The sequence below is a fragment of the Trichogramma pretiosum genome, unplaced genomic scaffold, assembly GCF_000599845.2.
Source record: "Trichogramma pretiosum strain Unisexual culture from Peru unplaced genomic scaffold, Tpre_2.0 scaffold7, whole genome shotgun sequence".
Classification (NCBI taxonomy): domain Eukaryota; kingdom Metazoa; phylum Arthropoda; class Insecta; order Hymenoptera; family Trichogrammatidae; genus Trichogramma; species Trichogramma pretiosum.
The window spans coordinates 1530943-2054571 of NW_019641639.1; the positions used below are offsets into that span (position 1 = coordinate 1530943).

At 37.2% G+C, this 523629-nt stretch overlaps 38 protein-coding genes and 1 long non-coding RNA gene across 88 annotated transcripts; 18 read left to right on the forward strand and 21 right to left on the reverse strand.

Annotated features, from left to right (window-relative positions):
* Positions 1–40531: 40531 nt before the first annotated feature.
* Positions 40532–41830, reverse strand: LOC106656869 (odorant receptor 49a-like). Its single transcript, XM_023459584.1, has 6 exons — positions 41457–41830; positions 41253–41378; positions 41087–41177; positions 40864–41003; positions 40664–40796; positions 40532–40588 (listed from the first exon to the last, which is right to left on the reverse strand). The coding sequence occupies exons 1-6, from the start codon at positions 41828–41830 to the stop codon at positions 40532–40534; spliced, it is 921 nt and encodes a 306-aa protein (XP_023315352.1).
* Positions 41831–45972: 4142 nt separating this feature from the next.
* On the forward strand, positions 45973–47295 carry LOC106656870 (serine/threonine-protein phosphatase 6 regulatory ankyrin repeat subunit B-like). The gene has a single exon (XM_023459585.1). It carries the CDS (start codon positions 45973–45975, stop codon positions 47293–47295), a length of 1323 nt encoding a protein of 440 aa, XP_023315353.1.
* A 364-nt stretch (positions 47296–47659) lies between these two features.
* On the forward strand, positions 47660–49759 carry LOC106657030. The gene is made up of 6 exons (XR_001339499.2): positions 47660–48008; positions 48529–48705; positions 48919–49085; positions 49222–49341; positions 49412–49597; positions 49675–49759. It is a non-coding gene; the product is annotated as an uncharacterized LOC106657030 (long non-coding RNA).
* Positions 49760–50361: 602 nt separating this feature from the next.
* On the reverse strand, positions 50362–53964 carry LOC106656871 (ankyrin-3-like). The gene has a single exon (XM_014378027.2). The coding sequence runs from the start codon at positions 53962–53964 to the stop codon at positions 50362–50364; it is 3603 nt and encodes a 1200-aa protein (XP_014233513.2).
* Positions 53965–57305: 3341 nt separating this feature from the next.
* Positions 57306–69192, forward strand: LOC106657025 (nuclear pore complex protein Nup153). The gene is made up of 10 exons (XM_014378270.2): positions 57306–58730; positions 59713–59994; positions 60078–60381; positions 60459–60679; positions 60751–61139; positions 61218–61987; positions 62067–64013; positions 64102–64487; positions 64572–64705; positions 64784–69192. Exons 1-10 carry the CDS (start codon positions 58626–58628, stop codon positions 64836–64838), a joined length of 4593 nt encoding a protein of 1530 aa, XP_014233756.1. The 5' UTR covers positions 57306–58625; the 3' UTR covers positions 64839–69192.
* Positions 69193–70048: 856 nt separating this feature from the next.
* Positions 70049–78881, reverse strand: LOC106657026 (WW domain-containing adapter protein with coiled-coil homolog). 4 transcript variants are annotated; one of them, XM_014378274.1, is made up of 12 exons: positions 77501–78881; positions 77030–77063; positions 73335–73563; positions 73032–73120; positions 72786–72863; positions 72448–72646; positions 71852–72301; positions 71599–71765; positions 71386–71521; positions 71087–71313; positions 70886–71013; positions 70049–70632 (listed from the first exon to the last, which is right to left on the reverse strand). In XM_014378274.1, the coding sequence occupies exons 1-12, from the start codon at positions 77539–77541 to the stop codon at positions 70554–70556; spliced, it is 1857 nt and encodes a 618-aa protein (XP_014233760.1). In that variant the 5' UTR covers positions 77542–78881; the 3' UTR covers positions 70049–70553. The 4 variants fall into 4 exon arrangements, with proteins under 4 accessions (XP_014233760.1, XP_014233758.1, XP_014233757.1 ...); XM_014378272.1 differs by having other exon boundaries at positions 71852–72319; XM_014378271.2 differs by lacking the exons at positions 77030–77063; positions 77501–78881 and adding an exon at positions 74306–75937 and having other exon boundaries at positions 71852–72319.
* A 42-nt stretch (positions 78882–78923) lies between these two features.
* Positions 78924–96215, reverse strand: LOC106657023 (E3 ubiquitin-protein ligase HECTD1). 12 transcript variants are annotated; one of them, XM_014378257.2, is made up of 17 exons: positions 95733–96214; positions 92334–92743; positions 92018–92252; positions 90604–90944; positions 89258–90332; positions 88700–88864; positions 87168–87621; positions 86830–86868; positions 86261–86527; positions 85356–86190; positions 84036–85281; positions 83700–83952; positions 83173–83490; positions 82791–83050; positions 82337–82708; positions 80330–82251; positions 78924–80248 (listed from the first exon to the last, which is right to left on the reverse strand). In XM_014378257.2, the coding sequence occupies exons 2-17, from the start codon at positions 92471–92473 to the stop codon at positions 79966–79968; spliced, it is 8205 nt and encodes a 2734-aa protein (XP_014233743.1). In that variant the 5' UTR covers positions 92474–92743; positions 95733–96214; the 3' UTR covers positions 78924–79965. The 12 variants fall into 12 exon arrangements, with proteins under 12 accessions (XP_014233743.1, XP_014233751.1, XP_014233748.1 ...); XM_014378265.2 differs by lacking the exon at positions 88700–88864; XM_014378262.2 differs by lacking the exon at positions 86830–86868.
* A 1605-nt stretch (positions 96216–97820) lies between these two features.
* Positions 97821–100909, forward strand: LOC106657027 (phosphatidylinositide phosphatase SAC1). The gene is made up of 6 exons (XM_014378275.2): positions 97821–98427; positions 98547–98638; positions 98716–99056; positions 99128–99961; positions 100103–100270; positions 100343–100909. The coding sequence occupies exons 1-6, from the start codon at positions 98390–98392 to the stop codon at positions 100619–100621; spliced, it is 1752 nt and encodes a 583-aa protein (XP_014233761.1). The 5' UTR covers positions 97821–98389; the 3' UTR covers positions 100622–100909.
* Positions 100910–101239: 330 nt separating this feature from the next.
* Positions 101240–103619, reverse strand: LOC106657028. Its single transcript, XM_014378276.2, has 6 exons — positions 103336–103619; positions 102938–103236; positions 102750–102866; positions 102608–102661; positions 101403–101476; positions 101240–101315 (listed from the first exon to the last, which is right to left on the reverse strand). Exons 1-5 carry the CDS (start codon positions 103564–103566, stop codon positions 101443–101445), a joined length of 735 nt encoding a protein of 244 aa, XP_014233762.1. The 5' UTR covers positions 103567–103619; the 3' UTR covers positions 101240–101315; positions 101403–101442.
* Positions 103620–106215: 2596 nt separating this feature from the next.
* LOC106657148 (TBC1 domain family member 10A) lies at positions 106216–109796 on the forward strand. Of its 2 annotated transcripts, XM_014378500.2 has the most exons (5): positions 106216–107507; positions 107866–108052; positions 108134–108701; positions 108782–109051; positions 109130–109796. In XM_014378500.2, the coding sequence occupies exons 2-5, from the start codon at positions 107877–107879 to the stop codon at positions 109250–109252; spliced, it is 1137 nt and encodes a 378-aa protein (XP_014233986.1). In that variant the 5' UTR covers positions 106216–107507; positions 107866–107876; the 3' UTR covers positions 109253–109796. The 2 variants fall into 2 exon arrangements, with proteins under 2 accessions (XP_014233986.1, XP_014233985.1); XM_014378499.2 differs by having other exon boundaries at positions 106216–108052.
* A 305-nt stretch (positions 109797–110101) lies between these two features.
* Positions 110102–113351, forward strand: LOC106657147 (merlin). Its single transcript, XM_014378498.2, has 10 exons — positions 110102–110846; positions 110928–110997; positions 111093–111222; positions 111310–111515; positions 111579–111806; positions 111882–112091; positions 112188–112294; positions 112354–112483; positions 112563–112898; positions 112974–113351. Exons 1-10 carry the CDS (start codon positions 110824–110826, stop codon positions 113349–113351), a joined length of 1818 nt encoding a protein of 605 aa, XP_014233984.1. The 5' UTR covers positions 110102–110823.
* On the reverse strand, positions 113276–115756 carry LOC106657149 (peroxisome assembly protein 12). The gene is made up of 5 exons (XM_014378502.2): positions 115516–115756; positions 115348–115456; positions 115099–115274; positions 114659–115027; positions 113276–114590 (listed from the first exon to the last, which is right to left on the reverse strand). The coding sequence occupies exons 1-5, from the start codon at positions 115633–115635 to the stop codon at positions 114390–114392; spliced, it is 975 nt and encodes a 324-aa protein (XP_014233988.1). The 5' UTR covers positions 115636–115756; the 3' UTR covers positions 113276–114389.
* Positions 115757–117586: 1830 nt separating this feature from the next.
* LOC106650209 lies at positions 117587–121304 on the reverse strand. The gene is made up of 10 exons (XM_014368124.2): positions 120965–121304; positions 120670–120891; positions 120081–120577; positions 119823–119997; positions 119406–119741; positions 119132–119337; positions 118817–119051; positions 118509–118748; positions 118197–118436; positions 117587–118115 (listed from the first exon to the last, which is right to left on the reverse strand). The coding sequence occupies exons 1-10, from the start codon at positions 121079–121081 to the stop codon at positions 117897–117899; spliced, it is 2487 nt and encodes an 828-aa protein (XP_014223610.1). The 5' UTR covers positions 121082–121304; the 3' UTR covers positions 117587–117896.
* A 468-nt stretch (positions 121305–121772) lies between these two features.
* On the reverse strand, positions 121773–123946 carry LOC106648359 (odorant receptor 4-like). Its single transcript, XM_023459586.1, has 5 exons — positions 123718–123946; positions 123278–123360; positions 123020–123130; positions 122643–122798; positions 121773–121835 (listed from the first exon to the last, which is right to left on the reverse strand). Exons 1-5 carry the CDS (start codon positions 123944–123946, stop codon positions 121773–121775), a joined length of 642 nt encoding a protein of 213 aa, XP_023315354.1.
* Positions 123947–127171: 3225 nt separating this feature from the next.
* Positions 127172–149354, forward strand: LOC106650234 (restin homolog). Of its 10 annotated transcripts, none has more exons than XM_014368159.2 (19): positions 127172–127269; positions 128042–128186; positions 135892–136044; positions 136127–136294; positions 137315–137519; positions 137761–137980; positions 138460–138516; positions 141541–141681; positions 141930–142094; positions 142378–142398; positions 143092–143944; positions 144111–144232; positions 145420–145648; positions 145723–145874; positions 145959–147667; positions 147735–147825; positions 147887–148110; positions 148179–148357; positions 148428–149354. In XM_014368159.2, exons 2-19 carry the CDS (start codon positions 128078–128080, stop codon positions 148472–148474), a joined length of 4845 nt encoding a protein of 1614 aa, XP_014223645.1. In that variant the 5' UTR covers positions 127172–127269; positions 128042–128077; the 3' UTR covers positions 148475–149354. The 10 variants fall into 10 exon arrangements, with proteins under 10 accessions (XP_014223645.1, XP_014223669.1, XP_014223700.1 ...); XM_023459518.1 differs by lacking the exon at positions 127172–127269 and adding an exon at positions 127278–127605 and having other exon boundaries at positions 148428–148474; XM_014368167.2 differs by lacking the exon at positions 127172–127269 and adding an exon at positions 127278–127598 and having other exon boundaries at positions 148428–148474.
* A 2201-nt stretch (positions 149355–151555) lies between these two features.
* Positions 151556–153488, forward strand: LOC106648430. 2 transcript variants are annotated; one of them, XM_023459532.1, is made up of 6 exons: positions 151556–151797; positions 151858–152090; positions 152159–152513; positions 152587–152960; positions 153042–153114; positions 153197–153488. In XM_023459532.1, exons 1-5 carry the CDS (start codon positions 151691–151693, stop codon positions 153104–153106), a joined length of 1134 nt encoding a protein of 377 aa, XP_023315300.1. In that variant the 5' UTR covers positions 151556–151690; the 3' UTR covers positions 153107–153114; positions 153197–153488. The 2 variants fall into 2 exon arrangements, with proteins under 2 accessions (XP_023315300.1, XP_014220859.2); XM_014365373.2 differs by having other exon boundaries at positions 153042–153488.
* Positions 153489–153632: 144 nt separating this feature from the next.
* LOC106649319 (protein phosphatase Slingshot homolog 3) lies at positions 153633–236231 on the reverse strand. 7 transcript variants are annotated; one of them, XM_014366689.2, is made up of 11 exons: positions 235319–236231; positions 225198–225256; positions 196232–196391; positions 178852–179030; positions 175840–175905; positions 163303–163497; positions 162148–162417; positions 160288–160859; positions 159762–160208; positions 159177–159683; positions 153633–157912 (listed from the first exon to the last, which is right to left on the reverse strand). In XM_014366689.2, the coding sequence occupies exons 1-11, from the start codon at positions 235373–235375 to the stop codon at positions 156705–156707; spliced, it is 3720 nt and encodes a 1239-aa protein (XP_014222175.1). In that variant the 5' UTR covers positions 235376–236231; the 3' UTR covers positions 153633–156704. The 7 variants fall into 7 exon arrangements, with proteins under 7 accessions (XP_014222175.1, XP_023315320.1, XP_014222197.1 ...); XM_023459552.1 differs by having other exon boundaries at positions 159183–159683; positions 235319–236230; XM_014366711.2 differs by lacking the exons at positions 225198–225256; positions 235319–236231 and adding exons at positions 197948–198133; positions 199963–200227.
* Positions 236232–236599: 368 nt separating this feature from the next.
* Positions 236600–245984, forward strand: LOC106659111 (peroxisomal acyl-coenzyme A oxidase 3-like). 4 transcript variants are annotated; one of them, XM_014381642.2, is made up of 11 exons: positions 236600–236684; positions 242460–242604; positions 243064–243189; positions 243271–243426; positions 243680–244118; positions 244199–244362; positions 244482–244725; positions 244797–245030; positions 245104–245258; positions 245331–245624; positions 245695–245984. In XM_014381642.2, the coding sequence occupies exons 2-11, from the start codon at positions 242485–242487 to the stop codon at positions 245785–245787; spliced, it is 2025 nt and encodes a 674-aa protein (XP_014237128.1). In that variant the 5' UTR covers positions 236600–236684; positions 242460–242484; the 3' UTR covers positions 245788–245984. The 4 variants fall into 4 exon arrangements, with proteins under 4 accessions (XP_014237128.1, XP_014237068.1, XP_023315321.1 ...); XM_014381582.2 differs by lacking the exon at positions 236600–236684 and adding an exon at positions 241672–241832; XM_023459553.1 differs by lacking the exon at positions 236600–236684 and adding an exon at positions 241860–241997.
* On the reverse strand, positions 236723–239825 carry LOC106648516 (ionotropic receptor 21a-like). Its single transcript, XM_023459587.1, has 9 exons — positions 239755–239825; positions 239490–239655; positions 239251–239399; positions 238725–239042; positions 238541–238649; positions 238191–238474; positions 237695–238084; positions 237242–237629; positions 236723–237168 (listed from the first exon to the last, which is right to left on the reverse strand). Exons 1-9 carry the CDS (start codon positions 239823–239825, stop codon positions 236899–236901), a joined length of 2145 nt encoding a protein of 714 aa, XP_023315355.1. The 3' UTR covers positions 236723–236898.
* Positions 245985–246041: 57 nt separating the features above from the next.
* On the reverse strand, positions 246042–249109 carry LOC106660223 (beta-1,3-glucosyltransferase). 3 transcript variants are annotated; one of them, XM_023459601.1, is made up of 10 exons: positions 249031–249109; positions 248328–248598; positions 248146–248249; positions 247885–248073; positions 247681–247811; positions 247445–247625; positions 247212–247347; positions 247000–247147; positions 246624–246897; positions 246042–246249 (listed from the first exon to the last, which is right to left on the reverse strand). In XM_023459601.1, the coding sequence occupies exons 2-10, from the start codon at positions 248395–248397 to the stop codon at positions 246091–246093; spliced, it is 1392 nt and encodes a 463-aa protein (XP_023315369.1). In that variant the 5' UTR covers positions 248398–248598; positions 249031–249109; the 3' UTR covers positions 246042–246090. The 3 variants fall into 3 exon arrangements, with proteins under 3 accessions (XP_023315369.1, XP_014238645.1, XP_014238636.1); XM_014383159.2 differs by having other exon boundaries at positions 247681–247808; positions 248328–248646; positions 249031–249085; XM_014383150.2 differs by having other exon boundaries at positions 248328–248646; positions 249031–249085.
* Positions 249093–253194, forward strand: LOC106648005 (RING finger protein 10). 2 transcript variants are annotated; one of them, XM_023459600.1, is made up of 11 exons: positions 249093–249863; positions 250161–250330; positions 250407–250612; positions 250675–250765; positions 250847–251040; positions 251102–251294; positions 251370–251504; positions 251592–251787; positions 251867–252115; positions 252185–252347; positions 252428–253194. In XM_023459600.1, exons 1-11 carry the CDS (start codon positions 249788–249790, stop codon positions 252810–252812), a joined length of 2058 nt encoding a protein of 685 aa, XP_023315368.1. In that variant the 5' UTR covers positions 249093–249787; the 3' UTR covers positions 252813–253194. The 2 variants fall into 2 exon arrangements, with proteins under 2 accessions (XP_023315368.1, XP_014220096.1); XM_014364610.2 differs by having other exon boundaries at positions 249094–249863; positions 251574–251787.
* Positions 253195–253284: 90 nt separating this feature from the next.
* On the reverse strand, positions 253285–256354 carry LOC106648008 (heat shock 70 kDa protein cognate 4). The gene is made up of 3 exons (XM_014364625.2): positions 256249–256354; positions 255461–255689; positions 253285–255164 (listed from the first exon to the last, which is right to left on the reverse strand). Exons 2-3 carry the CDS (start codon positions 255663–255665, stop codon positions 253402–253404), a joined length of 1968 nt encoding a protein of 655 aa, XP_014220111.1. The 5' UTR covers positions 255666–255689; positions 256249–256354; the 3' UTR covers positions 253285–253401.
* A 2520-nt stretch (positions 256355–258874) lies between these two features.
* On the forward strand, positions 258875–261188 carry LOC106648012 (malectin-A-like). 3 transcript variants are annotated; one of them, XM_014364644.2, is made up of 5 exons: positions 258875–259542; positions 259615–260095; positions 260159–260341; positions 260406–260463; positions 260550–261188. In XM_014364644.2, exons 2-5 carry the CDS (start codon positions 259733–259735, stop codon positions 260765–260767), a joined length of 822 nt encoding a protein of 273 aa, XP_014220130.1. In that variant the 5' UTR covers positions 258875–259542; positions 259615–259732; the 3' UTR covers positions 260768–261188. The 3 variants fall into 3 exon arrangements, with proteins under 3 accessions (XP_014220130.1, XP_014220122.1, XP_014220139.1); XM_014364636.2 differs by having other exon boundaries at positions 258875–259499; XM_014364653.2 differs by having other exon boundaries at positions 258875–259295.
* A 220-nt stretch (positions 261189–261408) lies between these two features.
* Positions 261409–323168, reverse strand: LOC106647997 (serine-rich adhesin for platelets-like). The gene is made up of 10 exons (XM_014364597.2): positions 322152–323168; positions 318722–318831; positions 318435–318646; positions 318155–318337; positions 317951–318094; positions 316910–317003; positions 313424–313588; positions 280052–280588; positions 266624–267228; positions 261409–265926 (listed from the first exon to the last, which is right to left on the reverse strand). The coding sequence occupies exons 1-10, from the start codon at positions 322343–322345 to the stop codon at positions 262915–262917; spliced, it is 5256 nt and encodes a 1751-aa protein (XP_014220083.1). The 5' UTR covers positions 322346–323168; the 3' UTR covers positions 261409–262914.
* LOC106648028 (fatty acid-binding protein, brain-like) lies at positions 316177–319665 on the forward strand. Of its 3 annotated transcripts, none has more exons than XM_023459603.1 (5): positions 316177–316234; positions 318899–318982; positions 319062–319237; positions 319320–319427; positions 319488–319665. In XM_023459603.1, the coding sequence occupies exons 2-5, from the start codon at positions 318913–318915 to the stop codon at positions 319551–319553; spliced, it is 420 nt and encodes a 139-aa protein (XP_023315371.1). In that variant the 5' UTR covers positions 316177–316234; positions 318899–318912; the 3' UTR covers positions 319554–319665. The 3 variants fall into 3 exon arrangements, with proteins under 3 accessions (XP_023315371.1, XP_014220151.1, XP_014220160.1); XM_014364665.2 differs by lacking the exon at positions 316177–316234 and adding an exon at positions 316245–316370 and having other exon boundaries at positions 319488–319662; XM_014364674.2 differs by lacking the exon at positions 316177–316234 and adding an exon at positions 318756–318839.
* Positions 323169–328160: 4992 nt separating the features above from the next.
* On the forward strand, positions 328161–339978 carry LOC106650144 (myosin-IA). The gene is made up of 15 exons (XM_014368004.2): positions 328161–328703; positions 334680–334786; positions 335226–335421; positions 335882–336101; positions 336186–336401; positions 336484–336687; positions 336786–336990; positions 337057–337226; positions 337301–337561; positions 337640–337884; positions 337951–338113; positions 338186–338518; positions 338596–338786; positions 338854–339102; positions 339171–339978. Exons 1-15 carry the CDS (start codon positions 328612–328614, stop codon positions 339382–339384), a joined length of 3066 nt encoding a protein of 1021 aa, XP_014223490.1. The 5' UTR covers positions 328161–328611; the 3' UTR covers positions 339385–339978.
* Positions 339979–339980: 2 nt separating this feature from the next.
* LOC106650152 (ubiquitin carboxyl-terminal hydrolase 5) lies at positions 339981–343821 on the reverse strand. Of its 2 annotated transcripts, none has more exons than XM_014368025.2 (13): positions 343649–343821; positions 343221–343340; positions 343013–343135; positions 342758–342943; positions 342580–342683; positions 341969–342496; positions 341820–341891; positions 341562–341718; positions 341350–341496; positions 341121–341293; positions 340459–341048; positions 340264–340373; positions 339981–340191 (listed from the first exon to the last, which is right to left on the reverse strand). In XM_014368025.2, the coding sequence occupies exons 2-13, from the start codon at positions 343314–343316 to the stop codon at positions 340111–340113; spliced, it is 2367 nt and encodes a 788-aa protein (XP_014223511.1). In that variant the 5' UTR covers positions 343317–343340; positions 343649–343821; the 3' UTR covers positions 339981–340110. The 2 variants fall into 2 exon arrangements, with proteins under 2 accessions (XP_014223511.1, XP_014223502.1); XM_014368016.2 differs by having other exon boundaries at positions 343619–343821.
* Positions 343822–344542: 721 nt separating this feature from the next.
* On the forward strand, positions 344543–346873 carry LOC106649428 (GTP-binding protein 128up). 2 transcript variants are annotated; one of them, XM_014366848.2, is made up of 3 exons: positions 344543–344762; positions 345107–345189; positions 345265–346873. In XM_014366848.2, exon 3 carries the CDS (start codon positions 345421–345423, stop codon positions 346525–346527), a length of 1107 nt encoding a protein of 368 aa, XP_014222334.1. In that variant the 5' UTR covers positions 344543–344762; positions 345107–345189; positions 345265–345420; the 3' UTR covers positions 346528–346873. The 2 variants fall into 2 exon arrangements, with proteins under 2 accessions (XP_014222334.1, XP_014222325.1); XM_014366839.2 differs by having other exon boundaries at positions 345107–345126.
* Positions 346874–347108: 235 nt separating this feature from the next.
* LOC106648583 lies at positions 347109–475434 on the reverse strand. The gene is made up of 15 exons (XM_014365619.2): positions 474049–475434; positions 445943–446728; positions 435005–435349; positions 433212–433534; positions 355773–356130; positions 354838–355234; positions 354245–354433; positions 352880–353176; positions 352637–352729; positions 352335–352559; positions 351941–352102; positions 351653–351859; positions 351257–351571; positions 349930–351181; positions 347109–349863 (listed from the first exon to the last, which is right to left on the reverse strand). Exons 2-15 carry the CDS (start codon positions 446578–446580, stop codon positions 349124–349126), a joined length of 5541 nt encoding a protein of 1846 aa, XP_014221105.1. The 5' UTR covers positions 446581–446728; positions 474049–475434; the 3' UTR covers positions 347109–349123.
* LOC106649440 lies at positions 410612–420738 on the forward strand. Its single transcript, XM_014366861.2, has 5 exons — positions 410612–410721; positions 412805–412898; positions 417815–417917; positions 418288–418550; positions 419876–420738. Exons 1-5 carry the CDS (start codon positions 410655–410657, stop codon positions 420261–420263), a joined length of 915 nt encoding a protein of 304 aa, XP_014222347.1. The 5' UTR covers positions 410612–410654; the 3' UTR covers positions 420264–420738.
* Positions 475435–492531: 17097 nt separating the features above from the next.
* LOC106660192 (serine--pyruvate aminotransferase) lies at positions 492532–497313 on the forward strand. 2 transcript variants are annotated; one of them, XM_023459572.1, is made up of 7 exons: positions 492532–492720; positions 493300–493528; positions 494412–494612; positions 495011–495168; positions 495254–495409; positions 496236–496589; positions 497040–497313. In XM_023459572.1, the coding sequence occupies exons 2-7, from the start codon at positions 493361–493363 to the stop codon at positions 497215–497217; spliced, it is 1215 nt and encodes a 404-aa protein (XP_023315340.1). In that variant the 5' UTR covers positions 492532–492720; positions 493300–493360; the 3' UTR covers positions 497218–497313. The 2 variants fall into 2 exon arrangements, with proteins under 2 accessions (XP_023315340.1, XP_014238568.1); XM_014383082.2 differs by lacking the exon at positions 492532–492720 and adding an exon at positions 492916–493044.
* Positions 497314–497633: 320 nt separating this feature from the next.
* LOC106660442 (INO80 complex subunit B) lies at positions 497634–499459 on the reverse strand. The gene is made up of 6 exons (XM_014383412.2): positions 499143–499459; positions 498709–498880; positions 498466–498643; positions 498170–498403; positions 497919–498091; positions 497634–497838 (listed from the first exon to the last, which is right to left on the reverse strand). Exons 1-6 carry the CDS (start codon positions 499177–499179, stop codon positions 497703–497705), a joined length of 930 nt encoding a protein of 309 aa, XP_014238898.1. The 5' UTR covers positions 499180–499459; the 3' UTR covers positions 497634–497702.
* A 1479-nt stretch (positions 499460–500938) lies between these two features.
* Positions 500939–502326, reverse strand: LOC106656229 (BTB/POZ domain-containing adapter for CUL3-mediated RhoA degradation protein 3). Its single transcript, XM_014377081.2, has 4 exons — positions 502137–502326; positions 501751–502063; positions 501475–501673; positions 500939–501327 (listed from the first exon to the last, which is right to left on the reverse strand). The coding sequence occupies exons 1-4, from the start codon at positions 502294–502296 to the stop codon at positions 501130–501132; spliced, it is 870 nt and encodes a 289-aa protein (XP_014232567.1). The 5' UTR covers positions 502297–502326; the 3' UTR covers positions 500939–501129.
* Positions 502327–505204: 2878 nt separating this feature from the next.
* LOC106656184 (eukaryotic translation initiation factor 2 subunit 1) lies at positions 505205–507179 on the forward strand. The gene is made up of 5 exons (XM_014376945.2): positions 505205–505408; positions 505670–505913; positions 505996–506227; positions 506344–506692; positions 506800–507179. The coding sequence occupies exons 2-5, from the start codon at positions 505676–505678 to the stop codon at positions 506971–506973; spliced, it is 993 nt and encodes a 330-aa protein (XP_014232431.1). The 5' UTR covers positions 505205–505408; positions 505670–505675; the 3' UTR covers positions 506974–507179.
* Positions 507180–507597: 418 nt separating this feature from the next.
* On the reverse strand, positions 507598–508403 carry LOC106660366 (40S ribosomal protein S20). The gene is made up of 3 exons (XM_014383304.2): positions 508264–508403; positions 507991–508099; positions 507598–507912 (listed from the first exon to the last, which is right to left on the reverse strand). Exons 1-3 carry the CDS (start codon positions 508264–508266, stop codon positions 507656–507658), a joined length of 369 nt encoding a protein of 122 aa, XP_014238790.1. The 5' UTR covers positions 508267–508403; the 3' UTR covers positions 507598–507655.
* Positions 508404–509913: 1510 nt separating this feature from the next.
* On the reverse strand, positions 509914–512840 carry LOC106659348 (regulator of chromosome condensation). Its single transcript, XM_014381870.2, has 6 exons — positions 512613–512840; positions 512309–512449; positions 511615–511994; positions 511174–511540; positions 510826–511098; positions 509914–510735 (listed from the first exon to the last, which is right to left on the reverse strand). Coding segments are annotated over exons 1-6 (1353 nt in total). The 5' UTR covers positions 512614–512840; the 3' UTR covers positions 509914–510544.
* An 18-nt stretch (positions 512841–512858) lies between these two features.
* On the forward strand, positions 512859–514792 carry LOC106659357 (putative nudix hydrolase 6). Of its 6 annotated transcripts, none has more exons than XM_014381908.2 (3): positions 512859–512914; positions 513507–513758; positions 513822–514792. In XM_014381908.2, the coding sequence occupies exons 2-3, from the start codon at positions 513530–513532 to the stop codon at positions 514454–514456; spliced, it is 864 nt and encodes a 287-aa protein (XP_014237394.1). In that variant the 5' UTR covers positions 512859–512914; positions 513507–513529; the 3' UTR covers positions 514457–514792. The 6 variants fall into 6 exon arrangements, with proteins under 6 accessions (XP_014237394.1, XP_023315328.1, XP_014237403.1 ...); XM_023459560.1 differs by lacking the exon at positions 512859–512914 and adding an exon at positions 512928–513109; XM_014381917.2 differs by lacking the exon at positions 512859–512914 and adding an exon at positions 513127–513189.
* Positions 514793–514905: 113 nt separating this feature from the next.
* On the reverse strand, positions 514906–516517 carry LOC106648651 (DNA-directed RNA polymerase I subunit RPA43-like). Its single transcript, XM_023459535.1, has 4 exons — positions 516185–516517; positions 515885–516027; positions 515615–515813; positions 514906–515532 (listed from the first exon to the last, which is right to left on the reverse strand). The coding sequence occupies exons 1-4, from the start codon at positions 516379–516381 to the stop codon at positions 515175–515177; spliced, it is 897 nt and encodes a 298-aa protein (XP_023315303.1). The 5' UTR covers positions 516382–516517; the 3' UTR covers positions 514906–515174.
* Positions 516518–517076: 559 nt separating this feature from the next.
* Positions 517077–519630, reverse strand: LOC106660244. Its single transcript, XM_014383179.2, has 4 exons — positions 518697–519630; positions 518186–518464; positions 517866–518081; positions 517077–517798 (listed from the first exon to the last, which is right to left on the reverse strand). Exons 1-4 carry the CDS (start codon positions 518970–518972, stop codon positions 517358–517360), a joined length of 1212 nt encoding a protein of 403 aa, XP_014238665.1. The 5' UTR covers positions 518973–519630; the 3' UTR covers positions 517077–517357.
* Between the last annotated feature and the right edge of the window lie 3999 nt (positions 519631–523629).

Consider the following 523629-nt stretch of genomic DNA (forward strand, 5'->3'; position numbering starts at 1 on the left):
CTTAACGTTCATTACACATACACACGTACACTCGTGCCTCTGGAGAAAGGGGTGACGAATTTCTTCTTTCTCCCGTGCATGCATGTATATAGGTGCATATGTGGACGCTCGCGCGAGGGGATAATTCCCGCGTGACAGTGTGCGTCAGCGACGCGCGACGTAACTCTTCGCCTAATATAATACAAGCTTATTCACCGTGTGCGGAATTTGAGAAATCCCATATGAAATTTTCAATTTGCCTTCTTCTTCGTATACGCACTATGCAGTCTATCGAACGCGTCGTCAGCGGGGAAAAATATTTCAAGTACATATTATATACGTAGCGAGCTTCGGAATTCTGTGCGCGCGCGCGCGCAAGACGCGAGGCAGTTTATTATTTTAAACTGATTAATCGTCGAGTCTAAATAGTTTTGCCGCGTCGAAGCTCGCGTGCGTTCGCGTACGTTAGATCGTTTATAGGACGCTTAAGAATCGACCGAGGAATTTTTAATGTCACCGTTAATTGATGATGCGCACAATTATATATTTCGTTTACACAATCGTTTTGTGGCTAGATTTTGGCTAGCGAAAAAATTTCTTATACTTGTAACAATCGAAGTGTAACGCATTATACATTTTCAATAATTCTTCTTAATTTTCGATCGCCATCTAGTGGTAAAGGCTTGAAGTGATATTATCGTATCAAAGAGACTAAAAACTAGTCTAAATATTGTAAAACAATTAAATGTGTATTTAATTTTATAATTCAAAAAATAGCCGAAATCAACGTGATTCGAAGGAAGAGGCCGTTCAGTAATCAATATGATTCACAACCTTGGCTTTTTTCGGCTTGGTGCTTTGATTTATACATCTATTTTTACTTTTTCCCTTGAAGATTTACAGATGATGGTACTCGCCATCTAGTGGTGGAGATTTAGAGTAAAATTTTTAACATACTTGTAATAGAAAAATCATCGAAAAAGAAATTCGTTCTAATCCATCTTAAACAATTCTCAATGGTAATTTTTGGTCATAAACGGGATTGAAATATCGTAGTGAAAAAAGCTGCATCGAACAGCCTAAAGTAATCCTCTTTTTATTTTACTTATACTATTTAATTTTTTATTTTAATTTTTTATTATTCATTACTACAGGAGAGGAGCGGGGAATGAGAAAGTACAATTATCTCACTGAAATTTTTATTCGTCGTCGAAGCCGCAGCCATCGTCGTCGCAATTTCGCGTAGAAACCCTCGAAAATCAGTTCCATGGAAAAAATCGCCAACGACAATAGGTAGCCCGCTAGTAGCAGAAAAAACACCTTCCTGTACGAGTTGTTCTTCTGCCTGTGCCTGCGCTTATTCATCCCGATGAGTCGCCACGATGTACTGACGTTGTTTTGCTTATGATGTAAACTGACAGCGTCCTCGAAGATCATCTTCCATCTCTTCTCGAGAATACCTGACTCCTGGATGGCGCGAATTATTCGATTGAAGCTCGATGTGTAGGGTGAGCCCTGCCGCATTATGAAGGTCCGATAGGCTGACCAGAAGCAGGGCTGTGCTTCTTTCAGACCACCGAAGACCGTCAGAAAATATGCATTCATTTTTTGTCCGAAAATGCAGCTGACGTTGGCGTGGTCGAGCAGCCATCGCAAGCAAATAAGGTCTTCTGGGTTTTGGTATGCTTTTTTACCCAATCTGTGCGTATATCGTGTAATATTTGAAAAAACGAATGATTTAAAGTGTGATTTCTATCAAATATGACTTGCAAATAATACCTTTTTATAGTGGGGTCTTTGCTGTCTCTAAAAATCATATTGAATGCGTAGGGGTGTACAAACGGTTTGAGGCCCGACTCTTCGAGATCGCGGTAAGTCTCGAATCTCACGTAGGCATCCACGTCGAAATTCATGCAGGTCAGGTGCGCTACGATCGTCGACGAGTAGAGCGTACCCACCACCAAGACGCAACCGAAGAGGATCCGCTCGCGAAGTGTCACTACTCGGGCCGGTACAGAGGCGCCCATCATCACCAGACCTATGTCCAGTGGTCGCCAATGCAACAATGATGACGACGAGGCAACGTCACCACCGCCACGACGAAGCAGAAGCAACGACGATAGCCAGACTACAGCGACGAGGCAGAGAATCAAGAGCAGCGACAATTGGATGCTTCTGCTCAATTGAAAAGTCGGTTTTTTCATCATTGGGACCATGGCGCAGATCCGTTCGCGTGTGATAAAAGTCGTTCTGTCTAACTGTATACATTTTAATGACACATTAACGTATGAATCATTGCATTATACCAACTTTCATGGACGTATTTTCATTCTACCGGAAAAGGATCCTCGATATGAACCCAGAAAGCACCACTAGCAAAGACATCCAGACGACGCCCTTTGACGAGCGGCACTAGCAGTCCCGTGTACGAGTCGACCATCAGTGGGTAATCCGTCAGGAAATCCGACTCGACGCTGAAGTTCAACTTGGATTGGATCAGATCGAGCACCAAATCGAAGATGCCCATTTGTTCTTTAGATTTTTGGCTGCTTAAAGAGTAGGGCAAGTGGTAATGAAATCCCACGCGTAGTCTGTAGCCGTGAAGATCGTCGAGCTTCCAGGGAAATAATCTACTAGAAGAGTCAAGGACTCGATTCGTATAAACACTTGTGAAGGGATTGTAGTGGTGTATCGTTGCGGCGTAATCTGTCTCGCGACGTATTATCCCAATTTTGCGACGATTCACGGAGATTGAGTTGCTGATAATCGTCACGTCTAGTAATTGCTCTTGCCAAAATAGCTTCAATAAATCCAAGTATCTCTCAGAGAAATCATTTTTACGATTAAATAATATCAACAAAACTTGAATCGGTGCTGGGAAATGCAACGTTAAGTTCTTGAGATTTTTTATGAAATTTTTGTCACCATCCTGCTCTACTCCAATGTAAAGAAAAAGGCTATTAGATTTTTGCAAAGATTCTGGCTCACCATCCATATCGATATCGATCCAGGCGCACGGCAACTGACTCGCAAAACTCGAGTATATCCAATTTTCCATCTTGTACGACTTTTCGCTGCTCATCTGCTGCTTTTGGTGATCACCTCGGTTCAAAAATACAACTTGTCGAGCGTAAATCTGTGCTATCAGCGGGTTGATTGGTAGGAAGTATTGACTACTTGAAATCGCGGCAACAATGACCAGCGAGCAAAGGCAATAAATCCAAATGCTCTTCATTCTTTCACGATCAACCATACCACACGATTTGCAAAGAGTGAACAAAAAAATACCCAAAAAGGGAGTGTAGTTGCAAAGAAAAAAAGGATGATGATTAAATCGATTTACCATAAGAGGGTGTTATTTTGTTTACACTGTGATCAGTAATGTGCGTTATGTTAAATGGTCCCATAAGCGGTTTACAGTGTGTAAATATGAGTTTTGAACAGGTAAGAAATTATATGTATGGCAACGAATTATTCATTCAATTATTTATAGCCCAGCGCACAATGATCATGTACAACACACGTATTTATATTGCAAGGACTATCGTCGGCTTTACGTAAACCTTAGCAGGTCTGTAACTGTAATTTTTTTAAATATTATAAGTTTTAAATTGATAATAAGTCAACTCGAAGGATGTAAACAAGTTATTTTTAGCTGTTTTATCTTATTTATTATTATTCAAACAGTGTGGTTGCTCCTCTGGTGAACTCTCTCCAAGTATCTCAGAGAAGAATCGAATCAAACATTATCAACAAAACTCGAATTGGTACTGAGAAATTCAATGTTAAGCTCTTGAGATTTTTCCTGCAATTTTTGTTGACGTTGTCCTCCACCCCAATATAGAGAAAGAGACTATTCGGTTTTTGCAATGATTCTGGCTCACCATCCATATCGATGTCGATCCAGACGCAGGGTAGCCAACTCGTGAAACTCGAGTGTATCCAATTTTTTATCTTGTACAACGATTCGCCGCTCATCTGCTGCTTTTGGTGATCACCTTGATTCACAAATATAACCTGTCGAGCGCAAATCTGGCCGATCGGCGACCTTATCGGTAGGAAATGCTGACAACATATATTCGCGACAAAAATTATCAGCAAGTACAGACAATAAATCCAAATACACTGCATCCTCTTTCGACTGATATATATATCAACTTACAAAAGAATGAAGAACAAAAAACGCAAAAAGAAAGTACCACTGCAAAAAAAATCGATTATTATTAAATCGATTTGTCATAAAAGTTCGTTATTTAACTTTATGGTTTTGTTTGCACTGTGATTAGTTAAGTGTGTTACGTGGGATGGTCTAGTGTATGTAAATATGAGCTCAATAATTTAATGAGGAATCCAATACGTAGGACACTCTACATATGGCGCGATAATGACAAATTATTATTAATTCAATTATACATAGCTCGGGGCGCGTTAATCATGAACATAACATGAATTTAAATTACACAGAAAGTGCAGTAAGAAGCAGCACTGGAAGGTTAACGCACAGTGCATCGCGAATGACATAGTTGAATCAATGGCCAGGTACCAGTGAATGACCATTTTCGAAAATATGCTACGAAAAACAATTAAAAATATATTTGTAAGAACGCTATTCAATTCTTTAGCAATCGGCGCATCTTGTTATCCACGTTTGATCATCATATAACAAGGACAAAGTATAATTATTGCATATCCGAAAATGGTTATTCACTGGTCGAAAGCGGTCACTCACTGATACAAGTACCCTAATGAATTTTTTTATTTTTCTATTATTCATTACTACAGGGGACTACTGCGAGGCGTAAAGTATTATTATTTCATTGAAATAGCTTTTCGTCTTCGTAGTCGCTGCCATCGTCGTGGCAGCTTCGCATGGAAATGCTTAAGGGTCAGTTCTACGGAAAAAATCGCCAATGACAGCACATAACCCACAAGAAGCAGAAAAAAGACGCTACTGTATGAGTGGTTCTTCAGCCTTTGCCTTCGTTCATTAATCTCGATTAGCTGCGATGACACGTTGGCAGTGTTTTTCTTACGACTTGAGCTGTCAGCATTCTCATGAAACTTCTGCCACCATTTCGCGATAATTCCCGATTCTTGGATGGCGCGAATTATTCGATTAAAGCTCAGTGTATAGGGTGAACCCTGACGCATGATGAAGGTCCGATAGGAAGACCAGAGGCAGGGCTCGGCCTGTTTCATTCGACCACTGTGAACCGCCAGCCAGGATAAAATCCTGTGCTTTGTAATTATGCAGCTGACGTTGGCGTAGTTGAGCAGCCATCCCAGGCACATATCCATGTCAACGTTTTGGTAGGCTTTTTTCCCCCATCTACACGTATATTATCAAATATTTATAAAATAGATGATTTAAAAGTGTGCTTTTAATCGATGACACGACGGTGCGTAAACTGAAATCACCTGTGCAGCGTGGGATCGTTGCTTTCTCTGAAAGTCATGTTGAACATGTAAGGATTTATGAATGGTATGAGGCCCGACTCTTCGAGGTCACGGTACGTCTCGAATTTCTTGTGGGCCTTTAGATCGAGATTTAGGCTGGTTAGGTGAGCTAAAATCGTTGACGAGTAAAACAAGCCCACCACCAGGACGCAGCCGAAAAGAAGACGCTCGCGTAGTGTCACGGCTTGGGCTGGTATCGACGCTCCCATCATCATTAGGCCTATGTCCAGTGGTCGCCAATATGACAATAAAAACGAGTCACCACCGTTACGACGAAGCAACAGTAATGACGATAGCCAAACTATGGCGACGAGGCTCAGCATAAGGAGCAGTGACCATTGGATGCTGCTACTCAGCCGTAAAGTCGGCTTACTGATCATTGGTACTAGACCGCAGACTCGTTCGAAAGTGATAAAAGTTGTTCTGTCTACCTGCATTATACATTGATAAATGAATCATCGATTTGGACCAATTTTACCAAATATTTTTCTATCGTACCGGATAAGGATCCTTGGTATGAACTAGATAAGCTCCAAAAACCAAGACATCTAGATGACGCTCCGAGACGGTTTGCATTATCGGTCTCGTGAACGAGCCGTTCGGTAGTGTGTAATTCGCCAGGAAATCCGTCTTGGCGCTAAAATTCAACTTGGATTGAATCAGATCGAGCACCAAATCGAAGATGCCCATTTGTTCTTTAGACTTTTTACCGCGCGTAGTGTATGGCCAATGATTAAGAAATCCCACGCGTAGTCTGTAGCCGTGAAGATCGTCGAGCTTCGAGGGAAATAATCTACTGGAAGAGTCGAGAGGTCGATTCGTATAAACACTTGTGAAGGGATTGAAGTGATGTACAGTCGCGGCGTAATCTGTCTCGGGATTTACTATCGTGATTTTGCGATGATGCTTGGAGACTCTCGATGAGAAGCCGATAATCGTCACGTCAACTAATTGCTCTTGCCAAAATAGCTTCAATAAATCCAGATATCTCAAAGAGGAATAGTTTTTATAACCAAACATTATCAACAAAATTCGAATTGGTGCAGGGAAATTCAACGTCAAGCCCTTGAGTTTTTTCACGAAGTTGACGTCAACGATCTCTTCCATCCCAATATAAAAGAATAGGCTATTAGATTTCTGCAATAATACCGGTACACCATTCATATCGATATCTATCCAGGCACTGGGCAGCCGACTCGCGAAACGCGAGTATATCCAATTTTCCATCTTGTACGATGATTCGTTGCTCATCAGCTGCTTCTGGTGGTCATCTCGGTTCAAAAATACAACTTGTCGGGCTCTAATCTGACTTATCAGCGACTCTATTGATAGGAAATGCCGAAGATGAGAATTCACGAAAACGATTATAAACGAGCACACGCAATAAATCCAAATTAAATTCATAATCTAACGACCGGCGAAAACACTGACATGCAAAAGAGTGAAGAAACAGTAAAAAGAAAGTACTGCTGCGCGAAGAATAAACGATGATGGTTAAATCGATTTACCACGAGTGCATTATTTGACCATTGCTCTGTAGTTAGTAAAGTAAGCTATTGAATGTCCCTATGAGTGGTCTAGTATGTGTAAATATGAGCTCATGAATGCCATAAACAATTGAACTTGCAGTGCACGGTAAGTTTAACAAAAAACGACTTTTTTTTACTCTCTATTTAACCCTTTAACCGCGGGAGGATGCGTTTATGACATTAAAGTTTTCGCTCTAACGATGTTTCAATCGAAACAAGAATAATTATGAAAATCTTTACATCATATGTTTATGAGGATGCTCTATCGAATCATGTTAATTAAATTTGCCTACTTGAACAATTAACGAAATAAACCGTATTTTCATGGTAAAATTTTTTTCCCTTTCAAATTTCAAACCATTTATCATTTTTTGGGGTTAAAATGTGTAGATAATATGCTATCGAGATAATTGTACTTTACATCAAAAACATTTTTTTTTCTTGACGAAATACCGGCTGGAATCCTCATATTTATTAGTTATTGTTCCCCACCATAACCTCAGTTATTATCGTTTCAATTTCGTGTAAAAGTGCTTAACAATCAGTTCCATGAAAAAAACAGCCAATGACAATACATAGCCCGCGAGAAGCAGAAAAAAGACGCTCCTGTACGAATTATTTCTCAGCTTGTCCTTCAAAATACTCGTCTCGATAAGCCCCATCGACGCGTTGATGCTGTTTCTGTTATCATGAAAAATTTCAGCCCCCTCATAGTACCTCTGCCACCACTTCCGGACGATTCCCGACTCTTGGGCGGCGCGGATTATTCGATTAAAGCTCAGTGTGTAGGGTAAACCCTGCCGCATGATCAAGCCCCGATAGGAGGACCAGAAGCAGGGCTCTGCCTGTTTCACGCGATCGCTGTTGAGCTTCATTAAGAACGAGTTAATTTTCTCGCCGAAAATACAACTGACGTTGGCGTGGTCGAGCAGCCGGAAGAAGCACGTGGGCAACATGTCGGAGCTTTGATATGCTTTTTGGCCCAATCTGCGCGTGTACAATGTAATATTTAGAATTCGATCGATAACTTGTTACAGTATATGCACCTGTTTAGCGACGAGTCGTTGCTGTGTCCAAAAGTCATATTGAACGAGAACGGATGTATGTACGGTATGAGGCCCGACTCGTCGAGATCGCGGTACGTTTCGAATTTCCTATGTGCCTTTAGGTCGAGATTGAGGCTGGTGAGGTGAGCGAGAATCGATGACGAGTAGAACAAGGACACCGATAGAACGCAACCAAAGAGAAGACGCTCGTGAAGGGTCCTGGCTCGGGCCGGTATCGATGCGCCCATCATCATCAAGCCTATGTCGAGAGGTCGCCAGTGCGATACTAGCAAAGAGGCTCCGTCGCAACGAAGCAGCAGTAGCGACGACAGCCAGGCGACGACGACGAGTCCGAGAATCACGAGTAGCGACCATTCGATGCAGCTGCTCAGCTGAAAAGTTGGCTTTCTTATGAGCGGCACTAGGCCACAGGTTCGTTCGAATGTGATGTAGGTAGATCTGTCTAACTGCGTACATTTCAATTGAAACTTGATGTAGGAATCATCGATTTAAGAATAGCAATACTATGTAGGATTAAGTAAAAATATGGAAACCTCTGAGAATTTCGCCGAGTAAGGAGAAAAAGCGGTGTTTATTTTTTCATCCCTTTTTTCTAAGAGATTTTCAGGGGTTCCCATAATTTTATACTGTCCTTTATAAATTTTTATCGTACCGGATAAGGATCCTCAACATGAATGAAAAAAAATCCGGAAACCAAGACATCCAAGCGACGCTCCAAGGCGATCTGCACTTGTACTCTCGTGTACGAATCGGTCCGCAGCGAGTAATTCGTCAGGAAATCCGACTCGATGCTAAAATTCAACTTGGATTGAATCAGATCGAGCATTAAATCGAAGATGCCCATTTGTTCTTTAGATTTTTGGCTACCTAAAGAGTAGGGTAGATGCTCGAGAAATCCCACGCGTAGTCTGTGGCCGTGAAGATCGTCGAGCTTCGAGGGAAATAATCTACTGGAAGAGTCGAGAGGTCGATTCGTATAAATACTTGTAAAGGGATTGAAGTGATGTACAGTCGCGGCGTAATCTGTCTCGTGATTTACTATCGTGATTTTGCGATGATGCTTGGAGACTCTCGATGAGATGCCGATAATCGTCACGTCGACTAACTGTTCTTGCCAAAATAGCTCCAAGTACCTCAGAGAAAAATCGTTTTTATTACCAAACATTATTAACAAAATTTTAATTGGTGCAGGAAAATGCAACGTTAAGTTCTTGAGATTTTTTACAAAATTTTTGTCACTATCCTGCTCTACTCCAATGTAGAGAAAAAGGCTATTGAATTTTTGCAATGATTCCCGTTCCCTACCCTCGTCGATATCCATCCAGGCGCATGGCAGCCTGCTCGCGAAACGCGAGTATATCCAATTTTCCATCTCCTCCAACGATTCGCTGCTCCTCTGCTGCTTTTGGCGTCTGCCTCGGTTCAAAAATATGACCTGTCGAGTGTAAATCTGATCGATGAGCGAATCTATTGGTACGTTGTGCTGATGACGCGCATTCACAAAAACGATCGTGTAAAGGCACAGACAATAAATCCAAATTAAATTCATGATCTAGCAACCAGCAAATATACTGAACTACGAGAGATTGAAAAGAACATCAGGAAGTGCCGCCGCAAAGAAGAAACGACAATAGTCAAATCGATTCGCCGTAAAAGTTATTTGACCTTATGTTTTTGTTTGCACTGTGATGAGGAAAGTGTGTTACGTAGGATGGTGAGGGTGTGTAAATACGAGCATTAGTTTACGACCGACCTTTTTTTTTAAATATTATCATTTTCACGTGATAATGAATCTTCTCGAAGGATTCAGACAAGTTTTTTTTAATCATTTAGAGTAGGAGCTTCGAGCTTATACATTTATTTTATTTTGGCATCGTATAGCATAATGACCGGCTCTATAGCCATTTGCCAATCGTCGTAGAATTGAGATGATGTTAACAGTCGTGCCACTTCGAACTAGCCATAGTCAATCTCAGGATTCAGTCGAAAGGTTTAACTAAATCATAAAAAATATGATTTTTACGTGATTGGCATATAAAACAACAAACAGATGGGTAGACGCACTGCTTTTAAGACGTTTAACAAAGGGAAAACATCATTCTGGGATAATACGATCTCATATATATTCACCGTCCGAATGTCCGCTTTCGGGAACAGTCATCCACAAGACGACATTTAGTGTCTGATCACCATAATAAGAACAATACTAAACCAAAAGCGCAGGAAATGAACACATACTCAATCGATTACAAACTATTGAGTAGTAAAATATTTAAATGAGCACAAATTGCCACTTAACTATATTCTATCAAATAAATAATGATAGAACAATGATAAAAATATATAATTAGGAAATTATTATATATATTATTATATATTATTATATATATTATAATTATTATATATTATTGTTTTAACACTTTCAAAAAGTTTACTGAACCAATTAAAAATATTTTTTATTCAAAGATGTACGTGCAATAGTCAGCTTAAACGGGATTGAAGTATCGCAATTAAAAGAGGCTGTATCAAACGGCTTAAAGTAATGCCCTCTTTCTAGAATTTTAATTTTTTAATTTTTTCTATTATTCATTGCTACAGATCAGGGTAGGGAAGGGAAGAGAAAGTATTATTATTTCATTGAAATTGCTATTCGTCGCAGTAGTCGCCACCATTGTCGCTGCAGCTTCGTGTATAAACGCTTAAAAATCAGTTCCATGGAAAAAACCGTCAGTGACAGCACGTAGCCAGCAAACAGCAGAAAAAAGACCCTCCAGTACGAGTCGTTCTTCGGCCTGTACCTCCGTTTCTTCGTCTCGATAAACCTCGGTGACGAGTTAATGCTTATTTTCTCATGATTCTTATGTGAATTGACAGAATTCTCGTGAAACCTCTGCCACCATTTCGCGATAATTCCCGATTCTTGGATGGCGCGAATTATTCGATTAAAGCTCAGTGTATAGGGTGAACCCTGACGCATGATAATGACCCGATAGGAGGACCAGAAGCAGGGCTCTGCCTGTTTCATTCGACCACTGTAGAGCTCCAGCAAGCACCAGTTAACTTTCTCTCCGAAAATGCAGCTGACATTGGCATGGTCAAGCAGCCATCCCAAGCAAATAAGATCGTCTGGGTTTTGGTATGCTTTTTTGCCCAATCTGTGCGTATATTATTATGAAGTATTTATAAATAGATAATTTAATACATACGCACGATGGTGCGTAAACTGAAATCACCTGTGCAGCGTGGGATCGTTGCTTTCTCTGAAAGTCATGTTGAACATGTAAGGATTTATGAATGGTATGAGGCCCGACTCTTCGAGGTCACGGTACGTCTCGAATTTCTTGTGGGCCTTTAGATCGAGATTTAGGCTGGTTAGGTGAGCTAAAATCGTTGACGAGTAAAACAAGCCCACCACCAGGACGCAGCCGAAAAGAAGACGCTCGCGTAGTGTCACGGCTTGGGCTGGTATCGACGCTCCCATCATCATTAGGCCTATGTCCAGTGGTCGCCAATATGACAATAAAAACGAGTCACCACCGTTACGACGAAGCAACAGTAATGACGATAGCCAAACTATGGCGACGAGGCTCAGCATAAGGAGCAGTGACCATTGGATGCTGCTACTCAGCCGTAAAGTCGGCTTACTGATCATTGGTACTAGACCGCAGACTCGTTCGAAAGTGATAAAAGTTGTTCTGTCTACCTGCATTATACATTGATAAATGAATCATCGATTTGTACCAATTTTACCACATATTTTTCTATCGTACCGGATAAGGATCCTTGGTATGAACTAGATAAGCTCCAAAAACCAAGACATCTAGATGACGCTCCGAGACGGTTTGCATTATCAGTCTCGTGAACGAGCCGTTCGGTAGTGGGTAATCCGTCAGGAAATCCGACTCGATGCTAAAATTCAATTTGGATTGGATCACATCGAGCATTAAATCGAAGATGCCCATTTGTTCTTTAGACTTTTGGCTACCTAAAGAGTAGGGTAGATGCTCGAGAAATCCCACGCGTAGTCTGTGGCCGTGAAGATCGTCGAGCTTCGAGGGAAATAATCTACTGGAAGAGTCGAAAGGTCGATTCGTGTAAACATTTGTGAAGGGATTGTAGAGGTTAATTGTTGCGTTATAATCTATCTCACGATGTGTTATTGCCATTTTGTGAGGATCTTGGGAGACTCTCGGTGAGATACCGATAATCGTCACATCGACTAACTGTTTCTGCCAAAATAGCATTAATAGATCCAAGTACCTCCCAGACGAATCGTTTTTACGATTAAACAATATCAACAAAGCTCGAATCGGTGCTGGGAAATTCAACGTTAAGCCCTTGAGATTTTTTACAAAATTTTGGTTAACGCTGTCCTCCACGCCAACGTAGAGAAAGAGGCTATTCGATTTTTGCAACGATTCCAATGCACTGTCCTTGTCTAAGTTGATCCAGGTGCACGGCAACTGCCTTGCAAAACTAGAGTATATCCAATTCCCCATCTTGTTCAACGAATCGTTGCTCATCTGCTGCTTCTGGTGGTCACCTCGGTTTAAAAATACAACTTGTCGGACTTTAATCTGGCTGATCAGCGGCTCTATCGGCAGGAAAAGCTGACAACTTGAGTTTGCGGCAACAATTATTAATAAGCACAGGCAATAAGTCCAAATCAGCCTCATCCTCTCATAACCGACGCATACACAGAGTTGAACTAAGTGAAAAAACGGCAAATGAAAGGTTCAGTACGAAAAACGATGTAGATGGTTGAATTGACTTGCTATAAAACTGTTACAATGCGCTATATTTACCTTTTGATTTTTGTTTACAATGTGATTAGTGAAGTGTGTCAGATAGGATGGTCCCATGAGAGATCTCGCGTGTGCAGTATGAGCTCATGAATATTATACAGAATTCAACAAGCAGGACCCTTTGCGTATGGTACTAAAATGACAATTTTTTCAATTATTTGCGGGTCGAAGCGTGTTGGCTACATAAGTACTTAAAATGCAAGGACTCTTGTCACTTTACGTCAATCATAGGAAGTTTATGAGGGTAGTTTTTTTTTAACTATGTTCTTTTTTTTAATTGAATAATGAGTCTACTCAAAGGGAACAAAAAATTTTTTTGCTTATTTCTCCTTATTTTTTCCTTTTTCCTTATTTATTGATATTCAAATGTTATTTTTCTGTTTGAATTATATGAAAAATATTAAGAACATTTCAAATCCTTCGAAATGAAAATTCAATTGTTTCGAAATATTCAGGCAACGCAGTATCGACCTTTAACTACAACGATACTGCCATTACCCGCCACTAGATGCCGAATACCATCGCCTGTATACCCGCAAGTGACCACGTAAAAAAAATGGTATAAAGTCGACGAACGGTGTCGAGAGTAATTGTTTACCAAAAAAAGCTTTAATTTTTGACTCCAGATTCAACGCATACTTTCTTACAAAACGTGAGATACACATGTCTTTTTCTTTAAATCGATCCACTTGTTTCACCATTATCCTTTCGATACCGTGTGAAATCCTCGTTTTTTTCTCGTCCGTGTCTCTCTTTCCCTCGTTTATATGTATACACGCACGTGATCACGAGAGTCCGAGCGGGGAAAGTCCAGCAAGGAAGATGCTCGCGATGACAAAATATATACGTTCACGATGTTTGTTTTTTTTTTCTCGTCACTTGTTCTTTCGAGAACCACTCCTCTTTACGATTATAATACAGATATATTGACACGCTCTCAAATGTAGCAGTAACAGCTCAAAGTTGACACACAAAAAAAAGTGTCATCACCGCGGCATCTCGTTGTAATGGATACATATTTCGAGGGTCTCTCTGTTATGAATTTTTAAAAGGAAGAAGCGATCGATTTGTTTTCCTAAACTAAAAACGAAAAAAATGGAATTCTTCCTTCGTTCGTAAGCACTCCTCGTAGGGGGGCGCCTCGTCGTTATGAATGGATGTATCGCTTTGCTCGCTCGCTCGTTGGCAACGGGTCGATGCAGTTGCGACATAATACATTTACAAGCGTCAAAGGATCCTCTCGGCCCGTACGTCGAATCGATTGATTATTTTTCTCTCGATGCCAACTTCGGCACACACACACACACACACTCACACACACGTTTGCTCCTGTATATTACAGCGGCACGCGCCGCTCGATTCTTAATTTACTTTCTGTACGCGTCGGATGTTGCGCGGGCGAAGATCGGTCGATAAAAATCGAAATCACTGCGTTGCAGAGAGCCAATGAGATTCGAGATCTCGAGCGCGGCTAAAAGTGCATTTGCTTGTTTGAAATTTATTTAACGCGTTGCGCGCGCGCGTGCTCGAGGTACACACATACGTATAAATAATAATAGTCTCTTTCTCCGAGGCATGCAAATATGTAGAGTAAGTAAATGAGACGCGCTGTGTATGTATATATTTATCGAGTCGATCCACGCGCGCCCATAAGAGAGAGAGAGAGAGAGAGACTCGTCGTATGCAAAGTGCACTCACACACACATGCGCTATCTCATTTACGTAATGAGCCACCAGCGACGAGGAAATGCCATATGCTTAGGATGCATTATTATGCATATGGTACGAGTAGTTAGGGTTTACGAGATTAAATAACGTCGAAAATTATGTGCACTAAATATATTTAAATATTTAGACGTCAGAAACTGCTGCAGCTAAGTTAATAGCCGCATCTCGCATAGACGTGGTATCTAATTGGAATCGCCGGGCCGCGCGAAACGTGAATTGGAAAAATGCCTCGGAGCCGATCCGGCGAAAACAATACACGCGCGTTTTACGCGTTATAAGTACGCGATGAAAAATCGCGCGCGCCGATCTGCGCGTATCAAGTGTACGCAACGCGCACTCGACTAGAGTATGTATGTTTTTGCGCTAAATAGAAGTTTCCCATGCGCGAGAGGATAATATCTCGCGCGCGGTACGCGTGGCACGTGCGCGGCTCGACTCTTTCGTATACATCGTACAGATACATCCATTAAGAATGCGAAATTCATGGATATTATAAGGCAAAACGCATAAATCGATTTATTACATTAAGAAACTTTGATAGAGGCATTTATTCGTCGATATTAAGCATCTTAGTCTGGAATTTCAGGAAGACAATGGCCCGCGAGTCATCAAAGTCTCCACGCCGCGTACGATTACCTCACTCGGGGAGATTTAGTGAGTTATATGCCGCGCCGTCGCGTCGTCTCTTGCTTTAACCACGCGCGGCTATCGTTTCGACGTCGTCTTCGTGTCTTTTCCAATAAACATCGGGGCGATTTTCGTGCGGGACCCGCTCATTGTTATACGGCGCAGGATCGAAAATGAATAAATTTTGCTAAAAACGATTGTATCTAGCTCTCGTAAACTTTGTACCGTACGTACACACCTGGCCAGTACGGATAAAGAGAGAGAGAGAGAGAGAGAGAGAATAATATAATAAATTTAAGCCTTGTGTGTGCGGCGTAAACCGATCCTCTTGTAATCGAAGGCGATTACGTACATAACATAACCCGTCATATTATGACTCGCTCACATATGCGTGTATTACATGGTACGTACAGGTACGAAGCGTCGAACTTTATAATATTATCGCGAGAGAGGTCCGATAGTTTTATAAATGCGCGCGCGCGCACGAGCGTCGCGTAATTAATGGCTGTATCACGGCAATACGATCGGCGCTTATATACCTCCATATAGCTTCTTGAAACAATGACGCTTGCGATCGAGCGAGTCAGTTGCGTAACGCGATTAACACAAAAAGAAAAAAAAAAGAATAAGAAAATTTAAAAAAGCTCGGGAGTGAGCGAGAGAGAGAGAGAGAGAAGTTTGTTTATTAATCGTGGCGAATTTTTCGTAGGCGATACATCGGTGCATCGATAATTACGAGCAGCGGCGGCACACGTGCACATTGTTGTATTATTCATCGTAACGCAATATCGTTTGTGTGTGCGTTATATATTTATATAGCCAATTAAGCGCGGGCAAAAGTCGCGCGCGTAAACGCAGACACAGGTTGATCGCCGGGTGAATTTTCCAGCGACACTGCAGTGTATACCTTTGCTCCGGGTGTACGTCATAACGCATACAATTTATACATTGTCCGTGTGTGTGTGTGTTTCATTTGTATCTGATGAGCTTTCAGCCAGTCGACTCTACTCGCGAGTCCGTGTCGTGTATCGAACATATCGCGAGGAAAAATAAAATGCATGAAGTTACGCGATTCTACCTCGGTGCTACTATACCGCTCCCAAAACGAGGCTATTTTTAATCATATTTTTATCGAATTATGCAGAAGCTTTGAAAAACATCGTCTCTCTGAGCATCGTATAACATAGTTCGAAGATAGAGAGAAAGAAGATAAACTGCTCTTGCTGACGAGCCATTCAATGCTCACGGTGTACAAAACACGACAATGTAGCAACTTATAAGCTCCAACTCGTACTACTATAGTAGCAGAGTCCACGCGCTGATTAGGGATTCAAGAAAAATATCGGTGTTCCTGTACCAACTGCTGTTGTTGTTCTCTCGCATTATATACGTGTGCTGTTGTAGTGTTTTTCCAGACGCTGTCAACGCCGAATACATTTCTGCATGTCTGTCTGTTTGTCTGTGTGTGTAAAAGAACTCGGCGATTCGAAATCGACAATCGAGCAGCAGAGTAGTACCGCGAAAGAGATCCCCGACTTTTCTAATCGCAGCTAGTCGTAGTACGTATATAATTATTCCTCGTGTATAAAAACGCGCGTACACGCACACGAGCGTCTAATTTACGGAGAAGACGAAGAAAAAGAGGCAAAAACAAAAAGAGAGAGAGAGAGAGAGAGAGAGAAACAACAAAGCGCGTCGACGGCGCATTTTCGTGCATTTTACGGGCTCTTTGCCTCTGTATACACTAATACTACGTACGCAATCGGCGTAATAATAATTTTTCTCTCGCAGCGCGCGCGCGTGCCTGTGTTCTGCTGCGCTTTTATACATTTATGCCCGAGTTCGAGAGAGGCTCGAGAGACCATATATAAATGCAGCTACTACTGCAGGACTGATGTAACATTCTCGAAAATTAAATTGCGTAAAACATTTCGCGAGTGCAGCTTATAGTCTTATATGTTTGTCTGTGTGCGCGCACCGGTCTAAAGACGCTAGGTGACGACAACAGAAAAAAATTTTTAAAGCTTTCGCACTCTTACTCGGCCAATTAGAACATCTCGAGGAGGAGGAGGAGGAAAAAAAAACATTTTTATTTATATATCAAGCGTGCAGCCGAGCGAGCGCAAAGTGCAGCTATATCGTCGTTACAATAAGTCACAATTACATACATAAAATTGCGTAAAAATACCTCGAGAAGAAGAAAGAGAGAGAGAGAGAGAAGAGAAAAAACCGTAAAGAAGTGCGTAGAATTTTCGGGTGGAATTCGTCAGTGGCAGTAGTGTGGCACGCGCCATATATTACAGGAGCAAGAGAGAAAGAGACAGGTGAAAATTCATCCGAATTGCGCAATATATCTTCTGTACCTGCTGTATGTATACCCGGGAGAGCCTGTCACCGGTGAAAAAAAAATTATTCCAACTTGACTGATTTGGAAGGAACGAAATTTATATATTATATTATGAGGCTACCACTAGATTTCGTGACACCCGAAAAGACTGTATAATTATCTCGCCAACGATATTGTACCGTCTTCTTTTGCCTGTAAAGATGCCCATCTGTGCATAGCTTTCCCTTTTATAGTCGCGACAACGACGTAATTATTACCTTATACTCTATAAACTCTATCTCTCTCGGGCTCTGACGAGTTCATAATATGCCAGACAAACCGGGGGGATAGATTGAAAAAATACATTCTTCATTTAACGATATAAATATGCAATCCCTCTCCCTATTAGCTGCCGCGCGATGTTGTTGCTTTGAACAATTATCGATAAAACTGTATGCTTTAAAGATATTTTGCAAGCGAAATATAAATTTATACACATATATTCGTCTCGGTAAAAATGTCCATTAATCAGTATAGAGCGTAAAATGAATCAAAGGAGGCGAAAAATAAGTCAAAAAAACGTCGAAGTGCCTCGAGTGTGATTAAGTTGCAAATCACATACTCGCATAAAAACGGGTTTTTGTGCACATTATAAACGAATAAAGAAGTGGCACAGATACGCGATTATAAACATAATAAATAATAAAAAAGGCAGCCGAAGCTTCTTGATGTTTACGCCTCTATATTGACTACTACTACTACGGCGAATTCCATCCATCCAGCGGTAGCAGCAAATATCGAGTAAAAGAAAGAAAAAAGCAAAAGTCTCGAACTCGTATATACATACTTATACATTTACCAAGGAGCAACGGTATATACGCGCTTATATATACTCTAAGCGAATATGTAATTACAATAGAAAACTGTATACACTAAGTATTTCGAGTCAGTGTTACAGTAATGCCAAGAATGTTCGATATATCAAGGCATGGCCGGCAAAGTATGAAAAAAAATTATTTATAATAATCAATTAATTGTTCACAACTTTATTTTTATAAAATTATGCTGGTAAAGAAATACGATGGTTAAAATAAGTTATGATCAAGTTTGTGTTTGCATGAAGTCGTTTCGTTCAAAGTTAATTTAAAAAAGCGCGTTATAATTGTAATTAGGGAAAACAAAACTTTGCCGGAATCCAAACATATTTCGCTTTACAAACATAAAGCGTTTCAGATTAAAATAATATTAACTATAATCAAGTTGTCCGATATAGAATTGCACTTGAGCAATATGGCTTATTTTGTATTTGCAAACAATTTTTCTCAGTGAACGATCAAAATTTTGAAGTTCAAAAAAGTTCAATGGAAAGGGAACAAAAAATCCTACTCAAAAATGAAATAAAAATTTTTTTGATTTTAAGCCCTTTTTGAGCCCTTAAAACATTTTTCGAAATCCGTCGACTTTTCAAACATTTTGTACTTGACGAAAAGATTTCGTGATAGTTGTGACACTTCGGCCCATTCGATATTCTTTTTTCTTGAGATCTTCGACGACGCCCAGAGCCCCAGACGCTAGTCTCAACCTAAAACTATTCCAAATTTCAAGAGCTCACGATTCAGATCTGAAGTCAGCTGTATAGAAACCAATTTAGACAAAAGTACACCAACGACACGCGGCAATTATGTTGACACGGCTGAATTGCAGCGGTGCCCGGCCTCGATTGTCCAGAGGGTCGACCGGCACCGGATAATTTTTTTCGTCGCTAATCTTGAAAAGTAGGTCAATCAAATTGTCATCGTGGTGTCTTTTGGCAAGGACATCTAGAGGTGTTAATCAACCTTCGCATTGACTAAATTAGGATCTCGACACTCTTCAGTAGCGTTTTGAACACCCCCTCTATTCGTTGTATTCCAGAGCCAAGTGTTGCGACACGACGCAATTAGAATCCTGGCCAAACTCGAGAAATTCCTTCGCGATTTTATCGCAGCCAAATTCGTAGGCCAGGATGAAAATGGGTAAATCCGCGTTCGTCTGTGTAATTCACGTCGTATCTATCGTATATATTTCGAAAAAGATCATCGATTATATTATACACCGAGCTAGCTCGAAGAGGGGCACAGAGTTGTTAGGTGCAGGCCCGCTCATGATGATAATAATAATAATAATGATAATACACAATAAATATAAATCGGCCAAAGAGCTGTTAAAAGTAATCTGACCGCAGTCGGTCGAGGTGATTTCCGCGAGTTGCTGCTGACTTTCACGCAATGGTCCACGGTGGCGGCGGTGGCTGCGCAAATTTATTTTTCCATTATACTATATGTGTGTGTATGCAGTGTTCGTAAAAGTTTCGTACATAGCTACTACTGCTCCTGCTGCTGCTGCAGCAGTACTTTGGCACCGAAAAAAGGCTATAGCGATCGTTTACCCCGCCACCGAAAAGCACACGCATGTGTTCTTCCGGAAACCATAAGAATAATATCGCGTTACCCAATGCAGTTTGGCGGAGGGAGAAGGACGACGACGAAGTCGTCTCGATCGAGATCTTATTACCGAGTGAATTCGTGTACGTTTGGTGCATTACACACGCATATAGGTCGTTGCTCCCTGGATTCATAATGGTCGTACTTGTATGTAGGGCCAAAGTTTGTTATAAACGCGTATATATATACGGAATTCAATTACGCATGCACCGCAGCGTCAGTGGTTTTTTAACCCGAAAGAGATTTATAAAAAGAAAGATCGGTTTTTTTTCATATACACGCGTACGTCCATCGATGTGATCACCGATGCTATGCTGTGTTTTGTACAAAAATATAATAACTGTACTCTTTGGCCAGCAGCAGCAGCAGCAATTCTCATCGAGTTAATTTTTTTCTCCTCGCCATCTTTTTTCCCGTATTACTCGCCAATAAAATTATATGTTTTAACCGATTTTTATCTCTTTTCTCTTCTTCACTCTCGCACATGGTATACGTGCATGCCGATCGAGAATTCCGATGTATATAGTTTTTTCAACGATCGCTCGGGATACGTACGTGTACAAAAACAATTTTGCCTCCCTGCTTTGAGTTATTTGCAATACGAGAGAGAGAGAGAGAGAGAGAAGAATAAAGAAAAAGGAACGACTTAATGGCCCATATACGCCTGGCAATAAAGCATTTTAGAATCGTAAATGTTTATATTTATATATTTTTATACACACACATATCTATCTATCTATTTTTATTATGCACTTCGAGTCTTTCGTCGAATAGATACATACATCGAGTACGCGCGCGCGCGCGCCTGTAACGAGGTAATGGCACGCAGCGCACGCAGCCCGCGGTACGTTTTATTTTCTATTTGTCAACGAGCCAGCCAGAGGCTAGCAGTGGAGGATGCTAATGAAAACATCGTGGCTCGCTACTAATGAAATGATCAGCGAGTCTATACACAAGTATTACTATTATATATGTGTGCGGCTCTGCGAGCTAACTGTCTTTTTTACGGGAGCGCCCCGCATTTATATGAACGCTGAACGTTATTTTCGCGAGAATCGATGTGTAACTATCGTAAGCATATCGGCCTGGCTGATCAATGCCTGCATGTATGTGTGTGTGTATCGAAAAGATTAGGATCGCGACTAGACAACGAAATTTTTTCCAGTAGTTCGGTAAAAAATACGTATATGTATTCAAGTAAACGTCATTATTACAATGGCTAATTAGTAATACCGCCGAACAATCGAAATTCGGCGCGAAACGCGATAAAACGACGCGCGGTGCAGTTTTCTTCGGCCGAAAAGTCGTGAAATGCTTCCCAAAATATTTGTATGAAAGACTCGGAGTCGGTACATATCGAAAGTTTTCAAGTGTAACACTCCGCATTATCGTCTCTCAGGAGCAATAGCGAGTTTGAAGCGTTGTTCGAGAAAAAAAAGCAGCAGCATCAACGACAACAACGCCAACGACTTTTCTCACAAAGCTGACAATTTATTCGAAAGCCAGCAGTACAAGCTGTAACAACAACAAAAAGCGTTGCAGCGCACATACGCAGCACTCACACGTACACACATATGTACACACATATCGTCTCTCTCGTCGTTCGTCAAAGAAAGTTGTCCCACGCAAGTGTGGAAGCAGCTAGTGGTAGCACGGCTCTTGTAACAATTTTCCTCCCCCTCCTCCTATGTATGTGTGAGCAGCTGTCTGTAACAGCGTATATGTATATCTGCGTAAGTGTGCACTTTTTCCGCAAAAGGTTGTATAATGTCAACTATATACGCGTATGGTACGTAAGATGCCAAGAGATGATGACAGCCGAGCGACGACTGCACTGGTTTTCGCGATTATTGTTCGTGTGTATATACTTTTTCTGTCAAGAAAACTCGTGGATGGATGGATGGATGTTTGAGCGGTATACAATTGTGTAATTCGCGCCGCGCAGACCACTGAGATGGACCTATAACGCGTCAGGTCGGAATCGAACGAGTTTATTACGTGACGATCGTATTATATATCTACAAGTGCGATCTCTATACAATGCGATCGGCGAATTTAGTCAATTTGCACCTGTGGAGGAGCAAGGTAGATTTTCGAACTATAAATCACGCGTGCACCCAACCACGTCGCGTTGTCACTCATCTTCGTATTGTACAGCGATCGATCAATCTTCCCAAACGAAGCTACGATTCAATTGTCTCTCTTATGAATCTCTCTTAAATTGTACCTGCTTTGATACACGTCTATATTAAATTTAGAGAGATTTTCATCGATACGCTTATTAAAATAAAAAAAAAAAAAAATAATTGAAATATCCCACAAAACCATCCACTATATATCCGAGTAACAAACCTTTCGAGAATCAGTTGTACGTTATTTTCACTCTCGTTCTAAATTCCATGACCCGCTGCTGTCGACGACGCGTTAATCCTCGTTAATTTTCGACCCGATACGTGTATACATATATACATATAGTGGATCAACGAACCCGGGCTTGCTTATTGCTGCTCGCGAATTCACCTGCAAAAGCCGATCGCCGCCGCTGCTGCTGCTGCTGCTCAGCTCGGCCGGGGCTCTACCTACCTTTTGTAACGGTAAATCCGAAAATGAGTATCGGCGGCTGTGCGGTATGGTGTACACTCATACGAATGTACATAAAGGCACACACGGGTATACAGGTAAGCGAAAGCGTATTCGGGCAAGTAAACATCGCGCGCTTGGTCCGGTCCGAAGCGTCGTCGACTTCCTGACCTACATACCATCGCTGCCGCTTCTGTATTAGTGTGTGTATGTATGTGCGTAAAAATGATATTATAACGCTCTGCCTTCGATACACATTTATATATACCGATCAGCCGTATACATGTAGAATTGGCAATAATATAACATAATAACTATCGGCATTTGGATTCAGTTATGATAACAATATTTCTATCCAATCGTTTGATTGTTATTGTTTTTTCTAAAATATTTCGATGGCTCGCATATAGAGGATAATCGTTACGGATGTCAATTACGGTACCGTAAGCATACAAACGTGATTATTAAAAGAGGTGTGAGCTCATGCTCAAAGGCTCCTTTCGAGTATCAATTAATGCGTCATTCACCGAATGCGCGCGACATAAGACGCGAATAATGCCACAGTCACGATCCATTTTATATATATATATCCGCAGCTTTCGTTTGCAGAAGCTTATGTACGTATCAAGGTTTTTTCGAGACTTTTTAATCCTCGCCGCGACAATAACAATTTTATTTTATATTATTTTTAAATTGACGCATCGAGCTTTTGGACAATTATAACGACCTATAACAATACTCGGGCATTCTCAAAAGTTGTTGTTTCTTCGCGCTCGAACAACAGTAAATTACCCCAGCAGCAGCACCGCTAATATATAATTCTCCATCGTTACTTCGAGTGCGTATTCTCGAGTATACTACAGCAGTCATCGATTGAATTCTTGGGAAAAAACACGCACTTATACTCGCGTGCGCGCGCGAGCTTACAAGGCATAACGAAAAGAAAAAAAGAGTATTTTTCCATCTAAAAACTGATCGAAAAATTATACGCGTAAAAATTATATCCGTACGAATGCCCGATCGATCGAATGCGAGAGCCAAGCACGCGGCAAAATGGAAGGGAAAAAATTACCAACGTATTAATCACTTTCTAGTTCGCGCGCGGGCGCCTCGTGTGTGTAATCACATCACGAGTAAACGACAGGGAAAGTGATATCTCGCGGGGTCTCTCTCGCGAATTCTCTTAAAATAATTTCTAATGCCTATAGATAGATTGGGCGCTAGCTGGCATTTAGCTGTATAGCAGCAGCAGCAACAGCAGTAATTATGTCTCGTTATGAGCGATCGGCTCTGGAGCTGTCAAAAGAAAAGCGCGCGACATCGCTCGATCGCCCGTCGCTATAGATTTAATTTCATTTTTGTTTATAAATACTACATCGCGACCGCGTAGGGATTTATATCAATATTATACCGAGATAATATTACTTACGGTTTATCGACTCGCGACGAGAGAATATATTATAATCGCGCTACAGTCGATGTATTTTTCGCGAAATTATGCTCGGGTGAAACTTTAGGACTCGCGCGTGAAGCGACGACAACACGGGGCAGACGAGAGAGAGAGAGAGAGAAAAATAATTCAACAACAAAGCGTAACGATACGAGAAAGTCCACTGCTGCTACACGCGGGGCTTTGACTTATATACACGTACATCGACGCGAGATGCCTGCAGAGATCGGTACGAGACGTCGACGTCGAATTGATGAAGTCCAGCGCAAGGTGGAATTTTCACAACGCGTATCCAGCAAAATATATGTACTCGACTAGGCTCGTCTAGAAGCGGCCTGGAAAAGCCAAGCGCCGACTTTTTTTTTATTACACATTTTTATGCGCGCCGGCTCAATTGCGTAAAAGCCTCCCGTGACGAATGGATGGAAGTGTGCATTAAAACGCGGCGCAGTCGTCGTCGTCGTCGTCGTGCAACTTATACACACAGGCAAGAACAACAAAAAAATAAATTAAAAAGGCCCGAGTAAAAAGCCGCTGACGAATAATAATTGTCTGACGACATCCGAAACAGTCGATAAATTATCGAGCTTTCGTGCGGCGCGCCGCAACGTTGACTGAAAAAATATCATGAAAATCGCGATAGTTCGGATCGTTTGAGCTGTTTTCTCGCGCCGCTTCATCAATATTCCGTATATATATATACAGGCGCTTGATTTTGTTTTCCGACTTTTTAAAGACTCTACTCTACCGTCGATATAGATGCCTCGTGGTATAAAGAAAAAGGAGGAAAAAAAGGCACGACAATATAAAACTTTCTTTCCGGTGTTCTAATCGATGCTGCATCTGTATATAAAATAGGATATATTATAAACTGCTATACAGCGAATTGATTAAAAAATTCGCGTGCGGGGATCCGTTCTCACGCGCTGTCGCTATCGCGTCAAAACCGATGACGTATGTGTCTCGAGAGTTGCTGTGCATACAGCGCAGCGAAGAGAGAAAATTGCCAAGTTTACAGTGAAATTTGCCTATTTACTCTCGATTTTATGAATAACAACAACAGGGCGATTATATGTGCGGCGAATATTTGCGATTTCACGATCGCAGGCGCGCGCAAGCTCACTCTGGGCTCACTTGGGGCCTTTGAACTTGTCGCTTGCGTGTATACGATTATAAGCATGGTGTGACGGAAGCGAAATTTTTAGCGCCGCTCGTGTGCAGTTCGATGATTCGTCGCAGAGATTGACAGATTCGATTTCCATGGTTGAAATGATTGACATTAATAGTGACCTTATTACTTAAAAATTACATTAAAATTTGTTTAATATATTACCGTTAATTATAATAAAAATAGTTAATAATTAAAAAGTCAATTTCTTAATACATTGATCGATAGTTATTTACTTCAGCGTTATGAATAATTTTTATTTCTCAAGTTACAGCTATTTATTGTTCAAATTCTCTATCAGAGATTTCTTTTCATAACAGCCCACGTTAAACTATCAATTTTCGGATTGAAAATCCGGGAAAAGGAGCACATTGACCTAACGATATCTTCAAGAATGACCAACTAAATTTTCAGTTCAGAGGCACAACATTGAACATTTCACAACCAACTACCTTAAATACTTTGTTCCTTCGCCACTAGGTGGCGAGTACCTTCACGTGTAAACTCGCAAGTGGTGAGCGAAGCGAATACAGAAGCACGATAGCGACCCCAAATGTGATTGAGAAAAGAAAGCAAATTAAGGAAACTAAACACTTGATTCAATTCGTAAAAACACGATCCATCATACGAATGTTCAATTTCGATGAAATCTATAACTCTATTAATCCATTTAACGTATTTACGTTACTTTCCGCAGCGTCGTCAAATTGTCGAAATTATTCCATCAAATCTGTGCCGATGCTGCAACAATCCTACCTTAATTTTGAGAAGATTAATTTGAAGAAAAGAAAAATAACGTCACGACTTAGCCCAGTTTATCGTTTGTTTTGATTCGTATATATATACGATTTGGGTAAGCGTGATTTTAGAAATCCGTAAACTTTTCACTGACCATTACGCTCTGTTACGAGATTCAAATATCATCGAATTACATATATACGAAAATTAATTTCACGCGTACACGAGTCCAAGTCGGTGATATCGCACACACGCGCGTATTATAATATACACGCGATTAAGTAATAATCGCTCGAGCCTCGATAAACCTCAAGCTTCTAATAATATATATCGAAAATCAATTTATGCAATGTTGTTGCGCTTCATTAGTCAATATGGAAGAAACACACACATTGCGTTACTCATTCCATCCGCGTGCGTTTCCCCCCTTTTTTTTTACTACTGCCACGAGTCGGGAAATTCTCGAGAGTTTTACAAATACGAAAAATCATGCGTACGTGTCTCTAAGTGCGTATGTGCGTCAACAAACCCACATTATATGTGCAAGTGGCGTAGCATAGCATCTATATATTTTTCCGGGTTAAAAGTACGCTCGCAAGCACGTATATAGCAAGCGAGAGAAAGCTGTATAATTATCCCTTCTCCATCGCAGGTGTGTGTGTGTGTGTGTTAGTGTCCGTGCGTGCGTACACGGAGCTGTGCGTAGATGAAAAATTCTTACGACGCGCGTTTTGTCCCTCCGATCAAAATCGATGGATCAAAACGTGCGAAGATATTAATTTTTTTACCAAAGATTTCCATTTCGTCTATCGTCACGTGTATAAAAGATTTTATTATACTTGAATCGTTTTAATGTTTCATGAGGTGTTCTCCGAACGATAAAAACAATACCTCCAATGCCGCATTGATTTTTCATCCGTCGCTTCAATTTTGAAACGCATTATTCGCGATCCTCGGAGAGAAATGGAATGTGTCGATCGCGAGACGCGCATTCGTCATCGTCGTTACCGAGACGCCTCCGAAAGTACGAGAGAAAACTATTCGCGCGATACGTATTAATACGTATGTACCACTGCCAGCGATGAGTAGCTTTCCTCTTCTATATGACTAACGCCGAGAGTCTGTATACTATACTGGACTTGGCCATAAATTCAATTTCACTCGGCGCTGCGAGTAACACTAATACAGCGTCACTAGCACCTGAAACTGCGCATTAAATGCATTCCCGCGTGCTTGGTGCATTCGGGGGAGGTACAAATCGTCCAAGTGTCGCAGAATTTTTTACTCTTTCCTTTATACAAGGCGTTTCGATAGCTCCGATGGCGCGCAACCACGCGTAGGTACGATGTCGCACGTAAGTTTAGCAAACACAATTTTTGCGCAAAATTTGCTCAACGCAACAGAGTCATGTGTGTGTGTGTGCATATCGAAGAAGAGTCTCGTTTCGAAAATCCTCCTTTTTTTTTCTAACTCGTGCGCGCGCGTTATGACATATCGTGTACTACCAAGCACGCACGTGATTCGACTCGTCGTATATTGACACAGCTATTTTTTGCGCGTGTAGTCCTTGAAAAGTGCCAAATACAGCGAGTACACACACGTATACAACTCGCGTGCAGCAATCTCGAGCTCGTTAATTAGCGCGATTCCAAAAATCGTCCGAAGGTTCCTCATTTGTACTCCGATCGATCATTGTTACGTTGCGCGCGGTATATTTCGTTTGTTGTAGCAAAAAAAAAAAAAAAAAAAAACGGACAGATTAGAAGCGGAGAGACGCGTTGCGCATCTCACAGCAGTAGGATACATACATACATAAACACAACAATAAAATAAATCGATGGTGCCATAACGCGGGACAGGGCGTACGTACAACTACTCGTTATAATGTATCGGATAACAAGCAGATATCTCCGCGCCTCCTAACAAGCTCGAAGGATTGTAAAATCGATCTTGCTCTTTTCTCTGGGCAGAGGCTAAAATCCGCAACGCTCGATTGCAGGCATAGAGTGTAACATCGACAAAAGTCCAATTCATTACACAATATGCGGTGCGATCGGTGAGCTCTGCCGAGTTTTTTGTATTCAAGTACCCTTGTTGTCGGCCGTTTGGAATTATTATCCTCGAGAGGCATCGAATTCTTACCTTTTAGCTACGGTATTGTGTTTTTCTATGTATTATTTTTGTGTAAAAAAACGGAGAAGAAGAAAAAGAGAATCATCAATGCGTAGACATATACACACACACAAGAAAGTATATAATCTCTTAACATTCCCACGAATCGCCTTTTGCGCGATGCCAAGCATTACCGATGACGCGATGCGCGGCCGCGCAGAGGCAGAGCAGCTATTTTATTTCGCCATTTTCAGCATTATTCTCATTATCATCCGTTGTCGTCGTATATGGTCGATTGAAATCTTACTCCTTATATATTTATATACACACACACACACACACACATAGACATAGACAGCGATGTACCCAGAGACGAACTGAGCATTAATCCTAAGCGTTACATTGTGTCGCAATTGTCCTTTCTGTGTGTGTGTATGTATCTATGTGCGGCTGCATCCACACATCCACTTAATTGATTGGGATTATATTATATATGCCACGTCCATGTGTGTATGTGTGCATTCGAAATGTGATGATATATAATACAGCGAAAGGATTTGTAATGTGTACGAGTCTGTGTGTGTGTGCCTTTTACGTAACTCGCAGAGTGCCGAGCGTCGCGACAGGACTCTCTGTACTCTGTGTATGTACTCGCTATATAAATGCTGTGTGGCCCTCACCGCATATATAGATATATAACAACACAACGCGTGATGAATATCTAAATTCGATGGCCAGTGCGCAGCGCCTATAATAGACAGGAACGATCTCTACTCTACTCGGGCTTGTGCTGTGCTGTTTATAATTGCGCAATGTATATCGGTATATACGGAGGTTCGAGATTAACATTGTTTCGAGGCGGAGCTGTAATGGGCATACGCTAGGGTCGATCGACTTTTCATCGGATTTTCATGCGAGATCGTCAGCGTTTCGAAATTATATATACGCACACCTCTCTTCGCGATATAGGATAATCACGAGTGTATGCAGGAATACCAACAAAAATAGCTTAGGCATGCAGATCTCGTCGTCGTCCTTATCAATATTACACGTACACACATAACACACACATTTCGTCGATCGATCAAATTGCACTATACCACTACCTGCTTCTCGCACGTGAGAGACAGACGATGACGTATTATACCTGTGTATCGCTGCTGCTGCTGCTGCTGATGTGTGTGTACGCGAGTGCAATTACAAAAATACATATACACGTACAGACGTGCAGTGCTACGAGTTTTTTGCGTTTACTTAAATAAATATCTCTCTCTCTCTCTCTTGGCGCGCGAGCTATTATAGACATCGAGTGCAACGTGTGTGTGTGTGTGTGCTTGCACGCCGCGCGATTATATGCACGCGCGCGCGGCGCACTGCACCGGCCTGGCCTGCAGTGTATATATAATATAATATACCTCATGGTATAAGGCTAAGGGGAAAAGAGATGCTGATACGCTGCACCGACGATTGCGCAATCGCATCATTCCATCCTATACGTGATACACAACAGTGAGTATAAGTGTACTTGTGTGTGTGTGTACATTAGAGAGACTCTTAGATTGATATTCAATGGTATATTATATTATGAATGTGTCTGCAACTGCCTGCTGCACGTGCTGCAGCGCTCGTATAGTATTCGCCCATATCGGATTTTAACGTCTTCGCGCGCGCGCGCGCGAAAAATTCGCGCCACGGCATCGTGTTGTTGTTGTCGTTGCTGTTGTTTCTGCGAGTATAAACAAAAAACGCATATGTTATACGTGTGTATGGATTCGATGCTCTGCACATGCGATGCGGGGACGATTTATACCGTAGTTGCACGTACGTTATGGTTTCGTTTATACAATCTTTGCGAAGCTTTTTTTCTTTCGTTAGCCTCGTGTTCCTTGCTTACACGTAAACCTGTGCGCGTATATGTACAGACGATCCAAATGTTTCAACTGCAGGTACTCGCGTCAGCGGTGCGAAATGCAAGCGCAAGGGAGAGAGATAGATAGATAGATAGAAATAATTTTTTGAGGTTTTACAACTATCGGAGCTATTTTATTGTATTGTATTTATTACAAGAAGCCTCGAGGCATGGAACATGATCGGCGTTATAATCGCTCGAGAATCGACGAGAGAGAGGAACAGATGTCAAAACGGAGCGAAATTACACTTTTAAAATCGCCGCCGCGTGCCCTATCGATCTAATATTATTATGAGAAATTCTAAAGCTCGCAAAGCCTTACGCGGCGATAAGCCATCACCGATACGAATTTCGACATTTCGCATTATGTATACCATTATAGTACGCGAAGTATATCACTGCCGTTTATATTGTGCAGACTTGTATCGTCGCTGTTTCTATTTATCGTTGCCTTTCTTCACTTTTCTTTTTCTCTCTTTTTTTTTGCTTATTTTCAAAGAAAAGAAAAGTGCCCGCGCGAATCAGCCCGAGAGTGACCCGTGCCACCGCCGCCGAGGCATTGTACACTGAGAAAAAAAATTCATTGATTCAATGAAACGTTTAATTGAATACAATCTATGAAATAATTTCATTGAAATAATCTTTTTTTATTTCATCCAACAAAATATTTAATTGTTTTTACCAAAGCTTCATGAAAACAATTAAATATTTTGTTGGGTGAATGAATTATTTCATAGATTGTATTCAATTAAATGTTTCATTGAATCAATGAATTTTTTTTCTCAGTGTAAATAATAAAAATACACGGAGGCAGTTGCTCCGCCGCTGTGCACTTTCCATTGCTGCCTCTCGAGCGGTATACGCGACGAGTTACGTCTCGGCTGAAAACTTCGCGTCGCATTATTGTATATATAGAAAAGATTTGTCGTTGTTATTTCTTCTCCTTTTTTTGTCGTCGTTGTTGTAGTCGCACTCCGAAGCCTTTAATAGGTGAAATCTCGAGTATATAGTACATATAGTACGGATGAAGAATGTGCAAAACGTTTTTCGCGCGCGAGAAGCATCGAAGCTGCCGCTGTATTACAGGCTGTTAAGATAAAAAAAAAAATTCGCTCGGGCATTTCCGTATCGTATATACGGTGCACACATTGGGAGGCCAATTATTACGTCGTTTATCCTCGCGCTGCGCACACTTTGTTTTCTACGATGATCGGAGAGTATATAGCGGCTGACTTCGAGAAGTTGACTTATGGAGTATTTTGAAATATATCGAACGACGTTGTACGGCGCGCAAGAACAACGAAAGAAGAGGAGGACGTCTCATTAAATATCATTAGAGCGTCGTTATTGGACCGAGCGCGCCGCGCGCATTACAATACATATTGTTGCATATAATGCATATAATCGGGAGCATACATATAGGCAAAGTGCACCCGTAATGCATAAAATATAAAATCAATCATCGCGAAAGAACCGCGCGCGGGCACGGCGAGGTAAAAAAAACCATCCTTTAATTGTCTTTAACGATGCAGGACTGTATTTTACGGCACAAGATATTCTAAACGAACTTTCGTAATCGACGCGTCGAGTTTTTTTTTCTTCTTCTTGCTCGTCTCTCTCTGCACTCGTCGTTGTGCACTTGTTATTATACACATACGTGAAATATGTATAACGACGCGGATTTTAAATGTACATTATATATGTAACGGCCCCGGAGTTGCTCCGCAGACGAGACGAGAGCGAAACTTTCGCATTCTTGGTAAAAGAAAGAAAAAAATTAAGAAGAAAATAATAATAAAAAAAAAGAGATGAAGGGAGCCCCTCGACTGGTGGCCGCTGCGCAACTCGAGCGAGTTGTAAATAACCGATTTCTCTATTATATACATACTCGCCGGCAGACGTTCGTATTTTCAATGCGTAATACGCGAGCTGTCGTCGATCGTCGTCGCGTTTCTTATACACAGCTTTAAATATCATGCATCCGAAATAATGTTGATGTATTTTTTTTTTTTCATATACTACTTCGGAACATCAAAATTTACGACTCGGTTATTAGTACGGCGAATTTATGTATATACACGGTGCAGTAATTCACTAGAAAAAAATTATTGCATACATATTATTATATTGCTTTGTCGGAGAAAAAAGGCAAGAAAAATAAGACGATTTTTCTTTGTTTTTTGAGGAAGATAATTGTATGCTTTAGTTGTCAATAAAATGTATGTATTTTTGGTCTCATCCGTGAAACGTTATAAACGAACAACCTTGTCGCCCTTCTCGCAAAAAAAAAAAATACCATACCGATCTTTGCGAGTCACGTACATAGCACTCGAGTCGTTCCTTGAAAATAACCGCTTTCTCTGTCTCTCTCTCTCTCTTTCTATTTTGCATTTGCGCACGCACAAACGCCGCATGCGCGTAGGTATGACGTTTTCTTTTTGCACCATTTATTGCCTCGCGAAAAACCGCAGCGCTACCTACCTACCTACATGCGGCACGCTTCGATACATTACAATATTTATGCGTGTACGAATGAGTTAATCTAGTTTTTCGGAGAAAGTGAATATATCCCGCACGTGTCGATATTTTATGCACGCGCCAACGCGGGCGATACATATCGGTGCGGCCTCGTGCGAACGAGAGTGAAACACACACACACACACACGCGCGCGCGCGAGGTGCTGCAAAAATTTCATTCAATTCCAAACTATGTACGAAGCGTGTGCGCTCAGTTTTCTCAAGCCACCGACCTCGCGCGGGTCCCGCGTGGTGTACGTATTTTTTTTCGATGTACGTATAAGCAATCCCGACACAATTGAAAAATGATGAACGTTATTAAATGTGGAACACGATCGTAATACCCTTATACATGCATACGTACACACAGCGCAGAACGTAACATTTTTCAATGCTTCCGATACGAATCGTAATAAGTTACATATTTTAAAATCGTGACTGTGATCCCGGGGGCTCTCTCGCTCTGCACCGCGCCGCAAGTTTCCATCCCCGATTTATCATTGTGCAAATGTGTACACAGCGTATGATATACGTATGCACGCGGAATCGTATAAACACAGTCGGAAAATTATAATAACACTTTGTCAATCTCGCAACTGAATCTCGATTTTACAATGATGAATAAATCTTCGGAATCGAGAGAGAGAGAGAGAGAGAGAGAGAGAGAGACCGAGAGATAAACTTACACGGATCGTCGTCGCCGCCGTCGCGTTTCGAAAACAGCAGCAGCAACAGGAGTAATAAGTAATATGTACTCGCCGATCTCTTGCCGATGATTATCAGCCACTGAGCGTACATACGTATGTATATCGCGTACGGCGCATACCGATTCCCCGGCCGATACATATTTTTCCCGATTTTTACAACGAATATTTCATCGGTACGAGTAATAAATCGATCGAGTTCTCGTCGGCGGCTCCTCCATGCCATATGATATACGTGAAAGTATATATTTTTATAATGTGTGTGTGTGTGTGTGTTTGTGTGTATAACGCACACACAAATTCGAATTAATGGCCATATTGTTATAATAAATTTGCCGTGCGATACATAATGAAGTCACTTTCATATTCGTCGACCATCATCATCTTCATCATCATCATCGTCTAAGATCTCCTCGAATCTTCTTTTTTCTCTCTTTCTTTTTATTCAATTATCCGACGAAAATACCCGCACCGCGGCATATATATATTAAGATTTAATGCAACGGCGGCGGCGGACGGACTTTCTATGCGGATTAATTTTGCGTTACTTCTTCGTCGATATGCGCGCGCCTCTTTTTTTTATTCTTACGAATATATATATTCTTTCGTTTCACTCGCGATTGAAGACCCACCATGAGCAGCAGCAGCAGCAGCAGCAGCAGCATTCAGAGCCTCTGCCGCTGCTGCAAGTGAGAGTTGAGAATTTTCCGTTTCGTGCCGCGCTCGCGACGTGCTATTATACACGCAGGCAGCAAGTACAACGACGTTAAATACCCGGACACTTAATTCGCGGGATATTAATAATAACGAGAGGAAAAGTGCCTTCTTTTTTTTTTCACTTCTTTTTTCTTCTCTCTCTCGGATCGTCGATGTGCCGACGTGTACACATACAGCCGATACGATGAAGCGTAAAGCGAAATTTCGCTTTCGAATTTACGTGCACGCATGATAATGATGATGGCGATGATGATGCACATGCGCGAGCCCGGCGCATTATCGAAATCGCCCGACGCGATGCTGCGCGCATTGTCCGAAAATGCAGAATAGCCGCGAGTTCGTTCGATGAATCATTGACGCAGAGGCCCGGAGATGAATTTTTTGTCGAGACGATGCCGAGATAATGCACTGAAATCCGAATTTACGTGGATTTTTAACATTACACTGGTACCCGAAATGATTCGCGGCAAATTTCACATTAATATATGGTCTGCAGCTCTTGTGCGTCGAATTAAGATTCACTTATAAAATAATTTGATTCGAGTAGTTTTTATACTTTGAAGCTAAATAAAGAAAGAGAAAAAAGAGGATGGATGTCAATAAAGTCTTCTGCAGTTCAGGTTTAACATCTTTGCCCTGAAAGCTACGTCTAAGAATATTTTTTTCATTCAAACTATTCGTGTAGTCGTACAATAAGCTCATTCGTGTGATTTACAGAAACTTAAAATTGTTCAATGGTTTTTCATATAGGAAAAAACAGCACATAATTCAAATCATTGAACTCGCAGATTATTAATTAAGCATAAATGTTTCAACGTTTTTGATCATTGCTTGATGACCAAAAATCACCATTAATCAACTTTTTTCAGTCGATTTTTCATTAAAATGTTTAAAAGTTCGTTAAAATTCGTTAAAATTGGGTTTCAAATATCTGATGCATTTTAAATGATTTAAAAGTGACAATTGAATTCTTTCAAAATAATGAAGACCAGTTTTCAACCACTATAAATACGATAATATCAATTCATACACTTGCCACAAGATGGCGAGTACATTTATCTGTAAATCTGCAAGTGGTAAAGTCAAAATAATTGTATAAGTCGCATAATTAGCAAGCACTATTCTAAGTATCTATCTTTTCTATTATATAAATTTTATCTTTTTATTTTCAATTTTCCTTGCACAGTCATAATAAAGGGGTCAAAACAAATTTTAAAAAGCCTGCATCCCCTAGCCTTGTCGCTCCACCGGCTAAGAAAATCCTGTACCGAGCCACCGGACTATTTGTCCCCGTAAACGCCCAAGCTCGTGAATTGCCATATCGGAGCTTTCGACACATCGGACGAAATCATCCGGTGTCTCTCCTATAGGATACAAAGTCAATTGTATAGCTTTGAAAACAAACTTGTAATTGCGACGAGCATACATCCGGAACTGGCGCGAGTATATAATGTATATTGTAACACATTGAATCATCTTCTGCGGCGCGAGGATATATGTACCGTGTACGTATACCTCGAAAACTTTCCCTCGCGCTGCGCCAAGCTCACAAACTCGTGAATGGGGATCACTTGCTCTCTCGCGCGCACTCCTTTTTATTTTTTTCGCGTCTTTACACTTCGAAGTAACGAGTTCGTAATAAATACGCGTACGCGTTTTTTTTTACATAACTTCGACAAAGGGTATACCCAAATAATTGTGCCTCGCTGAAGATCGGTCAAACAAATGGGTACATACGTATATACTTTTTTTCGTTGGGAGGGGGGTTAATGTAGTGAAATCTCGGTATAAGGTTGTAATTCCTCGCAAAGTTGACCCACACACACACACACAAACACGAGTATGTATATAATATACACGTGTAGTAAATAATATGCCGAGAACTCACGCTCACTTTCCTCGGCCTGCGCCGCCGCAGCACAGGTTCTTCTTTTTCTTTTGTGGGTCAGACCTTTAACGCAGCACGCGCGTCGTGTGTACACGTCGTCGCTCTTCTCTTTTGTGAGCTACGACGATGATTACAAAAAAGGTACATATTGAATGAGTTTCTTTTTTTTTTCTTTTTGTTTCGTCTGCGTTCTGCAGGATGCAGAGGCAGCAACAGGTGTGTATACGATCGTCGTTTTCGGAACTTGTCGACTATTGCGAAATCTTTTCTCAAGTTCATTATTTAATCTTAAAATTATGACACGAACGCGATATCTATTATTTAGGAAAAAAAAGTCGCAATCACGAGAACGATTATGATATTCTCCCTTTTATCTGGACATTAACTCTCGGGAGGCAGCTATACGCGCGGCGTTATACAACCGGAAAAAAAGGAAAAAAGATGGATGCATGAGCGCAAAAGACGTAGTCTTTCTCTCTCCGCGTGCGCATATAGCCTCTCGTAAAAATGCGCCTTTTATTGGCCACTCGTCGTCGTCCCGTCAGCCCGCTGCTATATAATGTAATAATAAGAAAGACAGAGAGAGAGAGAGCAGGCCGTTAACCTGCGCACAGTTGCAATTCGCATTATCTACATTTTTCACGATAGCCGTTCACGATTATAACGTACTATATATACTTTCGAGCTGAAAAAGTATTACGCAAAGGAGCGAGAGGGAGAGAGGAAAAAAGTAGCTGCTAGGGGGCCGTGATCGTAATCCGGGACACATCGTTTTGGCAGGTAAGTAGCACGATTTGGCGGAAAATCGTAGCCGAAGCTCTTATAAGTATAAACGCGCGGATGTAATATAAAAGAATAGCAAGTGGAGAAGAACGCAAAATGAAATATCAAGATTTCCCGATGAAACCGACCAGCGGAATAAATCAACGTCGCGGAATTATCGTACACTGCTAACCGCGTAATTTCCTCCGGGACGCGATGCAGCCCGCATCTACATCCTTGCCGCATTTTTATATAAACGAAAAAACCATAATAATGGCGCTGCGTTATCGTTTACCGATTTGCGAAGATATTGTACGAACCGATTTCGAAGGAAGAAGGAAAAAAAAAGAAGAAGAAGCCGTATCATCGACCCACATTCCGATATTGTAAGCTCTAAATGTGCGTAAATTGAAAAACCGCGGCACCGCGAAAAACAGCTATAACGTCAACAACCGATTCGATCGTTAAAGTACGAGCGCGGGCACGATCGAATTATAATAATATAATATACAAAATCGTGGAATCTGTACTTTTTTTTTTGTAGTCGTCGTTGTCGTTGTTGTGCACATTTTGACGGCATCGGGCCGTAGTAGATTTGTCGTCGGTCGTCGTCGTCGTCACGCTCTGTATGCAGGAATTTCGCGGTTGGTTTTCTCGTACCGTATGCGCACGGCGCTCAGCTGCAATTCGTATGATATCGCGTGTGCAGAGGTATAACCTTCCGTCACGATCTTCTCTTATATTATACGTTTGGAGCTGCTGCTCGTCATCCTGCGACGACGACGACACAAATTTTATAAGCCGATGGATCTCTAGCACACGCAGTGTGCCACACACACACACACACACACACACACACACACACACACACACACACAAGTAGTAGAGGAAGATCAGTACACATGTCAAGGTATTGTACATACACGTAGCGTATCTAGGAGACGTTTTGAACTCACTGAAATGCAAATCGCAGGTATACCGAGACCTCCAACTGCGCATGAATGTGTGTATGTGAATTTCTTTCGACAAGTCCCTCGCGCTCGAGCTTTGATCTTGCTATATGCATGCATGTGTGTGTGTGCGCGCGCGCGCTGAAAAGTTGATATAGACTCTCTCAATGACACACAATGGCACGTGTGTGTAGGTACGTTATGATGTGTGTAACATGTCACATATAATACGGTTGTTGTTATGTTTGCATGAGTAAGTAACCCCCGCGGTAGGAGCAAAAAGAGAAGAGAGAAAAAAATGGATCGCTGTGTGTCGCCCGCGCGCGTGTGTATTGTAATGTCACAATATAATAACACAACAATCGAGGAGAAAGTAGCATAATATGCACGCGTGGTGCCACGGCGACGAAAAGTGCATACGCGCACGCGTGTTATATAGGTACGAAGTTTTTGTAAATAAGGCGACGACGAGTGTGCGCGAGCCCGAGCCGTGATTCAATTGTTTAATTGTTCAGAACGCGAAATTATAGGTATACGAGGCGCGCAATTATAATATCAAAATCCGCCGCGTCGCTGCTCCTCTCGTGCGTATTCGAAATCTGCTGCGCAGTGGTGTGGGGGGGAACGACGGCAAATTGAAAAATTCGACGAATTTCCCACGAGAGTGTGCAGCGTGTATCCGTCGTCGTTCCGGAAGTCCGTATCTAAAAACGTACATCAATAGGATTCTAATCGTCATCGGTTTCTTCCTCTACTTTTAACTTTTGTATACGTCGTCTGTATAACAACAAAACGATACGTACATTATGTTTTCGAGCGTGTACCATTGTCATAAATGGGAAAATTTGCGCTCGAATGTCAACGCGTAAAATATACAGCGATATTTTGCGAGATTATGATTATGCGAAAATATCTCAGGATTGTCTCTCTTTCTCTCGATTGCTTTCACCCTATACACACCCGAGTGTATCGCGTGTATCGATGTTCCTTCTTCTTTTTTTTTTTTTTTTTGTCGTCTTCTCTCTTCGAAAGTTCAATTTTCCATACATATATCCAAGAGACGATGATACATTGTGTACGAGATATTCGCAATTAATTGTCGAATTCAATGCATATTACGTGACAAGACGAATCGAGCGTGTATGTAATCGAACGTCGATAGATCCCATTAACAGATTGTCCAGATTTGTGTATAATTGATGTGTTCGATCGGCGGCGCATGGGTTTGTAATATGTATGTAAGCGGGAGATGATCGAGCGGCGGACAACGCTCGAAAAAAAAGAAGAAATATTCACTTCTCGCGGGGCTGCTGCTGATTTTTCTCTTTTTACCAAACGTACATACATATACGAGGTAAATAACAATCGTCTGGGAAATCAGCAGAAAATCGAGAGAAATTAGTTACTTAATGGTTGAATAATCGTCGAATCACGTATTGTTGTATAATCCGTTTTTCAACAGAGCCTCTCCACTCGCGCGCGCGCGATGTTTGATTTTATGGATTCGCGCGCAATTTTAATAGGAAAAAAAAACAGACTCGCGCCGGCCTGGCCGCCTCTCTTCTTGATATTTTCTGTATGCGCGCACAAACGAGCTTTTCTCTCTCGATGAATTGAAACGCGATGATCGCGAGATATATACAGTTACACACTCACACATACACACACAACACACGTGTGGAGCTATTCACTTTTCTGAATAGACTGTTAATTTGTGGTTTAGGCCAGATAGTAGCAAAAAGAATTATTTGTTAACGTTGGAAAATTATGGCGTAGATTTCGTTACTATACACGGACTTTTTATTGGTGCTTCAAAAATACGCATAAGGCCATTTTTGGATCTATTTAGATGTTTGTTCAAACGCACATCTAAGCCAACAGAATCAGTTTACCTGAAATCTTTACTAGGAATTGGTTTCACTGTACCCGATATAATATCACTGCTTAGAAAATCTGGGCTGAATGCTATTAGGAACTTTATGAATCTGTATCATCTTTTCTTCAATGAAAAAAGGACAAATGATGAAGTATACTGAAGTTTTGACCCAAAACAAAGTCGATATTGGGTCGTTTGTTGGAGGTTTAAATGTGAAAAATAAAAATAAATTAGTGGACATCTTCAAAAGTGCATATGAATTATATTATGATGAAAATGGAGTGAAAATTGACGTAGTGGTAAATGATGAATGTGTATTAAATATAGAGGAAGAATAAAACATTGAATGTAAAAGTAAAATACGCAGAATGTAATATAAAAAAGTTTATATTTTTTTATAATTAACTCATAAATGTATATGATCAGAGCGCGATAACTCTTATGTAATGGGAACGAAGGTTTTGTACGAATTGTCGAGAGAAACAATTAATTTTATTTTTTCTTTGAAATTGAATGTAATAAAACCTTACTTGTTGCAATTAATTAAAAGACTCAATTGTACAATGACGCTCAATCAAAGTATTTTATTTAATCTTTGTACTATATATTAAGATTAGGGTGGTCACTATTTCCTGAATTGCTTAGATCCTAGCTCTCAACTCTTTGATCACTTGTATGTCCTAAAATCATCAACTAAACAAATAATAGCATATTGCTGATCGTTTGTGTTAAATAGATCTCGTAAGCAAGGGAAAATGAAGCATTTAATAAACTGTGTGATTTTCCAGAACAAAATATATCTAAAGATGAGACGGTTGATTATAGGCTAAATTTTTTTTTCGATAAAGAAAGTTTTTGAAAGAAAACAATTATTCGAAAACAATAAGATAATATTTAGAAAAAATTTATATCGATCCTGCTGAGTCACTGTACATTAAAAATGAATCAATTAGCATAATGTGAACGAATATTTTGAAAATAATTAAAACAATATTTTACTCTAATATTGAATTCAAATTTTTGTGATGGTGTAATATCGTCCTCGATAAATGTCCAATTCGAACTTCTGGCCAGCACAAATTGTAAAAGTTAACGATGATTTTAAACATGCACAATTTTTTCGTTACAAAGCATACATAAATGATAAAAATCAATTGGCTTAGAGTGCGCAAAGTGACACCAGCGTCGTAACGTAGGACATAGCCGTATTGATGATCTAAAATAAATGCATTCGACATTCAGAAAAGAAGTTAATAAAAACGATCGTGTTCGTGTGTCGATTGGGACTCACAGTGCTAGCTGTCTCGAAATGAAGAGGCACTGTGGGCCCAATCGTCATGTAACAAGGTTCGGCTGCTCTGGTCATCATCAAAATCAATAATCTTCTAGTTCTCACTGGATACTCGTACCATTTGCTGGTGTAGCTATGGAACAAAATTTATCACTTGTTCTCTAATATAATCGTAATTTAAAAAAAAAAGTATAAAATACCACTTGAAATATATGTCGTTACTGGCATCGATCAGCAGTTGGCTTGGGTAACAGATTACAAGCACCAAAATTAATATCATTACGAAAGCCACTGCCATTTTAGTAGCGCTACTGGCATCGTAAGAAATTTCAACGACTGCCTGTCGCGAGGGAAAAGTAAATAAATGATAATACGCTGGATTTTTTTCACGAGAAAAGTATTTTTAATTAACATTAAACTTACCATAGATCCCGATAAACTCAAGAGATTCAAGAGGACTATGATAGAAATAAAAAACTTGGGGCTACAAGTATCGTTCAACGTCTGAGAAAAACTGAAAAATGAAATTTAATTTGTTACTTCTATTTTAAAATAAAACTTTAGGTTAATTTTATATGTCATTCATTACTCCAAGCATATTTGATGACGTTTAATCAATCCGATAACAGTTCGGTGCACGTAAACGTTCATTTTTCGTTTCGAGCTTGAGCTTTCATCAGAAACATTTATTTCGCCAAGTTTTTCAAAAACGTGTCTACAATACAAAAAAACTATCGTTGAATTTTTGAAATTTTACAAAACTCGAAATAAATCAATAACGATAGACTCAAACCCAATCCATATGATCTTGCCCATGACGTAGGTAATGCAAGACGTGTAGGCCAAATCCAACGCACTGACTATCAGCATAATCAGAATCACCATGTGAATGAGAAAAATGAGAATATGGTAAAAGTATTTGTCCTGATCGACGAAGAGCTCGACGTGAGCGCAGAGGCTCCTCTTGAGGGTCATGTTTTCCGGCAAGTAAGGATTGAGCACGTACGGTAAAACCACCGGGACCAGTACATAACCCAAGAGGGATGGTAGCACGAAGCCAAAGTGTATCAGTATCAGGCGAGATCCTCGCTCGCACACCACCTTCATGGTGTTCTTCTCTTCCGGATCTTTGATGCCAAGCCAATCGATCGTCACGGACTCGCACATTCTGTAAAGCTTAATTAAGTATAAAAAATTTTTTTTCATCAACCCTTGTGTGGATTGTATTTATTCTCACTAGGTTTTCCGAGTATATCGTTTGCAAATAAACGCACCACACGCCCACCAAAGTGATGAGTTGAAAAGCGAGCTCTGCCAGCATCGGTGGGTATATTTCGTTTATGGAAAATTCTTTGTAAGCTCTGGCGCACTGCAAATTATTTCTTCATTTTATATAAAATTAAGCTTTTTTTAATTCAATTACCGTTATGGCGATGGAAAAAAGAAAGCTCGCGTGCATAATGAATCTTCCAGATTTCTTAATTACTATTGGTTGCACCGGACACAAAAACACAAACTTCAAAAATTTCTTTAGCCAGTAAAATTGATTTTCCTCAAAGTCTAGTTGTCTCGAAAGCTCTGCTAACTCAGCTCGTGTCGTTTGTGTGGCCATGGTAATAAAAACGAGGTACGAAGAATATTTCAATGAAAATGCAACATTACTCCATAGCTTGGAAAAATTGCGTTTTTCTCTTTCTTACAATATTGATTTTAATGCTGAGTCCTAAAGTTGAATAAATATTTCTTCTACGATGAAACTTGATTAAATACAGTAATATAAAAAAATGAGGAAATCCGCAATACATTTGTTTTTTGATAAAAAATATTGAAACTCGCAAAATGTTTATGCGATTTCTTGAATTTGAGCACAAACCTTCTAACACGAGTAATAAATATAAAATTTTATGTACGGCCACATTTTATTTACAAAGTTTGTGATGAATATTTTAGTTTTGGTCAATGCAATGAAAAATTCATTATCAACGATATGTATTTTTTATCTTGTCAATAAGTATTTACTTTTTCATGAATGAAAAATAGAAAAACAATTCACAACTTTTATTTAAGCCAAATATTTAACTAAATAAAAACTGATTTTTAACAATTATTTTAAATGTTCTACATTATCCCAAACGATTGTTTCTATTTTATACAATAATAATGTCAAAACCTCAAGAGGAAACTTCTCCACATGAGTGACTAAAAATCTATTTTTTTCTCTAATAAATTTTCAAAACTCACCTCCCAACCATTTTAAAATTACGAGAATCCATAATTTAATGCAAATTTTACCATCTTTCCGATCCTGACATCAGAATTGATTTTGCTACGGTATTTCGGAATCAGTACCAACTATGTGTCGGTAAACGTGGTTTTCGCGTAATTCGTGGCCGTTTGATAGGATTTTAGCTCTATGCTTTTTTCAAAATCAAAAAAAGCACGTATTTCTGATAGCTGCGCGCACCGCACATGTGGTCTCACTGCTTAGCACGTGTTCGGCCGATGCCGGCTGCAGCATAAGTCAAAGAATGTAAACACACATACAAAGCTCAGTGATTATAATAGTGCAACATCAGTTTCTAATTGAATTTTTCTTGCGAACTTTACCATATTTGGATGTACCATGATAATGGAGAAAATATTGAAAGTGACCAGAGTGTAAACGCATGTAATAGCAGCCAATTCACCATCATGTTCAAGAAAAGCAGAAAAAGGTAACGTATCGATTACGTTGAGAAGGACGAAGCCACCAATCCCAAACAATCTTGCTTAGATGCTGAAAATGAAGTTGCAACATTCCAAAACGACAATCTACTAAAATTGCAGTATGAAGCTGAAAGCCTCATGCCACCCTCGGGGAGTATTGACTATCTGTGCAGAAAAAGTATTGCTGTACATGTACAAACTTGACGTCTCGACTTGATGCTATCTCAAGAGACGAGTCGAAAAGAAAAAGTTGGATGGAATTGGATTGACATTGGACAACAACGATAACGACAAGGAGAAAAAATAAGCAGGGAGATTTTTCCAATGTTTACCTTATAGCTTGATCGATTGAAACTTGTGAAATTGATAATTCGCGATGGAAAAAAGGCGCGGCTATAATACGAAAAGCTCGATTATCGATCTTTTGCTATGTGATGTACAAAAATAAAAGGAGATTATTAGGCCGTTTACGTTACACGTGTATTATAAACACACATCGACGGTAGAGTATATATAACTCGAGCACGTGACACGACTCGTCAGCTGTGGTTCTCGCAAAATTGTTATTACGAGGTCACTCGCGATATGCATACATACATAGGGACGTACACAGATACACGCACGTAAAGTCCGGGAGGCTCATCGCAAGGAATACCAAATAACGAATCTACTTACGTGCGCGCGGAACGAGGATTTCGTGTCAACGACCCAAAATTATAATATTATTATAACGCGGGGAATGTAAAACTTTCGTCGACGGCTTTTGCTCGAGTGTCAAGTTTATGCGATGAGACATTTATAAATTTAAAATGGATTAGAATTTGATCGTAATCATTTATGATTGGTGATAACATTTGTAAAAATAAAAAAAAATAATTGTATAGGTCGAGGTAGAACCATTTTCACAGCATCGTGTCACTTTTTTCATCGAATTTTTATTGTAATAAGTCATGAGCGCTGAAATTCAAGCAACAATTTGACACGCACTTGCCTCAAAAATTGCACGATCGGTAGCAGATCCGAAGTCGAGCGTCGACGCCTGCATCGCTGCTCCGATCGGGCGGTACAACTGCTGCGATCTGTTGTTCGCTGCTCGCGGCTCGAAGGAAAACTGATGTACCAACGAACGATGAGAAGTTAATTGTGCGATCGTTGATGCTGTTGTATAATCAAAAGAAAATGTTTTGTAAATCTTTACTAGAGATATTATTATAATTAATCAAAAAAAATCACCATTGACGATACAAACTACTTTATTCTAAATCGGTAAAATATTAAAAGCAAACATGCGATAATTGACGTCAATAGTTGGAAATTTCAGACATTATGTCAAAATGGGTTTTCACGTGCTCGATGACACGACGCGGGAAAGAAATGTCACTCGCCGGTATTATGGTTGTACTATGCAAGCTGCAAGCATCGCGCAAACTCAGTGGGTATCACATTTGTCAAAAAAATTGTAAAATATGGAGCCGATGTCAATGCCATAGATGATAATGGAGATTCACCTCTTCACTTAGCTGTATTCAACAATAATTTGCATGTGGTTAAGGCCCTATTAAAACGCGGAGCCGATGTACAAAGTGTTAACTTCTCCAAGTTTGATTATGAATACGAGACATCCTACCTATGGTTTGACGAAATAATAACATTTCTTTTAATCCTAAATAGCTTGATTGAAAAAGGATATAAAATGAATGAATCAAGCTGTTTGACAGTATTGACAATTTTGGTCGATGAAGTTATTCTTAGTATACCCAGCGATGCACGGAATGATAGTCTACTCGTTGGTAAGATTCAATGAATTAAACTGTAGGATTCGTATAACTAATGCAGTTCATATTTTCACAGGTTCTCTGACCCATCTTCGTTCATTTCTGGCGTATGTCAAAAATAGTGATAATGGTGCTGATCAGTTTGGGAGTTATGAAAAAAAAAATTTGTTTTCGGTGTATAATTAGAGCTCACCCTGGCAGTCGAGCTCTGTGAGCGACCTCTATCAGTTCTATCGTACTCAGGGACATGTTCGCGCGGCAAACTGCTCGTACGCCTCGAATCGACGACGACAAAATCGAGCCACTTGCAACGTCGCTCCGCCCATCGCTTCTCGATCTCGATATTCTACGAGAACTCAAATTCTTTCCCTTTCCCCCATGGTCTAAATTTTAACGGTTTGGTACGTTAAAATAATATGAATGATGATTACAGGGGATACGTGTCATTTTTTCGGACGTTGCTCGCAACGAACGATGCAATACCGATCGTGCGCGTGTACTGCTATCGATACACCAACGCATCAATTTTTTACCAGACATTAACGAAACTAATCAACGCATGAATTTCATATTCAAAAGCCGAAATCAAAAACCCCCGTACGATCGACGTTCACATACAAACACACACTCGGTGATGTTAGCCCCTCTCTCGCCGCAAGTCTCGCGAGCTCAACAGCACGGCTCACCGAGACAGACATCCGACTCGTCACTCACGCTCAGACTAGCGACAGCAACGGTCCCCACCTGCTGAAACCAAATCAACGCAAATCGACGCACACGCGTACTCATCAAGTTTACTCAAATTTGTCATTTTTTTGTTCGAACAAGATGGTTCACCAAACTGCCTGCGCCAAGATCGTGGACGAGGAAGCGGACGAGTCCCCGCGCGAGCTCGCCAACCAGCAGCGGCTGGAAGCGCAGGAAATCGATTCCGCCGAAAGCTCCAACAACGTCGTCGGGGACGCAGACATCACCGGCATCGGCGGCGTCCATCGCTCCAAGCAGGCCGGCGAGGCCGCGGCACAGCAGCAGCAGCGGAGCGACACCCTCCCCAGGATCAGCAACGTCGTGCCGGAGCTCGACCTGGTGAACGCCCGCGACCATCAGGGCCGCACCCCGCTCTACCTGGCTGCGCAGTCGCGCGACCTCGACAACGTCCGTCTGCTGCTGGAGCACGGCGCCGACCCCAAGATCCGCACGGCCGACGGCAGCTCTGTGCTGCTGGGCGTCTTCGACGAGTCCCTCCTCGACTCGATCCAGCAAAAGGAGGGCAAGGACGAGGCCTGCCGGCGTGTGCTCGTCAAGCTGCTGGACGCCGGCGCGCCAATGAACAGCGTCGACTCGCGAGGCCGCAACGTCCTCCATCTGGCCGCCGAGCTGAAACTCGAGGAGAGCCTCAAGCTGCTGCTCGACCGACGCGGCTCCGAGCTCGACCTCGAGGCCAAGGACCACGAGGGTCGTACTGCACTGCACGTCGCCGCCCAGACCCGCAACAAGAACATCGTCGATCTGCTGCTCGCCGCGGGGGCCAACGTCGAGAGCTACACGCACGAGCACAAGTCGGTCCTGCACTCGCTGCTCGACGAGAGCATCGAGAGGCCCGAGGAGAAGGAGGAGGTCAACGGGATCTTCGACAAGCTCGTCAAGGCGGGCGCTCAGGTCACCGGCCTGGACAAGCGCCGCCAGAGTCTGCTGCATCTGGCCGCGGAGCATGACTGCAAGGACATCTTCCAGAAGCTGCTGCCCGAGTTCGCCGACTACAGCGGCATCACCACCTGGGGCTGTACGGCCATCCACACGCTGCTCTGCAGCATCGACGAGAACGACGGCGAGGGCAAGCGATCCAAGGAGGAGCTCGACCATTGCTCGACGACGGCGCTCGACGGTGACGACGACGACGATGTCACCCCCCCAGCAGCGGCAGCCGACGAGAAGAAGAAAATCGAGCCCAAGAGCTACGACGAGCTGCTCAAGGACGTCTTCGAGAAGGACCAGAGGGTCGCCTTCGTCAAGGACGACGAGGGTCGACTGCCGATACACCTCGCGGCCAAGTACAAGCACCCCAAGACCCTGGAGCTCATCTTGAAAAATTACGCCAAGGAGCAGACGACGAGTAGCGAGCAGCAGCCAACATCGCCGTCTAAGCAATGAGTCTCGTGTTTCTGTTATTAAGTACGTGTCCATACACACGCGCCCATGTAAATCTTGTATAAACTATTATTATTGTCACGAATGTTTATCGTATTGACTGAGAAACAATGTTTACCACTTAAACTTGTAGATTATTTTCTGAATTAGCGCGCATATAAATATCGATCGTTTTAATGTACATAGACAAATGCCGTTGGCTATTTTTCGACGCTTAATCATTTAAATAAATCGATTCTATTTACAACATGAAAATTATGTCTCGTTATTGGATGAAAAGTAATATAACTATATCTCTCCTTGCTGTAGGCATGTACATGTTGAAGTAAATTTACAATCAAAAACAAAGACACTTTAACAATAGCCGACGAGCTTATTTCACAACCATAACACGAGGTACTTGTTGATATCGCGCGACATCGCGTGAGAAAAAGACAAACGAGTTGGTCTCTGCTGTACGGCTCTACACATCGAGTTTTTATTTTCAAGTATTATAACCTACTGAAATTATAGTTAGTTTAAGATAATAATTCGATAGAATGAAAAAAAGACTTTGAAGTAGCAAGCACATATCGTTGTGGTCGCCGTTCTATACTGCTCGTGTTTACACCTTTCTCGAATATTTACGACGCGCACTGGACCACCGGTGACGGACGTCTGCTCGCTCACATACACACAAACACATATCAATATATACGCTACACGCATAAAACCGAGTATGAACGTACTTTTGCGTACAGAAACTTAATCATTTCTAACATTTTATGAATATTTAGTTCACATGGTGTTTCATTATGAATCAGGTTTTGCATACTACCAATTACTACGTCCCATTTTTTAGTGATTTGGTTCGTATGAACAAACCTCACGTAATGATACGTGATCTTACATCGATCAAACGTGTGCTAGTAAAAAATTTTGATGAATTCGCTGACGGATTGAATATTTCCCTACAACAGAGAGACGTGATCCGTAGTAACGATATGTTCTTAACCCCGATGAGTAAACCATTACTAATTTAATATATGACAAAAAATGGTTTTTATATTTTTTTAAAATTACTAAAAGCTCTCATGATTGTTGTACTCTTTTTCTGAGAACTTTTATCTACTCACGGTCTTATTTTAATGCTTCCAATTTAATTTTTCGAAAATTTTGACTTTTCAAGAATCATCTGCCTAAAGGAAGAGAGGCCTGCTATTTCATATTTTTGTTTTGTTTTTTATATTATTATAGAATTTAGCCAATGCGTTCGAGGAAAATCTCGTCAGCTCACCACTCAGTGCTCATGTAGTATCGATGGTTACTTGTGGAGCTGAAGATTCGACTCACGAGGAACTGCGTCAAGCCCTACAGCTATACCTGAGGATCAAAATGTATTACAGGAAGGTTATAAGGCATTTATAGAATATAGTAAGTATCAGAAATGAAATTAAAATTTGTACCTGCATTTGACACATACATTACAATTTATTATTTTTAAGATGAAATGTAAAAAAAGTCCGTAACTACTGTAAAAATTATAATTCATGTTCAAAATATTTGAAAATTGAGGATTTAATTAATACTGTGAAAGGTGTTTGTAAAATTAATGAAAGTTTTTTTTTCCATAACATCGTCGATCAGATTAGAGCAATTTGTCAAAACAGCGAAAAAGACACGGAAAGAATTCATGTGTATGAAACTGCAAGTATTCAAGCTACTTCTTAAACTCCAAGAGTTGGATCGTGACTTGATTATATACGCACTGTTTTTTGAAAGAAATTTTACAAAAATGAAAATGAAAATTTCAGGTGACTTATGAAATCTATACAAATTATGCTACTTGATGAATTATGAAGTACCTAAATTAAAACATATTTTAGATCATTAATTGAAACATTATTTTCAATGCAACTACTGTTATAACTGAAGTACTAATTTTTACAGAATTTTCCACAAGTCACGCTCAAAATAGCGAATAAAATTTATGTCAATAATTTGCAGGAAAAATTAACAAGTGGTGCGAAGAGAAGACTGACGGCAAGATAAAAAATCTTGTTGCTGCCGGTACGTATATTAACGTTTTGAATTTTCAAATATCATTTTCAAGTCACTCAAAAAAGTTTCTTTATTGCAGCTGATTTTTCCGGGAATACCGATATCGTACTTTTGAGTGCGACATATTTGAAAGCCCAATAGAAAACTCTTTTCAAAGAGAAAGGCACAGAAGATAGAAGATTTTACTTGAATAAAAATGATAAAGTAGTCCAAAAGGCTTTTATCGCTGTCGATGAGTTTGGTACGGAGGCCGGTGCTGCTTCTTGTAAGTACATCAATTTTACACGATTTGAAATTTTTTTAAACAAAACTGACGTAATGAGGATTTTAATCTGGTTTCAGACGTAGTAATGAGTTGGAGAAAACTGACACCAATTCTCAAAGTTGACAGACCATTTATTTATCAAATAGTCGATATGAAGCGTAGATTTGTATTATTTTCTGGACATGTTGTAAATCCATTGAAAGTATGATGATAATACATGTTTTTTTATCAATTACTGTACCATTGTAGATTTTAAGTGAAACAATATACGCTTTATTGAAATATGCAGTTTTGAAATCAATAAAAAAAAATTGAATTATCATGATATACACCTTGCTGTAAGCCAGTTTTTTCTTCCTTATCAGTGTATATGTCTTTATTTGTGTTATTATAATATATACATTTCATAAGATATTATAGAAATAATAAATTTCATAAAAAAATATATAATTGAGCAGTGAGCGGCATGCTCTAACGCGTCGGCGCTTGCTGATATAAAAAATTTACAGAATTACATGAGAAGTTGAGAAAAGTTATTGAGAAGCGCGCCTCACGCTCCCTCTAGCAATAAGTATTATGACAATTCTTTTTCTATTTACATGGGTAGATCCAAAAAAGAGATTTTGGAGATCCATACAAGCTAAATTACTGTTATTGTTTCTATATATTAAATTATTATGAATCGATGTTATTATTAGGTTTCGAATTCAAGTAATTTGTTACAATTTTTTGATATCGTTTATAATTGTTTGTTATCTACATAGTTATGACAACGAAACTAGCGAGCAATCACGAGCTTTCGCCGGTGCTAGTATGGATGCCAAGCAAATATTATATAAATCCTCGTTCTTTAGGTTTTTAATGATCATTTCACAGCAGTTGACCGGTAGCTGGTAGCGTTGCAGTTCATAGAACGCATCCAGTGCCCAAGGCCAAAAAAATTCTCTGGACAGTTTTTCGCACAGATGCCGAGCACAAACCTCCCTGTGGCCTTCGGGAAGATCCGACAATTTGTTCGAGCGCGCTAACTCGACATAGTTCTCATGTTTTAGTTGTTTTGCCGCCTCTTTCGGGCTCAATCGGATAAGGTCGTGAAGCGACAGACTAGGAATCACCATTATCTCTTTCGATTTGCTCACAAATTCTTCGTCGTCGTAACAATATTCGTCAAGGTCCACTGACTTTTCAAACAATCCGTACTCGGCGAACGAACTCATGATATCCAGGGCTTCGCTACGATTAAATTCATATCCTCTTTCCTCGAGACGCTCTACTACGTCAACAATTTTAGACGCTAATGCTAATCTGAACCCAAGCCGTTCACGTTCGTCCATCTCACTTATCGATCCGAATCTCTCGACGAAAAAGCTCTTGCTGGGAAAAACGAAGCTGGACAGATCGGCGCCTTGATCCAGAAGTACATCGACCACGTTCAGGTACAGATTCGCTACGGCCCATTGTAAAGGCGTTCGGCCGTTCTTGTCTTGGACATCGACCTGCACCGGCCGATCGACCTCTTTGCAGGCGTCGAAGAACAGCTTCAACAATTTATCGTCGTCGTAACGATGCTTGATGATGACATGCAACGGCGAGAATCCATTCTTGTCTGCCAAGTTGGGGTCGGCGCCTAATTTCAGCAGATACCTGACCCCCTGACCGTTTCCTTTGGCCAGGGCCCGGTGTAGCGGCGTCCGGCCCAACTTATTCCGGGCGTCGACCTCCACCGGCTTATTTTCTTCGTTGCTGATCTCGATCAACATCCTCACGCGGTCATCGTCATCGGCGTACTTGCAAACCGTGTGCAGAGGAGTCGAGCCCTCCGAATCGACTAAATTCGTAGCGGCGCCCTTTCTCAGAAGCAATTCTGCCACCTCCCTGAGCTCTTTTTTTACCAGTGCAAGGTGTAGTGGTGTTAAGTTGTACAAGCCCCGAGCATCGATCTGCACCTGTCGATTCCTTTCCTCGCTGATTTCAAACAACATCGTCGCCCAGCCGTTGTCGTCGTCGGCCATGCAAATCGTGTGCAGAGCTGTCGAACCATCGTTATCGGCCACATTCGGATCGACGTCTCTTCTCAGCAGTAATTCAAACAGCTTCTTGTGTCGGTGACTTATAGCATGGTGGAGCGGCGTTTTGCCTTCATTGTCGCGTGCGTCGACCTTCACCGGCCGCCTTTGCTCGTCGCTGATCTCGAAAAACGTCTGCAAAAAGTCAGCGTAGTCCATTTTTCCCGCGCTAATCATGTGCAACGGTGTCGATCCTTTCACGTTGGCTAAATTTATATCAGCTCCTCTTCTCAGCAGCCATTCGGCTATTTGTTCGTGGCCGCCATTCAAAGCCAAGTGCAATGGTGCGCAGCCGAATTTGTCCCGGGCGTCGATCTGGATCGGCTTATTCAATTTGTCACTCATCTCGAATAACATCTTCACCAAGTCAACATCGTCTTCTTCTCTCTGACATATAACATGCAGAGGAGTATGACCCTCTGCGTTGGCCAAGTTTGGATCGGCGTGTCTTTGCAACAGCAATTGGTTCATTTTTTTGCATCCATGGGATAGAGCCAAGTGTAGCGGCGTCGAGCCCTCCTCGTTCTTGGCGTCGACCTCCACCAGCTGATTTAATTCGTCGTTGATCTCGAAAAATCTCTTCAGCAAGCCATCGTCGCCATTTTTTCTCTTGCATATTGCGTGCAAAGGAGTAATTTTCTTATTATCAGCTAAGTTCAGGCGAGCGCCTCTTCTTAGCAAAATTTCTACCAATTTTATGTTGCCTTTGTCTATTGCCTCGTGTAACGGTGTCCGACCCTCATTGTCCTGAGCGTCGACCTGGACCATCTGATGTTTTTCATCGCAAATCTGAAATATCATCTTTGCCATGTTTTCGTTATTGATGTCTCTCTTGCAACTATAGTGCAAAGGAGTCGATCCTTGCTTGTCGACTATATTCGGACGAGCGCCTCTTCTTAGCAAAATTTCTACCAAGTTTATGTTGTCATTAGCTATTGCCTCGTGTAATGGTGTCCAACCCTCATAATCCCGAGCGTCGACCTTGACTATCTGATGTTTTTCATCGCAGATCTCAAATAACATCTCCGCCAAGTCATCCGTACATATGAAGTGCAGAGGGGTAACTCCTAATTCCTTGCTAGCCAAATTAGGGTCGGCACCCCTTCTCAGCAACAGTTCAACTGCATTTTTTTTTTTATTCTGCAGAACCAAGAGCGATGGTGTGTCAACCCGATAGTTGTAATCTTGGAGTGTGTTATTGCGTGCGATGATTGTTTCGCTATCAATCAGCGTAGCCAAAAGCAAGTGCAATGGTGTGAGACCGTATTTATTCTGAGCGTTGACCTGGACTGTGTTACCGAGTTCGTCGTTGATGGCGAAAAATTTCTCCAATAACTCACCCAAGTCAATGCAGCAGCATAGCTTGCAAATGGTATGCAATGGAGCATTTCCATATTTGTTGCGCAAATTTGGATTCGCGCCGTGTCTTAACAGCAATTCCATCAGTTTCTTGCTCCTGAACACCACAGCACAATCTAACGGTGAAAGGTCAACATGGTTCATGGCGTTGACCAACGTCAGATGTTTAATCTCGAAAAATGTCGGAAGGAAGGAAACATGGTGATCGTTCTCGACAAGCATGTGCACAGGAGTTGTTCTGTCCGCACTGACTCGAAGCACATCGGCGCCTCTTCTCAGCAGCAATTCGGCTACCGTCTCATGGCCTCTGGATAGAGCCAGGTATAGCGGCGGATCAGGATATCTCGCGCCCATGTCTTGAGAAAAGCCGTTGGGATCTTGCCCGAGTTCAAGGAATTTTTCGACGATGGTGTCGAGGCCATACCAGCAAGCCACGTGAAGATGTGTTAATCCATCTTCGTCCATGTAATTTACGTCAAATTTGTCGTATATTTTAAAGAGATCAGAGACTAAGTAGTAACTGCGATTATTTCGAAACGCACGATGGACTAATGTGGTGCGACGCAACAGAGGCTTTCCGTCTTTATCCATTTCGGGCGCGTCTTTGTAGCCGCTGCGAGCCACAAAATCGATGAATCGTTCCCCTGGTGTCTCGCTGGCGTCTTCATCTTCGTCTTCATCTTCGTCTTCTTCTTCGTCTTCATTTGCGTCTTCATCTGCGTCTGTGGCGGATTCCATCAAAAGCCAATAAATCACTTCTTTCCGGAAGAAGTCTAGAAGATTTGGAAGTTGGCCTTTCCAATTTTTGATGACGGCATCGAGTTGATAAAGAAATTCACGTCGATCCTCTTGAATCTCCCACGTGACATTTTTCGACAAGTACCCGTACACTTCTAGATATTTTCTATTATTATAGCTTACACTGGATTCGTTGTTGGACATGTTTATAAGCACTCACGAACACCAAAAAAACACTAAAAATTACAAATTTCAATATTTTTTCACTAATTTAAAAACACGTGTAGATGAGACCTCTTTTATAGGTTGTGTATTCGTAAAACGATTAGAACGACGCAACATGTGGAGTTGAACTGCTTAGATGCTATTAGATATTGAAGCTTGATACCTTCCCAAGATGAAAGAGAAAGTTAGGCAGGAAGTCGACGCTGAGCATCGCTCACTAAATTCGGTGCATTGGACATGCGCAGCAAAAGTACCCTAGCCAAACCAGTGATAAATAATTTATTTTTTCTAATAAGCAATTCGTTTAAACGAAAATGGGAGATATTCTTTGAGATGACTAGATAACTTTGGTATGAGTACATTTCCTTATGCGATAGTTAAAGAAAAAAACAAAATACGGCTATTTTTTCGATTGCATATGAGTTTGCAATAAGCAAAGCTACAAGATAATGAAACTTATAAGACATGTAGCTTTTTTCAACGAAAAATAGGCCTATTTGATCAGTGCATTATTTATCGAGTTATTCCATCTATTGATTAAAAGCGTCTGGATTGCCATTAACAATAATAAGGCTTGTTTTATGAAAAAATAACATTATAAATTAAGAAATATCACAAGCAGTTATTTTGTATGTACATATTTTTTTCGTAAAACTCATCGGTCCGATTGTTATTATTAACATTATATTTCAATACCAATGATTTTTTTTCAATCATCCGTACGTATAAAGATACGCATATTAGCCTTGCTGCAATTTTTTACCGACGTGTATACAATTTTTCGTTATTCTCATAGTAATGCGGTTACACGAAATGCAAGAGTCATCGCGAGTTTTGGTTTCAACAAGCCGCCAAGCAAATATTCAACAAATCTTGGTTCATTAATCCATCGATGATGATATCACAGCTCACACTATCGGCAGGCGGTGGCGTATCAGCTCGGAGAAAGATTCCACGGCCCATGGCTGGAAAAATCTTCCCTACAGTTTCTCGCGCAGATGCCGAGTTCGTTCGTTCGATAATCGCGATTCACCTTTTCAATTAGCTGCGTTAAGCAATAACTTGGGTGTGGTTAAGGCCCTTTTAAAACGTGGAGCCGATATGCAAAGTATATCGACCTCTCGAAGTTCCGCAGGAAATATAATAATGATCGCGTAAAATGGTTAAACGAAATAATGAAAACTGTTATAATTTTAGATTGTTAAATTAAAAAAGGACATAAAACGAATGAATCAAGCTGTTTGACCTTGTTGAAATTTTTGGTCAATAAAGTTATTTTTAGTGAACCCACAATTCATCAGAGATTTATACTACTTGTTGGTAAGATTTAATAAAAATAGTTTGTAACATTCGTGCAATTAACGCAGTTTATATCTTGACAGGTTCCTCGGCACAACTTTGTTCGTTTCAGGAGTTTGCGAAAAATAAATTTAATGATGATGATGATGATGATGATGTGTTATTGAAAGGATTGCCTGCAACAACTGCAGAAAAATTTCAAAGAGAAAAATTTTCGAAGAGAAATTCGTTCTTAAATATGATGCTGAAATTTTAGTAGAAATTAAAAAAATTGAAGATAATAAATGGTGTGTCTCTTTTGGAAGTTTGCGCATCTATCCCCAAAATAGATATAATTTATTGAAAAATTCAGACTTCTGGACGATTATCAATTCAAAGTTTTTACGGATTTTGGATTAAAGTATATAATGCAATTGACACAGGGCAAACTTCCTGTTATGCTTTCGAAGAATTGGTCCAGTACTTGAGCTATGAAGATAAATTGCTTTTGTGTCAAGTGTTTACGAATAAAATTTGATCGTTCGGAATTCAATATGTTGCATCAAAATGTATTTAAAAATAATTTTCAGAAAGAAGGGCGAATTCACTCAGAATTCGATTGGAACTTGTGAGATTTACTACGCTTGATACAGATAAGAAGTACTTACATTGGTATTATTTAGTCACGGAGATAGACGTTTCATGCCAGCAACCTTTAGAATAAAACGGAAATTGCAAGCAATCGTATTCCTACAGAGAATCGCCATAACATTTTTCGTCATATTTCAGTTCGTTGCATGCCGTGCGCACAATTTAGGTTGTAATAACTTATTGGCGGCCGATAATATTCTAACATTAACTTGAAATGCACTCACATATCGTAATTGGAGAATAGATCGTTATACAGCGTGCGAGGATTGCTCCGACTTTACAGATTCCAAGTCAAACGCATTTGACGCCTGCATCTTTGATACCGATCCGACGATACAACTGCTGCGATCTGCTGTACACTACTGACAGACTCCAAGGAAAACTGATGTAACAACGAACGATGAGCCGTTGGTTGCATATGGAACGCTATTATTATCATGCATGTTGAACTCGATATAGTGAGATACGTGGATAGGGATTTTCGTTCGTAAAAAAGTGCCAACTCGAAAGGTACTAGAAACAAAAGGAACGCCGAGAAATTCAAAAGACCAATTCGCAGAAATTTATGGTCAACGTTTGTGTGTTTGTCCTGTCCTATATGCGTTGGGAGACTTGACCGAATACTGACAGGGTTTTATTCTTCTTCGTCAAGTCGTCCCATCGTGTATCGCGATTATCCTCGAGATTTACTGACCTACCTACTGTTACAGGTGAGTAAATCTGAGAATTTTTTATTGTTCATAACAAAAGAAGAAGACTGTATTCGATTTGTCGTTGTGAATTCGAATATTCAACTGCAACGATGCCAAGAAAATCCACGATCCGTCGAGACGATATACTTTTATATTGCTATACAAAACGTTGGTTTTTTTTTCATGAAATAAACGAGATTCGAAGCGAAAGCCGCAAAACTGAGAAAACGTTGCCCGGCCGCGTGCATCGCGTGCAAACGCGAATGCAGGCGCGCCGCACACAACCTCGCAAATCTCATTCACGGCGTTATTTAATATTTATCCATAATAAATAAAAGGACGTTTTTACAAATGCGTCGCTAAGAGGACTCCGCATTCTAATATACCTGTAAATACGATATCCGCACCGACGCATACATAATAAGGCGAAAGAAAGAGACGGTTTAATATACCTATGTATAGTTTGCTGCAAAGAGCAAAGAAACTGCGTCGTCGTCGTCGCGTCGCTTATACATTTGTGTAATTGTGTGTGTGTGTGTGTGTGTGTGTGCGTGCATCGCATGCAGTGCTGCTGCCTTTGCACTCTACTACTACAATATACCTATATATGTACTAGGCTGCGCGAGGCACGGCGCGCACTGTGCTGTGCCGTACTCCGTAGTCCGTAGTGCAAATATTATAGGATAGATATCGCGCGTTATAACCCTAGAGCCTCCTGCGTGTGCAGTGCGAAGTTGCGCTGCGACGAGAGAAGAAACTGACTTTTTTGTCGCGCATCCCACTCTCCCGCGCGCGTACACCAACGTTAATATCCATCTCTCATCCACTCTCGACGTCGACGTCGCGTCGTCGGTCGTTGGTCGTCGTCGTCGTTCGCGTTCGCGTTCGCGGGATTAGACAGTGTGCGTGTGTGTGTGTAAACAATCGAGAAAACACATATACGTATTTGTTGCATCAAAAAAGTCAATGCGTGTTCATCGGAGCAGCAGTAGCAGTGCTCTCGTGTTGTTACAGTGCGCACACGCGAGGAGGACCACTCAACGTCGTCGCGGTCGTACTCGTCTCGTTGCTGCATTTCCTCGACTCGAGCATATGAAGTTTGGTTTATGAATCTTATCAGAAGACAAACGCGTGTCAACAGTAGCAGCTTGAACGACAACAACGTCGTCATCGAGGACACTCGTGGTGCGTCGTCGCTCGCGCCGAGCGTGAGAAAGAGACACACACACTCTGACACAGGTGGTGGCTCTATGCGAAAGAGCATTTTGTTCTCTCTCTCTCTCTCTCTCTCTGCTGTATATAAAACCAGTAACAGGAGAAAGAGAGGAGTATAGAGAATAGGCTCTCTCTCTCTCGTCGCGCGATATATCGTAACATAGAGCGCGTATAGAGGAGAACACACACACATACATAAACGCGTTATATATTATAGCCGCGTGCCTTCGTCGCTCTCGCGCTGCCGTTTTTCAATAAATGTATAACTACACGCTATACACCACGTTGCAAAAGTGATAAGCGCGTGAGGTGGTAAAGGATCGAAGATAGAAAAAAAAAAAAAGAACACGGTGATTTTCGGAGCAAAAAAAGCAAGTGTGTGCATGTGGTAGAATTTACCCTCTCGACTACGCATGTACAATAAACGTTTTTATTATATATCGTAACGTATATGATACATCGCCACCGCGTGTGTATGTGAGAGTGCGTCATCGTCTTTCGCCGTCGTCGTCGTCGTCGTCGTCGTCGTCGTCGTCGGTCGTATATAGTTGTCGTCGTTGGATTCTACAGCAGCAGCAGCAGCAGCACTGGGCAGCACGCGGAGATATCTGCAGAGTTACGGCACACGGCACGGAGAGACAGTGTCGTGCGTCAGTGTGTGCGTCGTGTCGTGCGTGTGTAGTGCGTGCGTGCGCGTGCAGAAATTTAGGAATCCGTTTTTTTTTCCTTTTTTTTTTATTACAATTATCACCCAGTCACGGCGCGCGTAGTAGCAGTTACATACGAATTATATCGTCTTAAGCAATGGCCAAGGACAACAATAGCCTCGAGGGTCCGTCGTCGTCGTCGTCGTCGTCGAGTAGACGATCGTCGACCAGCAATAGGAATGCACCCTACGATCCTAATAACGTGAGTACCCTCGTATTAGTGCAAATTCTATGACGAGAGAGAAGACTATGAGTATACTCGTTATTTACTCTCGCGTCTCTCTCGCTCTTCGTGTGGGTCTTTTTAATTATAATCTGCTGTTGCACTTTGCGTTAGCCACAGTAGGATAGCCTTTTTGCTGTTCGCTATCTCGCTATCTTTCTCTCTCTTTCATTCTCCTGAGCTCCCTTTGCCCCATGATGTTTCCCGCGCGCGTTATTCTCGCTTGCTTTCTCTGTCGCTCGTTCGGCCTTCCGTGTGCCTCATTCTCTCTCCACGCTTTTATAACCTCTCAATTTATGCTACTTTTTGCCTCATCCTCATGAAGCGCGTGCACACGCCACTTCCATATATATATCTGCGACCTGTGATGATGAGCATGTGTGCGTGTGCGCTACTGCATACGATTTGCATTCGCGTAAACTCCGACCTCGTGATACGCTATAAAAATGCATTTCTCTCGGCTCGGCTTTCACTTTTATATGTATAACATACGCTGCTGCTCTCGATATATAACATAGGCGCTTGTGGCGTTAGACAAAGCCCCGCCGAGCGAGCGATAGATACAGCACGCATTTTTCATGCCACCGCATTGACTCTATGGGGCATGGCATTTGTAGGATTGCGAAATGTTTCGCAGCGTGCAGGAATCGACGCAGTTATACACACGCACGTGTATATCTGTGTACGCCTGTGTGCGTTCTCGACTCATATACAGAAAAATATGCTTAGACTTGGTTCATGATGTTGATGTTGACTTCTTATGACTTATGAAAATGACACAAATGTCATTAGCTTTATTCAGCACCGCTGCTAATTATCTTTGCCCCATATTCACTTATAAATACCTTTAGAATACCATGTACTGTACTAGCCCAGAATGCTTGAGGCTAATTTAAAATTATACAATTCAAATAAAGAGAAAGCTTTCAAAGATGGCTAACACGATGCATTATTATTTCAGTCGTTTGTCAGAAAAGTAGCCACAAAAGTCTCAGATCTAATGCCACAAAATTCATGGATCAGTAAGTGGTTCAATAATTCACATGATGAAGAAGAGCTACAAGCCAGTGAAGACAATGATCAATATCAAGATAAACTATCACAACCACCACCGTCGAAGCGACCATGTATACGCATGGATGTCACACATCCACCAGGAACTTTTTCTATAAAACGTACAAACAGGAATCTAGCTAAAGCAGAAAAAGAATCCAAAGAACAACAGTCAAATCACAATGACACTGTAATTATCTTTCAATATAACCATAACATTTTGTTTGATAATCGTAAAACTTTTTATTAAATTCAAATTTTATTATTTTTTAGGCTCAAGACTTTCTAGAGCCTTCAACAGCTGGACAAAGATTACATAACTTTGTATCTTCAACCCCTGCATTTCCAATTTCTAAAACCCACAAAATTCCTGATACGCGACCAACGCTAAACATACTAATGTCAGAAAGAAGCAATGGTACAGCTAATGGTACTGACAATAATTCAGAGTCAGGAGAAAGCACAAGTGGTTGTAGCTCCTTAATTCCTCAAAATAAAGAAGCACCATCCAATATAAGCCATTTTAGTTCTTCTTTTGGAAGCAAAAGGAGATACATTGATGAAAAACTTAGTTTTAGTAAGTTAAGAAATATTTATGGTTTATTATTGATGAATCATTCAAATTATATACTAAACAAAATTAAATTATTTCAGCAAATCACTTGCAATCTTCAAGATCACTCTTTTTAGATTCTTCTACTAGGGAAACTTTGAGTAGCAGGCAGCCAAGCTTCAATGCAGGTTTGGCAACCAGCAATGCTTTGGAAAGGTCTTCATCATTAACATCGCCCTTCTACATGGGTAACACAATGTTTGGAGGAGCTAATGCTGCAAATCTTTACAGAAGAAGTAATAGTACTTTATCTGACTCTTTAGTAAGTTATTATTCTTTTGATTCTATGATTAATGCAAATTAACAAATATTATTAATATTAATTTATTACAGAATCTACAAGCTCCAAAACGTACAAGTGTTCAAGTAAAACCATCTGAAAACAAATCTGAAATGGACTCATCAGTTATGAGTCACACTGCAAGAAAAATTTTAGAAACTCTAGAACAATTTTCTTCACCATTGACTGATGCAAAAAAAATGCCTGTGCGAAATATTATGTCACCGTCAGTTAGTCGTAAGCGTGCGAGAGAAGAAGAAACATCAACACCAAAAATTGGACTGAGACACCTCACTCGTGAACTGAATGTTCCAACTGTACCAGATATTCTTAGATTAAGAAGAAAGCAAAGGCTTCAAAACACCACAGCTAATGCCAGAAAAATCATGAATGCCAGAAGTAACAGTGGACTCTTACCTGCTACCCAAGAATATCATTTAAGGTAAGACAATTAAATAACTATTAAAAAGTATTTTTAAAAATTCAGGAAACATTAAATAAAAAACTATTTCTTTTAAAGGATTGATGAAGAAGTGGAAGAAGAAAAAGAAATGCCGCAGCGTAACTTACTTAAAGCCAAGAAGAAATCTAAGCTTGATGAAGAAGAAACTGTAGAAGCTGTAAATCTTCCTTCAGTAGCATTACCCATTACAAATCTTCCTCGTTTTGACTTTGCATTACCCCAGAGCACAAAGCCAAGTACACCTTCAGCTCCAGCAAAATCATTGGAGCCAGTAACTATTGCCAAGCCGTCAACGCCACAAAATCGGCTTCAAAATAAGGATGACTCCTTCCAATTTGCTTCACCTATTAAATTTAATGAAAACGCAAAAAATCTTGAAACCATCAATGATTTTACGTTTAGTAAACCAATTACGCCAAGTAAAATGACTTCGGGTAATGTGTCGATGAACGAGTCTCATGAATTATCACGCACATTGAGCGTTGAATCCAATGACACGATGAACCGCACTTCATCATTTCCCAATTTCATGTGGACTGCACCGACATCTACTACGATCAAAATGAAAGAAAAAGACAGCAAATTTGAGGAAAAGAAATCCAGTCCAATGCCAAAAGTAGCAAGTGAATTGAAAAAAGGCGCTAGTGTAATGGATTATTTTGCTCAAAAACCAGTTGTAGTTGAGGAAGATACAGACAGATGGGAATGTAATGAATGCCTGATTAAAAATAGTGGAAAATCAACGAATTGCACCTCATGCAAGAGTCCTAGACACAGACAAGATAGTTCAGACGATATTGAAATTATTGACGGTAGTGATGATGATGGTAAATATGTCGTTATTATGTCGTTATTATGTTTTATATCAATAATAAATTTTATTTTCTAATTAACTTATTTCTTCAGATATTCAAGAAATACCAATGAAGAAGAAAAAATCGAGCGAAGTTTCCAAACCAACTTATAAATCTCGACCCAGTATTAATCAAATTAATTCCAAACTACCGCCGATGAAAGATACTTTCATGGCAAAAGACAAGCAACAACCATTTTCAAACTCATTGTCATCAGTCACACCAAATAAAGTTGGGATGCCAGTTTCGAATTCTCCACTGTTCAATGCCTTAAAATCGCAAAAACCTACATGGGAATGTCCTTGTTGTATGGTTCGCAATCCAGAGTCAGCTTCTACTTGCCCATGTTGCAATACTGCAAAACCAGGTAGTTTCCTTGTGAGCCCCAGCCGTACCAAGACTACGACCGAAACTGTGTCTAATAATGTAACAAACAAAGGTTCCGGTTTTGGAGATATGTTTAAAAAACCAGAAGGAACGTGGACTTGTGATACATGCATGGTTCCAAACAAAGCAAATGACGTCACATGTGCAGCCTGTCAAACGCCTAAACCAGGCGCGGCTCCAGCGTCCAACACTACATCTATGCCAACAATTAAGAGTAGTTTTGGGGATCAATTTAAAAAACCAGAAGGCACTTGGACATGTGATACATGCATGGTTCCAAATAAACCTGATGTTAGCAAGTGCATTTCTTGTGAAACACCTAAACCAGGAAGTTCGACTTCTAAATCGAATTTGCAATTCAAGTGCGACATGCCAGCCAATGCCGGCAGTTTCAAGTTTGGTGTTGACAAAGCTGATGCTTCTCCTGGCAAAGCCTCATCAACATTGCCCAAAACGAATGGTTTTAGTTTTGGCAATACTTCGAACACACCCGCACCAGCAACTGGATTCAGTTTTGGTATACCTAGCACAAAGAAAGATGAAACCCCTGCCACGGTACAGTTTGGAATCAAACCAGCAAATGACAAAGAAGCTGAAAAATCTAATACCACAGGTGGTTTTTCATTTGGAGCTCAAAAATCAGATGCTCTTAAACCAGCTGAGTCTGGATTTGTATTTGGCGCTACATCCTCAACTGAGAAAAAAGAAGAGAAAACCGATTCTACGACTATGGTAAAACCAGCGTCCACTGGATTTTCATTTGGAACGTCGACTCCAGCAGCAGTCCCTGCTGTTTCACTTAGCAATGATACAAGTGCAAACAAAGAAACACCATCTTCGACACAATCTACAACTTTACCAACAGCCAACTTTATGTTCAACCCGTCTAAGAGTACTACTTTGACAGTCACACCCAAAGAAAATGAAACAACCAAAAGTACTGAAGCCAAGGAAGAGCCAGCCAAACCAGTTCTCAATTTTGGTGGACCCACGACAACGGATTCTCCAAAACCGGCAATGCCACAATTTAGTTTTGGTTCCAACGCAAAGAATGAAAATAACACTTCGACAGCTTCCTTCAATTTTTCAGCTCAGCCGAAACCCAGTGAAACAGGTTTTGGTGGAATCAAACCGTTCTCGTTCGGTCAGTCGGCCGAAAAGGCAACACCACAAAATGAAACTAAGACACCAACGTTGACTTTTGGCAATGCTGGTGCAACTGCAGCAACACCCAATTTTAGTGCTTCGACAAGTAAAGAAAGTTTACCGTCTCTGTTCGGCAACGCAACGCCAGCTGCCTCTTCAACAGAAAACAAACAACCGATGTTCGGTTCAACGGAAAACAAAACGATACCCAGTTTTGGCAGTACTCCGAGCCAACAGGAAAGCAAACTTCCAGCTTTTGGTTCTACTAGCGATAAACCGGCAAGCGGAGGATTTGCGGCAACTTTCAACGCTCAGCCGTCAACGACTCCGAGCTTGTTTGGCAATGCGAATCCACTGAACACAACTGTTTCAGCCGCACCAAGTTTTGGTGCGACTAACACTAGTACTACCACTGGAATGTTTGGTGGCCCTGCCAAGCCAGCCGACACATCAGCTCCCACGCCAGGTAATTTATTGTTTTTTATAATTCGAAATGCCGGAAAGATTTTATTTGATTCAAAATTCATTGAATTTGTTATTTTCGTTTATTATAGGATTGTTTACATTCGGACAATCTTCAGCACAGGCACCATCGGCGTCGTTTAATTTTTCGGCTGGTTCGAATACCAAGCCAAGTGCACCAAGTACCGAATCAAAGAATCTTTTTACATTTGGCGCTTCGAGCAACATACCAGTTGGAAATGGCTTTGGTTCAACTACTACCCCAGCAAATAGCTTTGGTACCCCGGCAGCTACACCATCATTCTCATTCAACGCGCCAGCTAAAACCGACGGATTTGGTCAAACTCCTGCCCAAAATTCTCTGTTCAGCGGGGCAGCAGCTACAAATTCTTTCTCTAGCCCGGCTCCAGCAAGCACTGGCTTTAATTTTGGTGGCGCCAGCGCACCAGCAGCAAACAGCGGTTTCAACTTCGGTGGTGTACGTTTATCTTTATTAATTTCTCAATTTTCTAGAGTTGTTCACAGAGTTTTAAAAATAGTAACTAAAAAAAATTTTTTACAGAGCTCAGCACCTTCTTCAGGTGGTTTTAACTTCAATGCTCCAGGCAGCACTGGAGGACCTATTGCGTTTGACCCTAACGCCCAGCCGACGTTCAATTTTACTGCGGGTAGTGGTGGTGCTCCTCCGGCATTCAAGTAAGTTAAACTCATTAGATACACGATTTCATTGAAATTTTCGTTCATCGTTCTAATTTGTAAATTTGATTTTATCAGTGCTCAACCTGCAAGAAAAATCAAGAAAGCAGTGCGGCGAATTTCTCGACAGTAAGGCCAATGGATTGTTACCGTCAGATTTTATCGAATGTACTGTTAAGAACGTGATACGTCAACGAAGGGGTTGAATTAGCTTTAGCCATTTTAACGGAGTGCGAGCATCAATTCGATCTACCAACCAAAAGAAATTGTTGTACCAAGAGAGAAAGGCATGTAGTGCGGTGAAGACAATTTCTTATCTATTGGTTTTATTTCTTCATAAATGAACGTAACTTTTCTTCTTCATTTTGTACAAAGTGATTCGTTTCGTGTGCGTTTTTTGTACTAGTGTTTTAGCGCGTCGTAACGTTGCATCGTGCGAATTTTGTAAAGAAAAAAATTAACGATAAATCATGCAATTCATTCAGTGATTCTGCGTTAAAGTCGTGTTGAAGATAACTAATGATTAACTTCAAAAATTATCAACGATAAATACTCTAAAGAGGCTGGACCCGGATCGAGAGTGAAATACAAAATCGCGAAACGAATTAATGATAACGATTGAAGTTCAAGAGAACGTTCCTGGTATCATCATCAACGTTAGTTACTTTTTCAATGTCTTCGTCAGACGGTCTATTTCATTTTTTCTCTGTGTTGACACAATGCTTAACGCTATTGAATACTAATCTGTGATCGCAGTTATTGTAACTGCGTTTGAATGTTGTCCTTTAATTATTTCTCAATGGATCACTTTGCGATGTAATTCGAAGAAAAAATACACTCGCGAAAAAAGATTCGCTGGTTTTATTAACGAAGGTTCTTTAAATTAAAGAATCTATAATCAACGATATGCGTTGTTCTAATAAAAATAAAAAAGATTTAAATTGGCATCTCGACGATGCCACTATCAAATTATTGAACGAGTCTTTTTTCTCGAAAACTGCCTATACATTTACGCGTATAATCAACTCCGATTCATTTTGGAAGTAACAGACATGAAAATAAGAAAATAAACAAAAAAGACGAAAAGTTACATGTAAAACACTATTACAATTATATATTTTTTAGATAGGTCAACTCTTTAAAGCGTGCACTGGTCAGTCCTACGAGCGTCACTAAAATATCGTAGCACTCTCCAAGTGACGAAAACTGTAATATAGATTTATTATTATTAAGTGAAAAAAAATCATGAGCTAGGTACACGTGAGAAAATGGCATTCGGACGAGTACAAAAAAAAACGGTCGAGCCACGATGATGATGGCCAACGTAGTGATTAGCCACGCAATTGAAATTGTATATTTTTTTTATACGGAACAAAATAAGAAAATTTGTACGGGTGGAAACTGTACTGAAAGTTTTCGCTTATTGCACATACATACATATATAAAAGTTAATTATACTCGAGAAGAATAGATACGTTAAATAAGCTGAATGCCATTTTTGTTTCAATTTTATTATGTATATGTTAGAAAGAACATATATGTAAAAACTATAAATTATATAAATATATGTATAACTTTAAATAACATTACGGACGCATATGTTTTTGAAAAAAAGATGAAGTGCGTACATAGATACACATAGTTAGCCTCTGAGTGTTTTGCTGTCAATGGGGAAATTATTACATACAATAATAATGGAGGGAGATTGAGCGTTTATTACGAATATTATAGTTTTTAGGCAAATTTATCAACATTACGTAGGGTACATAATATATTTCTTTTTTGTTTAAGTGTATCGGACTTCCGAAAATAAAGCTCGCCGTACGATTTTATTTTTGTCTTTGTACACATGCACACTGTGAAAAGAAGTGTCCAGTGATCGAAGCGCACATTGTAATTGTTTATCTACTGCATGAAGATGATAATGATTTTCGGAAGTCCTGCCTAGAACTATTTTGATTTTGTGATAAGAGCCATCGTGCAAAAACAAGCAGAAGGTTGCGCGTGGTGCAATGAATCATTTTTGAATTTAAAATCGAGCTTATTAAAATATTTATGCAATCGAGTTGTTTTTATTCGTAATTTCGAGCGATGTAAAATATTTTCTAACGTTTCCTCATCAAAAAAAGTTTTTGTCTCTTCACATCGTCTTCCACTGTAACGATGAATCTTAACCGTTATTGATTCAGTGCGTAGACGTGTTTGCTCGAAATTTCGAAGAATATGAAAGCAACGTGCAACCTTGTGCTGCAAGTGTTATGTTTTTTTAATTCTCGTCAATAAATCTTGGAGGCGACAATTCAAAAAGCAAAAAGAAAATAACAATAGTAATAATTATAGAGGACACGCGAATGGAAAAAAAACGTTTGAGACGACGATTCGTTGTTGCTTCTTATCCTGTAAAATAAACTATTTGTACAGATCCGGAGAACGTCTAAAGGTTTTTGCAACTGACGGTCTGAAAGACTTTTGATCTTCATGTAGATTGGATAAAAATTATATATTTAATATTAAATAAAATTGTTTCAATTTCATGAATACGCATACATACCATTCATCAATGAGAGACTGTAATGATCATCATCACATGAGATGATATGCGTGCTATTGAATTGACTCGCAGCAGCGTTATTTTTTTCATGTGCGATGATCGATTAGAATTATACTGATTGAATTGGAAAAAATGTTCAATCTGGATATTTATATCTTTTTCTACTGTTTGAACAGTAAATGGATGCAGTTGGCACTTCGATTATTAAAAATAAGAGTCTCATTTTACTATTTCAGTTTAAAATTGATTTCAATTGCAACAATTTATGATACCTTGACATTCGTGATGACAAATAAATAATGAACCAATGTTAATTTTTAATTTTTAATCACATTGGCATATTCTTCACGCCAATTTATTAAAAACTCTAGTGAAATGATGAATTTTATTCCAACTTTCGCTATTTTTATGATAGGAAATCATTCAAAATATTTGAACAAATATCAGACATGTCAAGGATTCAATAAATAGTCGATTGATATTTTATAAATTACGAATAAATTTGAAAAAAACATAATTAAAATTTCTTGCTATGCCACTGATAAGTAAATGTTAATGATAACTAGAAATTACCAATCGTGAACATTCTCTATAAGCTTCAGACGTATTTTCGATACTAAACGATCGACAACTAAAATCCAAAAGATGGATTAAAGTACTGCCAAGTTTAAAGTAAAAACTCTACATTATTAAATTTCAACTTCGCCTGACGACTTATCAATCAAGGACTTAAAAAACTCATGGCTTTTATTTAATGTTTAATTTTGACCATAAAATTATGCTTTGACATCACACGACTAATTCGTGCAATTTGTTTTATGATCTCATGATACTGACTTTATTTTATAGCTTTTAATTTAACGTTTCGAAAATTCAGTCAATTGTAAAAAACAATATCAATTAAGACAAAAAAGAAAAACTTTTTATTGTAAAGCCCGAAATTGTAAAAGTTGTTAGAATCCGAGGCCTTATTGAAACAATTATTATAGTCTGCAGTGCTCTTTTAACGAATATAAATGTTAGCTTATAATAATAATTTGAAAGAGAACGATTTAACTACAAATGACTGACTATTAAATAATGAAAATAATTCTTGAAATGAATTAAAAAATTCAAAGTAAAAATTTTTGATGCATCTAGAAATCGAGAGAATGTTCACCTTGCAAATAGAAATTTTATAATTCTAGCAGCGATATTATAACAGATTATCTCTGCGTGCGACAAAGAGTTTGATTTCCTCCGTAAAATAAGAATGAAAAAAGAAAATGAAAAAATTTTTATATTCGTTGAGGCTGATGTATCGCCCTTGGTTGGCGATAGCACAATCGTGAACTACGTATGTGAGAGTGCACTGTCAAGTATCGAACTTTCGTTGAGACCTTTTGTTTGAAAATTGTCATTACTGATTATAAAGTTTGTTGATTAACTATTTTGTTTACTTTTTAAAAATGATTATTTTGTTTCAAAGAAAAGATCTGCTATGAACGTTATATCTTGTATTAAAATGAATTCTTGAATTTGTCCTCCGTATGTTTTAATTTGATTGAAAGAGTGCAGAATTCGAAAATTAATACTCCATTGTTTTCATAGGATTACTTAACATTTTCCGAAACATGCAAAATGTTTTTTTATAAATTAATCAAGGAAAGTGCAGAGGTCTGAACCAAAGAATTTTTTAGTTCTCTGCAATGGATGAACTTACACCATTTTTTTAATAACGTTTTTAAATTCTCATTGTTCTTTTCCTGTTGCTTTTTCGATTGTTGACACAAGCAATTTCTTGTAATATAGTGTAAAAATGAACGTATTAAGGAGCATAGCGCTGAAATTCTTTGGATCATACCCTAAGAATATGCTAACATGTAATTTAATAATGTAAAAAAAACTATTCATTGTAATAAAACAATGGATAAAATGGCTGATTTTTCTGGTAAAATATTTGCTTTATTTTCAATGAATTTTACCTTCAAAAAATGTCTTTCCTCTCTCCTCCAAAACTAAATCCAAAAACATAAGTGAAAATAGAGTTCATTTTTTAATAATAAATGAATTTGGAAATGATGAAAACAGTAGTTATCGACAACAAAAGACAATTTTTATTACAAATCCGTGTCTAATTCGTGTTAAGTTCAAAGTCTAAAAGTCATATAGAAAAAATTTAAATTATAAAATATCCTGTGATTTTTATTTTAACTTAAACGGTGGAATAAATAATTACATACAGATATATTTACAAAACTGTATATTATAAATTACTTTTACAAAATCACTAGTTATTTATAAAAGCGCTATGCAAAAGTAAGAATTTTGAAATATCTGCATCGGTCCTTGGTGCTACAATCGTATTATAAAAAGAGAACGCTTATCAACCGTGTATATTCAAATAAGTGCATTAGTATTACAATACTCGCAGCAGTTATCCTTTCGCTCCATTTCTTTTACTAATTATATTACAATAATAACATGACTGTACACAAAACAACACAATTCGTGGAATCATGAGATTTGGAAGAAAATATTTAAATGTGAACAAGTAATTATAAAGGACCATAATGTTCTGATATTATAATTTTTTTTCTCATAAAACCAATTGCATAAATTTCATTTTAAGAGATTTAACAGCAAAGATCGCTAATTTTCGGTTTCAAATCGAAAATGCTGCAATGACGCTTAGGAGATGGGTATGAAACACTGACACATACAACGCAGGTGATACGAGACAATTATTACTTGACAGATCGAATACAACACGTCGTCACTGAAATGTAAGTCGAATCAAAAATCCTAGTAAATCATATTTACTTTTCGCTTACGATATTTATTTTCTTTTTTCCTTAGTTAATAACTATTACTTTTTTTCCTAATTATTTAGTGCAAGTGTTGGGCGCGAAATGTGTGGTTTTCATTCATGTATGCGTAGTTTTTTTTCACTAAGCTTATTTTAATATTCAATTGAAGTTCATTTCTGATTTATGTTCATCACGAGTTTTTGTAACGATTGAAGTAGGCCTCGTGTGACCCAAGGAGGTAGTTCAACTAATTAGCAATATTATTAAATAAGACTCGTTCGGCCTCCTATTTTTGGGTACATAATAAGCCCCATCAAATCTTTATACTATGTATATATCACTTCTATTTCTGTAGTATTATAACTTTTAGGTACAACCTTAATTTATCAATATTATTGTTAAAGATATTAATAAGTAATGTTTTTTGTTTTTGTTTGTTGAAATTGAATTAATTATAGCTCATAATTATTATTATCCATTATAATTATTTCTTATAAAGTTTCTTACACTAAGAATCGTCAGACATAAAGGAATTTTGGGATTTGACTTCTTCCAGCATCTGAATTTGTTGACGAAGAAATAGTATCCTGAAAATAGGGAAGTTCTTGTAAAAACGCGTTAAAGTATTAATTTTAAGCAAATTATTTCCCGCTTTAGTTTGAAAAATGAGGCCAATTTTATACCTTATTAAAAGGTTAAGATAATTGAATATTGAAAAAGGGAGCAGTTGCAATATTTACGGTGAGAATGTAAATGACTAAGTTTAAGAGAGAACCCCGGTCTCATCTATTAAGGTGCATTAGGTAATTTTAGCGTATATATTAAATATAAAAAACGAACCTTTGTTCCTGAAGCGTGGCTTGAATTTCCGTAAGCCTCACTATCGATCGAGCAGTTTTAAGTTCTGCAGATACTCTGGTACACTGTAGACTACCCATTGTATGTGCTTCTTCGCTCAGTTTTTGTGCCTATAAATCGAGCAGAACATTAGCAAATGAAAAAGCAGCTATATTTGACGCGCAAAAACTTCAAGATAATCACCTGCTTCTCGAGAATATCCGCGGGGAAGGCTCGCACGTGCTGAGTCAAATCTTCCCGATAATGATTGGCAAGCGAGGGTGTAAGCGACGGAGTAGGCGGTGGCTGCACGCGCGATAATGCCTGCAAGCCGCCACCGTTTCCTAAGCTACTGAGGTTACCTAAACTACTGATGTTTTGCAGGGAACTTATACCTTGCATACTGTTATTGACACCACTGGGACTGTTCACTATAATCAAAAATATAAAATTCATGTATTTAGGGGCTAGATCATTTTCTCACTGAGAATTGTAATAATTACTTCTTCGAGCATCTGTGCCGTCCAGTGTTTCTGAGTGCGTTGGCGTTGGTGGGCCTTCGATTGGAGCATTATTACTAGTGTCAATTTTCAAAGGAGTCATAACATCGCCGGAACAATTTCTACCATCACTCGATGACTGTAATTAAATCATCGAGCCAATTAATAAACCATAAAATTAAATTACGTAAGGGATCTCGATGAAAATCGACTTACTTGTCGCGATAAAAGTGTCTGTATGGTTTGCAATGCTTTTTGCGTATCCGAGAGTGAAATCGGAGGACCAGGCGCGTTGCTTGAACCTATACTGTGGTGTTGATTTTGTGTTGGCGAGCCTAGCTTTAGTCCTCCCGCACTTGGATGTGATGACAAACGCGGCAGTGCTGCATCCAACAAAAAAGTAACACAATTAAAAGCTGCCTCGACGTTTGTACATGCGTAAATCGTCACGCGGACACGAATAAGATACCATTGGCTAGAAGAACTGGTCCTTGTTGCATGGCATCGTGTCCGCCGGATACAACGACCGGCTCGGACGTGGGTGTCGAGCCTCCGGGTGATATGTCCATGTCCTGGGCCTGCCGGTCGTGCTGCTGATGCTGCTGCTGCTGCTGAGAGCCGCCTAGCATCGCCGAGTCGTCTCGGCAAACGTCCATGCCGCTACCCCGGTCTCGATCGCGTTCTCGCTCGCGATCTCGACCGCCCATCATCTGGTCCTTGTCCTGGTGGGCGCGCTGCTGATCGCGATCGCGCCCGTCCTCTCGACTGCTCCAGTAGTCGTTCGTACGTTTGTCCGACTGGCCGCGCGACGACGAGGACTTGCCGATGTCTCGGGTGCTGCTGCTCTGGCCACCACCGCCACCGCTACCACCGCCGCTGGTGCTGTTCGACCGCGATGAGTTGGAATGTTTATCATGACCTGCAAAGTATGGGACATCTAACGTCGATTCGTGTGTTCAGTTGGGCTTTCTTTAGAAATGGCGATCAATAGTTTTCACTGATGTTACATTAATCGTGAATTAATAAATGATGATTTAGCTACAACTAAATCTCGATTGTACTCACTGGATCGAGAGGACGAGTAGTCGTTCGATTGGCGTTGTCGACTGTCCGTTCTGACGACCCATTCTCGTGGCTTCTCCCATTGAGATACTTCAGTTTTACAGTTGTAGTAATACTTCTTTCCCGACGAGCTCATGTGTTCTGACCAATCACCGAATCTCGCCGTACGCTCCATCGTTCCCCGCTCATCTCCACGCTTGTCCTTTAAAATGTTATCATGCTTTGTTTTATTTTTGTATTATCAACAGCAAGGGTATTGAGAAAAGTTTAATTCGCAGTTCACAACGAGCATCATCGAGACATTTCTAAAATGATAGTTTTCAAATAGAATTAACTCTTACCTGGTATGAATTATGTGTTGGCTTTCTTTGGGAGGAATCCCTCGATGAATTTGAAGATATTTTTATAGGATGGAGTATCTGTAACGATAAACGAGATCATTCATTGAGCTTATAATGTTATACTTCCAATAGTACTTCTGTTTATATGATTTTATGAATGATTTTATGAATGATATAATTATTGGACTAATGAAAACGTATCCAACAATGATAAAATGGCAATTGTGTAATAAAAAAGTTACTCACGTCTCCACTATTCCTATCATGGTTGGTCCTGTCGCTGTGGGAGTCTCTAGACTCCCTACTTCTCTTTTCTTTTGGAGATCTCGTGCAATCTAAAATACATGACAATGCTGAACAATCTTTCGCTAGCTCATAAAAAGCATTATACATTATTCATTGACCTCATTATACTCCAAAATAGATATGATTAGTCAAACTATGACAGAAAGTGCTGAATGCATTAACTCTTTCTGATGTTAACAAAAGTGACATTATATAATGAGCAATTCAATAAACAATGATCAGATTTTAGACAGAATAACCTACCGGAATACTTATCCCTAGAGGAGGACAACTTGTAGTCTCTGTTTTCTCTCTCCTTTTTGTATATTGGCTTAGTGTAATTTCGCGGACTATCTCTATCGGGTCCCATGCCCAGACCACCAGCTGGGCTGTAGGAATTGCCATTTGGAGAATCACGAATTCTCCCCTCATACCTGCTGTCAGATGGATTCGAGGATGAATAGCTACTTTTGGAACTACTGTACTTGGTGTTCTGAAAATAATGACAAATAAGGTTAGAACTTTAGAAAAAGTTGAATCTCAACAGAGTATCTTTAATGGTTAACAAATTGAAGCACATAAAGGACATAATTGGATAGAACGACGTTTTTTTTTATGGCTCAATAAGTCTAACCTAGAAATAATGGAACAATAGACGTTTATTGATTAGCGATTGGGTAGTCGATTTTCGCCGAGTCAAAGTGTCAAAAATGATACGGCCAAAGCATACAATCAACAACGCGGTCGTGTGCTCTTCACGACTGGGACGATTTAATCCCTGCGAATTCGCTAAGGAGAAAAGACTCTATACAAAAAAGCCTCGTTACGTGAAAAACTCTGAGAGAGGCTCTATCAAAGTGCAGTTCATTTCCATATAAAGCCTGAGCAAGCATACACAACCGCACACAGCATATAGTAGCAGCGATATCTCAGCTCCAGAGTGGAATACACTTCGTTAGGTACGAAAAGAGAGAAGCATTAGAATTGCATTCGGGGGCTTGCTAAAAAAAAAAGTATTATGGAAGGCCCACAACCTCAGTAGACACACGATGATGATGATGATGATGGGCGAGCGTATGCCCCTGTGTGTGTGAATGTATGTGTACGTCCGTGTTATTATTTTATATATGTCGTGCGTGTATGTATGTCTGTGTGTATGTACGAGTGTGCTGTTGCATTTCTATCGAAACACAAAAAATGAACGATCCAAAAGAGAAGAAGAAAGAAAATAGTACCGAATCCTTGTAGCTGCCACGCGTGGACGACTTGATCGAGGAAGGAAAACTGTCGTCCTTGACGGATCGGCTCTGTCGGTGCCTCCACGACATTCTCCAGTTCGGATCTTCCAGTGCCTCCGCCTCCGCCGCCGCCTCCTCGTCGACGTCGTCCTCGACTGCTCCGTAGCGACGACGATACCTCGAGATCCTCACTTTAGCGGATTTTGCGGAGAGAGATTCTTATGATACACCATTTGGTTGGTATAGTAGTAGTGCGCATGCAGCGAAGGCACATCAGTGTATAAAACTACTACTAGCAGCAGCAGCCAGCCAGCCAGCCGCACGGCGAGAGTCCACTCGCGCGCGCGCGCGGGGGGAAAATAATAATAACGATGCGAAGCAAAAAAATGAAAAAAAAATAATGTATCTGTCGCCCGCGTATAGTAACTAGTAATGCTGCTGCTGCTGCCCGGGAGCTATACTATATACAACACGCACAACTTCTTCTGGCCGCCGCCGTGTACAACGACTCCGATTCTCTTTCTCGCTCTCTCCGGCTGCTGGTGCGCTCTGCGCCCGAGGAAGAGTCGACGACGACCGACCACGGCAGAGAATCGTTGGCCTGCTGCTGCTGCTGCTGCTGCTGCGGCACACGCATACACACGGACGAAAACGGAGACAGACACAAATGCTGCAACTCTCTCTCTCTCTCTCTCTCTCTCTCTATGCTGCGCCGCGCTGTTATACACTACGCCCGGATCATCCTCGGCTCTTTTCTCTTCTGTATATTCTGTTCTCTGCTGCTGCTGCCTCACTCTCTTTCTTTCTCTCTCTCTATATTGTGCCTTCTTCTCTTCGTTCCGGCGTCTATGCCTCTGCCCCCCTTGCTTATGTGCCTTGTGCACTGTGCAAAAACTCTTCTCTGTCTCTCTCTTTCTTTCGCATGTGGCACGGCACTATAGTAAGCTAGCAGTCTTCGAGCTATAAAGCTAGCTATATGTATAGTGTATACTATACTTCTACGCACACGGCTATGCGTTGTGTGCATGTGTGTGTACACATAAAGTGCCTTCTCTCTGTCTCGCTCTGTCTCGCGCTGTTGCTGCGGTTGTTATATTAGCACTGCATGACGACGACGACGACGACGACTATCTCTGCTGCTGCTGCTGTTGCTGCTATTGTCGCTGGCCCCGTGTTGTTTAGTATTATAAGCATCGGATCGTTTGTTGAACCTATATTACCATACGACTAGTGTATTTATCAAGTTCAGTAACAGTAGGCGACGAGCGGCAACGCTTACTACCAATAATGACAGATGCGCGACAAATTATCATCATCGCCTACTGCTGCTGCTGCTGCTGCTGCTGCTGCTGCTGCTGCTGCCATGTCGATAAACGTTTCGGTGTTGTATGTGTATTTACTCGACACATACTGCTGTATATCAGGAAGGCACTGAACACTTTAATCGGCTGATCGAGCTCCAGACGAGCACACATTATTATGAATTTCGAGAGTTCGTGTGTTCGTATTATGCAGCTGACTTCAAACGTTTAATAAATCTTCTTCTGTTGCATTATACAGATGTACATTGCGAATCAGTGCGATCATTCGTATAGTGGTTGATGCGTGCACCGCGTGAACTCCAAAGTGCATGAACATTACACACCGTTGTACCGAGCCACTGCATGAGTCGACTCTTCCCCCCTTCTTCATATATGCTCTTATATAGTTTATCCAGTAGCGTCGACGATGCAAAATTTATTGTGTATATATCCGAGTGTTGCAGGCACGAAAGAAGCCCCATGCCTCTACTATTATTTGTTTACATTTTCGATTTTTCGCTACTAGAAGTACTCCACTTACCACCAGTATTCTTGAAACGATTTGTTTGTTCTTTTCTTCTTTGTTGTGTTGTACAGGTAATGTGCGCTGTGTGTCTATTATGCACGAGGTGCGGCATATTTTACGAAGAATCGACGTAAGGCTTTTTTTTGGTTAAAAGCTCACGATTCTGCGAGGCCAAAGGTCGCGCGACTTACTAAACCACTCATCAAAATATGTATCCTCGCACGCACACGCACACGAATAAGTATACATACACTCGCGGCCTATGATGGAATGACGTTTTATTTGTTTTGGTTCGACTTATATGTTACCAACTTCTCTGTCTCTCTCTCTCTCTCTCTCTCTTTTTCTCGAGAGAGAGGATATATTTAAATGCACATCGAGTGCGAGTCGGGTGAAGAATCGCGGAATGTGGGCATTTTTGGAGCTGTTCTTTCAAGTTACTTGAGATACAGGGGAGAGCACACGAATAGCTTGCAATTTTTTTTTTTTACCAACAATCAAGGCCAGTAATGTGTTTCATTTGTAATAAAAAGAAAGCAACAATTGATTTATGTTAGGGTAATAAAGCTAAATTTTCAACTCTAAAGCAACTGGAGATAATTTGTAAATAAAATTTGACGCATTCGCATTAAGGTCTAAGATAATTATTCACTGTTAATTTTAATGTTAATAGATACAGTGAGCCATGTTCAACAATTAGGTATAGACATTTAAATATTCCCAATGATCATATATAATGCCATGATTTTTTCTAAATTTGGGTGTAGTTGTAGCATATTTGCCAATAAGCGGTATCTACTATTTAGTACAACAATATCTTTGTTGTATATATTGTCAAAGACAAAGACAAAACAGGACATAGCTAACTTAAAAACTTTGAACTTTTATATTTACCTGATAGGGATGGGTCTGGTGTTTCTCAAAGTACCTGGAAAAAAAAAATGCATTTATTTTAGTTATAAAAAAATAACAAAAAACAAAACTTGAATAACAATTCATTAAGCACATAGTAATTTTAGTAATCTTGAACTGGTGAGAATCTTCCATTGAATATTTTTATTTCAATTTAAATTTATCGTGATTTTCTAGTTCTCATTATCAGATGCTTTATTTATGAAAAGTGCAATTTAGAATAGTCTAAGCCCATTATCTGGGCGATGCAGTGCAGTGAAATTAAATCGATCGCGCGCGGCCCTTTGAGCATTGGCCACTAGCCCTCACGTAAACACACACACACACACACACACACACATACACACACACATAATCTAACACACAAATTATCTCACACAGAGATACGCAGAGACTTCACACAAGCCCAAGAGTATTATAATCAATTTTAACAAGAAAAGTGTATCACCGTACCCATCGCTGATTCTTTGTGGTTTCCTTGCATGCATTACCATCAATGCCGCCTGCTAAGGTGGATTTACTGTTTACCAATTACTGTGACCGATTACTGGGGCTAATGATAATTTATAATTCTCCCTTATTTTCGGAGCTGAAACACTTCCTATATGTATTATTATCTCAACGTGCGCCCGTCGAGCTTGATAATGATCCTCTGCCGTTGCTGCTGCATCGATGCAAAATAGTAGTAAGTAGAGGCGGGCGACCGACGACGACGACGACTCGCACACACTATCCGCTCAGACTGCAGAAGCGAGACAGAGAAAGTTATGTGCAAAAGGCAGGCTAATGTATGTGTAGTAAGTACTGTATTGTGTGTGGTAAAGGCGCGCCCCCACAGTCAGTACTCAGCAGGAGCACCGCGAGTCCGATGTAGTATGTGCGATATATACAGTAGAGTCGGTCGCGAGCCCGAGCGTAATTTGTTTGGCGACGAGGTATAGAAAATTAAAGAATAGAAGAGCACAGAAACAAAAAAGCACGCCAGAGACGCAGTTGTAGCACCACCGAACACCCACTCGACACGGCGGGTTCAAATGTCTTCGCAGGCAGTTAGACGCGCGAGTCTTCGAAAACGACGATGAGAAATTTGTTACACGGTCGAAGTCGAATGTACGTACGATGCAGTGCGAATTCGAAAATTTTTTTACTGCTGCTGCTGCTGCTTACGACGAGGCTAGTCGTCCGGACGCCATATCGCGTTGAAAGTTCGGCACTACAGTAACAACGACAGTAGTTTGCACTTTGCAGCATGCGGAGACTTGCCTCGCAGCACCATGAATGCACCAATCAGTTGCCGTGCGCGCGCGCTTTCTCCGGACGCTATATAACTGCATTTTACGAAATTTGATTCGCAACGAAGATATATTGTTGTTTAAATGAGAGAGAGAGAGAGAGAGATATTGCGAAAATTCTTGACGTGATTATTCTGCTTGTACTTTTTAAAGATTTTATTATTGTATTTTTTTTAGTGTATTCCAGAACTTCGGATAAATACATTGAATTTGAATCTCTTTCCGCTGCGATCGCACGACGATAAATGGAATTACAAAATGGTTCTTGTCTACTACGCTTTTCGTACACACAACTCGACGAAGAAATGAAGATTTTTCCAATGTCTCGTGAAAATGAAGAAGCAAGGACAAATATCGTTATTTTCTATAAGTTCATTACTGAGATTCCCGCGGCTAAATGAAAAACAAAGAGAGTCATTGACAGGCATTGAGATCGTTTTTTTCAGCTACTACGACGATTGACTTGAATTGTAATATTTTATTTCGTTCCTCCTTTTATTTTTTTTCATTTTATACCATTGATTAATCAATTTTTTCCTTAAATAGTAAAAATAATTCTTTTTCTTTACAACACATTATAATTAATTTTTTTTTTTTACTTTCCCAAAACTTCATACAACAATATTATTATATTATCCATTATTCGTAATATAATTTACATCGCTTTTAATTAGCAACTACTTACTTTTTTAAATCTGATATTGTTAAGGGGATTTTCACTCTCTATTCGCGCATACATCAATTATATTATGTTCATCATCACATTTTAAACGTACCTACTTTATTTTTTGACATTCTTGAAGCAAGTATTCAAACTTTTGTCGATTGAATTTCTTCACAGACATACAAATATTCTATTTTTATTTAAATATTAGGAGTATCAATTGTCAATATGATTCAGTTTCTAAGATATACTCCTATTTTTTGGCGACATCCAAAACGTTTACACTTTCAAAAGACTTCAATAAATATTTATTATAATCTCAGGCTCAACGAAATTCATGTAAAATTCAATAAGAACAAAAAAATTGATTTGGTAACCTGGTTAATTTAACTAAATCTTTGTGATGTTTATTACTTAACTCTAACCACATAGTTTGTTTCAATCGTAAATATTATAAAGCTTCAAAAATCATGAAATTGAAAAATTTCAAATTAACGTATTCTAATGTATTTTTAAAATATAATAGGTAAACTAATAATTAGCAGAGAGTGAAGGATGTGTATACGCGCTTGTCAGCATTTCATATATTACAAAAATCGACTATGTCAGTATTTTTACGGACGAAATTCGCGGTTAATTTTATAACCCGAAAGCGTAGAAAAATCACCTACAGCCTAATGCTGTAAATGGGCCAACATACACACATGCATACATGTACAACAGGTATTACATCTTTTCAGTGTGGAATCACTCAATATTGACCGATAAAAATTAAACTTAGAATTATTTTGAAACGTTCGTGTAATCACCTTATACACACGCAAAAACCATACATTTTCAGAAAATTATTTTTATCATGATTCACGCAATTATTACCTAATTTTTTCCGTAGATATACAAAATCATCATTTAGCACTTATATTATTGTTGAAATAATAAATGTTTTGCACGATATAATGTTTTTAATTAAGATGAAAACCTCTTTCTCGAGTCGCCGCAAGTAGTCTTTCCTTAAGAATATCTTCAGTCGGATATTCGGGTAATTTTAAATAATGTACACAGGTGTTGACTGATGGATAACCACCCGATCCTGCATCAACTTTTCTTACAACTGTCAGTCTAGGATGCAAATTGCATAATCCACCGGGTGGCAGAGCTGAGCAACCGGTGGCAAATTGTAGGAAAGCCTTTCGTTCTTGTCCAGTGAGTGACAACAGGACATTAATGAATCTTTGGAATCCAGGGCTGTAATATAGAGCAATAAATTATTTCATAACGAGTCTTGGAAGTTGAATTTTTAAGAGTAACAAATAAAAGATAACGCACCTTTCTCTGGTATAACCTAATTTTGGTTCAGTATAATTAAGCAAGTCGTCTCGCGTCCATTGTGGGTTTTGCTCGCCACAAAGCATAGCTCTAATTTCTTCGGGACTAAAAGCATATAATTTTTCCATTGGGAAGACTTTAGAGAAGCCCGCTCTAAAGGCCTCTAATTGTCGCGTTATTCCGCGATCGAAGCAATAGTTCATCGTGAGTTCCGTATACTCCTTGGCATTTTCAATCGTTACGGCAATGTCTGAGCCACCCTCCTTCAATTCGACGTAATCGTACTGGTAAATCTTTGAACTAGGCGAGTATGTCATTGTTAAAGCTAAATCTTCGATGGGCACCGATGCCCCAGACGGATGAGAGATATAGAGCGTCTCTCCCAAAAAGCTATCATCCCCGGCCGGCGAGTGTCCGCCCTCGGACAGAGCTCTTTCGCGTTTGGAGACCAGAGACTGGATTTCCTTCAAGAATCGGCCTCTGACTGGATCTACTACGACCAAATCATCGATATCAAGGATACCATTGTACCACGGGGCCGGTTCCAATTCGAATTGTTCTTTGCTGTCGTCTTGATCTCCGTCTTCCGAGATGAAACTGCTAGCCATGCTGGAAGATATACTTTCTTGAGTAGCTACGCTGGAGGTTGTCAGACCAATACGCTCGTTCACGTTGTTGGCTATGTCGCCGCGACACATGAGTTTTAGGAAAGGCCTCGAGAGTGGTAGATCAACGAGACGATTATCTTGTAGTACTTTTGCAAGGAAAACGCCGAGGAACCAATAGAATCGGCAGGAACGTTCACAAGCCTCGCTGTTTTGGGGCAGAGGTGCTGGGAACAAGCCCGACGGCCGTGACACGTAAAAACCGACGGCTCTCGCTCGGTCGTTCGTGTGGTCGTCGGCCTGCTGCAGGTCGTTGTCGAGATTCGGGTCTTCGTCGTCGCACAACCACAGACCCAGATCTTTGCGCTGAAGCTCGGCAGCGACCAGAGCGAAGAACTCGAGAGTCGGTCCGAGACCCGTGCCCTCTTCGCCGACGAATTCCACTTCGAGGATGCTCTTGCGATTCGCGTGAATCTTCAGCACTTGTTCGGCCCAGTCCAGTAGTTTATCGCCTCGCGGCACACTCACGCGCTCGTGCTTCAATCTGCCTACCCTAAATTCGTGGACGTCGTCGCGTCGCGGACTTAGACCAGGTGCACGTTGACGCTCCAGTACAGCGTCGCGCTGAGTCTGCAGCCAGACGATCGAGCGCGACGCTCCAAAAGCCGTGCAGTTGAAGTAGAGTCGCCGAGTCTCGAACGGCAATAGGAACGGGCAACTTCTGGCCAGTTCCTCGCACCAAGTGGGCAACGCGCCGGCGGCCAGCGCCAAAGGATCTTGAATCTGCTGCGCTATCTTGTTTGTGATCTTCTTCGACGTGAAGTCGTCCGGATGCACCCAGGTGTTGTCGACGTGATTCTCTTCGAGATAATGCATCGTACGACTGTTGTTCAAATTATTGCTGTGTGAACTCGTGCCGAGCACGTAGACGTGACGCAATAGCTGCAAAACGTCCTCGACCGTGCAGGCGTTCGCGTTTTGATTCGCGTTTCGCGGATAGAAATTTACGATTGGTGTTGCACGACCCGACGAATCTTCGTCGTCCTTCGCCTCTTTGTAGATGATGGTGTAAATTGGTTCCCAAATTCTTCGTAATTTTTCTTGCTTGCTACCCAGCTCGGTGAGCTGCATGAGCTGCTGCACCGCTTGGAATATGCTCGCGGTAGGATCGTTCAAAGGTATCTCGACGTCGGGTATTCCCGGTAGGCCAGGACCTTTCAAAAACAGGGATAATTTTGGTCCGCTAGTGGGGGTCGTTCCTACATGGGCTGTGGCTTTCGCGTCGCTTCCAGGGGGTGGTATCTCTAAATCAGTGGTCTGAAATGAAATGAATTGAGAATTCGTAAAATTTAATGTACCCATTTATCAGAAAACAATAAGTCAAGCGAAAATAAAAAATTACCTGATTAACATTAGTTCGACCGGGTCTAGGATCGAAAGCTGGAATAAGAGCTGAGAATTGACGTTTCAATACGAATTCATCGTCCCAAGCTCGCCGCTTGGTACTGGGAGGTGCTGCCTCATCATCCATAAAGGCTGACAGAAGATTTCGGCTGACCATAACATCTTGATAATCGGCCTCGTCTCCACCTTCCTCTTCATTCTCTTCATCATCATCGACTTCCTGTTCGTCGTTTTCATCGTTGTCATCCTCTTCTTCGGCTAAAACGCCATCCTCGTCGTCTTCCAGTTCGGTCAAAAGTGTTGCGCCAACGCGAGCACCGCCGACACCAGCAGCCTCTCCACATGCTTCCAAAAATTCTTCCAAGCTCACCTAGTATTGGTAAACATATCAATGTAGGTAAATCTTTCTTTTCCCCTAGTTTTGCATTTTAAAAAATTCATTGTGCCATTACCAGTTCACTGTCGCTGCTGGTGCTAGTCAAGGAAAGACTAGTTAGCGGTTGTCCAAGACTACCACCGCCGGCTCCTGAACAATTGGTCGCACCCGGAATTTGACTGCTGTTCAAGCTGGGATAGCTTTGGGCCGTACCGAGCAATCCACTCGGGAAGTTTGAACTGAGAGCTAGACGAACCAGACTCGAGACTGCATTTGAACCACGTAAATTAGAGGCAGGTAAGGCGTTCGATGTGATATGCTGACTACCAGCTGGTCCTGCAAAGATATATTTTTATTTGAATACGCGAGAGAATTAAGAGCCATGAAGTTTCTTAAATAACTAAGATGTTTTTTTAATGACTAATGATAGCTAGCACTCAGGTTAACAAGTGACTAACCCAATGTTCGCCTTCGAGCCATCGCGGCAAATGTTTCTAATAAGCCGGAGGCAGCGACTGGCTCGATCGTATTATTAGTAGCATCACTGCACGCAAGATTCGGTACAGACACAGACATGGGATTTGTTGTTACAACGACAGGACATCCACCCGTAGTTGGGTTCTGTTGCTGTTGTTGCTGTTGTTGTTGTTGTTGTTGTTGTTGTTGTTGTGGTTGTTGTGGTTGTTGTTGTTGTTGCTGCTGTTGTTGATGCTGTTGTTGCTGTTGTTGTTGCGATGAGCTCGCGTCTTTGTCTCGAGGACAACAGTCCTTCGAGCCTACAGACATTCATGACAATAATGAGTTACGAAGGGTCGTCAATGCGATTAGTTGCTGACAATACTCAGGTCCAGTACTGACTGAATTTTTATTAACAAGTCGTTGTTAATCAACGAATGAAATGACATTTTTGTTTTAGTCACGTACTGATTGTTACAATTGTGCTGAACCTGTGGATATAGTCGGTAAAAAATCGACGATGATTTACCTTCCTGACCAGTGAGATCAGCTGAGGTATTAATGGTAGGCACATTAGTCGCTACGTGACTTCTCGGTGCCGGTCTGATTCTCATGGAATTTTGATCGTCGGTATCGCCAGACACACTTATTCGAACTGGTACTAGGCCTAGTAACTCACCGCTTAGAAAACTGTTGGTGTTGTTTCGCAATCGGTCGGCTCCCTCGCGCATACGATCCAATACGTCGGCAGCTTCCAGACCAAACAGACTATTTGAAGAAGGCTGCAACATTGTAAAACGAAAAACGGGACGTCAGAATCAGAATGGAAATTATCATACATTTTAAAGTGTTGTTGCGAATTTACCTTGTTTCCAGCTCGAATGGCTGATAAAATTGGCTTAGAGCTGAAGGATGTTTTATTGCTATTGCCATTGCCATTGCTGTGGCCAGAGGCAGCCGATTGCTGCTGCGTGCTGTCGTTGTTCAGCGTCAAGCTCTCGACAATCGTAGCCAAGTCCGTGGACACCGTCATGGTTTCGGGTCGCTGGTGTAGCACCACGGAGTACTCTCCGGTCGAGTTGACGCCGCTCTCACCGGTGACCGCGACGACGGCCTCGGCTCGTGCGACCGACAGAACGCTCTCCGCAATGGACTCGGCGGCCTGCTTGGCTGCGAGATTGTCGGCACTGGCGGCCTGATCGGTCGAGGCCACGGAGCAGCGCACGGTTCCATCGGTGCAAAAGTCGGGCAGACTCGGTGTGCTGTTGGACTTTCTACCGGTGAGCACGCCGCTGCTGCCGTTCTTGCTCGACGTTTTCGACGCGTCTCCTCCCTGCTCGTTGGCCGTCGACACCAGTTTGAGATCGTACTTTCCCTCGGCACCCATACGGTAGGAGTTGGAGCAGCCGTTGTCCCAGGTGACGTCGATCCAGCCGTTGTGCAGCTCGCCGGTCACCGTACCGTCGCCGGGTGGCACGCCGTCCTGGTCGCGCCACTTCCAGTCGAGACCGCGGGCGACCCTCGCTCCAGCCACCAGGTGTCTCAAAACTTGAGATCGGATTAGACGCCTCTGTCTCCGCACAGACGCCTCGGCTTCCTTGGCGGCGCGACCCAAGTCCTCGCAGACGCCGGTGACCTCGCCGTAGACCTCGAAGCCTGACACGGACAGATAGTGCGTCTGACCCGATGCGTTTTTGCCGGTCTGTTGTAATCTCAAGTGGCGCCAGCCCTGGGCGCCCTCCTCGTCGCCGACCGACGTCGAGTCGATCATCCACGTGGCCGTGCTGCCGGGCTCGTTCAGCGAACAATCGTCTACGTGGGTATAGAGCGTCGACCAATTGATACCGTCTCTCGAGGCCTGGAGCATCCAATTTCTGAGAGCGCTTTTTCCGTAACCTCGGGCGTGTCTCAGTGTATAGGAATTCGGAACGATCCATACTCCCAAATCGATAGAGAACCAGGCTCTTTTGTCGTCGTTGGTATGACAATTCATAGCGGACGGGTCTCTGCTGAGTATATCTTCCAAATGACCATAAGGTAAATTGCGTCCATCGCTTGATGTTACCACTACGAGGCCGTATTGTCCGGGGTTCACCCACTCGGAACATGTGCTGTGAAGTAATAGATATTTATAAGTTTGTCAAGAACAATTTATCAAAATATTAAATAATGAAACATTACTCACTTGGCGTTTGTTCCAATCCAGTAAATAAGTCCATTCTGATCAAAGTCGTGTTGATACTTAAACGTAAACTTCTTTCCTTCTTTCAATTTTTTAACAAAAGTAAAGGTAGACCTTTCGTGATCGTGCCATTGTTTGGCGACCATCTTTAACAAATGATTCTCTAGTTGCTGTACCGTACTGAGTGGCTCCATTTTTAAATTTCGACCACTCCTGTCGATAAGTGCACTTTCGCTCGCAGCTTTCTCCAATTGGAATCTCAAACGTCTCGTGAGGATTTGCAAACCTGAGCCGGAACCGGGCGTATCGTAGAGATATACCGGCAACTTTTCTATGGATTCCAGTACCGAAACGAGCTTCTGCACCAGAACCTTGGCGAAGTTATCTCCCTTGGACGAGTTATGCGACTGAAAGCTGCTCTTGAAAACGGCGACTCGCTGCAGTCTGTGCTTGTTCATGCGAGGCGAGAGATGCTGCGCGTTCGATGGAGCCGCGAGCAGGCCCAGCAGAGCTCTGATCAGGCCACTGGAGTGCAGCTCGTAAGCCGAAACCTTGCCGTCCTCGTTGAGCAGCAGTTTGAGCTCGTCCAAGGCACCCTGCAGTATTGTGCGCCATTCCCGACTGCTCGGCTGCTGCGATTGCTTGTGACAAGCCTTGTCGATCTGTATGACGATGTCCGCGAGTTTGGCTACAACGCCGCGTGGCTGTGCTTGCGCGGCTTTGAAGTGGGATTCGTAGATTTCTTGAGCTTGAGTTTTGACCTTCTGCTTGATGGCCTCCATCTTTGAGCGTAGGCGCTTACCTCGTTTACCGGCCCAGCCAGCAGCAAATTCAGGACCTGAAGAAAAATGAATGATTATTGAATCGAGTATATTACTCAGATAAATTAACACGACGCGAATGTTTACCTAAGCTCGTCTCAGCCGTAAACGAGTGTTTTGTTCCACGATTCGATTCAAAAATGAATCCCGGCAGATCCTCGCGCAATATCGTCGCTTGCTGCTGTCCGTCGCTGTTCAAAATGCACAGTTCGCCGTCCTTCTTGCTCGACAGTGCCCAATTTCCAATGACGAGCCTGGTGGAACCCGGTCTCGATAGTATGGGTTGGCTCACGGAGTTCGGTTTCACTTGGCTACGGGCGCGCTGCAGCTTCTCCAAAAATTCGCCCCGATTCTCTGGATATAATATATTTTGATATAATATCAGCTGGCGAGCTGATATAAAAAATTAGAATACGTCTGTTTTGCATATTTATGTTTTGATGTTATTATTTTACTGAAGTTTGAACAGCGTTAATATACTTTTTATGAACTTCTTTTTCTTTTTTTTATTATTAAAATGAAAAACATTAAAAAGAACTTGATGATTTTGATGGGAACGATGATAACAATTTTCAAACTACTAATTTTTGTTTTGTTATTAACATACACAACAAATAGATATACAAACAGACCACTGAGAAATCGATGGTACCAACCTTCGGTGGTGAGGGACTCGGTATTACGACCTCCCTTGCCTGTAGACACATTTAGTAAAAAAAATGAGTTACATCATGATTACCCTCTTTCCACGTAATTGTAAGTGTAAAAAATGGTGAGGTAAAAAGTGGCGGCTAAGAGCGAAAGTTAATCAAAAAAATGACGTTGGGATGATGTGAATGCGAACGATAGACAGGACAGACCACGACACAAATGATACGAGTAAGATAAAGAGAAAGAGACAAAAAAAGAATAATAAAAAGTTTTCTACTACTACTACTACTACACTACAAAACAGAATCAATCGCGATCAACTCGTGATGTGCAACAAACGCACCTGTGGTATCGGTGCCACCCTCGGGACTGCCGCTCGAGTACATGGTAGCCAGCTTGCCATCCAGGATGAATCTAAACCAGCCGTTGCTGCCGTTCGACAGCTCGAGCGCGGCGGCGTCCGACCAGACGTAAAGGCAGTCGCGACCCCGGCAGATGCACCAGTCGCGCCAGTGGTAAGCCTTTCCTATCTGCAATTCTTTGGCATCTTCCATTTTTTGCTCGTCACCGCCGCCACCGGCTGTTTGCGGCTGCTGCTGCTGTTGCGTTTGTTGCTGAGCATTCGAATTTCCGCTCGCTTCGTTGTTCTGATCCTGCGTGGATTCTTGCGGGCCAGCCAGAGAACTGACTTTGGAGAAGACGCCCAGCCGAGCGAAATGCTCCAAAAACTCGTCCTTTCCTTTGGCCATTAAGTCTTGGATCATCTGTAGAACTACCAAGTGTCCATCCTCATCCTCCTGTTGCACAGAAAAAGATTTTTATTGCTTCGAGTTTAATTGTTTTTCTAAAATTTTAGGTAATATGCAGTCGTAAGCAAAAAATCTAGAATAGAAACGACATCAATAAATAATACTCTTGTGTGTACTGATGGTCATTCTTTTTATTAGACATGAATTTTTGACGAATAGTGTTTACGTGAAATTATAAGGATAGTTAAAAAGATAATAATATTAACAGGATCGCGTCTGATCCTTTATACATGAGGAATATTATAATATGCACCTAATAATTTAATGGATCAATGCTATGAAAAAGGGTGTATTACATACACAATTATACATGTCAAAAAAGATATGTACATGTACGACTTTTTCTCAAAATGTGGATTTTAGCGACAAGCTGTTTTTTAGCAATATTTTCTTTTCTCAATGCGTATACTTTTCATATTATTTACGCAGACGGCAAAAATGGCAGGTATAACCATATGAGAAAACAAAAAATGTCTTGAGGAGCGTAAGAGAGAGAGAAAAACGATACGGTGGAGAGTTAAGTACACTCGATAGAAAAATCATCACGCATAAGTACAAAGAAAAAGAGAGATATATATGGGTTGCAAGTGACGGTGGTGGTCAAATGGTATATAACTCAGTAGTGGCAGCTGTGGCATATATATGGTATAATACGCAGCATAACAAAAAAAATCAAAGTAGTAGCAACAAGATCTCAATCTGATTATAACATTAACGGCTCGTTCCTCTAGAATTCGAGAAAGCAAGTAGATATATAATAATAATAATGCAAATGTCAAAAATATAATAGTAAGTGTAATGAGATCAAAAATGGAAGTCTGTTCAAGTTAGCAGTTGGTTAAAGAATATACAGTAGTATCAATAGTATAATGTAATGTCAAATACAAGGTAAACAAGTAAAATCAAAAAATTATGTCAACAATAGAGCGCAATTAAGTTAAAAAATGTACATAATAATAATAATAATTAAAAAATAGTAATAACATAAACAATAATTCGTAATAATACCATAAAATTATAAATTAATTTGTAAAAGAAGAAATAAAATCTGGGACGAAGACGTTACCGTCTTATTGGCGAGTATGTAGTACTGGGAAATGGACTTGATGCGCGAGGAGGCAATCGGCATTTTCGGGCCGATAAAGCTATTGAGATAACAGGGTGGCGGAGGCGCACACGGTGATGTTGACGGCATCATCGACCATGGGGAGCTCGCTTTTATATCGTATTCCTGCCGAGAAGAGAAAAGAAAAAGAGCACATTCGCGCGGGAATAAGTCAAGTCATTTTTTTTTGTTTTTTTTTTTTTAGTTTCATCAGAATAATAAATCTTTTAATAATCATCAAACACACCACTTTCTCATAAATATAAATTATATAACACAGACTGCCTGCAGCTAGGTAAAAATTGAGTAGATATCGCGGTGCTTTTTTGAAAACAAAAAGACATTTTTTTTCATGTAGTCCCTCCTAGAGAACCGAGCACATCAGCAGCGGTGACATATAAAAAATAAAATTCGTGCCAATAAAGCAACTACTAAACAAGTTTTCACTTTGATTCTCTCAACAACGTTTACTAAAGAACAAAAATGACAGGGAGAATGTCCTGGGGGCATGACGCTTACCTCGTTGTCCAGTACATTGGCTATGACCTCGACGAGCATAGCGCCGCAGCCGTTGGTTACATTGGCGCCGCAAGTTTCTGCTAATAATTCCGGTTGAATGTAGTGCACCATCTTGCGAATGAGATTCAGACTGGACTTGCGCACGCTCGGCAGCATGGTCGACTGGAAGGTGGCGCAAAACACCGGTAGCAGTCGTTTCAGGTATACCGGGGCCATTTCCGGATCGCCCTTGGGCTCGGTGAATTCTTTAACGTCGTTGGCCTCGAGCTTGTTGCGCTCGTCGGGACTGTTGCCTGCCGGGAGCAGCATCCATTCCCCGGGCGACTGGAGAATCGCCGCCACCTCGCGGTGGCCCTCGTCTATGCGCTCGCGAGCCTTGTCCAGAGGAGTTTTGCCGTCCTCGTCGCGCAGATCGGGATTCGCGCCGTGGCGCAGCAGCACTTTGGCTATCGCCGGCCGACCGAAGCAGGCGGCGTAGTGCAGGCTCGACGAGCGCTGGCCTTTGTTCACATCGGCGCCTTTATCACAGAGGAACTCTACCATTTCCTGGGTACCGAACGCCGACGCCCAGTTCAACAGCGTTTGGCCAACGTCGTCCATGAAGTTGACCTCGACCCCGCCCGACTCTATGGCCTCTATCAGGGCATCGGTGTCCTTCGAGCGTATGCAATCTATCAACTGACGATGAGTCTTCTCGCCGACGCTGTCCAGTCGGCGCAATCGAGGCAGCAGGGGACCCGAGGCGCTGCTCGCGTTCGTGCGCCCCAGCGCGGATCTGCCCTCGAACAGCAAAACAAAGAGCAGATCGACCAGGCGCATGGAATCGAGCGCGCATCGCTCGTCGCCCTTCAGGGCCTTCTCGATGGCGTCGGGCAGTCCGGATCGAAGCAGGTCGTGAGTGATGGACGCGGAGCCGCGACACAGGGTCGATAGCAGACTGATGATGGTCGACACGGAGGCGCAGGATTTGGCCTCGGTCGCCGGCACCGTGGACGACGTGACACCCGGTGTGGATGGTGTTTTCAGGTTGCCGGTCGTGTTCACCGACGATATGGGTCCTGCGGCGTTCGACAATCTGAAACGACAAAAATTCATTTCATTGCATTGTACGATGAGGTCACGCACGAAAACAATAATGGAGTACTCGGATAATGAGGGAGGGAGAGGTAGGTGTGCGCGAACGAGAGGTGGGAGGTGGTGGGTGATCTTGAAAAGGTTTGACAGGTGGATTTGCATATTATTTTCATGTATAACTTGAAAATCGATAATCCGACATTGATTATGCACGAGTATGCGCGCGCGTGACTATATAATATTATAACTCTCTCTCTCTCTCTCTCACTCACCTGTACAGCAATTCGGAGACCAGTCCGTTGCTGGCCAGGGGCGCGGGATCGGTACCGCGCCTGGAAAACCTGTCGGCCAGCGAGGCGAAGCAGCGCAGCGCGCCGTCCGCCACGTGGGCGTCCTCGTGACGCAGCAGGGTCGACAGTGCCTCGACGCAGTCGGGCAGCGATTTGTCCTGCGGCTCGACCTTGCCGCAGAGCCGAGACACCACCGCCATCGCCGAGTGCAGGGTGTCGCGGTGCACCTGGGCGCCGTGCTCGCGGATGAACTGCAGGGACGACGACAAGCCCCCGGCTTCGAAGACGGCTCCGGCCTCCCGTGCGCAGACCAATTCCAGTACCTGCGATCGATAACAGCGAGAGCGGGGGGAAGATTAGAAAAATTATTTAGAGGCAGACCAATTAATGTTTGCTTTTCTCTACTACTTGCTCGCCACCGCGTGTAAGGTAGTATATACGCGATTGTAATCGCGCCGCGGGTAGAGTTAATAGACTCGTTGGAATAATGCGGAATTTTTTTTCTTTTTTTTCTTTTCCATTGAATTATGGATGAGGCTGCGTGCGCGCTACGCGAGAAACGGGAACTTTTCTCTCGCCGATAGAAATTCGATGGCGATATAGATTGTAAACGTTGACGAACCATCATCATCGCGTTGCTGCTGCAGCTGTTGGCGCTCATCGAATTTTGTCTTTAACGAAATTCGCAGATAATTAAAATTGAAAATTACTGTTTTAACGAGAAAAGCGAAAACGTGCAACTCGTGACATCGTAAGGTATAAATTATATTGCGCACGTGTGCTCGATAAACAGAGGAGCGCAAAAATAAAATTGAAAAACAAAATCTAATTATCGGATACCCGTCCGCTGGCTTGCGCGTCATGAATATTCAAGCCTCTCCGCGGAGGCGCATGTAAATATCTTTTTATATAATCTTTATATTTCGCGAATGCGATCCGTATGTTAATCTACAAGAAATATATACGTATTGTTAAATATAAACACGCAATAAAGTTAAAACGCAACGAGGTAAAAAAGAAGATCTGGAAAGTACTTCTGAGTCACAGGGTATACTCTGACTGTGTGCGTGTAGCGTGTGTTGTGACTCACACGTGTGTGCCAAAAAAGAGTCTACATAACTTTAAAACTGCAGCCGAGAGCGCGCGCGCGTGCGAGCCTGTCGAGACACGTTCGCTGAATCGAGCGACACACAAAGCTTTGGAACTGAACTCGGCAGAGATTTCTTCCGCGACCGGCGGCAGATTAATATAGAATTGCTTTTGGCAGTACGAGAGACTCGCACTCGCACGTTTACTTGACGCAAGTGCATCGTACGGAGGTTTTCTACGCATCAGGATCGCAATCGGAATCTAAATTTAAGATGTCATTGTTCGTCGCTCATTTTGACGCATGTACCTTTATGCATTGCTCGGCAAGATCACGGCTGGCCCTCGAGTCCAGACCCGCCAACGCGAGTCGACTGCATATGGCCTTGATGGCGCCCTCCATAGCGACGATTCTTCTTGTGCATTCGGCCGAGACGTCGAGATAGTACGTTATGGCTCGGGCAGTTACCTCCAATACGTTGTCCGGTGCCTCTTTATCCAAAAATATCCTGCACAGCGCTGGCAAAAACGTTCTCGGAGGACAACTGTTTGTGAGGAGAATTTTCACATTCATCATTCGTACATGGAATCGAGCATAAAATCTCGGGTTCGGTCATTTAACGTACCTTTCGAAACAACGATCAACGTTGTCGGACATGAGCAGCAGCATGCACAGCTGTTCCAACGCGATGAGCTGCATGTCCCTCTCGTCCCCTTGGCCTATACTCAGCCACTCGAGCAGAGTCTCGGGATCGACCTCTGCCATCTTCTTGCTGCGTTCAGTGAGATTTCAATAAGAAAATTGCTGCACTCCTTGGGGGCTCTTCACTATAACTGCGCTATCGATGCGGTATCGCTTGAATCTACCGAAAACATTGGGTAGATCGTGTGTCGCTGCTCTAGGACGAGCAGTGTTTTTCCAGCAGTGTGCAATGACGACGACGACGGCTCTATATACTCCCTCCCCGTTGTTGTTGCTGGGCGCTTTTTCTTTCTCCTGCTAGCAGTCGGCGAGAGCGAGCTGCGCTCGTTCAATCTGCGAAAAACGAAATGCAGAAAAAAAAATTACAGCGGATCGGTATAAATTGAATGCCAATCGACATTAAAATATCGCGCGTCTTACGAGATCTCTCGTATTATAAACGAGTAAATAATATTTATCAAGATTTGTAATCCGAGCTCTATCGACGATGGGAGAAGCAACGAAAGAACCGCACGCGCGCGACGCGATTCTTTCTCATACACGACGACACGGCACAGCACACACACGCACGTGCGTGTACAATACGCAAATGTTCAACTAACAACACACCGACGAGCAGCGACCGACCGACTGACGATCTATCGTCGTCGTCGCATGGCACAACACTGCTTATACCTACATATATACACATAAGCACCAACCGCGCCGCCGAGATAGTGTTTCACTCGCAATCAGTCAGCACTCTGTATATACACCACCGCATTTTATAGATACGCGACGAGCGAGGTACGATTGCACATGTGTATACACAACAACACTCGCTCGACTCGCGCAGCACAGTTCGCACGCCGTTCTTTTTTTCCTTCGTTACTTTTTCTTTCTTTTTTTTTTGGCTTTCGAAAGTCTGCCTTTTTCCGGAACGCGTATATAGAGGTAATACCTTCGAACTCCAGCGTCGCGCGCGAACAAACTAAACTATTATGGAGACTGCGTCGTCCGCTGCTGAAATTCGCTGCTCATCGCGATCGTCGTAGTCGTGCGCGTTATCGCGTCACCAACATCAATCTCTATACGCGCAAATTCTCTATATTACGCCTGCCTCGCATGAATGATGTTACGCACATTATTAAAGTAGTCGGAGTCGCTATATACGTTGCTATGTCGAGGCCGTCCGAGTGGCAGGCAGTCTACATAATACGGCGTTGATACAACGCAAAGTGCGTTTTCACTCGTGTGCTGGCACTCATCGATACTACTGCAACACGCATGTATATGAAATAAAAGGCAAAATGATATGGACACATGTGTGCGCGCGATGATATAGAAAACTCGAATCGGTTTGAGCAGCAGCAGCACGCGATATCGACTTTTTTTTCATCGTGCTCGTACACGGGTGTCTTTAAAAAAAAAACCAATAAACAACGTATCCTATCCTTCGCTCGCCCGCTTGGCGCGCGATATACGAGTGTTAAAGAGAGTGAAATAACATATACATCTCTCTCTCTTTCTCTCTCTCGCTCCCGCTTATGGGCATGCGAATTTTCGCACTCGCACGCGGGTATATTTTCGTGCTAACTTGGGTTTTTTTTCTGCTTCTCTCTCCTTGGCCAATACATAGGCTCTCTCGAAACACAATGTTTGCGTCTGTCTGTGTCTGTCTGTCTGTATTATACATAATAATAATGATAATGATAATAGCATGTAAACTTGGCGGCTGCTGACTTTTTCTCTCCCGTGGAAGTGAAGTCTTTCTCCCGTGAGTGAGTGTACTAAGTCTGTCTGTCTGTGTGTGTATTCGTGTTACGTATATATGTATCCGTACTCGACTTGTGTCTGTCTGTGTGTATGCAATACACTTACTCTCGGTTGGAGCAGAGGCACACAGACACATACACAGTCACACGGAGAGCTCGCGCGCACGAGTGAAAGAGAGAGAAGCACGGGGAGAGCGTTTTCTTTATCGCGAAAAACGGGGCCGAGAGTTAACTGTTGGCTTCACTCTGTCTCTTTCTCTCGCTTCTCTCTCTTCCTCTCTCTCTCTCACTCACTCTGTATCTATATGTGTATGTGTATATTTTGCCTGTATATTACAAAGCTCTCTCGCGGTGGTACAAACACACACATACACACACGCACACCGTATAATATACACAAGTAACACGAGCACCTTTTACACTACTGGGTCTCTCTCTCTCTCTCTATCTATCTCTCTCTCTTCTGCTGCTGCTGCTGGTTCTCTTTGTGTTTTTTCGAACTGTTATTTTTTTGCTGCTGACACAAAGTCTTATACAGTAAACTACGAATATGTAGATTAGCTGGCTTTGCAGCTGTTCTACTCGTCGTCGATGATTATAATGATATCCACCATTAAGGCGCGCGCGTTATGCATTATCAAGTGCGATATATAATAATAAAACTGCAGCACATGATACAACGATCGCGCGCGCACGGGTTGCAGGTACATAATGATGACGTACGTCCGAGAGTTTTGCCAATTTTCACGCAGCACATAACGATTAAACGTTTATCTAGATCGAATCGGATAGCTTATACCTACATTATTATTATTATTATTATTACACTTTTTGCAGTTGCAGTTTTTTCTTCGTATTGTATCTATCTTGTCATGCATACATAGTCGATGTGGGAATAATATGCAAGATTATGTATAATACGAAAGACGACGACGACGGCGACGTTGAGAACGTCGAGTTGATGATGATTTCGCAGGCAACATTCACATACAGTCACACATACACACACATAAGAGACACACGGTGCATGCAATAGAGACTAATATTACATTCGCACAAACGACGACGAATACGACGACGACGACGACGACGAGAAACAATTATAGCGCAAAGGCTCATTCACTCTCTATTATATAGCTAACAACACATATACACACGCGCATAGCAGCAGCAGCTCGCGTTCAATCATGTAACACACAACGTGCAGCAACAGCAGCAGCCATGAGATTATACACGCACACACAGAGACACACACACGACGATGAGATACGGCGACGACGACGACGACGACGACGACGAAATTGAAAAGCTACAGGCTACAACTAGTATATTCTAAAATGCACACAAAGTTTCGTTCTCACTTCTACACGTATGCAGCTACACTTTAATAAGTCGCAATATATAAAATACAACTTGGACGACGACGAGGGAGAAGTATCATCTATTTCTTTTGCACTTGCGATCGTGTGTCTCTGTGTGGGTAGACGCAAACACTCGCACACACGACGCGTCTAGGGGTTAACATCAGCCTTTCTTCAAGACTAACAAACTTTTCTTTTATTACTTACATGCGTTCCTTGCGACCAGTAGCCCGTGCCATAAAACTACAACGCGACGCAGCAACACAATAATGGACGTCGTCATCGACGACGACGACGACGACGACGATTGCTCGGTGTTGTGTTGTATGCTCTGCTCTGGCTCTTCTAGGTACACATACTGTATAGATATATTGGATCTATAATAATTGTGTGTGTGTGAGTGTGTGTGTTATATGAATTTTCTTCTCTTGTGCGCCTGTGTGTGTGTTATATATATATATATATATATATATATATATATATCAAAGGCACTATGTACTTGGGTGTCCGCACCACGCATGCACACACGCACACACACAGTCACGAGGTTCTCGCACACACTCACTGCACACATGCACCGAGTGCACGACGACGACGACGACGACTCGGCCACTGCTGCACACGACTCCAAACTCTTTTAACACGACGCGATACGTGCGTGCGGACCCGACGAGAGTCAGAGCCAGACTCGAGCCAGAGCCAAAGCCAAGCTTGCGCGGCGAATCGCGGCTGCAATGCTACATAGAAGCGCCGCGCGCTAGCGAGGTCGTACCATTATTGCTATATAGCCATATATACATATATCTACCCCTACTCTTAACTTCTCTCTGCCGTTATATATACCCGCTGCTGCTACTCTTGCTCGTGCAAGATATATATACATATAGCAGTAAAAGAATATAACTATAAGCGATCTATACATTCGTGTGCACGACGATGTGTTTGCAGTTTGCACTGCAGAGCCATGCACAGCACAGAGGACATCGCGCATCGATATTATAGGTACCTTCAGAACGTTACGCGTGCGCGCGCGATGCCGTATCTATTATTTTCTTTACTTTTTACTTTTTTTCGCCTTAAACTCATTCGTCGATCGGAGCTCCTTGCGTAGGCGAGCGCAACACCTCTATATTACACCTTTTTTTATATACAGAGACTCCTATATACTTGTACGTGTGTTATTATTGTATACAACGCATCGCGCAAAAGAGAGAAAGCCCCCTATATATATACGAGCCTTATAATAAACGGCAGCAGCAGCTATGCTTTGCCACGGTTTTTGCACAAATACACGTATAGGATAGCGAAAGACACATGTGCAGGTGACGATGATCTTGTCCCGCACATCTATTATGGAGTTGACTGTTTTTTACTCTTCACCTTGTGCGATTATTACGGAATGAAAAAAAGTGTATCGATCGCGCGTGTACTTTTTTTTCATAATTTATATTATTTCAAAAATCAGAGTGGATTGCTCGGTGACACGCGATCGCGACTCTTGGCTCACATATACGAGTATTCATAAATTATATCGCGTATCGAATTTTACCCGTGTATACAAAACGACTCTATTGTCTTTTTTCGACTTACCGTAACTGTCCTTTTTCTTTCTTACGTACTATTTATACGTATTTTGAACGAAGAGAAAGAGTTTGACCCACTACTTTTGAATTCTATACGCAGCGCACATGTCGAAATGTACGGGACTAGACTATGAATAAGATACACACAGAGCTAAAAGTGTGGGCCCAATAAAAATCATAAACCGAGTAGGTAGCATCTCCCTCGTGAATTGTTGAACTTTTGTATATAAATTCATGACGCACACGCGGCCACTCGTGCGTGCGCTAAAAGCCCGATAATTCGTATATAATGTATCATACGGATAAATTGCCGCGGTGATTTTACCAACCGTCGATAGTTTCGCGCTTTGCAAAAATCCGACTCCGAAAATTGCGATGCGTGTATATAAGTACGCGTTGATTTTATTTTATTTTACATAGTCAAATAACGGAGTGGTTGGAGGGGGGGGGGTCACTTTAGGCTTGAGGTTATCAATAATGCTTACTTTCTAAATTCATCAAAATTCACGGTAATTAATTTTCCAATTAAGAGCAGATGTATAAGAGACACGCACGTACGTCGCGTTATAAGATAGAATCGATTGTACTGCGGCGATTTAAATTCTTCATACGCGTTGGCGGGCGCTCTAAGATAAAGGTCTAGTCTAAAACTTGGTTTGTAAATTGTAATGCCATTACATACCTGTACTCGAAAGTGACATCTAATGACTGGTTATATCACGAGCCGCAGAAGGTGTACTTACAACTCCGTAATCGTAATCTCTCTCTCTCTCTCTCTCTCTCTCTCTCTTATTAATGCGGCAGGCGTTTGTGATAGTGTCGGTGTGTATATGCGTGCGACGAGCTGCGCTATAGCGGAGTGACATCATCGTCGCTGCAGAACTTGCCTGCTTAGCTGCTGCTACTACGCGGAATACACGTAGATACTTACTTGCTCCGTGTTGTACGACGCGGGCGTATGTTATACACGACGCGCGTCAAAAGAGGCCTCCTGTGCATGGATGTGTAGTAGCTTCTGCTGTGTCTGACACGAGTCTCGTTAAATTAAAATATTGTCATTAGAGTTGCAACGAAACATTTGGTGCAGTGTTGGCTTCAGCAAAATAAGGCAGAAAAGAGTTTTGTTTCATCGATCAGAGCGGATTCGCGAGAACCACTGGACATCTCTCTCTTCTCTCTCTCACTCTCTTAACCACTGATCTGCGGCCGAGACGCATTTCTTTTTTTAGTGATAAAACATCGAGTGGATTCACGGAAAAATAGTACTTATAAGAAGAAAATATGGCTTCGAACGTCGACGTTTACGATGAACTTTATTTGTGAGTATTTTTACGCAGAACATGCAGACATTTAAGGAACATTAATGAATGACTCGGATCTCTTACGTTAATAATGGCTGTGTACAATAAACATGAATCTCGCTTTTTTTCCTCGATAGATACGCAACACCCGATAAGTTTTACATCGAGCCAGTGAGAACAAAAGTTTTGCTGGTCATTGATAGGGTATCGCACTCTATTCATTCCCAAGGTAATTACGAAGGAAAAAAAACACTTTTTTTACGCGAACGTCAACCGATGACCTTTGATCGTAACCAATTATTGCAGTTGCCAATCCAAGCCAAATTCCACAAACGGCGAGCCGACGCAAGATCTGGGGAATCGTCGGGATCGTTCGCTTGCTCGCCTGTCCGTACTTGATAGTCATAGACAATGCCCAGAAAGTCGGAACGATCGCCAATCAGGACGTCTACAAGATCGTGTCCACCAATGTCATACCGTTCTCCAGATCCATGTATCATCTGGACGAGAAGCAGCAGCGTCACAACTCGTCGTACTTGGACATGATCAAGCTGGTGCTGAGTACGCCACATTTTTACTTTAGTTACACGTACGACTTGAGTCATACCATGCAGAGGCTTCATAATACAACACCAGATTTCCTCCAGGTACTTATCAATAATTTTAAAGCATTTCAATTAGTATATAGCAATTGTTAAGAAATTAATGATTGTTGCAGAGTCCACTGCATGAAAGAGCGGACTCGAGATTTATCTGGAACTCACATTTACTTCATGAATTGTCAAGCAGATCTGAATTCCAAAAGTTCTGCCTTCCTATTATTCATGGCTTCATATCTTTAAATACTATTGTTATCAATGGCATTTCCTTCAATTGGGGAATCGTATCAAGACGATCAATTCAAAGAGCAGGAACAAGATTGTTCTGCAGGGGAATTGATGCCAATGGCAACGTGGCAAATTTTGTCGAAACAGAACAGATTATTGAAGCCAATGGCAGTAAAAGCTCATTTGTTCAAACTCGTGGTTCCATTCCCCTTTACTGGCAGCAAGCTCCTAATTTAAAATTAAAGCCCAAACCTGCTTTGATACCCAATGAAAATCATTTAGTGTCAGCTGCAAGGCATTTTGAAAGTCAAATATTTCTCTATGGCAAGCAAATTCTAGTCAATCTGATTGATCAAAAAGGAGCAGAAGCCAATTTAGAGAGAGCATATAAAGAAACAGTGCAAGAATTGAGAAATCAAAACATAAGATACGAAGCTTTTGATTTCCATGCAGAATGTCGTAAAATGCAATGGCATCGGCTAGACATTTTAATGGCTCGTCTTGCCCAAGATCAAGAATTAATGGGTTACTTCCTTTTAACCAGAGATGGTGTTCTGGTTTCAGTTCAGGATGGTGTATTTCGAACAAACTGTATCGATTGTTTAGATAGAACAAATGTTGTACAAAGTATGCTGGCAAAGAGAGTTCTTTCAGATGCTTTATCCAAGTTGGAAATTGCAAGAAATGTGGATGAGCATCCTTCTTTTGAATACTTATTTAAGCAGGTCAGTTTTTTTATAATTATTTAACAAATGATTATTTTTATTTAAAGACAATGAGTTTAGAATAAATTTAATCTTGATTTTATTGAATATTTTTATATATAAATATAAATAAATTATAATTATATCATATTTTAACTATAGATTTGGGCTGATAATGCTGATATAATAAGTACTCAATACTCAGGAACTAGTGCTTTAAAAACCGATTTCACAAGAACTGGTAAAAGAACTAAATATGGTGTATTGAAAGACGGTGTCAATTCTCTCACAAGATACTACAAAAATAACTTTGCTGATGGTTTTCGTCAGGTAATGATTATTACAAAAAGAATATTTCCAATAGTAATTGACATTAAGTAAAACATTATAAATGTTTTTCAGGATGCAATCAATCTATTTTTGGGTAGATATACAGTAAGAGATGGAGAGTGCGCAGCTGTAACATGTCCTTTGGAAACAGAGAGAAACTGGCGATATGCTACATTCCCCTTAGTACTTTTAGTAGCTACATCAATGTTGATTGCTCATATGATATTGCCGTCAAGGTACACTACAGAGATTCTTCTCTACATGCTATTTTGGGGTGCAATGGTTGGTGGTACATTTGCAACCATCATTCATCATGGCAAGCAGTACGTCGACAAACCAAAACTTTTGTAATATTTGTGATATCATTGATATTGCGTCCAGATGATGTTATATATAAATATATTTTATTTAATAATTAAAAAATTCTATGAAATATTGTAATATAAAAATGTGTAATCGATCATTGTCGTAATTAAAAGTGTATGACATATTTCAACAAACAGTATGATGCATTTCCCATGATACACAAAGAATCGTGAGCATAAATTCAATAATTTTTCAAAATTTATTTATGTCTACTTATATCAATACATGAATTAGTAAGAGATATTGCCTTTGGGCATTAAAAAATTAGTTAAATTGCTCGATTATAAAATCACATCTCTCGTAGCTTAACGAACCGAATCGAATTTTGTCAAAAGGCAAGAACACACACTCTCACACGAACACACAGATATGATCTGCCACACAAAGTTTCTTTTTTAAATTTATTTATATGCACAATCAGACAACTCTTGGTATCCTATCATCACTGAGTATTATTCGACGGAGTTCCACTGACTTCGTACTGGCTTTTGTTTTTCAACAGATACGAGGCCAAATAATTGATGGGATCCGGTGGTCTCTCTTTGGCCAAACTGGACAGCGCTTGCAATAATATCGGTACCACGGTCAGGTCCAAGTACTGTCTGGCTGGCAGGGATTGTATTTCGACGCGCGACTTTTTTGGTGCCGGAGTCGGTTCTTCTGTCACAGTCGCGGCCTTCTGCAACGACAATATAAATTTTTTTCAATCGATTAGAGAGCTTGATTACAACAAATATACGTATTTAAGGTTATAAGGTATATTTACTTGTGTGGCTTCCGGCAAAATATTGGCGGCGTTGTTGGTTTCAGCATTGATGTCCGTCGTCGACGGGGGAGTTTCTGTTTTCAATCAAAGGAAAAACAATTAATGCCCATTCTTTGGCAGAAAAAAAGGCACACACACACGGAAGCACACGCACAGACAACCCGAAAAAAAAACTTACCAGCAGTCGACGCCATTACGCAAACAAAAAATTTCTCGAATTTCCGACTCTCAACTCGACTCTCAACACTCGGGCACACACGCAGAAGAGGAATTAAGGTTGTTGCATAAACGCGCAAAGTTCCAATGACAACGACGACGGACGACACGCACCGACGCGAACAGAAAAAATTGTTCACCTCCTTTACGGAAAGGACTATACATATACGCGAGAGATTACGTTCTGTTTATACACGCCAACAAGTTTTATGTATACAAACAGTATTATAGCGGGTAGTAGGGAATATACACACTCGTCCCGTCTATTTCGCGGGTTATGAACGCAGACGAGAACGCGTATATACTACACAAATGTATATATGTGTTGGTTCTGACTCTGGGACGATGTCTTACGACGACAAGCGCCACCTTGTAAGCGTATAAAGCCCGAGATCCGCGCGCAACTGAGAGTCTGAATTCGAGGAGTCAAGAAACACACACGCGAGGTCGATAGGGTTGCGGTATTTACAGGCGCTATACTGAAACTCGATTTTCGGAGCGATTTTTCGCTTGTGACATTTAAATAAAGCTTGTACGCATCGGCGTGTTGTCCGAGGCGACTCTCGGACTCGACTCCGTGCAGGCGACGTTATATATTTTAGCTTCTATATCGTGCGCCCGCGAAGGCAATGACCTCGGGGCTCGAAAACTCGACTAAATCTAGAGCTCGCAATTTAAGCGTTGTGTGCATATATAGAGCGTCGTGCAATGCACTCGACGCCCCGTCGTTGCGCTTCGTTGGCGATTTTTAATTGCGACGAGAGAGAAAAAAATTGTAGCGGCACGAGCAGCGCGGCGTGCAGCATTAAAACAGCCCGAAGTTCGTTGATTGAAATATTTTTTTTTTTATTATCGATTCGCGAATTCGAAAAATTTCCTCAAGCCCCCAGCCCCGAGTCCGATAAGAGAGCGGAGCGGAGAAAAAAAAGTAAATATTTTTACTCGCGATCGCGATAAGAACTTGGATGATGATACCGAAAAGTGCTCACCCCGCTGCTTCGTTACTTTCCAAGTCCTCTTTCTCTTTCACTTCGAGGAACCTCCTGGAAACAAGGTCGCACAAAAGTTTAGTTTATTCGAGTCAATGACGATCAAAACTCTATATCGTTGAAAAAAAAAAAAACATATCACCTTTGGTCCTCCGACCGTTCCGTATCACTCTTCCGCAAGAACTCGCGTCTCGCATCCATAATTTTCTTATACTCGATACTGTTTGTATCCCACTTGAATTCCTCTTGATTCTCGTCCCTGGAATAAAATAAATTTATCAAAATATCGTTCGCTTAACAACAACAACAACAAAAAATTATCTCGTTTACCTCTCGGGCATCAAAGAGTCCTCCCTTTTCCAGATCTCTTTGAGCTCCGCCATTCGTAGATTCTTTCTCGCCTCGAGTTCCGGATCGAGCTCCTTCTCTGGCCACTTGACGGTCAGATCTTTCAGCTGCCTGGGCTGGCGAGTTTTCAGCATGCTCCTGGTGATGCTCGTGATGACTTCGGCCTGTTTCGCTGCCCACTCGTTGAGCGCCGGGCCCTGCAGGTCTTTCCACCCCTGATTGGCGAGGATCTCGTCTCTCCACTCTTGCATCCGCGTCACGGGATCTATCACGGCCTCGTCCTATGGGAAAATTACAAAAAAAAAAAAAAAAAAAAAAAAATCGGTAATCTCGTTTTCCATACACACGCGATGAATGCGCGGCGATGATGACACTTTTACCTGTGCTGTTGTGGCGGCGGCGGCGGCGGTCAGCTCGGCCTTGTTATCGGCGTCGATCGTGAGGCTGGCCACGTCCTTGGCAAGTTCAGCCGGGGTGGTCGGCTCTTGTTGATCAGCCATGGTGTTTTTTTTTTGGACGAGGATGGAATCGGCTATTAAGCGAGAATCAAAATAATTGAATTTATTGAAAGTCGATGGTGTACACAGATCGGATCGAGCCTGGCCTAACATGTGATCTCGCTTAAAGTCAACTGTCGTCTCGATCGAGACCTTCTGTAATAGACGCGCGCAATTTTCTCGCTTCTGTGTAGGCTGCTAATGTTGTTGTTGACAAATTTTTGAAAGTTAACTTGTACGCGGGTTAATGAGTGTTATTGGAACGCGTGAACCGATGAGCCGGTGATTTAAATTTATGAAAATAATTATGAGAATTACTATGAAAATTTGATTCTTTTGCGTAAGTGTATAATTATTGTGAAATAATTTATCGAAGAATTGTCCTTATACAATATAAATTACTTGAATTTTTAATAAAAGTCATGAGAGGAAATGATTCGTTCCATTCAATGTCAATTTACATCCTCGACCGAGGATGTACCAGCTGGGTATAAATAGTTTAGAAAAAATCTGGAAGAATTCATATGCTTTTTTTGACAAATTCTCAGACTTGTTTTTTTTTTCTACTTTTCAATATAGACTTCATACTTAATGGGATGAAAAATTGAATTACTAAGATTCATTGTTTGAAATTTTTGTATACTTATTGAGAACAATCGATTTTAATGCGATATTGCAAGAGTTTTTCATTTGAAATGATTCAAGAATGCTTGAAAAATATATTTTCAAGCGAAAAATTCACATTTTTGTTTTTGCAATGTTTCTACATCAACATTTTTCAACAACTGCATGGTTAATGATATCAAATCTTCAAATCAACAATAATATAATATGATACATCTTCTATCAGGTTTTTATCAAAGTCTTCGTAAGTCAAATTTTTACTACGATTCCAAAACTGCCTATTTCGTGGTATTGCCCTAAAATGATTGATTTTGGACATTGATATCTTCGATTCCGCGCGATAACATACACGTTTAACTATTGATTTTTGACATCTAATATCTTCGATTTCATGCTGTAAATTTTATCCACAAATACATTTCTGTACACTGAAAACTAAAAAGCATACAATTCGCCGTGAAATAGTAATACTTTTTGGTTTACAGTGTACTTACAATAAATCGATCAAGACAACGCCTCTTTTTAATAAAAATCAAAAAATCGCTATAGTACATCCTTGAAATAAAACATAAAATAAGAACAGGAAGTGCAGTATATCTATCTGCAATCGGCAAACATAAAAGAACTGCAGGAGCATATCAGCCGAAAATTGCAGCGACGTATCTCTTGATCAATTTTTCCGCGTGCCGGACGAGGTAGCAATAATAAAATAAACGCTCGGTAAGTATGATTCATAAACTTTAATATTGAACGAGCGAAAAAGTCAAGGGGAATCGGAACAATCGAGAATCATAATGTACGCGTTTATAGTAGTTGCTAAGCTTGCGATGTATGGATTTTTTTTTTGTTGCTTCCGCCCACTCACTTGGGAGACGTTGCACACACACACACATACGCACGTGTGTATACGTGTGATTACATTGCATGACAATTCGAACGTACGTATATACGTATGTAGAATATGTATAGTTATGGTATTGGACAGTGTCTCGCGCAACACAGAGATATATCAAAGAGAATATAAAAGGCAGCGGGAGACGTGGTCGTTCATAATAGCCGGTCTGTTTTATAATTGTCGCGTCGTTACACCTATATGCATGTTAGTAGTTCTCGAACTTGTGGCTCGGCACTGCATCCGCGCGTGTATTTTCTATTATTCATCTATTCGCAAGACCTCCCACGCGTACGTGGCACCGAAGCTCGGCGATACGCCACTCGCACGTACGAAAATATATAACGTTATTTTTCTTAAATGATTTCATTTATTATCCGTGCACAAAGGTGAAAACTAAAAGCTCGCTCGAGGCTTTTATCGTTGGTTAAAAATTGGTATAGTCTGCTATTTAAAAGCGCGCACCGCGAAATATGGGTCGTCCGCGCCTCTCGCTCTCTCTCTCTCTCTGATTAAGGCTTTGCATAATAAAGGAGAGATAAATGTATATCCATTTGAAACACTGAGCGAAACACACGTACCCAACAGAGAGTTTTTGATCGGTCGCCAAAAATGTTATATATCCTCCACTCGCGCGCGTTATACGTGTACTAGAAACGAAGAAGAACTTGAACTGAATCTAACCGGCCGTGAAACGTCTGACGAAAAATAGTCGAGATTTTCTTCGCCCCCCTCCCCCCTCTACTTTTCCCCAAGTTTATATTATGGTTCGACTTTAGGCGCACGAGCTGCGCCTCCGATCAATGGCGAAATCTCCCAAAATATATCGTCGTTCTCATTTATATATATGACGATGAAGAGACGGCACCTGCGATTATACACCGAGCGCGCGTGTTATATATATATTTAATGTCTCTCTCTCTCTCTCTCTCTCTCTCTACATACGTATGCTATGTTATACATCGAGTCGTAAGAAAGCGCAAAGCCTATATAGGAGCGCGGGGAGCGTCGCAGCTGCGTAATATTCGCAGCTTCGCGGCGCGCGCGGACGGAGTGACGTGCCGCGGTTCAAGATCACAAGACGCGTCTCGTGCAGCACAGCGCGTCGTTTGGTTTTATATATACACATTTCGGAGCGAGGCGAGCGAGCAGACAGTGTCAAATATTGCAGAATTCGCATAATCGTACATACGTATATATAGCACACACGCGCGTACATAATGTAACGATGATAATTCTACGAAAGCTTCGCGAGCAGCAGCAGCAGCAGCAGTAGCGACTGATATACTACTGTATATATATAAGTTATCGCGAACAAGCCCGCACTCGTGTGTTATATTTATGTGCATGTGTTGTATACGTGCGTGCGCGTGTTTATTATAAAAAAAAAACGTGACGAAAGCGGAAGAAGCAGAAGCAGCAGGCAGCTATAACGTATTAACGCGTTACGATTATCGTGCGGCGATAACAAAAATTTTATACACTCGTTACTCCATTCGTAAAGATATATGTAGTATATAGTGCGCTGCAAGTCGCTGCAGCACGAGAGCACACCCATTCTACATATATATACAGTATATAATACCAAAGTGTAAAATTTTAAAGTTCTGCATATATTATACACCGATCCGCGCAAAAGTTCATTCAACGTACATCAAACGCGTGACAGTTGACCGCGGGAGGTGGTGGTCGTTATCGATATCAATCGGGAGGAGTTAACCCAAAAACGCAAAAAGAAGAGAATTCGCTGCTGCGCACAATCCGACGTTTTGTTTACATTAGCAGTCACCGCGGAGAGCGGCCGCGAGTAAACAATGCAGCGGCAGCAGCAGTGCAGTAGACTGTGCCCTCGGTTCCTGGCTGTGTGAGCTTCCAGTATAAGTGGTGATTTTTTTTTTCTTTTCGCGTAAAGTGCGCGAGTGAGGCGGCCTATTAACCAAGATAGTCGACTGTTTTTATTCGACGTCCGCGCCTATATAGTATAATATAAATAAATTATGTAGCTGCTGCTCTGCCTAATAAGGTCTACTGCTATAAGTGTAATTTGCATCTAACGCCAGAGAGAGAGAGACAAGACGAGACAACGAGCCAAGAAGTGTGAGCTGTGCCTGTGTGCAGCACAGAACAATATTATACGTAACTATAATAGAGGAAACAGAAGAATTAGCATCAACGGCAGCAGCAACAACATATTTGTACAATTTTGCCGACCTGCATTAAATGTACTATATAGCACAACATTAAGTATATTCTTTCTCTCTCTATTTCTCCTCTCTCTCTGCCTCGCTATATATTCGGAGTAGCGCGCGAGGCAGCAGCTCGTTGTAATAAGGACAACACATACTACAGAGTCAGGCACATATGCCATATAGATAGTAGTAGTCAGCTCTCGAGCTCTCTTTCTCTCTCCACTTCTGCTGCTGCTGCTGCGGGCCCTTAACAGTTATTTAATCGGGCACACGGCACGCAAACGCACGACGACGACGTTGACGAAAGCAGCAGCACGTACGGAGCAGCTATTAAAATACATAAATCGTCCGTACGTATTGTATATTGTACGAACTGTACACTTTACCTACATATTGCGTACTACATGTAGCGCACAAGCAGCAGCAGCGATACGTCAACTTTTGTTTACGCACATATACTTGTACAAGAGATCAGCAGCAGCAGTGTATACAGCAGCAGCAAAAAAAAAGTTTCTCCTCTTTTCGTATATATTATAAATATTACCTATACCGATTTTGGGACGTGATTCAATCGTGTGTGCCCGTGCGTGCGTGTGTCAAGAATTTCACATACGTGTTGTTGACACGATCATGCGTGCGCGAATAAATTGAGTCGATTTTTTTCGTGTGGTGATAGTTTTGTTTTTTTTTTTTTGTTTTTTTTTAAAGTGTAAGATGCCATGGCTGCCTCGAACAACGCACAGAATCCTTCGCACAACGCAAACGACGAGGACAACAATGCCAATAACGTAGAGTCCGAGTCCGAGGCGAGCAGTATTTATCAGTGCAGTTCTGTGATATCCACCGTGCCGGACAGACATGGCTTTCTGGGAGGTACGCAGTACAGTCCTGAAAGGTATGGTGTCGTTATCGATTGCTCAACCGCGTAGACTTTGCAGATTTTTTTCTATAACTTTTCCATTTTGATTCATTGCAGAAAGCAAGCGAAACCACCCGAAGTCATTCTCAGGAGAGAGAGAAAATGGATAAGAATGCTGAACAAGTGGAGCACATTTATGAGCACAAATTATAGAAAGGTTCGAGAAAGATGCAGAAAAGGCATACCGCCGTCGGTGCGACCTAGAGCTTGGCTAAATTTATGCGGCGGTGCGCTGCTGCTGAAGGAGAATCCAAATTTGTACCAAGAGTTGATTAAGCAGCCAGGTGATCCCAAATACATTGATGATATCAAAAAAGATCTGCACAGGCAATTTCCGCACCATGAAATGTTTGTGGAAAATGCCCCCGGGCAGCAAGAGCTCTTTCAAATTCTCAAAGCCTATTCAATATTAAATAGTAAGGTTGGCTATTGCCAAGCGCAAGCTCCAATTGCGGCATTTCTTTTGATGCACATGCCAGCTGTTCAGGCTTTCTGGTGTCTAGTGGCAATCTGCGATAAATATCTAGTTGGATATTACAGCGCTGGAATGGAAACTTTGCAGCGTGATGGAGACATCCTGTTTGCTTTACTAAAAAAAGTATCTCCCACAGCTTACAAGCAATTGGTAAGGTCTAAAAAAAATTTTACTTTTTAATTGGTAGAAAAGAAATTTCTTGAATAACTTTGATTTGTTTGTTGTTTCAGAAAAAACAAAAAATGGAGCCTATTCTGTATATGACAGAATGGTTTTTATGTGTGTATACAAGAACCCTTCCATGGGAAAGTATTTTGAGAATTTGGGACATGTTTTTGTGCGAAGGAGTTAAAATAATCTTTAAAGTAGCTTTAGTACTAATCAAAGGAAGTATAGGAAAATCATGGCAGGTGAAAAAGTGTCCTACCATGTATGAAACTCTGCAAGTATTAAAAAATCCACCTCCAGAAGTTATGGAAGAAGAATATCTTGTATATCATGTGAGTGAATACAAAAAAAAAACACTAAGATGAATTATTTTATCCTAAAATTATTGTTGATTTACGCTTCAATTGCAGATATTAAAACTCAATGTAAGCGAAGAAGACTTTGAATACGAACATCAGAGGCAAACCATAAAGCGCAGGGCCAAAGACCAAGCAGCTCACAATCAAACTGGTAGCAGTTGGACGAGTTTATAACAATGCGAATAAGTTTTTGTACGACTCGAAATCCGCGAGTTTGTGTGCCTTTCCTCATCCATGCAATTCATATCATATACGGAGATGTTATGATTGTTAATTGTAAGAAATTATTTAAAGTGGGATGTGCAATTCTTCCACCTACTCAGTATAAATTTGTTTTCTACTTTATATATATTTATTATATATCTCTATTTCAAGAATTCCATATTTTTTACAAAAATATTAATAAAGCATTTGTGTAAGTAATTAGAAAAAAACAAAGAAGAGAAAAAAACAAATCATTTCCATCGCGCCCGCGCTCGGGCGATTATGTAAAAACAAGAAGCGTTGTAAATATTCACGGAACGAATGAGTAAGACAATTGTCACACTTCCCGTAAATGTTTACGTAAAAAACTGTACAAAATAGCTCTTTGTAATATCGTACTTTTTCAAAAGTAATGCAATTATTAAAAAATAATAATAACTTATAATACCTAATTTAATACTTAAGAAAATACAAAAACAACTAATCAATGTCAATAAATCGATACATTGCTAATTCACAATTATGACTATATCAATTTTTTCCAAATGCCCAGCACACGTCTAAGTATATGCGAAAATCGTACATAGATCGCTCGTCTATTTAGTCTCGTGCGCATTGTACCAAAAGCCAATTCAATTCCGACCAAGTTTATATTTACATCCCCGAGCAACTCTTGTCTATTTTTACATCATCGTATTATGAATTGTAGGCACGCGTGTGTATCAATAATAATACGCGAGTTCTCTTCGCTGCTGCACGACCTCGAGAGATCGATCGAATCATCAGGTGATTAATTTTGATAAGTGTACGAAATACTCGAAATTTTTTTTATAACGTCTGTTTTCGAAAAAAAAAAGAGAGAAACAAAAATTTGGCGTCGCAACCTACTTCGATATCGAATATCAGCCGCGCGAGTCGCGCATTCTTTGGAAACAAAAAATTTGTTTGCTCATTATTTTAATAACGATTTCGATCGATTGAATCGCGAGATCTCTCGCGCGCGCGGGGAACTCCGGGAACACGCAAATTTGATCAATAAGCTGTAGCTTTCGAAACATCGAGTTCTTTTTTATCGTTGAAGTAAAAAAAGTGCCGAATCCGCGCGATCCACATGCAGGGCTTGCAAAACCGCCCACGAAAACGTAAGCGCGTGTGTGAGCGAGTCTGTGTTGTGATCTCTCTCGTCTCATAATACGCGCGAGAGAGCGCGAAATGTGCCGTCGTCGTGCTGCGAAGGATCAACAAGTATAATAGTCAGTCTACTGTAAGCATATATAGCATTAGAGAGAGGCGTGCGGCGGTGTATGTGCGTTGTGCTCGCGGGTGCAGTAGTGTTTTTTGGCATTAATTAAAAGCTCGATTCGCGTTTTACGAGTTTGTGTGCTGTGCGACTTTATTATTAGAATCTCGCGGTTGCAACTCGAGAGAGCAAGAGAATCGCGATAATACATAATGTACTGCTCGAGGAGATAGCCCCCACATTTCGTCGAAGAAAAAATTGCAAAGAAAACATAAATTTTTAATGATTATCGCTCTTTGTTATGGCTTTTAGCTTTCTCATAAGGTAAAGAAAAAACAAGACTTTCGGATAAGAGACTCTTTAATGAAAAGTTATTAACAAAAAAACCATGCCGACTCTCCGCAGGAAAAAGTCGACGAAATCGTTCCCCGTCAAAGTCATCACTCTAGATGCTGAATTGGAATTCAATTTGGAGGTTAGTTATTTCACTGCTACTACTCAGCGCGCTGATTGTTATGACATTTCTCTCGCTTTCGAATTTTGGAATTTTTGTGAATTTTGACTTTTCAGTGGCGGGCTACGGGACGAGATCTGTTTGACTTGGTTTGTCGGACTATCGGTCTCCGGGAAACATGGTATTTCGGCCTTCAGTACCAAGATTCCAAAGGCTTCATGTCATGGCTAAAGTTAGACAAGAAAGGTAGCTTACTTGTTATTTTATTTTTGTGCATCGTCCTTTTATCATCTAAATCATTCGACTAATGCTCTTATGCAAAATGATCAACAGTTCACGATCAAGGAATTCCTCAACAGATTCCCACAACCTTCAACTTTCTTGTCAAGTTTTATCCAGAAGATGTATCGGAGGAACTGGTGCAAGAAGTTACCCAGCATCTTTTCTACCTCCAGGTTAAACAAGCCATTTTACGAATGGATATTTACTGTCCACCTGAAGCATCTGTACTACTAGCATCTTACGCTGTGCAGGCAAAGGTAAGTTTACTAATTTCTGATAGCATTTTTGTAAAAACATCTATTACATGTTGTGCCTCCTAGTATGGTGACTACGATGAAACCTCGTATCAACCTGGTTTGCTCGCAAGCGAAGATCTGTTGCCCCAAAGAGTCATTGACCAATACCAAATGACTCCTGAAATGTGGGAAGATCGAATTAAGATCTGGTATGCAGATCATAAGACAATGTCCAGGGATGAAGCAGAGATGGAATATTTGAAAGTTGCACAAGACTTAGATATGTATGGTGTTAATTATTTTGATATAAGTGTGAGTATATAAAATTCTTTAATTTTTGATGTTTTGTAAACAGCACATCAATGTTTTGATTTTTTTCCCATATAGAATAAAAAAGAAACTAATCTTTGGCTGGGCGTGACAGCTTTGGGTTTAAATATCTATGAAAAGGAAAATAAATTGGCACCAAAGACAACTTTTGCTTGGTCAGAGATTAGGCATATAAGTTTTGATGATAAAAAATTTATCATTAAACCAGTTGACAAAACGTCGCCAAATTTTGTCTTCTTTTCACAGAAAGTGCGAATGAATAAACTGGTATGTTTCAAAGAGTAAATTAATCAACTTTTTTCAGAATCAAAATTAAAAATTTCATATTAAGTTTTCTTAATGATCAAATTTTTTTATCCTTAGATATTAGATCTGTGCATTGGAAATCATGATTTATTCATGCGAAGAAGGAAACCTGATTCCATGGAAGTGCAACAAATGAAGGCACAAGCCAAAGAAGAAAGATCAAGGTAATGTATTATTTACAACTTTTCATAAAAATAGATAACGGTAATGTATTTTATTTTAGGCGTCAAATAGAACGTAATAAATTGGCCAGAGAAAAACAGTTGAGAGAAGCTGCTGAGAGAGAAAAAGCCGCTATGGAGCAAAGATTAATGCAGTACCAAGAAGAAATTCGGCTTGCAAACGAGGCTCTTGTAAAGTTTCTTTTTCTAATGAACAACATTTTTTGTGCTTTTTGTTTATAATCTACTGACCATTAATGTCTATTTCCAGAGACGATCTGAAGAAACGGCAGATTTACTTGCTGAAAAAAGCCGAGTCGCAGAGGAAGAAGCTATGCTTTTAAGTCAAAAAGCTAATGAAGCTGAGCAGGAAATTACGAGGATAAGATTGAACAATATGAAAACGGAAGAAGAAAAAGTTCACTTAGAACAAAAAACGAGAGATGCTGTACGTCTTACGGAGATGTTGGTGCAAGAATCGGAAAAGAGAGCGATAGAAGAAAAAAAATTGAAGGATGAACTTCTTAAAGCGCGAGTTGCTGAGAAGGAGGCTAAGGAAAAGCTGTTGGAATTTTTAAGTAGAAACGCATATACTACGACAATCACGGTAGGTAAAGTAGTGGTTTTGGCAGATCTTACGGAAAGATCTTTTCGGGGTAATAATGAGATTTTCAATCTACAGCCGGTTCCAAATCTTTTCCCTTCGACCCAAGTTCTTCCATCCGACTTACAAGCCGATTTACAAACGTTACAATTGGACTCGGAGCAACTATCTCCAGACGTAAATTGTTATGATCTCATTGCCGACGGGGATGTTGATCAGCTCTCATTAGAAATAGAAAAAGAACGTGTAGATTATTATGAAAAAAGCAAACACTTGCAGGAACAGTTACGAGATTTGAGATCGGAAATAGAGGTGCTTAAAGTTGGTGAAAAACAATGTGAATTGGATCAACTGCATGAGGAACAAGTTCGATTAGGAGAAAATAAGTATAGTACTTTGAAGAAAGTAAAATCGGGTTCTACAAAAGCTAGAGTAGCCTTTTTTGAAGAATTGTAATTGTACAAAAAAAAATTAACTGCAAAATTGGGCCGATATCGGGTGAAAATTTAAAGCATGGACTGAAATTGTATTTTAATTCACATTTTTTTTTAAATTGAATATAAATACAAAGTGATCTGTTTTTACTTAAATTTATTACTCAATATCAGCCCAAGAAAAGAATAAGTATATTGCTATTTTTCCGTTATACGATAAAAAAAGTAATACAATAATATTCCAAAAAATGTCTAAATATGTATTATAATTGTATTATCTGCATATCATTCGTTGTTAAATTATGCATGATTTAGGCTGTGGTATGTGATTTTGATGCACATGATTCGCACACAAAAAACAACCACAAACTATAATTAACAGACCATTGTTATGCTATTTAGAATTCTAAGATATTTTGTACTAACTACCAGCTTTTATACGTTTAATTTTGGAAATCTTACAAAGTGTAAGATATTGTGTGTTACGCGATCGTTAGTCATGATAAAAATTCTTGTTGGTTACATTAGGTTTTATATTATATGTAAACTTTATAATGATAGTTTGTTATATTAGGACCAATAGTTTTTTGACGAAACAAGTTTTTTTTGTGCCTTTTTAAATTACAATTGTTGAATAGGTGAGAGGATGAACGAATGGTAAGACTTTGTAACAAATAATAGTAACGTTGTGTCGTTCTATATTTACATATCAATTTTGACAATATATTTTGTTATATTTTTGAGAGAATGATTGAGATTTTTGTACGAATGCAACAAACAGATTTTACAGTCTTTGTTAAGACAAAATGCAATTGAAAAAAGTGCCTTATATCATGCCTTGTAATTATTATTTACTTCAGTCAATTTTATTGAATAAACCTTTCAAGTTATGTACAGTATGTATACAATTTTTATATATATTGCTTTTTTTCTTAATTTTTGTACAAAAATTTCCTACACCTTTAATAACTTTTCTCTATCACAATATCACAATATTTATAAACAAAAAACCTGTGTTAAACTCATCTTTTTAAAGAAAATAAGTATAAAACCTAACAACTCACTCTTGTAAGTAAAGTCTAACAAGCTGGTCTTCTTTTGCTGGATAACCAGTAACAGGACATTTTTTGTTTTTTCTCAATTCTGTTATAATACACGAGTAACAGTAAATAAAGCCAGAAGTAGCTAAAACAGTATGAATTCGTGGTGATCTATAACAAATTGGACATATTCCTTTATATCTCTTGGCATATTCAGGTATCTGAAACATTTTTCAGGTTTAAAAATGGTCATCAATGAAAATGAGGTGTATATCAATTGATACTAAACCTGTGGAGGTGGTGGAACTGGCAAAGCCATCAGGCTCAAGTTGTAATAGTGTTCTTGATTCCACCATTGTAAAAATTGCAGGAAAAAAGCACCAACTTCGATGGAACGAACAATAGACAGCCTAACAAAATCCATACCATCGCTTGTGCTGAAATTTCCTTGTGGTAGCTTTTTTAATAAATCAATCAAACCAATGTCTTCGCGGTCATCACCATAAGTTAACGATATGGAGAGTAACCTCAAGGAAATGGTTGGAAATTTTGAGCGATTTGATAAGTACAATAGATACTGGTAAAAAGTAGCCAATTCTTTCAAAGAGCAAAGTATTCTATAGGCTTTGTACAAATAATATACTAAACTCTTTTGATTCTGAAATTTATAATAAATTCATTTATGATTGATCTGAAGAAGAACTCTGTATAATTTTCTTCTCTACCAACCTGAACTAAATTATTATTCTCATTTGCCCAGTTATCAATTTTCTTTTGCAAATAAGGAAAAATAACTAGAATAATGAGAGAGGTGTTCAATCGTTTTTTATCGAGATTCAATTGAACATTGGAATCCTTCAACACAATCCTTTTTAAACCATAGAACGTTTCTGAAAAGGATGCAGCTGAAATTGCAATTTATCATCACTTTAATCCGGTTATCATCGGTAAGTGCGAAAAAATACGAAAAGTACTCACAGTAATTTTTCAAATAATAATTTTGCAAAGCTGCAATGAAAATGAGATGTATCTCATCCGACCATTTGTACACCCAGGAGTATTTGTCAGGATTGGCAGACGCTATAAACTGTATAAAAAATCATAGCATCACCGTCCAAGCATTGTTGCAAAAGTTATTAATTTTACCGTAATCAGCTTCCTCGCCGCAGGTTCCAGAGTCGCAGCGAGGGACTTGTGCGCTGCGATTTCAAAAATCGAAGGTTTGGCGAACAGAGTTCCGGTCAAGTGGGCACCTCGTTCGGCCATGACTATCGATGTGTTTTATATTTTATGTTTTATTTATTTTTTTGTATGTGTCAATTATTCCGCGAGCGACGATCGCTGATCGTCATTCTGACATCCGAGCGTAATCTCGAGTTTTGATAATCAAAACATCGGCTGCTATTTTATTCACGACAGTGCACTGCAAAGTGCAAACAAACCCGTGTGCAGTCTACAGTGGCGAAGCCTCGTGGAAAAAATTAACATTACACTATGGCGCCTAAAATATGAAGATACTCGTTGAACTTGTCAAATTGTTATAAAAATTACTCAATTAACTATTTTTTATTTACTGTTGAGAGATATAACGCTTTGTAATTATAAATCCAGTGTAAATTAATAAATGACTAATAAATAAATAATGCGTGTTTTAGCCTAAGTAGAAGAAAAAAAATATCAAAAATCACTCGATTAATGAAAGCTTATGTCTGTTGATTTCAACTCAAAAAGTTGATTTTACTCAAAAAGTTTAATTTTTGAGTAAAAGCTTGACGTATTTTCAATGACTCTAGCATGCGATTATCTTATGTACTTGAGTTTGATCTTGAAATAAATTTTAAAACGACTTTTAGTAAACGTTATGAAATGCATGTTTAAGTATAATAGTTCATCGCATGTCGCGTAAAAGTTAAAACAAATGTTCTAAAAATATTTCTTATTGGTAATTATATCTTTTGAAAATTTATTTTGATATTCTATCAAAATGATGACACTTTATAGATAAGCAACATTTTACAATCGAGTTATCAGTTAACCCATTAAGTCCCAAGAGGACGTTTTTTAACACTTAATTCAGCCACTGTATTTTTGGTGTAAATGGGGTCAAAAAAATATGCGAGTAACTAATTCTAATGTAACATTAAATGCTCTTTCAGAATCTGATCTCAGATTTTTGAAAAAGTGATCAGGTCAAAAGTTACACTTGATTTTACCCAAAAAAACATGATTTTTAAAAAAAATTTTTTTTTTTCGAATTTCCAAATGAAAACCATTAAAAATCTTAGGGGTTTCGTGCAAATATCGCGTCCTCGATACCTAAACTAAAAGTTAGTAGGGTTTAGATTGAAGAAAATAAAGTTAAGAAATACACTTTTTTCTCAAGTCCTTCGTTTTTGAGTAAAAATTCTATAAGTTTTCATTCAATTTTGCGAGTTTCGACCGCCATTTTTTGTGTTTAAACATTAATTTTTTCAATCGGTACTCCGCTAACTTTCAGTTTAGATATCGAGGACGCGATATTTGCACGAAACTCTTGAGATTTCAAATGGTTTCGATTTGGAAATTCGAAAAATAAAAAAATTTTTTTTTCAAAATCACGTTTTTTTTTATGAAATCAAGTTTAACTTTTGACCTAATCATTTTTTCAAAAATTTGAGATCAGATTCTGAAAGGGCATTAAATTTTACATTAGAATTTGTTACTCGCATATTTTTTGACCCCGTTTTTACCAAAAATACAGTGGACGAATAAAGGGTTGAAAAAACGTCCTCTTGGGACTTAATGGGTTAATGTATATTTTAAAACATAGGCATATATAAATATGTACATATATATATCTGCCAAGATATACATATCTGACTATATATAAATATATAGGAAATTACAAAATTTACCAAGATCTCCAAGTATGGAATAAATAGTAATTAACTGTTATGCTTCACATTCATGTTGGGAAAAAAGTGAATGAAATCCACCAGTTGTCTTGAAAATAGCACAATATTTAAGCAGAGAATGTCTTGCTGGATCAAGATTAACGATTCATCATTTATTTTAAAAATCTCTAACGATTTTTTCTATATAGATTTTTAGAAAATTTTCTAAAGACAGTAGACATTGATAAACCTGTAAGGAAAATTCTCATTAATTATTCTGAATGAAATGTAGAAGTTGCTTATTGCTACCAAAAAGAGACTGAAAAAACTATTTTTCTTATAAATTTTTATAATGTCTAGAATTGAAAGAAATATAAACGTTTTTCGCCTTACAATGAGAGGTTCAGTTAGATTCAATTTATTGTAAATTAATGTGCCTAGATGGATAATGATGTAATCAAATAAATGGATTTATATTGAAATGTTGAAAAATAGGTTTAACCTTTATATATATTATATATATAAAGAAATCTTATATTTATGTAATATCGATGTTTTGTAAAAATACTTGTTTACTTTCAACGCATAAAAACGATTCACAATATCTTTGCAATTTTATATTTGTTCTATAATTTAGATAAAGTCTTATATATACTATAAATCATCTTTTTTCTTTGCAGTCAACTCAAATATCATATCACGCATACGGCTCAAATTATGCAGTTCGGATTGCAATTTCTGCACAGATTCTTCTTTTTCTGCGATTGTCATTTGATAACTATGGCATTGTTGAACTTGAGCTTTAATTTCTTGATTTAAAGCTGCAATGTCGTTTTGATTTGATAAAATTTCTCTGTTTTTTTCTTCTATGACCTAAATAATATTTTTGATAATAAATAAAAAATAATACCTATTTCATATTCTTCAAAAACTTTAACTACAATAAAACTGTACCTGGTCTTTTCGACTCAAACTTTCTTGTAATTTTTGTAGTAATTTAGTAAGCTCTTGATTTTTAGATGTAGCTTGCTTGAGTTGATTTTTCATTTTTTCAACAGTAGACTCCAAATCATTAGTTTTGGCAATTAATATTGGTATCTCTTCATTTTTACTTTCTAATTCTTTTATATGTGCACTGAAGCGGCTAATTTGGTGATCTTTCTCCACTACGATTTTCTTCAAACTACAAATCTCCTGTTGAATATTATATATTTTAAAATGTGTGTGTCATTTGATAGAATATATTATGTTGTGAGAATTTTTAACCTGATTTTGGGTGGAATGAGTTTTCTTGGTATTTTCTTCTGTTTCTATGATTTTTTTCATCAAGGCAGCTTTCTCTATCTGTGAACCTTCTAAACATTGTTGTGTATTGAATAAAAGTTGATGCAATTGGCTAGATTGAGCAATGACTTGTGCTAATCTGTGTTGCAATCTTGTAGCATGATTAGTTGAAGCTTCTAAACTGGATTGCATGGACCTTTCAGCGTGCTTCATAGCAGCCATCTATTGAATATAGAAATTAAATTTTTATCAAATAGTACAGAAAAAATTGAATGAAATTGAATAAAAACCTTATACTCATAAAGCTCCATTATAGAAGATGTCATAATATCTGATAATTTATTATTTTCAAAAGCTTCTCGAAGTCTATCTAAAAATGCATCAAGCCTTCCTTCTTGGACCATTGTAATTAATGGTAAAGAATCATGATTGTTTATCAAACTTTCTGGTATTTTTGTGACATTTTTTTCTCGAACTAACATTAATGGTTCTAATTCAGACATACAACGTGCAACTGCTGATATACTAAACATGAAAATCATGAAAAACGTAATTTAAAAATGCTAATGTTATATTTAAAAATAAAAATGTTAATATTTCAATACCATTCTTGAGGGAATCCAACTGTTGATGTTAGTTGTAAAACTTTTTGTTTTACTTCACTGTCTCCACTAAACAATGCAACAGCCATTATTATCTGCATTTGTTTTTTCTGTAATAACTCTGTATATAATGTTAACCAATGAGTATTGTTAATTGCTAAATCTGCTATAAATGCTAAAGCATGAATATGAAAATCAGTTGATGTATCCTGCAAAAATTATATTTTTTAAATTAACTAATTTTTTTAACTAAAATAAACAGGCACTAGTAACTTACATTGAACAAATCTGTAGGCTTATCAAGGAGTTGGGTATCATTGTTGTACTCTAATACTGATTTCAATAAAAACCTAACTTTTTGTACAGTGAAAATTTCTAAAACTTTTGTTCTTATTGCTGGAGTCTTTACTAATTCTTGTAAAAGCTGCATAAGCTCTGATAAAGTTTTTTCATTATTTGCATAATTCTCATCTGAATCAACTTCCATTTCTTCTTCGTTTATTAACAGATTCAATAATGAAAAGTCCAACTCCTCCAAGACATCAACATTGATTTTGGTTCTTCTTGAATCCACTATGATAGCTTTAATCAAAGCTAAAGCTTTGGAACCAACCTTTTAAATCAAATCAATTAAAATTATTTAAATTTAGTATTTTCTGAATGAATGTATTGAAATAAAAATGATTAAACTTACATTTTTTAAGGATACTTTAGAAATAGCTGCCTTAACTATTACAGGATATAACTCCATCAAATGAGGCACTTTGAGTTTTACCAAAGAAAGAAGGAAATCTATAATAAGCCCAATGCATTCTTGATTAGATACACTTGTTACAGTTTCTATAATATTTTTTACATCTAGATTGTATCTAAAATTAACAAAATCAAACTTTGTGTATTTATCTTGTTAAATAATATGTTATGAAAAATAAAAGTTAACAAAAAAATTTACTTTGAATATGTCAATAAAACTGTTCTAAAACGTTCATTTTGTCTGATATCATCAAAAAAGTCAACAATGTGTCGTAGCAATAGAACATCCTCTGACTTTAATGTAGGTATGATATTAGTAAAAGTAACAGCTGCTACATCCAAAATATACGATTCTAAAATTTCACTGTTGGAATGTTCCAGAATTATAAGCAGCTTGCAACATTGAACTCTGACATTAATATTTTGACCTCGAGTACGTACTACACTTTGCAAAAATGTTTTTGTGTTCACACTTCGCATCAGAGCATATACAGCTGGTAGGTTTTTGTAGCATAAATTAACAAGAACGCCTAATGAGAGTGTAATAACTTCTTCCTCATTGGATTGTGTCACCCAGTTAGATAAAGTTTTAATTAAATATGGTAAGTGAGCCTCTTGCCAAGAAATATTTATACCATAAGTTAAGTCTTGCATTAACTTCAAGGCTCTTATTCTTTTTTCTGAAGTCAAATTGGCCTGCAATATTAAAAAAAAAAGTTTCATTAATCTATGCTTTAAAATTTAATAATCATTGAAAATTTTAATATTAAATGAACTTCTTAAATTACCTCTAACAATTTTGCCAGCAAAGGTGCAAATTTGTAAGTGTGCACAAGGGCAAATCTAGCGTTACTATTTTTACAGGCTGTTTGTAATACGTCAACTAAACTCCAAATTAAACTAGATCTTGATCCTATAGAATTCATTAATTCATGTAGACTGACATAAAAAATAGCAACTATACTGCTTCCTGGTTCAAATATGCTTAGGTCACTTGTTGCACTGATTGCCTGTCCAAAAAGAAAAAAAATTTTAATTCAAAGTTAATTCGTTCTGAAATGTTATTAATGAAAAATAAGTTACAGCAAGATTTCTTTGTATAGCTGCTGCATCTGTTTCATTTTGGTGTTTGGCATATTCAGTTGCAGCTGAAATATATCCTCGCAAGTATTGGAATTTGTCCGATTGTTTGTCACCCATTTTATTTTACATTAAAATCGCTTTTGAAAACTCAATCAGAACAATGCACCAAACTATCTTCAAAAGTGGAACAAATTAAAGCAAAAAATTGTCTCGAAGCAAAGGGTTCACAAAAAAATCCTGCAACAAGGCGAAAAATGTGATCGCGCGCGTTATTCTACGACTACAGACTTGGTTTAGCCGGCCTCAGCAGCGACGTCTGTACTACACTTACTCAGACGTTCAAATTTCAAACAAAACACGTTTCGACAGTTTTAAACGAGCCAATGGCGCGGAGTGCGCGAGCGCCAACTATCTACTTAAACTGGCAAGAACCAAGGATATAAAAAGATGGACGTACTGCAAACAGCTGCATAGACCGCAGACGTGCAGTAGGCGCAAAACAATCGCATACAAATTAGTCAACAAACATGTTCAATTACAGTTGAATTTAATTTGAATATAATGTGTTAATTTTTATGTTATCATTTTACGGAGTCTACAAAAGTAGAAACAAGCAGAAGATCGTTGCATACATCATAAATCTCACGCATGCTGTCTTTTTGATTACACCAAATAATAAAATATTATATTATTAAACCAAAGTTTTCAGAATTGCCTAAAATGCCAAAACACTTGAAATTTCTGCTTCATATTAACAACTTATTTATTTAACAATTATTTGCAACATGTTTAGTCTGATAAAAATAATTTAATTGTTATTGACGAGTAATGTTCGAAGCATATTCAAGTAAGTTGCAGAAGCTTTCAATACCTGAAAAATATGAACATACAATTAATTAAAACATAATAACAAAAAACGTCATTGACCCAAAAAAACTGAATCTATTTGAAAATGCTTATTTGTGAATGTAGATTTAAGAATTAATAAAAAAAAAAAAAGAAAACTGTAATTCCTTCTTACTTTTAAAATCTGACGAACAACATGGATTATTTAAGTCGGACACCCTTAAAAATTTACCCAAATCTTTATTACATTTACGGCATGTAATTTTTGTATCAAAGAATTTCAAGCTAAGTCTTCCGAGTTTGGTAGAGTACTTATTTTTGAAACCTTTTCAGGACGTTTTTGAATAAACTCGATATTTTCAAAAAATAGTTTCTGACACATTTTACGTATTTCTTGTAAAAGACGATTAATTTTTTTGTATATAATTGACACGCAAAAAAAGTCGTTGTGATAACGAAAAAAATGATCCCAACTAGAAATATGTGTCTTTGAAATTGACAATCCTGCACGTAATTTAACATTTGTTAGCGGAGTCATAACTCATCAAGCAAATTCTGATGAAAAATTTACTTTTTTTACTCGTTCAAAATTAAAAAACCAAAATTCCAAAACAAACTACGCATAAAAAGAAGCAACGGCTTTGTTCAGACAATATTTTTCATAAATAACAGGAAAAATTCATTTTTCACAGGGTTTGCCCAAATTTTTGTGTTAATTTTTTTAGAACTCTTATTTTCAAAGTATAGAGGAATTACTTATATCTATCATTTTATCTAAATTTGATTAATCAAATCCGTAAAACAAGATTAGTAGAAAAAAATATAATCTTACGTTTGTGAATGATCGTATTGATAATGTGATCATTTTTCCAGCAGTTAAAAATACAGGTTTTTGTGCTACCGCCAATACCAAAATAAACTTTTTTACATCTGCAGGGGGAAGTTCGGACCAAGACGATTCAAATACGGCCTGTCCTATTTTGTTGCACTACAAATTAATGAACAAATCCCCAATCGTGTTAATCAATAACCGTTCGTTAAATAATTAAAGTTCTAAACTAATAAAAACTAAGATTACACAGATATATTAATTTTAGAACCATGGTAAAAAAAGGTCCGCGAAACTTCATAAAAAATTGTAATTCAATTGAAATGTCAGTAAATGCCATTCAAAATAGTCAAGTTTACAATAGAATTACAAATGCATACCTTATCAGTTAGAATTTCTCCAACATAGCAGAATATAAAAATATTAAATGTTATTGAAACAAATAAGCACGAATGAGTAAGCAATCCAAAAGTATCCATCCGTTCAATGTCCTAAAATTTATTATTACATTACTCATTATTGTAGATTCGAGTGAACTCTATACACGGTAAGTAGTACGAGGTTTATTAAATATTTTCAAAACTAAGTTAAATTCTGTATTTTCACAATTTCTTCGATAGATTAGTAGAGAAACTCACAACGATCAAATAATAGCCAAGTAAACAGATTACAATGGTACTTCCACCAAATTCCACTAAGTATATTTCATTCGAAAATTCTTCTAAAATTGATGCAAATCTAGATTTCACAACGTATTAAATATTTTTCATTTGAAGCTGTGCTGTTAAATATAAAAAAAAATTATACTTCAAGCATTGCCAATGTTCTTTGATTGTTTTTGCTAGTTTTTTATTTTCAAAATCCTCGCTGATATTTGAAAATATTGAATTTATAATGGAGCATCTGCCAGCAATATGAGATACGCACAAACTAGTGATGGAGCAAACAGCACAGGTCAATGACAATGCAATTATACTAAAAATTAGTTGTAGAAAAAATACAAAGTGATATGCTGGCATGACCTGTAAAAAAGATATTTTATGTAGCAAAAAATATTGACCACGGCAACAAGACTCACGGACATTTGGATTGAAAAAGCCAACGTAGCTCGGATAAGCTAAATATCGATGTGTCACATTATCAACTAAGTATTCACCCTTGCTGTAAGGTAAAAAAGTATTGTAAGTAATTCCACCTCCAAACATGAATATCAAACAGAAGATCGTCATCGATCGAGCAAACTTGACATTTTCCAAAAGGATTTTTTTTTCTTCTTCGTTACTGATTCTGTGCCAATCTTTGGCCATTATTATTATACACGGAGCTACTTTTTTAATACGTCTAACAAAAACAACGTATTTTATGCAATTAACTATACCAAACACAAGCGCTCCTGTTGATTCAACCTTTATCTGTTTGTGTTATAGTTCTTTGAGATTTCCCAGATAATATATATTTAATACTTTTGTGCACATTACCTCGATGTTTTGTTCAATGACAACAACTTGCATGAAAAATGGAACAATTGTAGTCAGAAGGACAAGTACGCACAAAAATTGTAAAAGAACCCGTCCGTAAGCCGAATATATTTTATTGGTATCCAAAGGCCACAACCCAAATGGTACCAACAAATACCGTGTTAGCTGCATGGTATATTGAAAATTTTCAAAATTTTTGTAATTTTCTATCGACGAGCAGTACATGATTTTACGAGAACCAGAAAGTCAGTGAAATATTTATAGAACCTAACTCGAAGATTGTCTTAACTATAAGCTCAACATATTGTGTTTATAAAACAAGGGCTTTTTCATGCTACATGCATGCACATCACAGGCTAAGAAATTGTCGACACTTATAATGTCTAGATTTAATTGATTTAATTTCAATAACTTTCGCATTCAAATCAATCCAAGAAAAGACATTTATTCCTATAGAACTACAAATGAATTTTGATGAAACAATTTACTTTTAATCATTAAACTTTGAGTCATAGTTATTATTGCTTTTACAATTGATCGCAATTATTGTTTCATTTTTAGATTTTTCCCGTCGTCTATACAATGGGGCAAGAGTTATGTAGAATCTACATTGTACATTTTATTTAACTTCGTTGATTGTAGCCTATATCGAATACTTGTCACTAGATAATTTTTCCAGAAGTTCAGCACAATAAAAATTAAAAAATATAAAGCTCAATTCAAGGTTTGTCCCAGGAAACGCAGGAAGAGAAATATATAAACTTTTAACAAACCCATACAATTACACTCTATATAAACGGATTGTTTAATAGAAAATTTGGAATTGAGTAATAAAAGGCACACGTTAAAAATAAAAAAATAAATGTAAAATTTTTTTATAAATCTTTCATCAAACTTATTGTGTAGGAATGGTTTGCTTGATTGCTTTCAATATTTCATATTATAGGACTTAATATAGGATGACTATACGAATACTTGTCCAATTAATATTACCGCCGAAGGCCTAATTTGTTTTGGCAAAGACAGAAATGCCTGTGATTTTAGGAACTACCCTAAAAGCTTGATAAAGCTTAGGATGTTCTAAACAAATATTATTATTATTATTATTATTATTATTATTATTATTATTATTATTATTATTATTATGTTTTTTTTCTTTTTTCTTTTTTCTTTTTATTTTTTATTATAGCTATTCCAAAGCACAAAAAAAGCACAGAAATACGTGACAGTGAATTACACTACAAAATTAAAACTTCAGCAACGCCATGAAACAAACCATGATAGATGTTCAACAGTTGCTTCTTGGACATAATGTGGCTCAGCCTGTAGAACACATACACAAGATATTGTATAATAGTTATTTATGTAACAAGTGCCCAAAAGGCGTTTTTTCCGCACACTGTGCTCAAAAAGCTGTGCACGTGTTGCATACAAAATTTTATATATAGGTAGTACCAATAGTAGGCGAAAAATACGTTCATTTAAATGCGGCGTTTTTGGACACTTGTGTGCGGTAAAATGCCTCATTTTGGACACGGGTGTGCGGTAAAACGCCGCATTTAAATGTACGTATTTTTCGCCTACTATTGCATAAAATTTTGTATGCAACACGTGCCCAGCTTTTTGAGCACAGTATGCGGAAAAAACACCCACTCGTGCCGGCCTAGCCGGCACTCGTGTCTTTTTCCGCACACTCGTGCCCAAAAACGCTTTTTGGGCCCTTGTTACATAAATAACTATTTTTTCATTCTTTACGAAATCTTATGTATCCAATAAAAAAATCCCATCGAGAATCATGCTATAATTTTTTCAGCAAAAGTAGAGTTAATTGTGACACGGAATCCAATGGCACTTTACTTTTTAGCGTGCGTGCATGATGAAAATAGTTACAAACAATAACATGACCTGTTTGCATCGTGTTCACGCACAGGAGTTACTCAAGTATTGCTGATCAACTTGGTCTTTAATGATGCTAATAAAAAGCAATTGAATTTTACTTTATACAAATATTATAAGTACAACAGAAAATTTGAATAATACAAAGCTTTTTATAGCGTACTTATTATCACTGACAATGCAAAAAAGTAAAAAATTTGGTCAAGCTCTTACGCGTAATTGGAATCCTGATTTTTTTTTAGTACAAAGTTAACACTGATACTCAATTTCTATTTCAAAAATAATGTCAGATACAGAAAAAACGTTGAAAATTCATGTTCATGGCAGTTTTATAAAAGTAAAGCAACTTTTTCCAATAAATTTGGTATACTTGAAAATGCTTACACAAATGTAACAATCACCTCACTTATAAATTAATCAAAAATCTATTTAATGCAGTTTTTTCTTCACTTCTGATTATTTATAACATTTATAAAAATTGTTTGCAGGTTCCTTATAAAATAATAATCGCCCCCCTATCGCCGCTCCCACTTCCTAACCAATTTTTCAATATTTCTTACAAAACTCTTAATTTAATTAATATTATGATTCAAAGTGATATCAAACATACGGCAAAAATGATAATTTTTTAAAAGTTTTTCCGACCATATCTTCTGATAATTTTACTCTAAAAATGTACTTGGAGGTCTAAAAACCACGAATGTTTAGTTATTAATGATATTCACATGGCTTTTTAGAAAAATATTCAGTTTCAGTTGTAAAGAAAAAGCGTCTGTAAATTTTTAATTGTTTTTTAATCCTATTAGGGTTTATCTCAAAACAACTTGTCATAGTCAATCCGACTCTTAACTTTAGATTATTAAACTTCAGAAATCGTAAAACGTATGGATTTCAAATTGAATTGTGATAATTCATAATATGTATTGTATAAATATATCATTGAAGGTACCTAATTTTACTTCGAAAATGTAAAGTACATTAAAGTACATTACTTAAAAATAAACTTATACCAAACATAACGTAATATAAAATAACCATCATTCAATTGTACTTTTTTACCAAAAAAAACTTCACACGCCGTTATGTTTCATCTCGGTTGATTTATCTTAGCAATTGCTACTTGCTACTTGCTAATCATATTATAGGTATAGTGTCTGCTTACTGTTATTACATCGTATATACACTGAGTAGTTTGGTGATAGTATGTATAGAATCAGCTTTCGTTACTGATTTTAAAGTCCATCCAAAACAGACGGGTAATGAAGTTTAACTGTACTTCATAGGGCTAGTGTAGTGATAAAAAGAAGTGTTCAAACACTTATTTAAACGACTGTGGCTGTTTACATTTTTTTTAATCACTTAGCTTCAAGAAATCTTCACAAAATAACCTCTTTTTTTTACTTTTCACAAAAAATATTCATGATTTTATAAAGACTGAATTTCAATGTACCAGTAAAATTATACTTATGGAGAATTTGTAATAAAAAACTGTAAGAACAAGTGGATCAGTTAATTTAACTATATTTATAAAATAATGTGAAATAACAATGCAGAACTCTCAGTTTACTATCATCATTTTTAATGTGTAAATTGTAATCAATTATTTTTCAATTAAATAACACTGTTTAAAATACTTCAAAGTATACTATATATTTTTCTGTATTTAATTATTTGACATAAAAAGTAAATTATTACTTTTCTCATTCATCTATTTAAGCTAGCAGCAATATTCTGATTATTATTTCTTTGCCAAGGATTCTTACATTATGTTTATTGAGATATCCTATGACAAGAAAATGTATACTTATAGCATTGATATTTTTACCAATATCTATTATTATTATTACAAAAGTTATATATTAACGTGAAGTCTTAAATTATTACTCATTCAATCAAGGTTCCTTGCTAGTGACAAAAAATAAGAAGCCATATAATGTTTATGGATTAAAAATTATAAAGTTTTGAAGTTATAAAAATAAAAATTACAACACTGTGCCAAAATAAAAAGTGCATAATTATGTTTTATAGTGAATTACTGTGAGTAGAACTGTTGGTAAATAAAAAATGGCAGATAAACCATCAGGACTGAGACCACCTTCAAAAATTGGTCGTCCAGGATGTTTGCAACCTCCAAAGCCAGCAATACCTCCATCGTCACCTTTGTCGAGTACCAGTGAGTTTTTTATTATACTACTAATGAAAGAATTTGTTATGAAAGAATCAATATTAACAAATTTTTTTGGTCTTATAATATTATGCTTCTTAAATTTTTAGTAAAATTTCTCATACTATATTGTAATTAAGTAAATAATTGATTAGATAAATATGTATGCGTCTGAAGATATTTTATTTTTATATTTGAATAAATCATTTACTTATAAGAATTGATACCATTTTACTTAATGCTTTAAAAAGACAAAAGGTGTGACCATCCATGTCAGTTATTTTAATCAAATAGCTAACTTAATTAACTTTTATTACCTTGTCATTAGAGTACAAATTTTAAAAAATAGTTTCAGTAATAGTAGTAGTAGTAGTAGTAGTAGTAGTAGTAGTAGTAGGTAGCTGTAATTATAATATTTTCTTACTTAATTTTCTTATATATCTAACACTGTAAGTAAAATTTATACATAGGTTATTGAAATTTTGTATAGAAATGCGCAATTTTTCATTTTTTTTTGTAGACAATGGATAAAAATAAATACTTCTATTACAAATGAATTTAATTAACTATTTATGGATAATTTTCAAGATGTGAATCTTTGTAATTAATTTCTAACAATAAATCAAAAGTTTACATAGATAAAAAATAAATGCCTTGCAGAACAAAGTAATTAATTAGAAAACATATAAAGAAAACAAGATGGTGTTTCGAACTGATTTTTAAAAAGAGACATATAAATTGAAATAGTTAAAATAATTTTTTCTATAGTAAAATATGTTCATACTACCACTGATTAACCAAAAAAACTCCTATCCAGGCTTTGAAATCCCAATCACATTATTTTTTTCATAATACTCAATTTTGTGATTGAATCGACTGATCAAGTGATTCTGAGGTGTGTTTTTCATCAATATTGATCTATGGACTCTCAAAATTATCAGAAAAATATACTTCTTTACCTAAGCAAAGCAGAAATTGGAAAAATTGTGTAGAACTTAATGTACACTTCAAAATACGACAATTTTTAAGAAAACCAATATTATATCAAAGCTAAATGACAAATTTAAGCTTATTGAAAAAGCGAAAGAAATTTTTCTAAATTCTGCTCCATTTAGATATGAAGGAAAGTAATTTTCTAAAGATTTTGAAACCCAATGGATAAAAATTGATGGAAAACTCGCTTCAGGATCATGCAGTAAATGATAATACAATATTTATAACACAATATTCAGTATTATGAAAAAAGTAATGTAATTGGGATTTAACAGCTTCAATAGAATTTTTTTATGGTCAATCACAGGTAGTATGAACATATTTTACTATAAAAAAAAATTACCAATTATTTCGATTTATAAATGGCCATTATTAAATATTAGCTCGAAACACCATCTTGTCCCCTTAATGTTACCAAATGCTAAAAAGAGAAGAAGACAATGGTACTCTAAACCTCCCACTGCTGAGAACGAACGTTTTTCTTTCGAGCAAACACCCACAACGTCATTGGAGGCTTAGATAAAACCTCGTTGTTCTATGAGGGTACCGTAAGTCTTGATCGTGCCGCATCAAAGATCGCGACTCTTGACATAACTTAGCTCCGATCTTTATCCTAGTATTTTTTCAATTCGAACAAGAAGTGATCGAAAAGTAAGATTTTAAAAATCGACAATAAGTTCATTTATAAAATTTATTTAGTCAATCGTGTTATTCTAATAACAATAAAACCAAATAGCAATAATTCTGGTAAAATTTCAATATTTTAATTATCATATCAGATATACGTAACTTTATGACAAAAACTGTATATTCAAATAAAAACTATATTTTTTAAAAATTTCAATTAAAATTTCTGATTAATAAAAATTATATGAGTAAAATATTGAATAAATCATCTTTGAGTGCATGACCCATAGTAACAGAATCTTACCAAATAGTATTTTAAGCAATTTCGCCTTAACACCAATATTAGCTTTTTCTAAAAATTCATTTGCATGCAAATATTTGCAAATATGAAAAATTTTCGTACACGAAATCTTATTTGTAGAAAAAGTAAAAGAAACCTAGCAAGACCTAGAATAAATTAACATACCTATAAGTATTTCATAATGTCAAAATACAAATACATAACATTTTAAATCAAAATTTTCCTATAATTACAACTCGAAGTATTTTGATATTTCAGTAATAAAAATCATGACGTGCATATAATTTTAATGAGATATCTTGCGTTCAAAAACTTTTAATCTCTTTGGGCCGAGAGAAGGGGGGAGGGTAGTTACGCATTAAAATTTTGAATGCACATAAAATTACGATTTTCGTACTTTTTCGTTAATTCGTTTATAAAATGGAGCTATGACGTTGTTACGAGGAGACTCATTCATTAAAATCTTATATCAAATGATCGCGTACGCACGCACGTACATTTAAACGCGGTAACTTCATGATGGTGTCATAGGTTTGTTACGTAGAAATGCGTTTTGCTCTCTCTGTCTACCGATGTTGATAAATCTAACGTTGTGCGTTCATATATTATATAGGTATACATTCAAGACAGCACTTGGAGTTTCCACACCCACCTTTAGAACGACCTATTGCTCTATCGAACGCCTACGTCCTTCATAAATACTTAATTGTACGACGATCTCGCTCACAGAAACACACCCGAATATTTTGGTTTGTTACTCTGTACGTTGTTTTAGATATATTACGTCAATAACGATAAGTTTGCGTATAGCTACTATAATTGTAACAAATGATCTTCATGGATCATTAACGTTTCCTTCAATTTTTCCTAAACGTATATGCACGTTGATCTTCTTCAAGGCTCAGAATATTACATAATTAAGAAATTAAAGATTAATAGCGTAGAATTTGATCGATGATGCACATAATAAATCTTTGTATTTTAACATTTCACGAGCAATTTAATTATACAGGGTAACAGATCGAGTTCATGAACTCCTTAAAAAATGATTACATACTTAATTTAACTGAAAAATATTTCCGTAGCCGACAAATAAATTATATCAAATTATTTCTTATCAATTTAGATCATAAAAATATTTAACATTCTTTCAAACATACAATTACATTAGAATTATTGAAATCATATCGGCCATGAAAATACTTGAAATCAAAAATAGATTCAATATTAAATTGTTTAATTAATGTATTCCAAACTTCACAAGGTGTAATAAAAAATCTGTTGGTAATTGATAACATACACAAAATAGTGCTTTGCACATAGAAATACATCTTCATATTTTTGGAGCCGCTGATCTACAGCTCATTTTTCTCTATCAGGAAATTAATAGTTTTTCTTAAACACTTTGTTTATGGTACTATTACCGGTTAAACTTTTTGAAATATTTTTTTTATTGCATTTTCGAATTGTTTATATTTTGGAGAATCACCTCCTAAAATTTGGTACAGAAATTCGGACTTTAAGTTAGTCAAAATCAGGCTTGAATACAAGCGTATACACGACGTTCAATGGCATTTGAAAACTTTGATCACGTTTATCTCGAGATGGTGTTTTTTTACATGGTGGACAGTTAATTTCCGAATTTACTTGACCGATCCTTATACAATTTCACACACGTCTTCCTTTACATATCTGACAAGACAATATACCAGAAAATTACAGAAAAAAGAAAAATTGTAATAAGCATAAGACGATAAGGAAATTAAAAAAGGGTTATAACGGAAAAAAATTTTAAACTTCCACTATTTTGTTTTTTTAATTAAATTTTCATTTTTTCTGGTGTATTGTCCTGTATCCACATTAATGAAGAAGTATGTAAAATTTGGTAAAGATCGGCTGAGCAGATTCTGAGATTAACTGTCCGCCATTGAAAAATCACTTTTTACGAAGATAATTCAAAGAAAAAAGGTTTAAAAAATTAAAAAAAAAGTTTTTAAATACTTTTTTCTACCCTCAACATCAGAGCAATAAACGGCAAAAATATTATAAATGAGCTTAATAAATAATGAATGTAGCCTATTTTATTTTTTATTACAACCAGTAATCGTCCTGTAAGTTAAAAATCAAAATTTTTCGCGATTATAAGGCCGCCTTTCAAACATATACGTTTAGTTTTTTCTGAGAGGAAGCTCTGTAATAGGTTCGAATATTATATATTAACCCATTCGCTTGCTTTTTGATTTATAATTTGCATGCTTTTAGAAAACTCTAGTATTTTGTATTTAAATGATTGTAAATATAAAGTTTGTTGTTGTATTGCATGGCTCATCCATTCGAAAGTAATGGAATCGATTTCGGAATTGCACGGTCGTCGGCTGCACGAAACTGCAGGACGTCGAGGATCAGGTATAGTGTGATTTGCATTTTCGTACTGTTTTCATTTACATTTTATGCTTGATATTGTAATGTTTGTTGTGAGTTTAAAATTCAAGTATTTTATTTGTTGGTATTTTTTATGTTTGCTATCATTTATAAACAATTTCTAAAATTGGAAGTTCCAAACCGTTGTTTTGAAATTCTTAAAGAAGTTCGGGGATCTCAGAGGTTGGGTGCGAGGGGCTCCTATGTAAACCGTGTTAAAATATCAGAACTGCCAATTTTTAGTATTTTAAAAAATCATTGTTTTAGAATTTCAGAAAAAAATGTTGAAATATTTATTTTTACTGCAATTTTGTGACTCTCTGAATCATATTCATTCATTTTTTACATAATTATTTCAAGGGGACCGACCTGTGTTGAAAGCTTAAATTCAAAAAATAGTTATATAAATCGAAATAGTGGAAATTTTTTTTTGTGATAGTAAAATATGTTCATTAGACACCTGATTGCCCAAAAAAAACTTTTACCCAAGCTTTGAAATTCCAACTACGCCTATTTTTTCATAATACTAAATATTATAATTGGATTTCCTTGCCACGCGATTCTGACGTGAGCTCTTCATCAATATTGATCTATGGGGTCTCAAAATCTGCAGAAAAGTACCCTCATCCACTTAAGCGGAGCAGAATTTGAAAAAAAAGTTTGTTTCTCTTACAAGAGCTTAAATATGGCATTTGGTGTTGATAAAATACTAATTTTTTTAAAAATTGTCACATTTTGACGTATATATAAAGTTGTACGCAATTTTTCAAAATTCTGCTCCACTTAGGTGGATGAGGGTACTTTTCTGAAGATTTTGAGACCCCATAGATCAATATTAATGAAAAACTCTTTTCAAGTTCATACGGCAAGTGATTTATAACACAACATTTCATCTTATGAAAAAAGTGATGTAATTGGTATTTCAGAGCTTGGGTAAAAGTTTTTTTGTCAATCAGGTGTGTAATGAACATATTTTATTATCACATAAAAAAATTTCCACTATTTAGATTTATATAGCTATTTTTAGCTGAAGCTGAATTTAAGCTTTTAACACAGGTCGGTCCCCTTAAGTAAAAGTCATTCTCTGTTTTCGATAAATTGAAACACATTCCATCAAAATTTCTATTTGTCTATTACCTTTTTCCTGTACATGTGTTTGTTAAATGTAAATAGTAAAAAAATGGTATCTATTCTGTAAAAACTTTTTAGAGTATGAAACAATTATATTTTGCATATTAAAAAATACATATTTTATTATTTATGATAAATGTACATTACAGTAATGAAAAAAACATTGCCGAAAATCGGCTTCAACTTTCCACCATAATTAAATGATTCTTAGCGTTAGTAGATCGAATTGTTACCTCAAGTCGAAGCTGATACGTGTCATTGTCATTATTTTATCTTGATACAGCTTAAATCTTAATCATAATCAGCTGCTTACCGAAATTATCCCTCTGCTGGTGTGAAATAGGCTGAAATATACTATTACAGTGTGCATGCCGCCAGTAGCACTTTTTGACACGGCCTAGTTTAGGACCAAAATGTGTCCCCCGTGGAATGAGTATCGTACGCAATCTTATAGCACTGTGCTAAAGTTACATTTATTCCACGCAGTGCTATAATGTATTATTACGTAGCTGAAACTCGATAACATGGCGAGTACTCAAGAAAAAAACTCGACTCGATCAAGTCGAACTGTTTCGAGTACTCAAACACCCCTATAATGTACAGGTCAGCACATTCACATTTTCAGGAGTATATATGGGTCAAAATAATACTTTTTAAAATTTTCGTCCGCACGTATGTCACCGATCTTGACGCGCTTTTGGTATGTTATAGTACATGATAAAAAAGTGCCCAACCCAAATTTTGGGACCCCCTCCCCCTCCTACCCTCCCCCCTTCCGGTATAAACGTCCATTTTCTATCTATATTTTTTCAGATTTTTTAATTGCTTCAAGCCTTCAGAAAAAATATAGATAGAAAATGGACGTTTATAGGGGTGGAGGGGGGTAGGAGGAGGGAGGGGGTCTAAAATTTGGGTTTTGGGACCTTTTTACCATGTACTATAACATACCAAAAGCGCGTCAAGATCGGTGACATACGAGCGCAGGTTTATTTAAAAAATTCTGAGCCTTACCCATATATATATATGGGATATTGGAAATGCTTGCACCGTGAATCTATTTGCTTAGTTGCTATTTAGTTCAAGTTTACACCAGCAGAGTATAATTAAACTGTACACAAGTTTAGACCCCCCAGAGAGTATTTGAACTGTATAACGATAATTGTCCGCTTCGACTTGTGATACTAATTCGGTCAATTAACGGCAAGAACCAGGTTCATAAAGTTGACACCCAGATTTTGAAAAAGTGCACTTTCACTATTATAATTCATATTTGTTTGCGCGTAAAAAGTATTATAAAACTTTTAAATCTCCCGTTTGTGCGTTGAAAATTTTCCATGAAAAAGTGAATTTTCAAAATGGGGGCTGAAATTCCTGTACCCAGAAGAAAAGGTGCGGGGCATTAGTTCACATTTATGATGCGCTTTTCTGTGAACTTAGCCCAGTGCTATAAAATGTAGTACGATCCTCGGGCCATAGGGGACACATTTTAGCACGGCTATTAGGACCCTCTCTGCGCTCGGGCCTTAAGCCACGACGTGCCGTAATGTGTTGCCCTTGTATAGTAAAGTACTATTTAGAAACGATGAGAGCAACTAATTGATTGTTCGTGAAAATCGCAAACGATGGGTGCTTACAATTGCACTCCTCGACAGATAATGTACATAAGTTTATCCAAAATATATTAATTACGTTCAGATTAGTGAAGTTAGTCCCCAGAAATGAAAAACTGTTTCCAGTTATGGGACTTATATAAATCGTTTGCGCGTCAAAAATTATAAATAATAAAATAATTAAGTAGTGAAATTATTTATAAAAATGGTTTTTTTTAAATGAATGCTGTAATCCCAGCACCCGTAATGAAATGCATAGGAAATCAATTAAAAAAAAAATTAAATAAAATGTAATAGACATTTAAAATATGGCACCTTTTCTTCTGGGTGCTGTAATTTCAGCACCCATTTTGAAAATTCACTTTTCGATGGAAAAATTTCAACGCGCAAACGTGAGATTTGGATGTTTTATAAAACTTTTCACACGCAAACAAATAATATTAATTATAATGACGAACGTGCACTTTTTCAAAATCTGGGTGCTAACTTTATGGACCTATAAGAACCATGCGATTCTTGCGGCAGTCGGAACCAATTCTTGACAATGTTATATCTATTATTGTAAAGGTTGCATATAATGCAACTCTTTAGTGTATAAAACCAAATTGAAAAAATATTTAAATTTATTCAGATAACAGTGTAGTCCTCACTGAAGATACAGACAGTTTTATAATTGGAGATAGAGTATGGGTCGGTGGTAACAAACCCGGCGCTATTGCTTACATAGGTGAAACACAATTCGCCCCAGGAGATTGGGCGGGTATCGTCCTAGATGAGCCAATTGGTAATTTTCCATCCTACCCAGATAATTTGATGACTTATGAACAATTTTTAAAATACAAAATTTTTCCTCGTGATATTCTCAGGAAAAAATGATGGTTCCGTTGCTGGTTGTCGTTATTTCCAATGCGAACCTAAACGGGGAATATTTTCCAGATTAACAAGACTCACGCGGAAACCTCTTAGCAACGCTCAAGAATCGCCAACCAACTGCAGCCGAGGCACTCTAAACAAAAACATTTCGCCTTCTTTAAGTAAGCATTAGACCAGAATAGATTGAGCTTACTATAACACAATAGGGTACTTGGACCAGTGACTGATCGCTTTCCACCACTATTCTTTTTTCTTGTTATACGATAATCGGTCGTAAAAAACAAGATGCTTCATTCGCTAAAGAATTGAACAAAGTCCATACAATATTTATTAAGTAGCACTCTAACCTAAAAATCACAACTTTGACGCTAGTTTTAGGCTCTTATGCTATAAAATATTGTATGCAATATTATATCCACATCCGTTTCGTTTCATAATAGTAATTTACGATAAAAGTGCTATAAGTAACACTTTTTGGCACGGCGTCGCTGCGCTCGGGCCCCAATGCATAAGTCGCACTTTCTGGTACCGTTCGTTCTGGCTGCGTTCGCATCACACTCGCAAACGCTCGTACGCTAACCTCACTCTACGGTACCAGAAAGTGCGACTTATGCATGGTCATAAAATAGTTATAAAATGGTCATTCACTGGTACCCGGTCATTGATTGGTGGTCTGTCTATCCTAATCATATTAGACAAGCTTTTCGGTGGCTTAAATCGCACTTTAGGGCACTGAGTCGTTCGCATCACACATAACTCGGAAAAAGGAGCATAAATGTTAACTTACCACATTGCTATAAAATGGAGTACGACACTCTGTCCGTAGGGGACACTTTAAACCACGCCATGCCGTAAAGTGTTATTTATAGCCCTTGTATTGTAAAGTACTATAAGACATTTATATTATATACTGCAGCTTATCTATTATTCTTATGATATTTGCGTCATTTATTTGTGGATAAAAAATCGTTCTGTGTATTGTTTGGTCACGTGTTTATATCATTTTTAAATATTACAAAAAAATTGTCTTACTTTATATTTTAAACTTCAGTCTCATGTTATTTAATTGAAATTTGACATTTAATATACAGATCACCGAATGTAAATTTTTTTGTTTCACTTATATTTTAATATACCGAATTTTTATACATAAATATTTATATATATTGTATCCTTAAAAGATGCGTCAACCACAAGTCTGGCATCTATATCATCTGTATCACAAAAACTACAACTTGGCGAGAGAGTCATCGTGTCATCGAGTCAAGGTAGCAAAATGGGCGTTTTAAGATACATGGGCCAAACTGATTTTGCACCCGGCGAATGGTGTGGAGTAGAGCTAGATGACCCAGTGGGCAAGAATGATGGCTCTATTAATGATAAGAGGTGCAACGAGTTTTACATTTTTTTCTTTTACTAGCTATTATTGAGATTAACTAGTATTATTGTTTTTCCGACGATTCTTCTGAAGCTGATAAAAGAATTTGGAGTGCAATTTTCTATTATCTAAAAATAAAGCTAGAACATAATTTTTTAATTTACTTATTTTTAAACTGAATCTGTTAAAGAACTTTAAAGAACTTTATATAAATCTATAGATACTCAATCTACGTTTGTTAATCTATAGGTACTTCGAATGTCGTCCAAACCACGGTTTGTTTGCTCCACCTAATAAAGTTAGTCGATCACCGTCCAACCGTAAATCGACAGGAGTAATACATAAACCTTCGGGTGCTGCTCTAAACTCATCTCTCCGTAGTAAAGCAGGATCGCGTGAATCTCTCGCATCCATTTCAAGTGTGGCTACAAGTGTCGCCAGTAAAATGACAACTGCCTCCACTTCCAGGGTAAGGTTCGCTGATTGAGGGTGGATTGTATGACAGATTTGATGCTGCATATTTATTTTTTTTTCAAGCTGTTTGTTTCAACAATTATATTTTTCAAGTATTGTTAGAAATAATTGAGTTAATTTTGAAAACTTTTATTGCTTAATTCTTAATTAATGCATTATTGTAACTACTAACCTATAAAAGTATTAAGGAATCGTAGCATGCAAAAAAATTAGGAATTTATGTTGTAAGTAGACGAATCTAAAAATTATAAAAAAAATTGTACATATTATCCTCGAAAAAGAGCCTAGTCTGTGAAAGTATTTCATAATATTTGCAGTTTCAACATGAAATATTCATTTTCCGCACATTATACCTGAAATACTCAGGTAATGGTGTATGGAAATTTTTTATACCAATTATAGTGCATGCACATTTGCTTTAAAATAAAAATAACTTTTTTGTATTTTTTTTTGAGTTTGTGATTCGATTTTCAGTTACCAAAAAAATCCACTTTGATGAGCACATCAACACCTGCTCGAAAAACAGCGCAGGTGAGATTCTTTATTTTTGATTTAAGTATAGTTTATAAGATATGGGCGGTGTAAGTACTATTTATAAAAATGTGTCTGTTCAAATATATATTATATTACATAAGTTAATAAGTTAAATTTTACTTATTTGTCCATGTATTGTTTGTATTATACAATAAAAACTGTCACGTCTTGTCCAGTTGAGTTCAACATTTCTATGAAAATGTTAATCTAGTAAAACAAAATTGATGTATCAAGTCAAAAAAAGTTTTATTTTTATTATAAAAAATAAACAATAAATTATGTTCTATAATATCAATTTAATACGATAATTGCCTTTGGCAAGGTAGGTTTCATTAGAATAAAATTCAATTTACCATTCGATTTTGTGATCACATATTTTTTCGTATGATTTAAAAACACTAAAAATTGAATCGCTTCAAAAACCTTAGAAATTTTAATTTTTCCAGCTTCTTAAAATAATGCTTTAAAATTTCACAATGGTTCTGCCTCAAAATTCTGACCGCAATTTTTTCCCAATCTTAATTTGTAGAGTTGAAAGGTTAAGTTTAAATTAACCCAAGAGCAATGTTATAAAAGCTGATTAATTTTAACGAAAGCCTGGCTATGTTAAAAATTTGAACAATACTTTTCGAAGTATCCATGTTTTTGATTAATTTCTTTTTTTAAATTTAATTTTATACTTTTCGTATGTAAAAATATTTATTAATTTACTAACATTTCTTATAAATCTGGCGGATATTTGATTAAAATCGTAAACAATGTTAATTATTCATATAACCATATATTTTTATTTTTATAACTGTCATGCCTAAGTTTCACTGCTGATTCTGAATAGACTATTCATTATCAGTTAATTAATTGTAATGCCTTTGAAGTAAAGCATCTTAATGATAAAAGAGAAAATAGCTGGAGTGATAGAAGAAAACCAAAAATGTTTTTGCCAGAGAACCCAATGTTTCTTGAACTACGCTATCGATAAAGGAATGATGTATCTCATAAACCAAAAGTCGCTTCCAAAAATTATGAAATAGTTCTGTGATTTGAAAAAGTGGTTGAAACTGTTTTTTGATCAATTCTACACAATTTTTATTCTGTACTTTTTTTCGTAAAATTCTTAGCTATCGAATTAAAAATTGCCAACATTATTTTATGATCTTCGGGTATTCAGAAGCCATATTAATGCTATACCCATGTTTAATTTCGGTTTTATTACTGCTAGTTTATTTGAGAAATTCTAAATCTAACCTATAAACGTTAAACGCAAGATTTTTTAAAATTTATTGTTATTTTCCAAAAATTGTTCAGATCTTTTTATTATTAATTTTTTCATTAATTCTGACACCGAATTCTAAAATTACGTGAAGTTTTCTGTAAGAAATGACATGTCAAAAAATTTTTGAATTATTACAAGTTGATATAATACAAAACTGTAAAACTTATCGATAAATGATCGATTCAGTCGTTTAGGAGTTGATGGGATTTGATAACTTTTTCCTTGTACAAACATTTTTTATTCGTTTTTATTATTTACTTTCAATCCAAAAAATTTATGATTTCTAAAAAATTGTGGTCAAATTCATGTAGTTACTATAAGGTGCTGAACTAATGTATAGTATATTACTGCCCTAAGCCGCGAAAACAGTAAAGTCCCGGAACACGTGTAATAACCGTCTAAATACCAATTATTTAGCGATCAATTAAAGTTAAAAAGACTTTGTAAAATATTTTCAACGTCTTTGACAGTTTTTGACTAGCAGTTTAAGATATGCATTATGTACTGAACAAACTAAATCTCTAATAAATGAAAAAGTTTTATACATCGAAAAAATTGTAGTTGTAAAAATTACAATATTATTCAAAAGTCTACCTTTAGATGTACTCAAATATATATTTTATTATGCAATAAGTGCAGCCATGCTCTTTCAAATGAAACAAAGAGATTATAAACCTTTTTTCTCGGAATAGCTAATAGTAAGGATGAAATACACTCCACAATAAAATAATCGCAACAAGAATTTTCATTGAAATTTTGTTAATTTTCAAAAGCTTCTATCTTTGTCTATTTTGATCATGTCGAGACGAATTTTTTAAATTTTTGGCAATTTTGTCTTCTTTAAATCCATGTATTTTATGAATAGTTTCAACTCAATATCGAGTTGCTACACGCTTTTAAGCATAACACCTAAAATGACAGAAAAAAATTCGATTGTTTAAACGTGTGTCTCCTTGCTCCGCACGAAGATCAACACGTTTGTGTGTTAATTTAAATGGAAATGTGTTACTCTTCGCGGGGGACATCGATCTGGACTAAAATAATTTGTTTATCAAAATATAACATGCAGCATCGCTAACTACTTTTTTAAGGAATAAATTAAAAAAAAGAGTTCTCTACAACTTTTTGCGTCCTGTAGGCCGTTTTGAAAGTATCATTTGTGTACGCAAAATACCAAACAATCGAGTCGATTTTAGTTCAACAAGGAATTTTCCGTATTTTGTTAATATATATGGATTTAAAGAAGATAATATTTCCAAAAACTCAAAAAACATCGTCATGAAACGATCAAAATAGACGAAGATAGAAGCATTTGAAAATTAACAAAATTTCAACGAAAATTCTTGTTGCGATAATTTTGTTGTGGAGTGTAGTATATTACTGTCCCAGGCCGCGACAATAAACACTAACTCGGAAATTTTTTCGCAGCTTAAGCTTGTATAGTATGTTTTGCTTTATATACCATTTTGCACGAATTCACCAGCAGAAAAAAACTTTTTTGTTTTACCACTGAGCCGAAAAGTTTATCTCTGCTTAGGTGGTATGAAAACTATTATGACAAAACTCTCTCTTTGTGACACTTCTCCAAAAAAGATATATATTATCTAGATTCATCAACTATAATCGTATATTATTATTTTATGAGTCTTACAATGTTTGAATACTTGAACGAAATGACTTAAAAGTTCACTTTATTATTTATGACAAAAATTTTACTGAAAAATAAATAATGAACACTTATATTGTAGGAATTATCAAAAGAACGACAAAAGGAAATAGAAATATTGCGAAAAGAACGTGACATAGAGCGTGAAAGGGTCACAAAAGCGGCTAGCCAAGCGGATGAAGCCGAAAAAAAATATGCCATATTACAGAAAGAATTTGCAAAGGTTTTCAAATATAATATAAAATAACCAACCCAATAGATCGACAGGTTTTCAGTAGAAGGAAGATTGATTATTTTTACATTATTTTTAAACTATATGGAATGTATTTTTAAATAACAGTGAAGTTTCTAGATGATGACTGAGTGTCATAATATAATTTTGAAATATCAAACTTTCCATCTATTGGATTGGTTACCCTAGTTATTTCAATTTTGTACTAAATTTGATAAAATATTTTTTGTAAATTTTAGTATAAAGAAGATACCGAAAAGAGTAACCAAGAAATAAAACAAAAATTAGACATTATTTTTGATGAGAAAAATGCTCTAGTTTCACAATTAGATGAAGAACGAAGAAAAAGCGAAGATCTGTTATTCAGATGTGAAGAAGAATCTATAAAAATAGATGACGTTCAGGTAAAAATATTCAAGTTTATACATTTTTTACTGTATACCTATCAACAACTTGGGTGATGGTATGAAAAGTTTACAAATTTTAGCTAGTCAAGTCAAATTAAGTAAATCAGAACCTTTAAGTTTCATTAACTTACACCTCTGTATTAAATAATTCAAACATTATAGACGCTTTTTTGCTTGCAGATGACTAGGTGGAAATTTCGTTTGATACTTATTTATTTTTTTCTTTACAAAAACATTGCTTTAATTTTTTTCCCTGCTTAACTATTTTAATAATTTCCAGGAAGAAGAATCTCATAAAAATGTGAGTATTTAGTGGTTGCATTGCTGAAATGTCATTCTGCTTATATCATTATCTGAAACCATACTCACAAGGCCTGTATCCTCGCCTAAATGCACTGCCTCTCATAATACACGAGTCTTTTTTATAGTTCGTATATTATACGTAATTTTTTTAACTACATTAAAAAAATACATTATTTTTGTAATAACTTTCTTTATATAAGGAATTCTCAAAAGCTTTTATATATTGGGTAAATTTCGTGTATATAAAAATTGAGTTATCTCGAACGCTATAGTAACCATACGTTTCGTCAAACAAGGTATCCTTAATGTAAATTTATCTTATTGAATAATGAAGATTAACGATGCTGAGCATGACAAAATTGGAAAAATTTTAGACTAATTATTTTTTTATTCGTCTATTTCCCGCTATTTTGCAGTTATTAAAAAATTTATTCTGAAATGAGTGACCGCATTTTTTATCACTTCATATACCTTAACACTGACGAAAATGTGTGTCATAAAAATGTACTTGAAAAAAATATTATTATTTTAAATTTTCAAGCCATTTTCAAACGTTATCTGACAATTCCTTTTATATAATTTTAAGTTATTTAAATATATGAATCAATCCAAAATTTATTAAGAAATTTTTAAATATGTTATAATTTGAGTAATTTTAATATGTTTGATCGATAAACAATTCTACAAACAGGTAACAATTTCAAGATATGAATCTAAAGTCAAAGATCTAGAAAAAAAACTTTTTGAAGAACGAGAACGAATTATTAAACTTGAAAAAGAAAATACAAAATTATTTGAAACTGAAGAAGAACTAATAAAACTACGAAGCAGTAATCAAACACAAGCAAACGAGGAAAATCATCAGATTACAAAATTACAAATGAGCTATGAAACCTTAAAAAATGATAATGAAAAACTTTCGAAATTGATTAATGAAAAAAATAAGGCCATTGAAAACTATGAAGTACAACTGCAAAAATTAAATGATCAATTGAATGATCAAAATACTAAAATTGGTGCTCAAGAACAATTACATAGAGATTTACACGAAAAGTTAACTAATAATAAAAAAATGCTGGATGAAAAAATCATACAATGTGAGAAAATTCAAAATGAATGTAAAGTAAAAACAGACGAAATGGAAGTGAGTATGCAGACCTTAGCAACATCATTAGTTAATTTTAAAGAACAAAGTAAGAATGAAATCAAAAATCTTATCGATGAGCATCAAATGACACTAAAAGAGAAAGATGAACTCATAAAATCAAAAACATTAGAACTTAAACAAGAACATCATAACTTATTTATTTCGCAAGAGGGAGTTTTAGAAAAATTAAAAGAAGAAAACTCACGTCAAATTAAAGAACTTTCGGAATCTTTCAAGTTACTTTTAGATACAAAAAATCAAGATCTCGAAAAAACCAATGCGCAACTTGAAAAATCTATTCAAGATAGCAAAAAAATAATGATTGAATTTGAGGATTTAAAAAGTGCACATTCTGAAAAAGAAAAGGAAAAGAAAATAATTTATGCGGAACTTGAAGGTATTAATAACTATTAATAATAATAATTATTAATAACTATTATAATATTAATTAACTATTAGTATTAATAACTATTTATAATATTATTTATAACTATTTACTAGAAAACATTTAATTTTAAATTTTTTTCTAAAAAATTGCTAATGAAATATAAATTACTTTTCAGATACAAGAAAAAAATTAAATAATTCAAGCGATTTATACGTTAAGCTCCAAGAAGAAATGACGGAACTAAAATCATGCTGTGACAAACAAATGAAAGACTTGATACAAGCAAAAACTATTTTGGTATGTAACTAAAATCAGTACTTCACAATACCAATTTTGGGGCAGCTTGAACATTTTTGGACACGAGCTGGCTCATAATTTGAATTATTAGAATTCATTTAATGCTTTAACCATATTTATAAAAAAATAAACTGGTAGTTATTAAACGATTATATCAATCGATCGTTGTTATAAAATTGAGCAAAATCACAGTTACTATTTCCATTTTCACCGTATAATAGATTTCTATGAGTCTTAAAATTATATAAATTAAAAAAGTGTGGGTAGTTTTTTGTCAAGTCAGACTGCAATATTTTGAATCCAATTTTTCATCGATAGAAAATGTTTTTATAGCACTACGGGACATAAATGTAAACTTAGCTCAGTGCTATAAAATTGAGTACGATACTCGGTCCATAGGAGACACTTTCCGGCGCGGCTATAAGGACTCTTGCTGCGCTCGGGCCTATACTGTGCCATTCCATACAGTGTTACTTATAGTCCTTGTATGGTAAAGTACTATTACATAGTCCCAATAATGTTTCTAAATGATTTCAGATTCTCTGACCTCTAACCCTATTGTTTTGAAGGTCAAAGATGAGATTCAAGGCAATTTTTCCCTTATCCGGTCAATCTTCTCATATAAAAATGCATTTTCTGTAAATACCTGTAAGATAATCTTTTTTTGAAAATTTCTCAATTCTACACAATTTCTATGCGATCTAAACGTATCCTACTTGACTTGGAGTACTTAAAATCGAGTGAAAAACAGACTAAATTTTCGATCGGTAAATACGCCTGAAAGATATCTTAAACAATACCAAACATAACTTTATCGGTCCAATCATGACTCTTGAGCCCTTACGGACTCAAAATTTTGAATTTCGACTAAAAATTGAGCTAAAATTAGCCAAAATCTAGTTTTCACTGATCTAGACTACTATGTGCTTCATGAATGATTATGTATCAGTAGACCCAAAAAATTTTTCAGGGCATTTGATGACCCGTATCTCAGTTGGTCTCCTGGTTAAAAGAATATTAGTTCCGTCTCGAGAAAAAAATTAATCTGTTAACATAATTACTATAAAACTAAAACTTATTAACTTGAACTTATAAGAGTACGTAACTAAAGTGAGATCCATGAAACTTTATGGTTGAGTTAAAGTATCTTATTTTAAAATAAATTTTTTATTGATTCAAAACTTTAGGAAAACCGAAATGATGCCCTCACTACTGAAATACAAAAGTTGAAGGAGCAGTTAGAAATTTCTAAACAAGAGATGCAAAACAAATTAAAAGAAAAAGATGAACATTTAAAAAAATTGATCGACGATTCCGCACAAAATACCGTGCACTTCAGTAGTGTTGAAAAAGATTTGAAACAATCGCTGCAAAACAAAGACGATGAAACGAAACAATTGTCCGATAAAATAACAGGTAAAAATCAATCTCAACATAAAATAATTTTTCTTCTTGGTTATAAACAAGGTAACTATTTTGATTAATTTTAGAATTACGTGACGCATTGACCTTATCAGAAGAAACCAAGACTAATTTAGAAAGTGAACTCCGAATGTATGAAACTAACATAGCTGAGATGAATGAAAAATTTACTAGTTCGGAAGAGAAAATATCACAATTAGTGAATCAAAAAGAAAAACTGGTAAAATTTATAAGTTATTGCAAAAATTTTACAAATTATATTGCTTAATATTATTAATTATTTTGCATAAATATTTCATTACAGGAATTAGAAATTAAAAATATAGTTAGTACATCCGTCGACTCCTCAGATAAACTTACAAAGTATAGTGAAGATTTAAGAGAAAAAGAAAAAGAGCTAGTTGAAAGTCGTGAGAGAGAGTTTGAATTGAAAAAAAATATTAAAGTAGCTGAAACTAAAATTTCAACTCTAAGTCAAGATTTGGGTAATGTCAATAAGATTGTGGACCAATTAAAAGGAGAAAATGAAGAATTAAAACTGAAAGTATCTTCAGAATTACGAGAACGTCAGAACATATCGGAAAAACTGGCAGCCAGCGAATTATTACATAAAGATGTATCAAATAAATATGAAACCCTCGAAGAAATACTACAAAAGCAATCATTAGATCTAAAAGAAACAACAAAAAGTTTAGAATCCGCACAAGAACAAAAAATTGAATTAGAAAAAGATATAATTGAAAAAACTACAAAACATGAACAAAAAATGAGAAGTTTCAATGAACAAATACAGGGTTTGAATGAGAAAATTAGTGATTTAGAAAAACAAAAGTCACAGATTTTGGACGATAAAAAATCAAAAGACATTCAATTAAAAAAGATGGAAAGTGATTTGAATATAAAAACTCAATACATTTCTGAACTGGAATCAACCAACGAACTTAAAAATAGAAAAATTCTAGAACTTAACGAAAATTTAGAAAAATTAAAAGTAGAAAATGATGAGTTAAAAAAATCATCTTCTGAAATTAATACTAAATACAATGAAGTTTTATTAGAAGTTACCATTCTCAAATCTTCTAATACTAATTTAGAATCACATATGACTTTGGAAATCGCTAATTTGAAACAACAGTTGGAGGACGAAAAAAGTACATTAGATACTGCTTTAAAAGAATCAAAAAATTCAATTGATGAATTAACGAAACAATTAATTTTGTCCTCAGAGAGTAATAGTAAATTATCAACCAAATGTACAGAATTAGAAAGTTTGATAGCGACTCAAGAAAAACAAATACAACTATTGAATGATAATTTAGCAACTGAAAAAAATGATTGTAAAAATATTCAACGAGAACTTGAAAGCATAAAAAAAGATTTTGCAATGAGAAATGATGAAATAGAACTTAAAGACAAAGAATTATTTTCATTAAAAAACAGCCTACAAGTTTCAGAGACAAATTTTGTTTCTTTAAAAGAGGAATTCAATAGTAAACTAAAAATAATTAACAGTTTAGAAGAGGAGTTAATGAAAATTAAAACTTCTAGTGAAACAAAAGCAAATGCTAATGCTGAAGAAAAAGAGAAAAAAATTGATGAGTTGAATCGAAAATATTCAAAAGATTTAGCTTGCAAGGATGCCATAATCACAAAAATGTCAGAAGAAAAAGAAAAAATACTAAAGTCTGTGCATGAATCAGAGCTAACTCGAAAAGGTATGGAAGAAAAATTACAAAAGTATGATGAAGAATTAAAATTAAAAGAAACAACTATCGAAAAAAATCGCATGGAAGAAGAAAAATTGAAACAAGTATTAAAAAATTACGAAGAAAAACAACAGAAAAATAACGATTTAATTGACAAGTACAGAATAGATATGAAAACGAAGGATAAAAATATAACAGAACTTTCAGAAATAAAAATGGAATTAAATGAAAAATTACAAAATACTATGAATCAAATTGAATTTTTGAATAATAACATTATATCTCTAGAAGAATCCAAAAAAAAATTGTAAGTTGCACATGAAATAATATTTCTATAGAAATAAACTAAAACTAATAAATACATTAATTTACAGAGAATTTGAAAATAAGCAACTTATTTCGAAACACGATGAAGCAATGATGAAATTGAACATTGAAAATGAAAAGTTTAAAAACAACGATAAAGTAAGTATTATTTTGTTCAGTAATTATTTTTAAAATTATAAAGTACTTCTGTGTATTTCAGGATGATCTTGCAATAAATGAATGTTCAAATAAGAAAAATATCGAATCAAAATCTGCGAATGGCTTGGAACTAGAACAGTTGAAAAGCGAATATGAAGAAGCTAAGGGGCAAATTAATTTTTTAAATTCAGTCATCGTTGATATGCAACATAAAAATGAAAAATTAAAAAGTAAAGTTGAAGTTTTAGAAATGGGAATCCCACCTCAGGAAGCTGATGATTATTCGTAAATATTACATATTTCATTAACTTTTCATTATAACAGGAAAAAATCTAAGCCAATATTTTTTTTAGCCATCTTATTCAGAAAACACTACCTCCACCAAGAGTATTTTGTGATATATGTGATGAATTCGACTTGCACGATACAGATGACTGCCCTAAACAAGCGCAAGATCCTGACGAGCAAGTACACAATCCATCTAAAACTAAAAAAGTTTTGGCTCAAAGGCCATACTGTGAAACTTGTGAAAGTATGTCCTTTTCGAAATTCATAAAACGTAAATTATTTATAACTACTAGTTTATTAAAAAATTTTTTCAGTGTTTGGTCATGATACATCTGCCTGTGAGGATACAGAAACATTCTAAAATTGCATAGTTTCAATCCTGAATTGCTATTAATGAAAAATAATAATTATCATAGTTATATTTTTGATCATGAGTATGATATTTTTATACAAATAAATATGGATCTAGAAACACATCAACAAGTAATTTACCATCAAAAGTAACTTCAGAACACTCTAATTTTGAAACCTATTTTTGGTTAGAGCGCTCTAAAATATTACATGCAATTCGTGCCAATCTGGTTATTTAGAATTGTTTCATTGCCTAGTACTTTTCTTCGATTTGTGTTATTATCAATTGTATTGCTAGAAAAAAAGATATGATTAATAACGAAGACTATGGAAGGGGGGGGGGTGGGGTGAAGAAGAATTCGTGTACGAAAATGAAAAATTTTATGTACAAATTACCTTCTGAACAGCCAAATCCAATTACTAATGTGAAACGAATTTATAATTTTTTATAGTTAATTATGAATTGAAGTCCAATCATAATAATTATTAGTTATTTTGTATATAAATTTTAGAAACCAATCATACTGTTGAACTAATTTTAAGCTTTACTTGGAAAAATTTAAACAAAGATAAAATTTCTTAATTTCACATGGTATAAAATATGTCTTATTTGGTTGACGCATTTTACATCTCTTTTGTTGAATTTGTAAGTACCTTGAATTATTCGAAAATAATGATTCTTGTTGTTACTAATGTTTGTTATTTAATAAATAACATTTTTTATAAATATAATTAAATGTTGGCTATTAAGATGCAAGTACTATGAGATTTGCATTCATTTGTAAATCATTTCTTCGTTATTTGTATAGCTAGTTAAAGTTGATACTCGTGAAATACTATGTACATATAAATCTGTTGAAGAACTTGTATAATAAAAATGATTGAACCTATTGTTGATTTATCTTGTTGAGTTATTAGAAATTATTTATATACCTATCTGAATAAAACATCACTGCATTTATGATTCGTCTATAAGCACACCATGTGATTGTTGAAATAATTAAGATCGTATATAATAGGTAAGTTACTAGGGCTGTGCGAGTACCCGAGTTTTCGAGTCGAGTCGGGAAAATTCGGGTACTCGAATTTTGTCGAGTAATCGAGTTTTTTGAGTACTCGCAATATATTTATGTTTTAAGTAAATAAATGATGAATTAACAGTCTCTAGACTCCTCCTTTTGTATGCACGTGCTTATAAGTGTGACGAAGCGTGGTACTATTAAATTATTTTCTTCTTCCAATCCAATCCGCTGCGAATATCACATTATAAGCATGTATACACAAAGAGAGGTGGTCTATAGACTGTTAATTCATCATTTATTTACTTAAAACTTAAATATATTGCGAGTACTCGAAAAACTAGACTATTCGAAAAAATTCGAGTTATGAAAAAATGATTTAATTTTTTATACATCTTAACACCTTCCGGGTTTATAATTGGGGTTGAAAAATGAAACGGTAGTAAAGGCGGTGCCAAGGTCAAATTTTTAATTAAACTAAAAAAGTACATAGAAGTGAGTGTGGTGTCACTTTTCATGTATGAGTCAACGTTTCGCAGACCGCTTTGTCGGCCTCTTTAGGACTGAGGAAAAGTCGGTTACAAATTTAGTTCATAGCTAGTCAATAAGAACAGTGTCAGTACAAATTTGAAACAAACATACAGATAAGTGTCGTGTACGTAGAATAAACAAAAGTTATACATTATTTTAAGTATATCAAGATGTTGCAATATAAATTATTTAAATCTTTTGTGTCTTCGTTTATATTAAGCGTGTTTTTTGTGCCGTTAAAAAATCATCTCAGAGACCAAGCAACGTCGGTAGTTCGGCTCCTTGTTTAGAATTTTAACATTGAACCAATCCATATCGTGTCCAGGGTTTTCGAGGCAACTGCAGACTTGGTGCTGTCCGTGTTTTTTTCTCTCAGTCAAGTTTTCAACTTCCGTTTTGTTTTGCCAACATAGTTTTTAGGACATTTTGTGCATCTTAAGAGGTTCCAGTTATAAATAGTTGCATGGATTTCCTTGTGGATCAGCTTCTTGGACGATCCACGAGGATATTTTGGTCATTAAAAAAGTGAAAAAAAAATTTCATCCAAAAGCAGGATTTCAACCCGGGATCTTTTGATTTCGAAGCTGGTACTCTAGGGACTGAGCTATCAAAAAAGGCATTATGAAAAATAGCAGTTCAAAGATATAACATTATATATTAGATACATAATAGTTATCGAACTAAAAGTTGAATATTTTCGTCAATTTGGCTCCGATTTGGTTGAAATTGTAAATAAAAACAATAAAAAAATTCAAAATTTTCTCACCGATTCTTACCGAGTTCAAAATGTCATTTCGGAAAATAAAAAAGTATTTCTTTAAACAGTGATTTATCGAAATGGCATTTTTATTTCAATGTAAATCAAAAAGTATTGAACCGATCCTTTTGAAATTGTTCGTACTTCTTTATTAATTATAGATTAAGAAGGTATAGTCTGGATGCTGAAAGGGCTTTCGTAAAAATTTGCACCCCATAGTGTTTTGATGTGAAACATCTATATTCGCGTTTGGTGTCAGGGGTAAACCCGTAAAAACCGAGCGTCCGTCCGTCCGTCCGTCCGTCCGTCCGAGCGAGCGCAACTTTGGTAGTAGAACTGCCTATACAGCGTCGGTTTTTTAACGTTTTTAAACGTAATGCGCCGAATCGCTTTTTCTAGGTTGATTTACTTAAAAATTATCCATTTAAAAGTTGTAAACAAATTAATTGTTTAAACGACCATATTGAAGATAAATTAATAGTTATTTATACAGCAAGGGCTCAAAAGGCTCTTTGAGGATGTTATGCTCAAAAAGTTGGGTATGTGTTGCATATAAAATTCTACGCAATGTAAGCAAAAAATTCTTACAAAACAAAGATGATATGACATAAAAATACGATAGGAAAAAATCGATAATACTGGTGGATAACAAGGCGGAGTTACTTGAAATTTCACTATTTGTTGTAACAGTAAGTTATTTTAAGGTATTTGACTTAATCAATACTGACTAGCAACGAATCAACAACTCTAGTAGCAATATTTTGCCACATTTGTAAGCATTCACTCTGATCTCTGATTCGAAAGGAATTATATCTGATTTTGAATAGTTTCAAGTTCATTTTATAACAATAATTTCCTTAATTCATTGAATTTTCATTTGATAATTTTAATCGTGCAAAATTTTTATGGAACTAATAAAATGGAAATAAGAGAGGTTGACACTGAATTGATTTTATTCGACGTTCTTTCTGATATTTTCAAACACTTGAGTATTTATGATTTAACTTCAGCATCAGAAGTCTGCAAGTAAGTTGCGCCTTTCATATAGTGTGTTTTAATATATTTTTTCAATATTATAACACGAAGGTCTTGGTACTACACGGCGAAACGAGAAAAATTAAAACGAGGACCTCAAGTTATTACTTTGCAAGCTTTAGAAGATCTAGTTGCAACACGCTTTTGTGCTGTTGGACCAAGAGTAAAGAATCAAATTGTTGAAGACCTTAAACTTTCACTAAGAATAAGACCGAGGCTAGGACTTTTTTTTACGGATGGGAAATATCCATCTTCTGCAGATTGTGACAATGTGGTTTACGAAAGTATTATACTCGTTCTTCCTTAAAATTATATTTATAAATATATATATATTCATTTTCCTGCCCCTTAGTTTGCAAAACTCATAGATGGACAAGACCTAAAGATTGTTTTTACATAGCTATTGAAACAGTAGGAGTAAATATCGACGATAATCCGGTTGGGGGAGAGAAAAATGTAACTGCAGCTTTATTTTTTCCTGTCATACCTCAAGTAAATTATACAATTACTGAAACAAATACGCATTCTATACAACAACATTTTACGAGCAATGACTGTTTATTAGTAAATATGACACAAAAATTATTTGATTTCAAAGAAGATCAAGTTTGTTTTATAGTTTTAATGTATAAATGGCAAGACGAACCTCTGTATGAGCGATATCATCGCAAATTTTTCAATAAAATTTTGGAAAGTATTAAAATAAGGTAAAAAAAGCATGGAGTTTTGAACATTTTTATGAAATAATTGTAATATAATTTCAACATATAATTTTTCAAGATATAAACCAAGTACTTATGCCCTTTGGGGAGGGGCTGTAAACGACATTTTTACTTTAGCTCCAGGTACAAAACCTTCGTACAATGCTACTAGTTTTTGCGCTATTAGCATATCAGGAAATAACGTTGAAACTTGGTCTATCATGGTTGATATCAATTTAAGTAATACCGAAATTGAAAACAAATTAAAAAATTTTAAGAATTGTATAAATCTAAACGATTCATCAATCATTCTTTTGATGTTACCTTCTAATAAAGAAACTATCGACCGAAGTAAATTGAAAGTTTTCAAAGTATTATTTCCAAAAGGAAAATTGTTAAGCCTTTTCAATGATAAAAATAATGTTATGATTTCGGTTGATTCTACGAGCAACGGTAAGTAGTTGAATTGGTTTGAATTTTAATTTGATTTTAAGAAGTACGCATTTTTTAATTAATATATTTTTTGTCCCTTAGAAAATGATAATATATTCTATTATAGTCATTTCTATGCTCTATTAGTTTTGTCGTATAAATGTTAAAAATGAAGGTTTTTAATAACATTTTAATTTTATTTAGTAAATCAAAAAATACGATTCTATAAAGCAATAAACAACTTTATTTAAATATAGGCTATGGTACAAAATTTATACAAACACAAATCGTAATTTTGATATCATATTCTCAGTACTTGATATTCTTCTGTTAGTTAAGATAATATTCATTAAGTTCAAGACATGTCTAAATACATCATATGAAAATTGGAAAATAGTCATTTTATGAATAAAAATGAAGCATATTTAAGGATACGGGGTATATATATATACATCACAATTGCTAAAGTATTTGACAAGAAGTCGTAAATAATTATTGTAAATAATATCATGAGAAAAAGTAAGCCTTTTTTTCCTTGCGACAAAATTACAACAAAACTTGTCTAATAAAAAAATTTGGATATCTTGTTGTGAAGAATGTTAAATATATTAAAATTATTTATATTTAAATTTGTGTATTGAATTGTATCATTTTAATTTCAAACGAAGGAAACAAATAAATTATTTGCTTATGTTAAATGAAGATAAAAAGTTTTTTATTAAGAAAAACACCGCTTGTGTAGTTAGCGTACAGTCTTATTCAACAAATAAGTAGGTACATTATATGTTATCGGTTGACTTTTCGAACGCTACTATTTGAATGAAGAAAAAATCAAGCTTCATAAGCGTGTACTCATAATGATAACTTCTAATCATAATGATAAAAATTTTTCATCAATTTTAAATATTTTCATCTACCAGCGGAGATTTATAAGTTGATCAAAAATTTTTCCAGTAGTAAAATATATTATTCTTTGTCATTTTATGCTCAAAAAAAAATGTACTTCAAGTGAGTACATTGCACGTATTAGAGCTCTCGAATAAACCATTGCGACATGGTCCTCGAAATATTTTGCATATTTTTTATTTGATAAACTACAACACTTTATACTTTATTCTGAGTAGTTCAGTTTTAATTGCAGGAAAGTTTCATTTTTAAAAAAATTTTTTAACATATCCAATCTCTTTGTTAAGAATAACAATGAGATGATATTATAGCATGATATGTATTTTTGAAAAATATCTTCCACGGTACAAAGTATATAGAAAATGTTTCAACGTTTTTTCTTTTTAATAAGCACCTTCAGATTCATTTACTATAAAAAAGACTTGTACTTTTGGCTTTCAATAATCACGATAAAAATTCGATCGCTGACGCAAATTGCAACATCAACGCAGATTAATTTATTTTCGCTAAGCATGAAAAAATTCGTTCGAATTTACAAAAATAATTCTAACGAATAGAACATTCATCCATTACATTAATATTTTCAATCGATCATACAATGTGTTCTTTATTTTACAATCCTACTATATTAATTGCATTACAAAAAGTAACGTAATGTTTTCAATTTTATAACTGGTTATACAAATAAAGCGACCGGTTAATTTTCACTAAAAATCGTTCGAGCTCTCATTCAAAATTTAAATAATATTAGACTCTCTAAGCATGGTCAGCTATTGGTTAAAATATCTCAATTTTGTTCGTATTAAAATGAATATATCTATTCGGAAAATACAGTACTTAGCAAAATTTCAATCTTGATGCTAATAATCTAAAGATTTATGTCAATGTTACTGAAAAGTTTAAGTTAAAATTGCATTGCTCGTATACGTATATTTATTATTCATAATGAAAAATAAAAGATATTGAATTAATATTTCGAACGATCTTTAGTGTATTTCAAGTCTTGCTACAATTTTACTAAGCTAAAACATACATTCATTGATATTTTACTAGTGCAGACGAAGCAGAATGTTACACAAGTGGCTCGTGCAACTTTTCGCTTTTATTCTAATTGTATCAATTTTTTTACAAATTCGTAATGGTTAATGCATCAATTTTTTTGACAATAAACATACATATCATTTTGTATCGACACTTGGTTTTATATATTTATTTACTTTACACTATTTTACGAATCACAACGATACTCAGACACTTACATTCACAGCCTGACTGAGCATCCACTCTTCTTTTTGTTCACACATTTTTTCGCTTAATTACTATCAATGTTATTTTTTTATCCAATTGATTTTACCTTTTTTAAAGGATATTGAATAACAATACGAGAGTACACATCAATTTGAGACTTACAATTATTGACGATAAAAAAAATTAACGCTTATTTCATTTCTTATAGATCAATTCTTTCATCAATAGTATATTTTGCCCCTACAGAGTAAAGATCTGAAAAGTCTCAGAGCGCATTTGCAAGGGCTCTAAGATTTTTTGTTTCATTACATAGTTGCAAATACGCACTGAAAAAAATCTTAGAGGCAATTCCAACAAAAGTGGACAGTTAGATCAGAAAAAGATATTTTGCTGCCTCAGCAAAACATTTAGCAAAATTTGGCGTTGAAATATAACCCAATAATTTTACTGTGTCAGCAAAATATCTTTTTCTGACCAACTGTCCACTTTTGTTGAAATTGCCTCTAAGATTTTTTTTAGCACGGTTTTTTGTGAATCCCCTAGCTTAGATTTCGCTCGGCGGGAGCAAAATGTTACTTTAGGTTGTGGTGTCACAAAAAAACAGTTTACACACTGCGGATATTAACTTTAGCATAATTTTTGAAAAATCAATACATTAGTATATTCAATACGGACACAATCAATTATTTGGGACTGCCATAATAAAAATCAATAAATTGGCAGTGTCATGTATTTTGGCCTTGAAAACTAACAATGTAAATGTTTAGTAAAGAACGTAAATGACATTTACTTCTTTGAAATTATTCATTTTTATTTTTTACTATTTTAATTTCTTCAGTTGGTTATAGAATTTTTGTGAGACAATAACCATTTCAATAAAGTTCAATGATTGTATGCAGGTTATTCTTACTTATTATTTATATATTTGGTCAATTCTATATATTAATATATAAAATCATGAGCTAAATATTTCTCCAGCCTTTTTTAGTTTTGATGAAAAAATGTATGTACGTCCGAATACAAAAATTTTTTTACATTTAAAATAGTTAAATTGTTTGGATTGACAGTAAGTATGAACAAAAAACACAAACATATAATTTAGTAGATATTATCAACTGTTCGTGACTTAAAAAGAGAACAATAAAACAAATATAAATGGGCGTATTTTCACCATTTTTATAGTGGTCATTATAAATTTTTTAAATTCTTTTTACAACGTGCTAATAAAAATAGTTTCCAAAATTTCGCTTTTTATTTTTTGTTCGTACTCGGTCTTCAAAGTTACATCATCTATCGAACTAACGAGTAATACGAAGTAATGACGACCGCAAACAAAAAGTACTTGATATTCTAAATATCCATAAAGGAGATCACACAAATGTACTGAGAAAAATATTATAAGAAAAATTACTATGTTATAACAAATTTTACTAAAAAAAATCGAATAAAATTACTGTGTTATAGCAAATTTTACCACTTATTTTTAGTACGTATTTCGGTTACTATGGCCATAGTAATTTCTTCTATAGTATTTTTTTTAGTGTGAATTATGATAATTGTAATCGCAAAATATGCGATGCGTATATGACTATATCACTCCTAAGTGACCGCTCACATAGTATTATAAACAGGACTGCTGTGTCTTGGTCGAACCTGAAGCCTTGCCAAAGGGTGAGTTCTGCCATGTTGCTGCTGCTGCTTTTTACTCGCGGCCTTAGCTACAACACTGGCTACTACTTGGCTTGGCGATGGGACAGAAGGAGGCCTACCGGGAGCTTCGACTGTGGCTGAATTATCAAATATCGAAGATACATGATGATTAACGATTATCGGAGCTGATCTTCGCGCTAAGTCAGGTGCGATTCTCGATCTAGCGGGTGGATGCTCCACTGGCTGATCTCTATCGCGATGTCGATACTGTAGAGGCGGATCTGAATTACGTTTTGATTCCGGCTTGCCAAATTCATACTTTCCCACTAATACTTTAACCGATAAATCTTCCAAGTTGGTTTCACTCGGTGAATTACTTGGAGCTGGTTCACTACTGCGTTTAGAAAGATGATGAGTCGAAGATTGGATTTTCGCTTCATTGTGAGTGATGACTGGTGACGAAGGCAAACTTCGAATTTTCGGATCTTTCTTTTGCCGGCCACTATCGTTTCTAGTCAAACTTTGAGTTTGCTGATTTTGCTGTTCTTCAATACTATTTTCTGGGCTACGTTCGAGCTTGCTCGATGATGCTTGTTTAGCTTCAAATTCTTTTTTAAGATTTTTTACAATGCCTGATACACCGGAAGCACGAGTAGGACCTTCAGCGGTTTCTGGGGACGTAGACTGTGGTTTAGTACTGGTGCATAAATTTTCAAGCATGATTTTGTGATGCTTTACAGAGGGACATTGAGATGTGTTAACAACACATGGACTAGCTGTTTCGCTTTCAGATTTACAACTACGTAAAGCCACCTGACTTGCTGCTTCGCCCTCATTAGTGAAAGACGATGGAGAAGGAGCACTAGTTGAGAGACGTCCGATATTTAGTTGAAGAGATCCAACGGAAGATATATCAATTGGCGTAGCGGACGTGGGACTGAGCGATGAGTTAGTAACTGTCATAGCTAGATTTTGAGTTTCTTTTATAGGAGAACTATCCCTTCTTAGTGGCGTTGGTGAAGAGTTGTACTGCATAATAATTGGGTTATAAGAATCCGTAGAATTTTCAACTCCATCAAGATTAGGAACACTTAAACGTTCCTGCCCTTTTACATAATCACTCGAAGGTAGAGGCTCAGATGATTGGGTACACACTCGCTTTGATGTACCTGAAATTTAAGAATTTTAATTGTAAAATAATGGCTCAATTTTTTACACTAAATAAATACGAAATTTTACTTTAACGAATATATGAGTAAATCTAAAAATAAATGCAGTTTCGTTAACAAAAAAAGGTGAACATTTTTTTTGCTTGCCCTAGGGGTCCTAGGATAAGAATAAACGCGTGAACATTAAATTTGAAGATAAGAATTTTTTGTGGTCACTTTTGTGTTTTAGAGGCCGAAAAGTCATGTTTTCACGTAAATGCGATAATTCACTAAATTTCTAAGTAGCTTAAAACGCATCAAAAGTCATCTAAAAAAAGTAACTAGCTATTGCATTCGATAAGAAATTATTACTATATTTTCAAAAACATGCAATTTTACTGAGAAAATCGCCATCAAACATTGAGGGCTAAATATCTCGAAAAAGTCGGTACGGAAAAAGTGATTTTTTAGGTTTACTTTTGATTTCTTTCTATTAAAATGAAAATTATCGGAAAATCTGACTGCACCATAAAGAAGCTGAATAAATTTCTTATCGAAACCATATCTTCATTTATTCTTCAGTCGAATTACAATGCTATTAAAGCGACTTTCTTTTACTCTGTTCGCTGTTTTCTGTTCCTGAGCTGTTTTCAGCGCGGTCACGCGGTTTTCAGCGTTGCGCGGATCGCTACAATCGAAATTTGCTCGTAATTCGACTGAAAAATAAATGAAGATATGGTTTCTATAGGAAAATTTGTCAGCTTCTTTACGATGCAGTCAGATTTTCCGATAATTTTCTTTTTAATAGAGGGACATCAAGAATTAACTTAAAAAATCACTTTTTCCGTACCGAATTTTTCGAGATATTTAGCCCATCATCAATGTTTGATGGCGATTTTCTCAGTGAAAATTGTGTATTTTTGAAAATATAATAATACCATCGGAAAGCTGAGAAAATTTCTTATCGAATGCGTAGTTAGTTACTTTTCTTAGATGACGTTTGATACGTTTTAAGCCACTTGGAAATTAAGTGAATTATCGCATTTACTTGAAAACATGACTTTTCGGCTTCTAAAACACAAAAGTGACACTGAAAAAACCTATCTTCAAATTTAATGTTCATGTATTTTTTTCATCCCTAGGACCCCTAGGAATAATTTTCGGAGGTCCGGGCCCCTGGACAAGAAAAAAAAATTTCACCTTTTTTTGTTAATGAAACTGCATTTTATTTTTAGTTTTGCACATATAATAAAAACTCAAAAGGGGGGAAAATTAATGAACATACTCATACCAGTCGCAGAGCTTTCTTCTAGTTTTTGTTTGGTGCGTTTAACTGTGCCGGGATGCCAAGGTATTTCCTCACGATCATAAGGAAAAAGACCACTAGTTCCTAAAGTCTCATTCGGTCTCATGTCGTAGGAGCCCCACGAGCTATTCCGAGATGGCAAAGTAGTCCAAGAACTGTGTACTGAATTGTTATCCATTACTACGGCACTGTCGTAACTACTCCAAGAGCTCTGCCGGCTAGGCGAATTACGAGCTTGCTGAGGATTTTGTTCTATGGATAGTTCACCACGAGATTCTTCACGATCGAAGGCTCGATCAAGTTGATTATTAAAGGGATCGGTCTCTTTTTTTGACTTTACGTACATTGTAAGACCTGGTAAATAATTTGCAGATGTAGGTGTTGTTATTTGGTTTGAATCAGCAGCGTTAACATTCGATGAACCGTTTGTGTGGACACATTTAACTTCAGCAGATGCTGTCCAGACTAGACACATACCATTTTTATCTAGAGAAAATTTTTATTATTAGTTAATGCTTAAAGATGTATAATATCTGAGATTCACACGTAAAAAAATTAATGTACCTTGTTGTTGATGCCTTGCCGACACTTCACACTCACTATAGTCATCATGACATCCATTTTGATGTTCGACGGGACTCACAACTATAGGTAATTGTACAGTCACTTTTTCATTTTCGCTATCAGAACTTGGTGACGATGGCTTACTACTGGCAGCTTCGAATTGATTTGTCAAGTTTAAAACGAGTCCCTTCCGTTTTTGGCCTTGGCTCCCTGTCTTGGTTCTCCCTGCTTGATTTGGCGACGATGAATTTGAATCTAAATGGACGATTTGATTTTGCGAGACACTGTAAGATTGGCCGTTGCCACATGGCATTCGCACACGACGAGCATCTTGCATTGGACAGTTGTTACTCGGCTTCGACATTATACTACTCTTTAGAAGGTCTTCACGTACGATTTCTGGATTTGCCGATTTATCAATGCTCTCCAACGATTGTGACATTGGTGCTATGAGTAAAGAAACAAAAAAAAGTTAATGGAATAAAAATTTATCAAGTCTTTGTTAAATATAGTAATGTCAAGTTACCATTTGATAATACGTCTTCGGTGTCTTCCACATTCGGGGACCAACTCTTAGGTCTTAGTCCACTCCTTTTCAGCTCAACACCTGTTTGATCATTGACTACTTTATCGTCATTATTATCAATGAGATCTTGTTTTTCTTGCTTTTTTGTTGCGTCTTTTGTTACGGCGGTTGGCGATTTAAGATTCGTATCGGATTTTGACCTCTGCAATTTCTCTTTATTTTTCATAGCGTCCAGAATGCCTTGATAAGTTTCTAATTGTAGAAGAAAGTTGCTATTTGGTTTGATACAATTCCTCCTGTTTTTCACGTGACTGAGCGCTTGTGAAAAATCCCAATTGTACGCTTTCATGGCATAAGCTATGACGACTGAGGCTGAGCGCGATACACCCATTTTGCAGTGAACGAGAACTTTGGAACCTTCTTTCTTGGCTTTTGTTATGTACTTAAATGTATCGTCCCAGTGCTTTAGTAGATCGGTCTTCTCATCATCGTAAACGCGTACATTCAAATAATTAAACATACCAGGAAAAAAATTGTCGATTTCTCGAGTAACATTGAGTATGTGTCGAACACTGAAAAAAAAAACATTTAATTTTCATTTAAATAATTTTAATGTTTTTATTATTTTTTTATAACTTTCAAATTATAGCTATGTCTTTGGTTATTAAAACTGATACTATTCCAATTATCTCAAGAATATTTATTTTTACTTAGACGACACAGAAGTCTTCTGTTTCTATAATCGCGTTACTGAAGCAATTTTTGTATCAGATTTTCTTCATTTGATATTTTTGCTCGTAAACAGGCCACGTCAAGTGCGTAGCAGGAAATGCCTAACAAGGAGACCTTCTTACCTTCGGGTCACGGATCTTTACCAAAATTTTTTTGGGGTCTCTAGGAACCTAATAATAAAGTTCCCTATGCTTAGTTTCATTATATGGTCCTTAGGGCCCATTTCAAAAGGGGTTTTCTATTTTAATTAAAAATCTTTGAGATTTTCTATTTCAAGTTAGCAGCACTTAAACAAAAAAATGGACCGATCAAAAGTTTTGAAATTTTTCAAAGAATCTGTCTGAATTTTTTCAGAATTTTTCAAATCGTCCATTGCACTTTTTTAGAGGTTTCTGAATGTTGCAAGGAAAATCATCAAATTAGGGTCTCTGAAAAAAGGTAATGGACAAAACTTTTGATAGGTGCATTTTTTGTTTAAGTGCTGCTAACTTGAAATAGAAAATCTCAAAGATTTTTAATTAAAATAGAAAACCCCTTTTGAAATGGGCCCTAAGGACCATTCAATGAAGCTTAGCATAAGGAGCTTTATTATTAAGTTTCCTGGAGACCCCAAAAAAATGTTGGTAAAGATCCCCGAAAAAATGTTGGTAAAGTGACCCGAAGGTGAGAAGGTCTCCTTGTAAGTTGAGTCCAAACACTTGTAAAATTCGAATAGCGTACGGAAATACGGAAAACGCGTGGAACTCTTGATATCGTTTGAAAATAGTTGGCAACATCTTCAAGTAATTATGAAATTTGAAAGCTTACAAAATTTACTTTTAATCGTGTCAATTTCATAGTGTTTTTAAGTTTAAGGTGTAAATCTAATAATTTTTTGAATTTGGTAGAGAACCAAGAATTTTTTTACCAATGAATTTGTAATTACATTAACTAATATGTGTCAAAATAGTTAACACACGAGTTTGTTCACTAATTGTAATATTGAATGTGAAACATCTTTAGCGGCGTTTGGTATTTTATAAATTTATTTTCCGAATTCTATTGTAAAATAATTTTTGTAAGAGGTATTTCCCATTGGAAAGAATCATACAAACTATTAACTTTAAGTTACAATTTGTATTAACTAACCCGTTTTTCTGTAATTCTTCTAAATTACTGGCATTCCATTCACTGCCTAGGTAAACATGCTCAAATATTTCAGTTGGAGCGTCCATTTGTCCAAGAATAGTGAGCATTTCTTGATCGATAAACGGTTTGAATTCTCCCAAATCCATGTCGAGATCTTCTTCGAGACGACCTCTAATGTATTTGGAGGTGACTTCATCAAGATCCACCGACATCATAATTTCTTTTAATGTTGATCTTATGACCCGTTCCGTTTCAGCTCTCTCGCTTGGCCTATAAATAATTTTTTTCAACATATAGTTTATTAATCCTCAATTTGAAATTACAAATATTTTTATTAGTAGCGTATATCAGTAAAAAATTAGGGTTTGTCTATTCAGGGAAAAATGCATACATGAACTTTTTCATTTTCGTATACGAAACTCCAAATAACCCTAGAGATCTCTAGAAAATTACGTTTCATACAAAAAACTCTAAATGTCTAGGATTTCGTGTACGAACTTTCCTCTGAATAAACACTTCGAAAAAATGAATGTACTTTATGTCAAATCAATATGTTATTGAGAACATCAATCTGTATGATTACTCGTAATAAGAACTTCATTATTGTCATGTTGATAAGGTAAACGGGTATGTTGACTAAACGTTAATTTGTTTATTAGTAAAGTGACGGAAATAAATCCAATCTTGTGTGTTTGGAATTTTTTCTGTGCAAAGGTGACCATTATAGAAATCGTTTTTAATATTTTTTTATAATTTGTGACATTTATAAGAGATATTCAATAATTATTAACATTGATACTTAGTTCTGTTAAATACATTAATTCACTTTTTAATTTTCGATATAAATATAAGTTAATTTTGGTATCAAGAAAAATGAATTGAGTGTATACTTTATTTCAAATTTTACTGGAAACTGGGAACATTCTGCAATGATATTTCAATCGACAGAACGCGGTAGATTCAAGTATTAACTAACCGTTGCAGAATGCTGGCATGTGGCCAAGCTAAATCTGTACTCGACTCGAAATGACGAGTTAGTTTGGCAAAAGGTAAGAAACCTTTTATGGATATGTTACATTTTCTTCGTGTAAATTCATTTTATGAAATAGCTTTTAGTGAGACAAAATAAATTACTTTTTTCAAGTGTTGCCTTACTTATTTCGTAAACTATCAGGTGAGGGAGGTCGTCGAGATTCAAGATTGTCCATCGCGTGCCATTCGTTGAGACATGAACGATCACTTTCGATACGCTGTTCATAGTAGCTAACCCAATCGTGTGATAATCCACCGAGAAAATAGTTGTGTGCTCGGGCTTTGCTCGACACTTTGTGTAATGTTTGAAGGGCGGACCTGAAATCAAATAAATTTTGATTGTATTAATTAATTATTTCTTTTGATTAATTATGTACTACTGATGCATATTCGTGTATTTCTACATTGACTACAATACTATGTGTAAAGTGAACTAGTTTTAAATATTTATTTTTAACTCGAAGTAATAGGCGTATTTAATTAGTTTGTGCGAACGACACCTCTAAATTTTAATAAGCTATCAAGTATCATTTAATTTCCACTTCGAGATTTCCGTTCGTGCCTTGAAATTTGAAAAATATTTTCAGAGCAAGTAAATGGTTGTCCGAGTAAAAAATAGTTAATATATTATAAAAGTAAATTCATACATTACAAACATAAAAATACAGTCACACATTTTTAACGATGAAAACTGAGAAATTTCTTTTGTGCTACCCTAAACTCGGTAATGAAAATTATTGATATAAAGTTAAATCATACGTTACATAAAATTAAAGTATCTAAGAACAGAGGGCTTAAATCTCGTGGATCTGATTGAAAGTATAAGGTTGGATAACATTTTCTGGTACCAAAAAAAATTCTGTTGAATTATATTCATTCTGATTCTGTTGAATTATTTTAAAATGTTCACGATGAAGTTTGAAGATATCAATGATGAAGTACGCTCACATAAAAGTTTAATTTTTTACCACATTATAAATTCAGTGAAATAATTAACTATATCCGGATATAAAAAATACACAGTAAAGATTATACGTTAACCCAGGGTGAGCCCTCGTTTTGCAGAAAAGCATATTCACACCTGTTGCATAAATTACTATTTTATAAAATTAATTTCTTATCGTAATAACCTTTTCTTTAGATTATATAGAATCACGTAAGTCTATCTAGCCCTCATAGTTTAAGTCTATAACTTAAAAATTTAATTGTTAAATTTGCATACTGTTAGTCTCAAATTGTCAGTTATCAGTTACTCAGCTATAATATTATTGAAATCAAATATATTCCGTCAAGTATACAGACAAACTAATATTTTTACTTTTCAAACTATGATCACCTTAAAAAATTACTAATAGGAAAATTAAAAACAAAAGTTTATAATAAAGTAACTAAACTTAAATTAAAAAATTAAACTTCGTGAAATTTTGAAATTAGTTCTCAAATTGTCAATTATTGCAAAATTTATGGAAATATGTATTGCAATTACGATTCCTCAAAGGTTGATATAGACAAAGCAGAATATCATTATAATCATAATAATATAAGGACACTGAGACACTTCTAAGAAGCCTTAGAATTTCATGTATTCTAATGAATCATTCAAAATTTGAGAATAACGGCGTAAAACTTTAAGTTTTAACTTCAAGGATAAAAGATGACTTAAATTAAAGGGTAGAAGTTATCATAAAAGCAGAATATTATTACTTATTCATACAAGACAAAAGTGGGTAGAAATCATCGTAAAAGGTGAAAAACAAATAACTCCTATAAGCTCACTAGTTCATCGGTAGTTCATCGCTACTCAACTAACGAACCAACAAAATTGAAATGTGAGAACGTATCATAAATGCACTTCTATGAATGTTATTTTAAAATGATCTTTAAATATCATTAAATCAACATAAATCTTTATTAGAGTTTTATAAATATTTTACAAAGAATATCAAATATAATCGTATTTCGTAGGGTAACATGATTTATCTTAAGGAAACTTGATGACATAAAAATGATTGACAAATATATGAATCAACTAAACTTCTTATGAAAAAGAAATTATAAAAAAAGCAATCCATTTGATTTCGTTTAAGGAACACACCCATGTTTTTTCCTATTCCACTTGAGTAGAACAAGAATGTATTTCGAACATTTTAAAACCCGAAGATCAAGATTTGTAAAAAAAATATAGTCAGTAACATGCGACCACGACCCTAAGAAATCTTTAATCATTATTTATATGCCCTTCTATTTAAATATTCATTTTTAAGAAGCACATTTTCATATGTGAAAAGATAGTTTTTTGCATTGTTTTCATATTACACGGAAAAAGCACAAGTGTGTCACTTTAAGGCCAACTACCATTTTACTTTTTTAACTATATTAATTTCAATTAATTCAGACAGTATATTCAGTTGCTGACTGTTCGTGAGTAAGCGATTTATTAAGATTAATGGATTCTTGGGTAACAATATCATCTGGAAGGGTGAGAGCTTGGAAAATTTTTGAAGCTCCATAGTAGGGTTGATGCGAAAAATGATGCTTGTGGTGATGCCCTTCATGGCCTTTATGATGATGTTTTTCATGATGTTTATGGTGATGATGATGTCCATGTTTATGTTTGTGGTGTTCATGATGTTTATGTTTTTCTTCGTGTTTGTGTTCGTGTTTATGATCATGATCTTTATGATGTTTATGGTGTTCGTGATGCTTGTGGTGTTGATGATGCTCATGTTTATGATCTTCATGATGTCCATGTTTATGTTTATTTTTATGATGATGCTCATGCTTATGATCTTGATGATGATGATGTTTATGTTCTTCATGATGTTTATGATGATGATCCTCGTGATGCTTATGCTTATGTTCTTCTTTATGTTTGTGTTTATGTTCGTGACCATGTTTATGATGATGATCATGATGATGTCCGTGTTTATGTTCTTCTTTATGCTCATTTTTATGTTCATGATGGTGACCATGTTTGTGCTCATGATGATGTCCATGCTTATGCTCTTGATGATGCCCATGCTTATGCTCATGATGATGCCCATGTTTGTGTTCATGGTGATGACCATGTTTGTGTTCTTGATGATGTTTGTGTTTATGTACGTGTTTATGTTTCTGCTCATGTTTATGTTCGTGTTTATGTTTCTGTTCATGTTTATGTTCATGTTTATGTTTATTTTTATGTTCGTGCCCATGATGGTGATGATGAGTTTCAGATTCTTTGTGTTTATGGTGATGATGGTGTTCATTATGATGATGATGATCATGATGATGATGATGTTCATTATGATGTTCATGCTTATGGTGATGATGATGACCTCCTTTATGTTTATGGTCTTGCTTATGCTTATGTTCAGCATGATGATGGTGTTTTTCTTTGTGTTCATGATGGGAATGATGTTTGTGATCGTGATGATGCTTGTTATCGTGTTTATGACTGTGTTCGTGTTTATGCTCATGATGATGATGATGTTTTTCTTTATGTTTATGTTTGTGATCCCTATGATGATGATGACCATGTTTGTGCTTTTCTTTGTGCTTATGATCATGTTTGTGTTTATGTTTGTGTTCCTCATGATGATGTTCTTTGTGTTTATGATGATGTCCATGATGATGTTTATGTCCGTGCTCATGATGATGTTTTCCATGGTGAAAATGTTGACCTATATGACCGTGATGATGCCCATGAAGTATCGGTATATTTCCAGAGTTTATCTGGTGAATAGAAGCATCCGGATTACTATCACGTTGGATTCTACTTGCAAATGGTTGATGTTCAATCGAAGATGTGATTGCAGTTTTAAGAGCGGATGATTTACTTCGTTTTTTATGATTGAAAATATTTTTTTTTAACGGCCTTCTAGTTGATGAATAATATTCAAGTGAGCTCAATTGAGAAGTAAGTCTTTTTTCGTTGATGATATGACGTTTTCGATGAAAGTTATCATGTGGAACTGGAACGTCTCGAGTAGCGCCGCGCAAGAAACTACTTGATTCAAGTATCGAAGAAACGGTTACTGATTTAACACAATGGGTCGTTGTGAATAGCCATAAAAATCCAGGTACGAGACAATTTATCTGCAGAAAAGGAAAATTTAGTTTTAATTACGACACGTTAATTTAAAAAATAAAATGGTATCCGTACGGTAGATAACCTTTACTTTGTACTCATTTTGAAACTTACTAAATATTAGCTTGTATACAATGCGTCTTTTTCAAAAATATTGTTTCTCTAAGCTATTTTTTAACAAATTGCCTTAGATAAATATAACTACTATACGCAAAGTACTTTGCCTTAATTTCTCACTAATATAAACATTTAATCATATATTGAATTGAAAAAGAAACAAAATAACTAATTCATGGCAATTTTTTTTAAAGTTTTTTATTTTCACGTGAATTAGTTGTACAAGGATAAAGAATTACATTGGTTTCAATTTTTATAAATAAATTACAGACCATTTTTTCAATAGATTAAATAACCATTCAAACCTTTACAGGTATAGCGATAACAACTGGTTTCTTGCTTAAAGCTCTTACAGATTCTGCTGCTGGAACGTCGTCTGGAAAAATGTATTCTCCGTGATTTTTGGTTGCATCGTAATAATCATGATTTGCTAAGCTAACGTGGTGACCATGATGGTTCCCATGATGCTCATGCTTTTCATGATGCTTATGATGTTCATGATGGCCGTGATGGCCATGATGTTTATGTTTATGATGATGTTTATGGTGTTCCTTATGTTTATGTTCATGTTTATGACCATGATGATGCTTATGTTCTTCTTTGTGCTCTTCTTCATGCTTGTGTTCTTGTTTATGATGATGTTTGTGATCCTCATGATGTTTATGATGATGATCTTCATGATGTTCATGCTTATGATCATTTTTATGCTCATGTTTATGTTTATGATGGTGCTTATGTTCCCGATGATGATGATGGCCATGTTTGTGATGATGATCGTGCTTATGATGATGATCTTGATGATGTTCGTGTTTATGCCCGTGATGATGACCGTGCTTATGCTCTTCATGATGTCCATGTTTGTGCTTGTGATGATGCCCATGTTTATGTTTATGATGATGCCCATGTTTGTGTTCATGATGATGACCATGTTTGTGACCATGGTGATGACCATGTTTATGATGGTGGCCATGTTTATGATGAGCTTCATGTTTGTGTTCATGTTTATGCTCATTATGATGTTTATGACCATGCTTATGATGGTGTCCCGCTTTGATTTCATGTTCATGATGATGATGATGTGCATTTTTATGAATATGTTCGTGATGATGGTGATGTTCATTATGATGATCATGCTTATGATGATGATGATGTTTCGCATGATGTTTATGCTCTTCTTCATGCTCATGTTTAGAGGTATGATGATGATGGTGACCATGATGATGTTTTTCATGATGTTTATGTTCATGTTCATGTTTATTCTCGTGTTTATGATGGTGTCCATGTTTATGCTTATGATGATGTCCATGCTCGTGTTTTTCATGGTGGTGATGACCATGTTTATGATGATGATCATGCTTATGTTTTTCGTCATGTTTATGTTTATGGTCTTCGTGGTGATGATGTTCTTCTTTATGATGATGATGATTATGATGTTTATGGTCATGGTCGTGTTTGTGTTTGTGATCTTCATGATGTTTATGATGATGATCATGTTTTGCATGATGATGGTGACCATGATGATGACCATGCTTATGTTCTTCTTTATGTTCGTGATGCTGATGATGTTTATGTTTATGGCCATGATGACTATGATGTCCTGCGTGTGGAGCGTAATTTCGACTTTGAGATGCTTCATGAACATTATCGGATTGTTTGTTCGTCTTTAGTAGAGAAAGGACTTTGTTAGCAGATTTACTTTCAATCCCATCTATAGACTTATTTTTATTTTTTTCTTCGTGAACCTTGCGGAAAAAATTTTGAGGACTCCATTTGAATCCAAATTCTATGTTATCTATTTGACGTTTTTCTATAACGTGTGAACTAGTTTTTAGTTCTGGATGTTCTTGTGACGAATTAAATACCACATTATGCTTCGACAGTAGGATAGGATGAACATTTTGTGATTTCGAAGGTAGATAAATTGATTCAACTACATGATGTGTAACAAACAGCCACATGTGTCCAATAGTGAAGAGATTAATCTGTTGAGAAATCATAATTAGTATTATTATTCTATTTTTATCTCGTTAATTTTAAATTAAAACTTTGTTAAGGGATCATTCTGGTTTACAACTTTTGAACTTATTTTTTTCGAATTCTTCATCGGTCACTATCAGAATTGAACGCAAGCGTATACTCAGCACTGGTAGTTGAAAACTTAAAAATTTTATGCAGGAATGTAGAGACTACTCCAAAACCTCTATAAAGTTTAAAATTTCTCTTAATTTTTTTTAGGAAAGAATCACCGTAAACAACGACCTAAAAAACAACTTTTTTCTAGTCGATGGCATTTAGTTAATTTTTGAAAATATTTTTGAGGTTTTAAAAATAATCAGTAGCATGACAAATAAAACCATGTTTTTTCAGATAAATATTTTGATTGGAATTGTGGTTACCATAAAATGAAACTTTTTGCGCTCGCAAAGATGCAATGTACATGCGGTGTGAATACACGTATTATATCATAAAATGATAGCAAATATTTATGTACATATATAATATAAAAATATTATTTACTGTTCTCTACCGCGAAAGAAGTTCCAGTGTACGAGTTTATCGTTTATAACTAATTCGGTTTTGGCCTGTATACGACTTTTCATACCTAATAACCAAAAAATAAAAATTTCCACTTTACCATGAAATATTTTTTTTTTAAACTTTAAGTAACCTAAAAGAATTAACTGACATATATATATTTAATTATTCGCAATGAATTCGATACAATCATACAATCGTTGGTGGTTTAAACCAAAATGATCCCATATTTTAACATGATTTACTAAATATAAGCTTGTATATGAAAAGTTCCAAGTAATTTTAATCTTCTGGACGACTACTTCTGTATAAGTACGAAGACATCGATGTTTTACAATACAAACCAATTAATATATACAACTGAAACTCGAACAGGCTTCTGTTGCATTTTATGAATTAAATGATTTTTGCAACAGCTAAAACAATCTCAACAGAGTTGAGATAGATTAATAATTCCATATACTAATCTTCTTTCAGAATAAATGCATAATGATAAGTAAAAAAACAAAAGCGATATTTTCAAGTTTGTGGTTATATTTATTAATCAACATTAAGATACATAATTCTTATTGAAAAGACAAATTTCATGAGTAAATCATACTAATTGAATAATAAATGGCTTAGTAGAAGTTGAAATTACAGATGGTTTTTTCGTAGATGCTTCAGACAAATCATGATTTTGTGGAAGTAGGAATTGTTCGTGATTATGGGAAGCACCAAAATAATGAGCATGTTCTTTAAAATGTTTATGGTGGTGATTATCGTATCCAACATGATGATGGTCTTCATGATGTTTATGATGAAGATGATGATTATGATGGGCATGATGATCTTCATGATGCTTGTGGTGTTCATGATGACTATGTCCATGTTTGTGTTTGTGATCTTCGTGATGTTTGTGGTGTTCATGATGTTTATGGTGTTCATGGTGATCATGGTGATGCTTGTTTTCATGATGATGTTTATGGTCTCTATGATGATGATGTTTGTGTTTATGGTCTTCATGATGATCGTGCTTGTGCTCTTGATGATGGTGATGATGATGACCGTGATGATGGCCGTGATGATGACCATGCTTGTGTTCTTCTTTATGTTCATGTCCGTGTTTATGATGATGGCCGTGATGATGACCATGTTTATTCTCATGATGATGACCATGTTTATGTTCATGGTGATGACCGTGTTTATGTTCATGATGGTGTCCATGTTTATGTTCCTGATGATGTCCATGCTTATGTTCATGGTGATGTCCATGTTTGTGTTCGTGTCCATGTTTATGATGATGTTCTTGATGATGTTTATGATGATGCCCGTGTTTATGTTTATGATGATGATCATGTCCATGATGATGATGTTGATGATGTTTATGGCCATGCTTATGCTCATTTTTGTGCTCATGTCCATGGTGATGATGATGCGTTTCTGTTTCTTTGTGTTTATGATGATGATGATGATCATTATGATGATGATGTTCATGATGGTGATGATGCTCATTTTTATGCACATGTTTATGATGATGATGATGCTCACCTTCGTGTTTATGCTCTTCATGGTGTTTATGTTCTGAGTGATGATGGTGCCCATGCTTGTGATGGTGTTCAGCCTTATGATCATGTTTATGATGGTGTTTTTCTTCATGCTTATGATCATGTTTATGATCATGATGTTCTTTATGTCCATGGTGGTGATGGTGACCATGCTTATGTTCTCGATGATGGTGATGATCCTCTTTGTGATGATGATGATGACCATGTTTATGTTCGTGATCATGCTTGTGTTCTTGATGATGATGATGACCGTGCTTATGTTCATGTTTTTCATGATGTTTATGGCCATGTTTATGTTTATGTCCGTGATGATGTTCATGTTTTGAGTGATGTCCGTGATCATGTTTGTGTTTATGGTGATGCCCATGTTTATGTCCATGGTGATGACCATGATGATGGCCGTGGGCATTGTGATGAGTAGCACTATTCAAGCTATCTAATTGTACTCTCTCTTCAACTGGTGCACTTGCAGCAAATGTTGGAATAATAGTTGAGTACTGAAGTTTGGAAGATTCATTTTCTCTCTCTGCTACATTTTTCGTTGTAACCAATGCTGATTCAGTTGAAGAAAATGTATTGTCAAAATTTAATTGCCGTTTTTTTTTTATATGTTTGAGGCTCAAAGCTTCATTTTCCAAAATGTTGCTTCTGTTTGTAAAAATTGAAGTATTTAACCCATGAGAACTCAAATTTGTGGATGACAGGTGAGTTTGAATAATATTAGCTTCAATGTTGACTATAGAAATCAGAATCCACATGAATCCAATGAAATTGTACATCTGTTGGAATATAAATATTGATTAGTGTAAACTATAATGCATGTAGTTTTTACTAGATTAAATTGAAATTATTTGTTCAAAGTTTAATAGTTTATGGCTAAAAGCTTTTATACGAAAAGTTCGGTTCAGAAAGATAATTAAACATAATTATATCTGGTTATAAATATATGATGTGTGCATTCCATATGATCCAAATTTTTAAAATCAAATGTACTGATAGCTGAAAAAATCAAAATCCATGTTAAGAAACAATATGCACATAAAATCAATGAATTCGAATTTTAAATGTACAACTTAATATAAATACTTTTGATGGTTTTGACGAAAGATGGCAAGTCGCAAATTTATTGATTGGAATTTTTTTCTTCAGTATATCACACTTATCACCGAATTTTTCACGCACTATACACACTGCGTTAAATCCCTTATTTTATAGTAGTATACCTTATATAAAATTATAATATAAACCCTTACATAGTAGGTTTGAATTCAAATCAATTTCAAATTCAGGCAAATATGATACACTACCAATATTTGAGCTTTGGAAAAACATTTTAATACATTATCTAATGTAATGGTAAGAATAATTCAAAAATGCCTCAAAACAGGTTTTCGAATTGAAACATTTAATCATTATTGTAATCGCATAATAGTATAGTACGTACCACAGCTGGAAAGTGTATTATTACATCCGCGCGCCAGTTACTGCCTGAAGAGTGGGACATTACAGCCACGTATGCTATTTTTTATCACAGACGGTCAAAAGTTCTCAACTCCCGAGTAATATTTAAGTAATAAAGTACACAAATAAAACTTGATATATCTGTGCGCAATATAATAAGATAATTTTTATCAGTTAAGTGAACATTTACTTGGGGGTTTTATGAATTGTTTTTCGTCGTTTACTAATAACAAAGAACAGAGAGTGAAGCGGGTCCAAGGTGGAGTTCTGGTAGAAGTGGAAGCGGCGTACCCCCTGCTGTTGCACCAGGTCATCATATGGTTGATTCTCCTGAAATCTGCTTTTTGCATGTCTTTATGCCATATTCTTAAACTAGTGAAGATGAGCCAAAACTGGCTCGGTCATTCATTCAATATTGTTGTATTCTTCATGATAGGACATAAATATTTCAATTTTTTAGGGTCAGTTAAATTTGCCGTGAAGATATACATGCCAAATGTCACCTCCGTGGCATGTCTACATCTCAAAATCAACTCTATTTGCATGTACCATGCATTCTCATTAGCACCTGACCCTATAATAACTATGAGACCAGCTTCTATACATCCAGAGTAAAGTTTAAGTCTATTATAGGGCTTTGAAAAATGTTTTAAAAAAATTTCCCACGCAATTGAAAAATGTCTCGGATTTTAATCATGCTTCTGAATAATTTCAAACATACCGCCTGCTTTGGGTCGCTAACTCATTTTTGATGTCGCTAGATACGTAAATGTCAAGTATTATAGCCCAGCTTTCGATTGGTGTAGGTTGCGGGTTCAAATTTTACATTTTATCGATGCTGCGATAATTATTCTATTGAAAAATTCACGTGTGTCAAAAAAACGGTCACCTCCGTGGACATGAATATCTCGAGCTATGATCATTCTTTTTAACCGCTCGCCCCGTCAAAAGACTCGTTTTTCATGACCAAATTTCGGGTTGTGCGGAAAATTTTGTGCGTTTCTTATTTTTCTTACATAGTTGATCAAAGCAGCGATTTGTCACCTCCGTGTGTGTCACCTCCGTAACCGAAAATAGTCGATTTTAAGCATAAAATCGGACATAGTTTTCGTAAAACGAAATCTCAAAGCCCCAGATTCAATAATTATTCATATTTTATGGTTTAAAAAAGGGTAAACTAGTTCGCGCCGTTCAATATGACAAAAAAATTTTCATCATTTTTTCGTTTTCCATACCCGAAAAAGCAGATTTCGGGAGAATCAACCATATATATATCATTTATAAATAATGAATAAATGACATTTACTCTTATTGCTGTCTTAAAATAATATATTAATATTATAAGTATAGTAAAGATTTATACTAGGTGAATTTTTTATGCTTGCGTTTAATCATGATTTTCATTGTATTCTAACCTAAAAATCTCTACTTATCCTCTATTATTAGCTTTTTGGGCTATAACTTTGTAGCAGTAAAATACATCTATTACAAGTTTTTATTACCTGTGCCGAATGTATACTTCGAATAATCGAATAAAATTAAATTATTATCGGTAGTGAACGCGGTACCTCGTTTTACATTAGATTTGTTTCTTCTCGAACCTAACACTTTAATCTTTGGTACCCACATAGGTGTTACTTAGTGCAAGTTCATTTTTCCGCTAATTTGATTACTGGATGACTTCCATCTCTTTTGTAATTATCACAATAAAATTTGTCTGACAGAGCTAAAATATTGAAATATGATTCTTCTCCTCTAATAACATTTTTTAATTAATTGTACATCGAATGAAAAATTTGACTTTGAATTGGGCTAAAACCGGCAATATCTCGCCTGTAGCTGGCGAATGTTCTTGACATTCGAGCTACCGAAGTCTTCGTCAAATAAATCGTCTTTAGTAAACAAAAGTAATAGTTTAGGCTCTGAGGGGGTTTCGTATGCATTGGAAGGTCCCACAAAAAACGAAGTGTTTGTCTACGTATTTTGACCCTCTAAACAACAATTAACAATAATTTAATTTAATCTCAAGTAAATAAAAGCTACGGTAGAAATATGCTAAGATCAATCCTCTTTTCAAGATTCAAGTGATTCTTTCTGGTACAGCAAAGTACGGGTACGAGCGCAGTTAATATGTCGCGCAGTGTGTGCGCAGAAAAGCATGTCATTAACATTAAATTAAGTCACGCAAAACTATTCAATTGGGGGTGTGCGAGTATCCGGTTTTCGAATTAGGTTTAGAAAATTCGAGTACTCGTTCACCCTTACTATTTATATCTATAATCTATATCATCTAAGTTATTTTAAATATTAAGATTTCATCAGAATTACTTACAAACTTATGAAGATACATTTAAAGATTTAATGTTGTGTTCTTACCTGAAACATAAAATATAACCTTTATATGATAATAGTAAAACACTAAAATTATTCAATATTTAAATTTTTAGGAATGAAAAAATTTTTGGTTAAATTCTGTTCTTTTTAAATAACTCTAGTATTGGTTGAATCATGCTGACTACGATTAAAAAATTTCACAAAATCGTTTTATTTCAATTTAACTTCAATTAAAATTACAGTAATTTTTTTTAATGAATTACAGGGCTCATTGAATTAAATAACCCATATGAAGCTTCATCATTGTGTGAAAGTAATCCCAGAACAAAAAATTGCAGGACAATTAGTGACCTGCATCTCAAGTGGTCTCCTTGTCAGCGCAATGCTATAAAATTGGGCATGATACTCGTGCCATAGGGAACGTTTTTACAAGGGATACTTATCATAAAGTATTAACGTAAGTCTAAAGTAGCGTCAGAGACGATCATTTTATATCAAAACCACATTATTTGGTACAAACATCGAAAGCAATCATTAATACGTATTGCACATATTAAAATATATTCTGACAGAATAAAATGTATACAAATGGCTTACCACATAGCCTGGACAGAAACTGGCTTAAAGATATGCTGTGCTCCACAAACACTCACGCTGAAGCCTCTGTAACATAAAAAATAAATGAAATGTACGTGTATCCTAATACGAAAATCATTAAGTACGATTTTTAAGCATTTGAGGTAAAGTATACAATTTTAAGTACTGTCTTACTATTACTTTCTTAATCTAAGTGAAAAATTGGCTCTTGCTATACAACAGTTTTTTGCAAAAGCACATAGCGCTCATCAAATTTCTTACATTCGAAACTTTTCAGGAATAAAAATTAAATTGTTGCATTGTAAAATGATTCACGGAAAAAATATTGGAAAATATAATATTCAAATTATTTTTCAATTAAGGTGATGCCTAAGACCCGATTTTGACCGGCCAAGCATTAAAAATGTAAATTTAAATAATTTTTTATCTAGGCTGATTTTCAAAAAAATAGCACTGTGTAGCCCTCCGTAAAGTTGCTGTGAACAACTGCGCAAAATTTCAGCCAATTTCATCGGATTGTTTTTCCGGAAAACAGGATCAAAATTTTTTATACTGAAAACAGTAGTCAAAAATTTTGATCTTTTTTTCCGGGAAAATTACCTGATGAAATCGGCTAAAATTTGACGCAGTTGTTCACAGCAACTATACGGAGGGCCCCACAGAGTCGTTTTTCGAAAATCAGCCTGGAAAAAAAGTTACGAAAATATACATTTTCTGTGCTCGGTCGGTAAAAATTGTGGCCAAGGCATCACCTTAAGACTAAGAGAGTGAGATTCTATCGAGTGAATTTAATTGTACAATCATCAGAATCAGTTTTTTGTTACGGAAACTAAACATTTTAGTTGGCACTACAAAAACTGGTTTGTTGTACAAACTAAGAGTTTTTTAGCGTGTACTACCATATATTTTCCGTGTATTTCAATAACTTAAGTTGCATCAACAAAGGAATTGTATAGATTTAAAATCGAATTGTCAAGTCATATACAGTTTATAATAAAATCACAATTTATACAAGTCAATGAATTCAAAATTTTCTTTATTTTCAGGTAATGTTTTCGAAACCTCAAAGATACAAATTTTTAAAAAAGTATTTATCAATTTTTCTTAAAAAATAATATTTCATCCTACATGACGTAATAAATTACTTTAATGCATAATAATAGTATACTATTTTTGATAATTATCATGGCAACCCTAATACATGTAATATTAAAAATTAAAAAAAAGTAGGTCCTAAAAGTGATCTCTTTTAGGAGAAAAAAAGTCGTTTGTTATTGTTCAAAAAGAAATTTTTTTGGTATTCTTCAAATCATACATTTAAAATTTCGCGATGATATGACCTGTATAAACCTAAACAATTAATATTTAAAACATTTTTTCAAATTATCCGGTGTACTTTGTTTTTGTAATTTTTACCGTGTAAAATAATTCATATTTACAATCTAGTTTTTGCATTCATTGATTGCAATTTCATTTTGAGAATTCCAAGCATTATAAGATATAATACGGAAGTAAATGATGGATTGGTTTAATAAATAATTCATTTGATGCAAAGCAGAAATTTCGAATTCGATGTTCCTTTGAATATACAACAAATAACACACCTAGCAGAATAAAATGCATATTTGCAGTAAGGCCCTTATAGAACAAAGCATCAACGCAGATCGAACAATCAATAACAGGTCATCGACATGTCAGCCATGCAAACTACATTCGTTCATTTTCTACCTCCTCTTCTTCTTCATCCTCTTACGAGATACGCGGACACACTCGTGACCCTTTGTCTTAAAACTCTTTCCGCACTTATGGGCTGTTCTCTTATTATTATTACGACTTAGCGCTTTGAACTCATGCGCACTTAAACACAACCTCTCTTTCTCTGTTTCCTACAAACATCGTTTTAGTCTATATTCTTTCTGTTTATAACTGAATAATATTCAGTAATATTTAAATTAATCTTTTATTATCTTTTGTGGCGCATATCTCGTCCGATTATAGAGCAGTATAATATTAGTATGAAATGCAAAAACACATGTGTTTAGCAATTGTTGCGCATCATATTTTACTCAAATTATTCGAATACACAAGCTAATGATTTAGGTTATGTAGATCACACATTGCTTATTGCGCTTATTGTGGCGCGGATAATATAGACCTCAATAGATGTACTACTCGAGCGCCATAATCGGCCGCGAGAACGCGCCATATTAGGAAAAAAACAATAAATTCTTAATTTGTAAGTTACTCAATTAATAATTAATGAATCGTTAAGAATGAAGCATCATGTTAAAGTAGATCAAAAATACTTCTTATCCATCATAGTATTAGCCACTTCCGAGCAGTAAACTCTTCGTATAATTAAGTTTTGATACTCGCAGCACTACTATTTGACAATATCATTAATTACATTAATTGTAGTTTATTGTTAATTTTGTTTTTTAACAATTTTTTTGCATAAATTATTTAAGTGTTTTGCATAGAATATTGTTGTTGAATTTCAGTTCAAACAAATATTTCTAAGTATGCTAAATAGACGTGCGCCACAATAGCACGCGCGCCGCAATAGGTGATTCTTCCCTATTTTACGATGGGACGTTAAGACAGTGACGTAAGTCAAAAACATTAGCAATAACAAAGAGAGACGTATTCAAACTAATTAAAAAATGTTAGAGGAAATTATAATATGGTGTTATTTGACTAATTTATAACTAGGAAATTTTTATACGCAAAGTTTTCCCATGACGTTGACTTTGAGTAATACACATAGTTCTAATATTTGAATATTTCTAGTAATACAATATGATATTGGTATAATTTATCAAGCAATCAATTGATGCAGAGACCATGTGGAGTACAAGATACAAGCAATTTATTCAACTTCATGGAACAAATTATCACAACTCGGGCAACGATTTCCTACGAAACTAGTTCTCACACGTGTACTTGGAAGTATAAGTATCAAGAAGATTGATGAAAAAGAAACTGAAAAAAATAAATAAAGAAGGAACTTACCCATCTCCATCTAGCGTAATGGCAGTATCGGCGAGGACTCGCAGAACAAGACCGACGGTTGCACGATCATTGCAGTCGATACCGAGCAAGCAACTTTCCTCGGCATCTTGTCGGCCTGTGCAAGATACCACAACCAGATATCGTGTCCTACCTGGGTGGACAGACTCGAGCTTCACAGCCTGTAACGAAAACGGATATCAAATTTTACGAGCCACTATAATCCACTTAAAAAAACATATTTATGCATATTACAACTGAAAAAGAACTCTATTTCAAAACATATTCAGTACTCTTACAGGGACAAACAGGTGTTTCCAGCTGAAATTTAAAAATAAACATATAAATTGAAGTAGTAGAATCATTTTAGACACGAAATTCATAAAGAAAAAAAGGTACAGCTGATTACGTAAAGTAACTCGCACGCTCTATATGCACAGAGTGAAACTTCGAATGCTCGAAATCACTCTTTCATTCAACGGGTTACATAACTTTATGAGAGGGAGCAGAATTAAAAAATCAATACAACTGTGATATTTAAAATTCGATAAGATCTTTTTTTTTTGGTCAGTCAAGTGTAGTGTGATGATATTTTACTATGAAATAAAAAAAGTTACAACTATTTCGATTTATATAGCCATTTTTAAATCGAAACTTCAGTCTGTCCATCGCTCATGGATCTAAAAAACTTAAAAAGTTGAATTTTGATTTTTAAAATTTTATTCTGCTTTTTGAGTCGAGTATGATAAAATATTTGAATCTTGATTTTTTTGTGTGAGATTTCATGAAAATTAAAAATTTGTACTCAACCGAATTTAGAGGCTGAAATCCCATTAAAAATAAAAAAAAATTGTAAAGCCCAAAATAAACTTGCTTGCCTACTTCGAAAAAATTAATAAATTAAAACAAAAACATGATAAAGTCTGAATAAAAGCATTGATGAAAATTTGATTCTTAAAGGACTATTCGATGTATATAGTGTAATAATAAAATACGAATTTCTCCCGGCACACGATAGATTAAAAGAACAAGGGGAATCGGAAGGAGGAGAAGCAACAGGCGTATTAACCGACAATTCGATTAGATCAGATCACTTTTTGATATAAATTTTTGTTGAAACGTAATACACAGCAAATATACAATGTAGATACAAATAAATCGAAACTGTTGCGACTGATATTTCAATTCTATGAATGAGCTTGAAAAAACAACAACAGGAAAATCGATTAGTGACCTCGATTTGCATAGCTTTTCAACAACCGATCTTAAACCGATTGACTACATAGACAACTTGTGGCTAAAAATCGAGGTCAAAGTTCGTGTATGAAAGAAAAATCGTTCTATTTTAATCTGTCAGAGTGTTCATTAATGGCTTTTATAACACTGCGTGGCATAAGTTCACATTTATGGCACACTTTTCGGAGGCATAAGTCGCACATTCTGGCACCGCTGTGTTCACATCGTACTCGCTGCGCTCGTGCGCTAACCTCACTTCGCGTTACCAGAAAGTGCGACTTATGCATCGGAAAAGGGGGCATAAATGTGAACTTAGCACAGTGCTATAAAATGTTGTACGATACTCGTGACATAGGGGACACTTTTCGGCCCTAAACTACGCCGTGCCAAAAAGTGTTACTTATGCCACTAGTATCGTAAAGTACTATTAATTTGGTCACTTTCAACAAATTATAAGTCACACAGAACCGGTGATACAGCTGTATGAAGATTCATGAAAAATCCATGTATTAAATCTAGTTCAACGGTTCACACATTTAATACTTAAATTATTCGTGAATCTTCATATAGCTGTATCTTCGGTTCTATGACTTGAAATGTTTTTAAAGTAACCAAATTAAAGGTTTTTTTTTGATACTTTAGAACTGTACAACTGTGAATATGGATTAAAGTGAGTTTAATATGTTTCAAGTGAACGATCTCCCAAAAAACAGCAATATTAAATGACGGCAATAATGGTTTGATGCAGTTTAAGAGAACATTTCACTAGAGTAGCAGCTAGGATTTTCGTTCCAACGGTTTCATATTCAGTGGCTTACATTCTTTCGAACACTTACAACAGAATTTGGAGGTATTTTTGGCAAACCTATATGCTCTTCAAGCCCATTGTGGAAGATGTGCTACATGATACGTCCATTTTAAAATATTTTTTAATGATTAAACCATGTATGTTTATTAGACTGTCCGTTATTTCCCGAATTGCTCCAATCCTCGCTCTCACCCCTTGAAAGTTCATCATTTGGCTCACAATGAAAGAAAATCACTGTCCGACCGCGATTAATTAACTCTAGATAGTGCCACACGCGTCAGCTTTTTTCCCATTTAAATAACATGGGAAAATTTAAAAAAAATGTAAATTGAAGTTTTAAACCACTTAAAATCGCTAAACCTTGGGTTTAGCGACGGTTTTCACTTCCTGGTACACCCATAATGAGTAACCAATACTTACGGGAACCCTCCGAAAAGAATTTTGAATTTCGCACACACGGTATACTCAAAAAATGAAGAAAAACAGCATGTTGGCGTGGTTTTTCGATGTTTTACAGCAAAACTAAGCATGAACGATCATTTTAAATATATTCACGTCAAAGTTGAGATCAAGACCTTTAATTTGAGGGTAATAAAACTCATTTACGTTCATTAGAACCAAAGTTACAGGCGTTTGAAGTTTCATTGAAAAATCAGGTATCGATTCTCGTCCGGCCGCCCAAACGCGCGACTCGCGGCTCGCTGTAATCGCAACTCGTACAAATGACCATGTAATTAAACTAGAAAAATAATCAAAAATATGATTTTTATGCGTTTTTTTCTCAGCTTTCACGTGGTGTAGTCGGATTTTTCGATAATTTACTCGTTCACTAGGAAAAATAGGAAATAAATGTTCAAGTCCATTTTTTCGTACGAAAATGAAAATTATCGAAAAATCCGACTACACCACGTGATAGCTGAGAAAAAAACGCATAAAAATCATATTTTTGATTATTTTTCTAGTTTAATTACATGGTCATTTGTACGAGTTGCGATTACAGCGAGCCGCGAGTCGCGCGTTTGGGCGGCCGGACGAGAATCGATACCTGATTTTTCAATGAAACTTCAAACGCCTGTAACTTTGGTTCTAATGAACGTAAATAGGTTTTATTACCCTCAAATTAAAGGTCTTGATCTCAACTTTGACGTGAATATATTTAAAATGATCGTTCATGCTTAGTTTTGCTTTAAAATATCGAAAAACCACGCCAACATGCTGTTTTTCTTCATTTTTTGAGTATATCGTGTGTGCGAAATCCAAAATTCTTTTCGGAGGGTTCCCGTAAGTATTGGTTACTCATTATGGGTGTACCAGGAAGTGAAAACCATCGCTAAACCCAAGGTTTAGCGATTTTAAGTGGTTTAAAACTTCAATTTACATTTTTTTTAAATTTTCCCATGTTATTTAAATGGGAAAAAAGCTGACGCGTGTGGCACTATCTAGAGTTAATTAATCGCGGTCGGACAGTGATTTTCTTTCATTGTGAGCCAAATGATGAACTTTCAAGGGGTGAGAGCGAGGATTGGAGCAATTCGGGAAATAACGGACAGTCTAATGTTTATATGTGTATGTAGGTGGAATTCATTTTATTTCTTTCATCATCCAATTTGTATGCGAATTTTTTATGTTATTCATACGTGAGTATAATTGCGTTCTACAACTAAAATCGAAATGTAATTATTAATTATATGAATAATTAAAAATTAAAATATAATTATGTAATTTTGTAATAGACAAATTAACAAATTTTTAACCCTGATTATTACAATACATCTATCGATGCTGCAATAGCCCCAGACGATTCAAACATTTATTACGATTTTTTATTATTCATGATTTCGTTATCAAATCGAAGCTTTTTTTCGTAAAATTTCTTTTTTACCGTCATTTCTTCATAAGAACATTTCTTTATTACCAATATCAACAATAGTATTGTCAACAGTTATATTAGGCCTTGTGATTTATGGATGGTCAATGTATAGAATAGTGATATTGGAGATTCTTTCTTTGTACATTTTATATCTCGTGAAATCCATCGTCATAGGGTTTATTGGAAAAGATGTATCCTAAATGTAAGGGCCTGTATATGTCATTATTCTACCATTATTGCAAATGGTGGATCTATAACATGGTCATACAGTATAGCTCATAGTTTCGTTTTAGTCAAGTCAAAAGTATGCAATTACCCAGGTCCAGTATGATAACAACTGCAAAAAATCTGTCAACATCTAGCTTGAAAATCATGAAAACTATAAATCTCTATCGAAATGTCTATGCAAAATGATCATGGCTATGTACGTACCAGTTCTGATAAGTCTATCGAGCACGTATAATAACTTAAGGAATGCATTCGCAAGATGCGGCGCTAGAATGAAAGCAACCAGTTCAAGTGTAACGCAACGATATATATCGAAGTTGGAAAGAAGAAGGCGACGCAACGAAAAAGCTTCTTCGTCTGCGTTACCTATAGCACCGCTTCTATGTGCGCATATACTCTCATTTTCCAATTAATACGTGCGAAGCACTTTCGTTCTTCGAAACGACAGATCAAGTAATTTTAATTGCTTCGTTGGCATTTACAAAGTAAGATAAAATTTGAAAATAAGAAAGCGCACCTATACCGGCTTGTAAAGCACTATGGCATACGAGGTTACTGTTCTTCGCAAGCTATTTTTATCTCGGGTCATAAATTACTTTATTAATAAATACACGGCACGGAAAAAAAGGAAGTCCTAAGTTCAAAAAGTATACATCGTTGTGAGTACTATAGATTTTGAAATTGATCAGAAGCATTAATAGCAAGCACGCAAGTATAAACTCGTTTTCAAAAGTACAAAAGTTCTCCGTTATCGTATCTTGAACCGTACCAATAAATTTCACGAAAAAAGTCTCTATAAATTTTCTCTGTCCCGTGTCCAATTCTATAGATAAATTGCATATCATTGATGAGAGAATCACGACACACGTTGTAGCAAATACGAATATGTTTGTTCATTATTTAAACAAAAGTGCAAGTGCAGTTTTGCAGCAATATGTAGTAGTGTATGACTCTTTTTTCAGTTTCAAACGGCGATAAAGGCGGTTAATCGGCCAGAGTGCAGCAGTACAAATACGCTAAGCTGAATCACAGCGGTCCAGCTGGACGCTCATATTTCAAGGGACGTGCGTCTACAAAAAAACGGTAATTTTTTATGCACTTTGGCGTTGTTCAAACGAAGCCTTAAAAATGTGTACGCACATAGGATGCTGTAATATATGGCAGGAAATGATATATTTTCACGTTTTTATGCTGTGCCAGAAATACATTTATGAAGTGATCAAAAGACTAAATCATAATTAAATTGAATATTTAAAACTTAAGCAACCCTAAGCGATATACTATCGTTTACAGGTATCCGTGCGTGTCTCGTATTTTAGATTCAATACTTGAACCGAGTAGCTTTTCAAGCCGATTATAATGAGGGTAAAAGAAAGAAAGAGAGATAGAGGGAGAGAGAGAGAGAAACCTTTACTACAATGCAAGTGCACATGAATTTGACTGCGAAAGGTGCTTGGACGTAATATATCAAAGTATTTATCAATTCGCTCTCGACTGAATCCTTGACTCGATAAAATTTCAATCAGATAATATGAACATATTGTCATGGACTGTTTAAAAGGTACTTTAGGTACATGTAAATCAAAAAATCAGCAACAAAACGAGTGTGTCACGTAAGAAAACCATAATCTTGATTTAAACTATGTTACGGTAAAATGAACATAACATATGACTCATTATATTTTAACAGCTGTTGGTTATTTATTCATGACTTTCAGATGGAATTTTACAATCGTAATATTGAACTTGAGCAAAGTCTTGCAACTCGTTTAAACCACGAAAATAATGCTTTTTTAATCTACTCGAATCTATGCATGCAAAGTTTGATGGTAATTGAAAAAAAAAACATACGCATTTCAAAGCTTATTATAGATTAATTTTTTTAATGACAAGAAAACTTGATTTGAAAAAAAAAAAAAGAAAAATAAATCTTATTAATTATTTACAGCAATGTAAATACATGGATTTCCTTTTTAAAGAAAATTTGATTTTAAAATATAGGTAAATTTCAAGTAATTGTCAGAATTTTAAAAACGCTAAATTCAAATTTTTAAATGAATGGATGATTGAGTAAAAGATTCTGCATCATATTATAAAAACGAATGCGCTAAGGCAATTTTTTTATGAGTGTTATTTTCAGATCAGTAGTACGTCAAGTTGAAGAAAACAGATTTTCTTCGTTTCACTCCAATTATCATTATTGTATCAAGTATGTTCGATGAGAAGTTATCGCATTCCAGAATGGGCCTGTTGGTATAGCGCTCTCTCTTTCTCTCTCTCTCTCTCTCAGAGTCTGTATTTCTCTTTCTACTCGTGTACGTCCGAGACAAAAATCTTAATATCCCATTATTGCACTCAGATAGATTTCAAATGGTGTCATTGTGAAAGTGCAACTTTTGCTAGTGGACAAGCACGAGCTCAACTCTCTCGTGTATCTAAGTATTCTACGTATATAAATATAATATTTGCACGTAAATATAAATGGCTGCATATATGAACGATGCCACCGATCTAATGGTTAATACGCACGCACGCATCGATCTATCCTTTATGAACAGCCTGAATTACGATGTAACAGAGTTAACTCATGTGTATTATATGAAAGTTTGCGTGTGATAATGGATTAGACTTTTTCAGACGCAAAATGTATCGAGAACTTCCAAGAGGTACATTTTACCGACTTTAACAGTCGTGATTTTGAGATAGCCGTGGTCGCTCTGCAGATATGCGTCTCTTTTACTTAGTTTTAAAGTAGATCACTTGAATAAACTTAATGGGTTCACTATACTTCCAAGAAAAAATCTGATTGTACCTGAGTTTTTGGACCATGCCAAAAAATGTGTGCAGATCCTCAAGCACAACTCGCAAGTGTAACAGATATTACATTTTTTCTTCTTTACTGGTGGAATACTTGTCTTAATTCTTTACTGAAATAGATGTCATTTTGATGATTTCGATTAAGTCGATATGCACTTCTCAGTTAAAAAGGTAATTACTGATGTCCAAAAAGAAAAAAATGATTGGTAAATGAAAATGGCCGTGGTTGACCTGACAAACCCAAATTAGTTTTTAACAACATTCTTCGAAATAAAATAAAAAGAAAAAAGTACAAACCCATTTTAGTTCGATTTATAAAAACTATGAAAGTATAGTGAATTTAGACACATTTTTACGTTTCGCATCGCAAAGCTGTGTGAGCACGATGTGCACATTTTTTTTCGACTTAATACGTAACAATATAAGGGGCAAGCATAGCGAGAAAATGTTAGGTTGCAATAACGACCGACAACGCAATCGCAGGATTGTATCACGCGTACAATGCACAAACTGTAGCAAATTTATGCGTTCTTGTGTGCATCGGGTAATAGCCCTGCGAACTATCTAAAACAATGAAACCTCTGAAACGACTTTAGACAAACGAATAAGACATGAAGTTACGTGTGCAACGAAACAATCATTATTATTGTACTCAGTGCTTTTACTTATATCGTTTTTATTTCAATTTTCATCATAGAAAAAAATTAATTATGATTTCCTTATAAAAATTAAAATTTCAAACAAATATTCATGAATTTTCAATTAATTTTGATGCAAATACTTTTTTGACTAAGTTTCATGTACATACTTACTGTTCAATTGTAAGTTTCGATAGTAAGTTTCGAGGCCTAGAGTCTGAATCAGCTTGAAGTACAAAAATGGTTTTGACATATTCGATTTTAATTCTAAAATGTCGAAAAAATGTAAACAAAGCAAAGTAAGGAATCTGCCCATGCTATCCTGTATACTATTGTCATTATTGCCGAGTATCTTATATATAGGGCGGAATTTCTCAAAACTCATAGCGCTTCGCGCAACAGCGTTTTTGAGCAAAATTGTTCAATTTCTAACTCGCTCTAAGAGTACCTAAACGAACTTGGAAAAATTAACCAACTAGTGATTTCGATAGGAAATTTGCTCAGCTTTCCGATGGGGAGGTCTAATTTTTCGAAATTTTCCATTTTCACCTCGGAAAATGCAAGTAAACTTTCAAACTCGAATATCTTAAAATGCGTCATTTTTTTGAGTTTTTTATTGTTTCAATGGAAAGCCGAGGTCTTTTAACATAAAAAACAGTTGTTTTCAAAGTGTAATATTCACAATTTCTATGAGAGATACGAGCAAACATAGTCGGCATTCGGCCGTCCGACCGCCCGGACGCGCAGAAACAACTGCTTTTTATGTTAAAAGACCTCAGCTTTCCATTGAAACAATAAAAAACGCAAAAAAATGACGCATTTTGAGATATTTGGCCCCACATACGAGTGACCCCTACTTCGTTGTGCTTACGTTTTCTGTTTTCGGGGCTGTCGAGCGCTAACCAATCACAGCGCCTAAAACCAAAAGACGCCGTGGAGGCTCAAAACCTATGGTTATCGCGCCATCACGCTCGTTTTTCATATATTCACTAAGTTTGCGAACATCCCATAAAATGTTTGAATTTTTAAAAAAAATTCTTTTAAACGGACAAGCTAAAATAGTTATTTACACATCAAGGGCTGGTAGCGGTGTGGATACAGTCGAGGTGTGTTTGCAGCGTTTCCAACGCGTCTCCAACGCTGCAAACACGCTGAGACGTATCCACACCGCTACTCAGACCTTGTTGTATAAAAAATTTTTCTGCATAAGAGCTCGTTTTGAGAACTATATCATGCATAATTGTTATGTTCCATTTAATTTCTTTATAGCACTCTAAACTAAAAACTGTGACTTTGCCGCTAGTTTTAGGCTCTCGTGTACATACTGTATATGCAACTTGTGTGGATATGTTTTTTCTGAAAAACGAGGGGTTACACAAAGCGCTAGTTGTTCCAACTTGAATCTCATTACACTGATTTTCCTAGTGTCTTGATGAGTAGAGTCGGTATAACATCGGTCACGCTGCATTTCTTTCCATTATTCAGTTTCTACTGCTTCATTTTTACAGTCATCGTGTTTGGTGCGAACACAAACATGACTTAAAAATGACATTTCTATCTCATGTAGATATGTTTACATTCAAGAAAGAGAGGTTAAAGGCAGCGCTAGTCGGCCCGCCACTTTGACATGTAGCAGACAGCACAGGCTACACGCACGCGAGCTGAGCGAGTCGTCTCGGCTCGAGTCTGCGGGATCGCATACAGTCGAGGAGAGCAGCGCGCTACGTGGCGACAATTCACACTTCTCCTCGACTGTAATCAGGGCTCCTCGACCTGTATTCAATTGATTTCAGTGCGAGGAGAAGTATGAATTGTCGCCACATAGCGCGCTGCTCTCCTCGACTGTACGCGAATGCGTTACTCACTGAGCACGCTCAGCGCGAAATCAGCCTCAAACGGGCTCGTATGCTGAAAAAAATAGTACTTTATGCAAAGTATTACGAAATAGTAGTTTTCGATACAAGGGCCGAAAAGTGTCCCCTATGGCCCGAGTAACACACATTATTTTATAGCACTGTAATAAGTTCACATTTATGCCCACTTCTCCGAATCATAAGTTACACTTTCTGGTACCATGAAGTGAGGTTAGCGCACGAGCGCAGCGAGTGTGATGCGAACAACGCGGTGCTGTAAAGTGCGACGTATGCCCCAGAAAAACGTGCCTTAAATGTGAACTTATGCTACGCAGTGCTATAAAAAGAGATTGTGCTGAGAGTATATTTCATTCTGAGTCTATTATTACACTGTTTTGCTGGTAATTCAATGTAGTTTCCAAATAAGTAAACCAAATTTGCCGACATCTTTTGATTCAAATTCTTATTTTCAAACCACATAGCTTCCTTTTTGAGAAAGCAAAAATACAAATTTTTATTTTGAGTCATAGTCACTCTATTTATTAATATACATATTAATTTTTATTTTTCATAATATTCGTCGAATCTTAACGTTTTTGGTCTCGAAGTAAAGCTTGACTGCTATTTTTTCATGATAAATACGGAAAAAATGCTGAAAATTACTTCTTTTATGAACGAAAAAATGAAAAATTTTTTCAAAAAATAAAACAGTTTAAAAACGATTAAAAAATTCATAACTTTATAACTATTAAATGGATCCTTAAATAAGTTTTTGACGCTTCTTGCGACACACAAAAGTTATACTGGTTCCATACCAATGGACGAATTCGTGCCTGAAATTGTTCGAATTTCACTATAAAAAGAGGACCACGGCTGAGTATGTAGCCCCCGGAGCCTGGTACAGACCCAATCGCGACGCGGGGCGGGAAGGCGAGAACCTTATGGTCAGGTGGACCTACTCACAATATGGAGCTGGAAGCGAGAACCACACTCACAAGATGACACAAGACAGTGAGTTCTCAGTCTTTTACTCAAGAAGAGATGCCGGAAAAGTGAGAACCACACTCACAAAATGGAACTAGACAGCGAATTCTTAATCCTTTACTTAAAAGGAGTCGCCAGAAAGCGAAAACCATACTCACAAGAAGGCTTCCGAAGTGAGAAAAATACTTGCTGGTTGGCGCAGCGCAGGGCGCGGGGGACACCACATCAAGTAGAGCTCGTACGGAGCAATGGCCCCTCCCCGCGAAGTAATGCCAATAATGGTAATCACGCGGGGAAAGAACAGGGGTAGGAGAGAGAGAGAAAAGTTTTAGTCGGTTTTAGTAGTGTACAATTCAGTGCACTACTCGAGTCTGACATATCCACGCAATGCCGCAATGTCGCATGTTGAATCCATAAATGGATTTGCTTCCACGTTAAGAAAAAAACATACATTCATACAGATATTTGTTGGTAATTCAATGTAATTTCCGAATGTTTAAACCCAATTTTCCGACGAAGTCTGGTTCCTAACATAGGTTTTATTACAACGGCATCCTACCTTATCATTTCTATGTTAATTTTACCGAGAACCGCTAACGAATGCGTGAGCGAGGAGTGCGGACATCACTGCGACCTGTATTATAAAAATCCTGTCTTAGCAAAAACAAAATAAAAAATTAATCTCGTTGTTATAATTATAATAACGATAAAATCATACGAATAATAATACAAGAACAAATTATAATTCAAGAACGCATGGTCGGTGGTGCTACACGAACAAAGACGTTTCTACGAAAATCGTTATTAGCTTTAACTATCATATATACGCCTTCAATTAAGGAAAATTACGCACAGTACGTTGTGGCAGTATGCAATCGCGAAAGGTCTTTAATATGAGAATTTACTTGCATGTTTTCAATATTTTCTACCGATCACTTATTTGCATTTACTGCGCGCCAACCCTACGATATGTATACCATGAAATAAAACCGCTTAAGAAGCCTTTAGTCTGTCTTTTTGTGCTGCGTGCTGCAATGTGTGTGTGCATCAAAAACCTGTTTTATGTATACAGACTGTGTCACATCAACCATGGATACAAGGTGTACTAACTTGATGCATCCTTTACAACTATATTGTAGCATTACAATTTTGAAAATTTTGTACTTTCAGTAATCAGCCAGTTCTAAATATTACTCGAGTTTTGCAAGGTAATCCTAAAGAAGTCAGTAAAAAAAGTGTTTATCAGATGATTTCGCGACGAGTTAAGTCTTATTGATACATAAATCTCGTGGTTTAAAATAAAAAGCAAATATCCATCACAAAAAGTTATTGTCCAAAAAAACCTTTTTTTTTTTTATACATATTTTTTAAGAAGTATTACAGTTCTATACCCAGAAGCACACAGTACGCATGAAAGCAGGACGTATCTACATTGCATGGATAAGTGAGCATAAGACAAGAGACCACAGTATAAATAAGCATAATATAATATGTAAATAACATGTTCACACTGTTTGCTCGAGGAATGGTTTCATAGTGCATATGAGTGAAAAAAATCTTTTTTCATGAAATATTATCATTCAGATGAACTCTTTTACCATTAAAAATTGTTCGCAATTTAGTGATATTTTGTCGAAAAATAGTTACGACCCATTTTATATTGGATTTTAAGTAATTTCAAAGTTTACTGCAAAGCGGTGCCATTTAAACTTCAAAATTAGACTCAGCATTCAAAGGAATTCGTTAGCCTATTCAAAGAAAATTGATTTTATGGCGTATAATAACTAAAAATTGTCACTATACACAACAAAATAAGTACGAAAATAGTACATTAGGATACTTATTTTCTACCCATTTTTCCTGATATTCTCAACAAATTTATTTTTCATACCAGCGGCCCGAAAGTGACTACTTCCCTGCCGCTGCGCAAAGCGGGAAGAGCGATTTTCGGGCCACTGTGTATGAAAAATAGTATACAGGCCTATGCCGCGAAGAAAGAAAGCCCCAGAGCACGTGTTTATCAGCCTCAGCTTCGCCTCGGCCACTAATTACACGTACTCTGGGACTTTTCTGTTTTTCGCGGCCTAGGGCAGTAATATACTATTGATATGTGGAGAAATAAAATGATGTCACGTAAGATTTTTGGAAATCTTCCGTAATCGGGACGGTAGTATTTATTTTTCTAACTCAGTAAAAAAAGATATATGTTTGAAATAAGTAATTCAAAATATGTATATTCGTAAATACATTTCTTTTTTTAAAACGATATGACGCAATTTTTAAGGCAACATTCTTATCGCACATATAAATAGTCCACCCGCATCGTTATCAAGGGCTTTGTTGCATGTAAATGCAGTAAAAATTAATTTCTAAAACAAGATGTCGATTATCACTTGCTACGGGTTTTCACTCAACGGTACAGTCGGTCTTGAGCGAGACCCCACTGATTCGGTAATCCGTTACTTTTTTTTACATCTACTGCAACTTTGCAAATAAAGAAGAAAGGTGGCACGACGTGGATAAAAAGAAAAAAGGGATCGAAATGGAGCCTAAAAGTAGTGACACTCAGCTCGCAAAAAGAGTCAACGACCTCGAGTGATGGCTGCGGCTGCGGCTATATGTGCAGGCCACATGCAGCTATTATGCTGGCAAAGCTGTGTTTGCTGCAGATAATAATGATCGTTATAATCGGATTGCAAATTTAGCTTCCGCTTCTTTTTACAAACTTACTCGACACATAACTCGCACTCGCGCAAAAAAGACTGCACGGCACCGTGCTCACGCCATTCTTACATACGCACCTTACACTCTCACTTTTTGTTTTGATTTATTTAATCGAATTCTTGCTATGCGTACATAGTGCGCGTCTGTTACCACAGCTACTTGCTCAGCGCTTTGTTTGCTCTTTTCTTTTAGACCTGCATTACAGCAATTTGTCCAAAAGCATATTACTTAATGCGAAAGATATAAAGGCGACTCTGCTATTCCCTATTGAAATCTTAAAATTTTACAGAAATAAATTTATCAATAAATATTCTTTCGGGCATAGGAAAACAAAAAAAGTATAGTTTTATTGTCTACTAGTACGATTCGAATTATTCTGCATCTATATATGAGTAAATCTCGTGAAATTTTAATATTTTACTATTGAGAAAAAAACTTCTTTTAAAAAGCACACTCGTCAAATTTTTTTGAGGACTTAAAAGTGATTCAAAAACCTGAAAAAAGTAGTGCCCATCAAATTCGGAGGAAAGTATTTGAAGATTTAAAAAAGTTTATGTTAAATCTGAAGCTGAAGCAACATATTTTTAAGACAATATGTGCTCCTAAATTTGTTTAAAATATTAAATTTCCGTCAATTAAGAAAAGGCACTCAGCGTTATCTTTTCCAAAATGTCGAAAACAAAAATGGGCAATATAAATTGTGCCATTTAAAGTAAAACTGTTGATGTACAACGCAAAATTCGATTAAAATGCACTTAAAATCAACAATGGATGCGGACAGAGCCCATGTTTATATCGTAAGTATTTTTTTTTACAAAGCACACACACAAAAAATAGATATACCACTCGATTCTGCTACTAAAAAACTATTTTTCTGCATAATTTGGTGATAATTTATGGTGGGGCCTTTTGGGTAAATAGGATTTTACAATAAAATCGTTAAAATACTAAAAATTGAGTTGAATTTTTCTTAAGAGCGTAGAAGGCTCTGGTAACGACGCACGCCATTCAGTAACATTTTCCTCAAAAATATAGTTTCTGAGGATTGCTTGGTGATGATTTGGATAAAAACGCTCGATGGGCCTATCGGTTATCAACATTTGAAAATTAAAAATAGGATGAGTTGAATTTAAAAACGCATAAAAAACGTCATAAAATGCATGATATTTGTATATGAATTTAAATTTTAATACCACTAGAAGTTGTTCTCAAGAAAAGAAAAAGTTGAAAAATTACTATGAACAATGCCAGGAATGGCAATTTTCAAGTTTATACACAAATATTGTACAGTTGACACAAATATTAAAATTTCACGTTACATAATCCGTAAGAAGGTACCTCTATTCCATGAAAATTTGAAAAATCCTGACGCATAATCTATCTACCGAGAAAAACTAATACAACAAAGCATACCTTCAATTGATAAAATAACCAATATAATAGTGCTTGTCTCCGTAATACGCGACCCTTGCTCTTCGTCGATTTCGAGCGACCACCAACGAGTATGAAATTGAGGCAAGTGGTAAATGTCTGCTACAACTGAATCAATTATCGATAGCAAGTAACCACTACGGCGACCATTCAAGATAAGGTATACACATTCAATTTTGCATACAGGTAGTCGCGCAACGGCCGAGAGCAGATCTTTAAATAAAAGCGTATTAGGTGGTCTTGACTTACTAAAAATGTAAGCCAACTGGTTTTCAGTACTAGCGCCGTGATAAGTCACAAATATACATTACATATAATGTATATAGCTTAGCTGGAAAAGAGAGAGTAAAAATAAGTAGCAAGCTTATTGAGAGCTCCAACAAGGACGCACAAAGATAAATAAAGACCAGTGATTTTACAATTAGACTAGCCCGACTTTAATAGTATATTTTGCACCTAGGGAGTGAAAAACTGGAAAGTCTCAGAGCACGTGTAATTTATCATCCGAGGCGAAGCCGAGGTCTTTTCCATAACCGTGACTCAAAATAGAGGTGGCCAGTCAATTTCTCAATATTTTTTAAATGAAATATGGGAAAACACGACTTTTTCGTCTCTTTTTAGGGCTAGCAGACTACATGCCAACTAACTTAACTCATGTTACTGCCCGAACCCTCGATTGACTAGCGTATCATCCGTGGAAACCTCCTTCAGAAAATCGTCATTGCACGTAACTGCACCAAGATACGTTTGCTTCCAGTTCTTTTCAAAGACAACATTAAAAAAAAATTACTTTCAAACGGAAAAAATAAAACTGCGCTCAATTTTGCCAAGTACATATATGTCAATTGCCATACAAACGTATAATTTACATAAGTGTTTGAGGAAATTTTCCGCGGCTATTAGATCATTCTTGGATCTCGTATCTCGCTTAACATTGGCATTTTAATTACATTCAAGCACGTACTTAACATTATAAGAAATCCAGCATCGATAAAATATTTCAACAGAAACAGCTCGTTGAAAGTCTGCGCAGAAATCGATATAAATGATCAGTTCTATTTGAGGAGCTTTTGAATGAATTTGCAAATTCGCGCGTGCACTATACGCCACACGTTGCTTAGACTTCTGTACCTAGCACACACTGCAAGGAAAAATACTCATACACTGTACTCGTACTCGGCGCATAGACACATACTGCTGCGTGCATACATGCGCACGTTGCGTTGCATCATTGAGCATATGAGCACGAGGCTGTATTATGCTTAGACGGATCTGAGCATTGATATTTTAATACACAGACACCATCGAGTTCTTGCTTCAATGGACTCGGTGATACAACTTATGCAAGTCTTGGATAATCAACGATCAAACCTAGAAAAATTTGCAGCGCAAAACGTTTAAAGCGGACAAAATGATATATGATACACTTCTACACATATTATATATGAGTACACTAGTAACTTTCAGGCGCGCTTTGCGCGCGTAGATTTTTCAGTCAATTTCGAAAAAGTTGCTATTTTGACCGTAGATGTCACTTTATTACGTTTCGACTCGAGTCAAAAGTCAGTCGACCAATCAGGGGCCGAATAGATTTGCTTCCCTTTTAGGATCATCATTATTTTAAGAGAGGATTTTATATGTGTCTAAGGCGCATTTGTGCTCTACTCCTAGTCTTGTAACTGTTCGAAAGTTACATTGTTCCCTCTAGAGGTCCCGAAAAGCATAAGTCAACTTTTTCATTTTTAAATCTGTACATGACGTAAATAGTTCTCAAGTGACGCGCGCATCTCGATAGAAACTAATCAATTCAAAGATACGGCATTTATATTTTCAACTATTAAAAAGCACGAGAAAATGAGGCAATGCTTTTAAATCTCAATTTCAATTAAAGCATTTGATATTCGACAGTAAATCAACAGAAACGGCAAGCAAACGAGTATAGGGCGCACGTATACGTGATGAGGCTTGCTATTCATTCGATGCATGATGCCACGTACGAGTCTCCGTGAGGCACATCACAACGCATAATAGACTCAAGCGATACTTTAAAAATCAGAACAAGATATTTTAAACCTGATCGAATCAGGATTACGGTAAAATAAATTTTTATTCACTAATGAAATTAACATTATACGGTAGTAGGGCATTACGTCGATTTATCTGAACTATCGATTTCCAAGTAAAATAGCTTATATTCAATTTTGTGCACGTTCATGAGTTGAGTAGAATCGATCGTTAAGCTTACACGGTCATTGTCTTTTATGCATGTTTACCAAACTGCCAAAACAACATTATTTTCGCTGAGTATCGATAAATTATGTTGCTATTGATAATTCATGTATTTTATATTTTTTGTTATTCTAGACGTCTCAACTAAATGCCGGTTCTTTAGGGTTAAGACTCTCTCTGTGTTCGCATCACACCCGCATACGCTCGTGCGCTAACCTCACTTTGCGCTACCAGAAAGTGCGACTCATGACCCGGAAAAAGGGGCGTAAATGTGAACTTAGCTCAGTGCTATAAAGTACTATTTTCGACTCATTAATTGTTAATGAATAACATAATACAATATAAACATAATTTATACAGCAATAAAGTGCTAGTAAAGACCTTTCGAATGAGGGGTTCAAGATCTCGATCCAACCATTTTCCACTGAACAGTGTAACTTTTCAGTTGGGTCATTTTTCGCTCAGGTATGGCAAAAATGATTGCAGGACAGTGTATGTATGCTGGGACCGACATAAAACTCCAAAAAGTTATCAAGTTTTGGCAGACAAGACTAATAGTACTGACCATTTTGAGAGTCTCCTCTGGCCTTAGCAGATAAAACATCGATTGGAGATGCTGCTGAATGTCGCATCCTGCTGCCGAAACTCGACGGGATGGACGGGCTCGTTCGTTCGGCGGCAACACCAGTGCTGCGCCTTTGCCTGCGAAGTAACATTCGCTGAGGCTGCAAAAAAACAAATATATGCATTTTATTCAAGACCTTACGTATGATAAATCCAGCATTACACTTTTATATTTTCATTGGAGATTATGTGTGGTATAAAATTAATCAAATCTCTGTATGGTAGAAAAATTCAAGTGCGCACGTTATACATAATTTATCTCTATTTTGTATGGTAGAAAAATTTCAATTAATTTTGAGTTGAATTTTAATGGTTTCCACTGATAGCAATGTAGAGTAGCTGGAAGCATAGCCCAAAAATAATGGGCTTATAGTATTTTTATAAATGAATTTCTTTAAAACTCTGTAACGAAATATGCTAGAAGAGATAGGCTGTGCTATTTAACTAAACTATAATACCAATTTACACTGAAAACCCAAAAGTATAAAATTTGCTGTGAAATATAGTAATAAGTACTCAGGCAGTTTACACTATTCAGAAGTGTTTCGAGCGCAGGTTATACTTTTTCAAAACTTTTATGTGGAAAAAGTGCAAGGAGCTTGGTTCAAATTTTTTAAAAGTGTGTTTTAAGCACAGATTACACTTTTGGAAAATCATCACTACAGAAAAAATGTCAGAGGAGCAAATTAAACTTTTTGAAAAATCGTCGTAACAGAAAAAAAGTACTGAAAAAGTGTGTCGATTATACTTTTTCAGCTGTGATGATTTTCCAAAAAGTGTAACCTACGCTCGAAACACGTTTGAATAGTGTAAACTGCGCAAGTATTACTATTTCACAGGAAATTTTATACTTTTCGGTTTTCAGTGTAATAATGTAGTAGAGTCGGAAATATGTGCCAAATTAGGCAAATTAAAAAAAAATTAACTGTTACTCAAGTACTGTATTCACTTATCGCAATTGAAAACTAATTTTGCAAGAGTGATGAAGCCCCATGTCAAACAAGATTCACGTGGCTTTCGCGCACTTAGTTATACTTCAAGGCGAATAAATAATCGTCAGTGCGTTCGAAATTTGCTTGGTAACGGCTAAAAATCAATAAATCGAAAAATTCCAACGAGCGCGCGCGTCATACATGAAGATCGACAATGCCAAAAGTCCGCGTAATGTCCATTAGAGCTTTCTGACAATGAATTTGCTATCCTTTTTCTCCTTTATTTCGCTTTTTTTTGTCTTTCTCGGTTCTTTCTCGTCAATTCTTGCGTCCGTCTTTCTACCAGCTTGAATTCCAAATTAGGTAGGTGTATTTTCACAAGTCATATTCGCATTGGCATTGAAATTAAAAAAAAAAAAAGCATTGCGCATGATATATGTTACCACAGATACAATAATAGAATGCAACATTTTTTCACCATTTTCGCATCAATGGCTTTTACTATTGAAAAAGGTAACAACACAAGCATGGAGAACCAACGAAATCAAAATCACGCTCGTACATTTCACGTATATACTGTCAGTTCAATGGGCGATAAAGGATGACCGTTAGTTCGGGTGAAAAATAGAGCTTTTATGATAAAACGAGACTAGCGTGGATATGAGCTCAGAAAAAGGTTTCAGAAATTTGTTTATATCTGCTGAAAAAAGTGACTTAATTCTTACGATTTAATGCACTTCACGATCTCCATCGCGGACATTGCCAAGCTGCAGCTTTTTGGCAACCGAATCAGCCGCAGTTGAATGAAAAATGAAGGACATGATAAAGCCCTTTTACTGCTTCACCGGTGCATTATACATCACTGTATATAACTTTGTAAGTTATTCTTATCTTAATGATGCTCATAACCCCTGCAACGCATCGATTATATTTTCAGCAATACAAGAGAAAAGTTTAATATAAGTTATCTTTTTTCTAGAGAATATAATATGATGAAAACGACAAATTATACAAAACTAGCAACGTACCTCGCTCGCTAACGTTCACTCGGTTTGTTAGAGTTTTGCAAGAATTTTTAAGAAAGCAATAAATATGAAACAAGTTTCTACAAAATGCTATTTAAGCTGGAATTTTGGATAAGAAAGAATTTCATGATAAATTTTGAATATAAGGTATATATGTAAACATGAGACTGACAATAAAAAAAAATTTTTTTTAAATCGAGGGACGCCTCCTCAAAAGTTTCAAACCCCCAAAAAAATGAGCTCAACCAAATTTCAGCTCATTATATGGTTAAAAAATCCCGCGCCACAAGACGGGTGTTGATTAGCATAAAATTAAATGGAAATCCCGTATGCGTATAAAACGAGAAAACGACTTTTCCATTTAATACGCACTAGAAGAGACACGAGTGACGGCTATGCCGGCACGAGGGGCTTGTTTTGCGCACACTGTGCAGAAAAAGCTGGGCACGTATTGCATACAAAATTTTATGCAATAGAATGCAAAAAGTGCATAAATAAAAAGCATGATGTTTCACAAAATACCAGATATTTTACCGCACATGATTATCCAAAAACGCTTTTTGCGCAGTAAAAAAGTGTGCGCAAATAGTATATTTTGCACCTAGGGAGTGAAAAATATACTATTTTCGCTATACTATTGCATAAAACAAATGGCAGAATAATATTATTGGAGCAATTTTAGTCAGGAAATACAAAAAATAACATCGTCACGCGTCGTAAGATGCACCCAGTCTTGAAGTCCGCGAGTGAGATCAGAAAACAACGTAAAGCACGTTCGTGAACTAGCTGCGTGAGAGTAAAAGTACAATATAAGTGCAATGCTATAAGCTATATATGCGTAAGAAATAGCGTGAAGTGTCAATTTTGCAGCTCTTACAGAATATGAATATTTATCTATGATATTTCATTCATCTGCTTGTAAATGTGCGAGCAGTTTGCACGAGGAAAAGAGCAATCAGCGTGCAAATGTTAATAGTTGTCGTGACAAGGAGGGATTGATCAAGTTTCAACAGCTCAAAGTTGTTTAATAAAAATGAAATATCGACCGATTATTAAATAAGAAACAATAAAAAAATGGAATATTAAAATAAAAATTAGAATTAAAAAAAGTTGAGCTAATGCGTGAGTAAGTACTAAGAGCACTGCTTCAACGATAATATTTTCAAAATGATCACTGGCAGTTTTTAATGTGTTGAAATTGGTTATGAATACGATCGGGCCCAGTAGGTCATTGCCGATGTATGTCGCTTTGTTTTGAATCTGGTAGTGGAGGAAAAGAGAGAAAGATTAGATGATACGCTACGTTTAACTTATTAATTTAAGTGGACAGGAGACTATATAAGCGATAGTATAATAGGGTATGTACAGGGTATACAATGAAAATGAATCGAAGTTACTACAAGAGCGCGCATTGTTTATTTATTTTTCAGTCGATATTCTATAAATTAACAACTCTTTAAATGGATAAAATGGTTAATTTGATTTAAGATACGTCTATACTCGTTACACGGCATCGCAAGCAAATCTATGCATTCATATAAAAGAATGTTTGATAATTTTAAGAGCATAAATTAAGCTAATTGAATGCACTTTCACTGCCTCCAAATGTGCTCACAAGAGGGAAAAGTGAGAGAGATGAAAAGCAGTTGATACATTTAATGAAATTTATTTTAATAATTACGATTCACAAGAGTGGCATAATTTAGCAAGCATACCTGGGGTATATTATCTAATTGCAATTCCGTAAGTATGATGCAAAAAATTTAGCAATATTAATCTGAGAGAGTAATGTCGTGTTGATCGAGGTCACATTCGTTGATACTGCAAGTCACAAACGATGCTATGCATCTGTGCTACAATATGCACTTGATTTGGGGAATATTTGACGTCGCAGACACACGTGTACGATTAAAATCGTATCTCGGTAAAAATTCTTTTATCATTTGGTATACATCGACTTTCATTGAGAAATGGAGCTAAAAACATACCCAATGGTCCTTGTCGAACCCACTGGCGTCAGTGCCTCTGACGCAGCTGTCGACTTCCCAAAAGCCTCTTCTACGCTACTTTCTTTCTCCGTTGTGACGCTGTTTTGTTTACTTCGAACAACAAACATTTCTTACTTTTCCTTGCCAATTTTTTATTTTATTTCTTTCTTTTTTTTTATCAGTTACTTTTGTAGTAATTTTGAGCTCATAAACGAAAAATGGCAAAGTATAGTTTGATTTATAAAAAAAAGGTCATTTGCCAAAACAAACAGCTATTGCTCGGTACTACAACCATATTTAGAGTCGTTTTCGGAAGTCTCGAGAAATTTTGCGTCATCATAATACTGCGTGTCGAACTTGGCACGAAACACAACTTCGCAGAAATATTTTTAGCACAATATTTGAAAGCAAACTTTAATCTTTTCGATAAAATAACAGCTTCAGATTCAAATGAAATTAGATAAATAATTATCCAATCTCGTTATCAATTTTTAAAACATTCAATAACTAAAATAATTGAAGGGGAAAAAAACAAAAATTTAGCTACCATTTATTATAGATAGATAAGATTTCTCTTTAGTTTTAATGATTAATTTGGACAAAACTTTAATCGAAAATTGTATATACTAGTGCACTCGTAAAACTACCACAACTTCCAAATAACTAAAACAGTAGTCAAAACAAATAAACTAGGGAGATTCAAAAAAATGTAAGTTACAGATCCAACATCGACCGAAATACTGAATCTGCGAGAGATGTCGGTCGGTTGCTTTGAGGTGAGCAGTAGTAGCAGTATAGCCACGGCGTGGGCGAGTCACGGTGCGTGTATTATTAGCAAGTAAATGCTGTGCAGCACCACCACTACTGCCACTGCCACCAGCCACCGCGATTCGAGGAAAACAGTCGCAAGCTTGCAAAGCAGCTGCTGTAACATTTATTTCGATTATAAACTCGTGCATTAAAAAATATATTAATTTTAATAGATCTTTGTGCAAAATATTACTTGGCCTTAACACATACATAAAATACAAGCCAAATGATTAGATTGGCAAAAATGTAATCCTGAATCATGTTATCTTGAGGGGTTACATGGCATTGTGAGGGGGAATTTCTTTTTTTTTTTGAAATTTATACTTCAAAAATCAAAAGTCCAATCAAAAGAATTTTAACCGATTTATAGTTTCCAAAAAATTCTCCAAAAGTTCATACGTGTTCTTTGACTAATTCTAAGACGTTTTTGTTCTTTCTGTTTTTTTGTTTAACAATTTTTATCTTAAGATAGAAAATGGCTAAGATTGAAAACGTGTTCTTTTCACTTGAATTATTCAGAAAACGTTATTCATTATTTTTTATCATCACGTTCCTAAACTTTACGACTTTTCATCTCGAGATAGAAGCACTAAAACATAGAAACAAAAAATAAAAGTCCCTTTCAATGAGTCAAATAATATAATGTATGATTTTTTTCAGATTTCTTTGAGAACATAAAAAAAAGTCCTCGAGAGGTTTTAGTTTTTTACATTGCGGCACGTAAACTGTTAGTTTTAGAATCCAGTGTCGCATTTTGATTCCTCTTCGAGAAATCTCTGTAATGGGTCAATCTAAAGTCGACTTTTGAACTTAAATTATGAACTGAATTTATGTAAAGAGTGTAAAATAATTATGTAAATTTAAACAAAAATTATTATATCAGCATTTATGACTGAAAATAGGCACAATTATTTTTGACGAGGAAACGCCTTGCTAATGAATAGCAACAGTTGAAGACATAGATTTTCCGTAGACACCATCAACATGTTGCCGAACAATTGAATAGGGAAAACATTGAAATAGCTCGAATTTACGTAAGGTGAATAATGCTAAATGGATTCCCGCGAGTAGCTTGTAATAGCTCAGAGCAAAGACAAGTCTTTTACACAGCACGTGTTACTACTTTGGAAATTGACATCCTTACGAAGTTAGACAAATGTAGAGCTTGGGCTTCGATTAATACTTGTGTCATGTTTACGTAAGTTCGATCTCACATGAACATATGTAGTACTGCTTTTACTCCTTACTTAGACAATTACACAAATTAACAACTTTACGAAGTATACTACCGTATGAAGAGATAGTGGATCGTAAAGTATATACACGTGCGTTGTACTTATATGTAAGCTGTAATGTGTACCGAGTGTTGACGAGAAAAGTCGCTACGTCATTGTCAAAAGGATTACGAGTAGTTATAAAGATCATGCTTGTATTGCGCCATTAAACGCTAACTACAACAGCCATCAATGATCGGCTGCTCTCGACTAAAAAATTGAATAATCAACGTCGAAGCCCCTCAATCTCTTTCTCTTTTTCCCTCAAAATTGTCCATGGCCAAAAGTCAGAAACATCGAGCAGCACAAGAGCTAATCTTCAAGCCAAAACTTTATCAGGAGGTAAAACGAGCCCATGAGCGATAAACATTCAATTAAGATCTTGACTGTTTTGGCGCAAATAATAAAACTTGATCTGCATGTTGTATGCATGAAGAAGTCCTTTAACATGTGGTAAATAGATATGAGTGTATTGTTTCTTGTCTGACATTCGAGATTGTAGAGATCACATGAAAACGTGAGCCAGTTAGCCACGTGTTTATCAACACTTTGCATTACGATAAATTTGTCCCCGAAAAGGCGCGCGAAAAGTGCCTAGAAATCTATAAGCATTAGTTTCATTCGTATGTAACTTGCCACAGTAGTTTTATTCAGCACCAAAGGAACAATACATTTTTTAAGTAATCCATAAAAACTGGACTTTTTTGAAAATAATATGTAGTTTACACCTATGTATTCTTACTTATAAATCCCTTTGAATTGCGAAATCGTGACAGAACGTTTATTACTTATGCGGCGTCATTAATAACCATAAGGCTACTTGAATTTGAAAACTTGCAAGCTACATATGCAGAAAAGTGCTTAAACATCAAATAGAGTAGAAAATCGGGTCGCGATTATTCTTGCTCGTACGGGACGCGAGAGATAATCTTAGCCTTATCTAGATCCTATGGTATTTTATAGAGCCGTTTTACATTTGTAATCACGCCACATATGGGTATACCAATCCCGAGCGTTCGTTATTGAAAAATGAAAAACTTTATTGAAAGTGCACCCAAATTGGCACTAAAAGCTACAAACGTACATATGCGCAATTTTTTGAACAAATGTATAATAAATCTGATCTCTTTTTAAAGAGCTCAGATGCTCTTGTTTTTATACATAAGTTGTATATATAAGCATGTTGAACAAGCCATAAATACAATAGATATAGAAGTGCATTGTAACCCGTACTCGATAGACATAATCCAAAGATATCCCTTCAACATATCGCATGCTTTTGACGCTCTACATTGATAGAAAAAAAATTTAATGCTAAGAATTATCTTGATCTTGTGGTAACAATCGAGTGACTTTTGCTGTTAGAAGACTGAATTCCTGCTGCAAAATTAGGAGCATTCCTGGTGTTTCATTCCGATCGTTACACCTCAAATATCAATTCGAGTCGGCTACTCTATGATACATTTGACGTCTGCTGGTGTCAACTCGAGCTGGCAAAGGTCTCCGAAGCATGACTGCACCTTCGATATTGCCTCATATTGATCTTGCAGCAAGAATTCGGTCTTCTAACAGTAAGAATCACTGGATTCTTGCCGCGAGAATCAGATGGTATGGTACTTGACATTCGATTTTTATTTCTATCAGTGTACACTAAAATGTTTTATGCCCTCAGGTTTGGCAAGGCCTATCATCCTTTCTGCATCTGCATATGAATTTATGAAGCGAAAATATCTTCTGGCAGGACATTGGCTTTTCGCGTTGTTGTTTTTTTAGAACGCCAAAGACAACAAATTACTACATGTACTTCTGCGATTTTATAACTCGAAAATGAACGAATTTGAACAGTACGTTTAAGTACTGCGAGTATGGTATTGCATTGTTATTTCGAAATAAGATGCTCATTTGGATTAGCTCGTTAGATAATCCGAGAATATAATTAGAATTTAGGCCCGATTTTTAATATTCAATGAATTTCGGAAAAATGCAAAAAATTCTAACTTTTGGCCTTTTAAAAAAAGGGATAAATAGTCCTAAAAAGTCTAATAAAATTTGGAGACATTTCTGTCATCGGGAGCAACAAGCTTTTTATAATTGCAGAAAACAATTTTTTTGGACTTTTGACTACGGCTGTGCGAGTACCCAATTTTTCGAGTTTTACTCATCTCGAACTCAACTCGTCATTCGATTCTCAATTCGAGTACTCGAGTTTTTTTGAGTACTCAAGCAGCCCTACTTTTGACTTTACCGAGAATCGGTCGTAATATTATAATTTGCATATTCTTTGCAGCTGGTTCTTCTTTGTAAGAACTTAGATGCATGCATATTCGTATCAAAGCTGCTGAGTGCGTCTTTCGTAGATACAATATACATCCGAATTACCAAATTGCAATGTACATTCCAATTACCAAAAAATCAGATATTGAAATAATTCAATTGTTCTCACGTTAATTACCACGCGCTTTAATATTGATTTTTAATTTATTTCGTATATAGCGCAAATTTTTGTCCGCTCCACCCATGTCAGAGGAAAAAAAGTACGTACACGTTGTCAAGAGAAGAATAATGCCACGAAAATCTTGAAGGGGTAGAATGTGGTAATGGCTAAAAAGATGAGTACATTCGCCTTCTACATATGAACACGACGCTCTATATGCTGCACATTTATAATCATCCGCATTCAAGAGATTCACGGCTCGTAATAATGGCAGCCGCTTGTCAATGCGTAAGCTACTAGATGCACAATAGCATTCGTTGCTCTTTTTCCCTTTATTTTTTATTTGCAGTGTGTTTATTTTCTCAGTTGTCATGTTTTCAGACACGCGCATTGCGCAACGGAAGCGTGACAAAGTCGTGGAGCCGTCGCTGACGCTACTTTTCAGGAAGATTCATGGCATGGATAAAAAAGTGAAACGCGCCTTGAGAGGAAGGAACTTTCATGTGGCTATGTATTAAGGGTATTACGCCATACTCTTCGTTTGTCTATATATTTGCTACTCACCGAAATAATTATCATGATGTCAATGGTGGGAAAATAACGATTTTCCATTGTCACTGCGACGATAACAAACAATGCTACGCGTCGGTGAGCAATTACAGACGTTTTCTTCAATACACTGACAACTGGGAAAATATTGAGAAATCTTTCATGATCAAAAAATAATAATGGTTTTATAACGTAACTAGCACAAGGAAACGTCGTGATTTTCATTGATGTGAGCTTGACTGTCCAAATGACACCTTCATTCAATTATTTCAAGTAGAAAAGTTTCTTTAACATTGTCTTTCGAATCGAGAATTGGAAGCTACACTGTCTATTAGGGTGGTCACTATTTCCCAAATTGCTTGGATCCTCGCTCCCAACTCTTAGATCACTTCTTTATGACCTAAAAACATTAGCCAAACGTATTAGAGGTCGGTGGCAAGTGCCTAGACCCTACCGACAATCGCAAATAGGTTTTTATTTATAATTTCCCTGATTTTCCATGATTAGCGCTTGCCCTGACTCCCCGAAGTAATTTAAAGGTTCCATAGTATATGAAATTTTATCGTTATAATCAAAATATGATCTAAGAATATTCATAATGGTCATAAAAAATTATTAGCACTCCTAGTACGATATAATAACGTTAAAAATCAAAGAAAAAACACCCGTTTTTCGATTTGGCTGTTATTTTACGCCTTAAATTCTTGATTCATAATTTTCTCGATCTTGCCGTATATACCATTAAAAAAGTACACAAAAAGTCCGTGAATTTTCATTACTTATAAATGTTTCTACGTGGCCTAAAAAGTTGTAAGCGTTTATAGATACTTAAAAAGACAAATACTCCATCCGAACGGCAGTACTCGCTGTGACTTGATCACGACACTCTAAAGGCTAATAAATATCACAACACTTATGATACAGCTGAAGACCTTTAATTTGCTTGCAGCCAGAAGTCTTTAAACATTATATAAGCTGAGTTACAGCAAATTGAAGATTTGATAAAATTCAAGGTATCGAATCTGTGAACCATCATTTTCAATAAATTAAAGTTTTATGAGATTCTATAGAGCTAGAAAATAACTTGCTGAAATATAGGTTCAAATTCTATACTTGTATTTCTAAAAGATTTGAAGGTTGCACCGAAACTGGATATTGAAATATTTAGGTTCGCGCTGGCAATGGAAGTACTTTTTGTATGTCGAATAAAAGTACAATACTGTCTATTGGTGAAGCAATTCTTATGTAGGTATTTGTTTAGTACTTCGCAGACGCGGAAGACTTGCAACGACGAAAAATGTAAGGAGGTTCGAGGATCTCGTTTAAAATGCAGCCAAGTTTTTAAATAGTATATTACTTCCCTAGGCCAGAAAAACAGAAAAGTCCCGAGGCACGTGAAATAAGCACGTGAGACTAGCACGTACACTGGGGCTTTCTTTTTCTCGATATAGGCCAGTATGCTATTTTCTTAGGATGTGCGAGTACTCGAAAAAGCTCGGCTCAATCAACTCGAGTTTCTTTTCGAGTACCCGGCGCAAACTCGATTTTTCGAGTACTCGAGTTTTATCGAGTACCTCAGTATTTTCGAGTTTCAATTAAGTAAATGACGTATTAACAAATTAATGCCCCCCCCCCCATGTGCTTGCTCCTGAGTGTTATTTACTCATCGTGCTGATATTTTTACAATATACATACATTTTATATACAATATATCGACGTCCTTTGCAGAGAATAACACTTTACCATTTGAATTAACATATGAACGTGTTAATATTCGAAAGAGCCTCGATTTATACAAAAATACGAGCGTTGCGAGAAAATAACACTTCGAAGCATGCACATGCAACGGGGACATTCATAGTTTTGTTAATGTATCATTTATTTAGCTACAATTCGAAAACATGAAGAGTACTAAAATTTTTCCGACTCGACTCGAACTCGACTCGAGCTCAACGAGTCGAAAAGATCGAGTACTCGCACACCCCTACTATTTTCACAACGAGTCATGCAACAAGTAAGAGTGTAAAAAGTATACTTTGGAACGATGCGCGAACGGTGCTCACAAAATACACAAACGTAGGTTTATATATACCTACATTTATACATGCCTGAGTTTTTTTATCAGTCGTATGTAACGGAACTACGCGTGCATAAGTATATTCGTTCACTACACTGACTTTTGCAATTTTACGATTTCTGAGACCTTTCTTCGTTTCCATTTTCTTCACTTCAAAGAAAAAAAACAACCCTCTCGAATGTTAACAAATAAAATCACATAGTTAACTCTATTTTAATCACTTTTTATTGTTATTAAATTAAAAAGTTAATTATATTATGATTTACAATTAGCGAAAAGTTTTTCGACGATATAAATAACATATGTTTGAAATGAGAACGAAAGTATGCTAACACGAATTAACAGTGATGAATTTAAATATCTTACCCATATAAGATTATTTTGAAGCAAATTTTAATATGAAGGAGAACATATTCAAAACCATATTTTAACAAAAATGATCAATTTAATCAAATCGTTCAAATTACTTTGAAACAATTCCTATTTGCAATAAACATCAATTTTGACGTATAATACAGTATATATTGAGTGCGGGTGCAATGAATCCTTGCACAGCACTAACACCGTATCGATCTATCGCACGCGACTATTATGCGCTAAAATACGTGCATTATATAACCAATTTTTTGTATAAATTTAAAAACCTTGCCATCCGTATTGTTTAATCAATCAAGTTAGTCTTAAGCAGTAAACAGACCAATAGGATTATACCATATTTTTCACTTACCATTATACTTGCAATCGCGTCACTACATGTCCTACAGCACGCTATTGAAGTACCAATCACATCGCTTTGAAACTGCTTACGCTTAAAACGTCATCACTTTTATATTATAGGACATCACATTTATAGTATAGTGTAGGTAAGGATAAAATAATGCCAATTTTTCAAGCAAATATTTCAGAAAATATTTTCGACCACATTGTTTCATTATTACTATTGAGGTCTAATGTCGTAACGATATTCATTTTCATAGCGTACAAATTGTGGTTTGTATATTCCTACCGATTACGTTCATACTGAATCCCGTATAGTTTCTACTAAACAATTACAAAACACATGCATGCAAGATCCCCCTATGACTACGACTGTTGTGTGGTAGATGGTCTCTATAACGACCGATTCTTTATAAACCTAAATCAATGCACTACAGTCATGTGCAAGCAAGTCCCAAGTTTTTTTTTATTTTATCTCGCACTCAGGCACGTTTGTGTAGTCTATGCAGATCCCAAATTTTACGAAAGAGCAGTTACAGAGTCTCAAAAGTAAAAATATACAGGCAGTATTAGTACAAATTCTAATTCTGCACCAAATTTTACATTATAAAAACCATGATATTACAATTTTTTCATATCAACCCTAGAAAATCAGAATTGCAAGCAGAATAACATCAGAAAAAGAAATTTTAACTAAACTTTAAGGCCCTGAAAATCCAAGAGGGTTGGACCTAGAGGACTGAAATGTTCAGGGTTTTCACTTTTCAATGTACTCTTCAAAAGTACATGATTTAAGAAAAAAAGTTTTTTTGACCATCACACTAACTATGGCTTGACCCATATATATTCATTGTCGAAACATTGATTTTTTGCATGTAATCAAGTGCGTACAACTTATTGAATTTTTTCACGTGACTAGTTTTAATTTGACCAGCTTTCCTACGGAAAATTAACTTCATGCAGTGTACAAAATATCAACCCTGTATTTGTTTATTTTGTATTATCTAAACAATAGTGACCAAAATCTTGCGCATTCATTTGCGAGAATCAAAACGTCAAGATAAAGCCAATTTTTATCTGTGAAAAAATTGAAATCGCAAGGGTGCAAATATAAGAAGTGCAGGGTGTGTGCGTAAATTTCATAGAACGATAGCTTGCATTAGTACAATAGAATATAGTGCATCATCCATGACTCTGCGCACCAGTTGCACGAGTTCACCCAAACTTATCCGTCCGAAAATTCTCGGCGCTCTCGAGTTGTATGCCATTAGTGTATGACTGTTTAATCATGTTTGCAGCACCTGGTTTGAGCTATCGGTCCTGTAAATGAGCGCTTTTCATAAATTCACAAGCGAGAAAAAAATAGAATGTGGTCGCTTGCCTGCGGTCAAAGGATACTGCTACTGTTACGTACGTATTATGAAACGCATTACATATGCTACTACGAGAGATTGCGGCACCAATATGTGATATTGTATAACAGAAGCGCTTAGTAACCTACGACGAGAGATGACATTGAATTTTTTTATTATCAATTCTGCAGTTGATATAGCATATTGTTTCTTTTGAACCGTAATGCAAAAGTGAAAAGTAACAAAAAATAAAAAATGGAACTAACGTTCTTTGCTTTGAATTATTAAATGGTAGGCTGTATTGTTTATCATAAAGATACTCATGAGCATATAACAGCATCACCAAGTTGCAGTTTAAAATACTGATATTATGAAATTAAAAATTTTACTACTGTTAGATTGATTATTTCCTAGTTATGACCAGTTGGTTAACTCACAGCTAAAGTATCGATCAATTAGTAACACATAAATTATGAAAAAGTATGAGCATTTACATAATTTCAACTTTAAGATGATTTGGATAAGATAAGGCACCGAATTAATAAATATTGAATGCGTTCTTTGATTACAGGAATTCGATCAGATACTGTACTGATTTAATTTCCTTCTCATATACAATAGGATCTCTCTAAGTCGAAGCCTACTAACAAGGAGACCTTCTCACCTTCGGGTCATGGATTTTCTCCAAAATTTTTTTGGGGTTTCTTGGTACTCTATACTGAAGCTCTCTATGCTTAGTTTGATCTCATGGGCCTTAGGGCCCATTTTTTAGAGGATTTTCCACATTATAAAAACATCTTTGTTATTTTCTATATCGATATAGAAGTACTTAAACGAAAAAGTGCAACGATAAAAAGTTTTTTAATTTTTCAAAGAATCTGCTCTTATTTTTCCATAATTTTTGGGACCATCCATCACCTAATTCAAGAGGCCCAAATTGGACGCTTTTTTAATAGATTTTAGGACTTCTTACAGAGAGTGGTAGATGGTCCTGAAAATTTTGAAAAAATTCAAGCAGATACTTTGAAAAATTTTAAGACTTGTGATAGTTGCATTTTTTCGTTTAAGTACTTCTATATCGATATAGAGAATAACAAAGATTTTTTTATAATGTGGAAAATCCTGTACAAAATGGGCCCTAAGGCCCATGAGATCAAACTAAGCACAGAGAGCTTCAGTATAGGGTACCAGGAGACCCCAAAAAAATTTTGGAGCAAATCCATGACCCGAAGGTGAGAAGGTCTCCTTGTAAGTCGGAAAACTCCTTAAACTAGAATGTAACCATTTTTCTATGGTAAACGTAATTTTTTATCACATAAACCAAACTGTACGAGATTAGTCTTTGAATATCAATGAATACATTTTTAAAAATTTAAACTTGGTTGTCGGACTAAATTTTAGAAATGATATCAAATTTGATATCCTCATCAAATTTTACATAAAAAATCATGTTTCAATAATTTTTTCATATTCACCCCTGGAAATTAAAATAAAATTTGAAAAATCAAATTCCAATTTTGAGATTCTAAAGATCCAAGAGGGATGGTCCTAGAGGGCTGAAAATTTCAGGATTTTCATTTTTCAATGTACTCTTCAAGAGTACATACTTTGTTTCAATTTAATTTTTCGAAGTATCAACTCTTTTGTGATATGACCCATATATATAGAGAGAGAGGGAGGAACCAACAAGCAGCTATAACACAACACTCAATAGCCGATCGTCGGCGTGTATTCTTTCCCCCTTCAATATAGTTTCCTCTCTCACGCGAGCTCGCGCACGTATACCACGCAAGGGGTTAGTATACCTGATCGATCGGCACGTGTCATTATGTATATCGTGCTGTATAGTATATAGCTTGCAGACCGATGCATGTGAAGGGGGATCAGTCGTCGAGCCGACGATGTAAGCGAACTTCGTTCCACCGCCTTGGGCACTCGGCGATGATGACGATGCTGATGTAATGCGACCGCATTGCATATTTGCCTGGTGCATGGCAGTACGTACGTTTTACAAACGTGCTGTATTCTTTGCTGCACGACGTTTGCAACGCACCAAATTATTTGTCTCCCATACAATCCCATAAAAATCATCGTTTCTGTTCAATAGACTTAGCGCGATATTTTACTTGTTTTATCAACTCACGTCACGTCGTTAAAAATAATCAAATTTTTAACAATTATATTCAATGAAAACCATATTTAAAAAATGTATCTAAAGTTTTAGTTAGGTTTTGTTCTTATTTATAACAATAATAAATATATTGCATTAGCGAAACAGAATTTTTGTTTTGAAAAAGCTTTGTAGACCGTTAAACTGCGAGCATGCAAATGACGTAAGTAATGTACAGGTTAAATTTGACGAGCTCGCGCGACAAAGTTTAAATGCAAAACCCATGAATCATATTGTGGTAAAGTCCCGGGCACCAAAATTTCATTGAGCAGACAATCAATATTCAACTTCAAACTATTCATGTACCGGTTTTAAATGTCAAATGCAATAACAAACATTCGTTGCATTTTTTAAATCTTCAAGAGTACACTGGGTTGATTTCGATTCTGTCCGCTGGAACGACAGATGTCTTCTGAGCATATACAAGTTTTACCATTCGATTTGACCAGACAGAATCGAAGTCAATTTAGTGTTCTTCTTATCAACTTTGGCGTGTTGTTTCAAATGTCACAGCATCATAATTATAACTATTAATTTTTTTTCTCAATATTACATGAACAGTATCTTGGATGGCCAAAAACCATTTCCTTGAGTTTTAACTGAGCCTCATAACAACGAATCTAGTTTAGTAAAATTTATGTTATAAACCTACCTAATGTACTGAATATATCCGTGTCTGGCATCCTCAATAAGGAAGCCAGGATTCCGCATTTGTATTTTCTCAAAGACCATTTAAATAAAGTAATAATTTAGGCAGCCTCCGACTTGGCGGATGATCACCACAATACACTGCTACTCGACAAACTCAAAACCAAAGAGCTTGACCGATGCTATCGTTTCCATTTTTTATTCCAACAATCATTAATGTCGCTGTTGGCGCAACCTTTACGATCGGTAAGAACAACAAAAACGGCAGCAGCACAATTGGCAACACAAAATATTCACTCACATGTTTATTGTACACACACATACACACACTCACACACTCGCGCGCGCGCGCGCGCTCACGCACTGAGACACTGTCACACATTAACTTGCACTATTCGACAAATGATCTTGAGCAAACAAATGCCTCATTTGCATCGTTATAACCATAATCCAACTATCGTCTGCTGTTGCAGCTGCACCGATGGAAAAGAGTTAAAAAGAAGTAGAGAATTTAGCGATAAAAAAACAAATTGATGACGATGATTTCTACACAAATAAGTGTAAGCTGAGAATATGTAGAAAGTAGTTTAGCACAAAATGAACTTTTTTTCTCGTCACCTCACTATTCGCTTTTCAATTTGTTTAAACAAGTTGGTTCAACGATAGTGGTTGACTCGACCAATTCGTTGAGTTTGACTATCACTGTGAAAGAAACGCCAACCGCGAACAGTTTACAGTTGAAAAAATGAGAAGCCAAAGTAAAAAAATAGATCCTCCAAAGCAAGTATTACAGTAATGACAGGGAAAAAAGAAGTTGGAGATTCAGGCTGTGCAAGAACATTGTAGCGCGGGAAGGCGTCGCACGCGCGCAGCTGCTGCGACTTCGCGCGACGGGAGCCGCGCACGCTTTGCTGCTCACAGGCCACCGAGTGCGGATCGACTGACTGGCTTGCGCTGCCGAGAAAGAAAACTGCACGCTTGTATTATAATGTATATAGATACGTAGCCGTCCTGCGGTGGCAGCCCGACCCGACTCCGACTCACAATTCTCTCCTCTACCTCCCTACCAACTCTCGTCTCGCGTCCACGCTACGCCAAGTCTATAAACACGGTTCGTCGTGCAACATTTATTGCTCAAAGTATAGAATCAAAGACTATATCTGTATACGTACAGGTATGAATCTGATACGCGCCACCCTGCTCGATTTTTCTCCGCTCGCTGATCGACCGGCGAAAAATAAAATTTTTGCATATCACCTATGAACGACGATTCACTCTCGGTTATGGTTAATGCCTAACAAGTAGGCATTTTCACTTTTTTTCTTATCGGTAGACTGAAGCTGCTCTCAAGTATTACTCATTTCACGTACTGTCATGCAGTATAGCTATATTCTCTCTGAGTAAGGGCAATCTTAATTTTTCAAAATATCTCGCTCGTCGATTGTGTTGAAAGAATAAATTTCACTTGAGCTTCATTTGAATTCCAAGTGAATTTCTTGCCCTTTTTGGCATACATTATTTTTCTGGTAATGAATGAATCTAGAAACATTCAATTTTTTATTTTTCTTCTGATCGTTTTCGCTTCGCGTAACTATTCTGTACTAATCAATTTACTTACGTAAGTGCATTTATAGATTTTTTTTCATAAATTATTACAACGGCATGGATCCTGCAGTTTTAAAAATGATTATAAATTTTATGCGCTTTCGAATACATAATAGTATCAATGTTCTAGTAATGTTGTCATTAAAAAATTACCCATAGTGCAATAAGCAGCAAATGTGCGCCATTAAAAGTAGTGCAGGCTTATAATAGTTTTCCTACAATAAAATTATAACGATAGCATGTAAAGTAAGATGCAATAGACTTGAGAAATGGAAAATAATAAAAAAAGCCAGGCTTTAGTTCAGTAGGTTCATTGTGCTGTTGCAGCATATACTTTTACGCCGAATTTAATATCACTTTCGAAACTAACAATATACAGATATATACATGCTCATGCATATCGACGTACTAGTTTGGCGACATTCGTGGAAACAATTTACCTTTGCATCATTATTATTATCTCCAGCGAGAAAGTTTACAACTCGGCGTTGTGCATATTGTCTTTTATTGGAGATTTTTTATCGACGTTGCCGCTGTTCTTTAGCTTACTTAATCGTAACGGAAATCGTCAAAAAAAATTACTTTGTAAGTATGAGTTTCATTATCCATTCAGAAAAAAAGTAACTGTAATTATACGCCGAATAACACGATAATGGGTTCATTCACTTTTGTACCCCCGTGGACTTGAGGAGTTTCTGAAACTTCTATTAAATATTGCTCTAGAAGCTCTACAGTTTCCAAAAGAATATCAAAACCAAGGTCACCAAAAAGCCTTGTACAGAAATATTTGGAATGGAAGAGAATAACATTGTATTATACATTCACGAAAAAAAGTATAATGCACCCGTAAAACCGTAATAATTCAGAGCCCTAGGCACACAAGTATGCTTAAAACGTCAAGAGTGCAAAAGTATTGAAAATTCGACTGCATACGCAGAACATTATAGTTAAGTCAAGAATTATGTCCTCTAACATCATTTGAACTTAAAAAGAAACCAAAATTATTTAGGCGAAACTAGATCAAAATATTTTGACCCTTTGGCGCTAAGAAATGAAGCATAACAAGAGGATCAGAAGAATGGCAATGTCGGTCTGCAAGATGCGCGAATTTTCTGCATGGGTCACATAATTTCGAAAAAAAAAACAGCAAAAAAATGTTGGTGAATTTGGAAACCAACTATAGCCATTGTGAAATAGATATTTACGTATATTTACAGTTTTCAACAAAATGATGTGGAATGATCGAGAGAAAAAAACAGTAAGTGCAAATTTTGTCACTTTTTTATCCGGAATTTATTGGTCCGTACTAGTTTAATCAGAATGAAGAAGAAAAAAATTCAAATTATCCACGATCTGGGCTTTTAGGTAAAAACAAAGCGTTGCTGTACTTTCTTATAAATTCAACTTTTTAAAATAAATTTTTTTAAGATTCAACGAATCTCGCTAAAAAGGATATATACTTCAGAGTAATGAATTCTTTCAACGCACTGTACAAACCTCGCCACACCGTCACAAAGAACGTCCTTGAAGATATCCTTGTTATAGTGTACGAGAGTGTGTTGAGTCGCTCTCTTATATACGATATATACATTTATGCTGTATATGGAACTGGCGAAAAAAAGAAGAACTCCTTACGGTTTCAGACGTAGATTTCAATGTGATAAAATGTTCAAAATTGTAAGAAAGGCTGTACTTTACTGATATACTGCTCGGCTATACTGAGGGTGCTGCTCGATATTTGAAAAGATATAAGTATTTATGCGAGTGAAACAAAGTTTGAAAGTTTCGCAGGTATATTTTCAAGGTTGGTCAAAGGACTTGCTCTACGTGTGACTCGATTCTTGACGCATCTACTTTATCCATTGATTTTTATCATATTCCTGCACGAATAATTTGGACGAATTCAAGAGGTTTTCAATTCTACACTGCAGTCTCAATTTTGTGAGAAGGTTTAATCGATTTTCATACGTCTGTTTGAGGATTTTTTTTAACGTTTTCGCAGGTGATTCCTCTGCCTCATTTTTTACCAACCGAACCATGAAAATGCATATTTGTATAACTTTTTTTCTAAACCAATTTTAGAAAAATTGGTATATGCAGCCTTCCGTAGAGTGGTTATGAACAATTAGATGAAATTTCAGTCAATTTTATCCGATATATTTTGCTTTGATCCGAAAAACGAGAATAATAAATTTTTAAAATTTTATTTTACTTATAAAAGCAAACTGTAGTATTACAATCGCTGCAACTTTGTTTCTTGTATAAGTTGAGAAACAAAATATCATAAGTTTCTCGAGTAGAGAGAAGGAGAAAAATAAAGAAGAAAAACGTTTAATTTTTACTTTAATAAAGCCTAATGCACTCAACGACCTATTCCCCTTCACACTTTTCACTCTCTCTGCGAGTATAATTCATGACAAAAGCCACTTCATCCTTGCAGAAACGTGGCAAAATAATGCTTTTATATTCTCTCTTTCACTGCAGTACAGAATCTGGCACGTCTAGGTGAGCGTGCCAGCGTGCGTATGTACTGCATATATTCATAGAAAGAAACGAGGCACTCGTGTGCCGTCAAGAGTCCACGCGTGCTTTATCGCGACGACTTCGTCGTAATCGTTTAGTGCATTCCGTCTTCATTAAGGCCAAGAGAAAGAGAAAAAAAAAATACATTTTGGCAATTGCAAAAAACACGAAAAAACCCGCACTGTCAATAGATATATTATATTAACATACAGAAGTATATTAAACACACATAGACATTTATCGGACAGTTCCTCGGGGATGAAGAAAAATAATTTTAAGTTACATATTTTCTTTATACGTTATTATAACGATGAAAGTAAAAGTAGATTTCGAGTTAGAATTAAAATATTCAGCGGTTCATAACATTTCGACGAATAAATAACAAGAAAAATTTATTAGCCAAGAGTTGGAGGAAAAAGAGCCTAATGATATTGATTATAGGATAAGCGGCGATTCTATCTTATTCTTGGATCGAAAGTGATAATATGAAGCGACTCGTTCCACTCGATAATTTTATACCAGGAATCGAAAGTGCCCATTAATTTGACCTGTGCACCGTAATTGAAAAAAAACAACAACATTAAATTGTTATACGGAAGAAAAAGCTGTTAACAGCTCCGAGAGAATAACATTTCAGCGGAGAAAAATTAGAAACCGGCATAATAGTCTTGGATTCGATTTCCCACCTCATGTCCTCCTTCGTCGTCGGTGAAATAAAATGTCGATCTATAGAATCAGTAATTGATACCAGGCCGTTCATTGCAATATACGCAAATTAAGCGACACGAGACAGGAAGCTTCGAGAAACATCATGTACACCGGCCACATCAAAGCTTTATGATTAACCTTGTCAATGCTGGAGTAGCTTATCCAATGAAAGCGTTTAGGTTTATTCGCACAAGCATAATGTTAGCAGTGAGTTTGACGAACGTTTTTAATCAGCAAATTCAGAATCATTAGATCTATAAATATGTGATACATGTTTTCCTCGTTTTACGCGGTAAATAACAAAAGTACTGTGTAAAAAAGTACATTTAATACCGTAAAATGCGTAACTTTGTTGCTAATTTTAATCATTCGTATATATTGTGACGTCACGCTTGTTGTTTCAAATGCGATTACTGTTAACATTTTATTAAAAAAAAAATCGAAAAATACGTGTCTAATAGTTTTCAGAAATCTACATTGGGGACACGATCGATTTTATCATGAGAAAAGAGACAGAAAAAGTTGTGTTAATAAGGGGTGTTGATATTTGCCGAGCCACATATAAGTGAAACCGTGTAAAAATAATCCACGTAACACAAGAGACTACTGTACTTTGTCATTCTCTAGAGACAGCGCTCACACATGTACAACGATGATCAATTCAATTAATAAATAAAAGATAGCAATTAGCGGCACGGCAATCTTATTTATTCAAAGATGCGATAGTGCAACATAAATATCGATGTAATCCAGCGAGAGAAGGGCAAATGCGGCAGCTGAACTCAACAGGCGAATATAGCTGTTTAAAGTATGATGGATGATCGAATACGTACTAGTGCACCGCGAGTGCATTGAACTCGAGGCGGCTGTTTATGTGTGTCACTGCAGCGTGCATCAAGATTTACTTATTACGAAGAGCAATCGATGTGCGTGCATATATTTTATTACAGTCTGTTTATTCGCAGTCCAAGATAACCAATCTTTGTATATCTATAAATGCAAGTTCTCGTACGCGAAACACTAGTATTATGGGTTACTTTGGACTGCAAATAGACAATCTCATTTTATTTTATATATTTTGTGCTATCGATTATAGAAGAAGCCTCAGGAATGTACCCTGACTATATACAGTTGATGGATGGGCTTTCTCTTCCTTAATGTCTGCGATAAAAAAATGTCACTTTAGTTTTGTATAGTGAGGGGTCCAATTTTAACGAAAACTAAACCGAATGTGGCGAAGTTTGAGTGAATGTCCGTGGAAAGATTAGCCTCAAGGACTGTTGTCATTCCAAAGGAAGCGATCATGTGAGTTGGTTACATGCGACTGTAAACAACTTGCACAAAGCAGGAACGCCTGCAGATCGACACGTGCGTAAGCTTTTTGAGCTATGAATCAACTGAAGCTGGATTGAGCCAGCGACGAGAACTTATACAGCTGCGCACGTTTAATATTTGATCCAATGCAATAGGAAATTTTCAAAACACGTTTAAAGCTCACCAGCTTACCACATCATTGTTTAACGAGTCACGCTACTATATACATGTTATTCAATGTTTTCTAAAAGCAACTTGGAAATTCGAAGTAGCAGTTTAGGAAAAAGTACTTCGCATTTTTGAAATAACAATTACTTAGCCGACACTTTCTTTTTATCGCTTTTTTGCGCGCGGATTATGCATGTATATATGTATGAATTATACGAAGCAATGGCACACATCTGGTTTTTATAGTGCTCAAGAACCGCAACACTTTCCCTAAGTGTGTATGCAATATATATTTTTACATATATATAGATATAATATATACAGTAAGATCTGTACAGGTTAGCTAGAACCAACACGGCATACATTAATACATAAGTACAGAACGCATTCGATGGTTTCTTTCATATTTAAAAAAAACCAAAGAGCTACAAGCTATGAAACCGTGGAGAGAATGCAAAAACACTTTTTTGTGACGGCACCTCCATGCATTTTGTGACTTTTCGTCTTTGTATAACAAGGCACTTGGCAAAAGAGTTTCGCGGTTAAAGTACGAACTCGCACGCACAATGAACTGTTTACAAACTTAGTCAAATGCATCGTACAATGAATATTAATCTTCTTCAGAAAGTCAAAAATTATACGCGACTTTCGCTGGGTTGGGTTTATGTATAACAGCAAGCAATAAGCGCACACAATGAAAGATTTTTTCCTCGAGTCGCAATTGTCAAGCAGTGCTCGCGATACCGTGACTGTACTAGCGCAACACTAGTAGCAGTCGCAGCAGCAGCAACAACAGTACATCTGCAGTATCAAAAGCTCGAGTTCGCATTCAATTCGTATGCATAAGCTCTCCTCTATGGGTGTATATAATAGCTGCGTGGACGGTACGCGAGCGCGTATTATATTTTATACCGAAGTGTGCATGCACATATACATCTCGGTCATAGTACAGCCAGCCAATTTCACGCCAGTCAAATACCATGCAAGTGTTTTAGCTACTGTGCACGCACAGCCGGCCACGTGATACATATTGTGCAATCACGACAATAGACTACCGTGAAGACTTGTAAAATACCTCTAGAAAATCATTTTTTATTTGAATATTATCAATTGCTATTCTCATCATTACCTGAGTTTAAGGGGAAAAACATGAAAATTAAGGATTACTATTACAATTTTTTTGTTTCTGATGTAAAAATATGTTTTTGTAGGTCCTTTTACAACAAAAAATATGTCTGCTGTTCCTCTTATTATTAAAAATTATCCATCAAACATGTATATTGACTTGTGATTTCTAAGTCATTGACCGCATGATTTTGAATGCAATTTTTTACCAATCCAGATCCTTGCTGTCTCAAAAGTTTTGTAATAAAATTCTTTTCCACTTAAGTGTAACAGAATTGAAATAAAAAAGGCTTAGAAAATTTTTTTCATTCTAAAGTACAAAAAAAATGACAAAAATAGCTATTTTAATAACGCTTATTGCTATATTTTGAGATTAGTAGATTAAAAAAATAACTAAATAAAAAAGCTGCTACACTTAAGTGGAAAAGAATTTTATTACAAAACTTTCAATGACTTAAAAATCACAAGACAATATATATGAATCCTGGATGATTTTTAATAATAAGAGGAACTAGAGGCATATCTTTTGTTGTAAAAGGACCTATAAAAACATATTTTTACATCAGAAACAAAAAACTTTAATAGTAATCCTTAATTTTCATGTTTTTCATTTATAGGCATAAACAGTAAACACAGGTGTGTCCCCTTAATCAACAGGCAAATATATTAAAGGAACGAGATAATGGAAATAAAGTAAACTTTTCCCGATGTTGCAAAAATCGTGTCGTCGTGCAGTGACGGTAAAGTTTTATAGGGAAGACCGAAAAAACGTAGACTGTGGTTTGCTACTTTTTTGGTAACTCATACAATTCTTCAACGACTCTTTTTTTTTTTTTTTAATTACTCGTCGAAAAAATGACTTTGCAACAGTGTATATTTCATTTGGATATACAAATGAATGTAATCCTAGGTACACGTTTAAGGACGTTGGGGACCTTTGGGCCAATTTTATTTTTAGTATATGTTTTTAGTAGATAGAATATAAGAAACGTTTTATTTTTTAAAGCAATTATAGCTTACAACTCAATTTAGGATATTTGACAGATTCAAAAGAGATGTCCTCTCTTGATTCTAGTATGAATTGACACAACACAAGTACACAAATACATTTATTTATTCACATTTATATTTTCCAAATCAAACACCTTGTTCATGATCGTGTTCTTGATGCGGAAATGCAAATGTATATATAACGTAAGTGTTAAGTATTTTTACATTTATACATAACCAAATCACGCAAGAATTTTTTTGTCGATGTCTTTTTACCTTACTTTTTATTTAAAATAGGGTGTCTTTTAAAACGCAGTAGCGGATCTCCAATGGTATACATTTTTAATTCAAGTTCAATACTGCACTTGGTAAGTAGAAGCTATACCAAAGTATAACTAAATATATTTATAGCTATCAGTCACGATGAGTTTTGGACAGTTTCGAAATTGAGAATATTCGAGGCATAAAACAATCTTTCACTGAGGTTACTGTACAAGAACCCGTCAATATTTATTGGATCGAAGAAAAGTTATTCGATTTAGAAAGGCAGACCAGCGTGTACGCTTATGATTTATATGTACCCCTTCGGCTGGTATTTATAGTCGATTCGGCGATGAAATATGAGCGATAAGGAGTAGTCCTTGCTTAAAGCCGATGGCCAGCTGATAAGTTCTATTGCCAAAAGTTAGTGTGTTATACTATATGTGCCTCTTCGTTAGCTATGTGTGGCAATTTGATCACTGCAGCGAGCTGCGAGCTCTGAGCTGCAACAAAAAAAAATGGTGCACAATCCAACAAATACTTCCGGCTTTAAGTACCAAGCGAAGAAAGTTCGATGGCGTGATCGATGAAGCGCTGCTCCTGCTGCTGCCGCTCGACTTTTTGTTGCATGAAAAAGACCCCATGAAATACTGTTAGCTCTAACTGTGAAATCATGTCTATTCAAGCGCGATAACGTAATTCGCGTTTGCAGTGCATTGCTTCTCCCTCTCTCTCTCTCTCTTCACGTTCTTTTTCTGTAATGTTTCTTTGCTCAATGATCTGATAACTACGAAAAGACAATTTTTTCCTTCAAATGAAAATATTCACTGCATCCTGCGTGGAAAAGGTGCGATATTATGCAGAAAGTGTACCATCTACATTAAATTGTTTCTCTATAGACGACAACCTTTCTCGAAGTGTCACGAAAATCGCATTAGCAGATGATTTCCATGGCAGAAAATACAATTACATTGAAAATGTAGCGTATATTCAGACCGAATTCCGATTTTACGAAAAATCTTTTCAAAATAACGACGACCATCAATCACCTGAATACTGGTTATATATAAACGCAGTATTTCACGTGTGCAAGAGACAGAACGCTGCGCGCCTTCGATATATGCTATAACATTACCATACCGAAGTGAACGATGAATAGACGTCGTCAGAGACACGCTGATTTTCGTTCCATGAATAATTCACCAAACTACCATCATACGGTCCTTTGAAAGAATTAGTGGGTAAAAAAAATTATATAATGAGTTGGTTAAACTTAAGATAGTGACGAGCACTGTATCCATTCAACTCGTTACTAGAAAAGGAACAGTTTTTAAAACCGTTATTTTCAAAATGCATTCGATACATTAATGTTACAAGTTTTAATTCTGTTAAAAAAATTTAACGCAGAATTTAAAAACGAAATACCAAATTCCGACATAGGATGACTGTGCCATTGCCTAATCATGTACTCAACCACTTTTATTCAAGTCAAATAAACGTTTGGATAAGTTTTAAAATGATTGAATTGTTATAGTTTATTATAATTCAGTAAGTATAATTTTCATTTTACTAAGTGTTTTTTTAATAAAACTATGGAAATAAGAGTGTTTCAAAGTGTTTGGATAATGGCGCAACGTGATTTTTCGTAGGATAAATTATTCACATTCACACTTTAATTTAAAAAATTAAAATTTTTTAAATTCTTTTTTTTTTCTTAAAATCTCTTTGTGAATTTAGATAGTTTTAAGTGTAATCTTCAAGTTTTTGATTGACAAATTAAAAGATGTAAGTATTGATTTACAAAAAATTGGTCGGTCACTACAATTATCTGACCGGGTATTGGTAAAGTCGCTCTGCAAATGTATTAATCCCAAGAGTGCTAATACCACCCCATGTTCTATATCAGCACGTTAGATAAAGTTGTTGAATTATTGACACACGTATGAAGGTAAAATATTAAGTTTTTATGAACGAAATTTATAGATATAACGTAAAGTACTATTATAGTGTATTCGCAAAGGGTAGTTATATTTTATGTTCAAATCATATACATTTAAGAAATGTTTGAATTCGGATTTCTTATTTTTTAGTTTTTTAGTTAGTAACGGAAGTATGACATTTAAAAATTGGCATGTCGTAACAATCATACTACCACTTCTCCTTTTTTAAATATTATTGTGACATCACGAACTGATTTTCAGAAATCTATCTAATAAATTTAATAAATAATAAATACAATCACGAGGAATACGAATTCTAGTAGAGTAAAAAAATGAATAAATTTTAACTTCACCGTATGAATTAGCAAATATATTTGTTAGAAGTATTCATTTTTAATTGAACTCTATATTGCAATGGATTCAGTAACCGTAATGTGGATAAAATAGAGGCGCACTTTTAGTTTGAAAATAATTTAGTTAATAAAATAAAATTGTACCTGGCCCCGCAGAAGTCTTCGAAACAGGCGGAAATTGAAAAGATAATTTACACTATGCAATGAAATATTGTTTGAGCACTCGCTGGATCAAGCCTCAGAGACTAACTAAGGGGTCCAAAGTTTGCATCTAACTGTTTCAGCTAGACTGACAGATTAATAGAATCAGGACAACAATTTGTTGGAAAGGAAATTGTATTACATTGTACATTTATCATCTATGATTATAATAAAATATTATAGTTTTTTTATGATCGTTGCAAAAGCACATCATATTCGAAGTTTTTTATAGATTAAATATAACTATCTTAGGAGTTTTATAAGAGATAAATATTAGGTGTTACATAGATCAAGCTTTAAATTCAAATTGTCTCTTGAATAATTATAAAACACGTTTTATGCAAAAGAAAATCGTAGAGCTTTTTTTGAACGAAATTTTCACATACGTAGTAGGTGGAAATTACAAACCCAACACAAAACTATTCCTTTAGGGTTTTCCTTAAAACTATTTTATTTATTACTAGTTATGAAACTTTCGCTAGAATTCGTTAAAAAAAATTAACGAGAATCGATCAAAATAGGTGACAGGATGAAGAGCATGAAAATTTCTTTTACTGTGGATAAATTATTTATAGCTGTTGGAACAATTTTACGAATGGATATTGTAATCATTTCCTTTTTAAATTCATTTTTAAAGCTTTCACTCTAGCAAGACATCAATAAAATATTACAAATTGCATTTCGACCTACAATTTAAGCAAATAACGATGAAATAATACCGAAAAGAATTATTAAAGTAGTCACGCATCATTAAGATTTTGAGCAGTTGCGCATCGATCAACTAAGTTTGTAGATGTAACTCATAGATTTAGCAAAGCCTTCCTTCCTGCTTGATTCCGACGCTTATATCGCCTATATCCAATCTGTTCGATCGGTAATGGTCGTAGCATAGTATTGCAAGCTTAAGTTTGCGAGCGCTTGTTACAGAATACAAGTAGAAAGTGGCTTTTGTGAGCAAAAAATCAGTGACCCATTCGCGACTGCGGCAAATATTGTGCGCACAACGCCAATAGCCGTCGCCGCGGCCGTCAACTATGGTTAAGCGTAAATCGAAGATGCTCTTTGCTGCAGTAGCAGCGGCTCGATAACGGTTTCTTTTTATTGCTAATGGTTACGCTACACTGGAAAAAAAGTCTTACACAAACATCTCTCTGCCTTTTTTTTGTCGTTTTAATTATAAACATTGCCGGAAGTCAAGAAAAGAAAGAAAAAAAGGGTTATTAAAAAAGAAATAATTGCTTTACAGCTTGAAACTTTTAACGATGTAATCAGTTATTAGATTAACGAAAATTTACCTTAATTACACTTATAGTCATGTTGAAATGCACCATTCGTTCAGTAGACAAAAATAGTCTCTAGATTATTTAATTAGGTTGTAAAAACTCATTATAAAGATTTATTTTTACTTCTATCATGCAAAATGGATATCATTAACTATCAATAAAATTAACCGATACCTTTTTCAAGCAATCAATTCTTTTTTTTTTAATGGCTGAGCTTTGAAAAATACAAAGAACGATTTTACACACATCTAAACATTTCTTCAAGGAATAGGAAAATTTTTCTCGAAATTCAAATAAACAAAAAGTTCGTTGATTCGCCTATGACTTTGATGTTTTTTTGTTTTTTAAATGAATAATTAAATGACGAAAACTAATCAAAACAAATGGATATCGCTAATTAAGTATTTGGGAAACCACCTTCAATTAAAATCGAAAGGAAATGAATTGATTCATAAATTACCTTTTTACACAATTACGAGATGCTTCGTCATCATCTGTCGGTCCACCCGCACCAGAATCCTATAAAAATTAAAATTGTTAATCATCAATATCAGACAGGAACTTGAGCAAAATATTGTATTCGTATTAGATAAATTATGGATTTTATTTAAAATAATTTGGCCGCATTGTTTACACATCGTTATAGAGTGGATGATTCCACTATATTCCGTAATCAAGCCCAAGTAGGAGGAGGATACTCAACCACCATCCAAACAATGGAGTGCAAGCTCTCATTTCATGAGCAACAGATACCTTAAGATTCAAACAGTTTAAAAGATTAATGGAAATCTTCATTTACAGTAAATAAAATAAAAAAACGATGTAAGATTTCAGTCGAAACGTTCTTCTTTGTAGGTACCGATACACTGGTGAAGTGCCTACTCGACTATGTAAAATTAATATAATATGCCTATTTACTTATTGTTGTACAAACAGGTTGTAAATAAATATGAGTTAAAAAAAAATTTTAACTCGAAAAATTGTAACAAATAAGAGTACGCTACTCGAGAGACTTGTTTCAAAATTGAATGAAAACCATCGTGTGGTGGGGTTTTACGCTGAAAGTCTCCCTTTCACCCTCTATATTTCTTTCTCTCGTTAGCTTAAAATCCGTAACTCCTGTTTCGTGACGCTCTCCGACCGTATGTAAACAAACATACAAAAGAATAAGTATTGCATAATGAACTATAATGCAGCTGCTATGCAGTTTACGTATAGTGAGCACTTGCATTCGAGTATTTTCAATGGTGGCTTATGTAGCTACATGCATTCTTATATACACACAGTCACACTCAGACTACGCGAGGATGACACGACACGATGCAACTGCAGCCAACGCGTTTTTCTTTGTTTATGAACATGAAGTTATAAGTACGATAAAGTTCATTGTTTGCTACATTAGAAAGGAATACTGCTGTTGTATTTATGCAAGCACTAAAATAATCACATTTTTTGCGCCAGCCAATTCAAAAAAATATACATGTCATATTTATGCAAATAATATTGGTCCACTGTTTTTCAACTTTGTTAATTTGGTGAGCTGACATGAATAAAAAAAATTTTTGCCTTAACTGAATATTAATTGTATTGATGTTTATAATTGATTGTGATGATATATCATTTACATTGCATTATATGTCTGGGAGAGTTTTTACCCATTTATATTTCTTGCTCAGAGCAACAGTCAAGTATAGCAGTATTTTAAAAATAATTGATGCAAAACAACGTAAATTTTATCATATCTCCTTACATCGTCTACGCCGGGCCTAGGCAATTAAGGGTCATCATCTAGAATATTTAAAGCATGTTTTTCATGTTGAATTCGTAATGCTTGACTTTTTTTATATTAAAGCCATATATAGCTACCCAAATGTAAAGAACACTGAACATGTAATCGGAACTAAAAAACGAGTACATCATATTTGAATTAAAATGGCTATATCTCTGTCAATTTTGCTTGGATAAACGTAAAATTTGAACACAATACTCTTGATGGCCTAGAAAATCGAAAAAGACGATAAAAAAAAGCGAAAATTCGGTCAAAAAATAGTATTCCCCCCCCCCTTCCCCCCATAATCATACTTTTGAATGATTATGACCTTTCATTCTATTTTACATAATATATGTTTTGCTCTGTTTGAAAAGATACAAGCAAATAGTATATTACTGCCCTAGGCCGGGAAAAACATAAAAGCCCCAGGGCACGTGAAATAAGCACGGGCACTGGGGCTTTCTTTTTTCCCGGTATGACCGGTATGCTATTTTCGGGCCACGGGGTATGTAATAGTAGATTACGCAACGAGTGCGGAGTAGGTGTTCCCACGAATGCGACGTTTGCCGCCCGAGCGCAGCGAGTATACTATTTTTTGATACAGCTGCGGAAAGTTCGTTTTTTCGCACGCTTACGAACTCTTCGCACGCTGTAGCCACAGCACCGGGATCTTTTACTTTCGAAGCATCCTACTGACTGCGAAAAACGAACTTTCCGCACGCTGTATCAAAAAATAGCATACCGGCCTATACCGGGAAAAAAGAAAGCCGAGCTTCGCCTTGGTCGCTTATTTCACGTGCCCTGGGACTTTTCTGTTTTTTCCGGCCTAGGGTAGTAATATACTATTGTGCTACCCCAACTAAAGTAACATTTTACTCCCACTGCGCAAAACCAAAATGTTACTTTAGGCTGGGGGATACACAAAAAAATGTATTTGCACCTAAGTAGCGAAAAAAGAAAGTCTCAGAGCACGCGTAATTTATCATCCGAGGCGAAGCCGAGGTTTTTCACTCCCTAGATGCAAAATATACTAATTTATAGCACTGCGTGGCATAAGTTCAAATTTATGGCACTCTTTTCTGTGGCATAAGTGGCACATTCTCGCCCCGCTGCGTTTGCATCATACTCGCATACGCTCGTGCACTAACCTCACTTCATGGTACCAGAAAGTGCGACTCATGACTCGGAAAAAGGGGCATAAATGTGAACTTGGCACAGTGCTATAAAATGTCGTACGATACTCGTGACATGGGGACACTTTTCGGCCCAGCTATTAGGGCCCTCGCTGCGTTCGGGCCCTAAACTACGCCACGCCAAAAAGTGTCATTTATGGCACTTATATCGTAAATTACTATTATAATATCCATCATAAAACAGTTAATCTCCCCCGAGGTTGCGTTTGTGACCATCGGTGTTCAAAAGAAGCGTATTCCACCTGAACGCTGTAGCTCAGATACTCTGAATATTATGATAGGTAAACAAATACATGATTTTCCAGAAAACGCAAATGAAGAAAAAAATGTACACGCAAAGATATACAATAAATGCTCACGAAAATTCCTGTATCTCTAATTTTCTTCTGCAAAGAAAAATATGTTTAACAAATTGATTTGTATCATTCTACAGGTACCTTTAAGCACGAGTTGCAACATTTCACAAACTGTAGAAGCAATGAAAATCACGGAAACGCGTGCACTCGCAATCTCGTCTATCACATGCTTATATATTAAGCATGAATCGCTCCTTATCAACTCAAGTATCGTTGCTTCGTGTTAAAAAGCGATTCTTTATGCATTATTTGTGAATGCGGTACGTATCACACACTCGACTGAGATTTATATCCAACGAAACAGGTAGATTATTTTTTATTAAGGTGGTTCGGTCAAAATAATCGTAATAGTATATTCAGGTGGCTACTTTCACTTTTTTACGAATTTGATACGAATGACTTATTGGTGTTCCTTAATGCTCATAATCATATTTTTTTTAAATTATTCATTAGTAAGTGTGGAAAAGTGAAATTTTTAACATACCAATCGAAAAGTAATGAATTAAACTATAATTGAGTGGTTTTTGGATACAATCTAGCTGGTAGTAAAAAAGTTACCGCTTAAAATGCACGAAATTCTTAAGGCCTTCCATACGAGCCTATGTTGAAATAACCACTTTTGAGAGCTTTGTTCTCAAAAATTAGTGCGGTACCTAACCTATGCTGAAACTTTGACAGTTTAACAAATCACCCTTAAACAATATTTCTGCAAAGGTCCATGAGAGCCTAGCTCAAATGCATTTTACTACCAAACGACCTTTAATGTGCATATTCTAATCGTGATCGGTGAAGTAATTTTTCTTTCAATTACAGAGAGTGAACATGCAATAAGCATTTGGGTTATAATTTATGCGCTAACTAAAATCGATAATATTTATCGATAAAAGAATTAGGAGAGAATTACGTTGCACAATGACCTGAATTATTTGATGTCCACGCTTTCTTTTGATGCTTGCAATGCACAAATAATTTCGAACGTGCAGCCAACCACACCGCTGCTGCTCGTAGTTTGGTCACCTTATAAACACATCACATACCAATGACAACTCGTCAGCTGCAGTGACCAGCTCGAGAGTCTTTCAAAGCCTCCGTCGGAGCGAATATATCTTCTCGCGAGAATCTATAGTAACCCGAATATCTGTCTTGGCTCTATGACGCACACGGTGACCCATGACTGACGAGACTACCTGCCAAAGACGTTCGAGCAAAGCAATGCCGAAAACAAAAAAAAGCAGGGATTTGAATAATGCTCTGCTGCATGATACAGTAATGCCTGGGGGATCCAACGTTTCAAAGACTTGTAATTAAATAATTTAAGGCAACGCATAAATTCGTAGGTAGAGATAAAGGAAAAAAAATGTGTATGACTGTGTGTGATATGCCTAATAAAATAAATCATTGTTTCAGACTGTTTTCTATTAACTTACGCTTGCAGTTTGCTGAGAAAATTGTCGTCGTAAATGACCGAGATCACAAGATTGATTAATCACATATTGCATAACAAGTTAGTTTATAAAGCACATAAAAAAATTATCGTAAGAATGAACTTTTAATGTTTAAGGTAAATGACTTGAATTTTCCAGACTTTTATTGTAAAACCATAAATACACTTATTTTCATTCAGTTCTTTACGAAAAAAATGATAAATGAACTAATTTCCTCGTGATTTGCTTGTTTTACTGTACGTATAACAACAAATGATAGGCTTAACTGTGAAGCGTTTTCAAAGGTTTTCCAATTGATAAATGAATTCTGTTCAAACTGGCGGTTCGAAAGTACCATTAACTAGCCGTTTCGTCTAGATGCCGTAAGAGTTTTCGCAAACATTTGGAACTACATAGTGTTTTTCAATGTTTCTTAGAGTATTATGATGCTTTTAATCGACGATTTCCTAAAAAATTGTCCGCTTCCAAATTATCAACAAATTAATCGGTTAATCGACTATACTTTGTAAACTATTAACTAAAGATTGACTAAAGTAATCCTTTTTCGAAGCGATGACATTTTTAAAAGCTAAAATTAAGTTATTTTAATGAGACGAAAAATGATCAGAGTAACTTTCTGTTTATAATCTGGCAAGGAATCTACAAATATTTTTCAATTTTCACATTTTGTTTTTTATAGACGAAATGAAATTTCCGTTACAAAAAAAATCTTTTTTTTTTCAAATAAAAAGTATCGATTCTAAACAAAAAGTTACTCTGGTAATTTTTTCATTCTATGCATATTTAACAAAATAAAAATGGTTAAAAACTCGCAAATATATCTGCTATAATTATAGAATAGAATAAATATAGAAAGTGTTATAGTACTTTTTTTTACTTTTTTACTTTTTCAATAAAATTAAAACTATTTATAATTTTTGTAACAAATCAATTTTAGTTTTTAAAAATTCGCTTCGTTTTTCCAAGAAAAATACCATGAAAAAAATTGTTTTAATCTATCTTCAATAGTTTACAAGGTATAGCCGTTTAAATAATGAATTTGTTTATAACTTGAAAACAGATTTTAAGGAAATCAACTTCGAACAATCGATTTAACGTATGAAATTGAGTCTAGAAACGTTGAAAAATACTATGGAGTCCAAAATTTTCGTAAAGACTCGGCCAGTGTCCGGACTTGTTGCGCTAAACGGAAAATAGGTATTTTCGGGACACTAGGATGAAAAGTAGCATATTGGCCTAGGACGGTAATATACTATACTGGAAATATATTTAAATGGGAATTTAAAAAGAAAATCAAAAAAGAAATTTATTGTATATGCTGGCACATGAATTTTACTGTAGCATAAGGATTAAAACATTAAATTAGACAATGTCAAATTGACAATGTCCGATTGATATTGTCAGATTGACATTGTCAAATTGTTGGTACGATAAAATTCAACTCGTTTCAATCTGAGCGAATATTAAATAGAAAAACATATAAGACAAAGGCGAGAAAATCATGTTGCAAAGCTGTTATTTTAGTCAAATTCATTACAAGTAAGCTATAGAACAAGGCATTGATTTGAGTTTGTTTATCCACTGAAAGACTTGAAACTTGATGAATCTGGTAATTTGGTATCGTGCTTTTTTCACGTTAAATTGGTTGAAGTGGAACATTTTCCATTACACGAGGAGGGACAATAAAGTAACGAAGTTAGGGTCAGTGCTAGCAGTTGATTTAAACTAGTCGAAAAAAAGGTCTTACTTTGAAAGCGGTGACGAGATAATTATGAAGAGACCGATCAAAAGGACGGCGTCGTCGATTGCCAGCTAGCTTCTGCTGTTTCTCGGCTTCCCACCGAATGCAAGACCAAGGAGACGGAGGAGAAGACGCGGTGGCAGCCGATTCGGCTTGAATCGAGCGCATAGCGCGTACGGCCGGACCTCTTTCCCGCGGCTTTTTCGGTTGAAGCTGTTGCTGCTTCAAAAGCTGCATCTTGTCCTAGCACATTAGAGCATCGCGCAGCATTCGAAAATGATTGGTTATAACGCTCGAGCGTAACTGACCAGGCGCGTTCAATGCTCGGCAGACATCCGTTTCGTCGAGTCTGCGCGATATAACATTGTTGCGAAGACGAGGTCGGGACAGCAGCAGCGCATCACTGGAGACAACGGCACACGATTCTCGCTCGTTTGCGGACTCGAGGAAAGCGCACTAAGCACCGATTCGAACTCTCGCCATTCACAATTCACTGCACACAAGTTCATAGAACGAGCAGTGCCGTTGCTGCACGCGAGAACTGACGAGAGCACATCAACTACTAGAATAGCCTGGATTATAAATAGATTCACGCTCTTTCTCTTTCGCTCTGCCTATTTCTTCATCTATATCTGTATGTACCACTGAAATAGTTCGAACCACTATATGATACTGGCACTGGGCATAAATGCCAGCATAATGCACAAGTCTAGGCACTGCAAAATGCACTTGTATTTGTCTCATTCCAGACATAATATGAATTAAAAACACGATTGCGGTATAAGTACGATAATATTTGTACACTCGCGAAGTGGAGACGGCGGCGGTGACATTCAAGAGCGACGGGAAAAATGACCGTACATGGTAAGTTAGTTATAACGCAATAAATAGCTTGGTTGCGCGCGCCTCGTGCGAAATCTGCTCGTATACGGTGTACCTCTACTCGTGCTGCAGAGGCGAACGCATGTCAAAATGCCGACCACAGTCCAAACTATTCGCGCCGAGTTTACTAGTCGGATTTCGGTTCAGCATATTGAAGCGCATCCAGCGTAACGTACACACTCGCGCACACGCGATTCCCTATCTAGTGGGCAGCTCTTAACCTGGCTAAAAACTCGAGTGTTTTAAGCCTGACTCGGCGTTTGTATTCGCTCTCAGCGACAGCGGTAAACAGCGCTAAAGAGGCAAATTCTGAACTTCGCGCCCATTATCAAAACGTCAGCTTTGATAATGGTTTGGGCATTAATCGAAGTGCGAGCAAAGTTCTTGAAACTACCACGGCGCTGTTCAGCATGAGCCGATAGCAAACGAAACGTCGGCTGCTTATTCTGATGTATCCTATTCCTATCCTATAAGAGTGGTGAGGTTTTTAGCGTGAGCAGTTTATAAGCGCCGTGATTGGTCGTTCAGTAGCTTGCAATTGTTTACTGGCGCGCAAATACGAGTGTTGTAGTAAGTTGAGAAAGTGGAATATTAAACTATTGACGGCTTGAGACTCTAATTTTGATGTTTACAGTTTATACCATAATCTTCATTTATCTTATTTTTCTATTTTAAATATTAAAAAATGGCAAAGTAGGATAAGAAAGAAGAGAGCACGCGCAGCGCGCTGAAATCGGGCTAGTATAGTACTATTATAGCTTACAAAGTTTTTTAAAGGTTCAGCAGAAGATAGTGAGCTCCGATTTTTTATTGATTATGCGGTTTGATCGATATAGGTAAATGTAAATAACTTGGCGGTTTTTTCATACTGTCATTTTAAAACCCCAATATTAATTATTAAGTACTCGTAAACGCATGAAAATAAAGCAAATTTGATACTGAAAAAGTTCAACGTGTTTTGACTCCATTTGAATCCTACTTTTTGTGTGTTTCACAGTATTGCTGTACAATTCCAACACTAGAAAGTACTTGAGATTAAAAAAAGTGGGAAAATACTTATTAACTACCTGTAAGCTAAAGTCTCTGTCTCTAAATTCAGTTTGAATGAAAAATCAAGATTGATTGCATCCATTTACTCAAATATTGAAGTGGAACTTCTTTAGGGGCATTGGGTATGAAGAGCGATTTTTGCTATAGCAAGTAGGGCTGTGCGAGTACCCGAGTTTTCGAGTTTTACTCGACTCGAAATCTAGGAAAAAACTCGAACTCGCCGAGTCGACAATTATCTTTATAATTATTATATTTTCTTTATAATTATTATTAGACAACAATCTTGCTTTAATACTTTATGCGTTTAAGTATTTGAAGCCGAAAACGGTCTATCTTTATCAGATCTCTTAGGTCACTCTCATGGACGGTAAAATTTAGCGATAAGCCAGACAAATTCGTCAGAGCGTGGAATTGATTTTTGGCTGCTCATTTTTATGACGACAAAAATACAAAATAACAAACACTACGATGTTCTTGACGAACATCGATAACTTTTGAAGTTTACAGTTATTCAAAGGCTAGCGTCCACTGATCAGAGATATTAAAACAAGAGCTAAAAATGGAGACAAGAACTTGGAACTTGGATTGGCAATCGAGGGCGACGATTCGATCGACGTGAACGTCGATGGAAAATGAAGACAAATTGATATATAGAATATCTCGTCACGCGCCAATATCGAGAAGTTATCTGCACTTGGTCACGCGTGTCCTCGTGCAGATGAGCTACAGAGAGCATCTAACAAATTTCAATTCGCGTCTCAACTCAATAAGATGAGTAGAGCGTGGACAAAAGGCGACAATAGAGAACAAAAAGCGGTGGAAGTGGCAGTCACGAAACTTACATCAATTGACAGTTTTAATTATCCTGAAAAGTTTACACTTTGCATGTCAGTACATAATATTAGAAAGTAATGCAAAAGGTAAAAGGAGTAAACATGGTCTCCATAACCAAGAAAAATAACACGTCAAGTATACCTATATACACACTAAGATGTCTCCTATAGTCGAGAAGCAATACTTCCTAATAATGAAATGCTACACGACGAGGCGACGCGCTGTAAAAAGTCTCGTTCTCGTTCAATGTCAACGAGAATATAGAAAAAGATGATAAAAGAAATAGAAAAAAATATCCTTGGTAAAGATGATGGAAGGTGCTCAAGTGCACGCACTGCGCCAATGCAAATATTCCTCTATCTTTCTCTCCCTCGGCCTATAATATTGGAGAGACGAGACCAGTGGGTTTATTGTACTACACTGTTTTTTATAAATTAAAAGATGGATTAAAAGAAAAGATGCGCAGCAGTGGCCATGCTCTGACTTGTGTACAACTTGTGCATACAGCCATTGCAAGTGTATACATATGTTTCATATGTACATACGTCGATGCAACCACGATCCACGGTTTAACATTACCTTTTTCGCGGCTGAAAAAACTTCAAGTACGCCTGACCATATAAGGAAACTCGTGCATGTACTCCAGCAGACACGGCACGCATATACGAATACGCACGCACACATACTCGTGCAAAATTACGCAGCTTTTACAGAGCGTCGAGCGTGTACCGCGCGAACGTTCATAAGGCTATCCTCTTTGCTCTCCTAGACGGGGCTCCTAGAGTATATCGTAATGCAGTATATAGTATAGCAACGACAGCAAACGAAACAGACAATGTGTATATGTGTTTGTGTGAATGTGTTCATACATCGGAGTAAGATAGAGAGGGAGCGAGAGAGATATTATGTACCTATAAATGAGTCTAAAGGTGCGCTCATATAAGTGAGCAGAGTGTGCACACAAATGACAAGTTTTTCGCATTACACTGCCCGTCATAGCGAAAGTACAAAGCATAATATTTACGATGATAAATGCAAAAAAGAAATGGCACGACATGACTCGTTAGATTCACGATTACTAGACTTTCAAAATAGTAAACTGTTGGCAAAAAAACTAACCCACAGAGACTCCGTATTTTGCTTGCAACACAGAGTATAATTCGCACATTCGAGTTGCTGTACTTGTCATACTGACATTGCTACTAAACACAGCACTGCACTTCCTAACCCTTTCTCAATCTCGAGCGAAGGAGGAAAATCGAGCAAATAAATGGACGCGACATGTCACTAAAAAAATAAAAAGACTTACCGAACTCTGTGGAGAACTGGATACACTGGGGGAACGTTGTACCGTGACCAAAGCCATGGTTTTTTTATAATCGATGGCGATGCAAAGCGAGTTGTCGATCGCGACGTATCCTTTCCTGTATTTTACTCTTGCCACGATGGCGAGGTCGTTGACGCCCCGGATCACAACAACAACAGCAACGGCGACGCCAGCACAGTAGCGGCAGCGGTAACGCCTGCACTCGGCAGCGATGCAACTCGACCGCGATTACGAATCCACAGCTCGGCAAGTCTCTCAACGCCAGTCTGTCAACTCTGGATGCTCGTTATTATCACGCACTCGCACTCTTACCGTTATAGATTAGCTCGTACATATAGAGATGTATGAATGAATAAGTGCACACTCTACACAAAAACACTGGACACACGCACGCACACTGTCGACAGTCGACTTTAGCTCGACTTTAGCCAGCTATGTAAGCTTATAAAAATCCTCTCACGAGTCCACGACCCTTGGGTTAACTGGCCGCAGGGCGAGTGCAAAGCATGGCGCGTCAGTGGCCCTTTTCGTAAAATACTATCACCGCATGCTACCGCTGCAATACTCAACGACGACGTTATAGCTTACGTAGAATGACATGATCGCGTATAGGCTGTGCTACACGCTTGGAGCAGCCATTTTCCCCCATTCACCAATACTCTGGCAGCAAATTAATGCATACGCACTGCAGCACAAGTATCAAAATCAACGGCCAAAAGAAAAAGACTAGACGAAAAATCGCGTATAACGCTGCTGCACGGAGAGCAGCGACGAGAGGCCGTTTTAGCGTATCACTACCTCGAGAGTGGAGATTCACCGCGGCGCGACATCATCAGCTGCTTCTGCTGATGCTGCACACTCCAGACAAAGATGAAAGATAGATATACCAATTTTGTATATACACACATATGCGAGCACACGCGAGCTCGTACACAAACATATACCTATTTAGTATATATACGCTTTGCGGACGCACACACAGTGTAATCACCATTCGCGAATTACAATTTTGCGAGAGTAGCAGCAGCAGCAAACAGTTTTGTCCAACGCATGCGCACTTCGGTTCGACCACTGCTTCTGACTGCTGAAAGTATTTCTGCCTTTGCCGTTTGCCAGCTCTACTAGACAGTAGTACACTTGACTCTTGTGTCAGAATAGTTGGAGTATAAACAGTTGCCTACAGTTTCTATTCCTGCTCTATCAAGCTTCGTGCTCCAGACTTCAGTGTTGTTGTAGTCCTCCACCGTACAGCCTACTGCAACCCACCAACCTTATACCTAGCGACATCTGTGTATTCGGACTGAATATTGTAATTACAATAAATTCGTGCAAGTATTCTATTGATAAGGTGGGTTCACTACTTTTACCGCAGTGTGATTTTTTTAAGTTACTTTGATGCCATGCTTTAGTCTTTTACATTTCATATTTACTGAAGAGAAAGAAACTAGTATTGATATTGTTTATGACGTATTGCTTGTATTGTTTTTATTAGAGTCGAAACTTATGGTACTGTTAAAAATCGATTATTTACAGAAGTTAGAGTAACTGGGTCCCTTAACATTTTATGTTTTTTTGTAGAATACATCCATACGATACTTACTAAAGTTAGGATTTTTAATAACAAACTTTTTCCAATAGAATAATTCTCCACCAAGAGCCAATGCGCCTGTAAAATAACCAATGCCTAAAGCAACAGCAGCACCTTGAAGTTTACTAATATCTATAAATGCTTTAGGAGCATTTCCTTCTTGTTTCAATTCTAAAGTTTTAGATTGCTGAGTAATGTCGTTAATCCACTTTTCAACTAATCCAGCTTCAATGATTCGTTTCACCTAAAAATTATGTGCATGAATCAAAAATACTGTGGAAAATTAATTTATTTTTACTTATAATGATAGCATTTACTATTTCATCAACTTTAAATTTCAAAGGAGAATTCTTATCCATTCCTAAAGAAATAGGCATATTGACAACACATTCTTCCATGACGTGTAAATTATGTTCTGAAATTTTTTTCTGACTAACTGTAGTACTGTCCTTTGATTTTTCATCTTCCAGTATTTGTCTCTTTACTCTTTCACGAACTAACACATGGGAATTTTCGTAATAACACAAACTCCCATTAACAACAGCAGCTACTGCATCTTGTTCATCTGATACTACAACATATCTATTACTTAAAATCTTTAAATTAATGTCAGAGGAATTTACAAAAAATTCTTTTGTTTCCTCATTCCAGCTGCCAACATTTACTTCACTTTTAACTAATTGTGCAATAGTATCAATAGTTTCTCTATAAATATTTATAGTATAGTAACTATGATAAACCCAAAAATAAGAAACATTTAGTTAAATTACCTTTTTACAGAATTAGCTAAGGAGGCTGTCATACTAGCTTTATAAAAAGTAGTTATTAAAATTGTGTACAGCCACCATACACCTATGAATATTCTTAGTGACCATACCTCAGGTAGTTTAGGTAAAGAAACTTGCAATAACATGCTGTAAGTGTATAAAATACTATTTTGGGCATCTTCAAATAAATACAATCCTTTCCACCCTCTTATTGCAGGAATGGGTTTCTGTGCAACTCTCAACTTTTTTGATTGCAATAAAATTTGAGTATTTGTATATTCATTGTTATAATTTTCATCTGTACCAATGTAACGTTTGTAAATTTGTGCAATCATAAAAGAAATAAAACCAGCCAATAGTAAAGTTAAAATAACAGTTAACCAAGAGTACAATCTGAAAAGATAAAAGTAATGCATCAAGTTTTAATTGGTCCTTTTAAACATTGTAAATTGCAAAACTGTCGAATTTTAAGTTTTGCTATTTATATAACTGCTGTTACCTAAAAGATAGAATAAGAAGTTTCCAGGAATTTTCGGTGAGAGATTCAAGGGTCAAAAATGTCAAACATTCTGTATTGTAAGGCCATGAAAGATCGAGTATTTGCAAATGTCGTAAATTATAGTAAAAATCTCCAAGATAAAACGTTGCTGCGACGTCCATAGCTTCTCCCAAAAGACCAGTAAAAGTGTCGTTTTTTGACATACCCCAACGATCACTTTGCACATTTTCAGGTTGATAGAAAGTAGGCTTGAAATTAAGTACTTTAGCAATTATCAGGATCATCTGAAAGTAAAATATTACAATATAAAGGATGAGATCGAAAAAAAATCGGAAATGAACATTTCCCACTTCGAATTCGACCCCGAGTGGATTCAAGTTTTTCTCTATGTCGCTTTGATTGTCGAAGAACATTTTGGCATCCTCTGTGACGGCAGGAACATGCTCAAACACGGCAATCCTGGAAAAGAATGGTTCGACACCTTGTCCAAACTTATTTTCTATATATGACAGAGCATATTATTTGATAACCGACTGTAATTTCTTTCCTTTGAGGTCGTGTATTTTTGAGGTAAAATGTCCAACACCATGGCGAAATCGATTTTCATGCCACGTATCGATATATCGGGTAACAACGAAACCTTTGGTCTGAGCTGGAAACATGATGATATTGAGATCGTACCATTCGTATTTTTGTAATTGTTTATCACCAGCCAAGCGCCTCTTGAGTTTGAAGTTGTGGCGTATAAAAATCGAATTGATCAACCTATTCCACAAGTAGCGCATATCGACGTGGAAAATTTGAAAATCGTACATGAAAATAAATTTGCCCCGAGTGTTGATGAGTCTTTCCCTGAACAGATCGTCATTCATACTCATTTTTCATTCAAATGATTTAGCTCTAAAAATTAAAGAAAGCTAGTGGATTCATAAAAAAAATCCAAGGATTTGCAATTTCATTATGTGATAGAGGATGAATGAACAAGTGATTTCAATGATACATGGATCTTTGTTAAAATTCATCGAGCAAATACTTTAGCGTATGAACGATCGGAACTCACTCCTCGGTATAACGAAGAAAATTAGCAACTTGTAATCCATTTGATATCAGGATGAGATAAACATCGCAGCTGAGATAGGTAGTCTCCTCCAAGATCCGTTTTATTCTCTGACGGGGCGGTGTGAATTCGTCGTTTTCTCGAACGTAAATCTGTTTGTTTCGTTGCGTCGTTTTTTAATTCAAATCATGTTTTATTTCGACAACTGAATGCCATTTGCGCTTAATAGGTGCATCACTTACCCGATAAGTCGGCAGAAATTTGAACGTTTCTATTTGCGCTAAATCAACTCGACGCCGATAATAAGTGTCTAGAATAGTTACGAGGCATTGACTATCATCGGCAACTTCTTCTATCAGTACTTTCACGAGCTTTTGCAATTGATAATTTTTTTCTGATGAAAATAAACTGAAAAATACACGTGACATTATTGTTTTGGTTGTCGAGCATAAGCTGCAAATGAGATATTATCTGTGTCGATCGATCGACTTGATCGAAATCGCAAACCTTTTGTGCAAAGTGTTCGATGCGCACAGATTAAGCAAGAAAAGATACTGTGACAATTTGAATACCCACATTTTATCTGCAATGGCTTGAAAAATGCAAGGCAATTACAACAACAATGCTATCTCGAATATTATCTCTGGCCTCTTGTAAAGAAGCTCGCGTTGCTCGCAATGAAGATCGAATCGGCGCGCAATCGATGTGCGCGGCTAAAAGGCCACAGTCCGCCGTTGTTTTCAGGTCAGCTGTAAGATTTTTTTATTATGCAGAGTACAGTAATGCGGTGCATTTTGCATCGTATACAGGCTCTATTTAATGAAATGCTACTACTTTGTTTTGCATTATAAGTAAATAATTCATTATGTATGCGATCGATGCTAGTTACTCATCCGAAAATTCAATTGGCTCGTGTCTGTTGCTTCGTAAATTATGCCGTATATAATTGAGCTGCGAAGAGTTATATTCTAGTTCATGTCGAAGAAAACCTTGATCTTCTTTGACACGTTGATCGCCGGCGAAAGAAAACTGTCACCGATACGCCGATGCACGGGCAGCTACCATGCGGGAAGTAAAGGAATTTTTGAAAAAGTATCTCTAATGAGACAACTTGACGCTCGGCAAATTCAGATCACAACGAGGGAGTACCATCTGTACATGGTGCATTATTTTGAGTGGCTAATAAGGACGAGATTGCAGAAACGGAAAAATTTATTATCTTCTTTATTATGATTAATTTTTTTGAGACCTCTGATGTTTTTGATACTCGATTTTTTGTTAACGCTCACGGAGAAGACATATCGCACTTTTATCAAGTTTAATGACGACAACAAATTTGAGCATTTCTCTCAATCATCCACGAAAATTGTTTGTCAAATCAAACGCTAGAGTCAAGAACAGAAAGTGCTTGAGAATTTGTAGATCAAGGAGGGTGTACTATATTTTATTATTACGATTTTTGCGTGCAAATGTTGTTAATACCTCGTTTCTGAAACACGACTATCGTGGATTAGAGGAATCTAAGAAATTATCCAGCACAGCAGCATTTGAAATGATTTAAAATTTTACTGATGTTGAGGACACATTTATTATCTGTATAAGATCGTTTTCAGACTATTTAAAAGGGCCAATGATATAAAAAAATCTTGTTTGAGACGTGTAAAATAATGGCCATACGTTGGAAATATTAAATACTCATAAAAACGTGTGTAATGAGTAAAAACAATCGATTTTGAGTTTAGGGCAGGTGATGGAGGAGACATTTTGCACGTTTATCTCTCTAGCCAATCAATTTGGCAGTAATTTATGTCATCTTTATTGTGGCGAAAGGTAGAATTCTGTTGAATGAAAGGGTTTGTAATCTTAGTTTTAACTTTTTTCACATTTCGTATGAGTTTTTAGACACATAATGACGCTTTTCTGAAATATTGCGTCACATAATAGAAAAAATTTGAGCTTTGTTTGCTTTGCCATCATTTTATAATTTTTTTTGAAAGAGTGTCTAAAGTCACAGTCTATCAGGCACTATTTTATTGATTTCAGACACAGACGAAGGCACCATTAAAATTTGTGCCATCGTTCACAGAGCATGAAAAGTAGAATAAAAAAGTCAGCAGTGCTGAGAAAGAGTCAAAAAAGAATGACCAATAAAAGTAAAGTTTGTATTATTCAGAAGAGAAGTTTCTGCTAAGATTTTGCGATCGGGCCTTGCTCGCGAATCGAGAGACCGTGACGCAGCAGACTCGCGAGCGCGCGCAACCAGTGACATCGACATTGCCCGCGTGTGTGCACCTATACAAGTGAGTGTGTGCACACCGACATAAACACACGTATATGTGCAGCAGCTAAAACTTGTTTCTCTCGACTCCTTCAGTTCTCCTCCACGCGACTCCTAAGTGTGTCGGTAAAACTGCACGACGCAACTCATAGTGAGAATCGAGCCTCTGGTGTGTGTGTGTGTGTGTGCGCGCGTGTGTGTGTGCAGCTCTCCGACAAGCACGGTGCAGTCATCGCTGACAGTCCCGAGCTCTTCGGTCTATAGTCGTGCTACAGCTGCTCGCGCGTCCGCCACGCTACGCACAGAAGTAAGTCTCCGATCTCATATCCGAGCGCATGATTTCATTTATCCGATACAATTCGTTCTTGGTCTCGTGGCTCAATCGACAAAGAAAACACGTAAAAACGGCAACTTTTTCAAAAACCGGATAAGCGCAAGTATCGGTTAAGCGACCGCGTCCGATCGCGCCTCTGTGAGTAAGGGTCAATGCGCCAATTCCATGCGTTGGATCGTCATCCGAATTGCGAGTGGCGTTGATAGAGTAGTGCTTTAGTCGCCAGTTTGCTTTCGTCGCGTTTTGACACATTGCAGCACTCGCTCTTTCAACCTACAGCTGCATCGAACGAATCGTTGTGATTCTGCAACGTCGAGCGTCATTTTCTTCGCTTTGATATCATGCGGTGAAGCTAATTATACTCCCATTTTTTCTACATACAGAGAGCGCATTAACGTTGCTTATTTTTTAGAAAGTTGCACGAGTAGTATCTGTTACCGCTGCAACTGTTGCATATATGCAGCTGCATTTTTACGATTTTGTTCTTCTGTATCGTTCGATGACGAGTTAACGATGATAAAAAAGGATTTATGTGTGCTTAAAATATGCAAACATTAATGATATCGATGACTAACCAGTGTTGCATTATCAACTTTATAGATTTTCCGTAAGAAAATTTGCCAAGATGATGGATACTATTCGCGATATGGCCAAAGGGCCTCTCGATACTTACAGGAGGAAGGCGAGTTTTGACTGGAAGTCCATGAAATTGCATCTCGAAGGACAGGATTGCATTAAATTTCAGGTAAATACTTTTATGCGTCTACTCTCTTATTTTCGCACAACTTTTATCGAGCGCCAAACTTTTGTACACGGAGCAAGACTGAAGCATCGTACGACTCTGGTTTCGCATACCTGATAGATAAACGAATTATATTGGCGCGTGTATGCAATGACTAGGCGCTCCTGCGATTATATTGAAGAAAAAAAACTTGTAAAAAAAGCTCTGGATCTAAAACAAGTTCTTATACTCTGTATACTTATTTTTTGAGAAACATCGTCATCATCGTTTTCATTCTAATTTGCATGAGATTTTGTTTACTAGTAACTACTAGTGCTCGTTTAAAATTTTGATTGAGTTCGTGTACATCTGCAATTATCAGTTATCCTCGCGCAACGTGACCTTGAAAAATTTTATGAAAAATTTTCGGTTTATTATAAATATTTTATACTTATTCAATGGGCCTACTGCGTTTCTCCACAGAACAAATTATGGGACCTCGTAGAAACTCATCCAGCTTTTAAAAAAACGACAAAAGAATTGAACCTGGACGAAACGAGGCAACGCTGTAATGCTAAAATTCACGCAATCATCGAGGCTGACATTCTAGTAAATACATTGTTTATCTTTTGCTTAAAAAGTTTACTAGTACATTTTATTTGAAACGATTTTATCAATCTTTAAATATAGCCAACGGACAATAATACGTGGTTCAATCATTTATTCTACGTCGATCCATCAGCACCGGTGAAAATTGGAGTAGTTTATGGAATGGTGCCCAGTACTCTTGTATCGCTGGGTACGGATCAGCACTTTGAATACATTCAACAAATGGCCGAAGGAAAGGTAAGCATTTCGTAATTTTTACAGTACTGATTACCATCGTGCTTGTCAAAAACTGATTGTTTTTGTTAGAAATAATGATCGAATCTTAACATAAAACTCAATTTAACATATAATCGGAATATGAAGCTTCCAATAATGATACTACTACAACTTTGGAACTGAATGTTTTAGTAATTTGTTTATGCAAATTAAATCTTTCAGATTAAATTTTTAGAAAATATATTATTACAGTTCATGAATTAATAAATTCCAGTTCAGCGGGTGCTTCGCCTTGACGGAAATTGGCCATGGCACAAATGTCAAGGGTATGCGAACGCAGGCCACGTATAACCCGAAAACGCAAACTTTTGTCCTACACTCGCCAGATTTCGAAGCCGCCAAGTGTTGGGTTGGTGGGCTGGGAAAAACAGCGACTCACGCAGTTGTCTATGCCCAACTCTACACTCCTGACGGTGTATGTCATGGATTGCATCCGTTTGTTACCAAAGTCCGCGAGCCCGAAACTATGTTGCCCCCCAAAGGTGTACAAGTTGGCGATTTGGGTGAAAAAATTGGTCTCAACGGAGTCGACAATGGCTTCGTCATGTTCACCAATTATCACATTCCACGAACAGCTTTGTTAAATAAACAGTCCGACGTTACACCTGACGGGAAATACGTCACCAGCGTTAAGGATCAGAGTAAGCGATTCGGTATGTATATTTCATACTTAATAATCTGATTGTTAGACAAAAAGAATCTTTTTAATAATTGCGTTGTTTTACACGTGCAGGTGCATCACTGGGTGCGTTGTCGGCTGGTCGAGTGACAATTGGTTCTATGTGCTCATTTTATTCGGCTTTGGCAGTAACTATTGCTATAAGGTATTGTGCTTCCCGAAAGCAGTTTGGACCCAATCCGAAAGAAGAATGGCCCGTTATCGAGTATCAAGTTCAGGTAATAGATATGCTGCAGTAGTCATTGCGCTGTAATATTGGTACTATTGTACTATTATGAATAGCTTCGTTATGTCTCTTTTAGAGAATTTTTTTTTATATGATTTTCTTCACTTTCAGCAAGGACGTCTTATACCTCACTTGTCAGCCACATATGCAATGCGTATCTTCGCCACGAACTTCCTCAACATCATGTGGGAGTTTCAACAGAACTTGATCGCTGGTGAGAGCAGCGATCTTATGTCAGCTCTAGGCATGGAAATTCACGCCCTCTCGTCGGCAACCAAACCACTTTGCGCTTGGACCGCCCGCGATGCCATACAAGATTGCCGCGAATCTTGCGGTGGTCATGGCTACCTTAAAGGTAAAACCACAAATTTTTGAAAATTAATTCCGTCTCAAGGACATAGTAATCTGTCAATATTATTTCTCCAGTCTCTCGATTAGGAACATTAAGACAAGAACACGATGCAAACTGCACTTACGAAGGCGAAAGCAACGTTTTAATTCAACAGGCTAGTCAGTGGTTATTGGGCCAGTATGCAAATGTTCTCAAAGGTGGCCGAGTTTTGTCGCCACTCGATACAGCCTCTTTCTTAGATGATTCCCATAACATCCTAAAATATTCGTTCAACCATTATACGATCGAAGATACAATGAGACCAGAGAGTAACTTATCCTGTTTGCTGTATGATCTATTTTTTACCTGACCGATCCATACATTTTTTAATATTAATTTTAGATCTTCTGAATTGTATGAAATGGATCACTTGTTATTACATGCAGAAAACACATGAACTGGTATCTTCTTTCAAACAATCTGGCTACTCTGATTTTGAAGCTAGAAACGATTCGCAATTGTTCAATGCTCGAACTTTAACGTTGGTGTACGGAGAGGTAATGGCGATGATACAGTATTTTCGATTTTTTCTGTATAACTTGATTTATATCAAAAATTGACTTTCACAGCACGCCTTGACTCAGCAATTCATTAAAAACAATAGTAATCCTGTTTTCACTAGCGACGAGAAACGAATTTTGGACAAGCTATGCTCGTTGTATGCTGCTTGCAATATTGAAAAGAGACTTGGTGACTTTTACTCTGGTGGATTTGCGATGCTCAATAGTAAAATGGACAGTCTCATTCGTCAAGGTATTATTTTATTGTGCAGAGAACTGGTCGCTGAATCCGTTAGTCTAGTAGATGTTTTGGCACCACCTGATTCCGTTATTGATTCACCTTTGGGCATGTCGGATGGAAACGTGAGTTGAATATGAATGCAAATTAAATTGTACATCACCCAATATATTCTCTTATAAATTTTATTTTTAGATCTATAAACATTTAGAAGAAGCAATCAAAAGCAACCCTGAATGCTTAAAACGACCCTCTTGGTGGCGAGAGATTTTGAAATCAAAAATGTGATTACTGGTGCTTTGGGGATATAGATTTATATTTTTAATTAATATAGGCAATGAAAGTTTATGGTATTTTGTTATGAATTTTATATAAAAAAATTTTTAATGTTTATAAATATTGTTATGCATTATGTACATACAAAGTGATTTTATAGATTCATAAATAATTCAATAAAAAAGGGTTCATAGTCTTTTTTAAATTTATTTTAAATCATAACTTAATTCAGAATCAGTTTTCATACAAAAAATATCATGCTAACTTATTTTTTTGTATTTCATAAGTTTATAATTAATACTAATGCATTTTTATTTACAATTCAGAATGTTTTATAGAATAATCAGGTAGAAAATCATCGTCATCTTCAAACCATTCCTTATATACTTGTATTGGATCTATATTTGCATATTGATGAAACGATATTGGTTCTTTTGTTGCAAGATAAACAGTAGCATAATCTTTTGGTCTTGCCTAAAATTGATAATTTTTGTTAACTAACAGCGGCCCAAAAGTCACCATTCGCCCCAACGCAGAAAAGTATCTATTCAAGCTCAGAGCCAAAAAGATGCCAAGTTCCTATCTTATAACATAGGACTTAGGTACGTTTTTGGCTCCAAATTTAAACCTTTCTGCGCTGAACCGACGAGTTCTCTGGCAAAGCAGAAATACGATTTTTGTATCACAGAGTTGAAAAATCTTGTACAGTCCTGAGACAGGAAAAAAGAAAGCCCCAGATAACTTGTAATAAGTGCCTGAGGTGAAGCTGACTTTTCTGTTTTCCCTGCTTAGGTCAGTTAGATTAACAACGACTATTTAATAAAACTATGTAAAACATTTTTATTTACCTGATGAAATAGAGGAGAATGAGTTACTTTGATTCCTAATTGTGCTAAGCAAACTCCAAAAAGAAACATATCATCAGGAGTTGTTGAACTAGGACAATCACAAACTTTTGGCTTAATCATTTCTAAAACTAATTGAGTTGATAAAACAACACCAGCACCACCAGTTAAATAATCATAACCATGTATTTGAGTAGATCTAAATCCATATCGTTCTCCAATTGCTACCAAATCTGCTGGATTGTAGCAAGTCAACATTCTTAATAATCTGGCCATGCTTGAAAAGATATCTCAATCAAATTATAAAATTCCTTTTACTCATACAACTTTTAATAACATTTTACAAAAGTATTTTTAATGAAATTTTAATTTTATGTACCTGATGATAGTATCATCATCTGTTATGAGTAACCAATCTAATTTTTTTTCTTTCAAAATTGGAGCCACTTGCTTTAAAATAGAAAATGTTTTTGAGCAATGTCCCTCTTCAGTGTCTGGAGTTAAATAACCATTGGGTAAATTTTCATCTGAAATGCAAAAAAAAAGTCATAATTAAAGAATTATAAGGTAAAGAGAAGCTATTAAAATCACCTAATTCATTAGTGAAGTATCCTATGTTTTCCGCATGTCGAGCCCATGTTTTTTTTATGAATTTTAATCTATCTACATGATATTTGGCACAAGTTTTAACTGCCACATATATTTTCTGTGGTAGTCGAATTTTATCCTATGAAATAAAAATAATTATTACATTACTATTTAAATTGAACATTTCCCATTTAATCTTGGATTTATATTAAGTTTAAATTTTGATACAAACTTACACATGCATGAAATGGTTTAGGATAAGTGGCACAATTAGTTGAAGAAACATCACAAAATTCAGGAACATGTGTCAATCGAATACCTTTACTTTCATTCAAAACAAATGTAGCAAACTCATAAGAAGCATCTACATTAAAATCTCTGTTTGGTGGTATGTAATTTTTTGCTTTATTAACTAAGCTAAAAACATTCCATCATTAGCTATTTTATAGTGAACTTTCATTAGAATAAATACCTTTCAAACAAATGTTTAGACATTGCGAATCCTGAACCAAGATTAGGATATTTAAATCTTTTTGAGTGCTCAGCATAATGATGTGTTATAGTAGGTTCTTTATCATATAAAGCATTTCCAATCCACATCTTCTACGAAAAATATTTCAAAATTTGCATTCAACTATTCTTAAAATTAAATTAATTTTTTATATCAATAACAAACCTTGTAAATATCAGCATCATATTTGTTCAATACGTTTAAAAGTTTATTTAAATCAATGGCTGTATTCTCTAAACAAAATATATACCATCGAGCAGTTTTATTTTGTTCATGAAGATATGGTAATAATGGTACTATTGTCCAAGATCCATAGACATCTAATTTATGACTTAAAATAATTTCAGGAGGTTCCTAAAGATTATAAGTAAATATTATTATAAATTTATGATAGCTATAGTTTATTATAGAATTATTTTTGAATACCTTATTCAAAGACTGGGATTGAATATTAGCTTGTAATAATTTGGCTTGAGCTGCATTGTAGCCTTCTTGTTGACTTAAAATTGTTATCAACAAATCTTGAGGAACTAAAGTAATAAACGAGTGACATCAAATTTATGATTATATATTGATAGCTGTGTTTCGTTATTTTAAAAATTTCTTACCAAGGGCAGTAACAAATGAAACAAATAGTAATATACTAAAAATAGTAGGACTTATTTTGTTGAAAAGCATATTTTAAAAAATTTAATAAATATTGAAAATACTATTAGATGAACGTGTTGAAATCGAGTTTACATCAAAATTTATGATATTTCTGAGACATCTGAACGATGATTTGTATTTGTTTACTTTTCTGTGTGCGCCCTTTAAATGGAGCATGAACTTTGTATAATTATTTTTCATCTTTTCTGTTCCTCGTGTTATGTCTGATAACTGCATAAGATAATTTTATCTATTCATTTCATAGGCTATATTTTTTACCTATAATTTGCAAAATATGGCCAAAAAATTAAAGAAAGTTAATTATCTTATCTGCAGATGAATCTAGGGTTTGTGCGAAATTTAAATCAGTTGGATATGTCAACGTAAAAAAAACTGACTACAGTCAGTTATTATGCTGACAGAACATTTTAATCAATTTACGAATCAGCGAATAGTTAAGAAACAAATTGGTTGTTATATAAAATTTTTTAATTATGGTTTCGCTAATAAAAAAAAGCAACGAGTTGACTGCATCTCCGTCGTTTTGTTATTTGCCTCCACTGAGCGTATCTGAACTTTGCAGTCATCTTATCTCACATTGCAGGTGAGATACTTTTGCAAAGCAAAACAAGCAATAGAGTAACAGAACAGATATATATATACCTATAGTTATGTAGCTATTGGGCTGATCGAAGCTGAGTGTTCAGTATCGTCGCCATCACAGCGACGAAATCGACGAGGAATCCAAGTTTCCGTCGGAGAGCTGAAGACCTCCTCAACTTCATCGCACAACCAAGTGCTTGTTGTGCCTATCTATCGAGTTTATAGTCAGGTGGCCGCGAGATCATTTGTCCGCGTGCCGTCCTACATAGAATCATCTTTATATAGTTTGAGTTTTGAACGTAATATCTCTTATAACCTTCCATTTACTTCTGCTATTGTATAAGTCAAGTTCGTCGATAGTGCCCAAATTTCTTCCTGGTCGTCGCTAACGTGTCATCACGAATCAAATAACTTTTTGCCTTCGAAATATTAAAGTGTAATTCGAATTCGATTTTAATTGGACCTTCAGCAAGTTTTGCTACTGCTCTTCACGCATTACTTCGCAGTTTGTAAAAAGTGAAACAATCTCGTGTTAGGACTCCTAGTCCTTCGCGAAAAACTTCGCTCACGTCGATCCCTCTTCGGAATCAATAAATTGTACGCATCACTGGGTACATTTTTTTCTTTTGCACTAGTTCAAACATGGCTTACTGAAAGAAAATGACGAATTTGCAACGATTTAACGTTTCTCCATACGGAGGGGACCTGCTCTCGCTTGTGTCTGCTCGTCGCCTTGATAAAGGCATATATTTAAAGAACGGACGAAAATCAGTCCTCTGTAAAAGAGCAGCTTCTGGCACTGCAATCAGCATCTATTATGGACAAAAAAGCCAAATATCAGCAGCAGCACCAAGCGTGCAAATCTTCTTCAACTGAAGCTAAAAGATCTCAAGGTAACAATGAGTTTCCATTGTGCGATGTTTTTGTACGCCCGCCATGATGAATTTTCTCTTTGTGCTGTTATACATTTCAAACTTTTTATCAATTTTCCAGTTTCTAATATTCGATGCTCTGTACATTTTTAAGCCATTGAGAAAATGTATCAGTAGCATTCTTATTTCTAAGATTATTGACTTCCCTGCATTTATCAAATATTTTTTCTTGGATGTTTAATTACTATTCTATACAATTATTATCAATTGTTGCTTGTAGTTTCAATAAAAAATCAACTCAAATGTATCTTATTTCAGATGGAATTAATTCAAGGCCTTCTAAATCATCGCAACGCTATAAACCAATCAATTCTAGTAATATCCCTAAAAATGATTACAAGAGGTCCAATGCACAGAAAACACAAAATGCTGATAAGAGACCAAAATCTAAAGGACAATGTCATGGCAGTTCAAAGGAGGGTTCCAAGGTATTTTTAATAGATTGATATGATGAATTAATAACATAATTATTTTCAATATATTAAGTGATCATTAAATTTTTAGGTAATGGAATACGATTCAGCTGAGCATGGCTCAGTTATGGTACAGAGAAATAAAAAACCAAATATCAATCAGAATCTGACCGATATTCAACACTTGGTAAATTTTCGTTATGAGTCAAGAATGTTGAATCATTATAGCAACAACAATCGATCATCTAACCAGAGTCATCATCATAAATACAACAAAGAAGCTTTTCTACTTTCTAAGTAAGTTTATAATTTATTCATTTATATTTGATATTAAGTTAAACCAATAATAATCATTTCAGCTGCCAGTTCATTGTACCTGATGATAGAGATTATTCAGTATTCTTAAATGACTCCAATAAATTGGTTGATTGGGCATTAATACAACAGATTGTAAGAAATAAGATAAATTTTTTAATTGTAAATATATTTTGTTCATGTATGAAATTTTAATTATAATAATCTACTTTACAGCGGTTGAGAAGTTCAGAATATCCAATATGCCCTATTTGCATGTATCCTCCTGTAGCTGCAAAAATAACTAAATGTTGTCATGTTTATTGTTGGCATTGTATACTTCAATATTTATCAGTAAAAAAAGAAGAAGGAAAACAAGCTCACTGTCCCATTTGTTACAACTCTGTTATTCATAAGCATGATTTGAAAAGGTAAGTTGATTGACAATATATTTTTAATGACTTTATTCAATAACTGAAATAATTTTTTTAGCGTTTCTGTTATTACTGATCAAGTATTGAATGTTGGAGATACTGTTATACTACAGTTGATGCGTAGAGAAAAAAAAACAAATGTTGCAGTTGCAGTAGATGATATCATGTCCACTCCAACTACCAAATTTTTATCTATAGCTGAGAGTAAGAAACAAGCAGTTTCTAAATTGCTTTTGGCTGAAAAAAACGATGTATGACAATTTATAAGAATCACTTTTTAGTTTTTGATAAATAAGTTTTGTAATGAATTCCTATTGCATTTACAGATTCTGAACATATTAGAATCTGAACGAAATGAACTGAAAGCGCTTTTGGGAGAAGCAGACCATCAACCTACTACTGAAGATTTTATTCAAATGGCTTTGAAAGAATTGGAGTACAAAGAAGCTATATTATTTGAAGTATATAATTAAAAAACTTTTTTATCACTGCAGAAGCCACTTTTCCGTTAATCACAAGTTCATTTTTAGGATTTGGATAAATTTCAGGACATTACAATTGGAGGTAAAGTACAAGGTAACTGTGGAAATTTTACTGATGATCAAGGAAATAAGCCAATTATAGATGAAAAAAAATCCGTAAAAGATGAGTCATTAAATTTTCTCAACGATTCTACAATTCCTGATAAACATTTACAGAATAACGTGAATGCAAATGTCGAGAAATGTTATTATTTTTACCAAGGTATAAAAAAATTTTAACTAAATATAATAAACACAATCAAATTCAAGTTCATATAAAATCTTGATAAATAACGTTATAGCAAACGATGGACAAAATATTTACCTTCATCCCATGAACATTGACATGCTAATTCAAGAGTATGGAAGCTTGGAAAATAGTCCTAAAATGATTGAAGGAACAGTATTGGAAAAGAAATACGAGTGCTACACCGAAGAATCACGTCATAGAATAAGATATTTGGAACATTTACCTTTATGCAGTGTATATGAAATTGTTGAAATAGATATGCAATCACTCATTTCAGCAAATGTGTGGAAAAAATTTGAAAGTAAAAAAATATTTTTATTTAATGACTTCTATATTTTACAATATTGACACTTTTTAAAATAAATTTCAGCGCAAATTAGAGAGAAACAATACAAACGTAAAAAGCGTGAACACGCCGAGCGACGTCGTGAAAAAAAAATAGCTGAAGTTGAAAACAAACGAATGGGAAAATACCCTACACCAGACATTCATTTAGAATCACGAACAGATTTTCCAGAATTTTCCCCAGAAGAGTTAGTAATATAATTCATTAAATTTCATTTTTAATACCACTTAATTACCTTAATTTATTGATTAAAAATGCATTTTTTAGATTTGACTCACTTCAGCAGATGGATTATAATACCTCAATCAATGCATCTATTCCATCAATGAATTCTTTCAGTAGCTCATCTTCAAGTGTTAACGAAGGCAATGCAAATAGTGTATGGATGGCAAAAGACAGTGGTCCATCATATGCTCAAATTGGAGCTTCTGCTCGGCCTACGGCTGGTTCTTATCGCAGAGTTTCTTCTAATTTTACACCTCCAACAGATGAAGATGTTGATCCAGAGATGGAAGAGTATATGGCACCCATACGAGGATCACATACATTCAATTTAGGAGATGCAGTTAACCTAGCTGCACTTAAAAATGGCAACCAGAAAAAAAAGAAAAAAGGAAAAACAACTTACACGCCACTGGAGCTTTTTCATTGAAATTACTTGAAAATGATTTCTAGTTCGTTTTAATTTTATTCTCTACAAATTATACAATTGACTCCTGTTTTTGATGATTCCTTTAGATTTTACGCAGAAGTTGAGATGATATTTATGTGCGCTGATATTAAGTAATATCCAAATAACGTTCATGTACGATAAATAAATAAAAATTGTAGAACTTAATTTTGTTTGTGACAAAATTTAAATTATAAATAATAAATATAAATAAAAATTATGGACGTAAATGTCATCTTGTGGTTGCTGTTTATTTCCGTATTAAATAAACCAAGTAATGTTACTCCTCTTGAGTTTCAAGCCAATAATGAATGTATCCAGTCCAAGTTCAGATCTTTAACTTACACTAATTAGTGTACTTTTTTGTTATATATATAATCTAATTTGTGATACTATCAAGTACAAAATTAATCATTGGAATAAGGGTTTTTATGAGTAATTGTACAATTCAAAGTTATTTTGTTGACATGTGAATTTTATTTTCAATGAAAAAAAAAGTTGCAGATTGATATTAAAAGTTTAATGAATGTTTCATCCCCGGAATTGTCATATAACCAATGGAGCGAATGATTTAATCGACTTCCTCGATGGTGGGTCCACCGGCGCCTCCAGCACCAGCTGCACCAGCTCCAGGAGCGCCACCAGCGCCTGGGAAACCACCTGGCATACCACCGGGCATACCACCTGGCATTCCACCGGCACCTTGGTACATCTTAGTAACAATTGGATTGCAAATGCCTTCAAGTTCTTTTTGTTTGTGTTCATATTCTTCTTTGTCGGCAAGTTGGTTAGCGTCAAGCCATTTGATGATCTCATTGCATTTGTCCAAGACGGTTTGTTTCTCGCTAGCACTGATCTTATCTTTGATTTTGTCATCTTCAACAGCACTCTTCATGTTGAAGCAGTAAGATTCAAGTCCGTTCTTGGCAGAAATAGTTTCCTTCTGTTTCTCATCTTCACTCCTGTATTTCTCAGCTTCGTTGACCATGCGTTCGATGTCCTCTTTGCTCAAACGGCCCTTGTCATTGGTGATGGTGATCTTGTTTTCCTTGCCAGTCGACTTGTCAACAGCAGAGACATTTAAGATACCGTTGGCATCAATATCGAAGGTAACTTCGATTTGAGGAACACCTCGTGGTGCAGGTGGGATGCCACTGAGTTCAAACTTTCCAAGAAGGTTGTTATCCTTGGTCATGGCACGTTCTCCTTCATAGACTTGAATAAGTACACCGGGCTGGTTGTCAGCATAAGTGGTGAAGGTCTGAGTTTGCTTGGTGGGGATAGTGGTATTTCTCTTGATCAGAGCAGTCATGACTCCACCAGCGGTTTCAATACCAAGAGATAGAGGAGTGACATCGAGGAGAAGTAAGTCCTGAACTTCTTCAGACTTGTCACCAGCAAGGATAGCAGCCTGCACAGCAGCGCCATAGGCAACAGCCTCATCAGGATTGATCGATTTGTTGAGTTCCTTGCCATTGAAGAAGTCTTGAAGAAGCTTCTGGATTTTGGGGATACGGGTAGATCCACCAACAAGGACGATGTCATGAATCTGAGCCTTATCCATCTTGGCGTCGCGCAGAGACTTCTCAACGGGCTCAAGAGTGCCACGGAACAAGTCAGCACAGAGCTCTTCAAAACGAGCTCTGGTGATCGAGGTGTAGAAATCAATACCCTCATAGAGAGAATCGATCTCAATGCTGGCTTGAGTAGATGAAGAAAGAGTACGCTTCGCTCTTTCACAGCTAGTGCGCAAACGACGGAGGGCACGCTTATTGGCGGTCAGATCTTTCTTGTACTTGCGTTTGAACTCCTGCACAAAGTGGTTGACCATGCGGTTGTCGAAGTCTTCACCACCCAAGTGAGTATCACCAGCGGTAGACTTGACCTCAAAGATACCATCTTCGATGGTCAGAATGGAAACATCAAAGGTGCCACCACCAAGATCGAAAATGAGCACGTTGCGCTCACCAGTGGCTTTCTTGTCGAGACCATAGGCAATAGCAGCAGCAGTAGGTTCATTGATGATACGCAGAACGTTCATGCCTGAGATGGTACCAGCGTCCTTGGTTGCCTGACGCTGCGAGTCGTTGAAATAAGCGGGAACGGTGATCACGGCGCTGGTGACGGTCTTACCAAGGTAAGCCTCAGCAGTTTCCTTCATCTTGACCAGGACCATCGAACTCACTTCTTCGGGGTAGAAGGTCTTCGTTTCTCCTTTATACTGAACTTGAATCTTAGGTTTGCCACCATCACTGACAACATTGAAGGGCCAATGTTTCATGTCAGCTTGAACAGTAGCATCGTCAAAACGACGACCAATGAGACGCTTGGCATCTGTGAAAATAGAAATAATGTATCAAATAATTATTATAATTTATGATATAATAGTTTATTAAGTTAAATTGCCAACAAAAAATAGGAAATTTTAAACTTTTAACACAAGAACAAGGATATAAATAATTATATAGGATATAAATCTTTGATACATGGAAGATGATACACATGAGTCAGACTTGAGCTCATATGAATTCCGAATGACTCATGGAAATCCAATTTTGCTTCTAGTTGTTCATTGAATAATAATGGACTCGAATAATTACAGTTATACAGGTAAAATTAATTCAACTTACCAAAAATAGTATTGTTTGGGTTCATGGCAACCTGGTTTTTAGCAGCATCGCCGATGAGACGCTCAGTGTCGGTAAAAGCAACATAACTGGGCGTAGTGCGGTTACCCTGGTCGTTAGCGATAATTTCGACCTTTCCGTGTTGAAACACACCGACGCACGAGTAGGTGGTTCCAAGATCAATACCAACTGCGGGTGCTTTGGCCATCTTGTCTAGTTTAACAGTATTAGTCTGTAAAAGAAAGAAAAATTTGGTGCTGTAGAGATTCTATTTTAGTTTCCAAGTCTTCATTCACTTTAGTCTGATAGGCGGCCTAGATTTTGCTGTATTTTTTGGACTTGCGATACTCGAGCATGATAATCACTCGAGATGCAGTCATTAATAAAACGTGAAAAATTAGTTTGATGGATTGGCACTTTCAGATTAGTCGGATCAATATTCAAGGCGTTGCCACCATTCAATATTCAGTTTCACAATAAAAAAAAAAAAAAAATCGACGAAGCTCAACTAGTATGCAAGTAATCTAAAACTCAAGAATCACCAGAAAGAATAAAATAACTTAAACGCATCGATAAAAAAAATGTGGAAACGTCTCGAACAATCGCTGATATACCGTAGCAACGACTAGGTGCGCAGAGATAAAAAATGTCGGCGACCGCAATTTTACATTGATTCGTGGCACTAACACAAACTCGAATAATAACCGTAATAATTGCACGAAAAAACCGTCCCTTCACGTATTAGATCAAATTGCGAAACCAAATAAAATGATGTAGTTGAATTTACATACCTTGTAACAAAGTAGAAAAAGGAACTTCGGGTATGAAGTAGAATCGAAGAGTTTCACTCTTGTGTCTTGTTAACGAGTCGCAACGAAAGTGGCGCGAGCGGAGCGGATCGTGGCTTTTATAGGGCGAGGCGGAGAGCGCGGTGACGGCGACGCTTCTAGAATGTTCTAGCCAATGAAATCGCACCTTTAGCTGTCAGAGGCCAACTCACTCTAGCGGCAAAGACCACACGAGTCAATTTCAACCGTCTTTACAGCAGCTTGTAGTATGCAATTTAGTCTTTCACAGCTCGTACAAATTTTTTATTGATTTGGCGAAACAAAAAATCCTCTGAAGAAAAGATGACCACCGTAAACAACAATATTTGTACGTACGTCAGTGGGAAATTTTTTGGCTGCTAAAAATTATGAGCTCGTATGACTAATTACCGGAAGCTCGTAGAAGCGCGAGAATAATCTAGAATAGAAGCAACGGCTGGAAAAAAATTCCCGCTCTATTCGACTAGATGTGCGTGGCCATGTCATATAATTTTCTCTTTTCTTCAAAATTCTTAGACTCGTATGTAGTATGTATAGTTATAGAAACAAAAAACGCGGGACTACACGTGTACACCACGCAACGCTTTCATACGACGGTTGACTGCACTGCAGAGCATGCGAATATTCCAGTTCACTACTATGTAGTAAAAAAATATATCTCCTGCACGTGAAACAACACGTGGACCATTTTTTTCATTTTCATACAAATTTTCAAATGCGCCCTGTGCCGTTTGATTATATAAAATATTTTTCAAAAGCGGCCATCATTCGTATGATCTGATTACATTTAACTCTGACGAAATCAATAAACAGACGAATTTCGTAGGCACAGCACGTGTATTTATAAAATTTCATGGGAACGTATTTTCTTAAAATTTCATTCAACTTTAATCTTTTTTTTTAAATTGTAAAATTCATTTTCAATATAATGTTTATGAAATTTAACTTCATGCTTATTGTATATTTAGCATTATTTTTATTTTCATTCGAGTTGTGCCACTATAGAATACATATTTATTTTTGAAAACAAAATATATTCGATTAGAAATAGTTAATTTTTCATCGTTAACATTACGTGTATAAGAAGGCATATAAGATGTAAGACGAATTTGGGATTGAAATTTACAAAAAAAAAATAAATTTACTTTCATTAAATATTATTTGCTAGAAAAAGTTTAAATCAATGATTTATTCGAACTTATTCGAATTGAAAAATTAGGGTGGCTTTGTACATTTTCCTTTAATTTATCATTAGTCAAATTTTCAATTTCTGATTAAAACCGTTATTTTTAGAAGTGCCGTAAGAAAGACTGTAGACTAAGTTTTACACATTATTACTTTAGAAAATACATTAATACTGAGCAAAGTAAATTATACTCATGAATATTGCCGCTCATATGACACAAGATGATCATAATTGGTTATAATTTATTTCATACCAATAACGTTTTAAGTAAATTGAAATATGTCTAGTAAAAGTAATTTTGAGAATAAACTTATAATTCGATTGCTATATTATAGGTTAGAGAAGCTAGATTAGCTGCAAACAGAATGGAGCACATGTGAGAAGTTGGCACTCATTTACTGGTTATTTGTACTCATAAATAAAAGTAAGAGAATAGTCCACTAAATCTTACATGAACTTTTGTTTTCATAAAATTAGATGAATTTTTCTACTGGGTAAGGTGCAAATTTCAAGTGAGGGTGTTTTTTGCCTACATTCTTGTAAACAAAGCAAAATATAGGGACAAAACTACATCAATCGTTTCCTCGTAAAATTTAACATTGAAATGCACTAACATTTTCAAGTGTCAAAGAAAAATTTTCGACATAATTGAAAAACAGGAAAAATGTTATTCGGCGGCGGCAGCGGCGAGAGGGGTGAACAGCGTGGAGTTCGGCAACCGCACATTGCTATATAGAGGGGGAAACAGTATACTGCATGACGCGTGTCTCACGCCGAGGCTCGTATCGGAACATGACTCTTGATTTGACTTTGTTAATAATTCGTATTCAAACTTCAAACGTCTAAGTATTTAATATAATAATCCAATGCCAATCCCACGTAGATTTATCTGAGTCTGTAGAACGTTTGAGATTATAAATCCGAAGCATACGTGTAAGCTGCATTTGTACCATCTATTCCTCAAGATTCGAAAGAATTCAAATTCTAAAGAAACCGACAATTTTTAATGAATTAAAAAATCTTTGAAATTTGAGCAGCCAACGTAATCGTCACGCTATATGATGATGTTTTTTTCAGATGGCGTGCCGTTGTTATCTATAAAGAAAAAATGACAAGCACGTCTTTCGCTATCATTTTCGAATTTCACATAACGCTCTGACTCAGCCGTCTAACTACGCGAAAAGAGGATCTTTAAAATGTCGCTTTTAATGCGAACACATTGCCTGCACCTACTGCCGTTTGTTTTATACTGGAGCATCGTTGCATCCTTTGTGCGCGCCAATATCCTGTACTCAGTCGATTAAAGATATTTCATTAGTCATCTTGATTTAAAGAAAATCAAGTCATTGACATTTATATTACTGTAAAGGTTGACTCTTTTAAATTTGCATTAAAATAAAAACAATTCATTGCAATATATGAAATTACATATGATGTCATTGCATGACGATATGTCATAGTTTTAATTGAAACAACTATTAAAGGGAAACAGTCGGCACTAAATTTTTCTGCGTTAACATGTAACATTTTTGATGCCCAATACCTATGCACTTACAAATTACAATGCCTCGTACAATATGAGTGTACAATGTACATACAATAATATGTAGCTGCAATACATTGCGAATATCACGAGTCTTGTGCTAAGCTGTATGCATACAGCCAACAGGCAACATGCCGTTATGATTTGCAAGCTGCCGCAGCAGGGTAGCAACAGTCTGCCTGCAATGTCTTTAACTCTGCTAACCCTACAAGTCGCATCGTACAAGACCATCTGAAACTTATGGTATAGCAACATAGCACGTGAAGTCTCATTCGATCAAAGGTACAATTCGTCGGTGCAGACCTAGCCACGTTCGCGTGAAGTAACTTAATGTTTCGGTACGTTCTATTCATCCAACTGCAAAAGCCGAGCTACTTGTTGATTAGTCACTGGCGACGATGCCAATGATCTTTAGCTTGCTGCGAATTGCGGATCATGTCCCTCGCCTTGTATACAGATGCGTATTTGCATCTGTATGATTAACATGTGAGTTTAACTAATGATAAACAGTGGCATTAATACAACTAGTGTAATTTCTTCATATTTATAACTCATTCGTAAGCGCTGTGAATTATTCGAATAATAGCACTTTTCTTTGCAGGTTGAATGAATAAACACATTTTTATCAGCCTATTTACAAGGCCGGATACATTATTAGACCAATACTGGATATGAAACTGAATTTCTTAAATAATTGGAATTGATTCTGTAATTAAAGCATGTTTCATCAAGAGCAATGGAAACGCAGCTTGATCGCTACGTTCATCATTTTAGCTTTGACATATGTACAACAAGTTCACTCGGTAGAAGCGATCTATGCCATAAATGCTGGTGGAGATGCACACATTGACATTCATGGCATACGCTATGCAAGAGATCCACTGATGGGAAAAGTGGGCACTGCTTCTGACTATGGCAAACAATTGATCATAGGTCGAGTTGATCCTGCTGATCAAATACTTTATCAGACTGAGAGGTATCATCATAGCACATTTGGCTATGACATACCTGTAAGCGAAGATGGAGACTATGTATTGATTCTTAAGTTTTCAGAAGTTTATTTTAACTCGCCGAACATGAAGGTAATTAGATGGTTAAAACTTTCATTCTGATTACACCTGGTTTATTTACTTTTTATTTTGTAGGTATTTGATATTGTTCTTAATGGAGATCACACTGTTGTAACTGAACTAGATATATTTGAAAGAGTTGGTCGAGGTATTGCACACGATGTGTATGTACCAATTAAAGTGCAAAATGGAAAACTAATTTATAATGAAGAAGAATCAGATATTCTAGGTGGTAAAATAAGAGTTGAATTCATCAAGGTATTTTGAGAAAACAAAAATTTGAATTCGATATATCAAAAAGTTAAAAATCAAAATTTTATAGGGCTATCGAGATAATCCTAAAATCAATGCTATTGCTGTGATCAAAGGAACTCTTGACGGTAAATTTTTAGCATTTAATGAATAAATATTTTTGATCAAACAAATTAATAATTTACCATTTATTTATGTGTCAAAATATTTCTAGATGTTCCACTTCTGGAGCCAATGCCTCAAGAACCCGAAGAAGACCAAGGAACTCAAGAAGAAGAAGAGGAACCAGTAATCCGTACAAGACACACAAGTGGACCTCGCACACCAGATCCATATGAATCTGTAGATTCATCATTTCTATTGCAATCATTACCTATATGTGCTGCAATCGGAGCTTTTATACCTTTATTATTTTGCTTATGCAAGTTATAAAATGTTTCAAGTGAAACATTTTTGTTGAGTTGTACTTAAATACAAGTACATGCACAAACTCAAATTAATCTGTTTCACTTTATTTAAGTTGAGTTTGCAGATGTATTATTCTTGAATTTGTCTGATTTTGATAGTCTATGTAGTAACAAGTTATATATATTTTACTAAATTGACGCCATGTATGTGTATTCCTATGTAATATATGTAACAGTTGTTTCATGTGCAATTTCTGTTTAATTATAAGCTTATATAAAGACTTACTGGCCTTTCTCTGTAAATTTTTATGTAACTAGATGATCTAAAGACTAGATATTAAGAAGTGTGTGTTTTAGTGTAAATTTAATAAATTTTACTTATTTTGTTAAACACCTGTTGAAATCAGGTTTTAAATAACAGAAAATAAAACTATTATACTAAGAAAGAATGTTTGCTTTGATTTAAATTGAAAATATTATATTCATCAAGTCACATCAGTCTTTGAATATCAGTGATTGATGTTGCGCAATAGAAAATTCTTACGAAAAATACCTAAATTGATATAATTTTCTTAAAACAAGAATTAGTGGAAACAAATTCATCTTCAAATAAATTTTGGATACGAAAACGGGTTCAAGGTAGAGTAAAATGTCAACAATTTGTGATAAAAGTTAAATATTTATTCTATTACATTTTTTTGTCAATAATTAAAATAAAACTAACAAATGAAGAAAATCTCTTATAATTATACTAAAACCGAGCACGTAGATTTACAAAAAATGAGGTTCGAAAAATGTCTACAATTAGAAAAGATTCACTTTTTAAAAATTTGCTCTTTGTGTTATTGAATTTATAATAATAGTTATCACATTAAATCAAAAGATGCTGTACATGAAATAATAGTAGTATACGTATTACAATGGTGACGATTTTGTTGATTTCATGTGTCAACTTTAGATAGGAACAAACAGAATAAATAGGTTAATAATATCGTATATGATTTAATGTTACATGAATTATAATGCACATACATGAAAAAATTATTAAAAATATAAAAAGAAAAAAACTTCCAGGTTGTTTCATTTGTGTACAAACAAAATTACCAGCGTATGGTTGCATATTCGTCACCATCAATTTTCTCCAAATTACATATTTTCTTTACGCTTCTTTGCATAAAAAGGAAGTTTCTATTAAAGGTTTATCTGTTATTGAACTCAGGTAAATTCGTGCAAGTTAACCATTATTTTTATCTTTTCGCTTTAATTATCATAATCATCATCATCAATCATATATTTTCCTTCATCTACTTCCTCTTTTTCAATTTTGAGGCCTTTAACAAGCACCACATAAAATTACGCACACTCAGAGCTTGCATAAAATACAATAATACCGTAACTTCGAACGCGTTTGATTATTTACAAAACAAAAGTTTAAGCCTTTTATCCACTGCTGCGTTTTCTTTTTAAAAGTCCGTAGGAGATTTTCACAGCACACCGAAGCAATCAAGCAGTAAAATGTAAAATGGCTATATAATAATAATGATCTTTGAATATAGATTGATATATTTCACCATACTTTTCTTAAAAATCATAAATATTAAGTTTTTTTTTTGTATTTTTTCCTCTCTTATCTTTTATAACAATCAAATTAGTACTATTATAAAAAAAATTTAATTCAACATTTAACTAACAACTACTGTGAATGCGTATCTGTCTTTCTGAATCCTTAAAATTAATTTAAAAAATTGAAGACAGGGTTTAGAACTATTGGTCATAACGATCAATAGTACATTATATAAAAAACATATGCTATGAAAGAATACCTAAGCCTGTGGGGAACGCCAAATTTTCAAATATATTTTTTGAAATTTATATTGAATATTTTTCTAAATAATTAAATGGGCAATACAGTTTTGCTCTTCTCTATATGCATCCATAAAGCTTTCCAGAAAAATATTCGACCGAAATCTTAGAAAACGTTTTTGAAATTTTTTAATTGTTCTATGGCTAGTATCTCCGCAAACAGAGGAAAAACATTATTATCTCTGCAAATCTCGTTAAATCAATTAAATAAAAATGAACAAAGTGGAAAAAGAAGCGCGATCGAGACAGAGTTGTATGAATATAGAATTATGCTACCCTGTCGGTCGAACGCAATTAGACTTAATTTCATTACTCTGCGGTAATAAGCTGATTGTCAGTAATCGGCTCAATTGGAGATACATCTTTTTTCGGTATGTCTTCTTCGATATTCGTTGTCGTTGTATTCGTTGTTACATTAGTTTCCGTTTTCGGTACGCTTACGCCGTTTTGTACGATTTTTTGCTGAGTGGTTGCTGTAGTGATTGTAGTTGTTAAGTTATTGCCACCTTTCGTCGCAGTCGTAGTTGCCCTTGAGTTGATCTTAGATTGTACATTATTCAACTTGATGGGACCAGGCTTTGATACTTGCACTGGTGCTTTTTTAGATGGAGATACACTTGTAAGCAGTGGTTTGCTTGGAGCTAAAGACTGTCGCTTAACTGTTGTACTAGTCGATGTGGTCGAAGGTACTCGTGGCCTAGTATTAGTAGTAGCCGAAACAGTATTGCGTGCCGACGAAATTTGTTTGTTTACAGTCTCTTTGCTATGCTTGTCGATCATCGGCGATTTGCTTCCAGAAGCCGTTTTAAGTTTTGTTGCGCCAGATACAGGAGCAGTTTTAGGTCTGGCAGTCGCGTTGTTAAGCGAGTTGGAAACGTTGCCACTCAATCTCGACTTTGAGGCAGTAGCACTGGCGCTTGTTGCTGAGGTTGGTCGGGGCTTCAAGGTTCCAGAATTAGCACTGGCACCTCCACTGGTTCTTGATGTAGTTGTAGTACTCGTTTTGACTAGACCTACTTTGGTAGCTGTGGTATTTGTAGCTGATTTTGCGGTTACTTTTGAAGCTGCAATGGGTTTTGAAGGTGCTTTGATGTCACCATTTGTCATTGGTTTTTTATCAGCTGATGCAGTAGAGCCAACTTTTGAAGTAACAGCACTTAATGGTTTAGGTCTTGAAGTTGCAGCGTTAGCTACAGTTGTACGAGGGGTTGTTTTGGCGGCAGCACTCGCAGTTCTCGATGTAGTCGTAGCAGTTTTAGATAGCGAGGTACTTTTTGAGGCAGCAGCAGGGGGTTTTGTTGTTCCAGTAGTAGCTGTTTTAGGTCGCGTAGCTGTTGTAGCTGGTTTTTTAGTAGATGTACTTGTTGATGTTTTCGCAGTGAGGCTGGTTTTAGCTGGTGAGGATCCAGGAGTTGTCGATTTAACCCCTGGTTTAAAACTGGTGGTGGATTTAGGGGCAACTCTGGAAGTGGTAGGCTTAGCTGTTAATTTAGTCGCAACCGCAGCAGCAGAAGCAGTGCCTGCTGTTACCACAGCAGCTGCGGCAGCAATCGATGATGCTGTTCCAGCTGTTGGTGCTTCATTTGTAATCAATGGTTCCCCATCAGATTTAGCTTCTGAAGATGGCGTAGAAATTTCTTCCACGTCTTTGGGTTCTTCAACAAGATTTTCCTTTAAAGTAGGAGCTTCTTGGTATGTTTCTTGTTCGATGTTCGTTTCAAGATACGCACAACTTGATTCTTTCTTTTCTTCCACAAAATCAATACCAATATTTTCCTTTACATGATCAATAACTTGATCTTTTATGTCAACGACCACATTTTTATTATCTATTGCGATCAATGTATCTGTAGATTGTTTTTCATTTACAACGACGTCCGTTTCTTCAGATTGAGGGTCATTAGGAAAACTGGAATCTTGAATATTCGATTTTGACATGAGATCTTCTTCATGGAATTTGCTTGACATAATTTGTGGTTCCTTAACAGGTGATACAAGAATCGGTTCGTCGATTTTTTGATCGACAGCAGCACTCACACCCAAATTAAGGTTTAAAGGGTTAAGCATCACATCTTGGTGAGCTTCTTTCATGAATTGAGTTTCTTCATCGAAAGATATTTGTTTAATTTGCTCAGGGTGCGAAGGATCTTCAACTACTTTCTCCGGTAATTGTTCATCCTTGTAATTATTGTCGAATTTTTCTTGACTGCCCTCATCGAGTTTAACGGACTCTAGATTCTGAGCAAGATTATTCATATTACTTTCATTGTTTGCAGAAAAATCATAAGAAAACGGATTATTGTCGGTATAGTGCGATGTCTCAGTTTTTTTCGAATCGTAATTTTCGAAATCTCCACGAGAAGTAGAAAACATATCCGAAGTTTGAGACTTTCTCTGCTCAACTACGGCTGTGAATAATTCAACGCTTTGTTCTTGATGTGGTTCAAGATTTTCGAGATCCAAATCGACAGATTGTTCAAGAATCTCGTTATCTTTTTCCTCCGTAGTTATTTTTTCCTCGGTCTCTTGAACAGTTGTAAGTCCGTTGTGTACCTCAATCATAAGATCGTCATCGGAAAGATCGTGCACCTTATTCAAGTCAGGACTTTGATCGAATGCATTTTTGAAATCACTAGGAGTCATCGAAGTTGACATAACATCGTCACGATCGGTAAACGATAAATTTGATACATCAACATTAGACACTCCAGTTTTGCAAAACTCACTGACTGCGGACAAATTAGTAGTGGACTCATCACCGAATTCAGCCTTAGTTGAGGACACCTCGTAATCGTCCATAAGATTGGTAAAGAGATTTTTCCTTTTGTTGTCATTATTCTCACTGTTATCTTCGCTGAATCCGTCGAATGGATTTTTCATTGGTGATGACAAGGCGTCACCGTTGGAAATGTCACTGGTTACACTGTCATTGACATCCGAAGGTCTAGAACAAACTTCCATGTGAAATTCCTCTTCGCTTGGAATTTTCGTATTCTTCAAAGCTCGCTGGGACTGTTTCAAGGGTGAACCGGCGATAAGATCGCTGTTCATTTGATTGATCAATTGCGGCGTTAGCGGCGAGATCGGCGAGGTACCAGTGTGAGGTACAAATTCAGCAGCATCTGGATTCAAATGAGATTCCATATCGTCTTCGCTGTCTTTGTCGCTGGCGATATCGTTTTCTTTATTTTCTTCCTTGTAATTGATCTTGTACGTCGGCTCGTTTGTTTCTTGTAATCCTTGAATTAGATCTTCTTCAAAGACCGATGGAACTTGATTAGTATCAAGATTAGAGTTGTTTATTGCTGCTTCTGCTTCAATCTATAAAATATAAATAAAATTTTAATTGATTTTTTATTCAGGAAAATTAAAGTAGTGTAAAATCTATGTTTAGTGCATGCATGAAAAAAGTGCATTGTTCATTTATGATTGGTACGACGTTTAACATTCAGAATAAAACACTTTTCAAAGTTCAGTAAGTATTTTTTTTTCAAATTTGAAACGGGATTGCAATGCAGGAATTATGTTGTCTTAGTGCACTCTTAATACTGAAAGGATGTGCGTGTTGATAAATTTCCAAGAGAGTTTTGATAAACTTTTTGATGTATTGATTCATTAATCTATGAGCAAGCTCAAAGATGTTTTCAAACTTACGCAAACGTTTGATACAACTTACTCGCCTTTATGTAATAAGCTCGAACTATATTATGCATGAATATTGAAAATTCTTTCAGTACATGATAATGTTTTGTATTAATATTTAGTTAAACAATATTGGCTCCGCGACGTTCGATCAAAAGGCACTACAGATGTCTTTGAGACTCGCAACGGCTTCGCCCGCAATTTCGTTAGGCGTCACCTTGAAATAGCAGCGTTAGGCTTTCATCAGAAAGTTCTTGATCTTGTGAAGTATTTTTAGATTACATATGCATGTCGAAAAGAACAAAGAATCGAAGCCAACATTGTTCAACGAAATGCCGAATTGGAAGCTCGCATCGGATAAAAGTGCAATACTTACGTTGTTTTCGTTGAGCGCTTGCTCTGGCAGCAGCTGATCCGGGTACAGGTAAGCTTCTTTTTCCGACGCCTGCGTCGTCTCCCCTTGGAGCAAGTTCGGCTGGACGCGTGACTCCTCCAGCTTTTCAAAGTTCGATAGCTCTTCCGCGAGAGCTTCTGGTTTGGGCTCGTTTATCGGTACCTCTTGGCCGAGAATTTTATTCTCTTCGTAATCGTATTGTCTTTCGTAGGTTGCAGCGTCGTCGGCTACGTTACTTTCAGCAACGAAATCGACTTCTCGACAAACCTCCTCCGGTTCTTTTTCTACTTGAGGATCGGCAGCGGGTTCGCCGTGGAGCTCGTTACTCGCTTGGTTCAGGCTCGGCTGATGCAACGGACTCTGATCACTGCTGCTGCAGCTGTTATCCTCGTCCTCTTGAAGTTTCGGGCTGCAGGACTCTTTCTCCTCGCGATCACAGTCGGGCTTTTCCACGAGACTCGGGTCTTTGGCAATGCGTTGGTCCTCGTTGGATGATTTGTCGCCGCCTTCGTTTGGTCTGTAGTAGTTCCACTCGTCGTCGCTGTCCTCGCTTTCTCCTACATTATCAGCATCACTTTGTTTTTCACCTGGAATAAAAATCAATAATTTAAATGCATTGCCTCTTCGTAATTATTTTATTTTATAAAACTTATATAATCTTTGTATTCATTATAGGATCGTTCAGAGTTAGATTGAATTAGCACATGCTCGCTTGTCGGCAAGTAGTTGTAGCGAACTATGGATAAGAAAATGAGAAAAACATTAATCATCATTTCTCATTTTCTCCACCCTTAACAAAACCAAACTATTTCTACACTGCCTCTTATTATCTGCCCCTTTGTCTACTGCCGGTGCAAAAAAGCGTTTTTTCCGACAGCTTTTATACAGGCTTCTCGTGGATCTGAACCCATACGTGCCCGCTGAGAATCGATGCTCAACCTAATTTTACGTGGAATATCTTTGGACGGATTTTTATCGAGAAGCATCGCCGAGTAGAAAATAAGAATAAGCCAATACCGTCTCAGAAACAGGCAAGTATAGAAGAAGAAACGTCAAATGAACAAGTTTTCAGCATACCCGAGAGCGAGAAATATAGCTTTTTCTATTCTTACCGAAACAGAAAGAAAGAAAGAAAGAAAGAAAGAAAAAAGCATCCGTAAAAAGGCAGCCCAGGCGCAGACAAGAGTTGAACGTTCTATCGATCCGTCTCGTATGCTATCGATCCTCGGTATTCGAACAGCTTTGCGTTAAGGAGCGCAGATGCAGTACAACGCTGCCACGCGATGAACGAGTTAAGTGCGAGTAAGAAAATTACATCACGCGCGCTGAATCATGAAATAACGAGAAAAGCTCAAGTGTACGAAAAAAGGTGTCGTCACTCGTCACTCATCTTCGCGTCTTACCGTTTTATGGCCGAGATTATGAAAAAGGAATGCTCGAATAGAGACGAGAGAAACGAGGGATGCGTAACGTTGTGCGATGTGAAAAAAGAGAGCTTAGCCGCCGACGATGTTGCTCGATCGTCATGAGCGGCAGGACTAACGGCGATAAGGGATGGATGTTATCGATTCGTTATGCGTTCCCGTCGTGCCTTGGCAAGCGTCAGCAGCGGTGGCGGGCGCAGCAGACGCGCAGCCTGCGAGAGAAAGAGCGAGAGAGCCGACGAGCGCGTGCACTATAACTATATGTATGGACCGGCGCATGCGGCCGCACCTGTTATTCGCCGGCAGTAGGACGCCTATGTGGATGTATAAACTTCTCGCGAGTGCCGCTCAGCTCCAGCGCAAGTACACGATGATAAGAGCAAGCATATACCTGTATAGTACGTACAGTGTGCGTAACTGCTTCTTCTGCCAGCGCCTTTTCAACTATTTTTATTTTTATTTTCCATTAATATGTGTACGGCCTGCGTGCAACGGATAACAGCATTAATACCGCCACGCATTTCATCTCACTCCTTTTCGACCGATCCTAATATAAATAAATGCTCCAATCAATATATTCGATCGTGATGTCTCGCAGTGTAGCACATTTTTACACGTCAATGTGTACGTTCAATCGATTTTGCGCACCAAACGCGTAGGTTCGGCTCGAGCTTGGGCGCGACCGCTGCCGCAGTACACAGTAGTGAGTTTGCGAGGGTAGCGGTAAAATTGTGATACGTGCGTCGACATTGCTGAACCGTGCGAATGCTACCACATGTTTCGATACTGCCTTTCTCAGCTCTCGCTCTTCTGGGCAGAGCTTTTACGCGTATTGCTCAAGAAGCAGAGTAGCGTTGAAAAAAACAAATCGCTCAAACTTTATGCTGTGCAAGTGACTGGACTATTTGCGACCTGCAAAAGCAATTTCCTGATATTTTCGTTGAAAGCTTTTGGATCTTTCGAAATTCTTGTACAATTGTGCGATTGTCGTGTCGACTCATTAAACGATATTTGCATGTTGCTTATCAGTATCGCGAATCGATTGCATAACCTACGAGATGAGAACAAAAGCGTCGAAAACGATCTTCGAATCGATATATTCTAAAGAGAGCGGCAGGAACAATTAAGAAGAAACTTTTTTTCCGTCTGTTAAAACGAACCATGCAACTTTTTCCTCGAATTGTCATAAAATGCCTAGCATCAGCCAGGCGCATCCGCACAATCTGCTATAGATGCTCAAAGAGTATTCGTAGACTGCTGAGAGAACAATCGCGATCATCCAAGTGACTCCGTTATAAAGTGCAGGGAATAATATACGTGCAAACGGCGTAGTGCAGCATCAGCGCTTGGCAGCAGCCAGCTATGCGCTATCTGCACTGAAAATGGAAAGGACGCGGCAACAAAGGCTCAATATGGAGGAGGATCAAAAGTTCTTTCTATTTACCGTTAAATACCAGTGCCCGTGGGTAAAACTGAGCGAATCTATTATTTCTGCGACACGCAGATGCATTTTCTTTTATTGAAATCGAAAGAAAACAATTTTACTCATATACGACGATAGGGAGCCGGAAAAATGATTGGCATAGTGACAACATAGCCAAGAACAAAAGAGGATCATTAAATGCAGTCAGTGGATTTTAAAAGGATATATAAAAGTTATCGTCTGGTTACCTGAAGCAAGAAGTTTCACTATTTTCTTCAGCAGAGTCGTAATGATCGGCCTAAAGGTAACTTGGCTGTCATCGAGGTTACCAAAAGTCAAGCATAATACCAAAATACCGCTGGCCAGCAAGACTTGCGCGTTTCCAGCGAAGCCCATTACTCTGCCCTCGATCGAGCTAGCTCGCCAAGCACTTGGACGCGCGCGTTAGGTAACTGCAGCGTCTATCTCATGGCGAAGCGGAAGGCGACGACCCTTTCACGCCTCGCTCGTCGCAGAGGAGGATGGCAAGAGAAAGAAACGCAGGCTGCAATCGTCGCATGTCGTGGCACGTGCCGACTTTACCATAGACTAATTTTACCGGCCGCGTATTGCTTGCCTTGTCGGCTAACGTATAGCCGTGCCTGCGTACGAGTTTGGCTTTAAGCTTGCGAGCTGCTCGAGCAGCCTAACAACAATGATGAGCTTTCTTGGCACTTGTGAGCTTAGAGAGCATTAAAGAGTGACGGATCGCAGAGACAGCGAATCAACGCCGAGCCTACGAGGCTGATCTAAATCTATGTCGTCTTCGAGAAAAAAACGTCTTCGCATAGAATGACAGGGGGAGATTCGTCAAGGTTTTGTTTTTAAAATAAGAGTAAGACTCTCAAATCCAAAGCTGCAAGGAAAATAAATGAAATTGAATTTCGTTTCATTTCGCTTTCACACGAAAATTGCTACCATGGACCATGAAAATTAAAGACTTTTTGAATCGAAACTTTCTTGCATTTATTAAATAATAAATCTATGAGATTCGATGGACAGAAAAAGTCAATCGTCACTGCCCACTTGACTCTCGAGAGGAAAGCAAAGTCGGTTCTGCGAATCTGCTTCGAAAAGTAAAAAAAAAAACTTCTTCGGACTATACCTGAGTTTATCAAAGCTCAAAGTGTCAAATGCGAATGAAAGCGCAGAACGTGTTCATTGAGCATAATTTTCTCGGCCAATCCATTAAATCAATCTCGCGTGGTAGACATTTGCAATTTTTCACGCTTCGTTTCCGTCAAAAGTCGTGATAAATTAGCTCGCGGATCAGCAGTTACCTTTTCCCAATAAGGCATACAAGGGCGCTGCGGCAAGTTTGTTGTGCAGAATCGCGCGTGCCAAGATACACTTAATGGCTAATCAGAGTGAAAAGAAAAAAATTGATCTCAAATATATTGCTACTGTATACACGACATGCAGTGTCGTGTGTCAACAGCAAAAGCCGGAGCGATGATGTTGGGTTTGCAATCTGATTTATAATAGCTAACGACGTGGGTCGAGCCTGTTGCGTATGTTTAAGAGCATATAACATACGGCTAGTGCACACTGTTTTCCGCGAGTAGGAGAGATAGCGCTAAAAAGAGGAATGAACGTTCTCGTAGGTAGTTTATCTAGTTTTAAAAACTGAAACTTCAAAGCAGTAGGAAATGACAAATGCAACCCGCGTACTTTTTTTATCAGTTATCCATCTTTTTCGAGATGGAGTATGAAAAAATGACTATTCAAATGATTTAAACTTTTCAAGATAATTTCGGCAAAAAAGAAGTGTTACGAAAAATGTATGAATTACACTTTTATCGAAGACTAAACAATATTGAAAAGCCTCTATCTCCTAATGTGCTCCTAATGTATGTTCCCATAAGAACTGAGGCATATGAGAAAATTAACGTATACTCGTCTGCCTCAGTTGTTACGAGAAATTACATTGAGAGCATGGATGCACTGCGGTATCGTTCAGTCCACAATAAGTTAATCTTTCCAAATAGTAAGTTTACAAATGTATACTAAATGAGCGTAAAAATGAAATTGACTATACACTTATAAATACGCAAACAACAATAGCTCGTAGCATTCATAGGGATGCAACTGAAGTAGGGAGATGTGGCAAGGAATGATTTATAGGCTTTGCGGGAGTTGGAGGGGTTGAAATGAATTTATAAAGGATTTCATATTGGAGGGTGATATTATCATAGGTTCAACAAGTGTCTAATCGTCTTTGTAAGCACACTTACACAACGTGTGTATGTCTTCATGCGCGAAAGAGAAACAGAGGCAATCACATTTATGAGTAGCGAGCCTGAAAATCGATTCTATAAATCATCGACAAATTTCCAGACTAAAATCGCAATTCAAATTTATGATATTTAATGCAAATCGTAGATGTTCACATGAACTACCATGTTTTGCAACGCTTTTAATTTTATAAAATATATGACAAAAATCAATGGTTGTTCAGTAAAAAATAGTTTAAAATTGTAGCAGAAATTTCAAATGGTTTTACTAATGTCAAACACGAAATAGCACATGATATTTATAATAACTTATAAAATTGGTCATAGATGTTCAAATATTGAAAAAATGCCTCTATCGTTTTCAATCCCGCGTATATTCGATGCTATCTAGAAGGTATATCAGTGATTTTGAACCAAACTTGGTGCTTGATGACTTTTTTCATTTCAGTAATTACGCGCCAAGAATTATGTTATGAATACACTATCCACGTATAATCTATTTGCACCTATTTATTGGTTTATTGATAACTGTAATGAAACATCGACCGATGTAAACATTAAAGACAATAAGTACTGTTTACACCTCCTGAAGAAATTAGTGCCATACGTGCTCATACGAGCATATAAATAATGCACCATTACTTGTGTTGGTAATTTAAACGAATGAATTGTAACATAAATGTCTACCTTCGCAGCTATATAATATATTTATCGAATGTTTTTAGACTATTTGAATGAAATTTGACTTCAAGCGGTGTGTCAGCGCGAACGCGTTTTTATCGCATCGAGCCTCTATCGCAAAGAGTCTGATGAGCGTGTATCTTTACCCTTGCAAGTTTATCGAAAGGCATATCCGTTGTCTGAATTCTTTGCGAAAAAATACCAGGTTCGTACCTAATTTTCAAAACTAAAAACGACTAATTTCTTATTGGGGGTCGATTCATAATCAGGATAACTACAAAGAAATATTAAAAAGTAAGTAAATTATTAATGACTAATAATTTTACTTTCTTCCTACATGAATTGAGATAAAAAGTAAATTTATGATAAAAAATAACTTATCTACTGTTTCGTATTTTTACATGAATAGATTAAATGAGTATTACATAAATTAAATTTATTTTGTCTCGTTGACACGAATGGATCTAACCAATAGTTTATAAATAGATCATTGCATGCTACTCAAGCAATGATTGTTTAATTTTATCTGCGTCTTCCTGGTGATTGAACTGTTCATTAGCTCTCGTAGCAACAAAAAAAACGTACAACTCATTCAAGAATAGATTAATCAAGCTCACTCGTTGCTTAATCCGGTTAGGGGGTGTGAAAAAGGCGCATACCATCAAGCAAAGAAAGCAGAGTGTGATTGGTACACGATATGGGTTGTAAGTGATTCCTATTTTTCCACGAGATGAATAAGTATGAAAAAGATGAGAACAATTTTCTTACATATTATTCAGAGCTTGCTCAAATCAGTGGGTCTAAAAAAAAGAAGCGCATCCGCATAGCTTATATGTCGTTGGCCTTATTGTTAATCTGACTATTCACAAATGTATAGTAGAAATCGAGCGAGCAACAGAAAGAGAGAGAGAGAGACAAAGAAAGGCAAGAACGAGTCGAGCAATTTTTTTTGTAAAGTTGCGTGTAAGAAAAAGCAATAGACGTTAAGAGACGTTAGAAAAAAAGTTTCAGAGTTAGTGCAGCCATAGCGATGAGACATGGTCGAGTCAAAAAAACTGCCCTGCGGTTCTCTGGAATGCATCGGAGAATCGAACAAGACAGAGCGGCCGCAAGAACTAGGACAATGAGAACAGCGAGGAGGAAAAGAAGAGAATAGTCGCCGTAGAGAAGGTTGGCGCACACACGGTGGAAAGTGGACGAGGCTGGTAGGCTGAGCTGACTGCCGAGTGCCGGTACAGTTGGTATTCTGGTGCGATCGGCGCGCGCGCGTGTGCGGCTGCCCGCTGCACGAGGCCGTGCGCCAGGCCTAAAAAGGAGAAGGGAAGGAAGAAGTAGGAAAAGCTATATAGCTGTGTGTGTGTGGTGTACGACGTGCAAGTAAATGCGCTATAATACAAGAAAGCAACGCGGCGTTGCACACACACCGCAATAGCTAGCAGCAGCCAGCAGCAACAGCAGTGGTGGCGGCAGCGCAGCACGCGATTTTTCGAGAACGCGAGAACTGCCTTTCCTCGAGACTGTTGAGAGCTTCGAGTAACAAAGTCGGACAGCGAGATTTGGATCTAAATTTACCATGCCCTGATGCTCTCTCTTTCTCCCTCGTCGCTCCCTCTCGTTCTCTCTGGCTGTCTTGGCTATACTTTAACAGTAACTGTTCGAGGATCGCACGAATAGTAGCGCAGTTGCTACGATATAATGAAAAGTCCATGTACACACCTCTTGTAAATTTTGCAGCAATTTCGCTCCGTTTCTTGGCTTTGATAGAACACACGCACTAACACTGAATAATCTCAAGGACTCGGAAGATGTATCTGTTGGACACCGGGTACAAACTCTCTCTCTCTCTTTCTTTCTTTCTTTTTCTCTCTCTCTCTCTCTCTCGCTCTTTCTTTCTTGCAAGCAGTCTTGGACACACACTCACAAGGCAAAAAGATACGGTTAGTGGACTTTTAAAATGCCGTCGATGTAGATGGGTTTATGCGTTTGCGCACTGATCAATGGATCACATACACTTGTTGCCGAAGAAAAGTCTGCGCTTGGGAAAAATTTGGGCGCGCAATCGGTCGCACATCGAGCCTGACTCTCTTACGGCTTGGTTTTTTTTTTCTAATACAGGATAAGACGAAATGTACGATTTGATGTAGGTTCGTAAGAGACTCGCGTGTGCTCTCTGTACGCGTACTACTGTATATTATTGTATTTATAATATCGTGCGAGGAAGTCGGAGCGCGGCTTGCTCGACGAGTCGAGACCAACTGTCGGTGAGAGCGCGAGACGGAGCACGGAGTCTCGCACGCATACACGTTCGCGCGCACTCACACAAAGCTCGCTCGCACATGTACTCGAATCGTCGAAGCTACACACAGTCCCTACGCCGAGACGAAGCCCGTAGGCAGGCAATGTGTGTCGGTGTGTTGTGTGCGCCCGCCGATGCCGATGCTATACACGCGCGTTGAGAGCCGTGTAAGTTACTTACACACGGACTACACGCCTTCGCTCATAGCTCATATGTATATAGGTCTGTATAGGTCTATATAGGTAGTAGCAGCAGCAGCTCGCCAAGTCGTGTGACGGTGTGTGCGTATTCCAACAGGCGACTGCCGACTGGGACTTTAGCGCGCACACACACTTGCACGTATGGATATACTCATTCGTGCTCCGTGCATAGTCCGTCATGTATTATAAGCGAATCTTGTGCGTTGGCCGGAAGGCGAGACTTTAGCAAAGTAGAAACGCACGCGCCAGCGCCGCCACAGCTCGCATAGCCGGTGCTGCTCTCTCTCTCTCTCTCTCTCTCGCTCTCTCTTTACGTGCATAATATATACGCACACTTTTGCACGCTAGCAAGCCCGAAGCCGGCTTCTCGCTTCTATGCGCAAACGTGCCACGGTGCGACTGCACAATCGCACTCGTTGTATGTGTATGGGTGTGCTCGAGTCTACTACCTTAGAGTCACTGATTCAATTGAACGCGAGCGCCACGTTCGAATTCGTCCTTACATCCTTGTTTTGCTTTTTCAGCCATTTTTTATGACGTAAACGCTTTACTCCACCAGAGATCTACGCATTTCGAGTCTTATCAATTTATTTTGAAAACGTCGAGCGATAAGACAACTCCGACAAATGCAATAAGGCGAGAGTATAATCTCTCTTTCTCTCTTTCTACTGCGTTGAATGCTGGCAGGATTTCTTTCGTAACTCTGATGCATTTTTCCGATTTCTAGTAAAAACAATGGAAAACTTGAAAAGAAATTATGCTGCGCGGATTTAGCGGATAATGTACTGAACGAAATAACGCAATAATGCAATAACCCGATCATCCAGATCAAGAGAGAGGGAGAGGGAGATGCTTATAAACCGCACAAGTCTTCTCTGTCGTCGCGTGCAATCTATCCGAAAATAGCTCTGTGTATATATAATAATGTTTGCTTATAGCAATAACAGCGTAAGCTCGACGCAGCGGCCTAGGACGGAAACGAGAGACTCGGGCGAGGAGGTGAGTGCATCAGCCGGACTGATGTTGCCTCTGCTGCCTGCCTTGTGTATATGGGGAATGAATCAACGCGCTTGAAACTGTGTACATAGGCACCAAGTTCCTCGTCAGCTAGCAGAAGAAACGAGCAGAGAGAGAATTTAGCCGAGAAGAAAAAGCGAAACTGTGTTGTAACTGAGCGCAATTCTAAAAGCATACATTATCATATACACACAGAAGAGCGTTCGGAGCCTAATGCTGAAAGGCTCTTGCGAAGCACACACCCGTTGCATCTATATCTGTGAATATACATTGAGCTTTGCTTGTAGGAAAGATATTTGACCTCGGGCTAAAGCTTCAGCTTCATTCATTTTTATTGTACATTTAGAGCTATTCGCGCAACTATGTGTGCTCTTATACAAGTCTTTTATAAACGAGTCTTTAACACCTTAGCTTTTTTGCTTCGAACTGTGCTTTAACGATTTTACATATACGTGTTATTGTAAAAGTAGGTTTTATAAGGAAACAAATCGCCCGGACATCCGCTATTAATGCGCTATATTTGTAAGCACGAGTGTTTTTCTGCGCTTCAATAATCATCGCGAAACTAAGTTTGATGTTTTTTTTTCTTTTTAAAATTGGCTCTGTTATTCACGAAGCTTTTTACCGTAGCTAAGCTTGTGCTTCGAAGCTAAAGCTCGCCGCAATTGCTTTATATACCGATTGAATCGCCAGCTGTTTACATTATCACAAAAGGAACTTGGCGAAACAATCGAACAATAAATCGAATGTGCTAAGCGCATATTTAGCGCATATCGTGGCGGCAAAGCGGTACCTTTTGAATTATGAAATAGACGCGATGCGAAGCAGTGCCATTGGCAATTAATCGTCGGAGCGAACCTATATCTACCTGCTTCTGCTCAATGCAGCATCGGCACCGCATATGTACAAGTCTGACTGAGCTGCATATAGGTATACGCGTAATCGCGCACGTCGTACTAAAAAGCAGCTATTCACAAGTCTTATGGTCTGATTACCGCTCGAGCTATGTGTGTGTAGGTGTGTGTGTGTGTGTGTGTGTGTGAGCATGCACGCCCAGGTGAATCGGTGCAGTAGTCTTAGATACTGAAGACAATCAGTGCAGGAAGTTCAGCGACTTCGAAGACACGCACACGAAGGCGCTTAGTTAGCACAGACGTACATTATGTACATACATATGAGAATCAGTTGTGCATGTACACACCCACGCGCTATAAAGCCTGCTTTTATGTTACATATTGCATGTTATAAGGTCAGATCATATAGCTAGACGGTGCAAATATATACACGCCAATCTAACGGCAAAAAGACAAGTGGACCGGATTTTAAGCGAATGCGAGAATTCTAGAAAAGCGTCCTACGCGCTCAATATCAGTTGCAAGTCGTATACATTTCGAGGCTTATCTCTGTCAGCTCATAAATTGCAACGTATGCATCGGAAGCCGGTATTGGTGGCAGTAGCAGCAGCAGCAGCAGCCGCGACACGCAGAGAATTAATTGTTAATGAATCACGAGCGCTTACTGGACTTTTTTTCTTGTAGCCTGAGCCACGTATACCCGTCACCGGGTATGCCATGTAAGAAGGTAGGCGCCGGTCTCTAATGCAGACCTTAACGACGGTTAACTGAGGAATGTTACGTGCTCGCCATCGTTTCGCTTTTTATATTCGGTTGCGCGAGCAACTCGTCCATGTTCTCGCGTAAGATCTGGTAATGAGGTGGCTATTAAGAATGTGTACATGAAACTTGATTGTCTCGTCAAAAATAATGTATTCTTTTTTTATTATACGAATTCGAATTGGATTGATTGATAAATGTTCGAGTACGTGGATTTTGCGCTCTTCCTGATATTCGTTTTTCGACCGTTGGATTATTAAACTGCATTTAGAGATAAAAAAAGTTGAGTATTTTAATTAAAACAGCTACGTTCGAACGATTAATAAGTTATATCGTGTCGATAGAGAGGCTAATATTATATTTCTTCGGGTGCATAAATAATAAATTGAAATAAGTGCGCTCTTGAAACGCGTGAGTGCACCAAGATATGCCGCTCATCTTCGTCAAGCTATTGCGCGCACATGTACGGTAGTTTTTTTCTTCTCACCGAAATGATCATCGAGGCGTGTCGAAAAATGCGAGCACTTAGTTATAGTTTTTAATACTTGGCCTCGAAATTGGCTTTTATTAGAGAAAATATTCATATGGCAAGGCAACGGTACCGAAGCCAAATTTACCTCATAAGCGTACGGATAAAGGGAGCTCGAATCGGACAAAATTGACGATCAAATCTGTACAAAAGTCTCGATTGCCTGTTAGTTCCAAAAGGACCGGGAAATTCTGATCCACGCAGATACACGTGCTGCTGTTGTAAGTCGTACGAAACGCATGTATATCTGCAGCTAAGTAATATCGGCGACAAGCGTGACTCAACTAGCCTCGCTCTCATTGATCCACCGGCTCTTTCATTAGCGTCCATCAAAGCCCTCGTTATCTCGGCTTTGAATCTATTTTTCCGCATTGAACTCGTAACGTGTGCCCCGCCGGTTTTGTAAATTACGATACCTATACGCGTTACGATAGTTTTACGCTGGCTTCTGGTGGTGCGCCACGCTATCTCCGGACGCTGCATGTGTGCGAATGCTACTGGACGAAATAGAAATTACACTAACGCGACGTAACACCTTGGTACACTCTCAAAGTAGGCTCGAGAATTTTTAACGATGAAAGTGCGCAGATTGAACCAAAACTTGGCCAACTGTTGTGCAATTCTTTCGTGTTGTTTCCTTACGTAACGAATGTCGAAAGATAGTATTAAAAAGTTACAATAGAAGAAATAAATTTGAATTCTCATTTTGATTTGCCCTCGCCGTTATAACGTCTACGAATTTTTTACATTTCCTTCGAGCCGTACCTTCCTTTCCACGTCTCTCGAGCGCGATACGACGCGCGAGTATGTAAAGGCGAATTACGCGAGTTACGCGAGTTTACAAAGGTTTTTTTCGTCTCCACCAGAGGCATCAGCGGCGAAAGAGCCTCGTCGTCGGGGTAAATCGAGAAAAGCTATTCCGGGTGTCGCGTGCGCACGGCGAGGAATGCCATACAAAAACAGAGGAGAAGCGAAAACGTAGAATTCGCAAACATCTTGGAAAGTTCGAGAGAAGCGAATAAACTTATGTGCACGCCGTGTATAAATTGCTAAACTCTGCGAACGAACTTGACGTATTTTTTAGCGCAGCTCGCTGTGCATGCGTTATCAATTATCATTTTGCGATCGATACGCAATATTTAAAAATTAGGTTTCGAATCAACGAGATGCAAAACCGGCTACGCTTTGCTAGCTTTGTAATTTAAACTTATATTTACAGCACGATTGCGCATTAAGATATTGTAATGATAAAAACTAATATTGTTTATAAAGTCGGATGTATTGAAAAATATCTAAATTCAGAACCAAGTTATATTGTGCTCGTTGAAAAGTATTTCAAGCATCTCGCGAGCAAGTGTACAAATTTTAAAAACCAACGCAGACATATCTTCTGTAATGTATGAGAAAAAATCGTACTAAGAATGCCGGCTGGTACCACGAAATTCCAAGACGTCACTCTGTGACTCGTCCTTATTACACCGTGAATTATCGAGTTAAAATATATTTAAAATGAGCATCGAAAGCGCCAAGGTCAGTGGAAGTCAATTCATTAAAAGTACACGTGCTGCCTTTGTAATGTATCCCCTCTATGCGTACAGTTATAACATCAACCATATTAAAAACAATACTTTTCTATAAAAAATTACAAGCTCTACTTATTGAGTTATACAATTATAAATTTTTGTGGATTATCAAATCAAAAAAGAACAACAGACAAGAGTAAAGGCCATATAAAAAATCATGACGATCAGAAAATCATGTTTTTCGACAATTCTGACACCGGGATTTAAAAGTACGTCAAATTTTAGCTAGAATAGTCATCTCAACAATTTTTTGAACAATTTCAAGTTGACATAATACATATGAAAATTATCGAAAAATAGTTGATTCGGGCGTTAAAGGGTTAATTCACTAAAATAAATACCATATAATGGTAATAATTTTTTAAACCTACCTTTAACCTCTGGAGGAAATTCTGCAACATCGTCAGTTTTGGTGGGCATTTTGATCATGAATTCATCCGGATAATTTTGAGCCATGGCTTGGTCTAATTTTTCGAATTCTTGCACATCGTCCACAACGTCTACGTTGGTCTCCGGTCCCAGATCGTCGTCATCTTCATCGTCCTCTTCGTCTTCCTCGTCATCTTCGTCATCGTCTTCGTCGTTGTACTTGGGTGGTTTCGGTCTATGCAAACCATTGACAGACTCGAGGAGAGAACCGTTGAAGACTTCCGCAGAGCCGTTCGGCTGAGCCTGGATCGGCGTCTTGGCGAACCCGTAGTCAACAAAGGGTTGCTGAGACTCGTGCTCCATGCCCCCGGACTGATCCATACTGACCGGTTCCCGGCTATTACTCGCAGCGACAAAATAACCTTTGGCGGCTATCTCAGCTGGTGATGTGAGAAAAACTACGATCACCGAGATATTATCCTCGCTCAAGTTCTGCTTTGCCCAGCCAACGAGTGCTTCGCTTGCCGAGTTGCTATCACCTGCAATAACAAATTTTCTTTATTATTCCGTGTAAAGATTTTATTTTATTACACATGTTGAATAAATTTAAATTAATGTCTGACATGCCAAGCGGTTGCTTTAATATTTATACACATCAAATATAGATTGTCTCTCAGTAAAAAACAAAAAACTGTACATTCGTATAAAAAGATGAATAAGCTATTTAATATTTTTTTCGTTGTATGAGCCATTGTTTAAATAAATGAATTTATTATTTCATACTTATTTAGTTTAATTTAATTTTTTTGGAAGAAGAATAATTGTTTGTTCTATTCTATTTACTTTTAATTGTTTTCTTTTAACCACCTTAAGACTACTACTTAATCTTAAAACAAAAAAGTGCATTTACAAACTCGTTCAATTTTTTTGTTGCCCATCCATAGTACAATATTAACGCACAGATTAATGGGTAATCGCAAGGAAATCCGCAAAGGATGTTCGCGAGATCTATATTCAAGGATTCGTCGTCTCATCAGGTCGAGTAAGTTGATTACTTTGTCTGACACATACATACGCGCGCATTTTGGATTTTGGTAAACCAGTTTGTGTGAAGGTCTAAGAAGAGGCTGCTATGGTGGAAGTAGCAATATCGCGATGAGCCGTAGAAATACTGTTTTTGAAAGCTTGTGTCGACAGCTTGTCGTCGAGCTTGTGTATGCGCTGTACTTGCTGCTAAAAATGACGTTCGGAAAATAAATGTGTCTCCATATACAGATCTGGCGCGAGCAAAATAAAGTGTGTACTCAAGTTCGAAGAGCTCGACGAATTCGTTTCATTGTGAAATTTCGTCGTGCCACTCGATAAGCTTTACTTGACGTTTTTTAAATAACGCCAATTGCTCGTAAACCTGAATCTCCAACTCGAAACAAAAAAATAACAAACCTGTTTGAAGAGTTTTCTTTGTTTTCAATTGCCTAATACGTCAACATTTTTATTATTTAATTTAATTTTAATTTAAAATGTTTGCTACAAATTTATCTATTCAATAAAAAGATAGCGTTAGAAAACGGATGAGAAAAGAGAATGAAAACCTCTCCAAAAAAGCGAACTTCATCGTAAGTACTTATGCATCACCTTTATCACTGATGGCTCAACTTGAAATCTGCATTAATCACGAACCTGCCTGAAAGTTGTAAATAAAAAAGTCGACAATCGTAACGAGAGATCACTCGCGATATTTAGCATTTACTAAGATTGCCATGTAGAAAAGTTTCCTCAATTTTGGCGAATGCTACATGAATTTGCCTCAGATAAATGAAATTAGGGATGGGTAGTATCTGATATTTAAACGCTTGGCGCTTTAACTTCTGAATTTTTCAAGCTTTATTGGTTTTTAACATTTGCAATTTTATCTTGGTAAGCTAGATGGTGCACAAAAAAATAACCCACGAAAGCCATTTTTGGAAAGCTTTGGCCTCTGCACAATTCATAAGAATTTTTACAACGTCGTGAGCGTCAGCAATTTAGATTCATGATATTACATGAAGAGTAGCGAGATATAAATAAGATATTTAATAGTAGTCGTGTACTATCTTGAGAAGAAAAGAGAGAACAGCCGGTGTTTGTAACATAAGAGACTCGCAATACCGCGCTTGCAATGCCTACCAGATCCCAAAGAAGCATGTTTTACGCCTTTCTTGTATCATAAAATGTTTGATACGATATATCTTACAAGTTCTGGATAAGCTTACAGCGTTCTAGTTCATTTTTTTATAACTTTGAGCGTAACTTTTATTTGAAGGAACCAGAGTTAAAATGAAATTATTCAATTCAACCTCCACGTTTGTTGCACAAAACATCTTTCAATGCTTTATATCTTTTATGTATTGTTTCTTACTTCTAGCATTCGATTCAGAAAAAAAATTAATTTACGACTTACTTATACAACAGGATGGCAATGACCTTTTTGGAAGTTTTCGGTATTTTAGCACGGGAGCACCGTTAATGGCACCTGTTTGCTGTAAGTAATTGCATAAAGAATGTGCCGTGCATAAATTTCATGATTGGGGTCGAGAGAGGAGTACTATTTAATATTTCACACTCGCATTTTATAGTTTACCGTGAAAAATCCGTTACCGAGAATTTACGTAAAAAGAATAACAATCGATCGATTCGCATGGTAGTAGAAGAGCCATTAAATTGAAAAAATGAAGAAATTTTTAAATTCTTTCAGTATTTGACAATTAGTAAATAATGCGTAAAGTAAATTGATAAATCTTTTTAATAAAACTATTCATCTTCATATTGTTTTTATGCTTTAAGGTTGTCTTTGACAGAATGTTGCCTTCGCCATTGGCATTCGAAAAGACAAAATGCCGGGTGACTTTTCACCTGGAGCCTACAGCTGCACAGCCCTCCCAAGAGCGCAACGGGCTTGATTCTAGATTCGTGGCGCGTACACCAGAAAACCTCGAGCGTCCGCGCGTACTTTTGCGCACGTAGGATCAACAGTAGCGCTACGCGTGTTCAGACTTTGATTTATTACTGACGCAACTTCCTCCTCCTCTTTTTGCTTTTTCCAATGCGAAATACCACAGACAGATATGCGATCTCATACGTGTAATAAAGCTGAAAAAGCTGTGCCGACTTTCCGTATCCATATATTTATGCATTGAATTCATATGAATGTATCATTATATATTATTTATTTTATATATAATGTAATAATATTTCAAGGGTTAGATAGGGTGTCTGTCAGTTATAATGTACACATTTCAAAGTGATCAAATTGGATTCGAAGAGCTTATCCATATCACGAGCTATGCAATTGTTATTCAATTTTTACAGGATATACAATCTTTTCCGAAGCGTTGTTCAATTACGTATGAGTAAAAGATCGATATGAAAATAATCAAGTAAATAAGAGAAGACAATCTATCTGAAAATCTTAAAGCTGAAGATTTTCTTCGTTATTTCAGTCAGATTAAAAAGCTTCTGCTGCAAGCATCGTTATTCCCTTAATACGGATGATTCGATATAATTTCATTCGAGTCATGCGATAAAACAATTCTTCTTTTTTTCAAATGCAGAAGAAATTTTTATAAAAGCAAACGATGGCTTCTATTTATATTTTTTTCGCGCGATAAGCAATTTCGATTTTATTTGCAAGCATTATCCGAAAAATTATGTCACATATCATTTGATAATTTGAAAGGGAAATCAGAAACTTGATTAAAAGCAGTGAGTGATGAGGGTGACGTGAGTGAACATGTCGGCCGAATATTTCAAGCAGATGATAGGTTTAAAAATTTAAGTCTAAGAGGGTTGTGCGCTATGTGCAGTCCCGTATAACTTGTATTGTAAGATTGCGTCTTATGACCGCTAAGAGGATTTCGGTAAATCAAAGCTTCAATGCAATATGATGAATTGCGCGTTTAAATGGTTAAAATTTTGGCCAACGTTTTTAACTTCATCTATATCAAAGCAAGTGATTCGAAAGTAGCACTGCACAATGTCTACAAAATCTCAGTAATAACAGCGTATGTCGGATGTAAACACCCAAAGTAAATCGAGTAGGCGAATTTATACACGCCCAAGCAAATCCTTAAACGATAACACGTAGATCGATCGATGTACCGAAATTGTGAAATTTGACACTAGTCATTGTATTACATATCTGTGGTAAAAAGACAAAACGATTCAAGTCAATTTTTTGGAAATCGATATTGCAATGGAAAACATCTATATATTTTCTCTACTTTAAGGTACAAGGGCCAGAATAGACGAGTATAGCTTCTATCGTTTATTTCAGCATCATCCATCTAACGACTCAGATCCACCTTTTTATGCTTTAAAGCACAATGAAAAGCTGATCCATGATTAGTAATCCCGCACCATATATATTATTGAACTTGCACGAACGAATCTGATATTATGTATACGAAACGTCAATGCATGCTGACGTTGCTTTGACAACCGAATGGATTATATCAATCTGCTGCGCTGTAAACGCATGCGCCACGCAGCCGGCGAGACCCATTCGAGCTCATCAGTTGGATTATACATTTTGGATCCGCTTCAATACCTTCAGCGTGACTCGATGTCATATTATCGTCACTTTAATAAGGCTTTGACCAATGTTTTTTCAGTTGAAAAAAGTTAAGGCTATAAAGTAAGAGTTTTGCGATAATTCAGTAAAAAAAATTGTGCGATTCCACAAGACTGAAACAGTGATGCGAAGCGTCGTAATGTTTTTCTGGACTTGCTTCTCTATATCCTCAATATTACAAAGCAGATGGAACAACGTTATATTTTTACCCTAGCAACGCGATGACTTCACTTCTTCGCGCGTGCCGACTGACTAATCCACTGCGTGGTGGATAGCCGTCCGTCTGTTTGATTGCGCCCCAATAGTCTGCCGGTCTCATACACGTACGTGGATTCGTGCTTTTTCCCTGGCTTTGCTCACTCGGTGACCCTCCCTCGAAGTCGACATTAATTTATACCCCCAGCCCTATTATCGTCATACGACACGCGTTCGCGTGAGCTGAGTGCTGAGTTTGCTTGACGCCACCCGTATTTATATTATACATATCAAATAGATAAGCCAGCGCGAACGAAGCTTTACTATTTGCTTCTTCGCTTTCTCGAGTGTCATTTCATTGTCGTGAATTACATAGCCATGTGTTTAATTGGGGTATGTTTTTATACATGAGATAGCTCGGTCCAATCTTTAATTAATATCACAAACTGCATTCACATTTTGAATCTTGATATAATCAACTTTTAAAACATGTTCGTCGGCTTTTTGATCATTTCAGAATAACAAATTATAATGTAAAAATCAAAATTAATTATTTAACAAGATGATTAATAAGTAATTTCTAAGTAAATGTTAAAACGAATCCCAAAGTTGTCTACTGCAACAAATTTTGATAGTATTTTGTTAACGGCTAATTATAAGAAAATTCATACAACACTAAAATTTCAATCATTTGTTAATGGAATCGAAATACAACGCGTAAGCGATCATTAATTTAGAATTAATAAGTGGGTTATATTTACTTTGAAACAAGGAAAAAAGTATATGCGTTTAAATATGTAAAAGAAAATTAGGTAAACCCGTGGTAAGTTTGAATTGTGGTTTTAAATTTTATCAAACTTTTTGAATAAGTATAAAATTCGAAGCAGAAATGTATTTTTCATCGTTCTGTGATGATTATGTGCACCAACTAAAATTAAAAAGGATTCAATGCACATGAAATTTTTCTTTTAAAGTAACTTGGGTATCTTGTGATTGTATGCACAATTTAAATACTTAAAAGTGCTTGAATTGAACAAAAAATGTTTAACAATGATCAAGTTTTAAATTTAAGCTAGTAAGATGGATGCCTAAATCGTAAAAAAAAATTATTAAAAAGATGAATTGATAGTGGATAAGGGCACTCAAGTGCACCGATAGGTTCGATAGAAGAGCGTTTTAAATGAGACGACTGATCAATCTCAAATTATCAAAAAAATTAATAATTTGGTTCTGAATTGGATACAGTTTTACGCATAAGTGGAAAAAAAGTATGCAACCAGGCAGAGCGTCGACCGTTCTGGTCGACCCAGCAGTCGACAAGCGTTACGCGAACACGTGAGTCTAAAATAGAAAAGGCTTGCTTCAGGCGTAGCTAGACCATAATATAATAGCGAGTATACACAGATAATGTAGAGCGAAAGTCCCTCACTCGTCTAGAGTACAACAGCAACAAAGTAGGAAGAAATTCAAGGAGGTAAGACAATCATACGCATAAAAACAATATATGGACCAGCACCATGTGTTTGAGAGTTATCCGTCGTTCTTTCATTTTATTTGAGTTGCTTACTTTATAAAAGCAAGCGAGCGTCTCTTTTTCACCTTGGTCACTTCAGCTATATGGCTTTTATATTAAATTACACGGAAATATTGAATTTCTTTATGTTTATATGTATGCCTGATGTACACATGACTCCTTTATTTAGGAAGATGCGACTATATGCAGTGCGCATAGCGTGAAATGTGCGTGTTTCAGGCACACTTGTGCGCGTCTTTTCTCTGCAGTGAAAAGCAGGAATAAAGGAAAGTTTGAGCCATCTTGGAGGACAAGACTTTTGCAGGAATATGATAATGCGGGCTTTTTAGTTCCAATAGAGAAATTAATTCGACCAAATTACTGACAACTTCTTACTCGTCGTAGGTCATTGTCATCGAAAACAAATTTGAGACCTCAAGAAAATTCATTTAATCAAAGTTGAATGCGAGTGCGCGCATATGCGGAAATCGATCGAGTTCTTTTAGGAGCGCGAGTGCGAAATTGCTAAACTTTCTCGTTTTTTGCGGGCGAGATGATAAATCGTAATTTGTGCAAAATTTAAGTACTTTGCAGCGTTGACAGGCTCTTTTTTTCAAGTTTTTTCAAGTTTTTTCAAGTTTTTTCAATGATTGCTTTGCTTGCTGTTAATCGACCGCAAACTTTCTTATGTTCCGATCTGATAATTTTTTCGATCGCAGCTGGCACGTCTACGTTCTAAAGCGATCCGCTACGCGTTGATGTAGAAATTCATGATTAATCAGGAGATAGTTTCGATCTATTTTCTTTTTGTACATGTTTCTAGGTCCATATTGATTGTGCTTCACTGCTAAGCACATATTAATATGATTATTATTTGGATCAAATTAATATGAAAAATTACATCGCGGAGTTTTTTACTTTAATAGAAGAATGAAAGGATGGATTAATTTTTCTTCGTACAAGTTGTTTTCTGCTCAGTTCACGCACGCATGGACTTGATAAGCCTCGCGTATCTCGAAGCCTACACGAGGCAACCCTCTGAAATACTTTTGTATATCCTTTTTCCCAGTTATTCCTTGGCAGGGCCTAGGGCGAAGAAGAACATACGAGAGCAATGGAAAGGAAACGTGTCCCTTGCGAATAGTAATAAGGTTTCCTTGCTGCAATTACCTCCTTTCCCTCTGTGTACATATATCTTTACTCCAGCAGCAGTAGTAGGTTCGTGTGCGATCTTACATGGGCCTATTTTATGTGTGACTCAGGTCGTAGACTCGCACTAGAGGCCGTATCGATCCAAGCGTATTTGACGTGGCAAAAAAGGAAAATACATGTAATAATGATACCTTGTCTTTTTGAAGTTGCAATACCGCGCAAGTATACCAGGAAAAAGTGTTTCGAGTTTGTTTTAGCATTGACAAATGCAATATGGGAGAAGAATAAAAACAATTCGCACGCGATTAGCTGATATCAGTCATATAATAATGAATCTTTTTTTTAGTGTTCAAACTATTTAAAATTTATGTGTAGTTAGTCAAATAATCTTGACAGATGTCCCTTGAAAACTCTCATGTGCACTTTTTGTAAATATTTTCTCGCGAATTCGTAAATTTGCCGAAGAAAGACATTAAATCAGCGTGCGCAAGTGTTATTTATAAAACCAGGCGAAGCACGCGTGCGAGAGTTCTATATTCACTCGCACTCATAAATATCTTCCATTCGCTCCCAACCCCCATTTCTTCGTTGCTGGAGAGAAATTCAAGAGGGAGAGAGCCTTTTTATATGCTTTTCAGAGACGGAGACACGTGCCGCTTTTCAGAGAGCGAGAGGAAAAGAAACGTACGGAGAAGGATCGATAAGAGGAAATTTTTGTGACTTTGGCGTGTCCTCTCATGGCGACACTTTTTTCATTTTCTATGTGTGCATATATAGATGGTTTAACAAATATATGTCTTTGCAAGTTAAGCGATCCATATGATATTTTAGCCGCAAGATCGATGAAATCAGTCAGCAAAACATAGCTTGTACGTTTGGCAACATGTTCCATTCGTGCTCTGAGCTTTTTATAGATCTCAATCTTCCGTCGTGTTTGGGTTTTTGTACACGTCTATCTACTTTTATTTTTCTTTTTCTCTCAAAAGTAATTTTTAAGACAACTCGTCGACCAAAGGTTTACTTAAAGTAATACGCGAACATGTGCCCGTGTGTCTGCGTGTGTATTTAAATGAGAAAGAAGATATACTTTTCCTGATAATCAGAGTTAGTAGTAAATGTTTGATGGATCGAACTACATCGTCAATATATTCTTATGATACATTGACGATGGGTAACACATCAAAAAAATTTAATTAATGTCCAAATTAATAATAGTATATTTTGTAACAAGTGCGCGAAGCAGTTGACTCATCCAGGAGTTGTTTTCACCCGAGCGTAGCGAGGGTGCAAAGACTCCTCGGTGAGTCAACTTCCTCGCGGACTAGTTGCAAACGATATTTTTTAACCCTGCTTGCGAGAAACTAGGGTTTTCTGACGCTTTAAGGCTAAAAACCCCGTGTTTCGCGCCCGCGGTGTTAAAACAAAAATATTTGCAGCCTGAAAAATTACTGACGCGAAAGCTTCGATTCAAAACATCGTTACCTTTTCCTCTTTCTGTCAATATTCATCAAAGAGTCAAAAGTCTCGCATTCAACAAAAAATGCACGCCAGTGCGAACGCATTTGAGCAAACCTCGATTAAAAAGAAAAGAAAAAATAAGCGCAAAATTGATCCATGACAATAGAGCTGCGAAGGCACTTGGCTATGCATGACGAGCTTGCTGCACGAGTGAGTAAATTAAGAAAGGCATCCAAGTGTGAGCTAATTTAAATTTGCATAAATTAATTTGTATTTCAAACAACAACGCATCGCGTCGTTCGTTGTTGTATAGCATCCTTTTTTCATCACGAGAAAGTTCCATGCACATACAGAACATATATATGTTAGGATAAATTGTGCCACGAAAGTATACGTTTATGCGCCCGTAAGTATATATAAATTATATATTATATTATAAAACGGCCAAAGCGACTTTGTATACGTTGCAGTGATATATCACAACGACAAGTTTTTGTTTTTGGTTCAATGCTCGCCGCTGCACACGTTTATAGAGGCCAACGAAAAGCGGTGAAATCTATCAGTTTGTATATCTGTAGGTGAAAGCATTGTAGGAAAAGAAGAGAAAAAAAGCGAGAGGTAGTCAGCGAGCAGCAAACAACGATAAGATCGAAGCCCCCGTAGAAACGATCGATTGTGTTTGCAAAAATGTCCAGGAAAGGCAGAAAAATTTCAATTCTTTCGGAGAATACGTTGAAATAAAAAAAAGGAAGAGAAAACCTCTAGAGAGGTATTTTTAGACGATTCCAGCGCTGCTATAAAACTGCAACAGTACATTGTTATAATAATTTAGAATATAATGATGATGATTTAATTCTATGTAGATCAGAAGCGAGCGTAATTTTTTAAATCATGTACAGTCAGCAGTTAAGTATTGCTATTAAAACCGATATAATTTTCACGTGAATGTCGGACGTTTTCTTGTGAATAAATACGTGGTCAAGGTCTTTTTTCTATAGACGCATTTTAGCATTACTCATGTCCGTCTCGTAGGTCTTTCTGTATATTATAAAATAACATAGACGCAAATCGGCCGTGTCAATCAGCGATGCGGAAGATGACTATCATTTGTTTTTTCCATTTTGCACACGTGTTATTAAGCGTCTCGAACGCGTTCACACATAGCGGGAAATTCGAACGATAGCGACGTGCTCAAGGAATATATTTGAATGACATGCAATGTATATAGAAGATCATCGAAGGGTTTCTACACTCTCACTGCCTTCAGAGCTTTGCAATCAAATTTTTTTCTTTGATAAATCGAATGTACTGTGAGATTTGAATAATCAAAACAAAATTTATTCGTTAATCGCGGCTAAAGAAGTGGCATTTTTAAAATTTTTTTCATAAACCCAAAAAATAAAAATGTTATCAATCGGGCTTTTTACAAAATTTTTTCTAGTATTTTTTTTCTTGCGTTTTATTACATCCAATAGTAACTTAATCGAGGAGTTAAATATATTCAACTTGTCTCAAATCTTGCTCAAAGCTTTAGTCAGAAAACCAATTAAGCGTATCATTTCCATTCATCAGATCGCCTATCCGAAACTCGTTGCAGCTTTGCCGATGAAATCAGCTGTAGAGCAGATACACACAAGAACGCAAGTGAACATACTCATACAGTCACACACGAACACATTCCAAGTGATTCTCTCGAGCTCTTAGTTTCATGCATTGGATCCACGAGATAAAAAGCCCAAGAAAGTGGCAAGAACGCTCGAATGCACAGTACAGAGTATAGAGTATGTGTAAATAGCACTGACCGTCCCTAGTAGTAGTCTAGATGAAAAATAAGGCAGGAGGTCGATGCACTCTTGGCTCGTTCCAGCTGATGCAGCAAAATGCACTCCTAAGAAAGGAGAACTTGGCGCTATACTCTATTCAACAATAGAACGTCGAACACTTATTGCTAACGCACTTGGCAGAACAACAAAACACACTTGCACTGACGTAGAATTCTTCGCTTTATTTACTTTATAGGAAGGCACACTAAAATTCCGCAGTGCTTATAGTAGGAACTTACAATTCCTATCTATTTATATTTGTGTATATGTATACAGAAACCCAAGAGGCTTTTTTTTAAAGATGTTTCGGGTGTGGCGATTCGCGATCGACTGAAGAGAGCACGGAGCACCGAGTTTGTGCGGGTGCGAGTATAGTCTTCGGTTGTGTAGCGCTTGCAGCCGCGCCAGTGACTCATACCTCTCTCTCTCTCTTTCCACCCCCAAAGCTACGCCCCCACCGCGCGCTTCACTCTTCACTCAGCGGACGTTCCCCTCTTTCTCTCCTTCCTTTTTCGTTTGTGTATATATATACTCGTTCGCAATATAACCGATCTGTGTATATGACTTATATTACACAGCTGAACGCGATGTCTAAGATGGGAATTTTCAGCTGTGCTGCACTTATGAGTGCATGAAAAAATCGACCAGTCACCTCATATTATTAGAGTGAAATTTTTTCATCTTCTTAAGAATTCGCGATGACCGACGATGCTAAAAAAAATGTGTTCGGTGCGTTGTTTGCTAAAATGTTATACTACAAAAGTTACGGCAGAAATTTGAAAGTACACGCGCAAAATGGAATGAGGTCGGTATCATAGCCATTGAAGCGACGTTCACTTCGATTGTTACACAAGAAAATTAAATGCAGCTCGTTACTTGAGATTTCATGGTTCAACATATTAAAAAAAGATAAAAATGTTAAAACGTATCGCTTGTATCAAAGCTTCGAATTTTTTTTAGACTTTTGTACCATATTTTAAAAATCAAGCCAGATCTCACATAGATATGTATTTTACAGATTTTCGTGCTGCATTTTATAGGTTTCCCTGAGCAATGGCATTATAGCAAACTACTTTTTTCCAACAAATTTAATATGCATTCTTGTACTTAAAAACGATGTACGCATACGTGACATAGTAAACGCCGGCAAGCTGCTGCAACGATGGAAAAGAGAACACGAAAAGTTCCAGAAATAATTATCTACAACATGTACACTCGACCCTGGATTTGCACGGGCCAAGCAAAACATTTTATTTTTGTTAGTATAAATATGATTAAGCACATAAACAGATAGTAATTATCGATGCGTTCACAGCTTGCAAGTCGTCGATAACTGTACAAGTTAATGGCCAAAGAACTGTTCATCAAAACTGGCGAGTGCAATAATTTCGTAATTTACCGAGCATACATGTTCCGCGTTATGTTTTCGTTATTAATTTTCTGTATTTCTCTTGTAACTTAGAAACGAAATATTTGCCCTCGTTTGCGCGATAGTGTACGGTCTCGTATTCTCGAGTGACGTTTACATGAACGTTTCTACGTAGTATTTTCTCGCGTTCTCAACGTTATATTCATAAAAATCAACCGTTATATTCTTATCATCCCCGTGCATGAAAATTTAAGATATTCACACAGCGAATTTTTATAGTTGTTTTTTAGTTTATGCCTATCCAACTGAGTAAAACTATATATTGTAGTGAGCAGCTCAGTACACGAATGTAGTTATTTTCTGGAAAGTCATTATTATTACGCGAGTACTAAGTAGTTACCATCTTGACTACTTGGCAAATTCTACAGTTTTCTCATACGCCGCTGCAAAATCTTTCTTCCAAGCGGCATTTCACTAAAATTTATAATGCAATACTTGTGCTCATATGATGTTCGAGGCCTATATGTGAATAATGCAATGGAGTCAAACTAGAAGAAAATTAATTACGTTTTCTTGCTAGACATTGTGGAAAAATTAAAAAAAATGATGATAACTGAATTACCCAAAGTAAAAAAATATAAGCAGTATATCAATGGCACGCATCGAATCTTGCAACTGCCAGCTTGTGTACACTGACTGCGGATATTTTTTGTCTATTGTAACACGGATTTGGTTGGTAGGGAACACGCAACAATAATCTCGAGAAACAATAAGACCTGATCTAGCAATAATTCAAAGAAGAGGTAAGAATTGTCTCTGTGTGATTGATCTGGAATATATATATATATAATCATACGACTAATTACAATAGTGAGCCTCACTATTCAACGCGTACATTGTAGTCTGTCGCGAATACATATGTACACATATAATGTCGATTTACCTTCTGAGCATATTACCCATGAATAATTTTTTAGAAACGAAGCATAATCGTTGATTATGATTTTTAAATTGATCTAATACCACAGAACAAGTTAGATTGAGTTAGAGAATTTTGAAAATGTCATTGCAGAATAGAAAGGATTCTACGTTAAAATATTTTCAACATCCTTTTTTTCAAGTACATTTATACATTTAAAATAGTTTTGTACTTCATTTTAATTGTTCATTTATGCCGTCAAGTTTAATATTAAAAAAATTTGACGTCAGTACAAGTCATGCCAAAAAAGTCATTTTATTAAGAAAATCTCGAGAGGCCTCAAGAGACTGACATTTTGATCGGCAAAACGTTGACCAGGTCATGGAAGTGAGAATTTTTCACGCATTCGTGAACCAACTTTTTTAACAAAATGACTTTTTGTCATCACCTTAACTGCCGTTAAATTTGTTTAGTGCTTTGCACTTATTTGGGACAACCGTGAAGTATAAAGTAATATATAATGAAATAATAGAAGATGGATTTCATAGAAGATTCGTATATCTTCGAATCTATTCTTTGTGACCTACTTATTCAATAAAAATAATATACGTTTTTTGTGTATGACACGAATTATCCTTTCCTCAAAGAATTGCCCATGTGCTCAACTGTTTTTTGTTTTCTTCAAAAAATTAGTTTGCATGTAAGTCGTTGTACAGGTAGTTCTATGTGTATTGCACGTAGTGCCACTTTTGCATGCAAAATTTTACACGAGCAAGGTGGGGAATCAAAAGAATTTTGAAACGTGATCGAATTAACGAAAATGTCATCATTGTGCGTATACTCAAATAGATGGAGTTCTTATGGTTTTTGTATTTTTTCGATTAGGCTTTATACTGTTTTTGCGACTCCTAGAGAATAATTTGTTTCTTTTAAGTAATCAAGAGTTTAAAGTAATTAAGTTTATCTTTCAAAGCTTAATTAAATAAATTATAATTCGTTTGTAAGTACAAATATTAACACATACTTCAGACAGAAATCTAATTTGGAAAATGCAATCTGTTTGACTAGTGCCAAAGTTTATTGCTATAAAAATAGTTTAATAAATCGTTATGAGGCAAAATTCGTAATAATTAAAAACCTTTTGCTATGTTACACAGAAGGTCAGCCTGTTGAAACTTATAGTTGTAGAAAACAGATATGATTGATAAGATAAAATTGATAGATTAACAGACAGGTACTTCAGCGAGCCAACAGTTCTCACGACTTTTCGCGACCCTCGGAGAGACACGATGCAAGATCTCGCTCGCGTGATTCTCATCAATATACCGCAAATAAGCCCATTAAAATATTGAACTTCGAAGCAGCCGTACAAGGGGCATAAACTGCAAGTTATAAAGCAAGTTCATAAAGCCAAATCCAATGTTTTTCTGAATGAAGAGAAAAATCTTTAAATTCTCGATGATTACTATTAAACAAAATAATTGTGTAGTAAATACATGGAAAATGAATGCTATTGATTGAGCACATAATATAATTATGTGTGGGTTGATTAGAGCTATAAGTGTCTAATGAAAACTGCCTAAAATTGCTGACATGGTGACGCGTAGTCAAAATAAATATCAAGGTTATTTTTTTTAAAGTTAAAATTATCGTCTACTTAAACTCAGTCCACAGTCCAAGGGTTTTGACTTGGGCGCAATGGCTAGATCAATGTTTATATCGCTGTAAGTGAAATCATAGTTAAAAATAGCTGTATAAGATAACTAATGATAAGACTAACAGTTGCTTCAGCAGAAAAGAGAATGAAAATAGTCTATCGATGCAGTTTGACGAGTGCCGACGTCCATCCGAGAGTCCAACTCATATCTCTTCGTCAAACGGGATTCTAAGAAGAGGGCCAAATTACCATGTGAAATTATAATACACATTATGATGCACTATAAGGGGAAAAAAGATTAATGAGTATCAGCAACATATAGTCGCAATTATATTGCAACAGGAGCAAAGCAGCAGATATACACGATGACTATAGAAGGAGAGTTCCGCTCTTATATGCAAAAAAGCTAGGAGATCAATGCATTAGATCATAATTAGTTCTAAGATTTCAATAACACATGAAAAGTATTGCAAACATTAGTTGCATGCGGGCCAAACATGTCTAACACGTCAATTCGTTACTAGTTTGACCTTTTTTATTCTATAGTACATCATTTTTCGAAACAGTTATCTACATACGATCCATTAGAAATTATTCAAGTCCTTTTATGTGCGCACTGTTTGGAGTCTAAATAAATACGGATGATGGATGGTGCGCGTGGGCGAAGATAGTATTCGAGTGTGATCACCACGATGTGCGTCTGCATTTATGACTGGAATAATCGATGTCTGCGATGTATCTCTCATAATTAAACAATTAAAAAGTGTACACCATTAAAAAGTAAAAAACGGCCCTCTATGCAAGACATTATAATCATCATTTATGAAGCCAATGCAAGACGCCAACTAGCGAAGGTGCGAAGAGAATTTATCACTAGCTACTTTTCCAATAGCATTTACACCGCTATCAATTAATCATACATTGTACAGAGTTAATTTAGTAGCTTATAACATGAATCACAATTTTTCAAACACAAAAGTTGCTCGCTTCAGCGTCAAGTGTCTTCATCGTTTAAAATTTGTCGAAAAATAGGTAGGAAGAAAAGCGAATAGACAATATCTATCATACTGCATTTATCTATTATATGGAATTATTTTAGACTGCAATCAGAAAATCTAGATTAATTAAATTTTCTGTTAAATACGTGGGTGCAAGTAATGCGTTTTACAGTTGTTATTTAAAGCTCTCAAAATGGAAACTGCATATTCATAGATAACAGGCCATAATATTCGATGATATATTGCCTTACATACATAATGATCATTTGGCAGTTGAATACTTATGTTTAGATACTTATAATCGAGAAAAATGTATCGCGCGTGCGCGCGCACACACACACACACACACATCCGAGCTGACATGATAAATAATCAACATAAGTACGTGGAGCTATGAAGATCGTTAAAAAAACTACGGAAAAAAGAAGAGTAACTTGCCGATGGTATAATTCATATCACACGCAATTGGCTTGAGTGTTTCGCGTGCGAAACTTACACGCATGTACGAATATAAGCATTTATAAACGAAACAAAAATAATCTTCATTTCGACGCGAGCAGTAGAGTATGTCAAGTATGTGTGCACATAAAGCTCGATTCACACGCGAATGCGCACACTCACGTGTCCTTATGGCTTTTAATTACCAGTTGAGCCAATGCAGCATGTATTACACACGATATGAGCGGTTCGCGCGCTTCGCTAATTATTCGCGTGGACCTAGTTTCCTTTTTCCGACGTCCAACGCGCTGCTGCATTCTATTCTCTTGTTTATATGCTTATACCCGGCGCTTGTAAGCACCTATACCTTCTCGACTACACATATCGAGTTGCGAGCTGTGCTTTAACTGTACATAAAGTTTACAAACGTATGAAACTCACGAGTGCAAGTCCTCTTTTAACAACTCAGCAATTCAAACGTGCGCTTGAAAAATCGACCGAGATTTCTATCATGAAATTGAATTCTTGCTTCTTGTTAAGCGATAATTGTCAGCTGCAACGCTTATATATGAACTAAGTACGAGACGCTTTCTAGGTCCCATGTTGGTGACTTTAATGTTGCATCTAAATTTTAAACTGCCTCATTTTTGCCAATTAACTTATCACACTGACCGCATCGAATCAAATTATTTCATTTTCTAGCAGACATTTTTTTATGTAATACTTCATAAGGCTCAGATAAGAGCTCAGATAAAAAATGTAAATTGCGACTTGGTACGCCGAAAAAAGAACAGTGGTCATACAACAGTTGGGATATAACAACTGATAGCGTCGATTCGAGGCATTTTAAAAGATTTTGCTATTTCATGCAAAATTCATGTTTATTTACGCGTAAAATTATTCTCAGGAAGCGGAGCTGAATCTCAAGTGCATTCACTAAGGAGCGCATTTAGCCATGAAATAGGGAGAAAAAAGGCTTCCCTGGTAGAAGATTAAGAATTTGAAATGCTCAGATGACCAGAAACTAGTCTGTACTACTGGTCAGTTTTAGCCCATAAATTAGTCTTTAAACTGGTCAGAAACTGGCTATTAAAAATGATCAAAGCAAAATCGAATATTTAGGTTAACTATAGTAAACGTAAACAAAGAGTGTTATACCACATATAAAATACATTTATATCATGTATATAAAATGGAAAGATAAGGGAATTGCAAAAATAAGAAACGTTGTTGAAAATATTGGGAAAACACGTACTTCCTAACCTCCCTAAATGTTCAAAAACATTTTTAAAAGCGTCAACAAATATTTAAATCATTTAAGACATCCGTATTGCTGACGATTCTGATAGTGAATTCATATACATATGATCTGCTTGAATCTCTAGTTATTTCTAACTTACACGATTCAATTATTTAAATCACTATCAATATACGGATTTTCTCCTTTCAAATCAAGTAAATTAACAAAGATTTCATTAATAAGATAAATCGACTGAGTTCTAACGGAATTTTAATAAAAAAAACACTACACAGCATATATACAATTTTTCGTTTGCGATGCTCCAGCGAGGTCTTTCTTGAAAGAATAGTGGTTCAAGTTTCATTCGATCAATGTGAGCGTTGTCAAGTTGACTTAATTATGTATCCTATCCTGTGTCACCACAACTTAAAGCACTCATACATAAAACTCTTTTTTACATAATTCTTATTGCTTACACTAAATGTTTAATTGAATGTCGTGAACATTTGCCGAAAGTTTAAAAAATAGTTTAATCGAGGTTAGGTAGGTACGACTTAAGCAGTTTTTAACTAGCTTAAATGACGAAAATTCTATTAAAATTAAGCAGTTTTTGACTAATTTGAGTCGTTTTTAGCAAGGTTTATGGCGGAGTTGGGCAGAAACTGACTTATAAACTGACCAGTTCGATTTAACTTGAGCATTAACTGGTAAGTATATGCCGATGATTTCTATCAGGGTTCTGAAGAGTCATTGAAACTATATAACAGCATCGCTGTACGTTGTGGAGTTTTATGAAAAACCAAGCAGTATAACTTACACTCGTAAATACTAAATCGATTTGAATCTAATGTTCAGCTGAAAGATGATTTACGATTAAAATCAGTTTTGAGACATAAATTTGGCTCTTTGCTATCAATGAATAGCTAACAAAACAGGAATATAATAATATCAAGAGAAATAGCAAGCCCTGAATTTTGATTGAATCTGAATATTTTCCGGTTAGTGATTTCCAACTACCTCGTGATATTTTCACCACCCTCTCTTTATTTCCGGATGAGATTCGTGAAAGAAGCTAGTAACTAAATTTGAATCCATAGTTAACGAGAAAATGGAGATAGAGTCAAGGTCTGCAGCGTTGAGAAAGAATGGGACGAAGAGGAAGAGAGAAGTAAGAAGAATAAAGCAAGTGCACGGTTGGTCAAGAAGATTTTGACAGATAATAAATGAAAGCGAGCGATGAGTTAAAAAAAGTGATCGTCAGCGAAGAATACCATTGGACTCAAGTGCTCGACCCCCACTTGACATAACATATCCTGGTGCAGATTCGTTTTTGCAATCTACCTGACTTTTGGATCTCTATGCTTGACAAAACATAAAATTAGTAACGAAATTATCCGCTTGATATACTTGTAACTATCAAAGCTTCATTCATTTTTCTCGACTCGTTCAGGATTAAAAATATACCATCATATAATTTCCAAAATGGTTGATAGACAGAAAGATGAACGTGTCACAACGGTAAATCATTGAGCACGCTGAGGCTCTTGCAGATTGTATATAGTTGATGCACAAAAGCAAAGGCATGCTCGTCGATGAATGCATTACTAGACCTAAAACATGTTACATTCCTCTCTCTTTAACTCTCATGGCTTGCAATATCTATAGTCACTGTGTGAATAGAAAGCCCCAGTGCACCCTCGGCTTATAAAGTCTTTTTTGGGATATTATTCTATACAAGCACTGCGTATGTAGAATTGATAGTGTAATATTTAAATCGGGAATTATTTCAAGTTATGTAAAAGCGAGATTAAATCTATATTTAAAAGCAGAACAGAAGATGCAGGGTCGAGTTTGTTTCTAGCATATGCTATAGATTCTACTTACTAAAGGTAAAACGACCTTCGATCGGAAATACAATCGGAAGTAAAAGCACAATCCGATCTGTCATTTTTAATGATAAAAGAACATTTGAAGTCGAGTACCTCTGATTGGCCTAATATTAGAGCGCCGTCACGAGGGGATAGGAGAAAAAGTCACCCGGGAATAGGGGTCGATTAACAGCAAAGCTGCGTAGGTACGCGGACATAATGAAAAAAAAGCGTGGAGTCGGTCGCGCGGGCTATTACTACATAGTGCATTCCATAGAGGCTGATTCATGCTGCATTAAGCGTGCGCGCCGCTCACCTCACAGGTGCTCCTACTGCCGCCATTACTACATGGCTCTCTAAATAGGTAGCTATACCTTTCCTGCAACGCGCACAGCTGAGCGCAATAATAATGAAAGCTTCGAAACATTATTTATTATTGACACAAGCGCAAGAGAATAATTTAATTCTCTGGGCCTGCTGCGGAATTTTTATCGTCTTTTTTTATGACAACATTTATTAAAATTACGAACCTTATATTAATAACATCGTATATAAAAATCAATCGCATCAAACTTCATAATTTAGACTTTTTCAAATCTAGTAAAGCTCTAATTAAGCATTAAATAAACTGTAATCCAGATTTAATTGATTACAAGAAAAATTTGAATATATTATGAAACTTTACAACTGCTCTATTGTGCTCGTTTTCTTTCGGCATAACAAAATATTAGTACAATCGAACACGGCCGTAGTTTAAATAGTCAACTCCTGGAATTTTTTAAACGGGAGAAAGCAACTAGATTTGAAGCCGCAGCACTGCGCAGACAAATGCCTCCAGTTAGATATGACGTTGTACTGCTTGCGATTGTTCATCGCACTACCACCTCATACTTATTCACGTGAACGAAGGTACTAAAAAATTTCCCTCATAATTTGCACGGTCAAAATTCATCGACATTGAATATACTTTCTTCAATGTCAAACGTCCTAGTCAAAGAAAATAGAAAAGTTATTCAATTTTGATAGTGTATTTTCGACGAATCGTTACTTCAAATCGCTTTGCTAAGCTTTGACAAAAGATATTTTCATTTTATTTTCTACCTGTAGTATAAGCTAACGATTTTGGTGGTATAAAGTATTAAAGAAAATCTGCAGACCAAACCTTCAATGCACACAAACTAGCAACATGAGTTTAGAGAAATAAGAGTATGATAAAATAAAGGAGTTTCAGGAGGAGGAGAAGGATGCTTTTTTCCACATTCTGTGTGTACATTATATATAGAGTTTCTTGTCCGCATATGTAGGCGAGCTTTTTTTCCAATTCGAAGAAAATAACAGAGAGGAGAGAATTGCGACAAGAATGATAAGTTAGTAAATAACAAAAATCTAATTTATAACGAGAGCATCGCAGAAAACAGGAAGAAGCGAGTTTATAATGAATCTTGAAAGGCAGAGTCCAACTCGTGATTATAATGGCACGCACGTAAAGCCGTACAACAACGCACTTGTGTGTGGCTCTTCTCTCTCATTTTGCTATTCTGCCATCGAGTCTCTGTCTCTATATTATGTACGTCTGTGTTTGTGCCTGTGAACGATTCAACTTTGCGACCGGCAAATAATTGGGAAAATTATAATAGACACGACGCTCCTTCGGTTGATGAAGGACAAAGGCAGGCCGCACGAAAGCGTGTAATTACGTATTATATGTCATGTACGCGCTCGAGTCGGCACACCCGAGCTTTTTTGCTTACTAGCAATGAAAATACCTTTGCACTTTTTCTTTCTACACCTGTATATCTATAGGCATTCGATATCCTTTTTTTCTTTTCAAGCGTGTATATTATATACAGACTGCGGCCTTAGAAATTTATATTAGCTTTACGGTTAAACGCGTAGCCTGCTTTAAAGCATACACCTTGCGGTTCTTGTTTTTGCGATCGATTAATTTTTATGGTGCGTATAACGTGCAAACGTTAAAAATTTTCGATCAATGAACCGTTTTTCGTGCAGGATAACATCGGTCGAGCTGTGTACGCGTGTACCGATTAACTAGATAAATTTCGACACAATATACTCGAGCCGTTTAAAAAAATAATTGTATTGATTTTGTGGTTTTTTTAGCTATCCACGTGTGCACCGTTAGACTTGATTGTTTTTTTTCTTATTTTGATTAATCAGTTTTTAGAAAATAAAAAAAAATACAATCGGGAAACCTCTTAAGTGCTGCATACGTACCTCATATAGAATGTATATCATCCTCTCGTTTAATTTTGGCGATCGAAATATTAATTCATAAAATTTTCATGAAATAATTTCGTTTACTTTGAGCAGTAGTAAAAAACCAATGTGTTTGATAAGGTATTGAAACTAGCGATTCATAGTAATATATAGCTTGAATCGACATAAAGTAAAATATGTTGGACGATGGAGCTTTTATACATATTTAACTATGAATCATCTTGACGCGCAGGTAAATTAGTGCTTGGGCAAAAGGAAAAAGTCATAGTTCATTGTGCCGCGCGCTCGAAGTAACGATTGTGCAGCGGGGAGGCTTGGCTACTTCAATTAGCTTTGCTCGAAAAGCCTCATAAAAGTGGCCGTTCACGATTACACAGAGGCAACGTAGGCAACGTTGCATGTGGCTTGTTCAAGGAACGGATCGATGCTTGGTATGGCTCACGCGCGAGCTCTTTCTTCGTTTCGTTTCGAAACGACTTTTTCGCGGGAACGTAAAGCATTTAGCTTGCTTTAACGCACAAAATAATGAATAAAACGACGAAAATATGCACAAACACGACCATTTGTGTGTCTGAGGCGCAATAATACCATGTAGACCCTGGGGTAAATGTCGAATGTTATGTTTAAATGAGAGAAGAGGAGAAAAAATAAAATCTTTGAGCTGATTTTTCAAGATCTAAAGAAAACATTATTCAGATCGGTACAGTGGACTAACAAATATGACCAAAATCGATGCTGTAGATGCCCTAAAAATATGAAGTATTTTGTATTTATACATTCAAAGTTACTGCTTTGATTGTGCTGAACTTGTAACGCGATAAAAAATGAGTTACAACACGATAATTATACAACATCTTATGAATCCGGATACAATGTTTTATAAGTGAGAAACAAAAAAATCCATTCAATACCTGACTTTAATCAGGATCTTGTACATAGAGTATTACTTATGCATTAGGTTCACGTTGTGAACATTTTCGAAATCGCAAAATGGTCTGACGTATTCTAAAAGTTCAAGTCTTTAAGAAAAAGACATGTTTTAAAGGGACAGACTGATGCTTTGAACTGATATTTAAAAATGGCCTAACCTAAGCGGAGCAGAATTTGAAAACAATTTTTTGCTTTCCTTCCAAAAGCTTAAATATGGTTTTTGGCACTGATAAAATATTGATTTTAATAAAATTTGTTTTATTTTGACGTGTTCCTCAAGTTGTACAAATTTTGCTCCAAATTTTTTCCAAATTTTGCTCTGCTTAAGTGAAAGAGATTAATATTTTTTAAGATTTGGTATTACGAAAAAAGTAATGTAATAAGGATTTCAAGGCTTGGTTAGGAGTTTTTTTTGGTTAATCAGGTGTATTACGAATACATTTTACTATCAAGAAATAAAGTTCAACTATTTCGATTTATATAGCCATTCAAATGGGCATTTAAATATGAGTTCGAAACACCATCTTGTCCCCTGACAAATGATGTGAACCTCTGTCGATTTTTAAAGTTTAACAATGAGGTTCAAAAATAAGCAAAGTCTCTTCACCATCCAATAGATTTCTACACAGTACATGGGCGCAAAAAAAGTTTCGTTTAAAAATAAAATGGCTCTAGTAATTTCACGTGTCCCGGTATTCCAGTGATCTTTATTTTATCAATTCCAGAACTGAAAAAATTAAGGAGTTACGACGATAATACTTTTTGACTATTACTTAACAGTGTGTTTTTAATAGAGATAATTTAATTTCACATAAGTTATACTTCTTAAATATCAAGTACAAGAAGTTTAACAACAAAAAATTAAAAGGCATTTGAACGCGTGAAAGTTGAAAGAAGCCAGAACATTGCTCGATTTTTTGTATCCGTCACGCGTGGTTGATTAAGAGGTATGTTTATGTAATTGTTTGATTTCTAATCTTTCAAAAAAATTGCAAAGTTAATTTTGGTTACACCTATAAAATAACACGAGTTTCGTAAATGTGGGTAAAAATGTACAAAGAAGACATATTAATAGTAAAGTTGAAGAATTTTTACTTATGTCAAACCCGAAAATAAATTATATAATCGCGCATGAACACATTTATGTAGTTTTCAGTGGGCGAGCGAAAAGGTAAGACACGCCTAAATTTTGAGTACTTTATGCTAACATACGTTGTAAAGAAATGAGCATTCATAGAAACAATTTTCTTTCTGGTTAAAAGATTATTATTTCATAAATAATAATTTCCAAGTTAAATTTTAAGCGGAGAGAAAAATAAAGAAAAATCTAAAAATGTTTTACAACCATTAAAATGATTCATCTATTTCGTATGTCGTTCGCAATTTTAATCCAGGTTATGATTATAATAGTAGCGAAAATAGACGTTTTTAAACTCATTCAGCTATCTTGCAGTATAATAACAGTGAGCTTGTTTATCAGTTTTGCTATGGTCGATAGCTATCATCATCGCCTAGGTATCACGACTGCCATACAGCAAGATAAAGAAGTATGGAAAAAGATCTATTGATCCGTAACAGGTAAAAGTAACTTCACGCATCCAGCTGAAAATTTTTATGTGTTAATGAATCTCAGCGCGTATGTGACACTTGCAACATCGTACCTAATGCACGGAAGATGTGCACCTACTTATTCTCCACATGAATGCATACGTATGTATGTGCTTAGTGGAATACAGTATTAAAATATTACATAGAACGTACTTACGAATTGAAAACTGTTATCATCAGATGTAAGTCTTGTTTTTTTTCATTTATTGAGAACAAATAAAAAAAAAGGCTTTTGAGTCAAATTGCTCAAGGTCGTGGATACTAGCGTTTCGAAAGTGAAAATCAAAATGGTACAGTGTTAAAAAACAATGAAATCGAATTGATCGTCTGAGACGAGATAAAAGTTGCATTAATACAATGGTCAAAGAAATAGAGTATGACGAGATTTCATTGGGTACATAACAAGCTCGTTACATAGCACGGCACCTGAGTCAAAAAAATCCGCAACTAGAACAATCGATTTCGCCTTGTTGCCTACACTTCTATACACAGCTGCTCTGTGAAAGGTCGACATGCAAACAGATGTGGTGGAGGTTGACGAACTTTTCGCCATCGTAGTCGTTGTCGTCTCGCTTTCTATTATTTTCACGAACTTGTTTTTCTCTTTCTTCCTCTGCGTGTCTACATATATATTTATGTATACACATTGATTCCTGTCGATGAAACAAGCAAATCACCATAGACTTTATTTCGGTATCTGTTCGGTTGAGTTGATGCTGCTACTAATGATAATGTGATTATTATCTATAAAACCGCAAACACGTGCTTAATAAACCGAGCTCAACCTGAACAATCACGCATACTTTGTGGCACAACTTTACCGATTATTTGCAATGCCTTAAAAGTACAATTTTCCTATAGTTACTCATAAATAACTGTAGAAATATGTAACATAAAAAACCTTTATAAAGTTGACTTGATTATTTGTAATAATGAACAAATAAATTATTTTTCTAAAAATCCATTTGCGATATACTATGTATAATAAAAATAAAATAAATCAACTTATTTGAATTAAATTTTTGAAACTGTTCGCCAGAAGTTTACAAATTTTTCGTTTGAATTTATCCTCGCACACTTGATGAGGATTTCTTATTTTAAATAATTCACGAAACAAAATAATTAGCATGACTCTCAGTGAAACTCTAACATAATCACACATTTGAACTCTATTATTTGAACTCTTGTCATAAACTGTAACCGATCTGATACATAGAAGATTAAATGCATTGGAAAAAACAATTCAGCGTGTCTGCAACTTTTCACTAAAGTGAACTTTAGCATAGAATTTTAAACCGATTGAATCTAGTTACGCTAAATAATTTTTTGTGGGACAAATTTATTTTTGCGAATTTGATTTTTCTACTTGAATTTTATACTTAATTATCATATTTTCAAAATTTCCAAAAATTCATAGTCGAAAAGTAGAGAATAAATTTTATAGCATAATATATAATATATTGAGGAAAGCATAATAAAGTGTGAATATATGAAAGTACTATGATACTCAAATTATTTTATTATGCAATACCTGCCTAATCATCATATTGTAAATAAATTTGTAGGCATCAATCTCATAAGACGATTTAAATCAAAATTTTCAAGTAATTTTCAAAGGTCCAACGCTAAAGACATAAATAAGAAATAAACGAAGCTCAATCAAACACGAAAAGTTAGCCGATATAAATCACGCTCATTTACTCCCTCGCAGGCAAACAAGCTTGCACCAGCCGGCAATGGTTTTCACACTATAGCATATAGAAGCGACCAAATTTTTGGCGCCACAAAGCTCCGAAATGTTTGCTGTAAAGCATCTTGACTGGTTCCCAGACGAAAAGAGACTTTATATAACCGAGCCTAGTCACTGCAGCTAGTGTTTCGCTACAAATCATACGAAAACTTGAGAAATATTAAATGCCTCAGTCAGTTTACTGTGCATGAATCTGGCGCTTACAGAGCAATGCACGACCTACAGGCAATGCTGCATGAATATCCGAAAAAGTTATTATTTCCGAAAGATAGAATCGCGGGAATGCCTGACGGTGTCGCCTATACGACATACGTGAATCTACTGAAGTATAAATACGCACACACACGCACTCTTACTGTGCGCGTTGTTACAATTTTTGTTGGGCATCATATTGGATAGGTCTTATGAATATTTTCGTGACGGCGATAATGCAAAGATGAATCATAATCCAAAGGGGACAATTTTTAAATTTCAGATGTACACGTTATACAACAAAAATTAGATCAGTGCTATAAAATCCTATGTATATGAAAAAGAAAATTCAATTCGTGGAATACGGTAAATCTAGCGTTCGTAAAATGACATGGTCAATGGAGCCGTATGCGGAGGGGATGACACATCCAACACCCTTCAACGTGCAGGATGTATTTATCGATAATGCTAACCTAATGAAAGAAACCGACACATCTAACGTGGACGAAAATAAAGACGCTAAAGTGAGACTTGTGAAGGTGATGACATTGTTAAGTTTCGTCTGATTTATCTTATTCCATGTTCCAGCGACGCATACAGCAGGCTTCTTCGGGGTTTACTGAGCAAGTCAAAACAAATTTTTTGAATGAAAACAGGCTCAGATTTCAACTGCTACTCCATAAAATCGAATCTTAAGCTCTCTAATTTCTTTCCACCTTGCAGGGTTTCTGAGGCAAATATGAGGTGATTTTAACATAATAACAAATAACTGCGTATGAATACCGATTATTTATTTTTCAGTGAAGTTATTATATATTTTACGTTTGCAGATATATTTTCATGCATAAGAAGAGGGATAGGAATATAATGAGGGTAATAATATCATGAATAATCCTGTTTTTTCTACAGATTTTCAACTGCATCGAACTGGGAAAACTTAGCTTGAAATGTTTGATAAAAGAGTCACATGGCTAAAAATGTTAAGTAAAAATTTTGGTAAATTTTCAAAAGTGTTCAACTTAAATAAGCCGAGCCGTAAGTAGTCAAATTTTAAAAATAAGAAGTTATCACTCTTATTCAATGCAGATGATAAATGAAACTCAAAAAAAGATTGGTTTATTGTAGAAAAATAAATGCGTTAGAAAAAAGAGCAAGCGAGAGAGATTAAAAAAGAGAAAGAGAAAGGGAGAGCGAAGGAAGGAAGCAGACAGGTTCTGTTGTGAGGATGATTCACCAGCTTATGGTCGGTTACAGTGACGGCGGTGTCAATAATGCGTTGTGGCGCACCTCAATTTTCGCTCGCTCACAGCTAACTGCAGGATATGTATAAAGAATATGTATGTATGTATATAGAAGCAAGCGATACGACCATTTTGCAGCGTCTCTCATAATTCTTTTTAGTTGGATTGATCAATAATGGTCTAATTAATATAATAATAATAATAATAAAAAAATTTTTAAAAATTGTATTTGCACCTAGGGAGTGAAAAATATACTATTTTGTGAATCCTCCAGCCTAAAGTAACATTTTGGTTTTGCTCAGCGGGATTAAAATGTTAATTTAGGTTTGGGTAGCACAAAAATATACTATTTTGTGAATCCCCCGGCCTAAAGTAACATTTTCATTTCGCCTAGCGGAAGTAAAATGTTACTTTAGGTTGGGGTGGCACAAAAATTGTATTTCTGAGTAAAAATTTGAATTTTACATCAAATGTTACATAAAACTACATGATTTAACCTTTGTTTTTATTTTTACTCCCAGAAAAGCATAATAACATTAGTATAATAAATAATTTATAATATGTAATATGTAATATATAATATGTAATATATAATGTATAATATATAATATGTAAAAAAATTCAGTCATGAGAAATAAGACATTCCCATGTAAGGAGATATAGAAGTCAACCAAAAAATCAAAATTTCACGACCGAATGAGTGATAAATATTTATTATTTAATTGCAAAAAGAAATGATAATGAACGAAAATCCTACATTTATAGGGTAAAAATCAACGTTTTTTGGTATAAAACTAATGATAGCTTTATAAATGTTTATTTACGACCAATATGCGTTACGTTAAAGTTCGTGTTTTCATACTTTTTTTTACACTCATAAAATGTGCAATTACGCAACACAGAAGATTTACTAAAAATGGGCTACAAAAAATAATATCAATAAAATTAAAAATCTTCAAGCGACTGGTGGCACGGTTTGATTTTTAAGGGATGAAATTTTGCACAGACTATTTTTTTGGTACATAGATCACTTTTCTGTCTGGTCCGGGAAAAAAAAAATAAATTTTTTTCATGTTCCAGTCTAATATAAATAGGTAAATCTAAAAAAAGTGCATATCATGCGTCGTAGTTTACACAGGCCGTTGTTAGTTGAATTAGACTTTCTAACTTATCAGCATAGAAGTAACTTTTCCATATGCTTAGGAAATTATTCAAAGCACCATCAAAATATGTGAGACATAAAAGGGATAAACAAAAGTCATCTTAAAAGCGATTGTTAAAAAAAGTTGAAGTATTTCGTTTCTTTTTTTAAAGGAATCATTTTAATGAACTTTATTTATTTTCCGATGAAGCCGTAACTTGAGTATACGGGCGTTATCGTACAGAGGGTTCTGTATAGTAATATTTTATTTTACGTTACATAATATCTATGAATTACAGTGGCAAGTTAAGATTGCCCCCTTGTACTTAGATACCATATATTATATCAATAGTCTGTATATCAATAATGCATAGGTAGCTCTAAGAATTGGAAAGGATAATTTTATAAAAATATGAATGGATACGATATTGTGTAGGAAAATTGTCTGCTATTTTTAATTAACTTTTTCCCTAAACTCATCTCCTCTTGCTTTCCTTTGAGACGCTTACATTCATTGATCTTCTCTCTAAACCCACACACGCAGCACGCGTACACGTATGCGATTCAGTGAGAGCGGTCGCGAACATCCGCCGGATATCCGCAAGTATGCGAATTCCAATCCCTTTCATAAATATATTTAACAATACCTTAAAGCTAAGAGATCAGATTTGATAGTAAGTATCGTTAAAATGATAAGCAATCAAACGGCGAAACTCAAATGTTTAACAAAATCAAACTTGCGAGTTATATTTGTTGTATCAAATCTAAAAATAAAATACAGCTCATGACCAAAAGAGGTGAAATTTTATTATACTCAATTTCTAATTCATTGTAATCGATAGGAAATTTCGTCAGCTTTTCGATAGTGACTTTAGATTTTTCGAAACGTTGTATTTTCACCGAAAAAATCGCAATTAAACATTCAGAACTAAATATCTCGAAAAACTCAGGAAAAAAATGAAATTGAAGGTTTATATTTTATTTTTCCGTATAACAATTAAAATAATTGGGAAATCTGACAACACCATGAGAAAGATGAAAAAATTTCTTATAGAAAACATATTTTCATTTATTTTTTGAAAGGTTTTACGAGCGAATTTCTGTAACTCTATTCTCTTTTCTCAATTTTCATAACGAAAAATAAACCTTCAAGTTCATTTTTTCGGTACTGAGTTTTTCGAAATGTTTAGTTCTAAATGTTTTTATGTCGATTTTCTCGGTGAAAATACCACTTTTCGGGAAATTTGATGTCACCATCAAAAAATTGAGGAAATTTCCTAAAATTTTCAGAGAATTTGACATTTTAAGTTAACTATATTCACAAGATACATAAAATGTTGTACAGATAAGTGCAGAAACTTAGTATATTTTTTAAGTTTTGCGAGAATTAAAATAAGTGAGACATAAATGTTCAAGTGAGACTCATAAATACAAGAGAAAATAAAAACGCTTGCCGTGCACATGCTTTATTTCTTCTTGAAGTCGCACGCGTACTCATCTTATGCCCTTCGCATGTGTAAATATAAATACACGTTAAAGAGCACAAACATATGCAAAGACGTCCATGAAAAGAACTTAATCAAGAGACTACGAACGCGTATGCCTTCAATTTGAGCTCATAACTTATGGCCAACCAAGTTACGATGAATACGAAAATATTTGAACTTTAAGAACTGGCGAAAATAGTATAAACGTCTTTTAAGTTTAAGTATTTTCATACTTGACACTTTAGCTTTATTTTTCTTCGAAAAATTAACTCACATATGTGTGAGTGTATGAGTGTGCATGGTCTTTTAATGTGTTAAACTACACATTTATCTTACGATTTTTAGAAACGTTTTTTTAGTTAAATCCTAAATTAAATTCTAATTTAAAAAATTTTTTTAAATTTAGTTAAGTACGGATTGTATAGGTCATGAAAAGTGAAAGTTTTCGAATCATATGCGCACTCACCTCTAATGTATTGAAATATTTTAATAAATGTGTTACACACAGTGAAGCTACTCGAATTAACTGTATAAAATCATAGGTGCTTTAATTTATCGTTGGCAATCATCAAGATGATGAGAATACAAGTACGTACATGCAAACTTTTTATACTAGTCGCAACTGCTATGATTTTGTCTGCCAGATTTGATCTGTGAAATTACAATCGCATCAGCTATTAATTATAATGCATTCTTTAAGAAACGGCTGCAGAATTGAAAAAACAATAATTTTAAATGAAAAGAATTAATTATTTAACAATTCTATAATTGATTTGTGTTATTACGTTGAATTGTTATTGATGAAACAATTAGTTGCCAACTTCTCATAATTTTTAGAATAAGTTTATTATTTTTGGAACCGAAAAAGTACATGATAGCTTTTTTACTGAAAATTGTTCAAAACATTTTTGAATGGTGCCATTCAACTTTTTGCAGTAAAGCAAGCAGTCTGAAGAGAAATAAAAGAAAGACTGTAAGCTTAACGAGCTGATAATGATCAAATAATATATGGGTCAAAATAATGAATTTTTGAAATTTCGCCCGCACGTATCTCACTGATCTTGAGGCGCTTTTGATATGTTATATATATGTTATAGTACATGGTAAAAGGGCCAGAATTTTAGACCCCCACCTTCTCTATAAAGTCTATTTTCTATCTATATTTTTTCTGATGTTCTGAAGCAATTAAAATATCTCAAAAAAGGTACATTTCACAAACCAAACAATCTTGATTTTTTTCAGATTTTTCAATTGAAGGCGATAGAGTCTTAAAAAATGTTGGTCTTTCCCTTTTTTTGATTTAGGCCTCCTAGCTCATTCTTGGAGTTTCGAATAATTAATTTATCTAAGAACGGCTACATGGCTCACTGAAAAATGTTTTTTTAAAGTTCCTGTTAAAATTACAGCTCAATCCGTTAATAGTTCCAGAGATTTTTGTCCTTTAGTGTCGAAAAATTTTATTTCGTGAAAAACGCTTTTCAAGTTTTTCTTGTCTATTTGGCTTTAGTATAAAGCGATGTAGAAAAATTCTAGAATAAATTATAGCGTAGGATAATCGATTTATAAATATATGGAATGGAGAAAAACTCTAATACACTTGGGGTATTGTAAAACAGAAATTACCCTGTCGAAGATAAATGTATAACACACGTGCTGGTAGTCTACGCCAGCATTAAAGGCCACCAATATGTCAAAAATATTTGAAAAAATATCGCACATGAATAAACCGGAGAGTCTGCGTTTTTGATAGTACTTTCTTAACGTCTCTACTATAACGGTATGATTTACTTAAATTATGTGAGGCGTATTGCAAATGCACACACCAAGCCGAGCGGGCATAGTAATCTGCTCGATAAACGTTACTATGAAAGCCCATATTATAAATAAACTCCTCTTTTTCATCGTTAGTGAGATAATTTCCATGGATTAAAATTTTCTGCAGTGTCTCACTGGTATAAGGTAACGATTAACCGCATTCATTTCCCTGCACAGCGATGATGGTCGGGTAATAATAGTCAAACTGTTTCAGAAATACTACTGTGCAGTATTAGAATTTTAAATTTTAAAATGATGCTCAAACTACGTACTCTAATAGAAAGTACAATTAGTTTTTCGGAGTAATCGGGGTAAAAAAAAATAAAAACAACGCAACAGCAAAATGCTGAATAATTTTACACTTGGACCTCGTCAAACGCGATCGGAGTGAAGTAGGTGATGAACTAAGAAAATCTAGAATTTGCCACGTGTCATTTTTTCTTTGCTCAGCTCCTTCACTTTGCCGGTTATGCATCGCTCCAATCAATTTGTTTGACGAATGTTTTTTTTCATTTGTGTATACTTGTCGCGAATATCAGAGGGGTCGACGCTCCTTTGAGTTAAATTTCAAAAGCGTTTTCATTACACTTTTTCATCTTCGTAACTTTACGAGGCACATTGCAATAAATGTAATTTTAAATATAATTATTTTTAATCGACAAACTATGACGCTGATTCGAGATACTTTTACGAAGGATGTCACGAGGATATCCGAAAAGTAATAAGCTTTTGAAAGTATTAATCAATTTCATAAGCAAGTTGTGTCGTTTGAAGCAGTCTCACAATAGCAACGTCAGTGCATCGGTGACAAAATTAGCTCATGCAATGGCTTTGAGTTGTCATTGCATGTGTGCTTATAATACATACAGACAGTATAAGAGCTACACACGCAGCAAAGCTATAAAAAATCCAATCTTCTCTCGGCTCTCTATACGCTAAATCCAGTCAAGCCAATTAAAGCAAAAAGTTTGTGCTGCGCTAAGGCCACAAGGGGGAGAAGAATTGCAAGCATAAGAGATAAAGAGAGAGAGAGAGAGAGCATCGCACCTACAGCCGCGTCTACTATTCATCTCCCTCAACTTATGGATTAAGTTTTAACATGAGCTGTCATATAGGTCTATACGCATTTATATGTGCACATACATACGCGACACGTGACTCTGTTTACTGCGTTTCGCACTCGGACCCTTGCGAGATTTACTAACTAAAATTTAATTGAGGGATAACCCAGTAAATTAACGAGCATGAGGTTTTCGTATTGAGAAAAAGCTCGCCGTGACATAAACAGGAATGACATAACTATGACTTTTGCCTGTCTAATGGTTTTTTTATTTTTAATGTGTAGGGGTTTCGAGCCAACATACCCTTTTTTCTCAACAATGCGCACTCCCAACGCTCAAGATAAATGCACTGAAGCAGACTTAAAGCAAGGAAGTACTCTTCTGTAATTTTTTTCTTCACACCACCAGTTAGACGATAAATTGTATACTTCTTTGATCTTCGCGCCATGAAATTCGAGACGGCACATTGTTTGATTTTATTCTAATGCTACAGTATTATCTATTCATACAAATTATTTCGAAACCGTTTAAAATAATTCAATATTACATTAAATGCTAAGCAAAGCGTTCCTAAACGTGAAGAATAAAATTAAAGGTTAGCACGCGAATACGATGACCTTAACTGATAATACTAAAAGTAGATTAAATAAAGAGTGTCATGTTAATACTTACTCATTCCAGAGCCGACATATTCGTATAAAAGTGAAGCTACAATGTCTTCGGTGGCTCTTTCCCAAAAGCCGTCACAAGCGACTATCAGAAAATCTTCGGTCCCATCTAATTCTACTTTTATTACGTCGGGCTCTTCCGTCACCCATGGTTTGTACTTGCAGTCTCCTGTTAAAAAAAAATACTGCTTTAAATTTCTCATGTTTTTGAAAATTATTACCGAAAGCTCTTAAATAAATACTCAACCCTTTCGAAAAAAGGCCTTTTTCATGAAATACTTCTAAAATTTTTTTGAATCTATTTAAGAAGTTAACAGGTTGCAGAAACTTTGACAGATAAGGTAAGATTCAATTGTATTCTAACATAATTATTTCGTTGGATAAAATGCATCGTTATAAAAAAAAGTTGGGGGCAATTCAAATAACTAATAATGTTATAGTGATAAAATTGGACTTTGAACCTGCAAATCTTAATTTACTTAAATCGACGATTCAATTAGAGAAATACTTTTTTACATACCAGCGACCCGAAAGTAGCATTTCCCGGCCGCTGCGCTAAACGGGATATTGCTATTTTCGGGCCTGGGGTATGTAAAATCGTATACTGGCCTATACCGGGAAAAAAGAAAGCCTCAGTGCACGTGCTAATCGACCTCGGCTTTGCCTCGGTTGCTTATTTCACGTGCCCTGGGGCTTTTCTGTTTTTCCCGGCCTAGGGCAGTAATATACTATTTGTGAATAATGTTGGTGACAATCAATATGAGTATTGAAACTGAAAGGACAAGGCAATATATCGTAAACATGTCAATTTGCCATAGTCCAGAGTAAGTGACATAAAATTAACACTGATTCGCCGTATACATAGGTCTGCAGGCTGCATACAGCGAACTTGATCAGATACGTTATTTGTACGCGATTAAATTATAGTCTTCGAGAAAGCAAACTTGCAGCCGATAGGCGCATTTGCTCTCGTACGCTAACCTATGTATAAGTTTTAAGTTTAATTATTTTTCGCTGAGCTATGACGAAAGATTGACGAGCACTGTATAATATTATAAACAACGGGGGATTTGTTTAAATTTGATTGTGTTACATGTTTTTCAACTCTCAAAATGTACTTAAAAGAGTACACAATTTTTAGCGAGTGCATGTATTTTTTCGCTTATCATTACTCAAAGCGGACACATTCTAGAGATTTGCCCATATGTAATACATAGCTCAGTGTAATATGGTATTACGAGTACATTATTCAAGTTCGCGCAATGATGCAACGAGGCAGCAGTCAACTCAGCGTACTGTCATTTAATATTCACTTGCGCCACTCAGTCCCTTATGATACTCTTTCATGAAGCACATGAGCTACAGAAAAGATAGCATATAAGTGCTTGTGCCACGCTTATGAAGCGCGAACACGCCTACATGATATTAAACGAATGTTTGGCTTACTCTTCTACCGACCCAACGATCTCTTGCAAACTTATAAATCCCTCACTTTACAATTAACGATCCGTTATTAATCACCCAGTAGAAATAAAATAACACACATTAACCGCTTAATGTTGAATGAATCTGCTCTCGAAAGTAGAATGAGTGTTTTCGTTCCTCTACCACGCGTACAACAGCAATAGAACCACCAACAAAAACAACAATAAGAGTAACAACAACAACAACAAAATGCCGTTGCGTGCTTCATTGTGAAGATCGTAAAGTATACGAGACTTTTCATGTAAGCACTGACGTTCCGTTATCACGAAGATTAATTTAATAACATCTAAAGAGGCAAAAGTAAAAGCTGCTTTATACAGATGCAACAACGATATCCTATAGCTATGGTCTTCATTTGCAATATGGCTGCAACAGAGCTAGATCATGTGTATTCGGCTATTACCATTGCTCGCGATCGAAGTGGTTTTCTCGTTAAAATAGGCAGCGCATCTTAAAAAATTTCCAGCTAAACCCCAACTCACAAGGCGCTATGAGCCGGCATTGCATTTGACTGCGTCAATTAGTTCTACGCTGCTTCGAGTTTGTTTTGAAAGTATCTTCACCAGTGACATTGTTTACGAACATCAACGAGCAGAACGAAAAAAAGTTCAACAATCAAAGACGCGACATATTTTTCCATTTTCAAATAATTAAAGATTTTCATTTCAACACTTACGCAGATGCGAATATATTAATAGTCTGCGTAACATGTTTATTTTCAAGTAATTTTTTTTTATCGTTTTTCCAAACGATGAAACAATCAATAAGATTTTTGAAAAAAATAATAATAAGTTGACAATGTATGATCGAAAAGAGCTACAACAAAAAATGATATACTACTACTGTGGCCACACCCTATGTGACTTGTGGGGGAAAATTTAATACTCTACAGGCTCATATATTCTAGCACTTAGACTTTAGAATAATGAAAACTCGTATCATCGAAATGATATCATCAGAGGAAAGAGGAAATTACGAAGACGAAAATATTGGCCGGTCGTTATTATATTCTATTCTAAGGAAATAATATTCTCTGCGTAAATTAAAATAGTCATTAGTACAGGAAATTATCTAATATAAAAATTTTTTTACAAACAACACAATGATTACCAGCTCCTAAAGTGCACTATGATATTTTTAAATTATTCAACGGCCAATAACTGAGTTGACGGCTAATTCTCTTTTAGAATATTACTATAATAAGCGCTTAAAAACTGAAATCAGTCCACAAGTCAAAGTAAGCATCGCCACCTAGCAAGGAATATCTAAAGCTTGCGATACACCCACGACAATCGCCGCGCAGGGAGTCGCTGATGCGCGCAGTTGGTAGGTAAGTCGCATTTGCAACAGTCTACATATATACGTACATATAAACAGAACCGCTCCCACTCAAAACATTGCTTTACCACCTATAAGACTCGCTCGAAAAGTCCAGCACTAATCGACTCATCTAACTAAAATTGCAGGTCAGTTTCAAGTGATTTTTGTTGTTTTACAAGCCGGCTATAAAAATCACATCTAATGCTGCATATAAACACCTGTAGGCTGTTAGACTTCAGCCATATTTGATAAATAGCATCATATATTGCGTTGAAAAATTGGCATTTAAGTAACTACAATCTATATTGACATGCAATTTCATGAAATATTATCAAAGCAAATGTTTCATAACATAGATCAAGTTTAATAATAATTTTTGTTTTCAATAAATTATTCTAATCATAGTGTTTAGTGTGTAATTGTATTTTAAATAATCACAGCTGTTATTATTAATTTAATTAAAAGTCTGCTTTCTATGATAAAATAAATCATTCATAAATGCAAATTAAGCTCTCATTGAAGTGAATTTGCAATTTTTTGCAAATGATGATATGTTCTATCAAATTATTAATACAAATTCTATATTTTTTAGTTTTCATAACATCTAAATATTTCAATTTTCAAGTAATGTTTAACTACGTATCGTTGTACTTAAGAAAATATTAAATTATTTAGGTATAATTACCAATTGATCTTGAGACATTTATTACTCCGTTAACTCTCCATGTACCAAAATATACAACTTCTCCTCCCAAATCTTTAATTCTTTTTTTTTCATCCTGAAAACAAACAAGGTATTGATCAGGCTGATTCATGATTTTTATCATTATACATACAGCATAGTATCTGTAATAGCTAGATTAAGCTTAATCTTTTCGCATAAATAAATGAAAGACGTCTTATCTTTCGCAAATGTATGAAATGAATTTGTCAATAGTTTGGCATTTGTTTTAATATTAGAAATACCTATTGAAAAATTTGCAGTTTTTTCTTAAAATGGCTGATACTGAATTTAAAATGTTGAAAAATCAACATTTATTACAATTTAAAAGTTACGAAGATTATTTAGAATCATTCATAACTCCAAGAGATATTTTCCATTTACGCAGTAAGATGTTAGCACGTAAAATCATCGAATTAGGCTATCATACGCAAGGAACTCTCGAGAGGGAATCGTTTTACAAAAAAGTTGAACTCATTAGAAGATATTTGTATCTGAAAAATAATCCTCTTTCGTTATGTTCTGAGTCCATAAAACCTAGAGATAATTTTTTACGTGAATTGGCTCTTAGAGAAAAAGCAAATCGTTACGGTAAAATGTACACCATAATATTTATAAGACATTGTGGTAAAGCTCAATTTCAAATATCTGGATTTATCGATTATTGTCATCGGTTAAAAACTGAAGACTGGCTTCCGTACTTTGATACAAGCAAAAAACTAAAACCTAGAAAAACAGATCTGTCATTTTATAATTGGAAAAGTAGAAAGTCAATTTATAATAATTCAGCAAACTTCAAACTTATTGCTGATGGGCATAGAGGTCTAATATTTCAAAATGTTCATGATTCTAAATTGATAATGATCAACACTCATTTGACTCCAGAATCAAATCCAAATCGTTTCATCATTCATAGTGATTTATATGGCCGAGCCATACTTTATGACCATCGTATAATTGAAACTGACACAGAAGAAAAGGAATGATTCAATTTAAAAAACTTACTGGTCTTTCTGGTTTATGAGGAATAGTCAAATTCATTCCTCTTCCAGATTTGATCAAAGCTGCTTGTGAATCTCCAGCCCATGCTATGTACAAAGTCTTATCAAATAATAAAGCACATACAGCAGTAGCACCACTATTTTTTGTCTGAAAGAAAAGATAATACATTATTCATACAATCAGAAAATCCAATTGATTAAAACTCACATCATCCCCCTCAGAAAATCTTTTATCTGTTGTATGAAAAGCATCGCGTAAGGCAAATTCAGGTTCTAAAGGATAATAAGAACTTTCCACTAAATACTGATGAAGATGAGCTGCACAATATGTGGCAGCTTCTTGTCCTGCATGACCGTCGAATACTGCATAATAGTTTACTACGGAGTCATTCTGAAAAATGAAATTAATAAGTTCTTACTTATTTTTGTTATAATGTTAAAGACTCTTTAGAAATAATAATAATGAATAGAATAGATATTTTGTTTACCTTAATACTGAACATAGTGTGTAAATCATGTAACACTACAGAACGATCTTCCATTTTTCGCCTTCTATTTTTAATAGCATATGAAGAAGTTAATGGTAGTGGAATGGATGGAGGTGGAGGTAACAATGCTAAACGGCTGTTATCCAAATAACGTTGACATATCTCATTAACTTTACTTGTGACAGTTTGCATTAACTTTAACGGAGAAAATACTAAAAAAAGAATAATTCATGAGTTAATTTTTTATTATTTTACCTACAATACTACGCAGAGTTTAAAGAAATTACCTTTATCTTGTTGTCGGTATCCACACTCTTCAGGTGACTTTTGAAACAATAATTTGAATTCATTGATGACCAGTTTAACTAAATATGCTTGCAAACTCGGTGGACATATTCTGAAAATGTAAAAGCATACTATTATCAATAAATGTATAAACAAAGTTGATGCATTCTATCTTACAGGTAAATTTTCAACTATGGTATCTTTGGTAGGAAACTATCAACATGAGAAAAATGAAAATCTTGATGAATATTTCAAAGCTATTGGTAAGAACGGAACTTTTTTTCAGATATGCTTAATGCACATTAAAATGAAATAAAAGTAATTATATTAAATATGTTTTAGGAGTACCATACATAGCTAGAAAAATGATGGGGGTAACTAGTCCAAGACTAGAAATTCAGAAAAGTGATGATGACCATTGGACTATTCGTACAATCACAATGTTGCGTACAATTGAGTTAGTTTTCAGAATAGGAGAAGAATTTGAGGAATCAATGCCAGGTGGAATTACATTAAAAGTTAGTATTTGTATGAAGATGATTATAATTATTTTTATGATTATTGCCTGATTTTTCTTTCATTTATTAATATTATTCATAGAATGTGGCTTCTTTAGAAGAAGATGAAAGTATAGTTATAAATTGTAAAGGACCAAATGATGTAAAAGTTGTTCGAAAATATGAACTCAAAGATGATCAGATAATATTGGTAAGTTCATTGATAATATAGAAATTTCAACACATTAAATATTGGAATTCTACTTTTCAGACTATGACTCATGAGAAGAGTGGACAAGTTGCCAAAAGATATTTTAAAAAAATCTCACAAGACTAAATATGGCTGTTGATGTCTTATTAAAAAGTATTTAATATTGGTGTCTATTGTGGCTTTCGATGTCTTTTACAGTTCAGAAAATTTTATTATATTCATAATGATTTTAATTAAGCTTTACATAAAATTTACTTGAAAAGTTATAAAATATAGATTTTGATAAATTCTAGCTAATTAACTTTTAATAAAGTTGTAAATGTATAACAAATTATTTTTTCAAATATGTTTTACATGCTTTTTTTATTGCATATATTATAATGTTTTTACGCTAAAAATGAATGTGATTGAATCGGAATTAAAGTATAACAAGTATCGAAGGTTTATTAATCACTTTCCAATTTTACACAGCTTTCCAATGAAAATACATTTTTTAAGAAATAGAAGTTTATCGATACTGAAAATTGGTAAAAAAGAAAGAATTCAGAAATAAGTTAAAGTTTATTTCAAAGTTGAACGAAAAAGTTCTGACAGTCGAGATATGAAAACGCATTTAACATATTCGGATCAATCTACGGAAGTTAGCGATGCATCGTACATAAAAACTTAATATTACGCGCAGATGCGCACGCGATTTGTTCATAAAGCGTGAAGGAGGAAAAATAAATAATAATACTGAAGCTCGTCGACCGCGAGCTGGATTATTTACGTGTATACGGATAACACAGCGTTGCGTAAAAAAAAATTGTTTAGCTCAAATTTTCACAACGTTCATGGATACAGTAAGAAGTTAAACTTTTACAAGCGTGTGTAGTCTCGATTGTCTAAGTGCATACGCGAGCTACGTTTGTGTTTTTATATTTTTTTGCACACTTCGGCGAGAGGGAGCGTAGGGTAAGTCTGTGCGCACGTGACCATAATGCAGTTTTTCTTTTGTGTTTGGCCACGTCAGGGAACAAGAGCGCGAGTGGCTAGACTAAAAGAATGGCTCACATGCAAAAGCAAGTTAAGAGCTTTTTGCGAAAAATGAATATTTGTAGCGTACTGCAACATTTTATGTGTGGCTCGGTTATTCAGAAAAATATAGAAATTTCCTAGTGTACCTAAGGATTTTTCACGTAGTAATAAAGCGTAATATTTACACATTTGGAAAATATTCAAGTTAATCTCTAAAAAAAGGAGAGTGTTATTTATAAAATTAGAATGTAACATCAAATATTTCAATTTATAATATAGCTACAGACAAGAATGATTTTAATAAAGCACTAATAATATACAGTATAAATGCGGCTTATGCACTAAAGCTCGTGTTAAAAACAATACACTTGCGTCAGCGAGCTATTCGTAGAAAAAATCGTAATCCTCTCTGTACACGAAAGTGTATAATGTAGTTTTATCTGGAATTTAAGCTTCACGAATAAACAATTGCAACTGTTCTAGTAAAATGAAATTATATTATAACGATAGTCTATCCTTAGATACATTGACCACGTTTGCACACATATAAAAACATAACGGCATGGCCTACATAACAATTTTACCGGCTGCTAAACGCAATATGAATTATTTATTCGTTCATCATCATCATCTTGGTTAGTGCTCATTGTGTGGATATAAAAGAAATGTCTTGCATCCGTGCTCCAACCAATCGTCTCTTTCGCGTAGATATCAGGCTTTTTTTAAGATGTTAGATTTGCACGTACGGACTGTCTTTAGAAATGAAATAAATAATTTGGCAAAGTCAACGATGAACAGAAAAAATAAAAAATATACACTGAACAATACGTTCAAGAAGTTTTTTAAATATTTTCATCAGGATTTACGTACCTTGCTTCGAGTTGGGTGTCACTGAAAGCAAGGACTTTTTTAATCCATTTGTGCGAGCCATTTTTTCTCTCTTAAAATTAACTTTTGAATGAAAGGCCTTTGAAACAGTTAATAAATTGACTTCAATGACCAAAATGTGAAAAGTGACGCGGTGAGTCATGTTCTCGTTAGCAGTAACACACTTATTTAGTAATCCTTAGCATTATTTTTTACGTTAGTAAATATGGAAGAGCAAACTATTGACAAACCGCGTGAGTTTTTTACGCTCAAATATTAAGTTAAGAAAATTAGAGAGTTACAGATACAGTTTCTTGCTTCTATACAATTACATTAAAACCTTTTCTAAATATTCAAGGAGTTTCATAATTATTCGAAATCAAGATCAGATGTATTAGTTCAAAAATAAAATGCATTATTTTCAAGTAAAATGTAATTTTTCGACTCGTCAAATTTGAATGATGACTCAAATAAGAGACTAATTATTGTGTAGAAAGCAAAATTCGTTATTGCGCAAATTATTGCGCATCGTCAGTGGGAAAAAAGAATAAGCAATACAGATTATAGGCATAGAATCCCATGTAAACAGGTGCCCGTAATATTTACGTCCGCGCCAGCCAAAACAAAAAACCTAACCTTCATAACCTTAAAAATAGTCGTCAAAACAAACGAGTTTGTAGGATAAGTGAAAGCGTAAAAAATCGAGTGTTGCACACGATGACACGAGGAGTTGAATGAATGATTCATTGTATGGGTCATCACGATGAAAGTGAGAGGGAGCGAGGCAAAAAAAGGCAAGGAGATAAACGTAAACGAAGATAAGGAAGAAAGCTCGGTAACCTTTGATTAAGATGTTGCAAGCTTATGTCAGCTATCTCGCCGGTCAGCTCGCATTCTCGCACGTCTCTGCGGCCCATTTTGACAGGCAGCTGATCCTCGTGGTCGCAAACGTTAGCGACAAAGTGCTCGAGAAAGCGCCGGTAGGCCCCCAAGTAATCACCGTCGCACACGTCCAGGCTCATCATTTGCTCCATATCTGTACAGGCGATTTTGTTTATTCGCGCAAAAGTCGTCTCGTTATCTGGTTATTATTATTATCTCGGCACTTGACACGCAGACTGCAGCAGCACTCGGCTTATATCCCGCACTGACAGGCCAGAAAATTTATTTTCTCTGGCTGCGATTTGAAAAGCACGCACTTGCGTCGTAGTACACATGCACACTCACACACACAGGTATATACTACGTAGAAAGTAAACAGAAAAATATATAGATATATAGTTCTATATCGATGTGTAAAAGTCGGATAAAAAATAGTCTGTATAAAAATAAGCTTTCGTTCTTCGTTATAGCTGCGTCCGTTCAGGCTCGATTTCCAGGAACGAGTCTCGCGGGCAGCAGTATATAATATATACAAGAGCAGCGAGCAGCGAGCGGAGAGCACAGACAGAGCGAGTATAACGCGCCAAACTGCACGATGACGGATAAAACAATGTATATATTTCTGCTGCCGTTGCCGTTTCTGTCCACAAGCGAACACACAAGATACTGTTGCTCGATGATATGTGTGTGCCTTCGTGTATGTACACAATGTGCGCTCTGCTTACGCTCTCCTCTGACTCTCTTTAGAGAGGCTATCGCACGCTCGAAAGTATATACTGTAGAGTACACGACGACGATCTACAAGCCGTGTAGTGGATTCGCGAATCGCGAGCTCGCCAGAAGCAGCAGCAGCACACGCGCTCGCGAGAAATGTATTATCCCCTCCAGTGCCGCCGTTGCGAACCACCTTAGGTATGTATTCTCTAGCGCAGTCGCGCGCTCTTCTCTTGTCTTCGTTCTGCAACGTGTGCGCTCTACACTAATGCTAAGGCTAAAGGTACCTTTATAAGCATGAGCAACTATAGATACAGGTCGCTTAAAAATCCAGCACTGCAGCAGTCAGCCAGATTTTGTCTATGATATTGCGCGCGCACTTTGACGTTACGAATCCTCTCGCTCGCCTGATCAGTAAGTATTTACTGTAACTCGCGCGACACCTTTACACGCCAAAGAGAATGAATAAGTCCATTGATACTCCATCGATCTAGGAGCAAATTCGAGATTTTATTAGCAAGACGTAAACAAGAGTCGCCGAACTTGGTCACTCGACGGGGAGGCTTCAAAAAACTGCGATCTGCGAGCAAACGCGATTGTTGCCTTGTTTTACCTTGCGTAGTAAGAGGCGAGCGCGAGAAGACACGAACAAACTCGAAAGAGGAGAAAAAAGCGGGAGAAAGCTGCCAAATGCCTCGCTGAGCGGCTAATCCACATATTATGCTCGCAATGAAGCTTCGGCACGTACGCGCTCGGAACTCATGTCCAACTCTTGTATCACGATGGTGTCCTCCAAGCCACTGTCTGATCTCATTCAATTTAGACTCTTTCATTTTAGCCACTGATGCTTCGGGCCTCTACGCAGCATCCTCCGCGAGTCCAGTTTGTCTGCTCGACGCGTTCTTGTGGCTGTAATGCAGGCGCGCGAGCTCGGCCAAAGCTCCTCTATTGTATAAAACTTTTTACGCCTATTATACTTCAACTATACGTACTCGCGCAAATAAGTCGAGTAACGTAGCAGATCGTCGATTAAAAAGGGGACCTCTTGCAAAAGACACGATCTCTTGGCGATTGATTGCACTTACCTTCTGCAAAAAATTCTCGATTTATGTGTTTCTTTTGAGCTTCGTTTCTTTTTTTATCGCGTCCCCTGCTCCAGTCTCCACCCCGTTGCGGCTACTGCAAAACAGCTCGCTACCGCTGCTACTATGGGTACCTGAAATCAAGAGGGAAATACTTATGGGTACTTTGATTTTGCCGAGGAAAACGTCGTTCGCTACAGCAGTCAGCCCTTTCGCGGAATGACCTCGGAGAGAGAGATCGGAGATGGGATCACGTGACAGCGAAGAGCGTGGGTGCCTTTACTCTACTCGACTATACATACAATATACGTCTGAAGTATGTAAGCTGCCGCGCTTCTCCGCGGCTAAATTGCGATTGTTGCGATATCATCGTGCATCGAGGCTTCCACATTATTAACTATGTAATAATATAAATAAAAATATGTGCGCCATTCAAAATCTTTGTAGCTAACTTGGATTCATTTATATAATAAATCCAGGGCCGCTTCCTGACTCACGACATACCTACCTTTACTTTTTACTCGGTTTATTCCTCTGCTCAGCGAGCAAGTCTGCAAATTCAAGAATCGAAAAAAGAAAATTGAGTATAATACTCGTAATTGTCGCGACTTAAGTTCAATTGTAATTTAAGGACTCGAACGGAGCTTAACTTATTCATTTTTGGAAAGTATTTTTACTCCCCTTAGCTTTCCGTAGCATTTTTTAAAATTTCAACATTTTTATTGTTTACTGTGATACAGTAATTTCCATGAGCCTATTTCGTACATTTTACGTATTAAATTTTTTTCTGTCTAGCGTTTTACTTTTTTCAAAATGCACCTCACTTGTCGTAACTTTCAGAGCAAACTGTTGAAGCTACAGCACCAGGGTCGGGTACACTTCTTCAGTACATGAATAATTATAGACAGTATAACTTGGGCGTGGTGTTTGGACTCGTAGGTAACTCTGCGCAAAAACTTGAGCATACTTACTTTTTAATTTTACATTTATTTCTTATATCTCCATCATAAGTCTACTGATTGAGAGTGACCAATGTGCTCAATCATCTCGCTCGAGGTTGTGCTTACCCCCCTCGAACCCGAGCATATTTTCTGTGGATCTCGCATCATTTGCTCTTATTTCGATTCGAATTCGTTTTAAAAAGTCAATTTTCATAAAATTTAAAACGTGCTTATGAAGCAAATAGGGTAACTAAACCAATACCTATCCAGTTAAGGGTGTTGGTACAGTCCCCCTATTTTCTTATTTTATAATTATAATTGATTTTCATTCACCATTGAATACCGGTAAATGGCATTTCTGATATAACAGTTGAGTCTTAATCCTTGGAAAATATTTTTGAAAACAGGTCATCTGAAAGTTATAGTACTAACATTTCCAGGTGTATTGGCAAGTGATGTCATGGACAATGCGTCATGCACAGAGTCTATTAATGATAATGAAGTTTGCACCGATACGCTATAATAGTTATTATCTACGAGTTTCTTGTCTGACTCATCAGTTGACATTTCTGACAATATGTTATTTCCATTCAACTTTACTCTAGAGTAGGATGAATAAGAAGAAGATAGAGTAAGATGAATATTATATTACGTAAATATTTCGACCATTATATAAACCATTATTATGAATCAAGTATGCTCTCAAAAATATTCAAGTAAGTTTTCATAATTTTAAGAAAAAATTATCTATATTACTCTCACATCTTGCCATATTTTGCTGGCCGTTGAATTTGCGCGATGGAAATTTAATTTTGACCCATTCCTCCTCAAGCTCATGTAAATTTTTTCAATTGAATACGAGGCAAATGTAAAGAACAAGAGGCGCGCGAAGAAGAAAATACCAAAAGCGCGACGAGAAGTAAAGGAATTAAAAGAGCCAAAGTCCCTGCAATTGCACGACCTTCTGACCTCGACAGAGCGATTCTCATTGGCAAACAAGAGAGCCTCTGGAGTCTTGTACGGGGCATCGACCAACGCCATTTCTTCACTCGCTCGCATCGATGCAGTCGTTCTCTCATATCCACTCCATACGTAATCAGCTATATTGCCTTTGCAGCAACACGAGCGCCGTCGTGAAGGCTCGCCTGGTACGTCTTTCCAGGGTCAACAAACCGCCGTCATTTCCACGACTAGAGTCCGTATTACTGCAATCTATAGTCTGAGCTGCGTCGCGCGAGATGACAGCGCCCGAGTATGTAATGCATTTAAACTGACCTGAGCCGATTTCTGACGTCGCCCCCGCCGCCGCCATGGCGCATCGCATTGCACGCGCCACTCGCACGGCAGAGCTCTTACATATATTCAACGAATTCCTTTCAATTTCACTAAATTCAGGGCCGTAATTGTACTTCTTGCGTTGCTTCAATATCGCACCGACTCCTTGCACATTACGTGTGTGTTACGAGTATTTTTTTTTCTTAGACTTTCAACCGGTTTCAGAATTTTTATTGGGAATCGACTGCCTTTTTTCCGCACTAATCCATTTAATTTTAATTTGACTTTCTTCTGGAACATACTGTAAAAATTTATTCAACAGAGAATATTATTAAATAAATAGCTAAATGCTTCATTGCTTGCTTTTATTGTTGCTTTTCAGCACAGTGAACAACTTTTGGTAATTATGCTTCTACTTTAGAAGAATATCTGTCCATAAGCTAATAACGTTTATCTTCATCATTATTTTTTGTTCATTTTTATATCTTAAGAGTATTTACTGACCAAGTGTATAAGTTGATAAATATTGCATGCAATAAAATTAAGAGCCTGAAAAATGACAACCCGATATTCTTCCGTGAATGAAGTCTACTTTGCAAGTCTCAGCGCTCAAATTTGTTCAAATTTAGTTTCAGTCAAACTTACTTCAAGTGTGGACCAAATTTCATTTTTTTATTCAAGCAAAGCTCGTCCTATATCTCATTACATTAGATTGAGCGTCAAATTATCCCAATGGAACAGAAGGATTGAAAATATATGTAAAAAATGCATATGTATGCAACTTAGCGTACAAAAGAAAATTGTGAAAAAATTGGGAAAGATATAACTCGCGAGTAAGGAAAGTATTTTCATCATTTCAACAATTGCAATTAACACTATTTCGCCAACGCCATGTAGAGCAAACTTGGTCTGTATAGTATAATAAAATAATATAAAAGGTAAAAATGTAAAAATATATAGCCGTTGAAATTCGCACGCGACTGAAGCCCATTCTTGTATTAATTAAGTAACTAGTCTCCTCATCCATCCTCGTCACACTCTGTGCATTCACACCTTGGAACGAGGCATATAATACTCTGCGAGCAGTTGGTTTGCACTGTATACTTTGCTGCATGCGGATTCCGGAGTTTCGGTAGGTATAAGGCACTACAATGTGCTATGCAGACGTCACGCATACAGCTATAAGGCCTACACACATGCGAGCAGTGGGTATATAGCAGCTGTGGCTTGCGCGCAGAATACGCGCGTTTCTCGTCGCGGACACGCAGGCGCCGCTATATGAGTATAATTTGCCACACACATGCACGAATACAGTATAATCGGAATACGTGTAAAGTCAAAAATGTGAACTCTCGAGCTGCTTGAGAGGAAGATTTCACTGACATGGAGAGAAACGAAGAATTAGGCCTCGGACACAACGAACGGAAACTGTGTGAGAGAGAACGTTATCGTCCTGACAATATACTTGCGGGTATCGGACGCGATTCATGCTCGCGACAAGTGCCGTAGCACATACCATTTATGATAAACCGTGTAATGTTGCTGGCCAGTTACACTGCCTGTTTCACGCACCAAGTGATAAAGGAAATTGTGCCGGGTTAGTGCAGCAGCAGCAGCAGAAGCTCGAGCGACGAGTACGACGCGTTGGAGACGCGTTGGGTACTCGGCCATGTATTATTATGTGTGCGCGTATTAGGTGCGAGCGACGAGCCGACGAGCCCCGAAGCCAGTGCAAAGCGGCCGAGCGACTCGGCGCCGACGTCGGTTTTAGCAGCGCGCCTCAACTCGGAGTACACACATACAATATTATGCTCGAGTACAATACACGGCACATACTATCGCACACGCATGTATAGGCTGCAGACTCGTGTGTGCGTGCGAACGAGCGAGGCATCGGGCACATTCGCTCTCTCACGTATATACAGAGTCTATAGAGCGCGCCGCATCTCTCGCGCGATTCTTTGCTGGCGCGCGTTCGCCCGTTCGCCAGTACCTACACGGCCAAGGTACCGAGCGCGCCGTCCGACGCCTCCTAAGCAGTCGCCTCTGTCAGTGCCGCTCCGAACTCGCCACGATTAGCAGCGTCGCGATTCGCGAATTTATTGCTCGTTACCTTTCGGCGCATCGCGATCGAGTGATTAGCGAACCCGTAGCGCGCTACAAGTGTTTTATAGTCGGCTGTCGGCTCCGCATACAGTAAGAGCGCGCCAATACTTGCGTATCGTTAGTGACTGTCTACGCTGCGGCTTGGTGCGACTTGCTCTGGCTCTTTCTGTGATACTTTGCGTCGTTATATTGTGTCAACCTGTAATTGTGTGCTCCTGCCAACGACTCGTCGACTTTGGCCGATTGGACGGCTGACTTTGTTGGAACGGCGCTCGCTCGCAGACCAGTCAAACGGCCAAGATGATGTCGACGCACGAGGACGTGGGCATCGGGGATTTCGTCCTGCTCGACGAGATAAGCCACGAACGCGTTGTCGAGAATCTCCGCGTCAGGTAATACAATACCACATGCCGAATAGCACTCTGTACTATAAGCAGCATGTAGTATGGCAGTATACACGAGTTATACTTGGCCAAAGAAAGAATATGCTCGAGGCAGCACATATCTGAAATATAACATAAAGAATGCGGACTAGAACGTGTTTTCAAACAGGTGGATCGTGCAAACTTGCCAGAGCTTTGCACGGGAACTTTTCCTTGCTTTTCCGCTTTTCCAATGACTGCTAGCCACGAGCTAGCGTAGACTTACGTCGCACACACACTGCGGCTCACGTACGTTACAAATGTATACAAAAAAATAATACACGCATCATGCCCGCGCTCTTAGGTGCGCGAGGGCGTGGCTATTATATTTTTCGTGCACGCGCATCGTTATAAAGTGGCGTTTGCAAAATTGCGACGTAAGTAATTGTAATATCAAAGACGACGACCGCAGTGGTGGCCAATATATACAGGTGGTTAGACTCGGACTTTATCCACTACACACATACACGCGCACACTCGCATGCTGCGCGCTGGCAGACCAATAGCAACCAGCAGGGGTGCTTTTGATGCACGCACACACTTACACCCCCGCTTTGGTTCAAATCACGAGACGTATTCGTGTCAATGGGCCGCTTTGCTCGGCAAATCGATCTTCGGTACCGCTATATGCATTTCAAGTACGATACACGAGCTGATATATTGTAAAACACGACTGCTATCCATTTAGTCATATTTTACGTACAGCTTCAAGCCTCTTGTAGCGAGGAATAATATGCAGCAAACACCAATGAGTCTAGCAAGCGCATTCGAAGCTCCAAGTGTGTTTTAAAAGATCCCTAGCAGACATAATGCTTACGTGCATGATGCACGGCGTGAGTTACGGGCGGTCTGCCCGAAGCACACGAGGAACGAACGCACGGCTATTAAGGTTTTCTTTCTATATGCAGAAAGACGCAGCGTTCCTCCCTCGTATATTATAACTTTGCGGTTTCGTAGAGTATACCTACGCGTTCGACGTTTAGTATCGGACACCTTGCAATCAGTCTGCCCGCTATACCCTCTGCCCTATGATTAATTTCTTTACAGCTTTAGCTGTAATCGTTTCTAGCGTTATGCCTACGTCTTCATAAAAACCCGCACGCGCGAGTATAAAGAAAGACTCGTTGCTTTAAGGTAATCTTTTTTTTTTTATACATACCAGCGTAAGATAACGATTAGGAAATCTTTTTGAACCTTTAATCTCGCTGCTTTTTTCTTTTATAAATTATCAGACCAGATTGTCACTTCCGTCATTTTGTTTATGATAAAGTTGCGTTGAATATATATTGTTATTCCATTTCCACGTGAGTAAGTTTGAACAATAGGTACAAAAATTATAAATAAAAATGCGAGCTTAAAAAAATTATTTTATGCTAAGCTAAATAAAATTGTCTACCTGCTTTAACTCCATCATCGCTACGAAAGCGAACAACAAAAGCCGCGTCACACGCTCTATTATCTCTTATCTATTGAATTCTTATTCGTGCGACGCGTAAACTCGTTTGAAGTGGCATTGAAAGTCGCGAGAACACCCCTTGACATGTACATTTTCTGTAAGCGCGCGTGCCTCGTGCGTAATAATATACGCACTGCGTCTACATAAACATTCCACTCTCTCGCGCTTACATGTATGCACCATGTGCAAATGTATAGATAGACGGCAAAAAAGTTCAAAGAGAAGCTCATTGGAGTCTCGCGTCTGCTGCATGCGAAGACGCGCTAAAAAACGACTAAAAGCTCTGCAGTTTAAAACAGCCGACACAAAGCGTACAGATTCGAGTGCTCGCGTGCACGCATTTTCAAATACTCTCAAGTAAATGCACAACCGAAAGCAGCGGACGGCTCGCGAGTACTCAATTATTTTCCGCAAAATTTCGGACATATTTTTTTCGTTCTACTTATAACTGGCTCGCGCAGAGAAAGAGTAATCGCGTGTCACACTAGTAACTGTAAACTCTTATTAGCATATGGTCTACAACAATTTGCACTCAGGTGCGTAATCGCGCTTTGAAAAGGCTATAGAAAAGACTCACAAACTTATGTCGCAGCTTTTCCTAGACGGAGCGACCGCCGGAGGTAAAATAATCATGAATCGTTTGCATACGTAACGCCAATGCTGCTGTTATATGTGTGCATATATGAAATAAATGACATAAGCGCGATAAAAAAAGGTACGATGATTAATCCCTCGCTCTCTCAGCAAATAGCCATGTTATATGAATCACGAATTCTTTAATGCACATAGCTCGCGAAATAAGTCGACTTTTTTCAGCTACGAGAAACGTTAACGGTTGCCTCTTGTTTGAGTGTTCAGCTAATGCCTGTTCAATGTATTAACTGACCAGAAAATTGTTGCTCGCGACCTTACGAGAATGTTTGGAAATGTTAGTCGTCTCTTCGCAGCTTCAATATTCCCTGTAACTTTTCGAATCGGTTATTATAGTGTACTTTCTGTCAAATCTATAACGTATACAAATAATATGCGTTTAAGACGCAATATTTTCAATATTCAAAGGTCATTTAAAAAAATACTATACTTGCAATATTTTAAATTTATGGTCCCGTCGAATAAAACATATTTTTACATATTCAATGGGGAATATGATGGCAATGACGATGATTAATATTTTATTATATGCGAGAACTTTCCTTATCTATTCATCGAATGAGTCATCTCGAATATTTACTTAATTTAGAAGAAAAATCATGTCCGTTGTGTCTTAAACGTACGTACATTTTTCTCTCGTCTAAAAGCTCTATACACCCACGCCTTCTGGTCGCAATAACATTGTTTTTTCATTCCCAAAAAGAAATGACATCCACGTGGTTTGGAATATATTTCGTTGTGCGTCCTCTAGTGCGTCACCGGCCTTCACTTTGGTTTATTTTCAAAAAAATCTCTCAGCATTTTTACAGTTTCAAAATAAAAAGATATAATATTACACACTCCGAACGCTTCTGTTAATTTTCTATACTTTTGAGTTTGTATCTGATCTGTGCTATTGTATGAATCACGAACGGCTTTGCGCAACTGTGATGTCACCACGCGAGGCCCTCGAGGCAATGATCGTCTGAATTCCAATTCGATCTGCGCATTATTTTTTTTCGTTGCAATGCGCCATGAAATTGTAAGTTTTAGGGTGTACGGCCGTTACATAATCAGATATTATATTCCAATACGGTCATCTAGCTATATCTAACCATTCACTTTTTTTATGAATTTTAACATGAACTTATTTGACAATACCAATTGAATGCAATATCAAATAAAAATATCATTAGAATCATAATCAAATATAATATAATATTATGATCAAATATAATGATACTGTTTAGTTGTTTTATCAGATAATTTACCATTTCTTACTTATAAAAAAAATTTACATTTACGCCAATAAAGATAAACGAAGAAAAATTATTCAAACTTTTCAACGAGCAGTGAGAAGCAAAACACCAAACTACTTTGCTCATTAAGGTCATCGGGTAGCATACTAGCGGCTACTTTAAATTTAAAAAAATCATAATTAAAAATGTATTACTTTTAAAGTGATTTCAAACGACATTCAAAAAAAGCAAATGATACTTTTTTCAAACGGTTAAAAGTCTCAAAAATTTACGTGGTATACAAATGGTCATCTAACTAACAACATTACGCGTTAGCGCACGTATGTAATTTCGTTCAATTGTTCACTTGAGTTGATTACATATTAGTATCCTGCTGTCACTTCAGCTGTTGGTTTTACTCTCCTTCACAATATGATTCACGGCTACATTGCCACTTCTGCTGGAGCGTTCTAGTATTTCAACGCACATCAATTGTCTCATAAAATAAGCCTGCTCCTTTTTTCTACTTCAAAATCTAGCTTCAGCACTGTCATTTTACGCTAGTACTAATTTCTTTCTTTCGCCCGAGAAACCTGAAACACCAACCCATTTTTAAGGAAATTAAAGCTTAATGGAAAATCTCACACTGCATTCTACAACACACAATGAAGTTCCGCAATAGATAGTTGCATTATACAGTGTAGACTTATTAAATAGTACCCCTGTCTTGATATTCATGTATAATGAGTAAAAGCTGGTCTAGGCTACTGACAGGTAAACAAGAGATTAAATCTAGATTACACTGACATTAACTCGATTCGCGTACAAACATGGAGTCGTATAATTTTCAAATTTGGCATTTTATTCGTGTCTTATTGATTCATACATTTTTAATCCACGAACGCTTCATGTGCACTCTTCACTTGTCTTTTGCGAAATTTCTTCACAGCGCATGTTTTTTTCTCGTTACGTAGATAGAGCAAATGGAACTCTCTTCTCTCGATTACTCAATGGCTGATTATGTCCGTGAGAGATCATTCCGCTATATAAGTGTGTGAATAATGCCAGGAAACTCATCAGCAGTCGCTAGCAAGTGATTCCTTGGTATACTTTTGTCTATGTTGAATCTCGAATTGTTTAATAAAAATCGATTTAAAAGATTTTTGTCTTAAATTCAAAAAACATCTAACTGAGCATACGAAAATCTTGGGTATTTCGCCTTTGATACTTTTTAATTGGCGCGATAAATGATTTTATTCGATGACATGTTCAATTCTCAAGTTGAAGTGGCAGATGTGGATTTTTCGGTCGACTATATCGTCATAGTTATCGCGGAAAATTTAATCGTACGATTTTTGCAATGCTCTCAAACAATTATTTGGTAAATCTTTCTTCACAGCTAAAACACATAAACGAAGGAAATTTCGAAAATTACGTCAATCACGCGAGAATTGCATTTTTTGTGTTTTTCATATCTGATCGATGCGAAAGCATATTTCATCCAACTGCTCTACATTGCTGCGCTGCAACACAATAACAAATTGCGCTTAGCAGACCGCACGATTTTCCGGTATAAGTATCGGCTATTACGGCAGCCATGCAGATGGTTAGAGCTTTTTCTCTCTACACCACTTTCTCCACGCCTATTATTATTACAGCACACCGAACGTCTTGCTGTTTGCAGCAAAGACCTCAGGTTTACAGCTACTACACTCGTTGCACTATCAAATGCCAATATAAGAGAGTAAAAATATCTACACATCTCATGCGCTTATACGATGTTTTTTCGCCTCCCGTGTTTTGTTATCGTGTATTACAAGTGATTTCGCCTCGTACTTTCTTCGTTTTTGCCGCGAGACTTTGATTTCACGCGATGCTCGATTTAATTGCAATACACAGTAGTATCGTGTACATAAAAAGTGAAAGTATTTTTATGTATCTACATAAATATCTCTACACTTTGTTGCACTCAATCCTGATGGTCGCATATCGTTCAATGCTACTTATAACGACGAGGAAATATAATTTTTACATTTGTGCAAGATCGAGTACTTTCCTTTTTTACCGCTACAAGACGATAATAAATTCACATTGAGGTTTGAATTTATTGAAAATCATCGTTTACTCTTTCTATTTTATATCAACAACGTTAAATTACGATTTTGAAAGGATATTCCTTGTTAAAAATGTACATTTAACAAGCCGTAAAAGTAAAAACTTAAACGATAAAAAAAAATTAACAAATAAACGTTCATTCTCATTTGTTAATTATAGTGACGCCTTTTAAATTTCTATACTAATAAGTAAAATTTGTCACTTCAAGACAAAACTAATGTTAATAATAATTATGTTGATGCGTTATATTGAGTTCAAAAATACAATATCGAAATATAACATTGAATTAACTGTAAATCGGTACTAAACTAAATATTTTGATAAGAGAAGAATGAAGTATGCCATTTAAAAACACAGTGATTAATACCTTCCAAGTTTTTAAAGCGACAAGTTTTCAAAGGAGTTTTAACAATTACAACTGCATTTATAATAAATATTTATTTTTGGTTCATAATGTATCATTAGTAATTAATCCACTGATTTTGATGTACTGATTTTTATTTGCAGATTCAATGGAGGAAAAATTTACACCTACATTGGAGAAGTTTGCGTCAGTGTTAATCCATACAGGAGTACGAATATATATAATTCCGAATATGTTGAAAAATACAAAGGTAATATTTTTATTCATGGCATTGGGGTTAAAAGTATTTTATACAAATTTTCTTTATTCCCAATTTTGAGAAAAAGTGTAGTGACGTGGTACTTGAAGAAGTAGGTAAATTAATTTGAGACTTCAAATGTACATCTCGTTCCACCATTGAAAAAATTAAGAAAAAAGGAAGTCAATTACATAAACGATGGCCAATCGCTCATGCCAAAAAAACTTTCGTTACTCAAGCATAATAAACATAAGTTGCTAGAGCGTACCTATTATCGGAAAAAGTGAAATAAATCCTAGAAAATACAACTTGAAATCGAGTAATTTCTGTACCGTCAAAATGCTAATTGAGATTGGGAATGAATTTTTTCTTAAAATTTAAAAATTTTAAAACAATCATTGATAAGGTTAAAAATGAGAACTTTTTTACGCTATGCTCGGGAATTTTGCAGATAGAGAAATGTTCGAGAATCCACCGCATATATTTGCGATTGCGGACGCCGTACACAAGGAGATGAAGCAGCAGGGCCGCGACACGTGCATTGTCATAAGCGGTGAATCGGGATCGGGCAAAACCGAGGCCAGCAAGATCATCATGAAATACATCGCCGCTGTCACGAATCTTGAAGGTCAACAGGAAATAGAAAGGTAGAACCAATGCGGACTTTTCGTAATTCTGAAAAATGATTTAGTTTCTGACTTCCAAATCATCCATTCGATGATTAGCAACAAAAAGGTTCTCGCGATGTAAACATGGTTTCACAAAAATTGAAAAAAGTAAACTTTAATGAGAGAAGGAAAATTAAAACACAATACATTCCTATTGACAGGCTGAAAAATAAAACAAAAGATCACGTATTTACGCTACTCACGCTTAACGCTTGTTGCAAGGACAGACTAGCCTTCATACAGTTATGCGGCATACATAATGCGTGCGATGCAAGCCACAAATTTGCGTATACGTTAAATACATTATCGCTGTTTATGATCATTCGAATCGCGTTGGAGACGTTTGGTTTGGCACACTTACTCACAGCTAACTTTATAGTTATCACGACCGCAGTAGAGATATTGGCAAAAAATTTACTCGGTACTTGCATTTTTTCAGAGTGAAAAATATCCTCATACAATCCAATTCCATCTTGGAGGCATTTGGAAACGCTAAAACAACCAGAAACGATAATTCATCAAGATTCGGAAAGTATATGGATATCAATTTCGATTTCAAAGGCGATCCGATTGGGGGAGACGTCACAAATTATCTGCTGGAAAAATCGAGAGTAGTTTATCAACAAAAGGGTGAAAGGAATTTTCATTGTTTCTACCAGGTAGTTATTATTCTTTGTTATAATCTTATAACAACTTCATAATATGTAACTATGCAACATTTTGATCTATTTTCCTTACTTCAGCTCATCAATGGCTGCAACGAATCTGATCTAAAGTCAATGCGATTAGTGAGAGACCCTTCGAGTTACAACTACATTAAAAATAGTTCGGGTAACAATCAAACGACGTCGGTCGATAAAAGCGATTATAAAGCAGTCGTTAATGCCATGTCCACACTTGGATTTACGCAAATGGAAAGTCAAACTATCTGGAACATCGTTGCTGGAGTACTGCACTTGGTAAGCTTACTTATTTATCTTATATTAAAATCAGCACAAAAATAATACGACAAGTAACGACATGACATATTTTAACTTTAAGGGTAACATAACGTTCTCTCTTAATGAAGATAAAGTTAATATAAACGACGATAAACCACTGAAAGATGCGGCGCACTTGCTAGCCGTTGATCCGTCAGATCTTCGAGCGGCGCTTATTCAAAGAGTAATTGCCGCAGGCGGTGAAGTTATGCAAAAGACTCATACTTTGGTCGAAGCTGAGTATGGACGAGACGCCTTGGCAAAGGTACTAATTTTTTCTAAAGCTTTTACTCATGATACAGGATATGCAATTAGTTAGTACACATGAATAGTAACTGCAATCAACTTTTTTTTCTTCAACAGGCAGTTTATGACAGATTATTCACCTGGATAGTATCTAGAATAAATGGGACGATAAACGTAACTTCTAATAATCTTTATAAACATCAACGTTACCGTACTTTAATCGGTGTATTGGATATTTACGGTTTTGAAATTTTTGATTCAAACAGTTTTGAACAGTTTTGCATTAATTATTGCAATGAAAAACTGCAGCAACTTTTTATCGGTTAGTCAATATAAACTTGAAAATTTTGATTTTCAAATTGTATACAATAATTAATGTTTTTTTCAGAGCTGGTTTTGAAACAAGAACAAGAAGAATACAATAGAGAAGGTATTGCTTGGCAAAATATCGAATATTTCAACAATCAAATCATTTGCAGCCTCGTTGAACAAAGTCATAAAGGAATGATTTCTATTATGGACGAAGCTTGTCTGAACGTTGGTAAAGTGACCGATGAAGTAAGTAAACAAAAATTGTTAAATCAAAACGTTTCTATTAAAGCATTGGGTTATTGAAGAAAATTGACTTCTAGATGCTCCTAGAAGCTATGGATAAAAAGTTGGTAAATCACCATCATTACACATCTCGGCAATTAAAACCGATGGACAAAGAATTAAAACACAAAACGCAATTTAGAATAAAACATTACGCGGGTGATGTTGTTTATAATATAAGTGGATTTTTGGACAAAAACAAAGACACTCTTTTTCAAGATTTCAAACGTTTACTTTTTAAAAGTCGAAATCCAATAATTGAAAAAATGTGGCCTGAAGGCGCTCAAGATATTACAAAGGTATGAGCAATTATTGCAAGGTATTTATCTCGAATGAAAAAATTTAAATTATAACTAATTTTTATATCGATACTGCAGACAACGAAACGACCGCTTACTGCTGGAACATTGTTCAAAAACTCAATGATTGAACTTATTAAGAATCTGACTAGCAAAGAACCTTTTTATGTGCGCTGCATTAAACCAAATGAAGTCAAGTCTCCTGTGGTATTCGACGAGGAACGAGTAACCCATCAAGTTAGATATCTTGGACTTGTAGAAAATATTTTAGTTAGGCGAGCTGGTTTCGCTTATAGGCAACGTTACGACAAATTCTTGAAAAGGTATTTCTGATTTTATTTTCCATTTTAATTTTGTAAACTTTGATAAATTAAACTTTCAATTTCTAGATATAAAATGATTTCTCAATATACGTGGCCCAACTTTCGAGGAAAAACTGCAATGGATGGCGTGAAAATGATGATGGACGATAAAGGTTTCTCAAACGATGTTCAGTATGGTCATTCAAAAATTTTTATTCGTTCGCCAAGAACACTTTTTGCACTTGAAAAAGTAAGAAAAATCAATGTTTTATTGACATCTTATGGTTCTAAGAACATTTTATATCAAACTTTACTTTTATAGGCCCGCAGTGACTTAATTCCTAGCATCGTAATATTGATTCAAAAAACTGTACGTGGTTTCTTAGCTCGGCGATATTTCAGGCGACTTAAAGCTGCATACGTTATTGGTCAGTATTATCGTCAGTATAAGAGACGATCTTACATCGTTGATTTGAGAAATACATTCATAGATGCGAAGAATATGCGAGATTATGGTAAACGGCTTACATGGCCCAAAGAAAATTTCGCTGTGAGATCAGTTGTGCCTTTGTTAAAAATGATGTATGCTAGATGGTACAGTTGGATGATACTCAGAAGGATACCTAAAGAAGATTGGCCACAATTACGACTGAAGGTTACAAAAGCATGATTGCATGAGACGATTTTTGGTGAAACTTTTGTTAATGGTTAAAAATATGTTGTACATTTTAGATGTCAGCAGCGTCAGTATTAAGAGGAAAACGTCAACATTACGGACAAGACAGACGTTGGGATGGTAACTACCTGTCGCAATTCAGTGAAAATTCGCACAATGATATCTTTAATACTTCGATGAATAATTTGAAAAATGCAGACCACTTTAAACAAATTCTGTTCAGTGCCTTTATTAAAAAAACCAACAAGTGAGTTACTAAACGCGGATATTTTACTTTTAAAATCAGAAATGATACTCATTTCACATTTTTTCAGATTTAACAAACAAGCCGACCGAGTTATGGTTGTAACAGAGCAGGCTTTATATAAATTAGAAAATACTAAATTTAAAAATATGAAAAAAGTTATGAACATAGCAGAAATCACTGGTCTCAGCGTATCCCCGGGAAAAGACCAATTAATTATTATTCACTCTAACCATGGAAATGATGTTATAGCTTCAATTATGACGACAGAAGATAAAGTTGGAGAACTTGTTGGGATTTTAAGCAATTCGTATTACAGGTGCGCTATCTTTACAAAGTAAATTATTGCGTACTAAAAACAAACTAAAATAATCGATTTTTTTCCAGTATACGCAAATCTGATTTGCAAGTTACGGTTGATGTAAAATTCAAGTGCATGCTTGGAAATAAGCGAAAAATTCTGAGAATTGAAGTTGTTCCAGAAATGACCGAGCCTGGTTTTAAGAAAGATGGAGATAATATTATTTACGCAATACCCCCGTCAGTCGGTATCATTGATGACACATCTAACAATAAAACAAGAATCAAAACAGTGGGCTAATTGTTCGTCTTCGTAATTGATAGTTGTAGTAGAAAATGTTGAAGATATTTATATAAATATCATTTTTGTAATATATGCCTGAATATTTTTTTTAAAAAATTTTTAAATAATTATTATTTATGATTAATTAGTATATTACTGTACAAGGATACGTATAGAGATAAAATTAATTTTTAGAATCTGTATTTATTTATGAACAACGAAAAATCCGTATTAGTAATATTCCCACTAATTTTTTTGAATATTACAAAAGTAACGTTTGATGTTATATTTAATATGTTAAAAAAATGACAAGTATAACATTAAGTTTAAATACAAAATAAATAAATTATTCTCTTCTTGTTACAGATACATTTTTCTTGTCTTTTAAGAATAATTATAATGCAAAAATAAGAGATTCAATACATATTGATATTTTCCTTATTGTAAATACATTTTGTTGCGAAAATTTTTATCATCAAGTATGCATCAATTCTGTGATTATCACCGAACATTTTTTGCTATCTTGTAATATGTTTTAAATTAAAGTACTTAACATATATCTATGACAATACATTGTAAATTTGTGCCATTAAACAAGATGAAAGAAAGCTATATATTATCAAATTTTTATTTCAGTAATATTTACATTGTTATTTTTAATTTTTAAATTAAGAAAAACTTGAAAAGATATGCTGTTGACTTTATCATTATAAGAAAATTTACCAAAAATTTTTACAAAAGGTATTACTCTGTGTCAAAATCGTCCATACGTTTGTATAAGTAAATGTACCCAAGTTCTTTTGCCGGTTTCTCAGCTACAAATACCTTTAAAATAAGTTATGAGTGATAAATATCAAATAACCATTTTTCAGTAAATATTATTTTCAGACACCTTACCTTTTCATCATTATAAAGAATCCATTTCTTGTTTTCCAATAAATAACAAACGTAATGTCCGACCATAGTTGAAGTACCCATGTGCGTAATGAATCCCATTAATTTGTATACTTGAGATGCGAAAGTAATTATTTTAATACACCAGGTTATATTTGTAGTACAAACAAATCAAAAATTTGTAATAACGAAACTTACGTCCTTTTCCAGTCTTAAATTTCGGTTCCGCAGGTATTTCAACTTCCATGCCCATACTATCAAGTTCATTTATGTGACTAAAAGCCCAATCTGCAGCACGCTCTAATATATTATTTGTTTCTTTCAGGGCTTTTGCTGCTTGCTCTTTGGTGAACCCCATATTCATCAACATTTCTACATGTTCTTGAATGGGAGTAAAAGTTACAGATTCTTTTTTAGCATCAATTCCCGGAGGTACAAATGTATCAGAAAAGTCGCTATCAGATATATGTTCCATAAGCCATTGTGTAGCTGGTTCAAGTCCTCGATTTTCGGTGAAATATAAAGCTCGCTTGCAAGCTTCTATAGGGAAACCCATTTCAGTTAATTGGCCAAGTAAAATCTGATCATAAACTGGTGCAGGTGCTTGTGATGCTTCTGGTAGTAATTCTTCACCCTCTTGTAAGCCATTACCCCTAAGATGTTCTAAGTCTAGAACTTCAGGCATATCAATAGCAACATCCAATTTAACGCAAGTCCAATCTTCTTCCATTGTGAATTTTTTCAAATGTATAAGAAGATAAGGAGGAAAGGAAGCTAATCTAGTTGTTCTAAAAAATAAAAGTATTTTGTGAAATCATAAAATCTCTATAAAAAGTTAGTGTTGAAGATTTTATGCATACTTAGATGCAGTAGTTTTATCTTGTAATGCAGAGCTATAAAACTGCTCTACAGATTCAGAAGCAGCAAATTTTTCCAAGCAAGATTCCAGTTCTATTTTTGCTCTCACTGGATTTTGATTAATTGTATTTTTTCCTTGTGATTTTTTAATAGCTTCATATTCTTCAACCTCTTTCTGAATAAAAAAATAAAAGTTAATTTTTGTTGTGAATCATAGACTAATTAACTTACTTTATTTATTACAGCATCCATTGGTATAGGTAGAGGAAGTAAGTATTCTGGTCTATGTTGATACTTGACTTTTCCAGAACTACATTGATACCTTTCTTCGATTTGATACTTGAAGTAGTCTGCCAGATTATCATCAATAACGTTTCTCTGCAAAGTATATTTTATCTTAAAGTAAAGTTTATTTTTAAAATTATTAAAAGATTTAACTTTACATTCAACATATTAATTAAATGCAAAATGAATTCTTGAGCATCTTGCTGACGATTGGTTGAAAATTCAGGATGCCCTCTACCAATAAAAGTTCGAAACGTTCTGGGAGCAATTCCTTCGGGGTATTTTCCAGACAACAAACCAGAAGCTAATTTACCCCTACAACGGTGAAGGAACAGTAAAAATAAAATAATTAATTATGATCATTCAACACCTTTGCAATGAAAAGAAAGCAGAAAAGAAATACATTATTGTCTTACATTTGAATATTAAAATCTTCAGGAGCTTTATCAAAGTAGTTTTGAAAAATATTCTGACTCTGTGCAAAATATCTGATAAAAAAAATAACTTTACTACTAATGAATAAATTCAAAAAATAATTAAAATGTTATTAGAAGATAATACAAACTGTTCAACGAAATTTGGAATAGCAAAAATCATTTGCATTACACTGTTCAAGTAGCAGGAGCTTCCTAAGTTTATTAATCCAGCATGATTGGCATTACATGGTGATAACTGATTTGTTTGCTCTTGCTGGGCAATCCATTCACCAAACTTTTGATTTAAGTCTAATTCCAACTCAACCATTGATTTTTCAGTTTTCTCCATTTGAGTAATATTGATACCCCAGTGAGCTAAATGCACAGCCAGATTAGGGTCTTCAACCATGTCATCTTCATCGTATGAATATACGTCAGCTTTTCCATCTCTTGAAATGGTACCCAATTTGACAGCCAACGGATAATTAGTATTTTTATAATGCTCAACTGCATGATCATTGCCTCCAGTTCCATCATAGAATTTTCTTCCGCACAAAATTGATCCATCAGTCAAATTCAACCATAAATTATTTGTAAGATCACAGTTGATATTTTCACATTTCCAACCACTCGGTGGTATTTTTTTACCATTATTTAGTTGTAGTAAATTTGTATGCCTGCATAAATCAATTAGGTTTAGCCTCTATTCAAAGTAATAATCTATATAAACTCATAAATCTGAAAAAAAAATTGTTAATACTTGGTGGTTATTCTGGCTTCTCCATCCCATGTGCTCAGAGCTTCTTTTTCTGCAACTCTGAAGGCTGATTCAGCTTTCAAAATACCCTCAACACAAACTTGAACCTGTATAGAAAATGTAAAATAATAATAATGATACAAAAATCATATTATTTGCAAGAGAGTTCACTATAACTTACCACTTTTGGAAGTTTTTCAATATCATGAGGATAGGGAAAAGTGTGAATTTTCATATCAGTCACCACAACAATCTCATATTTTTCTTCATAACGAAATTGGGGAGAATCCGGATTAAAACCATCAGCAACTCCAATAGCTAATCGTGTAACTTTAGATTCAGGTCCATCTGATTGTTTTTCTATTGGCTATAATAATAAATATAATAAAGAATTTTTATATTGAAGATAAACAATTTTGCTGCAGCAAAAACTTACATGCTTGAATCTTTTAATATTTAAGAAAACATTATTTCCTGTTTTGGAGGTGTATAATTTCAAAAAATCCTTTGAAAATCCTTTGAAAGTTGTTAAGCATATAAACAAACCATCTGGACTTTCCTAAAAAAATTAATGATATAAACATAAAATAATGCAATAGTTAATGATAATGTAATAATATTAGTTAGAGTACAAGAATACATACGGGATTTTCGAAAGAGAAAATACATTCATCTTTATAAACTTTATCATTGGGGTTTGGTTGCTTTAATTTATGTAAAGAATTAGTTAATTCTTCCATTTTGTCTCAATGATAACTTGTGATCTGGAAAATTGTCAACAAAAGTTAAGAAATAAATCGACGCTCTCATCTAAGCATTGACTATAAATGGTGGGCGAAATGATGTCGCAAGTTAGCAAGTCTTTCTGCGAAAAATTTTCGTTTACATTTAGCAACGCATAACCTACAATACAAATGTCTAAAACAAAAATAGATGATCTACAGATTTTAGCTAAAACTTGACTAAGAATTTATTTTAAAGAAGACAGATTCAATTTAAGTTTTCAAAATATAATAGCGATAATGAAAATTGTTCTCAGTACCTAGTTAAATCGACAGGTAGTGATAACAACCTTGTACTGTCCCACTCAATACAAAAACATTTGCAATCAACGTACACACAGAATACAGCTCATAAATTTACGAAAAACGTTTTTTTTTCGCAAATCAACTGTTTTATCGATTAGAATGTCACGATCAGTCAGATTTTTGTTACAATCTCCTGTTCTGTCATGTCTTCTAAAGTCCAAACAATAGATCATCGAACATAGCGACAAACGTGAACCGCGAAATGTAAAAATACATTTTCTTAGACTTCTGATGAATATTTACTTTAATCGCTCTGTAATTAGTTTTTTATTAATATTCTAAGATATTTTAAGTTTAAAAAAAATTATCTGTAAAATACTCGAAAAAACAAAGTTGAAAATGGTATTTTTTACCATGGTTTCTTTTTTACACGTTCCCTTCAGAATATTTCATTTTCTGTACTATACGTAATGTCTAAATTTTAATTGAGTGTTATAATCATTTCGTTTCGAAAGCTTTCATGTAGTAATTCAGAAATTTTGAACATCGACATTAAAGAATTTTTATTATTATCATTAAATAACGTAATTTGTTTTAGTCTTATGATATGAATTGAAAATGATTTATGAGTATAATTCAAAAGTTTTTTAACTCTACTTTGAATTTAAGGGTCTCCTCACAGTCGCTTTTTCAAATTTTAAGAGAAGGAAGTAAATTTACTTATTCAATTTCTAAATCTTGCGTGTGGTATTTAGAAACAAGATTGTCGGTAATTTTTTATCTCGGCCGTAATATAAAAGCTTGAATATCAAAAAAGCAGCTAAACTTGTCACTGACAAGGTTTGTGACATTCCGGAATAACTATATACGCAGCCGGCGATTCGGCGTTTCCTGCTTTCTTTAGCTCGCTCCTATGTTGCCTTCGTCGCTCTCTCAGCTCGTTCATTTCACTTCAGGGAGGTCAACGGCTGGCCATGTGGCAGTAGTGGTCTTACAGTAGCTTGAATCGGTTAAACTCAATTTCACTTTAAAGTAATCTTTTACGTTATCATTTACAAAGTAATTCCATACGGAGTTATTTTAATACTTTTGTTCCATTCATTTTCTCTTCGACTTTTCGAGCTACTCAGGCCAACTAACAACTTTGGTTTCTGCAAGGTAATAATAAATTTTTTATTGATGTTTAGGTTATAGAACGGATTTTTCGTTATCCTTGAATATCTCTTCACATCATAATATTCGCTTCAAGAACTCATGTTAATATCATTTTTAAATAGGTTCTTTTTACGTTTCTTTCAATATTTATATATTTCAAAACTAATTAATCTTGGTATTTACACTTCTCATTGAACTTGCACATGATGACAAAAATACACCGTAGAATGAATAAGATGATTATTCTGTTACATGCACTACCAGCTGACGTATTTTAAAACCAATAGAATATAAACATGATAAGAATTAAAACCAAAACTAATGCTTTTGTATTTTGTATGTTACAGGTACATTCTGGATGATTGAGGTGAGAACGTGAAGCTTTAATTAAAATAGCATTAAAATATTCTTTGTTGATTGTGAATTAAATGTAAATAAACTTGTAAAACAATTTTTTATTTGAATAAAAGTGTTAGAAAATAACTCATTCATATTTTCATTGCAGTGCCATTTCCTTCATCAATTGATCGGCTAGTAAATTAGCAGACAGATGTCATAGTAATCTTATTGAATATTGAATTAACTGTTTCATAACAAAGATTAGTAGCTTAGCTGGACTCTGATATTATTTCATCTATAAGTAAAAAAGTAATTAATTACAATGAGTACCATATTGGAAAAAATAGCAGCTATTGAGGCTGAGATGGCAAGGACGCAAAAGAACAAAGCGACTGCTGGCCATTTAGGGTTGTTGAAAGCTAAACTTGCTAAGCTACGTCGTGAATTGATCACTCCAAAAGGAGGCGGCGGAGGTAGTGGTGAGCAAGGTTTTGAAGTTGCCAAAACTGGTGATGCCAGAATTGGATTCGTAGGCTTTCCATCAGTTGGGAAATCAACGTTACTAAGTACGCTTGCTGGGGTATACTCAGAGGTTGCGGCATATGAATTTACAACTTTAACTACAGTTCCTGGCTGCATTAAGTATAAGGGAGCTAAGATTCAATTGCTTGATCTTCCTGGTATCATTGAAGGTGCCAAAGATGGCAAAGGTAGAGGAAGACAAGTAATTGCTGTTGCAAGAACTTGCAGTTTAATATTTATAGTTCTTGATGTGCTTAAGCCTTTAGGTCACAAACGTTTGATAGAACATGAATTGGAAGGTTTTGGCATACGTTTGAACAAACAGCCTCCAAATATACACTTTAGAAAAAAAGATAAAGGAGGCATCAACTTACAAACAATGTGTACTCAGTCTGAACTGGATTTAGATACTGTTAGAACTATTTTATCAGAATATAAAATTCACAATGCTGATATTACTTTGAGGTATGATGCTACTTCTGATGATCTCATCGACGTTATTGAAGGTAATCGCATCTACATCCCTTGCATATACCTTCTTAACAAAATAGATCAAATAAGCATCGAAGAACTTGATGTAATTTATAAAATACCACACTGTGTTCCCATATCTGCTCATCATAAATGGAATTTTGATGATTTATTGGAGAAAATGTGGGAGTACTTGCATCTTGTTAGAATTTATACAAAACCAAAAGGTCAATTACCTGATTATAACTCACCAGTAGTTCTTAATAGTGAAAGACGAAGTGTAGAAGAGTTTTGCAATAAACTTCACAGAACTATTGCTAAAGAATTTAAGTACGCTCTTGTTTGGGGTTCTTCTGTAAAACATCAACCACAAAAAGTAGGAAAGGACCATGTTTTGAATGATGAAGATGTTGTGCAAATTGTTAAAAAAGTTTGATACTTTCTCAATTATAAAAAACTGTGGTACATGAACGTTTACATAATAAAACTTGAAGAAAAGTTTGCTCCATATAGTAATATCGCGCTGACTGTAGTTTTTATTGATACAAAATTTAGCTTGGTATAGTTTTTCTTCAAGTTAAGATTATACGAATATTCCTAATGAATAACCCAAAAATTGTTAAATTGAGAATTTTATTGTGAAAATAATTATTTTTCAAAATGATTCAGCAGCTACGTATCGTTTGAAATGAGCTTCATACTTCATCTTCGTGTTGAATGATTAATGCTTGGATTTCATAATTCAAAATTCTGTAAATAATAAAATATAACTCGATTCAAAATTTGGTGTAGTTTTTATTCATTCCTTCATGTACAAGGTACTTAAGTATAAGGTTTGATACAAAACAACAATTCATAGCAGTAATTTTTCAATTAAATTATTTTCTTTGAAATTCGAAATCAAGTGTGATTTAATTAATCTTTAATGCAAACAAACTTGTAAAATTTTAAAAAAGTAACATTTAATAAAACCATTATAGAATTCAAATTTTAACAAAATATTTCGAATAAGTGATAAATGAAAAATAATTTTTAATTTAAATTTTAATATTTTTTATTGTCATTATTGAATTTTACTAAAAATACAACAGAAGAAGAGAATTTTTGTCAAATGAATTACAAAATTTTAACTTGATTTATTGAAACTATAATTGTAATTGCTTAAAAATTATATTTACAAATATTTTTGTAATACAAAATAACTTCTAACTAGTTGCTGCATCGTACCTCATCACTGGGTAACTGATGTTAAATTTGTATGTGTAAGTGAATAAGCTTATCACAACAGAAAAATATTAAAAATTTAACGTTATTCTTAATTATTAATATTTTTGAAGAAAGTATTTTGTACAATACTGCCATTGCATTTATGAAAAGTACTGCATGATGGGTCATGGTATCGATTGATATATCTACATCTAAAATTTTTTTTACAGTACAATTCAACTAACATGAGAACACTCTTGTTTCAATGTTATGAAAATTATTTTGATGAATTGTACGTGCTTATGCTGCCAAATTATACACAAGGTTGCATTAGTTATAACAAAATTCTTACAGTCTTTTTACAAATAGAGATAAAGTTTTTGGTATTCATATCCAATTAGTTAACATTACTATATTCTTTAATAACAATTATACTAAGTGTTGAGACTCTGTGCCAATAGTATGTTATAACCGGTTTGCTAATTTAAAAACCTTAAAAGTTTCTAAAAGTTAATTTTAAACATTGCAAACAGTAAAAGAGATATAGTCGCGAATTTATAAAATTACACAAAAGTTATATACAATTTAAAGTATATTTGAAAAATATTTTTTAAATTTTCGAGAACAGATATTATCAGATCTAAAACAAGATATTTTACTAAGGCTTAATAATAAATCTCGAACGAAAAACGGCTTAACACGATTTGCTAAAAATAATACCAATTATATAATTCATTCTCATATTGAATGCGTTTTTAATTTCTAATCTCTACTTTATACAAAATATAGACCATTTGGTCTAAAAAATCTAACATACAATAAAGTATTAAATGATTTATAGAATGTTATTTTTTCGCAACTCGATTTACATTACAGTATAAAATGGAAGATTTTTTCAATGATTAAATCATATGTCCATATACAAAGCATCGTTGCTTTTATACAGTGAGTATAAATAACTTATTTGCATTAAAAAGATTTAGAAATTATAGACTAAAACCTTTGATATAGACTGATAACACAAGTACAACAGTGTGTTGATTTATATTCCTTTACGAGTAATGAATTCATACTTTCATTTTTTTTTAGAAATTCACAATAAACCGTTGAACAACGTACAAAATCCGAAACCGATAAAATTTTTTAATAATATATCAATGAACTGTAATCATCGACAAATACATTATAGAAATTTATACACCAGCGATCGAAAAAACGTATTGACCGGCATAAGTTTCTTCCCAATCTTGAGAGATTCTTAATAACCATTGTCCAGAATATTAACGCTTAAATGTACTTGCAACATTCAATTCAACATAAATTCATATAAAACGCCGCCTGATTTACATACTTTATTTTTACAACCATTCGGTATATTCCATCAGTGTCAAATGCCTCTATTATATTGAACAGAAAATTAATCGCATCGTTACTTGTTTTATTTTCTTACGAACGAAAATCTACATATTCATAGTACAACGATCTAGTTAATAGTGTTTATATAATAGATCATTTTGTTTCGTTTATTTATATTTTTCCATTTCCAATGACTGTATGAAGCTCCGTTGTTTGTGCTGTCAATACGAAATCTAACTGACTACATTTTTTAGTACCAGCAAAGTGATTTTCAAAATATCGTAATATAAATACGTTATAATAAATATTTCATAAAAGTAGAAAAAGCTTCAACGACTGGACAATACTATTTATACGAAAATTGGCTCGTGCGCATTTTTTATCGCAGCATTCGAAAACGCTACGGAAGTAAATAATGCCTCAATTTTATGAAAAACCGCAAGTTTAAATAATTCCTGGGCGATCCGGTATCATAATTTCATTTCCCAAAGTACAATATGAGCATCATTACTATTAGGATCTTTGAGAGAGTGTCCAGACTTTTGATTTTTGTCTTCTTTTGAAGAGACACCTACGTGCCTCCAGTTTACGTATCCTCGACCTCCCATAAGAGTTAGAACCGTGCGCTTCGGTTGATCTAATTGACTGGTTTTACTATTAGCTTGGGTTTTAATTGATTGATTATTCGCTGTTTTACTCATTGTTTTAGTATCTATGGGTGTACTTGTACTTTGGGGCGTTTGTGCTTCTATCTGTTGTTGTGGTTGTTGTGGTTGTTGATGTTGTTGATGCTGGTGTTGTTGCTGCTGCTGAAGTTGGAGTTGTTGTAACTCTTGTTGAGGTCCATTGCGACTTGCATTACTACTATTTCGTGACAATTTTCCTGCTTTTAGCGACAAATTTTCTTCGGAGCCAGATGATGTGTATAAAGAACTTGCATGAGAATCTACAGACCAGTTGGATAAATCTAGTGAACGTGGTCTCGTAATTTTCATTTTAAGACGTCGATCCAATGTACTGACTTTGTTAGGAATAGCAAGTTCCGGGTCTGAACGTCTCAAGGTTTCATAAACTGGATCGATAACGGCTCCGTTCTCATTATCATAATCCTTCAAATTCATCAAATCACCATAAAGTCCATACACATCGCAGTTTTCTCCAGAGCTTTGAGAACTGGACATGGAACTTGATAAAAATCCACCACCACAACCTATGAAAAAAAAGATTAATATTTCTTCATCATAAGAATTAATTGATAAATGTAAAAATACGTTACCTAAACCACGAGGTAAAGTTTTTGAGCCTCTGTATTCGTTTTCTTTGCTACGTTTTCTTCTCGACATAACTGGACTATTGGCAAGCTGTTGTTTAAATTTGATCATATTAGCTGACATGTTAGAAGCATTGGATGCATCGAGACTGGCTCTATCGCTTTTTTGCTGCTGTGCATGACCATTTTGCTCAGAAACGTCTTTGTTCCTCAGTTGAACTTGTTCTTCTTCGGGTTCTTCATCTTTAGGATAGCCCATGCTGCTCTTGCTCATATTTTGAATGGATAACAGGAAAGTAATAGGTCCAAAATGCGCGTGGTACGAAATATTAACTCTGCCACTAATAATCGGTACACCTTCCAATCTTGGTAATGGAATGGTTAAACTGATGCCAACATTAGTTCCAACCCACAGCAAACCTTTGCACGCCATAAGAGACGTTACAGTAACAGCAGATTGATTATTGTTGAGATTGTCGCCACTGTTGGAATTGCAGCTCCCTGATTTTGTGATACGAAGTACATTAGATGCAATATTGATGTCTTGCAAGTGCTTGAACGTCTCCGTGTGATACAGACAGACAGTACTCGAATTTTTTAGAGCAACCCAAAGACCAACTCCCGAATGAGCCATAAGTTTAACATTACCCACGTGTTCATGATGCGCATTGAAACTCTTTGTACTTTCGCCAGTCATAGCATTTAATACCCAGACTTTTTTTCCACAAGCGGCATAAACCGATGAGTTGATGGGCATTAGACACGCGACTGGATCGGTACCTAAGCCAATGATGGATGGTTCTTTAAGATTCCAGGCGCCATCGAAGTGTCTTTTAAACATTAGTAAGGTTCCTGTGCCCAAAGCAACGAAGATATTGTCATAGTGATACTTGATTTGCACAACAGGTCCGGATACAGGGTAACTGCCGAGTTCCTCTTGTTTTTCAGGCTCTGATGCTGTATAGATAATAATTTTACGCGAATCCGTGCCCATCCAAACAAGATCCCCAGCTAAACAAGACGAATCACTGCTAAACCCTTTAACAAATTCAACTGAAGCCACTCGTGTCTCAACAAGATCGAATGAAGTGACTTGTTTGAGGGTTGTGGCTGATGTTCCTGTGCCAGAGGTTTGATTAAAAACTGTTACATGAGTGGAAACACCGTCATCCGTACAAATCCAGAGATATGATTGATGTCGACCCCGTCGCCTAGTTGGCCTTGGATTTTGGGTTACGTAATAACAGCCACATCGAACCTACAGATTTATGAATAAACAATTAGATCTTTTTCGAAATTTTAGTATAAATTGACATTTCGAAAATATTCTTACTTCAGTTTGATGTGGAGAATGATATACGGACTGCGAAGTAACAAACAGAGGCATTTTTGTGGACGGTCTTTGTTCTTGTTCGGGTACCTCCCAGGAAGGTGAATTGTTTGGATCTAACGCTAACTGAGCTAGTCTTAACTCAGTTATCCAGTCTTTTTTAACTAATGGATTTTCTGTTTGGAACGTGTACATCTGACCTTGCTTAGTGACTAATTGCAAGCAACAACTATCGGCCCACATCATTTCCTCGTTCTTAACTTGTATAGATCCTTGTATCCCTTGCAAAATTTGTTTTATCACATCCTGTGTCATCCCCTGTGTTGATGTAAAATTTAATCGTTAGCTTTAAGTTGCAAGAAGTAAAGTATGATTTAACGTAATAAATGTATTTATTACCTCGTAAGATCCTTTTAACTGAGAAACTAAATCACTGATTCTAGACATGACTTCGTAATCGTGCATAAGATCGTTCATTTCAGCGCCAAGGATATCGGCTCCTGCTTGTCCACCCTCGCCATTGCGATCACTCTTTAAGCTACCCCCTTTATTCAATCCTGCGGTCAAAAGTCGGCTCAACGTTGGTGAAGTGCTCGTGTCTTGTATCTACAAATTTTTGACAATTAAATATTCAGTTCAATTAAAAAAACATCATCAAATGCTTAATTCTCATTAAAAATATCGTACCTCTATGTCTGACACTGGATACGTCCATTTTAAGGTGAGTCTTTCGCTAGCGGAAAAATCTTCAGCCGACCTGGGTGTAACCGAAACACATACTACAAGATCGTTCAGAAGTAATAATCTTCGTCGTTTGGATTTAGTGATCATGCCATTTTGATTAAATTCCTATCAAATATGAAAATAATATTTTTTATCATTTGAAAGTTTCAATGCACATAGATTCTGGATTTATTATTTCATCGTATGAAGTTGGATAAGTAAAATGTTCTATTGGATGCAATGCCACCCGAGCATGACTCACTTGTAAGTTATACACAGATATAAGTATAAATGCTTGCAAAATCCAGAATCTCATATGCAGAGTTTCATATACAAAGTTACATGCAATGATTCATACCAGTTGCGTGACATTGTCCTCTCTTATAAGGTACCTCGAGGACGATGAAAGCGGCCGATGCGCGATTTTACCCGAGACGTGACGTAACATCTCCTTAAATGCTTGATACTGTTCGGCTTCACGCTTCCTTTCGTTCAACATCTCGGCTAAACTTTCTAGTTGGGTCAACGCTAATTGCAAAGACATGCGATCATGATGTCCTTGCGGTGTGTACTTCAGTAGGTCCTTTAAAATTAGAAAAATATTAGTAACAGTGCAATAATACTTTTGTTATACATGATGGGCTTTTTGCAATAACTCACTTGCAGAAATAGTATGAACTGAGGAAACCTTTGAACTGGTTTTACCATGAGACCAAAGAAAGATAATCTGTCGTGTGCACTGATTTGTTTAACCTGTAAAAATAATTATTTAATAGAGAACGTTAGAACAAAAGATTAATTTACTGAAATTTGAAAACGCTTGAAGTAATTTTTCAGGAGATTCACATTACATGTTTGGAAATTTGTAAGTTATAACGTAAATGTATGTGTAAGAAAATTTACCTTAAAAAAATCAGCCAAAGCTGTCTTGCGTTTTGATTCTTGCTTAGCCAAATCCATAGCGACAGAAAAATTATTGATGAAACCACTGTAGATGTCAAGAACAATAGCTTTACTGAAGCTTGCTACGAATACATCACCAAGTTTTTCGTCTTTGTCCCAAGATTTAACGCATTCAGCTAAAGCTATACGGAATAAAGTGTGGCACTGTAGAATTTCTGGTAAACGGTGGAAGAGCGTAGTAATTTTTGATTGGCTCAATATCGGTGGAGACGATTCCTCGAGTTCTTTTTTGTAATCCTGCGAAATAATTAAATAAATAAATAAATAAATAAATGATTAAAGATGAAGTCGCATTCATGTTGTTTATTAATCAAAAAAATTCTGAAACAAATTATTAAACTGGTTTCTAATAACTTGATTCACTTGTCAAAATATAGCTGAGTTGTTTTTACTTACTCAGATATTTAATTAAATATTCGTATTATAAATTGACATTTAATTAAGTCGGGTGATAAGTTTGTACTTTTTAGGCACAGACATTTTCTTATAGTAACTATTAAAAATCATACACAATTTGAAGGATTTCTAGTTATGGCTTAACTGTAATTTTTGTTATTAGTAAATAAATCTTGAAAATGCTTGTTGATGCATGACCGAGTAATCATATGCATACTATGCACGTTAGAATAATTCATGAATACACACAATCTATCACATATTGTTGTGGAAATATTATTGTGCTATGCGTCTTAGCTAAACTAATCTTCTTTCAATATATTTGTAATAATTTTTTTTTATTTGTTAATATCAATAGCTGCTAGGCAAGACGCGTGTATTCATATTTTACAGAACGTGTAAACGGTTATTAAGGTGATTGTGCAGCGGAATAATTAACAGTATCTAAATTCATTACTTTTCAAAACGCATTTATATTATACCCGGAATAATTTACTGTACATTACAAGCTGTTTAAAAATGAAGTCAATCGATCTAGTGTTCAACACTGAACTGTCTTTGCGAAGACGCATCTTTAGCAATTTTAAGATGTGATTAAATGAGAATTTATGAATATCTTGGCCAATCTACGTTGTGGAAAAAAAGTTTAATGTGAACACGAGTCGGAGTAATTTGGATATTTAACAATCAACCAAAAACTCTTGAGAAAAGGGGGAAAGAGAGAGAGAGAGAGAGAGAGAGAGAGAGAGAGAGAGAGAGAGAGAGAGAGGTGGAGTTGTTCAATACAATGAGATTATGGTGCCGAGTGAGCTTACATCGCACGAACACAGAATATATACGGTTTATATCTCGTGCATGCAGTGTATAAAATATACAATATATGAGCGTTAGGAGTGAGCGTAAACGTACATTGACGAGCCTCTGGAGCGTAGAGACGTAGCTGTTTTCCGAGTGCACGATGGCCGCGACGATGTGGCGCCGCTTGAGTTGCTGCGGTGTAAGATTGGAAGGAGCGGTTGGCAACGACGGTGGCGGCTGCTTCCTCGAGTGTATGCTTTGAAATTGTTGTTGAATGGATCCACTGCTTTCTTCCTCCACCTAATTGGGATAGTAATTATCGGGCTTGATAAAATAACATTTTCTATCTTTTTTAATAAGTGTCCGCTTTTTGACGAATATCTCAAGTATTTTCGTACAGTATTTCAATATTACTCAATTCAAATGACAGAACCGTTGAAATAATCCAATGACTCACAGGTTCGATCAATCTCTAATTTTACGAAATACTGCATGCCAAGTTCAATGTCAAAGAGAGATACCATCGAATAAATTATTTTCATAAATAGATTTTTTGTCGCTCCAACCGTTCTAAAATTGTCTCATAGATTTATTACCGATCATTTAAAGTTATTCACAATCTTATGTCTCATTTGTCACCAAAACATTGAAATACTGCTTCAATGATTCATCAAAAGTTATGCTTAACTTGAGAAAAAACTCACCTCACTAAGTTGCGGCATTTGTGGCACCTTCATGGGACTGGACAAAGAGGCGCTATCAGTGGATGACGTATCGACGTCATACTGATGAGCTGAATTGCGTCTGATGCTAAACCACCGAGCCAACATCCTCGTCTGATTCGACGAGCTGTCGACCGATTGCTCTATATTCTGCTGTTGTTGCTGCTGATTTTGCTGCGGTTGTTGCTGTTGCTGCTGTTGTTGTTGTGGTTGTTGTTGTTGTTGTGGTTGTTGCTGCTGCTGCTGCTGTTGCTGTTGCTGCTGAGGCTGATGCTGTGGTGACGAATTTGATCCGATACTGATACGGATGTTTTGTGATCGCCATTTGTCACAAAAAGTTCGAGCCTTGTGCAAAGTGTTTCGCAGTTGGCAATTGCTCCTACAATAACAATTAGCTTCTTTAAATGCGCAAAATTATGTTAGCGTATTCGTTGATTTTTTAGTAAATTAACAAAAACTTGGAATTGCATTGAAATGAAAAAAAGAAATCGATGTTTATAAAATAGCAAGGAAAACTCATGCTACGTTGCTGCTTACTTTGAAATTATTCACGCATCTTGTATCACTTTTACATGTGCAATAAGCACACAAGTGTTTACAATATCAAGAAATTGACTCTATCACCTAAATATAGTTGGCAATGGATTTTCAGGTATGATTTTCGTTGTGCTTGACTTGTTGCAAGGCGCAAAAGATGGTCAATCGAAAAAGCTGTGATTTTTCGCTGGCAAATGTTAAGTGATCTCTGGACTAGGCGTTAACGACACGGACGTAAGGCGTTAATTAAATTAATGTACAGTCGTTTGAAACGATCCGGTGCAGCTGGACCGCATCGTGCATCGTTTCGCTTAAAAACATGTTTATTCGCATTTTACGAGCAGCTTGCGAGATACGCTTGTAATGCCTATACTACTCACTTAATACTGACGTTGCTCTTCTCGCTCTCGTCATCGGAAGACATGTCGTGATCGCTCGCGGAGCACCAGGAGTCTTCGCTTCTCACCGAATGAGTCGAGTTGTTGGAGTGCTGACGATGATGGTTGCTCTGGGCGTTGTGGTTATTGCGTTGTTGCAGCGGTGCCGTCGACTGCTGTTGCGCTTGCTGATGCTGCGGAGATTGCGTCTGTTGCTGTTGAGCCGCGGCTACCCCGACTACCGAGCTCGCGCCGCTGGACACTTGCTGCTGTTGCCCAGTAGCCGGTACTGCGACGACTGCGGTGTCCATTCTGCCGGGACCTACGTCATCCCAGGATCTACACCTCGAGCGCGGCTCATCTGAAATAATAATAATCAAATTGACGATCAGCCTCCAATTCCTTTGTCATCTCGAAGATTTTTAATAAAAGTAAAAACGATCATTTCACTTTGGCTAGAATATGGGATCATTGTAAATGCACGCAATAACCTACTAATGAAACAATGAAAAATCCACGTCTTACGGCATTACAATCTTTTATATGAAAATGTACACTGTACAGGGCTTAACTTTCACGTTTTAAATGTAATTGAAATTTCATTTCTGGTTATTGTTGTTGATCATAAAATATGCTACGCATAGTCAGCCAGTTTAAATTGAAAAAAGTCTATACTTAAAAAATATCAATATCCACCAAAATTGCAAAATCTGATATTAATTGACCTTTTATTCTATAAAATTGCACTTGTATACTGTACACATAATTGCTACATTCAATTGCTTGTGTAATAAGTTGAAAGGTACTAATACAGTCCTTATCTAAATTGCAATTTTATAGTTAAGCTAGAGCGGCTAAATAACGTTTAAAATCTATCATTGATTTAATTAAGTTTGACTCCCCGCTCACTAGAACGTTGAAAATTATACGTCCGAATGGAGAGCGAGACTTATTTCTTATCAGTTGGCGCAAGTGAATAACGCTGCAACACACAATAGCTCGTTAATTTTGCCTGACATTACCTTTAGCTGAGACATCGAATGGCCTACAATCTATAAAGGGGCTATATGCGAATGTGTATTCGCTAAGCCTTCGCGGAAAATTACGATCCAGTGACACCGAAATATTAATTTTTTCATTTATATTAGACGGAGACGTATCAAAATTCAGTAGTTCAATAACTAAAAGGAGTTGGCGAGCGTAGTATAACAAGTTGCTCAATAGCTCGATGCACAATGCATATTATACAGTCAGCGCGTGCTCGGCCTATAAGCATACGCGGTTGGTAATAATTTACTTACAAAAACCTAGGAACATTAAACTTTCAGTGCGTGCGCAATCATTTCTCGGACTCGTGGGGTCTCTAAAAGCATCGAATTTTGCACGCACAGTACCAGGTCGATTTTCACGCGCGTAAAACATACCCGAGGCGAGAGAAATAGAATAAAAAAAAAGCTTGCCATAGGTAAGGTAGCAAACAAGCAAGTTGAAGAAAAGCCTAGAACGACTCGGGCTTGCAAACAGTCGGTGCGTGGGTAGGCAGGTGACCAACAGGTTTTTCAACCGCATAACTATACGCGCGCACTATATATTTGTACGCGGCCGCTCGAGCTCGCATGCATTGACTCAGAGAGTGCGCAGAAAAGAGTATGAGATATGCTTAAATTTTTGTTGTTGTTGCAAGAGCTCGATTTCTACAAATCATCGAATGCCAAGACGCGTATTATCGGCGCACGGACAAGTTCGCGCTTTATGTTCGAGACTGATTCGATCAGGGACATAGTGTTACGAATTTTCGTTTATTTGCGGAGACGCAACGGTTACAAAAAAATGCAGAATGAAACTTCAACTCTTGAAAAGCTTACAAGAGTAAAAATATAAGTTGAAAGTATTGTGTCAAGTTATAAAATATAAGAAAACATAAAAAATGTAAAATTACTAACGATTTCGGACAGCCAATTCACTCGATTTTTTGACACTTTTTTTAATTTTCTGGGGGGAAGAGTGTGTGAAAGAGGAAGAGATGACGGCATAAATCAATTAACTCGTGTGAATATTTTTACGAGTGCAAACGGGTCCACTAGGTCAGTTTCATGCAATTCAATAGGGAAGCAAACATTTAGAGCTATGTAGGCTCACGCACTTTGAAATGTTCATCGCAAGAGTAAAGGAAAATTGCAGCGTCAAGCGATGGACTCTCGATTATGAATCTGCTTCGCGGTGTATGGATCGATGCTAATCGACACATCCGTATGTAATAATTTAAATCTTGGAAAGTCGCGGCGCAAATGAGCCTTAGCGTGCAAATAATAAGCCACGTTCGTGCGCATCGCGTCGTGTCCGAGGCGCGCTGACTGCGCTCGCGCACAGCCGCGGTATACGTCGCACGTACTTGTAACTTAACGAACGGCTCCAGAGGTGCTAGTTAGTGCAACAAACGCAACGAACGCAGCAAATGTACTCTACGGATCGGCGTACGTATATATAAATTCGAAACGCATGAGCGCGGCGAGCAGTGTCGTCGTCGCATATACCGTGCCTGCTGCTACCCGTCGACTCTGCCTGCGAGCAGTGACGGAAGTTTCTATTTATAAAAGTTTGCTTCCGCCGCACAGGCGTGAGCGTGCATGCGAGAGAGAAAGAGCGCTGTGGGCCGTTCTTTTCAGGAACACGCGAGTCTAGCAACAAGGGATGGGATGGTGCGCGCGCGCGTCAAAAAAGAAATTGCCTCGGCTCAATTTTCCGGACGCTTGGGCTTTTGTCTACTCGGCTTTTTCGTGACTCAGGCTTCCGCACCGGACGAGATATGGCGGCGCGGCGATCGCTTCGGACTTCAGAGCGGCAAAAATTCTATATGTGTATAATATATTCATTATCTGTAAGTGTGCCGTGTGCCGCGGACACGTGTATGTTATATCCATGCCATACAATGAGCACTACGGACTTTTTCAATGAATATAAATGAATCATTTTATTTAGAAAGATGCTCCAAAGTGTCGAGTTGTAGCGCGCGCTCTGATAGCCTTTTGTCGTTGTTCTGCGTATAGCATGCGCCTGTGCAGGCGCATTGCAAGCTGATTGAATGATGATGATGATGTTGATGCGATGATAGCTTTGACCTTGCTGTATATTTAAGTACAGGCGATAGCGAGAGCTGCGGACCAGCAAGAGTACATTGACTCGAGCCTGTAATGAGCCACATGACCACCGCATCTTTGTGCATTCAATATCTTCGAGGTGAGTTGCGGGATAGCTCGATATACAGCGCATGATAATCCATTTTTACGTGAGCTCTGAGATAATCGGCTTCTCGGGTATCGTTGCGACTTTCCATAGCGCGGATATGTGATCAAACCGTTGGCATACGTAACGCTCGCGTCGAAACTCTTTTTGTTGACCCCGCTAAGTGTTGCAAAAGCCCTTCATATCAAATTATCATAAAATCGGTTCAATGTGCACTTCTTTTCTCTCGGTATTTTGATCACCTTTGGCGATAGATATTTTATAAAACGAAATCGGTATATGCATCTACAAGTCGGACATAGAATTACGCAAGTTCGATTATTGCTCGACCATCGAGTGTCTCGCTGCTGTATCGACTCGTAATGCGCAACTTATAAAAGCTCTCCTTGCTTACCCGTCAATGTTCGTACGATACGACGCATCTCGTCTGAAAGGCCAATACCTCGACACAAAGTCTATATTTTATGCATGGTCTGAACTTTGTTAGTGGCAATGGAGTAAGATCGCCAAATCGAGACCGTACAATGACAGCACAGTCACCGATCTCAGCATTTTCGAATTTCACATAGACGTCAATCCATGTAGTAGAAAAACGAGCGAGTTTTGCTGGTGTCTGAAAAACAACGACTAGCATTTTTAACAATTCTCGAGATGCATAATTGAGTCAAAGATATAACAAAAGATGCGCGCAGCTGAGTACGGCGATACACTCGCAAAATGATTAATGAAAGCTTGATAAAGAGGAAGCGAGGAAACGAAAGGGATCATTATTCTTTATTTCTTTCCGAGGCCCGCATTCTTATATGAATACGCGCGCGCACGTATCGCGCACACAAGTGGTGCAGGGTTATTTTTAAACGACTGCTACTGTCGTCTTCATCGAGTATCATCGTTATAGCTTTCTCGGCTCGATAAAATATATATGTATTTATGTATTATATACATTATTTTCGTATATACGCGACCCTCGTACTATTAGTAAGACTTGTTCATCTGATAATGACATTAAGCTTGAATGAGACTAGAGTTCAACGTTTTCTGATGAGCGACAGCTCGACATCCCGACACAGTCGTCATAGCTTAAAAATCGCTTTCTTTGTCCAATAGAGTCATTTTCGATATATGTGCAACTGTAGCTGGCATACAATTTTCCCTGCGACATTTTTGCTCGTGAGCTCGGAGATATATAAATAAGCAATGATTTATATCAAAATAAAGATATACGCTGGCTGCAAAGGAGGTTCCCGTCTTGCAAGACGAGTTCGAATGCGTACGTGGCATGTACGAAAAAACAGTCAAAAAGTTGAAAAGTCAACGAGCAAAGGAGCGTGACGCCCTTTCAAGTGCGTACAGACACGGACGCTGTCGTCAGCAGTACCTATATCTACAATAGTAGTAACTTTTCGCGATAAACCTAAGAGTAAACGTATATATTTGGATATAAAAAGGCACGACTGGTACAGTGAACATAAAACACAGCCTCATATCCGCTCTACTGCTGAACTTTTTGAAAGAAATAATTTTCTGACATTCATGCTTGCAATTTTGCGCAAGATTTTGTTTAAACACGAAGAAAAAATAAGCAATTAAGCCTGCTGTAAAGACGTAGCACAATCAATTATTTTACACTGGGTGGTCTACGATTTTGATTGGCTAATTTTCCGGAGATACCAATTTCGCAAAAATTATGTTTTTTCAAGAATACAACACATTTCTTATTTTTATGATAGCAACTTGTGTCGTTTTGATGCATTTAAAGAAATAATGACGGATTTACTGTTTTTTTATAGTGGCCTTTTCTTTCGAAATTCATCATCATATTTATAAAGCTTTCGTAGCTTTGCAAATGAATTGCAATGGCACGAGAAATCATTTTCATAGCATTATGTAGTATTATCCAAAAGCTCGTATGTACCGCATTAGCAAATAAACATCGAGTTTTCCTTACTATTGAAATTCCTAGTTATCCCTTCGCTTAATTAGTGTTCGATGTGTCTAGTTTAAATATAATGACGGTGCACATTTATTGAAAGAAATTTCACGTGCAGCATCAAACGCGGATGCTTTGTGAAAAACTTTGACGATATCGAGCAATTTTCTACCGGAGTTATACTTCGTATCCGTATTTACGAGCTTGTTGTTATATTTGTCGCTGCATTACCGACTCAATGGCAAATAGTAATAAAAAAATGAAAAAATGAAGAAAAAAAAATAAATCATCAAGGTTATGTATTGGATTTATAATAAATCGAGAAGGGAGTGAGCACTTCGTGGAAAGCTTTAAAAGTGTTCGGATAAAAAACGACTTGACGCACGACTGTAGTAGCTAAAAAGCAGGTTATAAGGTAAAACCCGAAGCACGCGATAACAGACATAATAGTCATTGCAAGTAAAGGTGGTGGCGGTGGCAGTTTGCATCAGTTTAGATTTACTTTACCGAGTTTTTCTGCACATCGCGTATGGAGTGCTTCATAACGATCAACTATTCAAAACTAAATAATTATTGACGAGGCTGTAAATTCGTAGTGGTCATCTGGTCACTGTCTTTATCTACATCTCAAATCTATGTCACATTATAATTTTATTCTGAACGAAATAATTCTTACAGCCCATTTTCGTTTTTAACTTTTTTTAAAAATAACATCTAGGGTTTTTTTTCGAAAAATGAACAGTTATATAGCATTAATCAAGTTAATTGTAATTTGGAAAAACATCAAAATGACGATGAAAACTCCGAAAAAATAAACATGTATTTTTTTGAGGATTTTTTGTTTCATAAAATGTTTGGTAAAGTCAACCTGCATACCAAAAAAACCAATTGATTAGATAATAGTCAAAAGTAAAATTTTCGCCATCTAGTATCGTTTAAATCAATTTTAATGATTGAAAACAATTTTTTCTGTAATTTTGGTGATAGAAAGACAAGTCTCAAGTTAAGACATGTTTTGTTAGTGATTTGAAGCGGTTACAATTATTTGACCTATATTTCATAAACCATTTTTCCTGAGATAAATTGAAATAAATTTCAGTTTTGCAAACAATTGATGGCCCTATAATTGATCTGATTTGCATGCCTTTTTCAGTTTCATTTTCTTTAAGTAATCACAAAAAAAATAATAACAAGTGTGTTCCTTAAAATAAAAAATTATGTATAATAGATTTACAATAAATGAATTATTAACGAGTCAGCGAATTTTCTCATATGATCGTGCGGACGTACACGACGCACACATACATACAAACGATGCTAATTTTCATTCCACTTACGTAATCATCAGTACGCTCATATCCATCGACTCTTATGGCTCGTCGTGGTTTGTATGTGCATATATAAGGTCGCGTGCTATTCGATGGCGCAGACTGCCATTAAGTTTGAATTTATCGCGCTCAGTAAGAATCTCAATACAAAACAGAAGCAACTGAGAGCAGAGACGTAATAACACGCGCGACCAAGTAAATAGAGTGACATAATATGAAAGACTCGTTCTGAAGATCGCCGATATTCTATAGATTGTTTCTCATGGCCATGACTTATTATACTTCTGTATATAATAAATAAAAATATAGATCTCCTTTACAGGAATATATATACCATGAAAAGGTTGCAAGCGCAGTCAAAAATGTAATTTCACAGTGTGATTCTCAAGTGTACTGAAATTAATGGGCAGATAAAACAGAGAATGCTCGATAGCAACGAAACGTAAAAGTCTTTCTATAAGAACGGCGGTGCAGCAGCTTTTAGCTAAAACTTTATAACTTATATCTAATTGAATTTCGTGCATTAGCGGGCACACGCAGAATTCTATTTCCTGCGTCGCATCGCACGAATGATTGTATCTCTGTTGTTTACGTAATTTGCAAGCACGCGTGCATTCGTTTCTCAACGAACCAAGGCCCAAGTGCCATGCTCTAGAAGGCGAGAGCAAAACAATTCAACGCTTGAAATATTTTCGGAGGAATATTAGTTATTGAAATAAATCGGTATAGTACGTAGGTACAATCACGATCTGCATAATGGATATACCGATGACGGTGGCAGATGCAAAGAGCCACACGGCGTACAAATGTTCATTCGCAATCGAACGTAGCGGGTGTAACGCGGCATACGCTTTGCCAAAAGTTCGATGAGTCACGTACGAGCTCTGCGTTTTGAAGCTCAAAAAGCGTCGAAAACATGAGCGCGACAAAACGGTACATCGCTAAAATTTACGTCACACTTGCTGCGACGACTAGTATTAAGGCAATGCATCACCATTGCATGAATATATCAAACGACGTCGTCGCGAAGACATATGTCTTTTATTACAATAACACGCGTCGTAGCTCGTCCTGTGTATAGTGTATACATGGACATTTTCTGAATCTACACGCGCCTTCGTTTGATTTCTATTGTTAAACTGAATAATATAACAGCTTTGTGTCGGTGTAAGCGCGACGTAGCGATAATAATGTGCAAGCCCCGAGTTAATATCATCTGTAAGGATCGCTATAGAAATGCTTAATTATTCGTCATCCGACCATTTTTAACGAGTAAAATAATCGCTCTGCTTTTCACCGATGCGCATTTACACTCAGCGATTCACGAACGATGCTCGCAATTTGCACATTGAACATGTTTCTTCGGGAGGCATCAAGTTTATTACGACGGAGGTCACTTAAGAAGGCATGATCGTGCAGATGAGACTGCTTTCACTCGGAGGGTTGCAGTGAGCCGGGCAGCACTGGCCACGAAAAAAAAACAGTTACTGCTACGCACATGGGCGCCTTCGTTAAAGCTAGAGACAAAAAAATCCGTGGCCGAGGTGAAACTTTAATTATGGAACGAAGAATAATGCTGAGGTGTTCGATGACGGCGTGGAAAGTAGCCGCGATGCGCATACCGCTAGCTCGACGTTTAATATTCCCAACTGACATTTGATCTTCAAAATTATCGCTCGTAAGATTTGCGAGCATTGCATAAATTCGTTCAACGTATATTATACTTTACCAGCGCACGTACAACACATAGCAAGTGGGTTTGAGATACGAGCCATAGAAACGGCGAGCAATAACAAAATTATAAGGGACTCTCGAATTCCGTAAGTCATTAAAATACAAACTTTTCAATTTTTACACAGCGCTCACTTTGTCCAATTCTTTAACACTTTGAAATTGCGCAGTCACTAGTTACTTCCACGTTAAATTGTGTTTCTAATCTTTATGATCCCAATATGGGAAATGAGCTTAGTTTGTTCCTGGGTGAACATTAAGATATCTTTGGACTGAAATTTGTCAATTAACAATTTATTTTCTAATACGGAAAGGAACCCTTTGTTTAGAGTCAAGCCTTTTTATTATCTGAGACTGCGAGGTTTGATGATCAAGACAATAACTCAATAATAAAACAAATACGTAATTCCACTGGCAAAAGCTGCACAAATGAGATGCGCAGACGATTGCGATGCGGCATGCATTGGTCCGTGTACGCTATACGCGTGCACATGTCTGTATTGAACTTTGCAGACACGTAAAGAAAAAGAGCACCACGAGCGAGCGGACGAACGGGGGTGGGATGACCAAGTTCGAACGTGGTTAGCATTTATCGCGGTCTTCTTGACTTTCCGGGCGTAGTTACGGGAGAAAAGACAAGACCCGGCCGTTGCACCGACCAGAACGGACGAAGAAACTTTTGCTATTCTCTCGTTCTCTCGGAAAGCCGCCGCCTCGAAATCACTCGCTCGTACAATTCGAGTTCTCGAAAAGAACTCACCGATCGAACCTGACTCTGTAATCCAAATTGATTCGGCTACAAATAACCGGTGAAAGGTCTGCACTATATTTGACATCTTGTTGAATACGCAAAAAAACGAAAAGTAAAAAAGAAATGTTTGGAATATAAAACATTCACAGCAATACACACAGTATAATTCACAGTCATATAATAGCAATAAAGGTGATCGAAAAATGTGACGATCATCTTTAGTAGCATAAGTAAAACACGCTAGAAAATAGACATGTAGAACTTCAAGAGAATTTTTATTGCTAATTCTGTTAGATGGCCGAGTGCAGGTGCATGTACAGCGATGATGTGGCTCGAGCGCACACGAGCTTTTTGACGCACGGCCCTTTTTTCTATCTATTATATAATTTCGCCAACCGCGTACGTCAATATATGTTCAAATATACATAAGAAGACTATAGTGCCCTGCACGCAAGTCCGTTGTAACAAATTGAAAGTTGTTGGTCCGAGCGTGCGATATACATATGGCCGATTCTCTGTGAAATCGAATGGCCAAAAAAATTTTTTTTCTGCAAATATGAAAAACTTGCTGTTCCCGATGTCAGAAATGTCCCCAAATTTTATTAGAATTTTTGGGACCATCTATCACTCTTTTTCAGGGGCCCGAAGTTGGCCATTTTAGGCTTTTTTTGAAATTCATGAAAAATCACAAATATTAAAATAATTCCTGGAATAAAGTAGAATGATTCAAAAGTAAAAGTGCCCAGCAACTTTTTTGTTGGAAATTGTCCAAATTTTCAGAAAAAAAATATGCCAAAGTGATTGGAACAATCTAGGTAAATGTAAAGCAAAAAAACTGCAAAAAAAAAATAAAACAAGAAATCTACTCGAGTTCGAACCGGACTTTCATTTCCTAAACTATGTAAAAAGCTTCCCAAAGATGTCAACTAATGCCTGATAAAGTTTTGTAATGGACCTTAAAGTTTAACTCAATGTAGACAACAATGTGTGGTGAAAAACGTGCAAAAAAGGTCAAAAATGGGCCTAAAATGCCTAAAATCACCAAAAACAGCCATTTTCAGTCCTTTTTTGCACGTTTTTCGCCATACATTATTGTCTACATTGAGTTAAACTTTAAGACCCATTACAAAACTTTATCAGGCAGTAGTTGACATCTTTGGGAAGCTTTTTACATAGTTTAGGAAATGAAAGTCCGGTTCGAACTCAAGTAGATTTCTTGTTTTATGTTTTTTTTGCAGTTTTTTTGCTTTACATTTACCTAGATTGTTCCAATCACTTTGGCATATTTTTTTTCTGAAAATTTGGACAATTTCCAACAAAAAAGTTGCTGGGCACTTTTACATCTGAATCATTCTACTTTATTCCAGGAATTATTTTAATATTTGTGATTTTTCATGAATTTCAAAAAAAGCCTAAAATGGCCAACTTCGGGCCCCTGAAAAAGAGTGATAGATGGTCCCAAAAATTCTAATAAAATTTGGGGACATTTCTGACATCGGGAACAGCAAGTTTTTCATATTTGCAGAAAAAAAAATTTTTTGGCCATTCGATTTCACAGAGAATCGGCCATATGTTTGAACGCGCGCATTAATATTGTATACTCGCGCGTAAAGCGAATCCCTTGTTAACTTGCCAGTGACCGAGATTTACGACATGCTAATGATACGCTTATGTACGCGCTCATCGATTCTTACTCCAGCGAATCGTCAAAGAGGATTTGAATAATACCGTTTTTACGAGTTTTGCGTAAAAATCAAGCTAAAAATTCTTTGAGACGAGCAATAAGAAAATCGATAAATAATATCATTATTTTACACTACAAATTGTATACATAGATATCATCGTGAAAACAGGGTTTTTTCTGCAATTTGAATTGCCTTCTGCAAAACAGATAACTCAACCGTAATAATATTTTTTTCATCTTCGTGAGTTCATTCCTCGTACAAAGCAAAGTTATATATTCGTTGTATAGTTTCCCTGTATGTTCGTTACAATTTTCCTGATAGAATTTTTCATTTTTATTGCTATGTGGGCCACGTGGGTTCTACCCGGAGGTCCGAATCAAATAAACCAAATCAAATCATTAATAATAATGACCAAAAAATGACTATGTTTTAAAATGAATTACCATCAATCGGCATGTTTTTGGTGATTTTTCTATTTCAATACAACAAACATTAAACGCATTTCCAATAACCTAAAAATCTCCATTTAATTGTTTCTAAAAATATTAACCAAATTTCTATCACACTCAATACTACGATAATACGTCTTCGCCAATAGATATCGATTACTTCCATCTGTAAATTTGCAAGTGGCAAAGATAAAATGACTGTTTAAATTAAAGCACGGTTAAAAGAAATCTATGCCAGCTACGATACAAAACGTATACTATGCAGTTATTAATTTTAAATTAACATATTCAATTTAATTCATAATTTTTATTTGGAATGTAGAAAATTAATAAGTGCTATTGAAAGTGTACTTGCATGATAATTTGCACGAATTTTTATAGCAAAAAATTGGTCATTAAAAAAAATTTATGTTCAATTTTCAACGCCCTTTTACTTCCAAAAAATTTTTTCGTTGATCAAAAACTAACCATAAAATGTTAGGCATTTCTACAGAGTTTATGAAAGAATTTAATTCAATTCTATATTATGGGCATTTCCGAAGACTCGATTATTTAGCTTGTACAAGAAATGCTCTGAGAATTATTACCGCTTTAAACTTATAGCACCAAAAAAGTTTCTTTCATCCTTGGAAAAGTCTTGAATTTAATTCATCTTGACCAAATCATAGCTGATTGTAAGATGATATACAATTGCAAAAATATTAAATTCGGAAAACCACTAAAAATATACACGGATTGCGGAGTAAGAAAATATTTTGATGACCTCGAAAAAATTGTAGGCACGTATACGTATATTTATTTCTATTGCATCGTTGCCTTTTTCACCCTTTTTGGTCCGCATCAATAATACTATCTCTTTGCCGTTTGTCACGCTGCCGTTTTCACGCTCCAAAGTAAAATTTCTCCCTCATAAGCGCTCAACGTACACAGTCCCGGGGTTATTTTTGTATCGGTTTCAAAGGTAACGCTCAACTGAGCGAATTCGTCGTTTTCGCGCCTCCACAGAAATTTTTAACAGCCGGAAGTACATCAAAAGAAATTTTCCTGTGCGAATATTTTCTTCTTTCTTTCTCATAAACTGGTGATAATATACTCCCCACGTACACGTGTTTTAGCCCCCGTGTGCATAGGAATTTACTGCGCATGACGTTTGCTGCGGTGGCAGCTTGTTTTCTCGCGAAAGACTGAAAGATACAAACTGGTTTCTTTTTTTTCGCTCGGGTCCTGTAAAGGACTTATTATTCAACATACAAATGAATCGTTTGTTCAGGAATGTTTGCATAAATTGCCTTGAGCTGATGAATCTTTCGAAACCAAGAAAAAGAGGAAAGTTACAATTGACCTTTTGATTGAAAGTGGTATTTGTACCATGTGCATCAAGTAATTACTTGATAGTGTCTTAAAACAACGGCTTACTCGTTCGTGTAGACCGCGTACCACAAAAAAGAATGAAAATCAATAGTGATACATGTGACACAATGAATCAAAGCCAACAATAATCATGGTGAAAGTCTCTTATAATGCTTTTTTATTTAATAATTTCTCGTTTCACAAATCAACGTCGTAGGTTGTCAGTCCAAGAAGAAGTAAACAAGACAGTCGAAACTAAGTTACATACAAAATTGGATAGACCTCATTATTTTTCCTTAATGAATTTCAAAAATAATCGACGGTTTCTTTATTTTGTGCATTGTGCGCGACACTCAATTCAATTAAGTAATTACTTACTGTAAATAGCAGAATGTACAATTAATCGTATAATTGATTATACAAAATGTCACTATTGATTTCACAAGCTTTATAATCACCAAGGACAAATTGAATTTTACTGCACGAGCGCGCGATGCGATCAAATTAAAATATACGAGCCATTTCTTCGAAATTACTCTTTTCGAAGTCATCAAACGTTGTTCGTGTTTCAAAATAATTTCACTTAAGGCTCTGGCGTGCATAAATATATTCCACCAAATAGACACGCGGAGACGCTGAAATTATCAACAAAGCTTTACAAGTGCTACTGTTGATTTATTATCGTGTCTATTAAAAATACGGAAAATTTATTTCTTTTTTTTTAGAAAGCTCACTTTTGCAGTGTTATAAATGAAGACTAAATTTGATAGATTACAGGACTAGTTTACAGCTCAACCTGTATATCAAGAATAATGATTTGATGCACTATTTGAAATAAAAATGTACTGAAATTGGTCATCAATTGAAAAAAAAAGAAAAAAATCGATCAACATAAACATAAATCATCAATTAATAATCTGCTTCGAAGCCCTATGAGGTCATACCTCATTCAAATCACAACTCGATAATTAAAAAACTTCATTTTAAGAATAGTTACATACTCTTTGTATCGTATTTGATAAAGTAAATAATGAAGTACTTGTGATCCCACTTCCCAATCTCAATGTATATCAAAAATATTCACCATATTCAGAACGCAAGAATTTTATGCATCTATAAAAAGACTTTTGAAGCTTATAGACATTTGCCTTGTTATTAAATGACTTTTTATCGACGCTGGAACTCGCTTCAACGTATTTAAGCGATTTGGAAAGTTTGAGCGACACTTCGTAAGCTTTTTTACTATCCTAAGATGCGCAGATGTTGCGTTGATTCCTAATTAGATTAGATTGATGATGTGTGTTATTCTTATAGCAATAATTCACGCATGAAGATTTTTTTACCGGGTGCAGTAGATGTTTTGTTACGAAATTATCGCACGCTCATAAGTTACAAAAATACGCATTGTCTGGTGGAAATTCACCATTCTGCGGTCTACGATGATAATCATTTGATATTAATCATTTTTTGGATAAAGGTAGAATTAAATAAAAATTTTTGAATATTACTATTTTGAATAAACTTGTCACTATATAAAAATTTAAAAATTTCCTTTGTTTATTTCATTTTTCATTATTTATTATGTCTTTGTGCCTCGTTGCATTCGATTCGGTGTCGCTAAGAAATCACTTGCCGAGGTCAATGAACACAGCTACTTTCTTAAAGTCAAATAATCTTTTTTACGTAGTTCATTTATTTTTTTCAGGTAGGCAAAAAAAGGAGCAAACGATACACAAAGTTACGTTTGAAAGTCAATGTCGATATGCTATAGAAGGATAAGACGTTAAGGGCGAAGAAAAACCTATGGCGTTGCGCGTCTGAACTCGGAGCGCAGTTTTTTCTTCCCAGTCATGCCTACTCTATTACACGGATAAGTGAATATGTGCGCGTTCAAGTTTGTTTAGAGCTAATTTATTAGTTATCTCGCTTAGTCTGGCAGAGACAGACGTTTCTGACATTGCAGCAGTTTAATCTAGAAACGAATGCGAAGGCGGGCTTATGTAAGTCGATGCAGCTGCTGCGATGACACTGTTCGACTATTATATGACTCGAGATTTACACGTGTTTGCAAGTGAGCGAGCGATCAAGAGAAAGAGAAATAGAGAGAAAAATATATCCCACTGCTTATTGCGACTTATAATAGTAATTCAGACGCGATGAGATGTTGTCTCACATCATCGAATCTCTGTTACGAATGATGCTCCGTGCGCTTAGACCGTCATGATAGTTAGCAGTGCGACAACTTCATGGGCCAAAATTAGACATAATTCGGCGGATTCAGTTCGAAAGGCCAAAAGAGATAAAGAATAATTTGCACAAAACAAGCAACATTATGCTATACATTCAGTCATTTAATTTGCCAAGGAGTACAATCTCGCTCTTGTAATGTGTGTATATGTATTACACTTTTATAGCTGTCAGCAATTTCATGCGATGAACATTTTCAAAGAAACCAACATCCGATTTACAAGTCTTTATCATTCAAATGTATGATTTTCAGATAAAGGCGTGATGGTTTGCTTAATCCCGTCTCGAATGGCGACCTTACCGATGTACAATGCTCAAAATCTTTCTTTTCTCGCTCGTGCAAAATCATTACAAATGTAAATGGGCAGTTTGCAATATCTCTTGAGCTGTTTGCGCCATTTCTTGAGTTGCTCTTCTGTCCGGCGAGCTCAAAGCCGAAGAAAAACGAGATGCGCACAGCATATATATCGCGCGCGGGAAGTAACTCAACCGCCCCCGTGCTGTACGAGTAGCTCGGTCTTACCTCTTGGCGCCGAGCGGTCGCGAGAAAATCGTCATTGCTATATTATGTAAACGCTTCTACATTTGCCCTGTTTATAAGCATAGATAACTACGCATGCAGCACGCGAGCGAAGAAAATAGAAAGAACTTAATGTCTTACCAACATACCTACTGTACGTCTGCGTAATTAGCTATGATTCATATAGAGCCGAAAAAAATGGATCAGCTAGCGAAAAAGCATGTGGCTTTGATTGTCAAAGACGAAAACTTTTTAAACGCGCATAATATATAATGTTTTGGTTAAAATTTCCAGAAATACATGAGTGTAATTTCGATAAATCAAAGCAAAAGCTCAAGAAGTTTTAAGAAAAGTAGAAAAGACAGACTAGATCAGCATGGAATTCCCTGATTAGAGGTTCAAATAAAGTACGTAACAAATGTTCTCTTATATAAAAAGCTTCTCGAAATGTTCGTAGCTTCGATTAAGCAAACTGCATCGAGTACGGATGATAGTATAGAGCAGCGTTTAAAACATGAGTCATATGAAAAGTTGGATCGAACACGCTATCGTATGTGCATCGTTTGTGCTTCGCAATAATCCGCAACGATGAAATCCATAACTAACTTGAGCTGAGAGAAGAGGAGGAAACGTTTCGAGCCATGCAATTTTTTACTCAGGCTGTATCGCGCGAGATAAGCATCTGACTTGGTTGCGGCGGATTATGTCATCGGCGCAGACAAAATGATGCAGCGACTTAATATTATTCAGGAAGAAGCGTTACAAGGTTACACCTTTGCAATGCATATTACGACGTCGTTCAAGCGCCAAGCGGCAACAGCATCAATGGCGATGGCGTAGTCGCAAAAAAATGACATCGACGATCGTGCACGCATGGAAAATTCGCAAGATGAAAAATCTCGCGCGGCCTTTGCGTAACACGCGAGTGCCATGGTACGACCGTTTAACAGCCGCTGCTCTTTGCTGGATTTTAATTAATTTTAATTGGATTCAAGAAACTCTATGTACTCGTGCGCATAGAGCGCCTATGCTGTGTGTAAGCAGGTAAATTTTTCCGAGGCGTCGCATTCGATAAAACTCGATAATTTTTCTTTTGCTCATCGAAAAAATCATTCATAACGAAGAAAGAAAAAATAAAAAAACAGTCATATCGTACATAAATCAAGTTTTGATAAATAAAAGTAACTTAAGATGTCAATTTCTGATTCGTAACGAATATCGATGCGCTTTTCAACTCGAAACATGATACAATGATACAATTTCAATCTACATCGAGATTTGCATCTGTGCCTTTGTTCTTGCCGCTTATTAATTTACCTTGTCAACTCGCTATCGATCGTTAACATTTTTTCGGTCCATCAAAAAATCATCTCAAGTATTTTTTTTCGAACGATACTTTGTCCACGTGTATGAATCAAATCAAAAAAGAGTATGAGTAAATAAAAGAAGACGTATGTGTGCATGATCCATGCAAACGCGTTGAACGTAATACGTTTATGTGCGTGCGTGTGTAATATTATTTGATATAGAATAAATATAGGGGAAAAGCTGAGCACACAAACGAGGCAAAAAGAACTTCCACTAGTTCTGTTGTCTGCCTTGAACACACACATATGAGCGAACTGAAAAGAAAGACAAAATGACAGAGACAAGATCGACTTCCGACAAGTTGGTATTCTGTACTGTGGAGAAGCTTCCCAGTAAAACAACACTAACCCAAGTATTCTGCGAGACGTATTATCAGCCGCACATGAAATGCACCGAGCATTTTCTGAAAAACTTGATGTTTTTCCAACTTAACTGCCAATGCTCAGATTTTTATTTTTCGCCATTAAGTATCATTTCTCAGATAAATTATTACATTCATAATAGTTTCGATAATTTTAACGTTGGTTTTTATCATCGACATTCATAATGAATGATTATGGCCGCAGTTAAAACGAAAACAATTTATAAAAAAAAATAAATAAATAAAAAATAAATAACTACTACAACTAGATATCGATGCAACAATATACATATAACTAAACGTTTATTCCAGTTTATCTGGTATTTTTTTCTCATATTTATCAAAAATAATCGTTAAAACGCTCGATGCTACGATGTGCTGCAATACACTCGTACATACAAAGAAAAAAACCAAAAAGACAATGACGAGAATAATAAAAAATTTAAGGCATTTATCTCCCTCACCCCAATTTACAGACCACGAACATGAGCATCGTCGATACGCACTGCATTAGCAACATCCTATTATAACAAATATTTATGTAGAATCCGTTGACACAGTGCAACATGATTAACGGTCAATCGCATCTTCAATGCTCAGTTCTAAGAAGCAAATATATCGCATCGGTATCCTTTTTTCTACACGATTACGTTAGTATTAATTTGAATACTCGATCGTATGTATTATTAGTAGGAAAAACAAATCTCAATAATTTACATTCGTAATACGAGTCGTTCGATCAGAATAAAAGGACAAAAAATATGAGCGACGACGTGCATAATCCATGCAGTACAAGTAGCAGAATTGCTAAATGTAAAAAGTGTCTCGGCGCGGAAAGTCACGGACTACGACGATAAAGCCAGAAAAAGTGATTACGCGATACTTTATATTCCGGCTGTGCGATCTGCTAGTGAATGTCGATTCTCGCACTGCACTTGACTCGGAACAAGTGCAAATGTACAAGGCGTTCGAGTGCGCGCAGATCTCAGTGGAGTTGCGGCAGAAAGAAAAGGCGAAAAAAATAGAGAAGAAAGAAATCGAAGCGGGTCAATGTTACACGACCAAATTGGATCGTTCTGTTGGGAGGCTTGTATACACCTTCCCGGTCTGTCGTTGCAGCAGCTTACAGTCAATGATTCAGGCGTCGTTAAAGCTCCATATTTTTCGCGATACGCGACACGATTGTTGGCGCGTTGCAAGCGAGCGATATAATTGTCTTCGATGGCGAGACTCTCTTTGTCTTTTTCTCGGCTGCAGTACGTCGCACAAAGTCAGGGGCAGAAAGTGCACAGATTGATAGCTAGTCATTATTTAATGCGGGATACATCCTTCGTTGGAAAGTATCTCATATTGGGTGTCAGTTCAAGGAGAAACAGATTTTCATCCCATGTTGTTGCGCTCGCTAATTTTCAGCCGTTCCGAAATAAATATAAATCAGCTTTGGCGCGCGTGCAGTCTGCAATCATCGGCGCGTACACGGCGTGCCACTATACAACTACCCAAACAAGACAATGGTGTTCTGCTCTTTACCTATATATACGTGCACGCCTGCGAGCTTCCTGTCGACTTTGCTACTGCTCGACTGGTGTGGTTGAGCGAGTACAACACATGTGTGCTCGTGGGAGCGTGTGCGCGAGCAAGATGCTTCACAAATCCTCAAGTATCGGCAGCTTTCCCGGATTCTTTCGTCCACGAAGCCGGCAAATTATCAGCAAAATTGCATCCGCACGGGCGCAGTTTGCACAGACAACACACAAACGCAGCTTAAACCGAAAGCACAGCAGATAAAAACGATATTTCTCGTCGCACCGATGATATTTTTATATTCACTGCACAAGGACACTGCACACCGAAGGGGGGGTCGGGTGGGGGGGCGAGGATGCACTTTGGGTGGTGCACCGGCGAGAGACGAAGCCGGCGTATAGGCTGACGCTCTGCGAGGAAGAAACCGAAGAGTCACACGCAGCCGATCGGCGAGCGGTTACTTGCTGACTGACTCACGACATGAGCAGCAGCACAGGCTACTCCGCTCTCGGCTCTCGCACACGCTCACGTTCGCCACTCTCGGCTCTTCGTGCATATGTGTGTGAATGCTGCGCGAGTGTGCGCGAGACATACACACGCGACTGTTGGCGCGAGCTCGAACTGCGCAGCCGCCCGCTCGCTGCTTCTACCCACTCTATATAATACTGAATACTGATAGCTACAAGTATATGTTATTGCCTGCTTGCCTGCCTGAGCTATAATAACAAGCGGCTCGAGTCTCTTTTGCTTGGCTGCGCCACTGCACCGCGACAAACTCTACCGAACTTATGTAGCTGACAAATCAACGAATAGCCTACTACGTGTGGGTATGCTTTTTTATCATTGGCCAGTTTATTCAATGCGTTAAAGAAAAAAGTCATCTCAAAATCTACAGGCTGTTTCATTTCGACTTGGAATCGTAAGTCCTAAGCCGCATGTACTTGATGTCTTTGAAATGAGCTCGCTAATTTAGTTGGTGCTGGATATGCATTCGGGTAATAATAACAGTCGATTGCGCCAGCAATTCAATACCCTGAAATTTTGCTCAAAATCGCTAGCAGCAGCCAGTTGCCTTGCGATCGACGCGACTAAAAGTAATTATGCGTGCGCCAGCGTTATTATATTCAGTCGGATGAAAATTGAGCGGCAACGGCAGTGGCAGTGGTGCTGGATTTTAAAAATAAACTCTTCTCCGTCGCTTTGGCGCGATACTAACGAGCTTTCCGTACAGATCGCGCTTCCTTATAGTTGTAGGCGCGCTATTGTACGCTATACATACATTTTTTTCTATGTATAATACGTGTGTGACACTCTGGCAACGCGTGCACAAATGTATTATCACTTGGAGCAGTACTCGGTCAGTCACTCGGCTGTCGGTCATGTCGCTACGTATACACCCACAAAACTATACGCGCAAATATGCACCAAGTGTGTAAATACTACATGTAAATGCGTATGCTGTTAGCTGCCTTAACCTGTTGAGTCAACCAAGAGCTACCGAGCAAACAAGATCATCATCGCTCGAGTGTTGCTCTTCGGGCCGCTGCTAAGTTGCAACAAACTGCCTATAGCTTATGCATAATATATTCGCATTTTAATTTTTCCGTAGTACCTACATGACGACGAACGAGATCGGCGCAATGAGCTCGCGGCCAATCAGAGAGTATGCAACGCAGCTACGCTCACGACAACATCCAACTTATACCGATCCACGAGTTTGTGCGATTATCACAGTTTTTCTTCCATACATTGTATAGTTCGCTCTATCAGCATCTGCTACGAATTGCCTGCGGAACTCTGACATCTCTCGGCGAGCTAATAACCATAGAGAGAAAGAGCGATATTCATATTAGGATTACTTCTAGGCATCCACTCCTAGAGATAACGGAGAGTATTGCATATATGTTTTTCTTAACTCGTCTATTTTCTTGTGCCTTATTGATATCATTACTACTATAGTTATTACTTATATGCGCATCAAAATGATCGTAACTATTTTATTATGCCATTGTAGCCGCATTTTGATACAAGTCCATGTTTTAATTTTTAATTTTATCAAAAATATCTTCTACAACAGTGACCGGACTGTTCAATCGGTTCAATGAATCAAAACGCAAAGATTTCATTGCTTTCATTGCAGCTGATCCTTGAGACAGTGCCTACTATGAGTACCTCTTTCTTTCCTACTATAAGAAGCACTTAATTTTACCATCTTATAGCCTTATAACTACGTACAAAATCTTTCAAGTCCGAATAAAATTGATGAATTTTAATTCGCCTATCAAAAAATTCTAACCCACTATAGGCCAAAAACAAGTTAGCTACAGCGTATGTTGCGTTTTGGAATACTACGGTGTACTTCAACCATATACGGTTAGGAATAAACTCGTAGCCATAACCATCGTTGTCGGAGACATGAGCAAAATTTTCTGTTCCAACTTATAGAGTAATACAAGCGCAACAGATTTATATTATAATTTAGCAAGTAGATAAAATCTATAATTAATAGCTTTAAATAAGTATAACCGATGTTGTTTGCAGGTGCCAACTAAAACGTAAAGTCCGTCGTACAACATATTATATGCAGACTCCTTCTGGCGTACGTTATCTCTAAGAGGGAAGGCTCGACTATTATAAACAATGTTCATTCATTTACTTGCTTGCTAGCTCGCACGCGCGTGTGTGTGCATGTGTGCAAGCATGCCGCAGAAAATCCACACGCCTATTTTTATTGCTTCCCGCACATGGAGAGAAAGCTCGACTGTACCATAGATTGTTTCAGGATCCGCATAACGATTATAGCAAGGAGTCGTCTAGTAAAGTAGCTTTAGTAAAAAAAAATTGTAATTTTTGAGAAAATGAGATGAGAGTATAAAAATAAACCGTACAAAAATTATACGTACATTAGACACGTATGACAATTCCGCATATGTTTTATAAAACATTCAACACAAAAGATGACACTTGTAATATTTGAATTATTGTTATAAAATTTCATAAAGTTTCGTGAGAACAAGCAATCACTCACATTTTTCTGGGACAAAGATATTTTTGCTTATTAATCGGCATGCATCACTTGAATAGCAAATAGCTTTCGCATCGTGTAGTCGATTATAAAGCATACAGGATGCGCGTAAATACATACTGACTCCTAAAACAGGCCAGGGTTCCTTATTTTTCTCTCTCTCTCTCTCTCTCTCTCTTGCTCCTGATAATTCCATTGAAATGTACTTTCGAATGCATTCGAAGCGATTCATTATATTGTCTTACCCTAGCTCCGTGTACATATTAAGAGGGCTCGGAGCATCTATTGGAAGTCGACGGCGAAAATAGGATACCTCCTTGACATTGCGATGCTGCAGCAGTGGGATACTTTACAAGAAAATAAAGAATGTAATCGACTCGACTAGCGAAAGTTGTACAGAGGTGACGAGTCTTTTTTCTTTGGTTTTTTACGACCAGAACTTCTAACGGCTTAGCTGTTGATCTTCAGATAAAGAGATGATCTGTGAAATGCTGACGAGCTGCAATGTACGTTTGAAAATCATAATAGAAAAAATCAGAACGTATTTCGACTGCACTTTAATTAAAGTACAAGGGACTGAGGACGTGGGCTGCAAATTCGACACATTTAAATACATTAGCCATTTTGTTTTTGTGCAAAACGTGTTTGACCAAACCATGGGTGTCTGTATGACTTTTAAAAAGTATTATTTCACGACATTTATGTATTACTAACTGCCCTCATCCCAAGTAAATTGAAAAAAAAGATAGAAACGTGACGAGGAATAATAAATCTACATACGTATCCATTAACCAAACGTGGCTGTGCATTCATTATCCGAGACAAATAATCAACACCCACTGCAACTAAATAAAAGCAGTATATTGATTAACAAGATGCTAAATTTACAGTGATTATTCTCTGATTTTTACACTAAAAATATCCTAGAGCGTTGGCGCGTTTATAAATACTAACAACTCGACACATGTTTACGAATCATAACTTTATGTTACGCGAGCTCGGAACAAGACTGGCAACGTGTAAATTTCGAAATAAAACCGACAGTTGTTCGATAAATAATAGGGCCGAGCTCGAGTACGATATGATTCACCAATGACATACGTTAACGATATTTGTCAATGATATGAAAAAATTTGAAAAATATGTCTCTTCGATAAATAAAATTTAGACTATTGATTTTGAAAGTGTTTTTTGAACTTGCAATTTATCTTTTTTATTCAAAAAAATAAATAAGACTAGCAAAGTATAACATCAAAATTATTATAGTTCGGAATTGATTGATTTTAACATTTATGATATAGACTTTGTGTGCAATCACTGGATTGGCACCGTTGTAATTAATTTTCATTTTTTTTTATACATACAACTTTATTGTATAGCGAATGTACTTATTGTCCAGAATGGGCAGATTCTATTATAAACTCGCTTAATGAAAAAACTTGTAGGTAGTTTAAAATGTGCAGAAAACAGCTTGACGATTTTAAACAAAATTTTGAAAGTAATTAAAAAAAAAATGTTTTCAGTTCAACTATTAAATTATTTAAACTTTATTAAAATTTGTTTAAAAATAACTAGATTGATGAATGAAAATAAAGATGAAAATATGTGAATGAAAAAAATTAAAATTACAATAAAAGTTTATTTGTATATCACGAGGTATCTGAGAGGTACGGCAGACCAACCAGAGCATAAGAGGTGATATCTTACTCTTCGAGAGAAACTTTAGCATCTACTAACCAGTAAGAGGTTTAGTACATGACTCTAGTCTCGATTTGACAGAAAAATAGGCTCCCACATACAACGTGCTACTAAAACGCGCGACGCTGGGATCGAACTAAGATTCTTTAGGATGTCAGGCAAGACGCTTACCGACTGCACCATAGACGTGGTACTATAGTGTTCGAGTTAGCAGTGTAGTATACGTACATACTGGATCGTCGTTTCGAGATAGAAAAAGAGAGAGGGAGCATGTCGTATGAGTGAGCGTTCGATTGTAATCGTTCTGCATATATATATAAATTGAATGACGAGTGCCGAAGCAGACCTCGGGCGACCAATTCGGACTTTATTTTCTAGTCGTACAAGACACTTTTATATGTGGAGGGAATCGAGTCGTGTTTTGGCATTTTTATCGTTTGCTTGCATAGCGCGAGTTCGCCTACTTGAGAACTGGTATAAACGATTTTGCAACTCGACCTTTATTTATCGCTTGTTCTAGGCAAGACATAATCCATGCTCTTGCTCTCTAAGCCTTTTAATTTTGTTATTTAATCGCTTCTTGGGACGAACGTAGAGAGAGAGAGAGAGAGAGAGAGAGAGAGAGAGAGAGAGAAAGAGAAAGAGAAAGAAGAAAAATATAAAGCAAAGCATTAAAATCAACAAATTAGATTTTTTCGTGGGCCGTTAACAGCTAATGCCGTAATGAAAAAGTGATAAAATAATTTAATAATTGCAACTCAGTAAAGTGACTGTATGTATTACGTATGATGCAAATTGCAAGGCTCGCGTGATCGAATTCAGTGAGCATTAGCGTGTTAAAAGCCAGTGATGAGACACTCACCTGAAACAGAAAAAAATACCGTAATTAGCTAATGTAATTTTCTAGAAAAATTCAATTTATCATTCAGCTATGCAACATTTTTTTCGAACTGAGATAAAATAAAAGTGTATTTAACAAAACAGTAGGAAACTGGGCATTGTAAACCAAAAAGCGCATTAGACATAAATGTCTATATCTCACTCGAGCTGTGCGGCCTGCAGACGCACAGGCACTTTTCCCTTTAGCAGACGATATAAGATGTGAATGAGCACGAAGCACGTGAACAAATGAGTATGGTTTGACATTGATAACAACAAGAAGAGAGGGAGAGCTATATCAAAACTGGCTCATACCATCTACGCCAATTTGTCCGTCAAGCCTATGTTGTGCTTCCTGGCGAAAGCATAACACAAAAGGAAACGAGTAAGCTGCGAGACTGCAGGCCATGAAGCGCTATGCAGGCAAGCATGTGCACCGGTTATAGCCTCCGCCTGGCCACACACTTGAAAGTACACACATATATATAGCGAGGGCTCGAGATAGCTTCCTCTCCCGCAAGCAAAGTACACACAGCTGCACACGTATAACAAAGCAGAGCGCATATTTTCCTCCGGCGAAGCGAGTAGCCCTAGATCGTCTGAGTCCGCGCGCATGTGTGTTTTTTAGTGTGAGAGAGAAAGAGAAAAATTCTGTGTTTTATTTTCAGGGCAAGCCCTATTCTCTGCTGGAGCTTTATCGTTAAGGTAGTTTCTCGTGTGCATGGCCCGTCTCTCCCTGCCTCTCTTTCATATAAAAATATAGTGCATATATTTCGCCAGACACTCTGCGTGGAGATTCGTCGTAAAACTGCGTCAAGAGTGTACGAGTGTTTCGACAGATTGCACGAAAAATTATATCGATCGGCGAATATTGAAACATTTTGTTTTTTTGTTAGTCAACTGTAGCGCGAGGTTTTGCAATGGGACAAAATGACGATGCAGCTCCACTGACACTGTCTACAAAGAGGTATAAGCACTGTCCAATCGACCATGCCAAATGATTTTCTATATAGACAAGTTGTAGGCATTTATATGGATGTAGGACCTTCATAGATATATCTCGAGGGCGAAGGTAGCGTTTCCGTTTCGATACATGGTCGCGCAGCGTCACAATGTTCCGAGAAAACCATCCTGTAGTCTGCTCTAATGGCTCAAAAGTATGTGTATTCAATAGATGACTATTGAAAAAAATTACATTCAAGTTTTCATAGCGACTTTTGTAGAATTCATCAAAATCGACAAAATTGACCAAGACAAAAATCTACTTTTTTATGGTTTTTGTGTTGTTGAACGTAGTTTTTCAGTATAATACGGTACTGTATATTATTCTTGATATATTTTTTGATGCTGTATCAATTTTTGATAGTTTCCTGAGTCAAAAATAGGATTTATTCAGAGGTTGATACTGTTTTAACGGAAAAATACGTTATTTTTACCAATTTTTTTCAATATTCAATGGAATGTTTAAGTATTTTTGCAATTTTTACGAACTAACTCATGTTTTTGGCTACCTTACTTTATTTTCGAACTTTTTCAGAGGTAAATATTATCTAAGTTGAGAGCTGGAAGAAATCACCGAATAACCAAGAGTCTCAGTAAATCCGTTTTGGTGCAAATTTTTTTTATCCTCAAGTTATAATTTGATCATAGATAGACCGATTTATTCATTAATTATCTTCTATAAAGTAGGTATTATTTTTTTCATCTGTTCTCAAGCTCTATAATATGTAAGCGGTACAACAGTACAGATGGGGACCAAAGCGACGAAGCAACATCCGTGACCCAAGAGAGCGGGAGCGATACCCTCGGCTCGAGATTCTAATTCCTACATACGAGTGTATAGTCAACTGCTTTGCGCTGCTGCTGCGAGCTCGACTTGGTTTGACACTGCTCCATTTATAGAGACTTGAAATGGACGCACATGCATAGAGACTCGCACACACACATGCAAGTACGAGAGACTCACCCATTATACAAAGAGTCACAGCAGCGGTGCGCGATCATTCGATTACAAGACCTCCTGATCGTTATCTAATACTCGACATATACACGACACACATATAAACACAGGCGCGCGGGTAGGCCATGGTACGCGAGTTGGCCCTTTATCGCCCGCTTCCAGCTGATTCTCACGCACCGCAACAGGCTCCCGCACACACGGCATAACTTTATGTACATATGTGCACAAGTTCCAAGCAACACTTACATGCGACCCGGACTCTTTTGTCTTTCTATCATGCAGCTTGTGTGTGATACGCTCAATGTGCACATTACATACAGGCTTGTAAACTCAAATGATGTATGACGATCCTTTTGCACGGACTCTTGGAAAATTCGTCTCTGTACACACCACACCGTCCCTCGGCTGAATTACATACTCATTATTATTATTATTATTATTATTTTGCTCGATCTTCGCGTTAACTAAACATGTGTCATGCATGCATATATATAGGCGTGCGTACGCGCACGTGCTTGATCGAGCGATCAATTATTATCATTATTATCTCCCAGCCAAGGTATATGCGTCGACGTGGATTGTCCTGTCACTAGTGCTTAATTGTTTATGTAGCAAGAATAATGTTGACGGATGCTTTTGTTTGTTAGATTTAAAACGGCCTGCATCTCTTTTTCGCTCCATACACGTGCATAATTGAGTTTACAAATTTGAGTCGACCCTTTCACGATTCATTTATGATCGAATGAAAATCTCACGCACAAATTTGTTCTACGTTTTTGCAGGAATGGCTGTAAAATTAAATAGCACTGGCGCTTTGAAGATCAATATACTATAATATGTAATACTACTCTCGATGGTGAGAAAACAAATTTCGAACGATTTAGATGTTCGATAAAGTAGCAAAACTTCATCTTTCAGACGCTATCGAGCTATTGTTTCGACTACTTGACGTGTACACGAGTTTTTATACTCCATTTGCTAAATCAATTACTGGTGCTAAACTAACGCGAACTCTTATGCAACTTGCTTTATTCATCTTTGTCTTCGGATCCAACAATCCAGAGCTTGTATAGCACACGTACATACTCGTACCTTTAGGCCACATAAATAAGGAACCGTGAGCTTTATTATGCGTGTAGCATACGTATACCTCAGATACATTGAAATATATTATTGTTTTATGTAATAATAGTCTTAATAGCCATTTACATCATATCAATTCACGATTCTTCACGCTAATTAAGCAGCGGCAGCAACGACGACGAAGACGACGAGGGTGCATAGAGACTACGTCAACGATGTTGATGGCTCTAAGATCTCGCATGTGCGATTTTAACGAGGCTATTATCTTTGGCGCCGTAATGCACGTATATAAATATATGCATAGATACAAACACGAAATTCAATGTTCTCGCCAAGGAGCGCACACATTTGCGCCCTCGATTTATTCACGAATGAACACAATGCTGTCATCGATCATAATGTACAATGGGCGCAGGGCACTCGACTCTCGGCACCTAGAAATAGAGAACGAAAGACAGAGGGAGAGAGAGAGAGAGAAAGACAGAGACAGGTTGTCGTGCTTAATACAACATAAAAAATGTGTAAAAACCAACTTGCTCCAGAGCTTTGATAAAATTTCCACTGCGATATGGTTGGTGTTTTCCGAACCACCTTTTGTGCCACTATCAATTTGCTAGCAAAAGCAGACCGCTCTGAACAAAGCCGGAAGCTAGCAACTTGGAGCTGCAATGCACACGAGTTATAAAATAATACAAGTACGCGAGAGAGAAAAGTTGCACGTTCTCCGCGGCGGAAAAAGCTCTCCCGTATATGGTCTCGAGTGAAATCTTTGCTCTCACGCAGTTATACGACATCGGTGATATGGAGCGGCAGATTGCGAGGATGATACCGTTTTAAAAATAACATCACCGCTTCCAAATGTATCTGGGCGTAACAAACACATACATTTACCGACTATCATATGTAATTGATTGACTGAGTCCTGCAATCGTTTTCCCGTATTAATATTTTTTTTCAATTATTTTTTCTACGAAATCTTGAAACTTAGTTTTATAAATAAAACCAATGCTCGAAATACCATCAACTTACATAATCTCGCTTCGCTCGGGTGCTAACCTTGCCGTGCAATAATGGCATGCTTAAGTCACATAGTATCATAATATACTATTTAGTTCAAATAATAAGTCTTTATTTTTATGTCTTTACTATACAAACGGTGCACGTATTAAGCTTAGTGGAGAAGCGACGCACGTATTCGATGAGATGCGTCAGGTGCGCGCCCGAACCCAAGTAAACTTATATTTTTATAAACGTGCGTTTCGGCGTCTGTTGTTTTTCGAAAGACCCTCTCCCTCGTTTTCTCCAATGTCATACGCAATCACGAGCAACACTACCAAAGCTCGAGAGACGAACGTGACACAAAATCTTTCTTCAGGAGCTTTTTTTCACATCCTTGAGATTTTTTATTCCACTTTTCTCCTCGATTTTGCTCCGCTCTCTAGCCGTATAACATTTATGTATAGACCGACATCCATCAAGCTGCACATAATTGTATATTGGTGAGGATTCTCTCTCAAAGCACGAACTCACTCTCGAACAGAGAGACCGAGGGCACATCGTATCAGCGACATCTTCCGTTCTAAAAGCGCTCGATACACCTCCAGACCCACATGAACAGTATGTATAATTTAAATGGCGAGTTTTTTCTTCTTCCTTTTCGTTGGACAAAAAAATTGTCGACGCTTGAATCGATGGACCCCTGCACGAGGGTTCGTTCTTTTAGCTCTTTGAACTTGGGCATATGTTTTGTCCTCGCGAATGCACTATCGACCGCTACATTTCAGCAGAATGTAGATATTTCGAGTGGAATGTTGATAATCAATACAAGTACTTGAGCTTTTCTTAGTCATTACCTGCCGACTAGATGATGGAGCGCACGCAAAAATATAAATTTAATTTAATAAGACGCGGAGCAACACAAGAAGCTGTTGTTACGTAAACACCCCTGGCTGAAGCTGCGCACGATTGAACTCGTCCTTTCACTGCATTTTATTTTTAATTCAATTACTACCAAGATTGCATAAAAGGTTCTCTTGCAAAGCAGCCTCTTCTCCACGAGAACGTGCAGCATAAGAGAGCTCTCTTGAGCCATTGTCCTTGCATTGTGCTATATAGCATGTAACTACACGTATAAGATCTGTGTATAATATTTATATGTACGTGCATTGCGAGAGAGTGTGAAATAACCTTATTATAATCCTCACCGGAACAATATTCCTCTTTCTCTTCTTCCCTCCACTCTCTCTCTCTCTCTCTCTCTTTAAGCCGCATGCCAAAGCGCAAAGCCAATTAAGAAGCTGCACAGTTTGTGTCGCCGCTTCGAGATTTACGATCAGAGTATAACTATTTATTTGAGTCTGCAATGCACTTATTACCTATTATAAACACCATGAAGCCTCAAAATAAAATTCGCCTACGAATTTAGGTTGGAAAACGAAAAAATGAACATCTGATCGAGTGAGAAGAATCGTAATATATATATAGCTGCTGCTACAACTCTCGAAATAACAATACGTGACTTTCGCTGGACTACCACGCGCGATCAATAATCTGCACGCTGTTCGAAATCTGTTGACTTCTCCAATTCAAGCGAAAAAGTTTAGTATTTTGAGCATCGACTCAAATTCTAAATTCTAAGAGATATCATAGCGTCTGAAAATTGTCTGCGTTAATAAATGTCGATTTTCGAAAGCAAAGATCGCAATTCCAAGTTCGTATAGTTGTCGATAGCAAAGAAAGTTGACGATACACAAGACATGTAAGTATCCTTGCCTTGGTTGGAAACGCGGCATTTATGAGGCGAGCGCGCGCACGTGCCGAGTGCACAAAAGCCGGGCAGGTGTAAGCCACCCGTCGTGCTCGTGCAACGGGCGGATGTTCTCGCTTTCTTTTTTGGAGAAGCGAACGTTATTGCCCTCGAGAAAAAAACTTCTTGTGCAGCCACCATCTTTATATGAGCTGAACAATCAAATTACATCAAGACTGCATCTTAGAAATTTATTTTTGCACATTGAAATATTTTTTAAGTTAATTTTTACTCTTATGATCATTTATTGCCTATATTGGCTAATTGATTTTCTTATAATCAAGTATTTCATCGAACCTTTCAATCCTTATAATTCTATTAATAGTTAACATCTATTAACATATGTCAACAAGTCGCACGATCTCATTCCTAAAAATATTTATCAGTCATTAATTTCTATAGAATTTTATTCATACTTGGCATTTATAAAGTAATCAATACATATGTTATTATTAAGAAGATTCTACCACCCGTATGAGACCCGTCAAATTAATAATCCTCGCTCGGCAAATCTTCAATATTACAGAACATTCGGTTAAATTAAAATGTTCTCAGAAAATCTCATCGACGAGTTGCATGTATTACAAACACAGTGTAGATAAATCTATACAACTTCATGTCAATCATTCCTATGAAAAAATTACTTGTTACTACATCGCCAATCCTTATTACATCTCAAAAGAAGATTTTTTTCCGCGATTTTTTTAAAGAAATTTTCAAAATCCTGTAAATACACGTCGAATAATAACCGAGAGATTATGTCATTGGTTAAATAGCTTTTAGCCATGAGCTTTGCAAGCAATATCTTTGATTGGAATACTTAGTTTTTTTCTTTATTTGTCACGAGCAATCGAGTTTATTTCAGATTCAAAACCAGCATGACACTTCAGATTTTATATAAATCCTCAATATTTTTATAGAACCATATTATTGGTGCACCTAAATTTGATTCTCATTAGGAATTGAAACGTGGGTTAAAATGTCAAAAATGCTTTAGCATATATTGTGCCAAGCAGTGTTACTTCAGCATTATATCCGTTGAGAATTCAGCGTCCCTGTTGTCGTTGTTATTTTTACATAATCTATCAGAGGGAATATTTGATCATTGACCGGAATAGGCCGATGTTTGATCTCAAGCGCTTACATTTTCCACGCTTGCGTGTACCCTTCAGCTGCAACTACACAAGTCTAAGTGAAAACAGTAATGCTTTACTCGGCTCGATTTCCAACTCATTGTCACTTTATATAATCATCAAATTTTGAAAAATTACGAAGAAAATCTTGTCCTACAATACGAGAGTTTCTTATGCCCATGCGAAACTTTGTTGTGGTCTTCTTCTCCAGTCTTATAGAGTTAGAAATGCAGTCACTGCATTTCTTTTCGGGGGCTCGAGCGAATTCGTAAGCTTGTACTCCGTCAAAAATTCATTCTATCAATATTAGCTTTTCGCTAAAATAATTCCAAAGAAGTTGAGTATCTTTTATGCAAATGTATCGCAAATGTATCGTGGTTTCATTAAGATAAGATAAATGCATAAGGCCAGAATTTCGACGGCTGTGCGTAGACTCGATCCCAACACGATATCGTGTATATAAGCGGTTAAATCAAGATGTGTCAGATATTATAGAAAGACTAGCTGATCGCCGAGAGCACTTGGAGCCGTTGATATTTATTGGGCCTGTTTTAACGCGACAGTGTATGTTATTATTACGTTTGGCTAGCACGCGTCGACCCTTATGCAATAGTTGCGTAAAGCTACGACGACGTCAGTGGTAGCAGCACAGTACAATGCCTTCCACTTGGTAAATTGATAAACGGAAATTGAAAAATTACTACCGTTCTTTAATATTTATTTAAAGTATTGGCCATAGAAATAAGCTAAAATTTACACAAAACTTTTTCAAGTATACGCTTTTAACCGTTTTTCCTGCATATCAATAGTTCGAGAAGTTTTTCTTGCGTCAAAAGATGGAAATCAATTTGGGTTTTGATGGCTAATTTTAGAATTATGAATTGCGCGTCATCAATTGTTTATTGATAATCTACTGTATTACCGCTAACATGCTTCGAAAATTCGTGCAAATATTGTCTGAGCCAAGCACATATTTATAAAGCCTTATTCATGACGCAATGTGTTGTACTTATAAATCGATGAATGACCGTTTCAATGTCGAGGGCCTCAGTCATTCCAACATAAACAATATCTCTCGGTGAGTTCTACGTAAAATCTTGTCCAAGGTGCATTGTTCGACGTTCAAAATCGACTCGATGTATCTGGGCTAACACGCAGATAAAAAAGTCTTGAGATGTATTTGCCGAAGTTGTAGCGGCACAATTTGGAACTCGGAGTTTCACGAAGCGTCTGGCAATTGACCAGAAGACATTTACGAACAAATATCGAACCTCTGCAGTGCCAGTGCATGCCACTCGCACTCCTTCAAATTCCTAGCCTGGTCATTGCTGTTTCGCCATAATAATTCCACGAACGAACGCATTTCGATCGATTCAACTGCAGCACTGCGGCAGCGCCATAATCAGTTTTTCGATTGAGTATACACGGAATATTATTTCCAAAATCCAACCATTTCTGCGCAGTGGCGACAATGCTGCCGCAAAGCCTCTCGCATGGCTTACAAATCAAGCTGCAAATGTTTTCAAGCGTTCGCTTTGATCAAGAATCTAATAATAGATTTTTATTTTAATCTCTCGAGTGGCGCTTTTTACGATTAAAAGCCAAACTTTTTTAGTTGCTCAAGTAACAAAACAATTCATTACTTTTCTAATTTACAAAAAATATTAGCTGAATTTTAGGATTGTTAAATTATCGCTGATGGGCCTCTAACTGCTTCGATTTTTATTTTATATGCTGTGGAGGTTTTAACATTCTCGTTAATGTCATCTTGAAAAGTCAAATGTTGGCGCTAGCTTTTAATGAATAAAAACGCCATAGTTATTATAACTATCTTGGAGAGAAAGCACTAGTGAAAAAAGTAGATTACATTCAGCGTCCTTGACTATTATAGAAATTGAAGCATTAATTTTACTCTAGATGCGTCATTTCTTGTCAGAAAAAGTTTGTTAGAGCTAGTTATTGCACAGGCCTGCCTCGAATTTAACATGATGATTCACAATCGATTCGCAATTTTTCGCTCTATATGATGATCAAGTGGCTTCTCTTTACCGCCATCGTTATTTATATCATAAATGATCAGGTGTTCTTAACAAAGTTCATTACTGATTGCCACCATTGCAGCGATCAACTGTAGAATTCTTTATTATTATTTTAGCTGGTCATCATATAGAGTTCTCGATTTATTACCTAACTCATTCGAGTCACTGAACCTTTTCTTTCGAAGCTCGAACGTGTTTGTGCATGTGCGTGCGTCAGTGTGTACTCTATATTGTAAAATATTCGTTGATAAGAGTGAGACCCTGAAATAACTTTAACTTAAAACTCAACAGATTTGCGAGAAACAAACGTGTCTCGGCCAGTTGTGTGCTTTATGCGAGCTGTCGTAATGCGAGAAGAAAAAAAAGATACATGATAGTATAAATATTCTGGTAATGCGACGGAGTCTCCTAAAAATATTTACTTTCCGTTGTTTGCCTTTGTCCAGTCTAAAAGACGGCATACATTGCAGGGTTAATTTCATAGAAGCACCTGCTGAAATATTCTCTTTAATTAGAACAAGAATAATATTTTCATCAACCAGTTTTTATTTGATACATGGGTAAAAATTGTTGTCATAATTAATAGGTGTTTCTTTCATGCAGCTCAAAGTCAAAGTACGATACGAACGGCATTCATGTAGAATTGATTTTTCAGATATTCAAAGTTTTTTATCAGAGTGTAAGCCATGACTGAAGTAAAGTGTCGTAAAATCAATGCTTAAGGAGGTTCTTTCGACATTTGTTGAGAATGAGACCTACCCTATTTGATAGATTAAATCACGCTGAATTCAATGGTATAATTATTTATGTGGCTTATGCTTCAAAATCTCAAGATATTTCAACTCAAAGTATGACATTTTTAACATTAGCCTTATGGAACGGCCACACTCATAAATTATTTATAAACAAACATTAATTTATTAGGGTTATAGAGAAAACCCTCATCTTTCAGCCTGTACATCGTGAAACAGGAGTTACGCGGCAAAAAATCAAGATTTTTCACGTCAAAGTGAAAAAAACGATGTTTTTGTTATGAATCAGCTGACTATAGAAAAACTTGAACTGAAAGAGCCTCCTTAACCAAATAAAAATATTAAAAAAGATGCTGCAACCGAAATAAACGCGATTTATCGAAAAATACATTTGATTCCTTATAATAGTAAATAAAAACTAATTCATGATAACTATTCCGTTCACTTAATTATTATTTAACGTCAAACAAACTTCAGTTGGACCAAATGAATGTATTAACTGAAAACGTACACGTATACAGAAATTCACATTAACGAAATGGATGCTGCTAACGTCTGGTTACATGCACGCGAGGGAATAAATAATTTAAAAAAGTCTCTGTGGAAGACAATAGAACTAATCGACGGTCAGAACAGAGCCGCGCGAGTAAGCACAGAAAGAGAAAGAGAGAGCAAGTTGGTTGAGGCTCCGTCGGAGTCGAGCTCGCTGCAAGTAATGTGAATATATCCGGAAGTCCCTCGTAAAGGCCAGCAAGAATGACCGATCAGCTCTTGTTGGGTTGTGGACTTGTCATGTCGTATAACTTGTATATACCTGCTCTAAACATTTTGTTTCTCATTGCGTAGGCGGTTCTCGACCTTTCGACTTGGGTTTTCCATAAATCCACAAACTATCAATATGAACTTTTATGCTTCCTAATAGCAAGGATATTTATTCTTCGCTTCATAAGAGTTTTTTCGTGCCTAGAGTATCTACTGACGTACATTGAGTAGCGCATAACATTATTCGACGAGGTTGATTCAAGGACCTCAAACGCAATAACTACTCAGACTTGGGTAGTGTGAGATGGGAAATTTTTAGTAAACACGCCGTGTGCAAAGCGATGCGAAATTTTGCTTATAAAGATGCCCTAGCAATATTCTTTGGAAAAAAGTATATTACGTGCTTAAACTCTGAGTCATAAAAAGTGTTGCACTTGTCGGCTGGGCTCTTTCAACTTCCGCAAAATAAGCGCTAAATTGTGTCGAGCTGTTTTGCAGCTGCGCGCCAAGCCGAAATCACGACTACCTACCATTGTGCTCGAGCATTCCTGGGCATGCACATACATCTGCGAGTACACACGGCAAGCGCAGAACGACATGTTATTTTTCGACGAACGCAGCTCGTTTAGAAAAATCATTTCACTTCAGAGCTTTGAGTTTATCTTGCTGACAAAGTCAACACTACGATCATTTATCATTTAAGTACTTAATTATGTTGAGCTACGAAGCATGTTTTTACAAGCAACTCTTGGTCTACAAAATTTCAACTCTTCTCGCTAAGAAGAGCAAAATTTCCATCGGAATCGTATTCGTTGGAAGCTATTGGCACTCAGGTATCGCGACCTTGAATTGAAAATTAATATTTCGTCTCCATGCCAACTTCGAGGCGTTGCAATATCCATCTACAATCCAAATCCCTGTTATTTGAACTAGTACAACGCAGAAAAGAAAGAAAAAAAATAAAAGCTCGGGCGAGTGCGACATCTTCGCCGTGTTGCATACTGCATGCTCTTTCTCTTGAGAGCGAAATACGTACGTCCATAAGTTTGGCAACGTCGCCGTCTCAAGTCCTCGAGGAGTAAACTTGCGGTCTTGTCTTCTTCTTCCCGATCTCCCTTTTCCTCTCCTTCTTCTTCTTCTTCTTCTTCTTCGCCTTCTTCTGCTTCGCTCTTGCGTTTGCCTTATAGCGAACTATGCGCGTATATTTACTCGTATTGTGCATCCAAGGCGCTTTATTTTTAACGCTCCGTATGCTTCTCTATGTATAATATAAGCGTACGGCTGCTGCCACAGACAAATTATCAAACCCGAAGCCATTCGTGTGCGCGATAAAGCGCGAAAAATTTCATCAAGACTGCGCACTTGTTAGGAATGCCTTGATATCAACGACGAGACGTATAATCACACAACCTCCTTTTGAATGATTTCGATTTTTAGTTGGCTTTTGCCAACTTGACAAAAAGTAACAATGACTTTCAATCAACTCATAATGCACTGATAGCTGCCGAGGTGAAAGTTTTATAAATCGTTTAGAAGTAGCACTGGTAATAATTCGCAAAATATATTTCCAAATCCATTTTTTAATGATTAAGAGAGACAACATTATGATTTAATTTATTAATAAGTTTAAGTTGCTTACAGTATTGATCGGATAAAAAATTCCAATAATATAATGATACGTTGCGTATGTTAAATGAACTTAATAGCGCAGACGAGATCACTTTAATAATCCATCGAGTTGATATTCGATTGGCACGGTATCCCATAGGAGGCGACAGGCGAGCGTGAATAGTTCGTTTGCCGTAGTTGAAGCAAGATGCATCGCAAGTAGTCAGCGATTTTCACGGTAGCGAGCCGCAGACTCGTGTAGCCGATGGTAAAACGATGTCATCGAAATATACGATAAACCGCGCGTTACTTTACACGCCTCTACACATGCCAAAGAGGACAATCACACGCTTCTATTATTTTTGAAGCGCTACAGTACCAGCTTACCTACATGCACATAGAGATAGCGCACGTAGCGTTACAAATACGTTCGCGCGAGCGTGCAAAAGTGTGTCGAATCCGCGTCTGCTATATCTGAATCCTAGAGCGGCGCGTCTATGCTGTCCGCGCTTATAACGACGCCAAAGATGAGTCATGCAATCGGCATTGCCGACTCCGCGTTAACCTATGAGAGCACCTATATAGAGATGCATCAACTTGCACCGTTTGCAGCGAGCATTGAAACAAATACATGAAAAAATAGACTGCAACAAGTCGTAACAAGCAAAGTTGAAAAAATTTTACGTCAGAAAGAAAAAAACGTCAGTAAGGTATGGACTTTATACACCTGCTTGCCGCGCAGTAGCGGCGCCCCAAGTAACTCAAATGGCGGCTGTTGCTGCCTTCGATATTGCCAATTCGATCGAGGGTAAAAGAAAAAGGTGACTTTCTTCGCGCCATCGTGGAAAATGGGACGGATGTATAACTGCTTCGATTAGGTCGGCTACTTTTCTGTCTTGGCCATCGTTTTTATCTGCAGTAGTGACTGCTTTTTCCGCTTTGATAATGTTCCAGCGGAAAATATAGCTCTTCTTGCATAAGCCCCGACACGACCGAAGAAATCCTTATCGTCAAAGTGTAAGTATCAGGCATAATTAATAGAGGACATTAGGACGGTTTTTTATCGACATATTTTCTTTTTCCTGATCGGTTGACTAGCCGCGAGGAATGTTGTCGTGCCCGCGCCCCGGTACACACTGCACACATGCCTCGAACATTCATCGAGTATCGGACATTCGGATCGATGAAGATAGAAGTGGAAGATCGTCGGGCTGTGTACACGCCACGCGACACTCTAGTGCTCAAGGCACACGCCTGCATGCAAAATAGCCTACGCACCTAATGCAAATGCGCGTACACCAGGCCTAAGCCGATTTTCTGATTGCACTGCTGCTTTTTCTATTAGCGCGCCTGCGCGGCGAATGTTTTATCGGCCGCGTGATTTATCTTCGCATTGTACGAACCGTTATTAAAGTTTTGTGAGCGCGAGTTTCGAAAAATAGAAAAATCCAACGAGTGAAAGCAATTTAATGTATTGTATGCTCAAAGGTTGCTTCCTTTGCCGATCTGCGAAATGTGTATATTAAAAACAAACAAATTATCGGCCGAGTCCACGTTTTAAAATGCTCCGAGTGCCAATAATGATTTCTCGACATCTCTCCGGCTCTTACTCTCGCAGCTATAAAAAAGAGACTTTCTTGTTGGCAGCTCCATTTCTAATCTTATCGCATATCGTTTATTTATTGCAAAGCTCAATTTCAAAGTGCAGCCAATGCTAAAAACGCCGTAAGAGCTTGGATGAAAGCGAAAACATCTGCACGCGCATATGCAATATGCAGATATACTCGTTACACAGTTGATTAAGTTGATAAATCATCGTTGTCGATTTCACTGCGCCGAGCGCAAAGCAAGCTCGCGTAACGCAATTTCCCAAAACTAACAATGCCAGCAGCCCTCGTTAGTTTTTGACTCATAAAGTATAACCGCGCCGAGTATATAGCATGACTGATCGAAAGCAAAAATAAAAACCATAATCTATGAATTCAAAAGCGGCGCGACTCATGCCCTGCACACGTGACAAATCCGACTTCGTGACAGATAAATACTTTATCGAGCTGCTATCGGTGGGCTATGACCTCTGATTTTCATACAAAAATGAACCCGCCCGGTAAAATGTTCGAAACGCAGCCGATTTCACTCCTTGTGCAGCTGTAGTCTCTTAGATTAAAACTAGTCACTCGGTCGGGCGCACACCTACGCTTTTTTTCTCTCACCGATCGAGACTGAAAACTTTCTTAGGATTATCAGCCACGAAGAATTTATTGTAACTGCAAGCTCATACTTGTGGTACGTTTTAGATAATGAACAGCGCACAAAATTCACTGTGGCTTTTCTCGTGGCACATAAGTCACAATAAAACTGTTTTATGAATCTCGATTCATTGTAAAAGCCATTGTGCGTCTCATACTGCTGGCGCGCATCGACGCCTTCATCGACGTATACGTTAATATCGAAGGTGTTAACAATGGAAATCTGTCGCAATTCCGCAGCAGCTTGAAAAATTAAAAGTTAATAACGGTGTCTCGGAGAAATCCACTTACTTTGTATTTATACAGACAATATGTATATCACTTGATGCATGCCTCGGCATCACTGTAGAGTCGCGTACGTAGTAAAATTAATTTTTCCGCGGTCGCGCCAAAAGCCAAGAGATTGCATTTTGAATTTTTATCGGTGAAAAGGTAATTTTGCTGAGCGGCTTCGTGTAAATAGTTGCCAGGCAGCAAAGGGAAAATGAAAAAGAGGAAAGCTGCAGGTCGGCAATGTGTACGCGACGCGAAACATCGTGTGCGCGCCCCAGTAATGCAGCGCACACACAAAGAGACTTGGTGAAATTTCACATGGCTCGAGCGTACACACAACGTACTTGTATACATCTCGTACACATCTCACCGCAGTATTATCATCATCCTCTAACAGGCACCAATTAACCCATCACAAAGTTCCTAATAATCTCATATAAACACATACATATATGTATACACCAAGTATATAATAATGCACTCCTACACGCGAGTCGCGAGCGCAGCATGGCATAATAACACATAGTACGGATGCGAATAAATCGCCTGCAAGTCTCATTCCAAACACTGCCTTCTCTCTTGCTCGCTCCGCACGTATAAATGTCGAGGTACGTGTGTATGTCTACACATACATAGATATATACGTAGCACGTACATATTTCCGGCACGTGAGCGATCTGTACGGGCAAAGCCAAAAATCTCCCTATTTTCGTTGCCGGAGTGCGCATGAGGCTAACTTTACAGGTCAACGCGGCGAGAATTCCATCGTATACGTATACGCGACGACGTCGGCAGATTTAGAATTTCGGCCCATTTCTCAGCTGCTACCGACTGCGCTAGCGGCTCGGCTGCTATTTGTCTCGAGCTCGAGTCCCTCCATACCGAGCTCTATATGAGTCGCTCGCCGTGAAATACCTTATTATAATATACAAGCCAAGTCGATCACGCTGCGATCTCGATACTTTTCATGACAGATGCGACAAATCCATTTCAAGTAGACATTTTTTAATTGCTCTTCGTTAGCCAATATGACGAATTAAAATAAGTATGGGCGATTGGTCCGAGATATCGATTGCTGGATCATCGTTGGAAATGAGAGAAATTATCGTTTAGTGAAACGTCGTGATTGGGCGAAAGAAAAAGTAGGATATACACGTCGCGATAAGACAATCTGATTTTTTGCATGCGAAAATTCTTTTCTCCTCTATTAAGTCGTTATTCAACGAGTTTCAATTGAATTTGCTCGTGTTGTTGTTGTTTGCGTGTACATGGGTTGTGGCAGCAAGTGTGCACCATTAGCACCGCACTCATAAGAGGTGCTCCGCTTCGATGTATGAATAATACACAATTGATACGTGCATGAGATCTCAGCATGTGCGTGTACTACAACGCGAGCTCATTGGCATGGCTTCTCTTCGTTTTTGCATAGACAATGCCTCCTTTCTTCGTGTGACGCATTTCTATTGGCAGCGGAGTCTAGGTGAAAATGTCAATAAAAGTTTTGCCACGGAGGACTTTTTCAAGTACATTTTTTCATCCCTATGTATCTTTCAAATTTTCCATGCACCAGTACAGAATTTAATAACTTGATAAGATAAAAAATCACCTGCACGAACTTCAATCGCAACTTGGTTCCATGTGAATGGCTGACGACGGCTAGAACGCGCGACTGGTAATTGATCAATCGATTACAATCGATGCTCGAGTTTGTAGCGAAATGAACGTATGAAATGGCTGAATACAAAGACCGTGGCTCAGCCTGCGTACTGCCTAGAGAAAATTGAAACTCTCATTGGAAACGTCACAGTGCAAACGAGTGGGAACGATCGATAGCCCATACAGCGACGCAATACACACGTTCACGCAAACACATCTAGCTTCTAGAGAGGAAACGGCGCATCACCTTGTTTCTTCCTCTCCTCTTTATTCTTCTCTGGCGCTTTTTCTCTTTCTCTCTGGCTTTTTCTTTCTCCAAGCTCAAGGCAATTCAACTTTTTTCGCTCTTCTTTTTATTCTTTTCGTTCTCTCAGAGTATTTTTCTCGCCTCACGTAAAAGTACGAGAAATCCCACGTGTCGCTTAGCGAGGGCAGCTGTTCATCGAGCAATTCAACAGCGTCGACGCTGCCGGCATTTTTGCGGCTGTAGTTTAACATACGCATATTTTCAGGACGACAGCAAATTTACAGCGACTCGAACTTAGAGAGCGTAGTGTGAATAAATCGGCTCATTTTAGGCCTTTAAAGTCACATTGAAATTGAAGGAAGACAAAAAATAAACTTTATGTTAACGTTTGGCACTAACGTAGCAATAAAATTTTGTCAGTGAGAATGCACTAAGGGAGTTTGAAGATGAAGCGTTGTTCCTAAGCAAGCTAGAGATTGTTTTAGCCGGATGTGAATGTATATCTGTGTGTGCGTATTTGTATGTGTATATGAGTGCGATTTTGCGTGACACACAAAGCAGACGAAGGGATTTGCATTGTTCGTGCAACGAAGCACACTTTTCACGGTCCCCAGTTCTTCTGGATGAATACACGCATATAGCTACGAAAATATTAAAATGGCCGATTCAAAGCGATATTAGTTTTTTCATGACACCCAGCAAAAACTAACCTTTTCGGCCGTGTGGCCAAAACGAAAAAGTTAATTTTTACTATGGGATTCATGAAATACGCACCAATAAAGCGAAAAAGCCTCAACTTCACATCAACTGATAATTATGCACGTGCTCTGAGACTTTCGAATTTTTCGCTGCTCAGGACACAATTTACTATGTTTACGAGTCGCGTAAAGTAACATTTACATTTGTATTTTCCTGAAAGTACGAAATGAAAATTTATCAGAGTTGGCATGTATTCTGAGAGCGAGATGGAAAAGATCGAGAGAGAGAGAGAAAAGCAGAGCAGGCTTGCAGCGAGCCAATGGTCGGCTGTGCGAGTGCAATGCTCTCTTTCTCGCGTACAGAGAGAAAGAGAGAGAGAGAAACTAGGAGCGAGCAAATTTTATGCAAAGAAGAACTGGCTCTCTAATGTGCATATAGCTAGAGAGCGATCCGCGAGGCACGTAGACACGTACAGAGGCATGGATCGACGGAGCAAGCGAAACCAAACGCGCACTGGCTTGATAGCAGGCCTATATTTTTAGCCGTTGTAGTAGTCACTGTAATAGCAGTTGTACTGCAAATTGGCCCGAAAGCCGATCAAGTACCGGCTGTATTTCTAGCCCTCGGGAAATCTTCGGCACGCGCGAGCGCAGCTGTATATATAGGCATGCGCCTCATGAGCGACACCACAGAGCGCAAATTGCATGCGAGCTGCGATCGGTCGAGGCGAGAAAATTCCCATAGTAATGTGCAGTCATTGACCTGACGTGTTTGCCTGCGATCATAATATCTTTTTCCGCGCTTATAAAAGCTAGAACGCGACTTACATGTATATGTGCGCACTGCCACTGCGATTGTATTTATTTACAAATGTCGTATCGAGTGCGACACGCCGTCTTGACGTCGGCTCCCTGGGCTCTGAACTCTAACTGGGGTGGGATGTAAGAGCGATTTATCGATAGGCAGTTTCGCTTGCCAGCTACTCCATCCCGTTCCTGAAACCAGAGTGCGAGCGGCGAAATTTGATGTTATCGAAAGTTTTCCTTCTTCCGACTGCATCGACTGCCTTTTTATTGTACTCGAGTTCTGGAATTACATCCAATGAGAGCTACCTGCAGATTTATTTTATGTACAGCTAATTCGAACTTGTATGTGCTCCAACTCCGAGCGATATTCAATCGCAGCGTTTCAAGCTCGATCGACTATTGTATGTTGATTTGCACGTTAGGTAATCAAAGCAAAAGATTCGATTAATGAGATTTCTCAATATTTCAATAATATCGGCGAGTGTTGTGTAAGTAAGCGATGATGCAGAAAATCAGGTTTTACTATTCAAAGACTAACCAATGATTTTGCGCCAAACAATTTTCAAATTACTCAAATGTTTCTTCCTATCCGTCGTATTTCACAGCTGTTTGCAAGCGCAATATATGAGGCTAAATTTGGAATTTTTACGGTGTACGCAGTACCTGCTCCGAGCTCATGCTGCATACAAACCACATGGTTCAATAACTGTGCTATTAGATAAGGTTTGAAGGTCCTAAAGAGCAAATGATTGACTTCACAAAAGCCTCCAATTCATAAAATTTAGTCACATACTGGTTAAAATAATGCAAACTGTCCAAGTGTATTATTCATCGAGCTGGTATGCGGCAAGTTTATTTATTACTCTGAGCTTTCTTAGATGAAGTTTAAAAATGAAATCATCAAGGCGAGTAAAGCACATTCATTTTCTCTCGATAAGATTCATGCATTGACAAACACTTTCTTTGCAATTAAATTATATAATTATGTGTACAGGAGCTCGTGTATATTATGTATGTGTGATACAATATACCTCCAGTCGCTCGTCGACTGCCAAGTCCTTGAAAAACGCTCGAGTGAAACCTCGCGGATCTTAGATCTTCTCGCGCAGGCTCGCATGTTCTCTCTCTCTCTCTCTCTCTCTCTCTCTCTCTCTCTCTTTCTCGGGCATTCGCTTCGAATGTATAGGTTGCGTAACTGACATTAATTGTCATATACTATTATAATTATTGTACACTATGGCATACGCATTGTTTCATTCCATAAGTTTTTCTTGATGAAAAGAGAAAAAAATTGAATGAAAATCTTTTCGATGAACTACAAAGGATATTCAAAAATTCTTGGTACGAAGAATACCCCTTAGATCACCTTAATTCTAAGACGAAGAGCTATTTGTGGCAATAATTGTCTTTACTGTTATCGTGTGCGTATTTACTGTTCCCACGTGCAGTGTCAAGGAGGAAATTTAATTGAATTTCTATTTGAAACTTCAAACTAACGTAAACACCCAACTTCCAAGATCCTCTTCTATAGTATTTAGCAATCTCAAAATTTGGCAATTGTCACGCTGCACAGGTTTCATAACTTTGTAGGCGTTGTAATGTAAGCACGTTTCGAATGGCACAAAGGACGCGCACTTGCGCTCAACTGTACTTGCTACGAGGTCATGACTGGTTTATCGTGTGATTTGTAAACAAAAATGTGCAAGAATGAATTCGCGAAAGCATCAAGTTATTTTTTTAACGTATCAAACATATAAAACTTATAATATATTCTATAGTTTGGATTGAAGTACAAACACTCAAATTTAAAGCCACCCTGCTTGTAATGAATGCAAAAAGTTGTATTGATTATTTTTCAGTATAAAGTGCTCAGTTACCAGATTTTCTGCAAAACAGTAATTGAATTCAATTACATTTTTAGCATTCACTAACTTCCGAGCTGGGGCAAAGACTTTTTTTACTTTTTACAATTGATAATTTAGAAATGCTTTGAAGCAATAAATACATGTCTCTGTGACTTTCAGGCCTCGAGAGGGCGTTAGCATCGGGCATAAGTCTGGCTTATAACATGTGAGTAAACAGAACACAATTGCTTCTATGGAAATAGCGAATACGCACATGGTGAAAACTGAAAATGGTTTTTCTTTTAGAAAAAAATATTGAGGGAAGGCATAAATATATTGAGTATTCGTGCAGTAGCTATACTTATTATATAGCTCTTTTAAGAGGATCGTACCTTTGTCAAGTTATCGATCGTTTTTCCACGCTCGCACAACGTTATTGATAATAATTAGTATCGCCAGTTATGATCTAAACAAATTTTCAAAAGAGAATCCAGCCACCATATTAGCGTGTACAATAATTGTTACATACAATTAAACTATCCACAGTGCTGCTAGCTGTAATTAGCTGTTTGCATGTCATTCTTTTAAAAATACATTCACTTTTTGGTGCCGTTACGAGTCAGTAGGTGGTGCATTTATTGCGTTGAGCGCGTATTGCACGCAGTTCGTTGCAGCATGTAAACAACAGCAGCTGACACTTTCTCAGACCCCCCCGGAAGCTCATCTCATTCTGTGCGTTGGAACAAATGAGTTTCCGTTGGTAGAAAATTACATCGCATACACATAAACACTGTGACTGTGGAAAGGTTGATAATGACGTAATTTAGTGACATTCCACGTTAAGAAGTATGTGCGTCTATGTGTGCATTTGCAGTGTAATGTGCGTGTCGCGGCGACGACGGTGACAGTTCTCGTCTTCGTTGTTATTTTCAGTAGTATAGTGGTAGTATACAAGCCACAATTAACGGCAATGATTTCTTACTATGAAGTACACTCGGCGCAAAGAGCATAAAGCGAGTCATGCTTATATTAGATACGTATATATTATACTCGTCTATAACTTGAGAAGCAGTTGCGAGCACACGCGTGTATTGAACAAAAAACGAAGCTGACAATCGATTATTCGCTCGAAAAGCCACTGTTTCGGCGAAGAAGCGTATTTTCAAATTCGCAGGCTCTTTGCAACGAAAGATCTTTCACTCGGGAGTGAGCTCCCTTTGAATACTTGTCTTTCTTCACGAATAATAAAATAAAATATTTAACGATCTCAGCCAGCGCTATGCGCTAATCTCGATTAGTCGTCGCATTGTAAAAAAATGGTGATGCTTGCTCTACGCACTGTAGCTATTATTAGAGTCGATTGTTCTCGTTGGGCGTCGAGAAAAAAAATCGGATATTCTCGTTTATGTTTACGACAGAAACAAAAATACTAAAGAGACGGGCTGTTTTCCATCTGGTTAGCTAAAGCTCGTGATCCAAAACGAATGCAGCTACGAACGTAACAGAATCACGTTCAATTCCAAGACGATACGAACAGGATTTTTCTGCATCGGGCAGGTAGGAGCAGAATGAAGCGTACACAGAGTCCACAGAGCGTGCACCATCATGAGTACGCATTTATAAGCGAAGAATACATAAAAAAAAGAGCAAAAAGTCCCGAGGTGGTTTGTTGAGTACGCGTGCGCGTGTATAAACCAACGATACACACACAGACTCACATTGCAGTGCACAGGCACGTATACACATCCATACGTACGCATTGGTATTATGTGTATACGTATGTGCAGAAGAATGAACAGCCCGTATACATACAGCGCCGAACGAGCGCAGAACAAGAGTCGATGCAACAAGTGATACAACGCGTCCCTCCGCAACATTTTCGCTGGCGCGCACGGCACACACATATACGCACACAATAAAGCGCAGACACTCACACAGTCTCGCAGTCGTGCCTCTGCACTCTGCAGTCTCATGCGTACAAACGGTCATGCGCATTGGCGCACTTATGCATTTTAATAGAAAACATCTCTATACATATAACTGCATATATCGGCTCGAGTATATGAAGCAGAAACGTCGCAGGAAAAAAGACGTTGCTTGCAACAGCAACCACATTGAGCTAGGCCGAAAAAAAGACTTACATTTAATGAGTACGACGCCGTTATGCAGATCCTCCATCCTGGGAGGCGCTGCCAGGGCGGCGGCGCCTTCCAGTGAGTATTCGCGTGGCTGCGGCACCGTAGCAGCTAATCTTGACCGATTTTCACAAGTAAGATTATTATCACTTATAATCGCGTGGCTCAAATGACGAGTATTGCAATTATTTCGGAGTATCACTCGCACTGCACTGTCGTTGGCATATCACACCTATGAGCACCACAGACAAAGTACACCCACAATATGCAATTTATTCGTTTTTCGCTCAACTTTTCGCTTTATCGCGTACTAACAATCAGTTCCGTTGCGATGATAGTCCTCGATAGATCCGTTCCTGCGCAGGTGACGATTTATAACGATATTGAATTCACGTAAAACGATTGATCGTTTACTTATGTCACTACGATGGATGCAACGAGACGGTAAATTTTCAAATAGTCGAAGCCGGTGGCGGCTGAGAAGAAGGACGACGATTGCGACTGCTGCAAAACAGAGGCATTGGGCCGCGGTAATAATAACAATGCGACGACGACAACGACGGCATGGCGAGCGCAACTCTTTGGAGGCAGCGCTCTCTGCACTGCTATGTGGCAAAGCGCAAAGCGTATCTATCGTCCGGCACACTCGGCTCTATACTGAACTCTGCAGAAATAAGCGAACGCAGCTCGAGCCTCTGCTGCTGTTGCTGTCTCTGTTGTTTTGCTGCTGCCGCCGCCGCTGCTGCCGCGCCGTATAGTCGTTCACTGCCATATATATAATACGTATACTACACTATACTATACGCGCCTCGCTCCGTATGTACAATTCGCTCGCTGCCTTGTGGCTCTCTTCTCTTTCTCTTCGTTTGCTCCTTCGTTCGTTCGTTCGTTCGTTCGTTCGTTCGTTCGTTCGTTCGTTCGGCATGTTGTTATGCCTGCGGTCGCGTTCGCATGCACACTATAAGGCGTTATGCCCTTTTTACACTGGACGAGGGAAAAAGAGAAGCGTACAATTTCAGGTCGTAGCCATCTGTTATACGAATACTTGAGATACATTCGCATAATGCTGTTGACCCCCGGCCGCTCCAACGCATTAAAATTTCAAGGGCGTACTCTGAGGTTCAATGTAGAAAGGGTTCCATATCATACAACCTCCGCATGATATCTATATTATTCTACACGTTTACTTGACTCCATTTCAAAATAGTTAGGTTCATGAAAAAAATCACCTGTGATATCCAATGTAACAATTGTCAAACTATACGACAAACAAAAATTAAAATGATTTTTACCAATTGCTGCAATCACTCATATTATACAAAACGAATCTATACAGTACGCTTTCTGCAGCAATGTTTCTTACGATATTCACACCTTGTTTACACACTGATGTAAATTCGAATCTCGTATGAATGTAAATGTGCGCTCTTCATATTTGTTTGCGCGCAAGACTTTACAGTTGACTAGAACGATCAATCATAAATAATTTACCGTTAGAGAACTAGGTGACCAGTAGGTAGGTATGCGCGAAACTTGCTAAAAATACTGTCTGTACAAAACGCGTGTTTTGCACTGTACACAATTTAAAGCGATTGGCTAGCGCAAAATGTTGTACGCAGACACGCTCGAGCTTTTACCTATTTAAAGCTTGTAATCGCGTTTGCAGAGCTGTGACGTAGGAAAGTGAAAAAGTCTAGTGCCATTAATCATATTGACACCTGTCGTGTTCTCCTCCTTTGCCCTCTCTTTAATATCAAGTACACAAGTGGACACGCTGAAAGAGTTGGCACTGCGGACCGCCGCTGACTTCTCCCCGTCCGAATGCGCAGAGTTCAACAATGTGCTCGTATTCATTCTCGCCAGTTCTTTCGCACGTGTATGTGTGCATATTCTGGAAAACGAAGCGTGATGAAATTCGCTGCTCCGATAAGTCCATCAAAAAAGTCGTCTTCGAATGAGAACAATACAGTTTCGATCGGTGAGTGCTTGCCAAGCATTAGCGCTTCGGAACTTTGCTGGTCTCGTACAGAGCAGAGAGTTTGAGCGTCAAAAACGACGAACTAAAGCTATGTACCTCCATATGGCCGTGTTCAGCACTGCAACACAAAATAGACTCCACGGCAAAGCGAAGAAGATGCAATATAAGAAGGTTGCATGTGCATAGAGGTGTGCATGACAGAGGCACTGTAGACGATGTCTACAATGGCAAGAATCGCGTTTACCTTCAGATAGGTCTCTGATGCCAAATTAAAGCCAAGAACGTTTATAAAGAAAAATAATTTTATAAAAACTATTGAAACTGTTGCTCGATAAAACAATTTTTCCAGAGTATAAAAATATTCTCAATGATACCACACATCTTCAGTTTTAAGTAATGATAGATTTTTGTATTTTCATGACCTCGATCAAATACATTTACTGTAAATTTTATCATGTATAATTTAAAAATTTACAAAAACTAACAAGGTTTTATTTATGAATAGTATGTATACATCCCATAAAAAATTGCTTATTCGTATCAATAATACATTATTTTCAATTTTGACAAATCACGTAGTAATTGAAATTATCGTTACGTGATCATTCGTTAAAATTATAAAGAAGTTTTAAAAAGTTATTTAATGAGAAAAATTCAATCCGATGAATGTCAAACAATACCTCAGATCGACTATAGCCATCTGTGCGCGTTCAAAAGATAAAACAGTGCACAATATGCCTGCAATTCAGTTGGATATGAAATTTGCGCGACGTGCACTTCGTGATAAATTTGAAAGAGTCTTTCTTGCGACCATCGGTCATCGCGCGCAAAATTACACACACAATTGTAAGAGTGGCTTCTTTGAATGGACATGATATGCATGACCTTCAAACCTACTATATTATATACACCTACATGAGCTTTGCTTAAAGCATCGCGTATCATATTGCACACGTATGATATTATGAGGGATGACAACTAAACAAACATACGCGATTTTTCACCGCATCCGTCACATGCGCTCTGAGCTCTCTGCGCGCTCTATACTTAAAAAACCGTTAACTGCTTCGAGGTTACTTTGCATAGCATCGTCTATTCTCTCTTTTCGTCGTTCCTAAAATATTCGAGATTTCATTTTGTCAGTTTTCTGGTCATATTTTAAGTCATAATTTTGACACTGTCAGTCGTCTAGAACCACAATAAAACTACTAGGACGTGAATGGACCCGAAACATAATTTTTTTTTCGGTCAAATAAAAATCAATTCAATTACCTATCATCAACATGAAAAAAGTGTGCGAGTCGATATCGGATAATCAAAACGGAGAAGGTGAATGTGATCCGAGCAATCTTATTAGCCAAAATCGCTAGCAATTTAATTACGTACGTAGAAATGGCTTCATTTATGAATATTCATCTGTGGTTGAAAGACAAAACATCTTATGTCTAACTAAACGAGGAAAATTAAAGTATGAAAGTTTGATTTTTTAACCTTCAATGAGATGACTTTTGATAGATGGTGTCAGATCTCAAATCTTGCAATGAAAACAGTCAAAATTGAAAATCACGAAGTTGAGCCCTCGCTTATCAGATGTATCAACCGTTAAAGTAAAAAATTGACTGCACCCGCTAAGAGCATCAGTTTTGTACGTACGAATATCATTTTGTTGTATCATTTTCAAATGAAAATAGACTTTTTATCCTATTTTGAAGCCCGCAAGAGTGAACTTGGGTTGGTTGTATACACTGTTGCAAGTCTAATTATATTAAATTATGTCGCGTGGTAATGACTGTAACTTAAAATTCGGATTTTCCGGGTCAGATAAAATTGTGTGGTAGATTGTCTGAGCTCGTCCGTAAAAACTAAGGAAAGGAGCGTCATCAGAATATGCATATGCAAAAAGTATCTTGTAAGGAGAAATGGGGTTTCGAGGTGACTTAACTCATTATCCAATTCAATTGCATGAATATTGTTTCCACATTTATATTGATTCGATAAGTTCGAATTGTTTCAGGACCAACAGTTTTCGCTATCTCAAACTACTGTACTACTACTGATGTACGTTTTTACTTTTCAATATAGAATTTTAAAGATGGCAGAAAAAGAGAAAAAATATTTAACCGATATTTAACCGATATGAATAAGCCTCGATATATGTTTCTTGAGTCGTAAAAAAAATGAAGGAAATACAAGAACAAAAAGACATTAAGATTCATTTTTAGACAGATTAAGTACAATACGCATGTAAGACTTGATATAGACACGGAGCCGATAAGAAAAATAAAAGAGAACAAAACGAAATGTGAAAAAGAAAGCCTCCTGAATAAGGCCAGAGGTAACGTGGAGGATTGTTTTACTCACTAAATCTTTCTGGAAAATGAAAAAATGTTTTCACCAAAAAAACCCTGATTACATTATGCATCACTAGGAAATATTATTGATAATAATTAATTAAAAACTTTAAATAAAATGTATTATAATTGTTACATTTTACAGGGGTATTGTTATACAGTAGCTACTTACGTGACAAACGTGCAAAAAGCGGATGTCAATGACACTCACCTGGAACATAAAATAAACGTACAATCAGTTACAAATTCAAATAAGGATGGATATGTAAGTCATCTTTTAGCATAAGAGTTGCCACGAGTCAATATTTACATGCTCCTGTAGATCAAGCATAGATAGCAATGTCATATCCAAACAATAAAATCCATTAAAACGAGGGAAGATTTTACTTGACTGTCTGTGTGTGCTCAACGCTTGACTCAATCAAACTTCACAGTACATTCTACCTCCCTTTCTATTTGTCTGTCTTGTTCTAAGAATATACCACCAACAAATAAAAAGAGTACACTTATGTATATCTACTAAGTCGACGACAGATTTTAGCTGCGCGCTAAGGAAGCAAGACTTAAAAGTCAAATCTTTTTTTCCCATGCCTAATAAAATATCCATGGTGCTTAGGTAATTTATTTATTTTTTATTGTAATAATTTCATATAATAGCAAAATTAATCCATGTTAGAGATATTTTATAAGGTTTAGTTCTTAAACAAGCTATAACGATAACATTATATTAATTTCATCCTTTTCGAAAGTATGATCTTTCGTAAATTAAGTTTTTTATTGTGGATGACTAAAATAATCAAATTATTAAACAAGGCAATAATTGCTACAATTGCTGAGGATACGATGAAGCATTGAAATAAAGTTCACGAAATAAGCGTAGGATGCAGAAAAATGATGAAAACCAAGCACAGCGGAAAAGGTTGAATTTTCTTTTAAGATTTCAGAGAATTGGAGGATTTCAGGTGGGCTTAAAAGACAGAGTTAATAACGGACGGTAATGTAAGTTTGGTTGATCTCACACTGACGTCGAGTAAAATGAAGTCGCAAGACGCGTCCTTGACGTCGTTAAAATCGATGATCTTTTGATGTACGGGGCTTACGCGCACACAAGCGAATATATTTTAATTACATATTGGCGGTACATCACTGAATTTTTCTTCTCCTTGCGCCGCAATTTTTCCGTCGAGTGAGCTTCATGAAAAGCGACTAGTTAAGAATATCAATGCGCCTTTTGTAAGTATACCGACGCTACGAATGTAATAAAAAGTGCATTAAAAAGATGCTGAATCATGCTTGACGCGCCCATAAAGTACTGCTGCAGTCCGAACAAATTATTTTCAAGACTTGCGATTCTAGTATAGGGGAATTATAAAAGAAAACAGCGCAAGTATCTCACAACTCATTATATAACATAGATATGCCATGCTGATATAGGCAAGTACAGAACTCCGGACAAAACGATCTCGGGCGAAGTTCAGGTAAAATGGCAAATATGATAGGTTGGCGAAACCTCGGTCATTGTACGGACGCGTGGGCAACGAAAAGAGCAGCGCTGTGAATGCCTGTGCGCGCGCCTTATAAAATAATACAGTCTGGTGTATTACGCACGTGGCTCATAAAAATGGCTCGTATAAATTATAATATGCATTGACTTCCCCCTGCGCACGCGCGAAGCAGCCTATCACACGCTAGCGGAGAGCATTAAAGGACTCGCGCTGTAACGAATACCTATACAATCTCCATTCTTTTTGGACTTGACCTACGAGGCATTTTATAGTAGGCATTGTTCATCTAGTAGCTACTACAAAGTAGTATAGGTTGGCATTTATTAAATGTACATGCACACACGTTTGAGCACATCTGCAGATACCATGTTACAAGAGAAAAAGAACGAAACAAAGAGAGCAAGAGAGAGAGAGAGAAGAAAGAATAAAGAAATAGAGGGTGGTCCAAAGTCAGCAGCTGACAATTCACAGTACGAAGACTTTTCTTATGAGCTTGATCACCTCAGACTAGCCTCTTGGGATATGATTCTAGGTACATAATATAAGAAAGTCGAACCAGTTATATTTATTAACTCAAGTGCATGCATTGATAAAATATTTTCTAGCAACCATCGTCAACAATTGCATTTATGTCGCTGCAAAGCTGCAGATGACAGTTCCTTTTAATTTTAATATTGTTTACATGTAAATCGGCTATCGATAGATGCACCTTTGCATAAACTATATTTCACCTATATACTTGCACAACACGTATACACACACATACACACACACCTAGCGTATACGTGTACACGATGTATTAAAAAAAAAGATACATCAAACCTGCATTCCTGCGGCTGCTCCAGTGCCGCTCGCCGTTGCATTTATCGAACCTTGAAGCGAGTCAAACGGCTCGAGACGAATAAACCGCAGCTGCCCGCGGTAAAAAATTAAAATTTATTTACGCACTTTTAAATCAAAACTCTCTTGCTTTTCAAAAAATATACTGTTAGTTAGTGTGTGTTTTTTCAAAAAATAATAAGCTCGAGAGAAAAGAAGGGAGAGAGGATTTCGAAGAGTTTTCAGTTAATAGATTCGAGCATCGTGCAATAAATTACGTTACCTTTACCACATCCCTAGGCCCATGTATAAGTATATATAACATCTTGAAGATGTGTACAAGCACCAGAAATGACTGCTCGTACTTTTCCTGGCTTTTTTTGAGTTTGGCTCAGCTATGAGCGGTTGTAATTACAAACAATTTAAAAAAAAGTATAATGCACGCGCATTATGTTTGCGGGTCAGATGTGCAATAACAACAACATAAACTAAAGCCCGGTGAAGACTCCCAAGTATTTAAAATAAAAATTAACATTACGCTCTCGGCAAACCAAACAGTCAGTAGCTCATCCTTGTGGCCTTGGCGCTTTTGTCCTCATGGCTCCATTCTTCACAGCTTATCAACAAGGCAGAATTGAAAAGTGAAAGATGATCGAAGTGTAACATTGTTCGATCTCATACGACTGAACGACTCGATCGAGTTATGCTCGCGAGGTTGAAATGCGTTCAACTCTTTTGACCCATTCGTAGATCTGTTTCATCATGCGTATGTGTATATCGATGAGAACTGTCTGCGTCGCAAGCAATTGTCTGACCGGCGCACTCATGCTTTTGCGAGTGCATTCACACTGGCGGATGAATGGAAATTTGATGCTTTTAGGAAGTCTACCCAACGCGCATGAAGGGCTCCTTTAACGCGTCAATGTTCCTCACTCGTCGCTCGAGAACGAGTCTATAACCTTTATTATGGTCAAGAGATATATTTTCGCATCGACTATTTACGCATAGCTGTAATTTAGTTAGTGATTAATCAGTCTTTATCGTTAATCGCTGCTTTTTTTCTCTTCGTTCACTAGCGCTACTTGAATCTATAAATATACAAAATATTCATAGACGTGCACAATTCTCTGTTTCTTTATACGACCTCATTATTTGCCAACAAATCACTCACAATGATTCGGTGTTTCGAAATTAAATCTAGATGTTCAATAAAATATTTTCTTTGACTGCAGAATTCAAAACAGTTTAAAGTCACTAGCTTGTTAGATCAAATCTATCAGCTTACAAATTATAAATATATTTTTAAACGAAAACACACATTCTCTCGATTAGATCCTGGTTGAAACATTGGTCGGATACATCGATAGCCAATGCCGTACATTACATGGGCGCAAAGTGAACGGATATTGATTCGTCAGATATTGCGTAATGAAGCGTGTATGACCAATGAAAAAAAACTTGATTCTGAGAAACGAATAAAAGACCTGTTGCATCGTTCGCCTTTATCATCGATCGGTATTTACTAGACGCGCCCGCGTAATCCTCGGTCGGTAAGATCGGTTGTATTCACATCAACGTTTCATATACCACTACGAGATTTTAGCCCTCGTCAGTCGGTACAGTTGCATGCGTTTACCTATACATGTGTTTTGGAAATTTAATGCAAAGTTTTACTAATGGAAAACTTTTAAACTGTTGCAAGCGTTTAATACCGTGTTCTACTTGAAATATGCCATGCCTTATATTTTTTTTTTGTAAAAAAAATCCATACGCCTCATTTTTGGAACATTATTTTGGTATCAAAAAACAAAAATAGCAATATTCGCATATTTAGATACGTAAAAGAGTTTAGTAAAAAGCTCAACTTTTTTTAAATATTTTGAAATTCTTCATCAATGATACGTTTACATGAAAGCTGAATAGAAAAATAATTTAAATAACACATTTCGACGAACCGGAAGCATAAATTTCTATGATTGATCAAAAATATTGGTGAAATGGTGTATTTATATGTGCTGACACAACAGAGATCCACAGTTAGAACGGTATTAAGCTCACATTAACTACCAGTGTCAACATTGAAGTGTTAAGATGGTATCTTATAAACTGTGTGACTCGCATTATACCGGACTTAAAAATATACGTTTACCAATCAAATGTAAGTACTCTTTATATTATTTGTGACAACTCGCAAAATATTGATTAAAAAACTGTTTCTCATCTTCATATCCTTTTTATATGTATCGGCCGACCGCCTAATAATTTAAAACGTATACCGATAATCTTTTAGAAAATTGTATTTAAAGACTGACCTATTCAAAATGTTCAAACCCTCAAATCAACTCAATTACGACGGTAATAAGAAAAAGTGTGCGAATGACTAGAGTTCTTAAAAGTTTATGCTGCAATAGCTGCGTGATTGTTTAGGCATTTTTATTTTCTCTTTGAACTATTAGCTTAAGAAAAAATAAAGATTTCAACTGCACTACAATTATGAAGTTTCTGAGTCTCAAGAATTTCCTTCCTTTTATTATTTACTGTATTGCTATGCGTCACTTCAACTGCAGTCTATGGTAGACAGTTGTTTTCCTTTCTGATTATTTGAGTATTTTCTTATAAGCAAGAAGTTGATCGAAAAAATTTCTCTCCTATGTAAAATTTTATTTTAGTTACGGACACAGTGTAAATTTATATAATTTTGACTAAGATATTGCCAAAGCTAGTTTTATTCAAGCTAAAATGCAGAAAATGTCTTCAGATAAATAGTTGTATTAGATATCAAAACAATGCTTAAACCAGTGTAAAAATGATCATTTTTAAGCCAGTTTTTTGAAGTTCCTACTTTTCTAAAATGCTTTATAGCGGTTCTAAAAATATTAGAATTAAGGTCACTTACACATGAAATTAGATGTAATCGAAATAATAAGTAATAGTCGATTTTAGTACATCAAAGCAGCACATAATTAAACTTATTAAAAAACCCAACTTGAAAAATATGCTCGAAAGTACTATTTAATGGACATTTCAGGGCTCAAAGGGGGCTTAAAGTGAAAAAAAATGTATTTAATTTTTGAAAAAATATTTCCTTCTTTTCATAGAATTTCTTAAAATTCCAAAATTTTATTTTTTACTAAGATACCATAATTTCCGGGCCTTTTTCGTAAAATTTTGTGTGTTAAATTTTCCCTTGAGTGTTTTCTGGCATTTTACTTTTTTCAAAAATTCATCTCACTTCTCGGAATTTCCATAACGAACCGTTTGAACAACAGTTCTCAGATCTTTGGAACATGAGTGCTTACGGTCAAGACCTCCGACGAAATTATCAAACCCATAGATCGATCTCAGTCAGTAAATTTATAATGGAGATAACAAAAAAAAATAAAATTAAAAAGAAGTCATGATTAAATGCCATTGCCGAATAATCTACGGGTTCAATTACCTCGACCGAGGTCCTGGACATAACCATTCATGTTCTGAAGAAGTGTACGCAATCCTAGTGCTGTATAGCTTTAATGCTTCAGATTAAAAGTTACGTCAAGTTAGGTGCATTTTTGAAAGGCGTAAAACAGTAGAAAAGGCAAAAAAAGAAAAAATTTTTATTTAAGAAAGAATTTTATATTAATATAGAAGATAAAAATTTAACTTTGAGCCCCTGTAGATCCATGAGAGATAGACCTAAAGAGCTGAAATTTTTAGAATTTTTATTTTTCAATGTACTTTTTATCAGTACATACTCAGTCTGGAAGGCATTTTGTTTAAATATCAAGCTTGACGTGGAATAGCCCATATGGTTAATTCATTATGTATAAATAATTGAGAATTCAAGCATGTAGGTAGAAGGAATTAATCATTTATAAACTGTTGCTGCAATAGGATTGAAATACAAACAATGAATTCATTATTAATCTCGACTATATTATGTTCAGGGCTCATTGTATACTGTCAACGTGCAATGACTATATTTCAATAAACTTGACTAATCTAATTGACGTTATAAACGGAATATTAATTGAAACATCGTTTGTCACCTGCATTTTCTTTTGTTAGATGCAAATAAGTTCACGAGTACTGATAAATCATCTTTGAATGATAAAACACCGTTAATATATCGAAAAAAAAACTAAATTTTCACCAATGATCTTTTAGCAAATTTTATTGAAAGCCCTACTGAAACTTAATTTTATTTGTCCATCAGAGCATAATTATTACTTTCTAGTGTAATTAATTCGAATTGGTTTCAGGGATATCTGCTTATAATTTTCGCTTGATTCAAATGAGAAGTGATTATCAAATTGATGAGAATTTTACAGTGGAGCAGCGGAATTTAATTTTTGAGTGAGTATTACTTGATAAAAGTTATAAAAATGTAACGATAATTTACATTTACATCAAACTAACCATTTTTTTTCTATTCTAAAATAGTATTTTACTAATAGATCGATAATATTTCATTGAATGAGCGCAAGTCTGCGTACGGGTGAACTATATTATTTATAATTGAAAAAAGTCTATGATTTATGGTCATTGGTAAGAATTTCGCTCTGATGACAGTTTGATGATGATAAATTGAGCTAAAAGGCTAATAGAATAAAACAAAGTTTGGCAAACTATAGACTAATGATATTGTCGAAGAATTCAAACTGCTATCAAGAAGCTTTTTTCCATGCGAATCAGATGTAATTGCTGTGTGAAATTTCCTATCTCTCTTTCTGTCTCGCTCTCTCTCTTTTTTAATATTTTTATTACAAGTAACGCATTCATGGTCGCAACCTCTTTTTATGAAACAATACTCGATTTATCAAAATTTTTAGCAAATCTCACAAATTTGCAGTTAAATAAATGAGACTAATAATTGAATAAATCGGTGTACTAACCGCTAATGAAACTCAAATGAACGTGTAGTTACCTAGGTGAAAAATTGGCCACTCAAAATAGTAAGAAGGTCAGAAACCCGGCGCTCGAGATGAGATTTCATACCCCTCAATTTCATCAATAAATTGACCAAAAACTAGTCAATGTATATGGGTGTGCAATGATTGTGAATTTACAGGTTATGAAAAATGAATTGGTCGAGACTTTTTAGCAATAGCCACTACACGAATGTGATAAACATGATACTTCAATATAATATAACCAAATAAGTTCTAAATGTACATCTTAGAGTGGAATTTCTTGACTATAATTGTAGTCTAAAACTACATGAAACATAACATCTAAACTAGGTTGGTTCAAAAAACCCAAGGTCTTCAAAACCTCAGTGTATCAGTTTTAGGTTTTTAATTTCCCGATGTATGGGATCCCTATGGATTTCATCTATTAATGTTAAATTTTAAAGGTCACTCAGCGAGGATTTTGTTTTTCTATTTAAATAACATTGAAAAATTAATTTTTTTCTCTATAATCTTCTATATCTCATGCCAAAAGAATCTAAAAATGATAAAAACATGTATTTTGATCAATGTTTTTTGCAACATTTTATCATCTTTATAAATTCAGCGCCCGAAATGAGATTGCTGCATCACGGCGAAATTAAGGAATTTTCGAATTCTAAAGAAGCATTGGAAAGGCGAACCAAAAACTTTTCCAAAGCTATATTAACAATTTTACCACAGGTGTCAATACCGTTAATATAACTGCAAGAAACAAATACGCTTTTCTCGAATTTCGTGACAAGCACGTTGTTTTAACACAAAATTGCTTTTATCTTTCGAAATAATGCATAAATTTCAATTTTTAAAACCGATAAAGATCATAAAATTTCGTTTTAAAATGCGTATTTTTTAAATCATTTTTATATTGTTTAGGAGGAGAGTTATAGAAGATTATAAAGAGAAAAAATAAGTTGTCCAACGTCAATGAAAAAATCCAAATTCTCATAGAGCGACCTCTATAACTTCATGTTAAGAGCTGAAACTCGTAGGAATTTCATAATTAGCGATGTTGAAGACATTAAGATTGATACACCGAAGTTTTAAAGAACTTTGATTTTATCAAACCAGCTAAATTTACACGTCTACGCGAGATTTACTGTCACCGAATAGTTTACGTTGGGTAAATAGGTACGTATGCACGCGTGTTCCTATTGAGCAGTATTTGATCGGTTTTTCGAAAAATGATAAATAGTTTTTTCCTCGTTGAGTATTTATTCGTTGAGAAAATTGAAACTGAATTTAAGTCATGAAATGGATAATAACCTGACCAATTTGTCGTAGCCAAAAAAATGGTGAAGATGTACTTAGCAATTCTAATTTTTGAAAGGGACTTCAAATTGTGGAGAGCCTAAAATATCCAGGACAGCAGAGGCCGTTGGGAAATGTCGAGCTTTGGAAACCGGTATGTGCGAGCTGTCTATGTCTGGCAGGCAAGCTACAGCCAGGCACAGGCGGCCCGACGACCAAGTAAACGATGCAAAAATCACGCGTATCATAACGAAGCCAAAGAGCGAGGCGAATGCATTACTTGCGCGTGTTCAGCCACGAGAAAGATGATTTTTCGATTGTAATGAAAGAATTGTACGAGAAAGCCGGTATATAACATAAATGCAAAGAGGTGGATTTTTGTTGGTTGTAAAAAGCGCGAACAAGTCGCGAGTAATGTGCACGCCTAAGAACGCCGTGTTGCTCGCATGGCAATGATCGCGCGATGCAAGTAAGAATACGAGCGTATAACGTACACACGTACACGCACGAACAAAGCCGGATTACACTGACACACGTTACGATCTCTTCTCCCTCTCTCCTGCATCTTCTCCGTTCTTCGGGCTTATCATGGGTATTTCTCTACGTGCTCATACCTACGTACAATGCGTACATACATACGCGCTGCGTACATCATGAACCTGTGAACATGCGGCTTATAATAGTTGCACTACTAAGCATAATTACGCAGTACGCCCTGCACGAATTTGACGCATTTGAGGTGCATGCACGTATTGTCTGTACCGCAAACTGCTAGAATCGTTTTGTTCAGCAGCTATCAGCAAATGCTTCATATTATTAACCCAAGAGCGAGGTTGAACAATAAACCAATTGGTAAATTTGCACATTATTTGGGGCAGGGAGATGGCTCTGCCACATTTGTATTTTTCCGTATATATCGGATCGTACTTAATAAAACTTTCTACGCGTCATTCAGCTGATTCAAAATGGATAAAACGGGTGCTTTGGTTGACTCGTTGTTGATTGGGCCTCATTATTTGCTTACTTTTTCGAATAAATTTACTATTAGAGAACCTTTAAATCTCACTTTTGGTACTTCCTCAAGGGTCCAGTAAAATTCTTCGCTTTAACAAGACGAATATCGATACACGAGTAGACTGCTCGCCTTTACCTTCCTCTTCACTTTACCTCCAACTCCTTATGCACTATAAGTGCTGCAGTACTATATAGCGCACAAACAGAAGAACAAATAATTACTATGCACTAGTCTACAATATTTTACACATATTCTCGTACTTCCGTTTTCTTTCTCTTTTTCTCTCTTGTAGTCTAATAAAAGCTTAATAATTATTAATAATAATAATAATAATATAAACGCGGTTGCAACTGTCTCCCTTGCTCTTCATCTTCTATACTTCTATGTTTTTTTCACTCTCAACATGACCACGAATGACATATTACTTAATTCACACTCGTAACGAAATAATTTCGCGGAACCTTTGCCCTTTGTTCCTACTATCTTTCCCTCTCCTTCTGAATTCTGTATGTAACCAAGTTGGAGAGTAGATCTATATATGTAATAGACAGGCGCCTGCATTATTCCTACATACGTATCCGCCCGACTGCAAGCGCTGTTTGCGTATAAGGGGCTAATGGTGCAATCGTGTACATTATTATGTATGTTCGAAAACCTCCCGAAGGGCAAAAATTATTCGATTTTCTCTAGTACTTCTCACGTAGCTCTCATCCCGATACACTGCACATACGTACATGATACATGGAGATAATTAATTACATTCTATTGCGCTATCATTCCGCTTATCCTTATTCTCTCTCTTTCTCTTTTTATATCTTTCTAGTTTCTACCGTATATATTATATACAATACGCGTGAAGGTATACTCTAGATATACACATATTCTGAAAGGCATTTATAGTTACTTTTATTTGTAATTTTTTTTAAAGTTTTTATAATACAAACTGTCACTTTTCGACCAGACAAGTTTGAGTGTCGATGGATAAAGCTGAATTTGTTTTTAATTGATAATTTTGATCTATTTCCCAACAGCCAATACATCTTTTTAATTTTGAGATTTAAACACTTTTTCTTGGTCCAAATGTGGAGGCGCCATTCTTAGAAGTTGCAAATTCATCATTCAACGGGACATACACTCTTGAATAAGTATAAATAAAAAGCTTTGCCAAGTATCCAATTACAATTTTAATGCAAAGATAATTTGGCACTTTGAGAGATGGAAAGTACAAGTTTCTTCGATAGCTTCCATGATCATGCAATGTTTGTATCTCAGAAAGCAAAAGATGATAACTTTGATTTTCTCCTGTATATACGTTAAATTTCACGCTCACTTACCCTGACAATATTTGATATATTTGATTACGTTTTTGTTTATTTATTTTTGATAAATAGCTACTCTTTTATGATAATTTTAATGTTATAAAATATAGTATATTATAGTCTTTTAATTTTTTTGAAATATTCTTGCACCATTAATTTACGGTTAATTACGGTTATTATTACATTTCATTATACCAACCAACCATTAAAGATAGTTTTTGAGGATTTTAGTAAAAAGAAAAATGTATAATAAAGTCAAATGGATGCACGAATCGATGGGTGAAAAACCCATAGAAAATACCCTTTTAAAAACGCTTGACAGCTTTTTCAATTCCCGAAACTATTTTTTGATATTTTCAAATCTTTAGATTTGGTGTCATGCCCTTTCATACTGAGTAATTAAATGGTTATCAAAGTAAAGTTCAGAGGTGCCCTTATAAAAAAAAAAGTCGTTAAAAAAAACCCGTGCCGCACTCCGGCCGTAAAGGACGCTGTGACATAAAGTCTTATCTTAAAAGGATTTTTACAAAAACCCTGGTATGAATGATAAATTTTTCCGCTATTATTGAAAAAAGTGTTACAAAAATAGTGGAAAAATGTAGCATTTATACTACAGTCAGGTATGGCATATTTCATATTCCATATTTCACTTGAATAGTTTTTTATTGCATTATGATGTTTAATAATATTATACTCCTTATATATATAAAAATGAAGCAACTAATATTTCTTCTACAGAAACATCTATCAAGAATTAAAACATGAGCTACCATCCGTGTTTAAACGCGTGAGTCTGATGGAAGTTGAATCGCAGTGGAGATTATTAGTAAAGCAATACAAAGTAAGAATATACTGATAATTCATCCAAAAATGCAAAAATAATTGTTTTTAGGTACAGTACTTCAGAGTTTTTAACGCGTTTAAAATCGAAAGAGGAAGGAATAGTTTTTCATTTGAGCTCTAGTATTCAATTAAATAAATAACTTTACTCATTATTTCCATTTTCGATCTTAAAAGTATAAAAACTTTGAAATACTGAATTTGGCTTAAAAATAAGCAATGAGAATTTAAGTCGAAATATCCTTTTATAAGCTGAAGGTTATACATAGAAAAAATGGCATTAAAAAATGAAACATTACAATATCTATATTATTGAATTATTAAAGGCATTAAGTTCAAATTTATAATAAATTTTGTGTATATTCGAATAGGAAGTGACTGAAAATGTAAAAAAATGTCACACATGGCCATACTTCTTAATAATGAATGATTTGGCCAATTCATTAGGAGGAGCTCAGAAATTTATCGAAAGTGAATTGTCATACAATTTTATAACACCGTCAGTACCGGAGCATCAAGCTGAGGTTGAAAAAATTAAGAATATTCCGATGGAAATTATACCATCGACAGACAGTCTGGCATTAACTCAACATGTCAGTGATGCGAGTTTGATGTTTACTACACTGATAAAGAAGTAAGTTATTAACAATTTCTAATCAAATTATTTACCTTTATAAATTTTTACATGTCAAAAAGTAATATTCTTGCTAGACAAGATTAATACGACTCAACTATTTCCAGCGATTAATTTAGTAGTAACAGTTTTCGCGAATAACATTTAAAAAATAATAATTATCTTTGTCATTACTTATAGTGTAATTTTTTTTGCTGACATTGTTTTGGTAGTCTTCGCGGTCAAAAAAAGAAAAATAATACTTTTAAAAAAAATGTTAAATGTGATTATTTTCGCTGGAATTTTAGGAGAAATGAATTTCGTTACTGGCAGAGAAATATTGAAACAGTAAGTACGTGCCGATGAAAACTTTTGCGATAAAAAAACTAATTTCAGGTGGCAAAAAATGAATCAACTCAATCACGTAAATATTGATAACTTCATTTTACGTATTTAATATTTATTTGTAGTAATTTATCTGATAAAAAATCAATTTATTACTCTTTTTCAAGAATAAAGTTTGGAAAGAGTAGGTCCTTGAATGCGAGTGCAATATAACAAACAAAGCAGTTCATTATATTTGTTAAAAAAGAAGGCTAGAGCGTGTACGCGTATTTGGTAGCTCTTGTATACTCATACATACATATTAGTATATTAAGTATATAGAAGCTTTGACAACAAGACGCACTACACGAGAAAAGGGTGTACACGTATGTACAGTATCGTGCGAGTGCCGCGAAGCGAGTCTCCTATTCGGTATGTGTGCGTGTGCTCTTACAGACAATTCACAAGTAAAGCTACGCAACCCTCTTTTCATTCGGCACGTACGTACGCATGAATGTACGGAGTAAATGTATATATATATAGCCTCGTACACATGCACACATGTGCTAGTGTACGTATATATTGCAAGGCGTGCACGCGTACGGCCAATAACTCCTTGACGCTAATCGCGCAAGAGCCCGAAACGAATGCCTTCCGGCATAACACGTGCTCTCTCTTGCTTATGATTCTAATGTACTACATATATCTATAAACATACAACTACCCCTGACGCACAACTCTATATGTAATTTCGTGGCACAGTGCAGAAGAGGTGATTTTGAAAAAATTTAAGAATTTCAAAAATTTGCACTGAAATGGTCTTGCTTAACTATGTATAGTCTGCATTGACACCAGTTTAGAATTATTTTAAAAGTATAGGTAAAGCTTTGAAATCTTCATACATTGATAAATCTTTGTTTCTTATTAAAAAAAATCATGTCTAACATAAAAAAATTATCAACTTGAAAAACAGTATTGGAATTTTGAACAAAATAATCTTACGTCTATTAAAATTTTTACAGCGTGTCGAAATCGAATAAATGTAGTCCTCTGGAAATATGCAAAGCCTTGAAAATGTTGAAAAGACAAAAAGGAAAATCTAAGCGCAAATTCAGTAGTACAGGAACAAGACAAAACTCCATCCCGGCTTGCTCTAGAAGTCACGTTGGTAGCGTTAGGGAAAGCAATCATAACGCTAATAAACGCACCAATAGTATTACTGCTAAGGAAAAGACTCATATTAACGAAACGCATCCAGTAAGAATAAGTTCTGTTGATAACATTGATGTCAATCTCGAAAGGTGCCAGTTGCAATTAGATACCAAAATAAAAAGAGTAGATGAATGCGAGGAAATGGATTTTGAGATGGATGTACGTTTGGAATGTGAAGATGAAGTTTTTCATGATTAATTTATGTATCATCACTGCAGCAACTGATGAAGTTTATCATAAAAATCAATAATAGATTTAAGAGACAGTTTTGTAAATAATAAATATTTACATAACATTAAAATTTAAATATTAAAATTAAATTAAATTTTTTACTTTCACGAATAAGTATATTTAATTAAGTTTAGAAAGTAGCAAAATTACATAACTATAACAAAGCTCAAAACCAAAGATATTGATCTAAACATTAATATTTTAATATTGTGAAATCGTAATTAATGCGTAACAGTTGAATCATGCGTACAATAAAAATCCTTGTTATACTTGAATTTATACTTGTTAATATGCTTGTAAATAATGTTTTAACGAGGCGGCTAGTAGTGGGATGATACCTATCATAAGTAATACGTTTAGATTCAATTAGTTAGTTAAATGATTGTGACAACTGACTTTATGAACCATTTTATATAAATAAAGATATTTCAAAATTTCGAAACAAAAGTATAAATTTGTTGTATTTTCTGTGTTAAAATTTACTTATAACGATGAAAAATGATGTACTTAACAGAAACACATTTTTAAGTAGCGATAATCACTTTAGATAAATTGATTTAAAAAGAAAATTTGAGTTTCATCAAAATGCATCTGATATAGCATATAATATGTAATTCATTAATAAATTCCTTGCATGCTTCAAGTACACGTTTAATATTTGGCCCCTTAAGAAGGAGGCATGCGTGTGTCGGAAAGATAACATTACAATTTCATCGGGCTAAAGAATTTAAAATTAATTTGTTGTCGGTAATTATTACTTTGAAGAAGCAAAAATACGTTGTGAATACGGACAAGCAGTAAAGCAGTAGCAGCGAAATTCATCAATCTACGTTAGCATCGTCGCAAAGGGAGGGTACTTCAGGGCGAAAGACAAAAACCCTATTCAGCGAACTCATACACAATGTTGGATACGAAGGTGGTTTTTTACGATACAATCTAATCTTACTACTATCAGTCTCAAAAACAAAAGGCTACGTATACCGCATTTACCTCAGTGCAGCCATGGTATAACTAGGCCATAGTCACGAGCATACCTGTATCGAGAGTGAACTAGGAAAAAATCATGCAAGCAAAAGAAGCATACTTGTGCGACCGCGATACAATCTAAAGGCTGCAGAGGCACAGGTAGAAGACCAAGGAAAAGCCAGGCTGGAGGAGAGCACAAAAAGTTGAAGTTTCGACGCAAACGAGCTCTGCCCGGTATAATCGATACGTATTGCATATCATATATAAAAATGAAGCGACGCGTGCATAAGCAGCGGGTGCATCTACGGCAATGCTCGAATGAAATTTTCGAGGGCGCCTGTATGACTGACGCAGGTTATATATATGCATGAGTATACTCGTGCCCAAGAGAGGCAAAGGTAGAGAAAAAAGAAGGAAAAAGAAAAAGGGAGGGTGAAAGCAAGCAAGGTCAGAACGCAAGCGCGCCCCTACTCCTTTTAGCGTTATTTTTTTCGCGTAGATACTTTACGTAGAAGGAAGCCTAACAATAATTCGCAGCATACAACAAGCATGTACATCATACATAGGAGTGTGCGTGAGCTCGCTCGCGCGCGCACCTCAGAAAGAGAATGAGAGAAATCGGATATATCCGGGATTCCCTTTTTATGCGCGCGAGCTGCACCGGCGTTACGATACCTCGTGCGCTTCCGAGACTACATATTGAGCCTGTATTGCGTATAACTAGGCGTGGGATTGATCTTTTGTACAATATTGTACAGTTACTTGAGAGTACGCGGGGGTGATATGAGTGTAACAGAGTATATAGTATACTCTGTGTGCTTTTATAGCTCTTGCTTTCTTCAGCTCAGTATACCTTTATCTCTCTCTCTCTCTCTTCCTCCTTCTCTTTCTTCGTTTCGCTAAATTGGACGGAGCTTTATAGATTCTAGCTGGTATCATGCAATCCTCTCGCGAACCTCGAGCGCATAGTGCGTGCATCGAGCTAGCTCGTTGTTTATTAGCTACAGCCGAGAGGAAGAAGGATAATGAAATCTGCAGCGCGGAGTCGTTGCCATTGCCATCGCCGCCGATGATCGATAATCAATTTGACTCCGCACTCCGAGTTTCGCGTTCATATAACGTTCACATAATGCTGCACGAAGACACGCAGGATTATATACCTTATAGCAATTGCCATCTGATTTGTGTATATGCTATGTGAAGCATATGTGCTGCATGTATAATAATATCATGCAACGATGCGAACTTTCGAGCAATACGAGCCTTCCTTCCTTGCGCGCTCGCTCGCATTTCGTTCGAGAATTTATCAATAATGGCCGCTGCTTGACGAATGGGATAATATGCTCACAGAGCGAGCTTTCTGAATATGACCTTAATTTTTTAACGATCCGATCGTCCATACACATATGAGCTTTGATCTCAATTGGACTTGATCGATATTGTTGCCTCTTCAATAATTTATCGAATTGATGGGCTCGCGCGCTACTCGATTGTTGTTTACGATCTTTCGTATCGAGTATGGGAATGTATCAACGAGCGGGTCTGCCCTCGGTCGCGCGTAGTATCCAGCGCTTTATGGAACTTTTTATCTATAAACATTGAACGATTCCATACGTGGCCAGCATATATTTCCTCTCTACAAACGTAAGCCGGTGAAGAATACGTCATTTTTCCGATAACCAGCCATTTTTATATAAATGAAAAATGACACTTCTCAACTTTCAAATCGAAACAACGAGCAAAGTGTAGGAGTAACATATCAAGCTATAAAGCCGGACAGAACTTTTTGGAATTTGGAAATTTTTTCAGTCGATTATTGGATCCATTATAGGTATAGCCAATCGAATGTCGCGTGAAAGAATGTCCGACCATGTATTACATGCTGTACATTGGATTGCAGCATTACACTTTTCTACTCGTAGGATACGTGCCACCGTGCAGCGTATACCGATATTTACGAACGTATATAAATATAACTGAATCGTTATCTGGATGGTGGCGCGAGTGTAACGAAGCGATAAGGAGGTCGATTCGTTTGATTGGCTAGCTCTTGGCCCGAAAGGCTTCGTACGATCGCTGCAGTGCATCGATACTTTTTCTCTTTCTTGATGTGTATATAGTGCCATTAAAGCCTGTACAAGGCTCACATAGACTTTTGGAAAACGTTTTGCTATACGTCAAGCCGGAAACTCTCGGCCGGCTAGTAACTGCACTGTACTCGCTCGTGCTGTGCGCGCCCGCGCGCTATTCTCTACCTGTACGTGTCCACGAATTTTTCAAGTTCTCCAACGCGCTCGACTAAAAAGGATTAATTAAGGAAATGAACGTTTACGAGCAATAGCCTCTTTCTGAGGAAATTCAATCCTCCGATTTTATCCGGCCAAGCGAATAAATTAATTTACGTAATTTTCAATTGCATAATGAGTGTATCGCAGTTCTTGAATCGTTTCGTTACTTCATTGTAATTAATGTGCGTGCGCACATAATAAACTGCCAGGGCCAATGCTGCCAATCAGGCAATTCGAATGCATGTAGCAGTCGATCCAATAATAAAAATAAAACTTTACATAAGGAAAGTGAAACGCAACAGCATCGTCGGCAGCGGCAGCAACGGGGTCGATTTAGCTTGTAGTAAAATCAATAAAGATCAATGGCCTGCAGCAGAAATACTTGAGAACTCGTCGCAATGCTTAAGGTTCTTTGCTTGCTCGCAAAAATCAATTCCACAACCATGTCATAATATGAATCGTTCTTTTCACTCTCTATCAAATCCAATGAAAATCACATGCAATTTTTGCAGTGTATCTACTTTGGAATGCATATAAAACGTTAACAATCAAAAATAAAATTAAAATAATCAAATATGCTGAAAATTATCCCTCCAAGAAAAAAAAATGTCAGCAGCATTTGAAATCCCTACAAACACACCATCTGTAATTCTGAAAAATGAAGAATTTATTCAAAATAGTGAAGGAAGAAAAAGTTGAAAAAAGAAAAGAGAATCCAATTTTCCAGATTCGATAAAAAATTATAAAATATATTTTCAACAGCAAACTCGTCAGACAACGTTACGTAGGGTAATACGTTAAAAACGTACATATATTTAGAAAGTTGTGGAGATACGATTCATTAATTTTTTTTTTGCCACCTTTAAAATTTGATCGTTTATCGATGCTACAAATAACTTTATAAGAAAGCTAAACGCGAAAAAAATAATAGCCTTTCTTCAAATAAAAATGAATTATAACATTTTATTGATTGTTTTTTAACTTTTGATATCTAACTTTATTATTTCAAAAAATGTCGCTTTATTCGAAAATTCGCTTAATTTGTAAAATGTATTCAATCCCTTAAGATTTGAATTAGCAGCGTTTCACTGTGTATTATATGTGTTCTGCTGCGTACCCTGTTTACTGCATCGTGTCGGTATAGTTGCACCACTGCGCACAATGTTGTATGGCGTAGTTTGGCGTCGTAAATATACACTACTATACCCTCATCACATACGCATAGTTACTATCGATGCATGTGTATTTCGCTTCACTGCTCCTAGTGAATGCATCGACATATAAACTTGCTACATACGGAGGAAAGAGAAAAAGGAGAAAGAGAGAGAGAGAGAGAGAGAGAGAGAGAGAGAGAGAGAGTGAGTGAGAGAGTAAATTTATAAATGTTGATATAGTCGGGTCTCGATCATTCCGAGACTAGGCGTATTTTTTTTCGTCTTATTTTTTTCATATCGCGTACCATCGCAGAGGTTAAAAGACGAATAAAAAAAAAAGGTTTCATTGTTGACCAGACAAACGAATGTCATTGGATTCGCCATATACAGCTACACGCTCATAAGTTTATACTTATATTTTTATACGTATTTTCAGTTGTATTTGATTTTTTGAAAGAAAGATAGAGGCGGAAAATTTTTCGACGATGAGGTTGCAGGGGATTTTGCGATGCAGTAACAGCCGGAGAATATGAGAGAAGTTTTCGAAAAGGAGATTGAGAAAGTCGTACGAGCAGCAACAGCGACAGTAGTAGGACGATATACATAGGTATGGAAGCGATTCTGCCAGGCGCTTAACTCTCGGGTGAGATTTGCATCTTCCTCCCCAATAGCAAAGAGAGATGTCACGCGAGCTTTGCAACGAGTTTCCGACGTCGACGTCGACACGGAGCGCGCGCGCGTATTTGTACACGTGCGACGGACGGCGAATGCTTTCTTTTTCCGCATTAAAAGAAAAGAACGATGACGGACGCGCGCTGTACGATCGACGTGTTTCTTTCGATTTATCACTCGGATTTTTTCCCCCTCTGTTTTTTACTATCCGTGTGTGTAGGGCATTTCTCAGTAGAAAAGAAAATGCGTGCGAGGCGCGTTGAACTCGATTAAACGATAATTCGTCGTTACTGAAGCGAAAGAGACGAAATCTATATTGGAAACTACTTATGAGGACGAACAGAAAATGCCAAGATTTTGCTTTGCAGTCTAACTCAAGCCCAAAGAATCGCGACTCGGAGCGGAATGAAACGCACGACACACGCGCTTCGATACTCTCCAGTTTACATAAATTTACTTCCGCGTATAATGTTGCTGCGTTATAATGCGAATCGAGCGCTACGGTTCGGCTCATGCGCTCCAGTTACGAATGCGCTTGCACGCGTGCACTAGATCTGGCGACTCACTCGGAATAAAAAAAAAAGCAGCGCGAGGCATCGATTCTCACAGAGCTCGGGTGTATATTGTGGCAAAACTATACACAATAAACAAGGCTCGCGCGCGAGTAAAGCCAGTGTTTAAGGCACGGGTTTGCATATAATACACGAACGCCTTGCACAAAAGTAGGTTAAGCTAGACCGTTGCAGTGTTGCAGCCTGTGGTTGGGCATTGGCATTCTATCTATCGAGCAGCACGGCCGAGCGGTACAGCTAATACACACCTACACTCGTACCGAGAGACAGAGCAGACAACGCGGACAACAGACTCCGAAGTGCAACACAACCACGAGCAGCTTTGTTTATGCCCCACTCGCAACTCCACAATGTATTCTCTCTCTCTCTCTCTCTCTCTGTTAGCCACTACTCTTGTTGCATTTTGACGCGGGTGAAAGGGTCACATTCATACTCATTTTTACACATACCTACCGCTTAAATACTGCCTCCCCTCGAAAATGATGGGAAAGCAAAGAGAAGATGAGAAAGTGGACTTTTTCCTCTGACTGAGAAATTGTTCACACTTTGTGACGAGATGTTATTTATGAATATTATTACTAATGAAAGCAACCTGTCCATTTCAATTAAAAAGTCGTGGTGATTCAACGTTGGCAACATTATAATAACAAGGATAAATCGAGATGAGATAAATAGCAGGCTACAAGTTTGTGCACACGTGAACTGTCAGAAACATCTGAATTGAAATATAACTCGATGTTTAATTGTAATTTGCAATCTCAGTACCTCTTGTTCAACTCGTGAAATGCAAGTATTATTAACACTTGCTGTGAATATTATCATCAATGCTGCAACCTAGTACCGATTATAGACGGTACAATTTCTTTAATATTTTCGATACTATAATTCTTTGTTTAAAAAATGATAACAATAATAATAAATTAATTAATTAAATTTTTCGTCATAATATCGATTTTCAAAAAAAAAAAATGGACTCAAACCGTTATTACGTAGTCATTTCACCACGATTTTTCAACGAGATTAATTTGACATTATTAATGTGACATTAATTGTGTTTGTTCAATATCACTTTAGTAAAGGGTAATTTACAAAATAAAATCTTTTTTATGGATGATCATGAACTTATTCGAATAAATGTCAGAACGGACATACTACGAGCACAAATTAATTTAGCTCTGCCCAGCCATTGCAGAAAAGATATATTATGAAAATTGAAAACTGATAAGATTAGAAAATCGCAAGTAATATTATATTCTGTCATGGAGAAGAAATTTTTTGATTTATTCACGTAATATACATGTCGAAAAGTTAAATATACTCGTGCATTTAATTAAGCACTCAAGTGTAGCCATATCACTGAAAATCAACAAGCCCATAAAAAAGCTCTCAGCGCATGCGGACATAATGCGAGAAAGCAAAAGGGAAGAAGAGAAAAAGAGAATCGCAAGCACACAGAGCGTAAAGCTTTATGTGTATACATAACGCTAGCTATCGCAAGCTTAGTCGGTATAGGTGGGCATATCGTGTAGTAGTGGCAGTAGCAGCAGCGTAGGAAGGAGGATTGAAAGAGTCACTGCTGCTAGTGTTGAAAAACATGTTTTTCAATGGTCGCCATACCGTCGGGTTAACTCACCCCTCTTCGTTCTCTTTTTCTCTCTTCTTACTCTCTTATTCTCCGTCTCTCCTTCGTCGCTCCATTCCATCGTACTATCGAACGACGAACGTCGTCGAACAGCACTTTCTTCGAGAGACGTGTCTATCAATTACGTCACTCGCGAGCGCGCGCAAGACTCTGTAAATATAGCAGCTGGACAGTACAGAGAGAGAGAGAACGAGAGCTCGACAAGAATAAGAGAGGGAGTATAGTGCATTTATATATATAGAAACGATAAGACTTTTGCGAGCTGAGCGGGATCCATTAACCTTTCGTGTGTGCGGCTCGCATTGTCACGTCGTATAGCCCCAGCAACGAGATAGATAGCCTTCCTTTCTTTTCACGTCGAAACATATAAGACAATCCGTCTACATATAATAGACACTTACACAAATCCACACACGCGCGCACAAACTTGCAGATACACATTTTATAAATGGGTATGCATTATTGAGGATGGGTTTTTTTTCGCTCTACTTTGTATTTCGCACTTATGGCTGATGCAGTCCGATGAATGGCTACGCAATCGAGGGTGTACATACACAGTGAATCAGATTTTTTTCTCCCTGATATAATGATAGCCCGATATGACGAGTACACCCGCGCACACGTGTTTGCGAAATATACACTTACGTATGTAATGATTTTTTGTCCAACCACGATTCGACGCGAGAATTAAATGTTATGTGTAGGTTACGACAATGATCGATGCTCAGTCGTGTGGCTCGTTACAAATCGTTAAAATACCAATGCAGGGCTACGTTCACTAAAATACATATTCAAAAATCACGACTCGTGCCTCCCCTGAGTGCTTCCCTTTGATTTGCTACATCATATGCGAAAACGTATTGCACAGCGTGAAGTTTTCAAGTTCGTCAAATCTCGCGCGTACGCGCACTCGACTCGAATTGTTTCGTCGTTAAGCATTTACTTTGAAAATAATCGATACATCTTAGAAAAACGTAAAAATAAAGATCGCGAGGGCCGAGGACTGACACAAAGATCCGACGTGTTAATACGGATAATTTACATTGCAGCAGCGATCGACTCACGTTCACGTTCGAATGCACAGCGATCGGATAAATCGCCGCACATTTACCAAAATCCATATCTCATAAGCCCGCATAAATCAAAACGAAATTCAGCCACTTGACTGTTTACGTTTTATGCGCGTGCGTAATGGCATAATGAACAGGCTGCGCCCTACAACGTCGGTTCGCAAGCATCATTTATCTGGCGCACAACAGCCGCAGTGGCTGCATCCAAAACTTTCAGCGGTAAACACGACCACAGAAAATCTCCTGTGGCATCAATAACTTATCGCCTCTTTGCCTTTGCATTAAGCTCCTAAAAATTGTAAGCCCATTGTCATAATTGCTAGTGCTGCCGTAAATATCATCGCCTATCACGATCAATGTCTTTACGTGGCTACCACGAGCGTGAATCCTTGATGAATTTAATAAAAAAACAAAACTCTTTGAAACTTGCAAAACCTGCGAGCTAGCTGTTAAAGTAGACGATTTTCTTTTCGAGGAACATCTTGGCTGCCAGCGAGGCAGTAGCAGTACTGCAGCACCGAATCGAGTGCCACATAGTATAGGTAATATCAGAAGAGAAACAGAGAGAGCGAAAGACCAAAATTCACTCATTCATTGAGCTCGGTCGTACACTGCTGTTGCTGGCGCTGCTACTTCTGGGAATTTTTTCGAATTCATCGCGCGTATAGGTTGTTGGCAGTGCCAGCACACCGCGGCTCTGCCCGTACAAGAGAGTCTGCACTCTCGACTTTTTCCTGTGTGCAGCTGCTGCCGCGGCGGGTTGCTTTTGCTTAACGAATAAGACAGAGAAAAAAGAAATACTGAAACAGAATTTCAACGGATTATTAGGGTTGTATTCGCTTATGTGTGTGTCGCTCGTGTTTATGTGTGTCTGTGTTTTGCGCACTTCTCGAGAGTAAATGCGTGAGCACATATAGCTTTTATTTTGGCTATAGTATTAGAGAGATAAAGAAAGAGAGCCAGAGAGAGAGAGAGAGAGAGAGAGAAACAAATGCATCATCAAAGTTGAGCAAAAATTGGCAAGAAACACGTATAAGCTGAATTAGATTGGCAATATGAACTCAAAAGTTTTTTATTGGTCGAGGGGCGAATGCTTGTTCAACTATATTTTTTCCCTTTAACGATGCTTGTGGTGAGCCTCCATCACTATACTATTGCGTGTAAAGAAAAGAGTTTGCTTTAACGTGCGGAAGTTGTTTAGTATTTTCATTATAGGGTGAGGTACGTGTGGGCTCTTTTGACATGATACATGTAACATGCACACTGACTCAGTGAGTCGTTCGACTCTCGGGATGTGCTTTTTTTATTGCGCAAAAAAACTTTCCCTTCTTATCAACATATATTATACGCGCACGTGCGCACACAAACATATAATACATAATTTTATAGCGTCGTGAATACTTTTACATCTTCTCGATTCAGAGCCAATATATATGGAATTATTACGAGCTCGAAAGTGTATCATCAATGTATTAAGAGGCAGAACTTGAGTACTACTGAACCATTTAAAGAACCCTATTATTGACGGTATTGCGGGTATTGCGGAGCTTCTAAACTACTGTATTAATTCGTTAATATCTTTCGGGTGTGAATCACGTGGTAAATGTATTGACGCCCAAAAACTAATAGACACGCCGCAAAGCAATGTATACATTGTATATTTTTGAATTGCAGCGCCACATGCTTGGCTATACTTATGCAGCTCGATTCATTAGTCAGGCTCGTGCCGCCGCCGAGAACTTGATTTGTAGCTCCAACTGGGTATCAAACGTGACTTAGCGGCATTATGCGGTCGTTCGTTCGGCACGCAGCGTGGCGTCGAGGCTGGACCACGAAACATACCGCTCTATATACCTATGTATGCACGCGCGCGCCGCTAAGAGTTCAGCATTCGCCATTAGAACTGCCTGCACGTCTGGCAAAACGTCTTTCATGCGACATACATACGCAAGCCCAATTATAGCGTAGTATGCGCCCTGACATTTGACGCCTTGAAAAATTAAATTACAAAAAAAGTGAACAAAAAATAAATTATTAAAGGAAATGAAAGAGAGAGAGGAAGAAAATACAACGAAGCTGGTCCTCGACAAAACGTACGACGTACGCGAGACAGCGGATTACGCGTTTCGAGCTGGTATAATCCCAGACTCACTTGGGTGCATAGCGAGGCTTGAGCAGTGATGGAGCGTTTCTCTTAGCGACGGCGCGGCGACGACGAGACGAGGATAACGATGTGCCTCGGCAAGAAAATCCATTTGCCGTCAAAGACCTATCGATAGATTTTCTTAAGCAGTAAGGTGCGTACAGCAAAGTCGGTATTTTTGACATTGTTACGAACAAAATACATACGAGTTTAGCCGACCTAGGTGTAGTTGAAGGAAAGAGTGGAGGATGGTGCAAGTACTCGAAGACGCGGTAAGCAATACGCTAGGCAACGAGACGACATTTGGTCTAAGAGGTCTGCGGAGCATAATTAACTCGCGGCTGACTAAAACGATGCTCCTCTCGCTGTCCCGAGGGAAGCCCGGGTAAATGCCGCAGAGAGCCGCGCCGATGTTGCCTCAGCGCATGCAAGACGGCGTGCAGCGAGGGATGATAATGCTAGTCGAGAGTTATCAGGCAAACAAGCTAAGGCGAGCGTCTTGCGAGATTTATGCTACGTTGAGATTAGTGCGATGTTGCAGCTACACCAGCCGGCGCGCCATCCAATACTCCGGAGCAGTAAATGTACGTATGGCACGTTGATAAGAGACACAACAAGGTCGGGCAATTTTGGCAAAAACTGCCCGCAGCTTCACTGATTGAAACTGCGAGCCTACTGCGGCCTACTATAGCGATAACTACGAGGCTGCGAAACTTTGCGGTCTCAGTCAAGTACACAATTCCGTTATTACCGGTTGACTAATTGTTGATGCGAGACCGTGTGGCATGATTTAGAGGCGCCTTTATACATCGAACAGCCAACGATCGCTTATGCTAATGAAACTTTGATCAATCGGCTAATAGCCTTAGCCCTGCGCACGAACGCAAACGTGTATACAAGCAAATCCATTCACTCACACTTGTATCGTAGAGCAATACGCTCGTAGCGCTTGTCTACTTGCTATACACAGCACACGATAATGTCTGCATATTATATACATATATACGGGTTCGCGTCAATAGTCGATGGTGGGACTGGTGCAGATAAGTGAAATAGTTTTCTGATTCTGGCGCAAGGATATTTCGCATAGGGCTCGGGCAGCCGCGGTGTTGCAAGAGCGCACTGTGCTCTTATACTTGAAGCAGCAGCAGCAGCAACGGCGACACACGAAAGCGATAACGATCAATGCTAGTCTTTGTCGTCCACGTGCATGTGTGCGCTGCTCTCGAGTCTTTGGCTGCACCGCGCGCATACGCCCGTAAAATGAAAAAAAGCAACACATTTTAACGGTAAAGGCTTCGACGAACGCTATACTATACATAAAATACCATTGGCAGCAAAGCGAACGCGCTCCACGCTTCGCCTTATGCCGCGCGTACTTTTTTCTTTTCTGCGTGTATCTCGCACGCTGCATTGGCGACAATAGCGTCATTCAAGCGGTACGGCGGTCCCCGCTGCCTATACTTTGGTAGCTAGTGCCAAGCGCGGCGCGGAGCAACACGCCTTTATGCCGCATAATGCGCCTCGGCGTAGGTGACTATGATCGACGCATGTGTGCGAGCAGCTCGAGCTCGAAGCGAGCTAAAGGGGGGAGGCCCGCGAGAGAGAGAGAAAGAAATAAAGGCGAACGAGCGACTCTGATGGGTGCCATCGGCAAAGGTCGATAGGTCGCGCGAGCACCAAGCTCGACGATCGCTCCGCCTGATACGCGCCATCGTGCGAGCTGACTTTGCTGACCTTTATTGCACCGCCGCGAAACTGCAGGAGCGACGAAAGCCGTCTTCCAATACGACGGCTTTACATGCGCACCCATCGCATTATTATTTTTCCTTTTACTCGGCTGCGCGCGTGCAGCCATCGCTTCCCGTTTAGAAGAGCATCTGCAAGTTTTGATGGCGTCGTAAGGCGAAAATCGCTTTAGCGAGCGGGCCCGCTAATAAAAACTCGCAATCGGTAATCCGATGCCCGATGACTTTCAACTTTGCAGAGAATTAATCTGCTTACCGTTACAAATCATTATAGATCCGAGTCCGTGACATTAGAGCCAGCCCGAGCAAGCATGAGCTCCTTTCGAAACTCAAGCTCTAAACAATGGAAGATGTGGAATAAGTCACGCGTAGGCTACATATTTACGTCGCGGTTTAAGAGCCGCGCGCCCCGAGTACGTCGGCTGCAGTGACGCTAATGAAGCTGCGGCAAGCTGCGGAACAAATGACGACTCATCGTCACCAGTTCCAAAACTTGACTCTCGCAAAAGTACGCCGCAACTAGCAGCCGAGCATACCCCGAGCAGCACAACTTGGATGGCAACTTGCAACGACTCTAATCGATACTGCTGTGCGCGAGCTGTATAGTACATATAGGAAATTATTTATGGAGAATTGAAATGCTCGGTCAAGCCGACTTACCGTTTTTTAGGGATCCTAACGCCTGCAGTTTTTTCCAGCCCTTCTTCCAGATCATGGCAGCTTTGACTTTGCTGCTGTTGCTCGAGACGCTCACGGTGCCGTTCATTCGATGATGATGCTGCTGAAGCTGTTGCTGGTGAAGCTGCTGCAGCTGATGCTGGTCCTGCTGTTGCAACGAGTGCAGCGGTAGATGACGCAAGTTGTAATACTGATGAGACTGGTGGTGCGGCATCGAGCCGTTGCAGCCGACGTAATGGCCGTTGCTCATGATTTCCGGGGTGCTAGTCCTCCCGAGGCTACGACGCAGCGAACCCAAACCGGATCTGCATTTGCAACAGACGACGCAGACAGAGAGGATTAGATAGAGATTCGAGAATTCCTGCCATGCGGTTAATGAGAATGCGTGCTCAAGGTGTTGAGATAAGACGCTCGACAGACGAGATTATCGTCTAGCCCGACGAGAGGGGCTTCCATGCGAACAGCTGCACTAACTACTCTGATATGCCGAGCAGATATACGTTATACGCCCGACGAGCCAACTGATCGATAGCGCGCGAGTAGAGTCTTTTGGGGATCCGGTAAATAATATGTAGCCTACAGTCGCATACAAAGTACACGATTCAAGGGGGCCCTGGAGTAGCAAATTGATTGCTCACTATCCGATGAGTATCTCCTGCTGCGTCTCGGTGCGTCGCGACGATCGCTCTAACGAAATTACTCGTCACGAGTCGAATTAGATGTCCTGTTGCAATTTCACCGAGCTTGTTGTGCCTTGCTTGCGAGTCGATCGCGAGGGACTCGGTAACTCGGAAGGAGCTGCGCAACTTTAACGGGTGCACTCGCGCCAATACGCGCGCCTTACGAGGCTTACCTCTCTTTATCGCATACGCACAGCATGTACATAAATGCGGTCTACAAGCGATCCAAAGATCAACACTGGATGCTATTGTAATTCACCGCGACGTGTGCACGTTATCGGTCGTATCGCTTCCTTTTCGTTGCTATTACCTCGACAGAACGAGACTCTTGAATTCGTAGCCCCAGCTCGTTCAGCTCGTTCGCACCCAAGCCACTACGGTGCTCGTTCTCCGCGATTGAATTTTTCGCTACGATCGAGACGAGTAGCCGAGTTAACTCGGCGTATGTTTCTACGGTTTCTATGTTGCTACAGTTTCAATTTCATTCATCGCTTCGATTGTAGAGAGCCGCGAATGCATCGTGCGCCTATTTTTATGAATCTACGCATGCGAAGTTTCGATTAAAGAACAGAGAGGAACTTTTCTATCCGAGAGAGGTTTTTCACGCTACAAAACTCCGATGTATCGTTGACTGCGCCACGTCGATCTGCCTACATTATCCATCACGGTTGCATTTTATGCTGATTCGCTGAGAAAGTTTTTGCTGAAGCGTTATCAATGAATCAGCGGTTTATCTGTCACGCTCTTCGTCCCCTGCGAGCTGCGCGTGCCTACGCGTGTGCACCGACTCCCTGTACGTATATAGTATGTACCCGAGCACGCTTGAAATAAGTTGCAATGTGAGTTATCGCGAAGAAAGTTAAACGTTACAAGGTAAAAAAACTTTGCCAAACATTTTCTCAAGCCAAAAACTTTATATTATCCGAATGTCTGATAGGGTAGCTGCGCCAAGCTCGCGCGCAACTGTGCGTGCACCTGTTCGCTTGACCCGAAACTTTGGTACTTATAAGCCGAGCCAGACGGACTCGTAACTAAGTTGCCTTGACTCGGACTTGGCTCGCAGTACAAGAGAAGGACGAGCGTAATAGTCGTTACCTGTAACTGGCACTGGAACTGCCGCTGAAGCCACTGTCGAGATCGGCGGCGCACGTCGCGATGGGCGACGATAGCATTTCGTGATGGACGTGGTGGTGGTGGTGGCCGAGCATCTGCAGCTCCGTGGCGTTGCCGTTGCTGTGCGCCACTGCGCCGCCGCCGTTGATGGCCACGACGTTCTGCTCCCTGTCGCCGTTCTGATGGTCGGCCATCGTTGGCATGAGCATCGCCTCGACGTCGAGGTTCAACTCGCCGAGGACTCGCTGATGACGAGACTGGACCTCTCGCACCTCGTCGGCGACCAGCGATCGCCTCGAGCCATGTAGCGCGCGCCGGTACTGTCGGCTGTAATAGAAAAAATTCAACTTTTAGTAAGAATTGTCACATTTTTCGCATACTTATGCTAATGCGCTCGCGCGCTCCAACTCTGTAATTCTGTGTACACGATTCACTTGTGCTCGTGTGCGTGACGAATATTATGTAAATGCCGGGAGTTATTCGCACTAGCCAACATTTTAATCCAGCAGCCAGAGGAATTTTAACGGTGAGCTAATACGAGACAATATTTACGACGATTGACAAACTTATTAGTTTGCAAATTGCAAAACGTATATCTTTTATGAATGATAGCCAAGTTTTATCGCCGCAACGTGAGTCAGAAAAATAGGAAAAAACTTGGATCTTTCGCAATTGAGAGGTACGGCGCAGCAGCAGCAGAATAGCAGCGCAGTCGCTTTCAAAAAGTCATAATAATTATACACCTGTCAACTGAGCAATGATTACACATCTCCATCTAGCAGAGTACTCGTACCTCGTACCTTTTCGCATTAATCTTTCCAAAGAAGAGGACATTTATATTTCGTGCAACAACGCGCATATTTAAAATCCGCAACGTTTTCTCCTCTCCAAGTTTTGCGTATCCATCTGTATTATGCAAAAACAAATGAGTTTCACGGAAAACTCATCAAACTTCTATACATAATAATATTAATGCCTATACCTATAATACGTGTAATCTCGATCATAAAACTGTTATAAACTCATCGGTCAGGTCTGTCGAATGACCAGTTGTTGCGAATCGTTTCATTAACATCAACTAGCCCCCTCGCTTTAAAAAAATCCATCTTCCAAAAAAGGGACTTGAATGTGAACGCATATATATATCATGTGCGTGCGGGCATATGCGTACACACGCGCTGGCAATTTTTCATTCTACTGCCGATGAATATCCTGATATAGTATGCATGGAAAAAGAGGTCTTTGACTGGGGCGTTTATGAAATTCTCTTTGTAGCTGTATGTACATATTCTCGTTAGTGAAAAATTGCGACAAAAATGTTTTCGATATGCGGATTATAGCCTGGCATACTATCCGTGCTACCGGCCACCGGTGGCAGCTTGTGCGCATTCGTAATTTCGATTAAATCAAACAAGCACATTCTTTGGGTTATCGAGGACAGTTAAGTCCTCTCCTTGAGTTACAATCTTTTTCAATTGCTGTTGACTTTATGCTTGACAGCGAATATGTTCACGTTATGCTGCTCTGCTTCGAGTTGTCACCCCTAGCCCAATTTTCGACAACCTTCAAACGCTATTATAATTGCCACGAATGTAATTCAATATATACTTTTTTACATAAGAGAAAAATGGAAAATCTAATTTCGTAACTGTAAAAATTATGCAAATTCAATCAGAATAATTAAATTAACGATAATCACGAGTCAGATATACAATGCTGATTTCGTCAATAAAACCAAAATTAAAACTGGTATAGTGAAACTTCAAGACATAGTTTGAGCGTTTAATCCTCAAATGATAGTATAAATTAACTATGTATCTTTTGTATCATTTTATGTTTCAAAGTTTCTAGAATTTTTCAGAAAAATTTCGTGATAATAACGATATCATCGTTGAAATATTGACCATTAATAAATTAAAAGAGGTTTCTAAGAGGTTTCTAAATGTCGTCCAATACAGAAGCCGTAAGTTTATAAAGGTTTCGATCTTACATAATCCCAGAAAAACAAGATTTTCTACATCATGAAAGAGCATTAGACTTTGATAATTCATTCATTGTCGTGAAATAATATGAGCGTTATGCTCGATTTGAACCGTTCAATTATGTCAGTCGGAGAAAACGCGTTTCTTCAACCTAAAAATGTAAAATATGTTGGTAATGTGCCATTAGTCACTGTTACACGGCGTTTGCTTGTCACCACTCGTCATTACTCCGGATTTGACCTCTCACGCGATTTCTCATGTATAGACGAGCGTCGCGCTAGACACAGCGCCAGTGATGGTGCGTACTGCAACGGAGTGAAGAGTAACTCGGCTCAAGGCTGTCAACGCCATTTTCACCGAGTCGGGTAGCGATGTTACGGGCGACAAAGGCCGATCACGCGACTGTATGATAGGGAAAAATAATTAGCCAATATCAGCCGAGTACTTATGGAAGATACGAATTTCGTTTTTGGAGTCGTTGTGTACTTCTTGGGAATAAATGTGGAGCTATAAAGACTCACTGCAAATCACGCCTAGTCCACTTTGATAAATTGAATATTTTCAATAATTCGCGTCTTCTATGCACTGTAGAAAAAATTACGATGAAAATCGAATGAGTAAGTATAATTTATTTTTTGTGCATATATTATACATTAAGACGTAAATGCGAGAAAAATAAAATTGTAAATTAAGACAAAATGTGTCCAAGGGAGAAAAAAGAAAGCGTGAAAGAATGTCCAAGCTAAGGCGTATGCGCGCGTTGGAGTATACTTGAAAAAGTAATGTTGGGCATTAGCTATAGACATTAATTTAATTCCACGATAAATATTCTTCAAGTAGCCTTCGATTGCGGACTTGATTTGGAGAAAGAAAGAGAGAGAGCGAGAGAGAGCGATAAACGTCAAATCGTCCTCTTGGCGTCGAGAGTATCATACACTCACGAATGCCTATAATCACATCTACCAACTCAACAACGATGAATTCTCGAAACTCGGCAGACCGAACGCAAGTGATGACTACGGCATTTTGCGATATTGTACGTGTGCGAACGATCAAACTCTCAACAACACTAGTAAAAAAGAGAAATTTGTTATAAATGTAAAAATGCCTCGTATGCAATTGGAAGCCTCAGACGATGCCTTAGGTAGACGGAGATTGCCGTCGTCATGTACACGATTGCACAATTTATCAGGAATTTAGATTCTTAATGTCAAACCTCTATTTTGGCTCGTTTCTCTCTGTACCTCTCTTTTTTTTGCGCGTTTTTCTATTTAAAGCAACTGGAAAGTATATTCTGTCATCTGAGGTCGATAAACTTGACGTCAGAATGAATCTTGCACGTATAAATAATAGACGATCTCTGGCCTACATTTATCGGAGCAGAATTTCTGGGTCTGGCTATCGTCAAGAAGTAATTTCTAATAAAATTGCCCGCCCGTGCCAGATTGAAGCGCATCTGTCCCGATATGCAACTCGCTGAAGATCAAAAATAGTATATTTTTCAACGGATGTAGTTGTGACTGTTCAGCAAAATGAGGGGTTATACTACAAACAGAAGACGAATGATGTAACGAATTTTGTTGAAAAACTATATCTGCACCAGTTGATATTACCAGTTAATACTATTTTTTCCACAAAAACCTATAAATGTTAAGTTTGGAAGGTTTACTTGGTTGGCGTGGCTGCACAATGCGCTCGCCAAGTCTCTTAGTAATAAGTCGCCTTTGAAGAGTGGCGCGCTTCGTGCGTCGCACAAAGAGTGGTGTTATCATGCAAACTGGTACAAGCAGTTGCTTAATCACTGGATTTGGCAAGAGCAAGAGAGAGAAGTAGGGAGAAAGAGAAAGAGAGAGAGAGAGAGAGAGAGAGAGAGAGAGAGAGAGAGAGAGAGAGAGAAGAGATGTGGAAGAGAGGCAAGGCAGCGACGGCGCGACACGACAGGTGTCTCGAAACTTATGACGATCAATTAGGTCTGAGGCGTATGTGGTAGTATCGCAGTTTACCAGCCTGTTTATTTTGCTGCGTTAGTGAGATGGTAAATGCGCCAACGAGCTAAGACACGCTCGCTCTAAAGTGCACAGCCTCTTCCTTCTCGCTTTTCGAGACAGCTGATTTTCATACTTTGCTCTGCTGTTTTACTTCTTTTTCTCTTTTATTTGCACCTGCACTTCAGAACTCGATGTCAGCATACTATCTTTATTTTTTTACAACTTTCCAAATCTTCTTTAAATTTACTCATATGAACTTGACTATCTATTTAGAAGATAATGATGAATTTGTCTCAGAGAATGAGCATAAGAACAGGATGAATATGTCATTATTTACTAGGCGAAATGATCAGAACATTTTTTGCGGTATCCATGTAATTCTATTGCGTGATTGATATAAGAAAACTGGACGAGGGTAGGAATCAAAAAGAAAAAGGAAAAAAAGGAAATCATAATAATGAAAATTGAAAAGAAGTTTATAAATAACAATATTTAGACTTGTTTATTGCAGCATAAACATGTTTGAAACGAAGCCTGATCAGCTGTATCTGTGTGTACTCGAGCATTATTATTTTGCTTTAATTTAATAACAAGCCATCAAGCATGGAAGTATTTAATCTTGGAAATCGATCGATTAATCTATACCTTCTCCCCTTTTATGATTATATACAGGGGAGGATATGCTTCAACCGAAGATTGTAATATGAAATACGCTTCGTTATTCTGAATTATGGGCACGGAATATCAATCTTCAGAAATTAATAATTAGTAATTTGATCAGAAAGAAAATATAAATAATACTCAATCTATGTACATTTGTGATGCATTTTACGAGTATTTGAAATAATTTTCATGAAAATGAAAGTTTTATAAATAATCGATGAGATGTTTAGCTTTTTTAACCCTTAGTTCACGTAAAAAACATCATAAATTGATTTGATAATATACATTCACGGTTATACGTGGCGATGAGTTATAAACAGAAATTCAGTAAAAAAAAATTGCGTGAATTCTATATTTTTAAAATTTTGAACCGCTATATTTGATCTATCTGCCTTTTTAAATTAAAGAAATTTATGATCCAATCCATAATCATGTCAAAAACCTACTATTATGCACTTAGATACAAAAAATAGGTGAAAAATAGGTGAAGTTTCTGACTAGAATACGTTATATAGCGTAAGGTCATTGACTTACAAATATTTGACATTAGTTTGACCAAATCTTATAGGCCATGTGACTGCAAAAAAAATATACTTTGAAATTCTTCAAATGTCAGTTCTCTATATGTTTATGCGTTATAACTATAATTATAATATTCTTACACTTATTATTGTTAATAACAGAAGAAAATTCAGTATTTTGATTCGACTGTACTTTGTCTCTGCACGCTTGACTTTTTTATTGATTGAGTTAAAGTATATATTCTACTGTATTATTCATTATTGGAATTTGAAAAATGTATCTACGTGCACATAACAGGAAATTTTTTCATATAATACTTGTAACGAGATAACATCTAGGGCTTTCGTTGTTTAATGTTTGCGTACGAATATAAATCAAAGTATAGGTCTTATTAGCAATTTTTTTTCTATGTAACAAAAAAGACGAACCTGATGTCACTGAGACGGATTACACCTGATTTTTTAGCTTCGTGTTCAACAGATTTGTGGCATTGGCGAGTTCTCTAGTCAAGTCAAGGTGTGAAATTTTCTTCAAAGACGTCGTCGAGGTTCTGTATATTTATATGTGGATACAACTCGAACTCCAGACAATTTTGATTCGATACGTGCCAACGCACCCTAAATCTTTTGCGAGTGTAGAGCGTGAAAATAATTCCATTTTCGTACAAGAGTCGCGCTTATAAAGTATGTTTTACACAAAAAAGAGAAAACAAGACAATTTCGTATGTATAGGAAAAGGAAGAGGAACAGAAGAAGATACGAGAAGAAGAGAGGAAGTGAAAAAAGAAAAAGCAGAGTCAGAAGAAGAAACAGGGGCATAAGATGTGCCTTAACAATTCGAGAAAAGAGCTTACTTATACTCGAGAGCGAAATAAGTATAGATGGAGGAAAAAGAAAGTTTCTTATTCTTATGAAACTGGTCTAAAGTGCACCCGTTGAACATTATTATCGAGCAAAGAAAATTTTCCCGATATTCACAGTAACAACTGTGCGCGTACATATAGCAGCTAAGGAGCTTAAATAAAACTTATCCTCCTCCCTTTTCGCCTTCTTCTTTAGGCTCGTGTAATGCGTAATATCCATTTCGCATGATATTTCGGCGTGTGGCGAGGGATCGTGCGATAATATTCAATATCATGTCTCCGCCTCCCTGTACACGGCTAATCATCATAGCGTTGGCCAGCTCGGCTTCTGTGTATATCCAACTAAGACAATAACCGGTGTATAATTTGGAGGTTCTCAGTTTGAGGCCAGAAATGAAGAGAAGAAGATGAGAGGGAGAGCAGGTGGTAACAAAGCATCCGCTCTGCTAGTATAAGGAAAGAGAAAAAAGGGAAGACGTTACTGGCTCGATTTTTGCAAAAATAAAACACAACGTGGTTCCATGTCTGATAGCTCGAGTAGGTTGGAAATTGCGCACGTGCGAGAGCTTTTGCATTTAAATTACAGAATGTAACATATGAGACTAGCCATACGTACATTATACGTATATATCTATTCTCTCCATCGAATATTTGTCTTTTCTTTGCAGACTAGACATTAGACAGAAGAAAGAGGAAAAATAGCGATCCTTTCTTCGAAGGTTTAATATGGCTCGATATAGATATGATCGAATATTTTATACAGCGCCGAGCTAGTGAAACTGCGCATCTCGTTTATTTTTTTCTCTCTCCCCTCTCTCCCTCTCTTCATAGATTATAAAAGGTATACTGATTGTATGTGTACTCGCGCACAGAAGCAAAGGGGAAGTTGGTTATAATATGTTGTTCGCAAGACTCCTGCTTCTGAGTTGTAGGGCGCAAGCATACCGTAAGAGGATGTATATTTGCTCTTGGCACATATGAGCTCTCTCTTTCTCTCTTTCTCCTCGAGTATACATGTAACGCGTACATGTACTTAGTCTGTCAGTATAGCGTATGCTCATGCGAGTGTGCGCGAGAAATTTAGATACGTATTATCTATTTTTATTCTTACGCTTCGGCATCTTTACTTTGAATATACACAGGTGTCTGCTAGTCAAGGAGTTTTGGCTGATATTTTTGGCAAGATATAACAATTACTTCGATCAATGAACGAGTAAGAAATGAAGATAATTTTTTTATAACCTAACCGTATAGCTGAAATCGGCGCAAAATGTTACTACAATTACAGTTTTTAACTTGGAAGGGAACACATGCAGGTATAGATATAAAAAAAAAACACAACGAGTCGAAAGAAAGAACAAGCAGCTGCTTCATTTAACGCCGACGAGCACCGGGCATACTACTGGCCTGCTACTGGGGTGCAGAGACGCACCAGTCTCAATGTCTGACGCGTGCCACGCGTCAAATCGAATCAGACCAGCTCTCTTTCGGCAGGCGTGAATTTTTTTCTACGATTTCTCTCACTCTCTCGTCTCTCCCTAAATTATCAAAGCTTCGTCCTCCCTTTTTTTGGCTCTTTGACTTGTAAAAATCCAATATAAGCCAAACTGATCGCTGCTACTGCTGCTGCTCTCGAATCGTGATGGACGATTTTTCACGAGTTTCAATCAAGCATCCTCCTGGCGCATAAACTGCATGGGCTACCAGTGCCGACGTTCGTACATCCCGATCGACGTCGTTGATGAAAAAGAAGCACAAGAAATGCCTACTGGCGCTGATGGTTGTATGACTGCGTAGAAGATCATTATATTCATAGCGTTGCGATCGGAGCCTTGTAACGCGTGTTTGAAGTATGTGCCCAAACACGTAGACTACATGCGCGGGTGCCTGCAGATAGACGAGTCCGAAAAGTCTGTCTAATCAACGAACACATTGCACGATTGACCAAAGAGCTTGAAGCGAACGCGGAACAATCAGTTGGGCAAGAGGTTCGCAGCCATGAAGCTCAGAGGTTAATATTCGGCCAGGTGTCAGTTTCATAGGTGCAACGTCAATGCGGAAATCAGAGCCGGACAAGATGAGATGCTTTTGCAAGCGCAAACATAAACGCGGATAGAGGTTGGTTGCCTCTCGTTGGCACTCTTGCAAGTTGCAGGGCATATCTCTTTTCTACACATACATAGGAGGTGCACACACGGTCGATGAGGTGCGCGCTCGGGGCTTCTCGCGTAATTGGCCGCGAACGATGCGCTCGTACACCCATCCAGATACAAACGTTCTCTCTCTCTCTCTCTCTCTCGTGCGCACGCTTTTAATTAAAACTCAACGAGGGACTTGTGCTGCGCTGCTGTTGTGTTGTCGCATATATTTCAGGTGCATATCCTACGCACGCCCATACGTCTATCTCGAACTCCTCGTTCTCTCACTCGACTTCTCCTCTTTGCGCACGATTCTACTTATTTCCGTTCGTTCGGAATTTATTTGCCACGCGTTTGAGCTTATACGCGGCAGAGTACGCATGCATGAATTACAGCAAGCACTTTGAAACTCGGTCGCAATCGTTTATCGTACAGCGAAATTCTAAGTAAATGAAAAATCGATAAAAATATTTTTGTTAGAATAAACCACCAGTGCGTGTGAGACGAAGAGAAATGATAATCAAAGAGCAGGTAAGGGAGAGAAAAATAATTTCATGCTCCTTAAATTGATAGGAGATAGAAGAAAGTCAGCAGAGTATTGTGAATAGGCTTTTATAGGCTCAATAACTAACGAATGATGAGCGAATTGGCGGAACGTATAAGCCGTCAAGCAGCAGAGGGACGAGAATGAATGTCAATCATGTAGCTTCCAAGTAATGCTGGAATAATATCGAACAGCATTGGCCGAAATTGTTTTGCAATTACAATATTATGTAATATTGTATAAAAATATAAATGAATAGCTTTTAATGCCAATGCTATGTATATGGGTGATGGTCACGAAAAGGTCGTTTTTGATGTCCCACCCGCAGTTGAAAATCGTGAATCGACTGGAATATGCGGAATAGTTAGATATTAATTATTTTTAACTTTTTCATGTATTATTGGACATTAAAAAATCATATTATGCCACCTGCAGCTTAAAAACAGTCGAAAATATCTTTGTCGTCACGCATCCAATTTTAAGAATCATTCAAATATTGTGCCATAAAACTGAATTTTTGCATCTGCGTGTCATTATAAGTATGGATATTTATACTTAAATATAAGTACTTTTGATATTTCCATGTCCAGCAGTGATAAAAATCATTTAGCGGTCATTATAGCAGTTTAAATAACGTCCATGGAAAATGTTCGATTTTGAGCCCAAAAGACAAAATTTCCAAGAAACCAAAAAAAATTCGTCTCAGTACGATCAAAATAGAGGAAGATAAATGCATTTGAAAATTGATTGATGCAATAATTTTGTTACGGAGTGTATTTTTTATGATTACTATCCCTCTTGATGTGCTTGATGTAACTTGATGTAGTCCTTCATTGATAATCAAATTCTAGGTACAAATACGCTTAAAATGAGGTATTATACATGGGGTAAATTTTAAAGCCATGTGCAATCTAAAAACGCAGTGAAAAAACGACCTTTTCGTGACAGTCACCCATATTATTTTATTTATATAAAGGTACACCGGAATGCTGCAGAAATTATACATACAATCGTAAAATGATGAGGTTTTTATGCGTCATTGGGTGCACCGTTAGAGACAAGATTTCTGAAGTAACGTAACGTTTATCGGTGCCTGATACAAGGCATTATACGTATATCGGTTATGCATTATTTTATTCTTGGAGCGTAAATTAAAGTACTTTGGTTAGAATGCGCATTGAGAATTATTCGATGGCGCAATCATTGAATGAAAATGGAAATCTCCGAATCCGTAGAGATGACTAGAGCTCGGTGTCTGTAAGTAAGAGCCTTTATCAGCTCAACCAACTCGTCACACAGAACGTTCATATAGTAAACGATTAGCTCTAGCTGCAATGGACTTTTCTTCGAAACACATTAAGTTTACATATGTACAAACATCTTGTGAAAAATTATCTAAACGGAAGCCTATCTCTTGTAATCATTCCGAGGACGTTTTACGCTTTCGAGTTCTTGAAAATCGAGAGAGTTGCCGCTGCATTAGCTACTCGTGCCGGTGTTGCCGTAGCGTCGCACTGTTATCGCAACCGTCCTGGGCCCTCTTCGGTCGGGAAGCACATTATTTCAGAGCGGAAAGCGCGCCATAAAACAATCCGAATAATCCGAAAGTTCTGGGGTAGGGGTGGCCGCGTTGACACTTTACAAAGTGGCCTACTCGTGGAAAATTCTTGTTTTCACCGAATGTGCATATTACATTCGCGTGCGAAAGATCTAGCTTGTTGGAGTCAAAATACGCGAAGGAGTTAAAAGATGCCGGTTTAAACATACATACAGCCAGCAGAGAGTTGCATGCACGTAAAGCCGCTCAAGAATGACGCCGAAAAAGCCAACAGAGCTCGCACGAAGCTCATTACCACGTTTACTTATTCGTAGTCACTGCTTGTTATGTACTCCAAGTACACACATTCACACATGCTCGCGAATGTAGTAGACGGATACTCGGCAGACTCTCCCCGCTGGGTACTGTAAATCGAGTTCCTGGCGGTCGCTCACTTGCCATTTGCCAGCAATGCGTACGTCAGTTTCCCCTCCGAATTTTATGCCTTTACGAGCCAAAATCCCGCGCGAAGCGATAAATCCTAAGCCCTTCTACCTTGTCATATTTCCCTCCCGAGCGCGATGCGAGTGCGATGATCGTAAAAAATATTCACGAAAAACCGAGACTCTCGGTCGACAAAAAGACAACATTAAACCTGCGTAGCAACGAGTCAAAAGTACTTACTTGATTTCGGATATCTCCTCGTAGATGTTCTCTTCGGTGCCGTATCTCGTAACGTAAGTGTGCCTCTTGTGCGGATTCGTTCTGTATTCCTGCAGATCATAGTCCTGCAGCGCGGAGTAAGCCGAGACAAACTGAGGCGAGTTCGGAGCGCTGCTCTCTGAACGATGACTCGGCTGCATTTGCTGTTTTTGCAGCTGCTGTTGCTTTTGTTGGCTCGGAGGCTGTTGCAGCGGCGGTGCCTGCTGGATCAGGTGAAAGTCCTGCTGGCAATATTCCTGCGGCGTCGCCCGGACGTTGGCGGCCGAGGAGCAGGACTTGACGGGCGACTGCACGAGACTCGAGACAGCCCCGGAGCCGACCCCGGCTTCGTAATAGGCGTAGCTGTAGTCGTGCACCGAACGCGGCGTGTGGTGCACCAGCACCCGATGCTGATAGACATTGTGATGGTTGTGCTGTTGCTCGCTTATGATGTCCGTTTGCTCGTCGAACAGTACTTTGTTGTTTTTGGCGTTGCCACGAGGCGGTGGATACGGCGGCGGTGGCGGGAACTCGAGATTCGCCAGTCGGCCGGTGGCGTTTTGCAATTCGACCGTGGCCGACGCGCTGGCGCCGGCTGGTGCTGCTGCTGCTGTTGCCATGTCGATGCCGATACCGACGATGGCCGAACAGATGATTTCTGCTACGCTCTTGCGGTCGATGCTGCCTTCGTTGCTGCTGCCTCGATTGATGACCACCGGTGCGTGCTGCCCGGCTGCATCGTCACCAAGGCTGCTTTTCCCTTATGATCTGTCAACGAGAAAGAAAATTCAAATTACCTCGTGTCGCTTGCTGAAACACTTACATAGCTACATCAATTTTTGAGCATAAAGTATAAACTGCAATTTAGTGAGTCGCTCTGTGCGGTGCGGCGCGCTGCCGGTGAGGTGGTCTTAAGAGCTTGGAAGTCACCGAAGCTCGTCGTTCGCGTGCACGGAGGCATAGAGTGTTTTCGTCGTAACTTTTTGAGTGCGAAACTAGCGAATGGAAAATTGAGTTTCGCTATCGCAGCGTTTTCTTGAAAGGTCGATTGAGGAGTTGTAATTAGAGCGGCTCGTGTCGAAGCACAAGAGATTCGAATGCGAACGAGAGGGCGGAAAAAACCGGAGGAGGAGAGTCAGTAAGATGGAAACCGTTGGACTGGCTTTTAAAGATTCGAAAGAAAGAGAGAGAGAGAGAGGAACGTGGTCTGGTTTGGTAGCTCGAACGAGCTCTGCTAAAACCGATGCCGGGGTTTCAATATTTTTTATTCGAGCGCACGGTCCATCAACAATCGGCTAAAAATAAACGTCTTGAGAAAGAATTGCGATAAAAGAGTTCGATGAGAAAAACTTCTCGAGACCGCCGACGAGGAAGATGAGAAATATTTTTCGTTATGTTGGCTTGCATTTAGCTAGCTCTTCGAGTATCGAGAACAAAATGACGAATGCACTGATACGCGAGTTTCCGTTTCTTTTGTTCCGTTTCTTTTTCTTTCCGTCTTACCACGTCTCTCGTTGCCGAGCGATATGAATCGCAGAAAATCCAACCAAGGGATTCGATCGAAATAATCCATGACGGACTGAAATTAAAAATGCTCGGGATGCGCGCGATGTTGTGACTGACTAGCCACTCATCCATTATCGCCGTATAATAATGCGAATGCGCACAGATATATCCAATATATAGCTCGAGGGTACGATGGAAAGAATACACGTCACGCGTTGCGTGTACGAACACGACGCGAATACGTCATAATTAAATAGAATATGTATACGCGTAGGTATTTTAATACCCGTTAAACACATAGAGTGCACATGCGCGCATGTATAGTATAACACTTGGGCTAATTGTGCAGGCACGCGAAATGCTTCTCTCCGTATATCGGAACAATATTTGATCATATAAGAGGAAGGCGCGCGTGACTCTGTCAAATATTAGCTAGAGCTCGAATACAAAATAGGCTTTTACTGCGCCAGCCGCACGATGTGCCTCGGCGCGCGAGCAGAGTCAGCCGCTGCAGAGCTCGAGAGGACCTAGAGGGAATTCGCGCACGGAACAAGGTATTTACATTGAAAATTACGACGATGCCGGGTACACTACGTTCGTCTACTCTCTGGATTGTAGCGCGATACTCTTGCTCCGTCTCCCTCGCTCTCTTCTTCCAGCTCTGCCAACTCGAGAGCTAAGATGGCAGTCGTAGATAAATTAAACGTATTGCTTTAATACGCAATGTTTACTCTATGCGGTGAATACCCAACTGCTGTACTAACTGCATACGTATGCCAAGCTTATACTGCTATATAACAATACAGTCTGCTGCACAATCTCTCGAAATAATTTTTTTACTGCCTAAAATTATAAGACTGATTATGGACGCGGTAAAGCAATTACTCGCGCTCGCGCCCAGTTGAGAAATATCTTTTATTATTCAAATACTTTTCCGAACGAATTATCTGACTTTGCTCCGTGATTTCAGTCTACGGGCGCAATTGGACTTTTAATAATGTCGGCTTTTCTAATCTTCAAACGCGCCGAGTTACTGCTACTAGCGTGCGCGAGTGCGCAAAAAATGCAAAATCGTATCGTATCGCATATCACCATGTATGCGTGTACATAATGAGCGCATGTACGAAAGAATTTAAATATCTCATTTCCGCGGACTATACCATTTTTCCTGTCGCAATTCTCGCTAAAGAGTTCTGATTTTGTCAGCGATATTTTCCTTCTTTCTCTCTATCTCTCTCTCTCCCGAGACTTGAATTCATTCCTGAAGCTGACTGCTCATGATTTTATCAATTGAATTTTGTCAAGTTTGCGTATATTTTGCATACATGACAAGAACGCGTTTAATTTTTACTTGAATTTCTTTAGGAGAAGAACGCTCACTAATGTATCGTTATAGTATGATTTCTCCCCGACCGAGGTTGTACCTACAAATACAAAAACCTGAGGAGTATTCGACAACAAAAGTATACATTTTTCTCGGACGTTGCTCGTAAAATAAGATCGCAAAAAAGCATCGTTCCCATGAATGAAAGAAACCACTCATCACAGTCTGCTATATATATATATTTTTTTTATTAAATTTACGTTTTTATATATTTATATCGATCACTGAGCAAAAACCAAGATAAATATTGGACTCGAATAACTAGAAAAAAGAGAGAGCGTCATAACGAGTTGAACGAAAAGTATGGGTCTCGCATATTCCACGCAACTATCGATCTACGACCTGGGAGTATCGATACCAAGTAAGCAATTTATATAGTTTATTAGCCAGATCGCACAATGTCGATGATACTTATCAGCCCTGCAGTTCTTTTCATCGTCCCTTGGACAATTCCAGATTGACACGACGGCGTCATTACCCATTTACTGCCAACGTACAAAGCTCAGCCCCGTTCCGAAATATATATAACTTAATTTTTCAAACTACATCGCAGGCAAGCACGGTGATGTTTTGTAAAGCATTCGCTAACAGGCCTGAATCGTTTGTACCCTGAGTTATACCTATAAACAAGCAGCGGACAACAAAAGAACTGGATTCCCCCTTGCATTATATTCCTCAAAGCTAGTTGTATCTTTATAAAGAAACTATTAACCTCCGCATGATAGGTATACACTACACGTAAATGCGATGCGCCGAAATAGGGGATAGAGCGGGCGGCACGGGCGACGAATAATCTACCGGCGCTATCTCGAGTGACAGCCACGCGATCGTCGGCTAATAAGTGTGGGTAACAAAGAGTCATCATTCGCAGCGCGCGAGCGATGATTGAGCGTGATTATTAATACGCTGAATGGCTGCAGCGAGGTACAATAATCAGGCGTGTGAATACCAATTTCAGCTGCAGTGGCCTGAGTTGAGTAACGCGCGAGATGAACTATAAACTATAAATATAACGGCGCAGAATACATCTGACGACCGCCTGCGGTTGATTCTCGTATATCATTTTTTTTTCTCCGCAATCGTTGTGTCGTTGTATAGTCTTTAACACCCGGGGCTGACGCTGCACGCAGTAAGCAACGAGCCGAGGAAGAGAAAAAACAAGCGAGAAGGATGACGATGTCAATGACTGCGAACGTTCGCGTTGGAATATAAGCAAGGCCCAGAAGCGCAAAGATGAAACTGTACGAGGGCATAGAATATCAGTCTTTTTAAATTTAACGAGAGGAAAGGTGACATTTCTCTTTTGCTCGCTTGCATGTGACGTGAAAAAGCTCCAAGCAAAACTGACGTTGACGAGCAAGCAAATTTGATGGCTCGTTCGAAACGAGCTGATCAGCCGGACAATTCACTCTCGTAGTAATGAATTTCTGATTAAGTAATGTTTTACACATGCTTATAGCTATACTTCGAGCTTGTTTAAATATATATGTGCAGAAATTTTATAAAAAAAGTCCTTGAAATTCTAAGCATAAACCTCGATTAAAATTTTTGTCACTTAACGTATATAATCCACGGTGATAATCGTTTGTTAAGATCCTGGAATCATCATCATAAATATGATTATTTATTCCATATTTAGCACAGCCGAAATCATTGAAAAAATTTTTTCATTCCTTTATTCGCTTTGATTTATGGAATAACGAAAATCAAGTAGGATTTGAAAAGTGAAATAATTAGTATTATTTCAAGCAAATGTTAAATTATTTATGCGCCAATTAAATTATTTTCACTTAACAACTATCAACGTGACGAAAAAATTTTATAGAATCAAAGAATACTTGAATTTTTGAATTTGTTCAGAATTGACAAATAAACAATAATCAAGTTGATTACACGCTTCAAGCGAGAGAAAATTTCAATCGTGATCTTAGCCTCCAATTTAAAGGACTTTTTCAGAGAATTGCTCATATATATTTTTTTTGTTGATGAAAAACGAGAATTACTATGTATGAAAAGAACACCAAAATCGCTCATGGTTTAATTGCTTCTCCCATTTTAACAATGACGCATCGGCCTATAGTATACTTTTGTTCGAAGTTAAGGCAACATTAGCTTATAAAAATTTATTTTTGTAGAGAATATGTTCGAGTGATATATTTCAATTTCAATATTTTTGTCAAATTTTAAATGTATAAAATTGTACGTCTTCAATTTTCTCGTAATCAAACTGAGCTGGTATAATCAAAATCTTGGAACTAGTTGGATTCATTTCTAACGAAACTTAAGGTGCCTTGTGCTAATTTAGTATCAAGTTAAGCCACGTCCAAATCAAGTAATAAATATTCAAATCGCCTTCACGTGTTCGAACGTAATTTAACCAAAGACAAACATCGCGCTAGAGCGGATGTGGTCCTTTGAGAACAGGGTCCGTAAAAGAAACTACTATTTGGTCTCTCTCTCTCTCTCTCTCTCTCACTCCTTCTTACTATATCACGTTTCCATGCAGCTGCTTATCAACACTGCAGCACTGGCAGAAACAGAGTATTTGCGCAAATAAATTAAAAGTGCGGTGTTATTATTCAATTAGTAAAGATGGGGAGATTCCTTTTCTGAGTGACTATGGTAATATGGTTCGAATAAACTGGCGAGCATGCGAGGTACATTGGTCAACGCGCATTGCACACTGATTGCACCTGTTAGAGCATAGGGCGGTACTGAGCAGCATAACTCGTAGCAAGATTGAAAACGAGCGCGCAGAAAAGGCAACAGTCACAATTATGAGAATGTGTTATCGTGTTTTTGTGCTTCTCAAAAAGGCGTGTCTGCGAAAATGAAACCGAGGCTTGAAGCTCACATCTAAATTTAATCTTTGTTCTATGCGCCAGGAAAAATAAACACCCCTAAACACCGTAAACACCTGAAATAATGACGAAAATTTATTAGAGAAAAAAGTATTCAATAATAATGTCTTAAGATGATTAATAATAAAATTTTTTAAATACGTCATTATTATACTACTCAATATATTGACCAAATCAGAAATAAAATGCTCTTACTAATATTTTTCGTTTTGTAATGAGTGCATAGTAATTTTTTGAAGTGATAAAGTTTTCTGTGGTACAAAATATTTTAATTGTCTTTTTATAAAATGTATATGATTCGCATCATACAATGCATTATTCATGTTCAATAAAAGGAACCACCTTGAATTTTTTGAAAATTTTTCTGTCAGTAAAAAAAAAGTTGACCAATTAATCAAAAGTCCGCGTTTACGTACAATTATATGCTCAGAATTCGAAGATTACGGAGCAGCAGTAGCAGCGGTAAACAGACCCGTTATGCGAACCACAATCCTTTGACCGAAAAAAAGAGAAGCAGTCATTATTAGTGCTAATGAAAGAGCCTCAGCTTTCATGGTCTCTCTCCTCCTTATTCGTACAGTTACTACCACCATTACGGATGCTATATTAAAGCGAAGATATATATATAAAAGATAAAGCGAATTGTATAAAAGTAGGAAAAACAAAGAATTGCCCGGCAGGTAAATCAAAGAAGGTTTATAGAACTGGATATATATATTTGGGCGTTACGTTTTCGGCGAAAACGCCTCGCTTAATAATGTAATACCAGCACCTTCCATTAATTACTACCGCTGCAAGTCTTCTTGTCTCGTTTGGCTTTCTTCCACTCTTTTCCCCAGGAGGGGGATAAATTTCTTATATTTTTTATATCACATATCATGCGCTCGTGCACAAACTAAAAGGCACTGCGAAGCTTCCTCTGTCCTTCGTTCTATGTATGCAACCAAAAATTTGCCAATCGGCAGAGGCAGTAGTTTTGTATTACTTAACGAGTTCTGGCACTCCAATTACGTTATGGTTTATGCCTGAATCTTGCCTCATTACGCGTCGCGCCAAACCGTCAAGAAGAATAATAAAAACCACAAGAATCGATTTGGTGTGTTTTATATTTATAGCTCAGCTCGAGGCGAAAGAGAGAAAAAGACAGACAAAAAAAGACGAAAGGGTTCGAGTGAAGCGATATAGCATTCGACAGTGATAAGAATTATTAAAAGCGATATTCGTCTGTATTTGTGCGTATAATGTGTATCAGGATAAATTATAAACTGACTGCTATCGAGAACTAATTTCCTTGTTACATTCATAGGAAATATTGTACATATTATTTAATTTATTCAATACAGAAAATATGTATGTGGCATATTACGTCAAAATTCTTAACGCGGTATTATTTAGTCCAAATGTTCAATTTCTAATCTCACCGTAAAATATGATAAAAGTACCTATTGTGGAACAATGTACCAATTTAGGGAATATTATAGCTCTTCAACTATTATAAATAAAGTTTTAGTTAACATTTTGACTTAAAAACCATAACAGTGTATCAACTATTATAAATAAAGTTTTAGTTAACATTTTGACTTAAAAACCATAACAGTGAATCAATTTGCATTAATATAATACTAAAATATGATTTTAAAGCCAACTGAGTAGCAATAATTTTACTATGGAATAAATTAATCAATTGTGCCTGATAAGTGCATTCCATTAATCGAGACACTCAAAAAAAGCGGTGCCATATTTAATCACACAGTGCAGGTTAATATCGCCAATTGATTTGTTGATTCCAATATTGAAACAATCGTCGACATCGATTCGTACATACGGACATTTGTGCGATCGAGGATACTATTCAATTCAATAGGTTATAACTAGTCACTAATTTAAGCAGGTTTTCTTGCGAATTTTTAGAGAAAGGAATATTACCCGTTAATTTTTAACCACGCATAGGTGGCCGACATGTGAACCTCCTTAATTCGCTTCCATAAATACTAGATTATAATTTTTTCTAAGATTTCCGAGCTTCAATGAAATGATTTTACATTAGCAGAGATTTCTCATTGGGTGGCCTTAAGATATTATTTGATTTCAATTTAACATCTCGCGTCAAATGAGATGTATATTATAAAAGCAATTTCCGACACAGCAGGCAAGAAGAGCATGATATGTAGTAAAACTTACCACAAGTTAAGGAATATACTTATAATATTAATTTCAATGACCTCAAAGATAATGTTTGGTCTTAGACTTTTTTATTTTAAAGAAAATGTAATAAAAGAAAGGTAATATCGTCGTCCCAGCGCAAAACCCATCTTAATAAATTCGAGAGGCAAAAAGGTGCCTTAGTCCTATCCTTTTAACATAGGGCTAAGCCACGTTTTCGCTCAAATTTATCAAGACGGTCTTTGCGCCAGGGCGATAATATGCCGTAGTATAAGTTGTGCAATTTCTTCGGACATCGTCCAATTTTCAACTAACTTTTTTAGACGATTGAAGTAACAACCTTAAAATGTTACCACTCCATCTCCTTAATTTTCAGTAAAACTAAAGGTATGTATTATCCTTCGAAGGCGCACCTGCAGTAAAAGGCGCGCAAAGCAGAGCAATAATAAGTTAACCCGAAATAAGAAAAAGAAGTTGCCGAGCGGCAGCAGCACACACCCTTTCTCCATCCGTCGTTGTCGTAGTTGTCGTTTATTCACTACTGCTGTTTCCTCGTCTCGTCGCCCGAAAAAAGAGCAAAGAACCAGCTCTTTATATATGTGTGTATTGCCAAGCCCAGCAAAAGCGCACCCGGTCCGGAAGCAGGCACACGCTTGGCCAAAAGCGAGAAATCGCTCGCTCTCGGTGTCGTATACGTGCATACAGACGGATTTGCGAGTAAGTAAAAGGGAACGAACGAACGAGTGAGTGAGCCTACGGAATGCGTTTGGTGCAAAAAAATAAGTGAGGAGCTACGGCCCCAGCGGCACTCGCACTGCATGCAGCCAAGCAGGTCGCCGCCACCATCCGCCACCATCACCATCAGCTAAAATGTAAGATTATTATCTTTCCTCGTGTTTCGACCAATGTACACAAGCAAGGAAACTTGTCGGATAATCGTCGCCAACGCAGACTTTTCAGGGCGCAGTCCTGACGCTGCTTCCTTAAAGATCTCGATTTACTCACGATTATACTCGAGCAGAACAATTTTGTAATTGAGACTCTCTTCAACGAATGACTATGAAAAAGACAGACAGACGAAAAGTACAATACGTGTATGAGTAAATCTCACGAAATGTTATTATTTTGTCATTAAAAAAAAATTTTTTTTTTTAAAGCACGCGTGAAATTTTTTTTGGGGACTTACAAGTGATTCAGAAACCTGAAAAAAATAGTGCCCGTCAAATTTGGGCGAGGGCCTTCGAGGATTTGAAAAAGTACATTTACAGCTGAAGCTGATGAACCATATTTTTAAGACAATAATATTTGCTCCTAATTTTGGTTAAATATTGATTTTCTGATATTTAAATAAAACCACATAGCGTCATCTTTTCCAAAACGTCGAAAACTAAAATGGGCAATATAAATTACGCCATTTTACGTAAAACTGTTGATGTGCATCACAAAATTAGATTAAAATGCACTCAAAATCAACAATGGGCGCGGGCAAAGCCCATGTTTATATCGTATATAATTTTTTTTTACAAAGCACGCACATCATGAATAGACATATTACTCGATTCTGCTACTAAAAAACTATTTTTCCCCATAATTTGGTGGTTTGAAAATATTAGTTCTATTAGGTATATTGCTATAATGTCCACAGCTTATCGAAGCAATGAATGCTGCAAGTTCTGCAAACTAAACATGTTTAACCAAATATATAGATTTAGGCAATAATGCTCTCTTCGCAATGCTGCTCTCTCAGTATATTGTCTAGTTTATATGTTGATAGCAATAAAAATTATTAATTGAAAATTGAATTTCGCCAAATGAAAAAAGTGTATAATTCTGAATGTATCACAAGCGTGTCGACGGTTTTGATTGTTAACGCCAAATTCGTGTTTTCTGATGCTATCAACGGGTTGGTATATGAAATTGTAGTCTGAGAAATTGCATCCTGCTGTAAGCCTATTATTTAAGATAAATGAAATGAATAATGGTTCTTGAATACTATGCTTTTTCTTTTTACTTACATTCAACTTCCAAGCAAGGGATTGTTTCGACGCGATGTTTTGCATTTAATGAGAGGTAAGTATAGAGCGTACTTGAATAGTTTTGTTTACTTAAAGCTTTACTTACAATTCATATTTGCAATTTCTCTGACTCAATGTGTGTTTACTAATTCTGTGGATTTGGAAAAAACATAAGCTCAGCTAAGCCCTTATTTTTGTTCATCTTTGAATTAATTTTTTACGTAAGATCAAAACTTGATACCAGTATGTAAATAATATAGTTTTGTTAAACATATTCGGTTTATTCGACGAATTTTTTTCTCGATTTTTTGTGTAAAATTAAATGGGTAATATTAATTATTGAGCGAACATACGGAGATAAGCAAAAATAGAAACAGACTTCTCGAGTTGTAGTAAAAAAAAATTTGAAGGGCAGGACAGAAATAGCTTGTAAAATAGTTTCAATCTAGCAAATGATTTTGATCCGTTGACTTCTGCACTAGATGATCTCTCTAAGATTACCTTATAGATAAATTTTATGAAACATAATTAAAAAAACTGAAGATTATACCATTCGGTGACAAAAAACTAACAGATAATCAAAAAATAAAGATCTTTGCAAAATCATTACAATTTTTTTATTAGCAAGGATGATTTTGTCAACAAAAAAGAGCATCTTGAGTCAATCTTATAGATTTTGATGATTAAAATTTCGAAAGCATCTGGAAACGTCTGAATTAGGCTCCTCCTTCAGCAAAACTTTGAAAGATCTTGCAAAGAATTTTTTTAAGCGAGTAATTTACTAAACTGAAATTCGCAAAAAAATTTTAGAAACGAACTTTTTATCACGAAAAAAGAATTTTTATTATTTAAAAAAGTTTTCATCTCAATAAGGCTATTATAGTATATCAAAAAATAATTTACAAATATAGGGAAGATAATCACAAATTGTTTACTATATTCTTGATCATTCAAGCTAAAAGTAATTGGTTCTGAAATATACGTAGCTTGTTTTTTCGTTGATTTTAATTATATTTTCGTAATTTTCATTATTATTTCAATTTTCATGAAAATTAAATGTCAGCTTATAAATAAGGAATTATATGACTTCTCGGTCATTAAAGAATAAATCAAAATCTTCATAATGACAATTTTATAGATATAGTCTATTAAACACGGAGGAAATTTTTTCGTCTCATAAGAAAGTTAAATCGTTTTCAGAAAGCCATTCATGAATTTATTCGTGCATAGAATTAGAAGAGAAGCAGGAGCCGCTCGAGTAGGTCTCGCAGAATAAAAAGTAGTTTTTAGCAGCCAGCAGATATACCTATTTATGTAAGCAATAAAAGCGCATCTCGACACTTGTGACTCGCTGCTCGGCGTTCTCATGTAAAGTAACACCTTTTCTTTCTCTCTCTCTCTCTCTCTCTCACTCTGTCAGGTTACGGTGCAGGCGACGATAGCTCAAAGCTTAAATGCGGCTTGTCATTTGAATTTATGAATTTACAACGCTATTCTCAGATTTCTGCTAGAAACATCTACCACTGATAAATTTATAGAATTCGATGGTTTAACTAAGGAAAATACTTGAAACAATACTCACTTTTCGGCAAGTTATTACAAATGTTTTTTTTTGTCGACAGTTGGGCTGAAATACAGTTATTCTCAGCCACACCGAGGTAACAATGACACATTGGCGATTTTTAAGAAATCACAAGTAGCTTGTCTGCTGACGGAAGATGAAGTAAAAATTTCGCCAGAATAGAATCGAGCTCTTTGAGAAGAATGTAGGCGCATTATACAATCTGTACATATACATGGAGAAGTTGGATGCAAGGAGACCACCCTCCTAATTAGCAGCGCGCAGGTACAAACAGCTCGACGGAGTCGAGAAGAGTGGAATAATGGAGGAAAGTTTGCAACGGTTTTTTGGGGCTGACGCATGGCCCGGGAACGAGCTGCGACGACGGACGAACTAAAATCGCTCGTGCCGAGTGAGCAAGCCGAGCGACGCGCTAGACGTATACTGCAGGCACGGTGGCAGGCTTGCGCGTCTCGACCTGTTCGAACTTGTAACGGTGCGCGGTGATACTGCTCGCAGTCCGTGAATCAGCTGCTGCGGCGAGACGGCGTCTAGCGCGAACCGGCACACCGGTATACTGCTTACGTATGCGCGGTAGTAGTGCACAAGCGATTTTCGTCCGCAGTCGGCAGTAGTTCGCGAGAGCTTGACTCTGTGCCCAAACACGCGCGCGTGTGTATAATCATCTAGTCAGAAGATCGTATTGGAGCGCAGTTTCGATAAGAAAAACTCTTGGGCGAGGATAATCTGCACGTGCATATTATACGTGCTTTTCCGAAAAAGTCTTTATAAATTCGCGTCACGAGCTACTGCACAGCAGAAGCATGTCTCTCGTTAATTTCTAGGCGCGGGTCTTTTAAATCTGCTCGCGCTCGAGCTCACGTTGCTCGTGTTCTTTCAGCTACTGCGCTAGCTACTTTTTTTATACATTCACCTACCAACTCCTACCTACTGCTACCTAGCACTTTTTTAATTTTAAAAAACCACTATTCCTGCCACCATCTCTCTCTCTCTCTTATCCGCGTGGGCTTTCACGCTTTTCTTTCTTTTTGCTTCCTTAAATATTCGCGCGTGGGTACCCGTCAACTGCGTGCCGAGGAAAAGAGCGTCGTTTCAATTCGGCAGTGAAGACGATTTTTCTTTTCTCCTCTTTCCTCTTTTCATACTCGAGGCATTTGCGAAAGAGAATGCCGCCGAGAAGTGTGCCTAGTGAAAACAAAATAACGAGCTGCAGCAATGGCAATTCTGTGCAACACGATCCCGCCTCGAGCAACGAGTCCACTCTGGCGCTCCGTAGGACTGGTGTACCTGGTATACGCTGTAAAAGGTGCAGGGCTAGGCTCATGTGCAACTTCAAAATCATTAAAGATCATCTGCAACAGTGTATAAGTTTGGCATTGATGCAAGGAGAAGAAATCGTATTGTCTTCTAGATCTACAGTCGTCAACGTACGTGATGCTTCGCTGAGTCAGAACGAGTAAGTAATATCTTTTTATTCAATGTGATGTAAATATTAAATACTTGCGATAAGTTGTGAAAATGCATCCTATCTATAAATTATTTGTAAAAGGTGACAACTTTTCAGTTAAATACCAATTGAATAATAAACAACGTTGGCGATTACGTAGCAATAACATTGAAATGTAAGCGTAAATTTCTGATAACGATGGGCTGCGTTCAATTGATCCAATGCTTAGTTATTACGTCATTTTGACAAAATTTTACAATGCGCTTCAATTAATTTTGCGTTACGCTGAAAAAAATACAGCCACTAGGTAACTCTGATCGTATCTTGGATCGCTGAAATCAATCGTTATTTACAAACGGTATACTTGATATTACGGACTGCATAATATGTATGTTTCGGCTCGGTCAAATATTGATACTGCTATTGATTGAAATTGGTGCGTATATATTTGTACACGCACACTTTCTCTCTTACAAAAAACCTCACTTACGACACGGGCGCTGTTTCCACCACGTGCAGCATATACTCGTAGATTTTTCAAGTACAAATGTACACATTTTACGTATGCAGCAGTTCTGTATAAGTTAATATCGCCAAGTACAAGAGTTTCGTCGGGTGTAATGGTACTGCGCACTTTCTCCTTTTGGTGATCGCGCGATGTAGCAAAATATGTTGAAGTAAATTTTCAATCTTTTTTCAATTATCGTATTAACGGGTCTTCTCTTCTTTCTTTGGGCAAGCCGCTCACATAACGCGCAGAGCTCGTGCGCGTCCAGGAGTGAGAAGAAGAATGAAGAGGAAATACGGTACGAGTTCACTGTTGGGCATCCACAAGTATTACATACAATATCTGGTCCCTTTTTTTATCATCATCGAACGAGTGTATACAAGTGAACGCGTGCAGGAGAGCGCACGAAAGACTCCAATTTGCTTGGCGTGTCCGATCCTCTTGCAGCTATGTATGTGTGTATGGTTAAAGGGGCTAATTTTTTTCATCATGTCGCGCACATCCTTCGAGAAAAAGATGAACCGCAGTACTAATGCGTTCGCTTCACGCTAAGGTTGGTTGCCATGCCATGACTGCACCAGCACAACCACCCATAGTGCAGTAGTCGTTCGTATAAATTATATTGCAGGCCGAAGCCGAGAAGAAAATTTATTTTGCCAAACGAGAACGAATTAAGCTCACGAATGCAGCAGTTGCCTTCTCTTATTTGTACGTAATAAGTGTTACACTTTATGATGCGTAATAATACATTCAGCGCAATGCAATGAGCGAGTTTATTTATTTGTTTTTGTATTTCATCTTTGGAGCGCGTAAAAAAACTCTTAGTGATTTATTATACATCCATGTGTATATATTTGCATGCACACACTCGAGTAATACGCGTCTGTATAGATGAAACGATGATGAGTCGTAAATTCTGCAACTGTGGTCGTGTGTAGAATGATTAAACGGGGTAATTATTGCGATAAAGCAATGTCCGAGCGCACTGCAAATACACAGCAACCCGAGTAAATAATTGCATTGGAAAGTTTTTGAGCCATACGTCGATAATAATAACGTCGCGATTACGATTACGATTATGAAACTGGAAAATGTGACGATTTCAATTACCTTGATAGTTGTAATAACTGTAGCGACGTGGTGCTGCGCAGAGCAAAGTGAAAGGGACGCGAAACAAATAGAAAGCGCAATTTAATGCTCAATTTTCCTGCGATTCTCGCGTGTACATGTACGATTATACGATGCGAGTAGTTTTAACCTCCGACAACTTTTCACGAGCACACGTATGTAGAGCTTGTGGTTTGTGGTTGGCATGCGTCTCTCTCTTTCTTTGAGTTTCTCTCTCTCTCTATCTCTCTCTCTCTCTCTCTCTTTCTTTCTCTGTCGTACAGCTTGAATACGCAATGTAAATTACAAGCGCCAAAAATTTTTAATAACAATTGCCACGTGCATCCCCTGACCACCTTCAACGCGGCTTTCTTTCGACTTGTTCGCTGGTATCGAGAATTCCTTAATAATCTGGTCAGCCCAGTTCGCAAAGATTAATCTAAAATTTCTATTGTATTTCTCACGTGTTGATGTATACGCGAGCGAGTTTATACTCACAAATACCTGTAGCAACTTGTTCCGATAACAGCAAAGAAAGAGGACCGAGTCATTTAATTGTGAAGCGACCAATGGAGTACGTAAAAATAACAAATTGAAACGATAAACTTAATCGAAAGCTCGTAATATCCAGTAGTATGCTCGCGTTTACAACACGCATACTTTATTACATACATGCGCATGCAGGAAGACTGGCTGAACGTTTTCCCTTTTATCTACCTGATAAATTACTCCAGTTTTAATGTCTTCAATTACGCACTTGGGACATTTGCGCGTATCTTACACGTAGTGCAGTCGTCGCTTGGGTTGCTGCTGCTGTTATTTTTGACATATTTACATGAATAATAGGCCGAGATAACAACTTGGTTTGAAAGGATACTTTAAGGGACGTCAAGAAATCCAGCCTGGCGTTCATCAGAAGTCAATTTCACAATAGCCTGCCTCTTGGTACTGCTTGTTTATTCAAGGTTATCGAGTGACTTTTAGGCGAGAAAAAGAAGCAATTTATGAAGGCAGCGCGCGGCGAATCACCGAGCAACGAAAATGGAAAAACAATATTAGGAGGTGTGCGGAGAAATAATAAAATTTGCAAAGCAAATTGCTAGTCGACGTTATTTCTCTAAATATACTTTGAAAAGAAGCGAGAAAAGTGCGACAAACCCTACTGCCGTACCGCGGGGCTGCTGTTTTTCTATGCGCGCACAAGAGCGCAAAGTAACGCAATTTGCATTTTAATCGGCTCTTTGTCACCCAGTTGCTCTCATTATTACTCTTAATATATAAAGAAATAAATAAATTTTATAGAGGTACAACGCTATCTGTTTTTTTATAGGCGCGTTCGCCGTCGTACACGCCTCCAGATATAACGTGCGCGTGTACATAAGCTTTAATTTGAAAAACATTCGCAACTGTGGTAAATAATCGTGAGACGACACGTGATATAATACACTAAAGAAAATGTTTGACACGCGAAACTTTAATTATCGAGGATTTGTACGAATGTATGTTAATTATTGTCGCTTTTGCCTTTCTGTAAAGAGAAAAAAGACCACACCGAGCGTAAAAAAGTTGACTCAAGTAATGTAGATTGTGTATATGCGCGAATGTAAACGCATCAAAGTGTGCTCTATGTAGGTTATTATTATACAATAGAATGTATAATGGTACACGCGTGTGCAGTTAAATGCAAAAATGAAGAGGAAAGAAAAAGGGAGAGAGTGCTCGAGGAACCTTGAACGCTGGCATCGATGCTACCACTGCCGACTGCCACGCACAGGAGGAGTTGTAAAAACAGTAAGCGCAAGCCTGCGCCGCGCTATTACTGCGGTAATCTAAAAGAGGAGAAAGAAAGAGCGAAGAGCAGCAGTAGCCGAGCTACAGTGCAGCAGTGCAGCAGCAGCCGCTCGAGAAGCGATTGATCTAAGGAATTCCTTTCGCTTTGGCGCTAGAGCCTGCAGCAGCTCCTACGAGTCAGCGAACTGTGTTTTGTACGTCTGCGCGAGCGAGTAAGAGGGAAGCTATATAACTATTGCAGTATTGCCTAGTATGTATGCGCGCGCTTATAAATATAAACAAGAAATTGAAAGAAAACAAGAAAAAGGCATCGACTGCTTGTGCGCGTATGGATTACGGATGTTGTGTGCGTGCATGCGTGTGTGTATATATGCGCAATAGACACTTACTGCGCCAGTCTATGCGTATAATATACGTATCGATGCTTCTGAGCTAGTGTCTGTTTTTTACAGTAAAAACGCGCACTATACACGAAGCGCAATTCGAACGCCAAAAGCATACGAGCCAACACGAAAAAGCAGCGCGAGGCCGACTCTGTGGCAGCATGTGATGTGAAAGTCGGAGCGAGCCGTGGCCAGCCCGCGAGAGGTGTAGCTTATGTGTGCGTTGTACACTCGTAGCTGCTTATTTTTAGGATGCTGCACGTGTGCACTGTCTGCCGTCCGTCTGCTGGCCAAGAAATTGTTCCTTTCTTAAAAGTCTCTTCAACGCGGGACGTTTAATCTTTGTCGCATTTGCACAGCGCTTAATTGTAGAATTTATACATCTCACTCTAATAGTAGTATTGATATTTATTGCAACACAGAAATACAGGAAGATCCGTTTAGATACTGTCCAAATCAGTACGAATCGTGATAAACATGAATTCAAAGCTTTTATTGCCGAAAACTCGTGATTATATCTAATAAAATAAAAAATAAGCAACGAGTAAAAAAAGCCCATTGTCAGTGTATTCGTTTGATTCGGTTTTTCACAAGGCAGAGATGAACTTTCTCGACAAAGTGGACCGATTGTCTGGTTTCGTTCGCTGCTGCTGCCGCTTATACCATTGACGCAATATGGTTCAGGAACATCTATATAGTTGCAACAGACTTTGAGAGAATTTGCCAGCTGCTATGCTAAATTAGAAGAGCACGGGGTGTAGTTTAGCTCTGTACGCATAGAGCTGCTAGTTTGCGCACACACACAGAGTAACTATTCTCCGCGCGCACGAGCATCATTCTCTCCCAATAGAAATTCCATCGAAGAGCTCTTCAAACACGCCAGTAACGCGCCAGCAATACGCAAGTGGTAGAAACTCCATCATGCGCACCTACAGCTATACTAGCTATATAGTGCCTGTAAGCTACTCTATAAGCAATAGCACCTATTATTGCTTGCGAATTATCCATTGGCTTTTGCCTATTTATATTATATATACAGCAGTCGATGATGATTGCCTCATTTCTCATGTATGCATGCACATATCCAGTCCATTTGATACAATTAATTATCTTGACCGTATGCTGCCATTGACCACCTTACATTGCACGAATTTAATATAAGCGCGCTCATAGTATACGTTACGCAAAGCCAAAACACTCTCGAGTACAGGCGCACGCTAAACATAGCAAAAAATCACATCTGAATGACCAGCTGGTACATTTTGAAAGAAGAAAAAAGTCTTCTTCGCTCTCTCATTTGACTTCATAAACGTATATTATAGGACTCGATACAAGTGCATAAGACAAATCTAACAACTTTTATACATGAAAAAATAAAAAGCAAAAAAAAAAAAACAGAAGAATCTGGAACCTGAATGACTTCTCTTCTTGTACAAGCAACTACAGTGAACGAAAGAGACATATTCTTCTGGCCTGGTATGCGCGCCGTGCGATGACAAAGACTCGGGCATAAACAAAAGTTGTAGGAAGAAAATATACACGCACGCAATGTAAAGAGCCAACTTAGTCCGTGCGTTTCACGTTACAATTAGCGGCTTTATTTAGCGCCCGCTACTTCGTGATGTGTTGCCTATATACACAATCTACCTTTCTGCTTCATGGGAGCTCGGAGCTCTGAAGCTGGAGCAGTAACAACAGTAGCGGGAAAGTTTAATCGATTTCTGTGAATGTGGAGCTCACCTTCTCTCTTGCTCGCGTATACGCCGGCTATTCGTAGCCAAGAGGAATGGACTTTTCTGTACAGATGTTTGTTTCGTTGACGGCGCAACTACGTATATAAGGTCGGTGCGCGCAGAGAACAGAGTGCAGTGGTAGCTGCAGCAATGTTGTTGATGAACCTGCGCCGAGCTGAATTGCACCTCTTATAGCTATATGTTGCGCGCGCACCGACGATGACGAGCTGTATAATTCGCCCAAGAAGAAAATGTTTGTCTCGGGATATTAAGCGCGAGTGCTACCAGCACCCCGCTTATATAGTACAGATTCTCTCTTTCTCTCTGGCTTTCTTTCTCCTTCTGCTTTTTTCGGCAAAGTTACGAGAATGAGTTACGCTTCCACTTCTGCTATTGCTGCCCCAGCTGAACTCTTTGTTTCGCAGTCGTGATTATAAAAGCTACACTCGAGCGTCTCCGCGCGTTCAAATATGTGTGCGTAAGTATCTCTAGGTGTGCGTATAAAGAGCCTCGCGTTCTTTCAACATCAAAGATTAATGAGATGAATAATGCAGGCCACGATTAAAATTTAATGCGACGCGTTGCTGCCCAAGCGCAAAACTAGTATATTTTATATCGCGTGCTCGCGTGCTATATACATCGCATATTTCTTTCTGCAGAATCAGAGAGTAGAAAAATAAATTATTACAACTATATTTCACGTTTCCGCTTTCTTTTATCCCCATTTTTTCATTTTTCTCCCGTATCTGCCGCGCGTGTGCGTACTTAAGAGGATGACTGAAGAAGCTTCGCGTATTATAATAGCAGAAGCGAATTTCGACAAAGTCAGGTCGAATCGGAAAATCAAAAGCAAAATATTACTTTTGTCGGTGGTGGCGAGACTGTCTCCGGGACGCTGCATCAGCTACGAGGACCCCAGCAGAAACGTAAAAATAAACTACTGAGCAGCTACTCCTGCTTTCACGATTTCTCGTGCTCACGGAAAACTGCCACGCAGTCTATCTGTATATATATAAACCCTATCCAATCTAACCGCAACAGCAATCCCTAGATAATCTTAAAAAAGCCACTCAGCCTGCCGCGCGCCCTATCTTTTTCCAGGGAAAATCCTACAATCCCGTGCAGTTCGCAAGACGCGAGAGCACTGCAGCAGTAGCACCAGCACCAGCAACATCGGCAACAGCGGTACAGACCAAAAGCTGCACAGTATAGAAGTTACTAACCCGACCTTTGCCACGAAATCCTCGGGATTCCGACGTATAAAGGAGCCCCGGTGCAGCATGCACTTTAATGGTAGAGGGGCGAAATATCCTGCCTCGCTTGTCTCCGCATATATATATACGTACGAGCGAGACACAGCTAGACATGAGCTTCCTGCGAGGAGAATAAATTCACCCTGACGCTTGCGGGTAGTTTGTCCCACTCACCCTCTCGGTTACTTATTCGGTTATGCGCGTTCATGTAGGTGAGAAAAATCTTATTGGTAAACAGGCAGAAAAGATCCCCCGAACTCGGCAACGAGAATGGTAAAGCTAAAGCCGACGAGCTTTTAATTATACTCTGTCTTTTTCTCCGCCCAAGCTTTAATAGTCTGGGATATAGGCTGTTGCACGGTGGCGGGCAAACTACTGGAAGTGGGCGAGCTGCAGCGAGCGCTAAATAGTTTGCCAGGAACGCAGCCTGCTCTGCTATACATCGCGAGCGAGGGAGCGAACGAGTCTGCGGCAGTGCGAATTCTTGGAAGGAATAAAGCTCGTTGTGGATGTGTGTGTGTGTGTGTGTGTGTGTGTACTGCTGCTGGTTGTGAGTTTTTAGCGAGTGCGAGCTGCACTGCGGAGGCTTCTTCTACTTCTTCTTCGACGAGTAATTGCCCTACAGATTGTGTGTGCGCAAAAGAATACGATGGAGCAAGCTATATGACTGCTACTGCTACTGCTGCTCCTACTCGTAGTAAACACCGAAGAGAAAAGAAATTGCTTTGAATTCTTTACGGGACCCTTCGAATCGGGCGCGGAAAATTCGATTTCGTTTTCTATGAACGCGGAAAAACTTTTCAAGCAGTTAACGCATCGAGATTTTTTCATTGTTAAATCATAGGCGATTGTGCAAAGTAAATGTTTCATTTGCCAATCGATACTGAGCCTTTTCTTTACTGTTCACTTGCTCGTTTTCGACTTGATTAAAAATAGTTATTTGCTGGCAACAAAGCAAAATGTCGGCACAACAACAATAACATTCTTCTTAGTATCAGCTGGTACAGCCTGTACTATACAAAAAAATTGACTTGCTTTATCCATATACTTTTTAAGAAACCTATAAAACGTACAAGTTTTTTTCATTATCAGCGTAGAATTTTAATCAAAGTTACAAATTAAGAGCTTTATTGTTGGCGACGTTTCACAAACACACAAAAGTAATTGCTTTATACATGTAATTTGAGTTTTGTATTGTTCGCAACTAGAAAGTACTAAGGTGCCTAGTCTGCATGCCCAGTAATTAGAAAATCAATCTTACGCATGCACCGGCACCATCAATCTTGCTGCTTCCATCATAGTTTTTAATTCTTATTTTTTCACCCCATTTTCTGTGAAGCAAAATATTATGCAACATTTATTTCCAACAGATTCATTCAATACAAACATATTACAATAAAAAAAGATTCATGACAACACTATAAAAATTGCGTGACTATTAAAAAACACTTTGATAAATATATTCGCTTCAAATTTTCCAAATTCCCACTCCTGTTTTTTATTTATTTTTTTGGGGGGGGAGGGGGGGGGGTTTAATCAATGACAGAATACTCATCCAAGTATTAACGAATTATATGCAGCAAAAAGGGTATGCGACAGGTACTTGCAACGTTATCGTCATCTGTAAGGCCGATGAAGTTGCAAAGAATAGCAACTACAGGCTTTTTACGCCCAAAGAAACCTTGAAATTTGCGAAACTCCTTCCACTTGTTTTTTTCTACCTGAAACTGATGCCTACTCGTAATTTTCATTAGGGCGTTAATGTCACGTCTTATATACTTTTATAAATCTCGCCAGAAACGCCAGAACATTTTTTTTCATCGTAAACGTAGCTTCATTACTCGCTTTTTATTCTTCTTATCTTCTTTTTTGCTCTTTCTGTTCCTGTAGCATGGGAACAATGTTCTCATCGGACATGTTAAGAAAAGTGTCATATCATGTAGGTTATATTACAGGTGATTGTTACTTGGGGTTACTTTTTTTTAATTTTTTTAAATATTTATTTTGCTTACTCCTAGAGGGCATTTAAATTAATTAAAAAATGTATGTATTTTTTCAACTTTCATTCTCAACATCGATATTGCGACTCGACACCGTTGTACTATACTGAACAAGTGTGATGAGGTACTATTACCGACAAAGTTAAAGTTGATCACTGCAAAGTACCTACCTATATTTACATCCAAATCTATATAGCTACAGATTATATCATGTTATTATCATAAAACTTGAATTTTTTGCCTTTAAGTTAAAAACATTTCTACGCTGAGGCGACGATACGTAGAAGCATTGAATGAATTCGCATGCCTAACTAATCCAAGTAAGCAAGCAAATGAACGCATTAAATTATAAACAAAACCACTAGACTTTTGCAGACATCGCTTAAGAGATGAGTTCGTGACTTTAAAATAAATGATCGTTTGTTTAAGTCGGTTTTATTAGATGATCGCTAGGTTAAAAGAGAAAGTTTGCCAAAAACACCGTCTGAATCGTTACAAAAAGTAGGATCTGCATGCATAAAATTCGTTATTTAATTATTGGTCGTGTCAAAATGTCAAAGACTAAGTTTCGACGAAAGCATAAAGCTAACAAATCGATTTTGTTACATGGCAGCGTAATTTTGCTACGTAAATATATGCGTCAGGCCTCTTTTCATTGTGTATGCGTATACGTAATTACATTACGTAAAACGTATTATTATTATTATTATTATTATTATTATTATTATTATTGTTGTTGTTCTTGTTGTTATTATTTCAGAAAAGCTTGAACGTATTATATTCTTGAGTAACGTTTATTGCACATTCCATGCAACGACGTTTTAATAACCGCAGTGCGTAGCAACATTATATGGCAGAGTATAGATGTATAGTGCTTGCCAAGCGGCAGAAGCTAGGCGAGATTCTCGATAATACATATCTTAGCTGCAATCGGGCAAATCTTTTCTTCGCGCGCACGATAAAGTAATAGCTCCGATGCTCACGTATTATATACAAGCACGAGACAAAATTCATTGTTGACAGTGAAAAAAATATAATAAAATGCGCAAACATCTTGTTTATGCAGTAAAGATATCCGGGCAGCGGCTGCAACTTTTGATATACGTTTTTAAAAATAAGGATCATACATCACGGAATCCTATACACGTAAAAATCGCATTACCTCGACAACCAGTCAATACACTGGACTATAGCAGAGTCAGCTTAAAAGATTTTACAATGACTATATACATGTCAAATTAGTGCCCAAATGCATATCAAAATTCTAGCCAAGCCGCAGATATAGTGCAGTGACCGCCACCCCTGTTACAAATTCGCTGATGGTCGATGTGGTTGCAGCATCATTGCGAAAATCCCATGCACATCCCGGCTATGTAGCTTTTCGTATGTCCGCATCGTAGCGTATCGATAAATTTCTCGCGCGCACAAACCGCGCCGAAGACATTTATATCGTAGCCTCTTGCTATGATATAAGCACATTCGCTTTTACATCTCTACCCGTAATACCTTTATGCACATTATGCGCAAATTTACGGTAAACAAGGATATCTTGGTAAATAAATTTAAGCTGCGACTTTACTGTAAAAGTAGGTATAAGTGCGTGCCTCGATCGATTTTCCTCGTCTTATTCGGATCCGGCTGTTTCTTCGATAAACAAATCACGTCCACACTCGACTCAATCCGCAGGCCAGTGATCGCAAAAGAGCGAGACAGCAAAAGAGCAAAAGAGTAAAAGAGCCAGAGGGAGAGAAAGAGAGCTCAACGTCGATCGAATCCTCTTTCTCCCTAAATCCCTCTTCTTCTCCTGTACAAGTAGATAAAAGCTAACACGACGGGTTTAAATTCCTATCCCACATGCACATACGTGTGTAGCCGAGGAGCTCGCACGTGTGTTATGTGCGCGCAGAAAAGAAGAAAAACTTTTGCGAAAGTGAGCCGAGTGTGCGTGTCGCGCTGAAGCAGTCGAGAGTCCAAGAATCCGCCAACGAGAGAAAATATAACACGAGAATCAGGCATAGCAGCAGCAACACGTGGACGGATACGACAACGAAAAGAAGACTAAGAAACAGCAGAAGAAGAAGAAGAAGGAGCAGGATAAGAAGAAGAAGAAGAAGAAGAAGAAGAAGAAGAAGAAGAAGAAGACCGGACCCAACCAAGCAACGAGGAGCGAGTGTGTGTCTGTGCGCGAGAGAACCGGTACATACCACGACCACCTCTATCTCCTTTCAGCCGCTCTTCATGCAGCTTCTTTCGCAGCCAAGAGCTGCACACAGACTCACGAAAATTCCATCTTTCCTGTCCTGACGTTGCAGCCGCCGTCGTCGAGAGAAGCGAAGCAGCCCCTGCCCTCGACGAGTAAGCGCCAAAAGAGAGAAAGAGCGAATGATGCATCGCACGAGCTTGCCTGCCGCCACTGCGCCGAGGCCTTCCATTTTCCGATTTATGGTCAATTTATGGATTTTAGACGCAGCAAAGAGAAGGCCGTGTATTTACGTAGCTCGCGCGTCAAGGCCTCTATATAGATACATGTATTATATTAACGTAAGTTCGGAGTGCTGGAGCGAGCCGGTCTGCGTGAGAGGATAATGTGAATCGGCTTGCTGATTGTTCCTTTTCTGTTTATTTCTGAATTATGTACATACTTTTTAGCTCTCATAGAAAGTTTTGATCATTTCTTTCGACAGAACACCAACGCACGAATTGCGCGTCTTAGTTTGTATACGTATCCGAGTCTTCAAGGTAGTTTGAGAGTGAGAGTGATTTAAGGACCTAAGTTTCGATTGGCTTTCAATGCACAAACTTTTTTATTCGTGATCGTATTTTTCTTCCTACACTCCATATCTCTTCCATCACTTTTGTGCACGGACGTGGCCGCTATTCTTTCTGCACTTTATATCATATTAGTACATTTGTTCTCGGGGTATAGATATATAATGTGTGTAACATACAGTACATACAGGAAGGTGGATTAAATAATAAAGCGTCTAGACAGAATGTTTTTTTCGCGCATTGCTCGTCATTCTTACTACGGTTCTCTTACTGCTGCTATATATTTCACTGTGTAAGCAGTTATTTTCGAGCAATTAAGGAGCAAAAAATACTCGGACTCATGTAATAAACAATTCAAATTTATATTCAACGAGACTTACGTTGAGATAAGACCGGTATACGTTTTTAGATAATCGTTTCGCAAACATTTATTTTGCAAATCAATTCACTTGAAGATTTTCATTTTTTCTCTTTTGAGGATTTTCTAATCGGTCAATATAATAAATTGATAACTGTCGTAGCATAAATAAGAAGTGTGAAAATCGAAACAAGGAACAATCTATGCCATTCAAAAAAAGACGCATCGAAGTTATAAAATGTCATTGTTGTAAAATAAATCTTAAATAACGAGCCAACAATCGTTTTGAATGCGAAGGATGTGAAAAAATAGACTAGTCGAGAAAAAGCTAAACAAGACCATAGAAAAGAGACAATCGAAGCGTGGTAAACATCCAAAAGAATTCGAAAATTTAGTCGACTATTTCTATGAAAGGAAGATGAGAGACGCGGTTATTCCATACATTAGTATACGAATACGGATAGTTATGGGCATGTACACGAGGAGGCATACGCGCTACTAGCGCACACGCGACACTTGGTTATAATAGCTTGAATGAATTTCGACGAATTTAGTGAGGGTCGTGCTAAGTCGCGTGAGGTTGCAACTTCCTGATGCTGCTGTGGTTGTGCGCTAGATTATTGAGGGTATCGTACTCGCAGTTGCTCTCTGAGTTCTGCTCTTCGTATCTCTCTCTCTCTCTCTCTCTTCCTCTTTCTACTTGCTCCGTGGCAGGTGTTTTATAAATATTGAAACCCCCCTCCGTTGACGAGAGAGTTCGAAGGACTGCCGTGTCATGTGTGCGCGCGCGTATACTTGTGTTCTTCCTCACACATACAGACTCGGAAATGTTGGCTTTTCGCCTGAGTCGCAGTGCAGACAGCGAGGCGATATATATACATAGAGCAACATTCGGAAGTTAGGTCGTCGCCGTCGTAGTCTATGCCATTGCTCTCCTGCTCCTACTGCGGATTGTTTGTCTTTGAACTGTTATGGCCCAAGTCAATAGAGCGAGTTGAGAGCTAGCTGCAGAGAAAGACTCTGACTGCAACAGCGTCAGCCTCCTCTCTTTTCGTCATTATTTAGTCATGGTGGCGGATGTAACGTAGCTGCTGTCGTTTTAATTATGGATATTGCAGGAAAGTGGTGCAAAAGTAGGGCGCATTATGCGCGTTTACTCAATCGCGTGGCTGCTAGAAGCGAGGTGCAAGCCTTTGCTCGATCGTGTGTCAGCCTGATCAACTGCCTCGCGTGTACGCATCTCTCTTCGCGAAAGCTATCATTGTGCAAATACATAATGCATGAGCACATGGCTCTGGCAAAAAGGCCAATGGCTTGGCCGCGCTCCGTACTGAATTATGCCCGGCGCGACGCGGCGAGCGTGTGACTTTTCGCGGTAACGACTTGTACCGTCTAAATGACCTTTGAAAAGACACTTGGCTTATTATGTTTGCTCGGGCTCGAGCGTAATGTGCATCATCATCGCGCGTTGCTCTACTCGTTGTCGTCGTTGCCGCGTCCACCACTCGAAGAATAAGACCAGATTCTCACTTCGCATTGACCAGTGATTCTGCGTAAAGCGAGTATAAATGCGCAACTCGTGACGATCGCGAAAAATGCCTGCTACTTTGCCGTATCTAAGTACCGAGAAAGTCGAGGTCACAAAGATTACTCTATGCTCCGATCGACAGCCAAAAAATAAACATCCATCATTGTTGATGGTACGCACAACAATAGACATATAGATAAAAACTTTTTTATCTCTTGACACTCTGTGTCATGAGCGAGAGTGATCGATTTCAATACATATCGCATATAGTTATGCCGCGTGTATGAGTATCAATTACTTTGCTCCAATTGCATCAGCAGCGACGGCTCAAGAAGAGCAATAAACTCTAACTGCAAACTTGGTCATTTATTATCCAAAATTATTGCTATTCAAGAGTCTAGAAAATTCTCCGAACCGAAATCGAGTCTTCGCAGTCGTCAAATTTTATCTGCTGATATAAATTGAAGAGAAGTCAGGCGAGGAAGGGAAAAATAAACCCCCGTATCTAGCGTTCGTAGCAAGAAAGATTTCGTGAAATAATAAAACCTGCGAACTTTTCACGTATTTTTACCCTCTTGGAGGAGAGCGAACGCCGATCGAACTGGAATCGCGCGCGACGATCGAGCGGCAATCGAGCGACGATAGTTTCTTTTTTTATCGACGGTGACAGCGACAACGACTTTGCTCGAATCGTTATCGAATATAGTTACAGAAAGATAGAGAGAGAGAGAGAAAGGAGAAAGGGAAGCGCACGAAGAGAGACTATATTACTCCAATTCGGCTTTTCCATTCGGAATAAATCGGAATATTTTTGTCGAGCTCCCGTGCACATATAGTTATTCTCTTCCATTGCAGCGAGACTATAGATATAAGCAGACGCGGTTATGAGTTATGCTCGTTACAAGCTGCAGACATTGAAAAAGCATGTTCTTGTGCATACACGGGCTGCCTCGCAGGAGAGCACCAAAAGGGGAAACGAAAGAAAAACGGGTCTGGAAATGGAATTTTCACGATACCTTATGCGTGGCGTGAGGTAAAATTATTTGAACTCTTGTCCATCGATATGTTTGTGCTAGACGAGCAAGCAAAGATGGGAAAATAGAGAGGAATACAGACAAAGAGAAAACGAGAGAAAGAAGAAAATGGATCTGCACTGGATTTATCGAACGTAAACACAGCTCCGATTTGAATTGGTTCGCTCTCGGAGTTGATGTTTGGAAAGTCTCATTAGAATAGATAAATTCATTGTAGAGATAGATAAATCGATTATCACATCATCAAGCCCCAGCTTAGGCGCATAGTATAGGATCGGTGAAAGCTCGCAACAGCGACACATCGAATCGCTCGAGAATTATATATTTCAATGCGCCGCGTCGGTTGTGTTGTGACGTTGCTCAATGATGCTTCACGGTACATAACGATCGTCTTCGAGCCTAATTCAACCGAGATGATTCAAGCCAACAGCCCAGAAGTGACCTTGAAATCGGTTAACGCATCAATCCTTTGCGACAATTGGCATGCTCTACGGCGTGAAATATCGCATGGAGCAGGAGAATGCTCGGGTGGACACAAAGCTAATAACTTGGGTACACGCGTAAAAAAAAAAAAACAACATGTGCGCAGTTACATGCGATTTGAGTCAGCGTGTGCCGTTTAAAATAGGCGGTGTATACGTGTTTTATAATGGCAAAGGGAAATACCTCGAGAGCAGAATCGATTCTGCGTTGGTTCAGTCGAAGGAGCAGCAGCTGTCTTATGCAGAGAGAAGCGTATAAAAGCAGCAGCAGAGACGCTGCCGGTGCTGCAGTCACGCGCAGGCCGAGCGACAAGTGGCTTTTTTCGTGCTGCACGCCCCTCTTCCCCTGTGGAACGTACGGCGGCGATCTTTCTCGGCAGCGCAAGAAGCAGCAGCAGCAACGGAGAGCACAGAGGACTGGCCCGCGTGCAATGTGCAGTGCAGAGACTGCAGCTAGCTCGTATGCTATGTGCAGCGTACAAGGGCACGAGCAGGAGCAGCAGCAGCGGGCAGAAGCCCACGCGGTCGCTCGCACGAAGGAGCCGTGGAGAGAGGCAGGCAAGCAGGCAGGAAAGAAAGAGCCTGCACGGAGCACCAGCGAGAGAAGCTGGTATGCAAGTGTAACACACACAGACACACACACACACACACAGAGCCAAGCACAGCAGACTCGATAGATTATACGTATACACAGATCTGCATATTCACACAGGCACTAAAAACACACCGAACGCTGAGACACCAAACAGTAAGCACACATGCACCAAAACAATAGCCGAGAAAACAACTTCCGGCTGCGATGACACTGAGATTTTTTCCGCCGCACTTTTGGATATTATTACAGATACGATGTATACAATATGTATACAAACACTTGCGAAATCGCCAATAATACGGCTGGCTGCGAACAGAGGCAAGCGGAGGCGAACACAATATTATACTATTCTCGCTCGAGCAAGAACGTATAAAAATCACTGCGGCTTTAGCACGACGACACTACGAGATATTCTTGAAGCGATGTTGCATTGCAAACAACGATAAACAACAAGGAGTATTGGCAATGGCGCTTAGAAACAGAGCACAATCGACAATGCTGCAGTGCGGGTCTCGAATCACTGGAGCCATTCGATTGGCAGCTGCACAGGTCGTTGCGTTTTGTGCACGTCAGATGCAGTTCTAACGGTAACGCATTCGGCGAAATCGATCACAAAGTGCGTTTCGTCAGGTGGTAGGACGAGGCGCGAATTCACCAACAGCACTCGAGAAACAAGTATAAGAAAAACACTGGCACTGGCACTGTATTTCACTGGAACGAGCGTCGCGGAGGAGAAAAGAGGCAGCGCGACTCGTAATTTCGCCGATACACAAAAGGCTCGGCTCGCGTTGAACATGAAATTTTACACTCGCGTACGTGTGTTTCGTGCGTTTGTGTACGTAGCTGCGTGCGCGTGTATGTACGCGTGTGTAACATATGTATAGGTATCGAAAAAAAAAGGCATAAAAGGTGGTGTGCGGAAGATGCGAGTTGCAGCGACGGGGGCGGCGCGCGAAGCTCCCAACTTGCTAAGGTTTCGCGGCTCGGCCAATACTGCCGCTGCTGCTCTATGCTCGACACAGCGAAGCCCGTGCGGCGGCAGATCGTAATTTCCATGGGTCCGCGAGAGGGCGTCTCGCGCGGGATCCGCATATCCTCGACAACTCGCCTCTCTCTCTCTTTTGCCCGCTCTTCTTTATGTGTGCTCTATGTGTGTATGTGTATTCGCTTACTACACGCGACTATGTGCGCGCGGCTCCAGTAATAAACACATAACACCGCGCAGCGCAGTACGCGAGAGCACTCCAATGGTCCAACGTGCTCTATCGATATATTATACTGCACTTTTCTATAACATGTTACAAGCTATGAAAGATTTTGCTGGATGCATCGAGACCGGCCATTCGATCCACGCGATACGCGCGTCCGAGTGCGTATTGTCCTATAAGATATGCAATGCGTAATAAGGTAACACGAGGCTAAGCAATGGGGTTCATTCAGCAATACAATCCGCGCGCAGAGTTGAGCCGCGGGCATTACTTTGCACCGACGACTCTCACGGGCAACTTTCTCGATAATCGTCGGGCTAATTATCGGCCGGAGCTTATGCCGCCATCGACCCGTTACGCGAATGAATATTCAACCGGCTCTAGTGGCGTTCTGTGCTCGCCACTGTATGTAATTCAACGCTATACCGTAACTGGCCGTCTGCAGCGCGAGCGAGTATTCGCAGTCTATTCGCAGTCTATTCGCAGTCTATTCGCAGTCTATTTGCGGTCGCGTTGCGCGCAGGGCCTTCGGACTCGATCATCGTCTCTCGAGGGGAACAAGACTTTTAACGAGGTGCGCTCCCCGACATTCGAGACTCCGATCGCGTCCTCTGCTTTGATCTTTCGCGACAAAACTCGAGCCGCGATTCAACGTCGCGATCCCGGCGAGGCTCGAGATAGAGATTTGCCAAGAGATTCGAGCCTAGCGAGTAAACTACGCCACTTTGTCTAGCACCCTCGCCATTTTTCACGCAGCTACAATTTTTGGGACTCTCGTCCAGGAGAGCTGACTACTCGCGGACAAACGTCGATCTCGAGGCAACGGCGTCGTAAGATCAAAGTCGACTTATTGCACCGCGAGCTTGGCGTGGATGTGCGAGACGAGCGATCGAGAGATCGAGTGCCAAATCAAGCGAGTTGTCAAGCTTTAGTTATTTTTCTGCTGCGTATAATCATCATGAATATAGCTGTATCTTATGCACCCTGCAGCGCGTTTGCCTATACGCAAGCCCTTTACTTTGTGCAGCTATAAAAGAGTAGATGATGCCTAGGTACACGCGTGACGGCCGCATTATAAGAAGAGACAGGCACGAGCGCGTAATGCGATTCTAGCGGTGCAACCGGCGCAATACCTACAGGACCCCCGTACTCGGCTTCCAAGGATATGACACAACATTTTAAGGATAGAACGTGACGTACAAAAAATAATGCCGTGTTTTCACTTTGCCAGCACTTGCAGCTCCGTGCATACATAGACGCAACAACAACAACAAAAGCAGCGAGACTTTCATATTTCGCCCGATGTCAAGGCAGGACGAGCGCTAAATCCTCGCGTCGTCGCGCGTATTTACACTAATACGGACGTGCACCAGCAGCTCTTCTTGAAAAAAAAAGAACAGCCTGTTTTACATATTTACATGCGTCGCGGCAAGCGAGCCAAGCATCCCAAAACCCTTTTACCTAGATGTATGTAATACGCGCCATATATAATACGAGCTGAACAGCAAAGCCCGAAAAAGTCGACGGACAACAAAAGTCTCGCGCGCTGTCAGAATTCTCGTTCACAGTAAAAACTACTTTAAAGACAATGAATTCATATAAAGATAAACTACAGCTCGAATAACATCATCGGCCAATTGTTCGCTCGATTTCTTTTTCCTCTCGAGGCATATGGCAGATAAAGGCCACAATTATCTGTCTGCAAGCACATGCCTCGAATTTACGCAGGGTATCTAGATGAGCCGGCAGTAAGAGACGAAAATCTCATCAGCTCGGACTCTGGCGTTCACGAGCTCGCTGTGTAGCAACGACCAATAGAATTAGCTGCGAGGACGCGATAGTAACGATGACTGACGCGAATCCCTTACGAGATCGTTAATAAAGGTACTGTCCTGAAAAATTGAGCCCTCGACGCGTCCTTATTCGCGACGTATCGTATCAGCGATAAGGAACGCTACAAAGAGAATCGATCGGTGACTCGAGGCAGCGATAATATTAATAAGCCACCGTTCGCCACCGCAACCTCTTCACGAGAACGATTAAAATATTTCCGAGCTCGATGCGTGGGTTGATGTTTTCTGTAATAATAAGCTTGACACGCGCTCCACGTGCGCGTCCGGCTATTACAATTTATGAATATATATACTGCGCACACACGGCTAGCTCGCAGGGTCATTGTTACTGTACGCAAGAATAAGAAGAGAGAAAGAGAGAAGCGCCGAATTAAGGTGAAACGACGACAAGGGCTCGTCATGCGTTTATGAGCTGCTGCTGCTGCCCACTCTTGGCGAGCTGCTACGGCACAGCTTGATGCTTGACTTGCTCTTCACTTTTCTTCTTCTGCCGTCGCTGCTGCTGCTTCCTCTTCTTTTTCCTCTTCTCCCTTTTGCCCTCAGCTTCTTCTTCTTCTCCTCCTGCTTCTTCTCTGGTGCGTGCTGCGCCTTTTACGCGAGGCACATCGAGCTGAATTTCAGGTTCGTTGTCACTTTATGCTCCAATGTGTATACGAGCTACGTGTGCCCTGCTTTTATATTTCACTTTTACCCAGAAAGCCGCTGCCGCTACTACTGCCATAACTGCTACTTGATGCATACAAGAGCGACTGTCGTCGTATTTTAGAAAAAGCAATTGAGATTTTGCTTTTATTGCGAAAATTTCTTGCCTATGTTTTATAAACTGCGTCAGCTAGCTCGCCAACCATAGTCAACTATAGCTATAAAGTCATTTATTTAGGCGTCGATCGCTGTCGACTTTGCCGCCACCACCGCCGTCCACGGAAAAATTCGTACAACTAATTATTTTGAAATAAAATAAGTTTTGACGAGGTACCTGGCCTTCGGTTCGCTCGACGAGTTATTAAATTTCCATAGAGCCTATTTTAAACTTGTTCCTCCTTGCGTCGACCCTGCTGCTACTGCTGCTTCGTATATACGTAAGCGCGAGCAGCTTGACGAGAGAAAATTAAAGCAGATTAAAACAAAAGTTTCCGATAACGAGTCAAAGATTGCCCGGAAAACTCGGCAATTATATTAGGCGGGAAAAATTACATTTCGCGTGCTCGCATCTACACAGGTATATCGTATAGCTGGGAGGACTTTTTAGTACCTGATTTAAATTATCGATACATACCTGCTCTCGTCGTGCTATTGCGAGCTCCGCAAGCTCGAGATCTCGTACGATAGGCGATATAATTGGCATCTCGAAACTTGGAGCATATTGCATAAGCTCGAGAGAGGGGGAGAGAAAAAGACCATTTGTATCGCAACAGCAAATTTAAGTAGGAAAAAAAGCGAAAACCCTGGTGGTGGTCGAAAGCGATCGTCGGTCGGGGCGCGATCCTACCGAGCGGTTAAAAGCTAGAATATACACATCATTTGTAGTCCAATCGAATGGCGCTCGGATAAAAGAGCTCGAGCTTTTTGGGCTTTATTTAGTTTTGAGCGCGCGATAGCCGCGCAGTTGCACGGGGCAGATAATTCATGCGGCGTACGCATAAACCTACACGCTCACTGTGCAGCACGCAGTTCTAGGGCGCACGTATATAACATTGGCTCACTCGAAAAAGCCCTTGACGCAGAGTTCCGGACTTTTTATTTTCGAGTGGTGTTATTCGCGCCCCTCCATACATGCATACATACATACATACATACGTACGTACGTACGTACGTACGTACTACATATACAATGTACGCGTGTGTAGAGACTCGTACTCGTTTGTACGTGGTCGGAGGGAGCAGTGCGAGCAGCTACTGTTGTACGCTCCGAGAGCGATATACCACGAATGCCGTGCTCGAGTTGAAAATGAAAAATAAACACGCGTAAAAGCGACCGAGCGTATACGTATATTGTGCAACCAACACGTATCGTGAAATAGGGAAAAAGGAAGCGAAAGAAATAGATATACCAATAATACCCGGTCGAGTAAAAACGTTGTTGCGTATCAGTGCTCGTGGCTCGACATTTCGGAGCTACGCTACGTTTCAAGCTTCAATTGTGGCTTCACGCCTCACTTGACCAGCGCGGCTGTCACGACCATTTTAATATCTATCTATCTTTATTTTTACGCGGCACATGAGCTCCGAGACGTTGCTGGAGTTTTACGCGCTAGCTATCACTGCTGGCTGGCTCTGACATGGCGAGAAAAAACAATCGCAATAAGGCCGAGTACGATGACGACGATAATAGCATGGGGACATTTGCACGGCCATGAGACTTTGAAAGACGTCATAATTCTGGCCTCGCTTTGCCCTACTTCTTCCCTCACTTTTACTTTTTTCAGCTAGAATCGCTCCTATCGCTCGATAATTATTGCTCTCTGTGCCATTAGATGCAAGTGGGAGATGGCAGCTGGAAAGATTTGACATAGAAAATATTCACCCATTGGCCAATGACTGATTATTTTTCGACGCGTCCGTTTTCTCTGTTACGTGCTGGCCTGCTACGTGCAAATACGCGATCTGCTATTAGCACAAGGTGGACTGTGCGCGTTTAATGACGGAGACAGCTTCGATAATTCGATTTGCGAACTTGTGTCGAGAGACTGTTTACGCGTCCCTCTTGTGCCTCAACATCTATTTCGTGTTTATAATGACTCGCAAACCAAGCCTATATCTGACGCAAGTGTTGAATGCAAAGATATATTATTTACAACTTTTTATGATTACACATGTTCTCGCGGGTAAATGTGCTTACAGCTGTGGTATTTTCATTGAAAAAGGCAGTATAACGACATTCGAAAATGACTCGCTACTGCGTATTCCTCGCCTTTGGGTATTTGACGCCTATACAGCGTGTAGATTTTCGGCATGAATTGTAAAAACATGATACGGTGCACATATGTCTTTACGAGTTGTACTAATACATGCTTGTAATTCCAATATTGTGGCATATATCTTTGCGTTCAGCTTCTTTGGAGATGTTCACTTCCTTTATTTATTGCAATCGTCGAGGCAATCGAGCCGTTCGAGCTTCGACTTCAAAGTCGAATAGTACCCGCAGCCCAACAGACGTGTTTTGTGTGCGACTGGACGCGCTTCCGAATCCGCATCTTAATTTAGAAATTGGCGAGCACAGAGAGCTCAGAATTTATTACATGCGCTTGCGCGTGATCCAAAATTAGGAAGAGCCGCGCGAGGAAGGCACGTCTTTATTCGAGAGCAACGTACATCATGTGCGGGCGTGGTTGGAACACAATCGAGTCGATGCAGCTCTCCGTGCGTGACGCAGCTGTGTATTTGACTCTTTGGACTCGCAGACTCGCAATCACCGATCGTCTCTTGCATCGGTGCTTTGCTCACGTCGTCAAACACATTATACGCATTAAGCTGATACATACGCGTAAATTAGAAAAGACTCTGCGCGGTTTCGCGAGCGCCGAGTCCAATACAAAACTCGAGAGAGTTTACGCAGCGCGTCTAGAGTCTAGACCGGATAAATCGTGCAATGGGCTGCTCGAGCTGGCCAGACGCCGGCGGAGCGAGAGCAGAATGAGCTACTGTTATGAGCGCACTCCAGCGAGATTGAACGAATTCGTTCGCTTGATTCAAAACAAATGTTGAGCGATGCTCGGGGCGGTTATGTGGCGCGGGATGAATCGCGGAGGGACTGCTGCAGCCGCAAAAGCCAAAGAAACGAGAATTAAAATATGTAGGCGCGCCTAGGATATACACAAGCTCGAGGAGCGAGTCAGCGATGACTGGACAGAGTACGCCGGCTGCGAGAGAGAGAGAGAGAGAGAGAAAGCCTGTGGTCAGCGATGCGGTGAAAGGTCGTACTCTTCATACTTGAACGTATACTACAAAAACTGATGGCCGCGAGAAGCAGCTCGAGCAAGAGTCGTCCATGCTCTGTAGCATAAACTGAAATTATACAACTCGTGGACGGGGCCACGCGCATCTTATGTGCGGCATGACGATACGAACAGATTCGACCTGCGCTCGACAACTAAGAGGAAAATCCTGCGTGCCGAGCCTCCTCTTCTTTAATGCTGTTTTTTGCGCTTCTCTGGCGCCGCTTCGCCTTATATCCACTCGGACGATGAAAACGCCTTACCTGTATAGAGTAATGAACTCGCGCGCCTCCATCATTACGATGATGATCGCGATCGTATCCATAATCCTTTTTCTCTTCTATGCGGCGAGTAGCCGCTTTTTTTCGTTCTTTAAATCATAACATCGCTGGTCACGCGTGGAGTCTTTTTTTTTTCTAAAAAAAAAGCTGCAAATTGTTGTGGATGCACTAGCTCCATTCGTGTAATTTATTTTCTTTAGCCGCGATATCCAGCCGTAAATGTATTCAAGTAAGAACTATATGAGATGGATTATTTCAATCTGGGCTTTCTCAATACTTTTTTGCGCTTAACTCACATTCTCGTGCAACTATTTAGAATCATAACATCAATAGCTCGGTATTATATTGTAATTGTGATTTATTATTTTTTATTATTTTATTTGATACAACCCGCACGCATGTAGGTTTTCATAAGGAAAAGCGATGAAATTATTATTCATTTTATAGTTAGTGAATCTTTTACTCATTTGTTTGACCATTTTTCGTTCAATTATAATTGTAAACGTATTCGTATACTGTTGCGATTATATACATTATATAAAAGTAAAAAGCGTTGGTCATATTTATTATGATGGTTATCAAGCACGGGCCAATCTCGCGCACAAAACGGTACATTTTCGATTTATTAATACATTTATATAAAGTACAGTTAAACATATGTATAGTTTGGGGCAAGTAAGATCGCTCCGGTGAACGACAGCCAGACCCAAGACGATACATAGACATTTCATGTGTGCTGTTGGGCGAACGATTGAAGCTAGGATACGGCGCCGTACAAAGCGGTAAAGAGAGTCGTACACTGCAACGTACAATTTGCGTGGAAACGATCGAAATCGTCGGGAAAAATCAGTAAGACTCGCGATGAATCAGCGCAAAGTTGAGGATCACGAGAGCCGAACGAACCGAAGAGAACTCGCAGCCATCGCATCGATTGGATACATACAAGTGCGTGTGCCATTTTCGCAGAGCCGCGCACAGCGAATTTAATATAAAGAGCGAGCGATGAATCTCTCTTTGCGCGCGAGAGCTCGATTAAAATTCAGGATAATCATTAGTCAGCGATCGAGGTGCGGGCCAGTAAAAAATGACGCTCGCTTCGCTGCTCTTCGATGGCAATTTAGCTCGTGCAGACTCCCGTGTATAAATGCGTATGAATACGCGAGTTGAGCGTGTCACCGAGCATCGTCGCCAGCTGCCTCGTTCCAAGTTATTCGAGATCGTAAACTGAAAAAAGTCATTATCGCGTGCCGCAAGCCACGCAGCACAAGCGCGACAATGGAGAATTCACTGGGCGCGTTTATAGATTGAAAACGCACCGAAAGCCGATCGACGCAGTCATCGCATATGCGCGTATTATAATTATGAATGAATGAGAAAAGCGAGCAGAGGCTAATTATCCATCGAGCCACCCAGTGGCCAGAGTGGCCGGTCACTCGAGACTCTAATCGCTACTCGGATTGATACGATTCCTCGAACGATCCGGTCTGCATCGACTTCCTATTATATGTACGTATCGTTTATCGATGCGTAATCTGTACGGCTAAGCGAGAGGAGCACAGCTGACAATTCAAGAGAGAAAATGTGCAAGCTGCGGAAAAAGAGCGCCTGCCTCTCGATTTGTACTTTTTCACGACTTTTGCCTAGACCAGTGAAGAATTTCACTTTCAAACGATGCGGACATGCTGCGGTTTTTTACGTCGCATACCCGCAGTGGAGCATATCGTTATACCTCGTGTGAGTGTGTGTGTGTTCTCTGAGCAAATTGGCGTAATCGCGTTAATACGGATAAAAGAGATGAAAATTCGGAGCAATTTCGGATCGCACACTCGGCTCGGTATACATAAAGCCGGGCAAGTAAGTCGAGGTGTGTGACGGGCTGGAGCGGCCGAAAGAGCACAACGATCAAACGCATGAACGGAGGTGGCGGCGCGCGTATTACTCTCGGGCCGTGCGTGCAAACTGCCAACTGCGGCTCGATATCGCGTGTGATTTGTGCACGCCTGCCGTGCAGGCTGCATACCCGGCACGTAATACGTCTGCGCACCGCCGATGCGCCTGCGGTCCTATACGTATACACGCGCGTACGCGTTTGGCGCAAAAAAAAACTAATGTAACCCGAGCAAAAGGAGAAGCTATCTTATGGCACTGCTGCCGCTGCGGCAAAAAACCATTTTCGGTGATGAATCGACAATTTTCAAGTTGCTCTCTTTCCTCTCGGCGTATTATATGCACGTATGCACGTACAAGCATACAAAGTATCGTGCAAAAATCTGCGTACAACTTGTATGCGCATACACGTACCGCACACGTATGATAGATTCGGCTCGAAAGAGGCATCATCTTTTCATATTTATCCTTGTCGGCTTCCGTACGCTTTCGCCCAAACGAACAAATATGCAAGCCAAAGGCGAAGGAATGCAATTTCGTTCGATTCAACTGCAGCGGAACAAATCTTTTTTTCTGCTTTTGGCGATGGGAGGACAATTTTCGTATACCAATTATGCGGGCCGTTGGCTGGAATAAGCTATTTTGAATTGAATAATCTTCGGAGTGAATATTTCATTGTTTCGGTAATTGCTTGTATTTGACAATAAACACTAATAAACTTGCTATATGTTTACTCTTGCAGAGTTCCATGATGGTCAATCTTGAACAATCAATTTACGTATTTATGTATAATTTCGAATGAATATTTGAATGATGACATTTTTAATTTATAAATATTATCATTGAATTTTGAAATTACATACAAATGATTTTTCTTTTTTTTTATGATCGAGCAAGGCTTATGTATATTAAAATGACAATCGATTTTTGATCACTGTATATGAAATATTATTTTAAAATGTAATAAACAAGGACCCATAAGCTAAATTATGGCATAGATTTCCACACATATTGGTCACATCGATCTATTTATAAAAGAGCCAATGAGATTATAGATCGCCACTTCAATGCAATTTTCAAACTTTATTATTCAGGGCGCTTCAGATTAATACAATGTTGAATGCATCAAATGATCGATTGAGTCAAGTCACGGGATGTATCATGAAATATAAAAACACGAAGATTTAAATATTTCTAATCGACAGTTTGGCAGCGAAATACAGAGAGCGAAGCTAAACGGGACACACACGAATAGATGGCCAAGCGTCAAAGCTCGGAATGTTTTTCTGCGTCGGTTGCGGCGACGTCTAAGCGTGCGGGCGCGCGCTAAAAGTATCATCTCATGCATTATTCAAAAGGAGCTGACTATACTATATACCTGTCGGTGTTGCTGCTGCTCAGTTTCCGTAGCCGTCGAGATTCACGAAATTATCTCGCATACTTCTCTATAATATACAACGAGAAAGGAGCAGTGACGAAATTTCCAAAGCCCATATTATACAGCAGCTGCGGAAAAGGCTTTTGGCTCCGATACGAAAGAGGGAGAGTAAGGGCGAGGAAGAAAAATGTAATTTCCTGTTGAAGCTGTGAAAAAGTCAGCTGTGCAGCGCGCACGCTCGTTTCCAGAGACTTTTTCATATGGAAGAAAACGAGAGCGAAGCGCAGAAGCCGGTGGAGCAGAAAAGCGAAAGAAAAAACACTCGACCTGTTAAACGCCTGATAAATATCGCATACACAGCATTAGGTGCGCGCGTGGCCGAGCGAGTGCCGTATATGCACAGACATTTACCGCCAGCGAATCTCTTAGACTCGGCTGATGGGCACTTGTACAATGCGCTTGTGGGCGGGCTAGGGATAGAGAGAGAGAGAGAGAGAGAGAGAGAGAGAGTTTGCTGGATGCTCGCTGTGTATAATAGCTGCATGTAAGGAACGGAGAGAGAGGCTACGTATATAAGTAAAGGCAAAGTCGAAAAGTCGAGTCGAGCATGGGGCTTCAATTGAAAAGTAGACCGAAGCAAGTTTTTCTAGCTCTTGCTGCAGCTGCTGCTGCCGCACATAATACCTAGGCGCGCATTAGTTTTGCTTTTTCGCCGAGAGATAGGCCGCATTGACGTACCTTAGGTGAAAAAGTTACTTTCCAGAAGCTCCCTTGAATGGGGAAGATAGTCGCTCCAGGGGCGCCCACCTACGAGAGCTCTTTTATATTCGCTTGCACAAATAGTGCGCTACATCGCCGAGTGCAGCAGTTGCCGAGCCGTTGGCTGCAGTGCAAAGGCTGCACTCCCGAGCGCATTAGTAGGCCGCTTATCGCCCGGCCCGAGCTTACTGCCGGATGCATTAAAAGCTCGCGACGTAATACGATGAAAAAATCGAGCCAACGATTGAGTTTCTTCTCGGGAAGCTAGTGGCACTGCTCGAGATCGTAGAGCTTCCTCCGGCAGGTAGCGAGTTGTTGTCCAGATCGATGCCCTCCCGTTGATGTCGCGCGCGCCTACTCGCGATTGTGCACACGGTCAATTAGGCAGAGTACACATGGAGCCCCCTTGCCGTTTTCTCTTGCTACTCGTCATCGGCTGTAACTCGAACGCTTTAATTCCTACGTGCCTCGCATGACGCGCGCGCGAGTAAGAATAGTAAATGCAGCTCCAGAATATGCAACCGCTCCTCGTTTCCAAGACCAAGTAGCAGCAGCGGCTCGTGCATGTGTGTGTGTGGCTATGAATGCAGCACCAAGTCGTAGAGAGCAGTAAAAGCGAGCTCACGGCTCGAGATGTAGGTAATGGTTATATATACGACTTTTATATATACTAGGAATGGGGGGAAGCTGCTTACTTCTTCTTTCCTCTAATTCAGCCAACGGGGGACAATGTGACGGCACAAAGGAGAGGCCAAGGGATTCGCTCTCATTGAGCTCTCGCTTTTTCGGCTACTACCTTTCGTACGCGTGGATAGAAGACTTTGTACGCTATGCAGTATCAAAGCGCACCCGCTCATAATGCCCGTCGACGGAAGAAAAAGTAGGAGAAAAAAAAGTAGCTGCGGAGCTCGAGTCGGTCGAGAAAACTCGCTGCTCGCGATGCATGTATACGATGTTGCAGCTAGGCAGTGCACAGCACACAGAGCACTGCCTGTATACATAAACGAAAGAGCGAACAACGCTGCAAAGTCGTGTGTGCGTAGAGTAAGATGAATGCCGAGTGATTTTCTTTGGATTCGAGCTTCTTCGCGCCGCCCGCAGTAAGCTCGCTTTGGTGCACGAGCAAACGCGAGCTTCTGCTTTTCAACTTGTGATCCCCTAAACGCGTGCATAGGCCGCGTTGCATTGCACACGCAGTAGCGGACCCTCTCTCGTGGCGAAACATCCAACTGCGCGACAAACTCTCCTCTCAATTGCCTTATGCATGTTACTAAAAACAGGCCTGCCGACCAAGTTTCGCCTCGAGAAAACAACGACTTATTAATTTTTCATTCGAGTTTGCGGTAGGGAGGTGCACTGCGGGTGTAGGTGCGAGCGAGCTGCTACCACCTGCGCACACAATGCCAATGGCGACGACGACGACGACGACGACGACGACTACGTCGATGCAGGTGCGTGAGCGCGCCAATAATTGGCAGAATGAGAAAATAAGAGAGACAAACGCACAACAACGAGTAATAACATACATTGTCCGTGCGATATGTGATGTGCGAATAAAAGGGGGGCCAGGTGTCTGCGCCTCTTTACAGCTATGTCTATACTTAGCCGATCGGGTTTCTTGTGTGGTCCTAGGCCTGTCTTTTAGCTCGCCTATATAAAATGTATAATTACGTATGCGCCCCACTTGAACTACTTTACGCGGGGTCTATACGCATGCTTACTTATGCTTGTGCCACGATTATAAACTCGCTGCCTGGTGTTATTAACTCGCGAAACAAATGTGCCCTACGATACAAGTTTATCGGCTGGAACGCAGGACGCTCGCTTGTTCTACAAATGCACGCAAACTATGTTCTCCGTTACATAAATACAGGCCTGTTACGATCACACCGATGGCGCTAAACCATATGGCTAATTCTCAAAAAATTATAAATTTTGTCAAATTATGTTGCTCTAAGATCAATTTTCACTTTTGGTAATTCTGATTTAAAAAATAATTTTGTATCGACGATGCCACACAATAACAAACATTTTTTCACAAATAATAACGCACCTAATGCATATAAAATACGTAAAGTCGTGAAACAGAGAGTTCACAAGAGTTGTTACATTGAGACATAACATTTTCAGAAACAATTTTAATATTTTTTCCTCTTAGTCCCTGATTTTGAGATTGGAACTAAAAAGGTTGACATGTTTTATAGGTGTTTATCCGCAGCCAATAACAAGGCAATTTCAGTGTTTACATATACGATGCATAAATATTTACTGTATGACGTTGCATTAGATCGCCTTACCAATGACTTTTTGTAAAATTATTCAAACCATACTTTTTCCGAAGTTATGAAATAGAAAAGTTCACATGTTCAAATATTTTTTATGTCCTTAAATTCAAGTACATTTATACATTTTAAATTGTTCAGTACTTGTAGGGCAACCCATATCAAGTGAAAAACTAAACTAGTATCACTTTAAAGTGAGTGTGATGTAATACATTTATATCTTCAAATCAAATCTATGTTATATAGTTCTATGTGACCTACCGCGTTCAGTGAAAAAAAGTTTTCCGCACAAAACATGAACTATACTCATATATTACATTATATGTCCACGCACTTCTGAATTGCGTGGGTGCACCAATCAAGCTGGAGACGAGCAGGGGATATGAGATAAGTTGCTATTCCAAGTACACGCGATATGCAGTCGAACTTGACCCTCCTTTCTTAGCCTAGTCGTGTACGTAATACCTAAAATCCAGTGAGCTGTATGCATTTGCCTCGTCTGTTTATATATATCATTTTACTTTTCTCTTCTCTCTTGCTGTCCGCGCGGGCCTGGCTCGCAGCCAAGGCCTAATGAACGCATTTGCATCGATCTCTCGGAATTCAACCAAACTCACCCATCCGGATTTTTTTCTTTACTTTTTTAGCAGCTCCGAGCACGCGCCGTCCTCATCCTCCTTCTTTCTAGTTTGTGCGCAAGAGCGAGAGAAAGAGAGAGAGAGAGGGGCGATTTTTATCGCGCGCCCGACTCTCGAGCTCGCAGCTCCAACATCTCGACCTTTTAATACGGAGCTCTTCGTGTGCGATGTTTTGCGCGCGGCCCAAGATTCGTCGACGCCGCCGCCGCCGCTTCCAGACACACTCAAACCAAAGACCCAAAGATTTATAACCTTTATTTCGGCGGGCTAGACTAAACTCCTTGTCACGTTGTTGCGATCAACGATGGCTTTCGAACATAAACTGCACATAACACGCGGGTAATCGATGGGACACCCAACGCTGCCGCCATCGCCACCTCGCTGCAACGACCCTGCATAATCAATTCTACATCAGTACGCTTCTCGACATTTTTGTGTATTTTAAATTTTTCCCTTTTCTCCATTCGATGCTACCGCGTGTACTTTGCCGTTGCAGCTCATCATTTATTCCACTGAGTCGATGAGGCCTCTCGAAAATTGAACAATTACCGTAGCGCGCCGCGTTATTGCTTTAAAACCATTTTCGCAGCTTTTAACATTTTTGCAGCGGCTATGACTATACTCGGCAAACATGCCCTGCGCCCGAATAATTGCATATTGTTGCGCTGTGGTACAATCTTCCTACGGACTCGTCAAAATTTCAATGTTTTTTCAAGTTCATTTGCTCGCTATTCATTGTCCAATGATAATATTTGGAATCCTTTCGCCGTTGCGTTTGGAAAGTATTTGTAAAAACAAAAAATTATTTTCCTCGTAAGTGGTTTATATCGAGAAACATCGTATGAGTATTCGGACATTGACGAAAAAAGGTGTATGTGCACGGCTCGTGGAAAAATAAAAATTCATGTCAACGAAAATTGCGTCGCGTGCGACTACGAATAAACAGAATAACGTTCGAATTCGTGAAAAATAACCGAGGGTAAAAAAAAGACGCCGTATCTTTTTCTGTATATTTTCAGGCCGATGATCAGCTCGCGCGTATCAGGGGGAACGCATGTATTCGCGGAGCGAAAATCATTGAATCGAGTAAGTAAAAGCGTCTATGGGTCATTTCTCAAGCCACGCGCGATCGTAGCAGGCCGTGACTGGTCGTGGCTGGCTGCAACGGTTGCGATGCCACCCATGAAATTTTGCGAGCCTATTTTTGGAGCGACGCGCAGGCAGTGCGTGCAGATCCATTCATGAAAGCGTCCCCCTAAGAGCGAACGAGGCACGTATTCATCAGCTCCTCGCGTCTCTCTTTCTGGAAACGAGCAAGACAGAGGCGTGAATTAACGATAGCCGCTGCTGCACGTCGCACGTCGTGCAATAAGAAATTATCTTTAAAGCCCCGAGCGTCTGTCGCAACTTTTATCGCCGTTTATTACAAGAGTAATTTATTTGCCCTCGTACAACACTTTTCCTCGGCACTGCTTGACATTATGAAAAATATAGTGTAACACGTGTGCAAGACAATTGCTAATGTAGTCAGCAACCGAATTCGTTATTAGAACAAAGCAATTACGTCAATTGAGTATCGTTCCATTGAATTTGCGACACATTTCATCCGTCAAAAAGTTTTTTTAAATCTCAAAGTTTTTGCTCGTGTTTGCCTTCAATTTTGGTCAATCAACCGGATGGAAGAGAAAAAAGTCACACTCGGTATAGAGAATTGAAAAAATGAGTTGCGCGTGCATGTGAGTGAACACACGTACGTATGCAACATTCATAAGCCGTGTGCAGCATGCCACGCAACAGGTGGTCCGAGAGCCACATACGTATATATATATGCAAGCTCTGCGACGAGTGCACTGAAGCGTGTGCTTATCTGAGCGTATTATTAGCCAGTAGAATGGAGTCGGGTTACCTTTGCAATTTTTTACCCACACGCATCTCGGAGGGTCTCGATATTGTTCACTGATTATTTCAATTTTATTTCCAATAACAATAATTGCTTGGAAAATTTCGATCTGTATTCTGAAGAGGCACTCCGCAAAGGTACAACAAGAATTACATTTGAATTTTTTTTCCTACCAAATAAAACGTGTTGTCGGTTTTAAAGAAGCGTGCAAAGCGTGAGAGAAAAAATCTCAAGTTGAAAACCGATCTTGAAGGAACCGTAAGCCGGTTTAACACCTGTTGAATCTTCTCTTGGCATTTCCAGCCGCGCTTGTCTTGCAACATTTTTACTGAACAGCAATCGATCGTTCAAACAATCGAGATTACATTGCAAAAACTTGTTCAATTTTTCACAATGAGACCAACTTTTTGATTATACTTTTTTACGCAAAATGAATTTCAACTAATCTCATAATATATCACAAAAAATTACTCTTGAATCTTGACGTGTTGTTTGTCAGTAAACAAAACAAAACACTTGCGCGAATCAAATGTACAAATCACTCGAATTGTTTAAAAAACTGTTTCTGACTAGAAAGCGTTTTTGATCGTAGTCATTCGGCATTTCCTCTCGAAAAGAAATTGACGCCGATGTCTCACAAAGCGCTCGGCTCGTCGATTTCGTAAATTTTTTTTTTATTCTACCATGTCATTACGACCATTAGGCACCTTCAAAGCACACTTTTTCTCTATTCTTCGCTCCTAGACTTGAGAGTATAAAAATATTGTTTTGTTTCATCATCGATAATCAGGCCTATTCACGTTAAACGAGAGAATATAGGACTTGGAGGAAGTCGAGAAAAGTTCAAACTTCTTTATTCATCGAAGTCTTTGCTATTCTTCGTAAAACAAATTGCAGCGACGTTAGAATTACATTTCAAAAAGGATACATCCATCAGTACGAAAGAAATATTTTTAGAGCGTCGATCGAATCGAATGATTTCGTAAAAAAGCAAACTTTTGCAATCCACGACTTGACTGTTTCGCTTCAAAAAATTGTAATCTCACATCACCATAGCGACATCAAACCGAAACTGTCTCGGCGCTTTGCCGGTATACAACGTCGTAACTTTTTAAGACGAACAATTAAACGGTGTCGAGTAAGAAAACGAAGCGAGAGTAATTCAAATGATGTTAGTGCGGCTCGAGCCAGCGAAACGTCGGGGAGATTGTTTGTCGCTTTGATCTAGGATCATTGCTCACCATACGGGATGACTTACTTTTTACTCGCTTTGCGCGATTCAATCGCGATAATGAGTTTTGTCGTCGTTGACGGTTCCTCGCGCCACTTGTTTGGGCCGTCTGTCGCTGCTTATAGTCTTTGACGCAGATGATCGTAATCGTCGCAGCAACAATATTTATACGCATAATGACGCGAGCAAGTCTAAATCTAAACACGAGCCAGCTGACCAAGGGAAAAATACAAAAATAAGAGAGAGAGAGAGAGAGAGATCCGAAAGGCTTGCTTCATTGGCGCAAAAACATAGACATGTGTACTATACTGTATGCACGTAAGACGGGAGTCCGTCGTCGTTACGGAGATAAGATGAATGGATAAAAGTCTCGTTGTGTATATTATTTCGGTTTCGCGTATAGATGAGACCGAGAGTTTGCGTAGGCAGAGGAAGTCTCGTTGGTTGTATCCGAGGCTAGCAAGACAATAAGTCACTGTTTATTTAGCATTTAATTGAACTTTACTCGAGGGGTCAGTCGGAGGGTTATCTGACTCGTGGCCCGCTTTTCATTATTTTTTTTTTGTCAATTATTTATTTTTCAATAAGCGAGAACCGAAGCGAGTACTACCGCAAGCGAGTAAACGATTTATCATTACTATCATTGAGTATTAAAGCAAAGAGTCGAAAAGATGCGTCTTTCAGTAGCTTATTAAAGTCGAGCGAAAAGTCGACAAAGTCCTCGTTTGTGCTGCTCGTCGAAGCGATCGAGAGGTTGATGAGACACATATATATAATACAAGTCGTAGAGTCGCGCGCGTGGGTTTACGCACAGAGACGCATTATCGTATTATCGGTTGAGAGACTTACGTAAATTCGGTATATACGAGCCGACAGCGGAGATACTCATCGTGGCTGCAGAGCTCTCGAGTAGGTACATTCGATAAGCTTCGAAAACGAGTAAACAGGCGGCAGCGAAAAGGAGAAAAATTCTCAGCTGTTACAGCTGTGCATCGCGATAATCAATTGGATCGCAGCCACGCATTGGCGAGCTTCGCGCCGCACGCACTCCAGTAAATGTACACAAGCGCGCCGCAGCGACTTTTATAGCCCACCGCCGGCTGTATAAAAGCAAAATACGCTTAAGGTTTATTGTTATAAAGAGAGCTGCGCCGCGCTTGTGCAACTGCCTCGCTCGGTTTTGCCTTACACATCCTGACCAATTTTTTCTTGTGTGCATATTCTACGTAACTGGTGAGCAAAAGTGCGCGGTGCGAGAGAGAGAGAGAGAGAGGAGAAAAAGTGAGCTTTTTGCTCGCTACATATCACTTTGCACAATTCAGTTTAGTCGAGTGGCTATTCACTTTTATAAGGCGTCGAGCGTGTGCAACAATATCGCTCGCGAAAAAGATAATAATACTCGCTATCGCGCACGTCGAGTGTCTTATAACATACTTTCTAGCAGCTCGAGCCCAATGAGATAAAAAAGTGTGCTTTGCGTTTTCGCAGATCGACGTCAGCAGCATCAGCAGTAGCAGCAGCAGCAGCAGCAGCCAAGGAGTCGAAAGCCATGGAAGAGATGACAATGCCCGTGACGAACGCACCCAAAGAACTGTTCAAGCCGCTGCAGCTACCCCTGAGGATCCTCACGGGTCCGGGTCCGAGCAATTGCTCGCAACGCGTGCTCGACGCGCTCAAGCAGCAAGTGCTCGGCCATTTGCATCCGGAAATTCTTCAGGTACGTGCACGCGGCTCCCATTTTTCGGCTCTCTGCGCGATCGATCCTCGCCTTCCAATGCTCCATGTGCACACAAGTACAGGTGCCGTTTATCGCGATTTATGATATATCCATGTATTGATGAAAGCGCGAGCACGAGTGGCAAAGTGCATGAAACAGCGCCAAGCAATGCCACTCTTTTTCCGATTGCCTTTTCCATGCTCCCTTTGTAATATAATTACGGCTGCGGCTAATATGCGTTACTTCACTTTATCGCCACGGTGACGAACGCAAAAGTAGAAAGAGAGAGAGAGAGAGAGAGAGAGAGAGACAACTTTGTATACACCCGAGATATTTACTATAATTATGAATTAACATCACTCGTACACGTCGGGCAATTTTAACACGCCGAGATAGCTAGTCTTGGCGTAAATTTCACGCTACTCACGATTGCTAACATGATTTTTGACCTTTCCAAAGGACTCGCAAGCTTTTAAATTAGCTTGAAAATTTTACCTTTATATTCCCAGTTGGCTTCATCTATAAGGCAATACAGAAAACGACATTTTTTAAAAATGATATTCATAAAATACGCGCACTCCGGGCATTCTCGAAAGCCAAGTGCTTTTCAAAAATTATTCCGTGAAAAAGCGAACGAATACATTAGTGACTTCTTAATGACTAGTTCGTCATCTGGCAGTTAGCCACATCTTCATTATATAAAGCATGAATTTTTTTTTTTTTAAATTGTCCAAAATCATAAATAAAGATGAAGTCGTATGTGCGATGCCGTGCGTGATATCTTTCTCTCTTTCTATTGAGTCAGATATGTGCGAGGTGTCTGGATACAAATTTTTCTAGCTATTCGAATTCGAAAGATTAATTTTCTTTTCTCCACTTGCAGCTGATGGATGACATCAAGGCAGGGCTCCGCTACGCCTTCCAAACTGTCAACAGGCTGACACTGGCGGTCAGCGCCTCGGCTCACGTGGCTATGGAAGCGGCGATCGGCAATGTCCTCGAGCGCGACGAAAAGTTGCTCGTCGTCAAAGCTGGACTCTGGGGTGAGAGGGCGGCTGACATGGCGCAGCGCATTGGCATTCACGTTAGTATATTGTCATTTTTAAACGAACGAGTGGTACAATTTTTAACCTGACAATTTTCTGACTAACAACTTTCCACGTCGCATTCGCGAATAGTTACATATTAGAAAGTTTCTTCGAAGGTGCATAGTATTTTGGACAGATACTCGTTGATTTTCTCGCTTTAAACGCGTTCGTTGCCAAAGATCAAAGTCTCGACACACCGACCGCCTCTATAAGAGATCCGAATCTTCTCAGTTTATAACGGATATAGTTGTAGCAGCGAAACGGAAAAAAATAAAATACAAAGACGATCGAAGAGACGCGTGAAATAAAGAAGAAATAGGACATGGAATACATCAAAAACGATAAATCTTTTTATTCAGACAATTTTCTTTCTCTGTTTTTGTCATCGATATAGGTGGACTTTTTCCACGTCGAACCTGGAGTAGCTTTTAAGCTGGAGGATTTCGAAGAGGCTGTGAAGCGGCACCGGCCTGCTGCAGTGTTCGTGGCTCATTCGGAGTCGTCGACGTGCCTCATGCAGCCCATCGAGGGACTCGGCGAGATCTGTCACAAGTGAGTCAAATTGCGCCCGATGTCGTTTGCCGCACTACTCAACGACACTAAACGATCTAAACTCTTCTTGCTTCTTTCTTCAAAGGTACGACGCTCTGCTGATCGTCGACACGGTGGCGAGTCTAGGCGCCGAGCCGTTTTTCGCCGACGCATGGGGCGTCGACGTCGTTTACACCGGTAGCCAAAAGGTCCTTGGGGCACCTCCCGGCATCACACCCATGAGTTTCAGTCCTTTGGCCGAGTAAGTGTATCAATTTTAAACGATATTATATTTTTTTATCCCTTGTGAGATGGACAACCTCTTGCCGGGCCGTTGCATAATCTAGCTATGATTTGTACATCATTTTAGCATTCGTGTATGAGTTCGAGCTACCACTGAAGGTTCGTTACTCTCGATATTTTTGCACCCGTTTATGCGGTATAGGCGCATATAATATTTCGATAAAATACCGATAAACCGAGGAAAAAATTTGTTCAGTCATTAAGTATATAAATTCAGCAGGAACTTTTAGGCTCGTGAAAATAATAATTATCGTTCTGTTCGTGCGATTTTCATTAGCTCGATCGATCGCCGTAATAATAACAATAGCAAAATGGAAAGCGCGATCGGCTTAAATGCCGAATTCAAGTAGACGCTACGCTGGGCGTGATTAAAAAAAAATGCTATATATCAGCGAGCACGCGTATGTACATCGTACACAGCTTAGTGCTGCTGTTGCTGTACGTATTGGTAGCACAGCAGCTGCGATTTTCCATATAAAGGTAATCATAATTTCCAATTATGAAGCTTTAGATGTTGCTTTGAATATCAAAAGCAGTTTGGCAATGGCACTGCGTAAGTCACGCAGCGATTTTCGAACTTTTCATTCAAACTTTTTTAATAACGAGTGGTTTTTGCACGCACCGACTAGCGGGAAACGAGTTGGCGTCGTGTAAACGCATACGCGATCGTGTTTTACGTTGCGCGTTAAACTCGGACAAGCCGCTCGGACGAGAGACACAGTATAGGGGGCTCGATCGCTCGGAAAGCAGGTACGAAAGTGTAACGTGTATCGTTTGCTCGACAGAAAGAAAATCCGATCGCGCAAAACGCCGGTGCACTCGTTCAACTGGGACATGACGTGGCTGGGACGCTACTGGAACTGCTTCGAGGGGGAGAACGGCCCGCGGCCCTACCACCACACCATCAGCGCCACTCTGGTCTACGGCCTGCGGGAAGCCCTCGCCATCTTGGCCGAGGAGGGTCTGGAGGCCAGTTGGGCCAGGCATCACGCCGTCAAGGCCAAGTTCCACGAGGCCCTGGCCAAGCGCGGCTACGGATTCTACGTCGAGCAGCCCCGCCATCGGCTGGCCACCGTCAGCTCGATCCTCTTGCCGGCCGGCGTCGACGCGCCCTCGCTCATCGCCTTCGCCAAGGACAGGTGAGAGACCGAGACGTTGAGAAACTTGAGAAATGACCGAATCACGCATATCGCACTTAACAGCCCTCTCATAGCCTCTAATCCCTAGTCCTTGACGTGCATCGAGATTACATCGAAAGCTTCTTTACTCGACTCGATTTTCTTTCCTTCTTTCGATAATGTTCGATTCATTGACTGATCGCGACAAAATCATTTTTTACGTTCTTGATTATTCATCTAGATAAGCGTTAATAAATTGAAGAATTCATATAACGAGTATATCAATCGGGTCAATTGGGTAAGCTTTCGATGGGTAAAAAATCAATTTATGAAATCTGTCACAATTTGGAAAAACCCGAAGCAGGAATGATCATTTTCGTCACTCAAAATTCTCCGGGTTTGCATTTTCAAACTCTTCATTATTAAAAATATTTGATTCGTACGACATATTTTTTTTCATATTTTTTTCAGATACAACGTCGAAATCAGTGGTGGATTGGGACCCACGGCAGGCAAAGTCATACGTATAGGCCTGATGGGAGTCAATGCAACGCCTGGACACGTTGATTTGGTTCTGCGAGCTTTGGAAGAAGGCGTAAAGCACGTGAAAGATCGCACAATATCTATAGTGCATGATAGTCGCACATAAGTTGAAAAACAATTCCACAAAGCTTAGTCGAAATTAGTCACCAAACGATAGCATAAGTTACAATTTTAACATTTCGAAAATGAATTTAAAAAATGCGTGAAACGCTAAAATATTTTAAAAAGTTGAACTTTTTAAAAAACATTTTTTTAAAAGCGTTGATACGCACTTTGCTTTAAAAATGAAATTATGTTCGAATATATTTTCTATTAAATTAATCATTATTAGTTATATATACTTTCTTAATGTATGATCAATTTACTTGTATTTATTTGAAGTTTATTTGTATTGAAAAAAATAATTTTAACAACACTTCATAAGGAAAAAAATTGAATCCTAACTTTTATATTAAAATAAACTATATTTTATTTGCCTAATCATATATTCAACACAAAATTATATTTTGTAAATTAAATTATATTTTATTATAAGCTTACAAATAAATCTAGTTAAAATATTGAATGACTATATACAATGTCCAACATCATTTAAGAAATTATTTTGTTCAAGTTTCTTTTGTAGCAAGTTAAACTACACAAAGGTATCCCCGTTTTTGAGCAAAAATATTTTTTTAAATTCTTGCATGGTGATACTGCACAATGTTTTGGCTTCGGTATTTCAATTCTGTAATTTGAGTTATTTGCAATTTCATGAAATTCATAATCAATAAAAATAATGAAGTTAATACAAATTATGATTCTTACACTTTGGATGTTGCAAGGGGAAATGATTCTCCTTCGGGTAAAGAAATTGTGCTACTTTCTAATGTAACTTTATATGTAACCAGTGGCACTTCTTTTTTTGTTTGTTTATTTTTCATAACAACCTTAGATGTTTTTGATTCTTGTTTTTTCAGTAGTCGTTCCATAGTTTTTTTCTAGGAAAGTTATTTTGTTCAATTCAAGTATTTTTAAAATTAAAATGATCAAAAACTTATATTTTATTCCAATCTTACCTTGTCTTTTTCTCGCTTCTCATCAGCCAGTTGTTTACGTTTTAAGGATTTTAAGGCTGCTTTCTGGATAGCTTCTGCTGTCATTACTTTTTCTTTGTAACCAGTGGGAAGCGACATTAATTGTTCCATACTAGAATTTGGTTCTGTATCAGTTTTTCTTTCAAACATTGCCCTTTGCCTGGCAGTCATAAGTTTTGGATCTTTTGGTTTGATTTTTTTCAATTCATCATCAACCTAAAATGATATTATGCGCTTGTCATCTAAACCACTCATAAAAATAAATTCATATTTTTTACCTCCTCCAATTTTCCCGATTCAATAGCATCAAGCCATCTTTCCTCTTCGCTACTTGTACCGCTTTCTTTACCTTTGTTTGTTTTAATGATTTTTTTTTTCACAATCCCTTTGGGCGAGAGACTAGTACTTACACTAGTTTGTGGCATTTTAAAAACTTTTATTTTGGTTTTTTCAGTACTACATTAATAAATAAAGATTTTTGTAATAGAAATCTCACTCGTCATAATAAAATTATAAACTACCTTCTTTCAGTATCTTGTCTAATTTTTACTTTGAATGTTTTTTTTAATTCTGATCCTCTTGAAATTGTAACATCACTGCAGCTACTTATTTCTTGGTGATTCAACTTTTTTTTTTTGTGTTTTCTATGCTTGTGTTTTTTATGTCTTTTTTGAAGAAAACTATTTGAGTTATCTGCAAAGACAAAACACATGTAAACAAACATTTGAGCATTTAAATTATTGATTAACTTTTCATTAGAATAAAATAAAATAATAATATACAGTGATTGAAAGGTTTATTAAAAATTAATAAATATTTTTTATCATTATGCAATAAATTTTAAAACATGATTTTGACATTATTTCAGTATAAATGAAATTTTTGCAAATAGTCCATATCTGAAATATTTTTTAGTAACTTGAAATGTAACCATGACTAAACTAATTTCACATACCACCAGCAATATCCTCATTAGAACTTTCTTCCTTCATTGTATTTTGTTAAATCGTATACTTATTTGACAGATTATGAACATATAAGCATTAGCATCAAGTAAACAAAACTATAGTCCGTACTTTTAACTTTAAGCTACTTCTAGAATGTAGCGAAAAATGTGTCGTGCCGCAGCTAGGGTGATTTCACAGTAATTTCTCAGGCGAAGAAAATTTGATAAAAATTATTCATCATCAGACGTGACAACAATTATTTCTTTCTTTTAATTGATAATAATTGGTCTTTATAATTAGTGTTAGAAGCATTTATTGGTAATTATATACATTTTCAGATATCTGTAAAACTTATCAAACTCTCAAAATTATATAATAATAAAGTTGAAAAAAAATTTTTTTTCCTATAATTTTAAATTTTATTTCAAATAATAAATTTTTTTTAATTATTATTATTATTATTATTATTATTATTATTTTGTTTTTTCGATGAATCGAATATAATTTTTACGATTATAATTACATAAGCATATTTTATGAAATTACCCATTCAAATTGCAAAATTAATGCCCAACCTTTTAAAAACATCATGCCTTTCCAGTTTTATCTTTTTACTTATATTTTGATGGTAGATGAAAGAGTAATTTTTTTGCATTGGATACTAACACATTATGTTCTGTTTTAAATTTTGAGTCTTCTTTGAGTCTTCAATGCATTAAAAATTGTACTTCAGTAAGTAACCTGTGTATTTAAAATGTCACTATTTTCACACTTTATTTTTTCTAATTTCAATACTCAAAGTAGACAGTACGTCAGAATAAATTGATAACTTTGTAGATTCAGTAACATTGTTTGCAACAAATGTGAAAAATTATGTTTTATAAAATAATGCCATTTTATGAAATTATAATCAGCAAACCATTTTTTTATATTCAAAATTAAAATGTAAATTAAACTACAATATTATAATCACAAAATTCAATTTTTTCATTACTCATGTTTAATGACTTTTAGAATAAATAAAAATTTTGAATTCTATCAAATATTTTTTATATTTAAAATATGAATTAATGCATGTCTTGTAATAATAAAAATACCGATAAAATATTGGCAGCACATCTTTCAAAATAAATTGATAATATTATACTTAGAGTATAAATAGTATATTGTAAGTGTAATATATTATATTATACAGTATAATATTATCTACTACTATATGCATGATTGCTACAAATGATAATATTATACATTTCACATTTGTATGAAAATATTTTCATGATATGATTAATATTTATACATAATTGATTAAATTTAAATTTTAAACAACTGCAATAGTTACTTCATTTCAACTTTTTTGTGAATTTACAATAATTAATGTTTCTTTTGTTTGTTTAATTTTTTTTTAAGCAAAAAATGCTTAATAAATATTTTCCTTATGTTACATACAGTACAAAACTTTGGCACATAAAAGATAAAGTAACACCTATATAGTTAATAGAATACAAACATTAAATTGGAAAAATGCTTAAATTGTTATTCTTATGTTTTTTAAGTCGATAATAAAGCCAGAAGACTTTTTCTACATGATAACTCATTAATGTTCTACTTTTTGCCTTTAAAATTTGAAATATTATGTATAATATACATTAATTTTATACATAAATTTTTAACATATATTTTTCACATGCAAAAATATATTTTTAGGCCAAACCAGTCTATTACTCACAATTTCTAATTTTTATTATTAATACTTATTTTTTAATTGACTTTAACAATTCTTGAGTTATACAAAAATTTAATTTTTGAGAAAAACTTGAATTTAGCTATTTATTGATAAATAGTTGGATTTCACAAATTTTTCATTAACTCTGTAATAAATGAAGAACATTATGATTTCATGAAATCATAATCTTTTATTGAACAAACAAAATTAGCCCTGGTTTTAAAAGAACGTACCACACTCCGAATAGCAGGATGGGGAGTTATCGAAATGGGTCAGTTGGTGTTTTGTTTATTAGAACGAAGTCGAGCCAATCCAGAGCGCTCGCCTTCTTCTTCATCTGATGTACATGCCGGAGCTCCACTGATTTGTGAAGATGTAGCCTGCATTAATTCTTGATCAGGACCATTTCGATTTTCATACAATAATATGTTTAAAGTTTCCTCATAAATCCGAGCTTCAGGAAATTCAACCTATTTAAAATTTATTTAATTATATGAAAGAATAATATATAAGAATATTTATAAATAATTTGAAGTTAAATTAGCAGATGTAAGAGTTGAAAATTAGCAATAAAATGGAACTATTAATATTCAATCAGAATTTAACATCTTAAATACCTTAGTATGTTTTTTATCGGTGGTGTAAACAATAGAATGACAGCATACTTCAGCCATTTTTCGACTGTGAGCAAAAAATGTCCAACAACAAATTTCACTGGAACCTATAACATCTTTAATGAAAACAATTCGTCCGCTAAATCGTAAGGACATTTTATCGAATAGCTCTATATTTTTTAATAAATTATCATCTGATGTACTGCAACAGAAGATATTGTTTTATCAATTTTATGATATTTGCTAGTGCTCAATAAATTATATTAAAATATATTCTACCTTGTATAAGAATATTTGTTATTATGTCTATTTACCAGTAATTTTACTACAGGTTTTATAGTGCTGCTGAGGATTACTTGTTCTTCTCTTTGAGACGTAATTAGAGTTACTCTACAAATTGGATCATTCTCTCTCTCTCTTTTTAAAAGAGCCTGTTCGCAAGATTCTGCCAGTTCAGTTATGCAATAATATTTAGCTTCAGCAAGAAGTTCAGCTATTTCTTTTATACTCTCAGGCAAGGGAACAGAACCATCTCTTAAATAATTCAATATAGTTCCAAAATGTTTGCCACATCTGTCAATTAATATCCATCCTAAGATAAATAAAAAATTATTGTAATGAATTTTGTATTCATAGATTCTTAAATAAAAGTTTTGAATAATTACCCTCGTTGTCTGTTAGAACCTCCATTCGCCCACTAAACATAGCACGCAGCATAGTATCATGTTTTCTGAGAGTACTAATAGTCGTGTAATGTAAATAGCCACCAATATTCAGTTTAACATACTCAGATGGAGTTTTGACTCCAGCTTGTTCACCTGACATGATAGAATATTGAACTAGGGATTATGATTTCTTTATTGTTACAGACAATTCAATCACAGTTGAGTTATTGAGAATGAAGAAGATAGCAGCGACGGCTGACTTGAAGTTATTGAAGATCCAGGTAATGACGATGTCGAAATCGATGTTGAAAATTACGAAGCTGTCGACGAAGAAACGTTAATCTGTTCCTTGGATATGTTAAATATCAATGTTGAATAATTTCAATCATCAATGTTCGAAAGGTGGAGGTAGATATAAACAGTTCGTTGTTTACATTCGTTATTTTTATATCACATATAAGTATTCAGGTCATTTGCCCTCAATATTTGTTTATTATTTACATAAACTAGCAGTGACGTTCATTCGATAAAATATATTCCACAGTAATTTTTTAATGCGTACCTATTGAGGTCTATGGAGATGCGAAATAGTAGAGTGATCACAAAAAAATTCTGTATACCCAAGTAAAATAACACTTCAACAAGTATCACTATAGTTATTTAAATGCGATCTCGAACCACCGAAGAAAGGCGAAATAGCAAATCGAAAAGTTTTTGCACACGTACCCCAAGTTTGCAAGTCGTTGGAGCACTTGCAGTTTTATCGTCATACGTATGTTTAGCCGTATGTGTTCGTATATAGTAAGTAAAAAATTGCAGACTTCTGTCAGTGTGTTGTGGTCGTGGTGACTACTCTGCTGATTGGCTAAACTGCTGACTGCTCCGAACGAGTAATAGACAATTAATTTGTGCAAATTTGTGTTGTTTTTTTAAAAATATTTTTATGTTACGTAAATTATTGATATGCACTCTGCAAGCGCAACATATGAATTATATTATAAACTCTCCGTTTATTCTCCACAATGCACTAAGTTCAGGTTATACTATATGTTATCTTTGAAGCAAACATTGCTTGAGTCCAGCCATAAAATAGAGATTGATTCGTAGATTGGCAGCAATCAAATAAATAAAGAATGACTTGCTTGTGCATAATTTAATTTGAATATTTTTCTGCATTTTTTACAACGATTTTCATTAATTATTCCTATTAGAATCTAATCATTACAGTTTAAATTTTATTTTGTTTTAAAATTTCGTTTTTATCCAAAAAACTTCAATCTATACGTTAAAAGTACTAAAGAACATAAAAATAACGATCGTACAAATTAGCATGCACAACTTCAAACCATAATTCATTTTTGCAATAATATTATGAGATACATATGATTTTATTATTACGATCGCGATACATGATTTTTAAGATCCATTTAAAAAATCAATCATTCCTTAACCCATTAACGACCAAAATGCTTGATTTTTTTGTTGGTTTTTGCAGCGATTTTTTTTATAGTTTTAGACCTTCAAAAAATTTCGCACGGACCTATTTCGATGTAACATATAATGCCCTTTCAAAAACTAAGCTCAAAATTTTGATTTTTTGCGTACTAAAAAAGTTATAGCTATTTAAACAAAAAAACCGTAAAAATTTTGGCAAAAAATCAAGTTTTCGATTTTTTTTCGCCATGCTACCGTTAAGGAATCACGATAAGGAATCACGATATAATTATGATCAGGGATGATCACGACTATCAAAGTACCCCCGTGAATTTTTATGGAATTTTTGAACCACTCCTTCGAAAAAAAAAACTCATATTCATATAAAACATTACTCATTTTTGCTCGAAAACTATTGAGTTTAGAGAAAAAGTGCACAAAACTTAAGTTTGAAATGTCGTTTGAAAATTTCATAAAAATTCACGGAGGTACTTTAATAGTCGTGATCATCATTGATCATAATTATATCGTGATTCCTTAGCGGTAGCGTGGCGAAAAAAAAATCGAAAACTTGATTTTTTGCCAACATTTTTACGTTTTTTTTGTTTAAATAGCTGCAACTTTTTTATTGCCCAAAAAATCAAAGTTTTGAGCTTAGTTTCGGAAAGGGCATTAAATTTTACATCGAAATAGGTCTGTGCGAAATTTTTTGAAGGTCTAAAACTATAAAAAAAATCACTGCAAAAACCAACAAAAAAATCAAGCATTTTGGTCGGTAATGGGTTAAGCGGTTAAATTTTTGTGAATATTCACAAAAATATCCTTAAAAATAAAATTCTAGATTCTATTTTTTTAAATTTTCATTGTATATTTCTCTAAAAGAATCTCTGACGTCCTAATTTATGAACGTTCGATACAATATTCAATTCAAATTAGCTGTCTAAATTTTATTTAAATTGTTTCATTAATGTGTATTGGAGACACGATACTTAATCTTCCTATATCTACTTTTAAACGTAAGCGACTGCCATCGCCCTTGTCACCACCGTCTGAATCGGTTCATCTTTTTTTTAACCGAGTAAACAAGTTTTTAACTAAGGAAGAGATAAATTAGAATTGATTCAAAAGAACTGAGACAAAAATTTCGGTTAACAAGTGAGGAGTCGAGTCAAATACTATTTCAGTGTTACAAATATATAGGAATTGAAGAAAATTAAAAATTCTAGGGAAATTGGAAGGGAAAAAACGAGAAGATTTCGGAGATATAAAATTAAAAATGCACATTCTCATACTTACAATTAAGTGAAAATGAGGGGTGCGCATGAGAAGCGTGCTAGGCGTCAGAGCGCGTAGGGGTAGGCATTCACATCTTCAGAAATAGAAATGAAATAAATTGAAAGAGGATTAAAGGAATAATTCAAGAGGGAAAGGAAGAATAAATTTTAAATTAAAAACAATAAAAAATTTAACATTCTTATTTTTACATTTAAGGTCAATTTAAAATGGAGGATTGTTGCGCACAGCGGTTCTATAGAAATTATTTAAATATTCAATGTCGAATCTTTTTTATAGTACATAAGAGTATGTTCATACAGTTCCAAAGTTCAATATTTAATGAGATTAAGGAGTTTTACTTTAGAAATAAAAAAATCTTACATGATTTTAAAAATGAACCTATTCCGATGAATTCCATGGCTGGAAACATTAGAGGGGATAGTGAAATGTTCGCCTGCGCCTTACCTTAAAAGCAACGTGGTAGTCTCGGCAAAAGTATCAAGTGATTTTATGCTAACGTGTGTTTCATCTCAACGTCAAGTGGAGTGTTCGTCACTTAACCGGTAAATAAATTATTTAGATTTACTTAGTTTTACGTGAAAAATGGTAATCAACAGTGAATTATAACAATAAAGAAGTAATTTATTTCTAATTATTTAGTCCATTAACGTTTAAAAGTTAACGGACATCTTGAGGGTTGCATCATTTCGCGGTCAACTAGTAGTCGGGTTAGGTGTTCATGTGAACTGTTTCTCCTCCGATTTGAAATATGTCTGTGAATTAATTCAAATTAATATTATTAATATTTGTGCTGTTATTTGCAGGTCAAAATGGTGTTATCGTGTAGATTTTACAAGGAGAAGTATCCTGAAGTGGAGGATGTTGTTATGGTTAATGTACGTAGCATAGCTGAAATGGGTGCCTATGTGCATTTATTGGAGTACAATAACATAGAGGGTATGATTTTGCTCTCTGAATTGTCAAGAAGACGTATTCGTTCGATAAATAAGTTAATTAGAGTAGGCAAAACAGAACCAGTAGTGGTCATTCGTGTTGATAAAGAAAAAGGTTTGAATTTACTTTATGATTATGTAGTGTAAAGAATTTAATATTTTTAATCCTTTTATCTAATGGTGTTATTTTATTGTAGGATACATTGACCTTAGTAAAAGAAGAGTTTCTGCTGAAGATGTAGACAAGTGCACCGAGCGATATGCTAAAGCCAAAGCAGTAAACTCAATTTTGCGCCATGTAGCTGAATTATTGCATTATGATAGCGATGAACAACTAGAAGAGCTTTACCAAAAAACAGCATGGTATTTTGAAGAAAAATATAAAAAACAAAAAGCTTCTGCTTATGATTTCTTCAAGCAAGCAGTACTGTAAGTAAAAATCTGAAAATTTTATATGCTATTTTTAAAAAAAATTTAAATACAATGAAATTTCTGCAAAAACTGAAATCATGAAATCTTATGGATAATAATTTTTCGATTTACAGTGATCCCAAGATCTTAGCAGAATGTGATCTTGATGAAAAGACAAAAGAAGTTTTGTTAAACAATATTAAGAGAAAATTAACATCTCAAGCTGTGAAAATACGAGCAGATGTTGAAGTTGCTTGTTATGGCTATGAAGGAATTGATGCTGTAAAAACTGCTCTTAAAGCAGGTTTAGCTCTATCAACTGAAGACCTTCCAATAAAAATAAATTTGATTGCTCCTCCCTTGTATGTAATGACTACATCCACTCCAGAAAAAGCTGATGGTTTGAAGGCATTGCAAGATGCTATTGCAGTGATTGAGGAAAAAATTAATTCTCTGGGTGGAGTTTTTAAAATTCAAATGGCTGTAAGTATGGTTTACATATAAATCATTAGTCATTCCATTTTTATTAATACTAAAAAGATATAAATGAAAATTGATAACGTTTTTATATAAATCATATTTTTTTAAAGCCTAAAGTTGTTACTGCTACTGATGATGCTGAACTTGCCAGACAAATGGAAAGAGCTGAGCTTGAAAATGCAGAAGTTGCCGGAGATGATGATGAAGAAGAGGAGGAAGAAGGTATGGGAAAATTCAGTGGAGATGAAGAGAATGATAAAGATGAATCTGGAGAAGAAGATTAGAGATAAAAATATAATTTAGTACCTTTCTTAAAGTACTATCGATTAAGTCTTGTCATCAGACTGATAAATATTTTTTTTAAGCGTAATAAAATTTTTAAAAAATAATTGAAACAATGATACACCATTCTGTGCATGTATTTTACATTTGATAATCAATTTATTTAGAAATAATAAATTTATTACATTCATTTCCTTTATCAAGATTATCTGATATTTTTATTATTTCTGGAATTTAGACAAATGAGTGCAAAACTATTAAGTTTCAAAGCTTCAATAAATTAAATATGTATTATCGGAATTTGCATATCTTAAAAATGTCACTAATTCTTTCATATGTAAAACCTAGCTTGAAAAATTTTAAATCTTCATTTAATTATAATTTTTCAATTTCTTAGAGAACAGAATAGGAATGAATACACCTTTGAAGAGTATATTTTATTTGTTCCAAAACTATCAAACAAAAAGCAGAATAGAAAAAGCAGTCACATGAATTATGTGTGAATCACATAGTGCACAAATTTGAAATTTGTGCTTATTAATTTTTGATAAATCGATGATAAAGTTCAAAAAGTTTAAATAAAATCAAGGGACATAAAGGATATTAAAGTAAATACAATAAAGCAGTTAAATATTGATTTTTTTCAATTTATTCAAAATTGTAAGAAATTATATTACAAATTCCTTAGTCGTTGGCAATGGTTACCTCGACTTCTACACCAGGTTCAATACTGATGCTGGTGATCTGTTTAACGATTTCTGATGGAGAGTACAGATCGATTACTCTTTTGTGAATGCGCATTTGGAAACGATCCCAAGTCTTAGAACCTTCACCACAAGGTGTCTTCCTGGTGGTGATCCTCAGGATTTTCGTTGGCATTCTTACAGGTCCTTTGACCTTCAGCTTTTGCTTCTTGCCACGTTGGATCAATTCCGAGCAAACTAAGAAAGATTAAATCAAGTTAAAAAATTATTAACTATTTCAAACTAGGACGTGCACATGATCATGCTTCAATGTACCTTTCTCAAGAGAGCGCACGTGTCGAGAGGTCAAGGTAATCCTGATCCTGTGAACTGGAGTCACTTCGGCTCCCGGCTTCTCTGGGTTAGTTTCAGCTTTAAGTGACGACTATTTAATAAAAAAAAAAATAGTTATAAACACGTGGAAAATTAGAGCAGCATGTGTACTCAGTTGAACTTATAACCTCAAAACTTATTTTGATAGTTTATCATGATTTATAAACAATAATTGCACTCAGCATGAAAATTAATATTGTAAAATTTAATAATTACCATTTTAAGTGTTTAATCTGCTGGTCGAGATGATCTAGTTGAACGTGTAGCCTAGTCTAACTGATCAGCGCTGAACCAGTAGACGTGCTATTCTCTAGACTGCTAAAATGCGAGAGAGGTTTTGAAGCCTCGGCTTGGTTTGAGCACCCGCACGCTCTCATAGTCTGTGACCGAAAAATGCTGTGGCGCTGTCAGATCTATGAGCGCGAAATTTTGTTTAAACTTATTCAATTGATAATGATCTTTACAAGGTAAATTGATTGAATAGTAGATAATGTTCCTATCATAAAAATATACATTTTATTAAAATTGATCAATTTATATTGTTATTTATGCATCAATAAAGAACAAAATCATTTGCGCGCAACGACCACCAGCGCCACGGTATTTATATCGTAGAATTTACCAAAACTAATTACTATATACATACAATATACGTAATACGAGCACCATGCCTCGCATTAACCGGAAGTTACCGGCGTCCAGTTACCAGACAGTAAATTGACGCGTATATTTTTGAAATTATCACGAAGCTTTCAAATTATTTATATCGCTAATCATTTACACGGCAATTTCATTTTCATAGCTCAATGGTTTTTATCATATTTATCCTCCGTGACACTTTTTCTTGTTAATTTTCATTGTCTTCATAGTTTTTAAAAGTTAATCCAATAAGTTGAACTTAATCATTTAATTCAATACTATTTCCTAAATTTCCGAACATCTACTAACTAAATCGCGTTTATTTATTATCGAAACACCGCAGTATATGCTACGCTGTATCAATACCCTAAAATCTTTGAGGCCATCGATATCAGTCTATATATGTCATAAGTTAACTACTCAAAAAAGACGTTTGTCAGTTTCAAACTTAGTGATGATCTTTATTCATAATAATATGAAAAAGTTGTTGGGTAATTGGGTTTAAAATTGGCATATGTAACGTTTTTCTAAAGTAGTTAACTTATGAAGAATACAGATTGAAATTGAAAGTTACGATAGAAATTATAATCTCCCCCATCCAAAAAAAAAAAACAATGTTTATTTGGTGAAAATAAGACTTAATTAATAATTCTTAATATAGAAACTTCTAATTATTTTAAGAGGCTTTTCATTTCAATAAAATTAAAAAAACTATGGAATAATTTAATAAAGGACAATGTAGTAATTTCATACAGTATCTAATTTCAAATTAACGAAAAAAGAATGTAGATAAGTTTCAAGAACTTTTTTTGTGAAAGGGAAAAAACAATTCATTTTTAATGTTTTTTAAGATTATAAAAAAGTAAAGGGTCTGGTAAAAAATAAGATTAAAAAAAAATCGATTTTGTTATGCTTAAGGATATTAGTAAAAATTTGAAAATTTTATAATAGTATTTTTGAAACAATTATCAGCCACTAATAGATATTTTGCGAACCTCAGAACAAAAACAGTCTTATTTCAAAGTAAATGCATTATTAATAATTCAATGGAATATATTAAAAAATCATTGGATCTTTATTGTCAAAAGAACTTTTTCATTGACTTGAAATCGTTATTTATTTGATTTTACAAAAATTCTCTTAAAAATAAATTTAATTTTCCATTCACATATATTTATAACTATTTTTTTTAATTCTCAAAATTACTTTCAATCTTCATTGAAAAGTCCATAAATATATAACAAAATTGTTATTTTTTTAATGATTTTCCTAGTATAACACACATGAAATAACTCACAAAGAACAATTGATTTGTAAACAAACAAGAAAATATTACAGTAGACAATTTACTGCATATATTATAACAAAATACGTTATGATAAAATTACAGAAACATTTTTATACAATATCTAACTTGATAGAAACTCTTGACATACACATTTTTCACTTGAAACAAAAAGGCAGAATGATATTGTTTTTGAATTTTATAAAATTAATCGATTTTAAAGTTATATTAGAAAAATGTTGATATTTCTTTTAAAAATTCATTGGAAGAAGGACGTTAATTTAGTTATATTCAATATAAAAGAACAAAAAATTATGTTAATAAGGCACAGTGCAATGTATAACGCCCTAATTTTTTTTAAACTCATATCATCAAATAAAAAGTTTTAAAACGTTACATACAAAAACTGTTTTAAATGATTAGTTTTTTTTTAAACAAAATTAGAGCTTTGACTTTTTTACAAAAATTGTCACAATTATTGGAAATATTAAGTCCTGTACTCGAATGAAACCTCTAGTCAAAAAAAGGTGATCTAATTGAATTTTTTTGCTACAAATCCAATTTAATGGCATATTATTTAACAGTTTCACCATTTGCAGTATTTGATAATCCCAGAACTATTGTGTGTTGACCTCCACCTGAAACTCGTACAATTTTTAAATCCTTCAATTGTTTTGATTCTATTAAAGTTGGTGTGTCAACATCTTCTTCTTCCCCTGTACCAAGTTGACCACTAGTACCCATACCCCATGCATATAGTTTTCCTACAAGCAAAAAACATAATTTTTTTGTAGAGTTAACAATTGAAACAGTTTTACTTTTGTTGACAATTGAATATGAAGGTTCTTAATCACCTGCTTCTGTCACTGCAAAAGATTGAGCACTTCCTACTGCAACATCAATACATTTTACTTGTTCTAAAGAAGGTACAATAGTCAGGTTTGTAGCATCTTCTTCAACAGGGCCAAGACCTAATCGTCCATATTCTTTTCGACCTAAAACATACACTTTACCCTGGTCATCTAGAGCAATGGTATGGTGCTGAGCGGAACATATTTGAGTCCAATTTTTGTTGCTTAATACTTGAGAAACTTTGGGGTGATATTGTTTATCAACACCTTTAAGACCTAAAATGATTCAATTTGGAATCGTTATAGTAAATAGTATATTATTATTAATTTGGTAGATATACTTGAACGTACCTATTTGGCTATAATTGTTTAATCCAAATACATATATATCTCCATTATGAGAATCTTTTATGAAAGTTGCATAAGTACCAGCCCAAATATTTTCAACTTCAACGTGTTTGTTTATTTTAAAATAGACTTGACCAGGTGTAAGCAATTGATTCACACCTTGTCTGCTATGTCTATCAGTCTTCCTTTCAGGTAGACGACCAAGTTGACCTTGCTCTCCACAACCACATGTAAAAACTTGTTTAGCACTATCTAACAACACCAAATGATCAGCTCCTGAAGCTATTTTAATAAATTTTTTCTTTGCTGAAATTTCAACCGGGATTCGTTCATTATTTTTAGTCAATAATCCCATGGTTCCATGTGAATCCTTAAAGAGTAAAAATATTAATTTAATTATTGAAAAAAGAATAAAATGTTCATAATAAAGAATTTTTAACTAACTCTAAATGAGCCCCACACAAATACACGTCCATCTTCTAAGAGAGCTGCACTGTGTGAATCACCTGCTGTTACTTGAATAACAGATGCTGGTAAATCAACAAACCCAGGAACTGTTTCTGAGCCTTCTTCAGTTGTAGCTCTTCCAAGTGCACCTTCATCATTACAACCAAATGTAATAACTTTTCCATCTTTAGTTAAGCATACATTGTGCATTCCACCAGCAGCAATGGCTACAATATTTGTGTGATCTGGCACAGCAGCAAAACGAGTTTTTTCCATAACATCTTCTCCTAAACCAAGTTGTCCAACATCTCCTTGACCACATGTTAGTACCTTGCCACCAGTTGTTATTTCTCGTAAAATTACCCTCGCTTGTGATTCTAAAAAAACAAAAAAATTATTAAGCACACTTTTTTCATTTAGAACATTTTATTGAAATTCAACACCAAAGTATTGCTTATTGAGATATTTGAAATTGACTCTACTAAACATTTAGTTACTGCATGAATTTAGTCCAATTTTAGATAAAAATACAGAAATAATCACTTATGGTCATAACCTTGACTCAATAATGACATTTTGTATTTATATTAAATTAATTGAGGATGCGATAATGAATATTTTTAATAATCATTGTTTATAAAATCTCAGCAATTTCAATAACATAATAAAATGAGTATTGTTAAATTCTTACCGTCAACTTCGATAACTCCATTCTTTTTCTCACTTTTAGCAGGTCTACCTCTGGTTTTTTTGACGGCTGGTTTATCATCTTGTTCATCCTGACTAACTGGCGCTGGTCTTTTCATTGCCGCAATGGTTTTCTTTGGTGGCACTAAAACAAGGTTATACAATTATTTCTTTTAATGAAAATCTATTTTCAAATAAATTTTCAATTGTAATTGGCACAAGCGCTTATGTTGTTCGTAAATTTAATTTCACTTTGTTATACAATGCGAGAAGTTTTAAAAACACGTGGACACTCTATAAGTACGTACTGTTTTTGTTTATTTATAGTCGATTACGATAAAAATAACAGATGTCTGAGAACAAATATGGAGCAAGCTTGTATGCGAGTTGAAACCGTTTACCGCCAAAATGTCGTAACGGTTCTAGTGTTCACAAGCCCTTTGCTCTGCAAGTTGCAGTTAGGAGTAATCTATGCGCTATATAGACACCTGGCGAACGTACGACTGAGAAGCGCATGTATTGTATAAGTATAACGTAGTATAACGTGCCACCGGAAAACTTTGACTATGTGGGCATGTGGTGGGAACAGGGAAGTGCACTGAAGCTAGTTGTAAGTCGAGCATAATTTAGTATCGAAAAGCTACAATTACAATAGGGCTTTTTCACAGTCGTCACTATTGGTCACTTTACGATTTGCCTGGAGATGAAATATGCAAGGTGTTGCGGGTTAAGTAAACGAGAGACCTAGTTTGTTTTGCCTCCAGGAAAATCTGTAAAGTGACCAATAGTGACGACTGTGAAAAAGGTCTATAGCTTATGAAATTTTTATTTGATGATCTTGATTGGCCATTACGAGACATTGGCCTTGGGAATATGCGCAAAAATGTAAACAAACTTTGTTGTCAAGTGCAAAATATTTCAGTATTGAGCTTAAGTTACTCGCTGCACTTGATGCCTTTATTTTCGTTAGCACAAAAATAAAAAATAGTTTTTTCCGGTGATTATATTATTTTTAAACTGAAAACTTGCTATTGGTAAAAAATTAGTTATGAACTATCACCCAATGGCATATTTTTTTGTTTTTGTTTCCTGCATGTGCCCCCGTAAATAGACATTGTTAATTTGAATTTTTTTAATTACTTACATTTATCTTTCTTTACTTCTGATTGATATTATAAGTTTATGATAACTCTTTTTTCTAGAACCAAATGAAACAATTTCAAACATGAAAAGAGGAATTAGTATTAAGTTTATTCACGCTAAATGTAGAAATAATATTTACCCGTTATCAAATATTCAGAGGAGTGAAGTTCCAGATGATAAAGTTATATGGGATACCAATTTTCCTGAATACAATCCAATCAACTATACATCAAAAGCACTTGAAGGGAAGCCTTGGGCTGATCCTAGTATTGAAAATGAATCTTCAATGTTTAAATGGAATAAATTAGATGGTAAAAATAGTTATTTGCTTCCCTGAATTCCAGTTTGATATTCTTTTTTTTTATCCTTTATAGGCAATGTCAATAGAATCAGTTTCATTACTAATTACTGTATTGATGAACATAATTATCCTATTAATCCATATGGACGTACAGGAATAAAAGGAAGAGGTTTATTAGGTAGATGGGGTCCAAACCATGCTGCTGATCCTGTTGTTACGAGGTGGAAGCGAAATCAAGATAACTCAATTACTGTGAATGAAATAACTAATAAACCAATTTTGCAATTCGTGGGAATCCAAAGAAGGGATTCGGGTGAGTGGGCTATACCTGGAGGAATGGTTGATCCAGGAGAGAAAGTTACAGTAACTCTACGTCGAGAATTCATGGAAGAAGCAATGAATACACTTGAAAAGTCTGTTGAAGAACTAAAAATTGTTGAAAAAACAATTGAAACATTTTTTAGCAATGGTGAAGAAATATACAAAGGATATGTGGATGATCCTAGAAATACGGATAATGCTTGGATGGAAACTATTGTTTTCAATTTTCATGATGCAAGTGGTAAGATTGTTGGTAATTTCAACTTACAAGCTGGTGATGATGCAACAAAAGTTAAATGGATTGATATTGATTGTAATTTAATCCTCTATGCAAGTCACAAAGATTTTATACAAAAAATTGTACAAAAACATGCTTCACACTGGTAACATTGTTTTGTGTTATTTAATTAATTATTGTTCACTTTTTACTTCAATCAATTGCATAACATTCACAATTAATTTTATTTTTCAAAGTAACTCTATGGGTAAGATTTGTTTTCAACTTTTGAAATTATAAATAACATTCACGTCACATTTTTTAAATATTTTAAAAATTTTTCTCATGAATCTGTAAAAATATTTTTTGCTAATATTCTTTACATAAACTTCAGGTGCATTGTGCCATATATGCTATGTATATCTGCTAAAAACAGTTGAAAAATATTCTAATGCATCTTTATATTATTTCAATAAACTTCATTATTAAATGTCAACAATGTGAAAAAAAATTGTGCTGCTTTAATTTGTTTTTTTCCAGTATTTATATTTTGATATATTATTTCATAAGTGTGAAATAAAGTACTGAATTGAAAAAAAAAAAAACAAAAATACGTTTGATTATTCTTCTATTCTGCTGTGTTATAATACTGTACTTAAACCATTTTTGGAGTTATGTAACATTTAGTGAATGTCTGAATACATTCAATTAATTAAATAACTAATTTATTACAACATTACTACTTGTATCTCAGTTTTTACATGCTTTTATGTGAAAATACATTAAGACTAATAAGGACTATGATACATGGAATACATTCTTTTTTTCAATGACAAAGTTTATTATACATAAAAAACAACAATGATTCAATCAAATGCATATATTTGTTCAACTTATTCTTCTCTTTTTTCGTTTGTCAATTTCTTGTTCTCCTTCGTCTACTTCTTCTCTTTGTTTTCGTTTTTTACTTTCTTTTTTTCCTTTTTTTTCTGTTCTTTTATTTTCTTGAATTTCTGCTTGCGTTTCTTCTTGGATCTCCTCTTTTATTTCTTTTTTTATTTTTGTTAATATTTTTTTGTTTGTTTCTTTTTCTTGTTCACTTTCTTGTTCACTTTCTTCTTCTTCTTCTTCTTCCTTCTCATTTAGCTCTTCTTCTTCACTTTCGCTGTCTCTTTTAACTTGTTCTTCCTCTGATTCAAATTCTATTTTGGGAACTATTTTCTTTGGATGTTTAGAATTATATTCACTGCAAACCATAATCATCGTTAGTTAAATGTTCATTAGATTTAGTAATTTAAGTAAAGGGCTAAGATGAAATATTGATTTACCTTTCATTCAAAGTTCCTCGAATATAGGGACACTTGGAATTAAAATTTATAATAGTAGGCGTAAATGTTACTTCCTGATCAATGGACAATGTGTTACCAATCCACTCTTTATCGTTACCAAATGGTTTAGGAATTGAGGCATTGAAGCCTTTGTGAACTAGGAGTCCTATATGATTAGGAGCAACTTTATTGACAACTCCTATAATAAGAACACATCAAATAATAGTTGACCGTTTATTATAAGTTTAAAATCTAAAATGCATACAATACCTTTCAAGGGTTTTCCAATTTTTGGTTGGAAAATGTAAAAATCTGCTTCTATATCAATATGTATGAAGGGTGAATCACCCATAAGATCTCCATAGTTCGTCAAAAGTTTTCCTTTTTGGAAAGCTAATAGTGATCCTTCTAATCTGTGATATAAAAAATGATTAACTGATGAATTGGAAAAAAAAGAAAATTTGTATGTATTCATAAAAAAATCTCAAAACCTCTGAACAAATTTATTCAGAAGAATGATAAATTAAAAAGGCAAATGCACATAAAAGTATTAAATCAGTCAACACTTACTCGCGATCGTAGCAATACAAAAAACCCTTCATCGATTCTTTCAAGGAAGCATTGAGATCATTTAAATGGTAGGGAAGCAACCCTAAATGCTTTTTTGCTCTAACTAACTTTACACAAGAATTTTCATCTTCGATGAGCTTTTTGAGTTCGAGATTGGTCCACACAATATTTTCACGTTCAAATTTATTGTTCTTCATTTTGTCAAGGAAATGCACATTAAAAAATTATTTGACTCAACATAAAAACATTTCCGAACCGAATTTGTCAGTCTGCTAGGATTTATTGGTAAAGGTATAATAACACGTGCGCGTGCAGACCAGTCACTAGTGAGCATTGGGTTGAGCGGCCGGCTCGATCGTGAAAGAAAACAATATGGCGCTATACACTCTGGGCTATGCTATCCAATCAGGTACTAACAGTATTAAGCGTCATTTAATTTCTTCCACGGACCGGGCTCTTTGGTGGCGCTGGTAGATAGAGTACTTTTTACCATTACAAGAGTCAAAATCGTAAAAAAGTTGAAAAAGAGGATATTATTTTTTTAATTTTTATATTATTTAATAAAATTATTTAATAAAACAAGCATTTAGCTTCTTCACCTTACGCAGGAGTTAGCTAAAACCATTTTCTATAAAACTGTCATTTTACTTTTAAAGTAGAACTTCTCCCCCCAGTTTTTTTAATAATAATGAAACTTCTCCTTTACAAGGAAGCGAAATTTTTCTAGAAAAAAAATCGTTATTTTCATGTAAGAATAAATACATAGTTACTGTAAGAATAAAAACCATTAAAAATTTTAATTTGTGTGATGTAGTTTTATACTGTACATCGATAATATACCTACGGTTTTATTAGGATGATAATTTCTCATTTATTATTTAAACAAATCTTATAAAAAAATCGTAATTAATTTTTATTTTCCAATGAAAATGTACAGGTAGAACTTGTTTACAGTACTGAAAAAGATGATTAATCTCATCATACTTTGTTTACATTTTCATAATTTCTTTATATCCATTTGTTAAAATATTATCTACTAAAATATTTACAAACTTATATACATTTTATGTACATTTACTACAAATAGTTTAACAAAACAGTCCCTGTTTTATTAATCAATGATTTCATTAGATGAGAAAAAAGGTAAAATACAAATTAATTAATAAATGAAATTTATTGATAAATGATCTGCATTGCAGTTTCCTCATTAACGCCTAATATTTCCAAAAAAACTTCTGTAGGATTTTTTGAAGATTTCTCATCATTATACAAGTTATCAATTTCATCAGACTTTTTAATTGACATATCAATGTCATTCAAAAAGTTGAAATTCAACAGTGTAGAAATAACATTATTGTTGACATTGTTTTTCAGAGTTTTTACTTCTAAATAACTGTTTTTGTATTTTTGTCCAGATTGTTTTTGAAAAGCTTTTTCTAAAAGTAAAGCTTTAGAAGCTTTTATGTGCCCATTTTTAGCTGCTTGAGTAAACAACTTTTTGGCAGTGGATAAATTTACTTGAAAATCGCCTTTTCCTTGAGCATAAAATATACCTAAATTATACATGGCATCAATATGGTTTTTATCAGCAGCTTTTTGATAATACTCTGCTGCCTAAATTAAAACAATGTAATTAGATTTATGATTCAATGTGAAAATTGTTGTCTTAAAATTTATTTACCTTTGAATAATCAACAGAAGTTCCTAAGCCAAGTTCGTAACATAAACCTAAATTGAACATACTAGAAACCGATAACAGTTCAGAACCAATGGTGAAATGTTGAACTGCATCTTTGAATCGTTTTTCTTCAATAGCTTTCATTCCATAATCTAGTTCATGTTCAGCCAAAACTTTTTTATGAGTCAATATGAATTTGTCCAAAGCTTCCTTAATAGCCTTAAACAAGTAATTTGATGATCAAACATGAAACTTGATGAAATAAGTATGCATGAATAATGATATTTGTAAGTGTAATTAAAAAGTATACAAAATTAGCATACCTCATCAGCAGTTGGTGGGCCATAAAATGTTTCATCTTTAATTGCTTGATCTTCAAAAGTCTTAACAGAATCTTCAAGTTCCGCAGGATGTTTACTTATGGATAAAATAAACTGTGGCTTTGGCAGGAAAAATTTGTAAAAAGCTTGGGATGTTCCAAAAGATTGATTTTCAAGCAATCTTCTTCTCCATTGTTCAATATTAAAATTGTCAATTTCTAATCGTTTAAGACGAAGGCAAAGAGTATGGCATACAACGTATCCAACAGCCAAAACGCTTGACTGAAATATAAAATTATAAATTTATTGATATTAAGAGTTTGACTAAGCTTATGTAAAAGATGATTTAAATAACTTGTTTGTAAGTTCTAGTTGAGCAAACAATTGGTATGAGTTTCAAAAAACGCAGAAACAAAGCAATTATGAAGTAGGGTCAGTTATTGCGTAATATTTTCGAGAACTTGGAACTTGGCAAACGTAAGATCATGTTATAGATTTGCATAGAATAGCTTACCCAACTCACGGCATCGCACCAAGTATATTCGGCCTTATATTTGTCTTTGGTTTCATCCTTTTCCGCACCCGAGTACTTTTTATAACCATAACGATTGAAAACAGCAAAGAATTGAGGGCGGACGGACTTGAGGATTTTACAGCGATCAACAGATCTTTCAGGATTTTCTGGCGTTGGTTCTTGTTGAGCACTCTGGGAATAAATATTGGTGCGACATGTTCGACGTTCGATCGTATCGCGTACACCCCGGGCAACGTATTTCCACATACTTTGCATTTTGAGATCACTTTTGGTAAAACTTGAAATTGTTTACGATTTATTTAATACTGAAAAGGTCGTCGTCGCATACCAGACGATGAGCTCCAAGCTTCACCATCGACAATCGATCATCCACAGTTATGTCGCGAGTTATGGTGAAAAAGTGAAATACCGTGAACACCGAAGTGTTTTGGTACAACCAAAAAGGTTGATCGACGACGACCTTCAAAAGAAGAAGGTTCAGAAGTCTTTAGTTTTTTAAACTAAACTATAGAAGTGGTTCGACTAACACGACAAAGATGGATAAGTACTCGCGATACGCTGTTGTGCATAGCCCAGCGTAGGTACGGTCGGAGCGCTGAACTTTTTTCTCTCGTTCATGCATTATGTTTTTTGAGCATGTAAGTACTCGCCTGCGCAGGTCTGTGCCAGTTAACAGAATGGCCGCTAGTATGCGAGTTGGCGATCGCGTGAAAGTTTAGCAGACGACGAGTAGAAAGGAGTCGCGTGTTAATTAAACGCTCAATGCACTAACAAAGTATGCGGCTGTTGATCGTGACGCCAATGACGTTGCAATGTTTACTGATTCGACGACAGAAGCATCGAACGATCAGTCTCTGAATGTACACCGAGTAATATATATTTTACTAGACGTTTAAGACGCGCTCTGCGCGTATCAATTTTTTTATTTGTGTTTTGAGGTTAGCAACTTTCAGACGCGCTTCGCGCGCGTACATCTTTCAGTCAGTTTCGAAAAATTTGCTATTATGACCGTAGATGTCACTTTATTACGTTTCGACTCGAGTCAAAAGTCAGTCGACCAATCAGAGGCCGAGTAGATTGGCTTCACTTTTAGGTCCATCTCTTTTTTATAAGTTAGATTTATTTTATTATTATTAATATTATTTTTATTAGCATTATTTCTTATAATTAAATAAATTTAATAAACAAATTTCTTTAAATCTGTACGCGTTTATCAATTTTTTTTTTTCAACTCACAATAATAGTCAATAATACTATATTCATTAAATAATAATTAAATGCTGAAAAATCGCAAGAAAAATTATCGATCAAATTTCAATTAATAATTAACAAGATTGACAATAACATTAAAAATGTATTTTTGTAAACATACACGTAGGATTAGCTCTAATTTATGTATTATTTCAAATAGCATGCATCTTCTTACAATCAGGCGATCAAAGTAAGTCAAATGTGATGATTAATCAACTAAGTATAAGAATTATGGTTTCGTTTTTCAATAAAGTTAATTTTTGAAAAATGCTAATATTAATACGTGTGCACCAATCTCGTACAACATTTTGTAAGTAAAAGTAATATAATAATTCATCTGCATTCTGTGATAAAAATAATTTCATTTTCCTTTTTTCAATGAAGTTACTTATTTACATAAAATAAGTCGTCGGGAAAAACACCAAACGAATACTTACTCGCACAGCACACGCAGAGAGTGTGATATATCTCACATTGCGGTGACAGGAAAAGAAATGCATCATATCTGGCGCAAAGAATCGCTGCTATTAAAAATGTCTGTGCGACGAGAAGTGGGAGAGCCGGAAAAGCTATTCTGGTTTGATAATGCAAAAGATCGCTTCGTGTGCATAAGCACGTCGCATCTCTCTCTCTCTCCTTTTGCTAGAGTAATGTATGCGAGCCGCGAGTTTAAAATAAAACGAATCAACCCTCAACTTTTCTTTTCCTCTTTCTCTCTCTTTTCTTCCTCTTTCTGGTCTGAAATTGAATACAAATTTTCTCGCTGGTCTGCTTGCAGCTGTAGTTTGTACAGCACTCGGTATACAGTCCGCCACCAACAAGCCGCGACGAGATTTTCGTAGCTCTATCTATAGGACGTATAATGCATACGCATATATATATATGCTCACGTAGAAATGTCCCATAGTCGGCGGCTGGAAAATATCACTGAGAGCGAGAGAGCGCTAATGACCATAAAAAGCCAAGTACGATTCTATGCTGTATTAGGTATTCCTCTTCACAACGTTGCGGGACTTGATTTTTTTTCGCTTACTCTTATGTGTCCTGTCGAGACGAATACTTTTCTACTTATATTCCCTTTTTACACGAGGTCGCGCAGTTGGTCTTCCCTTAATTATGAACGTTTCATTATGGCCCTGCCTTAGGAATTTTCAATATCAAAGCTCTTGAAATTTGAGTCACGCACCGCTACATAGCTGGCTCGTTGATTTTCGTTACAAAAGTTTATCAACAACAATTCATAATTCTTGCTCGGACAAAATCTTCATTGGAAAAATATGAGCAAGAAATGAGAATTTCGTTAGGTTTTCTCGAGATGCAGGATTGAAATGGTTGAGACCCTTGTCATCCTGTGCAATTTCTTCAATCTTTCTACGGTAAACGGTCCGTATCAACGTACTCTCGCTTAGCTGTTCCATATTACTTACCAGGCTTATAATCCGCAATTCGAAACAGTACCTACTCGAAACTTTTACAGTTGAAATATTGGCTTCGAATCTAGTACATGGAGCTACGGGGGAAAGAAAAGAAGAGCCGCTCGTTCGCTTATACGATTATCGATGAGTTTTGCGGAAAAAGCTCCAGTCTTGGGTTGCCGTAAATGCCGCGAACAAATGCGCACAACGGCAAGGCTTACGATCTCGCGAGCATGGATTTGCGTTTGCGTAAGCTCAAACATTTTCTCTTGCACGAGATGATATGAAGCTTTTTTCGTTGAATAATAAAGCTAGGCGCAGTAAGCGCCCAGAGGATGCACCTCAGGAGCGGTTATAGCAAGGAGGCGCGTCGCGAAACTTATTCTATCTTGCGGAGAAATTAGTTGAGCCGTCTTGGCACGTCTTTGTCGAGCTGTTGCTGATAAAGTTTAGTATGCTAATTCTCTCTCTCTCTCTCGCTTGTAGGCTGGCGCGTGCATTTCATCCACACTGCGCACACACACACATTGGAGGGCCGAGCTGCTGTCGTCGAACCCCATGACGTGTGTGTACCCATAACACTCGTACGGGTTACACATAGCCCTGCAGTTCATTATGAGGTGTGTGCAGGTACGTATTTATACAGACGCATGCTCATTGCATCCCAGCTTCAATATGCTGAGACTATTGAATTTAAATTGCTTTAATTATGATAACTTGGTCGCGACACGTCTATGGGCTGATTCTATCTTTATACATATGTACACCTAGCTAAAGTGATATCCATGTATATAGTATGTCTGTAAGCGTATTATAGATATAGCCGAAAACACGCGTCGCTATGAGGAAAGGAGCTACCGACAATCCAAATTTCATCCTGCGTGTATGTGTATTATGTACATATATATACACCCAACGTGGCAAGACAAAGTTAAGCCAGGTGCGCTATAGAGGTGCCGCTAGTCGAGAGGCGCGCAGTAGCACGCATCCCTCGTTTGCATCGAATTAAAGCCAACACAAGGCGCGACTTGTAGTTTTAAAATCAATTTTCCTGAGAACCCAACGTCGACCTTGTTTGCCTCGTGCTCTTCCACAACTTCTCTACCCTCTCTAGATCTTTCTCCGCTTCGTCGTTCTATATATCCTTATATTTATGTATATACATAAATCTACATAGCTTCTAAACGTATAATGTGCATGTACATATCAAGCGCAAATTGAGAGAAAACGTTTACGTGCATGTGTAAATCTGTCTTGTAAAACGCAACAAGCTGAGTGGAATTCGTTTGCTTGGGGGACGACATCGCTGCAAGAGAACATTTTTGCTAACGATCACGATTGTTTTTTTTTTTTTTTGCGAGTATGAACAAAAATAAAAAAATGACTCGCCTTGCGCTTGTATTGGCCTCTTGGAAGTGTACGCGATATTTTTCTTCTTATTTTTATGTACAACTTTCTGCTGTACTCTCGTCTTGTAGTATATATTATATAGATATGTATGTATACTTGACTTTGATTAATGCGAAATCGGTAGCGAGTATGATTAGTATATGTAGACTTACTATATAGGGTCGAGAAGAAAAAATTTTATCCTGTAGAAATTTTGAAAGCTTGGGAGGTTGATGTTGTTTTGATTTTTATAAATCGTTTTGCCTGTGGTAAGACTTCAAGAGGTAATTACATATTAAGACCCGATTAATTTTTCACTCAGCTTCTCCTTTACTCTTGTCGATTCATTTACTCTATCTGTAACTAAGGGACATGTCGGGATTTTAACTTTCCTTGCAGATAGCTTTCTCGTAAATTAGCGTAGAAAATTAATTAAGTAATCATTATTTTTATAACAGAGCTTAACGATTACAATTGAAAAACTCGAAGTTATGAAAAATTGAGCTCCTTTTTATTTAAACTAGTCATCCACTATATGGGTCCATTCGTTAAGAATATTTTCGCTTGGCAATGTTTTAACCATGCTCAATCGTCGTAATGAGAGGAAAATCTACAAGAGAGAAAAGGAAGCTTTAGTTCATAAATACATAGATATAGGCCTTACAAGAGGTGTCTGTTACTGGATTTAATCGTTTCATGTGCACTTGGCCGTGGCCATTGTCGGAGTGTAGCTCCTGCACTGACTTGCCTCGTAGAGATCGTCCTTTGCGATAATTTAATACCACATAATAATAAGTTACTCGCTGTCTGGCAGACCGCCAGTGTCGTCGGTCCATTCATCCCCCCCCCCCCCCCCC

What these genes read in the sequence shown, in the direction of transcription:
- LOC106657028 (XM_014378276.2), bottom strand. Translation starts at nt 103,566, where the DNA reads ATGTTAGGCCAGGCTCGATCCGATCTGTGTACACCATCGACTTTCAAT. An exon ending in GACTCTTTGATGCCCGAGAG is followed by an intron (nt 102,867 to 102,937) that starts GTAAACGAGATA and finishes ATTTTATTCCAG; the next exon opens with GGACGAGAATCAAGAGGAAT. An exon ending in GAACGGTCGGAGGACCAAAG is followed by an intron (nt 102,662 to 102,749) that starts GTGATATGTTTT and finishes CCTTGTTTCCAG; the next exon opens with GAGGTTCCTCGAAGTGAAAG.
- LOC106660366 (XM_014383304.2), bottom strand. An exon ending in CGTGCGCTCTCTTGAGAAAG is followed by an intron (nt 507,913 to 507,990) that starts GTACATTGAAGC and finishes AATCTTTCTTAG; the next exon opens with TTTGCTCGGAATTGATCCAA.
- LOC106656229 (XM_014377081.2), bottom strand. Translation starts at nt 502,296, where the DNA reads ATGTCAGGTGAACAAGCTGGAGTCAAAACTCCATCTGAGTATGTTAAA. An exon ending in GGTTCTAACAGACAACGAGG is followed by an intron (nt 502,064 to 502,136) that starts GTAATTATTCAA and finishes TATTTATCTTAG; the next exon opens with GATGGATATTAATTGACAGA. An exon ending in CCGATAAAAAACATACTAAG is followed by an intron (nt 501,328 to 501,474) that starts GTATTTAAGATG and finishes AATTTTAAATAG; the next exon opens with GTTGAATTTCCTGAAGCTCG.
- LOC106650152 (XM_014368025.2), bottom strand. Translation starts at nt 343,316, where the DNA reads ATGGAAGAATTAACTAATTCTTTACATAAATTAAAGCAACCAAACCCC. An exon ending in ATTTAAGACTGGAAAAGGAC is followed by an intron (nt 340,374 to 340,458) that starts GTAAGTTTCGTT and finishes TCGCATCTCAAG; the next exon opens with TATACAAATTAATGGGATTC. An exon ending in TTCTTTATAATGATGAAAAG is followed by an intron (nt 340,192 to 340,263) that starts GTAAGGTGTCTG and finishes CTTATTTTAAAG; the next exon opens with GTATTTGTAGCTGAGAAACC.
- LOC106648359 (XM_023459586.1), bottom strand. Translation starts at nt 123,946, where the DNA reads ATGGCCAAAGATTGGCACAGAATCAGTAACGAAGAAGAAAAAAAAATC. An exon ending in TTGGCTATTATTTGATCGTT is followed by an intron (nt 123,131 to 123,277) that starts GTGAGTTTCTCT and finishes AATAAATTTTAG; the next exon opens with GACATTGAACGGATGGATAC. An exon ending in GAGAAATTCTAACTGATAAG is followed by an intron (nt 122,799 to 123,019) that starts GTATGCATTTGT and finishes ATTAATTTGTAG; the next exon opens with TGCAACAAAATAGGACAGGC.
- LOC106656184 (XM_014376945.2), top strand. Translation starts at nt 505,676, where the DNA reads ATGGTGTTATCGTGTAGATTTTACAAGGAGAAGTATCCTGAAGTGGAG. An exon ending in TTCTTCAAGCAAGCAGTACT is followed by an intron (nt 506,228 to 506,343) that starts GTAAGTAAAAAT and finishes TTCGATTTACAG; the next exon opens with TGATCCCAAGATCTTAGCAG. An exon ending in TTTTTAAAATTCAAATGGCT is followed by an intron (nt 506,693 to 506,799) that starts GTAAGTATGGTT and finishes ATTTTTTTAAAG; the next exon opens with CCTAAAGTTGTTACTGCTAC.
- LOC106650144 (XM_014368004.2), top strand. Translation starts at nt 328,612, where the DNA reads ATGATGTCGACGCACGAGGACGTGGGCATCGGGGATTTCGTCCTGCTC. An exon ending in ACTGCAGCAACTTTTTATCG is followed by an intron (nt 336,991 to 337,056) that starts GTTAGTCAATAT and finishes TGTTTTTTTCAG; the next exon opens with AGCTGGTTTTGAAACAAGAA. An exon ending in TTGGTAAAGTGACCGATGAA is followed by an intron (nt 337,227 to 337,300) that starts GTAAGTAAACAA and finishes ATTGACTTCTAG; the next exon opens with ATGCTCCTAGAAGCTATGGA.
- LOC106649319 (XM_014366676.2), bottom strand. Translation starts at nt 200,363, where the DNA reads ATGTTTGTTGTTCGAAGTAAACAAAACAGCGTCACAACGGAGAAAGAA. An exon ending in GGTTCGACAAGGACCATTGG is followed by an intron (nt 196,392 to 200,235) that starts GTATGTTTTTAG and finishes GTTTTTTTGCAG; the next exon opens with CCTCAGCGAATGTTACTTCG. An exon ending in CAGAGGAGACTCTCAAAATG is followed by an intron (nt 179,031 to 196,231) that starts GTCAGTACTATT and finishes TTTTCGTTACAG; the next exon opens with GCTGTGAAGCTCGAGTCTGT.
- LOC106660244 (XM_014383179.2), bottom strand. Translation starts at nt 518,972, where the DNA reads ATGCAAAGTATGTGGAAATACGTTGCCCGGGGTGTACGCGATACGATC. An exon ending in GCCCACCAACTGCTGATGAG is followed by an intron (nt 518,082 to 518,185) that starts GTATGCTAATTT and finishes TACTTGTTTAAG; the next exon opens with GCTATTAAGGAAGCTTTGGA. An exon ending in CTTCTGTTGATTATTCAAAG is followed by an intron (nt 517,799 to 517,865) that starts GTAAATAAATTT and finishes GTTTTAATTTAG; the next exon opens with GCAGCAGAGTATTATCAAAA.
- LOC106648651 (XM_023459535.1), bottom strand. Translation starts at nt 516,381, where the DNA reads ATGAAGAACAATAAATTTGAACGTGAAAATATTGTGTGGACCAATCTC. An exon ending in AATTGGAAAACCCTTGAAAG is followed by an intron (nt 515,814 to 515,884) that starts GTATTGTATGCA and finishes TTCTTATTATAG; the next exon opens with GAGTTGTCAATAAAGTTGCT. An exon ending in CGAGGAACTTTGAATGAAAG is followed by an intron (nt 515,533 to 515,614) that starts GTAAATCAATAT and finishes TATGGTTTGCAG; the next exon opens with TGAATATAATTCTAAACATC.
- LOC106649428 (XM_014366848.2), top strand. Translation starts at nt 345,421, where the DNA reads ATGAGTACCATATTGGAAAAAATAGCAGCTATTGAGGCTGAGATGGCA.
- LOC106648430 (XM_014365373.2), top strand. Translation starts at nt 151,691, where the DNA reads ATGGAAATAAGAGAGGTTGACACTGAATTGATTTTATTCGACGTTCTT. An exon ending in TTGGAAAGTATTAAAATAAG is followed by an intron (nt 152,514 to 152,586) that starts GTAAAAAAAGCA and finishes TAATTTTTCAAG; the next exon opens with ATATAAACCAAGTACTTATG. An exon ending in GGTTGATTCTACGAGCAACG is followed by an intron (nt 152,961 to 153,041) that starts GTAAGTAGTTGA and finishes TTTGTCCCTTAG; the next exon opens with AAAATGATAATATATTCTAT.
- LOC106660223 (XM_023459601.1), bottom strand. Translation starts at nt 248,397, where the DNA reads ATGCTTTTCAACAAAATAAGTCCTACTATTTTTAGTATATTACTATTT. An exon ending in TCTAAACATTTGTTTGAAAG is followed by an intron (nt 247,626 to 247,680) that starts GTATTTATTCTA and finishes GAATGTTTTTAG; the next exon opens with CTTAGTTAATAAAGCAAAAA. An exon ending in CTAAACCATTTCATGCATGT is followed by an intron (nt 247,348 to 247,444) that starts GTAAGTTTGTAT and finishes TTTATTTCATAG; the next exon opens with GATAAAATTCGACTACCACA.
- LOC106657149 (XM_014378502.2), bottom strand. Translation starts at nt 115,635, where the DNA reads ATGGCCGAACGAGGTGCCCACTTGACCGGAACTCTGTTCGCCAAACCT. An exon ending in CGGCGAGGAAGCTGATTACG is followed by an intron (nt 115,457 to 115,515) that starts GTAAAATTAATA and finishes TTTTTTATACAG; the next exon opens with TTTATAGCGTCTGCCAATCC. An exon ending in AGAATAATAATTTAGTTCAG is followed by an intron (nt 115,028 to 115,098) that starts GTTGGTAGAGAA and finishes TATAAATTTCAG; the next exon opens with AATCAAAAGAGTTTAGTATA.
- LOC106649440 (XM_014366861.2), top strand. Translation starts at nt 410,655, where the DNA reads ATGGTATCTTATAAACTGTGTGACTCGCATTATACCGGACTTAAAAAT. An exon ending in TATACGTTTACCAATCAAAT is followed by an intron (nt 410,722 to 412,804) that starts GTAAGTACTCTT and finishes AATTGGTTTCAG; the next exon opens with GGATATCTGCTTATAATTTT. An exon ending in TTTACTACACTGATAAAGAA is followed by an intron (nt 418,551 to 419,875) that starts GTAAGTTATTAA and finishes AAATTTTTACAG; the next exon opens with CGTGTCGAAATCGAATAAAT.
- LOC106660192 (XM_023459572.1), top strand. Translation starts at nt 493,361, where the DNA reads ATGGAAGAGATGACAATGCCCGTGACGAACGCACCCAAAGAACTGTTC. An exon ending in TGCATCCGGAAATTCTTCAG is followed by an intron (nt 493,529 to 494,411) that starts GTACGTGCACGC and finishes CTCCACTTGCAG; the next exon opens with CTGATGGATGACATCAAGGC. An exon ending in AGTTTCAGTCCTTTGGCCGA is followed by an intron (nt 495,410 to 496,235) that starts GTAAGTGTATCA and finishes TTTGCTCGACAG; the next exon opens with AAAGAAAATCCGATCGCGCA.
- LOC106650234 (XM_014368159.2), top strand. Translation starts at nt 128,078, where the DNA reads ATGGCAGATAAACCATCAGGACTGAGACCACCTTCAAAAATTGGTCGT. An exon ending in AAACATTTCGCCTTCTTTAA is followed by an intron (nt 136,295 to 137,314) that starts GTAAGCATTAGA and finishes TATCCTTAAAAG; the next exon opens with ATGCGTCAACCACAAGTCTG. An exon ending in AATTTATGCGGAACTTGAAG is followed by an intron (nt 143,945 to 144,110) that starts GTATTAATAACT and finishes ATTACTTTTCAG; the next exon opens with ATACAAGAAAAAAATTAAAT.
- LOC106648008 (XM_014364625.2), bottom strand. Translation starts at nt 255,665, where the DNA reads ATGGCCAAAGCACCCGCAGTTGGTATTGATCTTGGAACCACCTACTCG. An exon ending in CCCAAACAATACTATTTTTG is followed by an intron (nt 255,165 to 255,460) that starts GTAAGTTGAATT and finishes CTATTTTCACAG; the next exon opens with ATGCCAAGCGTCTCATTGGT.
- LOC106657027 (XM_014378275.2), top strand. Translation starts at nt 98,390, where the DNA reads ATGGCTTCGAACGTCGACGTTTACGATGAACTTTATTT. An exon ending in GCACTCTATTCATTCCCAAG is followed by an intron (nt 98,639 to 98,715) that starts GTAATTACGAAG and finishes CAATTATTGCAG; the next exon opens with TTGCCAATCCAAGCCAAATT. An exon ending in TTGAATACTTATTTAAGCAG is followed by an intron (nt 99,962 to 100,102) that starts GTCAGTTTTTTT and finishes TTTTAACTATAG; the next exon opens with ATTTGGGCTGATAATGCTGA.
- LOC106657025 (XM_014378270.2), top strand. Translation starts at nt 58,626, where the DNA reads ATGGCCAAGGACAACAATAGCCTCGAGGGTCCGTCGTCGTCGTCGTCG. An exon ending in CACCCTACGATCCTAATAAC is followed by an intron (nt 58,731 to 59,712) that starts GTGAGTACCCTC and finishes TTATTATTTCAG; the next exon opens with TCGTTTGTCAGAAAAGTAGC. An exon ending in TGACGGTAGTGATGATGATG is followed by an intron (nt 61,988 to 62,066) that starts GTAAATATGTCG and finishes TTATTTCTTCAG; the next exon opens with ATATTCAAGAAATACCAATG.
- LOC106648012 (XM_014364644.2), top strand. Translation starts at nt 259,733, where the DNA reads ATGTTTCATCAAGAGCAATGGAAACGCAGCTTGATCGCTACGTTCATC. An exon ending in TAAGAGTTGAATTCATCAAG is followed by an intron (nt 260,342 to 260,405) that starts GTATTTTGAGAA and finishes AAAATTTTATAG; the next exon opens with GGCTATCGAGATAATCCTAA. An exon ending in GATCAAAGGAACTCTTGACG is followed by an intron (nt 260,464 to 260,549) that starts GTAAATTTTTAG and finishes AAATATTTCTAG; the next exon opens with ATGTTCCACTTCTGGAGCCA.
- LOC106648516 (XM_023459587.1), bottom strand. Translation starts at nt 239,825, where the DNA reads ATGTGGGTATTCAAATTGTCACAGTATCTTTTCTTGCTTAATCTGTGC. An exon ending in CACTCGGGGTCGAATTCGAA is followed by an intron (nt 238,475 to 238,540) that starts GTGGGAAATGTT and finishes TTTTACTTTCAG; the next exon opens with ATGATCCTGATAATTGCTAA. An exon ending in AATTTAAAGTTGATGAAATA is followed by an intron (nt 237,169 to 237,241) that starts GTAAATGCTATC and finishes CATAATTTTTAG; the next exon opens with GTGAAACGAATCATTGAAGC.
- LOC106657023 (XM_014378255.2), bottom strand. Translation starts at nt 92,473, where the DNA reads ATGGCAGAGGTCGATCCCGAGACTCTGCTCGAGTGGCTGAGTATAGGC. An exon ending in ACATACTCGCCAATAAGACG is followed by an intron (nt 87,622 to 88,699) that starts GTAACGTCTTCG and finishes TCTGTGCAACAG; the next exon opens with GAGGATGAGGATGGACACTT. An exon ending in TGATCTCACTGGTCAGGAAG is followed by an intron (nt 83,491 to 83,699) that starts GTAAATCATCGT and finishes GAATGTCTGTAG; the next exon opens with GCTCGAAGGACTGTTGTCCT.
- LOC106650209 (XM_014368124.2), bottom strand. Translation starts at nt 121,081, where the DNA reads ATGGGTGACAAACAATCGGACAAATTCCAATACTTGCGAGGATATATT. An exon ending in GTTTTATTGACATATTCAAA is followed by an intron (nt 119,998 to 120,080) that starts GTAAATTTTTTT and finishes TGTTAATTTTAG; the next exon opens with ATACAATCTAGATGTAAAAA. An exon ending in GTTGGATTCCCTCAAGAATG is followed by an intron (nt 119,052 to 119,131) that starts GTATTGAAATAT and finishes TTTCATGTTTAG; the next exon opens with TATATCAGCAGTTGCACGTT.
- LOC106647997 (XM_014364597.2), bottom strand. Translation starts at nt 322,345, where the DNA reads ATGGAGCAAATGATGAGCCTGGACGTGTGCGACGGTGATTACTTGGGG. An exon ending in AAATGTCTCAAGATCAATTG is followed by an intron (nt 313,589 to 316,909) that starts GTAATTATACCT and finishes TTTTTTTAACAG; the next exon opens with GAGACTGCAAGTACAAACCA. An exon ending in AAGCGCTCAACGAAAACAAC is followed by an intron (nt 265,927 to 266,623) that starts GTAAGTATTGCA and finishes TATATTTTATAG; the next exon opens with ATTGAAGCAGAAGCAGCAAT.
- LOC106657148 (XM_014378499.2), top strand. Translation starts at nt 107,877, where the DNA reads ATGGCTGCCTCGAACAACGCACAGAATCCTTCGCACAACGCAAACGAC. An exon ending in CCACAGCTTACAAGCAATTG is followed by an intron (nt 108,702 to 108,781) that starts GTAAGGTCTAAA and finishes TTGTTGTTTCAG; the next exon opens with AAAAAACAAAAAATGGAGCC. An exon ending in AAGAATATCTTGTATATCAT is followed by an intron (nt 109,052 to 109,129) that starts GTGAGTGAATAC and finishes CTTCAATTGCAG; the next exon opens with ATATTAAAACTCAATGTAAG.
- LOC106657147 (XM_014378498.2), top strand. Translation starts at nt 110,824, where the DNA reads ATGGCTTTTAGCTTTCTCATAAG. An exon ending in AATTGGAATTCAATTTGGAG is followed by an intron (nt 110,998 to 111,092) that starts GTTAGTTATTTC and finishes TTGACTTTTCAG; the next exon opens with TGGCGGGCTACGGGACGAGA. An exon ending in TTAATTATTTTGATATAAGT is followed by an intron (nt 111,807 to 111,881) that starts GTGAGTATATAA and finishes TTTCCCATATAG; the next exon opens with AATAAAAAAGAAACTAATCT.
- LOC106648005 (XM_014364610.2), top strand. Translation starts at nt 249,788, where the DNA reads ATGGACAAAAAAGCCAAATATCAGCAGCAGCACCAAGCGTGCAAATCT. An exon ending in ATGTTATTATTTTTACCAAG is followed by an intron (nt 251,788 to 251,866) that starts GTATAAAAAAAT and finishes ATAACGTTATAG; the next exon opens with CAAACGATGGACAAAATATT. An exon ending in CCAGAATTTTCCCCAGAAGA is followed by an intron (nt 252,348 to 252,427) that starts GTTAGTAATATA and finishes TGCATTTTTTAG; the next exon opens with ATTTGACTCACTTCAGCAGA.
- LOC106656869 (XM_023459584.1), bottom strand. Translation starts at nt 41,830, where the DNA reads ATGTGCGAGTCCGTGACGATCGATTGGCTTGGCATCAAAGATCCGGAA. An exon ending in CGTCATCAAATATGCTTGGA is followed by an intron (nt 41,178 to 41,252) that starts GTAATGAATGAC and finishes TTCATTTTTCAG; the next exon opens with TTTTTCTCAGACGTTGAACG. An exon ending in AACGACATATATTTCAAGTG is followed by an intron (nt 40,797 to 40,863) that starts GTATTTTATACT and finishes TTTGTTCCATAG; the next exon opens with CTACACCAGCAAATGGTACG.
- LOC106648028 (XM_023459603.1), top strand. Translation starts at nt 318,913, where the DNA reads ATGGTATCTTTGGTAGGAAACTATCAACATGAGAAAAATGAAAATCTT. An exon ending in TGAATATTTCAAAGCTATTG is followed by an intron (nt 318,983 to 319,061) that starts GTAAGAACGGAA and finishes AATATGTTTTAG; the next exon opens with GAGTACCATACATAGCTAGA. An exon ending in AAGATGATCAGATAATATTG is followed by an intron (nt 319,428 to 319,487) that starts GTAAGTTCATTG and finishes TCTACTTTTCAG; the next exon opens with ACTATGACTCATGAGAAGAG.
- LOC106656870 (XM_023459585.1), top strand. Translation starts at nt 45,973, where the DNA reads ATGGTTCACCAAACTGCCTGCGCCAAGATCGTGGACGAGGAAGCGGAC.
- LOC106659357 (XM_014381908.2), top strand. Translation starts at nt 513,530, where the DNA reads ATGAAAAGAGGAATTAGTATTAAGTTTATTCACGCTAAATGTAGAAAT. An exon ending in TAAATGGAATAAATTAGATG is followed by an intron (nt 513,759 to 513,821) that starts GTAAAAATAGTT and finishes TATCCTTTATAG; the next exon opens with GCAATGTCAATAGAATCAGT.
- LOC106659348 (XM_014381870.2), bottom strand. An exon ending in TTGTGTGGGGCTCATTTAGA is followed by an intron (nt 511,541 to 511,614) that starts GTTAGTTAAAAA and finishes TTACTCTTTAAG; the next exon opens with GATTCACATGGAACCATGGG. An exon ending in AAACAATTATAGCCAAATAG is followed by an intron (nt 511,099 to 511,173) that starts GTACGTTCAAGT and finishes GAATCATTTTAG; the next exon opens with GTCTTAAAGGTGTTGATAAA.
- LOC106648583 (XM_014365619.2), bottom strand. Translation starts at nt 446,580, where the DNA reads ATGGCAACAGCAGCAGCAGCACCAGCCGGCGCCAGCGCGTCGGCCACG. An exon ending in CGCTCCAGAGGCTCGTCAAT is followed by an intron (nt 353,177 to 354,244) that starts GTACGTTTACGC and finishes ATTATTTCGCAG; the next exon opens with GATTACAAAAAAGAACTCGA. An exon ending in AGTTCATACTATTTCTGCAA is followed by an intron (nt 352,560 to 352,636) that starts GTGAGTTATTGC and finishes CTAATTTTAAAG; the next exon opens with GACCTACTGAAGTACACACC.
- LOC106657026 (XM_014378271.2), bottom strand. Translation starts at nt 74,398, where the DNA reads ATGTCGTGGAGGCACCGACAGAGCCGATCCGTCAAGGACGACAGTTTT. An exon ending in GTGGCAGCTACAAGGATTCG is followed by an intron (nt 73,564 to 74,305) that starts GTACTATTTTCT and finishes CATTATTTTCAG; the next exon opens with AACACCAAGTACAGTAGTTC. An exon ending in CTACTCGTCCTCTCGATCCA is followed by an intron (nt 72,320 to 72,447) that starts GTGAGTACAATC and finishes AATCGACGTTAG; the next exon opens with ATGTCCCATACTTTGCAGGT.
- LOC106660442 (XM_014383412.2), bottom strand. Translation starts at nt 499,179, where the DNA reads ATGAAGGAAGAAAGTTCTAATGAGGATATTGCTGGTG. An exon ending in AATCGGGAAAATTGGAGGAG is followed by an intron (nt 498,404 to 498,465) that starts GTAAAAAATATG and finishes ATATCATTTTAG; the next exon opens with GTTGATGATGAATTGAAAAA. An exon ending in AGAAGCGAGAAAAAGACAAG is followed by an intron (nt 498,092 to 498,169) that starts GTAAGATTGGAA and finishes TAACTTTCCTAG; the next exon opens with AAAAAAACTATGGAACGACT.
- LOC106656871 (XM_014378027.2), bottom strand. Translation starts at nt 53,964, where the DNA reads ATGTCCAACAACGAATCCAGTGTAAGCTATAATAATAGAAAATATCTA.
- LOC106659111 (XM_014381495.2), top strand. An exon ending in AGATACAATGAGACCAGAGA is followed by an intron (nt 245,031 to 245,103) that starts GTAACTTATCCT and finishes TATTAATTTTAG; the next exon opens with ATCTTCTGAATTGTATGAAA. An exon ending in TGGGCATGTCGGATGGAAAC is followed by an intron (nt 245,625 to 245,694) that starts GTGAGTTGAATA and finishes TTTTATTTTTAG; the next exon opens with ATCTATAAACATTTAGAAGA.